The 544,766-nt window shown below is 41.6% G+C and overlaps 7 protein-coding genes and 2 long non-coding RNA genes across 56 annotated transcripts; 5 read left to right on the top strand and 4 right to left on the bottom strand.

Moving 5' to 3' along the window:
* Positions 1-8,955: 8,955 nt before the first annotated feature.
* On the bottom strand, positions 8,956-45,045 carry PPIL6 (peptidylprolyl isomerase like 6). 18 transcript variants are annotated; one of them, XR_015132935.1, is made up of 9 exons: positions 44,454-45,028; positions 41,443-41,538; positions 36,995-37,183; positions 33,561-33,623; positions 33,316-33,463; positions 25,932-26,132; positions 22,846-23,203; positions 14,398-14,533; positions 8,956-9,152 (listed from the first exon to the last, which is right to left on the bottom strand). XR_015132935.1 is itself a non-coding variant. In XM_086317426.1 (9 exons), exons 1-9 carry the CDS (start codon positions 44,574-44,576, stop codon positions 9,041-9,043), a joined length of 1,053 nt encoding a protein of 350 aa, XP_086173552.1. In that variant the 5' UTR covers positions 44,577-45,028; the 3' UTR covers positions 8,956-9,040. The 18 variants fall into 18 exon arrangements, 11 of the variants coding, with proteins under 11 accessions (XP_086173552.1, XP_086173542.1, XP_086173543.1 ...); XR_015132934.1 differs by having other exon boundaries at positions 26,076-26,132; XR_015132936.1 differs by having other exon boundaries at positions 26,076-26,132; positions 33,316-33,421.
* SMPD2 (sphingomyelin phosphodiesterase 2) lies at positions 44,737-48,016 on the top strand. 2 transcript variants are annotated; one of them, XR_015132931.1, is made up of 10 exons: positions 44,737-45,259; positions 45,490-45,586; positions 45,682-45,758; positions 46,088-46,181; positions 46,323-46,412; positions 46,645-46,727; positions 46,857-46,989; positions 47,084-47,188; positions 47,368-47,517; positions 47,614-48,016. XR_015132931.1 is itself a non-coding variant. In XM_086317415.1 (10 exons), the coding sequence occupies exons 1-10, from the start codon at positions 45,210-45,212 to the stop codon at positions 48,000-48,002; spliced, it is 1,272 nt and encodes a 423-aa protein (XP_086173541.1). In that variant the 5' UTR covers positions 44,737-45,209; the 3' UTR covers positions 48,003-48,016. The 2 variants fall into 2 exon arrangements, 1 of the variants encoding a protein (XP_086173541.1); XM_086317415.1 differs by having other exon boundaries at positions 47,364-47,517.
* A 142-nt stretch (positions 48,017-48,158) lies between these two features.
* On the bottom strand, positions 48,159-59,566 carry MICAL1 (microtubule associated monooxygenase, calponin and LIM domain containing 1). Of its 6 annotated transcripts, none has more exons than XR_015132918.1 (26): positions 59,235-59,498; positions 57,613-57,683; positions 57,208-57,513; positions 56,896-57,103; positions 56,515-56,619; positions 56,069-56,173; positions 55,803-55,958; positions 55,069-55,169; positions 54,314-54,571; positions 53,923-54,038; positions 53,603-53,729; positions 53,375-53,456; positions 52,660-52,807; positions 52,060-52,250; positions 51,782-51,870; positions 51,604-51,657; positions 51,302-51,410; positions 51,051-51,207; positions 50,658-50,734; positions 50,085-50,361; positions 49,868-49,968; positions 49,499-49,612; positions 49,282-49,375; positions 49,008-49,107; positions 48,819-48,892; positions 48,159-48,434 (listed from the first exon to the last, which is right to left on the bottom strand). XR_015132918.1 is itself a non-coding variant. In XM_086317387.1 (26 exons), exons 3-26 carry the CDS (start codon positions 57,463-57,465, stop codon positions 48,286-48,288), a joined length of 3,213 nt encoding a protein of 1,070 aa, XP_086173513.1. In that variant the 5' UTR covers positions 57,466-57,513; positions 57,613-57,683; positions 59,235-59,566; the 3' UTR covers positions 48,159-48,285. The 6 variants fall into 6 exon arrangements, 3 of the variants coding, with proteins under 3 accessions (XP_086173513.1, XP_086173512.1, XP_086173514.1); XR_015132919.1 differs by having other exon boundaries at positions 51,604-51,645; XM_086317387.1 differs by having other exon boundaries at positions 51,327-51,410; positions 51,604-51,645; positions 59,235-59,566.
* A 7,982-nt stretch (positions 59,567-67,548) lies between these two features.
* Positions 67,549-77,940, bottom strand: ZBTB24 (zinc finger and BTB domain containing 24). Of its 10 annotated transcripts, none has more exons than XR_015132900.1 (8): positions 77,800-77,940; positions 77,286-77,346; positions 76,132-77,118; positions 73,519-73,686; positions 72,946-73,029; positions 72,191-72,354; positions 71,508-71,589; positions 67,549-69,977 (listed from the first exon to the last, which is right to left on the bottom strand). XR_015132900.1 is itself a non-coding variant. In XM_086317379.1 (8 exons), the coding sequence occupies exons 3-8, from the start codon at positions 77,087-77,089 to the stop codon at positions 69,257-69,259; spliced, it is 2,097 nt and encodes a 698-aa protein (XP_086173505.1). In that variant the 5' UTR covers positions 77,090-77,118; positions 77,286-77,346; positions 77,800-77,940; the 3' UTR covers positions 67,549-69,256. The 10 variants fall into 10 exon arrangements, 3 of the variants coding, with proteins under 3 accessions (XP_086173505.1, XP_086173506.1, XP_086173504.1); XR_015132905.1 differs by having other exon boundaries at positions 72,946-73,024; XR_015132906.1 differs by having other exon boundaries at positions 72,191-72,274; positions 72,946-73,024.
* A 17-nt stretch (positions 77,941-77,957) lies between these two features.
* LOC147365850 (uncharacterized) lies at positions 77,958-119,250 on the top strand. 6 transcript variants are annotated; one of them, XR_015132907.1, is made up of 5 exons: positions 77,958-78,088; positions 84,003-84,178; positions 87,095-87,242; positions 100,108-100,227; positions 100,714-101,795. It is a non-coding gene; the product is annotated as an uncharacterized LOC147365850 (long non-coding RNA). The 6 variants fall into 6 exon arrangements; XR_015132913.1 differs by having other exon boundaries at positions 77,975-78,088; positions 84,057-84,178; XR_015132908.1 differs by lacking the exon at positions 87,095-87,242.
* Positions 82,221-200,611, bottom strand: AK9 (adenylate kinase 9). Its single transcript, XM_086317381.1, has 42 exons — positions 200,574-200,611; positions 200,114-200,259; positions 193,010-193,137; positions 191,653-191,716; positions 190,086-190,138; positions 189,894-189,990; positions 184,755-184,867; positions 180,935-181,123; positions 177,706-177,834; positions 173,060-173,134; positions 165,573-165,671; positions 162,986-163,125; positions 162,725-162,905; positions 155,781-155,922; positions 152,556-152,666; positions 152,391-152,468; positions 150,285-150,368; positions 146,025-146,173; positions 141,972-142,128; positions 141,033-141,147; positions 138,257-138,333; positions 136,655-136,807; positions 132,584-132,673; positions 131,930-132,130; positions 131,461-131,582; positions 127,854-128,066; positions 125,962-126,222; positions 123,942-124,066; positions 118,776-118,995; positions 111,289-111,357; positions 104,029-104,235; positions 103,480-103,698; positions 99,011-99,224; positions 96,335-96,536; positions 93,084-93,230; positions 92,757-92,977; positions 88,488-88,684; positions 87,226-87,395; positions 86,707-86,805; positions 84,846-84,948; positions 83,344-83,458; positions 82,221-82,930 (listed from the first exon to the last, which is right to left on the bottom strand). The coding sequence occupies exons 3-42, from the start codon at positions 193,124-193,126 to the stop codon at positions 82,728-82,730; spliced, it is 5,721 nt and encodes a 1,906-aa protein (XP_086173507.1). The 5' UTR covers positions 193,127-193,137; positions 200,114-200,259; positions 200,574-200,611; the 3' UTR covers positions 82,221-82,727.
* Positions 89,706-90,357, top strand: LOC147365851 (uncharacterized). The gene is made up of 2 exons (XR_015132914.1): positions 89,706-89,807; positions 90,164-90,357. It is a non-coding gene; the product is annotated as an uncharacterized LOC147365851 (long non-coding RNA).
* A 393-nt stretch (positions 200,612-201,004) lies between the features above and the next one.
* FIG4 (FIG4 phosphoinositide 5-phosphatase) lies at positions 201,005-373,302 on the top strand. Of its 11 annotated transcripts, none has more exons than XM_086317371.1 (25): positions 201,005-201,280; positions 248,386-248,484; positions 249,756-249,879; positions 257,568-257,724; positions 259,412-259,462; positions 264,950-265,098; positions 268,253-268,381; positions 270,859-270,959; positions 274,249-274,411; positions 274,838-274,935; positions 283,567-283,700; positions 284,974-285,090; positions 287,062-287,107; positions 288,096-288,244; positions 289,235-289,401; positions 301,663-301,801; positions 307,004-307,069; positions 312,091-312,149; positions 313,400-313,547; positions 315,009-315,092; positions 317,063-317,258; positions 318,273-318,355; positions 321,253-321,339; positions 365,750-365,859; positions 372,944-373,302. In XM_086317371.1, the coding sequence occupies exons 1-24, from the start codon at positions 201,215-201,217 to the stop codon at positions 365,823-365,825; spliced, it is 2,688 nt and encodes an 895-aa protein (XP_086173497.1). In that variant the 5' UTR covers positions 201,005-201,214; the 3' UTR covers positions 365,826-365,859; positions 372,944-373,302. The 11 variants fall into 11 exon arrangements, with proteins under 11 accessions (XP_086173497.1, XP_086173502.1, XP_086173499.1 ...); XM_086317376.1 differs by lacking the exon at positions 307,004-307,069 and adding an exon at positions 238,938-239,068; XM_086317373.1 differs by lacking the exon at positions 365,750-365,859 and adding an exon at positions 238,938-239,068.
* A 163,471-nt stretch (positions 373,303-536,773) lies between these two features.
* On the top strand, positions 536,774-539,566 carry GPR6 (G protein-coupled receptor 6). The gene is made up of 2 exons (XM_086316140.1): positions 536,774-537,081; positions 537,699-539,566. Exon 2 carries the CDS (start codon positions 537,718-537,720, stop codon positions 538,813-538,815), a length of 1,098 nt encoding a protein of 365 aa, XP_086172266.1. The 5' UTR covers positions 536,774-537,081; positions 537,699-537,717; the 3' UTR covers positions 538,816-539,566.
* Positions 539,567-544,766: the final 5,200 nt, after the last annotated feature.

The following is a 544,766-nucleotide window of genomic DNA, read 5'->3' as shown; positions in this document are numbered from 1 at the left end:
TGATCCGGTCTGTTCCCACTCCCACTTCACAGGTGAAAACACCGAGACTCAAGAGACTTGACCGAAGGGCGCAGTTGCTTAGCCTCAGGGCTGTGTTTCAAAATCCCTATCACGGCTCAGCCTTTTAGTGAGATGAGCGCCATCTGATGTCCAGTCTCACAAAAATATTTACAAGTGCAGCCATGCTTAATATCAAGTGGTTAAAGTTCGGCCATAAAAGCTGTATTTAACTCTTATTTTCAACTATTTGTATTTATCATCTAATTTTAATTACAAACATTAACCCTTTAAAATAATAGGACATCAGTTGCTTTTTTTGAGATCTGCTTTGCTATGCAAACCCCGAAAAAGACTGTATATATGCACCTTTAAAAAAAAATCTAAACTTGAAGTCTTTCCTAACCCAACCCTAAAATCCAATCAGTACCCTCATGACTATGAACATTTGTTCCATCAACTACGCTAGTTGGAGATTTGCTTGGATGTAAACAAAAAACTCGGTTTTTGACTGATCCAACCAATGGCAAGAAGTGTCAGTACAGCCAAGTAAGTGAGGTCTCATCCGTCTTCAAACAAAAAAAGGTATCTTCTCTCAGGATATCCCTCACACGGTGTTTATTTAGCGCATAACCTGACTCTAGAGCAAATGAAGGCTACTAGTCAACCGTTATTATTTTTAAGGTTAAAAATATAAATTCTCTTTTCTTCGGATAGCTCGATGGAGTGTCTTGTTTACCTCACTGTGGAGGCCATTGTTTTACAAGTTGCCATCTCGGTGTTTACCTCTTGTCCTCAAATTTTTGTTAGTGTTTTTAGGGGGACATTTCACTTTCTTGAATTAAGACTAGAAAAGCATCACCAGTTTTTTTTCTTTTTAATTTTTTTTTACATGGCATCTGTTGAGCTAGATCAAGAACTTCAAAAGTTTTTTTCACCCTTTCAGATCAAGGACTGGGATCTAAAATACAGGATTTTTAAAAATTGAAATCTAGTTGATTTACTGTGTTGTGCTTTTTCACTGATCAAAGTGATTCAGTTATACATATATACGTATATATCTGTTTTTAATTCTTTTCCATTATAGTTTGTTACAAGATATTCTTTATAGTTCTCTGTGCTATACAGTGGAGAAGGCAATGGCACCCCACTCCAGTACTCTTGCCTGGAAAATCCCATGGATGGAGGAGCCTGGTGGGCTGCAGTCCCTGGGGTCGCTAGGAGTCGGACACGACTGAGCGACTTCACTTTATTTTTTCACTTTCATGCATTGGAGAAGGAAATGGCAGCCCACTCCAGTGTTCTTGCCTGGAGAATCCCAGGGACGAGGGAGCCTGGTGGGCTGGCGTCTATGGAGTCGCACAGAGTCGGACACGACTGAAGCGACTTAGCAGCAGCAGCAGCAATGTGCATATGTTAATCCCATAGTCCCAGTTTATCCTCCCAAACCCCTTCCTTTTTGGTAACCATAAGTTTCTTTTCTATGTCTGTGAGTTCATTTTGTAAATAACGTCATTTGTACAATTTTTTAGACTCCACATGTAAGTGATCTCACATGATATTTGTCTTTGCCTGACTTCATTTAGTGTGATAATTTCTAGGTTCATCCGTGTTGCTGCAAATGGCATTACTTCATTCTTTTATGGCTGAGTAATATTCCATTGTATTAATACATCTGTGTACCACATCTTCTTTATCCACTCCTCTGTCAGGAGACATTTAGGTTACTTCCATGTTCTGGCTGTTGTAAATAGTGCTGCTCTGAACAATGGGGTGCATGTATCTTTTCAAGTTACAGTTCTCTGCAGTTATATACACAGTGTTCTTGCCTGGAGAATCCCAGGGAAGGCGGAGCCTGGTGGTCTGCCGTCTATGGGATCGCAGAGTCGGACACGACTGAAGCGACTTAGCAGCAGCAGCAGGATTGCTGAATCTCACGGTTATAATTTTTAGTTTTTTAAGGAGCCTCCATACCATTTCCATAGAGGCTGTATCAGTTTACTTTCCCACCAACAGTGTAGGAGAGTTCCCTTTTTTCCCTTTCTAGCGTTTGCTATTTGTAGACTTTAATAATGGTCATCCTGACTGGTATGAGGTGATACCTCATTGTAGTTTTATGTTTCTCTAATAGTTAGCATTGTTGAATATCTCTTCAGGTGCCTGTTGTCCATCTGTATGTCTTCTTTGGGGAAATGTCTATTTAGGTCTTCTATCCATTTTTTTATGCAGTTGTTCATTTTTTTTTGTTATTGAGTTGTGTGAGCTGTTCGTATATTTTGGAAATTAAGCCCCTGTTAGTTGCTTCATTTGCAAATATTTTCTCCCAGTTCATAGGTTGTCTTTTTGTTTTGTTTGTGACTCCCTTTGCTGTGCGAAAGCTTTTATGTTTGATTAGGTCCCATTTGTTTATTTTCGCTTTTATTTCTGTTGCCTTGGGAGACTGACCTAAGAAAACATTGCTCCGGTTTATGTCAGAAAATGTTTTGCCTATGTTCTCTACTAGGAGTCTTACGGTGTCATGTCATTAAGTCATTTTGAGTTTATTTTTGTGTATCATGTGAGGGAGTGTTCCAACTTCATTGATTTATATGCATATAATACAGTTTTAACATGTTTTATTTTTTTTTCCTTTCCCTTTGCTATATTATACTTTTGGCTTTTATAGTTTTTTTTTTTTTTTTAACTCTTGATTCATGTTTATTTAATGGAAAACGGTAACATGGAAATAAATGGGTTTGGGAGCCAAAGCATGATCTAGAATCCCATCCCTATCATTTTTATTTTATTTTTTAACTTTACAATATTGTGTTGGTTTTGCCATATATAACATGTTTTAAAGCTTAACTAACTTTCAACAAAGTTAGAGAAGGATTGTAATAAGGCAAAGATTAATAGTGAGCTAAAACTGTATATTCAGATTCTTAACGTTAACACTGTGATTAGGGTTGGTGATAAAATACTAGAGATGCTCTCCACTTTGACTGTGGATATTGCTTTGATAATTGTTCCAGGGTTTCATAGGGAAGCATTACATTTTATAGCAGTTGTTCTCAACTTCGGCTGCACATAAGAACCACCAGCAAGTTTTGAAAAGCAGTGATGCCTGGGTACTGATTTAATTCGTCCGGAATGAAGTTTGGGTATCAGGAGTGTTAAAAGCTCTGCAGATGTTTTTATTCTGCATCTTAGGTTGCAAACCACTGCTTTACTCTTGCTTCTCAAAGTGTGGCTTATGAACCTGTACCATTCATAGCCCTTGAAGACTTGTTATAAGTGCAGAATGTCAAGCCTCACCTCAAACCTCCTGAATCACAGTCTGCATTTTGTTCCATATGCAGATCAAAACATACACCTACTAAAGTCTAAGAAGACCGCTTTACACTTTAACCCATGGAGAACTATTCTACCCTCCCGAGTGGCTGCAATACTTAGTGGTGAATCCTCTACAAAATTACATCAAGCAGGACATGTTGTGAAGTTTTTGTTTCTTTGTTTGGGTTTTTACTTGTTTTACAAATGTATGTAAGGTTGGGGTACAAACAATACAAAACTCCTGGATGTGCAGGAGTCTTGGAGCCCAGCCTAGGTTCCCTGTAGACTGGCACTTGGGATGCATTTCTTTTTATTTCTATACTGCTTTAAATCCTGGGCAGGCTAGAACTTTCCCCATTATATCTCTTAGTCCTTTAGGAAACAGAGAAAGTCTTGTTAATAACTCATTCCTTAGGAACAACCCCAAAGTTCAAGCTGAACTATACCCAGGCAGCTTTCTGATACTCAGCATTACTTGCTACCTTCTCCTGTGCCCAGGCATCTTTGTGCTCCTCCTAATCAAACCAGTGAGTGGTAAAGGAAATCAGTCCTGAATATTCATTGGAAGGACTGATACTGAAGATGAAGCTCCAATACTTTGGCCACCTGTTTTCAAAAAACTGACTCATTGGAAAAGACCCTGATGCTGGGGATGATTGAAGGCAGGAGGAGAAGGGGACGACAGAGGATGAGATGGTTGGATGGCATCACCACCTTGATGGACATGAGTTTGAGCAAGCTCCGGGAGATGGTGATGGATAGGGAAGCCTGGCGTGCTACAGTCCATGGGGTCGCAGAGTCAGACACAGTTGAGCAACTGAACTGAACTAACCCTATTTTGGAGTGCTGCTTTTCAGCCACAACACACCCTGATGAATATTCTGCTTCTTAGCAACACACCCTGATGAATATTCTGCTTCTTAAAAATATTCAAGTGATTCTGTTCTGAATGGTGAAGGGCACCACCCTGAGCAGCCTAAGGGTCCCCCACCCCTCCTCTGAAACCCCAGACTTGGCCCCGTTGCCTCTCCAGCAGTGGAGGGCTCACCTCCAACCCAGCCAAGAGCTCTGGGACCCTGCATCAGGCCTCTAGTTGCTGTCCCTTGTGATTGGCCAGTGTTTGCCTACCTCCCTTCTGCCTTGATGAAATCAGTTTCTTAACCATTTTTCATTCTTTTCTCTGTGTGTGTGTGTGTGTGTGTGTGTGTGTGTGTTTGTGTGTTGTTTTGGGGTTTTTTTGGCCATGCCACTTGCAGGATCCTAGTTCCCTGACCAGGAATCAAACCCCGGCCCTCTGCAGTAGAAGCCCGGAGTCCTAACCACTGGACTAGCAGGGAATTCTCCTCATTCTTTTCTGTTGTCACACTTCAGTGTTTAGTAACTTTTATCTTTGTTCTGCATACCTGTATGCCCCAAGTCTCATGTATCTATGACTTCAGTACATTCCAGTGGTTCTTTTTTTTAATTTTTAGTTTTGGTTGCACCGGGTCTTCGTTGCTACGAGTGGGCTTTCTCCAGTTGCAAGCAGGGGCTCCTCTTCACTGTGGTGTGCAGGCTTCTCGTTTCAGTGGTTTCTCTTGGTGCAGAGCACGGGCTGTACGTGTGCTGGCTCAGTAGTTGTGGTGCGCGGGCTTAGTTGCTCTGTGCCATGTGGAATCTTCCTGGAGCAGGGATTGAACCCGTGTCCCCTGCTTTGGCAGGCAGATTCTTGTCCACTGTACCACCAGGGAAGTCCCCAGTGGTTCTTAATGTGTGGTCTCCAGATCGGCATCACCTGGAACATGTTAATGCACATTCTCCAACTCACTCCAAATCCACTGAACCAGAAACTGGTGTGAGGTCCAAGAGCCTGTGGCTTAAATAGGCTCAAGCATTTTGATGCACACTGAAGAACGTATGATTCATCACATTTTCAAAGCCTGCTTTCAAGTGTCAGACTTTATGTTGTGTTACTACTGAGTTTGTTACAAATATTTTGTATGATGTATAAAACTTACTGGAGATATGGACTGACTAGATTTGCTAGTTTAAGTCATGATTCCATTTTGGGAAGGGTATGAGCAATATAGTAGTTTAAAAAGTGAGTTCCCATGAGGGAGAGAGTATCACAGGTTGATAGAGATTAATTTTTATTTTGAGGATTATACCTTTGAATTAATTCAGTCAACTGGAAATTAGTATGTTAGTGAGAATAGCTAACACTGAGCGTAACAGGGATTTGTTGTTCTTGAAATGATAATAATGTTCTGTTAGTGGCAGTTTCTCTGGTTTTTGTGGGTTGACATTCCAGAAAGAAAACCAACTTTTGTTGAATTTATGCTTAATGTCAAGCATCATTAGAGGTGTCTTCACAAATTAGTTCAATCCTCAAGCCGTTATGAGATGTGCCCCGATTTTACTAATGAAATTGAAGCCCAAAAGTAAATTATATGTTGTTATTGATCATATAAATTTACTCAGGGAACCACCACAGTATTAGAGCCAGGGGGTAGCTGACAAGCTTCTTTACTTCTTTTAACAAATGAAGAAAATGCAAAGTTAAGTGATTTGGCCACCATTTTGCTAACTAGCTGGGACTAAAACAAACACACCTGATTTTAAATATGTATAAAATGTAAATACTCTTGAGTATGGAATCCTGAGGTTGCCAGCCTTTCATTCATTAACAAATAGCTGGCATTGTTTGGAGTTGGGGAAAACATGTTCTTTGGGTAGAATTTTAAACATTTATCTCAAATCTCCTCCAAAATGAACAGATACCACACTCTGCTTATCAGCATGGCTGGCTGTAAGATACAGCGTTATGTGCTTGCCTTTGCCATATCAGCTATTAGTACAAGGTTGCATAACTAGCATTTTGTATAAATCATCAGAATGCCCTTACTCTTGTATTTGTGGACTTGGAAAAATTTAGAATTCCTTCTATTTAATCAAATCAAAATCTTTCAGTTTGGTTAAATCAAAGTCTTATATTTGGATTTAGTTGGATAAGCTTGTGTCCCTTTTAATGGTTTCTCCAAATGTTACAGTTAAATATATAAATCATTCTAAGATAGAATATATTCTAATACAGAAGTATCAGTGTGTGTGCCTTTAAATGATGATGATAAGAACCACTGCATATGTAGATTTGTGGTTAAAGTTTCTATACACCCTGAAAGTGGGACGGGAAAGCAGACAAAGGGACCGTGAACTTGCTCCTTTAGGTGGTCAGTGGAGTTCTACCTTTACAATGCAGCTAAACTAAAAATAAAGAGTTTCTTGTGTCCATGCCGATACCCCAGTTCTTTAACAATATTAGATGAATGCTTAATTCTCACTGTCAGTAAGAATTGTTCTGCTGCTGCTTATTACATGACTAATGCTTGTAATGTGTTTTAACCAGGATTTTTGCAAAGCGTCAGTTTGATTTATCACATGCTTCAGGAGTTGCTGAGACTCTGTGGCAAGCTCAGCACCCCTTTGTTCGAGGTGTCATCAGTGTGACCGGAGGAACCCTCCAAATACAAAGAGCTGGGATTCTTAGGTAGGGTGCAGGTCCTCAGAGTAGAGGAAAAGGAGATAGCTCCTCTTCAGTGTTTTCCAAATTTGGCTGTTAATCAGTCATTGCGGGAATTTTTAAAAATGCAAGTTCCTTGACAACACTCTGAAGGTCATACATCAGGAATTTATTAATCATACATATATTGAGCATTTAGAGCATAACAGTTAGTATTCTAGATCCTGTCTACAAAGTATTGATTCCCTGAACTCCGAGAGCTGCCCTGTGTGGTAGGTACTACTGTTTTGAGACGAGGCAAAAAAGACAGCGAAGTTCTTGCCTACGTTCATGCAGCGAGGGAAGGGCAGAGCCAGGACTCTAACTTTGGCTGTCTGGTTCCAGAACACATGTTCGTAATACTCTGCAGCCCCCAGATCATTGATAGCGTAACACAGGCAGTACGCTTCTTCCTCATCCACCTCAGACCTGAGGATGGAACCATATCACTGTAGCAATGAAGCTGTTATTAGGAAGGAAGAGAGGGAGGGAGATAGATGGGCAGATGGATAGATATATAGATACTGGTTGGCAGGAATTACGGATGGCGGGAACCAGAGAGGTAGGTGTAACTATGAGGGCTAGCCAAGGGAGGTCTTTGTGGTGCTGAAAAAGTTCTGTGTCTTGACTGTGGTGCCAGTCACGCAGATCTGCACAGGATAAAATGACAACGCTGCTACTGTCGACTGCCTGGCTTTAATATTGTACTTTAACATAAGATGGGCTTCCCTGGTGGCTCAGATGGTAGAGAATCTGCCTGCAATGCGTGAGACCCAGGTTCAATCCCTGGGTCAGGAAGATCCCCTGGAGGAGGAAATGGCACCCACTCCAGTATTCTTGCCAGGAGAATCCCATGGACAGAGGAGCCTGGTGGGCTACAGTCCATGAGGTTGCAAAAAGTTGGACACAACTGAGCATCTTTCACTCATAAAGGTAGGACCTCTGGGGAAATGGTGATCAGTACACAGGACCACTCTATTTTTGCAGTTTCCTGAGAATCTATAACCATTTCAAACTAAAAAAATTTTTTAATCCTTTGCCTCCCTTTGGCAAAACCCAAGTCAACTAGAGGGCTGTCTCCTGAAGATTGAGAGATCGCTCTTGGAAGACAGACCTTCATTTAAGCGCAAGAAAAGTGTGGTGGCTCTGGGCAGAGCAGCAGTGTGGCAGCAGAGGTGGTGAAAACTGAGAGTGGCCACCACCAATGCAGACAAGCGTGCACTAACTACAGAAGGGGGCCGAAACTTGCTGCTGTGTCTTGCAGTGATTCCCAAGTGACCAGTGCTCAGGTGACTAAGTAAGAACCTGGGGAGAGAGCTGGGTGAATGCCAAGAATCTGTGTCCCATGTTTAGAGACTCTGTGGCTCAAGGATACGTTCCAGCCACCTGCGTTGAAAAAGTTCCCTAGTTGATACCTCTTAGCTTAAGGAGCAGCTGATAAAACTGGATCCCAATAGCATCTCAGGAATCCACTACTGTGGGGACTGTAACTCAAGCCCTTGGTTTTCACATGGTTGGTGTGACTCAGAGACAAGCTTTCTACTCATTAAAAACATCCAAAGTGTATACCCTTTTCTGAATGCTATGTATAAACAAATATTACAATTAATTTTTTTCTATTGCCTCTCCTATTTGACTATTTACCAAGCTTCTTATGGAAGAAATATAAACAGCAACATAATTCTATTATAGTTACAAATGTTTTAGGATTCAAGGCCATTAAGTACTGCTGCTAAGTTAAGAATGGTTTTGGCTACAAGTAACAAAATCAACCAACCAACAAACAGTAGTCTATTTGTCTCTATAGTAAGAAGTCGAGACATAGGTAGGTCCTTACAGCTTGAGAACTGGAGCTGATATCTTTGTTGTTCTCTTGGCCTTTCCTTCATGGCTCCAGCCTCTCTGCATTCAAGACTGGATAAAAGGGAAGGGGCAGGACCACTGGCATTCTGCTCCTGTCTGACTGGCCGATACAGTAACCCATGGCTACTCCTGATGCAAAGGAAGTTGGAAAATTGTGTATTTTGCTTTAGATAAGAAAGGAAAATGGGGAGGGATTGGGTGTTGGAGAGCTACCCTACAGCGTCTGCCACAGCTTTCAAATTAAATTTTGTCAAACACCATTTAATTAAATCTAGAAACAGCTGATCAGATATATAATAATAAAACTGTCAGAAAATACTGATGTGAAAGTTAGGCATAAAGCTGTCCACTGGCAGTAATTACACAATTTTGTATTGGTCTTTCATTCTCTGTTGGAACTGATTCTAGATGATGAAGAACATCTGTTCCTTCAATCAATTGCCTAGATCGGAGAAAAAAATGGAAAAAAAAATTGTCAAGTTTCACGTAAACCTTACATTCTTAAATTGAGTCCTGTCTAGCTTAGCTAAGGCTACAAATTAAATTAACCTCAGTCATAAATATCTTAAATTTCTCTAGATGTGTGTACTCTGTCACGCTCCTCCACACCTGCTCCGGGACTCTTCCAGTCTGTTATCCTCACTGCCGCCAGAGTGATCTTTTAAAAATGCTAATATAGTCTCACCTCCCCACTTCAATAATCTCCCATTATCCTTAGGATAAAGATCCAAGGTCGTTACCATTACCCACCTCCCCGCTCCCCTTGAGGGCGCCCTGCAGCATGCTCCCTTGCTCTCGGCTCCAGCTGGACCAGCTTGCAGCACCTCAGCCACCCCATGTGCCCTTCCTGCCACAGCTGTCTGCTTTGCTCTTGCCTCCCACTCCCCCTGCCTGGTCACCTCCTGGCCTTCCTTCAGATCTCACTCAGTCATCACTTCCTTGGGGGATGTTTCCTAGACGCTACCCTGCTTCCCCACCCGACTTATATCAAGTTCCCCTTCTTTATAGGAGTGATCAGGGATAAATTTGACACTTATTTCTATGCTTCCTGAGTTAATTTCTGATTCTGCCCTGAAGGCAGAGATCATGCTGTCGCTTAGTGCTACTCAGTGCCTGGCACAGAGTAGGCACCTCATCGGCATCCACTGAACACATGAATTAAAGGCAGCCCAAAGCCACGCTAATTTGAGTCTCTGTACTCATTCAGTGGCCACAAGCCAGAACTCCCTGATTGGAACTAGACTTCTGATGGTTCCACAACTAAAAAAAAAGGCAGCAGGGGCCAGAGAGCCAGCCCTAATCATAGAACTGTGCCCCCTGCCAGGGTTTGGGTTGAAGCAGTGGTTGAGGGGAAGGTGTGATTTCCATTTCATGATCCTTTATGGGGACACGGTCAGTGCTGACACTGACCATATGCTAGTCATCTCTCTCTTTTTTCTTTTTTTTTTTTTGGGGGGGGGGGCTGTATTTTTTCCATCCCAATTAGAAAACATGACAGAGCAGGACAATAAGTATATTCTCAGGATGGAGAGCAGGGAAGAAATGGACAGACTCACCTTTGTCCAAAGAGGATGTGAAGCCTATTCTCCAGATTGGTTTCATAGACACTGAATGAGCACCTACCATATACACCTCTCCAGGTGTTAGGGCACAAGATAAGGGAGGCCCAGTCCCTATTTCAAGTTGTTCACACTGTGCCAAAGAGGACAAGGAAGCAGCTTGACTTTGGTAGCTGGTGGGGATTTCTGACCTAAGCCCTGAATGGGATTTTGGCAGACTGAAGGAAGGCAGAAAGTGACAAGACAAGCAGAGGCCCAGAGCGTGTTCTGGGAGGGATGGTACTCTGGGTCTGGCTGCAGCTCAGCCGCCATGTTGAAAGCTTCCAAATGTACACCTCCAGCCCTGGTCCAGCTTGAATCCCTTACTTCTGGTATTGAGGAGTTGCCACCTGCCTGTAATAGAGCTGTCTTCACTTGAAACATAACTTGTCCCTCTTGAATTCATGGTCTTCTCTCCCATATCTTCCTTTTTGTATTCTCTGCTGAAGTGAATGGCACCAACCATCCAACCAGTTCCAAAATTCTCGGAGTTCCTCCAGCTCTTCACTGCCAGTATGGTAGCCACTAGTCACAGGTGGTGATTACATTTAATTAAATTTAGTTCCTCAGTTGCACTGGCCACATTCCAACTTCTCAGTGGCTCTCTATGGCAGGGGCTATCATATTGGGCAGCACTGATCCTAGTATATTTCCATCTCTATGGAAAGTTCTATTAGGTATCATTGCTCTAGAATTTTCCCATAACCTCACCACCAACATCTAAATAGTCATAAAGTCTTGTTGAATCTAAGTTCCAAATATCTCTTGAATTTGTATTCTTTTATCCCCTGCTCATATGTACTGCCACTGCCTTAGATGAAAACTTCATGGCCTGTTGTTACCATCACTAGTTAACTGGCCTTTCTCCCTTCATTTTCATCCTTTGCTAATTAATCCCTCACTTCTGCTAAAAAGATACATTTTTCAGAGCGAAAACCTCATCATGTTGCTCCTAATTTAAAATTCTTGCATGGCTTCCTAGGGCCTTCAGGTGGGGGTCCATGCTCAGCAGCATGGCACCCTCAGCCCTTTGAGAGTTGGGCCCTGGCCGTCTCATCTCCAGCCACCACTCTCTCCGTTTCCCCTGGGCACTAAGCTCTAGCCAGACTAAGTGATTGGTAGATAGGATACTCCCCTTACTTCTCAGGTCCCTCTGCAAAGGCTCTTCACTGCTTCCAAAATGGATTTTACTCATTTTGATTTCCACTGTGTTCTATCTGCCTAACTTCTCTATGACTTTCAGTCCTCATTTCACCTTCTCATGAAACTTTCTGTGACTCCCCCCCACTTCAGGGGTCCCTTATAGTGCAATTAATTCCTCCCTAGCACTATTCCCGACATAATATCCCTTCTACCTTTGTGTGAATGGACTTGTATTTTGATATTCTTTCCCCATGAAACCACTGGGCAAGGGCATCAACCAGACCGGCTGTGGGTTGACACCGCCTCCCCAAAGGGCATTCCCAGTGTTATCCTTCTGAAGACAAGGCAAGGTAATGCACCAGAGATGAGGGCTTGGATGGAGGGTCTGTCTCAAATAGGAGAGGAAATTTCTGTATATCTCTGGACTTTGCCAGCCATGTCTGAGCTTCTGGAAGCTCAGATGAAGCTGGGGGTGCTCTGTGATGACAGGGAAGAAGCATCTCCCACTAGAGGCAGCCCCACAGTAGGGAAGGAGGATATCTCTGACGGAGTTGGTTCTATTTTGTCGGATTATCTAGTTGCCTACTATGGTATTACTTTTCTGCTTCTCCCTTAACCTTCTGCAAGGTCTTGTTTAAATAGTTCAGCCCAGACTCAGCTGTTATTTGGAGGCTTCAAGGGGGAAAAAATGAGATTATACTTAGGCTAGAGCAATAAAACGGTGCAACTGCCTCTCTGAGGCCAATAGTTGTTGGTGATAATGATTCAGTGGGAGAGGTTCCCCCAAAGATGAATCACATGGGAAAAGCAATCATCAAAAGGAGACCAAGCACTCCTCTACTCCACTACCGTCCTGTAAGGATCTGCGTTGGCTTTTACTAAGGAGCTGGAGGGTATTTATTGCCTTGCCCTCCCTCCTGTATTCTCAGTGCACTTTTTATAGGGCTTGCTGTCTCACGGCTCACTGTCTCACAGTTGTTGGGTTTTCTAACATATTATAGGCTCCCTGAAGGCAGGAATTGTGTCTCATCACTCTTTCCTCAGGACTGAGCACAGGGACCAGCATTTGGTGGGAGCCTAATAAAATGCTAGTTGAATAAATAGGTCAGAAGGCCAGCCGCAGTGAAGGCTGAAAAAAGGTGGGGGGCCAGAGGGTGCAGGACCTAAAATGCCACTCTGAACTCCAGGCTGTATGCATCTGGGGGTGGAGATGGTGAAAGAGGCATTAAGTGTTGCAGAACGGTCAGTGTGTGTTTGAGAAAGGTTCTTTTCAGAAGGATATAAAGAATCATCTCAGTATGTGGTTGAGGGCAGTGACACTACCAGAAGGTGACAGGAAGATATTTAAAAGATCTAAGAAATTGTGAGAATTATTTGGACTTAAAAAATATTGAAAAATGCATTTTCAAAATCAGAATATAGTTTATAAAAGTCCAGGGAAGATGGAGGAAAATGCATTATTTTAGCTTATGTAGCTGTTAAAATTACCTCTTTAAAGAAATCTCCTTTGGCTTAAAATACACTTTATGCTTTTTCAACCTGGAAATATCATCCACATTACCCTGAAGGAATAATTGTGCTTAAAATTGGCCTGGAAGTTTTCCTTGGAATGAAGGGTCAGTAATTATCCCTATGGAGTAGCTGGAATAATCTAAATATTCAGAAGTGTTCTGACACTTTATACATCATTTCAAGAAAGACTAAGTATAAGCTTCAACTTATATTCATTTCAGTAATCAAATAGAGATATGAAACACAGGAGTGATGAATAGTATCATCACCATTCACTTTAGGTCCACATACCTATATGCATCAGAGAAGGCAATGGCACCCCACTCCAGTACTCTTGCCTGGAAAACCCCGTGGATGGAGGAGCCTGGTAGGCTGCAGTCCATGGGGTCACTAAGAGTTGGACACGACTGAGCGACTTCACTTTCACTTTTCACTTTCATGCATTGGAGAAGGAAATGGCGACCCGCTCCAGTTTCTTGCCTGGAGAATCCCAGGGACGGTGGAGCCTGATGGGCTGCCGTCTCTGGGGTCGCACAGAGTCGGACACGACTGAAGCAACTTAGCAGCAGCAGCCTATATGCATCTTGCTAATAATATTCTAATAATTATTACCTGAGACATTTCTATATTTTAAGGGCTTCCCTGGTAGTTCAGATGGTAAAGAATCTACCTGCAATGCAGGAGACCCAGGTTCAATCCCTGGGTCAGGAATATCCCCTGGAGAAGTGAATGGCTACCCACTCCACTGTTCTTGCCTGGAGAATCCCATGAATGGAGGACACTGGCTGGTACAGTTCGTGGGGTCTCAGAGTTGGATGGACATGACTGAGCGACTAAGCATGCATGCACATTCCACGGTTTAAATTGCTCCGTAACAGAAAGTTACTTGTAACTTGGATGACTGTCATCTTTCTCTTCTCAGTGTTCATGGATAGTTACTTAAATGGCTTTGTCTCACTTCTGCATCTAAATATATATATACATTATTAAGAGCTATGGTATTATTCACTTTCATTGACAATATCCTTGAGGCTAAAGATCCACAGAAGGATGGATGATGGATGAATGGATGCACAGAACATTGTAATGGCTGAATAGTTTCTGTGTTTTTAATAGCTGGCAAGCTTCTTGTATGTTCAGTCGCTCAGTCATGTCTGTCTCTTTGTGACGCCATGGACTGTGGCCTGCCGAGTTCCTCTGTCCTCAGAATTTTCCAGGCAAGAATACCGGAGTGGGTTGCCATTTCCTTCTCCAAGCAAGCTTCTTATGAAATACTTATTTCTAAATATATTTGTCTATAGTATTTGTATTACTTTTGTTTTTTTAATTGTTTTTAGTTTATTCGTAGGCTATGTACAAATACTCACCCAAATATTTTTGAACCACATTTTAACATATATAAATATTACATAGACAAACTTAAAATGCACATACCCAAAAGCCACATATTTTTTATCTAGATACGGAGCAGCCTGTAGTGTGATATAGAATTGTGACCCATTGCTGTGACGGCCTTTGTTGACCATTCCAAGAACTCCCCTTTTATTATGAGGAACTGAGAAGTTTTCATCTAGAAAAGATAATACATAGTAGGTTATTAAAATATTTATTTTCTTGGCTGACTGTAACACATAGAGCACAAACAGAATGCTTGGTTACAAGGATTCACAATCATATTTATCAATATATTCCAAATTGTAAATATTCTATTTGTTTCATATAACTTTCACTCAACTAGGCTGTTAAAAAAGATAAGCTGGAAAGTCTTATTAGAACTATTTAAACATTTACCTTTAGTTTATCATTAGCATCATTAAAAACAAGTGTGGTAAGAAAATTGATAACGTAAAAGCAAAAACTTGAAATTAAAAATGTAAAAGGAAGTACATACTTTTTTTAGGAATTAAAGTCAGTAAACATTCTTGTATTGTTTTGACAGTAATATGCAAACTACCAATGTGATTATTAAAAATGTCTCCTTGGAGATACCTTTCATGGACAGAGCCTTCCCTTCACAGCATCTTCTACAGGCCTCTATTGTAGTCTTTAAAATACCCTGTAATTGTTCACAGGTTGTTTCCTGTTTGTGAAGGCAGGGATATCTCATCATACCTTTTATCCCCAGGGCCACCTAGCACGCACATGTGTGACCTTAAATATTGATGATGAAAATAATTTATGCTTATTGTTAGTAGTCTTTAAGTAAATTTTCATCTCAAACCTTACATGGATTGACCAAGATTTTGTGGAAAGTGATTTTTTTTTAGCAGAAGATTTAACAAGTAAAAAGAATTATACGGTGATTATCAGACCACCATTTGCAGGAAGAACCATTTCCAGCATGAAATAAGATTTGCCTCCAAACTCAAAAACACAGAAGGAAGTAATAGAAGAGAAATTAAGTAAAAGTTTTCATTCAGGAACTATATCAAATTCTGGGGATAATTGAGAGAGGAATATTAACTGTCAAGATTTTCCTAAACTGCAGTTGCTGACTATTCTTATTTTAAGTTTCAAAGCTAAGTCAACGAAACAATTAAGCCATACCCATGGTGGTTACTTTTAGCTTGTTAAATTGCACACTGAATAAAGACCTGAAATCTTATGAAATGCAAATAAAGTATTATTTTGCAAATGTATCTTTATAATGACATTGATACTCCATATTCATTTTGGTGGAATAGAGAGTAACCCATTAATTTCACAGAAAATGGCATGGCATAAGAAATCTGCCCAAGCAAAGATTCAGAGTTTTAACAAAATGATTTTTGTCATTGCTTTTAGATGTTATGATCAGTTTTTCCTAAAATCTGGAATTAGTTGGAAATAAAATTTATAGAGTTGTAACATTTTTACCAAAAATTCTGTGATTATGGGAGAACTTTTAAAGCATTAAAGGTATAACTTTGAACTAGAAATCAGAATTCAACTGCCGATGAAAATCAGTTTCTGAATTTAATATAAAACTCATTCTGATGTTTATATAATGAAAGCAACTACTACTTTACCAGGTTTAGGGAAATTGCCTTGCATTCTCTCTGGTAAGAAATAATCAGACAGTTTAGGGGCGTTTGCATATAATTTTCTGAAGACAGTAATGTCAAGTAGAAGTTGGACTTGAATCCTGCAACATCAGTTTTTTAAACCTACTGCTCTAATTTTACCAGCATCTTTAAATAATAATAGATGTTCACTAATTATTGCTATATAAAAGTAGGTGTGCTACCTAGCATTTTTAAACTGCTGCTTCAATGAATTATTTTTTATATTTTTAAATAAATTATAGTTGATTTAAAGTGTATTAGTTTCAGGTGTGCAGCATAGTGATTGAGTATTCTTACAGATTATATTCCATTAGAAGTTATTACAAGAAAATGGATATAATACCCTGTGCTATGTAATATGTCCTTGTTGTCTATTTTATACATAGTGGTATGTATCTCTTAATCCTATACCCGACCTTGTCCCTCCCTGCTTCCCTCTCCTCTCTGGTAGCCACTGGTTTGGTTTCTGTATCCATGAGTCTGTCTCTGTATTGCTAAATACCCTTGTTTATATTACTTTTTAGATTGATGTATAAATGGTAACATACAGTATTTGTCTTTCTCTGACTTACTTCACTAAGTATAATACTCTTAGGTCCATCCGCACTGCTGCAAATGACAGTATTTCATTCTTCTTTATGACTGCATGTGTATTGAGAGACGAATATTAACTGTCAAGATTTTCTAAACTGCAATTGCTGACTATTCTTATTTTACATTTCAAAGCTAAGTCAACGAAACAAGCCATATACATGGTGGTTACTTTCATGGTTACGATATTCAAAATGGAAGATTACACATACATAAACACTACAAAAACACATACACATATATATACACTATATTTCTTTATGTGTGTGTGTGTCTGTTGATGGACACTTAGGTTGCTTCCATATCTTGGCTATTATAAATAGTGCTCCTTTGAACACTGGGGTACATGTATCTTTCTGAATTAGTGTTTTTGTTTTTTTTTTCTGGATATATACCAAGGAGTGATATTGCTGGATCATGTTGTAGTTCTATTTTTAGTTTTTTAAGGAACCTCCATACTGTTCTCCATAGTGTCTATACCAACTACATTCCCATCAACTATATGTAAGTGTTCTTTTTTCTCCACACCCTCTCTAACATTTGTTATTTGCAGATTTTTTGATGATGGTCATTCTGACTGATGTGAAGTGATATCTCAATGAATCAGTCATTTTGATTTATATTTCTCTACCCCATGGACTATAGCCCACCAGGCTCCTCTGTCCATGGAATTCTCTAGGCAAGAATACAGGAGTGGGTAGCCATTCACTTCTCCAGGGGATCTTCCTGACCCAGGGATCGAACTCGCTCCCCTCATTGCAGGCAAATTCTTTGCCTTCTGAGCCACCAGGGAAGCCCCAGTGATTAGTGATACAGAGCATCTTTTCCTGTGCCTGTTGGCCATCTGTATATCTTCTTTGGAAAAATGTCTATGAAGGTCTTCTGCCCATTTGATAGGGTTGTTTGGGGTTTTTTGAAATTGAATTGTATGAACTGTTTATATGTTCTGGATATTAAACCCTTATCAGTCATATCGTTTGCAAATATTTTATTCTATTCAGTAGGTTGTCTTTATTTTTGTAGATGGTTTACACTGCTGTGCAAAACTTTAAAGTTTAATTAGGCTATTTATTTTCACTTTTATTTCTTTTGCCTTAAGAAACAGATACAAAGATGCAAAGCAACCTAAAGATTTAATGCATTCCCTATCAAAATACCTATGACATTTTTCACAGAACTAGAAAAAATTCTGTGGAACAAGAAAAATTTTACAGAACCACAAAATATCCCAAATTGCCAAAGCAACCTTGGGAAAAAAAGAATAAAGCTGGAGGTATCACCCCCTCAAACTTCAAACTATACTTTAAAACTACAGTTATCAAAACAGCCATGGTACAAGTGCAAAAACAGACACACAGATCAATGGAGCAGAATAAAGACCCAGCAATAAATCCATGGTCAATTAATCTATGACAAAGAAGGCAAGAATATACAATGGAGAGAAGAAAATCTCTTCAATAAGTGGTGCTGGGAAAACTGGACAGCTACTTGTAAAACAAGATTAGAATACACCGTCATGCCCTCAAACTATATACAAAAATAAACTCAAAATGGATTAAAGACTTCAATGTAAAATCTGAAACCATAAAACTCCTAGAAGAGAACATGGGCACAACATTCTTTGGCACTGAAATATTTATTTTAAAACATGTTGACTCTGTGCATGACATTAGGAATAAAAAGCCAAGTGTTCATCAATACATGAATGGATAAAATCTTTAAGAATTTTCATAGTATTAAACCAGGAAAATGAAGAGAATTCCCGCTGTGACAACATGGACAAAGTTGATAGGCAGTGATGAACAAAGGAAAGGACACAGAGCACCTGCCATACAAGTCCACTCATTACTGTTGCTCAGTTGCTGCAGACTCTGCAGCCCCATGGACTGCAGCACGCCAGGCTTCCCTGTGCTGCTCTGTTTCCTGGAGTTTGCCCAAACTCATATCCACTGGATCAGTGATGCCATCCAACCATCTCTTCCTCTGTCGCCCCCTTCTACTCCTGCCCTCAATTTTTCCCAGCATCAGAGTCCTTTCCAGTGAGTCGGCTCTTCACATCAGGTGGCCAAAGTATTAGAGCTTCATCTTCAGCATCAGTCCTCCAGTGAATATTCAGGGTTGAAGTGAAGTGTTAGTTGCTCAGTCATGTCTAACTCTTTGTGACCCCATGGACTGTAGCTCTTGGGCTCCTCTGTCCATGGAATTCTCCAGGCAAGGATCCTGGAGTGTGTAGCCATTCCCTTCTCTAGGGGATCTTACCCCTTTGCGCCCCTGACCCCGCACCCAGGGATTGAACCTGGGTCTCCTGCATTGCAGCCCAATTCTTTGCTGTCTGAGCCACAAGGGAAGCCCAAGTCCACTTTATATAAAACCAAAAATAGGAAAAACTTAATTTTTTTAATTTAGGAATTTATGCATGAGTGATTGGAGAATCCCATGGACCAAGGAGCCTGGCAGGCTACAGTCCATGGGGTTGCAAAGAGTTGGACACGACTTAAGCGACTTAGCATGCACGCATGCATGAGTGGTAAAACTAACAAGAAAAGAAAGGGAAAAGTTAGGTTAGAGGCTACCTCTAAGAGGGAGACGGAGTTATTATTGAGGATGGGCAGATGAGGTGCTTCTGGCATGCTGGTGGTTCTTTCTTGACAAGGATAGTAATATAAAGGGTTGCTTTATAATTAGTTTTAAACTGTACATATGAAATTTATATATATATTATAAATCTCAGAATTAAAAAAAAGTAGCCCTTAAGTGGCTACCCAGCCATATTATCTTCAGTTCTTAATTCTACCAAAAAATACTTTTGTACAACTTTAAGTTGCATTATTGAATATTAACAGTGCATCAGGCGCTCTGCTTTTTGTTAATGTCTGCTGCTGCTGCTGCTGCTAAGTCGCGTCAGTCGTGTCCAACTCTGTGCGACCCCATAGATGGCAGCCCACCAGGCTCCTCTGTCCCTGGGATTCTCCAGGCAAGACACTGGAGTGGGTTGCCATTTCCTTGTCCAGTTGTTAATGTCTACTTACATTTAAAGGTGATCTAGGAATTAGACAAATGGATTTTAAGTGCTGTATCTGTTTGTTAATTAGAGCACATGCTAATATTAAGAAACTGGTCTACTTAAAGTAATAAGGATAATCCAGTATTTAAATACATTACTGACTTCCCTAGTGGTGCAGTGGTTAAGAGTCCACCTGCCAATGCAGGGGTCACAGATTCAGTCCCTGGTCCTGGAAGATTCCACATGCTGCGGAGAAGCTATGCCCGTGCACCACAGCTACTGAGCCTGTGCTCTGGAGCCCATGAACTAAACTCCCGAACCGCACGCAGCAACTGCTGAAGCCTGCATGCTTAGAGCCCATGCTCTGCAACAAGAGAAGCCACTGCAGTGAGAAGCCTGCTCACCGTAATGAAGAGTAGCCCCTGTCCACCACAGCTAGAGAAAGCCCTTGCAAAGCATCAAGGACCCAGCACAGCCAAAATGAATAAAATTATTTAAAAATACATATATCCTTTCTTTTCTTCTGCTGTTCACATAAATAGCCTTTTCTCTAGTCAGCCCAAGCCATGGAGTCACCAATCCTTTGAGAGTGGGAAGGATTAGGGATATTATACAAGGAATATAAAGCAGGGGAAGAGTTGATATTTAGCTTCTAACATTCACAACAGGATCTGGGAAGACAAAAAAAAGTTGTGATTCAAAATAAAGCAAAACAAGGCTTCCCTGGTGGCTCAGTGGTTAAGAATCTGCCTGCTAATGCAGGAGACGTGGCTTTAATCCCTGGTCCGGGAAGATCCCACAAGCTGCGGGGAAGCTAGGCCCGTGCACCACAACTACTGAGCCTGTGCTCTGGAGCCCATGAACTACAACTCCCGAGCCTGCACGCAGCAACTGCTGAAGCCTGCATGCTTAGAGCCCCCGCTCTGCAACAATCTGCCTGCCAATGCAGGAGACGCGGCTTCAGTCCCTGGTCTGGGAAGATCCCACATGCTGTGGAACAAATAAGCCCACGTGCCACAACTACCGAGCCTGTGCTCTGGAGCCCAGGAACCACGACTACTGAGCCTAAGCCCCACAACCTACTGAAGCCCACATGCTCTAGAGCCTGTGCTCTGCAACCAGAGAAGCCACCACAAGGAGAAGCCTTCATGCCGCAACTACAGAAAAACCCACGCAGCAACAAAGACCCAGCACAGCCAAAAATAAAAAATTATTCAAAATAAAGCAAAACAGACTTTCCTCAAGTTAAAGACTAACCAATTTATAAAACAACAATTATATAAAATTTATTTCATTCTTTTAAATTCACTGTGTTAAGCTTAACAAAAGTGATTTTTGTGGTTATAACTTTTTAAGAAGCCCTGGGTTTTAACTGTGCATCTCATGGAAGTAACGGTCCAGTGAGAGAACGTAGAAGAAGGTCTGGCTGTCGATGTATTAACTAACATTCCATGGGGCTGGGGGAGGGTGAGTCTGCATGAAGAGGGAACCCGTGCTGTAGCTGTTTTGAATACTGGCCCCACATTCTGTCTTTCATCCATTTATCTTTCCTTTGGGAGCATCTCTTCACTTGACAGTGTACTGAATTCCCGATTCTGCACTGCCAGACAAACAGGAATGAAAGCTTCCCTAAGCCCACCAGGCTCCCTGGGCACCAGAGGAGCCAGGCCTCCAGCTGGAGAGGAAATCCCCACACTATCTAATGCGGGCGAAAGGGGAATGGATGGAGGCATGGGGATGTCCAGAGGGACAAGTGAGCAGATGAGCCAAGAGATCGATCTCCCAGACAGAAGACCCAGGCTCTGCCTGGGACTGCACTTCCAAGCAGAAAGAGTTTGGGTGATCTGATAATGGCTGTGGGGTGGAGAAGTTTGGTGGACCCTGATGGAGATTAAGGATTTCAGGAAAGCTGCCCAAATGCCCTTTCCTCGTCTGCAATGTCTTATTTTAAGCCCTAGCTCAGAGCTTCTCTGGTCAGCACCCTCAGCTCTCCCAGGCAGTTGTTTCCTGATTCTCTGGCTTCTTCCTCTGTAAAGGCATTGGGCACCACTCCAGTACTTTTATCTGTTTAAACATCTGTCTGTTTAAACATCTGAAATCCTTAAGGGTGGAAACTTTGTCATAACATCTATGTTTCCTAAGGTCCTAAGCACCATGTTGGCACCTAAGAATTTAAAGTTATATGAGCAAATAAATGAGTGGTGTCACTTGCATGATTTCATTTGATAAAGCTGTCTCCGCATGAATTTAGAAGGAAAACTAGCTCTTACTTTTCCTGTTCTCTTTGGCCATTGATTCAATATGATTATTTAAAAAAAAAACTTTTCATTCTATTAAAATATAGACACAAAAAGCCTTGTAAAACTAATGTATAGTTAGAGTTATTGTTAAGGTTATTATAAGGCAAATACCCTTTTAAACACCATTCAGGCCAAGAAAAAGAACTTTGCCAGCCTTCCCCAGAGTCTCTTGTCAAGTCCCTCTCCCCCTCCAAAAGCATGTACTTAATGTTTTATGTAACTCACATAGTTTTACCATCCAAGTATGCCTCCCTAGGCACTATAGTTCAATGTCTCTCATTTTACCAGACTTGTGATGCCTTTTAAATCTCTCTTTATCCACAGGTTTCCTCTCTGTCCCTTTCTTTTCCTTGCACTGTATCTGTTCCTGAACCTGAGCTAGTTCACCTTTAGGATTTCTCCCAGGCTGGAATCTGCCAATTGCATACACACGGTGCAGTTCAGCAGGTTTCTCTTGTTCCCTGTCCTGTCAGTTCTGTGTGAATGCTTGTGTTGAAGATGCATATTGCTTCACTTTGATTGATACGTGAGGGAGGGAATGACTTGAGCATGATGAAGCTCACCCCTGCTTAATGTGCCGTTCTCTCCGGGAGAACCACCAGGTAACAATGGCCTTCACTGAACTGAGCCTGCTGCCCAGGAGCACAGACACCTCAGACGTGACCAACCACCTTGGTCACCACATGTGAGTCGCGTCCACCCACATCTGGAGTTACAGCCTCCCTCCGACTGCAGAGAACGCTCCTGCCGCCACCTCCAGATCACTCACAAGATGCAGCTCTTCCCACACCGCCTCCACAGACATCAGGGGCTTTTCAGGGTAAAGTGCCTTATTTATTATCACACTGATGTGTTTCTTGACCACATAAAACATACAAAACTATGTTACTGTTTTTATTGCGAACTTATTTTTTAATATGTCACCAAGGAATTTTTTTTTTACCTCAGTTATGGCATCAGTCAGCCCTGTGGTTTTTACTGTGTGGTTTGACAAAGCACAGAGATCTTTGAAGAACATATTACTAGCAGAACTGGTTGCATTTCTCACAAACTGGATGCTGGGTCCAAAAGCTTCATCGGGCTCATGTTCTATGCCTTTGGTAGTGTGTTCTCTCAGCAGAAGGCCCAACTGTCTGACTGTCCCTGTTCTTGTGAAGGCAGTAGATTCTGATGCAGCAAATGCCCACATCCATTGCTTCACTGGGGGCAGCAAAGTGGTGACATTCTAATTTCCTTTTCACTGTTAATTGGAATTCTTTTATAACAAGATGTTTCCCCTTATCTATGATTTAGTATAGTTCCTATAGGAGAGGCAAGAGAAATGCTTGATTTTTACCTATATTTATCATTTTCAAGACAATGAATTCATTTCCTAACATTTCCCCGAAGGTAAACAAGTAGGATTTATTTTACAATATCATTATGAACTCATGGATTTAAAATCTTTGTTGGGTTTCAGTTAGCTGAAATTACCACTCAAATTACTCCATCTTTGACCAGTGAGAGACTCTTCAAATTGACTCCTGAGCCCTTTGCCATGACCCCAGTAAAGTTTTAATAGTGCTCTTGGCTAAGTCATGACAGCATGACTGAACATGAGCTTCCACGCTCATTTTGAAATTTCCTGTCTCAAAACTGGAATCTGCCATGTTTTCCAGAGACCCTGGTTTATTTAAGCATGAAATGACATTTTAAAACAACAATCTAAAATCCAGGAGAATGTATCACTACGGGGCTGGTCACTGTAGATAAATTCCATGGCCAGAACTAAGATATAGATACAATACTTCTTGAGTTTAACAGGATATTTCCAATTCATATTCAGGACTACGGAATATTTTACTTGTTAACCTCTATTATATTTCATCTGTATTTCCTTTCTTCCACAATGAAGATTCTAACTCTGAAGGACAGGAAATTATAGAATTAGAATATCTCATACTTACTTGTTTTTTCCTACATTGTATATACCACAATCTCAGTATAATACAACTATCACCAGTAAAATTTAACTGAAAGTAGTTTAAAATTTTGTGTATATTCTCCCCATTTCTTTCATTTTTAAAAAATTGTTAGACTAAGCATATAGTCATTATATATCATACTCTCACCCTTTTATTCCTCATTAAATTTTAGTTTTATAAGTAATTATGTGATTAATGCTCACCACCAATTCTTCTGTCAGGATCCCTCTTGTAATCTGGCTGAATGAAACTCATTCTGCAGTCATTGATTCCTCAGGAATGACCCATGACAACACTATTCCCTGAAGTTTTACATACTGATAACTCTGTGTGCCCTTTAAAATTCACATTCAGTTTGACTGGATATAAAGTCCCCAGGTCACATTTCATTTTAATTGAGCATCATAAATATATTACTCAGTTTTCTTCTGGCATAAGAATATGATGATAATGTACTTTTCTTTCCCTTATGAATCACTTACTGTTTTTGTCTAACTGCCCAAAGATTCTTTTTTCTTTTTCTTTAATATCTAATAATATTAGTAAAATATGCCTGGTGTTGGTTGTTCTGGTTCAGTATTGTCAGGTAGCTGTCTGTTCTTTCCGTAAGTAGTTTCAGGTTTTTAAAAAGATATTTTTACTTGAGGTATGAATATGCAGTAAAATGCATATATTTTAGATGTTCGGTTTGATGCATTTTGACAGTTGGGTGTAGTTGTGTCACCACCACCCAAACAAAATACAGACTATCAGATCCTTTTTTATTTCATGAAAGCTTCTTAAAATTATGATTTTTAGTATCTGTTCCATTCCCTTCTATTGGTTTAATTCCTTAAGGATACTTATCATCTGTATGCTGGATCTTCGTTCTGTATCACTTTGTTGTAAATCCTTTTCATCTGTATTCATCTCGTTTTGGTTTAAAAAATGTTTTTCTCCTTCTGCCTTTTGCTTCTTTTAATACACATATCAGTTGTTTTTATTTGACCTTGTGTTCCTTATAATTTGTTCATTTCTGGAATTTTCTTTTATTGTTAATTCTTTTATTCAGTTCTGTAAACAGCCTCGTATCTGAGGTTTTCTAATTCTGATTTACGAGTTCTTTCCTGTCGTATCATTTTCTTTATGTCTTTTATAGCTTATTTTGAAATCAGTTTGACCTGTGAGCTTTATTTCTATGGTGCTTTCATTATCCGTAGTTATATGACTATGCATCTTTTTTTTTTTCCAAGAAAATTTCTGCTGCTTTCTAATGCAACTTTATTTTTATGTAGAATTAGTCTCCCTCAGTGTTTAGAAGGAGGTGTGGCTTTAGAAGGAAGGTAGTTTCCTGACTTCACAAACTCCCTCTAGTGCTGTTTTCGTGTGTTGGTCATCTGTGTGGCAGCTTGGTTTCTGGGATTCCTAGCTCTGTTCCCTTTCCCTCTTCATCACTGTTACCCCAATACCTGCTTAATTTTGATTCCATTCCCAGCACTTCTTCTCAGTGTGGGCCTGTCCTGGAACAGAGGGCTTTCAGATCAGTTTTGAGAGTTCACAAAAGTTTGACTGCTCTGGCCTTAAGCCTTATGAGGGGTCCCATGCACTACCCTGCTCTTGCATATTGTGGGGTTTTATATCCTCAGCTCTGACAAAAATGTCCTGCTTTCACTCACATCCATGCTAATACCATGCGGATTGTGTGACTGTTGGTAGTTTGACCTCACCTGTTTATATTTGAAATTCGTGTAGATACCTTGCATGTAGTTTTGTTGTGTTATCCATGGGTCTTTAGTTTTCCCATCTAGTTTTTTGTCTATTTTTAGGTTGGGATTTCAAAAAATTAAAAAACTATGCCACTACCACTACCATCTTCCCAGGATCCCCAATGGCAATCTTAGTAGGATGGTTATCAGGTACCAATTCTAAGTATGAGCATAGCAAAGTACAAGCCTTAAAAATATAAATTCCCTTCTATCCTTACAATCCTAATTTTAGAAACTTATTCTAAAGAAATAATACAACAAGGCAAGTGAAAGAAAGTACAAAGCTGTTCTGAACTGGACTGGGGGGCCTCCCCACTCACCCCATTTCTAACTCCCACTTCTGGCATGTGTCCTTGTAGTGTATCACTCCAAACGCTCTCTTTTTTCAGATCGTGAAATTGTCCAGTCCTGTTAAATTTGAATAATCAATTAAAATATGACTGACAAAATTTAGAGACACATACCTTCAAATGTTGGTCCATAAATTGACTCTCCATTATCTCCTTTCCCAGCAACTATATCTGAGAAATAGCAGTAAATAAACATTAAAATTCTGAAACTAAAAAAGAGATAATGGCAGGGGAAAATGCTTTAAATTATGATTCCATTTATAACAATAACTAGAGCAAGTGATCTAATTGTTCAGTGTCTATACCATGAAAATACTTCTATAATGATTTCACTTGTATTTTGTAAGTACTTTAACATTCCTGATCCCTTTTTTTTCCCCTCATAACTCCCAAGTAGGCTAAATTTAATGTAAAGCCTTTGAAATGATGAAGTATTAAATTATAATTGTGGCCAGAATTTAAATTAAGTGTGTGCATATAGGTTCGACTTATTTCACAAGTTATTCCATGGTTGATCTTACTTTTCAGATAAAAAATGGAAAGATTTAGCTGAGGATGACACAGGAACAGTGAGGTCTTTTTAACACAAGAATGAAAATAGATGCTCCAAAAAGAATTAATGTTCAAATTTTTATTCTTTGGAACTCTGTAGTGATAACTCATTTATCTGGTGTTTTAGAACAGAAGTTCCTTTGCAATATGAAGATTTTTAAATGGTATTTATAGAACCTGTTTCACATTATATGCATTATATGCATATTTTGGCTTAGGCAGTGATCCTACTATAAAACTCCTCTCTGCACAGCTACAACAGAAGCAAGGCTTTCTGTAGTGAAACTAGAGGTCTCCGAGGTCTGTGCTCTCCCCTCAGCCCCTTTCCTTCTTTCAGCCCTTTAGACGGCCTCCTCGAATAATGTGCAATAAATAAATGCTGAAGAACTGGCCCATTTAAACTCAGTACGAGTGCTTTATCATAAAAGTATCTGTGCTATTTAAAGAAATCTGATGCAACAGCAAGCATGTGAAGAGAATTTATGCAGGAAAGGGGCATATAGAGTTTAAATTATACTACTCATAAAGCTGGTTCAAAAGTTAACTGATAAACCTTAAATCTTCAACCTACTCTGCCAGATATATACTTCCTTCCTGCCACTCCCGCCGCATTCACCACACAGCCCAAGGCTGTTCTCAGAAGCCTGCTGCAGTAGCCACAGGCTAAATCTGGGTTTGGAGAAGATGCATGTCCTCTAGCACCAATTCCTTCCTGTGCCAGAGTTTGCTTTGCTTGGTGAACCTGCCCAGGTGATTCCCCTGTCTGCTGACTTATGTAAATACCAGTGACACTCCCTTGCTTTCTTTCTCCAACACTTGTCACTACTCTTGCCCTTTGCTTCTGATCTCCCAGGTCAATATTTTATATTGACACCATGTCAGTCAGTATTTAATATTTTTTATGACCATAACCCACCCCTTTGAATTCAGCTCTGGGATATCTTCTATACTTCTGACAACAGATTCAGCAATGCAGAACAGTGGTTAAAGGTAAACTCCAAAGTCAGATGATTTTTATTTTGATCTTGATGTTGGTTACCTTTCCCAACACTGTTTCCTCATCTGCTATAGACAGAGATGATGGGAAATGCCTCCCAGGTAGTTCTGAGTGTGAAATGCAGTCATGTAGAGAGAGCACTACACATGGACATCACCAGACGGTCAACACCGAAATCAGATTGATTATATTCTTTGCAGCCAAAGATGGAGAAGCTCTATACAGTCAGCAAAAACAAGACTGGGAGCTGACTGTGGCCCAGATCATGAGCTCCTTATTGCCAAATTCAGACTTAAATTGAAGAAAGTAGGGAAAACCACTAGACCATTCAGGTGACCTAAATCAAATCGTTTATGATTATACACTGGAAGTGAGAAATACATTTAAAGGACCAGATCTGATAGACAGAGTGCCTGATGAACTATGGATGGAGGTTCATGACATTGTACAGGAGACAGGGATCAAGACCATCCCCATGGCAGAGAAATACAAAAAAGCAAAATGGCTGTCTGGGGAGGCCTTACAAATATCTGTGAAAAGAAGAGAAGCAAAAAGCAAAGGAGAAAAGGAAAGATATAAGCATCTGAATGCAGAGTTCCAAAGAATAGCAATGAGAGATAAGAAAGCCTTCCTCAGCGATCAATGCAAAGAAATAGAGGAAAACAACAGAATGGGAAAGACTAGCGATCTCTTCAAGAAAATTAGAGATACCAAAGGAATATTTCATGCAAAGATGGGCTCGATAAAGGACAGAAATGGTATGGACCTAACAGAAGCAGAAGATGTTAAGAAGAGGTGGTAAGAATACACAGAAGAACTGTACAAAAAAGATCTTCATGACCCAGATAATCACGATGATGTAATCAATGACCTAGAGCCAGACATCCTGGAATGTGAAGTCAAGTGGGCCTTAGAAAGCATCACTATGAACAAAGCTAGTGGAGGTGATGGAATTCCAGTGGAGCTATTTCAAATCCTGGAAGATGATGCTGTGAAAGTGCTGCACTCAATATGCCAGCAAATTTGGAAGACTCAGCAGTGGCCACAGGACTGGAAAAGGTCAGTTTTCCTTCCAATCCCAAAGAAAGGCAATGCCAAAGAACGTTCAAACTAGCGCACAATTGCAGTCATCTCACATGCTAGTAAAGTAATGCTCAAAATTCTCCAAGCCAGGCTTCAGCAATAGGTGAACCATGAACTTCCTGATGTTCAAGCTGGTTTTAGAAAAGGCAGAGGAACCAGAGATCAAATTGCCAACATCCGCTGGATCATGGAAAAAGCAAGAGAGTTCCAGAAAAACATCTATTTCTGCTTTATTAACTATGCCAAAGCCTTTGCCTGTGTGGATCACAACAAACTGTGGAAAATTCTGAAAGAGATGGGAATACCAGACCACCTGACCTGCCTCTTGAGAAACCTATATGCAGGTCAGGAAGCCACAGTTAGAACTTGACATGGAACAACAGACTGGTTCCAAATAGGAAAAGGAGTACGTCAAGGCTGTATATTGTCACCCTGCTTATTTAACTTATATGCAGAGTACATCATGAGAAATGCTGGACTGGAAGAAACACAAGCTGGAATCAAGATTTCCGGGAGAAATATCAATAACCTCAGATATGCAGATGACACTACCCTTATGGCAGAAAGTGAAGAGGACCTAAAAAGCCTCTTGATGAAAGTGAAAGAGGAGAGTGAAAAGGTTGGCTTAATTAAAGCTCAACATTCAGAAAACTAAGATCATGGCATCTGGTCCTATCACTTCATGGGAAATAGATGGGGAAACAGTGGAAACAGTGTCAGACTTTATTTTTCTGGGCTCCAAAATCACTGCAGATGGTGACTGTAGCCATGAAATTAAAAGACGCTTACTCCTTGGAAGGAAAGTTATGACCAACCTAGATAGGATATTCAAAAGCAGAGACATTACTTTGCTAACAAAGGTCCACATGATTTTTCCAGTGGTCATGTATGGATGTGAGAGTTGGACTATGAAGAAAGCTGAGTGCCGAAGAATTGATGCTTTTGAACTGTGGTGTTGGAGAAGACTCTTAAGAGTCCCTTGGACTGCAAGGAGATCCAACCAGTCCATCCTAAAGGAGACCAGTCCTGGGTGTTCATTGGAAGGACTGATGCTGAAGCTGAAACTCCAGTACTTTGGCCACCTCATGCGAAGAGTTGACTTATTGGAAAAGACTGATGCTGGGAGGGATTGGGGGCAGGAGGAGAAGGGGACGACAGAGGATGAGATGGCTGGATGGTATCACTGACTCGATGGACGTGAGTCTGAGTGAACTCCGGGAGTTGGTGATGGTCAGGGAGGCCTGGCGTGCTGCGATTCATGGGTCACAAAGAGTTGGACGTGACTGAGCAACTGAACTGAACTGAGGGAGAGCACATGTATGGTGACTGGCAGAGTATCATGCGCCTTCATTAGTGGCCATTATTATTGTGCATCATCACATACTTACGGAATGCATCTTCTCATTATCATTTTCACTATCATTCTGATGACCATGATGATGATAAAATATATTAAAGTAAATCTCAAGAGATCCTTCTCAAGGCAGTTTGCCTTGTGGGAGCCACAAAGAGGATCCTGCCAAAGTGACTTAACAACTTGGTATCTTCATTAACTTCAACTTTAGAAACAAACAGAATGTATGCTTTCTGTTTATCTTCATTCATTCATTCTTTGAACAAACTTTTAAAAAGCATCTACTAATACTGTATGCTAGGCACTGTTCTCTAACTTGAAGATGTAACAGTGCATGAAATAGATAAAAATCTGTGCACTCATGGAACTTACATTCTACTGAAAAGAAATAGAAAGTTAACAAAGAAGTATTAATAGTATGTCCTGTGGTGAAAAGTGCTAGAAAGAAAAATAAAGCTCGGTAAGGGGACAGGAGAGCAGCCCAGAAAGGGGAGAGGAGAGGTATATGGAGAGGAAGGTGGGAGTTTTTGAACAGGGTGGTCAGGTAATTCCCTCCTGAGATAAGCTCTTAGCAAAAACCAGAAACAGGTCAGGGGGTGATGCAGGGGATATGCAGAGGAATAGCTGGGTGTACATAGCTCTGGCAAAAGAAACAATGAAAGACCTCAGGGCATACATATGCTTGGTATACTTCAGGAACAGCAAGGAGCCCTATGTGTGGAGCAGAATTAGCAAGAGGGAGAGGTCAGATGATGAGATGGGGTCGAGGGAGGAAGAAGACTTTGTAGGGCCTCTTGGTCCCAGCAAGCAAGCAGTAGTGCTTGGAAGCATCCTAAGGCACAACACCAAACCACAGTCAGTTCCTGTACTCCAAAATGCTACCCAAAGCCCTCTGAGAATCTGACATCTGAAGGAGGAGGGTGCTTACGGAGCTTAGCAGTTCAAAATACCATGTCCTTGAATCTTCACCATATCCTGTAATATTATAATTATCCCCATTTTGTGATTAGGAAACTGACTGAGAGATGACAAGTTCCTTATCCAACATGGTGCAACTTACACGTGTCAGTTTGGAGCTGAATCTATTAACCAGAATTTTTTTTCCAAACTCCTTAAACAGCATTGCTTTGTTATCTGAAAACATGAACTGAGACCTATGCAATTTTTGGAAATTTTGCTTCAAATAAATAAATATCATGGTCCACTTTCCCCAAATCCTGGTCTGGCTCACAGGGGTGAGAGGAGGTCTAGCTAAAAACAAAATGGAAACCGCATCTGGAAGATCAGTGACTACAGTGAACTAAGTACCAGGAGACACGGATATGGGCCCTCTTGAGGATTATCTTATACAAACAAAAATCAAAAACAGTCTAAATGTTCGCCAACGGGAAACTTCTTCAATTGGCATAGCAATAGGATGAAAAACTAGGCAGATCCTAAACATTTTCTATGTCAATATACATAACCACATAAAATTTTTAGGGGCTTCCTTGTTGGCTCAGATGCAGGAGACCTGGGTTCAACCCCTGGGCTGGAAAGATCCCCTGGGGGAGGGCATAGCCACCCATTCCAGTACTCTTCCTGGAAAATCCACATGGACAGAGGCACCGGGCAGGCTACAGTCCATGGGGTTGCAGAGTCAGACACGACTGAGCGACTAAGCACAGCATAGCACAATTTTTCATTATATTGCTATGCTGATTTAATTAATTTCCCATTGGTGAAAATTTAGACTGTCTTTCACTTTTTGTTAGTATAAGACAATCCTCAAGAGGGCCCATAAAAATTTGATATATTTATGTGTACTGACATGGGCTTTCCCAATGGCTCAGGGGTAATGCAGGAGACTTGGGTTTGATCCCTGGGTTGGGAAGACACCTAACAGGAGGAAATGGCAACCCACTCCAGTATTCTTGCCTGAAAAATCCCATGGACAGAGGAGCCTGGTAGGCTACAGTCCAAAGGGTTGCACAGAGCCAGACATGGCTGAGTAACTGAACACGTGTGTGTACGCACACACACACACACATATACTGACATATTTATGTATACTGACGTGGGCTTTCCCAATGGCTCAGGGGTAATGTAGGAGACTTGGGTTTGATCCCTATGTTGGGAAGACACCTAAGAGGAGGAAATGGCAACCCACTCTGGTATTCTTGCCTGAAAATTCCCATGGACAGAGGAGCCTGGTACGCTACAGTCCAAAGGGCTGCACAGAGCCAGACATGACTGAAGGACTGAGTGTGTGTGCACACGCACACACTGAGTGTGCACACACACACACACACACACACACTGACATATGACCAGGCTTTCCAGGTGGCGCTAGTGGTAAAGAACCCGCCTGCCAATGCAGGAGATGGAAGAGACATGGGTTCGATCCTTGGGTTGGGAAGATCCTCTGGAGCAGGGCATGGCAGCCCATTCCAGTATTCTTGCCTGGAGAATCCTGTGGACAGAGGAGCCTGGCAGGCTACAGTCCATAGGGTCGCAAAAAGGCAGACACGATTGAAGTGACTTAGCACACACCATAAACATTAAGTAGAAAAACAACTGGATTAGAAACAGTACTGGTGATATCTCATTTTGGAGAAGCTGATTTACATACAAGAGCTGATTTATATACAAGATACTTGGATTAAATCTATATTTTTCTCATCAGCCTGAGAATGTTCCAGATTATAGAAAAATAATGAAACATTATTAATTTAAGCCTTTGCATATTTCATCAAGTTCAAGAAAATCTCCTTCCACACTAAACCAATTATTTTTAAATTGCTGCCTGATTGCTCCCTATGGGATATCTCCTAAAAGGCCTCTAAAATTGAATTTTGTGTTGCTAATCAAGGTACCTCCTTTGTGTAAAGCCAAAGGATTGACCTGAAAAGAAAGCAAAGATGGAGACCAAAATGCTTTTGATCTTATTTCAGTTGTAACAGTGTAATATCTTTGGTGAGAAATAAGCTGTTTTTCATTTATTCTGTTTTCAAATTCCTACCTTTAGCATGTTTCTTAAAAGCACTGTATTTTCTATATACTTTATTTTTAGGTGAGCATTTAAAATTATCTTTTGGTTAAAAAAATGTTACCCATCCTACTTTCTTATATCACTTTTTAATCTGGAATATTCCTAGTAACACACTTTAGATTTATTTTAATAATGATGGAATTTTTAAAAAGAGTATGAATATCAATTCATCATTTGACCATCCTTTAAATATATCTATATAACATATAATGTTAAATATATTCTAATTCTATATGAATTTCAAAGAGGCAGATAAACAGAAGTTTGGATATTCGGATTTGATGTTGCAACTAAGTTGTATTTAAGGTTTCAACTTAAATAGTTTAAAAAAACTCACCTCCTCCTTGTACCCAGCCATTCCTTACCACTCGATGGAAAATGGAACCTGTGTAATGTAGCTTGATGCCACTTTGAGAAAACCCTGCTTTTCCTGTGCACAAGATCTGAAAATTTTTACATGTTTTGGGACATGTATCAGAATATAGCTAAAAATAAAGATAAAAGTTTTCAAAGATTAAACATTCTGATAGAGAGTCTCACTCTCCCCAACTTATTAAAAAACAACCACCAAAATCCTCTTACCTCAAAAATCAATCTTCCAATTGGATAAAGATCAATAGAAATGTCCAAGAACACAAAATTATGCTATTAAAATTAAAGAGAAGAAGGCAATGCAGGTCAATGTTTTGGAAGAAAGTTTTAGAAGTGACCAAAAATATAACATCATAATGTTTTCAGTGTTAAGATGACTGACAGCATTAACATAGATGATGTAACAGCAAAATTAAACGGATGACTTTAAAAAGTTTGTTTCATTTTATTATACTACAATTTTATAACATAAGTAACATGCTTTTTAAAAGCTTTCAGTAGTAAGTCACATTAACCTATCACACAAGACTGAGAACACATGGCCTAGATAGCAACCACATCACAGACTGGGTGTGGAAAGGGACACTGATCAGTCCCTTTGGGAAAAAGAGCAGACTGGGAAGCCTTTTCTTTCCTGAGTAATTCTGGAAAAAGATCCACATGAGCCCATAGATTTGGTTACTGTGTGTTCTGGATTTTGAAAGACTGCACAGATTAGCTAAGCAGAGCCAGGCCACAGTCTCTCTGAGTGGAAAAATAAGACCACTGTATGCATAGGTACTATGCCAGGGATAGGGAAGAGAGGACGCTGTACCTTTTAGTTCTCTCTTTTATGACCTCATACTCCCAGACGCCCCAAGCTCTTATTTTCAATTGACATCCTTTCTGGTAGAGGCAGCTAACATTTGTGAGCCCTTGTCTAGCCCTACAAAGAGGCACCCAAAATGAAAACACTGTTCTCCATCACAGTGGCATTCATTTTGGTAGCAAACCACATCTAATAGAATACACTGCAACTCTTAGGCTCCATTCTCCTACATAAAAATGCTGCCTGATTTAACAAGTACATAATTTGTCCTGCCTTATTAAGAATCTAGGAGGCATAAATGAAATCACTTTTAAATGTATCACTATCATTATTTTGTGTTGCTCTAAGCTCTTTTCTTTTCGGAGAAGGCAATGGCAACCCACTCCAGTACTCTTGTCTGGAAAATCCCATGGGCAGAGGAGCCTGGTGGGCTGCAGTCCATGGGGTTGCGAAGAGGTGGACACGACTGAGCAACTTCACTTTCACTTTTCACTTTCATGCATTGGAGAAGGAAATGGCAACCCACTCCAGTGTTCTTGCCTGGAGAATCCCAGGGACGGGGGAGCCTGGTGGGCTGCCATCTATGGGGTCGCACAGAATCGGACACAACTGCAGGAACTTAGCAGCAGCAGCAGCAAGCTCTTTTTTAAATTAAAGACTAAGATAGTATTATAATACCTGGTATCCAGGAATGAAGTATTTATATCCATGCTATTAATAATTATGATTATGTTTGTGCCTCTCTGCTTCTATATTACAAGTTCTTAATCATAAAAGAATATTATAACTTTAAGAGGCATAATATCGTAAACTTCACAGGTTTAGGAGGAAAAAGAGGACATATTGGAAGTTATGATTGACTTCTAAAATGTGTGAGTCCATTCAGGCATTATTAAATTTCCCTGGGCATCAATATATTATCTTTATGTGGTTGTCAAGAGTAGATAATTTTAGAAATCCTAATGAAAACAGAACAAGTGACTTGTAACACAAGGTAATGTCACCTATCAGCCAAACCTAATTATCTACTCTATCATTTCAAACCAGAAGTAAACAAGTCTCCCTGGGTTTAACTCAGCATGAAAAATCTAGCCTCTGGGCAAAAAATCCAAGGGTTTTCTCTAGAATCTGGGTCCTCTTTCCTCAGTCACTAATTAATTCAGGCTGCCATTATTTCTAGCCCGCACTACTCCAGCAGCTTTCCAAATGGCCACCCTGCCATCAAGCTTTCCCTACTCCATGTTTTCCTGCTCTGTGGCCTCAGCCCTAAACTTTTTTCTAAAACACCAAAGAAGGTTATGTCATACTTCTGATGAAAAGTTCTGTTGGCCTGCTTTCTTCTAGATAAAATCTAACTCCCTGGTTAGAGTGGACAGTAAGTTCAACCTTTGCTTAGTGGATCTGGTTTGGGGGTTTTTCTGTTTTTTGTTTTTATAAAACAAAAAAATAGGAAAAGAAAGCAGCTTTCCTATTTGGGAAACTCCTGCACCAGCCTCTGCAGAACATTCTTTCTTTCCCCACCATTTGAGAGCCAGGGTGTAGGCACATAACCTGGGCTTGACTGGTCAGGTGCTTCTGCCTGGGGCCTTCGGCCTCTGGGGAGCCACACAGACCCAAGGAGAACAGAGAAGTTATGCTCAGTGAAGGCGACAGGGAGACCCAAGGGCCAGTAGGCACCCATGGCAGCACCCTGGCTGCACTTGCCTGGGGCGTGACTCTGGCCATGTTTTCCTGCTGCCAGGTCTCCCTTGGTTCCTGCCTGCTTTCCAAAGCTGGTCTCCAACTTTTTTGTCAGTTGTGGATTTACCAACATCCCTCAGTACATACTTTTTCTCCTTAAGTTAATCAGAACAGCTTGGTACTGTTGGCACCAAGAATCCCGACTGATGCTCTCATTTTCCCAGCCTCCTTCCTGCTCATTCAGGCCTCCTTACTGTCCTCTGCCGTCCCCAGAGCACACCATGTACTTTGAGACTCTTGGCCCTTTGGGAATGAACTGCTATGAATGTTAAATTCCTCTCCACGCCTTAGAGTTTAGAGCATTTTGCAAGTATACTGTTTATTCAACAAAATATTCACTGAGCACCTCCTATGTTTCAAGTTCTGTTCAAGGCAGTGGCTGAATAAGGGTGAACAAGAGCCAAGGTCTTTGCCATTGCATGGCTCAGATCCTAGCTTTAGGTAGGCACAGGCCACCACGGGCATGCCATGATTTTCAGCATGTGGTAGCTGTTGCTGCAACAAGGTTCCTGAGCAAAACTGCATCCATTTACCAGCCTCACGGAGGTTGCCCATTCCACCCTGATGTCTGTCTCTTGCTCTCTGGACCTCAAGCTTCATGACTGTCGTCTACCATCGGAAACCCCAGGGCCATCACTCGTCTGCTCCTCCTGCCGCCTATGCGTCACCTTTCTTCTCAGACTTGCCAGTCTCTCCATGCAGGAGCTCTCACTTAGGCGTTACAACATACTAATCAAAATATTTCATGCTCAAAGTGAGTAAAGGATAGGTTCGACTTTGTCTGAGGGAGGAGGTCTTAATGTTTTTAAATAGATGCGAATTAACGCACATAAGCTTCTCGTGGAGAGTCAAAATGTTTGAATAGGGATGCTCTTCTGCCTGTGCCATCTACCTGCTGTGAGATAGGCTGGCTTTACACACCACCAAGCCAAACCCCATCAGTTCTTTGCAACTAGAGATCACAAGTTCATTGAGAACTTAACCTAGTCCTCTACTCTTTTATATTCCCTTTTCTAGGTTTATCAGTAATTAGTGCTTAATATAAATGCTCAAAGATTTCACTATTTTCCTTTTTTAAAAAATTAGTGTAACTTGCCTTGGTGTCTCTTAAGAATTTGGCAGAATAATCCACAGTAAGTGCTTCGTAAAGTGCAGGAGGCTTAAAATCAACTATATCCCACACTTTGTGGGCCCATTTCTGTAGATCAAGTGCATCACCCAGGAGCTTATCATTAATAAAACACATCACATAGGAAGAATATTCCCAGACTTCATTCTTAAGTTCCTGTAAAGGAAAAGGGCCCCCCCCCCAAAAAAAATTAATGGGGCATGGGGATGGGGAGTGAACCTTGCTAAACCCACAAGCCAGAGCTTTGATCAATCCCAGGACTGAACCTTTAAAAAAATGTAATTTTTGCCATCTTTCAGAATTTTGCTCTCAAAGGGAATTTAAGAACATTTCAAAATTCTGAAGGTGCTGAAATCAATAACCTATAAGTAATCCTTAAAATGGTACAATCTTAGAAAATAGATGGTAATCTGGTAATAAAAGTCAGTGTGCACAGCATACTTGTTATATATGAATATAAAAACAAAAATGCAGTCCTCTAGCTTCATTTCTAGAGCACATTTTACTGTACGCATACTTGGTTAGGGGTCCTAAATAAGACCTGGTTTTCAATGCCAAGGATGGAAAAGAGTGCTTTTTGATGGAGGGAAGTCAGAGCAGGTGAGGAAATGCCTCCTGAGGGCCAGCAGGGTTTCTGGGACACACGAGGGCCATGAGGAAGGGAACTCACCTTCTTTAACACTTTTAAGTCCTAAACCCTTCAAAATTAAGTGTGTAAGTGTTTTCATCCACACAACAGTGACGGCCAGTGTGCTAAACCTCAGTGTGTGGCCGCTGAGTAATGTCACCTCGGAGGAGATCTGGTTTATTAGTACCCAGTGCCAGTCCTGGCAAAACCATGCATCATCTGGGACAGCTGTTCTCCAGTTTTAGTGGGCAGTCAGAATCATAGATTCCTGAGCCCCACCCCAAGTTTCTGATTCTGGGATGGGGACTGAGACTGCATTTTTTTTTTTTTTTTTACCAGCATCTCATGAGATGCTTCCAATTTGCCTTGATTCATGGACCTAACATTCCTATGCAATATTGCTCTTTACAGCATCAAACCTTGCTTCTATCACCAATCCCATCCACAACTGGGTGTTGTTTTTGCTTTGGCTCCATCCCTTCATTCTTTCTGGAGTTATTTCTCCACTGATCACCAGTAGCATATATTGGGCACCTACCGACCTGGGGATGGGGAGTTCATCTTTCAGTGTCCTATCTTTTTGCCTTTTCATACTGTTCATGGGGTTCTCAAGGCAAGAATACTGGTAATAGTTTGGCCTTCCCTTCTCCAGTGGACCACATTCTGTCAGGCTATGGTTTTTCCAATGGTCATGTATGGATGTGAGAGTTGGACCATAAAGAAAGCTGAGAGCCAAAGAATTGATGCTTTTGAACTGTGGTGTTGGAGGACTCTTGAGAGTCCCTTGGATTGCAAGGAGATCCAACCAGTCCATCCTAAAGGAGTCAGTCCTGGGTGTTCATTGGAAGGACTGATGTTGAAGCTGAAACTCCAATACTTTGGCCACCTGATGCGAAGAGCTGACTCATTTGAAAAGACCCTGATGCTGGGAAAGATTGAGGGCAGGAGGAGAAGGGGATGACAGAGGATGAGATGGTTGGATGGCATCATCAACTCAATGGACATGGGTTTGGGCGGTCTCTGGGAGTTGGTCATGGACAGGGACGCCTGGCGTGCCATGATTCATGGGGTCACAAAGAGTCAGACACGACTGAGTGACTGAATTGAACTTAACACGAGATGCTGTTGCTGCTGGTCTGGAGACTGCACTTGAAGAAATGCCAGTTTGGGGAATGGTGTGCCTTTAGCTGCCCACATGCTCCATTCCCGGCTCCTGTCTCAGGAGGAGCTCACTTCCAGTTCCTCGCTTGTTCATGCTGAACTGTCAGTCACTGAGATAGCCCCTGGGTCAGTACTCCCTGGAATGTTTACATTTATCAGGGGTCTCACATTTTACAGGACACAAAACTTGTGTGAAAAAAGAGAGGTAAAGTGTTAACTGTGAATATTTCAGTTAGCCTGGTAGGAGAAATGCAGGAACAGATAGACTTTATTGGGAAGTTGAAGGTTATTACATGCTTTGTCCGGATGTCTTCTACATGTAAGGAGCCCTTACCACCTTCCTCAAGATAGCGGGCTGGACCCGATGGTTTCCAGGGCTTTCCAGCACTAAGATGTATGATGCTCCCTTTTTTGGAGGTGGGGGAAAGGCCTTCCTGAAGGTTCAGAAGCCATCCCTCAGAGTTGGCGTTACATTCTGCTGAAGCATAAGGCCACCTCAGACTAGCCTCATATGTGCTAAGAAGCACTACGTATAACGTAAGACAGTGCTCTTTTTAAAAAACTATTTATGTGTTTGGCTGTGCTGCATCTCAGTTGCAGCACACAGGACCTTTTAGTTGTGGCATGCAGCATCTTTAGTTGTGGCATGCAAACTCTTAGTTGCAGCACGTGGGGATCTAGTTCCCTGATCAGGAATCAAACCCAGGACCCCTGCACTGGCAGTTCAAAGTCTTAGCCACTGGACCTCCAGGGAAGTCCCATGACAGTGCTTTCGTAGGAGAACAAAAGACTGAAGAGGAAGAAGAGGTTAAGGTGGCAAGTATCCAGGAGATGAGGGTCGGGTGGAGGTGGAGAAAAGAAAGACAGGAGTTAAAGGGTATGTGGGAAGAAGCAGCAGTAATGACCTAGGAAGCCTCATTCAGCCCCCGTGAGAAAAGCAGAAGAGAACACAAAACATCTCAACGTCAGCAACCCAGACTGACGGGTCAGAAACTGCAGAAGGGAACCCACACCAGTCTTCCCAGTATGGTGGGAATATGGGAGAGAGTGGGTGCAAACCTCGAAGCATGAAATCATGGCTCTCTTGTAGGTGGAGAAAATGGTATGATAGGCATTTTAGGAAGTTTGATGATAAAAATTAAGAAAACCATTGTTTTACATTAGAGTGCCCAACTATCTGGGTTTGCCTCAGACCATCCCAGCTTAAATCAACCCTGTATATTCATTGGAAGGACTGATACTGAAGCTGAAGCCCCAAAACTTTGACCACCTGATGCAGAGAGCCAACTCATTGGAAAAGACCCTGATTCTGGGAAACATTGAGGGCAGAAAGGAGAAGGGGACAACAGAGGATGAGATGGTTGGATGGCATCACCAGCTCAATGGACCAAACGAACTCTAGGAGATAGTGAAGGAGAGGGAAGCCTGGCAGGCTATAGTCCAGGGGGTTCACAGAGTCAGACATGCCTTAACAACTGAATAACAACAACAATCCCAGCTTTAGCAATGAAATTTGTGCATCCCAGGAAACCCCTCCAATCCAGGCAAACCAGGACCATTGGTCACCATAGCTGTTGTAATGATTAGAGTTAATATTTATAGAAGTCATTAGAATAGAGCCTGGCATATAATAAGCACCATAGGCTAAGTGTTTGTTATATTTCTATTTGAATTCCAATGAAAATGTACTGTGGCTGTGAAAATGGTATGAGACTTAAATGGTATTCTTAACTTTATCTTGCACTATTCATGTGACTGGGGAGACAGTGATCTGGTAAAGCAGCACAGTCTGCATGACAATCATAGGACATCCTCGTGCAGTCAAACACAGGACAATCAAAACTGCTCTGATCAGGAGAAATGCGATCTCATCAGCCAGTGAGAGATGGGGTGGGGCAGGGAAACCAGGACTGGGGCTCTCTACAGGACTGGGCCAGGAGATGTATCCATTCCAGTCTGCCCCCAAACACGAGCTGTAACAGAGCCAGGATGCCACCTTAGAATCCTTCATATCGCACGTTCCAGGCAGCACTACCAGTTAATTAGGGTTGGCATTCAAGAGGAAACCAATCTGCCATCTCTGGATAATCTCTGCCAGCCTTAGGACCTGGGGTCCTCAAGGGGTACTGTTATCAGGAACAGTGCAGAGAAGGAAGCTCCCATTTGGACATGGTTATCCTGTGGGAAGCTGATGCCTGCCCTCAGAGCTCCCCTGGAACCCCACATGCTCTCCTGCTGTTTCTGTGCTGGACACCACTGAAACCTTCCAGAATTCGGGCCTAAAAGAGTGCCAAGCCATAGTAACCTGAGTGCCAGGGTGTCACAGGAAGTAGGACTAAGTGATATGCAGGGAAAGAGGGGTAGTCATCAGCAAGAGTAAATAGCAGCATTGACAGTGTCAAACTTACCTTTATTGCTTGCCTTCCAAAAGAAAATCCTGGAAGTGTTTTACTTTTTCTTAATATCAGCTTGGTAAAATGACTGAAATAATTTAGGAAAAGTGCATAATTTAGAGAAATAAAATCTATTTGTATGAAAATCACTGCTTTCGTTTTTCCAAAGCAATGCATAGGTAAATAATTCAGGCAAAACTTTGCTCATTTCCCATACCCCAAATATCCTTTACCCTTTTTTTCTCTTGTAGATATTGATGCCATGCAAATTCTTGAACAGGAATTATTATTGGATCTTCAAAATTGGATGGATAATTACTCTTCAGACTCTAGGTTTCAAAACAGAATATTATTTTAGAGTACATTCTCTTTTAAAGTAGAAATCACTCCCCCTGATTTTTATGGAGTCTTCAGGAAGTTTTACATGGTGTACACCCAAGTCACAAAGTCTGGCTTAGATGCCCCCTGCCAGCTCCCAGAGGGCCCTATGCTTACCTCTATTGAGTCCCTCCCCAGGCCACACTTATTTGTCTGTCATCTGAAGAGAATAAGCCCCTCAAGGGCAAAGACTACGTCTTAGTTTCCCACTGGCCTCAGTATTTGGTACATAGTAGACCATCCACACATAGCAACTGCATAAACAAGTGAACAAATGAGTTTATGCCAACAGTTTTGTGATCGGCCATGTTCTTTTAGGACCAGTTTTTCCCTAAATTAACTCTTACTACATCTCAGTGGAGCCATGATTACTTTTAACTAAAAAAAAAAAAAATTTATTTAATTCACTGACATGGAGAATAACCAAAAGATATGGTTGTGGTTATAGCCCCTGGGGAAAAGAGAAGTAAATATTAAATATGTTTTGATCTAGATATTGAGCATGTATTGACTTAATGTATTTTGTTTTGTCTGTATGTATCAGAGAAAATTCTTTCTGGTTAACAATACCTGTTTAAAAAAAAAGTTTTTTTAAATGTTAATGCTCCTTTTAATGCTATAGTTTGTCTTCTTCTAAAGCAAGAGAAGGCAGTTGAGGTAGCACTCTTCTGAGCAGGTCTGAGGAGTAAATGAACCAACAGGGAAAAGTGTCAGCTGGCTGCTTCTGTCATGGTCTAAGGGGACACTGGCTTAGCACACTTCCTCAAGGGCGGATAGTCCAAGGGGGAGAAAGCCAGGACATGAGCGTACCCTGCCTTGGGACCAGGGGTAGCAGAAGAGGGCAACAGCAATTGCCTTCCTAGACCACTGTGCCCAACCAACAGCTGATGTGTCCTTTTCCCTCAAATCTAGTGTCTGGGCTCTGAGGCAGTCATACAAGATGACTGCTGTTTCTCACTGAGGGACCACCTGGTATAACTAATAAGCCCAAGAGTTTTCAAATTAAGCGTACTTAATCATACTTTCTTCATAATTTGTTCCAGAATGGACTATATTATGTAATGCTACACTTTATAAATCTAAATATTTCAGTTAATTAGGTATCGGAGATTGCCTGCAAGTGATCATGTTGGAAACATATTCAAGGATCCTTTATTAACACAGAACTAACTGAATTTACATTGATATATTTTCATTGAAATATATATATATTTCAATATATATATATTACAGTAAGCAAAAGCTTAAGAAAGTGAAAAACAACATTATTAATAAAATAAAGACATTGTTTTCTTGACTTAGTGTTCTCTCTGACAGGGATGGGCAAGCTGAACAGGAGGCAAAATCTGGACCACTGCCTGTTTTTCTAAGACCTGAGAACTAAGAATAATTTTTAGATTTTTAAACAGTTAAAAAAGAATCACAAGAAGAATCATTTCATGTCATGTGAAATTATATACAAGTCTAATTTCACTGTCCAGAATAAAAATCTTATTGTAAAATCACCATTCATTTACAAACTTTCTATGGCTGCTTTTGCACAAGGACAGAGTTGAGTAGTCATGACTGACAGCCTGTGGCTCCAAAGGCCTAACAATTTTATGTATGGACTTTACAGAAAAAGATCTGCCAGCATCTTCTCTACAGTATGAAGAAAACATGCTCCTTCAATAAGGAGCTAAGAAAAAGCAAGAGAAAAAAGTCCCTCCAACTCATTAAATACAGTTGTGGGCCGTATAACTTTGCTGATCCCATCAGCCCAGCTAACACAGACTGTTTTCACAGACTTCTTATCACTTGTTCTCTTCATCTTGAGACTTCACCTATTTCACAAATTAGTCACTATTTCCTGATTTGATATAAACTCAAAACTGTAACTCTGTGGACTTGGAGCAGGCAAGAAGTTAGGAATTTCTTAAGATTTCTTCTATTTGGGAACATTTTGTGTCAACTGATCCAGCTGGGTACTTTGGGAGATAACAAACTTTAATAAGGCTTTGTCCTGTAGTCTAAGTGTAGTTTTGAAGGAGGGAAGCTTGGCCTAATCTTATAACAGCATATGTGGAGCAAACCCCAAAGACATGCTGAATTTTACATTTCAACATTTCACAAACTTCTACATTTCTCCTGTGTTTGGGTTATCGGAGTGTTGCAGCATTGCAGACCTGGCCAAATTCCTTCAGTTCCTTAAAGTGTTTTTCATTTTACAATGTTCTGCATGTTTACAAAGAAATGTCTGGATTCTCCAGAGCACTTGGGGGTCATTTGTTAAGAAATCCCTTAAGCAATAATTCGACTGGGATGTAGTGACTGCTATAGAAAATTTAAGGAAAAAAACAAAAAACAACTCCCCCCGAATGAACAGCTTTCAAAAATCATTTGGGGAAGGAGTTTGTAAAAATTCAGCTAGTTAATGGTAATATTTTTTTAGATTAGAATATCTTTAATTTAGTATAAATTTCTAGTAGATCTAATCAACTGTGTTTTCAATGACATTCAGTTAATGATAATGTTGCTTGTTAAGTATTTTATGAAGTTATATGGTAATATTTTTTTCCACGGAGTTTCAAAAGCTATCATTTCAGTGAAAAATTAATGTGGAATAAAATGTGTGTTAATGTATAGATAGGAATCACCTTCCATTCCCAGCAAGGTTCTGAACGATTCCTTCACTCGAATCTCCCCTTAAAGGCAGCCCTTCTCGAAGTGGAACTCCCGCCCAGACCGGCACTTGTCACCTGCACGCTTCGATCCATTCTGACACAGCCAACCCCAGTCGGGACAACCCTTCCCTGAACCTCGACTCCCGCCACCAGGTGGTGCAGGACCAGGAAGCGGGTCGCACTTGCGGTTTCTTCGCAGTTACCTCAGCGGCGCTCTTAGCGATCTGAAAGCTGGAACTCTTGAAAAGCCCCACCACCTTCACCTGAAGCGGCTGCTCGGGTGGCGACCGCGAGATGCACGGAACCGAGTGCTGCTGGCTCGCCATGCCTGCGCGCGGGGACTCCTGGGGTCACAAACACTGCGCGTCGCCAGGGCAACCACGGCGCGGCCCCGCCCCCGCTGCTCGCGGGGGAAAAGGGGGCGGGGAGAGGGGCGGGGCGACGGGCGGGGCGGTCGGCGAAGGCCCGGCCTTTCCTCAACTTTGCGCCTGTTGCTGTCGAACCGGCGGAGAGGCTGGAGAGGACCCATAGGCAGTCGCCACCAGGGACGAGCTTCAGAGAAAAGGAACGCGGAGTCCACGTCCCGAGTGCCTCAGTCCGGTTCGCCGCTGCCCAGAACCTCCTCTGGGAGCCCCCACCCGGGGAGCCCCCAACCGCCCCCGCCTCTGGGATCCCTCTGGGATCGCCCAGGGTCCTCCAGCGCGGCTGTTGCCTCGGGTCAGCGCCGGACTTTCCGGGTTGGCGCGCCGCCAGGTTGGGGCCCCGCCGGCCGGTTGCCTGGGTAACGCGAGAATCTGCCCCCGGGCGCGTGCACTTGGGCGCCGCGGCCTTCCGGGGAGCGCGGGAGCCGGGCGGCCACCTGTACGCAGTGCCCCGGGAGGACCGCCGCCCGCCCGTGTCCCCCGCCGCGGCCGTCGCTCTGGAGGCCGAACCGTCCCGCGCCGCCCAGCGTCCCCGCCATGAAGCCCAACTTCACCCTGCGACTGAGGGTCTTTAACCTCAACTGCTGGTGAGTGCGCCCCCTCACGCGGGTCTGGGGCCGCGTCCTGCCCGCACCCGCACTGCCAGAGGAAGGAGGCCTTCCTCACATCCGGGCCACGGCGCTCCCCTGCCCTACAGCTTCGGGGTGCGGGGGGCAACCCGCACCTCCACAGCCGGCTCCTGGCCCCAACTCCGGTACTGCCCCGGAGCGCCGAGCGCCCGCAGCCGTCACCTACCCCCTGCGCTTCTCGTCCTTAGGGGCATTCCCTACCTGAGCAAGCATCGCGCCGACCGCGTGAAGCGCCTGGGAGACTTTCTAAACATGGAGAGCTTCGACCTAGCTCTACTGGAGGAGGTGGGGTGCGGAACCAGGCTGCAGGGGGGCAGCGGCAGTGGGGGCGCTCTCCCAGGGGGAAGGGCCGGGAAGGTATCTTTAACCCCTTCCCCCAGGTGTGGAGTGAACAGGACTTCCAGTACTTGAGACAGAAGCTGTTGCCCACCTACCCAGCTGCACACTACTTCAGGAGGTGAGCAGCCAACTGGCCTGGAAGCCTAGTTTCAGACCTTGAGGTGCTTGGCCTGCCAGCCCCTCCTCCCTATGCTGCCTGCACCCTGCTTCCTCTTCCCCAGCATCCTCTCCTCTGGGTGTGGAAGCAGAAGGTGGAATGAGGAAAATCTAGCTCTACAGCTCATCAGACTTACTCTCAGGCCGTCCTATCACCCCACACAAACAACTAACACTTTGTCAGCTTCCATCAGCTGCAAAAAGAGAAAAAAAAGCTGATAAGAGCTGGGGGAAAGGGCTGGGTATTTCTCTCCCTGCTTTTGTTACCGCTAACCAGGATTTGGCTTTCAGTGGCATCATTGGCAGTGGTCTCTGTGTCTTCTCCAAACACCCAATCCAGGAATTCACCCAGCATGTCTTCACCCTCAATGGCTACCCCTACATGGTGAGCCTGATCTCGAACTCATCCACCACCCTCCCCCACCTCCACTAACACATGGTAAAGGAGGTAACCTTCCCAGGACTGCAAGGGATGGGCAGAGAGAGGGTTGCAGTGCTCTGAGTTCTGTCCCACTCCTGCCTGCAGATCCATCATTGTGACTGGTTCTGTGGGAAGGCTGTGGGGCTGCTGGTACTCCATCTAAGTGGATTGGTGCTCAATGCCTACGTGACCCACGTGAGTGAAGCCCACAGTGCTTAGGGCTGGGAGAGGCAGCCTGGTCCTGGGAGGGAGAGAGGGGACACCTTTGGTGGAGTCGCCTTGGGGTGAGTTGTAGGGGCAGGATTCCTAAGGTCAGTAGGCAGAGTTCACACATTTTACCAAGCACCATGCCAAATGACAAACTTGATTTACATCTGCCCTTGGGACCTTGAGTCTCACCTGTTACTGTCTCCTCTATCTTTCGCAGCTCCATGCCGAGTACAATCGACAGAAGGACACCTACCTAGCACATCGCGTAGCCCAAGCTTGGGAACTGGCCCAGTTCATCCAGTGTGTGAGCCTGGGCTTAACAGGGGAAATAGGGTGGGATCGAGGGATTGAGTGGTGGCTGTAAGGTCCCACTTTTAGGGCAGAACTGATGAGGGAAGAATTCCTGCCTCACCATCTTGGTTCCTCCAGCCACACATCCAAGAAGGCTGATGTGGTTCTCTTGTGTGGGGACCTCAACTTGCACCCAAAGGACCTGGGCTGCCGCCTGCTGAAAGAGTGGACCGGGCTGCATGATGCCTATCTGGAGACCCGGGACTTCAAGGTGAGGACCTGTCTAATTATTTCCCCACCTACGCCCTCAGCCTCTTTCCCTCCTCCTTCCCCTGCATCCTCACTCAAGCCCACTCTTCACCTAGGGTTCTGAAGAAGGCTGTACAATGGTACCCAAGAACTGCTATGTCAAGCACCAGGAGCTGGGGCCATTTCCCTTGGGCATCCGCATCGACTATGTACTTTATAAGGTCAGGCCTCTCCCCGCCGCACCCACCATGTCTCTTCATCTCTCACCAGGCTGTGCTGATCCTTTGTCCAGCTGGTCTAGTCTTACGTCACTGGCAGCTGGAGAATGGAGAGCCAGGAACTGGTTCTCTGGAAACATACTTCCAAATAGAAGTTTCTCTTTGGCCCTTTTCCTAGGCAGTGTCTGGGCTATACATCTTCTGTAAGACTTTCAAAACTACTACAGGCCATGACCCTTACAGCGGCCCCCCCTTCTCTGATCATGAGGCCCTGATGGCTACCCTGTGTGTGAGACACAGCCCCCCGCAGCACAACCCCAGCCCTACCCATGGTGAGTCATCCGCATCCTTTTCTTTGGCACTTCCGCACCACAGGTACGCCCTCCACTCTGACTGTTATTTTGCCTCCCCACTCTCCTGCCTTGTAGGACCAGCAGAGAGCTCGCCGTTGACCAGTGTGCTAAGGGAGGCCTGGGCAGAAGTGGACCAGGGCATGGCCCAGGCTCACTGGTGGGCCACCATGGCCGGCTATGCAGTTGGTCTAGGGCTTCTTCTCCTAGCGTTGCTGTGTGCCCTGGCGGCCGGAGGATGGATCAGGGAAGCTGCTCTACTGCTCTGGACCCCCAGCGTAGGACTGGTGCTGGGGGCAGGTGCCTTCTACCTCTTCCACGTGCAGGAGGCCAAGGGCTTGTGTAGGACCCGGGCCGAGCTTCAGCATGTGCTGGGAAGGGCAAGAGAGGCCCAGGATCTGGGCCCAGAGTCTCAGCCAGCCCTGCTCCTAGGGCAGCAGGAGAGAGAGCGAGCTGAGGAACAATAAAGCTTGACACTTTGGTGGCTTGGCCTTTTTCCTTGTAGAGGCAGTGAGTGGGGCCAGGGGTCAGTGTGATTGTCACAGTGTAGACCTTTGGGCTCCCACCCGTCTGCCCTCCCTGCTCAGTCCCCACCTCACACCTGCAGCTAGCCAGAAGTCCTGTTTATGTCAGAAACTTTTTATTGTAAACACTGAGGCACTCTCCCAGGCAGCCCAGATGAACACAGGGTAGCACTGTCCTGGGGTAAGGCGGTCTTCCTGGCAGATAAGTCAGGCAGCCTGCCCTCTTCTAGCCCTGGACCCCGGGCTCCGAGGCCAGCTCACTGAGCCTGCGCTCCTCCTGGAGGCGGATGAGAGCATCTCGCTGGTTCACCACATCCAGTAGCTTCCTCAGGACCTGGTCCTCAGCCTGCCGATCGGCAGCTGTCTTTAGGGTTTCTGAAGGGAGGAGATGAAGCTTAGAGGACAGAGGATGCAGCAGAGAGGCACAAGAGGCACAGCCTAATCCTAGCCTGTGTGACTTCTACAACCCCTGCTGTTTGCCACCCTGTGAAATTGGCTTATCAACACTAATGGTTTTCTAGCATTGTTAGCTGCAACATCATTCTTAAAGGAAATCTGGTGTAAAAGCTGAGTTGTGCAGCTCTGACTGAAGGTGCAGAGTAGGCGCTTGGAGCCCCATCCTCTGGTGTCCTTCAGTTCAAGAGGCAATTCAGAAGGCATTTCAGCCTCAGAGGTACTCAGATTGGAAGACTGTTGCTGGGCAGTATCTGCAGTCACGAGGCTTGTGCAAATACCAGCCTCTCCCCACATCCTGCTTACCTTCCCGGTTCATGTAGGTTCGCAGCTCTTGGTCCAGCTGCCACTGTTTCTCCTCCAAGTTCAGCTCCTGCACTCTGTGGAGGGCAGGAATAGAAAAGGCACAGATGCCTAGGGTGAGCAATGCCCTGGCTGGGGGCCTGCCTGACTCAATGCCACTGTCCCCCACTCCCCAACCCTGACACCCCTTACGTGATCATGAGCTCAGCCTCCTCGGCCACTAGGCTGTTTTTCTTCTGGACGAGCTGTAGCAGCTGTTCCACCCATAATGCCTTTTGCTTTTCAGGGGAACCTGATGAGGAAAAAAGGGGGCCAGTCAGGCCTCCAGCCAGGATCATAGGAGTCGTGGCATGAGGAATAGAGCCTGCTGTGAGCCAGACCTAGCAGTTTGGGGGTTGCTGGGGGCAGAACACAGTGCCAGGAGGCAGAGGTCTCCTAGTTTTATCCCTCCCGTATCTTTACTCACTGCTTTGGCTCCTCAAAGCCAGCTCCAGCTCTGTGCCCCTGGCCTCCAGCTCCCTTAGAGCAGCCTCGATCTCATTTAGTCGCCTCTGGATGGCCTGAGGAGTACAAGACGGGGCCCAGGAGTCTCATGATTGCTCAAGAACAGAGTCCCAGGGGAGCTCTCATCCCCAGTCTCAGGATTCTAACCCCATCAGAACCTCGGAACCCTGAAGCCGCACCTGAGCCTTGCAGAACCGCTTCATCTCCTCCTCCTTGGCCCGGCGCAGCAGAGTCCGACGCCACGTTGGATAATTGTTCATGGTGCCTGAGTTCTTAGCCAAGTTCCTCAGAAACTGTGACAGAGTCAGTGGATAGGGGTTGGGGAAGCTCCATTTAAGAAGGACCAGAAAGACCCTAGACTGGAAGTGGGGTAAGTCTGATAGAAAAGGTAGAGGCTTAGGGACATGAAAGAGTCAGACCACGTGAGAAGGCAGTTTGGGCTCAGAAGAGGCTGGGTGCTGTGGGTTTCTCCTGGGTGAGGGGAGGCGTGTGTTGAGTGGATGTGTGCTGGCTTGGGCAGAATAGGTGGCCAGGTTCTTCCCACTCACATGTTCCATGTCTGAGTCCAAAGGCACATCTTCCTCTTCCTCTGTTTCCTCTTCACTGGAGGAGGACCTCTCTTCTTCCCCCATTTCCATGGCCTCAAGAACTGAGCAGGACGTGGACATGGGCTGGAATCCCCACGACCTCCCTCCCCATGCCCCACATACCTGTCCAAGAATCCAAAAACCACCCATGCCATCCCCACCCTGAGCCAGCAGCTACCTTGAGGGCTCTGGACTGGCATTCCCCAGCCCTTGAAGCTTGCTTCCAGGGCTTGGTGGGCCAAAGTGGAGCAGCTTCGCGGGGGCTTGGGTGGCGGCTCCATTTCCGGGTCAGGGGTGAGATGAAGGGAGGATAAACGCTGGCGTTCTGGGCTGGAGAGGCGAATCAATCGACGGGTGGGCTGGATGGGGTTTGGGACAGGACTGGTCTCTTGATGGAGGTCCACGGGAGTTGCGGGGCCTGATGGCGTGTTATCCTCACTCAGCATGGGAAGGTCCTAGAAAAGCCACCAGATGTTCTGGTCAGTGAGTGACCTGCCCAGCATGGGCTGAGGCTGCCCCTTGAGACAGATGTGGTACCTGGCATTCCTCCATTTGTGCCATTTACTGAACAGTGTCAGGCAGTGTTGTGGATACTTGAAATATGTCAGTAAGTAAAACAGGACAAAGATCTCTGCCATCATGGAGTTTACACTCTCGTGGAGGACATTCAGTTTCCCCCCATTCACTCTGCTGGGCCGGGGAGCCCTTTCCTCCTCCTCACCCCCCCACCACACACTTCCACAGCTTTTACCTGACTCTCAGGACCTCTATCGCTGCTATCTTCTTCGTGGCCTGTCTGAGGCAGGTGCTGGAGGCAGTATAAATATCCTGAGAAGGTGGGAGAGGGAAGGAGGCATCAGATGTAGGCAGACCAAGGATCAGATATTCAGTCTATCAGGGAAGGTGGGGGTGACAAGACTGCATTTGTTGGTGAATTTCTACCAGCCTCCTGGTTTCTCAGAACCCCACATTTGGGGCTTTGGAGGGGACAGAGAAGACTGAGCTTAGGAGAAGAAAGCGTAATCTTTAGCTTGTTTTTCTACCTCATGCGCAGCACCCCAGTTCCTCTCCAGTTTCAAGCTCCTGACCCTGCCTGGTAGGGCCAAATGCAGAGTCCCTCTGAACGCCTCCCAGGCCAACTCACCATCTCCTGGGTGCTGCCTATAGCCACCTGGCCATAATGTGGCCTCACAGATATGACAGCGGAAGCAGCTCCGGTGGAAGAAACGGCCATCAGCACAGTGGCGTTCCAGGATATAGAGGTGTTGCCCACAAAGTGCACACAGATCCTCAGCACTGGCCTGCAGTGACCCCCAGGTCCCAGGTCAGCTGGAGTCAAAGCCAAGGTCAGCCCTTCCCCTGAAACACACCTCCCTGCCCTTCCCAGGTCTTTGCCTGCAGACAGGGCCCCCGTGCTCACGTCCTGCTGCTGGGATGGTGGTGTCATTGGTTCATCAGGCTCTGGGACAGGTGGCTCCTCAGTACTTGGGGTCTCAGCCTCTACCTGAAAAGGCCAAGAGGTAGAGGGACAGGGTCAGTTAGGGAGTCATGTGTGCAGATGAAAGAACTGGAAGGGAAAGGCGGTGAGACTGGATGGGGGGTTCGGTACAGGAGCTTGGGTAGCAAGCAAGACCTGGGGGACAGGACGTGGGAGAGCACCTCAGGGAAGGGACTGTCCAGCCCCTGCGTGCACTTACCTCCAGGCGAGGCTTCTTGCCACCAGCATCCTCCCCATTTTCCTGCAACAAGCCCTACATTCTAAGCATGGGCTCTGAGCCCCCACTTCTTTCCCCCAACTCTGGATGTCGTCCTCTTCATCTCAGGGACCCCCACAAGAACCCCACTGCCCAGCCCAACCCCACCCAAACTCTCTACCTGAGTCCGGGTCCGTTGCAGGGTCCTCTGCAGTTTGCCAAGGAATAGTACAGCGCTGGCAGCGCCTGGGGAGCCTTGGCTGACCGAGCCTGTGAGGAGAGTCGTGGAGATCAGGGGTGATACTATATCCCCAGAAGAGAGCTATGAGCCAGCCCAGAAGGCTAAAGGATACCTCTCCCAGGATGTCCGTTAGAGGGCGCTCTCTTGCTTGCTCTGTCTGTCTGTCCCTCTCTCACACACACACACCCTCGTCGTCCCACCCTTGTCTTCCAGCTCACCTGGGTTGTGTGGTACGCTCTTGAAGGCACTATGGAAGTGGCTGAGGTAGGCAATGAGGCCAAGTGGGTCACTCCCTGCCACCATCGCCTGTGCGGACAACACTGGTGTGATGCCCAGCTCATGCTCTGCCATCTTCAGCGCCCAAGAAGTAGCTTCCAGAGCCCCCATTCCCTGGAGCTCGGAGGGTTCCCTATGGGGCAGCAGGGAGAAAGGTCAGTGGGAGACCCAGAACTTGAGCCCACAGAAAGGGGAGGGATATCGGGAAAGGGAGGCAAGGGCAGGAAGGGTTTTTATTCTCTGCTGCACACCCACCACCACCCAGCCAATCACAACGGCTTCTGGCCTTGGGGGCCTCCACCACTCACAAAGCTCTCCCTAGTGAATGCATGCTCATGGGCAGAGGAGCAGGAGTACTATCTCTACAGAGGTGAAGCGACTAGAGCAGGATTATTAGCAAGTGATGGTGCTGGGATGCAGTGGCTGTGCCACCTCCTACATGGTGATCCCCTGTCATTCCACACTGCCTGGAGGGGGCGGTGGAGAGGCATGGAAGAGAGGGAGGGTCTATCAGGAACCCCCAAGCCCAATCCCTGACTCACAGTAGGGCGGGCCGCAGCCGGTGCACCAGGGCACACAGAGCCAGCCCATCAGCCCAGGAGGAAGACAGGTCAGTGACATGGACTCCTGGGTACCCAGCCGTCTGCTCCTGGCACCAGCGCAGCAGCTCCTCCTGGGAGCCCACTGCCCCTAGGAAGAGGAGGTTGCACTTGTACCCAGGGCACCCCAGCCCGCAGAGAGAGCCCAGCTGCTGGCTGTGGGGTCTGTATGGGAGCCAGAAGCAGGGACCCACCCCGACTGAGCACCAGCCTAAGAATGTGAGCAGCACCTCCTTCATCCCCATTTTCTCATTTGAAAAAAAATCTTTTGGGGGGATAAAGTGAAATCACTGCTAGCCACAGAGAGGCCAGCGGGCTATGAACTGCGGGGCAAGGGAAGCCCAGAGGCTGAAAGGAGAGGCAGGTTTGGGGTCTGCCAGGTGGGAAGGGGCAGGACAGCCAAGAACAGCGCAGCACGGCTGCCATCCAGTGTTTCAGTGGTGGTTAAAGTGTTGAGATACTCCGCACAGGCTGCCAAACGGCTGCTGCCAAGCGCCTGCTGCCCTGTGCTCTCCAGGATGCCCCCAATCTCCACCCCCCAACCCAGCGGGGCTCCAGCACCCTGCTCCCTGCTGCCAGCAGCTGCAACTGCTGTCGGTGCCTACGCATCACTGTTCGGTCAAGGTTTTAAACGTGCCCGTGGAGGAGGACTGCTCACCAGTGGCTGCCTTTCCGGAGTCTGTCTCGTCACTCATCCTCTGCACAGGCTCCTTGGCCTCCATGTCGTACAGGTCTCGTACCTACGGCAGCCCCTTTCAGGTCTCCAGGCGGGCTGACCACACACCCGCTCAGCCCATGGGGGAGGGCTGCCTGGGTGGGGCTCACCCAGAGGGACAGTGGCTGCGGGGACCAGGAGGCAAGGGCTGCGCTGGGGTGGAGTGCTGACCTGACTGGGGGTCACAGCCCGGAGGTTCAGGTTGGGGTAGCGGGTGGTGGGGTCCAGCCCGTACTGTGCCACGTTGCGGTGCATGTTCTCCGGGGACGTCTGTGACAGGAGCTGGTACAAGCTCTCTCTAGGGGATGAGGGTGAGGGACGGGCACAAGCAGGAGGCCACCATTAGCGCTCACCCCTCAACCACCACCAGGCCTTTGCCTTATTCTCCTTTATCCACTCCCCTATCTACTCCCCCAGCATCTCCGAACCTATTCCCGTGTCTTGTCCCACATCCAGCCCTGCCCTGCCCCACCCCCCAACTCAGGCCTCACCTCTCTGCCAACACCTCTAGGGGCCCAGCGCCCTCTGCCCACCGCTTCACCATCCAGGCGGCATCAAAGGCTGCCAGGAAGCCCCGGGCCACTCCAGTGCCCAGGGGCCAGAAGGGCTGCAGGGCCAGAAGGACAAGAAACAGCTCAGTGAGGGCCCAACGGAGGGCCCAACCCCCAACAGGGTTGCCCGAGCCCACATGCCCCCAAGGGCAGAGCTGGAGGCCCCCTGACACCACCAGGCCACCCTCAGCTCCTCTTTACAACAGTAAACATTTTATTACCCACCCCCACTTCCCATGAGGCTGCTTCTTCCCCCAACCAGGGAATCCCCGTGCCTCCTTACACAGAACCCAGAGAGCCACTCCCCAAGCAGGGAACACTGAGCCCTTACCTCCACCAGGCAGTCCCCGACCAGCCCCAGCAGCAGGCGGGTGCCGTGCCTCTCCTGCACCCGAGCAGAGCTCTCTGCCCGCATCATACTTGTGAAGTCAAAGGCAGAGACGTCCGGCCGCCCGCGGGCGTCCCGGGCAAACTCCAGCTTCCCAAGCTTGCCGTGGGTGGCGAAGTCGGCAGCTGCCCGAGCAAAGCGCTGCAAAGCCTCGGGCACCACATTGGCGCTGCCCAGCAGCCGTTCAGTATCGGGCCAGTCCTGTGTGGCCGACAGATCAGAACCATCAGTGTCCCGTCCCCTCAGGTACACATCCTGAGGCCCCAGGAATGGGCTTCCCCAGATTAAACAGCAGTTGGAGGCTGAGCTGGGACTAGACGTGAATATCCTGCCTCCCAGGCCCAGCATCATTACATGTGTTCAACTAGTTCATTCAGCAGATATCTTCAGGGTGCTTACTACATAGCAGGCACCATTCTAAGCTCTGGGAATCATCAGCAAGGAAGAGACAGACAAAACCCCTCGTGGAGCTTAGTCCTCATGGAGTGCAGTGCTGTGACTGGTATATGGTGTTGAGCCCAGAATAGGATTCAAGTGGCCATGTAAGTCTCAGAGGAGAAGAGCTTACTGAGGTGGAGAAAGTGCCACTGCAGACAGGATGGACTCCCTCCACACCCAGGGGGAGACCATGTCCAGGCCTGGACCCTACCTCCCAGGGTCCACCATTCAGTCCCCCCATGCCTGGGCCTGGGCCCCACCTTATGCAGCACTCCCAGCCGTAGCAGGCACTGCTTCTTGGCTGTCATCACAAAGTAGTGGGTGTCATCTTTGTAGTACACGATATTCTCCAGATCGATGCCTGTGGGGTCAGGGTAGGGTGCAGGGGATGTGTCTCCTCTAGTTATGTGTCACTTCTCCAAATACACCAGACATGCCTGACCTCTGAGCTGGGATCACAGCTTAGCCTGCAGTGGGTCCTTCCTACACAGGGACCCATGAGTTCTGGTGGCACCATGGACCATCTATCTCAGGCCCAGCAGATGGAGGAGCAAAGAGAGAAACCAGGGTGGAGTGGCAGCAGGGAGACATGAACCACACGGTCACAGGCTTACAGAGGACAGCCTGGCTTCTCCAAATGAGATGCGTACACTCCAAAGGGCGTGGTAGTATGAAGCCAAAGAAAACCTAGAACACCTTCTGGAAGTACCACTTACACTTTGAATTTATGTCACTTTTATATTAAAGCCTATGTACAGAAGCACAAAGCAAAAGCCCATGCATTTGGCAAGAGATTTCTAAGACTTGTCATGCTGGATGGCCAAGTGCGGTTGTGCCTGCTGACTCCCTGAGGGCTCAGGTTCTTTGCTGCCAGGACCACAAAGATGGACAAGTGTGGGATTCTTTGGACTGTGGACAGGTCTAAGAGGGAGAGTCGGGAGCTAGGCCACAGTCAGGCACTCGGAAGGGAAACCCTGTGAGGAAGGGCCCTGACCTGTAGCTTTGAGCAGGCTCTGGAAGAAGCTCTGGTTGTAGATCCTGGCCACACCACTGATCTCGGGCACCTGTGTCTCTTCCACGGTGCGCCCGTTCACAAAGTTAGCCGTGATGCCAATTGCCAGTTTGCCGCGCATTTCTCGCACTGTGAAGCCTAGAGGTGGGGACAGGTGGGGAGTGGCCGGGGGATGAGGGGCGTAACAGCCTAGAAAGGCCCAGGAGGAGCTCAAGATGCTGGCTTCTTCAAGGGAAGGGATCACTCACCTTCAGGGACGAATTTACCTCCAGCTGCAGAGATGAGGACATCAAATTCATACTTGGCCAGTTGGGCTGGGGGGCTGGGCTGGAGCTGGGCACGCCAACCACTCCCTGGAGCAGAAGATGTGAGTGGCACAAAGATATAGAAAACTGAAGGGGTGTCTATATTCCCAGGACAATCCAATGAAATAAATAAACATTTAAAGGGTTTTGTGGTTTACAAAGCAGTGACACAGTCTATCAAATGACACCTTCACAACAGCCATGGAAAGGAGGTGAGGAAAGAAATACTTCACATTTTACAAAAGTCCAAAATGAGGCTCAGCAGGGTTTGAAAAAGGCCAGGCTGTGAGAAAGGGAGACTCAGCTGACTCCCAACCCCACCCTTTTTCTTTTGCAAGGCCAGGGTATCCTTGGTACATGGGGGTTCTCAAGAGCAGAAAAATACCTACCCTTTTTGGGAGGAGGCTGCAGGCCAGTGAAAGTGATGCCCCAGTGGATTTCCACCCCCAGCAGTAATGCCACTTTCAACAAGAGGAGCTGCAGTTGCCGGATGCCTGGAAGGGAGAGGACATTAGCGACAGGGACCCCAGGATCCTACAGCCTCCCCAAATACCAGTGTGTACCTGGTCTGGGCTGGAGAAAGTCTTAGAGCTCACTCAGTCCAAGTGCCTGTTTTACAGGTGAGGGACCTGAGTCCTGAAAGCCATCTGACTGCAGTGAATCTTGACCACCCTGCCCTGGGCTGGCCCAGCAGCCCCCAACCCCCACCCTACTGGCCTGTCTCTAGGCCCAGGCTCATCCGCCCCTCCAGGCCACCACACGGTGCTCACTGATGTGGTCCAGGGAGCCTGTGCAGAAGCGCCCATAGAACTTCTTGGCGCCGAGTGCCCGAAGGTCGTGGATGGTGAAGGGCCAGAGGTGGAGCACGTTGTGGCGAGAGAACTTGGTGCGCTTTTCCACCAGCACCACTCGGGCCCCCAGCATCGCCAGCTCCACAGCAGCCCGCAGACCGCAAGGTCCCGCACCCACCACCAGGCACTGCGAACACATAAGGCAGCACAGGCATGGCGGGGGGCGGGGGGAGAGGGGGCTCCTCTGACTCCGCCCACTCTCCAAGCCCCACCCCAGGCACTGAGACACACCTTAGTGCCGGTGCAGGCCCGGCCCTGCTGGTAGATGGGCTGGCTCGCTCTCTTGTCCAGCTTGGCCCACAGCGACTTGGCATTCCAGTAGTTGAGCTGGGCCTTGACCTTGTGGTACTGGGAGAGCCCCCCACCAGGCTCCACCCCCAGGGCCCCGCATAGCCCTTGAAAGCTGCTCAACACATCCTGGCACAGCTGGGCCTGCAAGAAGCTCTCAAAGTGGGCATGCGCTGGGTTGGTGGAGATGGTTGAGGCCATGGAGACCCCTGGGAGGGGATCCTGGGGAGGGGCAGAGGCACGTGGTTGCTGGAAAGAAGAAAGGAAGAGATTGCAAGAGGCTGGAGAAAGGAGGAAGGGAAAAGAGGAGAAGGCAGTGTGGTATCCCCAGGGAGCTCCAAGTCCTACCCAGATGGGCTCCTCTCCTCTCTGTCAGCTGCTCCACAGACAGCCGCAATCCATTCAACTTCAAGTGAAATCTGCCAAGTTTGGAAATGAAAAATCAGCAGTCCTGAGCCCAGTGGGCCTGCAGAAAGCTAGGGAGCCTCCAGCTCAGCCTTGTCAGCCAGGAATCTCCAGGCCCTACTCCAATCCCTGGGGGACAGCAATTCTTACCCGGCCTTAAGCGAGGCCCTGCAAGCAGGCCAGGGGAATTTCTCAGACATGAAGAGAGCAGGGTGTCAGAGAAATGGGCTTTCCTTGCAGTACAGATAGGGACAAATCTAATATCTGCAACACCAGCTGCCAGGCACACATACTGTCCCATCTCACCCCATGCCTCCTTGTGCCCGGCAGCCCTCAACCCTCAACGGACTCAGTGTGCTGTTGGGTGTGGTGTGTCTTATGCCAGGGGCAAAGTTTTCCTCCTTAGCACTTGCCATTGCCTCTTAAAGGGGAGGAGGAGGTGGTGGTGGTGGTTTAGTCGCTAAGTCGTGTCCAATTCTTGGGACTCCATGGACTGTAGCCCGCTAGGTTCCTCTGTCCATGGGATTCTCCAGGCAAGAACTCTGGAGTGGCTTGCCATTTCCTTCTCCAGGGGATCTTCCCCACCCAGAGATCGAACCCTGGTCTGCATTGCAGTCAGATTCTTTACCAACTGAGCCTCTAGGGAAGCCCCTTCTCTAACCACGTAGGATCCACTTCCCACCACCAAACTACCTTAACAGACAGCCCCAGGATGTTGCATCTGTCTGGTGACAAACAACTAACTGGGCCTATTTCTGACTCACTGTGGTCAGAATACTTCCCCTGTGACTTGCTGCTGCTCCAGTGGCCACAAGACCGTTGGGGAGTTGGGGGGCGACAGGGCAGCAGGATTCGCTCCGCCCAGCTTCTCTCACTCCCATAGACACCCCGCCCCATCCCTGCTCGCTCTCCCAGGAATCTCTCCAGACAAGGCTTCTCTTTGTCCCCTTCTCCCTCGCTCGGGCACCCACGCAACTTGAGGGGTGGCAGAGCTTTCTCACTTTGGGACCAGGAGGAATCAGAGGGTACGGGGATGTGGTTTCCCACGGGGGAGTTAAGGACGGTGGTGGCGTAGACCAGGGAAGACCCTTGAGCTGATCCCCCTGACCCCATCAGTCGCCTTCCCGGTCCCAGCCCGGAGCCCCGCAGGCCAGGCCCAGGCAGGAGATTAAAATCACCGCCATAGGTCACCTGGACGAGGCGGACTGAATGTCAGTAAGAGCAAAGGTCTCTCTTGTAAGGTGGAAAGGAGGAAGACCTCAGCGAAGTGGGGAGAGGAGCGACCCAATCTGGAAACACCAAAACAAAGAATGTGCGAGCGGTAGGGCGGTCCAGGATGGAGGGAGCTGGACCACTGGCAGCGGGCGGTTGGGAGTACTCACACTCTGGACCGTAAAGTTTGGGAGGGGCTGGGCAGGACGGAGGCGCAGAGAGACGGCGCCTGACGGGCCAGGCGGGATTCACGAGGGCCTCGAGCCACGTTTCCCAGGAGGCGCGTCCCTACCCCCCCACCCCGGGACCCCGCAGGGCGGGGGGCGCACATTTGGCGCAGCTGGACAACTTACCCGGGGGCTTGGGAGCCCGCAGGGGTCTCTTCCTGCCAGGCGGGCGTCCCAGTCCGGGCGGGTTGGGAGGCGGGGACAGAGGAAGGGGGGTGGAGGCGGAGGAGGAAGAGGGGGGGGGGGGGGGTGGAAGAGGCAGAGGAGGCGCGGACCAAAACCCGGGATTGAGGGGCTGCGGGCCGGTGCGCCCGACCGGCGAGTCTAGCTGGGCGTGGGCTTCGGCAGAGCAAGCTCAGCTGGCAGAGCCTTTATTGGAGCCTCATTAACATCTCATTAGCCGGCGATCCCCGGCTGGGGGCAGCCAGGGGCCCGCCCACGGCTGCAGGGTGGTGCCCGAGGGCGTGGCGCCGCCCACGCAGTGTTCCGGCTAGGGGCGGGAGACCCCGGCCCAGCCTAGCCCTGTCGCTTAAGCCAAGCGTAGGAGGCTCCGGGAACCCAGCAGCACACTAGCGGCGGAGGCTCCGGGAGCCCGGCAGCACACTAGCGGCCTCCGGCTCCATTCCGGAGCCTGCGCCTAAAAGCTTGTCCTTCCCAGGCGGGCGAGGCAACCCGCCCTTGCGCAGTACCTACTGAGCTGCCGCCTTCGAGACCTGGGCCGGAGAAGGAGCTCGCTCTGAGCAAGAAGTTTGCAGAAGCTGTAGGGTAGCGCCGAAGCATCTGCGTCCTTTACACCTCTCCTACGAGGAGATTCACGGCCCGGGTACTCCACGATGGATCCAAGCTCGGTGTCCACCTACCCTGCAACCAGTCTGCACCTAGACCCGGGCTGAGGGCATCCGGCACGGACGCAAAGTCCTGGAAACTCGGCAATATGCAGCGTCCACAGCGGCAGAAGTGAGAGGGCAAGAAGGTCTTGGGGTAGGGCTGGGGGTGTTGGACCACTACTAAGACAGACGGAAATGAGAAGGGTGTAAATGAGATGCTGGCTCCCCAATATTCAAGAATGCCTGGGAGAAAGGACCCACAGAACTGTTTGGTACCAACTTCCTCATATTCCCAAAGAGGAAACAGCTGAATGTGAAGGCACTCTTCCAAGGTCATTCAACTAGTTAATATTAATAAAACATCAGTTTTCCTTTATTAAACGTCTACTATGAATATTAATCGCAATGATCACAAATGTCCCGTTTTACTGAAAAGGAAACCGAAGGTCACCCGTGGCAAAGTTACACAGCAAGTGGCAGAGCTGGTATGGGACCCAGGTCTATCTACCACCACACCAGTGCTGATCTAATGTGACAAGTGAAAGGCTGGCATCCTGAGAGACTGCTTCTTGTTTAGAGGAAGTGACACCATTACACTGGAAACACTCACAAAACAGAGGAATGAATGGCACTGGAAAGAGCTGGGGACCCTATGGCTCTCCCCTTCTCTTTATTCTCTCTTTGCATTGCCTGGAAACCCTCTGAGACCCAGTAAGACCTATATATACACTGCTCCCAGCTTGAGATGAGAAGCAGGGAAGGAGAAATGCCTACTTTCTGCTGGCAGAGGCAGGGAATTGAGCCAGGTCCAGCTCAGGAAACCAGGGCAGTCTCCCAGCTGGGCCCATTCTAGCTCTTGGGTATGACTAGTCATTTGGCTTGAAATCAATTTGCCAAATATGAGACACACCCATATTTAAATACATTGTGTCAGAAGGATTCTAAGTCCACTCTGAATGGGTTACCTGTTTTAGAATCATTCCATTTCCCTTTCATTAGTAGATGGTAAATAATCAGCAGCTCTGACTTTGAGGTTAGCAGAGGCCCTGCAAGGTCTGGCTCTTGACTCAATGACTTGCATCTCAACCAAATAGGAGTTTGTGGCTCTCCAAACGGCAGAAGGTAAAATTTGTCTTTAAAAAAGATCACAGAATAATGACTTCATCAGTGCTTAAAAATAACTGCTGACTTGGAGTTTCACTCTATGTTAATTAAAGATACATGGTAGAGCAAAGAGCAATGGGGAATGGTTTGTAATCTAGAAGATCTGGCCAGATGGCAGCTTTACTTCACATGAACTTAAGCGACCTTGAAAAGTCACCAACCAGTATGTTTCAGTCTCAGCTCTAAATGGAGGCACTTTAATTACTGAATCTTTTCAATGCATTTTGATTCTAAAATCCTGTTACTCAATGTTGGTGATTCTAAGAAATGTACAAATTCAATTTTAGACTTTCTTCAAAGACAGTCATGATCCACATTATTGAGTCATGATCCATATTACATGTGTATACAAAACTAAAAATACTGGCACAAACACACTGGCTAATTTATACTGGGTCAAATAAGTGGCTGATATGTGAAAAATCAGTTGGGTTTTTTGTTTGTTATTGGCCATGTGGGACATGGCCTGTGGGATCTTAATTCTCTGACCAGGGATCAAACCCAAGCGCTGGATATGCTGACTCCTAACCACTAGACTGCCAGGGAATTCCACAAAAAGTCACTTTTAAAAGAATCTCAGGACTTCCCTGGTGGTTCAGTGGTTAAGAATCTGACTCTCCAACTGGCAGATGGTAAAATGTCTTTAAAAAAGATCACAGAGTAATGATCTGACTGCCAATTCAGAGGACATAGTTCCATCCCTGGTCTGGGAAGATCCCACATGCCATGGGGCAGCTAAGTCTGTGGGCCACCGTGACTGACCCTGCGCTCTAGAGCCTACAAGCGGCAACTCCTGAAGCCTGCGCACCTAGACCCTGTCCTCTGCCAACAGGAGAAGTCACTACAATGAGACCCCCCTACCGCAACTAGAATAGTCCCTGTGTAGCAACAAAGACCCAGTACAACCAAAACTAAATACACATTTTAAAAAATAATAAAATAATCCCATTCTAATGTTTTTGCAAATAAATCATGCAAGTAGTGGCCTAGGTTAAAAACCTGAGCCATTAAAACAGGGTTCCTTTCCTCTAATTTACACCATGTTGTCTTTCTGCAATGCCATCCTTACCTCACCTCTCATCCTTTCATCTCCTAAACCTGGAGTCAGAAACTGGATCCCATACTGCAGGTGATGGTTCTAAGCCATCCTATATATGACTTTACACCCGTAGGTCAGTGTGTTCAAAGGCCACACCCACAGTCAGGAGCCACAGCTGCTGTCTAACCAAGCAGACACAGGAGCAGACACAGCTCCTAATGTAAAAATAATTACCAGCTGAGTCCAAAGTGTAGCGTGCTGTGGACAGATATGAAAGGTGGCTTGACTGAGATTAAAGGGTAGGAGACAATTAGAGGGTGAGGAAGTGACACTTGCACTGAATTCTGACACATGTGCAGACGCTGAGACGGAGAGGAGGCGCAGAAACCTTTCAAGCCTGAGAAACTGCCTGCCTCAAAGCCTAAGGCAGGAAGTTGCTGGCTGTGTTTCGGGAACAGCAAGGAAGATAGTATGGCTGGAAGTGAGAATGGGGAAGGCACCCAAGAGGAAGATGGGCTGGGGATTTTATTCTGAGTGCAGTCGGAAACTGCAGAAGGATTATAAGCAGAGCAGAAGTAATGATCATATTTGCATTAAGCACACAATATTCATGCATTTAGCAAGGCACTGTGCTTGATGCTCAGGGCAGAGCGGTGAGCCCAGATGGATCATCATTTCCAGCAGAAAAGGGGGCGGGGGAGGGGAAGAAAGGCAGGCATACCAAAAAAAAAAAAAAAGAAAGGCAGGCATACCGGCAAGAGGACATGCTGATGGTGCAGCAGTTGGGATGGAGGAAGTGGATAGACTCAAAATACAGTCTGAGGTGAAACTGATATAACTTGATGATGGATTGGGAGTGGAGGGTGAGGAAAGGCCCATCAAGAATGAATTCCAGCTTTCTCTTAAGGCTGGTAAGAGTGAGTGACTTGAAAATTTGGGTCCCTCATCCTTTCTTACTCTGCCCTGAAACCTCATCCTCTATATGCTGCATTTTATTCAAATACTTTCCCCAGAAATCAATGATGATTTCATATACTCTGAGATAACACAAAGGACAGAGATTAAAAACACAAATAGGCTCAGAATCTGTTTATATACTTTCCTATATTTTTGTTAAGAGAGTACTTGCATACTTCAGACATTAAGATTATAGGAAAATTTGTCCAGAAGCCACTTAATCATACTAGAATTATCTATAAGAGGTAGATTTTTTTTTTAATGTAGACATTCTTGTTTATAACTAATTTAGCCTAAGGAAGCTTCAGTTTAACTTTTCATCCAAGGATGAAACAAACTAAAACAAAAGCCAAACTATTCCTTTGGAATATTTTCAAATCCATATATTAAATGATCTAATATTATGGATAAAATTTCCCTGGTGGCTCAGATGGTAAAGAATCTGCCTGCAATGCAGGAGACCTGGATTCAATCCCTGGGTCAAGAAGATCCCCTGGAGAAGGGAATGGCAACCCATTCCAGTATTCTTGCCTGGAGAATTCCATGGACAGAGAAGCCTGGCAGGCTACAGTCCATGGGGTTGCAAAAAGTCAGATAAGACTGAGCAACTAACAGTATCATGGATATTAAGAATTCAAAACAAATTGGGACTTCCCTGGTGGTCCAGTGGTTAAGACTCATGCTTCCACTGTAAGGGGTGAGGGTTCAGTCCCTGGCTGGGGAACTAAGATCCTCCATGCCACATGGTGTGGCCAAAAAAAAAAAAAATTCAAAACAATAAATCTATGCTCTGAGACCAAGAAACTTCCCTGACCTCTGCTCAAATTTTTCCCTTTCTATATGTCACACTGGATATAGTACTATTTTTCACTTATATTATAAAGGAAGAAAGCTAAGATCTCTTCCTAATGTTATCTAAAGTTCCTACACTTTGTTGAGAAGGTGATCAAATGAGCTTCGGTATAAAAGCTCTTCTGAAAGTAGTGAAAGTGTTAGTCACTCAGTCATGTCCAACTCTTGGACAGGCTCCTCTGTCCATGGAATTCTTCAGGCAAGAATACTAGAGTAGGTAGCCATTCCCTTGTCCAGGAGATCTTCCCCACCCAGGGATTAAACGCAGGTCTCCTGCATTGCAGGCAGATTCTTTATTGTCTGAGCCACCAGGGAAGCCCAAAAGCTCTCCTAATGCTGATGCTGATGCTAAGTCGCTGCAGTCGTGTCCGACTCTGTGCGACCCCATAGACGACAGCCCACCACGCTCCCCCGTCCCTGGGATTCTCCAGGCAAGAACACTGGAGTGGGTTGCCATTTCCTTCTCCAATGCATGAAAGTGAAAAGTGAAAGTGAAGTTGCTCAGCCGTGTCCGACCCTCAGTGACCCCATGGACTGCAGCCCATCAGGCTCCTCCACCCATGGGATTTTCCAGGCAAGAGTACTGGAGTGGGGTACCATTGCCTTCTCCTAGTGTGGTACATTTCCAGTAAGAATGATGATATGTATATATATTCTAGTCAACTCATGTGTTTGTTGTTTAACTATGTGTAAAGAATTTGAAAGCAAGATAAACTATCGCAGTGACATTCCAGCTTCTTTTAGAGGTCATTCCATTATACCTGCTGTTTACAAAAGGCAAAGGGAATTTTTTTTTGGGGGGTGGGGGGCGGGTAACTCCTCCAGATCTACTCTTTACAAAAGCAGGACAAAGCATTTTCTTTAAATTCTTGAGAACTTAAGCTTATTTTAGTTTGGAAACTAAGGATGAACATTTACAAGGTTAGCAAAAATAAAGCAAATCTGCCCTAAATACAAAATAGCTTCAGTCAGAAATTTGAAAAAAGGGCCCACTTATAGAAGTTCATATTAGTTAATTTTCACTTTAGTAGAAACTTCTATTCAATTGGCACATTGTGATTAAGCTTTGAAGCTTAATAGTAGTAAAATACCAACATGAGTATTATTAATATGGTAGTTACTGCATTTCTGTAGGATAGAGACTAACTTCTACTGTTTTATATAAAAAGCTTATGATTTTATGCTAAAATTTCATAAACAGATCCTCTAGTCAATAAGGTTCTACTACATGAAGCAGATCATATGTAAAGAGAAACCCAGCTTAATGTTTCAAAAGGCTGATGGTATTAAGCCCATCCGGTAGAATAGCCAGCCCTGTGCTCCAGTTCCAGTTCTGCCACTTACTGTGTGACCTTGGGCAATGGGCGTCATCTGTTGGTGCCTCAGTGTTCTCATGTGTAAAATAGGTGTAATAATATAGAAACGTCATGACAATTAAGTAAAGTAAGATTGTGCTTCAAATGGGTTATGGGTGTGTCCCAGACACTACTTCAGATGCCAGGTGTTACTGATGCCCATACATCAAAATGTGACTATTTGGAGATACTGCCTTTAATGAGGTAACCAGGGTAAAATGTGGTCACCAGGGTAAGCCCTAATCCAGTATGAGTAGTGTCCTTACAAGGAGATTAAGATAAAAACAGGAGAGGAAGAGCATGTGAAGACACAAGGAGGAAAAGATGGCAAGGAGGCCTCAGAAGACACCAGTCCTCACCAGTCCAACACCTTCATATTAGACTTTCGGCCTCTGGAACTGTGAGAAAATAAATTTGTCATTTAGGCCACTCAGTTTGTGGTATTTGTTATAGCAGCCCTACCTAGCAAACTAATTTGCCAATCATGGCCAGAGATGCCTGAAGTCCTCTAACTGAAGGGTTCCATGTAAGACCTTCTGTGCACCCTGATACAGAAAAGGTTTCAGAGGCCCTAAGATAGAGACCTGAAACACCGGCTTTGCTCAAGGCCTACAGTAAAGATTCAACGTAGTAGATATTGTTATTACTCCAGCTTATGAAAACCTAGGTGTAAGCATCTCTAATGAGACTCTCATATCCCTCAGCATCATGTGACCAGTTGCTCACATTCACAGCATAAGAACCAGATGCAGAAAAATAACACAGATGAGAGACAGAGTTTCAAGAAACACACAGGGCAAGCTCAAGGACAGCTCATTTTGATGCCAAGAGCTAAAGTCTTCCCAAGGCTAGCCTCCTACTGAGGGAAAACCAGATTCACCTTCAAAAGTGATAAGGTCATTTCAGCAGCCTGGAAGCGTAATATTCTGCTATAGTTCTATAGTGTTAGTCGCTCAGTCATGTCTGGCTCTTTGCGACCCCACTGAATGTGGCCCACCAGGCTCCTCTGTCCGTGGAATTCTCTAGGCAAGAAGACTGGAGTGGACTGCCATGCCCTCCTCCAGGGGATCTTCCCGACCCAGGGATCGAACCCAGGTCTTCTGTATTGCAGGTAGATTCTTAACTGTCTGAGCCACCAGGGAAGACTTACTAGGCTTCTACTAGTACTACTTCTTACTGGTCCCTAAGAACCGCAATTTGTATTTCTGTACTTGTTAAAACAATTATTTCAACTGCACAAGCTTAATACAAAATAAGTTGTGAAACAATGAGCCAACAACTTCTCAAAGACAATAGAAACATTTTTTCTGTACATGTCATTTCCTTTGGGTGCAGTTACTGAGTTTTAAAATTAGGATTTCAGGGACTTTCCTGGTGGTCCAGTGGCTTAGACTCCATATTCCCACTGCAAGGGGCGAGAGTTTCAAGGAAGGAGAGTTCAATCCCTGATTGGGGAACTAAGATCCTGTGTGCCCACACCTGGGCTGGCCAAAACAAAAACAAAAACCGATGAAACCTTAAAATTCAGGATTTAATTCAAAGGGACAGAATGTGTATTTGGGATACAGAAGAGAGACTTGATTTATAAAGCTTTCCTTTTCTCACTTCCCTTTGACAGCTGGTCAAATAACCCAGAATCTTCCAGAAGAGATTTTTATTGCTGAGCCCGGCTCTCATGCTAGAGACGGGTAACAGGTGCTCCAGAAGCCACAAGCTAACACGTGGGTACCAAGCGCTCACAATGCAGCTAGTGTGACTGAGGAACTAGGTTTTATTTTTAATTAATTCTAATACAAATTTTAAAACACACTTGTTTCAGTTATTGGGGAAAAACCTGTATCTGTAACCTAGATATGTGAACCTAGGTTTTCAACTTTAAACTGTATGAACCCTAAAAACGTGTGTCATGAACATTAGCATCCAAACTCAGTGTGCAGTCCCCATGGAAAATACACCAGATTTTGAAGAATTTGTCAAGTATGATTATAGTTTAATATTTCATATTGACATGCTGCAACACTTGGCACATGTTAGATTAAATAAGTGATTTTATTAAAATTAATCTCATCTTTCATGTTTTTAATGTGGCTACTAGAAAATTTTAAATTATGCATGTGGCTCACGCTACGTTTCTCTTAGAGGCAGATTGTCATAAAGCTAGTTAAACTTCACTTGGAAATAGTCATATGATCATGATCATACTTCCTGAATAATTAATTAATAATTATCCAGCTACCCACAATGAGTAATTAGGCATTTATCTGCTTTAATATTACATATCTCCAGGAGAAAAAGATGTGGGCCAGTAGGCTTTGAAAAGCTGGTAAAAACAATACATTTTAACAATAAGGTTAAGATAAATAGTTTAAATGACTAAGTCAAGAATCTGAAATGGTATTTAGGACATAACTGTATTTATAAAAATTGTCTCCAGTCAGGCCTGATTTAGCATACTTTGGCTGATACATATAAGATAAATCATTTAAGAATTTTTGAATTATATACAATAAAACAACTATAGTTTGGTAGATATGTTAGAAAAAGACTTTCATCCTCTCTCAACCTGAACAATTCTAAATTTTTTCCAAAAACTTATTTGACTTGGGTAGAAATCAAAGATCTCTAAAACAAAGAAGTGACTGATGTGAAGATCCTGTTAATTTTAGTGGCAATTACTGCTACTCTCAATCAACATTGTTAATTTACATACACTAGTGCCCACCTTCTTTTCTCAATAACCCTCTACCAGTTTACTTGAGAGAAAGTGGTCAAAGTATTCAATAAAATAGGCTGGGCTGGAAAACTTAACAAAAACATAATTTAACCTTCTGACAATTATTTGAAATCACACTATTATAGATAATGCTGGCTTACTAAGACGCTGAGGCTCAAAAGTATTTTTAAAATTAGGAAAATTTACTTTTAAAAATTATGTGTCTATTTAGTGAGATTTAACCTACTTTGTGATAAAAATAGGTTATAATAAGTTCCTATCAAAAAACTTACCAGACACAATACACAGATCAACATTTTTAGAGATCAATTAGAATCCAGTATATTTAACACAAATTACACTGAATTTTGCACTCCAGGATAATTAATAAAGAATTTACCTTCATCATGGAGATTAATATCAACGCTGACAGAAAGTTCAGAATTTGGGGTGAACATCTTGTCCAATTTCATACCTTAATTACACTTTAAAATTTCCAACAACCTGCTTTTAAAAACCATGTCAATCTATGCTTTTCAGAAAAGCTCAATTCAGAATTTAAAAAATGGTCCTATCTTTCTGGCTTTCCTCTCTTGTAAATTTCAAGTTAAAACAGACACTTAGTTTCTATGTCTTTGAATATATCTTAAACATGATGTGATGAGCCCACTGTACACGCAAAGATTAAATTTTGAGAAGTTACTCTATCTTAAGGGATTGGAAGTTATTAAAAGGACAGAGTCCCCAAAGTCATAATCTGTTACATTCAGCCCCAACTTGTAGTAGCAACTGTGTTGCCTAAGACAAATACGGAAGGGGAACCAACCATTTTACCCAATTCAACATATGACTTCATTTGTTCTAAAAAATCAAAAATATAACTAGAAAGATCAGCAAGACCGTATCTATGGCTGTGAATATTTAATACTCACTTAGAAAAAGTCTAACACAATGCCCTCAAAGAAAAGTTACCCAAGTCTTTAAGAGATGTAGTAAATGAAAACCACTCATCAATATCGAAATGTTAAGTCCAAATCAACATTAGATATAAAACATGATACACACATCCTGCTCCTCAGATGGAAAGCATTAAGCTATTGGCTAGCTTAGCAAGCTACCACTTCTCTATAAGAATCCATAAGTGAGTGTTGCAGAAAGCCTAACTTCAAGCACACAGTCCGGTCACAGCGGGCTGACGGAGAAGAGACCGACAGAGCAGCCAAGCCTGTGAACAGGTCAGGTCAGCTCTGCTCCTGGCTCAGCGACGTGGGCTGGGGCACGTGGTGGGTGGCTGGCGGCGGAGCTGGCTCCTGCGTCAGCTGCAGGTGCTGAGCCGGATCTGAAGCGCTCGCTAAATGAAGCTCCCCTGTTTGCTCCTGATGGGCATGCAGATGTTCCAAAGTCTCCTTGGAGAGTGTGATGACGTGCACCGGCTCAGTCTGTGAGGGCTCCATCTGGCTTTCAATCATATTGAGGCTCTGGATGTGTTCTGTTTGCTCCTGTTGAGCTGAAAGAATTAAGTTCTGCAGTTGCTCTGGCTGCTGCGTGAGTAGGGTGAGGTTTGCAGTCTGGTCTGCCGTCATGTTCTGGGAACTCTCTGCAGTGACGATGCTGATTCCTTGGCTAGGACCTGGCATGAAATTGATGTTATGTACGGAATCGGTTACGAGAAGCTGAATTTCCTGCTCTCCAGAGGTAGAGAGTTGATAGGGCTGTAGCTGAAGAATATTCCTGACCTCTTCGCCATTATTATTGCCAGAAATACTGCTGGCATCGGACGCGTGTTTCTCTTTGCTGTGGATTTTCAAGTGAGCCTTCAAGTTGTCTAAGCGAGCAAACTGTAAGTTACACTCAGGGCAGGTGAAAGGCTTTTTGCCTGTGTGTAGAATGCAGTGTCTCCTCTTGGCACTCGAGTCAGAGAAGGATTTGCCACACACGGCACAGGAATATGGCTTTTCTCCTCTGCAAGAAAATATACATTTTATTTTTAAAACAGAAAGATTTCACTACTTCCTGACTATTTAGGGAGAAGCAGTCCAGAGGAGAGGAAAATTAACCTGACTTGGAGACTTAAGTCATGGGTTCTCTTACTAACTTAAGGACTTGGAACAAGTATCACACCTGCCAAGGGCTTCAGTTTCTAATCTTAAGGAAAAAAAAAAAATGGGGGAGGGGAAGGATGTCTAAGGATGGGGCTGTGGGGCTGAGTCAGATGTGATAAAATTTTATGGTCACAGTGTGTACTTCAGATAAGAAGGTAAATATTAATATATGTCACAAAAGTTCTTTTTTTTGTTTTTAGTTCTCACAGCCAATTTTTAGATTCTAGATGCCAAACAAGTACATATATGATTGATTTCAATATTAAAAATATGCTGCTACTGCTGCTAAGTCGCTTCAGTCGTGTCAGACTCTGTGTGACCCCACAGACGGCAGCCCACCAGGCTCCCCCGTCCCTGGGATTCTCCAGGCAAGAACACTGGAGTGGGTTGCCATTTCCTTCTCCAATGCAGGAAAGTGAAAAGTGAAAATGAAGCCGCTCAGTCGTGTCTGACTCTTAGCGACCCCATGGACTGCAGCCTACCAGGCTCCTCCGTCCATGGGATTTTCCAGGCAAGAGTACTGGAGTGGGATGCCATTGCCTTCTCCATAAAAATATGAGTAGTGCCTAAATATTTGTGTTAGAGGAACTACTAAATCAATTCTGGAAACAAGTTGCGTGAACAACAACAAAAAAATTTATTCAGAAAATATTAAGTTAAATTTAATTTAGTTTTAGGGGCTTCTTTGGTGGTCCAGTGGTTAACAATTCACCTTGCAATGCAGGGGACATGGGTTCGATCCCTGGTCCGTGAAGATCCCTCAAGCCTCAGAGCAACCAAACCCCTGCTGCTAAAGAGTAGCTCCTGCTCACCAAAACTAGAGAAAAGCCCTCACACAGCAACAAAGATCCAACACAGCCAAAAATAAATAAATATATATATTTTTAAATTTAGTTTTGATTGAAGATTTAAGTTTTGGATCATCCCCCAAGGCCAAAATCAAAATTCAACAAATGACACCAGTAACTCAAACTTTTGCTGGTCAGAATCAGTTTTTCTAATTTTGCCTGCACGAGGAATTTCTTAAAGCAAAATAACAAGCTTCCCAGGAATTTCTCCTAGGGTAATAATTTGGGGGAAAGCACTATACAGGCTGGGACTTCCCTATAGCTCAGATGGTAAAGAACCAGCCCGCAATGCAGGAGACCCAGGTTCGATCCTTGGGTCAGGAAGATCCCCTGGAGACGGAAATGGCAACCCACTCCAGTATTCTTGCCTGGAGAATCCCATGGACAGAGGAGCCTGGTGATCTATAGTCCACGGGAGGTCACAAAGAGTCAGACATGACTGAGTGACTAACACACACACCAAGTAGGTAATGGATGTCACCCTGCTGAACGCCAGGGCTGGACGAGAACTCCACGGGAGAAAAGTATGAGGGAAACTTTACCGATGGATCCTGATGTGGGTCTGAAGAGAACTCTTTGCTGTGAAAGATTTGCCACAGATTTCACACGTAAATGGCTTCTCACCTAAAAAAAACGGGAAAACGTTTGTTTTATCCTAGATAAAACAAAAAGCGAAAACCACTCCCACAGTTTCACAATATAAAAAAGAACAAAGGCAATACCACTTGAACCCTCAATAAGCGTGAGTGACTAAATGCAGCACTTAGTAAGTACCTACTGTGTACCTGAGCACTGTGTCCTAAGTGTCAGGAGGACACAGAGAAAGAGTGAGGTGTGGTTCTTTCCCTCAAACATGTAAACACCAAAGCAAGGAGGAGAGCAATTCTGTGGAGGAAACATTTGCTCCTGTATAGTCCACCCTTGAGTAACTTACGGAAAAACCCAAATGGACTTTTTTGGCCAACCCAATTTTCTGTGGCATGAAGTGAGGTTTCATTTATGAATAGTGCTCAGTAAGTACATCTCATCTTGCTAACCTACACAGATGTGATTTCCCCACAGAATAGTGCGACACAGGATAGTGGGCTTTCAAAGTAGTCTACTTATAAAGTTCCCACACAATCCACAATACGCACAGCCTGAGGAAGCGATTCTGAATATTTCATTTCTTGCTCTCCTGAAAACACGAAATACACTGGAAAGAAAGGGTGAGATGGACTTTTACCCGTGTGTGTTCGCAGATGTTTCTTTAGCTGAGACACATCCATGAATTTGCGGTGGCAGTCGTTGCATTCCGGTAATGAGTGGCCTTGTCGCAACAATAAAAAAAGTGTCAGTGCATATATGCTGTCCCTGCATTTCTTCAGTGATTTGTGTTAAAGCACTTCCCTGAAAAATAATCACTTTAAATATGGTACTTTAATACAACAACAATTTTTAAATTAATTTTGGTAACAGTTAATATTTTCCTATGCATCTCAACTCACTGCTTCCCAAATAAAGGTGGGACCCTTCCCATCTCCCTAAGTGTAAATCTCCTTTTCCCCTCAAAGCACTGGTGCAACTATGGCCAACTGATCTCAAATGATGCTCCCAATCTCCTCTTCATTTTTCATCAGCTGGCAGGAAGGAAAAAAAAGGACAATGGGTGGGGCCAGGCTGGAGAAAGCCTGGACTGACAGCTACGGGGTGGTGACACCTCTGTCCAGACACAACTAACAACCAATCGACTGGTGCCCTCTTAGCCAAGTGGCACCCTGAATGGCACCAATTCTATAGGGTTTCTGTGTGTGGCACAGAAACTGTAATATAAAAATTCAATATAAATGGCAAGGTGGTAAGAGTAACCCAAGGACATCTAATTTAGACTGCTTCCCTAAAAACTCACTTATCTTTTACAACATGAACCTACTGATTCAGAAACAATTTGTATTTGCATTTCTCCCCCACCAATCCAAATTTTCTCTCACTTTATTGTACCTGTATGAACTCGGTAATGGCTCTTTAGTTGTCTTTTCTGGCTGAAATATTTTCCACACTGATCACAGGTAAAAGACTTCTGTCCTGCCAAATAAAAAACAAAACAGCAAAAAAACTGTAACGAACTAGAATGCTCACTAATGAAGCAATTAAGTATCACAGTGGGCCCAGGTCTACAAATAACACAAGTGACTTCTCTACAAACCCAAATGTCTTCAGAGTCATCAATGTGCAAAGGCACGTAAGGCAATAGGGAGTGGTGGAGACTAGGGCAGCGCTAAAGAATTCAAGTTCCCCCCAACATTGTCCAGAGTAAAATAATTCTGAAGCCTGGTGCTTAAACACATCCTGATTATACATTCAACTTTCAGTAGCCAGTTTAAAAATGCTAGTTTAAGGCTCAAGGCTGGGCAGAACTGTTAACTACACTCTGAGAGATACACAATTCTGTCTTTAAATGAAACCACATGGGGAATGACCTGAGACTGAGAAAAGCCCATTTAAATGAGCACAGTAATGCCCACCCCGGGAGTGAGCACCCAGCGGCACCAGGCTCCCAAGTGCGGGCCATACCTGAGTGCAGGCTCATGTGCTCCAGCAGCGAGTGCTTGGTGGTGAGAGCCTTGCTGCATACCGTGCAGGTGTACGGCCGCTCGCCTGTGTGCATCCGGGTGTGGACCTGCAGGGAGTGCTTCTGGGCAAAGCCTTTTCCACACTCATTACATTTGAAAGGTCGCTCCCCTGGAAGAAGAGCCCCAGGAACATGGTGTGAGCAAGAATCTGCACATCTCTTTGTTCCCTCCCAAATGAAAATCACAATTAGCAGGAGAGACAACATCAGCAATAACATTTTACAAGTGGGAGCAGACAAGTGTGATGCCAGCGGTGAGGAGCACTGATACACAACCTAACTGAAGACAGAGCCTTCACGAGGTCAGGAACTGTTGGCATCTGTTATCTCTGAAAATGGGGGTGAGGAAGAAATAAATGACAGTCTGTTTCAAAGGTAGTTTGGCCCCCCCAAACCCCCACCCCCACACACAGATCCAGTCTCCATGCAACCAGGAGACTGGCCTTCTCCCCAGTGGAAGATGGAGACTGTTCTTGAAGCGGCTAAATCAGATAAAGGATCTCCAGACTAGGGGTCTCTGGGTTAGAGGTCACCCGGCGCAGTGGAATAGGACTACCATGGGGACAGCAAGTCAGAGTTTACACCTGGGATGATGAGACTACCCCGAAAACGTCTGCCTCCTCCTGCACCGGACACTGGCAGCCAGGCCTACGGCTCCAGGTGGGCGCTGGAGCATCTTTTCCTGGAATACAAAAGGCCCGCAGTAAAAGAACTGAGGACCTGATGCCACGTATCAGCCAGGATGTCTACAGGCCCTCTCCACACCTGCAGAGCTGCAAGTAGCTATGAGCAAACCATTCTTGCATATAATTAAATATGAGTTAAAAAAAAAACCCACCAGACACAGTAGAAATAGATAACAAAACAGAGAAGAGAAAAAGCAACCTGCAGAAAACAGACACTTCCCAGAGTGAAGAAAACATTAAAAAATAACAAATAAGTAAAAGTTATTAAGAGGCTCATAAAAGCAAGACGTTATACTGTGAAACAAAAAGAAGATTCTACTTAAACAAAAAAAGAATTTCGAAAAGAGTTCCCAGAAGTAAAAAAAAAAAAAGTAGAAAAATAAAAGTTGAAAGATAAAGTAGAAATGTCCCAGAAAGTAGAGCAAAAAGTAATGGAAAATAGGAGAGAAAAGATAAAGTTAGAGGATGAGTCCAGGGGATTCAACATCCAAATAGGAGGAGTTCCAGAAAGAGAGAGCAGGGATTACTATGAAATCATTCAGGAAATGTTTCTGGAACTAAAAGGTAAGTTTCCATACTGTATGGGTCTACTGGTATCCACTCAAATGGAAGAAGGGCCCCGCACTAAAGTGATTCAATGTACAACTCCAGGACCCCTTGAGGGAAAGGGAAGAGCCTACACGTTGTTTTCCGTAAAATCTTATAGAACTATTTAACTTTTTAGCCTCTGTCACAAACAAGCAAATATGTCTTAAGTGTCTATTTTGTTCAAAGAACCAACTTCAGGGTTCTCAGGCTCTCTGTGCTTAAAATCTCCAGGGAGCTTTTAAAAACACCACTGCTCAATAAAACCAGAAGCTCTGGGGCTGGGACCCAGGCCCTGGTAGTGTAAGAAGCTCCCTGGGAGACTATCGGTCTGTCCGAGGGGCCCCTCGCCTGTCTTTCCCTAGGCCCGTCGGGGAGGGTGAGGAAGGCAGGGGTTGGGTGTGGCCTGTGGCCCTGACCTTTGGTCTCCTGTCCCCCCGCCTCCGGGCATCTGTGGGGCCAGGTTGAGAACCACAGTGCTGGAGCTGCTGGGTCTTAAGGAAGCAGGTTGCTTGATGACAAGAAGTCTTAAGTACCAGACTCTATACTTAACGCTTACAACTAGACAGAAGGGTATATAACTACTGCCTGATCCAAAGCAGACTGAGGTAGGTACATAAGAGACAGCTCAAAGGAGGACGGGATTTCTGCCTAGGCCTGCACTGTCCAACACAGTGGCTATTTAGTTAAAATATTCAGATCCTTAGTCACAGTCCCACATGTCAAGCACTCAAAATACATCTGTGGCTAGAGGTCACCAAAAAGAACAGCACAGATACAGAACATTTCCATCCTCACAAAAGGGTTTATTGGCCAGCCTTGGGCTAGAAGGATCAAAAAGCAAACATTTACAGACAGATGGCTGAGTGAGAGAACTGTCCAGACATATCCAAGCAAAAATACAACTATGGTCAAGATGAGGACGCTTCAAGAATCATAAAGCAGATTAATTTTGGCTAGAGCTCGATTCCTGAACATTCAAGCCTTGAAGCAACAACTTCAGGTAAGAAGAGAGGTTCTGGAATCAGGTTCCTTGTGTTCACATCCCACCTCTGTCACTACATGGATGCCCTGGGCAAGTACTTTAAGGTTTCTACAACCTAGTCTCTTTAACTGTACAATTGGGATAACATTTCGTATTTCACCAGACAGTTTGGAGAATTCAATGCAGTAACACATACTTTGTTACAATGCCCATCATATAGATGTTGCACAATAAATGAAAGCTGTTATTACTGTTACTTCTCCAAAACACATTCCAATAAGCTGCAAAAGCATAATTACCTGTGTGGCTTCTCTGGTGGATTGCTAAAAAGTGATTGTACTTAAATACTTTGCCACAGTCTTTACAACGGGCCTCAGGCCCACCGGGGCGCTTTCTCCGTCCACAGACCCTCTTGGCTGAACCCTGGTCATCTTCATCCCCTACAAGTTTGTAATCTTTCAGTTTGACAGACCTCCGAATCCTCCGCTTGCTGCAACGACTCTGGCTGTCCTGCCCAGAGTCCTGGGTCTTGGGATCACAGTTCTCATCTTTCTCAACTGGCATCTCCTCCCCTCTAGCTAGCTCACAAGTCGGCTCAGATTCTTCCAGTTCTTTTGCTGTAATCTGTTCATTCAGTACACCACTGTCTCCCTCTTTAACTACAAAGTTTTGCCTGTTTTGGACAGAATTGTTCACTCTCAGCTGTATTTCTTCCTCTGCAGCCAGTTCTGACTTCCCTTCCTGTAAACTGTTGACTTTCCTTGGTCTTCCCCGTTTTCGCTTTGGATGATCACTTTTCTTATTAGAAATAACAACCAATGGAGCACCAGCTGTGTTCAAAGTCGGTGGCTTTGGGGAACTATGATTATTTTGAAAGTCCGTGTAAGCCTTTACCAGGTCATAGACTTTTAAGAACTGGGCAGTAGCCAGGATCTGTTCTGTACTTTTCTCACTGGCCTGGAGACAACCAGTGTAGATAAATTCTAGCAGGATACCAAATGTGTCCGCAACCATGCCTTCTAGCATATAAATGGACTGGCCGATCTCCCCCTCTTCAGCAAACATCATTGAGAAGTATTCACTACTGGCAGCAAGCAAGGCTTTGTGGGCCCGGAAATGCACATTCTCCACGATTAAAGTAATGTCACAGAGAAAGCCTTTCTTCCTCTGATCCTCAAAACTGGCCAGGACAGTGTCACTGTGTGTGTCTGAGTGTACAACCAGCTGCCCAGAAGGCTCTGATGATGTTTCTGCCATTTTCTTTAGAAGCTCAAGAAGGATTAAGCCTGAAATAAGAAAGTAATGTTTAAAAAGAAGACATTCTCTAGCAAAATTAACCCCAGCCCAAAGGAACTATTCACTTTTGTTAGCTTTTTTTTTTTTTTTTTTTTTTTTACCATTTTTAAAAGATCATGTAAAAACTTATAGTTTGGGGTTCTTATTCCTATTGTACCATTATCCAGCTGGGGTGCACTTCCGACGTCCACGTGACCTCTCAGGGTCTGTTTTCTGCTCTGTAAAATGAAGGAATTGGGATCAACTATCTCTAAAGTCCTACACTGCGCTAACTTTCCACAGTTGCACAAACACGAGAATAAAAACTACGGTGTCTCGATTTCATAAAATAGGAGCCATTTTGTCTGTGAAACAAAAATGGAAAGGGATAAGAAAACGTACAGGTACGATGTAAATTTGGAGGTGGTTGCAATGGACAATAACGTAAGGCCCATTGGCCCTCGCTTTGGAAAGGCGGCACAGATCGCCCAGCCTGGCGCCCGACCGCGCGCGGCGCAAGGGGCCGGGCTGGCGATTCCCCGGAGCCCACCCAGCGGGGAGCCGGCCGTAAGGGAGGCCCCCTACCTCCAAGCCTGGACCCCTGGGGACCGACCGGGGAGCGGCCGGCTGGAGAGGAGTCGATACGCGCACGGGTGCAGCGCCCACCGACAGAGGGCTGGTGGCGGACATACCTCTCTGGACGCCCGGAAGGGTCCGGATCGCCGCCCGCCCCCCTGGCTGCCTGGCGGGCGCGCCAGCGCCGGGCCCGCCCAGGCTCCCAGTTCCGCCCGGCCAGCCGCTGGCGTCCCTGCGCCGCCGCCGTAGTCCCAGCCAACCCGGAAGCTCCTGCGCGAGATTCGGCTGCGCGCACGCCGGACCACGTGATCCAAGGAGGTGTCAGGGGGCGGGGCGGGGCGGCGCCTGCGATCCCTGGAGGCTCTGCAGGGACAGTCCCGGCTGGGCGTGTGTCTGGTGTGAGTGGTGAGTGGCGATCAACGGGCGGTAATGGTGTCGTCACTTTTTGCCGTTAGGGGAGTTTTATATCCTGTTAGCCTGGTAGGCTGCAGTCCATGGGGTCGCTGAGTCGGACTGGACTGAGCGAGTTCACTTTCACTTTTCATGCACTGGAGAAGGAAATGGCAGCCTACTCCAGTGTTCTTGCCTGGAGAATCCCAGGGATGGGGGATCCTGGTGGGCTGCGGTCTATGGGGTCGCACAGAGTCGGACACGACTGCAGCGACTTGGCAGCAGCAGCAGCTGCTGCTCACTGACACCTTCATCAGTTTTGTCTTTTCCGCTTTTTGAATGCTGAAGCTGGCTTTCAGGTATGAGGAATGAATGAAAACGCCTTTACATTCACCGTTATCACCGAGATCATCAGCACCAACATCCAATACCTTAGTCCAAGGGAATGAAGAGAACGCTGCAGTCAAACAGATCTGGGTGCTGAGTGATCTTGATCAAGTTATTTGTACTTATCCTCTCAACCTTCTTTGAGTGAGTGAGTGAGTGAAGTCGCTCAGTCGTGTCCGACTCTTTGCGACCCCGTGGACTGTAGCCCACCAGGCTCCTCCGTCCATGGGATTCTCCAGGGAAGAGTACTAGAGTGGGTTGCCATTTCCTTCTCCAGGGGATCTTCCCAACCCAGGGATCGAACCCAGGTCTCCCACATTGCAGTCGAAGCTGACACCAGTGCCAACACTGGGTGGCTGTGGGGTAAACAAGATTAAATATGTGAGGGGCCTATTGGTTTAATTCATGTCTGCTGTCATTTACATGATTGTTATTATTCAGACTTTCAACATCTTTTTTCAGTAGACTATTAAAGGTTTCTAAGTAGCCTTAGTTACAGTGTTATTCCTGCTAATACACAGGAATACAGGAGATCTTCCCAAATGCAAATCACATCCAGAGACTGGAGTCACTCCCTTGCATAGAATCCACTGTGGCTCCCATGTACCCTTAGGAGAAAGGCCCAGCTTCTGGATATGGCTACAAGCACCACTCAGATTCAGTCCCCTCCTACTCAACTATTTCAGCATTTTCTCTCACTTTATGCTTCACTAACACCTAACTTTTTAATTGAGGACACCCAACACACCCTCCCAGATCCCAGCATGCCATCTCTAGTCTGAGATTTTGAGAAAGCAGGTGTAATTACCTCCTGGCTCTTTAAACATTTTTTTTTTTTACTAGTTTTTATTAAAATTATCTCCTTCTTTGAAGTTTCCCTCTTTGTCCTTAATTGCCTCTAAACCCCAGGGTTTGTGGAGTCCAATGGGGAATCTTTTTACTATCTCTAGAGTTTTGCCTTTTTCAGAACATATAGCTGGAATCACATGGTATGTAGCCTTTTCACATTAGCTTCTTTTTAAAATTTATTTATTTATTTGGCTGTTCTGGGTCTTCATTGCTGTACTGGGGCTTTCTCTAGTTGCAGTGAGTGGGGGCTACTCTTCTGTCTTTGTTCTGCTGGCTTATCTTGTTGCAGAGCATGGGCTCTAGAGCACAGGCTCAGTAGTGTGGAACACAGGCTTTACTCCAGCACTTTGCTCCAGAATCTTCCCACACCAGTGATTGAACCTGTGTCCCCTGCATTGGCAGGCAGATTCTTAGCCACTGAAACACAGAGGGAAGTCCCTGACTCTTGGTTAGAATCTCAATTTTTTTTTTTTTTAAATCTCAATTTTGAAAGGTCCATTTAATTCAGATGTTACCCTTCTAATAATTATTCCAGAACCATCCATAGTTAAGAGCCCTCCAGCTTTGTAGATAAACCTTTACTCAGACTTTCATTTGTAAAAGCAAAACAAACCAAAAAGATAAAACAAAAAATCACCCACAGTGAGACTGAGGCATACATATATAAAATATATCTTATTCTTTCCCTATTCTTGAACTGCTCCTTAACCAATGAATTTATGAAAACTTTCAATAAATGCACTGAGAATAAAATGAAATATATGAAACTTAAAATATTTTTTAAAAACATATTTACTATTATGAGTTTTGGAAAATTTAAAACAACAGCTCACAACACATCCAGAAATGAATTCTAGGCAGCTTAGAGCATTAAATATAAACATATACACCAACAGTAGAAGAAAACAGAATATTTAATCCCTGAAGATGGAATAACTTCCAGAGTTTAGAAAAGGATTCAATATCATACAATATAGATGAACAGCTTTCATACCTTAAAAAATCAGACTTATTTACTGCAGATACATTGGTGTGTATTTTACATAAAGAATTTTTATAAAAGAACTGAAAAACAGCCAATGAGTTAAAGTGCAAAAGGCATGAAAAAAAATTCACAGAAGTACAACTGGTGACCAACATATATAATAATGTTCAATATCACTGTTAATTCAAGTTAAAGTAACAAGGTTCTGCTTTCTTCCCATTTATTATTATGGGTCACAATTTCTATTACTAAGCTGCCTTCCAAATAACAATTCACAATGTTTCTAGGAGTATTTCCAAGAGCATCACTTTGGAGAAGGAAATGGCCACCCACTCCAGTGTTCTTGCCTGGAGAATCCCATGGATGGAAAAGCCTGGTAGGCTGTAGTCCAAGGGGTCGCACAGAGTCGGACACGACTGAAGCGACTTGGCAGCAGGCAGCTTTATATTTTTAGTTTTTTAAAGTCATTCCCTTTCACCCTGTACTTTTGTTTCTTAGAAATTTTTTTAGACTAATAATCCCAAATATGGTGAAAAAAAGTTCATCACAGCTTTTAAAAATACAGTAAAACAGTACATGGTCCAGCAATCAGTTTAGTTCAGTTGCTCAGTTATGTCTGACTCTTTGCAACCCCATGAATCGCAGCACACCAGGCCTCCCTGTCCATCACCAACTCCCAGAGTTTACCCAAACTCATGTCCATCGAGTTGGTGATGCCATCCAGCCATCTCATCCTCTGTTGTCCCCTTCTCCTTCTGCCCCCAATCCCTCCCAGCATCAGGGTCTTTTCCAGTGAGTCAGTTCTTTGCATCACGTGGCCAAAGTATTGGAGCTTCATCTTCAGCATCAGTCCTTCCAATGAATATTCAGGACTGATTTCCTTTAGAATTGACTGGTTTGATCTACTTGCAGTCCATCTATGGGTATGTATCAGTTACTGTTCAAAGGCTTTTGGGGTTTATCCTAAGTTTGACAATAGGCATTTAGCTTTTGTTTAAAAATTGTTTTATTATGAAATACATAAAATAAATCTAAAACAGCCTTCTAGTTTTTAATTAATGTTGAAATTATATATATCAAAGACAAGATGAGTGAATTTGAAGGGTATGATGCTAAATGAAAAAAGCCAGACAAAGACAAATACTGTATGGTATCACTTATATGTGGAATCTAAAAAAAAAAAGGACTCATAGAAGCAGAGAGTAGAATGGTGGTTTCAAGGAGTCTAGGGAAGGGGCACATAAGGAGCTATTGATCAAAGGGTACAAACTTTCAGTTATAAGAGGAGTAAATTCTGAGAATCTAATGTTTAACGTGGTAGATATAGCTAATAATACAGTAATAATAATAATACCTGAAATTTCCTAACAGACTGATTATTAAGTATTCTTATTACTCACATACACACAATCACAGAAACACACTGAAATAATGATGTGAGGTGGTGGGTGTGTTATTAATAATTAACCTGATTGTGGTAAATATTTCACAATATATAACTATATCAAAATCATGTGGTACAGTTTAAACATATAGAATTTCATTTGTCAATTCACCTTAGTAAAGCTGAAAAAAAGAGCTAAATCATTCACTTTAGAGATTAAGAAACAACAAAAACTCATAGAAACTGAGATTTACCTAAGGTTAAATAAGATAATGGTTGTATTTTTTAATTTTTTAAAAGAGCCAATCTTGCTATTTCACATTCTAGATTTGTTATACGCCTGCCAAAAAAATGATAATTTATTTTTAAAATCTCATCCAAATTCAATATAGTAATTTTCCTCTAGCATATATGTCTTGACAATGTCATATAAAAAGACTCTAGCATTCATCCTCAAGTATCCGGTGATTTCTAACTACAAAATAACGTATAAAATGTGTTTCCTTGAACACTTGAGAAAAAGAAAAGCAGCAGCCATTTAGTTGTCTCTAAATCTGTTTATTTTGTTGGGAAAGTGATAAAGTATTTTTAGGTTCACAAAGTTTACAAACAACTCTTTAAGTTAAAAGTGCAACCAATATTTCTATTTTATTTATAGCAATGTTAATTCTTTTCTTGAAGCTTTCTAACATTTACTGCATAAGTTTCTTTAACAGAGACAGACTTCTCTAATAAAAATATTAAAAAGGAAAATGAACAAAGGATTCATTAAGTCAAATACGTTACCTAAATATTCTAAATGAAATAATTTTTGTTGAAGCATCAAAGTTCAGGCAAACAGCAATAAGCTTTACAAGTATATGAGAACTTAGGCTTACAGAAGAGTACTCCTTCCTGGCTGGCAGAGCTCAGAATTCATTGGAAGTCTAGAAGCCAAGGCATATCACTCAGGAGGGAAAAGTACATCAGAGAGGCCCAGATTTTCAATCTACTTCCTTTTATCCCTTTCAGATAACTCTTAAGATTCTGGGTGCATTTAGGCAAACATTCTAACCATTGACTGGGTCTATATTTCTAAGAGAGAGAAAGGTCTGTAATTTATGATCAAAGTCAATGGCTCTAAACTGAGGTTCCTTGTATTTCTTGGTCATCTTGGCACTCAAGTATGTAATGAGTTCACATCTCTCCACAAACTGCTCCATCTTCTTCTTGTATTTTTTTCTTGTATATTCAGAACTATTCGGATTAAAGGCTGTAGAAAATTTTACAGGACTGTGAATGTTTTCTGTTAGGTTAGTGCATCATTAAAGAGAAGGAGAACTATGTGTGTGATTGAGCTGCACAGTTTGACCGAGAAGATATCTAAATCCCAAATAAGATTTGGGGATTATTCTATTTTAGATCATAATTGTCACTATTCACCTTCGGTGTGGATTATTATGGTGTGAATAATACAGTGTGGATTATTGAGAGCTGGTTATGTTACTCATGGTACCTGCTTTAAAAACTAGAAACTCAGTTTTGCTAAAATATTTGCTACCAGCACACACACACACACACACACAGCACGCAAGTGACCAACCCAGTTTGACAATCCTATTTATCACAATTAGTGCTAAATTAGTTCTGAGTAGCATGTCATTTCTAGCAAAAAAAGAGACATACCTTTCAGATGAAGTGCTATATAAAGTAGCGCAGATCTCCGTACACTTAAGAAGGGGAATTTGGGCTTTAAGCATCCCGCTGCATTCATGGCTTTAATTAGAGCAGTTGCAATACCCTGCAGGTAGGGAACGAATTATGTGTAATTTGAGTCTGTTTTCTTTTCTTGTGGCAAATAGATAGAGGCTATTCTTTGCTTCAAATAGCCTCCTCAGGATTGAGGATGGAGCTTAAAAAGATAGTTCAATGAGCACTTGCTGCTGCTGCTAAGTCACTTCAGTTGTATCCGACTCTGTGCGACCCCATAGATGGCAGCCCACCAGGCTCCCCCGTCCCTGGGATTCTCCAGGCAAGAACACTGGAGTGGGTTGCCATTTCCTTCTCCAATGCATGAAAGTAAAAAGTGAAAGTGAAGTTGCTCAGTCGTGTCTAACTCTTAGCAACCCCATGGACTGCAGCCTACCAGGCTCCCCTGTCCATGGGATTTTCCAGGCAAGAGTACTAGAGTGGGCACTTAGCTCTACAGAAAAGAAACACAAAATACATTTGAATAGGAAAAATTTTAAACTATTGATTGGCTTAGTGCCAGGTAGGTGATGGATACATGGGTTTCATTATGCAATTCTATTTTTATATGTTTGACATTTTCTGTTTAAAAATAGTTGAAAGAAGGAGACACCTAGTTGTCTTGGTCCATCTCTGCTTCCGTTGCTCAGAATTGGCCAAATTCTACTCAGGACCCTGGGCCACCTACCCGGGAACTCCAGAGACCACAGTTACCACTACAGTCAAGATTCTGGGGCCCCGAGTAGGCAAAGAGGAAGACACTCTTCTCTGGGTGAGTGTCCTCTTCCCTTTTGATATTAAACTTGATCAAAAGCTAACCATCTAGGGGAGATGGAAAAAAAAAAAAAACTGGTTAAGAATTTGTAAGAAATATATGAAATTGTGCTCTGGGCATCTGTTTTATAGAATTTTTTTAAAAGGCCTTTTAAATAGTGGTTGGTGACTGATACATCTGACTATATTTAGAAAGTGTTAGAGAAATAAGAGTGACTTGAGTAGATAGCTTCATCCAGATTTTGGGCAAAATATGTATTTGGTGGTTCAGTTGTGGTGATATCTTAACTCTTTCAAGCCGGTGGTGGGGGGGAACTTCTCAGAGACTGAATTTGCATATTTCACATTACAGAAAAGTTCTACAGACACTGAAATTTCCAAATAAGAAACAAACTATATGTCAAATGTAAATAATTTTCTACAATCCTACTCTTTCTTCTGCACTCTTTAGTGCAGTTATTTGGGAATTAGCTATGAAAAGGGGGGCTTTCCTTACATTTTATTTTCACAACTACTCAAAACCAAAATAGGTTAAAAGTGGATTTGCAGCTTAAACTCAGGACACTCTGCCTTTAATTTCATTGTTACCAAAATAAAAATGATTTTTGAAGGAGAGATAGCTGTCGTCTTCTAATATCTAAACAGAGAAACCCATGTGAGCGAACCTGTTCCAGATATCCAGGCAAAGGCAGGCTGGTGAGAGACATTGGTTCCTTCAATGGGGGAAGTTTGTAAGGAAGCTTCTGATTCCAGTATTTCTGTGGCGACCTACGAATACCAAATCCATTAAATGGATGATCACAAATGTCTTCATTGTGTCTACACAGGAAGATAGGTACACAAGGCAACTAAAAGATAATGTTCATTACTCATTTTTCTTGAGTGGAGAAAATGATACAGAAGCAGGAAGACTGAGGCTCCTAGAAATTCATGACCACCAACTTCACCTGGGGCCCTAGCCCTGCTCACCGCTTCTCAGTGTTCTTGCTTTTCACAGCACCTGTATGAAACTTTCTTTATATACTTTTATCCTCACACTTTTATTTTGAATTGACAAGATACTTCAATTCCGCACGTAACTTCTGCGTGAAAAGTGAAAGTGAAAGTCGCTCAGTCATGTCTGACTCTTTGCAACCCCATGGACTTTACAGTCCATGGAATTCTCCAGGCCAGAATACTGGAGTGGGTAACCTTTCCCTTGTCCAGGGGATCTTCCCAACTTAGGGATCGAGCCCAGGTCTCACGCATTGCAGGCGGATTCTTTACCAGCTGAGCCACAAGGGAAGCAACTCCTATGCTGGCCTTGTTTTTATCTTGTACTACAATTCTCCTCACACTAGTAACCCTCTCAGGGACGCCCCCCCAACACAAGGTGCCAGGCTATAAAAAGAGAAGTCTTCAGAATAGAAAGTCCTCGGCTGCTCACCATAAGCAGAATCACACACAGGTTGCTTTCTCCATGGCAGAGCTTACCTCCCACCTAAGATCAATCTCCACACATTCTTTGGATGCCTACTCCACCCTGTCTCCAGAAATCTTAAGTAGCAATAGAGAGATAACTCTCTTCCGCCTTCATGACATTTCCTTTATTAGATCCTTCCCATGTACCTGCATTTAAACATGTTTATCTCTTTCCCATTGGAAAAAAGAAGATAAAAGAGAAAAACCACCTTATTCCTTCAATCCTATGTTCCTTTCAGCAACTAATGTCTCTTCTCTTTTTACTATTAAATTTCCTCAAACAGCTTCATGAGAGGTCACAAACCACTGCACAAATTCTAGCTGCATGTATGATTTGATGGACTTCCCTGTGGCTCAGACGGTAAAGCATCTGGCTACAATGCAGGAGACCTGGGTTCAATCCCTGGGTCCTTAAGATCTCCTGGAGAAGGAAATGGCAACCAACTCCAGTATTCTTGCCTGGAAAACCCCATGGACGAAGGAGCCTGGTAGGTTACAGTCCATGGATTCGCAAAGAGTTGGACATGACTGAGCGACTTCACTTTCCTCGTTTCCTTTATGATTTGATCCACATTGTCATTTTTGAAAAAACTGAAGTGCAAGTGAAGTTGCTCAGTGGTGTCTGACTCTTTGCAAACCCATGGACTGTAACCTACCAGGCTCCTCCATCTGTGGAATTTTCCAGGCAAGAATACTGGAGTGGGTTTGCCATTTCCTTCTCCAGGGGATCTTCCTGACCCAGGGATGGAACCTGGGTCTCCCATGTTGCAGGCTGATGCTTTACCATCTGAGCCATGGGGAAGCCCCCCCCTCAAAAAAACTGAATCAGTCACAAAAGTTTAAAAATCAGATAAACATAAGAAGAAATTTGGTTTCCAACTTCTTGTGAAAGACAGAAATGTGTGGCAGTAGGTAAAGGCTGCCCCTTTCACCTGTGTGTATGTATATGTGTACATATATGTATGTGTTTATGAGTGTGTGTAAACTCACGTATCTTTCTGTCCCAGGATAGTGCATTTAACATAGATATTCAATGAATATTTGTGACTTAGTGAATGGTCTCACCTCAAAAATTTCTGAAGTTTTTCTCTGCTCTCACAAATATATATACGATCACGATATTCTAAAGCATAGTGAATGTTACCAGGTACTAGGGCTTCGTATCTGAAAGACAAAGGAACAAACAAAAACAACTATGTATTGTATCATTAATATGCAGCTGGGAAAGACTGAAGGCAAGAGGAGAAGGGGGTGACAGAGGATAAGATGGTTGGATGGTATGACTGGCTCAGTGAGTTTGAGCAAATTCCAGGAGATGGTGAAGGACAGGGAAGCCTGGTGTGCTGCAGTCCATGGGGTTGCAAAGAGTCAGACATGACCTAGCAACTGAACAACAGGAATGACAACTATGTAAATAAAATGTCATAAACATTTTATTTTTCTATCATCACAGCTCAAGGAAGAAAAAGAATACTTTCCAGTTAAACAATAGTGACCTTTTGATAAAAATGCTACGATTGTCGTATAGACCACTTATTCCAAGTAGAGCTATTGGCCTGTACTCACATGAGGGCAAGGACTTGCCTTTGTCTGCCGTCCTGGTAAGTCACTGGACAGTAACCCTGGAGCTCAGCACACTTAGGGAACCGGCTCTTCAGCTCTGACAGTGTCAGCCTCTTGGGGATCATGTCGGTAGGTGGAAGTGGATGAGGTGCTAACGGAGGTACGTAGAATTCTGGATTGTCCAAAAATTTCTATTAAAAAAAGATGACAGCAACATGACTGTTTGAAACAGGAATACTTTGCCAACAAAAACCCACTGAGGCTCTCCTGCTGCTCTTCCCGTTTTCGGCAGCAATGTTCAGTCCCGCAAACCATCTGAGAGGAGCTTTCTGCACTACAGTAACTCTTTCCCTGACTGGAAGTTCCTTACAGTAATACCTGCAAGTGATGTCACTTACAGTCTCTCTCCTTTTAATGCTTTCACTCACTCACTCATCCACCTATACTGAAAAACATTTGTTGAGCTTTTACTATGTGCCAGACCCTGGAGTGCGTAGTCCCCTGCCCTGCTGTCCGCCTGTCCTGCAGTATAACTAACTAGAGGGTGCACTTTGGCAGGTGAGTTAGCTTCTCCAGCTTCAGTTATCACACTGTAAAATGGAGGGGGCAGACCAGGCACATGGTTGCTAATGTCATTTCCAATTTTAAAATTCTGTGATTATCACTTAAATAAACAGAAAGAAAGTAATGTCTTCTTTATAAAGTGATTTTAAAAATTCAGATTCTTCAGAGGAAAATAAAATGTTCAGAGACACCTGATTAGTTTTCAACTACAATCTTTTTATGTCACCATATTATGGTCAGTGGAATACTGGAACAAATCTATATTCTGTTCCATTAAATAGAAGCATAAGGTACCCAGGAGAATAAAGTGATAGAAGAAAGTTGAAAGCACAGGCGAGTCATTTCTACTGACTCTGACTTCCCTTCTGCACCTTTGAATGGAATGTCCTGGATGCCCACTCCAGGGCTGAGCTCAGATGCTCAGCATCCCCTCCATGTTGGGGTTGCCCTTGGGTCTCCCCACCTCTTATGCTGACCCAGGTGGAGGGGCCATCACCGACCCTGAACTTCTGCTTTGTGCCAGAATATGTCTTGGGATGCAGTCTTAGGACTGGCCTCTGAGTTGCCTTATTGAACCCAAGGATCACAGTTTCCGAAAATGGGGTCCCTGGTCCCCAGCGCCTGGTGTTCCCAGCTGTGCCCACCCCTTCCTGTCTGATGAATTCTAAGACAGGTATTTTCTTTCCCTGGTAAATATTTGGAGTTAAGAACAAACTTACATTCAATTTCTCTAGAGAACTCATTTTATAATAGTGCCCTCTGAACTCTGCTGCAAATTCCAAGGAATCATTTGAAGAACAATCAACTAATTCATATGATTCTGCCAGGCTGACAGGGCAGAACTGTCCAAATTCACCCAGGCGAGAAATCAGTTCTTCAGGGGAGATACATAACTTGTCAATGCAGGCGGCTTTTCCTATTATTAACAAATTAACTGTTGTTATAAATATATATTTTCACAGAAAACACAATCATTTTCAAAATGAAAATAAATTCAATTATGCTAGCACTATACCAATGAGTAAACGCTGTAAAATTCCCAGAGTAAAGAGCAAAAGTTTCTTTTCATATGTCCATCCTCTCAATCCAGCATCCCTCCTGAGAGATAATCACTGTTGAGTTTGTATCTTTTTCAGATTTTTTTATACATTTGCATACACACGTATATATTTTTTGCAGATAGGATGCTTATGCCACTATACTGTAAATCTTATTCTGCAACTTGCTTTTATCAGTTAGTTATAGCCTTTGACATCTTTCCATTTCAGTTTATATGATTTACCTAATTCCTTTTAGTTTATGCATAGTATTCCATTGTATAAATGTACATATAGATTATTCAATCAATTACCTGTTGATAAATATTTTGGTTGTTTTTAATTCTTAGCTATTATAAACTATTTATGTTATATACTATATACACATACACACATATATATACATATCCACTTACACACATACACATGAATTTGCTACATATTTAAAATTTTTCTGTGAGATAGGTTTCAGGAAGTACATATAGTTTGTTGACACAATGTTAGTGACATAAAGCTCTCCCTGTTCCCTGATGGCATCCAAGAAATAGAAAGAAACATTTAATCCAAAAGTGACTAGGTTTACCCTAAAGAGTCGATTTAAAAAGAAAGGCCCAAGTTCATTCAATGCATAAGTTTGAGTTGTCTTCCCAGGACTCCACTAGAATGGAGACTCCAAAGCAGTATTAGATTTTACAGAAAATAAAATTACTTCTTTATACATCTTAGTTATAATGAGTAAATTTTGATCCTGATATATTTTCTTAATAGCTCTTTTCACCAGTGGAAAAAAAAATTTTTTTAAAAGTATTCCAAGGAACGTCTAATGCTAACTCAAATTATGAAGCATAAATCATAGTTTAGTTTGCTATGTGACAGTGTAAGCATAAAACTGACCCTTAGGACTGCAGTGATGTGTCTATATGCAAAGAATGCAGGGGCCTCGTGGCAATGCTGGACATGAAGAGAAAGGCGTGGAAGCGAGTCTCTCCTAGAAACCTCAGAGTGAGTACAGCCCTGCCAATGCCTTAATTTTGGACATCTAGCCTCTGGAACTGTGAGAGGATACATTTCTATTGTCTCCATTATCCAGTGTGTGGTAATTTGCTATGGCAGCCTTGGGTAACTAGAACAGTTACAACAGACTATGATTTCTGTTCTTTTGGCATTCTTTCTTGCTTTGTCTTGTTCACTTGGTAAAGCAAGCTGCCATGTTGGAAAGGTCCATATGGCAAGGCACTGAAGGTGGCCCCTGGTCAACAGCTGGCAGGAAACTGATGCCCTAAGTCCAACAACCCTCAAGGAACAAACTCTTGTCAGCAATACATGAATGAGTATGACAGTATATTCTTTCCCAGTAGGGCCCTCAGATGAGACCTTAATCCTGGCCAACACCTTGGTTGTATCCTTGTGAGAGACACTGAAGCAGAAGACTCAGTTAAACTGTGCCTGGACTCTTGACCCACAGAAATTGTGAGGGAGTGTGTATGTGTTGTTTTAAACTGTTAAATTTTGGAATAATTTATTATGAAGCAATAAACAAACTAATCCATGATTCCATCTATTGTATATGATACAGATGAAAAGGCTAAGACGGTTCTTTCCTACAAAGAATATTATACTACTACAATGCTACAATGGTGTAATATTGTTATTCTAAAGTACTATAATGCACAGTATTATGGTATAATAATAGTGTTGGTAAAGAATACACTACTGTATAGCGCTATAATATCATACTAAATGGCACTATAGTTTTACAATTGTGTGTTGCTCTTTAGCTCAGATGTGCTGACCTCACCTCATAGGTTTTGTGACAGGATCATTTAGAATCAAATCATTTCAAGTCTTAAAAGACACTCAAATGTCTTTTTCTGATTCTTGGGGTATTCTTGATGACATCTGACAATGTCTATCTGTCTTTTTCTGGAATGCAACAGAATGAGAAGGAATCTCTGGTTTTCTGGTCCTGACCTTGCTCTATCTCATTAGTGAGAATAAATTGGTCACTAAATCAACACTAAATTCAAACAGTCAGATACAGATTACCAGGTAGATGGTGAAGCAGAAAAGTAGGAGGACAGTTTTAATTAAACTCTTCCAGGCAGAGGCATGTGTATCTGGAATAACATGGTGGATACCGTGGTGCTCCATGAAGATCCCTCATCAGGGCTGATGCACCCATCCCCCAGCTGCTGAAAATATCTGTGTTGATGGCTCGTAGTTGCACTGGGACTTGCCCCTGTTCAGTATATACTCCCTCCCAGAGTGACCTTTATACAAGTCAATGCGAGGATATAAAGCCTGGCCTCTCCCCTCAGTTTGGGAAATTCTCAAGGTCCATCCCAGCTGCAGTGCTTCCCTGTAGGGCCTACCAAGGCCTCTGTTTCCACCACACTGCAGGCTAGTGTCTCCCTCTGCCAGGTCTACTAGCCTCGGTGTCTCTCCCTATTAGAGTTGACAGATAAAGCACAGGATGCCCCATTAAGTTTGAATTTCTGATAAACAATGAACAGTTTCTAGTATGAAATGTCTCATACCACATTTGGGATATACTTAGACTAAAAAATTATTTGTCATTTATCAGAAACTTACATTTAACTAGGTATCCTATATTTTTATTTGCTTAATCTGTCAACTCTACTCCTGAGTGTCATGCATGTTCAGTCATGTCTCTTTGCGAGTCTGTGGACTGTAGGCCAGTAGGCTCCTCTGCCCATGGGCATTATCTAGACAAGAATACTGGAGTGGGTCACCATTTCCTCCTCCAGGGCATCTTCCCAGCCCAGGGATTGAACCCACATCTCCTGTGACTCTTACATTGGCAGGCAGATTCTTTACCACTGTGCCAGCTGGGAAGCCCACTTTTGAGAGTACTTCCTGATAAAGATTCTGCACACAGCTTTTCATCCTGAGTCTCTTCTCAGGCAACCAAGTCTGAGGCAAGAAGGGTGAAGCAGGGTAACAACAAGATGAATGAGGCACAAGTTTTTCTTTCCAAGTCAGCTGTGGAATGTTTTACTAGTGTGATGCTATCCAGAACTTATTGGGAGTGGGTTTCTAAAACTCATTTATCTTTTCACTTGCACTTTTATCTTCAAGCCTTATAATCTGCAGGCAAACAGAACCAGAGATACTGGGGATGCCCAAATAATGAAGCAAATCAAGATTCAATGATGCCATTATGATCAGAATCCTCACTGCATTTTCCCTTGTACAATATTCTCTTTGTCACGTTGATCCCTCATACCTCCAAGTACCTTCTCCCTATTTTCCAAAGTCAAAGTCATCAGATGTCTGTGAAACCCCTCCAGACAAAGTCTTTGGTGTCATCGTTCTTTTTAGAGACATGAGTTCTAGATAACTTTCTTTTTTTTTTTTGATAACTTTCTGTCTGTTTTGTGTATTTTTGGAGAAAAATGAAGAAACTTCTAGGAGTATACAATCATTTTCTTTCATGGATTCCAAATATAGATTAAAAAAAATTCTATGTTCAAGTAATATTTTTTAAGACAATCAACATTTATATAATAATACAATTTTATTATGTAAATAGTTCACAGTAACTAATTCTAGATTCCTAAACAAAACTTTGCCAAGTGTCACACCACAGACCCCTCCCCTCATATAACTACCATTCTTGAAACTAGCTTCTTATGTGGCATTCCAAACATTATAAACTCTTCTAGTGAGAGACCATGTATTGTTTTATGTAATAGGTTCACATGGACATTCAGTATATGACAGCTTGAGTAGAGGCAGTCATTTATTAGAACAAATGTACATGCCCACAATAATTTGGAAATAATATGCATTTAAAATACTGACTAAGGTTCATTAAATACTGATTAAGGGAACAAATGTTCAAATTGAATGAATTATGGCAACATGAGTCAGGCATGCGTAGACTTCAAATTCACATTTTTTTGTTTTTAGAGTTATAGGTCTTCTTACCTGCTTTTATTCTTTCCATATATATCTGCATGTATTTATTCACCATTTTAACCTTCTTAATGACTTCATTCCATATCCACCATTTGCTGTGAAAGCCATCAATCACATACCAGTTCTGATGTTGTACTTCATAATATTGCCTAATCTCACCAATATTTTTGCGGTACCTTGAGTTCTTGACAGCTATAATCTGTGAGCTGTTGTGCAATGGATAAGGCAAACTAAGAGAGGAACAGAAAAGAAATGGAAAAAGCTGTCAAAAACCTGCTGCTGCTTCTGGATTATTAATGTTCACTCTTTTATCATTGTTTTCATCACATACATTACCTTGACTCCTTTTTTTTTTCCAGGAGCAATCTTCTGAAAATCTCTTTGGAAGGCACATCCAGCTCAAACATAATCATGGGGATGATTGACCTAGCTTCTAAGAGACTCACTTGATACTTAGTTACAGGGTATCCATCAATGACAACACTAGTAAGGAGAAATATGAAAATTAAAATTCCAGATTTCTTTACTCTCAGACCTTCCTTTCTGTCTTCCAGAAAAAGTCTGTCTTTAGGATTAGCCCCATACCATTCCTTACGGAACTTGATTTACCTTGTCACCTTGCCCTCTTCTATATATATACATATACATTTTTAGGAGGCTGTACTTTGCAGCTTGCGGGCTCTCAGTTCCCCAACCAGGGACTGAACCTGGGCCCTGGCAGTGAAAGCTTGGAATCCTAACCACTAGGTCACCAGAGAACTCCCTTTGTCTCTGTATTTTGAATCCCAGTCAGCCCAAGAGCCAGAAGAGGGCTGCATACATACAGACACAGCTCTGACTCATATACTTAGCATCATAGAGCTAGATTTTGATGGACTTTGAGAGATATTACACATAATACCTTGAACCTTGTGTTATTTAATTGGTGCTATTATTCTAAGCATGAAACAGTGGGAAGAGGGACTTCGCTGGCAGCTCAGCTGATAAAGAATCCACCTGCAATGCAAGAGGTCCCGGTTCAATTCCTGGGTCAGGAAGATCCCCTGGAGAAGGGATAGGCTACCCACTCCAGTATTCTTGGGCTTCCCTGATGGTTCAGACAGTAAAGAATCTGTCTGCAATACAGGAGACCTGGGTTCGATCCCGGGGTTGGGAAAATCCCCTGGAGGAGGGCATGGCAACCCACTCCAGTATTCTTGCCTGGAGAATCGCCATGGACAGTGGAGCCTGGAGGGCTACAGTCCATGGGGTCACAAAGAGTCAGAACACTGAGCAACTAAGCACAGCACAGAGCACTTGAGTCTAAGCATGAGACAGTGGGAAGAGTATAGGTTTCAGAGGCACACAGACTTAAATTTGAAACTGGGTCTGACCTCTCTGAGCCTCAGTTTTCAGTAAAGTAGTAAATACTAAATATAATAGTGAAATAATGATATTTAACCCTTGTGTGTGTATGCCCGTGTTTGGTCATGTCCAACTCTTTGCGACCTCATTGCCTGTAGCCCGCCAGGTTACACTGTCCATGGGATTTTCCAGGCAAGAATACTGGAGCGAGTTCCCATTTATTTCTCCAGGGGATCGTCCTGACCCCAGGATCAAGATTGAACCTGCGTCTCTTGTGTCTCCTGCATTGGCAGGCGAATTCTTTACCAGTTAAGCCAACAGGGAAGCCCTATTTAATCCTTAGATTTATCTTAAAGATTGTAGATCAAGTGTGTAAAGCAATTAGCAGATTAATTCACATTCCTTATAATAGAATGCCTGGCATGGGAAGAATTACCCAACTCTGATCTTAATATTGTAGTTTTGTAGCAAATTGTGTAAAATTTTTTGTACAGAAAGGTCAGTGTAAGATAAGATGTCTTGTAAATCAAGATTTTAAGTACATTAAAGTGTTTTAAAATTTAAAAAAAGCCCTGCATAATTGATAGTATTTTAGCAAGAGATTAAGCAAATATGGGAAACATTGTGTTCTAAACTTGATTTTCTAGTAAAATTCTATAAGGATGCTGGGTGTGGAAGGGGAGATGAAGAGCTGGTGAGAGAGCCCTGTGGTCTCTGGAGAGAACCATTCCATCTGGACCCATCAATCCTCTAGGCAGAAATAATACAGAATTTGTTAGTCCAACAGACTAAGCTAAAGAGTGTCATCAGCAAACTGACAGGATGAATGAAGGCTATCTGCAAATTTCTAAGTCAGGAAACCGACTCTGTGGGGCCAAGTTGGGCATACTGGCTGCTGGTCACCAGGAAGGGCTGGTTCATCTTACCTTGGTGCTCTCCAGACTTAGGCACTAACTAGTCCTACATCCCATGGCAGAGAGGACTATTAATTAACAGAGCCCGAAAGCCAACTAGAGAATGTATGCAGCTGCCATTGTTGGTTTTTTAATGGCTCAACTTCTTTGTCCTGTGAAGAATCACTTGAGAGGCCCTCGGGATTAGGGAAATTCAGGGTGACTGGGCAGTCACTGTCCTGGTATTAAAGTGAAATAAAACTTTTGTGAGTCCATAGTAGCCCTCAGTAAGATCTCTTGTATGCAAAGTTGAATTTCAGGAAGGAGGTAACTCAATTTGCTAGAAAGTCCCAGGACTTTCTCTGCAGGGGGGATGGGGGGGTTTGGTGGGATGGGGTTGTGGGTGGGGGTGGATACTCGACACTCCAGAATCTGCTCCCCACCATAACAGGAATTAGGAGAACTGATATGGACTTGATTAAGGACCAGTGGTAGGGAAGGGCAAGGAGGTTCCTGATAGAAAACAACTTTGCGTGACTCAGCAAGATTTTAAGTCAATGATCTGAGCTCAAGAGCAGGGCCTTAGGTTTTATGGGCTTTTACTACTGGGTGGTTTCCCTGAGGGCTTCTCTGGTGGCTCAGAATCTGCCTGCAATGCAGGAGACCCAGGTTAAATCCCTGGGTCAGGAAGATTCCCTGGAGAAAGGAATGGCAATCCACTCCAGTATTCTTGCCTGGGAAATCCCATGGACAGAGGAGCCTGGCGGGTTACAGCCCATGGGGTCGCAAAAAACTCTGACACGACTGAGAGACTAACACACTTACTTTCTACTGGATGTGAGCTGGGGAAGTCATGGTTGAGTAGAGGAGTGTAAACTGAAGACCAGTTCAAGCACAGGGCTCTCCTGTCCAAACGCAGCATTAAGGGAGGGGCGCTGCTACCTGTGCAGAGACTGGACCGGTGAGAGACTGTCTCCATTGGACCAGTACCATCTGGGGGAAGGGGAAGGCCACACCTTCATCACTCCATCGGGCAGTGAGAAGTTCTCCTGGGCTATAGAAGTCACATGGGTCTCCTATAGACTGTGTAAACCTGGAGACTTTGGGACAACTCAGGAGTTGCTGCAGGGAGTGAAGTTGGCCTGTGAGTGTTTAAGCTGAATTTTAGCCTGACCGAAAATTAAATTATTAATATGCAACCATATCGGTGCCCAGACTTTGAGAAGCAGATCACACACCCTTTACAAGAGCTTTAAACTCTGTTTAAGGTATTTTAATTAATTCCAATGAGTAATTTCTTAAAGATTTAACTCCTTCCCACTCTCTCCCACCCCTATGGCCCCCACTTACCCTGCGGTATTACATACACTTCCCATCAGAGATAATTCTAAGGCCTGAATAGCCAGTTCATCAGGTGCCGTCATTCCTTTATGAAGATGCCAATTTAGCATAAGTGCCAGCTCTGTGTCTGGTTGGTTGTTTAATACATAACGCAAAGCATCTCCTATCGACAAACACTTTAAGCCATATTCACTTGAAATCTTTTTGGCAACTGAAAAACATTAAAATTTTAAACTTATTCTGTTTCACAAACCCATCTGTTAACCTTAGTTCCAGATTCTAGTTAACTGACAACAGCAGCAAGTTGATCTTCACATTCCTCAAAGAAATTTCAAAAATTAAAATAGCTACATTTTATTGAATTAATGGGCTTCTCTGGTGGTGGCTCAGACGGTAAAGAATCTGCCTGCAATGTTGGAGACCCGAGTTCAATCCCTGGGTCGCGAAGATCCCCTGGAGAAGGGAACGGTTACCCACTCCAGTATTCTTGACTAGAGAATTCCATGAACAGAAGAGCCTGGTGGGCTACAGTCCATGGAGTTGCAAAGAGTCGGACATGGCTGAGCAACCAACACTTTCACTTCACTTCATTGAATTAATACTATTCAAAGGTCAATCATTATTAGCACTTCAGGTATGTGGCTGACAGATCTGGTTAATGAGCCAACTATGTTAGGTTTTTCCATAACCAAACCATTTAAGTGTTTTTTCCTTCTGTACAAGGTAGCAAAAAATTTGAGAGCTTTATAAGGCATCCTGTGTGTACTATTAATATTGGTCTTTTTATATCCAAAATAACAATTCAATGTTCTTGTGTCATTGGGTTAACCCATTTCCCTATCTATACACTTATGACTTCAGGCTGCAATCAGGATAACTTACCCTATACAATTAAGTGCACTCAAGCCTCTAGGACATAATTTTTAAATTTATTTTCTAAAAATTATAGTGGTGATAGTGGTGTATCTGACACTTTATTAATCATTTACAGTTTATAAGGCAGTATTTCTTCTGTGACTTTATTTGATACTTTCAATTATTCCATCAAGTGTGGAGAGTGGGTACTGAAATTCCAGTTTTACAGGTGAAAGAACTGCAGCCCACTGAAATGGAATGGTTTGTCCAAGGGCACACAGATGTTGCCACTGGCTGAAAGAGGACTCGGCCACAGCCTCTGCTTCTGCTACATGAGGCCATAGATTAGGCTTCTGTGTGTGTGCGTGCTCAGTTGCTTCAGTCGTGTCTAACTCTTTGCAGTCCTATGGACTGTAGCCCTCCAGGCTCCTCTGTCCATGGGGATTCTCCAGGCAAGAATACTGGAGCGGGTTGCCATGCCCTCCTCCAGGGGATCTTCCCAACCCCGGGATCGAACCCGTCTCTGATGTTTCCTGCATCAGCAGGCAGATTCTTTACCACTAGCGCCGCCTGGTAAGCCCAGTGGTTTCCAGTTACTGTTAAATGCAGGTGTGCTCTGATGGAGTCTACAAACCTTGCCTCATCATGGTCTGGAGACATGGTGTATAGAGGACACTGGAGACAGCGTGTGTAGAGGACATTGAGACTCACCTGGTCCCATGGGGAATGCAGGTTAACTGGCCACAGTTAGGGCCACTGGGAGGGATGCCCCTGTGAGGGCTGCAGAAGCCTTCATCTCAACTTTGCCACAAACACTAGGGTCAGACCCATTATTTTTCAGCTATAAAAACAAACTTTTACAATTTGGGATTCTGTTAAAAAAAATTAGCCTCTATTTTGACAAAGACCAAGAAATCTGATTGTACTGTATACATGTTACTTTTTGCTGTGTTGGAGGATCTTATTTTGAATGTCAATGTACATTAAAATACACTTTCCATCTAAAGAGCTAAAACACGAAACTCTCTTTTATTATTTCTGGTGACAAATCAATATTTGACCTAATCCCTCCCTTTCATTTTCTATGCCATCAGTCATTAAGTCCTGCTGTTTTCCTTTTAAATATTTCCGGTATCTATCCTTTCCCATTTTATTCTCATTGTGACCAACCACTAGTCATGTGATTATCATGTCATTTTGAAATACCACACTCACCTATTGTTGGACTACTTGCTTTAAAAAATATATAGAAAATTCAAACATTATAGTTTACTAAATGCCTTTATCAGCAATGATTAAGATATTGAATTTTCACTCTTTAACTTATTAATACAGTAGATTATATTTATAAATTTTAAATATAATTTTTAATCAAATAAAATCTTAATATACTATTATTTGACTATATATATAAATAATATTAGTTTGTAATTTCTTTTCTTATATTATCTTTGTTTAGTTTTTATATCAGGGTCATACTTAAAAATGAATTTGTATTTATACCTTTTTAATTATTTTAAAAAAACTGAAAATAAATTGGACAGCTTACTTTCATTTCCCTTGCTCTGGAAAAGCTTATACAATCACAGAAAGTATCTCTTGAATTTTTAATTTTTGAAAGGTTGACATAATTTCCCTCTAAAACCATTTGATTGTGGCCTGTTTTGGAGTGGGGCTATATTTTTGAATGCCTTCTCTTCAGTGGTTATTGGTCTGTTTAGTTCTTCTGCCTCTTACTGAGTCAGTTTTGATAGTTTCTTAAAAAAAATAGTTCTCATTTTCAGGAGATTCTTATATGCTTAAGGATAGCAAAGGCAGACACACCCTTACCTGTAGTTTTTCCAGATTTTGGAGGCCCCAGAATTGCAATCCTAATGGGGATAGTAGGCTTAGGTTTGGGTTGGCAGATATATTTGATTGGATTCTTCATAAATTTTTCTTTAGTTTCTTTACTAGATAAAAAATAAATATACTGACGATGGATTACAGGATGAAGTGGATTCTCTGAATTTTCTACTGGTTTGATGGTCTCTCCTTCATGTAGCTGCAATATATACACAATTGAATTAACAAATTAGCCTTATTTTAAACAGCATTTCCCCAAAATATATTTCTAAGAACAAATTTGTAAAATCTTTCTTATAGAACAAGAAAACTAATTATAATTGAATATTGGTATTAAAAAACTGTGTAAAAAGAACAAGTTATTTTACACTCACATGCAATAAATGTTTTTCTTTAATGGGTTTCAGTTTCTGACAATTATAGTTCTACTTCCTTTATAATGTGTTTAGTGTATACTGAATGTTTCTGCCAAGGTGTGTAAAGGTGTTCGGATATATTCATGGGCCAATTTATCTACACAAACAGGTCCATTCCTAAGGTGGTGTTGTGTATGGAAATGTGCCTTCCTAAAATCATGGTTTGAAGCCCTAACCCTCAAAGTGACTATATTTGGAGACAGGACCTTTAAGGAGATGACAAAGGTTAAATGAGGTTATAAGAATGGGGCTCTAATCTAAGAGAACTGGGGTCCTTAGAAGAGAGACACCAGGAGTGCATGAGCACAAAGGAAAAGCATTGAGGACCCAGTGAGGAATGGCCACAGTGAGACACACCAGAAAAACCACCCCTGCTGGCACCATGATCTTGGACTCCAGCCTCCTGAGCAGTAAGAAAATACATTTCTGTCATCTAAGTCACAAAGTCTGTGGTATTCCAATATGGTAACATATGCAGACTAATACAGAATTCTAATTTGCTGTCCAAAGATGTCATTCCAGTAAGACAGCATGGATAGGCTAAAGTATGTGGTATTCCAATATGGCAGCATGGTATCCCAATATGGCAGGTGGAGTCCTGGGATATCTTTGGGAGTATACTGGTCAGACAAATCTCACTGACTTCTCTTTTACGTTTTTATACAGACAAAATCCCACTCACATAAATATGAATAGCGGCCACAAAAGGGAAAAATACACCAAAACAGCAGCCTAACGTATTGGTATGGAATGGAGAGGAAGGACTGGTCTCACGTCTTTGCACTGGTAATGATGATAAACGGGTAATTAATGGATATCTTTTTTATATCATCAGATGGCCCAGCATCAGTTATCCCTGGACTTGACAGAGTAGGTGGGCAATGGTATGGTAATATTGCTTCTCCCCTAGAGTTAGAGTATTCCATGGACAGAGGAGCCTGGTGGGCTACAGTCCATGGGGTTGCAAAGAGTCGGACACAACTGAGCGACTATCACACACACCTAGTGTTACACCAGGTCAATTGTCACAGGTAAATGGAGTTATCAGCATCATCATTTTGGGGCTGGAGTGATGTTCATGGCTGAGTGTAATTGCTAGGGATAAGAAGAAGCTTAGGGATGGGGTGGGAATGTCTGCTCTATTTCTTATGTTTGGTAGTAAAAGAAAAGCTGAAAGTTTAATGATTCCATTTCAAATTCCCAAATTATGAATTCTTGCAATGGTTTCTGCTATTTCCCAAAATATCTACCATGTATCTTTCTCTTCTATAGGTCAGAATACCCAAGGTGTCATCAAATCTGAAACATCAAATTGTCAGGACCTGGAAAGATTCCCAACAGCCCTGAAAAATGATTATTTATATGCTTAAAGCCTTCCTATGACCATGCACTCATTTATTCACAAGACATTTTTGTGCAGTCCTAATTATGTTCAGACATGGGCCCTTGAATAGGGTTCGGACTTTGCCTGCTTCTTCCCCTCTCTTGCCCATCTCAAAGAGACAGTTAGGGTGTGACTGTGATTTTTCAAAAGCTTTCTAAATGATCCTGCTGCTACTGCTGCTAAGTCGCTTCAGTCGTGTCGACTCTGTGCGACCCCATAGATGGCAGCCCACCAGGCTCCTCCATCCATGGGATTTTCCAGGCAAGAACACTGGAGTGGGTTGTCATTGCCTTCTCCAATGCATGAAAGTGAAAAGTGAAAGCGAAGTCACTCAGTCCTGTCCGACTGTTAGCGACCCCATGGACTGCAGCCTACCAGGCTCCTCCATCCATGGGATTTTCCAGGCAAGAGTACTGGAGTGGGGTGCCATTGCCTTCTCCGCTAAATGATCCTAATACATGCTTAATTTTATCTGATTATTTATGGAGGGACTTGTCATAATGTTTCTATATTTTAGCATGATATTTAAAAAGATTTCTCTTGACACCCTTATGGTTAAGGTAAAGAAGATATTAATATAACAATTAAGTAAAACTGAAAATGACTGTATCAGTATCAACCAAGAAGGTTTCAAGTAATATGCATATTGCTCTATTTTGGATCCCTTCCTCCAAAATGTTTTTTATCAGTGACCAATAAGAGTAATACATATTAATAACAACATTGTTATTATAATGTTGTATGTATACTGTTATAATGTTATAATTTATACTATTGTATATTTTGTTATTATATATGTTATATATAAAACATATATAATATTTATATTATGTATATATTATATATATTGTTATTGTAATGTATTTATACTATTATAATGTATTTATACTATTATAATGTATGTATTTATACATACATACATGTAATTTATTTTACATGCATATTATGAAGTAAAAGTGAAAGTCACTCAGTCGTGTCCAACTCTTTGCAACCCCATGAACTATACAGTCCATGGAATTCTCTAGGCCAGAATACTAGAGTGGTTAACTTTTCCATTCTCCAGGTGATCTTTCCAACCCAGGGATCAAACCCAGGTCTCCTGCATTGCAGACGGATTCTTTACCAGCTGAGCCACAAGGGAAGCCCAAGAATACTGGAGTGGATAGCCTATCCCTTCTCCAGGGGATCTTCCCGACTCAGGAATAGAACTGGGGCCTCCTGCATTGCAGGTGGATTCTTTACCAACTGAACTACTTATACATATTTTATATATGTATTATTTATACACATAAATATGTATATTATATAATTTTATATACATATTATATACATATCTCCTGCAATACGGGAGACCTGGGTTCGATTCCTGGGTCAGGAAGATCCCCTGGAAAAGGAAATGGCAATCCACTCCAGTATTCTTGCCTGGAGAATCCCATGGACAAAGAAACCTAGCAGGCTATAGCCCATGGGTTCTCAAGAGTCAGACACAACTTAGCGACTCAACCACCAATATGTAATGAACATATATGAATAACAGCATTGCAGGCGGATTCTTTACCAGCTGAGCCACAAGGGAAGCCATTAATAATAACAGCTTATGTTAATTGAGCACTCACGAGAAACCACACATGGTTGCAAACACTTTCCAATAACTAACTGATTTAATAATTGTAATAATATTGTGAGGTAGGAACTATTCTTATTCCCATTGTGCAAATGGGAATGGCTCAGAGAGGTTCAGTAATTTGTCCAAGGTCACTCAGCTAGGAAGCCGTGGTTTTCAACTCACGCAGTCTGACTCCGGAAGCCATGTTTTCTCCGCTCTACTTCTGTGCTGCTTCACTGACGGAAATAGGAAGGTGCACTGGTCGAGAGGGTCGGTGTACCTTTACAAGGCATTTCTTTACTGTCTTTCTAGCACTTAATACAACCTGACTAGAACCTATTTGTTTACTCATGTATTGCCTGTTCATCCTCTCCAAACCAGCTATCATATAAAGCCCATGACAAAAGGAACCTTGCCTGTTTTGTTCACTGCTCTGCTCCCCGGGATTGGAACAGCAGCTAGAAGGTTCTTATTTAAAATTTGTTGAAAATCATCCCACATTTGAAGTCACTGAATTCCAATTACATCAAATATGTTTGTCCACACTACATAAAAATATTCTACTTGGCAGTAAGTTTGTGATGAACATTAAAGGCACATTTTGTTTGGTATCTCACACTTTCCAGAGGACTTCATATTCTTGCATTTGATCACATTGGCCTGATGGCATTCTCCCACTTTACAGGTGAGGAAACAGAATCAAAGAATTTAAATGGCTTGCCTAAAACTAAATAGCAAATTAGTGCTGAAGCTCAGCTCACTAGATGTCTAGTTTGAAAATATTGCTACTATGAACTTCCTCTGCTGCAGAGTTAGAACCAAGTTTGATCTGAATTATCTCTACAGAAATAGATGAAAGGAATTTAAACCCTTCAAGTACTTCTCCTACTTCAGAAAGGCAAAACAACAACACATATTTTTATAGCTATTTAAGAATACTGTATAATGGTTACAGTTTTTAAAAATTATCCGCTGTCTTCTTCTTAGACATACTTCAAAAAGAAACAAAAGAAGAAACGTGAATTTCAGATGCATTTGCTGATATTACCTTCACAGGGTCCCAGTAGCCGAATGAGCTTATATACTTGTAGGTAAAGCTGAGCATTTTCTGGGCAAGGCGTGATGATATTGGATAACATTTCTCAAAAATGCTTGCACGATTCTCTACTAGTGGTTTCAGTTTTGTATTCAATGTGTATTGGACAATGTGGATTTTCCGAGATCCATTAATGAGAATTACTGGTATCAAAAACTTCTCAAATTCTTCCTGATCAGAAAAATCATAAAACCAAATATTTTTAGTGGGAAGGAGGCTGGTAGTATTCAGTCACAGTGCATAGACTACTTCAGTCTAGAAAACAAATACTTTTAAACTTCCAGGTGACTCTGTGGTGGTAGCTAAAACTTTTGACCCTATGCGGTTTCCGTGTTGCCCTTGATTTATTAACTAGTTTTTATAATTGTAAGCGGTACTCAGGGACTTAACCCCTAAAAATATACATTTCTTTTGAAATGTTAAAAAGAAACCAAGGAATAAACCAAATTTCTTTTGTTTCCTTCTCACATGTTAATTTTTGAATTATGAAAAAGTCATAACCTGTATTATTTGTAAATTACTCATATCTGCTTCAAATTTTTCTCCGAGTTCACCCCTCAGGCGTTCGAGAGCATCAATTTCCTGCTCTTCCTCTTCCTCACTCATCACTTCCTCATCTTTTGGAAATTCATCTTCGAGAATGTTATCAATATCATCTTCATTGTTATCAGGTTCTTCCTCACTCATGTCTTCGTCTTCTCTAACAGTCTAAGGAAGAAAATATTCCCCTTTGTTATAAAACTGAAATATGGAACAAATGTCATGGCTAACTAACTGAAATAAGTGGATATTGGTTAGTGTGGTATGCAATATGCAACATTCATCAACTGATACAGTAAAATTTCAAATATCTGGTACCCAGAAATGTAATGCCTTCAAGACTAACACCACAGTGATCCCTAGATAAATACACAGACAAGATATTAGCTTCTAACAGTTAATGCTATGGTCGTCAGAACATTACGTGCTTTTCATGGTCTTCAGCAACAAAGTTCCATGCAACTCAAAGAGTATAAATCACTCCAACCTATGTTAGCTTGGACAAGATCAGTTTCCTCATCTATAAAACAGGAATAATGAAAGGACCTCCCTCACATGATTGTTGGCAGAGTTATATAAGTTCATATGTGCAAAGCCCTTAGAAAACTGTCTGGTAAGCATGCAAATGATAGCTATTATTCCTATTATTATGTTATAATAACTATTATATTATTGTCATTTTGTATAAAGCACTGTTCTAATAGAATAGTACATGCCCCTGAGGAGGCTGCAGCTTATCTGAGGACACAAGAATAACAGATAAATGATTATTAAAGACTGTGACAGGATATTGATACTAAGTGGTGTTGTATAGGCTTTAAGTGCTGTGGTTCAATTTGCATAAAACTGAATCCTATCCTATTGATTCTCCTGCACTGTCTCCTGGCATGTTGCCCTGAAGTAGTCCTTGTCCCACCCAACTGGAAAACTGCCTTCCAGTCAGAAACCTGGGAGTTACCTCTGCTCCTCACTCCCCATTATTGCACATCGCATTTCCAAGGACAGAATACTTAAGCTCTCTCCTCCTTTGCTCTGCTGTTTGCCCTCTCATTATCTCTTGCCTGCACTCTTCTGATTAATTTGATGTTTCCTAATCATTCGAACTAAAGAGCCTCTTGATGAAAGTGAAAGAGGAGAGTAAAAAAGTTGGCTTAAAGCTCAACATTCAGAAAACTAAGATCATGGCATCTGGTCCCATCACTTCATGCCATCACTTCATGGCAAATAGAAGGGAAACAATGGAAACAGTGAGAGCCTTTATTTTCTTGGACTCCAAAATCACTGCAGATGGTGACTGCAGAAATGAAATTAAAAGACGCTTGCTCCTTGGAAGAAAAGCTATGACCAATCTAGATAGCACATTAAAAAGCAGAGACATTACTTTGCCAAAAAAGATCCGTCTAGTCAAAGCTATGGTTTTTCTAGTAGTCATGTATGTATATGAGAATTGGACCATAAAGAAAGCTGAGTGCCGAAGAATTGATGCTTTTGAACTGCGATGTTGGAGAAGACTCTTTAGAGTCCCTAAGACTGCAAGGAGATCAAGCCAGTCCATCCTAAAGGAAATCAGTCTTGAATATTCATTGGAAGGACTCATGCTGAGGCTGAAACTCCAATACTTTGGCCACCTGATGGGAAGAACTGACTCATTGGAAAAGACCCCGATGCTGGGAAAGATTGAAGGCAGAAGGAGAAGGGGACAACAGAAGATGAGATGGTTGGATGGCATCACTGACTCAATAGACATGAATTTGAGCAAGCTCCGGGAGTTGGTGATGGACAGGGAAGCCTGGCATGCTGCAGTCCATGGGGTCGCAAAGAGTGGAACATGACTGAGCGACTGAACTGGACTGAACTGAATCTTTCTAACTGATGAGACCCTGCTTCCTTGAAAAGAGTCTGCAGCTGGGATTTGGACTTGTAAGGGCTGAGAGGAAGATGAAAAGATAAGGGCCCTTCCTTGCTCTGTGCCCAGGCTTTTCTCTCCCCAGAAGGAGAGACTTCTGTTGGGACTACAACAGATGTTTGGTGTTGGGACTGTGCTTCTCAGTTCTTGCTATTTTTTGTTTGAATTTTGAAGTCATTTGGTTCTCTGACTACTTTTTCCTTTTTCTTGTATTTTGACAATTTTTTTATGGTGAAATTTGATTTGCTAAGGAACATCGAAAGTACGGTGGGGTGAGTCCACACTGCCAGCTGGGACATCTTAGCTTCTGATGACCTGTGCTCACCTCGCCAGCTCTACCTAATAGGACTTCCAACTTGTTTGTGATAGAAAGCTCTGTCTTTTGTCACCTACAAAAGGTGACTTGGCACTTACCATCTACTTCTAAAAGGAGTAAATTATGAGCTGCTACAGCTGCTGATCTTCAACACCAGAAATGAGGCACTCTGTGCTTTGGAAAAAACTATCAGAACAGGTCTTCAGATAGTCAGATATATTCAGGAGGTGATTTTATGAGCCCAATTATTGCATTTCCTCATAATTAGAAAAACACTAAAATCCTTCATGGTGATGTCTGCTCCTTTTGACTAGTAGTAGCCATGAGACTAGCAGAACCTTCTGTAAAAATATGTGCTTTATTGCATGTACTCCCCCTTCACCAAAATCACATATATACTGGCCTTGCCCCTTACCTCTTTGGGGCAGTTTCTCAGAGTATCTGAGGCTATTCTCCTCATTTTGCCCTAAATACAACTTAACTCACAATTCTCATGTTGTGCAATTCTTTTGGAGTCAGCACTTTCAGTTGGAGCAAGCAGGGGGAGAGAGCCACAACCAGGGGACTGGAGAGTGAGAAAAAACTTTAGAGTTGAGAGAGCCAGCAAAGGATATACAAATCAGTTCACAAAGACTATCCAAGTCTCTGGCTAATCTCTGAAAACCCCACACATATTGGCTGTTTACAACAGTATAAACAGAACTGCTGCCCATTCGTAGGCATGACAGAGTTTGCAGGTTTAGTCTCGCCAAGTTAATTGTCTGCTGGAACAATAACACCATCCCTCTTTGAAGGCATACAACAGAATCCAGAATCCCCACCATATAACATTCACAATTCTAGGATATAATCCAAAATTACTGAAACTATAAAGGCTCATGAGATGTGACCCATTCTCATAAGAAAGATAATCATTAAATACTCAGTTCAGGAGCTAGAGTTACCAGCTGAGAACTTTATCACAGTTAGAGTTACCAGCTGAGAACTTTATCACAGTTATTATCACTGGGATCAATGAGGAAAAGGAAAAAGAAGTGAAAATATAGGAAATTTTATGATGGAAATAAAAAAATATAAAAACAAACCAAATTGAAAGTTTAGAAATAAAAACAACAATATTTGAAGTTTTTAAAAACATTGGGTAGGCTTAATACATGAACCGTGAACTTCCAGATGTTCAACCTGGTTTTAGAAAAGGCAGAGGAACCAGAGATCAAATTGCAAACATCCGCTGGATCGTGGAAAAAGCAAGAGAGTTCCAGAAAAACATCTATTTCTGCTTTATTGACTATGCCAAAGCCTTTGACTGTGTGGATCACAATCAACTGTGGAACATTCTTCAAGAGATGGGAATACCAGACCACCTGACCTGCCTCTTGAGAAATTTGTATGCAGGTCAGGAAGCAACAGTTAGAACTGGACATGGAACAACAGACTGGTTCCAAATAGGAAAAGGAGTACGTCAAGGCTGTATATTGTCACCCTGCTTATTTAACTTCTATGCAGAGTACATCATGAGAAATGCTGGGCTGGAGGAAGCACAAGCTGGAATTAAGATTGCTGGGAGAAATATCAATAACCTCAGGTATGCAGATGACACCACCCTTATGGCAGAAAGTGAAGAGGAACTCAAAAGCCTCTTGATGAAAGTGAAAGAGGAGAGTGAAAAGTTGGCCTAAAGCTCAACATTCAGAAAACGAAGATCATGGCATCTGGTCCCATCACTTCATGGGAACTAGATGGCGAAACAGTGGAAACAGTGTCAGACTATATTTTGGGCTCCAAAATCACTGCAGATGGTGATTGCAGCCATGAAATTAAAAGACGCTTACTCCTTGGAAGAAAAGTTGTGACCAACCTAGATAGCATATTGAAAAGCAGAGACATTATTTTGCCAACAAGGTCTGTCTAGTCAAGGCTATGGTTTTTCCAGTGGTCATGTGTGGATGTGAGAGTTGGACTGTGAAGAAAGCTGAGCACTGAAGAATTGATGCTTTTGAACTGTGGTGTTGGAGAAGACTCTTTTGAGAGTCCCTTGGACTGCAAGGAGATCCAACCAGTCCATTCTGAAGGAGATCAGCCCTGGGTGTTCTTTGGAAGGAATGATGCTAAAGCTGAAACTCCAGTACTTTGGCCACCTCATGCGAAGAGTTGACTCATTGGAAAAGACCCTGATGCTGGGAGGGATTGGGGCAGGAGGAGAAGGGGACGACAGAGGATGAGATGGTTGGATAGCATCACCAACTTGATGGACGTGAGTTTGAGTGAACTCCGGGAGTTGGTGATGGACAGGGAGGCCTGGCGTGCTGCAATTCATGGGGTCGCAGAGTCAGACACGACTAAGCGACTGAACTGAACTGAACTGATAAATATTTTAGACAAAGAAATGAGTGTTTCAATCCTTCTTCTGCATAGTTTTGACTTACAGTTAAGTTTTACTGTATCAACAGTCTTCTGTACAACATAAGCATATTGGCGGGGGGCGGGGGGCAGGGATACATGGTTGCACGTGCAGCAAGTCATATTTTCTGTTATTTCTCTTTTCTCCTTCCCTTTCTTGACTATTTTTGAACAGATGGAAATCAGATTACAGGAGGGTCAGCCCTGAGAAGATATTATAAGGGTGCTGAAGCCAGAAGGAAATGGGAGAAGGCAGGGACTATCTTATCTTTTGTCTTGGTTACCCGGGCACTGGTAAGCTGATTATATAAACAGGAGCTTTAAGTCCTTTACAGAACAAGCTTCTCTACTCTGCCTCCTCTTTAACTTTGGCACCTCTGAGTTGCTTGGCTGTAGCATTTGGGTCAGGTAGGTCAACTTGGGACTAGCTCCTCTCTAAATAAAACAAAATCCATGATCTTCAAGGTTTCTCTTTTTTTAAAAAACCAGCAGATGGAAAAGAGGAACCATATTGAACATTCTGCAGAGTATGTGACTCTGTCCACAGGCTCTGCCTCATTCCATTCTTTATCTCAATGAAAGCATTTTAGCTCCAGCACAACTTTACAGTGTGTGTGTGTGTGTATGTGTGTTAGTCACTCAGTCATGTCTGACTGTTTGTAACCCCACAGACTGTAGCTCACCAGGCTCCTCTGTCCATGGGATTCTCCAGGCAAGAATACTGGAATGGGTAGCCATGCCCTTCTCCAGGGGATCTTCCCAGCCCATGGATCAAACTTGGGTCTCCTGCTCTGCAGGTGGATTCTTTACTATCTGAGCCACCAGAGAAGACCACAACTTCATAAGCTCTCGGTCTAGACCTTATTCCCATTCTCTCAGCCTATCTCCCTGTGACTTGGACTGAAGTGTGAAAAGCACAAAAAATCCGCGAGAAACATAATTTAATGTAGTATTATTATATTTTGTATTAGATTGTTTAAACATCTTTAGTGATTTCCTTTCCTTTAAAAGTGTTCATTTTTCTTATCATAAAAATAATAAAAGTTCATTGTAAGCAGTTATAAAATACCAGAAGTATAAAAAATGATACATAATCTAAGTACTAGTACATACACTTGATATTTGCTTCAAGACTTCTATGCATCATTTTGATGCTCAATATCACGAATTATTAGAGAAATGCAAATCAAAACTACAATGAGGTATCACCTCAAAACAGGCAGAATGTGCTGTGCTGTGCTTAGTCGCATCCGACTTTGCAACCTCCATGGACTGTAGCCTCCTTGGCTCCTCTGTCCATGGGGATTCTCCATGCAAGAATACTGGAGTGGGTTGCCATGCCCTCTTCCAGGGGATCTTCCCAACCCAGGGATTGAACCCAGGTCTCCCGCATTGCAGGTAGATTCTTTACCATCTGAGCCACCAGGGAAGCCCCAGAATACTGGAGTGGGTAGCCTATCCCTTCTAAAGGGTATCTTCCTGACCCAGGTATTGAACTGGGGTCTCTTGCACTACAGGCAGATTCTTTACCAGCTGAGCTACCAGGGAAGCCCCAGTCAGAATGGCCATCATCAAAAAGTCTACAAACAATAAATGCTAGACAGGGTGTGGAGAAAAGGGGACCCTCCTACACTGTTGGTAGGAATGTAAATTGGTACAACTACTATGGAGAACAAAATGGAGGTGCCTTAAAAAGCTGAAAATAGAACTACCATATGACCCAGCAATCCCACTCCTTGGCATATAGCTGGAGAAAACCAAAATTTAAAAAGCTACATGCACCCTAGTGTTCACTGCAGTGCAATTTACAATAGCCAAGGCGTGGAAGCAACCTAATCGTCCATCGACAGATGAATGGATAAAGAAAATATGGTGCATAAATACAGTAGAATATTACTCAGCCATAAAAAAGAATGAAATAATGCCATTTGCAGCAACATAGATGGACCTAGAGATGATCACATTAAGTGAAGTAAATCAGAGAAAGATAAACATCATATCATTTATATGTGGAATCTAAAAAGTGATACAACTGAACTTTACAAAACAGAAAAGACTCACAGACTTAGGAAACAAACTTATGGTTACCAAAGGAGAAAGGTCAGAGGAGGGATAAATTAGGAGGTTGGGATTAACAGATACATACTATTATATATAAGATAGATAATCAACAAGGGCCTACTATATAGCACAGGAAACTCTACTCAATACTCTGTAATAAACTATATGGGAAAAGAATCTGAAAAGCAATAGGTATATGTATATGTGTATCTGAATCACTTTGCTGTATACCTGATATTAACATAACACTGTAAATCAACTGCACTCCAATATAAAATAAAAATTAAAAAAGACTACTGTGCATCTTTTCATTTTATATGCTTGAGATTTTATATATATATATGTGTAAAATATATATTATATATATGTAAAATATATATTATATATATGTAAAATATATATTATATATATGTAAAATATATATTATATATATGTAAAATATATATTATATATATGTAAAATATATTTTTTATATATGTGTGGGTGTGTGTGTATGTGTCCATTTTATTTTTTGAAAAAAGCAATTTTATTTACTTACCACCCCTCCTTTCCTCCTTTTTTCTCTCTCTGTTATAAGTTCAGCCCTTCTTTTAGCAATCATATCATCCTGTTAAAGAAAGAAGCATTAAAAATGTCAACAGATAATAATAAAATTACTTTCTATGTATTAATATTTTTTCCCAAATGGGAATAATATTTGGTCAGAGGATACTTTCCAGAAAAGATTGTGATGGTGATAATTATGTCACATGTATCTTTGGACTTCTGGCCCTCTTGATCAGCTGTTTCCCTCCAGAGGTATAAGTGGCACTTGGGATCAGTCAGTTTTTCTTCAAACTTTAGAATCCCTTTTCAAAATGTATTACTTATTTGTTTGCTTTGGTGGAGAGGTGGATTTTGCACATGGAGAAATAGGGAGGCTATTTGTTGAAAATGTCTGATAATTTTTCATCATATTATTAAGATGTAATTGTCTAAAGAACCCTAAAAGCACACATATACATGAGGAAAGCATTTGTACTTTGGATACTTTCACACGTATGGTATATGGGTAGTCCTCTAGTTTTTTCGCGGCCTCTAAATCTAACGCAATGAATGGGTCCTCTGATGTGACCTTAAGGTTTGCATGAAAGCTAATCAGCTACCCTTGGGTTCTGGGGCTCATTGGTTCACGACTCTTGAAATTGCAGTCCCTTTAAATACTCAGAGATCAGAGAGGTGCCTTAAAGACATGCCCTGGGGGCTCTGGTCTAGGCCAGTAGCACCCTGCTCCTTTTATCTGGCAGTTACTGAGTATACATCCCAGATAACGTATGTTTGCTTGACATTCAAGAAAGAATTATAAAATCAAATGAAATAAAATTAATTTCATATATGAATCCCAGAGAGATTCTGTAGCTTTTCAGAAGGTGAGGATTATAAAAACTCTAATTTCCTTTTTTTAAACCAAAGTTTTACCATAGGTACTTTAACTGTAAAGCTATAAAAATAGTCCCTTTTGCCTGAGTTGTGGGTGTGAAAAGAAAGGAGCAAATGCACAAGGTTATGAACTAGCTCCAGAAATCTGTTCTTTCCTGTTACACATGCCCTACAAATTTTAGGGCAAGTGATGGCTAGGATGGGGCTTGATTGCTTTACAGCTGCTCTGTCCAATATGGCAGTTACTAGCCATCTGAAAAGGATTTAAGGCAAAAGGACAAGGGGGTGGCAGAGGATGAGATGGTTAGATAGCATCACTAACTCAATGCACATGAATATGGGCAAACTTTGGTATGCCCTCTGCTTTCTTTTCCATTCTCATGCTTACAGAGCCTCTTGCCTAGCAGACAGTTGGGCCCATTTTCTTTAGAGATCAGCAGCAGAAAAGTGAAGGATGTCACACAGCAGAGTGTGAAGCTTGGTGTCTCTCCATATCTCCCTCCTTACTTTCATAGTACTTGGAAGACTGAGAGCTGGGCTTGCTTTGATTGTGCTGGCCACAGATGACCTGGGACAGGCAATACTTTTTTTGGCTTCACAGGATCTTAGTTGCTATACACAGGATCTTCCGTCTTTATTGTGACACGTGAACTCTTAGTTGTAGCATGTGGGTTCCAGTTCCCTGATCAGAGATCCAACCTGGGCCCCCTGCATTGGGAGCATGGAGTCTTAGCCACTGGATCACCAGGTCCATGTTCCAGGGCATGCAATCTTAGTTCCAGGGCATGCAGTCTTAGTGTGGTGGTGCAAAGGGATGGATGGAAATGCCTTTAGAGGGATTTCCTCCAACTAAGTCCAAGATGAAAAGAATTCGACAACTGTGTCTGAGCAGTGAAAGAAGATCTTCATGGTTTTAACACATGATACATTAATGAGTACTGAGTTGTGATAATGAATCCAATAATTTAAGTCATTGTATCTCAGAATTGGAATTAACTGATTAGCTCTTTGACACTAGAGAGCTTTCTTCCATATTCTCCCTACCAAATGTCTACTTAGCCTATGCTTATCTGCCTTCGATAAGTAGCTCACTGCCTTCGGTCTTTGTTCTTTTGGAAAGTCTTACTAGTACTGAAATACATCTTCCTGTACCTTTCTCCTACCAATGGTGTTTCTTTTGCCCATGGCCACATGGAACACAACAATTTCTCTTCAGCATAAAAGACTATCACATAATTTACCACTGCTCTCATGCCTTATCTTGGTCTTCCTAGTTCCAGACTTGAAAGCTCCATTCATTCTACTCAATCCAGAAGAGAAGCGAAAAGCAAAGGAGAAAAGGAAAGATATAAACATCTGAATGCAGAGTTCCAAAGAATAGCAAGAAGAGATAAGAAAGCCTTCTTCAGTGATCAGTGCAAAGAAATAGAGGGAAACAACAGAATGGGAAAGACTAGAGATCTCTTCAAGAAAAGCAGAGATACCAAAGGAACATTTCATGCAAAGATGGGCTTGATAAAGGACAGAAATGGTATGGACCTAACAGAAGCAGAAGATATTAAGAAGAGGTGGCAAGAATACACAGAAGAACTGTACAAAAAAGATCTTCACAACCCAGATAATCACAATGGTGTGATCACTGACCTAGAGCCAGACATCCTGGAATGTGAAGTCAAGTGGGCCTTAGAAAGCATCACTATGAACAAAGCTAGTGGAGGTGATGGAATTCCAGTTGAGCTATTCCAAATCCTGAAAGATGATGCTGTGAAAGTGCTGCACTCAATATGCCAGCAAATTTGGAAAACTCAGCAGTGGCCCCAGGACTGGAAAAGGTCAGTGTTCATTCCAATCCCAAAGAAAGGCAATGTCAAAGAATGCTCAAACTACTGCACTATTGCACTCATCTCACACGCTAGTAAAGTAATGCTCAAAATTCTCCAAGCCAGGCTTCAGCAATATGTGAACCGTGAACTTCCTGATGTTCAAGCTGGTTTTAGAAAAGGCAGAGGAACCAGAGATCAAATTGCAAACATCCACTGGATCATGGAAAAAGCAAGAGAGTTCCAGAAAAACATCTATTTCTGCTTTATTGACTATGCCAAAGCCTTTGACTGTGTGGATCACAATAAACTATGGAACATTCTAAAAGAGATGGGAATACCAGACCACCTGACCTGCCTCTTGAGAAATTTGTATGCAGGTCAGGAAGCAACAGTTAGAACTGGACATGGAACAACAAACTGGTTCCAAATAGGAAAAGGAGTATGTCAAGGCTGTATATTGTCACCCTGCTTATTTAACTTATATGCAGAGTACATCATGAGAAATGCTGGATTGGAAGAAACACAAGCTGGAATCAAGATTGCTGGGAGAAATATCAATAACCTCAGATATGCAGATGATACCACCCTTATGCCAGAAAGTGAAGAGGAACTCAAAAGCCTCTTGATGAAAGTGAAAGTGGAGAGTGAAAAAGTTGGCTTAAAGCTCAACATTCAGAAAACGAAGATCATGGCATCTGGTCCCATCACTTCATGGGAACTAGATGGGGAAACAGTGGAAACAGTGTCAGACTTTATTTTTCTGGGCTCCAAAATGACTACAGATGGTGATTGCAGCCATGAAATTAAAAGACGCTTACTCCTTGGAAGGGAAGTATGACCAACGTAGATAGCATATTCAAAAGCAGCGCCATTACTTTGCCAACAAAGGTTCGTCTAGTCAAGGCTATGGTTTTTCCTGTGGTCATGTATGGATGTGAGAGTTGGACTGTGAAGAAAGCTGAGCGTCGAAGAATTGATGCTTTTGAACTGTGGTGTTGGAGAAGACTCCTGAGAGTCTCTTGGACTGCAAGGAGATCCAACCAGTCCATTCTGAAGGAGATCAGCCCTGGGTGTTCTTTGGAAGGAATGATGCTAAAGCTGAAACTCCAGTACTTTGGCCACCTCATGTGAAGAGTTGACTCATTGGAAAAGACTCTGATGCTGGGAGGGATTGGGGGCAAGAGGAGAAGGGGACGACAGAGGATGAGATGGCTGGATGGGATCACTGACTCGATGGACATGAGTCTCAGTGAACTCCGGGTGTTGGTGATGGACAGGGAGGCCTGGCGTGCTGCGATTCATGGGGTCGCAAAGAGTTGGACACGACTGAGCAACTGATCTGATCTGATCTGATCAAGACATGTCATATAAATGGAATGAATCATAGAGTACATATAATACTATTTTCTTTGCCTGGTTTCTTTCACTTAGCATAATGATCTTTTGTAGGGAGTATCAATAGTTCATTCCTTTCAAATACTGAGTACTACTCCGTTATATGAATATACTATATATTTATTATTTTCTCAGCTTTGTAAAAATGAGAGATATTTAACGTGTATGTCATTAAGATTTGATGTACGTGTACATTGTGAAAGGACTCTTCCCCCATTTGGTTAAGTAACACATCCATCACCTCACATACGTATCCTGTGTGTATGACAACATTTAAGTTCTACTCTTTTGCCAAATTTCAATTATACAGTACAATATTATCAACTATAGTCATCATGTTATACATTAGATCCTCAGGCCTTAATCGTATTATAATTGAACTTTTTTATATCATCTTACCAACCTCTCCCCATTTCCCACACCCCCCAGCCCATGGCAACCACTTGTATACTTTCTGTTTCTATGAGTTTGATTATTTTTTTCCCAGATTTTACATACAAGTGATAGCTTGCAGTATTTGTCTTTCTCTGTCTGGCTTGTTTAACTTGGGATAATGCCCTCAAGCTTCACCTGTGTTGTTGCAAATGGCAGGATCTCCTTCCTTCCCATGGCTGAACAATGTCCCATTGTATATATACCTACCCCACATCTTCTTTGTCCATTCATCTGTTGACAGACACAGGTTGTTTCTATACCTTGACTATCGTGAATAATGCTGCTATGAACACGGGAGAAGAGATATCTCTTTGAGATAATGACTTTGTTTCCTTTGGATACATATACCCAGAAGTGGGATTCCTGAATCATATGGTAATTCTATTTTTTAATTACTTGAGGAACCTCCATACTGATTTCCATAGTGGCTGTACTAGTTGACATTCCTATCAACAGTGTACAAGGGTTCCTTTTTCTCCACATCCTCATCAGCATTTATCTCTGTTCTCTTTTTTTATTTAGACATCCTAACGGGTGTGAGAGGTGATATCTCATTGTGATTTTGATCTGCATTTATCTTATGATTACTGGTGTTGAGCACCTTTTCATGTCTCTGTTGGTCATGCCTTCTTTGGAAAAATGTTTATTCAGTTCATCTGCCCACTTAAAAAATTAGATTGCTTGTTTTTTTTTTTTTCCTCTCTCAACTCCCTCTTCCCTATTCCCTTCCCACAATTTACTCTTCTCTATTTCCCTTATTACAACTGAATATAATACTACACTTTATTTATTACTTATCTGTCTCTCATTGAAATGGTATTGCCACAAACACAGAATTTTTGTCTGTTTTGTCTACTGTTATTTATCTCCAGCCTGACACATAATAAGTGTTCCATAGTATGTGTTCAATGAATGAATAAATGAACATATATTGAGTACTTACTATGCACTGAATATTATATAAGTCCTTCACATAGATTTTTTCTGTTTAAACTTTTTATTCTGTACTAGTGTATAGCCGATTAACAATGCTGTGACGGTTTCAGCAAAGGGATGGAGCTGTACATATACATGTACCCATCCTCCCCCAAGCTCTCCTCCTATCCAGGCTTCCACATAACATTGAGCAGAGTTCCATGTAATTGTTTGGTTTTTTGATACTGAGTGGTGTGAGTTCTTTATGTCTTTTGGACTTTAACCCCTTATCAGGTATATGATTTGCAAATATTTTCTCCTATTCCCTAGACTGTCTTTTATTTTGTTGATGGTTTCTTTTGCTTGGAAGAAGATTTTTTTAGTTTGATGTAGTCCCACTTACTTATTTTTGCTTTTGGTGTCAAATAAAAGACATTATTGCCAATATTGATGTGAAGGAGCTTACCCCTTTTTGTTATAGGAGTTTTAGGGTTTCAGGGCTTGTGTTTCAAGTCTTTGACCTACTTTGAGTAGATTTTTGTGTATGTTATAAGATAGGTGTCCAGTTTTATTCTTCTGCATGTGGCTGTACAGTTTTCCCAATGCCATGTATTGAAGAGACTGTCTGTTCTCCACGTGCATTCTTGGCTAGTTTGTCATGAATTATGGGATTATTTCTGTGCTTTCTACTCTGTTTCACTGATTTATGCATCTAGAGTCTGCTATTGAACCCCTCTGCTGAATTTTTTAGTTTGGTTACTCTATTCTTCAGCTCTATGACTTCTGTTTGGTACTTTTATTTTCTGTTTGTTGAAGTTTTCACTTTGTTTATGCATTGTTCTCCTGACGTTGGTGAACATACTTATGACCATTATTTCTAACTATATATCAGATAAATCACTTATCTTTGTTTCAATAAGGTTTGTTTCTGGAGTTTTATCTTGTTCCTCTGTTCAAAATATATTCCTCTGTTCCTTCATTTTCTTTGACTCTATGTGTTGGTTTCTGCACATTAGATAAAGCAGCCACCTCTCCCAGTCTTGACTGGGGGTTTGTGTAGAAGATGAATACAGCTCAGGTTGGCCTGAGGTCCTGGCCATCTCTCAAGCCTTTGTGCTTGTGTAAGACATTTTCTTGGTTTTCAGTGGCTCCCGTAGTTAAGGGTGTGCCATGACCTATCAGTGTCCCAAACGGAGAATCACAGTCATTACAGATTGATAGGAAGCTAAGACCTTCAGGTAGCAGCTGTTTTGATGTATTAATAGGTGATGTGGGTATTTTCTCAATTACCCAATGTGCAGGAATCTAGCTTCTCCTAGACTAGTTTCTCCAGCTAGTTTCTGCATTTCTTTCAGAGTAGACTGAGTTCAGAAGACTCATGTATTGCCACCTTGAGCTGTAACAAGGGAACCTATCTGGATATTTGTCACATTTTGTATATCCATTCATCAGTTGATGGACATTGAGTTGTTTCCACTTATTGGCTATCATGAACAATGCTGTGTGAACTTTCACAAACACATTTTTACATGGTCTGCTTTCATTTTCGTTAGATTCCTAGGAGTGCAATTACATAGGTTCACTATAACACTTTTGAACATTTTATGGAAACTTCTCAGAATACAGTTTAGGAAAAGATATTTTAAGCTAATACCTGGATTTATTTTACTATGGGCTAAAATGACCTTGATGGTTGGTGTTGGAGCTAGTGAAAGTCAATGAAAACTTTGAGTTTCAAGGTTTGCTCTACTTGCTGCCTCGTCCACTGTGCTCCCATGTCTAGTACAAGGATACTTTGGTGCAGCCACTATCTTTAATTTTGTTTGCCTTGAAGAGAGAAGCATTAACATGCAGATAATCACAAAGGCCTCAAATAATTCTTAACTCTTTCATGATAAATTGTTAAAATTTGATGAAAATAGTTTGCATACTGAATGTGGTATTAAAATCAGAAAACTACATTTTTGTAAAGGTCACTTTATAAATTGGATAGTTGCTGAACACATTTACCCTCATGCTTTTTCAAATGGATACATACCTTGATTTTTGCCTTCATTTCTTTGATGAGTTTTTTCCTTTCTAATTTCTTCTTTTGTTTTGCTTTCCACTTTCCAATTTGGACAGGAAGGAGGCGATCAGAAATATCTTGATCATCAACTTGTATAAACACAGCAGCATCTGGGAAAAGCCCATGTTCCCCCAGGAACTGGACCTCATCTGGATACCGCGGGAAACCGTCTAATACAAAACCTGTAGAACTATGTAGAAATTTCATAACTTACTTTATTTGCTTAAACTATTCTATTATAAATATTGATTTAAAAATGAAAAAAAAGTACTGCTAAATCTCAACTTTATATTAGATGTCCAATGAAACTTTTAAAAAGTTTGAATAGTTTATTGTAGTATCTTTTATTTCTTTTAATATTTCTACTTGTATAAACATGCTGCTTCTTCTCCCAAATGTATCAAATTAGATTAAAGTTATAATATTTGATATTTATAGTATAAAATTGTAGTCAATCAGTTTATAGACAATTACTGTTAAATACAAGTTTACTAAAAGTTGTGAGAAGATCACAGGAAAGGAGAAGGTAAGTTCTCTGCTTGGGGTGAGTGCCCATCCTAATGATGGTGTCACCCTTTATGTAAAGAGTTTGTTTGGCTGCCTCCCTACCCCCACCCCTCTTTACTGAGAATCCTTTTAGTCATTTTTCTCCTAATGATGTTCCTCTTCCCTCCCTCTTTTTGTAAACAGTGACAATTATTAATGTTTTCGTGGCTCGTATGTGTAGGATGATTATATTCAAATAGGATCATCAAACTTGCCCAAGTATGATAAAACTTTAAGAATCATGAAAATAACTTGGAATGTTAACACATTTTCATTAGGGAATATTTATAATACAATCAGGCTTGGAGAGGGCTTCCCTGGTGGCACAGTGGGAAAGAATCTGCTTGCTAATGCCAGAGATGCAGGAAACATGGGTTCAATCCTTGGGTCAGGGATATCTCCTAGAGGAGGAAATAGCAGTCCACTCCAGTATTCTTGCCTGGATAATCCCATGGACCGAGGAGCTTGGCGGGCTACAGTCCATGGGGTCACAAAGAGTCGGACACAAATGAGTACTGAAAACATACCCAGGCTTGGAGAACTTGGCTTGGTTTAGTTTGGTCCCTTTTTGAATGAACTTATTCTGTTTCTCTAAAATTTGGTTTAACTATTTATATTTAAATACACATTTTCTTCTTCATATGAATAGGGTTTTCAAGAACATTTGATAATTTTAGCTCTTAACTGGCATTTAGAAATGTTGTATCCTTTCTATTTAAATGGGCAAATTTATATATATTGCCTTAAGATATGTTTCCTTTTCTTCAGAGATGCCTTCAGCAAAATCTCTTTTGTTCTAGTCGTCACTTCTTTGTCAATGACATCTACATCTTTTTTTGATGATACCCTTACTTGCTTTATTTTTTTTCACCTTTATTCTCTTTATTTTTTTTTTAATTTTATTTTTAAACTTTACAATATTGTATTAGTTTTGCCAAATATCGAAATGGATCCGCCACAGGTATACCTGTGTTCCCCATCCTGAACCCTCCTCCCTCCTCCCTTCCCATACCCTCCCTCTGGGTCATCCCAGTCCACCAGCCCCAAGCATCCAGTATCATGCATCGAACCTGGACTGGCGACTCGTTTCATACATGATATTATACATGTTTCAATGCCATTCTCCCAAATCTCCCCACCCTCTCCCTCTCCCACAGAGTCCACAAGACTGATCTATACATCAGTGTCTTTTTTGCTGTCTCATACACAGGGTTATTGCTACCATCTTTCTAAATTCCATATATATGCGTTAGTATACTGTATTGGTGTTTTCTTTCTGGCTTACTTCACTCTGTATAATAGCTTCCAGTTTCATCCATCTCATTAGAACTGATTCAAATGTATTCTTTTTAATGGCTGAATAATACTCCATTGTGTATATGTACCACAGCTTTCTTATCCATTCATCTGCTGATGGGCATCTAGGTTGCTTCCATGTCCTGGCTATTATAAACAGTGCTGCGATGAACATTGGGGTACACGTGTCTCTTTCCCTTCTGGTGTCCTCAGTGTGTATGTCCAGCAGTGGGATTACTGGATCATAAGGCAGTTCTATTTCCAGTTTTTTAAGGAATCTCCACACTGTTCTCCATAGTGGCTGTACTAGTTTGCATTCCCACCAACAGAGAGTTCCCTTTTCTCCACACCCTCTACAGCATTTATTGCTTGTAGACTTTTGGATCGCAGCCATTCTGACTGGTGTGAAATGGTTACCTCATAGTGGTTTTGATTTGCATTTCTCTGATAATGAGTGATGTTGAGCAAGTGACAAACAACTAATTTCAAAAATATACAAGCAACTCCTACAGCTCAACTCCAGAAAAATAAATGACCCAATCAAAAAATGGACCAAAGAACTAAATAGACATTTCTCCAAAGAAGACATACAGATGGCTAACAAACACATGAAAAGATGCTCAACATCACTCATTATCAGAGAAATGACATCTAAATCTTTACCTCTACATCCAAGCTCTTTTTTGAATTTTTATTTAGAATTTTCAACATAACGGCCTAGTTTCTCTATCTGAGTGCCCTTCAGGAGTTATATATACATCATACTATCAAAAATCATGCTCACTGTTACCCTTCTACATGGCTCTTCCTCTGACTCACTAGGGTCCAGGGGCCAAACTTCAGAGACCCTTCAACTCCCTCCTGCTTCTCACATACAGTAGCTGCTGCTGCTAAGTCGCTTCAGTCGTGTCCGACTCTGTGCGACCCCATAGACGGAAGCCCACCAGGCTCCCCCGTCCCTGGGATTCTCCAGGCAAGAACACTGGATTGGGTTGCCATTTCCTTCTCCAATGCATGAAAGTGGAAAGTGAAAGTGAAGTCGCTCAGTCGTGTCTGACTCTTAGCGACCCCATGGACTGCAGCCTACCAGGCTCCTCCATCCATGGGATTCTCCAGGCAAGAGTACTGGAGTGGGGTGCCATTGCCTTCTCCCATACAGTAGCTAAGTCTTGGCAAACCCTCTTCTGAATCAACATTTTCATTTCTACCATTATATCTCAGTAATGTAATGCAATTAGCTATACCTCAGTAACTAATAGGAGAAGGCAATGGCACCCCACTTCAGTACTCTTGCCTGGAAAATCCCATGGATGGAGGAGCCTGGTAGGCTGCAGTCCATGGGGTCGCTAAGAGTCGGACACGACTGAGCAACTTCACTTTCACTTTTCACTTTCATTCATTGGAGAAGGAAATGGCAACTCACTCCAGTGTTCTTGCCTGGAGAATCCCAGGGATGGGGGAGCCTAGTGGGCTGCCATCTATGGGGTTGCACAGAGTTGGACACGACTGAAGCAACTTAGCAGCAGCAGCAGTAACTAATAAGCTCTCTCTAGGATTGAGTGAGGCCTTTTAAAAATGTGCTGATTTTTTCCTAATTATAAAAGCAATATATTTCACTATAGAAAATAAGAAATTAAGAAAAGCACAAAGAAAGGACAAAATTATCTATAATCTCATATCCAATAAGTTATTGACATTTTGTTTTGTTTCTTTCTAGTTTGTTCTTCATTTGTTGAACTTTCTATCATAAATAACTGTGTATCCTCTTTTTTTAGTTTAACATTATATACTAAAATTTCTCATGCTATTACAAACTTTTCATTATAATAAGTTTTGATGGTAGTGCTAATGTTCAGCTATTTTATTTAGGCTTTTAGAATTTCACTTTTTCCTTTTCTTCAATCCATATGTTTATTTGTTTGTTTTCATGTGTGATGTAAGATTAGGAGCTAAGTTAATGAAGAACATCCCATGATTATGTTGTCGCAAGCAACATGCCTAAGTTTACCTCAACTGTTGATATAATATAGGGAATAAGAAATTAAAATTAAAGTGACTAATAATCCCACTTACTCAGTTAGGTCAGGGACTAAGTAAAAGAGAATGACCAGAGAAGCACTGGGACCTGCTAGTTTTTTTTAATTCTCATTGATATAGTTTCCTTATCTCCAAAATGAGAAAATAAAAGTTCCTGTCCCATAGGGTAGTTATAAGGATCAAGGAACTTAATATGAATACAATATAGAAGAACAGTATTTTGCACACAGTAAGTTCCATATACGTGTTTGCTATTAGCAGTACTGTAAATATCATTTCACTTTATTTTGGTGGATATCAAGGTAAGAGATTGTGGTTAGGAAATTGAGGCAGAGTTTTACATTCTGGTGACCTGTAACTCTTAAATTTGTTCTGTCTGGGGTCAAGTTGTTCCTGGCTTTTGGTAAAGGTATAAGACTATGGACAGCTATTAAGTGATGTGAACAATAACCACAATATAGAGTGTTGCTCACCAACCAGTAGTATGGGGGTTAAATCACAACCCACTGTAGTCACCTACTGACAATGCACCCTGAAAAGAATTCAGAATGAAAAAATAGGGTGAGGCATTCTGTCTATTGGATAAATGGGCCCCTAGATAGTAGACTGCCTATCTCAGGAAGGATTTCAATGACCCCAGATTCTTGCATTTTCCCAAATGTAGAAAAGCACTAAAATCATTAACTTGGGATATTTGTTCTTCATGATTAGCAGTAATCTTTTTATCAAGATGTATGCTTAACTACATGTATTTCCTAATCATGACTGAGCTTCCCTGGTGGCTCAGATGGCAAAGAATCTACCTTTGGGTTCCATCTCTGGTCTTGGGATTGATCCCTGGTCAGGGGTCTTGGGAAGATCCCCCGAAGAAGGAAATGACTACCCACTCCAGTATTCTTGCCTAGAGTATCCCATGGACAGAGGAGCCTGATGGGCTACAGTCCATAGGGTTGCAAAGAGTCAGACATGACCGAGCGACTAAGCACACACACACAGCCACGACTACACATTATAATCCCCGGGAGGCTCCAATGGCTAGGTCCCCCTTGCACCTCAAATTTTAATTCAATTGTTTGGAACCTCTGGCATCAATATTTTAAAAATAATCTCCTAGATGTTTTTAATGTGTGGAATCACTAGTTTACATTGGAGTAAAGGAGAAAATTCTTAACTTTATGTTGGATTACATTTTTAACTTTTAAGAATAAAGCAAATGAAAGTCAATAAGTGTATAAAAGTCTATATAAATTAAGATACCATATCGGTTCCTTAAACCACCACTCAGAAAGAATTGCTTCAAGGATTTCAAGAGGCAATGGCTCATTTTCAGTTAGGTTTAATCTGATTGCTTCTTCTTCTTCTGTAAGTTGCACTTCCTGAGGCTACAAACAAGAATTATAAAACAAACAAAACTTAAAATCTATAAATAGTAATATGTTACATAGTTAATATAAGACCTGTTTTTCTCAGGTCACTTTTCACTGTTGTTTGTAAGCATTTAAAAATCTGAGTACTTTTCTTCAAACCAATATTTAATATCAGTTCAGTTCAATTCATTCACTCAGTCGTGTCCGACTCTTTTCGACTCCATGGACTGCAGCACGTCAGGCCTCCCTGCCCATCACCAACTCCTGGAGTTTACTCAAACTCATGTCCATTGAGTCAGTGATGCCATCCAACCATCTCATCCTCTGTTGTCCCCTTCTCCCTCCACCTTCAATCTTTCCCATCATATGGGTCTTTTCCAATAAGTCAATTCTTTGGATCAAGTGGCCAAAGTATTGGAGTTTCAGCTTCAACATGAGTCCTTTCAACGAATATTCAGGACTGATTTCCTTTAGGATGGATATGAAATTATACTTACTATTGCTAAGAGGGGGAGAAGGCAATGGCACCCCACTCCAGTACTCTTGCCTGGAAAATCCCATGGACGGAGGAGCCTGGTAGGCTGCAGTCCATGGGGTCACTAACAGTCGGACACGAGTGAGCGACTTCACTTTCTCGCATTGGAGAAGGAAATGGCAACCCACTCCAGTGTTCTTGCCTGGAGAATCCCAGGGACGGGTGAGCCTGGTGGGCTGCCGTCTAAGGGGTCCCACAGAGTCGGACACGACTGAAGTGACTTAGCATAGCATAGCATAGCATTGCTAAGAGGAGCTACTAGCAAATAGCATGACTAATCTTGATTGTCTCATCATTTTTACTAAAACCAAGATCAATCTATATCACACACCTATAAAGGTTAACTGATTTTTGTCACCTATCTTATAACTACTCAATCTAGATCCTGATTAAAGGATGGGCCAGGCAGGCAGTCATCTAATATAATCTGTACCTGTGTCCATTTATAGAAGATCATTTGGAAAAAAAGGGTTCAGATATATCAGAAATGGTTAAAAGGCGAGTTAAAATAATGAACTTTCTCTATACGCCCAGATAGAAACCACCTAAGAGATACATTGAGGGCAGGAGGAGAAGGGGTGACAGATGATGAAATGGTTGGATGGCATCATCGACTCAATGGACATGAGTTTGAGCAAACTCTGAGAGATGGTGAATGACAGGGAAGCCTGGCATGCTGCAGTCCATGAGGTCACAAAGAGTCAGACATGACTGAGTGACTGAAGAACAAAAAGATACATACAAACTTTCTTATGAGGAATCATTAGAAATTAATATTTTGAGATCTCTACTGGTGCAGGGGCAGATTTTTTATAGTATTATTAATAAATAGAAAACACAGAACACAATAACAGAAATCTTATCATCTAGATCAGACATCTCAAATAACATTGTTGTTTAGTCACTAAGTTGTGTTGGACTCTGCAACTCCATGGACTATAGTCCACCAGGCTCCTCTGTCACGGGATTTCCTAGGCAAGAATATTGGGGTTGGTTATCATTTTCTTCTCCAGGAGAATCTTCCTGATGCAGGGATTGAACCTGCATCTCATGCATTGGCAGATTCTTTATCACTGAACCATTTGGGTAGTCCATCAAATAACAGCCCCAAATAAATGCTATACAACACTCTTGTCAGGGAAAGCTTTTCTGTTTTTCATTGGAGTCATGTAAAACTCAGTACTCTATATTCTAGATGAGTAGCAAGGTCTGTATTTAACATATTGAGAAGATGACTCTTAAATTACTTTTATGGGCTATTTTTTTTTACTTCTTCGAAATTGTATATAGAGAGTTTTATACTACTTATATTCTACTCCCTCAAAGTAACACTAGTAAGCACAATTATCTGCAAAGAAAGTATTAATATTCCTACCAGCTTCTTTGTATTTTCTTCCTCAATTGTAACATTGGCCTGAATTGCAAGCTCTTCAAGTTCTTGTTTTACAAATTGTTCATCCTCAGAATCGTCCTCAAATTCAGGTCCCACTTTCTTTTCAGTTTTGAGCATTAGTTTTTCTTGAAGAAATTCTTCAAACTGAATATGAAAAATGCCCAATTTTTCTGCCAGCTGTCTTCCACAGACAGTTTTGCCAGAGCCATGGGGGCCGAGAAGGCATATTCTTAATGGCGGAGCCTGAAATAGGGGATAAGTCAAGGATGGGGGTAGAGGAGAGGGACAGTGAAGAAGAAGAAGCTTTAAGAATTTAGAAAACCTTACTTAGGCTTATTAACTGCTCTCCCTAAGACTGAATTATCACTTCACAAACTCAAGGATGTTTCGACATTAGGATACCAATTAACATGATTCATGGCATCAACCATGAATTCAGGGAGCATCAACAAATACAGAGCATCTTGATATTAAGTGCTCCAAAAGGCATTTAATAAAATAAAATTAATTTTGTTTCTTTTTAAAAGTTTTAATTGTGGAAGAATGCAAAGACATTTTCTTAGTACGAAAAAAACACCACCACCACCACCACCACCACCAAAACCTCTCTACCAAACAAAAAGCCCACTGATACAGGAATGTTAGAGGTGCCTTCATTAAATCTGCAATCTCTGTATTGGAGACAAAGTGAAAGTAGTGAAAGTGTTAGTCGCTCAGTCATGTCTGACTCTTTGCGACCTGTGGAGTCCACTAGGCTCCTCTGTCCATGGGAGATAGGGAAGCCCCCAAACCAGAGAATCCAGAGAGACCCAGGTGTATGGACTGTCCACTGATGCTCAAGCTGGTCAAGAACAATGATGAGGTTTGGGATGAAGGAGCAGATAAATCTTTTGTAAATGTGGGGCAATGACTCATAGATGACAGCAAGAGTGGGAGATGGTGATATATTTGGATGGAATGAGCCTCAAAGAGGCTCGCAGTAATGGATTTTGAGCAGCAGAGGGAAGCAAGCACAGCCTCATCACCTTTTGTCCTTGTGAAGGAAATGGTCAGAGAAGAGTTTAAAAGTGTATGCAATAGCCATGAAAATGGCCCAAATTATCCAGAAGAGTTTAAATTGTGTTTTACATGCTCTGTTTAACAAGGCATCAGTATTATTGAAAGTCCTGACAATATGTTGTTTAGTGGCTGAGTCATGCCCACCTCTTTGCAACCCCATGGTCTGTAGCCTGTCAGGCTCCTCTGTCCATGGAATTTTCAAGAATACTGGAGTGGGTTGCCATTTCATTCTCCAGGGTATCTTCCATACTAAGGGATCAAACCCACCTCTCCTGTACTGACAGGCAGATTCTTTACTGCTGAGACACCAGGGAAGCCCCACGACAATATACTTTGATTTATAATTTTGATCTTGTAATCCCATTCTAGGGAATTATACTAATAAAATAATTAAGAGAAAGAAAGAATGATATGCCCAAAGATTTCCTAAGTACTATTTCATATCTATAATGGCAAAATCACAATATTGTGAGGAAAAAAGTCTAACAAGAAATTAGATGTTAAAATGGTACATCAAAATGATTAGGAAATAAAATAAGTCCAATAAAATTACAAGCAATAAATTCAACTGTGACTTCCTATAAAATACTTCAGCTAAAAAAATGTGTTGATTTGATGTAAGGTATTACTGAAGAAATAAAATAGATAATTAGATTATGTTATATTCTAAAAAGTTGTTCTTAAAACCTAGATATTGCCACCATACTGTTTTATTATACTGTTGACTTCACTATTGAGTAAAATGGTGGAGACTGGTAACAAGTCTCTAAACAAGGATGCAGGAGCATTCATCAGGATGGGAATATTGTTTTCACCTTTAATGGTTCATCATGAGCCACATACTCTTCAGGCTGCTCCAAAAACTTTTCTTTAGCTTCAGGACTTGAAAAGTAATAGATCTTTTCTCGGTATTTAGCTGCTTCTTCTGGGGTGCCTGGTTGTAGGACGAAGTTTTCTTTGAGAGCCACTGGACAAAAGTGCTTTGTATCTCCCAAATGCCTTCTCTTCTCCTTAATTATATCTTCATTCTAGAAATATCATTCAAAGTTTGGAGAACACTATTAATGCACTGTTCTCATAATACTAAAGAGGGAATTATAAAAATGCATCTTTGAATAGTATTTAATCCATAACAATATCCCTTTAAAACAATCCACAAAAGACCAGTTCTTGTACTATTTGAATTCATCAAAAAATAAGTTTCTTATATTCCTCTGAGTTCAAATCCCAAGTGTCTTTATTTTATAAAGAAAATGAAGCAGCATTGAGAATGAAGGTGTCCCAAGCCCTTTATAGACAAATGTGTAATAAAAACCCTTGTAATGTGTGGATGGATGCAGGGTCACTGTGAAGTCAGTTTCTAAAATAAAATTATTTCCAAGAAGTAAAAGCTGAGTCAGGGTCACAACTTCTTAGTCATTGAAAATGAAAATGGGCGATGTCTCAGGATTTGCTTTGTTTCCTACTCAGTGGATATATAATCAAATACTTTGGAAAAATTTTATTTTATTCAATTGGAAATGCGATAGATGAAGAAACCATGTGTAAAGTCCCTTAGGGACTCTAGTACTTAAAGTAAGTGAAAGTGAAAGTTGTTCAGTTGTGTCTGACTCTTTGCAACCCCATGGATGGTCCATGGAATTTTCTAGGCTAGAATACTGGAGTGGGTAGCTTTTCCCTTTTCCAGGGGATCCTACCAACCCAGAGATCAAACCCAGATCAAACCCAGGTCTCCCCTATTTCAGGCAGATTCTTTACCAGCTGAGCCATAAGAGAAGCCCAGGAATACTGGAGTGGGTAGCCTATTCTTTCTCCAGGGGATCTTCCCAACCCAGGAATCAAACCGGAGTCTCCTGCATTGCAGGCAGATTCTTTCCCAACTGAGCTATGAGTGAAGCCCTATATTTAAAGTAAAGTATATTTTAAAAATAATTTTGTGTTGTACAATGCATGCTTGCTGTAAAAATATTCAAAACGTAACCACAATGCATGAAGAGTGAACATTTCCTCTCACCTTTCCCTTCCAGTACTGTCTTAACACTCAATCATTTTATGTGTATTCTTTCAGACTCATTTTTCTCCGTATAGCTTACACATTTACATACAAAGACACAAATTTAGGCACAAATACATTATTTTTTAAGATAACAACGAAATAATACTTTGCATGACTATTCTACAACATGCCTTTTTTTCTTCCCCCAAACAGGATGTAAAAAACAACTTTCTGTAAATGTGCAAAACTAATCTCTACTTTTCTTGTGTCACTCATTCAATTTTTGTGTCAGAGTTATGCAAGCTTCAAAAGGAGCTGGAAAGTATTGAAATTTTTCTATGCTATGGAAGATTTATAACATAAGACTTATCTAACCAACAAGAAAAGCCCTATAACTCCCTACAGTTATTTTTGTTTGTCCAGCTTTTATCTTTTATCTTAAGCACATTTTAGTAATTTGTATTTTGAAAATGCTTTGTATTTTGACTTTAAAATTTGTTAGTATAAAGTTGTAATTTAAAATGAACCTCTTTCAAAATCTTATTTCTGTTTCAAATGTTATTTACTCCTCCTTCTTTTTACCTCATTTTACTTGCCAGAGGTTTGTCTATTTTATTGCTCTTGTCAGTAAACCAATTTTTCATTTTTTTTGAAGGTAGGCCTACTGCTTTTATTTGGTCTTTTTTTCCTAGTTCATTAATTTTGGCCTTTAATTTCCTTCTTTTTACTTTACTTGGTCTATTTTGTTATGCTATGCTTTTTTTCTCTAGGTTCTTGACTTGAATGACTAATTAATTTCTCTAGTCTTTCTTGTTTTTCAATAAATGCACTTAAAGTAAGGTTGCCAGACTTTTAGCAGATAAAAAATGAAGGCTCACCAGTTACATTTGAATTTCAGTTTAAAAAAAAGTGAGATATGTGTGTAATAATGATAAGGATTGGGGCATCTTGGAGCAAGGGATTCTGGGAAGATGGTGCTTTAAAGACTCTCCTCATTTCTCTACCACCTCCTCAGTGTTTAACTGCTAGAGCAGGTGGTGGTTGGCCTCTGTGGACGTCTGAGGGCAGACAACTGTACAACACTCTTCACCACTATGGACTGGATGAGTATCTGGAGACAAGCATCAGAGGGACCAGAGCATCGAGATGGCAAGTCTTAGGAGGAGTTTTCCTGTAGAAATCTGTGGATTTCCTGGGGAATGTTAGCATCAGCAGCTACCACCCTTTGTGGTCTCTGTGGCCTGCAAGAGACCAAGAAGGAGCTGTATGGGTGGGAGGAGTCCTCCCTGACCTTGCATCCGGGCAAGTATGAGGAATTCAGGTAATTGGGCTTGTCTCAGGCCTCAGCAACAAATAGGTGGCCTATCTGTCACTATACTCCTGAATGCTGGGGAGAAAAGTCAGTTTGCCCTTCATAAATTTTGAGGATGTTGTCACCTAAAGCACTCCAGCAAGACTTGTGAACTCTACTGAGCCAAAATAAGAAAAGAAAAGAAAGAAAGAAAACAACCACCCCTCTCAGGAAGCCTAACACACACTGGAAGAAGGGATGATAAATTAGGAAGAGTAAAAGTGAGGTAAAGACACTATGTTATCAATGAAGACCATACTTAAAAATTTAAGTTTTTAAAATTACAGACAGCTTGAGAACTGTTTGCAGGTACAAGAAAGACACCATGTTCTTGCAGACCAGAGCAGGTCACAAAAGAAAAGAGAGAGTCTGAACATTATTGGGACAAAACCCACACCCTTTAACCACCCTGACTGAGAGTCTCAGCAGTTTCTTAGGATAAAGTATCGAAAGCTATTAGCAGAATCACACTGCATAACATTTTTTGTTTGACACATACATATTTGGATTTAAGTCAAGCAACAAGTTAATTACAAATGAATGTTTGTCTAACCTATTATTTTGCTTTATTTATAAAGACCAGAATTAAAGGAATCATTTCCTATTTTATTATTGATACATGCCTTAATTAGGAGGCTATCCCTTGAAAATAGTTATCAAAATTGTGGTGCCAAGGGAGTAGATTGGTGCCTAAAATGAGTTGTTCCTCTTTGAGAAAACCACTTGTTTTCATGCCATCAGCCCTTCAAAGATGCCATTGTTGTATTTTACATAAAACACCCACTTCTGTTAAATTTATAAAATATTTCTGTCTCTAATATGTATAGATTTTTCCATGGGAAAAAAATTTAAAGTTTTCTCTTTCCTTTTTTCATGGGTGTAACATACTGTCTAAGTAGCTCTGGCATTTCAGAGGTCAAATGAAGCTGAGTGGAGGCAAAATGTGTTGAAAATGTTTACAAATCTGAAGATCCCTGCTTGTTTTCTTGAAGCCTAGAAGTGCCAGTAACCACTCTGGATATGTGCACCTTCAGTGACGTGACCACGGGCAGTGAGCAGGAGAAAAGCCCCCCACCTCTTCCTCTTCCTCTTCTTCCTCTTCTAGCTCCTCATCAACATCGGCTTCAGCCTGATAGTCTTCTGTTTCTTCATCGTAATCTTCTATAGTTAACTCCCAAGCAGCATGGTGAAAGGGTTCTTTCAAAAACAAACACAGTTGGGAAGACATTTTTAGGATAAAAGCATATGAACATATTACAGTAGCAAGATTAAGAAATTAACTGTAGGGCTGGTCTCTTAGCTTACATGTGTAGGCAAACAGGCCTTTCCAAATTCTTTAGGTGACAAGTGGCCAGTTTGGCCAGTGCTGTGTGTCCAATGGCTGTTCTGATGGGTGCTCTAGGACAGTTGTTAAATATTTTAAATATCATCCCTGGATATACTGAATGTTTTACTTCATAAACCATAGGCTTTAAACTTTCACAGTACTTTTAATAATATGGCTTGCTCACGACAATAAATGTTATGATTACAGCAGCCCTTACTTTCCATAATTTCAATGACTTTTTGAAGTAGTTCCTCTGGAGTTTTGCCAGCAATCTCCAGGTTTAAAATTTGAGTAAAAGAGTCACTGATAGCTGTTTCCACCTGTCTCCAGGCAGCGTAGAAAGAGCTGACATTCTCTCTAATTGAATCCATTTCAGGAACATCAGGATAACCATCTTCCGGAAATTCAGGTAGTAGAACTTTTGAGTAAAATTTAAAAGAAAGAAAAAAGAGACTTTAAGCATTATATCTTTAGCTATATTGCCAAAATAATTTATAATACTTTTTAAACATTTAAAAGAAATAAACTTAGAGTTCTAAGCAATAATATGCATTTATAAATTCATATTTCAACTATGCTTTGTTCATTGTTTTGGCTGTAGATGAATTGTTACTTATAAATAAAATCCAAATTATTTAGATAATATGAATTTCATATGGCAACTTTTTTAATAAAAGTAGAACATAAAATTTGTTGAAAAACTATTATAAGTTGGCTAGATACACTTTTTAATAAGTTAGGCAAATATAACACACATCAACCAGCATATAACTGGCATAGAAAGAAATAGGCAGGAAATTGGTTTTATGCCTAAAATTGTAAGAGAATATGAAAAGCATTTCTATGCACTACTTTTATTTTATAATCTAACCTGTTTCAGGTAATTCTTTAGTTTCCAGGCCCTCTCTGGATCCTTTTGGAAATTCTGCTCCAACTGTAGCATCCTCAGGAGGCTCAGATACTTAAAAAAATATCTAATAGTTAGTGTTTGAGTTTTAAAAAATTATTCCTTTATGAAAATTTTGGCACAAAGAAAATATCAAAAGTTTAAATTGTGTATACTATGTCAAATTGATAATACAGTTCTCACTAGGTAAAGTACTGCTGCTGCTAAGTTGCTTCAGTCGTGTCCAACTCTGTGCGACCCCATAGACGGAAGCCCACCAGCCTCCCCCGTCCCTGGGATTCTCCAGGCAAGAACACTGGAATGGGTTGCCATTTCCTTCTCCAGTGCATGAAAGAGAAAAGTGAAAGTGAAGTCGCTCAGTCGTGTCTGACTCTTAGCGACACCATGGACTGCAGCCTACCAGGCTCCTCCGTCCATGGGATTTTCCAGTCAAGAGTATAGGAGTGGGTCGCCAGTGCCTTCTCTAATTAGGTAAAGTACTGATTTCCCCTAAAACCGAGTTCCCCTGCTGAGTTTATGATTAATCTCTTTATTCAAAACATTATTCCCTTTCTTGTCCCCTCTGACCTCATTTCTGTGCTCAGTTCAGTTTAGTTCAGTTCAGTCGCTCAGTCGTGTCCAACTCTTCGTGACCCCATGAATCGCAGCACGCCAGGCCTCCCTGTCCATCACCAACTTCCGGAGTTCACTCAGACTCACGTCCATCAAGTCAGTGATGCCATCCAGCCATCTCATCCTCTGTCGTCCCCTTCTCCTCCTGCCCCCAATCCCTCCCAGCATCAGAGTCTTTTCCAATGAGTCAACTCTTCACATGAGGTGGCCAAAGTACTGAAGTTTCAGCTTCAGCATCATTCCCTCCAAAGAAATCCCAGGGCTGATCTCCTTCAGAATGGACTGGTTGGATCTCCTTGCAGTCCAAGGGACTCTCAAGAGTCTTCTCCAACACCACAGCTCAAAAGCATCAATTCTTCAGCGCTCAGCCTTCTTCACAGTCCAACTCTCACATCCATACATGACCACAGGAAAAACCATAGCCTTGACTAGATGGACCTTTGTTGGCAAAGTAATGTCTCTGCTTTTGAATATGCTATCTAGGTTGGTCATAACTTTCCTTCCAAGGAGTAAGCGTCTTTTAATTTCATGGCTCATTTCTGTGCTAAGTGAACACTAATCAACCAGAATCAGATAACATCATTAATGTACATACTCAGGTTGTTTCTCCAGGGCAAGATGAGCTAACAGATCCCTGGATCATGAATCACCAGATACTCATAAAAAGATTCATAAACATGGAGAAGGAAATGGCAACCCACTCCAGTATTCTTGCCTGGAGAATCCCAGGGACAGAGGAACCTAGTGGGCTTCCATCTATGGGGTTGCACAGAGTCGGACATGACTGAAGCGACATAGCAGCAGCAGCAGTGTCCATCTTACCCATTGACTAGGGCTCATCCCCATTCAGGGCAGGGACTGTCTTGCACACATTTGTTCACTGTACTAGTCTCATATCTGGTCTCTTTGTATACTGGCTCTTAGTAGACCCTTGGTAAATATCTAGAAGTCACACATTCAACAGCCATTTATTGAAGGCTACCAGTAGGTTTGAGGGATACAAAGGAAAAAACAACAACAACTGCATTTAAAGAATTCCTCCTAGTGCAGGAGGTAGACAAAGAAGCATAGTTACAGGGGGAGACAGGGAGGGAAAGGGATGACTGGGAGTTTGGGGATGGTAGATGCAAACTATTACACTTCAACACATTTAGGATGGATAAACAACAAGGTCCTATTGTATAGCACACGGAACTATATCTAACCTGGGATAAATCATAATGAAAAAGAATATTAGAAAAAAAAAGAATGTGTATAACTGAATCACTTTGATGTACAGCAACTAGACTTCAATAAAATGGGGAAAAAGCAAAAAAAAAAAAAGAAAGATTCATAAACAGTAGGCATCCTGACCCCCAAAACAACGATTAAGAAATGTCACAGGATGATGATTAACTGCAGATTCTTTGTTCTTCCCCTTTGTGCATGAGCTAAGTTGCTTCATTCATGTGCGACTCTTTGCAGCCCTATGGACTGCAGCCCACCAGGCTCCTCTGTCCATGGGATTCTCCAGGCAAGAATACTGCAGTGGGTTGCCACACCCTCCTCCAGGGGATCTTCCTGACCCAGGGATTGAACCCATGTCTCTTACATCCCCTGCACTGGCAGGTGAGTTCTTTACTACTAGTGCCACCCGGGAAGCCCTCTCCTCCTTAAATGCCCGCAACTCAAAGACCAAGTTGGAGTGGATCTCAGGCTTGTCTCCCACTCCCTCCCTTGGTGTCCTACTACTAAGCCCTTACTTTGCTGCAGACATCTGCAGTAAGAGTTCAGTTTTCTACACTGCAAACACACGAACCCACTGGTTGGTTCCAGGGAGGCATAAAAATACATAATAAAATAAAGCAGAAAATGAAGAATATTCTTAAATACACAAAAGGATGTTGACCAGAATAATAATTATACATACAGTTCTGATAACTGTTGTTAAATATCATTCAAATGTCTATTCACATGGCATCAAAAATGCCTGAGCATTCTTTTAATTTCTTGACATACCCATAAAGATATTCCTAAATACTGTAAAGTGGCCAAAGTCTCAGTTGTGGGTGTAGGTGTGGTGAAACTGAGGAGAATCTCAACTAATAGCACTTTTGAAGATACAGATCAACAACTGCTTTCCTGGATAATAAAAGACATGATTCACATACAGATCTAGTGTAGATAGTTTCAGGGAAGGAAGGACTAATTATCTTTCTTCTCACCCCTTAGTCTTTCCTAGTTCTGAGACACAAGTTTTGTGTGTCTCACACACACACACATATATATTAACAAAAAAATGTATATATAGCCATTCTGTAATATTGTGCAAACTGTCCTGCAAGTTAGCTAAAATAATAGTTGGGTCCTCTTTCAATAGAATCTATAATGTTTAATACTCGAGAGAAGAGGGAGTAATTCAACACTAATTGTGCTTCGAGGCATTTATGAGCCCTGCTTCCACCACCATGAAGTGCCTGATCTTGCTGCTTAAGTCCACTCTCCAGTCATGAGAGTGACTCTCGTTGCCATATAGACTCCTTCTTGCCCTGTCCCAACCCAAAAAACTGGACATTTGAGGAGGGCTGGCTTCATGGGTATATAAGCTGTGTGGGTGTCCTGTATCTCTTGCCCAGAATGGCCCCATACTTAGTTTAATGCACTTTGGTTGTCATTTTGATCTTTGAACCGAGTTTTGTAAGCAAAATCCAAAGGGACTCCAGCAGGACAATAGGGCACACCTGTGAGCAGAGATCTGTCTGCCATTCTTTGCCATCTCATTCCTATGAGCGTTCCTGATACCCCATCATGAGCACAGAATTCTAAGAGGGCCCACGATGTGTGGGAAAAAGTGTGACTTAGTGATTTGGGGATGGGAAGATGCTGACAGGCCTGACCATGGTTCCCCTTCAAATTAGAACTTGCTCCAGATGCAGAATGAAGGTAATGGCATTTAAAGAGACATGAATGACTATGGAACCTCATCACATCCTTTCTTAGGTTTGCATTTAGAAGTGGCATTGGGCAACATAAAGATGAATGGTAAAATTCATGCTTAAGAACTTAAAATTTTAATTTTTTTTAGAATGACTTTTTTTTTTAAATGACTTTAAACAGCAAACATAAAGTACTATGACAAGTTAAGAGAGACCGTGGAAGGAAAGAAAGAGCTTTATATTCTTGTACTTTTAATGAGTCTTTTTTCCTTTGAACACTGTGCCCCCCAAATTATATAGCAGACCCTGACAAGAGTGCCAGGACCAGGGCAGAGCACTCAGCTTTCTTACCATACTTTCAGCCACCTGCTGCTTTCTGGGGCCACATCTCTGCAATCTCAACCTGCTTCCACTTTATACCACATCAACAGACATACACACACACGCACACAAACATGCCAATAGGCAGCAGTGGAATTAAGGACGCACTCTTTAATAAAAGTCTAACCTGATTGATGTTCTGTTTCTGGGGCCTCAAAAATGTCAGACTCCTCGGGTAAGAACCCCCTGGTCTCCTCAGCAACCTCAGGGGCCTCAGACCCTTCGTGAAGTTCAGACTCCTCAACTTCAAAATCCTCAAAAGCCTCGGCTTCAGCTTCTTCTGCTTATACAAAAAAATGAGAAGAAATAAATTATTTAGTTTAAGTCAGCAGATATTTAATTGGGAACAACCCCTGGAGCATGATGCTTAATGAAAAAGATAGATACAGTCTCCCTATATTATATCTATTAAAATGGAATATAAAATATATTCCCAAATATATGCCATAGCATATAGCAGTCCCAAATATTGTAACAGTAAAAGACAGGAAACAGCCCAAATGTCCATTTAATAGGGAATGGCTATTCCTGCACTATCTGATACATAGCCACAAGCCACATGTATCTACTGAGCACTTGAAGTGTGGCTAGTCCAAACTGAAATGTGCGGTGAAATACACAATGACTTCAGAGACTTTGTGTGAAAAACTGAATATAAAAACATATCAATAATTTTTGCATTGATTACATGCATGAATCAATGTTAATTAAATTTAACATAATTTGCATTATGTTAAAATAATAATTTGGATATAATGTATTAAATAAAATATACAGTTGGTTTTCTGAATCTTCAGGTTCTGTATCCATGGATTCAACCAACCACAAATTGAAAATATTCGAAAAAAAATTTCAGAAAGTTCCAAAAAGCAAAACTTGAATTTGCTAGCAACTATTTACATAGCATTTACATTTTATTAGGCATTATAAGTTATCTAGAGATGATTTAAAGTATATGCCAATGTGTTTAGGTTATACACACATACTATGACATTTTATATAAGGGACTTAAGAATTTATGAATTTTTGGTATCTGCAGGAGTCCTGGGACCAATTCCTGATGGATATTGAGGGATTATTGTAATTCATTTGTTTCTTTTTATTTTTTATGTGCTTACTAGAAAATTTAAAAACATGTTGCACATGCTGGTCCTGCCCTGTATCCCTCTTACAAGGTGGGTGAGTAGGTGTCTGTGTCAGGAATCCATTTTTTATGAATTCATTACTGCTGTGATCATACAGTGCATTATCCAAATTGGAACACAACGAGAAGGAGAGGGAGTCAAACAGATATTTCAGGAACCTGGGCATAAACCTGGACTCTAACGGGCAAACTGGGAAACATGGTCACTCTGTTTATGCTGCCGCTGCTGCTAAGTCGCTTCAGTCGTGTCCAACTCCGTGCGACCCCATAGACGGCAGCCCACCAGGCTCCCCTGTCCCTGGGATTCTCCAGGTAAGAACACTGGAGTGGGTTGCCATTTCCTTCTCCAATGCAGGAAAGTGAAAAGTGAAAGTGAAGTTACTCAGTCGTGTCCGACTCTTAGCAACCCCATGGACTGCAGCCTACCAGGCTCCTCAGTCCATGGGATTTTCCAGGCAAGAGTACTGGAGTGGGGTGCCATTGCCTTCTCTGCACTCTGTTTATAATTCTCTGTAAATACTGCAACTTTGCAGTCACAACACAAAATCAAATGACACATTATTAATCATATAATCTTGTGTTTGCCTTTTGCTTTTGCAGTCATAGCTTCCAATAGCTTTCGATTTTCTTCTTCTATTCTTAATGCCTCTTCCTTGACTTTTCTGAAATGAAAAGGTCCAAAATGTAGTTATCTTTGGAAATTCAAATATCTTACAATATCATAGAATTTAAGGCTTATAATAGTAAAAATAAAGAATAAATCATTTATAATATTCACTATACTTTTTACTTTACCACATAAACATTTAATTTACTCATATTGAGGCTAGTTAATGTTCAGAATTTTTTGTGTGTTTTGGGGATCTTTTTTTGGTAAGGAAAGTTAAAATGTTGTATTTAAAAAACTCTGGCTATTAATTAGGAAACCTGGAAAAATTGATAAAGAATTGTCTAACTCTCAGCTGGTATCATTTTCCCTCTGATTAAATGAGAAATGTTCACAGCATAGAGTTAAGTGAAAAAAGGTATAATATAAAACTATGTATAATACAAATTTTTTATTTAAAATGTATATAAATGAAGATTAAAAGACTAGAATAAAGTGAATCAAACTGTTAATAGTAATTATCTATGGATGGTGGCATTCTGACAGCTTTTAAATTTTATTTCACATTTTTTGCACTTTAAAGATTTTTCTGTATGAATAAGTTGAAAATTTGCAAATTTCCTTTGTATTCAGAAAATTAATTTATTTTCTTTTCAACAAAGTAATGATGAAATTTAAAGAGGTTTGGGATAAGGGAATCTGTTTTTCATTAGGGTTGAAGAACTAGGAATTTAGCCCTCAGGTATTGGCATACTATTACACAAAGAAACATGTATAAGAATGTTGACTGCATTTTTAAAAACAGTATCAAAAAGCTGTATCGAGCAGTCACCAACAGGGGACCAGTTAAGTGGAGCAGAGCCCATTCATGTGAGTAGGCCACTCTGGACAGTCTTCTTCAGACTGTTCTGTAGGTGGGTCATTCTCTCATACTCAGTGTTCTTTCGGTGTCCTTTTCCCCTTCCTTTGAAAATCTTTACACATATTCTCTTCAAATATATCACTACACCTCTCCTCCCAACAGTGTGTACCTTGGTTTATTTATCTTTGGCTGTGCCGGGTCTTTGTTGCTGCACCCGGGCTCGTCTCTAGGTGTAGCAAGCAGGCGCTACACTCTCACTGTGGTGCTTGAGCCTCCCATTGAGGTGGCTTCCCTTGTTGCAGAGCATGGGCTTTAGGGTGTGTGGGCTTCAGTAGTTGCAGCTCACAGACTCTAGGCTGTGGGTTCTATAGTTGTGGTACGTGGGCTTGGTTGCCCTGAGACATGTGGAATCTTCCCAGACCAGGGATTGAACCAGTGTCCCCTGAACTGGCAGGCAGATTTGTAACCACTGGACCACAAATCCTGTTTCTTGTTAATAGGAAGTGTTGTCTCACTATATTCTAAACCCTGTGACCCTGTGATCCAGACTGAAGTCTTAGTGTAATTTGAGTTCTCTTGTTCATGACCCAGACCTTTGAGACTACTGAGCATTGTTTCTGCATGGCTTCCCTACTTGGTAGTGTGTGAACTGGCAATTCTTCTACTTTTCTAGTTAGGTAGGGCTCTTTTGTGATGCTTTCCTCATCCAAAACCTGGATACTATATGTTGTGGCTGCTAAGAATCTAAAATCTGACAAGGAGGAAGAAGAATTTTGCTGCCAGTTTCTAGCTACTTCCATATACTACTTGGGTAGATCAAAGACAAATGGTGATAAAAGAAATTATCTTGCATTTGACCAGCACATTTGGAAACTAATGCTGGAAAACAGGTACAATCAGCATGTCTGTAGATATTTGGCCAAAAATGTAATTCTAAATCCTATACATTTTATCTCTTTTCCAACCAGGTTGCATTGCATCTCTGACCAATTTTTTAAAAGTATTTAATTAATTAATTTATTTGGCTGCACCAAGTCTTAATGTGGCATGTGGGATCTAGTTACCCCACCAGGGATTGAGTTGACATCCTCCATATTGGGAGCTCAGAGTCTTAGCCACTGAACCACCAGGAAGTCTCAAGAATAAGCATTTGATGTTGAACCTATCAGTTATGAATAACTAGTCTTGTTCTTGGGAGAAGGCAATGCAACCCACTGCAGTATTCTTGCCTGGAGAAACCCAGGGACAGGGGAAACTGGTGGGCTGCTATCTATGGGATCACAGAGTCGGACATGACTGACGCAACTTAGCAGCCGTCTTGTTCTTTACCTTATGTAGAACTTAGTCAAGCTTTGAATTTAAGTCATATGACACAAGTGTATTTTCACTTTTTATATTATTTCTTTGACCGGTGGATTCTAGTTAGTAAAATTAAGTCACAGATAAATAGAGTAGAAAATATATACTTTCTCTGTGTTCATTAAAAAATATATATTTATTTATTTGACTACACTGAGTCTTAGTTGCAACATTCAAACTCTTAATTGAGGTATATGGGATCTAGTTCCCCAACCAAGGATCGAACCCAGGCCCCCTACATTGGGAGCTTGAAGTTTTAGCCTCTGGACTATCAGGACTTTTTTTCACAATGTCTTTTGAAAGTAAACATTTGGTTTAGAATGTCTGATTTGGGACTGTGAAAATATCCACAGCTATATACTTTAGAGATTCTGGGAATATTTATGAAATTACTATTTTTCTTAGAATTAGAATTGGATCTTGTTAGTAGGCCTGTTTTGATGTTAAAGGCATTTTATAAATATAAATCATAAGTAGATTTTTAACAGTTGTAAAAGGTTAATTTATCTCATTTATTGTGCCAGGCAGATTACCTTGCTGCTTCTTCCTCTTTTCTTTCCTTTAGTAGTTCATCTAATAATCTTTCTAAAATCTTAGAGTCAATTTCTTGTTTATTCTCTAAATACAGTCTATTATATAAATATTTTCCTGAAATACAGATAAACAGTAATATTAATTTTAAAGCTCTATAAAATATAGTGAGATATATTTTGGAAATTAGAAATGAAAAATTATTTCTGTCTATATCCAAATATACTTTCCTTTAAGTATTTATCTAAATAGAGCCCATATTTTTTCAGACCATCTTAAATCCTTCTAAAAAGGTATATATTATACTATAAGTAACTAAAACATAAAAAGTAGTATAATACAGTCTCCCCCTGGAAATTCTCTTTTCAAAAATATTTCCTTAAGATGCAAAATAACAATATTTTTGGCTCCCTTATCAAATATTAGTTGACTGTATATGTGTGAGTTTATCTCTGGGCTCTTTGTTCTGTTTGATTGGTCTATGTCATTTTTTTCTGGTAGTGCCATAATTTTTTATTACTATAGCTTTATACACAGTGACAGAAATTAAAATTTAGTTCTGCTATCTTTATCTACTTAGTATTTCCCATTTGAGGGGAAAAAGGATTAATAGATAGTTTTGCCCTCAGCCTTATATATTTTTCATTCAGAAGTTATAATGCTGACTGGGATGAGGGTTGTTAAATGCTCAGCTCCACAGAATAATGATAAGAGTGTATTGGAGCATCCAGTGACCCAGCATACCATCTGTGGCCACCTACTCAGTGATTGGATGTTTCCTTTTGTGTACCTCTAGGTCATGAAGGGACTGCTGGGGTGGTATTTGTTGTATCCAGGGAAGGTGGAGAGTTTTCCATTTTATAGTTCATAAAAATATAAACTAAAAATATTATCAGCAGTAAAAACTTCACTCTGAATTGACATGATAAGTATTCACCAACCATTGTTTTCTGTGTCTGATAAACAGATGACTAAATCGGGTAGAACTCCTTTGTCGACTAAGACCATCCAGAGTTCTTTCACAAGAGGGCAGTTGTCCAGTATCCATCCTCCATATTTGGGGGCACCATAAAACCTATTCTTGTTTTCTTCAACTACCTGTGAAAAATGACACACTGAAATTACCATCATAGGCATCCAAGTCAAGGATGTTACCCTGATATGTCACTTTCCTGGACCTTAACCAAATATCTTTTGAGTTCTTCTGACTTTCAGAAGAAAAAAAAAGAGCCACTTAATTTTAAAAGAGAAACAATTTGAAAGCACTAAAGCTGTACATTAAGAACAAGAAGCAAAAGCCTCTGTTAAATAAATATAACAAAACATGCTTGCTATATCTTACTCAGTATTACAGAACCTAGATCCTGATTCAGAAGGTCAAGGGTAGGGCCCATGAGTCTGTGTTTCTAACATGGTCTCAGGTGACAATGGCCCCTGGTCTACTCTACTCCCTGGTCCCTGGAGTCACCAGGTCTGTGCTCAGTCTGCCTTTTTAAGTGACAATGCTCTTTACCTCCCTTTAGATTTTTAGCCTTTAATGTGAGAGCTGAGAGGTCCTGAGATGTTTACTAACAGCTATAGAAAGAAACTGATTCGAAACAAATCTTGCAGGTGCTTTGTGAGTTCTGCTAAACTATCCCCCACCTGCCACCCAATTATAACAACTTCAGTACAAATGTGGAGATTAGTGATGTGGGTCTGTGAATACACCAGTTCCGAAGGTTTTAAACAAATCTGTATGCAATCAGGAAGTCACAGAATATTAGAAGTCGAGGGAAAGAAATCTTGAGAGGACCAGTGTAACCCTTTGGCTTATGCAGATTTACCTGCTTTTTGAAATTTCCATCTGAATGAAGAGCATTTGGGGCAAAAAAAAGAATTTTAAACACTTGGAAAAGTTTCACATGAGAGAATTAGGAGGGAAAAGCTATAATGAAGTAGTATAAGTGAAATAAGTTAGAGAAAGACAAATACTATATGACCTCATTTATTGTGAAATCTAAAAAAACCAAATTCATAGAGAAGACATTGGTGGCTGCCAGAGACAGAGGAAAAGGTGGGAGGAAATGGGTGAGAGGGTCAAAAGGTAGGGCTTCCCTGGTGGCTCAGCAGTAAAGAATTCACTGGCAATGCAGGGGCCACAAGAGATGCGGGTTTGATCCCTGGGTCAGGAAGGTCCCCTGGAGGAGGGCATGGCAACCCACTCCAGTGTTCTTGCCTAGAGAATCCCATGGACAGAGGAGCCTGGCAGACTACAGTCCATAGGATCACAAAGAGTTGGACATGACTGAAGCAACTTAGCACGCACACATACATGGTCAAAAGGTACAAACGTCCAGTTACAAGATAAATAAGTACTGAGAGTGTAATGTACAGCATGGTAACTACAGTTCACATGCCATGCACATGGGTGTGAGATATCTCTTCAAAACCCTGCTTTCAGTTCTTTTGAATATATAGCTGGAAGTAGGTTAGTTAGTTCATGTGGTAGTTCTGTTTTTAAAAAATAAACTTTACTTTTAGAACAGTTTTATTTTTTATTAAGTTAATTTCATTTCTTGGCCATGCCATGAAGCTTGTGAAATCTTAGTTCCCCCACCAGGGATTGAACCTGGACTCTGGCAGTGAAAACGCTGAGTCCTAACCGCTGGACAGCCAGGGAATTCCCTTTAGAGCGGTTTTACATTCACAGCAATCTTTCTGTTCTATTTTTTCCATTGCCCTATACAACTGTATATCAAAATAAAAAGTTTAAAAAAGCCACTTGTAACCAGAGCATTTTTATCAGTCTTTTTTCATGTAAAGAAGTCCTTTTTATTAATAAACTTACTATCATACTTAGATAAGCCTGCAGTGTGCCTGCAGTGCCACCTGAGATCTGGGAGACCTGGGGTTTGATCCCAGGGTTGGGAAGATTCTCCTGGAAAAGGGAAAGGCTCCTCGCCCCAGTACTCTGGCCTGGAGTCCATGGGGTCACAAAGAGTCCTGACAGGACTGAGAGATTTTCACATCATACTTAGAAATGTAGCAACATAGATGCCATATTAACACTTTCAAGGAATAGGAAGTTGCAATTGAGAGAAATCTATAGTTTGAGGTAGAAATTCCGTCTTAATTTTAAATAATCTTTGTTTGAACTTCTTGTGCTGTTTGGAAAATGTGAGAAAAGATCACCATAAAAGCTCATTTATTGAGCACTTCTGTTCAGTTGCACTGAAAAACGCAGAGGGAATGAAAAAGATAACTGATCTGGTATTCTTGCCTTGAGGTGCTACATTTAATAGGCATTGATGGACATGTAAACAAAGTTATAATGCTGTCAGTTCAGTTCAGTCCCTCAGTCGTGTCCAACTCTTTGTGACCCCATGAACCACAGCACACCAGGCCTCTCTGTCCATCACCAACTCCTGGACCATAGCCAAATTCATGTCCATTGAGTCGGTGATGCCATCCAACCATCTCATCCTCTGTCATCCCTTTCTCCTCCTGCCCTCAATCTTGCCCAGCATCAGGGTCTTTGCCAATAAGTCAGTTCTTCTCATCAGAAGTTTCAGCTTCAACATCAGTCCTTCCAATGAACACCCAGGACTGATTTCCTTTAGGATGGACTTTGGATCTCCTTGCAGTCCAAGGGACTCTCAAGAGTCTTCTCCAACACCACAGTTCAAGAGCATCAGTTCTTCTGCACTCAGCTTTCTTTACAACTCTCACATTCATACATGACTACTGGAAAAACCATAGCCTTGACTAGACAGACCTTTGTTGACAAAGTAATGTCTCTGCTTTTGAATATGCTGTCTAGGTTGGTCATAACTTTCCTTCCAAGGAGTAAGCGTCTTTTAATTTCATGGCTAGAGTCACCATCTGCAGTGATTTTGGAGCCTAAGAAAATAAAAGTCTCATGTTTCCACTGTTTCCCCATCTATTTGCCATGAAGTGATGGGATCAGATACCATGATCTTAGTTTTCTGAATGTTGAATTTTAAAGCCAACTTTTTCACTCTCCTCTTTCACTTTCATCAAGAGGCTCTTTAGTTCTTCACTTTCTGCCATAAGGGTGGTGTCATCTGTATATCTGAGGTTATTGATATTTCTCCCGGAAATCTTGATTCCAGCTTGTGCTTCTTCCAGCCCAGCATTTCTCATGATGTACTCTGCATTGAAGTTAAATAAGCAGGGTGACAATATACAGCCTTGACATACTCCTTTTCCTATTTGGAACCAGTCTGTTGTTCCATGTCCAGTTCTAACTATGGCTTCCTGACCTGCATACAGATTTCTCAAGAGGCAGTTCAGGTGGTCTGGTATTCCCATCTCTTTCAGAATTTTCCACGTTTATTGTGATCCACACAAAGGCTTTGGCATAGTCAATAAAGCAGAAATAGATGCTTTCCTGGAACTCTTTAGCTTTTTTGATGATCCAGCATGTTGGCAATTTGATCTCTGGCTCCTCTGCCTTTTCTAAAACCAGCTTGAACATCTGGAAGTTCACGGTTCACGTATTGCTGAAGTCTGGCTTGGAGAATTTTGAGCATTACTTTGCTAGCATGTGGAGAAGGCAATGGCAACCCACTCTAGTACTTTTGCCTGGGAACTCCCATGGATGGAGGAGCCTGGTGGGCTCCAGTCCATGGGGTTGCACAGAGTCGGACATGACTGAGCGACTTCCCTTTCACTTTTCACTTTCATGCATTGGAGAAGGAAATGGCAACCCACTCCAGTGTTCTTGCCTGGAGAATCCCAGGGCCAGGGGAGCCTGGTGGGCTGCCGTCTATGGGGTTGCACAGAGTCGGACACAACTGCAGCGACTTAGCAGCAGCAGCAGCAGGGTACATTACATATTAACAGTGTTACTGTAAAATGCACGTGAATTAGGAGGCTATAGATTTCAACACTGCCATATGGGATTCAAAAATAATTGTACATATACCAGGTTAACATTTTCTCAGATACTGTGAAATCAGAGATAAAAATAAAGATTCTGGATTTCTTACCTCTTGGAGAACTTCATCTAAGATCTCAGCAATTTTTTCATGTGGCTGTTCAAAGTTCATATCCTTTGCCATTTTTACTGTCTCATTTATTATGGAAAGAACTTCTGGATGATCAGCAGTTACCTCTTCTATCTCATAGTCTGTTACATCTAAAGTAAAGTAAATCAATACATTAATGCCCTTAATAATTTTAGTAGACAATGTTATTTGCAACAGAACATGATCGTAAATACCTAACCCAAGGAAGCACTCTTTGTGTTACTGCTGAACAAGCCAGAAAAAGGGAGAAATGAACTAGAGAGGAAATAAGTCTGGAATCACAAAACAGTAGAATAGTGGCTTAAAGCCAGTGCATCAGAACAAAAGCATATGAGGCAAGAAAAAAACTCATGTCAGGCAGGATTAAAAACTCAGAAAACCAGGGAGAAGAGGTAGGAAGCAAAGGCTTCCAGGAGTCAAGCTAAAAGACAGGCAACTAAAGAATGAGTCAGAAAACAAAATAAATGCTTTCAATTAATAATTGTTTTTATTATTTATTGTTGGCTGTGTTGGATCTTCGTTGCTGTGCGGGCTTTTCTTTAGTTGGGGAAGAGTTCTAGCCGGGGGCTTTTCTCTAGTTTTGAAGACTTCTCTTGTTGTGGAGCATGGGTTCTAGGGCATGTGGGCTTCAGTAGTTGCAGCACGTGAGCTCATTAATTGCATCTCCCGGGCTCTAGAGCATAGGTTCAATAGCTGTGGTGCACAGGCTTAGTTGCTCTGTGGCATGTGGGATCTTCCCAGACCAGAGACTGAACCCATGTCTCCTGCACTTGCAGAAGGGTTCTTTACCACTGAGCCACCAGGGAAGCCCTAAATTGTATGCATGAGACTACATGGGACAATAAAAGGAGAGGGGGTGGGCAAGAGGATGGGAAAAAAAGGTAGCATAGGCTGGTTTTTCAGGTGTTAGCCTTGATTCCTGCCTCACTGTGTGCTGAATGTTTTCTTACATGGCTGAGCTGGCTTATAGGCTGCACCATGATATAAACATTTATCCATGTGTCTAACAGGACATGAGATTGGCAGCGCCACCAGACTGTGGAGCGACTCTTCTACCTTGGCCTTTCCAGTAGTGCTTTCTGAGCTCCATCCATCAGGGTCTCCTGCCAGAGCCTAATTGATCCTCTCGCAGAAAAAATCCCAAAGGACTTTTGAGGAGCAGCTTCCTGCTGCCCTCTCTGTCATGAAGTGAGAAGTCCATTCTCAGAGATACAGAAAACCAGCAATTCCTGGATAGTCAGACGTAAGAATTCATAGCCTGGGAAAGGGGACATGAGGAAGCAGAAATAGCCAGGCAAAAATAGTAAATGTGCCACAAGATACTACTTGCCTACACAATATCCAGTTCTCCTTTCCTGTAGTAACAGAATGCTGATTTTGTTAGGGTCAGCAATTTAAAAACACTAGCCGTTTAAAAACACTATGTCTCCTAACTTCCCTTATATTGATAGTTTCACTGGTAGATAAAATGCAAGAAGAACTTTTTGGGGGTGAGTCTTGTTGTTTTCTCTTTAAAGAGGAATAACTCAGCAGTGGCCACAGGACTGGAAAAGGTCAGTTTTCATTCCAATCCCAAAGAAAGGTAATGCCAAAGAATGCTCAAACTACTGCACAATTGCACTCATCTCACATGCTAGTAAAGTAATGCTCAAAATTCTCCAAGCCAGGCTTCAATAGTACGTGAACCATGAACTTCCAGATGTTCAAGCTGGTTTTAGAAAAGGCAGAGGAACCAGAGATCAAATTGCCAACATCTGCTGAATCATCGAAAAAGCAAGAGAGTTTCAGAAAAACATCTATTTCTGATTTATTGACTATACGAAAGCCTTTGACTGTGTGGATCACAATAAACTGTGGAAAATTCTGAAAGAGATGGGAATACCAGACCACCTGACCTGCCTCTTGAGAAATCTGTATGCAGGTCAGGAAGCAACCGTTAGAACTGGACATGGAACAACAGACTGGTTCCAAATAGGAAAAGGAGTACGTCAAGGCTGTATATTGTCACCCTGCTTATTTAACTTCAATGCAGAGAACATCATGAGAAATGCTGGGCTGGAGGAAGCACAAGCTGGAATCAAGATTTCCAGGAGAAATATCAATAACCTCAGATATACAGATGACACCACCTTTATGGCAGAAAGTGAAGAAGAACTAAGCAGCCTCTTGATGAAAGTGAAAGATGAGAGTGAAAAAGTTGGCTTAAAAGCTCAACATTCAGAAAACGAAGATCATGGCATCTGATCCCATCACTTCATGGCAAATAGATGGGGAAACAGTGGAACAGTGTCAGACTTTATTTTGGGGGGCTCCAAATCACTGCAGATGGTGACTGCAGCCATGAAATTAAAAGACACTTACTCCTTGGAAGGAAAGTTATGACCAATCTAGATAGCATATTGAAAAGCAGAGACATTACTTTGTCAACAAAGGTCCGTCTAGTCAAGGTTATGGTTTTTCCAGTAGTCATGTATGGATGTGAGAGTTGTAAAGAAAGCTGAGCACAGAAGAACTGATGCTCTTGAACTGTGGTGTTGGAGAAGACTCTTGAGAGTCCCTTGGACTACAAGGAGATCCAACCAGTCCATCCTAAAGGAGATCAGTCCTGGGTGTTCATTGGTAAGACTGATGTTGAAGCTGAAACTCCAATACTTTGGCCACCTGATGAGAAGAACTGACTCATTGGAAAAGACCCTGATGCTGGGAAAGATTGAGGGCAGGAGGAGAAGGGGATGACAGAGGATGAGATGGTTGGATGGCATCACCGACTCAATGGACATGGGTTTGGGTGGACTCCGGGAGTTGGTGATGGACGGGGAGGCCTGGCATGGTGCAATTCATGGGGTTGCAAAGAGTCAGACATCACTGAGCGACTGAACTGAACTGAATTGACCGAATTCAGCTGGATGGAGTGTTATTTTTTTGTCTCTTGCCTTTTCCCTCTTCTTGCCCATTGATGTAACAACTGGCACACTAGCAGCCATCTTGTGAATTATTAAGGTAGCCACATGCCAGGAATGACAGAACAGAAAGACAGATATCCTATCTTTCCAATATTCTTGTTCATGAAAACAGTATATCACGTTCTTCTGTATTTCTGCATGTCCAACTGTTCATATTATAGTAGTCTTTAAGACAGAGTAAAGGTTTCCCTGACAGCTCAGTTGGTAAAGAATCTGCCTGCAAGTAGAAGACCCTGGTTCGATTCCTGGGTTGGGAAGATCCTCTGGAGAAAGGATAGGCTACCCACTCCAGTATTCTTGGGCTTCCCTTGTGTCCCAGCTGGTAAAGAATCTGCCTGCAATGCAGGAGACCTGGGTTTGATCCCTGGGTTGGGAAGATCCCTGGAGAAGGGAAGGGCTACCCACTCCAGTATTCTGGCCTAGAGAATTCCATGGACTGTATAGTCCATGGGAAGTGGGTATGGGGGAGGGTGGGCAAAGAGTTGGACATAACTGAGTGACTTTCATTTAAGATAGAGTAAGTTGATATTAATAAGATTTTTAAGTAAAAAAGTACATGGTCATCCTTCAAAATTCTAAAGGAATTATTTGTGATTTTTACCACAGTATAAGAGAACCAATTAAAAGACATTTATGTGTAGCAGAACCAATACAATATTGTAAAGTAATTAGCCTCCAATTAAAACAAATATATTTAAATTAAAAAAAAAAGAAAGTTATGACCAACCTAGATAGAGTATTAAAAAGCAGAGACATTACTTTGCCAACAAAGGTCCATCTAGTCAAGGCTATGGTTTTTCCAGTGGTCATGTATGGATGTTAGAGTTGGACTGTGAAGAAAGCTGAGTGCTGAAGAATTGATGCTTTTGAACTGTGGTGTTGGAGAAGACTCTTGAGAGTCCCTTGTACTGCAAGGAGATCCAACCAGTCCATCCTAAAAGAGATCAGTCCTGGGTGTGCATTGGAAGGACTGATGTTGAAGCTGAAACTCCAATACTTTAGCCACCTCATGTGAAGAGTTGACTCATTGGAAAAGACCCTGATTCTGGGAGGGATTGGGGGCAGGAGGAGAAGGGGATGACAGAGGATGAGATGGCTGGATGGCATCACTGACTCGATGGACATGAGTTTGGGTAAACTCCAGGAGTTGGTGATGGACAGGGAGGCCTGGCGTGCTGCAATTCATGGGGTTGCAAACAGTCGGACACGATTGAGCGACTGAACTGAAGAGAACCAAATCACCCTAGTAATAATTTACCTTTTTTGGAATCCTTCTTTAGATCTCGACTAGAGTCTTGCTGACTTCTTTGACGTGTAAACATTTCACTTATTTCTTTTTCATCTGAAAATAAAACTCTGTTAAACACATAAAGAACAGTACTTAAACTGTAGGTGATTCCTAAGGAAGATTGTGGTATGAGCCCCAGGACCCAGGACTCAATGCTCCTAATTTTTTAAAAATTTAAAATGACAACCATAATAAACAAATAGGTAGACATATTTATCAGCAGTAGAAAATACAGATAACAAAACCAGGAGTAATTTCAGTTTCATATGATGCCAATGGATGTAAATTGGAAAAAAATAAAATTTTCCCTTCCTGGTGTCACAACAGACTCTTTTGCTCCAAGAGGTAAAAGGTGGGGGAGAGAGGCTGTCTTTTACCATGGCACACCGGCAGTGCTGGTGATCCTCTGGCAGTGAGTAGAGGTACTGATGATGTTGCTACATTGGACGGCTTCCCCTAAAGAGGGAATAGGTAGTATGGGGGAGGGCCTCTCTGTGTACATATTGGTGCTGGGAACTCTCCAGGAGCAGAGATGGGGTTCCCAGATGCCACTTGGCAAAAATGTTAATGTCCAGGTCCTTCTGTGAAGTGTGTGTGTGCGTGTGCATGCAGGCTGGGAAAGGAGGAATGCCATATATGATTCTGCCAGTGCCCAGTTCAATTCCTACTCAGCTTGAAATAAACACAAGGCAAAGACACATCTGTCTGAATCAGGAGGAGGAACCAAATAAAAAAGATCAGCCCTATATTATACAACACAATAAACTGTAGATGGAGTTGAAAGCTAAATACAAAAAGGCAGCACCAACTTAAAAAAAAAGTATATATGAAATCTCCGGTTGAGAGGAAGACTTTTAAGCCGGAAAGTAAATGGAAGAAATTAACAAATGGAAATGAATTATTTGACTATGAAAATGTGAAAAACTCTGCTACCTCAAAGTCAGCAAGATGACTTAAAAGACAAACCACTCAATTTGGAAAAAAATATGAAAAATAAGTGACTAATACAGAACATTTATATTAAAACCATATAATTGATACAACAATTTAGAAAAATGGGCAAAAGACAAAAATGGTCACCTCAGAAAAGAAGAAATATAAATGGCTAACACAGTATTACAACACTAAACTTCAGAAATAGTCAAATAAAAATTAAAATAATATTTAAAAAGAGAAAATACTGAAGAACCTAGGACATGTAGTTTGCATATTCCTGATGGGAACATAAACTGAAACTTTATGCAAAGCAATTTGACTCTCTATTACTTCTTACTCATTAAACTAGTATCTCCATTTGTGTCAACATACAGGCAAAACTTTATGTAAAAAATACAATGGAAAAAAATTCTTTGAATTTTTTAGTAGCAAAAATATAAGTTTTCAATGTAATGAACTAGTTAAAACTAATACCTCTAAATAAAGAAATTATGCAGTAATTTTAAATGATGGTTAAATTATTTTCTAATGAAATTATATAATTAAATGTAACACAAATAAAAAATAAAAGTAGTTTACTTTGTATGCTCTTGATTATGTTAAAATATAAATGGAAAAGTTTTAAAAGAGTGTAAAGTGAAAGTGTTAGTTGATAAGTCATGTCTGACTCTTTGTGACCCCATGGACAATTAGCCTGTTAGGCTCCTCTGTCCATGAAATTCTCTAGTCAAGAATACTGGAGTGGTAAATAGCACTAAATGATAAACATTTCACAGCTACAACTCTGGGTTTATGATGCTCTGATTCCAATCCATTAAAGGAAGCAGAGAGCTTTTAAGAAAGAATTTATTATTGTACAATAATGATTGTATCATGTTTGGAAAGATACAAAAAATTTTGTAGAGCGTTCCAATAGTATTAGACTTGTGTTCTGTTTTTTCCTTCATTCTAGTAGATCAATTTCTGTTCTACAGCTGGTCAGTTTAAATCTGTAAGAGAAAAACTTAACTCTTTTACTCCTAAAGTTTCCAATTTGAGGGTGAGGGGAGGATAAGTTTAAGCTTCAATATAAACATGATAACACATGAAATAAATGGAAATAAGATCTACACGCATGGCATTAGCAGCTCATTTTGTTACCATCTTTATCATCTGACTTCATTTTGGCTTCTTCATTGTCTTCTAAAGAGCTTTCTCTTTGGGATTCAAAAGTGAACACTGCAGTGAAAGAATAAGACACTCCATCAGCTAATCTGTTTATACTAGGAAAGATTTGGCCAATAACATTAGCAACATTTTCTTTACCATCTTCATCAAGTGACGACTGCAATTCTTCTGCACTTCTGTATTCATCAGTTGGGACTTCACTTTCCCTCCTTTCAGATTCTCCTCGAAGGTCTTTTGAAGTTGACTGAGCTATAAGATAGTAATTGACTGTGTTAGCAAAAGGTAGCTGGGGGGCAGGTAGACAACCTTGGGCATGTGAGTTCTAACTGAGTCAATGTGACTTTTGCGAATCATTTGCTTTCCCTGTCTCAGTTTGAATCATTTGATCTTCCTGTCTCAATTATTACTGGGCAAAATGAGGATCATTAAACTAAAAACACAGTTGCAACATCAAATAAGATAATGGGTGTCAACAAGGAAGATAGAAAAGGCTTGGCACACTGGAAGCCTGCTCCATGTTAGCTCCCATCTTTTGTGTTATTATATTATATGACTTTCTATGTTAAAAAGCCTCAATATTCTCCACTGACAAAATTTCTTAAAAAATATGTTGGAGTAAAATCCCTGGCAAAAAAAAAATCCAATTTTTAAAATTTTAAGAAGGGCTATGCAGAATAGTACATCATGAGAAACGCTGGGCTGGAAGAAGCACAAGCTGGAATCAAGATTGCTGGGAGAAATATCAATAACCTCAGATACGCAGATGACACCACCCTTATGGCAGAAAGTGAAGAGGAACTCAAAAGCCTCTTGATGAAAGTGAAAGAGGAGAGTGAAAAAGTTGGCTTAAAGCTCAACATTCAGAAAATGAAGATCATGGCATCTGGTCCCATCACTTCATGGGAACTAGATGGGGAAACAGTGAAAACAATGTCAGACTTTATCTTTTTGGGCTCCAAAATCACTGCAGATGGTGACTGCAGCCATGAAATTAAAAGACACTTAAAAAAAAAAAAGACAAAAAAAAAAGAAAAAGACACTTACTCCTTGGAAGGAAAGTTATGACCAACCTGGATAGCATATTGATAAGCAGAGACATTACTTTGCCAACAAAGGTCCATCTAGTCAAGGCTATGGTTTTTCCTGTGGTCATGTATGGATGTGAGAGTTGGACTGTGCAGAAGCCTGAGCGCCTAAGAATTGATGCTTTTGAGCTGTGGTATTGGAGAAGACTCTTGAGAGTCCCTTGGACTGCAAGGAGATCCAACCAGTCCATTCTGAAGGAGATCAGCCCTGGGATTTCTTTGGAAGGAATGATGCTAAAGCTGAAACTCCAGTACTTTGGCCACCTCATGGGAAGAGTTGACTCATTGGAAAAGACTCTGATGCTGGGAGGGATTGGGGGCAGGAGGAGAAGGGGACGACAGAGGATGAGATGGTTGGATGGCATCACCGACTCAATGGACGTGAGTTTGAGTGAAGTCCAGGAGATGGTGATGGACAGGGAGGCCTGGCGTGCTGCGATTTATGGGGTCGCAAAGAGTCGGACACGACTGAGCGACTGAGCTGAACTGAACTGAATCTTATTGTCTGGGGGCTTACCTGGTGGCTCAGATGGTAAAGAATCTGCCTGCAATGCAGGAAACCTGGGTTTGATCTCTGGGTTGGGAAGGTCTCCTGGAGAAGGGAATGGCAACCCACTCCAGTATTCTTGCCTGGAAAATCCCATGGACAGGAGAGCCTGTCAGGCTACAACCCATGGGGTTGCAAAGAGTCAGACAGGACTGGGCACACACACTGGCTTCCCTGGTGGCTCAGCTGGTAAAGAATTTGCCTGCAATGTGGGAGACCTGGGTTTGATCCCTGCGTTGGGAAGATCCCCTGGACAAGGGAAAGGCTACCCATTCCAGTATTCTGGCCTGGAGAATTCCATGGACTGTCCATGGGGTCGCAAAGAGTTGGACACAACTGAGCGACTTTCACTTCACTTTCACCTCAAGGACAGGAGCTTCAAGTGTCTTGTTCACCCCTGTAGCTCAATGTTTAGAATAGTATCTAACACAAGAAGGTGCTCAAGTGTTTGTTGAAAGAATTATTCATTTTTGAATGAATTCATTTTTAATTTTAAAATTATTCATTTTTAATGAATTTTGAGTTCATTTCAAAATTTTGAGTTCATTTCAAAATTCATTTTTGAATCAATTATTCATTTTTGTTATTCAAAACTGAATGACAAGCCATCTTAGAAGTTTGAGTCAATATTTCCAGATATCTCACATATTTATTAATTGTCCAAGAGTATTTTTTAATTTTGGTCTTAATTCTGAAGATAATACGATAAACACATAAATTCATTCTTTATTATCTGTGTTCAATCGATCAGTTGTGTCTGACTCTTTGAGACCCTGTGGACTGTAGCCCACCAGTTTCCTCTGTCCATGGGATTACCCAGGCAAGAATACTGGAGTTTGTTGCCATTTCCTATCCCAGGGGATCTTCCAAATGTAGGGACTGAAGCTGTGTCGCCTGTGTTTCCTGCATTCCAGGCGGATTCTTTACCACTGATCCATGATTATTTGGATGGCATATTATTTCAATGCTGGTCTTTTTGTGGTTGCTTTTTGTAATCTCTCAGGCACCAGGTTGTACTTTCTTACTTGATTATAAGTAAGAGGCAGATTTATTAGGCAAAACCTGTGTTCTTTCCTAGCAAAAGCTCAATATTGCCATGTAAGAAGTAATTTCCTTGACCTTTAAATAGTTTCCAGCATAGGAAATGATGGGAAGCTTTCCAGTGTATGTAAAAAGTTAGTGAAATCCTGATAGCAGATTCTGACAAATAGAGGATGTTCAAGTCTTAGCTATGTCACCATCTGGATGAATTTCAGGAAGCCATTTAACCTCTTGTGCTTCTGTCTCCTCATCGATGACTTTTTCATTTATAACATTTTGAATCTGAAAATAATATTCCCCAAATAAAAACACTGACTTACAATCAAGGCTGACGCAGAGGCCTAGAACAACCACAGCAGCAGCAATAACACAAACTCCATGAGTCAGACAAAGTGTCGTTGTTGTTATCGCCCCTGGTGTAAATAAAGGGGTAAATTCTGCCCAGGAAGCAGATCCATAAAAGAAAAGAAATCTAAGTTTGAAAACTCTTTATGATTCCTTTCCTTAGAAATCCAGAGTTGGAATCTTTTTCTCAGTGTATGATTCGGGTTTATGTGTATTCATTTCTCCAACCACTTATTCTGAGGCTGCAGTGTGCAAGATGCCAGGGATATCAAGACAAACCAAGACTGTGCCCTCAGAGAGCCAGGCTTAACTACTGTTAAAACACACATTAAAAAAATAGTTCACCATTTTTAGCTTGTAGTTCTAAGAGAAGCCGTTCTTTGACAACTTTAATGGCTGCTTCAGTGGCCTCAGCTATAGTGTTTCTGGTTAACATTTCAAGGGCTTTATCAAAACGTGGTTGAATCACTTTATCATAGTCAACTACCTGCAAAGAATATTTGAGAAAACCAATATAAGCACAAGTTACTCTGAAAACTAAGCACATTGTTCATCAACATCTATTTCTACAGCTATACCTATGTATCTCAAAAATCTTAATGCTGCTTGAGGTATGTTATTTTCAGAATTCACCGATTTTTAAGTACTAGCTTTCAAAGAAAGCTAGTATATATATTTTATATGTATGATCATGTAATATGTATTCAAATTACATATATATTTTAAACATCAACATTTTATTTATAGTCTAATACAATAAAAGGCACCCATTTTAAGTACAGAGTTTGATGAGTTTTTATAAATATGTACATAAAAACCACTACAATAAAAATATAGAACATTTTTATCACCCTCTAAAGTCTCCTCATCACCCTTTATAGTCAGTGCCTGGCCCTTAGCAACCACTTTGTTTACCATCATATACAGACAAATTTTGCCTTTTCTAGAATTTCATATAAATGGAAACAAACAGTATATAATCTTCTCCAAGCTTTTCTCCCTTAGCTTAATGTTTTTGAGATTCAACAATATAACTATATCTCAGTGGTCTATTCCTTTGTGTTTTTGAGCAGTATCATTGTATGAATATATAGTTTTTTTTTTTAATTCATTCATCATGGACGTTTGGGTTATTTCTAGTTTCAGTTCAGTTCAGTTCAGTTGCTCACTCGTGTCCGACTCTTTGCGACTCCATGAATTGCAGCATGCCAGGCCTCCTTGTCCCTCACCAACTCCCAGAGTTCACTCAGACTCACGTCCATCAAGTCAGTGATGCCATCCAGCCATCTCATCCTCTGTTGTCCCCTTCTCCTCTTGCCCCCAATCCCTCCCAGCATCAGAGTCTTTTCCAATGAGTCAACTCTTCACATGAGGTGGCCAAAGTACTGGAGTTTCAGCTTTAGCATCATTTCTTCCAAAGAAATCCCAGAGCTGATCTCTTTCAGAATGGACTGGTTGGATCTCCTTGCAGTCCAAGGGACTCTCAAGAGTCTTCTTCAACACCACAGCTCAAAAGCATCAATTCTACGGTGTTCAGCCTTCTTCACAGTCCAACTCTCCCATCCATACATGACCACAGGAAAAACCATAGCCTTGACTAGACGGACCTTTGTTGGCAAAGTAATGTCTCTGCTTTTGAATATGCTATCTAGGTTGGACATAACTTTCCTTCCAAGGAGTAAGCGTCTTTTAATTTTATGGCTGCAGTCACCATCTGCAGTGATTTTGGAGCCCCAAAAAATAAAGTCTGACACTGTTTCCACTGTTTTCCCATCTACTTCCCATTTCTAGTTTGAGCTATTATAAATAAAGAAGCAATGAACATTTGTGAGAAAGTCTTTTTGTGGACCTATGTTTTCATTTCTATTGGATAAACAGCGAGGAGTAGAATTACTGGGTCCTATGATAAGTGTACGGAGAAGGCAATGGCACCCCACTCCAGTACTCTTGCCTGGAAAATCCCATGGACCGAGGAGCCTGGTAGGCTGCAGTCCATGGGGTCGCAAAAGTCGGACACGACTGAGTAACTTCACTTTCACTTTTCACTTTCATGCATTGGAGAAGGAAATGGCAACCCACTCCAGTGTTCTTGCCTGGAGAATCCCAGGGACAGAGGAGCCTGGTGGGCTGCTGTCTATGGGGTCTCACAGAGTCAGACACGACTGAAGCGACTTGGCAGCAGTAGTAGCAACATGATAAGTGTATGTATGACTTTATACTAAACCACTGAACTGTTTCCAGAGTGGTTGAAACTAGTTTATATTCCTAGCAGCAAAGTATTAAAATTGCAATTATTCTATCTCATCATTAGCACTTGATTTTGTGAATCTTTTACATTTTAGCCACCCTAGTTGGTGAGAAATCTCACTGTATTGTAAATTTAACTATCCCTGCCGCTGCTGCTGCTAAGTCGCTTCAGTCGTGTCCGACTCTGTTTGACCCCATAGATGGCAGGCTCCCCCGTCCCTGGGATTCTCCAGGCAAGAACACTGGAGTGGGTTGCCATTTCCTTCTCCAATGCAGGAAAGTGAAAAGTGAAAGTGAAGTCGCTCAGTCGTGTCCAACTCTTCATGACCCCATGGACTGCAGCCTACCAGGCTCCTCTGTCCATGGGATTTTCCAGGCAAGAGTACTGAAGTGGGGTGCCATCGCCTTCTCCGTTAACTATCCTTAATCACTAACAATTTTATGAGTGTATTGATAGTTCATTTACCCATATGTTTTAAAGCATATGTTCAACTTTCAAAAAACTAGGTTAGAATTCTACATATTTTTGAATATAAGTCCTTTGGTACATACTATACTAAATACTGAATATTGGGATGTTAGATTTCTATATATGCCTTTTAAGTTTAAATAATGTTTTCATACTTCTAGATTCCATTTTGCTTTTCCTTCAATATGCTTGTATTATTTTATTTTATGCCAATAAAGATACATCCAGACCATCACTTTTTTTCACACCAACATTTTTTAACTTAAAAATATGGCTTTATTGAGATATACCATCCAATTCACACAGTTAAATTAATCCATTAATTTTTAAAAATTTTATTTTTAACTGGGGAATAATTGCTTTATTAATACAATATTGTATTGACTTTCACCACACAATTATGTGAATCAGCCATTAAGTATACATATGCCCCCTCCCTCTTGAAACTCCCTACCACCCCCTACCCCATCCTGCCCCTCTAGATTGTCACAGAGAACGACATTGAGCTCCCTGGGTTATACAGAACTTCCTATTAGCTACTAGTTTACTTATGGTAATGTATATGTTTCACTGCTACTCTCTCAATTTGTCCCACCCTCTGCTTTCCCTGCTGTGTCCAGAGTCTTGCCTTTATGTCTGTATCTCTATTCCTGCCCTGCAAATAGGTTCATCAGTACCATTCTTCTAGATTTATTAAATATGCATGAATATATGCCCTATCATTTTTAATGGATGTAAGTATTATATTAGATAAAAATATTACAACTTATTTAAAGTACCAATAATACATATTTTGCTATTATACACTAGGCTATGGGTATGTATATGTCTTTGACAGTTTTTTCAAGAAAAATCTATAGTTCAAAGGATATGCATAGATTTTAGACTTTTATAGATATGTCCAATAGCTATCCAGAATGGTTACACTCTAACCAGCAATGTATGAGAATGTACTTTCCTAATCCTAGCCACACATCGGTATTGGGTGATTTTTCAACAGTGAGGTTAACATAATATATCTCTGGGTTTTTTGGCTTCTCCCTGATTATTAAGGTGATAATCCTTTTCTCATGTGTAATGGCTATTTGAATCAATTATTTCATGAATTGCCTGTTTGCTATCTTTTTCTACTGGGGCTTTAAAATACTGATTTGTAAAAATGCTTTACATTTTAAAATTACAATTCTTTTGTCTGACACATACTCTGATGGTTTTAAAACATATCCACAAATTCTTTAATACTCTTTTCTTCAGAAGGTGAAGCCTAATTCCCATCTTCTTTAGTTCAGTTCAGTCGCTCAGTTGTGTCCGACTCTTTGCGACCCCATGAATCACAGCACGCCAGGCCTCCCTGTCCATCACCAACTCCCGGAGTTCACTCAGACTCACGTCCATCGAGTCAGTGATGCCATCCAGCCATCTCATCCTCTGTTGTCCCCTTCTCCTCCTGCCCCCAATCCCTCCCAGCATCAGAGTCTTTTCCAATGAGTCAACTTTTCGCATGAGATGGCCAAAGTACTGGAGTTTCAGCTTCAGCATCATTCCCTCCAAAGAAATTCCAGGGCTTATTTCCTTCAGAAAGAACTGGTTGGATCTCCTTGCAGTCCAAGGGACTCTCAAGAGTCTTCTCCAACACCACAGCTCAAAAGCATCAATTCTTCGGCGCTCAGCCTTCTTCACAGTCCAACTCTCCCATCCATACATGACCACAGGAAAAACCATAGCCTTGACTAGATGGACCTTTGTTGGCAAAGTTAATGTCTCTGCTTTTGAATATGCTATCTAGGTTGGTCATAACTTTCCTTCCAAGGAGTAAGTGTCTTTTAATTTCATGGCTGCAGTCACCATCTGCAGTGATTTGGAGCCCCCCAAAATAAAGTCTGACACTGTTTCCACTGTTTCCCCATCTAATTCCCATGAAGTGATGGGACTGGATGCCATGATCTTCATTTTCTGAATGTTGAGTTTTAAGCCAACTTTTTCACTCTCCACTTTCACTTTCATCAAGAGGCTTTTTAGTTCCTCTTCACTTTCTGCCATAAGGGTGGTGTTATCTGCATATCTGAGGTTATTGATATTTCTCCCGGCAATCTTGATTCCAGCTTGTGTTTCTTCCAGTCCAGCATTTCTCATGATATACTCTGCATATAAGTTAAATAAACAGGGTGACAATATACAGCCTTGACATACTCCTTTTCCTATTTGGAACCAGTCTGTTGTTCCATGTCCAGTTCTAACGGTTGCTTCCTGACCTGCATACAGATTTCTCAAGAGGCAGGTCAAGTGGTCTGGTATTCCCATCTCTTTCAGAATTTTCCACAGTTTATTGTGATCCATGCAGTCAAAGGCTTTGGCACAGTCAATAAAGCAGAAATAGATGCTTTTCTGGAACTCTCTTGCTTTTTCCATGATCCAGCGGATGTTGGCAATTTGATCTCTGGTTCCTCTGCCTTTTCTAAAACCAGCTTGAACATCAGGAAGTTCACAGTTCACAAATTGCTGAAGCCTGGCTTGGAGAATTTTGAGCATTACTTTACTAGCGTGTGAGATGAGTGCAATTGTGCAGTAGTTTGAGCATTCTTTGGTATTGCCTTTATTTGGGATTGGAATGAAAACTGACCTTTTCCAGTTCCATGGCCACTGCTGAGTTTTCCAAATTTGCTGGCATATTGAGTGCAGCACTTTCACAGCATCATCTTTCAGGATTTGGAATAGCTCAACTGGAATTCCATCACCTCCACTAGCTTTGTTCATAGTGATGCTTTCTAAGGCCCACTTGACTTCACATTCCAGAATGTCTGGCTCTAGGTGAGTGATCACACCATCGTGATTATCTGGGTCATGAAGATCTTTTTTGTACAGTTCTGTGTATTCTTGCCACCTCTTCTTAATATCTTCTGCTTCTGTTAGGTCCATACCATTTCTGTCCTTTATCGAGCCCATCTTTGCATGAAATGTTCCCTTCGTATCTCTAATTTTCTTGAAGAGATCTCTAGTCTTTCCCATTCTGTTGTTCTCCTCTATTTCTTTGCATTGATCGCTGAAGAAGGGTTTCTTATCTCTTCTTGCTATTCTTTGGAACTCTGCATTCAGATGCTTATATCTTTCCTTTTCTCCTTTGCTTTTGGCTTCTCTTCTTTTCACAGCTATTTGTGAGGCCTCCCCAGACAGCCATTTTGCTTTTTTGCATTTCTTTTCCATGGGGATGGTCTTGATCCCTGTCTCCTGTACAATGTCATGAACCTCATTCCATAGTTCATCAGGCACTCTATCTATCAGATCTAGGCCCTTAAATTTATTTCTCACTTCCACTGTATAATCATAAGGGATTTGATTTAGGTCACACCCGAATGGTCTAGTGGTTTTCCCTACTTTCTTCAATTTAAGTCTGAATTTGGTAATAAGGAGTTCATGATCTGAGCCACAGTCACCTCCTGGTCTTGTTTTTGTTGACTGTATAGAGCTTCTCCATCTTTGGCTGCAAAGAATATGATCAATCTGATTTCAGTGTTGACCATCTGGTGATGTCCATGTGTAGAGTCTTCTCTTGTGTTGTTGGAAGAGGGTGTTTGCTATGACCAGTGCATTTTCTTGGCAGAACTCTATTAGTCTTTGCCCTGCTTCATTCCGTATTCCAAGGCCAAATTTGCCTGTTATTCCAGGTGTTTCTTGACTTCCTGCTTTTGCATTCCAGTCCCCTATAATGAAAAGGACATCTTTTTTGGGTGTTAGTTCTAAAAGGTCTTGTAGGTCTTCATAGAACCGTTCAACTTCAGCTTCTTCAGCGTTACTGGTTGGGGCATAGACTTGGATTACTGTGATATTGAATGGTTTGCCTTGGAAACGAACAGAGATCATTCTGTTGTTTTTGAGATTGCATCCAAGTACTGCATTTCAGACTCTTTTGTTGACCATGATGGCTACTCTATTTCTTGTGAGGGATTCCTGCCTGCAGTAGTAGATATAATGGTCATCTGAGTTAAATTCACCCATTCCAGTCCATTTCAGTTCGCTGATTCCTAGAATGTCGACATTCACTCTTGCCATCTCTTGTTTGACCACTTCCAATTTGCCTTGATTCATGGACCTGACATTCCAGGTTCCTATGCAATATTGCTCTTTACAGCATTGGACCTTGCTTCTATCACCAGTCACATCCACAACTGGGTATTGTTTTTGCTTTGGCTCCATCTCTTCATTCTTTCTGGAGTTATTTCTCCACTGATCTCTAGTAGCATATTGGGCACCTACTGACCTGGGGAGTTCCTCTTTCAGTATCCTATCATTTTGCCTTGGACTTAATGACTTACTTCAAATGAATTATATTATGGTACATTTTTCATTTAAGAAGTGAAAAGGCAAAGCAGAACAGTAGAAAATATTTATAATGTCTATAACAAAAATTTGTATGTATACAACATAAGGAACTCCTGCCAATAATGATGCAAAAAAGTTGGAATGAGCAAGAAGCTTGAACAAACACTTCTAAAAGAGAACACATGAATAACATATAAAAAATGTTGAACCTCATTAGTCATAAGGGAAATGCAAATTGAATCAGCTAAGTAGTTACCTTTCCTTTGTAATGTTTTGCAAGCAAATTGCTAAGTGTTGTTTTCCCTGAAGACTGAGGTCCAAATATGAATACTTTAAATGGTGGTGCTGGCATAGGTGGAATAAGATAGGGACGTGGGTTCAATAGAAATGTTTTTAATGCCTCTTCTGATGAAAGACAGTACATTTTACCTAGAAAACTAAAAATATGTCATTATCATAAACAACTGAAAAGAAGTATGGGCACATTTTAAAATTAAATTCTGAAAATCTTACCTACCTCACAGAAAAATCTGGCAATCCTTGAAAAATGTTACCTTCTTTTAAAGTCACAGAACATGTACGTCCCCATCGGCTTCTCTGCCATCTATATCTTGGTGCAATAAGTTTATAAGATGCGAGAGTACGGAACAGCTCATCCTGTTAGTAACAAACATTAAACGTGTGGGCATAAGTTTTGCTGAAATTCACATTATTATTTCATTTGTTATTTGACCATGCTCTACTATTTAAGAAATAATTAAGACAGGATTTTTTTTTCTTAATTGCAGCCATCTGCACTTGTCCAACATTTACTTAGATAAATAGTTTTCATTTCTGTTTTAAGACCTTGTTTAAATTTTACCAAGTATTTTCTGTTGTAGGTTAGAATGAGCATAAGGTGGATAAAGGGTTTTCTATAATCTATTTCAGGAAAGTTGGAAAAATTCTTATTGAAAAGGTTTGAAAATAGTTACTTTAGTTAATTTACCTAAGTTTTAAAATAGTAAGATGCCATAGGCATATTTGTATTGACTTAGCTCTTTCATTTTTCTTAAATATAAAGCCTCCCTCAGTAATCTTCCATTTATCACCTCCCAAGAAGTTAAGAACCACTGTTGCAGCATCAGAGAGCAAAGAGGCATGCTGGTTGTGGGGATCCTGCCTGGATGTCCCCAGTTGTAGGCTGCAAGAAGCTAAACTTGAAGGAAACTGTCAATGCTTAGGCGAGCTGTAGGAGACTGAGAACTTTGTCAGTGGGGTACACTGGGCTACACCCTTCTCCATGAATCAACAGACAGTGAGCTAGGGACTGAAAGTGAAAGTCGCTCTGTTGAGTCTGACTCTTTGCGACCCCACGGATTATACAGTCCTTGGAATTCTCCAGACCAGAATACTGGAGTGGGTAGCCTTTCCCTTGGTACACAGTTAAGTCAGGAAGCAGCTGCTTTTTCCTCACTATCCCTATTTCCTGTCCAAACTTGGGAAAAGTGTTTGGATAGCTGACCATGCTCCCCTCTCAAGTCTCTGGGCCATGTATCTATTGGGGCAATGAGAAGATAATCTTTCAGATGACTTTGATATCACAGCCTTAAAAAAGATCAGGACTGCCTCTGGTTAAACAAGGCAGACTGAACACACGCATTTGGGTTTGCTGATTTCCTAAAACCTTGCGGAAATCACAGCAGAATTCATTTCATGAGAAATGGACAGAGGAACAGGGGAGAAAGACCAGAAGAGCTGACAGCTGGGCAGTTGCAGCTACATACTTCCGGAAACTAAAAAGCAGGTGGACTAGTGGTAACTGAGGTCAGAGGAAAGTGAAAGCTCAGTGTCTGTGGTGGCAGGGAGGGTGATGGAGGATGGGCTGAGGACAAGAAGAAGCAAGTCAAGTTCCCAAAAGGCTCAGGACCTGACAGCAGGCACCTCTGAAGAGGAGGAATGGAGAGCAGAAGACAGGATTGGCTGAGAATCTTTAAGAGGAGGTTCTAGTGGCCAGGGCTGCACCCCACTTCACTTAGTCAGCCATTGCCTCTTCAGAAGACCTCAGCCAAAAGACTGGATGCTTCCCTTTGGGAGAGGCTGAACCAAAAGAGGAGAAAGATTAAGCCCATTTGGCTTTTCCTTGTGAAACTACCCTCCACTAGCCCTCTCCCTCTCTAGCGCCCTCCTCTCCTGCGGTTCACTCTCCCAGGGCCTCTCAGGCTCATTCTCATTCTTTTCCCGCGAGAAGTTGAGAACTAGCCACTGTGGCCTGCCGCCCACCATGCTCGGAGCTGCAGCAGTGCCCAGAGCTGCCCTATCCTGGCTTGCATCCTCCTCCATGCCATCGTCCTTTCCCTGACGCCGAGACCCCGGGGTCTGCAGGCTGAAAGAACCTCCAGGTTTTCTGAATACTTTAAAATTTTCCTTCAATGATGACCTAGAAGAAGAGGCTCAGTACAGAGCCTCTGTGTGCATCAGGCCCACCTTTCCTCCTCTTCAGTATCAATTCGTGTTACCTATTCCCAGCTATGTTCACCCATTAAAATGTAGGGATTACACAGTACAGGAAAACAAAATGATCTCTATCCTTAAAGATCATTTTATTTGAATTATAATACCTACTTATGATTCTGGCATTAGTTGTTTAATTCCTATTTTTTTAAAAAGGCGAATCTAAACTTCCCAGAATAGATTAAGTCCTCCAGCTAAAAAGTCCTGGTGGCTCTTTTAGCACTTGGCAATTTATAAGTTGAGGACCGTCACATCCACATTACGTCACTTTAGTAGTTATTTTAAAAACTGGTTGAATGATGGAGGGAATGAACGAATATTTAGAGAATTGAGGGCTGTTATGTCTTCGGTGTTGCAATTTTTTAAAACTAAACTTGGGTTTCTTTATTTCTTATTATACTTATGAAATTGTTCTGATTTATTGTCTTTCTTTGTTTCAAAACTTTTGTTTAGTGTTTACAAGGATATTGTGCCAATATTATAGCTTCTGAAAAATCAAATCTATTTTTATAAAAGGTATTCTGAGATCCTTTTAAACCTTGAAAGGATACAAATTAAGGGTGCAACATAGAGGGGAAGGGTAGACTTTCAAACAGTTAAAGGTAACTTACATTTTCCATTGTGTCATTAATATCTTCCTCTGTACTCTGAAGTTTGGTTATAACAGCTGCTCTTTTTAGGTTTAGATATTTAAGTCGATCCATAACCGTCTAAATTTAAAGGATAAGTCTTTTTAATACATTGGCATTTGAACATTTCAAATATTTTGAAAAAGTCATGTGCTCATGAGCAGAATATTTACTTGTTCTTCCTGGCTTCTGGTAGATTGCTGGCAATTTTTAGTGTTGCTTGGCTTGTAGTTGCATCACTCCAATCTCTGCCTCTATTGTGAGCCATTTTCTCCCTGCATTCATAAATCTCTCTTTTTTTTTTTTTTTCCAATTTTATTTTATTTTTAAACTTTACATAATTGTATTAGTTTTGCCAAATATCAAAATGAATCCGCCACAGGTATACATGTGTTCCCCATCCCGAACCCTCCTCCCTCCTCCCTCCCCATACCATCCCTCTGGGCCGTCCCAGTGCACCAGCCCCAAGCATCCAGCATCGTGCATCGAACCTGGACTGGCAACTCGTTTCCTACATGATATTTTACATGTTTCATTGCCATTCTCCCAAATCTTCCCACCCTCTCCCTCTCCCACAGAGTCCATAAGACTGTTCTATACATCAGTGTCTCTTTTGCTGTCTCGTACACCGGGTTATTGTTACCATCTTTCTAAATTCCATATATGTGCGTTAGTATACTGTATTTATGTTTTTCCTTCTGGCTTACTTCACTCTGTATAATAGGCTCCAGTTTCATCCACCTCATTAGAACTGATTCAAATGTATTCTTTTTAATGGCTGAGTAATACTCCATTGTGTATATGTACCACAGCTTTCTTATCCATTCATCTGCTGATGGACATCTAGGTTGCTTCCATGTCTTGGCTATTATAAACAGTGCTGCGATGAACATTGGGGTACACGTGTCTCTTTCCCTTCTGGTTTCCTCAGTGTGTATGCCCAGCAGTGGGGTTGCTGGATCATAAGGCAGTTCTATTTCCAGTTTTTTAAGGAATCTCCACACTGTTCTCCATAGTGGCTGTACTAGTTTGCATTCCCACCAACAGTGTAAGAGGGTTCCCTTTTCTCCACACCCTCTCCAGCATTTATTATTTGTAGACTTTTGGATCGCAGCCATTCTGACTGGTGTGAAATGGTACCTCACAGTGGTTTTGATTTGCATTTCTCTGATAATGAGTGATGTTGAGCATCTTTTCATGTGTTTGTTAGCCATCTGTATGTCTTCTTTGGAGAAATGTCTATTTAGTTCTTTGGCCCATTTTTTGATTGGGTCGTTTATTTTTCTGGAGTTGAGCTGTAGGAGTTGCTTGTATATTTTTGAGATTAGTTGTTTGTCGGTTGCTTGATTTGCTATTATTTTCTCCCATTCTGAAGGCTGTCTTTTCACCTTGCTAATAGTTTCCTTTGATGTGCAGAAGCTTTTAAGGTTAATTAGGTCCCATTTGTTTATTTTTGCTTTTATTTCCAATATTCTGGGAGGTGGGTCATAGAGGATCCTGCTGTGATGTATGTCGGAGAGTGTTTTGCCTATGTTCTCCTCTAGGAGTTTTATAGTTTCTGGTCTTACGTTTAGATCTTTAATCCATTTTGAGTTTATTTTTGTGTATGGTGTTAGAAAGTGGTCCAGTTTCATTCTTTTACAAGTGGTTGACCAGATTTCCCAGCACCACTTGTTAAAGAGATTGTCTTTAATCCATTGTATATTCTTGCCTCCTTTGTCGAAGATAAGGTGTCCATATGTGCGTGGATTTATCTCTGGGCTTTCTATTTTATTCCATTGATCAATATTTCTGTCTTTGTGCCAGTACCATACTGTCTTGATAACTGTGGCTTTGTAGTAGAGCCTGAAGTCAGGTAGGTTGATTCCTCCAGTTCCATTCTTCTTTCTCAAGATCGCTTTGGCTATTCGAGGTTTTTTGTATTTCCATACAAATTGTGAAATTATTTGTTCTAGCTCTGTGAAGAATACTGTTGGTAGCTTGATAGGGATTGCGTTGAATCTATAAATTGCTTTGGGTAGTATACTCATTTTCACTATATTGATTCTTCCAATCCATGAACATGGTATATTTCTCCATCTATTAGTGTCCTCTTTGATTTCTTTCACCAGTGTTTTATAGTTTTCTATATATAGGTCTTTAGTTTCTTTAGGTAGATATATTCCTAAGTATTTTATTCTTTCCGTTGCAATGGTGAATGGAATTGTTTCCTTAATTTCTCTTTCTGTTTTCTCATTATTAGTGTATAGGAATGCCAGGGATTTCTGTGTGTTGATTTTATATCCTGCAACTTTACTGTAGTCATTGATTATTTCTAGTAATTTTCTGGTGGACTCTTTAGGGTTTTCTATGTAGAGGATCATGTCATCTGCAAATAGTGAGAGTTTTACTTCTTCTTTTCCAATTTGGATTCCTTTTATTCTCTTAAAAGGATGCCAGCCACATTGGATTAGGGCCCATCCTAATTCACTGTGGCCTCATCTTAACTTAATTACATCTGAAAAGATCCTATTTCCAAATAAGGTCACACTTATAGGTATTGAAGTTTAGCTCCTCAATATTATCTTTTTTGGGGGAAACAATTCAATCCACTAGAGTCTGCCCTTTGGTCCTCAAATAGTCATGCCCTTTGAGGTCTAACACTGTGGGAGGTCTTCAGGCAGAGGGAAGAAGGCAGCCATGTAAAGATGGAAGCAGATGTTAGCATTAGCTACCACAAGCCAAGTGGTGCCTGGTGTTACCAGAAGCTGCAAGAGGCAACGATGGATCCCCACTTAGAGGCTTTGAATGGAGTGAAGCTCTGCCAACACCTCGATATTAGACTTCTAGCCTCTAGAACTGTAATAAATATCTATCATTGTAAAATACCTAGTTTGTGGTACTTTGTTATGGAAGCACTAAGAAACTAATATACTATGTAGTAGACTATGAAACAGAGTCTGAGATGAGAGATGGTAAGATAGACAAGGTCCTGATGGAGTATTGCAATCTATGGTAGACTGTATTATTTGTTCACAATCCATTATTTCCTCCTTTCCCTTGTTAATGCCCTAGTTTATGTGAGAATACTTAGTTCATTGGTATTGAGCTTCTCCATGTAACTTGTTCTGGCCAATGAACTGTAGGCAGAAGTACCAGGGTGCCAGTGCCAGCTGGGGCCTTAACAATCTTGGTGAATTTCAACCAGGCCTGGTGGAACTTCTGCCCTTTCCCTTGAGGAAAGTATCTCGCAGGTTGTAAAAAGTAGTCAAATTCTGAATGTATTTTGAAGAAGAAAAAGCCTGCTGTGTATGCTGACAGGTTGGTTGTTGGATGTGAGAAAAAGAGCGGCTGGAAGGACGGATGTGGCATTTACTGAGAGGGGAAATCTCTGGGAGGACTGTCTTTGGGGCAAGGTGATGGTGATGGTGGACCAGAATTTTTTGAAAATACTTTATTTATGTATTTGGCTGTGCTGGGTCTTAGTTGTGGCACGTGGGATCTTCAGTCTTCCTTGCAGCATGTGGGATCTTTAGTTCCTGAATTCGAACTCCTAGTTGTGGCATGTAGGATCTAGTTCCCTGGTCAGTTCAGTTCAGTCACTTAGTTGTGTCCGACTCTTTGTGACCCCGTGAACTGCAGCACTCCAGGCCTCCCTGTCCATCACCAACTCCCGGAGATCACCCAAACTCATGTCCATTGAGTTGGTGGTGCCATCCAACCATTTCATCATATGTCGTTCCCTTCTCCTCCTGCCCTCAATTTTTCCCAGCATCAGGGTCTTTTCCAATGAGTCAGCTCTTCTTATCAGGTGGCCAAAGTATTGGAGTTTCAGCCTCAACATTAGTCCTTCCAATGAACACCCAGGACTGATCTCCTTTAGGATGGACTGGTTGGATCTCCTTGCAGTCCAAGGGACTCTCAAGAGTCTTCTCCAACACCACAGTTCAAAAGCATCAATTCTTCAGCACTCAGCTTTCTTTATAGTCCAACTGTCACATCTGGAAAAACCATAGCCTTGACTAGACAGACCTTTGTTGACAAAATAATGTTTCTGCTTTTTAATATGCTGTCTAGGTTGGTCACAACTTTCCTTCCAAGGAGTAAGCATCTTTTAATTTCATGGCTGAGTCACCAACGGCAGTGATTTTGGAGCCCCAAAAAATAAAGTCAGCTACTGTTCCACTGTTTCCCCATCTATTTGCCATGAAGTGATGGGACCAGATGCCATGACCTTAGTTTTCTGAATGCTGAGCTTTAAGCCAATTTTTTCACTCTCCTCTTTCACTTTCATCAAGAGGCTCTTTAGTTCTTCTTCATTTTCTGCCATAAGGGTGGTGTCCTCTGCATATCTGAGGTTATTGATATTTCTCCCAGCAATCTTGATTCCAGCTTGTGCTTCTTCCAGCCCAGCGTTTCTCATGATGTACTCTGCATATAAGTTAAATGAGCAGGGTGACAATATACAGCCTTGACATACACTTTCCCCAATTTGGAACCAGTCTGTAATTTCACGTCTGGTTCTAACTGTTGCTTCTTGACTTGCATACAGATTTCTCAGGAGGCAGGTAAAGTGGTCTGGTATTCCCATCTTTCAGAATTTTCCACAGTTTGTTGTGATCTACACAGTCAAAGGCTTTAGTGTAGTCAATGAACCAGAATTACATGTTCTTCTGGAATTCTCTTGGTTTTTTCTATGATCCCATGGATGGTTGCAATTTGATCTCTGGTTCCTCTGCCTTTTCTAAATCTAGCTTGTACAAATGGAAGTTCTCAGTTCACATACTGTTGAAGTCTAGCCTGAAGGATTTTGAGCATGACATTGTTAGCATGTGAAATGAGTGCAACTATGTGGTAGTTTGAACATTCTTTGGCATTGCCCTTCTTTGGGATTGGAATGAAAACTGACTTTTTCCAGTCCTTTGGCCACTGCTGAGTTTTCCAAATTTGCTGGCATATTGAGTGTGGCACTTTAACAGCATTATCTTTTGGGATTTGAAATAGTTCAACTGGAATTCCATCACCTCTACTAGCTTTGTTTGTAGTGATGCTTCCTAAGGTCCACTTGACTTTGCACTCCAGGATGTCTGGCTCTAAGTAAGTGATCACACCATTGTGGTTATCCAGGTGACCAAGATCTTTTTTTGTACAGTTCTTCTGTGTATTCTTGCCACCTCTTCTTAATATCTTCTGCTTCTAAGTCCATACCTTTTCTGTCCTTTATTGTACACATCTTTGCATAAAATATTCCCTTGGTATCTTCAATTTTCTTGAAGATATATCTAGTCTTTCACATCCTATTGTTTTCCTCTCTCTCTTTGCATTGTTCCGTTAGGAAGGCTTTATCTCTTTGCTATTCTTTGGAACTCTGCATTCAGATGGGTATCTCTCTCCTTTTCTTCTTTGCCTTTCGCTTCTCTTCTTAGATATTTGTAAGGCCTCCTCAACCATTTTGTCTTTTTGCATTTCTTTTTCTTGGGAAGTTTTGGATCACTGCCTCCTGTACAATGTTATGAACCTCCATCCATAGTTCTTCAGGCACTCTATCAGATCTAATCCCTTGAATCTATTTGCCACTTCCACTATATAATCATAAGGGATTTGATTTAAATCATACCTGAATGGCCTAGTGTTTTTCCCTACTGTCTTCAATATAAGTCTGACTTTTGCAATAAGGAGTTCATGATCTGAGCCACAGTCAGCTCCTGGTCTTATTTTTGCTGACTGTATAGAGCTTCTCCATTTTCAGCTGCAAAGAGTATAGTCAACCTGATTTTGGTATTGACCATCTGTTGATGTCCATGTGTAGAGTCATCTCTTGTGTTGTTGGGAGAAGATGTTTGCTATGACCAGTGAGTTCTCTTGGCAAAACTCTGTTAGCTTTTGTCCTGCTTCATTTTGTATTCCAAAGCTAAACTTAGCTGCTACTCCAGGTATCTCTTGACTTCCTACTTTTGGATTCCGTTCCCCAGTGATGAAAAGGATATCTTTTTTGGTATTAGTCCTGCTGCTGCTGCTAAGTCACTTCAGTGGTGTCCAACTCTGTGCGACCCCAGAGACAGCAGCCCACCAGATTCCCCCATCCCTGGATTCTCCAGGCAAGAACACTGGAGTGGGTTGCCATTTCCTTCTCCAATGCATGAAAGTGAAAAGTGAAAGTGAAGTCACTCAGTCGTGTCCGACTCTGTGCGACCCCGTGGACTGTAGCCCACCAGGCTCCTCCACCCATGGTATTTTCCAGGCAAGAGTACTGGAGTGGGGTGCCGTTGCCTTCTCTGGTGTTAGTCCTAGAAGATCTTAAATGTCTTCATAGAACTGTTCAACTTCAGCTTCTTCAGCATTAGTGGTTGGAGCATAGATTTGGATTACTGTGATACTGAATGGTTTGCCTTGGAAACAAACTGAGATCATTCTGCCATTTTTGAGATTGCGTCCAAGTACTGCATTTCAGACTCTTTTGTTGACTGTGAGGGCTATTCCATTTCTTCTAAGGGATTCTTGCCCACATCAGTAGATTTAATGGTCATCTGAATTAAATTCGCCCATTCCCATCCATTCCCATCCCGACACAACTGAGCGACCAACACATCCATTGTAAGAATATACATTTTATTTATCCATTCATCAGTTGTTAGACATTGGGGTTGTTTCTACCTTCTGGCTATTGTGAATAGTGCTGCTATGAATATTCACATACAGATTTTCATTTAAACACCTGTATTCAGTTATTTTGGGCATATACCTAGGAGTTAAATTGCTGATTCATATGGTAACTCCATATTTAACCTTTTGAGGAACTGCCAAACTTTTTTCCAAAGTGGCCACACCATTTGCAGTCCTACCAACAATGTATGTTGGCCTTTGCTCGTGGCTCAGCAGTGCAGGAGATTGTAATGCAAGAGACTCCAGTTTGATCCCAAGGTTAGAAAGATCCCCTGGAGAAGGAAATGGCAACCCACTCCAGTATTCTTGTCCAGGAAATCCCATGGACAGAGGAGCCTGGCAGGCTACAGTCCATGGAGTTGTAAGAGTTGGACATGATTTAATGGCACTACCACAACAGTGTATGAATGTTCTGATTTTTCTACATCCTCACCAACATTTGTTATTCATTATCTGTTTTTTTTTGTTTTTCTTTTTAATTTTAGCCATCTTAATGGATTTGAAGTGATATCTCCTTATAGCTTTGGTTTGCATTTCCCTATTACTCATGTTAAGCATTGTATCATGTGTTTATGGCTCTTATCTGCTTTTACTCTTTTTCAAGATACTTTTTGTCACACAGAGGTTTTAAATTCAAATGTAGTTTTGATTTAAATATGGACAGATGAATAAATATCATATCAAATTTTAAGTGTCAAAATGAATTTTTCAAAAATAAATGGTATTCAAAATGTAAATCTATTTCTGATACGAAAATAAGTATCATTCAGTCAATACTTTTTTGATTTTCCAAACTGTGACATATTCTTACTGAGCATTGCACTTACCATGAACAGCTCCTCTGGGGGCTTATTTCCATCTAGCTCAATGAGATACTGGGAATCATGTTCAGCCATTACTTCCTGCAGATAATCAAAAAGAAGCCTTATCATTCAGGATCATTGGCAAAAGTTCAGTCTTCATATACCATGAAGAAATCTTTAATGCTAAATTATTTGCTATATACATGACATACTGGATGTTATTTTCAGTGCTCAGGAGAACTTTTACAAAAGCCTAAACTAGTCATACCATGAATTCTGCTCTTTCTGTTTCTTCTGTTTTTCTCTACAGTGAAGCCAGGCTTTCCCAACAGAGATGTTTGGGGGCATCCATCTCTCTGCATATATTCATAGAATAATTTCTGGCAAACTGCTAGATGAAGAATGGCCTTGGTTTGTTTCACTTTTTATTCCCCTGGCTGTGGGTGATGTTCAGTATCTAGAAATCCATCTCTGTAAACTACTGAACCATAACCTCTGTGCATTTTGTTAGACCTTTCTTTTCCTTAACATTCATGAAAAGTCTTTAACCTTTATCTGCCATATGGTTTGCAAATGTTTTACCTGACTATGATTTATCATTTGACTTTGTTTATGGTATCTTTTGTATTATAAAATATATTTATGATTAAATCTGTTATCATTGTTTCTGGATTTCCTTTCTTCTTTAAATTAGATTTTTCTGTATCTCAAGATTATATTAATATTCTTGTAAATTTTCTTCCATTCGCAGAAAGTAGGGATGGTGGAGAGTTAAGATCCACCTCTACCCTTCCTCAAAGACTCAGATAAGATCCATCTCCATCTTTTTTCATGGTTTCCATAAGACCCTTATTTACCTGCCTCCATAAAACCCTAGCCCCTCTCTTTGATAAAGTCTTCATTAGTGAATATTTTCCCTGTTGCCACAGTCTGAACAAAATCACCTACTTAAATGTCCAGTACATTTTGTCTTCCATAATACTGTGCAAGGTTAGGTTCTAAGTGTTTCTCTACTTCTAGACAGAAGAACCATTATGCCTGCATTGTTTAACCATAAATTTAGTTCAGTCACTCAGTCTTGTCCGACTCTTTGCAACCCCACGGACTGCAGTACATCAGGCCTCCCTGTCCATCACCAACTCCCGGAGTTTCCTCAAACTCATTTCCACTGAGTTGGTGATGCCATCCAAACATCTCATCTTCTGTTGTCCCCTTCTCCTCCTGCCTTCAATCTTTCCCACCATCAGGGTCTTTTCAAATGAGTCAGTTCTTTGCATCAGGTGGCCAAAGTACTGGAGTTTCACCTTTAGCGTCCGTCCTTCCAATGCATATTCAGGACTGATTTCCTTTAGAATGGACTGGTTTGATCTCCTTGCTGTCCAAGGGATTCTCAAGAGCCTTCTCCAACACCACAGTTCAAAAGCATCAATTCTTCGAGTAGAATCCAAGAATCCAACCATAAATTACGATGTTCTAAACAAGGATGTACATCATGCTTTTCTGCATTTCAGATACTTTCCTTAAACTAGATTCTTTTTATCTAATAGTCTTTTTACCTTAAATTAAAAATTTTTTTTTTTTTTTTTGCTTTACCACATAGCATGTGGTGTCTTAGTACCCTGACCAGGGATCAAACCCACAACCTCTGCAGTGGAATCTCAAAGTCTTAACCACTAGACCACCAGGGAAGTCCTAAGCTAGGTTCTTCAGAATGAAGTTAGTATACTAAGTCTAAAGGTATGAAGACTCTTAAGGATAAAGACACAAACACCGGGTCAGACCAGTAGTCAAGCTGGGATTTGAAGACAGGCAAGAATGAAGACGTGGCCTTGGATTACTCCTGAAGCAGGATAGAAACCAGACACTGATGCAGTTACTTTGCTCCTGCTTGCTTTCCTCACGTCTTTTAGAGGAACACTGAATTTTGGTGGTCTTGGCCTTCCAAGTGAATCCACGTCTCAGCCAGATCAGAGGAGACTAGAATTGTAGGCTCCTGCCTTTCAAGGCTCTTCCCGACCTCCCTCCACATATACCAGCACTCTGAAATTACCATACAAGGCAAGCTATACACTAGACTTGAAGTCTAGGTTCTTGGCCTAGAAATTTTTGTCTGAGCAGTCAGTTCTTATCTATGCTTTGCTACAGGGCCTAGTAATTTTCCACTTCTGTGCTTTTCTCAGGCAAGCTATCTAAAAACCACCATACTAATTTATATTCCTTTCAGCAGGGTATGGAAGTGTTTGCTTTACCATATGTAGTTGCTAGAATTAGGAATTCTTATTCCTTGTCCATCTTTTAAAATTTAATTGGGGAAATATTTCTTTAGCATTTAATTATTATCAGTAAAACTGAATATTTTTCTATAGACTTGTTACTCTTTTGTCATTAATTTTTGTGAATTGTCTGCCCATATTTGCTACCCTTTTATTATCTGGAGGGTAAGACCTTACAGGTTTTAGAAAAATCATATATATGATCTTTTTTTCCTACATTTTAAAAAATTGAAGGATAGTTGATTTACAATGTTGTATTAATTTCTGCTGTATAGCAAAGTGATTGTTATATATGTATATGTATATTATTGATGCTTTTGAACTGTGCATCAGACCCTGATGCTGGGAAAGATTGAGGGCAGGAGGAGAAGGGGACAACAGAGGATGAGATGGCTGGATGGTGTCATCGACTCGATGGCCATGGGTTTGGGTGGACTCCAGGAGTTAGGGGTGGACTCCGGGAGTTAGTGATGGACAGGGAGGCCTGGTGTGCTGCGGTTCATGGGGTTGCAAAGAGTCTGAGACGACTGAGCGACGGAACTGAACTGAACTGATTATGTATATATAGACATACACATTCTTTTTTTTTAATTCTTTTCCATTGTGGTTTATCATAGGATATTGAATATAGTTCCCTGTGCTATATATTAGGACCTTGTTATTTATCCATTCTATATATATTAATGCTAATTTGCATCTGCTAACCCCAAACTTCCAATCCATCCCTCCTCTACCCACTGTCCCTTTGTCAACCATGTCTGTTCTTTATGTCTGTGAGTCTATGACCTTTCAATATATTAAAGCTTTAAATATTTTATCATAGTCGATGTGGATATTTTTCTTTTAAGTAAATTTTTAAAATTATGTCCAGAAATTTACATGTAATGAAATGGAAGCTGTTATTTTTCTTTTGTGACCTCATCATTTGTTCAACTGAACATCTGTCAAGCATTTACCACTCGCCAGACTTTGGGCACTGCACTGAACATTGATGATGCTGGGAGTCCCTATCCTTGAAAAGACTACCTCTGCTTCCCACTCCCAACTCCGTACCCATGAATATAATTTTATAATCTTCTGAATCTGATTTTAATTATGCTGTATTCATACCCAATGCAGCAGCTCAAGGAATATGTAGAATATTTTTGTTGAAGGAGAAAGAATGTTATAGATAGACATGTAAATTACTGTTAAGAAGCTATGTTTAGAGGCCAGGGATAGAAGAGGAAGAAGGGAGGAATCAAAGTCATACATAAGGAAACAAAAATATTGAATCACTGTGCTGCATATCTGAAACTAACACAATACTGTAAATAAATTAAAAAAATAAAACAATTTGGATCTCACTGAGGGGGTGGACAATGGGAATGAAAACGATCCACTTGTCTCTAAAAATATATAAACATTATAAAACACCATCAAACAAATTATTTTAATTTCTCCATCAGATGGGAAGAGGCAGTTTGAGGACTGTTTTTCATTTGTCTTTGTAGTTCTATTGCTTAGCATGGAATCTGGGCAAATACCATATAATAAATGTTTGTTGAATAAATCTCCAACATAAATTGGGCAGAGTCTGCCCTGGATTTTTAACCATAAAAATATGCTTTTCAATAATCATAATTTCAGTAATCATCCTTTTAAAAGGCTAATTCTTTTAATTATAACTTTTCTTTTATAATATATAATAGCCTTATCATATTTACAAATAACCAACTTTGAATAGGATACACAGAGAAACCAGTGTTGGATGGCTTTCTTTAGATTGTAATTTAACTAAATTAACAGTTCCTTTCAGAATAAAAGATGCACCTTAAGTGTACATTTATTTTTATAAACCCATACATTTTGGATTCAAAATGCTTTCACAAAACAATGCCTTAATATGGACTTTCTAATCCCCAACCATACATAAATTTCCCTAATGACTTTGAAAAAGGCAATTCATTTATCACTTTTCAGCAGCACTGTTGCTTTGTAAGAGTAAAATAATGTTGCTCTGTGAAACAGCCTTTGGAATGCAATCTTATTCTGAAAGCATTTTACCAAGCTCAAGAGGAGGAGAATGAAGCAGATAATACACACGGTGAAGAAATATGAAAGCTATTTAACTGGGGATAAAACACAAATAGGGCTTCCCTGGCAGCTGAGCAGTAAAGAATCTGCCTGCAATGCAGGAGATGCAGGTTTGATCCTTGGGTTGGGAAGATCCCCTGGAGGAGGAAATGACAACCCCCTCCACTATTGTTGCCTGGAGAATCCGATGGACAGAGGAGCCTGGTGGGCTACAGTCCATAGGGTCACAAAGAGTTGGATGTAAACCAAAGCAACTTGGCACACGTACACGCAAAACACAAGTATCAACGTTCTTTTTTCAGCAATGTAGCTTTTTCTTACTTCTAAAGGATGAAGAATTATTTCCTTATAAAGGTTAACGATGTGTTCGATATTTTCCAAATAATCCTCAGGTCTCTGAACGAGGTGTTGAAGAACTTCAGCCACTATCTGCATTTCAGCAATAAATGCCTAAATGGAAAAGAAGTTGTGTTGAATATCTTTATGTTAATGATTACTTCATTTGCAAGTCATATCCCTCTCTCCCTATACCTGCATGCCATTTTGGGGTAAGAAGCAGGGAAAAGGAGAGATTGGAAATAGGATTTTTATTTTAGAGAGACTGAACACCCTGAAGGTCTTTTATCAGATGGAATAAAGTTTTAAATTGACTTGGATACTTACTCATTTCTTTTGCCCCTCAATGAGTAGGGAAGAGTATGGGAATAACATCAGATTTTTAGAGACAAAATAAAGAAGTTGGATTTTCTCTAAGTACCTGAGCTTGTAGCTCATTCACTCATTGATTCATTCATTTATTAATAGTAAAGCTTAAGTGCCTACCCCATGCCAGACACTGTTCTAGGAGCTTGAAATATGACAGAGAACAAAACTAAGGGCTTAGGGCTTAGACAGCACACATCCCAATTGAGGAAGACAGAGCATAAACAAGTAGACAAATAGATACATCACAGGTTAGGCTGTGGTGATAAGAGCTAAGAAGAAAGATGATGGCAGGGGAGAAGGGATGGAGAGTGATGGGGGAAGGTGGTTATGAAAGGGTTCACAGAAAAAAATGACATTTGTATCATATTTATTTCCCCGTTATTATCATCATATTTGGGCTTCCCAGGTGGTGCTAGTGGTACAGAACCCACTTGCCAATGCAGGAGACTGAGATGCAGGTTCAATCCCTGGGTTAGGAAGATCCCCAGGAGGAGGAAATGGCAATTCACTCTAGTATTCTTTCCTGGAGAATCCCATGGACAGAGGAGCCTGGTGGGCTACAGTCCATAAGGTTGCAAAGGGTCAGACATGACTGAAGCCACTTGGCACGCATGCACATATTTATTATACTAATTATGATGGTATGCTTTATTCATGTTAAAATGACACATTTTTATTCATATTTACTATGAGTTTACTTGAAATATTTACCTAGAATAGTTGCTGGTTATTTATCTAATGCCTTATTTGCACAGGGAAGATTATTTTATATTTTTAAATGGGCATTCTTATATTAATAGGTTTTTAAAATTGAGCTATAATTGACATGTAACATTACATTAGTTTCAGGTGTACAATAGAATGATTCAATACAGTTGCTCTTTGGGCAATGTGAGTCTGAACTGTGTGGATCCACTGATCGGATATTTTTCAATAGTAAATACATAATGTTACATGATCTGTGGTTGGTAGGATGCAGAACCGTGGATATACAAGGCTGACTGTAAAGTTAACTTGGATTTTCAACTGCACAAAGGGTCAGTGCCCCAACTCTGGAGATATTTAAGGATCAACTGGATTTGTACTTATTGTGAAATGATCATAATAAATCTAATTAACATCCATCATCATACATGCATGCGTGCATGCTAAGTCGCTTCAGTTGTGTCTGACTCTTTGCAACCCTACGGACTGTAGCCTCCCAGGGTCCTCTGTCCATGGGATTCCAGGCAAGAATCCTGGAGTGGGTTGCCATTGCCTTCTCCAGGGGATCTTCCTGACCCAGGGATTGAACCCAGGTCTTCCACATTACAGGCAGATTCTTCATTGTCTGAGCCACCAGGGAAGCCCTTCATCATACATAGTTATAGTGTTTAACTATGAAGTTAACATAACCCCTTAAAAGTTCTGCTCCTAAATGAAAGATCTTTTCATTTAAGATCTGCTCTTAAATGAAAGAACAAATGTCAAAAATTCATTTAACCCATTAGTGAGGAAATCAGCAGGATGACAGAACTGAAGTGTATATAATCACTGAAATCAGAGTGCAAAGTTTGATGTCCTGCTTGACATCCTTCAGGGAAATAAAACTGTTGCCTTTGGGGTTTATCTTTTCTACTAGAGAAATGATTTGCAATGTATCCTTTTCTACATTAATGTCAGATTTAACTGAGTCTAGGCCCTAATAGAAATAGTATTTATTCATGATAATTTATAAGTTATAGAAACTATTTAAAATTATTAAACATTATAAATAAGTAAATCTATAATAGAAATCACAGGTATATTTCAATAGAGCAAGGACTGGCAAGTTATGACCTGTCTCACTCACCCCAGTGGGCTAAATCCAGCCCATTAGCTATTAACAAACTTCCTGAGTGAGTGAAAGTCACTCAGTCATGTCAGATTCTTTGCGACCCCATGACTATACAGTCCATGAAATTCTCTAGGCCAGAATACTGGAGTGGGTAGCCTTTCCCTTCTCCAGGGGAATCTTCTCAATCCAGGTCTCCTGCATTGCAGGCGGATTCTTTACCAGCTAAACAGAAGGGATGCCCAAGAATACTGGAATGGGTAACCTATCCCTTCTCCAGTGGATCTTCCTAACTCTTAGTATCAAATTTTCCTCATTAAGTCTGGTATAAGATTCTTTTGAGGTCCTGTTGCAATATGCTTACTAGTATTGACTTTAGGATTGTTATTATACGTGAAATTGGGATATAGATTTCTTTTCATGTGCTCTCTTTGTCAGAGTTTGGAATCGAGATTATGTTAACTTCATAAATTGGATTCTACCTGGGCTACCTTCTTCCTCAAATTACATATGTTTTCTGTTGCTCTGACTCTTCACACTAGCTTGCATAGTGCTTGACACATGGCAGGTGACCAGTAACTCTCTGTTGCTATGGAATGAAGCAGATTAGCTGTCAGGATATGGAGGGACTTCCATCCTGACAAGAAGGATGACCTTAAACTTGATGACCTTTACATTCTGATCTAAAGTTCTTGAAAACATGAAATATTTTTTCTGTTTCCTCTAACTAAATCAAACCTTAAGGAAAATATAATTTTCTGTATAGAATATTCATATTCTGTCATTTAATTATAGCAATTTTAAAAAATGAAACCGATATAGCAAGCAAGGTGTTTTTTATTTCTCTTTTTAAAAATTTTAATTTATTTGGCTGCACCAGGTCTTAACTGTGGCATGTGGGATCTAGTTCCCTGATCAGGGATTGAACCCGGCCCCCTCTGCATTGGGAGTGTGGAGTTTTAACCACTGGACCATCAGGGATAGTCCCTATAGCAAATTTTAGAAGTATAGCATCTTGTATACAGATATTACCTCTTCTTCTTCTTGCTCTTCTTCCTCTTCCCCCTCCTCTTCTCCTTTTCCTTCCTTTTGGGCTTCTTTCTTCTTTTTCCTACGATTCTCAATGACTTCAGGATCCCACTGATCTCTTGTGTATATGTATCCTGTGGTACTGTGCTGCCTTTGCCCCGAAATTCTTTGGCATAAATCATAGTCAGGGCACTAAGGAACAAGGTTAATCATTACTCAAAACATTTTGAGTATGCCTTTGCTTCCTGTTCATATATTATACAATACATAAACCCCCAAATTCCTCAAAACCCGGAGCAAATGCAGTACTATAAATGGTATTTTGAATCAGATTTCATCACATGCCAAGAGAGGCACAAGATACAACTTTTATGTTATGGCAACACTTTTCTTTACCCAAAAGTAATATATGAGAAAGTTTCAGAAGCTGTAGAATAAAAGAAAGAGAGAATAACAGTAGAAAGAGCTAGAGAAGTAGAATAGAAAATCTGTTTAGTTAGCAGAGGTATACAGGAGGATTTTGTCAAATTAGTTTGCAAAGGCTGAGAATGGATGAAAATGGTGGGATAGCCACATTATCCCACCAAAAATTATATCACATATTTATAGTATTTACTATGATATCCAGCTCTATGGATGAAGTATTTCATAAAATAGCATCAGTGAATGGGATCTGAAAGGTCATCTGGTTTAGTCTAACCTTATCATTTGCAAATGAGAAAACTGAATCTGGATAGTAAAAAAGGCCAAAACCAAAGTCTATGAGTGATTTTCTCATTTCAAGTGCTTCCATGTGTATAATATTTTACTCAGTTCTTAAACTAACGCTGTCAGAGAAGTAATACAATGTTAGGATTCAAACCATTTTCAGATCGGAGAGGGACTGCTCTGGGCAGCATCAGGTCACAGTGTCATGAGGGGAAACTACAACCCGAGCCCAGGCCTTCTGCTCCATAGCCCACTCTCTGTAACTCATTATTAATGATAAACTAAGGTTTGGGGCTGTAAAGCCTGCTCTGAGTATTTTTCAGGATAAAAACCTCTGGATGACATTCTCTAGTAGCGGTTTTAAAACATTAGAGTGTAACTCTATACAGAGGATTATAAATAAAAGTTTCTGCTTCCCTTGTGATTTATTAAGTTTGGAGTAAGGCTCAGGCATTTTAATGAACATCCTCAGTGATTCTGATGCCAACAGTTTATGCACCACACATTTGAGAAAGGGAGCAAGAAACTTTAGAACTTTTCATGCTAATATTCTGATTGCCTCAGACTACTTCTATATGGAAATGGGATGGGAATTTATTGAGGCAAGACTTTTATTTAGGCTAATTTTTCACACACAAAAGATTTCAACCCATACTGGTAATTAAAAAAAATATGCATATTTGCCCTTATTCAGCAACCTAGAATACCCACATTGTGGGTCCTTGGCAAAGACTATTGCCTCTAGCTGTCTCCTCTTTTCGCGTATCACTTCAGTTCAGTTCAGTCACTCAGTCGTGTCTGACTCTGCGACCCCATGGACTGCAGCACGCCAGGCTTCCCTGTCCATCACCAACTCTTGGAGCTAGCTCAAACTCATGTCCATCGAGTCGGTGATGCCATCCAACCAACTCATCCTCTGTCGTCCCCTTCTTTTCCTGCCTTCAATCTTTCCCAGCATCAGTGTATTTTCCAATGAGTCAGTTCTTCACGTCAGGTGGCCAAAGTATTGGGGTTTCAGCTTCAGCATCAGTTCGTCCAGTGAATATTCAGGACTGATTTCCTTTAGGATTTGATCTGCTTTCAGTCCAAGAGGTTCTCAAGAGTCTTTTCCAACACCAAAGTTCAAAAGCATCAATTTTTTGATGCTCAGCTTTCTTTATAGGCCAATTCTCACATCCATACATGACGACTGGAAAAACCATAGCTTTGACTAGATGGACCTTCTCACATATAGGAAGTGATTTAGCAGTCTTAGGGTGAGGCTGTGCCTCAGAGCAGTCCTCAAACTTCAGCAGCATCAGTGTCAGCTGGAGAACTTTTTCAACACAGACAGCTGGATGCCACCGCCCACAGTGTTTGTAGCTCTGGGTTGCTCCCTGAGAATCTGCATTTCTGACGAGCTTCTTGAGTGCTGCTAATGCAGTTGGCTCTAGGAATAAACTCCGAGGACCATTACTGTAGTAGATCACTGGCCTTTAATGCTTTTTTTTTTTAAAGTACAGACTGCTTTAGAATATGGTGATGCCATTAGATTTTGCACGAGGAAAATGCCCATATGCATAAAATTTGCATATAATTTCAGATGGTTCATGGGTGCTTAAGTGTTCTTGGACCCCAAGCTTAGAACTTCTGGTCTAGAAATCCCAGACTCCATTCCCAAATAAGGTCAGACCATCAGAGAAGTGTGTGCTGTACTGAAGTTCTGTTTCACACGAGGTCCTCTGATTACACTCCAGCTACCTATAGGAACTGCCATGGACACCTACCATCACACTTATATCAGTGGGGTTAACGACTTCATTTTCTACACACAGTACAATCCTTATATTAAACCCCTGTTAAGATATATCTCTCATTTAGTTTTTCCTGAGGAATTCCTCATCTTTTCAAGGACAATGTGAATTTTATATAACTGGTCACACGTCCCCTTCTACTTTGGCTCGTCAAACTTAGAACCAAATTCACGACCCAAATTTAGTTAGCATTTGGGGCCTTACTGCCTGTATATCTGTGTGTTCTTATTCCACTAAGTCTTAATTTCCTATACACTCTCTATTTTCCATGGCCTAGACTTTATATTTGGTTTCAGTTAAATCTTTGAGATTTTTTTCTTTTCTCCATTATACACATGTTCACACAGGTAACATTCTGAAAGTCACAAAGGGATGTTGATTGGCCCCTGACCGTGATCTGTGGCTGGGGCTGCAGATGACACCACCCCAGCACTGTATGCCACCTGTCTCTCACAGCTGGCCCAAACACACCACTGAGTCCCTGCACCTGAGCTGAGAACCATCTCATTTATATATTCTGAGTTGTCAAACCCTTTGGGGAACCAGGCAGGGTATTATGAATAGCTATCATTCATTTTATAAACGAGGGATCCTCACCTCACTGCATTCTTACCATAACCCTATGGGCTATCTTTGAATCATCTTTGTGAAGAGGAAATTGAGGCTCCTAAATGTGATTTACCAAGTTCTACAGTTGGTAAAGGAAAGAAATGGGACCAACCTAGAAATGTTATTAACATTCATACATCTGAATCATTTGTTCAGCCTTTCATTTTGTTTAACTGGTAGACTTATTAGGTACCCTTTATTGTGCTAGTTGATGTTTACAGGAGTAAGACACGGTTCCCGCCTCCAAGCAAGGCATGAGTCTAGAAGAAAATGGATGATTATAATATAATGCAGTATTAATAATATGATAGAAAAGAGCAACATGAATGGTTGTCAGACAATATTTAACTTTTCTGTGGTGAGTAAAGGGTGGGGTATAAAGAGAGAGAGAAAGAGCATAGGAATGAGAGTCAGTTAATGTTTGTGTTAATGTGGAGGGGGTGGTCATCAGGGAATATTCTGTAGAGATGATGCCTGAACTGACTTTCAAAGAATGACTATGATTAAGCCTGGTGAAGGGACAAGAAGGTATTTCTTGTGGACAGAGCTACAGAAGCAAAAGAACGGAGATATGAGAAAATACAAGTCAGTCCCTAAAATTGATTCATAGGTTATTTTTCCTTGACTCCTTAAAAAATTAATAACATTCCTTGAATTTAACTACTATCAAAAAGAATGTTTATATACTCTATACTAGAAAAACATATTCTTACCTTAATATTGATTATAATATCAGGTTTCAATTTTAAATTTCTAATTAATTCTATTTGCTGCAGAGTAGTCATGGCATCCTGTGAAAGTGATGGTATTTCAGTGATAATATAGCCTGTAGAGTGAAATATAATTTTAAAAGTTTTATAATATTATAATATCTGAGAGAGTGGATTTATTATTTATAAAAACATCATTTCTTTATTGATGAATACTAATGCTGATCTTAAAATATCTGTTGACACTTAATAGTTAAGGTTATTGCCACATGACATATAACTATGAATAATGTTTTTCTGGCAATAAAACTATTGGGCTAGAGGAGACATCTTTAAAAATTCCAAATCAGTTTATTTTAGGCACATGAGGTGCCTAGAGAAGGAAATTCCATGCCAGTGATTCTTTAACTCATCTTAGGAAAACTCATATGATGAGTGGTAAAGGTAAATGGTAGGGGTTGCATGGTATTATTTTTCTTTCTTGAATTAATATTTCATAATATAATAGAATATACATATACAGTTTACATAACTTACAGAAAGTAAAAAAATACCCATTTAACCCTCATACAGTTTAAGAAACAACATTATTAATATGATTTTGGCTTAGTATGTTTATTGGCTTGCATCGCTACCCAAAAACCTACATCTGCTCGTTGAAATTCACCCTTGATACCATTATCATATTGGTTTCCTTAATATATTTATTTAATATGTCACTCTCTTGTTTGAGAAACCTCTCTTTTTTAAAATTTATTTATTTTTTAATTGAAGGATAATCACTTTAGAGAATTTTGTTGTTTTCTGTCAAACCTCAACATGAATCACCCCTTAAACTCCCTCCCTTTTGAACCTCCCTCCCGTCTCCCTCCCCACCCCACTCCTCTAAGTTGATATAGAGCCCCTGTTTGAGTTTCCTGAGCCATACAGCAGAGAAACCTTTCTCTTAATAGAACAGAATAAAGTCTTGACTCTGTCACTGGAAGTTAAAGGCCTTTGACAAATTTTTCTGTTTTATAGAATATTTTTCCCTTGGAGGAGCTGACAAATTATGGTTATTAAGCTTTGATTCTTGGCACACATTTTATAAAAAGTCAGTGGAGTGAGGTTGTCAAGACTGACCAGTGCCTCCTCTGGGACACGATGGCTGGCACACTGCAGTGCCGGGCGCTGCGGTGAAGGTGACTGCATGACTCAGCCCTAGATTGAATTCTATCCTCGCCCAGCTGACCCATCTTGATCAGATAAGTCCAGAGACCAGTCAGTCCCCAGAGATCATGCCCTCCTCCTCTAAGCAACAAGGGATTACACAAGACCTCCCTCCCATCCCCTGTGGTGCCAGCACTGCTCTCCTGTGTATTTCAAGTGGATAACAGAAAGCTGCTTGCCACTCTGTTTGCAGTGCTCTCTAGCACCCTGCCCATTACCACAACCACTGCCACTGCTCAGAGAGCTTCTCAGGCATTCCAAGTGTGACTGTTTGCAGGCATGCCAAACCTTGGGTAGACATGTATATTCGAATGAATTTCCTACTTGGTCTCTTTCCTGGTGGAACCAGCAGAAAGGTGGAACCAGCAGAAATAGAAGGTTGTTTCCATGGGGTCTGGCTCTTAGTGTTCTGCCTCAGTGTTCTGAGCAATGGATCTGGGGGCTTTACCCATTGAGAGATGGCCAGTTATCACTATATCCAGACCCCAGAAATATATTTATGGAAGAATTGTGGCAGAGATAGTTATGTTGCTTGTCTCACCAGAAGATTTAGAGGAATAACTTAGTTCTCTAGATTCAATTCTGGGAAGATCTCAAGGGGATACTTCTTAGAGTGGCTGAACCCACCACCAGCTTCTCTAATCCCAGAGATGTGTTGTAAAGATGGAAGCATAGGTGAGGAATCCACCATCCCATCCCACCTTTCCTTGATGCCATTACTAAGCCCTTACACTCCATGCTTTGAAGATGGAGGAATGGTAGACCCCACACCCCTCCTTGCTGGGAAGCTCTGCATATACCATCACAGGCAAGATAGGCACTCGGCAGGCTAATGCCCAGCCTGCGTCACCCCCACCAAGGGACAACTCAGACTGTTCACACCACTGCCCAGGGGAAGCCAACTGGCCCATACCATCACTTTGCCACTGCTTTCTGGCACAGTGGGAAGAAGGTATTCCCACAAAAGATGGCATGCCACTGCTCTTAGGCTGAAGTGTTGAGAGATCCATGGACATCGGGTAGCTTAGCGCCCAGCCAGCCCTGATGGTTATCTCACCTCATGCCAGCCTGACATGAATGGACACACTGGTGCCCAACGACTTACAGTACCATCTACAATACGACACCCCGGGGCAGGGGCTGCCCAGACCAGGGCTGTCCATCAGTCACTTGGGAAAATGATTTTTTCTGGAATATAGAAAGAGAAAGCAGAGAGGGGCTTCTTAGGGTACCCAGGAATTGACTCCTCCTTTTTCTCTTGGGTAAGGATGCAGCTCATGGAATCTGATTTTGGCTCAAGGCCAACACATCATGACAGGCTGTGAATAAAAGGTTTATAACTAATAGATAATGTAAAGTTTTTTTTTTTTTTTAAATAGTGATAGACGCTCCAAGTATAAAAGGGCTCTGGTACAGAAAAACATTGATTGGATCTGGCAGTACTTTACTGTGAAGGGTTCCTGGCATCACATATCCATCTTTGGGATTTTGGAATCATTAATCACCCAGCCTCACTCAGGCCCTAACCCAAGTTAATATCTCTATTTTGAAAGCCCTTCACTTTCAATATCGCTGCTACCATCTACCAGGCTGCTGGATAAGACCAAACATCAGAAAGAATCCTTGCTTAGCAGAGAGTTTCAAACTGTGTTTAGCAAAGTGCTAGGTTCCAAAGAAATTTCTCTGGGGCTGCTGTAGGATGGGTGAGGGGAGGCTGGGTAGAAGGGACTCAACATCCTGCCTTCACTATAGCCTTTAAATGAGCCCAGTTGTGCATGCCTAGACTGAGGCCATGCACTTGCATGCTCATAGTATGGCCCTCAGGCTCAAGAATTATACGACTGACTTTTCCTCTGCCAGCTCCCAGGACCAGTAGCAGTGTACCAGAAGTCTAGGGGAAAGAGGAATACATTGACAAATAGTCAGTTTCTTCAGCATAAAAAACACAAGATGCTAGACAGAGGTACGGGTAATATATAGATTAAAAGGGAATTGTGACACATGAAGCAATAGAAATATGTGAAACCTGGTTGGTTGGATCCTGCTTCAAACAAACAAACAGACAACAAACTAAAGCCAGCTAGAATAAAAAATATATGAGGTACAGGGTGAAATTTGACCACAGATGGGTTAGTAGATGAATTATTATTAATTTTTAGGTATGATAATGATAATATGATACATTTTAAAGGAATCCTTATCTTTTTGAGATACAAACTAAAATATTTACAGATGATATGATATGGATTAGCTTCAAAGTAAAGTTGGTTGGGGGAGGGGTATAGTCAGAAGTATGAATGAATATGACGGGACAAGAGTTGTCATTGTTGAAGCTGGGTGATAGGCACATGGGGGATTTTATACCAGTCTCTCTACTTTAACATTTTCCATAATAAGTTAAAAAGTTTATGAACATTGTGAATGGCAAGCTGAGTAGATTTATTTTTCTAATGTTTCTTTTTTTTCTTTCTCTTTTTGCCAGTACTTACAATTTATGCCATCTTTTTGTGACCTAGTAAGTCACTCTAAATTTTAAGAGGTAAGGTGAAGTAAAGAAAAAACAAAAAGATATTTGCCTATATACCTTTATATATAGTCTTCAGTTTCAATCATTATACTTTTTGAGGTAATTTAATGACCTATTCTGGAATTCTGTGATTGTCTTTTTTACCTTGTTATTCATTTTACTTTCCTCATTCTGAGTGATTTTCCTAAGTTCATTCTCTGTGTTGGAGGAAGGAATGGCAACCCACTCCAGTATTCTTGCCTGGAGAATTCCCACAGACAGAGAAGCCTGGCGGGCTACAGGCCATGGAGTCACAAACAGTCAGACACAACTGGGTGACTAAAGACATTCTCTTTATTACTGATCAGTATATAGTTAAATGGATGGATAGATAAAGTGTATTTATATGAAATAAAAGAGATGATATGTGGATATATTAATATATTTATGTATTAAATACTTCATTCTGTATATATAGATCTTTCTTCATATAGATATAGATGAGATATATATATATATATATCTCATCTACATCTCTGGCCACTGATCAACATCGACTGCAGCTAACTATATATGTATACACACACACACACACATATATATATAGTCTTCAGTGAGAAGTCCGCTGTTGCTATTTCCAATACTGATTTTCATTGTACTGCACTTTATTTGTGCCCCTGTATTCTTAATAGTCACGGCGCCCTCTCTTAATGTACTGAGACAGTACATTAAGCAGATCTCTATATTTTTTTCTCTCATTCAGTAAATCTCTTTCAGGTGGATGATTTTCTCCCAAACATATCTTTATTCTTCTTTCTTCTTTGGCAAATGCCATAGAGTTTGCCCTTTTCCTTTTAGTCATTCTAAACTTAAGTAGTCTGTCTTGGGAAAGTAGGTCCAAAGTCCCAGTTCAACATCTGCTGGAGCGCAGAGAGATTTCTCGGGTCCAGAGTCAGAGGGTAGACTGGACAGAGGCTGAAGCCTGCAAGCATCTGGAGCCAGAGGATAAGTTGGTGTCATTCTAGTTCCCATTTCTGTCTTATGAGTGTGGATTAATGCAGAGAAACCTAACCATTGACAGGGCTTAGTAATAAAACTCAGGGCAAATAGGAAAGCAGTTAACAGAGGCTGTCGGCACTGCATGAAGGACCACAGCAGGTTATTGATGCTTTTGCTGGGTAAGATGTTGCTAAAAGAAGGCTGAATCACATAAACTTAAATTTTGAAAACAAATGTAGATTCTGAAGAACAAAAACAAGTAAACAAGCAAATAAAACTATCAGAGTTACTCAGTTGAATTCAGACTCTGGGATTCCTGTGCCAGGGGGAAAAATTAAAGGTGCAACTCCAGGAATTATTTGTGCCTTAGATAAACCATGAGTTTTAAGGTTGCTCTGAGAGCCACTGATGTATAAAAATGAACATACCAAAGTGAGAGACTTCTGAGGAGTTCAGCTTATCCAACATTAACTTTGTGACAAGTTCATCTGGAATGCTTTGGCCACTGATCAGCATTGACTGCAACTAAGAACAAGCATAGATATTGTATATGACTGTACAATGTACATGTGATACACAGCTTTTAAAGAAATCATAACAGTTTCGAAACTTAGATTTACCATAGCTCCCGTTACAGTGTCACTGGCAATCTGTTCTTCCAAAATTGGTAAAGCTAAAATATGAATTCAGAATATTAGCACAAATTGTTCTGAGAATTTTCAAGTAAGAAACATATTTGTGTGTTTTTAACTAGTAACACAGATTGATCTTTGTGTCACTTTAGAGTTTACAAAGCACATTTACACTCAGTATATCATTTAAGCCTATGTAAAGGACAAGGTAGCAGAATGTATTCCATAAACAACTTCTCTCTGACATTCACCCAGCTAAAAGATCCTGGGGAAGCTAACTTCCCAAACACCTTTGCACCTTGCATGCCTGAGCTCTGTGTAGTATACCAGGGAATACGGATGAAATGGGGTTGTATATGACAGTGATTTGGAAATTAGAAAGTATTATGATACTTTTATAACCATGCATAGTTATATATACTGCCCATTAATTTTGCACACTGATTGTATAAAAGGAAATTACACATCCAGAAATGTTTAAAATAGATAAAACTCTGAAATTAATCTAGGAAAAAGGGGTCCTGAGGGTGAAATTCTATAACTTGGTTCCTTTTTAAGATGACATATTTAATCCCATGATGAAAGATATTCTAGGACAGAAATGACAGGGGCATAACCTAGGGGAGGACCCAGGAACCTATGATGTCCCTATCTGCTGTTAATCTATGATAAGTTTGGTGCTTTTTAAGATTTCCTACAAGTGGATTTTATTTTGATAAAGAAAAAGGAGACATTTTTAAAGTTTTGGGTGTGTTTGTGTTATGTGTTAACAAATTGTTCTCCCTCCAAGTTGTACCAGATCACCATTTCACTGACAGCATGTGAAATGCTCATTTGATAACATTCTTACCAACAATGATAGTAGAAACTGTAAAGATTCACTGCCAATCTATTCAGCAAATATGGATCAGATTATTTACATTAGCACTTCTTTGAATAATAACAAAGTTAAACTCTTTTTCGTATATTCGTCCATTTTTATTTCTACTTTTATGAATTATAGATTCATTCTTTTGCTTATTTTTTTAAGGAATAAATGGTTTTATTGATTAAAAGAATATGTATGTACAAAGATATAAATCCCTGTCTTATATATCGCAAAGAATGAAAAGCGAATTACAAATGATAAAAAATAAAATTAATCATTGAAGATAATTTAGTCCTGGGAAATCTTCCCATGAGCAGCTGTGAGAGTTTCATCTCTTCTCATCTTTCATAGGGAGATACCCACAACACACATATCCCCATTCGTTCTAAATTATGCAATTAGAGAACTGGAGGCAGTAGAATGGAGTCAAAGATGTTTCATAAACATCTTAAATTCTATGACCAAAATTAAGACTAACAAAAGGGCAAAACATGTTTGATGCTATTTTAAAGATAACATTAAACAGGGTTGGTAGTGATGTCTGATAAAGCAAACACAGTAAATAATCATAGACTCTAGACAGTAAGTAGATGGGCGTATGGGTGTTCATTGTATAATGCTTTACCTTTTAATGCATATTTGAAAGTTTTCATAATAAAATATTGAGGGGGGAAAGGTAAAATTTACCTTCTACACGAATACATTTCCATGCCTGTGTTATCTGTTGGGCTAATGTTGTCTTCCCAACCCCCTTAAAAAGAAAGACATTATGTAAAACCTAAGATAATAGCTATTTCCCAACAAAACACAATTTTTAAAGATTATATTAATAGGTACTACAATTACATAAATATTGTCAAGTAAAATTTTTCCATACAATAAATAAAGAATAGACCCTAGGTATGAAATATTTATAGCTTCATTTTTCTCTGTTAACTGTCCCACTTGTCACATTTTGTGAAGTGATTTAAGTTTTTTTTTTAAATTAATAGTCCTGAAACCAGGAAGGTGTACTGTAATGGTATTCTAGCTATTTTCCTCTTCACTTGTTAAATTTTATAATTCTGAATACAAATCATTGTGATAATATTGTGATTCATCATTTTATTTCCTTCCTAAAGTTTATGATTGTGAATGACTAAATGTAAAGACTTCCATATAGTAACTTTCAAGAGCAAAAACTTGCTTCTTAATAGACATCTTTGAAAAGTATCATAGTTTAAAGATAAAAGCTCACTTTAATGAAGTAATGTTTACATCTGATTGCTTCCACTGTTGACTTTTAAAACTCCACTATGTTTTTAGAAACATAATAAAAGTTATTGGAAACATTTCTTGACTCTGTCCCAGGGTCGGCAGAAAAGCAAGTCAAGAATTGGGTTCAGTCCTAAGACTCCGCTATTCCAGAGAGGCTTTTATGTTAACTACCTCAGGCCCTTTAATGGTAGCTACCAACTAGCTCAGTGGCTGAAAACAGTTCTCATCTAGAGGTCTTACTAGAACTGCCTAGGAAGGAAAGCTATCTTACAACAGCCATTCTTGGTTCCTTCCTGTTTTGTGGAAAACTGATAACATAGGTCCACTAACAAACTGTGGGTGAAGATGAAGCACATTCCCTCTCAGGAGCTTTAGACACTGATGGGAGAATCTTCTGTTTGTCTCTTTAGAGTCCTGCCTTCACATATCCAGAGAGCCTCACAACAAACTTCATAGAAGTTTTGTGTGAAAATTGAGTGTGAAATAACTTTGGATCACATACTATTAATAATTGTCATGGAGCAGTGCTTTGATGAGTTAATTTTTTCATAATATAAAAGCAAAGATAAATACAACCTAGGTTCCTTTTCAGTAATAGTGTACAAGAGGAGAGAAAGTTATAATTTACAAACAATACTATATCAGCGTTCAAGTCATACAATGAATGTCTAAAAAACACTCAAAAAATTAGCACATTATATGGTTTTCATTTTTATATGGTAACAGTAGATTATGACTTTAAAATTTTTAAATTATATTAAATAATAAGTTAGAAGAGATAACTTACTGGTTTCCCAAATACAACAAAGCAAACAGGTTTAGACAACATAAAGTTTATGTCAGCTTCATCTTCATTAAATATATCCGCAAAAGGATGCTTTTCTGTCTTCTCTTGAGAAGTCATAATACAAAACACTATAGTAAGAAAGAGTAAGATTGTTAAAGTGCCTAATTTAGGAGAAATAGGCAGGTAGGTTGGGGAGAACTAGAATATTCTGTGAATTTACTAAGCTCAGAAGCCATTCCACTCCACTGAGAGATGGGTTTTGCCAGTAATGGCAAATAAATTAAACTGATCTATTAAAACAATACTTGGTTCATAGTTTGAGACAGAAAGCAAAAGCTAATATATGCTACATAAAAAACAGCTAAAATAAAGTCTCTTTGACAGACTAAATTAAGGAAAAAATACACACATGTACATATACACATGTATGTTTTGATGTGTGTATTCTATTAAAGGTCAAATTAGTGTACACACAATCACCCAAAAAAAGCTCAATAACAGACACTTAAAAAAATCAAATTAAATGCTATATGTATGCACACATAAAAATTTGTCTATGGGTATGTATGTAGGGCCTACTAGTGGCTCTAAAAGAAATCCTGATGGAAATGAGAAAATATGTAGAACTGAAAAACAATGAAGCTAATATATAACAAAATATGTAAGCTTACAATTTAAGAAGTTAGAAAAAGAAAAATAGGAAAAATAGAAAAAATATCTTAAAAATTAATAAATTAGGAAATAAACATTACACAAAGAAGGTCAAGAAAGCTAAATAGTGGTATTTTGAAAAGATTTACAAATAGAAAACTCTATCAAGATTTATTAAGAACAGAAGATAGAAAGCACAGACAATATTAGACATTAGTTTTTTAGAGGTGTGTTTTCTCACATCTCAAAACTAAGATTTTCCTATGTTTTTGTTTTTTATTTCTTTCATTATAGTCAGAGAATGTTCTCCATGTTATAATAATTCTTTGAAATTTGTCAAGTCTTATCTTATGGCCTAGCACATGATAAACTTCAAAAAAATTCCCTAAATCTCTGAGAAGAAGAAACAATTTATATTTGTTTGATGTAGTATTCTTTAAATGTTGACATCAAGTTTGTGAATTTCATTGGTTAAGTCTTCCATAATGCTTGCTGATTTACTGTCTACTTGATCAAACAATATTCGACATAGAAGGAAGCAAAACAGAGAAAATAATGCTGCAGAGAGATAATAAGATGCTATCATAAAGTTATCCCAAATAAATGTGAAAACTTAAGCAAAACTGACAAATTACTAGAAGAATCAGCTTCTTAAGAAAAGGAGAAAAACTTGAGTGGTTCTATAACCATTAAAGAAATGGAATCAGTAACTATAAGTCTTCCCACAAGGAAACCAGATGGTTTTATTGCAGTGCTCCAAGTCTTATAATTATATAGACAGTCTTTCAGAAAAATGATAAAGTGGAGACTTCTTACATCAGTTTATGGGTCTCATATAACCTCCATACCTAAACCAGAGAATAGCACAAAAAAGCAAAATTATATGCCAATTTCATTCATGAAGAAGATTCTTAAAAATCCTAATCACAGTATTAGCAAGTTGAATTTAGCAATATATGAAGAAGATAAGATCATTACACTAAGTTGGGTTTCCCCAGGAATTCAAGGACAGTTTAATGTGGGAAAATTAATTTTCATATTAAAATAAATTTAAGGAGAAAAACTATATGATCATCTTAATAGAAGTATGAAATAATTCAGCACCCTTTAATGGTCACTAAAAGATAAACCTCTTACCTACTAAGAATAGAAGTTCTTTTATTGGTAAAGTGTATGACAAAAAGATAACCATTATATCTAATGATTAAATACTTAAAATATTCTTTTTTTAAAACAAAACTGTAATTATTTCCAGATGATATGATTGTTTACATAGAAAACTTAAATATACCACAGATAAATTTTAAGAATTAATAAGATAGTCCAGTTTGCTGAATTCAAAATCATTATACAAAATTCAGTTGTATTTCTATAAATCAAAAATAGCTAGAAAGTGTAACTAAAGATAAATATGACTTAGCAGCAAAAACATAAACTAATAATTTAATGAGGATTAAACAGAACAAAAGATATACAAGCCCTTTATGGAAAAGTTATAAAACCTTATGAAAATATTTTAATGAGCAGACTTTCCATGAAAAATGGACCAAAACTTTGTCCTAGTAGTCTGGGAAATTGCTCATGGAACCATGAAAAATGGATTAGAGGGGAATATATGTGTGTGTGTGTGCTCAGTTCACTTCAGTTGTGTTTGACTCTGTGACCCCATGGACAGTAGCCTGCCAGGTTCCTCTGTCCACAGAATTATCCAGGCAAGAACACTGGAGTGGGTTGTCATTTCCCTCTCCAGGGGATCTTCCCAACCCAGGGATTGAACCCGCATCTCCTGTATCTCCTGCACTGCAGGTAGATTCTTTACCATTGAGCCACTGGAGAAGCCAGAGGGGACCATATCCTTCCGGGTAAATGTGATATGGTTACATTTTCTGTGGAAGTTAAGAATATTTGAATAGGCTTAAAATACCAATATTATTTTAAGATGACAATATGAAACAAGATGTAGTAAGAAATAATACTATTAAAAAATTGAGATGAAAACTTCATGAACTAAAGGCCTGAAATTTCAAGATTAGAAAAAAAATACCGTGAAATTAGTATAAAATGTAGTTGTAAAGGGGAAAATGCATCTAAATGTTCTCAAGAGAGCATGCATTTATTAGGGAGTCTCCATAATATACAGTAAAATCAGGGCCCTGAAGCCTGGGATGGAGATATGTAGGTGGATGTCTAAGTACCTTGAGTCTTGAATCCCAAATGCTCTGCATTAACAGAAGTAGTTTTCTCATATCTGGAAAAGAGCAGCTTCTCCTTGCCTCACCTGAGGCAGATGCCTCAGAAAACAAGCTTGACCTTTACAAGGTCTACCTTTATTTTCTCTCATAACTTCTAGAGCAGTAACTGGGGTTAAGTGTCAGCCCAGCCCAACTGGAGGCACTGGTCAGGAAGAAAGTTATGCAACTAAAGAGCTCCAGGGCCTGACTGTGATGTACCAACAGGAACCAGGAGAAAATGCCTAGGAAAGATCTTGAGGGTGCCAGGTGGGGGGAATGTAGACTATCCAGTTGGTTGATATGTGGGCTCTCTCACACTACTCATAGTTTAACATCCTAGCTAGGACACCTAAAGTAAATCCTAATTTTCACTGCTGGTAAGGTTACTTGATGCTTGGGAAAAACCAATAGACTATAGTAAATGAGGTGAAAATGCCAGACTGCCTTAGAGGGCATAGAGAAAGGTGTTAAATACTCATGGAGTATACTCCCCAGCCCTTCTCCAAGAGAACCTACAACCATTAACCAGAGAAACAGACACTCTGGATATAGAAATATTCTCCTTTTTCACAAGCTACAGGACACAGGGTCTGAGCTGATATCAACACCAGCAGATCCAAAATGCCATCATAGCCTCCTGTTAGAATGAGGGCAAATGGAGAACCAGTGATAAATGGGGCCTTGGCTCAAGTCCATCTTATAGTGCATCCAAAGTGTTTGCAGGATCACTCCGTGGCTATTTTCATGGTTCTTGAGTGTATAACAGGGACTGCAGCTGGCAAAACCTTCACTGGGGTTCCCTAACTGTAGAGTAAGGGCCACTGTGTAGAAAAGGGCAAGTGGAAACTTCTGAAACCGCATACCCACTCCTTAGCTTCTGGCCAAGATAAACAATAGTAAATCATTCTGAATGAAATGGAAGAGTGCTACCCCTAAACTGTTTAAAAGATGCATCATATTGTTGTATCGGAGAAGGCAATAGCAACCTACTCCAGTACTGCCTGGAAAATCCCATGGATGGAGGAGCCTGGTAGGCTGCAGTTCATGGGGTCGTGAAGAGTCAGACACGATCGAAGTGACTTAGCAGCAGCAGCAGCATGTCGTTATATAGTTGCTCAGTTGTGTCTGACTCTTTTGTGACCCCATGGACTGTAGCCCACCAGGCTCCTCTGTTCATGGGATTTCCCAGGCAAGAATACTGGAGTGGGTTGCCATTTCCTTCTTCAGGGGATCTTCCCAACCCAGGGATTGAAGTTGTGTCTCCTGCATTGGCAAGTGAATTCTTTACCACGGAGCCTCCAGAGAAGCCCTTAAAAGATGCACAGTCCTGTTTAATTCTGTAGTCTGAATTTCTGCAAAAACCAGACAGATCATGACAGATAATATTGGGCCACTGTAAACTTAACCAAGGGGCAGCCCTAATTTCAGCTGCTGTGCAGAGCCCTTTTTCTAGAGGGACACAGTTTCTTGTACTTGATATGTAGCTACTCAACTGGAAAATGTAATTTTTTCAATACACACCAAGGAGGAGGGTCAGAAGCAGTTTGTATTTACATAGAACAGTCAGCAGTGAACATTTAATCTTACCCCAGGACTCTCCTGCTCTTTGTAACAAATATAGTACAAGGGGGTCTTGTTGATCCACAGTATTGACAATACCAGGCCTGGTAAGCAGGAAATAGCCAGTGTTCTAGATGCCCTCATAAGATATATGAGCAGCAAAAAGTGGGAAATAAACCTTTAAAGACTCAAGAACCTGTTATAATATATTGGTGAAGTTTTCAAAGGCCAGTGGCCAGTCATCTGGGACATTCTGAGACATTCTCTCCAATATAAAGTACAAGTTACTATACCTTACACCTACTTCTAAAAGGGAAGTGCAATATTTTGTAAGTGTCTTTAGTTTTTGGAGGCAACATGTAAAACATTTGGGAATACTGTTCTGATTCATTTAAGGGGTGACTTGGAAAGCTGTCACCTTGGGCTTCCCAGGTGTTGCTAGTGGTAAAGAACCTGCCTGCCAGTGCAGGAGATGTAAGAGGCTTGGGTTTGATCCCTGGGTTGGGAAGATCCCCTGGAGGAGGGCATGGCAACCCACTACAATATTCTCACCTGGAGAATCCCATGGACAGAGGAGACTGGTGGGCTGCAGTCCGTAGGGTCGCAAAGAGTTGGACATGACTGAAGCGCGGAATCCCTCCTTGGAAAGCTATCAGTTTTCAGTGGGGCCAACAGCAAATTGCCAACATTCGTTTGATCATAGAGAAAGCAAGGGAATTCCAGAAAAACACCTACTTCTGCTTCATTGACTATGTTAAAGCCTTTGGCTGTGCGGATCACAACAAATTGTTGAAAATTCTTAAAGAGATGGGAATACCAGACCATCTTACCTCACTCCTGAGAAACCCAAATGTGGGTCAAGAAGCAACAGTTAAAACAGGACATGGAACAATGGACTGGTTCAAAATTGGGAAAGGAGTACGTCAAGGCTGTATATTGTTACCCTGCTTATTTAACTTATATGCAGAGCACACTATGGGAATGCCTGGCTGAATGACTCACAAGCTGGAATCAAGATTATCAACAACCTCATATATGCAGATGATACCACTCTAATGCAGAAATGAAGAGGAACTAAAGAGCCTCTTGATGAAGGTGAAAAAGAGAGTGAAAAAGCTGACTTAAAACTCAACATTCAAAAAATTAAGATCATGGCATCCAGTCCCATGCTGCTGCTGTCACTTCAGTTGTGTCCGACTCTGTGTGACCCCATAGACGGCAGCCCACCAGGCTCCCCCGTCCCTGGGATTCTCCAGGCAAGAACACTGGAGTGGGTTGCCATTTCCTTCTCCAATGCATGAAAGTGAAAAGTGAAAGTGAAGTCGCTCAGTCGTGTCCGACCCTCAGTGACCCCATGGACTGCAGCCCATCAGGCTCCTCCGTTCATGAGATTTTCCAGGCAAGAGTACTGGAGTGGGGTGCCATTGCCTTCCCCAATCCAGTCCCATAACTTCATGGCAAATAGATGGGGAAACAATCAAAACAGTGACAGACTTTATTGTTTTGGGCTCCAAAATCACTGCAGGTGGTGACTGCAGCCATGAAATTAAAAGACACTTGCTCCTTGGAAGAAAAGCTATGACAAACCTAGACAGCATATTAAAAGCAGACATTACTTTGCCAACAAAGGTCTGTCTAGTTAGAGCTAGACAGGGGTTTTTCCAGTAGTCATGTATGGATGTGAGAGTTGGACTATAAAGAAAGCTGAGCGCTGAAGAATTGATGCTTTTGAACTGTGGTGGTTGGAGAAGACTCTTGAGTCCCTTGGACTGCAAGGAGATCATACCTGTCAATCCTAAAGGAAATCAGTCCTGAATATTCATTGGAAGGACTGATGCTGAAATGGAAGCTCCAGTACTTTGGCTACCTGATGCAAAGAGCTGACTTATTGGAAAAGACCCTGATGCTGGGAAAGATTGAAGGCAGGAGGAGAAGGGGATGACAGAGGATGAGATGGTTGGATGGCATCACCGACTCGATGGACATGAGTCTGGTGTGTTGCAATCCATGGGGTTGCAAAGAGTCAGACACAACTGAGCAACTGAAGGGAACACATTTACCAGTTGGAAAATCCTCTAGCAGTGAGTTCTGCGATTAACAGGGGGCCCATCTCCTGGGAAACCTAGCACTTCTACCTAGGCTAGGTTAGCTGCCATTCCAGTACATCTAACACCTCACAGTAGGTGCTCAGTAAATATTCGCTGAATGAAGACATTATCCCCTGAAAAGGGAAGTGGGTTTAAAAAGCGGGATTTATGGAGATCCCAGTTCAGTTTTCGGAGAAGGCAGTGGCACCCCACTCCAGTACTCTTGCCTGGAAAATCCCATGGATGGAGGAGCCTGGTGGGCTGCAGTCCATGGGGTCGCTAGGAGTCGGACACGACTGAGCGTCTTCACTTTCACTTTTCGCTTTTCTGCATTGGAGGAGATTACAACTCACACCAGTGTTCTTGCCTGGAGAATCCCAGGGACCGGGGAGCCTGGTGGGCTGCCGTCTATGGGGTAGCACAGAGTCGGACATGACTGAAGCGACTTAGCAGCAGTAGCAGCAGCAGTTTAGTTTTGCAAGAAAAGGCACTGGTTTGGCGTCCCCGCAGGAGATGGGATTCCATTCATGCGACACCAACATGCATCTGAGCGGTGAATTCCGACCCCTACTTACCTGGCCTCAGCAGACCCCGGCAGACCCCACCGGTTGGCCGCAGCCGGCTCCCGGGACAGTCTGTTGAGCGGTTGCCAAGGGATCTGTTGAGCGGTTGCCGAGGGAACCCAAGGCCGAGAAGATCGCAAAGCCTCTTGGGGCGGGACCTACGGATGGGGGTCTATGATTTACTGAGTTATTTTCTTTTTTTATTAAATGTTCACTTTTGTACCAAATTTTGTATTCATAATTATAATACACTCCTTTTCACAAATATGGACAGTGATGATCAAGGAGGGTACGTGCACTATGTTCACGTACATCAAAAGAAAGAAATCTTTTAACGCAGCACTCTAAAGCCATTGCTACACCGTTACACTCCGCAATTCACTCTTAGAATTTAGAAATGGTTAAACTTATGCACAAACAAACATGTGACAAAGTTGGGAATTTCCAACTTTAGATGATTAAAAGAAATTACCTGAACCACACACCCTCTGGATAATATGAATTCTGTTGATTCTCCTAAGGGTAAAAATAGACAACAAAGAGATGGGAGGGAAAAACAGACACTAAGAGAAAGAACACAGCTTTTCAGGAATATAAGGGCAGAAGTGGGAGGCAGGGAAAATAGACCAACTTGGGAATGAATCTGTCCGCAACTCGGAGAACCGTTTCAAAAGAAGCAATCCAGTCCCAAATTATCCACTTTTCCAAAGAGAAGGACCACAGAAGGGAGAAATTCAACTAAATCGGCAACGCTCTTCCCCTCCCACGTTTCCTCCTGCCAGCATCAAATATGGCGCTCTTTGCTTCCTCCCCCGGCAGCACGCAGGTTCTGGAAAGCTACACCACCTCTCTTTGGTAAATCCTCCAGCCCCGCCCCCGCGCGGCTGGGGCGGGGCTTGCCTGGAGGTGGGGCGTAGGGATCCGGAAACACCTGAACCGTATTAGCTATTCCCTTATAAATTTAGCGTGCAGGCAGTGTTTTTCCCGGCTGAACTTGGCGTCCAACTGCTAAGGAGTCTCCTCTTCGAATCTTTTGGGGGCAGCCCAGAGGCTGCGGCAGTTTGGGCCGCGGCCTGGTGCCCTGCCGTGGGGGCCCCCATATTAGCTCGAGCCATGCCCGCGGCTGCTGCCCCCATCATCAGCTCGGTTCAGAAGCTGGTCCTGTACGAGACTAGAGCTGTGAGTACCCCGCGCCGTGGGGCGCCGGCGGGAGGATGGCGGCCGAGTAGGTGTGGGGCAGAGACAGCATTCTCCCCCTTTGCTCCCCCCATTTTCTCAGTTCCCTTATCCCCGCAGAGGGGAATGTGTCCGGGGCTGGGGGTGGGGTTGGGGGTGGGGGCGGGGGTGGGGGCGGTCTTCGCCTTGTCATCGCACCCAGGGCACTGCTGCTTTTGCAGCAAACATTCCCACTTAAAGAGCCACGGTCGGAGCACACGGGCAACAGGTGTTTGTGGTATCTCAGAAACTGTTAATGGGGCTTTATACGAGTTAACTGAATTCTTTTCAACTTTCAGAAAGGCGTAAGAGTTCTGCAGTTCACTGGTTGCAGTACAGGCAGGGGTATGGAGAGTGTTTTTGATCATGGCACAGCATTGCTGAGATTGATGTTAATTACGTGCGCTGTACTTGCTGACGAATTTCTCTTGATTTGAAAGGAAGGAAAAACGTATTTTCTTTAAAGACAGTCGATTTGTTTGTATAACATTGTTTTGCTTTTCACTTGACTTTTCCAGCACATTTTATTTTATTTCGTCAAATCGCCATGAAAATAGTTACTCGTAGAATAAGCAGACTCGTTTTTAGGTTACTGCTGCTGCTGCTAAGTCGCTTCAGTCGTGTCCGACTCTGTGCGACCCCATAGATGGCAGCCCACCAGGCTCCCCCTTCCCTGGATTCTCCAGGCAAGAACACTGGAGTGGGTTGCCATTTCCTTCTCCAATGCATGAAAGTGAAAAGTGAAAGTGAAGTCACTCAGTCGTGTCCGACTCCTAGCGACCCCATGGACTGCAGCCCACCAGGTCCCTCCGTCCATGGGGTTTTCCAGGCAAGAGTACTGGAGTGGGTTGCCATTGCCTTCTCCCACATACTATGTTTAAACACATCAATTTCAGCCCATTAAGCCGAGCATGCCTGAGGACTGGCTGATATGTGAATGTTCTTTCTAAAGCAAAATTCATATTATAGGGCTTTTCTGCTCAGAAACTTCAGTGGCTCCCATTCTGAGGAAAGGAAACTCTGCATCCCTTAAGTTGCCATTTAGTTACTGGCAACTAAGTAGATCCAAGAATAAAAGAAAGATCCAAGAAATAAAATTTCTTTAAAATGAAAATGGTCAGTCAGTTCAGTTGCTCAGTCGTGTCCAACTCTGTGCGACCCCATGAATCGCAGCATGCCAGGCCTCCCTGTCCATCACCAACTCCCGGAGTTCACTCAAACTCACGTCCATCAAGTCGGTGATGCCATTCAGCCATCTCATCCTCTGTCCCCTTCTCCTCCTGCCCTCAATCCCTCCCAGCATCAGAATCTTTTCCAATGAGTCAACTCTTCCCACGAGATGGCCAAAGTACTGGAGTTTCAGCTTTAGCATCATTCCTTCAAAAGAATACCCAGGGCTGATCTCCTTCAGAATGGACTGGTTTGCTCTCTCCTTGCAGTCCAAGGGACTCTCAAGAGTCTTCTCCAACACCACAGTTCAAAAGCACCAATTCTTTGGTGCTCAGCTTTCTTCACAGTCCAACTCTCACATCCATACATGACCACAGGAAAAACCATAGCCTTGACTAGACGGACCTTTGTTGGCAAAGTAATGTCTCTGCTTTTGAATATGCTATCTAGGTTGGTCATAACTTTCCTTCCAAGGAGTAAGCGTCTTTTAATTTCATGGCTGCAATCACCATCTGAAGTGATTTTGGAGCCCCCCAAAATAAAGTCTGACACTGTTTCCACTGTTTCCCAGTCTATTTCCCATGAAGTGATGGGACCAGATGCCATGATCTTCGTTTTCTGAATGTTGAGCTTTAAGCCAACTTTTTCACTCTCCTCTTTCACTTTTATCAAGAGGCTTTTGAGTTCCTCTTCACTTTCTGCCATAAGGGTGGTGTCATCTGCATATCTGAGGTTATTGATATTTCTCCCAGCAATCTTGATTCCAGCTTGTGCTTCCTCCAGCCCAGCGTTTCTCATGATGTACTCTGCATAGAAGTTAAAGAAGCAGGGTGACAATATACAGCCTTGACGTACTCCTTTTCCTATTTGGAACCAATCTGTTGTTCCATGTCCACTTCTAACTTGTGGCTTCCTGACCTGCATATAGGTTTCTCAAGAGGCAGATCAGGTGGTCTGGTATTCCCATCTCTTTCAGAAGTTTCCACAGTTTATTGTGATCCACATAGTCAAAGGCTTTGGCATAGTCAATAAAGCAGAAGTAGATGTTTTTCTGGAACTTTCTTGCTTTTTTCATGATCCAGCGGATGTTGGCAATTTGATCTCTGGTAATGGTAGCAGGTTGTATTAATGAGAATAATAGCTAATACTCTTGGAAGAGTTATATAGTCCAGGCACTGGTCAAAACACTCTACATAGTTCATTATTTAATCCTCATAAAGCTTCTGAGACAAATATTGTTGCTATTACTGTTATTATTTGGTGAAGGAAAAAATGAGGCAAAGAAAGGTTAGGACATTGAATGGTGTGGGCTGGTAACTGGCACCAGGTGCAGAGAGTGTGTAACTGGATGGCAACAAATTGCGTATATAAATTGAGAGTAAATGACTAGAAATTTTCACAGCAATTTGACAGAGTAATTGTATTTCAGATGAATCAGATAAACGTAGGGCTTATGGATAATGTCTTTGGTTTTTTGTTTTCAGCTTTATTATGGAAATTTCAAGAAAATACAAAGTAGAATAATAAACAGAATAATAAACTCCCATCTAGCCATCACCCAGCTCCAAAATAACCAACATTCTGTCATCCTCTATTACCTATAGCTTGTTCCACTTCCACCCACCACATATTATTTTATATGGTTCTTTTTCTTTAAAATGTACATAAATTGAACATGCAAATCTAAGCTACAGAATTTGGACAGGAGCATACATGTGTAACCACACCCCTGTGTTGTCACAGAAAATTCCCTTGTGTCCATATCTGGTCACCTGTCCCTTCCTTCCTGGCAATTAATATTCTGTTTTTTAAATGTTAGATTAGATACACCCATTAAAGAATTCTGTGTGAATAGAATTGTGCACACTGTCTTGAGTCTCGTGTCTTTTGCTTGGCGTCATGTCTTTGATGTTCATCCATGTTGTGTGTAACAGTAGCTTCTCCTTATGGAGTACTCATCCACTGGATACGTATTCCACAGCTTTGTTTATCCCTTAACAATATTGGCTTAGAATGTTACCACGTTTAGACTGTTGTCTCTTAGTTATGTGTCTCAGAAGTGTAGGCCAGGGAAGCAGTATGAACCAGGGGAAGGGCTGTCCTCTGTCTCAGGTCACATGCAGACAGGAGATAGAAAGCAGGGTAGCAGACGTATTAGTACATTTAAGGTGGTTGGAGTGGAGGTCACTAACTTATTGGGGGGCTTACCTCTAAGTGGCTATTTTAAAAGGTGCTCTGGGAAAAGCAAACCAGGAATTTATGGTAGGACTCCTCAGCTCACTGGTTTATGTAAATGTCCACACTGTTGGTATGAGCAGGGAAGAATACTGAAAAATGCCTAGAAACAACTCAAAATAGTGTTTTTCTCATCACACTCAGGTACAGTGGATCTCACTACTTCTTTTTTGAAATTCACTTTAATTTTTATGTTTTACTGCAGTAAAGTTGATTTAATATGTTGTGTTTATTATAGGTCTACAGAATCTTTTTTAGTTCAACATACAGATTCTTTACTCAAATAGGTAGCAACAGGGTGTTGAGTAGAACTCCCTTGCTATACAGTGGGTCCTTGTTGATTACCTGTTTTATATGTATTATTGTGGATTTGTTAATCCCAACCTCCCAATTGATACCTTCCCTCACCTTTCCCTTCTGGTAACCATAATTTTGTATTCTAATTTGGAGACTCTGTTTCTCTTTTGTCTGTTGGTTCTTGGGCGTCAATGTTCAGATCCCACCAATATGTGATATTTGTCTTTTTTTTTTTTCTGACTTACATCACTCAGTATGATGACAACTACTTTCATGCATGTTGCTGCAATAGGAATTGGCTCATTCTTTCTTTTTCATGACTGAGTAATACGCCATTATGGACATGTACCACTCTTAATGCATTCGTCTGTCCTTGGACATGTCTCTTGCTTCAAGGTCTTGGCTATTGGAAGTAGTACTGTAGGGTACATTTGGGTGCAAGTTTTTTGTTTGTTTGTTTTAAGAATTCTGGTTGTCTATGAATATCCTGTTAGGAGTGGGACTGATGAAATATATATGGTATCTCTGTTTTTACAGTTTCATAGTTCTGTATTGTACTGTTATCATTCATACACTCCTGGAGAATCCCATGGACAGAGGAGCCTGGCGGGCTGCAGTCCACAGGGTCACAAAGAGTCAGGTACAACTGAGTGACTAACACTTACTTAGCAATGTAAGAGGATCCCCTTTTCTCCACCCCTACTCTAGCGTTTATTGTTTGTAGACATTTTGATGATGGCCATTCTGAACACCAGAAGGTGATCCCTTCTGATTTGCATGTCTCTGATAATTTGTGACTTTGTACATCATTTCATGTGATTTAAAAAAAAATAGTGTCAGTAGTACTTGCCTTTTCATATTGTCTTGATGACACTTTGCCCTTTGTAAAGATTTCTTTTAGAATACTTACTGAAAATTTTGAGGACAGGTATCTTGCAGCCCAGCGGTCCTTTTGAATATTGTCCCCTGAGCAACAGTTTTCAAGTTGTTTTTGCGTCAAACGGCCACAAGGCGGCAGCATTTCTTCGAAGCCCAACTCTGCCTCCTTTAGCAAACAGCCTCAGTGGAAGTCATGGTTTAAGGTTGTATATTGGACTGGATTGTGCCAGAAGCAACACCCCAAAGCTTGGATCTTGTTGCTTCCTATTTTTCCCTAGTGTTATGTATAGTTTTTCTTTGAGTAACAGTGATATACGGTGTTCTGTGTGTATAGAATCTTTTACATTTACACATATACATATATCACTTGATCTTCAAATTCTTATGTCATAGAGATTATTACAGAATGTTGAGTAGACTTTTCTTGGTATACTCAAGTCCTTGTTGATTATGTATTTTGTATGTAATAGTTTTTATTCGTTAATCCCAATTTCCTCATTTATTCCTTCCCAACATCTTTCCTCTTGTGTAATGATAATTTTATTTTTGACTGTTGTGAGTCCGTCTGTCTTTGGTCAGTTGGTTTCTTGGTATTAATTTTTACATTTTCCCTCTAAGTGATATATGATATCTGTTTTTTCTGAGTAACATCTCTCAGTATGCTTAGAACTAGGTCCATGTGGGTTCCTGCAGTTGGTATTATCTCCTTCTGTTTCGTGGCTGAGTCTCGTTGCATTGTGGACATATGCCACTTCTTCTGAATTCATTCATCTCTCTGTGGGAACTTTATTGGCCCCAGGTCTTTGACCTTGTAACTGGTGGTGCAGTGCAGATTTGGATGCATGTTCCGTTTTGAATTCTGGTTTTCCCTGGATTTTCTCATAGGCGTGGGGCTGTGGATCATGTAGGTAGCTCTGGTTTTCCTTTAAAAGCACCACATGCTGTTCTCTAAAGGGAGTGCAGCCAGTTTCATCCCACTTGCGTCTTAGGAGGCTTTCCTTTTCTCCAGGCCTTCTCCACTGTGGATTCCTTGAAGACTTACTGATGATGGCCATTCGGGCTCTGGCATTGTGAGGCCTCACTGTACTTCTGATTTGCATGCCTCTAAGAAGAGGGGAATTTGTGCACCATTTCATGTGTTCTTTTCTTTAACTAAATGGTGATAATAAAATTGACTTGTAGTTGGCTCCCTGAAAGTCAACCAGGTGTTGAATTTTTCCGGATTACCTACTTCAGGACATTTATTGACAGAAGGCTATCATTTACAACCCTGCAATTCTTGTGAATATTGCATGCCCAATAAGCATTGATTTTAAACTTGCTATTTTGGAAAACAGCCACAGTGCGGCAGGATTTCTTCATGCCCAACTGGTTACCAGAAAGCAGAGCCATGGTGGGCGTGGTGTTTCTGGGTGTAAATTAGTGTGGAACGTGCCAGCACAAACACCCCTAGTCTTGTGTCTCATTACTTACTGGTTTTTAAATTAATTTAGTTATTATTAATAACTATTATTTTGGCTACTGTAAGTGCTGCTGTAGTGCACATTTGGGTGCCAGTTTCTTTTAGAAATCTGATTCTGTTCCAATATCCTGTTAGGATCGGACTCTCAAATCTATGGTAGCTCTGTGTTTACCTTTTTAAAAAAATTAATTTATTTTAATGGGAGGATAGTTACTTTCCAATACTGTGATGGTTTTTGCCATACACCAACCTTTTAAAGACAGTTCCCTATTGTTGTGTCTCGTGGCTGTTACCATCTATATGCCGCTGGCATTTTCTCCACCCCTACTCTGGCATTCATTGTGGACATTTTGATGAGGGGAGTTTTGACTGTGATTCCTCACTGTAGTTTTGATTTCCATGTCTCTAATAATTTGTGACTTTGTGCATCATTTCATGCGCTTTTTAAAAAAACCATGTGAGTAGTATCTACCTTGTGATATTGTCTTATGAAATACAGCCCTTCTAAAAATATATATATATTTTTTAGAATACTTACCCTAGATAGTTTTTGAGGACTCGTACCTTAAGTCCAGTCATCCTTGTGAGTGTTAGTTCTCGTAAAGTGAAAGTGTTAGTCGCTTAGTTGTGTTCGATTCTCTGTAATCCCATGTAACGTAGCCCTCCAGGCTCCTCTGTCCATGGAATTCTCCAGACTAGAATATTGGAGTGTGTAGCACTTCCCCTTCTCCATGGGATCTTCCTGACCCAGGTATGGAAACCGGCTCTCCCGCCTTGCAGGCCCATTCCTTTACAGTTTGAGACACCAGGGAAACCCATTTTCCTGTGTGGGTATGTTAGTTGCTCATTTGTGTCCGACTCTTTGTGACCCTTTGACTCAAACCCACCAGGCTTCACTGTCCATGGAATTCTCCAGGTAAGAACACTGGATTGTGTAGCATTCCCTTTTCCGTAACATTTTTCAAGTTGCTGTTGCGGAATATGGCCACAAGGCGGCAGCATTTTCCAAACCACCACTCGGTTCTCTGGCAAACAGCCTGAGCAGACATGATTTGGGGTTGGCAATTAGACCGAAATATGCCAGAAGCAACACCCCAAAATTTGTGTCTTGTCACTTCTTTCTTTTCTAATTCAATGTTTAGGTTTTATTGGGTGTAACAGTGATGTGCAAAGCTGGATGTGTACAAAACTGTTATATTTACACATACACATGTATCTATTGATCTTCAAATTATTTTCCACAGAGGTTATCACAGAATGCTGGGTTGATCTCCCTTGGTATACCTAGGTCCTTGTTGGTTATATATTTTATATGTAATAATTTTTGTTTGTTAATCTAAACATCCTTATGTATTTTACATGTTACGGTTTTTATTTGTTAAACCAACTTCCCAGTTTACCCCTTCCCCATATGTTTCCACTTTTTTAATGATGATTTTATTTTCTCTTTGGTCAGTTGTTTTTCTTGGTTAATTTTCAGAATCCACCTTTGAGTGATATCATGTGATGTGTCTTTTTTTTTGAGTTAGCTCTCTGAGTATGGTTAGAACTACTTCTGTGTTCAGTTCAGTCACTCAGTTGTGTCTGACTCTTTGTGACCTCATGGACCGCAGCACACCAGGCTTCCCTGTCCATCACCAACTCCCGGAGCTTGCTCAAACCCATGTCCATCGAGTCGGTGATGCCATCCAACCATCTCATCCTCTGTCGTCCCCTTCTCCTCCTGCCCTCAATCTTTCCCAGCATCAGGGTCTTTTCCATTGAGTCAGTTCTTCACGTCAGGTGGCCAGATTATTGGAGTTTCAACCTGTAGGTTGCTGTAGTTGTATTTTTTCGTTCTGTTTAATGGGTGAGTCATGTGCCATTGTGGACCTACACCGCTGTCTGTCTGTGCGTTCATTCTCGATGGACACTTTGCCTGCAGGTCTTTGCTGCTGTAACTGGTGATGCAGTGCAGCTTTCGATATATGTTCCTTTTTGAATTCTATTTTTTTCCAGATATTCCCTTGGTGTGGGCTGCTGGATCACAGGTTGCTCTTGTTTTCCTTTAAAGGCACCTGCATACTGTTCTTGTGTCAGGATTTTTCCAGTGTCATCTCACCATCGCCTTACAGGCTCTGTTTTTGTCCAGGCCCTCTCCACCAGTATTCTTCAAAGACTTGATGATGCTCATTCAGATTGGAATGAGCTGAGCCCTCATCATAGTGTGGATTTGCATGGCCCTAAAAACTGGCAAATTAAATTTTTTTTTTAAACAAAGTGTTAATAAAATTGATGGTTGAAATTGGCTCCTTGAAAATGGGCCATGTGTTGAATTTTTTGGATTACCTTCTTCAGGACATTTAGTGACAGTGGGTGTCATTTGCACATGTTGTCTGTGAACGTTGTGTGCCCATGAGCGTTGATTTTAAAGTTGCTGTTTGGGAAAAAGCCCACAAGGAGGCAGGATTCCTTTATGCCCAACTAATTACTACAGAAAGCAGAGACGAGTGGGAGTGGTGTTCTTGAGTGTGAGTTCGTGTGGAATGTACTAGCACAAACACTCATAAGCTGTGTCTCAATATTTGATTTTTTATTAATTTAATTTTTTTAATTTATTATTTTTACTAATTTTTTACTTGTGTAGAGAATCTTGGAGAAGGCAACGGCACCCCACTCCAGTACTCTTGCCTGGGAACTCCCATGGACGGAGGAGCCTGGTAGGCTACAGTCCATGGAGTGGCTAAGAGTCGGGTACGACAGAGCGACTTCACTTTCACTTTTCACTTTCCTGCACTGGAGAAAGAAATGGCAACCCACTCCAGTGTTCTTGCCTGGAGAATCCCAGGGACGGAGGAGCCTGGTGGGCTGCCGTCTATGGGGTCACACAGAGTCGGACACGACTGAAGCGACTTAGTGGCAGCAGCAGCAGAGAATCTTTTCCAGCTCTATGGGTATCTCTTCCTCTTTGGCTTTTTTTCAGGGTTATTACAGAATGTGGTGTAGACCTCCCTTGCTCTCTAGGAGGTCCTTTTTGATGACACCACTGATATCACTCAGCACATTAGACCTGGGTTCACGTCTGTTGCTGCAGTAGACATTGTCTCATTCTCATTCTTTTTTTTTTTAAGCATTCGAACAGAACATCTAATTTTATTTTTATTTTCTTTATTTAAATAAAATTTATTTATTTAGTTTTTTAACCCCCAAAGCATTTTGTATTGGGATATGGCTGATTAACAATTTGTGACAGTTTCAGGTGTACAGTGAAGGAACTCAGCCATGCATATTATTTTTCATGACTGAATATTATGCCACCATGGACACATACCCCTTCTTCTTTAGCGTTCATCTGTCCTTGGACGTTTTGGTTGCTTCCAGCCAGCAGCGGTTGCAGGCGCTGCTGTGGTGCACGTTTGGTGCATGCTTCTTATAGAAATCTGGTTGTTTCCAAATGTGCTGTTAGGATGGGGCTGTGACATCAATGGTAGCTCTGTTTTTACTTTTTAAAGACAGTTCCCTGTTGTTATCTCTGGTGCCTGTTAAGTTTATCTACCACAGGCCCTTTTCTTCACCCCCTCTCTTGCATTTATTGTTTGTGGACATTTTGATGATGGCCATTTTGACACTGCAATGTGATCCCTTATTGTAATTTTTATTTCCATGTCTCTAATAAATGTGATTTTTGTGCATCATTTCATTTGCTTTTTTAAAAAAAATAGTGTAAGTAGTTTCTACCTCTTGATATTGCCTTGATGAAATTCAGCCCTTTGTAAGGAAAATTTTTTAGAATACTTACCTAGGAGGGTTTTTGAGGACTGATACCTTACAGCCCAGCCATCATTGGGACTGTTAGTCCCTTAAAGTGAAAGTGTTCGTCGCTCAGTTGTGTCTGACTCTTGGTCACCCCGTGGAATGTGGCCCACAAGTATCCTCTGTCCATGGAATTCTCCAGGCAGGAATATTGGAGTGCGTAGCCATTTCCTTCTCCAGGGGATCTACCTTGACCTGGGTGTGGAACCCAGGCCTCCTGCATTTCCGGCAGATTCTTTACTGTCCCAGTCACCAGGGACACCCAGTTTCCTGTGGTGTGTGTTAGTTGCTCAGATGAGTCCGACTCTTTGCAACCCATGGACTGGATTTCTCCAGCTCCCCTGTGCATGAAATTCCCCAGGCAAGAATACTGGAGTGGGTAGCCAGCCATTCCCTTCTCCTTAACAGGTTGTGGTTGGTGTTGTGGGCAACGTCCACAAGGTGGCAGCATTTCCCCAAGCCCAACTCTACTCTGGCAACCAGAGCCTCAGTAGACATCTTGGTTTGGGGTTGGAAATTAGACTGATATATACCAAAAGCCATTTCCTTCTCCAATGCATTGGAGAAGGAAATGGCAACCCACTCCAGTGTTCTTGCCTGGAGAATCCCAGGGACGGGGGAGCCTGGTGGGCTGCCGTCTATGGGGTCGCACAGAGTCGGACACGACTGAAGCGACTTAGCAGCAGCAGCAGCAGCAGCATACCAAAAGCAACACCCCAAAACTCGTGTCTTGTCGCATCTTTTTAAAAAAATTCAGTGTTTAGTGTTTTGGGGCGTGACAATGTTGTATAATGTCAGATGTCTACAGAAACTTTTATATTTACATATATATAACTATTGATCTTCAAGTTATTTTCCATAGAGGTTCTTACAGAATGTTGAGTTGACCTCCCTTCGTATACCAGGTTGATTCCACATTTTAAATGTAATAGTTTCTATGTTAATACAAACTCCCTCATGTATATATAATTTCCTTCCTCATTTTGTATATAATGATTTCTATGTGTTTCTCTAATTTACTCCTTCCCCACATTGTTCTCCTTTCTTAGTGATCATTTTATTTTCTACTTGGTAACTGTCTGTCTCGGTCGGTTGTTTTCTTGGTTATAGTTTAGGTTCCATGTGTAAGAGATACCATGTGATATGTATTTTTTTTTTTAGTTAGCTGTGCCCGTGTAGGATGCTGCACCTGGTTTGTTTTTTATCCTATTTAGTGGGTGAGCCATGTACGTTGTGGACCTGGACAGCTGTCTCCTGGTCGTTCATTCTCGATGGACACTTTGCCTCCAGGTCTTTGCTGCTGTAACTGGTGACGCAGAGTAGCTTCGGATGGATGTTCCTTTTTCAAATTCTGGTTTTCTTCGGATATTCCCTTAGGCGTGGGACTGCTGGATTACAGGTTGCTCTTATTTTCTTTCTTATTTCCTGCATAACTGTTCTTACCAGTTTGATCTCACCATTACCTTAGGAGGCTGTGCTTTTCTCCAGGCCCTTTCCACCAGCATTCTTCAAATATTTATTGATGATGGCCATTTAGACTTGGTGAGATCAGCCCTTGTTGTAGATTAGATTTGCATAGCTCTAAGAACTGGTCATTTTGTGCATCATTTCATATGCTCTTTTTTTTTTTTTTTAACATTGGTAATGAAATTGTCTTGTAAAATTGGCTCCTTGAAGGTGGGCCGTGTATTGGGTATTTTTTTGGATTACCTTCTTTAGGACGTCTAGTGACAGCATGTGTCATTACAGCTGTGCAGTCCTTGTGACTGGTGTGCCCAGAGCATTGATTTAAATTTGCTGTTTGGGAAAATGGCCTCAAGGAAGCAGGATTTCTTCGTGCCCAACTCTAGTAACTAGAGAAAGCAGAACCTAGAGGAAGTGGTGTTCCTGGGTGTTAATTTGTAGGGAATGTGCCAGCAGAAACAACCATAAGCTTGTGTCTCAATGCTTGTTTTTTTTTAAATATATTTAATTTTTAGTTTGTAATTTAGTAGGTTGTTTTGTAAAGTGTTTTTTTGTAGGTGTAGAGAATTCTTTTCAGTTCTGTATGTATCTACTCATCTTTGAGTTCTTTTCTTCTATAGGTTATTACAGAGTGTTGTACTGACCTCCCTCGCTCAACAGCAGGTCCTTGTTGATTACATATTTTATATATATTATTGTGGATTTGTTAACCCCAACCTCCTAATCGATACCTTCACACCCACCATTCCCTCTGGTAACTCTAATTTTGTTTTCTAATTTTTTTTTTTTTAGCCCAGAAAACAATATTTAATATCTTTTTTTTTTTTTTTTACTTTACAATATTGTATTGGTTTTGCCATACATCAACATGAATCCGCCAAGGGTGTACACGTGTTCTCCATCCTGAACCCCCTCCCATCTCCCTCCCCATACCATCCCTCTGGGTCATCCCAGTGCACCAGCCCCGAGCATCCTGTATCCTGCATGGAACCTGGACTGGCGATTTGTTTCACATATGATATTATACATGTTTCAATGCCATTCTCCCAAATCATCCCCCCCGCCCCACAGAGTCCAAAAGACTGTTCTATACATCTGTGTCTCTCTTTTGCTGTCTCTCATACAGGGTTATCATTACCATCTTTCTAAATTCCATATGTATGTGTTAGTACACTGTATTCGTGTTTTTCTTTCTGGCTTACTTCACTCTGTATAATAGGCTCCAGTTTCATCCACCTCATTAGAACTGATTCAAATGTATTCTTTTTAATGGCTGAGTAATACTCCATTGTGTATATGTACCACAGCTTTCTTATCCATTCATCTGCTGATGGACATCTAGGTTGCTTCTATGTCCTGGCTGTTATAAACAGTGCTGCGATGAACATTGGGGTACACACCTTATCTTTGACAAAGGAGAAAATGGAGAAAAGACAATCTCTTTAAAAAGTGGTGCTGGGAAAACTGGTCAACCACTTGTAAAAGAATGAAATTAGAACACTTTCTAACATCATACACAAAAATAAACTCAAAATGGATTAAAGATCTAAACATAAGACCAGAAACTATAAAACTCCTAGAGGAGAACATAGGCAAAACACTCTCTGGCATACATCACAGCAGGATCCTCTATCACCCACCTCCCAGAATACTGGAAATAAAAGCAAAAATAAACAAATGGGACCTAATTAAAATTAAAAGCTTCTGTGCAACAAAGGAAACTATAAGCAAGGTGAAAAGACAGCCTTCAGAATGGGAGAAAATAATAGCAAATGAAGCAACTGACAATTAATCTCAAAAATACACAAGCAACTCCTGCAGCTCAATTCCAGAAAAATAAATGACCCAATCAAAAAATGGGCCAAAGAATTAAACAGACATTTCTCCAGAGAAGACATACAGATGGCTAACAAACACATGAAAAGATGCTCAACATCACTCATTATCAGAGAAATGCAAATCAAACCCACAATGAGGTACCATTTCACGCCAGTCAGAATGGCTGCTATTCAAAAGTTTACAAGCAATAAATGCTGGAGAGGGTTTGGAGAAAAGGGAACCCTCTTACACTGTTGGTGGGAATGCAAACTAGTACAGCCACTATGGAGAACAGTGTGGAGATTCTTTAAAAAACTGGAAATAGAACTGCCATATGACCCAGCAATCCCACTGCTGGGCATACACACTGAGGAAACCAGAATTGAAAGAGACACATGTACCCCAAAGTTCATTGTTTTCTAATTTTGTGAATCTGTTCTCTTTTTTCAGTTAGTTTATGGGCATGAATTTTAGACTCTACTGCGAAATGATATTTGTCTCTCTTTTTCTGACCAGTGTCACTCAGTATAATTACAATGAGCTCCATGAATTTTGCTGTAGCTGGCTCTGTCTCATTTTCTTCTGGACAGCATAATACACCATTGTGGAGAGGTGCCACTTCTTTACGCATTCATCTGTCTTTGGGCGTTTTAGTTGCTTCCAGGTCTTGGCCTTTGCCATGATGCTGTAGTTCAATTGTGGGTGCAAGATTCTTGTAAGAATTCTGGTTGTCTTTGACTATCCTGTTAGCATTGGGACTGCTGGAATATATGGTAGCTTTGCTTTTACAGTTTCATCGTTGTGTATCATGGCGGTTACCATTTACATACCACTAGAAACATAAAAAGGTCCCTTTTCTCCATCCCCAGTTTAGCATGTATTGTTTGCAGACATTTTGATGGTGGTCATTCTCACCGCCTGGAGGTGATCCCTCATTATGATCTTAATTTGCATGTCTCCAATAATTGGTGATTTTGTGCATCATTTCATGTGCTTTTTTTTTTTTTTTTTACAAAATAGTGTCAGTAGTCTCTGCCTTTTCATATTGTCTTGATGACACTCTGCCCTTTGTAAAGATTTCTTTTAGAATACTTACTGAAAACTTTTGAGCACAGGTATCTTGTAGCCCAGCTGCCCTTTTGAATATTAAGTCCCCTAAGCAACAGTTTTCAAGTTGTTTTTGTGGAAACAGCACAGGAAAGCAGCATGTCTTCAAAGCCAACCCTGCCTACTCTTGCACACAAAGGTTCAGTAAAAGCTGTGTTTTGGGGTTGCACATCGGACTGGGCTGTGCCAGAAGCAACACCCCAGAGCTTGAGTGCTGTCACTCCATTTTTTTTTAGTTTACTGTGTAATTCTGCATTAACGAACAGTGATTTACAGTGTTCTATGTGTTGTATGTGTACAGAATCTTTTACATTTGCACATATACATATGTCTGAAGGTGAAAGTCACTCAGTTGTGTCCAACTCTTTGTGACCCCATGGACTCTACAGTCCATGGAATTCTCCAGACCAGAGTACTGGAGTGGGCAGCCTTCCACTTCTCCAGGGGATCTTCCCAACCCAGGGATCGAACCCAGGTCTCTTGCACTGCAGGCGGATTCTTTACCAGCTGAGCCACCAGGGAAGCCCTATTGATCTTCAAATTCTTATCTCATAGAGATTATTACAGAATGTTTATTAGACTTCTCTTGGTATACTGAAGTCCTTGTTGATTATGTATTTTGTATGTAATAGTTTCCGTTGTTAATCCCAATTTCCTCATTTATTCCTACCCACATCTTTCCCCTTGGTTAATGATGATTTTATTTTTGACTGTTGTGAGTCTCTGTGTCTTTGGTCAGTTGGTTTCTTGGTATTAATTTTTAGATTTCACCTATAAGTGATATCATATGATATCCATCCATTTTTTCTGAGTAATGCATCTCTGTATGCTTAGAACTAGGTCCATGTGGGTTGCTTCTTCGGTATTATCTCATTCTATTTCACGGCTGAGTCTCATTCCATGGTGGACGTGTACTGCTTCCTCTTTAATGCATTCATCTCTTGATGGAAACTTTATTGGCTTCCAGGTCTTTGCTCTTGTAACTGGTGATAAAGTGCAGCTTTGGAGGCATGTTTCTCTTTGAATTCTGGTTTTCCCTGGATATTCTCATAGGCATGGGACTGTAGATCATAGGTAGCTCCAGTTTTCCTTGAAAGGCACCTGCATACTGTTCTCTAAAGAGAGTGCACCCATGTCATCCCACCTGCATCTTAGGAAGTTTTCCTTCTTTCCAGGTCCTCTCCACCACGGATTCTTTGAAGACTTATTGATGATGGCCATTCAGACTTTGGTGATGTGAGCCCTTGTTGTAGTTTTGATTTGCATGTCTCTAAGAACTGGTGAATTTGTGCACCATTTCATGTGCTCTTTTCTATTTCTTATCAGTGGAAATAAATTGACTTATTGAAGTTGATTCCTTGACAGTCGACCAGGAGTTAAATATTTTTTTTTTTTGATTACCCACTTCAGGACATTTAGTGATAGAAGGTATCATTTACAGCCCTGTAGTCCTTGTGAATATTGCATGCCCATAGGTTATTGATTTTGAAGTTGTTGTTTTGGAAAACGGCTACAAGGAGGCAGGATTTCTTCATGCCCAACTCTTCAGTTCAGTTCAGTTCATTTACTCAGTCGTGTTGGACTCTTTGAGACCCCCATGTTCTGCAGCACACCAGGCTTCCCTGTCCATCGCCAACTCCCAGAGCTTGCTCAAATTCATGTCCATCTAGTTGATGATGCCATCCAACTATCTCATCCTTTGTCATCGCCTTCTTTTCCTGCCTTCAATCTTTCCCAGAATCAGAGTCTTTTCCAAAGAGTCAGTTCTTTGCATCAGGTTGCCAAAGTATTGGAGCTACAGCATCAGTTCTTCAATGAATATTCAGGACTGATTTCATTTAGAATTGACTGTTTGATCTCCTTGCTGTCCAAGGGACTCTCAAGAGTCTTTTCCAACACCACAGTTTAAAAGCATCAGTTCTTTGGCCAACTCTAGTTACTACAGAAAGTAGAGCTTTAGTGGTAGTGGTATTCCTGGGGTGTACATTAGAGTGGAAGGTGCCAGCACAAACACCCCTAAGCTCATGTCTCGTTTAATTACTGTTTTTTTATTAGTTTAGTTTTTTTTTTAATTAAAGAGATTTTATTTATTCTGTTTTTCGTACACACTTTAATTGGTAGGCAAAGATATTCACCATGTTTTTACCACATGTCATTAAAAAAAAAACTCTATTCTTATTCCCAGAAGCTAGCCAACTCATTATAGTAGTAAAAACTTCACTGGCTCTATTAAACTATATTATGCATCGTATTTTGAAAATAGAGCCAAACAGCACATATTATCATTAAAAAAAGAGCCCTTTTGTAAAAAGATTTTGTGAAAATTAACTGCAATATATAAATGAACATATAAGTGTACATATGAACATAATTTTCATTTAAACCAAAGGTATATTGCCTAAAACAATTTAATCAGACCATTTCTGCATTAAGCTCTCTGTTACGTGCTTTGCATCATCTCATTTCTTTTTTTTTTTAATTTTATTTTATTTTTAAACTTTTCAATATTGTATTAGTTTTGCCAAATATCGAAATGAATCCGCCACAGGTATACCTGTGTTCCCCATCCTGAACCCTCCTCCCTCCTCCCTCCCCATACCCTCCCTCTGGGTCGTCCCAGTGCACCAGCCCCAAGCATCCAGTATCGTGCATCGAACCTGGACTGGCGACTCGTTTCATACGTGATATTATACATGTTCCAATGTGGATAAATTTGTTTTAAAATGTTGAGTTGGTTGTGTGTAGATAATGTTTTTCTGTTTTATATATGTATATATATAAATGTTCGGGTTCTTTTTTCGTGTAGATTCCTACGGAATGTTGTGTAGACCTCCCTCGCTCAGCTGCAGGTCCTCACTGACTACCTATTTTCTATGCATTACTGTGGATTGGTTAGTCCCACCTGCTAATTCCTCCTCTCACATTTCCCTTCTGGTGACAATGATTTTGTTTTCTAGTTTTGTGAATCTGTTTTTCTGTTTCAGATGGTTCATGGGCATCAGTTTTCAGACCCCACAGATAAGTGATATTTGTTGTTGTTTTTGACTGACATCACTCAGCATCATTACACTTAAGTCCATGTGTGTTGCTATAGGAAACACTGTCTCGTTCTTTATCTTTTTTTAAGCATTCAAACTGAACATCTAATTTTATTTTTTATTTTCTTTATTTTATTAACATTTTAATTTGTATTTTTAACCCCGAAATCATTTTGTATTGGGGTATAGCCGATTAACAATTTGTGATCATTTCAGGTGTGCAGCGAAGGGACTCGGCCATACGTATACATGTATCTGTTCCTTCTTTTTCATGACTGAGTAGTGTGCCATCATGGACGTGTCCGCTGCCTTCTTTAGCATTCTTCTGTCCTTGGATGTTTTAGTTGCTCCAAGCAGGTGGTGACTATTGTAAGTGCACGTCTGGGTGCATGTTTCAAAATCTGGTTGTTTTCAAATCTCCTATTAGGATTGGACTCCGATGTCAATGGTAGCTCTGTTTTTCCCTTTTAAAGTCAGTTCCCTATTGTTATATCTGTGGCTGTTTATATATCACAGGCATCTGAGAGTGTCCTCTTTTCTCCACCTAAAGTGAAAGTGTTGGTTGCTCAGTTGTCTGACTCTTTGCCATCCCATGGACTGTGGCCTGCCAGGCTCCCCTGTCCATGGAATTCTCCGGGTGAGAATTTTGGCTTGGGTAACAATTCCCTTCTCCATGGGATCTTCCTGATCCAGGTGTGGAACCCAAGTCTCCCACATTGCAGACAGATTCTTGACTGTGTGAGCCACCAAGGAAGCCCAGTTTCCTGTGTGTGTGTGTTCGTTGCTGTCGTGTCCGACTCTTTGCAACACATGGACTGCAGCCCACAAGGCTCATCTGTGCATGAAGTTCTCCAGGGAAGAATGCTTGTCTGTGTAGCCATTCCCTTCTCTTTAAGTTTAAAAATTTTCAAGTTGCTGTTGTAGGATATGACCACACGGCGGCAGCGTTTTCCCAGCAACCAGAGCCTCAGTGGACGTGGTGGTTTGAAGTTGGAAAATAGAATGAAGTGTGCCAGAAGCAGCACCCCAAAACTTGTGTCTTGTGACTTCTTTTTTAATTTAATGTTTATGTTTTTTTGGGACATAACAATGATGCACAATGTCAGATGTGTGCAGAAAATTTTATATTTACTCATATACCTATTGATCTTCAAATTATTTTCCATAGAGGTTACTACAGAATGTTGAGTTGACCTCCTTTGGTATACCTAGGTCCTTGTTGATTATATATTTTATATATATAATCTATATATATATAGAAACTATATAATAGTTTCTATTTGTTAATCCAAACTTCCTTATGTATTTTGTATGTAATGATTTCTATTTGTTCCTACAGCTTCCTAATTTACCCCTTGCCCACATCTTTCCCCTTTTGTAATGGTAATTTTATCTTCTATTTTGTGACTTTCTCTTTGGTCAGTTGTTTTCTTGGTTACTTTTCAGAATCCACCTGTAACTGATAACATGTAATATGGCTTTTTTTTTTTTTTTTTAATATTACCCATCTGAGTATGGATAGAACTAATTCCATGTAGGTTGCTGTAATTGTTGTTTTTTCATTGTGTTTAATGGGCGAGTCATGCAACGTGGAGGACCTGTACAACTGTCTCTCTGCATTCATTCTCAGTGGACACTTGGTTTGCCTCCAGGCCTTTGCTGTTGTCACTGGTGATGCAGTGCAGCTTAGGATGCATGTTCCTTTTTCGAATCTTCTGTGGATATCCCCTTAGGCGTGGGACTTCTGGATCACGGGTTTCTCATGTTTTCCTTTAAGGCACCTGCATACTGTTCTGTGCCAGGACTTTTACCAGTGTCGTCTCACCATCGCCTTATAGGCCCTACTTTTGTCCAGGCCCTCTCCACCAGTATTCTTCGAAGACTTGATGATGCCCATTCACATTGGAATGAGTTGAGCCCTCATTGCAGTTTGGATTTGCATGGTTCTTGAAAACTGGCAAATTTGTGCACCATTTCATGTGCTCTTTTTTTTTTTTTAATTTAAATGGTGATAATAAAATTGGCTTGTTGAAATTGGCTCCTTTAAAGTGGGCCGTGTATTGAGTTTTCTTTTTTGATTACCTTCTTCAGGACACTTAGTGACAGCGGGTGTCAGTTCACAGCCACGCAGTCCTCGTGAATGCTGTACGCCCATAGAAGCATTGACTTTTAAAGATTCCCCCTGGGGAAATGGACACACGAAGGCATGATTTCTTCATGCCCAACTCTAGTTACAACAGAAAGCACAGCCTGGTGAAAGTGGTGTTCTTGGATGTGCCAGCAGGAACACCCATAAATTGTGTCTCAATACTTATTGTTTTTTTAAATTAATGTAATTTTTTAATTTAGTGAGTTGTTTCAAAAAGTGTTTTTGGTAGGTATAGAGAATCTTTTTCAGTTCTATATGTACCTATTCATCTTTGCGTTATTTTCTCATTTAGATTATTACAGACCTCTCTTGCCCTACAGCAGGTAGTTTTGGATTTTTTATTTTATATGTAATATTTTATGTATTATTTTATTCTATTTTATATGTATTATTGTGGATTAGCTAATCCCAACCTACTAATTGGTACCATCCCCCACCTTTTCCTCTGGTAGCTCTAATTTTGTTCTGTTGTCAGTTGGTTTACCGGCATGGATTTTCAGATTCCACCAAGAAGTGATATTTGTCTTTCTTTTTCCCAGTTGATGTCACTCAGTATGATTACAGCAAGCTCATGTATTTTGCTGTAGTTGGAATTGTGTCGTTTTTTTCTTGATGAGATATCTGCTGCTGTGGATATGTGCCACCCCTTATTTATTCAGTGGCTGGTCCCTGGATATTTAGTTGTTCCAGGTCTTGGCTGTTTGCTGTGATGCTGTAGTGCCCATTGGGGTGCCAGATCCTTTTAGAGTTCTGGTTGTCTTCAAATATCTTGTTAGGAGTGCTGCTTTGCTGCTGCTAAGTCGCTTCAGTCGTGTCCGACTCTGTGCGACCCCAGAGACGGCAGCCCACCAGGCTCCCCCGTCCCTGGGATTCTCCAGGCAAGAACACTGGAGTGGGTTGCCATTTCCTTCTCCAGTGCATGAAAGTGAAAAGTGAAAGTGAAGTCGCTCAGTTGTGTCCGACTCTGTGCGACCCCATAGATGGCAGCCCACTAACTCCGCCATCCCTGGGATTCTCTAGGCAAGAGTACTGGCGTGGGGTGCCATTGCCTTCTCTGTGTTAGGAGTGGGACTGGTGAAATACATGGTAGCTCCGCTTTTACAGTTTCATCGTTCTGTATTGTGGCTGTTACCATTTACATACCACTAGCAACATAAGTTGGAGAAGGCAATGGCACCCCACTCCAGTACTCTTGCCTGGAGAATCCCATGGGTGGAGGAGCCTGGTAGGCTGCAGTCCATGGGGTTGCTAAGACTCAGACAGGACTGAGTGACTTCACTTTCACTTTTCACTTTCATGCATTGGAGAAGGAAATGGCAACCCACTCCAGTGTTCCCAGGGATGGGGGAGCCTGGTGGGCTCCTGTCTCTGGGGTTGCACAGAGTCAGACATGACTGAAGTGACTTAGCAGCAGCAGCAGCAACATAAGAGGGTCCCCTTTTCTCCACCAACACTAGCATTTATCGTTTGTGAAAAATTTTGTTGATGGCCACTCTGACCACCTGGAGGTGATCCCTCATTGTAATCGTGATTTGCATGTCTCCAGTAATTGGTGATTTTGTGCATCATTTCATGTGCTTTTAAAAACTAATGTCAGTAGTATCTGCCTGTTCATATTGTCTTGATGACATTCTGCCCTTGGTAAAGATTTCTTTTAAAATACTTACCTCCTGAAAATTTTTTGAGGACAGATATCTTGCAGCCCAGCCATCCTTTTGAATATTTGTCCCCTAAGCAACAGTTTTCAAGTTGTTGTGGAAAAACGAGCACAAGGTGGGGCATTTCTTCGAAGACCAACTGCATACTCTTGCAAAGAGAGCCTCAGTGGAAGTCGTGGTGTAGGGTTGTATACTGAATTGGAATGTGCCAGAAGCAGTACCTCAAAGCTAGGGTCTCGTCACTAGTTTTTTGTTTTTAAGTTTACTGTATAGTTTTGCTTTGATTTACAGTGATTTATGGTGTTCTGTGTGTACAGAATCTCTTACATTTGCACATATACATATATCTACTGAGCTTCAAATTATTCTCTCATCTTCTTACAGAATGTTGCGTAGACTTTCGCTGGTGTATTTAAGTTCTTGTTGATTATGTGTTTTATATGTAGTAGTTTCTATTGTTATTCCCAATTGCCTTATTTATCCCTTCCCCACATCTTTCCCCTTGATTAATGATAATTTTATTTTCTACTGTTAGGAGTCTTTGGTCAGTTGGGTTCTCAGTATTAATTTTTATAAGTGATATCATATGATATCTGCCTTTTTTCCTGAGTAACATCTCTCAGTATGCTTAGAACTAGGTCCCTGTGGGTTCCCACAGTTACTATTATTTCCTTCTGTTTCATGGCTGAGTCTTGTTCCATTGTGGACACGTACCGCTTCCTCTTTAATGCATTCATCTCTTGATGGAAACTTCGTTGGCTTCCAGGTCTTTGCTCTTGTAACTGGCACTGAAGTGCAGCTTTAGAGGCGTGTTTCTCTTTGAATTCTGGTTCTCCTGGGATATTCTCATAGGCATGGGACTGTGGATCAGAGGTAGCTCTAGTTTTCCTTTAAAGGCACCTGCATCCTGCTCTCTCAAGAGAGTGCCCCCGTGTCATCCCACCTGCCCCTAGCAGGGTTTCCTTTTCTCCAGGTACTCTCCACCATGGATCCTTTGAAGACTTATTGATGATGGCCATTCAGACGTTGGTGATGTGAGCCCTCATTGTAGTTTTGAGTTTGCATGTCTCTAAGAACTGGTGAGTTTGTGCATCATTTTATGTGCTCTTTTTTTCCCCTAAACAAAGATAATAAAATGGACTTCTTGTTGTAATTGGCTCCTTGAAAGTCAACGATGTGTTGATTTTTTTTTCTTTTGATTGCCTACTTCAGAACATTTATTGACAGAAGGTGTCATTTATAGCCCTATAGTCCTTATGAATATTGCATGTCCATAAGCATTGAGTTATGGAGTTGCTATTTTGGAAAACGGCCACCAAGGCGGCAGGATTCCTTCATGCTTAACTCTAGTTACCACAGAAAGCAGAGCCTTGATGGAAGTGGTGTTCCTGGCCTGTAAATTAGCGTGGAAGGTGCCAGCACAGACATCCCTAAGCTTGTGTCTCATGACTTAGTGTGTTAATTTTATTAATATAATTTTTATTTTCTAATATAGAATGTTTTAAAATGTGTTTTTGGATGTGTCGAGAGTATTTTTCAGTTTTATATGTATCTATTTATTTTCAGGTTTTTTCTTTTTAATATGGGTTTCTACAGAATCTTGTGTACGCCTCCTCCCTCTTCAGCAGGTCCTGGTTACTCCCTGTTCTATATGTATTGTTGTGGATTTGTTAATCCCACCTGCTAATTTGTCCCCCCACATTTCCCTTTTGGGAACAATGATTTTGCTTTCAAATTTTGTGAATCTGTTTCTCTTTTTCAGGTGGTTCATGGGCATCAGTTTTCAGATTCCACAGATAAGTGACGTTTGTCTTTTTTGACTCTCGTCACACAGTATGATTACAACTAGGCCCATGTGTGTTGGTGCCTACAAGTGGGTATTGTCTCATCCTTTTTCATTAGGACATATACCACTTCTTTAGCATTCAGCTGTCCTTGGACAGTTTATTTCCTTCTACCTCTTGGCTCTTGTAAGTGCTGCCGTAGTGCACATTTGGGTGCCAGTTTCTTTTAAAACTCTGGTTGTCTTTGAATATCCTGTTAGGGTGGGACTCTGAAATCGATGGTAGCTCTGTTTTCACCTTAAAGACGGCTCCCTGTTGTCCTCTTTTCTGGCTGTAGCTGTTTGTATACCGTGAGCGTCTGAGGGGGTCTCCTTCCTCCACCCCTACTCCAGCGTGTATTGTGTGTGGACATTCTGATGAAGGCCATTTGACTCCTGCAAAGTGATCCCACACTGTGATTTTGATTTCCACAGCTCTAATAATTTGTGATTTTGTGCATCATTTCATGTGCTTTTTAAAAAAGTAGCGCGAGAGGTATCTACCTCTTCATATTTTCTTGACGAAATTCAGCCCTTTGTAAAAAAAATGTTGTTTTTAGAATACTTACCCCGGACAGTTCTTGAGGACTGGTGTCTTACAGCCCAGCCATCCTTGTGAATACGTTAGTTCTCTTAAAGTGTTAGTCTCTTAGTTGTGTTCCGTCCTGTCAGACCCCGTGTAATACAGCCCGACAGACTCCTCTGATGATGGAATTCTTCAGGCAAGACTATTGGAGTGGGTAGCCATTCCCTTCTCCAGGGGATCTTCCTGACCCAAGTATGTAAACAGGGTGTCCTGCACTGCAGACCAATTCTTTACCATCTGAGCCACCAGGGAAGCCCAGTTTCCTGTGTGTGTGTGTGTGTTAGTTGCTAAGCCCTGTTCGACTCTCTCTGACTCATAGACTGGGGCCTGCCAGGCTCCTCTACCCGTGGAATTCTCCAGAAATACTGGAGTGGTTAGCCATTCCCTTAACTGTTTTAACGTTGCTGTTGCTGGAAACGTCCACAAGGTGGCAGCATTTCCCCAGTACCAATGCAAGATACTCTGGCAACCAGAGCCTCAGTGGACATCCTGGTTTGGGGTTGGAAATTAAACTGGAATGTGTCAGACACCCCGAAGCTTGTGTCTTGTCACTTCTTTTTCTTGTCAGTTGAATTTATAGCTTTGCTTGCAGAAACACGACATACAGCTTTGTATATGTTGTGCTGTGCTGCGCTTAGTTGCTCAGTCATGTGCAACTCTTTGCAGCCCCACAGAGCTTCTCTGTCCATGGGCATTCTCCAGGCAAGTATGTGTACACAGTCTTTTACGTTTGCAAATATACATATATCTATTGATTTTCAAATTATTTTCTTATAGAGGTTATAACATAATGCTGATTATAACTCCCTTGTTATTTGTATGTCCTTGTTGATTATGTGTTTTATATGAAATTGTTTCTATTTGTTAATCCCAACTTTCTTGTTTATCCCTTCCCCATGTATTTCCCCTGTTACAACGATAACTTTATTTTCTAGCCTTGTGAATCTGTTTCTCTTTGGCCAATTGGCTTCTTGGTATTAATTTTTAAATTCCACCTATAAGTGCTCTCAGTCTTTTTCTTCTTAGCTACTAACCCTCTAGCATCGCTAGGAGTCAGACACGACTGAGCGACTTCCCTTTCACTTTTTCACTTTCATGCATTGGAGAAGGAAATGGCAACCCACTCCAGTGTTCTTGCCTGGAGAATCCCAGGGACGGGGGAGCCTGGTGGGCTGCCGTCTATGGGGTCGCACAGAGTCGGACACGACTGAAGCGACTTAGCAGCAGCAGCATGGTTTGAACTAGGTCCATGTGGGTTGCTGTAGTGGGTATTATTTCATTCTGTTTCATGACTGAATCATGTTCCTGGTGGACATGTAGCCGTTCCTCTTTATGCATTCATGTGGATGGACAGTTTGTTTCCAGATCTTAGCTGTTGTAACAGGTGGTGCACTGCATATTTGGGTGCATATTTCTTTTTGAATTCTGATTTGGCCTGGATATTCTCTTAGGCATTGACTGCTGGTTCATGGGGAGCTTAGTTTTCCTTTCAGGACTTGCACTCTGTTCTGTTTAGGGGCTGTTTACAGTTTTATCCCACCAGCACCTTGGAGGCTTTCCTTTTCTCTAGGCCCTCTCCACCATGTATTGTTTGAAGACTCATTGATGATGCTCATTTGTACTGTGGCGAGATATACCATTATTGTAGTTTTGATTTTCATGTCTCTTTCAACTGGTGAATTTGTTCACCCATTTCATGAGCTCTTTTTTTTTTTTTTTTTAAGATTGGTAATAAAATTGACTTGTTGAAATTGGCTCCTTGAAAGTGAGACATGTTGAATTTTTGTTTTGATCACTTTCTTCAGGATATTTAGTAACAGCAGGTGTTATTTACAGCTCTACTGTCCTTGTAAATGTTGCCAGCCCATCAGTTCAGTTGCTCAGTTGTGTGCAGCTCTTTGTGACCCCATGGACTGCAGCACCCCAGGCTTCCCTGTCCTTCACTATCTCCCAGAGTTTGCTCATACTCATGTCCATCAAGTCGGTGATGCCATCCAACCATCTCATCCAACCATCTCATCCTCTGTTGCCCCCTTCTTCTCCTACCCTCAGTCTTTCCCAGCATCAGGGACTCTTCCAATGAGTCAAGTGGCCAGAGTAATGGAGTTTCAGGTTCAGCATCAGTCCTTCCAATGCATATTCAGGGTTGATTCCCTTTGGGATTGACTGGTTGGATCTCCTTGCAGTCCAAGGGACTCAAGAACCTCTACAGAACCACGGTTCGAAAGCATCAGTTCTTCAGCACTCAGTTTTCTTTATGGCCCAACTCTCACATCCATATATGACTTACTGGAAAAACTATAGCTTTGCCTATATGCAGCTTTATTGGTAGAGTGATGTCTCTGTTTTTTAATACTCTGTCAAAGTTTGTCATAGCATTTCTTCCAAGGAGCAAGCATCATTTAATTTCATGGCGGCAGTCACCGTCCACAGTGATTTTTTGTGGCTCAAGAAAATAAAGTCTGTTACTGTTTCCATTGTTTCCCTGTCTATTTGCCATGAAATGATGGGACCAGATACCATGATCTTATTAATTTTTTGAATGTTGAGTTTTAAGCCAGATTTTTCACTCTCCACTTTCACTTTCATCAAGAGGCTTTTTAGTTCCTCTTCACTTTCTGCCATAAGGGTGGTGTCATCTGCATATCTGAGGTTATTGATATTTCTCCTGGCAATCTTGATTCCACCTTGTGTTTCTTCCAGTCCAGCATTTCTCATGATGTACTCTGCATATAAGTTAAATAAACAGGGTGACAGTATACAGCCTTGACGTACTCCTTTTCCTATTTGGAACCAGTCTGTTGTTCCATGTCCAGTTCTAACTGTTGCTTCCTGACCTGCATATAAGTTTCTCAAGAGGCAGGTCAGGTGGTCTGGTATTCCCATCTCTTGAAGAATTTTGCACAGTTTATTGTGATCCACACAGTCAAAGGCTTTGGCATAGTCAATAAAGCAGAAATAGATGTTTTTCTGGAACTCTCTTGCTTTTTCCATGATCCAGTGGATGTTGGCAATTTGATCTCTGGTTCCTCTGCCTTTTCTAAAACCAGCTTGAACTTCAGGAAGTTCATGGTTCACATATTGCTGAAGCCTGGCTTGGAGAATTTTGAGCATTACTTTACTAGCGTGTGAGATAAGTGCAATTGTGTGGCAGTTGGAGCATTCTTTGGCATTGCCTTTCTTTGGGATTGGAATGAAAACTGACCTTTTCCAGTCCTGTGGCCATTGCTGAGTTTTCCAAATTTGCTGGCATATTGAGTGCAGCACTTTCACAGCATCATCTTTCAGGATTTGGAATAGCTCAACCGGCATTCTGTCACCTCCACTAGCTTTGTTCGTAGTGATGCTTTCTAAGGCCCACTTGACTTCACATTCCAGGATGTCTGGCTCTAGGTCAGTGATCACACCATCGTGATTATCCGGGTCGTGAAGCTCTTTTTTGTACAGTTCTTCTGTGTATTCTTGCCATCTCTTCTTAATATCTTTTGCTTCTGTTAGGTCCATACCGTTTCAGTCCTTTATCGACGGCCCCCCTTGCTCTACAGCAGGTCCTTGTTGATTACCTGTTTTACCTGTATTATTGTGGATTTGTTAATCCATACCTTCTAATTGATACCTTTCCCTTCTGTAACCCTAATTTTGTTTTCTAATTTTGTGAGTCTGTTTCTCTTTTGTCAGTTGGTTTATGGGCATGAATTTAAGCTTCTGCCAATAAGCGTTATTTGTCTTTTTTTCCCCCTACTGACTTCATTCAGTATAATTGCGAGAGATCCTCATGTGTTACTGCAGTTGGCAGTGTGTCATTGCTTCATGACTGAGCAGTGTGCCATTGTGGATGTGTACCACTTTTTCTTTCTGCATTCGGTCAGTTTGGACGTCTTGGTTGCTTCCAGGTCTTGGCTACTGGAAGTGGTGCTGTATGCAGATTTGGGCGCCAGATTCTTTTAGAATTCTAGTGACGTTCAAGTATGCTCCTACTAGTGGGGCAGCTGTAATGTATGGTAGCTCGCTTTTTAACTTTTAAAGACAGTTCCATATTGTGCTCTGCTGTGGTTCTTACCATTTGCATACCACAGGCAATTCAAGAGGGTCCCCTTTTCACTGACCCCACTGTGACCTTTAGTTTGTAGGGATTTTGATGATCGTCATTCTGAGTGCTGTAAGGTGCTCCCTTATGTAATCTTTATTTGCATGTCTCTAATAATTCTGATTATGTGCATCATTTCATGTTCATTTTCTTTCTCAAATATTGTGAGCTGTATCTACCATTTCATATGTATTGATGAAACTCTGTCTTTGTAAAGATTTCTTTTCTAATAATTACTCCTGGGAAATTTTTGAGGACAGGTATCTTACAGCCTGATCCTCCTTGTGACTATTAAGTCCCTTTAAGGACATTTATCAAGGTGCTGTTGCAGAAAGTGGCCACAAGGTGCCAGCATTTCTTTGATGCCAATACTGCTTACTCTGGCAAACAGCCTCAGTGGAAGTCCTGGTTGGGATTGTACATTAGACTGCAATGTACCAGAAGCAAGACTCCAAAAGCTTGCGTCTCGTTACTTTTTTTTTTTTTTGTCAGTTTGATGTTTAGTTTTGCCTGGAGTAACACTGATATATGGTGTTGTATATGTCGTATGTGTACACAATGTTTTACATTTGCACGTATATATATATATATATATACACACACATATATATATATTGATCTGCAAATTTTTTTCTTATAGAGGTTGTTACAGAATGTTGAGTAGACCTCCCTTGGTATACCTGTGTCCTTGTTAATTATGTATTTTATAAAAATTGTTTCTATTTGTTAATCCCAACTTCCTTATTTATCCCTTCCCTGTATCTTTCACCTTGTATAACGATAATATTATTGTGTAGTTTTGTGAGTCTGTTTCTCTTTGGTCCATTGGCTTCTTGATATTAATTTTAGGTTATACCTCTAAGTGTTATCTGTCTTCTACTTCTTAGTTGCCCTTCTTAGCGTGGTTAGAACTAGGTCCAGGTGGGTTGCTGCTGCTGTTATTTCATTCTATTTCATGACTAAGTCATGCTCCTGGTGGACATGTAGCAGTTCCTCTTTATGCGCTCATCTGGACAGACACTTTGCTTCCAGATCTTAGCTATTGTAACTGGTGGTCCACTGCGGATTTGGGTGCATATTTCTTTTTGAATTCTGGTTTTGCCTGGATATTCTCTTAGGCATTGACTGCTGGTTGATAGGGAGCTTAGTTTTCCTTTCAGGCACCCACGTATTGTTCTGTGTAGGGGGGTTATTAACAGTTTCATCCCATGGGCTCCTTCGGAGGCTTTCCTTTCCTTCAGGGCCTTTCTATCATGCATTCTTTGAAGAGTCATTGAAGATGGCCATTCAGTCTGGGGCGAGGTGAGCCCTCTTTGTAGTTGATTGGCATGTCTCTAAGAACCTGGAGTTTGTGCACTGTTTCATGTGGCTTTTTTTTTTTTTTAGTGGTAATAAATTGACTTGTTGAAATTGGCTCCTTGAAAGTGGCCCATGTGTTGAATTTTTCGATTATGTCTTCAGGACATTCAGTGACAGCAGGTGTCATTTGTAGCTCTGCTGTCCTTGTGTGTATTGCCAGAGTCTAAGCATTGGGTTTGGCTTCCCTGGTGGTGCTAGTGATAAAGAACCCTCCTGTCAGTGCAGGAGTGTAAGACATGGGTTCGACCCTGGGTTGGGAAGATCCTCTGGAGGAGGGCATGGCAATCCCCTGCAGTATTCTTTCCTAGAGAGCCCATGAACAGAGGAGCCTGGTGGGCTCTGACCCGTAGAGTCACAGAGTCGGACACAACCTAATCAACTTAGCATGCATGCATGCAAGAATTGGTTTTAAAGTTGCTGTTTTGGAAAATGGCCACAAGGGAGCAAGATTTCTTCATGCCCAACTCTGTTCACTGCAGAAAGCAGAGCCTCAGTGAAAGTGGTGCTCCTGAGTGGTAAATAAGGGTGGCAAGTGCCGGGACAAACACCCATATGCTTGTGTCTCATCACCTTTTGTTTTTATTAATTTAGTTTTTAATTTAGTAAGTTGTTTTAAAAATGTTTTGTTTTTGTGTGTGTAGAGAATCTTTTTCAGTTCTATATATGTATTTATTCACTTTGGCTCCTTGACTCATATAGGTTATCTCAGAGCGTGTAGACCTCCCTTCTCTACTGTAGGTCCCTGTTGATTGCCTATTTTATACATATTATTGTGGAATGTTACATAAGCTCTTAACTCATTCCTGCCCCCACCTTTCCCTTTTGGTAATCCTAATTTGGTTTTCTAAATTTGTGAGTCTGTTTCTCTTTTATCAGTTGGTTCATGGGCTTTTCCATCAATTTTCAGCTGCCACTGATAAGTATAATTTGTCTTTTTTTATGTCTAGGTCCGTGTATGTGGCTGCGGTTGGCATTTTCTCATTTTATCATCACTGAGTAATATGCCATTTTGGGCATGTACCACTTCTTCTATATGCGTTCATCTATCCTTCAATTTTGCTTGTTTCCAAAATCTTGTCTATTGAAAATGGTGCTAAGGTGCACTTTGGGTGCAAGATTCTTTTAGAATTCTGGTGGCCTTTGAATGTACTCTTAGGAGTGTGACTTCTGAAATATATGGTAGCTCTGTTTTTACCTTTTTATTTTATTTTTAAACTTTACATAATTGTATTAATTTTGCCAAATATCAAAATGAATCCGCCACAGGTATACATGTGTTCCCCATCCTGAACCCTCCTCCCTCCTCCCTCCCCATACCATCCCTCTGGGTCGTCCCAGTGCACTAGCCCCAGGCATCCAGTATCGTAAGGACAATTTCATACTGTTGTCTGTTGTGACTGCTACCATTTAAATACCACTGGCATATAAAATGGTCCCCTTTTCTCCACCCTCACTCTAGCATTTATTGTTCGTAGACATTGGTGATGGCCGTTCTGACTGCTGCAAGGTGATCCTGCTTTGGAATCTTGGTTTGCATGTCTCTGATAATTAGTGATTTTGTGCATCACTTCATGTGCTTTTTAAAAAATAGTGTCAGTAGTATCTGCCTTTTCTTATTGCTTGACGAAACTCTAGCCTTTTTTTAAAGATTTCTTTTGGAATACTTATCTCTGGAAAATTTTCAGATCAAGTATCTTTATAGCCCAGCCGTTCTGGTGAATGCAAGTCCCTCAAGCCGTAGTTTTCAAATTACTATTGCAGGAAGCAGACACAAGGTGGCAGCACTTCTTCACCGCCCAGCTGTGCTTACTGTGGCAAACAGAGCCTCAGGGGAAGTCCTGGTTTGGGGTTTTACATTAGAGTACAATGCGCCAGCGGAGAAGGCAATGCCACCCCACTCCAGTACTGTTGCCTGGAAAATCCCATGGATGGAGGAGCCTGGTAGGCTGCAGTCCATGGGGTCGCTAAGAGTCGTACACGACTGAGTGACTTCACTTTCACTTTCCACTTTCATGCCTTGGAGAAGGAAACGGCAACCCACTCCAGTGTTCTTGCCTGGAGAATCCCATGGACGGAGAAGCCTGGTAGGCTGCAGTCCATGGGGTCGCACAGGGTCGGACACGACTGAAGCGACTTAGCAGCAATGCGCCAGAGGCTACACCCCAAAGCTTGTGTCTTTTCACTTGTCTTTTTTTTTTTTGTCTGTTTAATGTATAGTTTTGCTTGGAGTAGCACTGATATATACAGTGTTTTATGTGTTGTGTACACAATCTTTTACACTTCCACATATACATATATCTATTGATCTTCAAATTATTTCCTCATAGAGCTTATTGTGAAATGTTGAGTAGACCTCTCTTGGTGTACTATGTCCTTGTTAATTATATATCTTACATGAAATTGTTTCTATTTGTTAATCGCTATTTCCTTATTTATCCCTTCCCTGCATCTTTCCTATTTGTTAACAATAATTTTATTATCGACTCCTGTGAGTCTGTTTGGTCAGTTGGTTTCTTGGTATTTTTAGATTTCACCTATAGGTCTTATCATATGATATGTGTCTTTTTATGCTGAGTTACCTTTCTCAGCATGGTTAGAAGTATCCATAGGTCCATGGAGGTTGCTGCCTTTGGTGTTGTTTCATTCTGATGCATGTTCTGTGGTGGACATATAGCAGTTCCTCTTTATTTCTTTCTCCTTGATGGACACTTTGTTTCCAGATCTTGGCTATGGTACCTGTGCCCCACTGCAGCTTTGGGTGCATGTTTCTTTTCGATTTCTGGTTCTTTTGGGTTATTCTCTTAAGCCAGGGAACATTGGATCATTGGTAGCTTTAGTTTTTTTTTTTTTTTTGAAAGACAGCTGTGTACTGTTCTATCTAGGTGCTGTTAACAGTTTCATCCCCCCTGCACCCTAGGAGGGTGTCATTTTCTCCAGGCCATCTCCACTGTGGATTCTTTGAGGACTCCTTGATGATGGCCATTCAGACTTTGGTGAGGTGACCCCTCAATTGTAGTTTTGCTTTGCATGTCTCTAAGAACTAGTCATTTTTGTGCACAATTTCATGTGTTCTTTTTATTTTTTTTTTAACAGTGGTAATAAAAGTGACTTGTTGAAATTGGCTCCTTGAAAGTGGGCCATGTGTTGAAGTTGTTTTGATTACCTTCTTCGGGCCATTTAGTGATAGCAGATGTCATAGCCTGGTTGCCCTTGTGAATATTGTGTGCCCATGAGCGTTGGTTTTGAAGTTGCTGTTTCAGAAAATGGCCACATGGCGGCAGTGTTTCTACATGCCAAGTGGTAGTTACTACAGAAAGCAGAGTCTTAATGGAAGTTCCTGGGTTGTAAATTTTTGTGCAGTGTGCCAGTACAACACCCATAAGCTTGTGTCTTTTTATTTATTTTTTTAGAATATAGCTTTTATTTTTTATGGAATAAATTATTTTAAAATGTTGTGTTTAATATAGGTGTAGAGAATCTTTGCCAGTTCTACATGTGTCTATTCATCACGTATTGGTTTTGTACACAGGGTTTACAGAGTGTCGTGTAGACCTCCCTTGCTCTACAGTGGGTCCTTGTTTATCACCTGTTTTATATGCATTTTTGTGGATTTCCTAATATCAACCCCCTAATTGTTACTTTTCCCCATTTTCCCCTTTTTGGGTAACCCTAAATTTGTTTTCTAATTTTGTGAGTCTTTTCTGTTTGTTCACTTGGTTCATGGGCCTCAATTCTATGATTTCAGCAATAATGGTGTTTGTCTTTTTTTTTTTTCTGACCTGCTTCACTCGTTACGATTACAACAAGGTTCATGTACATCACTGCAGTTAGAATTGTCTCATTCTTTTTCTTGGCTAAGTATTATGCCACTGTGGACACATCCCACTTCCTCTTTACGCGTTCATCTGTTTTTGGACATTTTGTCTGCTTCTGGATCTTGGCTTTTGGAAGTGGTGCTGTGGTGCACATTTGGGTGCAAATTTCTTTTAAAATAGTGATTGTCTTTGCTGGTCCTCTTAGGAAGGGGACTGCTGGAATGTGTATGGCAACTCTGTTTTTCCCATTGAAAAACAGTTTCATTCAATGGTCTATTTTGGTTTTGACAGTTTATATACCACTGGCAACATAAGAAGGTCCCCTTTGATCCACCTTCACTCTAGTATTTTTTGTTTATAGACATTTTGATGCTGGCTATTCTGAATCCTGTGAGGCGATGCCTCACTGTAATCTTGATTTGCGTGTCTCTCATAGTTTGTGATTGTCTGCATTAGTTCATGTACTTTTTTAAAGAAAATAATGAGTAGTATCTACCTTTTGCTATTGTCTTGATGAAATTCTGCCCTTTGTAAAGTTTTTTTTTTTTTTTAAGAAAATTTACTTGCAGCAAATTTTTATAATAGGTATCTTACAGCCAAACTCTCCTTGTGAATCTTAGTCCCCTTAACCACAGGTTTTAAAAGGCAAAGAAACCAGAGATCAAATTGCCGACATCCCTTGGATTATCGAAAAAGCCGGAGAGTTCCAGAAAAACATCTACTTCTGCTTTATTGACTACACCAAAACCTTTGACTGTGTGGATCAGAACCAACTGTGGAAAATTCTTGAAGAGATGGGAATTCCAGACCACCTGACCTGCCTCATGAGGAATCTGTATGCAGGTCAAGAAGCAACAGTTAGAACTGTACATGGAACAACAGACTGCTTACAAATCAGGAAAGGACTGTGTCGAGGCTGTATATTGTCACCCTGCTATTTAATTTCTATGCAGCGTACATCATGTGAAATGCTGGGCTGGATGAAGCACAAGCTGGAATCAAGATTGCTGGGAGAAATATCAATAACCTCAGATATGCAGATGATACCACCCTTATGGCAGAAAGCAAAGAGGAACTAAAGAGCCTCTTGATGAAAGTGAAAGAGGAGAGTGAAAAAGTTGGCTTAAAGCTCAACATTCAGAAAACTAAGATCATGGCATCCGGTCCCATCATTTCATGGCAAATAGATGGGGAAACAGTGGAAACAGTGACAGACTTTATTTTGGAGGGCTCGAAAATCACTGCAGATGGTGACTGCAGCCATGAAATTCAAACACGCTTGCTCCTTGGAAGGAAAGTTATGACCAACCTAGACAGCATATTAGAAAGCAGAGACATTACTTTGCCAACAAAGGTCCATCTAGTCAAAGCTATGGTTTTTCTAGTAGTCATGTATGGATGTGAGAGTTGGACTATAAAGAAAGCTGAGCACCAAAGAATTGATGCTTTTGAACTGTGGTGTTGGAGAAGTCTCTTGAGAGTCTCTTGGACTGCAAGGAGATCAAACAAGTCCATCCTAAAGGAAATCAGTCCTGAGTATTCCTTGGAAGGATTGATGCTGAAGCTGAAATTCTAGTACTTTGGCCACCTGATGCAAAGAACTGACTCATTGAAAAGACCCTGATGCTGGGAAAGATTGAAGGTGGGAGGAGAAGGAGACGACAGAGGATGAGATGGTTGGATGGCATCACCAACTGGATGGACAGGAGTTTGAGTAAGCTCCGGGAGTTGGTGATGGACAGGGAAGCCTGGTGTGCTTCAGTTGATGGGGTCGCAAAGTGTCAGACACGACTGAGCGACTGAACTGAACTGAACTGAGTCGCTCAATCATGTCCGACTCTTTGCACCCAGGGATTGGGCTCATTAGGCTTCCCTGTCCTTCACTGTTACCTGAAATTTTCTCAAACTCGTGGCCATGGTGTCGATAATGCCATTGAACCCACCTCATCCTCTGTTGCCCCCTTTTCCTCCTGCTCTCAATCTTTCCCAGCATCAGAGTCTTTTTCAGTGAGTTGGCTCTTTACATCAGGTGGCCATGTATTGGAGCTTCAGATTCAATCCTTCTAATGATTATTCAGGGTTGATTTCCTTTTTAGAATTGACTGGTGTGATCTCCTTGCTTTCCAAGAGACTCTCAAGAGTCTTCTCCCGCACCAGAGTTGGAAGCGTCAATTCTTTGGTGCTCAGCCTTCCTTATAGTCCAACTCTCACATCTGTACATGATTATTAGATTAAAAAATCCGTAGCTTTGACTGTATAAACCTTTGTTGGCAAAGTGACATCTCTGCTTTTTGATATGCTGTCTAGGTTTATTGCAGCCTTTCTTCCAAGGAGCAGGAATTTTTAAATTTCATGGCAGGTCACCACCTGCAGTGATTTTGGAGCCTAAGAAAATAAAGTCTGTCACTGTTTCCATTTTGCCCCATCTACTTGCCATGAAGTGATGGGACCAGATGCCATAATCTTAGTTTTTTGAGTGTTGAGTTTTAAGCCAGCTTTTTCCACTCTACTCTTTCACCTTCATCAAGAGGATCTTTAGTGACCCTTTGCTTTCTGCCATAAGGGTGGTGTCATCTGCATATCTGAGGTTGTTGATATTTTTCCTGACAGTCTTGATTTCAGCTTGTACTTTATCCAGCCTAACATGATGTACTCTGTGTAGAAGTTCAATAAGCAGGGTGACAGTATACAGCCTTGATGTACTACTTTCTCAGTTTGAAACTAGTCCATTGTTCGATTTCCCATTCTAACTCTTGCTTCTTGACCTGCATACAGGTTTCTTAGGAGTTAGGTAGCGTGGTCTGGCATTCCCATCTCCTTAAGAATTTTCCACAGTTTGTTGTGATCCACACAGTCAAAGGTTTTAGCATAGTCAGTGAAGCAGAAGTAGATGTTTTTCTGGAATCCCTTGCTTTTACTATGATCCAAGAGATGTTGGCAATTTGAAATCTGTTGCTCTGCCATTTCTAAATCCAGGTTGTACATCTGGAAGTCTTTGGTTCACATTATTGTTGAATCTCGGATGGAAGGATTTTGAGTATTACCTTGCTAGCGTGTGAAATGAGTGCAATTGTTGTGGTAGTTTGAACATTCTTTGGCATTCCCTTTTTTTGGGATTGGGCTTCCCTGGTGGCTCAGAGGTTAAAGCATCTGCCTGCAATGCGGGAAACCTGGGTTTGATCCCTGGGTCGGGGAGATCCCCTGGAAAAGGAAATGGCAACCCACTCCAGTATTCTTGCCTGGAGAATCCCATGGATGGAGGAGCCTAGTGGGCCACAGTCCACGGGGTCTCAAAGAGTCGGACACGACTGAGCGACTTCACTTTCACTTTTTTTGCGATTGGAATGAAAACTGAACTTTTCCAGTCCTTTGACCACTGCTGAGTTTCCCAAATTTGCTTGCATGTTGAGTACAGCACTTTAACAGTATCATCTTTTAGGTTTTGAAATAGCTCAACTGGAATTCCATCAACTCCACTGTTTGTAGTATGATTCCTAGGGACAATTGACTTCATGCTCCAAAATGTCTGTCTCTAGGTGAGTGAGCACAGCATTGTGGTTATCCGGGTCATGAAGACACTTTTTTTTTTTTTTTTTTTTTTACAGTTCTGTGTATTCCTGCCACCTCTTCTTAGTATCTATTGCTTCTGTTAGGTCCATAAAGTTTCTGTCCTTTATTGTGCTCAGCTTGCATGAAATGTTCCCTTGATGTCTCTAATTTTCTTGAAGAGATCTCTATAGTCTTTCCCATTCTATTGTTTTTTTGCGATTTCTTTGTATTGTTCAGTGAAGAAGGCTTTCTTATTGGATCTTGCTATTCTTTGGAACTCTGCATTCAGATGAGTATATGTTTCCTTTTCTCCTTTCCCTTTTGCTTCTCTTTTTTCCAGCTGTTTATAAGGCCTCCTCAAACACCCATTTTGCCTTGTTGCATTTCTTTTAAGTTGCTGTTGCAGAAGATGGCCACAAGGCGGCAGCCTTTCTGCACAGCCCAGCTCGACTTCCTCTGCAAACAGAGCTTCAGTGGGAGTTGTGGTGTGGGGTATAAATTAGCCTGTAATGTGCCAGATGCAACACCCCAATGCTTGAGTCTCATCACTTCTTGGTAATGTGTCATTTTGCTTGGAGTCACAGAGACATAAAATGATAAATGTGCTGTATGTGTACAGAACTTTTACATTTACACATATACATACATAGAGAGATCCTCATTACTTTCCCATAGCTGTTACTCCACACAGTCTAGTGAGCTCCAAACAATAAACCTATTTCCTCACTGATTATGTATTCATAAGTAATAGTCTGTTTGTTAATTTCAGCCTCCTAATTTGTCTCTTTCCTGCATCTTTCCCCTTTGTTAGATATAATTTTATTTTCTAGTCTTGTGAGTCTGTTACTTTTGAGTCAACTGGTTTCTTGATATTAATTTTTATATTCTACCTATAGAGTTGGTTCAATCCCTGGCTCAGGAAGATCCTCTGGAGAAGGGAATGGCTACCCACTCCAGTGTTCTTGCCTGGGGCTGCAAAGAATCGGACACAACTGAGCAACTAACAGTTTCACCTAAGTGATGTCATATGATGTCTGTACTTTCGTTCTGAGCTACCTCTCTCATCCTGCTTAGAGCTAGTTCCATGTAGGTTCTCACCATGGGTGTTAGTTCATTCCGTTTCATGGCTGAGATGTGTCCCATGGTGGACATGCAGCAGTTCCTCTTGTGAACTCATTCTCGATGGATGCTTTGTTTTGTTTCCAGGTTTTTGCTATTGCAACTGTGGCCCTCAGCAGCTTTAGAGCATGTTTCTTTTTGAATTTTGGTTTTCCCCTGATATTCTCTTAAGCGTTTGATGCAGGGTCATAGGTGGCTCTCGTTTTCGTTTCCAGACCCTGCACGCTCTTCTGTGTAGAGACTGTTAGCGGTTCCCTCCCAGCAGCACTGCAGGAGGCTGCCTTTTCCCCAGGCCCTCTCCACCAAGTGTTCTCTGAGGCTCACTGATGATGGCCTGTCAGACTGGGTGAGTTGAGTCCTGGGAGTTTGGATTTGCATACCGCCTGATTTGGGCATTTTGTGCACCATCACACGGGTTCTTTTTTGTTTTAATGGCTGTAAGAAAATCTACTTGTTGATATTCGCTCCTTGAAAGTGGGCCATATGTTGAATTTTTTTAAATTATCTTTTTTTTTTATTACCTTTCATTTGTTAGATATGCACTGATGCAATGATTGACCACAGCTGTTGTTTGCAAGTGTCTGAATGTGCTGGGAATTCTTGTTTTGGGTGCTGGGAGCGTATTCTTTGGTGAGGAAGGCGTTATGAGATGCATTAATTGAAGAGAGACACTGGGCAAGATAGGGTCCTGTCCTGAGCCTTCCTGTAGAATGGCAGCTGGGCAGAAGTGTTCCTGAGGTTACGTTTATGTTGGTGTTGTTACTTGTGTTTAATGATGGATTTTGAGGACTCTTTGGGTAGCAAGGGAGATGTTTATAGATTATATGCTTTAGGTCTGGTTCTATTCCCTCCAGAATTTTACCTGTTCTTTTTGTCACTAAGCACCTTCATTTTCCCTTTAGCTCATTGTGACCCAGGCCTACAGATGAATCTGGGCTATATCTCACCCTGATGCTCATATACCCCAGGGTAACTAGGAGTTTCCCATTGGAGACTTACCAACCTGTTATTTTCCGGGGAGAAACTATGTGATTTCCCAGTGTCTAGTCCTTGCTTTGTCTATAATCCCCTGAGGTCTTACCGTTGCAATAAGGGACCATTTTATAATAAAGGAAGGGACATTATAGTGGTTAACTTTAAAACTGATAGTTGAACAGAACTGTGGTAGATTTTTGTTTCTGCATATGTGTTTTGTGTGTATATGGTTGTTAAGATAATTTTTACTCTTGCTAGCTCAAAATTATTATTGTATGTGTATGTATGTTTGGGTTTATTTCAAGTCCCGCCTTGTTCTAAAAGGATTAAGGTAACTTTTCCCTTCTTTCCATCTCATCACATGAAATAGAATTAAGTATGTCTGAACCACTTTGTGAGGAATGCAGCTCATTTAATTAGCATTGATTTGGAAATTAGAGGACAGGAGAGGACGTCACAGGATGTGGGTCACAAAGGGACTGGAACTGGGAACCAGTTGATGTAAAGTTGGAAAGAGAATCATGGTGATGATGGCCGGTTTAGGACGTGTGGTTGGAGGTGACAAAGTGTCCACTTGTTTCCAGAGGGGATTTAATGCTTCTCCTTCAGCAAAGCCCTGACGCCATGAAGAATGAACTTGGCAGCATCCCTCTGACTGTCAGAATCTCCTTTCTCCTCCTGGGCTGGGTTACTGGTTGTACGATTGCTGGGATCAGCGAGGTGGCAGGCCTGCAAGACTGCTAAAGATTGTGAGAAGTGACTTTGTGATCTTTAAAAATAATACCTTTATTCTGAAAGTTCAAGTGCAGTTTAACATTAATCGAAGCTGTCAGGACAACCTAAAATGTCTCCTCTTTCAAGAAAGCTGATTTTCTTCCCTCAGCTGAAAACTGAGTGATTAATTAGCCTGTCATTATCAAAGAAGATGATAATGTTAGTAGATAACTGCATTTCCTGTTAAGTGGATTACCTTCTGTATTGCATGTGGAGTTCATGTGTATACTTTAGAAACACATTCATCTTTAAACCAAGTCACTGCTGTTAAAGCTGCATGGTGAGATTTTAAGCTTTTTCTTGGTATTTAACTTGGAAAAGTCAGCTCAGAGCCTTTCTGTCTTCATGGGCATCTTAAGGCAGCTTCTTTTGGTGTCCTGATTCTCCACTCCAGTTCTTGCCAACCCCTCTGCCCCTCAGCGAATCTATGGACACACACAGACGTGTCCCCAGCAGAGTCGATTCCTTTCATCCACGACTGTGCCCGTGTTCAGGCAGTCCGGCTGACGTGTGCCCGATTATGAAAGTCCCGAACACTCCAGTTACTGCTCCCTTTTTCCCTTGGTTGCTTTTGGGCATTTTGGTTACCTCCTCTTTCACCTTCACCATTTGAACTTCAGACTGCAGGTACCTGAGATGACCTTTCCTTCTTCCTAAAATCCCGTTATTCCTAATTTATAATGGTTTCAGCCCAACTTTCCAGATATGTAAGTCCCCTCTCAGCACATTCACACAGTAGGTATTCTTCTTGGCTTCATCTTCTGCAGCAGTGGCTCAGATCTGGACTGGTTGCTCCCACGGCCTCCAGCTCAGCTGCTGTCCTGGGATCTCCCTTAACCACCATCCCATCACCTCTCCTGTGATGATTTCCTTACTTTCCCAGATCCTGGATTTTTTTTTTTTTTTCCCTCTCTTGAGTTATGCCCTCATTTTGGTGGAGCATCTACTTCACTTGCTTCATGAGGAAGGGTTCCTCGGCAGGAATCTTTTAGAATCCGTGGACGTGTGGAACAGTAAGGACCTAACAGAAGATTAAGAAGAGGTGGCAAGAATACACAGAAGAACTGCACACACATAGAAAGGTGTTAATGACCTGGAAAACTGTGATGGTGTGGTCACTCACTAGGGCTGGACATCGTGGAGTAGGATGTCAAGTGGGCCTCAGGAAGCATTACTGTGAAAAAACCTAGTGGAGGTGATGGAATTCCAGCCGAGCTATTCATATTTGAAATCCTAAAAGATGATGCTGTTAAGGTGCTGCACTCCATATGCTCGAAAATTTGGAAAACGCAGCAGTGGCCATGGGACTGGAAAAGGTCAGTTTTCGTTCCAGTCCCAAGAAAGGCAATGCCGAAGAACTCCTGCACAGTTGTGCTCATTTCACCTACTAGCAAGGTTATGCCCAGACTCCTTCAAGCTCAGTTTCAGCAATGCGTGAACTGAAAACAGACGTACAAGCTGGGTTTCAAAGAGGCAGAGGAACCAGAGATCAAATTGCCATCATTTGTTGGATCGTGGAGAAAGCAAGAGAATTCCAGAAAAACACCTACTCTGCTTCATTGGCTACATAGTAAAGCCTTTGACTGTGTGGACTGCAGCAAGCTGTGGAAAATTTTTAAAGAGATGGGAAAACCAGACCACCTTACTGCCTCCTGAGAAATCAGTATGCAGGTCAAGAAGCAGCAGTTAGAACCGGACATACTGACTGGCTCAAAATAGGGAAAAGAGTATGGCAAGGCTATATATTGTCACCCTGTATTCAGAGTACATCATGTAAAATGCTGGGCTGGATGAATCACAAGCTGGAATCAAGATTGCCACAACAACAACCTCAGATATGCAGGTAATACCACTCTAATCACAGAAATTGAAGAGGAGCTAAAGAGCCTTTTGATAAAGATGAAAGAGGAGAGTGAAAAAACTGGCTTGAAACTCAACATTTAAACAAGTAAGAATATGGCATCCAGTCCCATCACTTGATGGCAAATAGAAAGGGAAAAAGTGGAAGCAGTGATGGATCTTATTTTCTTGGGCTCCAGAATCACTGCTGACGATGACTGCAGCCATGGAAATAAAAGACACTTGCTCCTTGGAAGGAAAGCTATGACAAACTTAGTGTATTGAAAAGCAGAGATATCACTTTGCTGATAAAGGTATGTGTAGTCAAAGCTATTGTTTTTCCAGTAGTCATGTAGGGATATGAGAGTTGGACCATAAAAATAACTGAGCACTGAAGAATTGATGCTTTCAAATTGTGGTGCTAGAGAGGACTCTTGAGAGTCCCTTGGATTGCAAGATCAGTCTAATCAACCCAAAAGGAAATCAATCCAAAAAGGAAACCTGAATATTCCTTGGAAGGACTGATGCTGAAGTTGAAACTTCAATACTTTGGCCACCTGATGCGATGAGCCAACTCATTGGAAAAGACCCTGATGCTGGGAAAGACTGAAGGCAAAAGGAGAAGAGAGAGGCAGAGGATGAGATGGTTAGATAGCATCACCAACTCAACGGACATGAATTTGAGCACACTCCAGGAGGTAGTGGAGGACAGAGGAGCCTGGCATGCTACAGTCCATGGGGTCGCAGAGTCAGACACAACTTAGTGACTGAACAGCAACAACAACATCTGAAAATGCCCTTATTAGGCCCTCAGGTTTGATTGATAGGCCTAATTGGAGTTAAAGATTGAAATTAATTTTCCCTTAAAAATTTGAAGGCATTGTGTCCCTGTCTTCCACCTTCAGTTTTGCTGTCGAGAATTTCTAGTGTTATGCTATTCTTGATCTTTAGCTTGAAGCCTTTTTTTCCTCCTTGGAAGCGTGTGCTAGCTCCTTTTTAATCTTCAGTTTTCTGAAGTTTTACACTTCTCCCTCCAGAGATAAGAGCTGCAACAAATTTTCATGCCTTTGGGGGTTCTATAGCGCAAATTGGATTGCTTCTTGACTTGCTACTGCTTTCTTTCTTGGGCATACTTTTCAGTTTCAAATGATTTTTTTTTTCTTTTTTCTGCAGTCTGCTTCTCTTTTTCTCTTGCCCTTGAGGCTTCTAAGAAAATGACCATAAAAAACTTTATTGTGATTTTAGTGAGGTGTTTGGCGGGGGGAGCAGAGCCCTCCATTGCTCTCTCTTTGCCTGGAAGGCTACCCATTTGCTCGTCACCCAGCTCTGCTGTGGCTTTTTGCCCCCACTCCAAGTGGAGACAACCCCTTGCCCCCAGAAAGACCACTCACAAGCTCTTGTCTTCAAACCCCACCTTTGCGGGCCCTGTCCGAAGCATTTGCTCATCAAGCAAAAGTAATCGGATTGATTACTTCTTTTTTTCCCCAGTCTAATCCACTAGCAAGGCATGTGCCTAAAATATAGCTTCAACGTATCGTTGTCCTTAGGTATCTAGTCGAGTGCCTGGCACACAGGAGGCATTCACTGGTACATGGGCGGATGAGTGATGTCAATAGGAAGCCAGGAAAATTGTTAAAATTGTGGACTCTCTTAACATGTTCTGAAAGACAGTCTTTGAAAGTAAAGGCAGGGCGACTGTTCTAGATTAAAAGATACTTTATAAAGGCCTGGTTACAAGTGCTATACAGAATCCTTGATTGGATTCCATGTTTGTTTGTTTTTTTTATTTATAGATAGCTAGAAAGGATACTGGGCTTCTCAGATGGCACTAGTCATAAAGAACCCCCCTGCCAATGCAGGAGACATAAGAGACCTGGCTTCAATCCCTGGGTGAGGAAGATCCCCTGGAGGAGGGCATGGCAATCCACTCCAGTATTCTTGCCTGGAGAATCCCATGGACAGAGGAGCCTGGTGGGCTACAGTCTATGGGGTCCTAAAGAATTGGACACAACTGAATGGACATAGCACATAAAGGATACTATTAGGACATTTGGGGAAACTTGATGGATTATAGGTAATGTTGTATCAATGGTTGTTATGATTATGTGGGAGGATGTCCTTGTATTTAGAAAATACAAGTTGAGGGCTTTCGGGATGATGTGTTATGTTACCTGCAACTTGTTTTTCACATGGTTCAAAAGCAAAAAAAAAAAAAAAAAAGCTTATCTCTAGAAGGAAGAAGGGAGAAAAAAAAGGTAGCACAAAATTAACCATGCGTGAATATAGCTGAGTGGAATGTGGGTTTTCATTTTGCCCTTCTGTCTATTTTACTGTAGGTTTGAAAAATTTTCAAAATAAAAAATTTAGAAAAAAACAGTGGGGAAAAAAAAGAAAAGAAAAAAACAGTGGAGAAGAATTTAAGGAAAGATATTTCAGGGATTTTTAAGCCCCAAAATGCTGAAATTAATTTTGAAGCATGATGTTAAATATAATAAAGCCTAAGGATATATGTGTGTGTGTGTGTAGTTAATCAAACGAAATAGAATTAAGGCCTTTCTGGAAAAGTTACCTCTTAAAAATTTGGCCTGAAAGCCTGTGACTCACCCACCAGGGGGCAGTGCAGGAGCGTCATTCTGTGCACTGCTGAGCGCTGTGGATTTCCCCCACATAACTGTTTCCACAAGAGGTCGCTCTTCTCTGCACAAAACATTTTCAGGATTCTTAGACCACTTTAAAGGAGAATGTGGATAGTTACACTGCTTCCCGTTTCTTTCTTCCCACTCCGATCTGCTTCTGAGTTCTGTGGATTTTTGCCTTGGCTCCTCTGCTTCGTGGAGTAAAGACTTAATGGAAGGGTCTGGATAAGAGGGGTGCAGATCCGCTCTCCTGTGTGTGCTTCAAAGGCCAAGAGTGCATTTGTCTACTCCTACCCCAGGAATTCAGTCTTTTTATTACAAACTGCCAAATCATGGTCCTACTGAAGTTCATCTTTAGATTTCCTAGGATGTGTTGAAATTCTAGGAATTCCACTCAGCAGTTTTACCTCTCTTAAAGCTGTGATGTGGCTCCTTACTGAGTGATTCAGATATATATAGCTCAGACGGTAAAGAATCCACTTGGAATACAAGAGAGACAGGTTCGATCCCTGAGTAGGGAAGATCCCCTGGAGAAGGGAATGGTAACCCACTCCAGTGTTCTTGCCCAGAGAATCCTATGAGGTGGTTGACTTAGAAGGACTGTCTTTCTGTGCAGTTAACCAAGAAAGATGGCTTAGTGTAAATGTTGTAGAAAGTTACCCAGCAGATTAAATGGTTAGCCTGTGGTGAGTGATTGTTCTTTCATTTAACATGTACTCAGTGCCTGCAGACCCAGATTGCACTGCTGGACTAGAATTAAAAACCACAAGAGTCAGACTCCAAAGCTGCTTATAATAGGCAAACGGGATAGAGTAGCCCCAGACAGATTTATCAGGGTGCTCAGAAGAAGTGCTGACTTCAGATATAAGCAAAAGTGCTCTGGGAGGGGGAGGAGGGAGGGATGTTACTTGCTCTGTCTTGGCTCAAAACAGAGTGCTGTCTAGAGATCCTCCAAGGCCAAACCTAGCATCAGGACACCACCAGCCTGTCAGGACAGCTTGCTCTGACCTTCCCCGAGTGAGCGAAGCGCCCTTCATGTGCTGTCATCTGTGCAGTTCAGACCTCAGTAATACGCGCTTTTCGTGCTGGTTCCTCTGCATGCTCTCCTGTCCTGAGGACAGAGGCTGATTACTCATAGGTTGGTGTATTTTCCCCACTCTGGTTCCATTCTGGTCCCATGGGTGCCTTTTTTCCCTCTGGGCACTCTCTTTTTCCCTCTTTTTTGAAGTCTTTTTCTCAAGTACAATGACATAGACTTGCTAATATCTTAAAAAGTAAAGCAAAGCAAAGTAGCCCTCACTGAGTGCCTTTTTCTGTGTTGGACCCTTCACTGTGTTAGGTGTTTCCTAAGCATCTTCTCCGTTAATCTTGTTCCTCTAACAAACTCAGCCAGCTTCTTCGCTGTTCAAGTCTTTGCACTCACTGTTTCCTTTCCTGGGAACCTGTTTTTCCTCAAGTGCTCAAGAAGGTGGTTTCCTTTTCTCCTAACAAACGTGTAGTTTACAGGCTCTTCTTCTGTGGCTGAGTTTACTAGGCTGGTGACCCCGCTTTCCTCTCTGTGGTGGGTAGGGTCTTGGGGGGAACTCACTGAGGCCAGCCTGAGAACTTGGACCTCTTCCCTCTCGCTGGGTCCCTGCCCTTCCAGCTGCTCCTCCAGTGCATCCTGGTCACTGGATGTCTTCTTTTACTTTACTAATTTATTATAATTGCTCTGTTTCATCCTCATGATAACTGATACTTTCATCTAGACTCTATTTCTCCCTAGAAGACGAGGGATTCAGTATTTTGGTTAGTTTTCCCCTTAAGCATGGGCTAACCCACCATCTTTTTTTTTTTTAATTAACATAATTGTATTTATTTATTTATTTTGGCCGCTCTGTGTGGCATGCAGGATCTTAGTTCCCTGACCAGGAATCGAACCTATGCCCCTTGCAGTGGAATCACAGAGTCTTAACCACTGGATAGCCAGGGAAGTCCCTAACCTATCATCTTTTAACATACAGATTTGTTCTTTATAATCTGAAAGTCTAGATCATACCTTTGTAAACAGATATACACTTAATTTAAAAACTCATCCGTTTTTACAGCTTTAGTATTAAAACGATATAACCAAGTTCTCATCTTTTGTTATGGGGCTTCCCAGGTGGCGCGGTGGAAGAGTCCACTGGCCAGTGTAGGAGATGCAAGAGATGCGAGTTCAGTCCCTGGTTCAAGAAGATTCCCTGGAGTAGGAAATGCCAGCCCACTCCAGTATTCTTGCCTGGAGAATCCCCATGGACAGAGGAGCCTGGTGGGCTACAGTCCATGGGGTCACGAAGAGTTGGACACGTCTGAGCACATGTGTATCTTCTATTATACCTATCTTCTATTATAAAATCTTACCTTAAAAAATCTTCTCCAACCTTCAAGGCTCAATTTAAGTCCTAAGTCCTCTGAGGTTTTCTGCACCTTTAGTACCTAACATTAATCTTTCCTGCTCTCAGTACCTATACTTCAGTTTGGCCATTAATCTAAAGAATCTTATTTGTTATTTAATTGCTTTGTCTATCTGTGTCTTATGTGACTGATGAGATGGTTAGATGCCAGTTGATGGTGGCAATGTGTTCTTAATTTTTGCAGTGTTTGAAAAAGAGTCAATTTAAAGGACTTTTTTGAAGCAAAATATTATAAATATATTTTTCCTAATGGAGTTTTATGTATTTTCTTAAACACAGTATAAAAATTATTCATCTGGTTTGGGTTTTCTGAAAAGCATTTTCTTTGACTATAGGATTTTTTTTCTGTATATTTGGTATTCATTTTATTCTCAGTATTCATTTAAGAAGACTGATGTGTTCAGGTATAATGCTTCAAGGAAGTGTTTCAGAAAATAAAGAATATTAATTATTTCCTGTAGCTTATCTATAAAAAGCCATTTCGGAAAGTACATTCATTTTAATTTTTTATTGGGACTTTGCAGCTGATTTTTACAGTTGCTGTATTAAAGTCATTTTTAGTCTTCTACAGAAAATGTATAAAGGTTTATTTGATAAAATATCAATATTTTAATAGCTATAATTGTCTAAGCATTCCTAATTATGTGTTGAGCTTTCTAATTCTTACCAGAGCTGCTGTTTCCTGGCAAAGTTTAAACATCAGTCCCCAATCAGTTAGGTTAATCTCTGTATAATATAATTAAATTCATCTGACCTGGTTACTGGGTACATTTTAAATATCAGACTGCTAATCATGACACCACGACGAATATTTCAATTTTAAAGTTGACCTTTTAGAATCAGCCTTTCTTTAATCTGCCAGTTGTACTTAACAGAAATATTTCTTTTAAAAAGTAACCTGACTTAATTCATGTATTTAATGAGAAAAAAAACCCAATTTATTATAAAATGTGTATAAGGCAAGCTGTCTTAAAAAAACTAATGACATTTCTTTTTCTTTATAGAGATACTTCCTAGTTGGGAGCAATCATGCAGAAACGAAATACCGTGTTTTGAAAATTGACAGAACAGAACCAAAAGATTTGGTTATCATTGATGACAGGGTAAGTATCTCAACAACCTGAATACAGACAGAAACCTTTGTACTTCTTGTTTAACGGATATGAAATATCCTTACAGCTTCTAGTGACGTATACTTTTTTTAATCATACGTCTAAATATGACAGTTTTTCATGGTTGGCTAGAATTTTTAATCTCTAATGTGGTTTCTAAAATTACTGAAGTCAGAAAGTTTGCCAGAATTACACTTTGCCCTTCATTTTGATTTTTTACGAAGCAAACTCTTTGGATAAGATAATGAATATATTTTCTTAAAGGGGTGCCATTTTAAGGATCTGATATAACTCTCAATTTGCAGCCACCAAAGAGATTATTTATTCTTCTTCTTTAATATGAAGCTCCTTGAAGTCAAAAAGGACTTCTCTACTGCAGACTTGTTATTATACTGCTAAAAGTGATTGGTAGGGTCACTTCTGATGACTTGCTAGAGAAATGTTAAGCTATTCTTATCTACGTGTCATATTATTCAGAGTTGGGACTTAATTCAGGTTGCACAAAAATATGAGGCTTTTAGTCAAAAGAGAAATATAGTAAGGTGGAATTGAACAGTTAATTTTAACTCTCAGGTGAGAGCAGCTAACACTTTGTGGTGAAGTTCCTGTCTGAATATTTCTGAATCTGTGTGGATTCCTGGTTTTTCAAAGGTATCAATAGCTGTAGTTTGGAACTCATTTTCACTAAGCTCTTTGGAAAACTAATTTCTATGTTATAATAATTTTGGGTATATTGTATTTTGTGACTTCCCATACTCTTGGGTATCATGGTCCTCCTTCGCCCACACACATAGCATCTGGCAGTATTTATTAATACGATGTAATGATACTTGGCTTTACTTGTGGGTAGGAGTGACTGATTGGGGCTCTCTTTGAGAATCTAAGAAAAGCTATGGGCCTTCTCACAAAAATACACATATGCACATATCACCAAAACTTTGCATACAATTTTAAGGAGTTTATAGATTTCTTGAAACTTGTCTGTGGATTCCTCATACCTCTGAATCTCTGATCCAGAAGATAAGGTTTTGGTATACCTTTTAAGTACAGCAATGTGTGATCCAGTAACCACCCTTAATTAACTGCTAATGTGAAAAAATTTGTTGGCTTTTTAAATTGTAGCTTAGTCCTGCACTTTTATATACTTCTCTGTGAAATAGCTAATGATGTAAAGCTGTAGGAAACTTTTAATTTTCAGAGGTAAATAAATAATGAATCTAAAAATCAAACACAACCTTACAGATTAATTTGCTTATTTCTAGCATGTATATACTCAACAAGAAGTGCGAGAACTTCTTGGGCGCTTGGATCTAGGAAACAGAACAAAGATGGGACAGAAAGGCTCCTCGGGGTTATTTCGAGCTGTTTCAGCTTTTGGTGTCGTAGGTAAGAAAGGTGCCTCCCTCTTTCAACCTCTTTTTTTTTTCCCCCTATATAGACTACTTGATAGTTTGCAAGGCTCATATTTATATAGGTTTGTAAATGTGACCCACCTTCTGTGTCTTTGGTTATTTAAAACTGAATCATCTATCAACCAGGTATCAAACAGCCTTTATATAATATCTGCTATATGCCCAGGACTGTGCTCAGTTTTGTATAGGATATGAACAAATGTAGCGATGGTTTGGACCTCTAAGGAGTCTGGCTTGTCAAGAAATGAAAAAGTGAAAATTGACTTGGACTTGTAAACGTCAGCTGGAAAAACAGATACAGGTAAAACCAGCTTTTAAATTAGAGGAGTTTCTCTCAAGGACATGCTGCAGTGTAAAGTGTCACAAGCCCCTTCTCTGAGCGACAACTGCTTTCTTACTCTCAGAGAAACTTTGTTCTCTAAAATCACAGAGAGTCGGAAACTTTGCTCTTTAAAATTGTGTCAGTGAGAGAGAACATCCCCCTGTCGCCTGGATGATCTAAGTCATTTTGACGCAGAGAGGCAGCCTCGGTTGACAAGGCGAGCGCCAAGCTTCAGATAAGGGCTTTCTGGACGCAGCCGACTGTAGCTCTGTACACTTTATTGCTTTCAAGGAAATGAGACTCCGAGTCCGCTTCACAGTCCAGACCTGATGTTTATCTCTTTACATTCAGTCTTCCTCTGGTTTGAGCCTCTTCATTTAAATTTTACTTAATCTCTTTCCCAAATCCTATAATAACGCCTTTACTTATTCATGAACAAGCATAGAAATGGCCTTGGCCTTTAAAGGAGTCCATGCTCCAGCTTGTGGGGCATTTCGGAGATGCCCTGCGGTTCTTCTGGTGCGTTGTCCTTCGTGACAGTGGGTCAGAAAACCTATCTTTGCTCCTGGACTTGTCCCAGGGAGTCTTAGGATGATTGGATTGGATGGGGGCAGGGTGGGGGTGGGGGGGCTGGGGGTACAAAACCCAGTGCCCAGGAAACAACTCCAGGACTGGAATTTGGATCCCAGTTGTGTAGTCAATAGTAAATGCTGGAGATTGCGTAAGAGATAGACTACTTGGACCTGGAGTGGCCAGGAAAGATTTCCTGGAGAAGACAAGACTCAGGCTGGACCCTGGAGGAGAAGCAAGCTTGGGATGGATGTGGGGAAGGGAGGGGAGAGCTCCAGGAGGGGTGACGGCAGAAGCACCGGCATGAAGATGCCCACGGGTCCTGGAATGCTGGCAAGCGGTTGGTGAGGCCAGATCACTGGGGCCTTGGCAGCCAGGCAGAGGGCAGTTGTGTTTCAGCTTCCCTGTTGGCATGGCCGTATTTCAAGTCTTCCCCCCACCGCCCCCCAACACAAAATTATCTTTCTGCTTCTTAAACCCGCTGAACTGTCTATAATATTTACTGAGTGGTGTCTGTAGATGTTAACCAAACTAATATGGACTGACCTGTGCTATATAGTTTCATAGTCTTAGGTTCATTTTTCTGATTAGCACTTTCTATTTGGTGAATGTGTACTTGTTGAGACTTTGATTATGCATATTCTGCGGTGTTTGAAGTTTGTTTTTCTCGATGTGCTCTCATAGCCCTTCATGTGGAATCCCTTTAGGTCCATTTTGTGTCCTAGGCAGCTGCCAGGGGAGGTCGAGAGTGGTCGGTATGATTAGTTTCTTCTGCATAGGACTGGAGCCTTCTGTGTACCTTCTACTTAGTCTTGACAAATCCCTTGAGGTTTCATGTTTAATGGATGAGTGTTTAACGGATAACATGTGTGTGTTAGTGTATGTCAGGTGAGTTCATGTGTTTCAATTCCATATATTCCATACATGTAAATTCCACTTTAAGTGTTACTTAACTCTTAATCAAAGAACTTAATCAAAGAAAAAAATCTAGAAATAGTGTCTTAAATACATTAGGCTTAATCAGATACTTAATAGGTTAAACTCATTTCTTTAAATACTAATACTTTCTTACAACTTTTGAAAAAATGTAAATTTCCTAAGGTATATGTAATATTGAATGCCTAATTAGTCAGAGTTAAATATTCAAAATTGAACCTTCCTTGCTAATTAAGTATAATGAGTTGAAGATCAGTTGTGGGTGTGTGTGCTAAATTACTTCAGTCACGTCTAACTCTTTTCGACCCTGTGCGCTGTAGCCTGTCGGCTCCTCTGTCCATGGGATTCTCCAGGCAAGAATACTGGAGTGGGTTGCCATGTCCTCTTCCAGGGGATCTTCCTCACCCAGGGATTGAAGCCGGGTCTCTTATGTCTCCTGCATTGGCAGGCGGGTTCTTTACCACTAGCACCACCCGGGAAGCCCATTGAACTCTATTTTAAAATAGATGCCCTTGGGTATTTTGGAGTTGTATTGGATAGTTTGCTTTTTACATTAAGTGGCCTCTAGATGCTTTCCTCGGAGAAGGCAATGGCACCCCACTCCAGTACTCTTGCCTGGAAAACCCCATGGATGGAGGAGCCTGGTAGGCTGCAGTCCACAGGGTCGCTAAGTCGGACACGACTGAGCAACTTCACTTTCACTTTTCACTTTCATGCATTGGAGAAGGACATGGCAACCCACTCCAGTGTTCTTAGCCTGGAGAATCCCAGGGACGGGGGAGCCTGGTGGGCTGCCGTCTGTGGGGTCTCACAGAGTCGGACATGACTGAAGTGACTTAGCAGCAGCAGATGCTTTCCTGGATTTCGCAGGGGGCACTAGTGGTAAAGAACCCGCCTGCCAATGTAGGGGATGCAGGAGACGTGGGTTCGATCCCTGGGTCAGGAAGATCCTCTGGAGGAGGGCATGGCAACCCACTCCAGTATTCGTGCCTGGAGAATCCCATGGACTGAAGAGCCTGATGGGCTACAGCCCATAGGTCGCAAAGAGCTGGACACGACTGAAGTGACTTAGCATGCATGCACGCATGCAGATGGTGTACTGTGTTACTTTAATGGTACTTTGATCATTCTTCGCTGTTCTGGGCATATTTGCTTTTAGCAATATTCCTTGCCTCATTTTAAATTTATTGATAACTAAGCTTGTAAAACCATAGCTTTATTTTAATCCACAGATAACCAAGTTTATAGCCAAATAAATACTCATTTTATACACAGCTATTAATAAACTTTGGATGAGGACTGAAGATATTGCCATGTTTCTCTTAGGTGGCATTCTTAGATATTGTGGTACATTTCTATCACAATTTGAGGCCCTTTTGAGACTCTCCTTGGATGGTGAAGTCACAACAAGGTTGACTTGCCAGTAAAGTGACACAGTAATGTGCTAAGTAAGCATTTATTACTTTCGTGGAAATGCATTTTATTTATTCTAATTCAACCATGCTTAGAATCTTTGAAGAGTAAATAAGGACATAATAAAAGGCTATGATTTGTCTAGTATTGGCTAGACAAATGAGGGCTACTGAAATAGCAAAACGCAAAATAAGGGCAGCTGAAATAACAAAACACAAAATATTTAACCTTGGAAATATATGTAGTCTGATTGTCAGAATAAGACATGTGTGGACGGACTTGAATGGTGGTCTTCTGTTCTGCGGCCGAAGTATTTTCTCTCTCAATTTTTTCAGCATGCCCAATTTGTGAGTAGTATTTTTGCTGGACTGTTTTGAACTGTTATCATGGTTTAATTTAATTCACAGTCTATAAGAATCTAAAGCTATGCTTCTCAACTGTCTACAGTAAAGGACCAGTCTTTTTTCCAGCAGTGTGTCAAGATCAACACAAGAGCCTAAATGGGCATAACTTGTCATCAGCCTGGACCGCATGTGACTCACCACATAAGTTCATAATATCCAAACTAGTCTTGTCTGTTCCAGGCAGGCTCGTTGATGATGAACTCTGATGTTCCTGAGCCCTCCCTTTCAGTTCGTTTGCGTTTCTTTGCATGGACGGCTACTGAAAGCTCATGGACCGTCTCTGGTCCCTAGACATGGATTGGGCCTGCCCTGTAGCTGTGGTGCCCATTTGTGACTTGTTCCATTGTGGCTTGACAGCAGATAGGTCGTGAGCATTGCTCACCCAGTTTTGTTTTTTTGTTTTTAAGCTCCTGCCTGTGACATACTACAGAAGGCAAATCTGCAGAGTCAGAAAATCAATCAGTGGGCGCCAGGTGCTGGGGGTGGGAAGGGTGGATGGACATCGGAGGAGCCTGAGGGGGTGTTTTTGGAGTGATGGGAATATTATGTTGACCTCAGCAGTGGTTCCAAGACTGTGTGAAAGTGAAAAGCGTTAGTCGCTCTCACTCAGTTTGTGATGTGGTCCTGGGATGTTTGGGTGGAGGCCTGTAGTCCTTACTACTCTCGGTACTCTGACCATCCAGTTCCTTTTGGTATATGTCCTTTTTCTGCCTGTGTCACCAGTGAGAGGATACGCTTGTAAGCTGCTAGTAGGCTGAAGGGGAGTGGTAGAGTAAGTGTCTTCATAGTAGACTACGTGATGGGCTTGGTTGCTCTTTAGAGCAGCACCCTTAGAAACAGATTGCAGAGTCAAGAGGAGGGGAAAACGGCAATGCCGTGGGCCTCGACTCGTGAGGGACGATAGACTTGGTGTTAGAGTGTCACTTCGGTCCCTTGTGGTTTTTGATACGTCTCTGTCAGAGTGCAGAGAGGCTCTGAAGACAGTGACGAGCTGACAAGGTGACCCAACAGGATACTGCCCTCTTCCCTGTTGGTGAGCCTGTGGGATCCTCTCCAGCCCCCAGAACGCCACAGCACTCCATCCTCTCACACTGCCCCTTTTTATTTACTTTGCTTGGTGTCCATCACAAACGACACAGCCGGCCTTCTCTACTTGGAGAAAAAGAAGTCACTTTTGCATGATGACCGTCGTCTAGGCTTCTGGGAAGAACTTGGGGAAATTGGTCTGGGATCAGAAGTGCATAGAATGAAGATGAAAAAACTTGTCCTGGTTTCTCATGTGTTAAAATGATGATGAGGCTGACTTTTGACAGAGGTCTGTGCCAGACTGAAGCCTTTTAACTGTTGGCTGTATTTGATGGGAACCTTTAAAAAAAAAAATGAGTGACATTTCCAATTAGTAGTAAAAAGAAAATAATCTCATAATATGCAAAAAGCACTTATGCTGGTAGAGAGTGTTCTTTTGTACAGTATATTTATTAAAAATATAAAGGGATATGTAGGATGAAATAGTCTAGAATTGAAAACATAAAATTAAAATTCAATTGGAATGCAGGTTGGGGGAACTTATCACAGAGAGGTTTTTTCCTTATATAAAAAATACATAACAAGAACAAAAGGAAAACTGATTTGTCTTGGAAATATTTATTACTTAAACTCAATTAGATTCCCTTTTTGGGTTTTTATGCTGCTTCCAGGACCCTTGATTTTGTAGGTTTTGGCCTTCCTAAAGGATAACTGCTTCCTAACTTGCTTTTAATGAGATTGACATTAAGCTTTATTTCCTATTTTATGTCCTTCAGCTTTAGTCAGGGAATTTTGAGCTAGTCTACAAGTGAAAGTAGCCAAACATGACATGAAAGTCATGTTTGACTCTTTGTGACCCTATGGACTGTAGCCCACCAGGCTCCTATATCTGTGGAATTCTCCATAATACTGGGGAGTGTGTTGCCATTTCCCTCTAGTGGGGAGGAGCACAAATGAACATTTAAAAAAAATGCACTTTGTGGCTCTCCAAAATATTTTATTTTATTTATTTTTTATTTTTTTTCCCTTTTTTTCCCCAAAATATTTTAATAGCAGTAACGTGGTTCATTTGGAGAAGGCAATGGCACCCCACTCCAGTACTCTTGCCTGGAAAATCCCATGCACGGAGGAACCTGGTAGGCTGCAGTCCATGGGGTCGCTAGGAGTCGGACACAACTGAGTGATTTCACTTTCACTTTTCACTTTCATGCATTGGAGAAGGAAATGGTAACCCACTTCAGTGTTATTGCCTGGAGAATCCCAGGGATGGGGGAGCCTGGTGGGCTGCCGTCTATGGGGTCACACAGAGTCGGACACGACTGAAGCGACTTAGCAGCAGCAACAGCAGCAACGTGGTTCATTAAAATCCTTATGGTATCTTTCAGTTAAGTATTTTGGCTCATTTACATTAATACGTTCAATTACTAATCTCAGCTAAGAATAACACAGCAGAGACTATGGGTATTTGCCAATTCTAGAGCAAAAATTTATAGCCCCAAGATTCTAGCTCAGACTTTATAGAGTGCAACACTCGGAGAGAGAGAGAGAGAGAGGGCAAGTGCAAGTGGGACTCCCACACGCACACACAGGAAAGTTAGTTTTGAAAAAACATTAGGCTGTATGTGTAAGAGCCTTGGCTGAGTTTTTCTTTCAGTGCTTTGAATAAGTTGCCCCACAGCCTTCTGGCCTCCGTTGTTTCTGGCAGGAAGTCAGCAGTGTGTGACCATTATCTGACTCCCACAGTGAGTGAGCTGGGGTGACAGGATCCCGTATCTGTACTGGGGTAGAGCCTCACTCTACAAGAGCCGGTGGAAGAAAGGAGCCCCTGGTGTCAGGTGTGCTTGCCTGGAATAAAGGATTTGCAGCACAGAGCTGGAGGGGATGAGAAACGCTGGTGGCCTGCACCTCCTGAGCAGAAACCAGGGCCCTAGACTGAGAGCTGGAGAGGGGAGAGCGGGTACTGTCTTTGGGGACACCTGCTGGGAAGTAGACACCCGTTACACTGAATTGGGAGAAGGGGATAGGGAAGGAAGCAAGCTATGGTTCGGATGCCACAGACTGGCTGATCTTTCCAAGATCTAGTAGATTGTTTTGAATTAATGTTTCTCCATTTGCTGTATGCCATTAGGAGAATTTCCAGAAACTCTCAGTGTTTTGTTTTTATAATTTTCACCAGTCACTGGGGAGAGGGTCTGCTGAGCTCCTCACATAGCCGGTTCACCAATACAGTATACTAACGCATATATATGGAGTTTAGAAAGATGGTAACAATAATCCTGTATACGAGACAGCAAAAGAGACACTGATGTATAGAACAGACTTTTGGACTCTCTGGGAGAGGGAGAGGGTGGGATGATATGGGAGAATGGCATTAAAATACGTGTAATATCATATATGAAACGAGTCTCCAGTCCAGGTTTGATGCACGATACTGGATGCTTGGGGCTGGTGCACTGGGATGACCCAGAGGGATGGTATGGGGAGGGAGGAGGGTTCAGGATGGGGAACACATGTATACCTGTGACGGATTCATTTCGATATTTGGCTAAACCAATACAATATTGTAAAGTTTAAAAATAAAATAAAATTAAATAAGCAGGGTGACAATAAAAAAAAAAAAAGTGTGCCCCTCTCCCTCCCCCCAACCACCGAGAGAATTCATTTTAACTCCCAAAGCAAAAGTTCTGGGAGCCAGAACATTTTTAACCAAGACTGTATGGTAACTAGTGTGTAGTTGGGATTTTAGCGTTACTGAACCTTAACACGTATGGTCTTCTTATAATCAAATTGTTCAGAGTAGTATTTTTAAGTGAGATAAATATTTCTAGAGAATAATTCTAAAACAGCTGAAAATTTGTATGGCTGTAAATCAGAGAAATAATAAAGCAGGAAATATGTCAAAGTCTTTTAGCCTTTTAAATATGTATCTGAAAGCATTGCTAAGTTTAGGAGATGTATTTATCTTTCTGTTTTGTTGTTGTTGTTGTGTAGGTTTCGTCAGGTTTTTAGAAGGCTATTATATTGTGTTAATAACCAAAAGGAGGAAGATGGCAGATATTGGCGGTCATGCAGTATATAAGATTGAAGATACAAATATGATCTATATACCCAATGATTCTGTGCGGATTAGTCATCCTGATGAAGCTAGGTATGTACTGACAGTAACTGCTGTTTTTGTATCTGTAGACCAATTGAAAATCAAAATATAGTCGATAGATTATAAATGTTAAAATGTAAATAGAGGCTCAGAATGCTACAGCTTTTGTTCAGGCGCTATTGAAGACCCTGCATTATGATAATTGATTTGGGCAAGAATCAATAATGGCTGCTAAAACCATTAGATGAGAGGTTATTGTTGACATACTGTACTTCATGAATGTCTCAACATACTGTACTTCATGAATATTTTTATTATTTACAAAGAGAAAAAAATGATAAACACACTTAACCAAATGATCAAACTTGGCATCACCAATAATGAGACAAAACTGACATTATTTGCCTCTTAATATGAAGCAGTGGGAAGGACACCACTAGCCTGTGTAGTTTTCTTACTAAAAATATTTAAATTGAATCTAAGCATGATAAAAATATTTAAATTGGATCTAAGCATGAGGAAAATAATCAGACAAATCCATATGTGGGACTTTCTGTAAGACAACTGGCCCAGACCCTTCAGGAATGTCAGTGTCGTGAAATACAGGAAGAGCCAGAGAGTAAGATTTTAGAATAAACATGACAAAGTGCAGCACTTGAATTTCTGTTGGATCCTGGGTTAAAATATGTGCACAATGTGTACACACACAGGCACAGAGCTTTAAAGGACTTCACTGGAATGGTTTTATATGAACTATATACTAGAAGTATCGGATCAGTGTTAAATTTTGAGTGTATAGTGACATTGTGGTTATTTAGGAGATTGTCCTTGTTCATAGTAGTTGCGTAATATTAAGATATATAATTTTAGGACTGTCATCATATCTGCTTCTTACTGTAAATGGTTTAGAAAAATAAAATGTACTTGTGTATTTAAAGACAGAGAATGTATGTATGTATAAGGAGAAATATTTAACAGTGAATTCAGGTGAAGGACATACTGCTATTCATTATACTATTTCCCCGCACCCCTAATTTTTCTATGCATTTGAAAGCTTCAAAAAGTTTTTTGGGGAAATGATTGGAAACTTGGGCGTATGGGGAAAGACTGTTAATAAATAATACATTGATAGAGAAAATGCTAGAATTGGTTTGATATTATAAAGACTCAAAATGGAACAAAGTTAGGCATGTTTGAATTTTTAGGGAAGATAGCAGCTTAGGTTTTAATTACACTTTGTACCTTCATAGTGTTGTTCTAGAACATGAACCAGAATTTAAAGGTGAGGTGGTTTTCTTGCTTAAAACCTTCTTAGATAGTGGTTTTCTGGAACTTTGTGACACTATCTTTGATGTTTGGAAGTGGGGTAAAAAAATAATTTTGTTTCAGACAAGAGTAAGAGTTTAGCAGATAAAGTTGAATTTTGTCTTATACTAACTGAAAAAAATTATTTCATGTAGTTTTCTGTCATTTTTTCCCAGTTTTATTGAGATAAAATTGACATATACCACTGTGCAAGTTTAAGGTGTTCAGCATAATGATTTGACGTATGTATATTGTGAAATGATGACCACGATAGGTGTAGTTAGCATCCATCATCTCATAAAGACACAATAAAAAGAACATTTTTTTTCCTGTGATGAGAACTTTTAGGATCTACTCTCTTAACTTTCATATATATCATAGCAGCGGTAACTGTAGTCATCATATTGTTAACTATAGTAATCATTTTTTTAAGGTATCTACGAATATTCCAAAATGTGGACCTATCCAGCAATTTTTACTTTAGGTAAGTTTGAGCTTAGTTTTACTCCTGTCAGTCTCTTAAATGTTTATATTATTTCCTACAGGGTAAAAAGAGAATCAGAGGACACAGTAGTACTTTGATTATTCTTTTTTAAAAAAATAGCCAAATCTTTTCATCTGAAATAATATAAATACAAGTATTCCTCCTTTAAAAAATCTAATTTTTGAAATTTTGAATGGATAAATTAAATGGTAATTATTCTTACTATGAACAATCATCTTTTCATTATGATTTTAAAGAAATACTTTTATTTTGTAATTTTTTTTGAGTTTGAAGATATTTATACTTCTGAAGTTTTCAATATTATCATTATCTCTGAAACAGGAAAATTTAAAATTCCTGCATCCTTTATTCAAATGAGAGTGGCAATAATAATTTAAAATTATACACTGATCTTTTATTTTTTACATAAGAACAAATTAAAGATTGAAGAAATTAAATTACTTACTCCTGTAGGACTGGCAAGAAGCACTCTATTAATAATTTTATTGCCAGTTCTCAAATATACTTTCATCTAGTACACCAAATAGAAAATGTCACAAGGTACTAAATCTAAAGATTAGCACATAAACACACAGTTGTTGAATTAATTAAGGGCCAAACTGTAAAACATTAACAAAATAAATATTGAAAATCATGTCTATTTCTGCAAATTTTAAAAAATTTTTATTGGAGTATAGTTGATCTACAATATTGTGTTAGTTTCTGCTGTACAACAGCATGAGTCAGCTGTATGGGGGAGGGGATATGTGTATCTACTCTGTTTTTTTTTAAGATTCTTTTCCCATATAGGCCATTACAAAGAATTGGTCATAGATATAGAAAACAAACTTATATTGCTAAGGTTAAGTGAGGAGAGGAAAATTGGGAGATTGGAATTGACATACACACCCTATTATATGTAAAATAGACAACTAATAAGGACTTACCGTATAGCACAGGGATCTCTACTCAATACACTGTAATGGCTTATTTTGTGATTTTGAATTACAAAAATTAAATCTGCATTGTCTATATACAGGGAGGTGGGAGGGGGATTCAGGGTTGAGGGGGACACATGTATACCTGTGGTTGACTCATGTCAATGTATGGCAAGAAGCATTGCAATATTGTAAAGTAATTATCCTCCAATTAAAATAAATAAATTTTTTAAAAGTCTGTATGTAGAGTTGTAACCGTTTCACAGTTTTCAGTTAACAGTCTAGTAAAAGGTAAAAATAAACTCAAAATAGGGAGAACTTTTGCAGTACCAACATATTGTTGTTGGCATTGTAAATTAATGATTTTCCTGGGGAGGAATGTAGCATCAAGTATGTATGAAAATATATCTGAAGAAAATAAATCAGGAGGGAAAATATTAGTCCCTGTTTGTAAAGGCACCAGCTTTACAGATAGCGTCTCTATCGTGGCCCAAACAAGCAAACCAACCAATGCAGGGACAACCCAAATATGGTGAATTGAAAAATAAGCAATAAATTATGGCAGAGCATCCTGGGAGAGTGTTATACCATCACTGAAGTGACCAATATGTAGGCCAGGTATATAGCAAGTTATTGTGCTGCATGGAGAATTCTGTCACTTACAACGTCCAAGGTAAAATGTAGAACACAAAATCGCAATCAGTGGACTTGGGTCGTAGGACTAAGAGGACCCAGAGTGTTGTAGCCGTTGGCATTATGTACTGTTAGGGTGCTTTGCATTATTTTAAATTTATTTTTAAACTCTTAATATAGTTAACCATTTATTTATTTATTTATGAAATAAAAACGTTTACTATGTAGAGTGGATTATGTCTTCATGATGTGAAACTGAAGAAAGTTAATTAATTTAGCAATAGTATAGTGAAGGGCTTCTAAAGAAATAATTTTCACTTCCACAAATGTTTATTGAAAGTATATCTCCATTGTATTTGTCTCCATCATTTGCTTTCCAGCCATTATTGCTTAATTGTTTATAGTCTCTGAGGTATTACTGAAGCTCAGTGGAGCTCAGCTGTTAGAAGGGATTTCTCCTTCATGGTTTTCAAGTTCATCTGCATTCTCCTACTGAGTTCTTATCAAGTTATCCCATAAGTAAAAAATACGAGGTTAAAGACTTTAAAAAAGGTTGTATTACATTAAGATTCAGCTAGGATAAATCAGTTGTTTTAAATAGGAGAAGTTGATTGTTAAAAGTAAAAGCCCAGTTTCTCACCCCGCCCCCAGCTTTATTGAGATATTACTGACATCTGTAAGTTTAAGTCGTACAATGTGATGACTAGATACATGGATGTATCACAGAATGATTACCACAGTGTTAGTTAACACCTTCATCCCATCACACAGTTGTGATTTTTGTGTGTGTGTACTGATAACACTTGATTTACCGCCTTAACACATTTCAAGCACATAATTCAGTGTTGTTGTTTTTTTTTCATTCTTTTTTTTGTTTTGTTTTGTTTTAAATTTATTTATTTTAATTGGAGGCTAATTACTTTACAATATTGTATTGGTTTTGCCATACATCAACATGAATCTGCCATGGGTGTAATTATAGTTACCATGCTGTATGTTAGATAACCAGATCTTATTTATCTTATGGCTAAGAGTTTGTACTCTTTGACTGATAGTTCTCCATTTCCCCCAGCCACTGGCAACTACCATTTTTTTTATATACCCTATATTTTATTTATCTGTTCCTTTGTTAATTTATTAATGTGTTCATTTGTGGTTGTTGCCTCATCTGGGTATTTTGATTAATTCTACAGTAAGCATGGGGGTGCAGATAGCTCTTTGAGATGGTGATCTTTTTTCTTTTGGATATATAACCAGAAATGGGATTTCTGGATCCAATGGTAGTTCTGCTTTTAATTTTTAAGGAACTGCTATTTTATTTTCCATAATGGCTGCACCAATTTATGTTCCCACCAGCAGTGCAAAGAGTTCTCTTTTCTCCACATCCTTGCCAACCCTGCCGTTTCTTGTTTTAATAATAGCCATTCTAATAGGTATGAAGTGATATCTCATTGTTGTCTTGATTTGCATTTCCCAATGTGATGGTGAGCATCTTTTCATGCATTTATTGGCCATTTGTGTGTCTTCTTTGGGGAAATGTCTATTCAAGTCGTTTGCCCATTTTAAAATTGGATTATTTGTTTGTTGTTGAGTTGTATGAGTTCCTTATGTATTTTGGCTGTCAACCCATTAACAGTTAGGTGGTTTGCGAATATTTCCTCCCATTCAAAAAGTCGCCTCTTTATTTTCTCACTCACTCTTTCTCTGTGCAAAGCGTTTTATTTTGATGTTTCATTTGTTTTTGCTTTTGTTGCTTGCACTTTTGGTATCATGTCCAAAAATAATATTTGTGAAGACCAATGTCAAGGAGCTTTTCCCTGTGTTTTCTTTTATTTGTTTATAGTTTCAGGTCTTACATTTAAGTCTTTAATCCATTTTGAGTGGATTTTTGTGAGTGGTGTAAGACAGGGGTCCAGTTTCATTCTTCTGCAGGTGGTTGTCCAGTTTTCCTAATACATTTATTGAAGAGACTATCCTTTCTCCATTTGTCTTTTGGAAAAGGGGTTGTCAGTCGCTCAGTCATGTCCAACTCATTGAGACCCCATGGACTGTAGCCCGCCAAGCTACACTGTTCATGGAATTCTCCAGGCAAGAATACTGGAACAGGTGGCCATTCCCTTCTCCAGGGGGATCTTTCCAACCCGGGGATCAAACCTGGGTCTCCTGCATTGTATTGGAGGTAGATTCTTTACTGTCTGAGCCACCAGGGAAGCCCATCCTTTCTCCATTCATCTTTTTGGCTGCCTGGTCAAATTTTTAGTTGACTGTATCCGAGTGGTTTTATTTCAGGCTCTCAATTCTGTTCCATTGGTCTGCTGCTAAGTCACTTCAGTCGTGTCTGACTCTGTGCGACCCCATAGACGGCAGCCCACCAGGCTCCCTCATCCCTGGGATTCCCAGGCAAGAACACTGGAGTGGGTTGCCATTTCCTTCTCCAATTGGTCTAGGTGTCTTTTTTATCTTGTAACATGCTGTTTTGATGCTGTAACTTTGTGATGAAGTTTGATACCTCCAGCTTTGTTCTTCTTTCTTAAGAGTGCTTTGACTATTAGGAGTCTTCTGTGGTTCCATACAAATTTTAGAATTGTTTTTTTCTATTCCTGTGGAAAATGTAATTGGAATTTTGATACAGATTGTATTGAATCTGTAGATGGCTTTGGGTAGTATGGTTATTTACACAGTATTCTTCTGTTTCATGAACACTGGGTTTCTCTTATGGCTCAGCTAGTAAAGAATCTGTCTGCAATGTGGGAGATCTCGGTTTGATCCCTGGCTTGGGAAGATCCCCTGGAGAAGGGAAAGGCTACCCAATCTAGTATTCTGGCCTGGAGAATTCCATGGACTATATAGTCCATGGGGTCACAAAGAGTTGAACACGACTGAGCGACTTTCACTCACTCCATGAACACTGGATACCTTTCCATTTATTTGTGTCTTATTCGTTTATTTTATTCATGTCTTATAATTTTCAGTATATAGATCTTTTACCTCTTTGGTTAAATTTATTGCAAAGGTTTTTTTATGCTCTTGCATATGGGATTGAGAAACCAACTTCTTAATACAGTTTTTATCTCTCTGAGATCAAATGCTAATAAAATTAATGGCTCTATCAAGAAAATGTGGTAGATTTAAATTTAACAGATTAAATAAAAATCAATTTCAAATTATATTAATAAACTAAAGAAGAAATAATAATGTGTGAGAATCTGAAGTTGTAACTATTTTAAAGTATGACTAGAATACTTTCAAATTTGTATAACTTAAGAAATTCTAGATACTGTCTGAAATTCTGTGCTAAAAATATATAGCTTAAGATACTTATAAAAGTTGATTTTGTATAAATTTTATTTGCACAGACTTATAATTTTTTTAATGACATGCTTCTCAAACATGTATCACTCTAGTGGCTTGTGTTATTCACTTATTCTTATTTTATTACTAAATAAATTATGGTGCCACCTTTAGTAATTAATATAATTATTTTCATTCAGGTAAACTAGAGTACAGACCTTGTATAATACTATTAGCGTGGATATTATAGCATTTTTAATAGTCCATTTAGATAAATATAAAAGTGTGACTTTGTTATACAAAACTATGAAGTTAGATTAATTTCAGTGTGAAGCACAAAGTGCATATGCAAATCAGTGAATGTAGGTTACTAACATTTTATTGTGTATTTCTAGTTATGCAAATGCCTAAGTCATGTAATGATTTTTAAATTTCCAATTATATTCATGATTTACTATGTTTAAGGTGCTTATTTGAACAACATCGCTTCTGTTGTTGGTGCTAACTAATTCAGTTCATAATTAGGTGCTAACTAATTTAGTTCATAGGTTTTAATTCCTTCTGGGAGCCAAAATTATGAAATATGTTTTGCTTTTCTAATTCTTATTAAGCTTTCTCTTCTCAGTTATAGCTATGATTTGTCCCACTCACTTCAGTATAATCTCACAGTCTTGCGAATGCCCCTGGAGATGTTAAAGTCAGAAACCACCCAGACTCGCCAGGAAAGTTTCGACATCTTTGAAGATGAAGGATTGATTACACAGGGTGGAAACGGTAGGTGGTTTTCAGCACATCCAATATATGTTAATGTGACATCTATGAAACGGCATCTCATTAAATTCACTCACATTTCCTTCATATTTCTCCTTTCTTATTTGTTCTTTGTCTTTTCATGAAGTTGCTTCAGATATATGAATTCATATAAATGAATTCATTTTTATAGAGATCATGGTGGTGGTTTAGTCGCTAAGTCTGCCAGGCTCCTCTGTCCATGGGATTCTCCAGGCAAGAATACCTGAGTGGCTTGTCATTTCCTTCTCCAGGGGATCTTCCCGACCCAGGAATTGAACCTGGGTCTCCTGCATTGCAGACAGATTGTTTACTGCCTAAGCTACCAGGGAAGTCCAGAGATCATGTATCACCAAATTGATTTCATTTGTGGGAAAGGCAGAAAATTGTATGCTGATGTTTTCTAGCAAAATTTTATGCACCTTTTATGGAATTCATTCAACTTTAGTCTTTGGCTGGAGAATTTTCTTTTTAAATATTGAAGAATACACACCACCACCTATTTTTCTTTATAGAGACCAATTGTGTATAACTTGAATTGTAGAAAAAAGTTACCCTGGGTTTCCTGTTGCAGCCTAGACATTTATGTATCATATCTCTAATCCTCATAAAAAGCTACTCAGGAGGTGTAATGCTGCTTTCAAATAAATACATGATAAGTAGGAGGCCGAGACCTAGAGGTTAAGATCACAAGGCCAGTGTCCAGAGGAACCCTTGCAGAAGGTCAGAGGCTGTTCTGACATGATTGGTCTCAGTTTGACCCACCTGTCCCTCCCACAGCCTGCTTCTGTCAGGACTGTTGTGGGGTTACTGCAGGACCTGTGTGTGACTGGTCTAGGGTGACCCTGGGGATCTGGGACTGACCAGCCACACAGCAGAATGGATACCTTTATCTCTAGATTTAGGGATTGGTCTAGCACTCTAAGGCCAGAGACATTGCCAGAGTGAATGTTGTGAAGGCATTGCTTCAAACGTAAAGTTAAGACAGTTTAGCTGAATTGGCCTTACTGTGGAAACGAAAAGTCTGTAGTGTCTTTGGGTCCCTTCCTCAGTGCCACTTCTGTGACAGCGATGAAGATGTGGGTGCAGAGGTCGAAGGTAGGTTCCAGAAGGTTTGTCCTTGCAGGACACTCAGGAAGAGGCTGTGCTCTGTTAGCCTTTTGCCAGAAGTTCTGGTCCACTCTAAGAAGACTGAGACTTACTTCAACTGAATGCCATCTCTGTTCATTGCCTTTGACTCTTGTTCATTTATTAGACTGACTGTCACTTGAGCTAAAGCAAAACCCTGTGCACCCTCCCTACCCCAAAACATCTAGATCACAGAAATTTGCTGTGGTTCATCTGAATTGTGATCTGTGCCACTCGAGGCAGGTGGAGGGTAAGATAATGTGTACCTGAGTATTTGTCACATCATTTCTTCTAAATATTGTGCTTAGTGATAGAAAAGCTAAAAGCATTAGTAAGTATGCAGTGTGTGTCATCTCCCATGCGAATCTGAATATCTGTACTGAGATCTGAATTAAGACTCCAAAATCTACCTAACTTTTTACTATCGCTCGAGCAGTTCTGCTTGATAGATATGAATACACTGTGTATTAGGTTTTTATGACTGCTGTAAGAAATTTCCACAAATTAAGTGACTTAAAACTATACACATTTATTATCCTACAGAAGTCAAAAGTCCAAAAGAGATCTTGGTGGGCTAGAGTTAGAGTGTTGGTAAGGCTGCATTTCTTTCTTGAGACCCTAAGGAAAAAGCCATTTCCTTGCCCTTTCCATCTTCAGAGCCAGCAATGGCTGGCCGAGGATTGCCCACATGACGTCACTCTGACACTCTCACTCCCGTTCCCCTCTTTAACACACAATGCCCACGTGATTACAGTGGGCCCTCTTGGACAATTCAGAATAGTCTGCCCATCTTAATTAGCAACCTTAATTCCATCTGCAGCTTTAATTTCTCCTTGCCACATGACATAACTTACTCATGGGCTCTAGTGATTAGAACATAGATATTTTTCTGTGGGGAAGGGACACATTATTCTCCTACTACACAGGGAGAAACTGATAGGAAAGAGAAAGTGAGGGCAAAAGTTGTCTGCGTAGGTAGAAAAGGAAAATAATACATTTTTTAAAAAGTCTCTAATGTGTCAGGCAGCATGTTAGTCACTTTGCATATATTATATATTTTTTTAATCTGGATTATATCTCTGAGGTGAGTGGTATCATCATTTTACAGTTTAGAAAATTGAGGTTCTGAGATGTTATGTAACTTGCCAAAGGTCACAGAGCTGGTAAGTAACAAAGACAGGACTCCTTTCCATTATTCATACTCAATGTAATGTCATTGAAGGGGCAGAGAAGGCTTACTTTTTATAAATAAAACCAAAGGGTATTTGTCAGAGTATATATAAACACTCTTAACATACATGTTTTGAGAAGAAAAATAGTATTGATTGTCTCTAAGCAGAACTGTTACAATCTTTTAAGCCATTGCTTTTATACTTATTTCTTATTTTGTACTTTATATAAGTTTTGTAAAACTTACTGATATTTAGTAAATTTATCTGGATATCCTGAAATGATGCTTGATGAAATTAATTTTCTCATATCAAAAAAGCTTGATGTAATAACTACCACTTATGGAATTATGAGTAAGACACGAGACTTGTTCTGAGCATTTCATGTGCACTATCAACTTGCCTTTACAACAATCACACGAAAGGGGCATGCAAGAGCAAACAGGGCACTGAAATAAGTGACCCTCTTGGTCACACCTGTCACCCTGCTGGCGAGGCAGAGCTCTGATGTGGACCCAGCACTGTGACACCAGAGCCATGCTCCTAGTCACTGCTCCTGCTGTCAGCCTCATTCATGTATTTGTACGTGTGTCCTTAATTTCCCAATTGCTTGCTTTTCTCTAGGTTCAAAACTCTCATAGATCAGAAAAATGTGTTTTTTCTTTAACTTTGTACAGGATCAGCACAGTGTTCTGGGCAGTGAGATGAGTTATATCCACTGAAAACAGCAGTGAGATTTATCAGACATTTTGAAATTAAAAAACAAAAGTTTAAGAGCTTAAAAATGAATTGAATGTCAACCAATTTCCTTATCTTCCTGATACCAACTCTTATTTTTTCAGGTGTATTTGGGATCTCTAGTGAGCCTTACATGAAGTACGTGTGGAACGGCGAACTTCTAGATATAATTAAAAATACTGTCCATCGTGACTGGCTGCTATACATTATTCATGGATTCTGTGGGCAGTCAAGTATCCTTTTTTAAAGCATTAAGATATTATTAAATTTATGCTATAACATTTGTAGAAAGCTGTATGTGAATTATACAATCATTATAATTATCTGTGCATCCTGCAGATAGATTATAATTATGCATTCTGTGTGGTTGAAATACAAAGGAATGCAGATCTATTATGTCTACAGACAGGTAAATAACAAGGAAGAAAATGTTCTGGGCACAGAAAGTGCTGTGGGTAGTAAGTGTCATTCTTACCTAAGAGCAGGAGCAGAATCGCTAACCGGAGGGGAGGATGGGGCCAGGCTCATAGGAAGAGTTGAACTTGGCTTGACTTGATCAAGAAGCAGGCCTCAGCAGTGAGACTGTGGGCTGGGGAAGCATCGTGAGTGTAGAGTTGGAAAAATTTATGGGAGTGTACTTGTGGTTTGTGTATACAATGCCTGGGAGGCACAATGGGGTGGAAAGGAGATGGGTTAGGGAGGAGTCAGACTGCCAGTCACCAGATTACTTTGATGGTCGGATGAAGGACTTTCGGTTTGGTGCTAGAATTTTTGAAAGTTTTTTTCAAATGGTAACATACAAATTAGTACTTAGGAAGCTTGGGTGGGTAACCATTTTCAAAGTGTGCTGGTCACTCCATAATGTCCCACTATTTGTGACCCTGTGGACTGTAACCCTCCAGGCTCCTCTGTCCATGGAATTCTCCAGGCAAGACTGGACTGGATTGCCATTTCCTCCTGCAGGGTATCTTCCCAACCCAGGGATCAAACCTGGGTCTCCTGCATTGTTGGTAGATTCTTTACCATCTGATCCACCCTAGACCAAGGGACATGCATTAGGACAAGATTGCAGTGGTTCAGGCATAATGTAATGAAGATCTGGATTGAGAAGAGTCATAATAGATTAAATAGACATAGGTTGAGCTTGGTATTAAGCTGGTAAATCAATCTTATAAATATCATTTGTTGTTTTATTTGATTTCTAGGTATAGTGAATGTGTTCTTATGAGGCTTAAGAAGGCAATGTCTACTTTTTAGAAGTGGTGTTAAGTTTTTTCCTGCCCCTTTTAGAGATCCTGAAGAACATTTGTGCACTTAGCATGCTTTCTGGTTGACATTCTTCCTTGTGTCTTAGGTTAGTTAAAAACCTAGAGTGAACACTTCAAAGGAGTGGTTGTCTTGAGACCACTGAATGGGTGAATGTGATAAACCAATAATGTGCTTTCTTGCACCAGAATATTGACAGGAGTGGAGTCAGGGAGTCAAAGGGTAGAGTTGGAGAGGTTGGCCTTGGAGAGGACCTGTTTTGCTTCCTTTGTGGCAAGTGAGGGTGAGGAGAGGCTAGATGAAGATGCAGAGGACTTTTGGAATGAATTTGGTGAGATTTACGTGTTACACGTAAAATGGCTCATTACCTTATACTCATTTTCAACCAGTGAGTGGTATTATCTGCTTGATCATTCACCGAATAATGAGATTTGGCCCCAAATTACTATATATTTTTCCAAAAGTAGAATTAAACTGGAAAAAACACACAGTTTCTACCACCTTCATTAAAAAAAAATAAAACCACTGCAGATCCAAAAAAAAAAAAAAGAGAGAGAAGGTGCTACAGTTTCTAAGGGCAGTTTCTAAAAAGTAATTCTAAACTGTCTTTTATTTCTCAAGAGCTAACTCAGGCCTGGCATGTATTAAGTACAATAAATGGTTGTTTCTTTAAAGTAGTAAATAGCACCATAGATTATAATTTTAAAGCTCATTAGTTGAAATGATGAATCCAGTCTCCCAGTTAACAAGCATTTAATGAATTCTGGAATGTATATGATGGTAACAGTCATTGCTATTCATTGAATGTTTGCTACAAGCCAGGCGCACATTACCAAACCCAGTCTTCCCAACCACCTAATAAAATTGGTTACTTTTTTTTTTGCACTTACACCATTTTACAGAAGATGAAACTGAGGTTCAGAAAGTTAACTAAGGTGACAATATTAATTGAAACTTTATTTTGGTTATACAGTTCCCAGTGTTCAGTTTTGCAATTAGGTGACAAATTTGGGTGCTCTCACAGTACTATGCTAACTCCATTCCCTCAGAATTAGCTATTGCTTCATAATTTAAACACCCTGTTAATGGAGGGGTGGTCACTTTGATAGGTGTATGGTCTCTGAAGAATGAAGAAGGATTAATTGTACCTTTTACATTCTTACCTGGCTGCAAGGAGGGACCACAGGTCTTCCCTTGACCAATAACCCTACATCCGGTTACCATTTCCTCTGAAATTCATGGAAACCACTCTTTAGTAAGGTTTGGTTTTACCTTAATACCTTCATACTTCAAAAGAGCAGTTAGACCCAGTGCTGTTCCATTTCTTGGGTGAAGCTTTTTGGTGTTCTTTAACCTGCTGAACAAAATATATTTAACACAGAATGATTCTCTTGGTTGGGTGTGATGGTCATGAGCGCTAAACAGCTTTAACTAGATTTCTAAGAGCTGTTGATCTATGGGCGACCTGTGTATGTCACTTTAATAGCTAGAAGATCCAGTAAGTTCGCTGGGACCCGTTTTCTCAAAAGAGGTGCAAACTGTGAGGTAAGATTCCTGCTGGCAATTTAACTATTTATTTCAGCTCTGGTGACAGATAAAGCAAAGTGGAATTTTAGAAAGTGGAATATCTCAGTTTGGGACATTATCAAGAGAATAATGAATTCTCTAGAGCCTCTGAAACTTGTGAGGAATATGACTAATGTATAGATGTTCTGAAAAATCAGCTATCATAGCGTTATGCAGTGCCTTAGGGAGTTATAAAATGTCTAATGTTTTGGAGGATGAGCCATTTCTGTAATAGATTTTAAAATGCAGTACATATTTAGTGGAGAGACTAAAATAGCAAAGCATCTCCACCCAAGGAATAAATGGAGGGGAGCGCTCTTTGGAAAAGCATCCTTGATGAGAAAATTGAGTAAAGCAAGGCCTGGAAACCCTTTACCCGCTTCCCTCTGCTTTAGTTTGGCTCAAGACAGACTCCTTCCACTCATCCCTAGGAAAAAAACAACATATTCATCTGTTCTGCCTTTGGTCATGTAGCGTGCTTTGAGTGTTTCGTCTCTTTCTGCAACAGACAACTGGAGTCTTACACTGATGTGTGATCGAGTAGATAGACTGGGTGAGACATTGGGTTTTGATCCTGCCTTAATATAGCAACATTCGTTCTTAAAATCATATCAACAATGAACATAGATATAACTGTCGCTTTAAGAAAAAAAGATGTACCCATCTGAATGCAGAGTTCCAAAGAATAGCAAGGAGAAATAAGAAAGCCTTCATAAGTGAACAATGCAAAGAAATAGAGGAAAACAATAGAATGGGGAAAACTAGAGATCTCTTCAAGAAAATTAGAGATATGAAGGGAGCATTTCATGCAAAGATAGGCACAATAAAGGACAGAAACGGTAAGAACCTAACAGAAGCAGAAGACATTAAGAAGAGGTGGCAATAATACACAGAAGAACTATACAAAAGAGGTCTTGCTGCTGCTGCTGCTGCTAAGTTACTTCTGTCGTGTCTGACTCTGTGTGACCCCGTAGATGGCAGCCTACCAAGCTCTGCCATCCCTGGGATTCTCCAGGCAAGAACACTGGAGTGGGTTGCCATTTCCTTCTCCAATGCATGAGAGTGAAAAGTGAAAGTGAAGTTGCTCAGTAAGTGTCTGACTCTTCGTGACCCCATGGACTGCAGCCCACCAGTCTCCTCCATCCATGGGATTTTCCAGGCAAGAGTATTGGAGTGGGTTGCCATTCTCCAAAAGAGGTCTTAGTGACCCAGAAAACCACAGTGGTGTGATCACTCACCTAGAGCCAGACATCAGAGTGTGAAGTCAAGTATGCCTTAAGAAGCATTACAATGAACAAAATTAGTGAAGGTGATGGAATTCCAGCTGAGTTATTTCAAATCCTAAAAGATGATGCTGTTAAAGTGCCGCACTCAATATGTCAGAAATTAGGAAAACTCAGCGGTGGCCCCAGGACTGAAAAAGATCAGTTTTCATCCCAATGCCAAAGAACGTTCAAACTGCTGTACAATTGCACTCATTTCACACGCTAGCAAAGTAATGCTCAAAATGCTCCAAGCAAGGCTTCAACAGTACATGAACTAAGAACTTCCGGATGTTCAAGCTGGATTTAGAAAAGGCTTTGGATCATAGAAAAAGCAAGAGAATTCCAGGAAAACATCTATTTCGGCTTCATTGACTATGCTCAAGCCTTTGTGTGAATCACAACAAACTGTGGAAAATTGTTAAAGAGATGGGAATACCAGACCTCTTTACCTGCCTCCTATGAAACCTGTATTCAGGTCAAGAAGCAACAGTTAGAACTGGATATGGAACAATGGACTGATTCCAAATTGGGAAAGGAGTACATCAAAGCTGTATATTGTCACCCTGCTTATTTAACTTATATGCAGAGTATATCATGCAAAATGCCGGGCTGGATGAAGCACAAGCTGAAATCAAGATTGTGGGAGAAATATCAATAACCACAGATATGCATATGACACCACCCTTATGGCAGAAAGCAAAGAGGAATTAAAGAGCCTCTTGATGAAAGTGAAAGAGGAGAGTGAAAAAGTTGGCTTAAAACTTAACAGTCAAAACACTAAGAGCATAGCATCTGGTCCCATCACTTCATGGCAAATAGATGGGAGAAGAATGGAAACAGTGATAGACTTTATTTTCTTGGGTTCCAAAATCATTGCATATGGTGACTGCAGCCATGAAATTAAGAGATGCTTGCTCCTTGGAAGAAAAGCTATGACAAACCTAGATAGTGTGCTAAAAAACAGAGATGTTATTTTGCCAAGAAAAGTCCGTATAGTCAAAGCTATGGTTTTTTCAGTAGTCATGTATGTATGTGATAGTTGGACTATAAAGAAAGCTGAGTGCTGAAGAATTGATGCTTTTGAACTGTGGTGTTGGAGAAGACCCTTGAGAGTCCCCTGGACTGCAAGGAGATCAAACCAGTCAATCCCAGAGGAAATCAGTCCTGCATATTCATTGGAAGACTGATGCTGAAGCTGAAACTCTAGTAGTTGGCCACCTGATGCAAAGAAGTGACTCGTTGGAAAAGACCCTGATGCTGGGAACAATTGAAGGCAGGAGGAGAAGGGGATGACGGAGGATGAGGTGGTTGGATGACATCACCAACTCAATGGACATGAATTTGTGCAAGCTCCGGGAGCTGGTGATGGGTAGGGAAGCCTGGCGAGCTGGAGTCCTTGGGGTCACAAAGCGTTGGACACGACTGAGCAACTGGACAAGAATAGAGTTTTGCAGCTCTGTTATGTAGTTTTGGATATAGCAAGGGTAATTAAACAGTCACGTTATTAATGCCTCTAAAATTATTGTTAAATCCTCATATACATTATAAGTAAAGCTGTCTCAAGGTTTTTTTTCTTGTGTCCATCAGGCATTTTATTTGAATCTTACTTTTTGTCCTTTCATTCCTCCTTGGTCTTCAGAATTGAATTTTTATATTTCACTGGTCTTACTAATCTCCTGTAATATCTTGTAATTGTTTTCCTTTTCTCTCCTTCTCTGTACTCTATTATCTGTATTATTAGCTATTAATTTGATTTTTCCCTCGTCTATTCTCTGCTATTTTTAATTGCCTTCCTTTATTGCATCTTAATGATTTTCCTTTTTTAATATGTGCATCAAATATTGATCAGCACTTACCTCTTTTAAAATATCCTAAGAATAGGAATTGGGGTGGGGTGCCATTGCCTAAGAATAGGAATTATATTTTCATTCTGTACTTGACATTTTTTTCCCTGAAAAAATTCTGAGAATATAAAACGCCTGTAAATGCACCTTTCTTTCCAGGGTGATGTTGCAAATGAAGTGGAGACTGAACAAATGCTCTGCGACGCTTCTGTCATGTCTTTTACTGCAGGAAGTTATTCTTCTTATGTGCAAGTTAGGGGATCAGTTCCCTTATACTGGTCACAGGACATTTCAACTATGATGCCTAAGCCACCTATTACCTGTGAGTGGAACAGTCTTTTCAGTAGTAACTCTCCTTTACCCACATTAGAGAGTAAACTGCTGCCAACAGAAATTTCATAAAAGCATGGAGTTTTGGTTCTGAAAAGTAGATAATTTAGAATCAGGACTACTGGTATTTTTTATGCAACAGCTTTATATACTTTCATTTTTAATTTTGGCCACTAGAAAATTATTTATATTTTAAAATATGTAAATATAATTAATTATATTCAGAAATGTAAGAATCATTCAAATTCAATAAATATATGAAGAATGATGCACTGAAGAGGAATTTGAGACATGAAACTACCAGAAGATCAATTGAGTTACATTTCTATAACCATTATAAAGTGAAACAAGACCCTGTGCTGCTTTTATTCTTACTGTATAATTTTCATTCTGGTACTTATTTGTTTTTTCCTCCCAGTGGATCAGGCAGATCCATTTGCCCACGTGGCTGCCCTTCACTTTGACCAGATGCTTCAGAGGTTTGGCTCGCCCATCATCGTCTTGAATTTAGTGAAGGTATGACATGCTCTCTGTTTGCTTATGAAATTCGATCACACTGGACAACATGAAGGGGCTTAACTAGCCTGCTTTAAAGGAGGAGAGGGTTGTGGGTTGATCGTGCTGTGACGACTCACCGTGTCTGAACTGTCTGAACTTCTGTCCTTTGGCCTCAGAGTCCACGTGGCCTCTTCCCTGGGTAACTTCAGAGACTCTGTGGTGGGTTTTCTAGGAAAAAGAGAAATGAGCATGTCTGTCTTCTAATTTCCTGGGGTGAGCTAGGTATGGGTGAAATTCTGCCTCAGTTTCCAGGACATCTGGGAGAAGGACGCATGGAGATCAAACACTCACAGGCTAGCCTTGATAGAGTAACTTCCCTTGACAATCCAGAAGATCAGCTGGGCAAGATAATATGTGGTAATAGGATCTAAAGACTAGATTCAGAAATTGGGGTGCAGTTATGGCTCAGGAATCTGGTGGACAGCATGGTGACCTGGTCTCATATTTCTGTGCTTCCATGTCAGAGAACACTGGTCAGCATGTCTTGTGTATATGAGTAGGCAGCCAGGTCAAAGGCCTGGCACGGAGTATAGGAGACCAGGTAGGAAATTGTATCTGTGTCTATTGCAACCAAATGAAATGGAGGAATCTCATTCTGTGGCTAGGAAAACCCTGAGTATGAGAAGCAAGTGTTTTGTTTATTATGCCTATGGCAGTTGGCCAACACCTTCTAGTATCTGAGATTATTCTGACAAGTTGGTTAATAAGTATTTGTTGTTGTTGTTCAGTCACTCGGTCATGTCTGACTCTTTGTGACCCCATGTACTGCAGCACACCAGGCTTCCCAGTCTTTCACCATCTCCCAGAGTTTGCTCAAACTCAGGTCTGTTGTCAGTGATAGCATCCAATCATCTCTCCTTTGTCACCCCCTTCGCTGTCTTCAGTCTTTCCCAGCATCAGGGTCTTGTCCAAAAGTCAGCTCTTCATATCAGGTGGCCAAAGTATTGGAGCTTCAGCTTCAGTCCTTCCAATGAATATTCAGGACTGATTCCCTTTAGGATTGACTGGTTTGATCTCCTTGCTGTCCTAGGGACTCTAAAGAGTCTTCTTCAACACCACAGTTCAAAAGCATCAACTTTTCAGTGCTTAGCCTTCTTTATGGTCCAATTCTCACATCTGTACATGATTACTGGAAAAACCATAGCTTTGAGTATACAGACCTTTGTCAGCAAAGTAATGTCTCTGCTTTTTAATACACTCTCTAGGTTTGTCAAAGCTTTTCTTCCAAGGAACAAGCATCTTTTAATTTTATGGCTGATGTCACTGTCTGCAGTGATTTTGGAGCCCCCAAAGATTAAGTCTGTCACTGTTTCAATTTTTTCCCCATTTATTTGCCAAGAAGTAATGGGACCAGATGCCATGATGTTAGTGTTTAGACTGTTGAGTTTTAAGTCAGCTTTTTCACTCTTGTCTTTCACCTTCATCAAGAGGCTCTTTAGTTCTTCTTTACTTTCTGCCATTAGGGTGGTGTCTTTTGCATATCTGAGGTTGTTGATATTTCTCCTGGCCATCTTGATTACAACTTGAGCTTCATTCAGCCTGGCATTTCGCATGATGTATTTTGCATAGAAGTTAAATAAGCAGGATGACAATATACAGCCTTGACGTACTCCTTTCCTAGTTTGAAATTGGTTCTATCTGTTGCTTCTTAACCTACATACTGGTTTCTTAGGAGGCAGGCAGGGTGGTGTGGTATTCCCATCTCTTTAATATTTTCCAGTTTGTGACCCACACAGTCAAAGGCTTTGGCATAGTCAGTAAAGCAGAAGTAGATATTTTTCTGGAATTCCCTTATTTTCCCTGTGATCCAGCAGATGTTGGCAATTTGATCTCTGGTTCCTGTGCCTTTTCTAAATCCAGCTTGTACATTTGAAAGGTCTAGGTTCATGTACTATTGAAACCTAGCTTGAAGGATTTTGAGCATTACCTTGCTAACATGTGAAATGAGTACAGTTGTGTTGTAGTTTGAACATTCTTTGGCATTTTTATTCTTTGGGTTTGGAATGAACCTTTTCCAGTCCTGTGGCCACTGCTGGATTTTCCAAATTTGTTGGCATATTGAGTGCAGCAGTTTAACAGCATCATCTTTTAGGATTTGAAATAACTCAGCTGGAATTCCATCACCTCCACTAGCTTTGTTCATAGTAATGCTTCCTAAGGCCTGCTTGACTTTGCACTCCGGGATGTCTGGTTCTAGGTGAGTGATCACACCATCGTGGTTTTCCGGGTCATTAAGAATTTTTTTGTACAGCTCTCCTGTGTGTTTTGTCATCTCTTCTTAATTTCTTCTGCTTCTGTTTTATTCATAGTTTCTGTCCTTTATTGTGCCCATCTTTGCATAAAATGTTCCCTTGGTATCTCTAATTTTCTTGAAGAGATAGCTGGTCTTTCCTATTCTATTGTTTTCCTTTATTTGCATTGTTCACTTAAGAAGACTCATCTCTCCTTGCTATTCTTTGAAACTCTGCATTCAGATGGGTGTATCTTTCTTTTTCTCCTTTGCCTTTCGCTTCTCTTCTTTTCTTAGCTCTTTGTAAGGCCTCCTCAGACAACCATTTTGCCTTTTTGCATTTCTTTTTCTTGGTGATGGTTTTGGTCACCACCTCCTATACAATCCTATGTCCATAGTTTTGTCCATAGTTCTTTAGGCACTCTATCAGATCTAATCCCTTGAATCTATTTGTCACTTCTACTGTAAGTGATTTGATTTAGGTCACACTTGAATGACCTAGTAGTTTTCCCTACTTTCTTCAAGTCTGAATTTTGCAATAAGGAGTTCATGATCTGAGTCCTAGTCACTCCCAGTCTTGTTTTTGCTGACTGTATGACCTGGATAACCGAGATCATCAATTATAATAAGCATAATTCAATTTAATTAGAAGCCAAGGAATCCTATGTCTATTGAAGCCACTGTTTAACAGTTTTGAAGGTTTCCCTTGTGCCCAAGGCAATCATAAAAACAGTCCCTGTCTTCTCTGGGCTCACAGTCTAACAGGAGATGGTAAAGTGAGGCAGAGGTACCAGAACAGGGTTACGATTCTGGGAGAGAAGTCTTCCCTGAAGAAGTGATGAGTCAGTGTAACGCCTCTGAATGAAGAGGCCTTTACAAGGCCAAGAGGAAAGAGAGCAGCAAGCGCAAGGCCCTGGGAAAGGAGGGCAGAACATGCGTTTGAGGAAGAAAAAGCCTCTCTGACTGGGTCCCAGAGAATGCAGGCAGGAGAGCCTGTTGTGAGAAGAGACTGAAGAGGTAGTTATGCCAGACTTGAAGAGCCTTGTAGGGTGTGTTAATGAGTCAGGTCTTATCTTGACTTTCCAAAACCGTGGAAGGTTTTGTAGAGTTGAGAAGATGGTGATCAGATTTCTGTTTTGAGAAAATTATCCTGATCTCAACGTAGAGAACGATTGGATTGGTACAGACTAAAGTTGATGTTGAAAGACCCCATAGGCTGTTATAATTATCCAGAAAAGGGGTAACTGGCCACAGCTAGGGTGGCAATGCAGAGGTGGGGAGGAGTGCACACAGGCAGTAGAGCCAGTGATGAGCTGGGTCTGAGATGAGGGAGAGGGAGGGGTGAGACTTGATCCCCAGGTTCCTGGCTCACTCAGGTGAATGGGTGGTGATGCCAGGCACTGAGCCAGGGAACACAGACTGTGAGGGAAGGCGATGAGTGTGGTTTGAATGTGTTGAGGTTTGAGATGGATGGAGTCCTATCAAAGGAGATGGTAAGTAGGTGGTCGCTGCGTGAGATGGAAGCTCAGGAGAGAGGTCTGGGCTGAGATATGATATTATGGCCCATCTGAGTCCTGGCAATATTTGAAGACATGGGTGTGGAGAGGATGCCCAACTGAGGGTACCGAGAGAGAAGAGTAGAGAGCCCCTGGTCTCGACTTGAGAACCTCCAGCTCCTGATGTCCAGGCAGAACAGGCTGAATCCATAAAGGAGTCAGAGGAAGGACAGATGGGAAAGTAGGAGGAAAACCAGGTGAGTGCTGTGCTCTGACAGCTAAGAGAAGGCGTGTTTTGCGGTGAAGGAAGCAAGCAGTTGACTGTAGCAAAGGCTGCTGACGGGCCAGGTAAGATGAAAATGGAAAATATGCTCATCTATGTTCCCAGCACCAGGGCACTGAGTGACCTGGACTGAGCTGCAGGAGGACTTTTTCCCTCAGTTCAGTTCAGTTGCTCAGTCGTGTCCGACTCTTTAACCCCATGGACCGCAACACCCCAGGCTTCCCTGTCCATCACCAACTCCTGGAGCTCACTCAAACTCATGTCCATCGAGTTGGTGATGCCATCCAACCATCTCATCCTCTGTCGTTCCCTTTGTCTGCCTTCAATCTTGCCCAGCATCAGGGTCTTTTCCAGTGAGTCAGTTCTTTGCATCAGGTGACCAAAGTATTGGAGCTTCAGCCTCAGCATCAGTCCTTCCAATGAATATATAGGACTGATTTCCCTTAGGATGGACTGGTTGGATCCTCTTGGAAAAATGAAGCACCTAGTGAGAAATGTGGAAGAGTTGGTGTTTTCATCTGGTTGTTGTTTCTTGAAGAGATCATAATGATGTGTTTAAAAGTGTTTGGGAAGGAGCCATTTGAGATCCTTAAGGAGAGGAGAGAATACAGGAAAGAGAAGGGATGATCAGGGGCATCATGTACTTGAGAGGAAAGGAAATCTGAAACCTGGAGGGAGGAGTTATTTTAATGGGAGGACAGAATCATAAGGGTATGTGTGTGTGTGTGTATGTGTGTGTGTGTGTTGTACATGCATCCACATGCACTTTCGTTCCCTCCTGATGGCTTTAACTTGTCCTTAAGGTCAGAGGGAAGGTTACCTGCTCAGAGCGGAAGTTTGAGGGTGGTGGAAGTTTCACAGCCTTCATATATGTGGGAAGGTGGGTTGACCAGAGACCTCCAGGCAATGCTAAGGGCAAATTCCAGGTTGGTGGGGGCAAATTCCAGGATTTTTTAAGTCATGCTATTGCCTGACTTTTCCTGGCAGTGCTAGGGAATGGGTATAAGCACAGAAAGTGAAATTCTCTCAGTCATGTCCGACTCTTTGCGACCCCATGGACTTCTTTGCGACCCCATGGACTATACAGTCAATAGAATTCTTTAGGAGAGAATACTGGAGTGGGTAGCCTTTCCCTTCTCCAGGGAATCTTCCCAACCCAGGGATCGAACCGGGGTCTCTTGCATTGCAGGCAGATTCTTCACCAGCTGAGCTATCAGTGAAGCCCAGACACACAGAGGAAGTAAATAATTGGGTTCATTTAGTTTTGCCATACAGGTGTGACATAAAAGACAGATCATAGGAGTTTTGGGTGTTGGCAATTGTCTAATTGAAGCGGACTGCGAAACCTGAGCTGGAGGAGGGTGAATAATGGAGAGGGTGGTGGAGAAAGCAGAGCTGTCAGTGGACTGGGGTTCTTGTGAGGTGGGGTGTTTAAAACAAACTGTCTGAAAATAAAAGAGGTTCTGGATAAGAAATGGTGAGGGCAGAGGAGTTACCTGTGGTGAATGGCTTGAGCTGGAGATGAGAGGGTGGGAATGATGGCCTAGCCATAGTGGAGGCGGAGCGTGGGGTAGGGATGCAAACTGTGAGCCAGTTGCTGGGAGAGGACCATAGCACTAAGTGCATGCGTTCAAAGGAGCGGGGTGTGTCTGTGTGTGGTGTGTGTGTGTGTCAGAGGAGGAAGGTGATGAGGAAGGGAGCCGTGGACAGTGAGGCAGGAAGCTTTAGTGCATGAATTCAAAGTTGTGTGTGTTTGTGTGTGTGTGTATGTGGTGTACGGTGTGTGTGTGTGTGTGTATGTGTGTGTGTGTGTGAGGGGAGGAAGGTGATGAGGAGGGGAGCTGTGGACAGTGAAGCAGGAAGCTTTAGTGCACAAATTCAAAGGAGGTGTGTGTGTGTGGTGTACAGTGTGTGTGGTGCACGGTGTGTGTGGCATACGGTGTGTGTGTGTGTGTGTATGTGTCAGGGGAGGAAGGTGATGAGGGCAGCTGTGGACAGCGAGGCAGGAAGCTTTAGTTCTCTCTTTATCGCTCTTTGGCTTAGGAAATTATCGGTCTGCTTCAATTAGATGACTGCCAACACCCAAAACTCCTGTAATATTATTATATATAATATAAAAATAATCAAGGATGGACTCTGTAAAATAAATCAAGTATTAAATAAATAACTTTTTAGACTTTTGTTCACATCAGTTCAGAAATTTCATCTCTCTCGCTGTCAACTCAGAATAATATAAGACAATAGCTGGATGACCCATAGCCTCAGCCTGATATTACACAGTAGCTATAAGAAACATAAAATAATTCAAGAAGCAACACTCTACTAACAAGAACCTTCATGAACAATTTTCTAGTAAATGTATAGGCAATAAGATATTGTTTGTATAGAAATAAATTATTGCTGAAGCACTAAAGTAAAAAGTTATCACTAGAATATAAATGTCAACCTAAGTTAGTGAATTTTCTTCATATATTACAGAGTCCTTTTAGTGTAGTTAAAAGCTATGGTTAAATGGAGATTCATGATGTATGAAATAAACTATTTCTCTATTAAGTATGCAGGTTCAAAATATAATATCAGATACATGTGGTTATAAAGTGTTCCTGCCCAGATTTCTTGAGTGAACATTTACTTCTTAAATTTAAATGCCAGTCAACAGATTTTAAAATTATTGTAGTTTATTATTTCATTGTCATAAAAATCCTGACAATAACGAGAAAATACTTTGGAGATTAAGTTGCTGTTTTGTAGAATAGAAAAAATGTTTGATTGTTTTTGTCATCAGTTACTTTATTCATAGGATAGAAGAAGATGTTTATTCAGTTCACTTGGAAGAATATTAACATATTAACTAGTCAAAGTGTGTGTGTGTGTGTGTGTGTGTGTGTGTATAGATACCAAGGGATAGTCACTCTTTGTTCTGCCTCTGTATGAAGTGTCAAAAGTGGAATACCTTTCTTGATTTTTCTCTTTGGTCCTGTATGTGAACTATCTCCTTCCCACCCCTTTCCCCACCGTGTGTAAGTTTGAGACACTGCTTGACAAAAATTTTGCAGCAATCCTTACACTGTCAGTGCTGCTGCTCAGGATTAATAGGAAGCCAGCCAAGGGTCTGATGTCATTATCCATCAGAGGACTTTAATCTGGGGGCCTTGGACGCCTATTGGGAGGATCTCTGAACCCTTTGAAGTGATGTACAAACTCACTTGCATAATAAAATTTTCATCTGGTTGTTAAATGAGTCCATGACCCAAAGGCAGTCGACTAAACAATTCAGTAACAAATCCACTGTGGGCAGACTGCATAAAGCATGCTCTTTGCATAGAGTTGATCCCAAGTTGATGGCAATAACCTTACTTCTGCATCTCCTTAAATGTCAGATTTGACATAAGAAATTCACAAACTTTTTGTTTCTCTAGTTGGTTTAAAATACTTTTGAGAAAAATTCCAGGTATGTAATTTAATTTTCTCAGATGTAAAAATAAGCTAATATTTGTTCATCTAAAACTGATTTATCACTGGTCTTAATCAACTCTAATTCCTCCGTTTGATATATACAGTTATGCAAAATAGATATTTTTCTTTTGTTTCCTTGGTGATTATCTGATTAAATTCATGACAGTTGAAAAGTAACCAGCATGGTTGAAAACAGCATAGACCTATCCTGATGCCATAATAGTCTGTTACTGAGTTACTTTTTGTTTGCATGTTTGTTTCTGAGTAAAGTCCTGATCAGAATAATAATACAAATGGTCTGTTTTGTATTAATACTTACCATGCGTCAGATGCTCTGATAAGAAATTACCATGTTTCATCTCCTTTAAACCTCACATTAATCCTTTAAGAGAGGTACTGCTGTTACCCATTTTATAGATGAGGAATTCAGGAGGCAGCGAGTGAGCTGGTAGGAGGCAGAGAGTGAGCTCCAAGCTCACAGCTGAGTAATAACACACCAGCCCCCTTGAATGGGAGACGGTGCGGTCTCTCCAGAGCTACAGCAGGCAGGCGAGGAGGTGGACCGCTAAGATGTAGTCCCAGTCACGCCTCTCAGCTTCAGTGCCTTCAGCCACAGTGTGAAAGGCGAAGACAAGGCTGCCTTGGCTACCTCCAGGGGATTTTATGAGAGTCAAGTTTAAAAGCATATGAAGGCTATGAAAACACTCTCCACTCTGCCAGTTTGGGGATTATCCATCCAAGCCCAGTTGATTTCTGTCTGGTCCTTAACTGGCTGGGGCTTGGGGGTCCTTTCTTCTGATCTTTGGGGAGTTCTCCTTCACCACAGTGGGGTGTGGAGGGTGTAGGACAGGTCTGTGTAGGGTGAGCTGGACTTGAGACTGCAGGAGGTTACGAGGAAGAAATCTGATCTCCTCGAGTCTTTAGTGCTCATTATCTGTTGATTGTAATTCAGTGGCATATTTATATCTTAGCATTTACTTTAATTTTAATAAGGTAGGTTTCATTTTTTTTTTATATTTAGCACTTCATCTTTTTGTCTTGCCTTAGTAGCAAAGTTATGTTTAAAGTCTGTTCCTCCAATTTAAGGCAGTTTGAACACTGACGATGTTTAATTTTTGGAAAAGGAACGAGAAAAAAGGAAGCATGAAAGAATTCTGAGCGAAGAGCTTGTAGCTGCTGTGACCTACCTCAACCAGTTTTTGCCTCCCGAGCACACGATTATTTATATTCCGTGGGACATGGCCAAGTACACCAAAAGGTGAGCAGATGCTCGTCTTGTCTGGTTAGGTTTTCCTCTTGTGATGGAGAATAGCAGGAAGCGACCTCCCCCGTAAAGTCACTCTTATTTTCCTTTGTGATTCTGCTTAATGGGCTGTTTAACTGCTGGTGTATAATTAGAGGGCTTAAATTAATTGATCAAACTCTCTGCCCACCATTTTTTCCATTTGCAAATTCTCTTTGAAGTATCCTAGTGACTTCAGAACACCTCTCCTCAGCTGCTTTTCCTCAAAGGTGTTAGTTTTACCTTTTCTTTCTATTTCATTCTGTCTCCCTGTTTAATTCCTTTCTCAGATGCCACTTTCAGACGTTCTCACTCGTGGGTGAACCAGCATTAACTCCCGACTGTTTATAGTAAATCCAGACCCCTTGGTGTAATGTGAAAGCCCCAACATCTGGTTGGTTCCAGAATGTAATAACTCCTTCTTTATTCCCAGGGCTATTCTGCTCCTGCAAAGCTATCCAGCAGGTTCTGTCTCCAGTGTAGCAGCTGAGGTCCAATTCTGGACCCTTTGTTCCTATTATTTCCTCTCCCTCCACTCCTCCTCCCTACCCACCAGGGTGCTTTCCCACCTCTCTTACCGTCAAGTTCTGATTCAAAACTCATCTCTTCCAAGGAGCTCTCATTAACCTTGCATTGTCCTTTGACTCATTTGCTGGGCGTCCTACAAACACTAGGTTCACATCAAGGTCTCTCTCTCATTTTCTTAATGTCACTGTGTTGTTTTGCACTTGACTCATTGTACTTTTCTCTGAATCATCTTACATAGTTAGATACATGCACGTGCACACACACACACACACACACACACTTTCCCAGAGTATAAGCCTGGTTACTGGTTGGTGCCGTTCATAGTAATGTATTTCCCAGTGTTTTCTTCCCAAACAGCCGCACTGAGCATTGTGCTGTCTTCACATTTCATGACTGTGTGTTGACTTCACTGACTCCACTCTTGGGGAGTGAAAGGCTTTGGAAAAAGCTCTTGCTGGGAGATGCCATGTGCCAAGTTTAAGGCTTGGCAACAATTGCTATTGAGTTACAGGCCCTTCTTGTGCCAAATCTTGCTAGTTATTGAGTACACCTTGCATTCTAGAAATTAATTCTTACAATGAGCCTATTGAGTACAGACCAGAGATTTAAAAAATTACATTCCCAAGTACCATTACTGTAGCCTTGGCTTTGGGTATAAACATAGGTGCATGTTAAGAGTCGGGCCATTCTCACTTCTCTTACTCTTCCTCCTTGCTCTCAGCAAGCTGTGTAATGTTCTAGATCGCCTGAACGTGATTGCAGAAAGTGTGGTGAAGAAAACAGGCTTCTTTGTAAACCGCCCCGATTCTTACTGTAGCATTCTGCGGCCAGATGAAAAGTACGTATGGTGTTTTAAAACCTAAGATATCAAGAAGTTAGCGCTTATAGACAAAAAATATTCTAGACATGAGCAGTTTGTACTCCTTGGAAGATAGATGACTATTCCTTTGGGGAGACGACACCCTGCCCACGTTGTCTGTGGAATGAACGTTCATGAGGGTGGGAGATTCTCTTGGCAGCTACATACCTTGAGATGGAAGCCACAGAATCTCTTGCTTCTTAGAATAAATGTTACATAAAGTATTTCTGTAAAATAAAACTTTCTGTAATGAATTCTGTGTTTCAGTATTAAATAGGAGCAGGAAAATTTTTTCTTATGCACCCGTCTATAGATTAGTATTTATAGTAACATTTTAATGAAACTTGTCAGTGTATTAGTTATTTGCTCGCAGATCTTTCTTCATTGGGGCTTCCTTGGTGGCTGAAAGAGTAAAGAATCTGCTTGCAGGAGACCTGGGTTTGATCCCTGGGTCAGGAAGATATCCCGGAGAAGGAAACGGCAATCCACTCCAGTATTCTTGCCTGTAAAATCCCGTGGACAGAGGAGCCTGGTGGGCTACAGTCCATGGGGTCCCAAAGAGTCAGACCAGTCTATACTAACATTTTAACGAAATTTATCACTGTATTATAGTTATTTGCCCACAAATCTTTCTTCATTACTACTTTGTGAGCTTCTTTAGATCAAGCATCTGTGCTTAATTTATCTTTAAAGAACCAATGTTATGTATTTCCAACATTTTATTTTCAGTTAAAAAAGCTAACTATAATGGTAAAGAAAAAACATGCAAAAAGCAAGGAAAAAAAAAACCTAACCAATTACTAATGTGTACATCTTCTGTTATAGTTTGAATTTCAGGGCACCTGTGACCAGGGTCCCCAGGACTCCTCCCAGGCTTGGTGATTTCCTAAGAGAACGCAGGAGTTGTAGTGTATTGTTGTCCTCTTGGCTGTGATTTAATATGAACAAGCAAAACAAAGCAAAATTAGCCGAGGGAGAAAGCACATGGGACAAAGTCCAGAGGAAATGAGGGACTCGCTTCCAGAGTCCTCTCCTGCTAGAGTCACACGGAGTATGTTCAATTCCCCCGGCAACTTGCGACAGCGAATGTGAAGTGTTGCCAACCAGGGGAGATGATTGAAGACTTGGTGCCAGGGTTTTTACTGGAAGTGGTCCCACAGGCAGCTCTGCCTGGCAGCTACCAAAATTTCAGGCTCCCAGAAGAAAAGGCTGTTCAGCAAACCATGTTGCTTCTACAAACAGCTTAAGCACTGTGAGCCATGCTTGTCTGTTCTGGGAATAGTGGGAATTAAAGTTCCCGGCACCAGCCAGGGGGCAGCCTTGTAAGCGGGCCTTTCTGAGCATAGCAGTCAGGCCTGCTGTGTTAACTCTTTTTCTGCACTGCACCTTCTTTTAAATAATTAAAAGATTAATGTCATTACATAGTACTTATAATAGAATATTTCCCCATGCCTTCGTTGGCGAAGGCATGGAGAAAACATGTGGGAAGGAAAATAATAAAGAAGTTTGTAAAAACAATGAAAGGACTGTAGCAAAGCTCCATGAAGAAAAGCTGGAGGAAGTAGAACCTCCTAAAATCAAGGGGAGAAGGACCAGGCTTGGTAGATTGTATTATAAAGTTGATCTGCAATTATTCATGTCTGTAGAGACTGAACAGGAAATGGGCTTAAAGCAAGAGACTTTGGATGAACGTGGGTGACGAAATGCTAGTGTGCGGGGCTGGAGCAGGTTAAGATGCTCCTTTCCTGGCCTCCCTTTGAGGGGAGCATGGGTAGCATTCCATCTCTGTTATTTGCAAATTCACTTACCTGAGAAAGTAAACTGAATCACGGATTGTTCAGGGGCGTTCAGCCCTATTACTTTCATTCTTAATTAAGAGCTGGTACCAAATATGAATATAGATTATGTTATTAAATATTTTAAAATTAAAGCATGTATTTTTAAACACAGGTGGAATGAACTAGGAGGATGCGTGATTCCCACTGGTCGCCTGCAGGTATAGATGACATTGTGTTAATAATGAACAGAATTTGTATCCACTGTGTGTGATGTTTTCTGAAATCAACCATGGAGAGAGATACTTCTTATTGAATGCAACATTATTAATCATTTGAGAACAAGTTTTAATGCCTTACAGCTAGTGTTTAACTCTTGGAAAGGATGTATAGCTTAAATAGTAATGGCCCATAGATTTTTGGGGGGGCTTCCCAGATAGCTCAGTTGGCAAAGAGTCTGCTGCAACGCAGGAGACCCCAGTTCGATTCCTGGGTTGAGAAGACCCACTGGAGAAGGGATAGGCTACCCACTCCAGTATTCTTGGACTTCCCTTGTGGCTCGGCTAGTAAAGAATCCTCCTGCAATGTGGGAGACCTGGGTTTGATCTCTGGGTTGGGAAGATCCCCTGGAGAAGGGAAAGGCTACCCATTCCAGTATTCTGGCCTGGAGAATTCCATGGACTGTATAGTCCATGGGGTCACAAAGAGTCAGACACACTGAGCAACTTTCACTTTCATAGACTTTTTTCATATAATATAAAATTAATTGGAAATAGAAACAAACAGAAATGTGTAAAGAACAAATTAGAAGGACTTTGGAAAATGAGCCAGATAATCACTATATCTATTAATTATGCTTTAAGAATGAAACTGCCTCAGCCACTAAATGGTTTGGTTTGTACAGTAAAGGAGACAGACCAGGAGGAAAAGCACATATTTAACTAATTGGCACAGGTGGAAAATGTTAGCTGTTTGTTTTATCTTATTAAACTAAAGAAAAATTCAAATATAGACTAGAAGGTATAATGATGCTATTGGAGCAATATTGTGACTACCAAATATAACCTTTTATAGTGAAAAAAAATGCTTCATTATTTGCTCAGGAATAACACCCTACTTGCAGCTTGTCTTCTTAAAGAAATCTTGCGTAGGCTGAAAGTAGTTCTGGTGACTGAATAATGATTGACCGTTCAAGGTGTTTCTCTTTAGACTGGTGTTCTTCGAACCAACTGTGTGGACTGTTTGGATCGCACCAACACAGCACAGTTTATGGTGGGGAAATGTGCTCTGGCTTATCAACTGTACTCCTTGGGCTTAATTGACAAACCCAATCTACAATTTGATACAGATGCAGTTAGGTAAGCCTTATTTTTTTTGCCTTTCAAATGCTGGTAATGACAGAAAGCAAACTTGATTAATCATAAAGGACTTTTGTGAACTCATTTCCCCTTTTGGCTTCCCAAAAATTATGTTGTTAAAAGACGTAATTTAAATTTGGTAACATCTATTTCTATTAAAGCCCTATGTGTTGTTGCCATGGTTTTGTTTTCCTATTCATGTTAATTATCAAAAAACGCTGTGTACTTTAGATAAATCCAAACTAGTGAGTTTCTTTGGAAAAAAAAAAATCTCAGGCTGTGTTAGGAAAAAAAGTAATATGCCTTCGTATATTTTGAATTAAACAGGTCAGATAGATAAAAGATTGAAGAAATACTGTTATTTCACTGCCCACTGAGTCCATGACAGGCATGAAGTACTGTTTCTTGAAATGCAGTGATCGCTATTATCAGTCCTCTGAGATAGTCATAAAGGCTCTGTCCAAAAGAGTGCTCAGCTTACAAATGGCCAGATCTCAGCCATCAGTGCATTAAAAAACCTTAACAGGCACTTGAAGAAACAGAAGTTTCAAACATATATTTCTAGGAAAGAATATGGTTTGATGTGACAAGAGCTTGTCCTTTCTTCCAAAGGCAATTCAGAGAGAACAGAAAATTCTGTCATGGGAGGTAAATTGAGCTGGCAGGCTGCAGAAAGTTAGGAGTCTTTTAAGAGAGTAGAGCCATCTTGGTCTAGGCTTGGGTGGATTATGCTTTTTGGTCCCCCAGCTTTTTTTTTTTCCCCTTAGAGTTTTCTGTGATTTTGTTGTTTATTGGACTATTACTCTAAAATGTAATACATTTTGTGTATGCATTTATCTTCCAAGATGTTGAAGAGTCTACTTGAAAAGAAAGTCTCAAAGGAATTCACGTAGGAAAAGACGTGTTTTGAATCTGTAGCTAAGTGAATAAGGTGTATAATACTTTGGATGAAATTCTTTAGTGTTTGTGTGTTTTACTTGGGCTTCTTAGGTTGTTTGAGGAACTCTATGAAGACCATGGGGATACCCTGTCCCTTCAGTATGGTGGTTCCCAACTTGTTCATCGTGTAAAAACCTACAGAAAGATAGCACCGTGGACCCAGCACTCAAAAGACATCATGCAGACCCTATCTCGATATTACAGCAATGCTTTTTCAGGTAATTCTGGAGTTATATGCATTTCTGAGACTTATCCTGATGCACATTTTTCTCTTTTACATATCCTTGTTTTTAAAGCTAACTGGAAAAGTAATGTCAAAGTTAAATATTTTTTAAAAGTTTAAATAAAACAGAATCTGTCGCTTAGGAGGTGCTCAGTAAATATGCAGTAAATGAATGAATAAACTTTGTATTTTAAGTAGGGCACTTTGGCCACCCATAACTGGAGCTTTTGTATACTTCACAGTACTGTGATTCCTTGGCTTCTGCCTCATTCCTAGTTTCTGCTTGTAATGAAAGTGAAAGTGAAAGTCACTCTGTCGTGTCCGATTCTTTGTGACCCCACGGACCATACAGCCCATGGAATTCTCTAGGCCAGAATACTGGAGTGGGTAGCCTTTTCCTTCTCCACGGGATCTTCCCAACCCAGGGATCGAATTCAGGTCTCCTGCATTGCACGCAAATTCTTTACCAGCTCAGCCACCAGGGAAGCCCTGGAAATACATAAATCAATTTAAGAGTATTGAGTAATTATTTTTAAATAGAGTTCATCATTTTAACAGTTGTCTAAGAATGTGAATATCACTGTATCTTTTAAATGTCAGCTAGAAATGAGAAGTAACATTAGCACTAAATTTTAGTCTTTTCTCGTTTTATGACTTGGGAGTACTAACAGCAACAGGTGGTTAAAAGGGCACTTTTTCTGCCTCCATTCTGATGTCACCCACCAAAGTGACTGTGAGACAGGTCCCGTGCACAGAATTTTTAAAGGAAGAGCTCAAGTTGATTTTGTGAGTCTTGGACTCTTAAACTAGATTAAAGACAAAAACGTTTACAAAATGTAGAGAAGAGAAATCAGCAAAGAGATTCTTTGAATTTTTGCTACGCAGTGACTGTCCCCAACCCCTGCTCCTTTACCTCCAGCCTGGAGAGAACTGAATTCTGGGCAGGCTTAATGGAGGGACCCCGTGGAGCTGTTGGCTTCGGGCAGCTGTGTAGCAAAGCTGAAGCAGAGGGACGGGCTGAGGAGTGGGCTGCCATGTTGGGAATGGCCTCCCCTCCTAGAGTTGCTGAGGCCAGAGGATCAGTAGGCCTACCAGGTGACCAGAGGTGGCCCCGTGGGGGAGGGTGCTGGCATGGCATTGGCCTAGGTCCTGGCCAGAGGGACCATAGCAGCGGGAACCAGGAGGTGATTGATCACTGGCTTCCCAAGGAAGGGTAGCAGGAAAATGCCTGATGTGAGAAGCCTGTGCTCACGCCAAGGGAACTGCAGGTGTCTCCAGCGCTGGGAACCTCAGGAGAGTACGTGAAACCATCCACAAAAGAATCAGCCTTCAGCCTTTTCCGTGCCCAGAGAGAATGCAAAGGCGGTTTGCTATACTTCTGTGCAGGCATATTCATTTCCTGTGCTATCTAACAAATTACTGAAAAGTTGAGAGCTTAAAGCAACATATATTCATATCTCACGATTTCTGTGGGTCAGAATTCCAGGCCCAGTTTAGCCAGGTCCTCTGCAGAGGGTCTCACCAAGCTGTAGTGGAGATGTCAGTCAGATGTGGTCTCATCCGGAGGCCTGATGCGGGGAGGATCTGCTTCCCTGCTCATGTGCTTGTTGGGGGAATTCAGTTCCTTGTGGACTTGTTCCTTGTAGGGATCATGGCAGCTTGCGTCTTCATCACTGGCATGGGAAAGGGTCTCTAGAATGAGTCTTCTGGCAAAACAGTCTTATATAACATAATGTAATCATGGGGTGTCATGCCATCACTTTGCCATATACCATTGCTCAGAAGCAAATTGTGGTCCCACCCACACACGAGCAAAATCTGTGACAGTTTCCTAAGGCTGCTGCAACAAAATACTAAGAACTAGGTGATGTAAAACAACAGAAACTTATCTCACAGTTCAGAGGTAGAAGTTCAGTGTCAAGTTGTCAGCAGAGCCAACCAAGTTCACTGTGAAGTCCACAGAGGAGAATGCCTCTTCCCAGCTTCTGATATTTTGCCAGCAGTCCTTGGTGTTCCTCGGCTTGCAGCTGTCTTGCTTCCATTGTCGCATGGTCTTCCTCTTTGTGTCTAGGTCTGTGTCAAGTTTCCCTCTTCCTGTAAGGACACCAGTCATACTGGGTTAGCATGCGTGCACACTCAGTCACTTCAGCTGTGTCCGACTCTTTGCGACATGGGGTGTAGCCCGCCAGCCTCCTCTGTCCATGGGATTTTCCAGGCGAGAATACTGGGGTGGGTTGCCATTTCCTTCTCCAGGGGATCCTTGACCCAGGGATCAAACCTGTGTCTCTTATGTGTCCTGCATTGGCAGGCCCTAGTGCCACCTGCGAAGCCCTAATTGGATTAGGGTCTACCCTAATTCAGTATGGCATTATCTTAACTTGATTTGGGCTTCCCAGGTGGCGTAATGGTAAAGAATCCACCTGCCAATGCAGGAAATGCAGGAGACCTGGGTTTGATTCCTGGGTCAGGAAGATCCTTTGGAGAAGGAAATAGCAACCCAGTCCAGTATTTTTGCTTGGAAAATTCCATGGACAGAGGAGCCTAGTGGGCTACAGTCCATGGGGTCACAAAGAATCAAATGCAACTGAGCACACATAACTTGATTATGTCTGAAAAGACCCTAATTTCAAATAAGATTACATTAGTGGATATTGGGGTTTAGGGCTTCAGTATATCTTTTTAGAGAGAAACAATTCACTACACAACACAGGATATCTATCACACTAAAGCATGAACAGCAGGAAGTGGGGAGCATGGGGGTCACTTTGGAGTCGAGATCAAGTAAGACCATCCCCATTACCACACTGCAGAGGGGTTGGAAGCTGGTTGGCAGCCTGGTGGGTGTGGGGGGATGTGCAGGAGAGACCTAGAGGTCCTGTGTGGTCTGGCCCCACCTACCTTGCCATTCTGCCATTCATGCCATCCCCTTCCCCCATCACAGCTCTCCAGACACACAGACCTTCTCACTCTTTCCTGACTAGGTTAGGCTTCCTCTGCCAGAGGCAGAGGAACATTGGAACATAAGACTGCAGTCTTCTGAGCTTTTGAGAGCTCACTCTGCTTTCACTTTCTCAAGGAAGGTGCTCCTGTTTTTGTTCTTGGAGCATTCTGCACCTTTGCAGCACCTGGCACAGTTGCACTTAAATCCTTGACTGTGCTATTAGTTGGGTTGTGTGTCCCTGTATCCCTCACCGTGAGACCCAAGAGCTCATGAGCATCTTATTTACTACTGGTTCACTATGGTGTCCCTGCTGCCTTGCTCATGGCACATAAACTGTTTATGGACTGAATTAATAAATGCACGAGTTAATTCATTACCTATGCCCTCCCCAGCTTCCCCTTTTCCCTGAATTCAGAAATCAACAGGGCTAAGTGTATCAGCCTAATAACATGTGGCTTATCAGGAATGCTCTTAGACTGCTCAAATCATGTCTTTCGAATTCACTGAGAATTATGGCCTTTATACAGCTGGTGAGCTCAATGTGTAACATAAACCACAAAGCCACTATAGACCTTTAGAGTGTTTGGATATTGCTCTGTGTGCATGACTCCTTGAGCTGGATTTAGGAACTTTACAATCAAAGTATATTAATCTGAACAAAAATCAAGAGTTAGGAAAGTCAAATTTAGAAATTCAGGTCAGTGGCGTAAGTTTAAATTCTAGATTTCTAAAGCAAAAATATTGAAGTATTCCCATCATCCTTTATTACACTTACTGCTGTAGTTCCCAATAAAGATATTAATATGTATTGATGTATTCCAAGTGGCTACAACATTATTGCAAATGATTATTATATATAGCTAAAAACACTAAAAATAACACGTGGTTTCACTTGTTTTTGTAAATTAGAATGGTTTTAAGGTAGTCTCTCTAAAGGCAGTCTCACTGGCTATGCTTCATTATTGTACTGGTTTTCTAGGACTTTTGTAACAAAGCACTACAAGCTTGGTGGCTTAAAACAACAGAAATGTGCTGTTTCACAGCTTTGGAGGCTTTAAGTTGGGAATCAAATGTCAGCAGGGCTGTGTTCCCTCTGAAGGCTCCAGGGGAGGTTCCTTACTTGCTTCTTATCTTCCGATGGTTTGCTGCTGATCCTTGGCTTGCAATTAAAACTGTGGTGCTTTCATTTCTGTCTCTGGTGTCACACGACATTCTCCTCTCTGTTGTGTCTCCGTGGTGTTCTCCTCCCTGTGTGTGTGTGTCTCTTCTTATGAAGACACCAGTCATACTGCATTCAGGGCCTGCCCCATTCCAGTGTGGCTGTATCTTAACAGGATTACATCTGCAAAGACTTGATTTGCAAATAGGGTCATATTCACAGGTCCTGGGGCTTAAGACTTTTAATATCCCTTTTGTGGGGAACACAGTTCAGCTTGAACAGCTATGTAAGTCATGTGCCAACAAGTACATATACCTCTGGATATGTGTTGAACAAGGTTTAAAACTTCCTGTTCAGGGTTGTTCCTGAATTGGGAGTCATTATGATCCAACCAGTCCATCCTAAAGGAGATCAGTCCTGGGTATTCACTGGAAGGACTGATGCTAAAGCTGAAACTCCAATACTTTGGCCACCTCATGCGAAGAGTTGACTCATTGGAAAAGACTCTGATGCTGGGAGGGATTGGAGGCAGGAGGAGAAGGGGACGACAGAGGATGAGATGGCTGTATGGGCATTACCGACTCGATGGACTTGAGTTTGAGTGAACTCCGGGAGTTGGTGATGGACAGGGACGCCTGGTATGCTGCGATTCGTGGGGTCGCAAAGAGTCGGACACAACTGAGTGACTGAACTGAACTGATTGACACTTAAGGACCAAGTCATGTGTTTTTCAGTAAGATTAGAGCACAGAGAGTGAATGTGTAGCTGTGCATGATTAAAAATGAAAGAACAATTAAAAGACAGAAGGTGGTCATAAATAAGTAACGTGCACACGATGGAAAGGTAAAGCAAAATTATGCACAACTGAAAGAGGAACTATTATGAAAGGAATTATTTTATGAATAATATGGCTAAAACAGACTTCTGTATTTTGAGAAGCATGGTGCCATTGGGGTGTACAACTTATTTTAAAATTACAATGGATATTATATAATGGTAATATATTAATAGAACCATTTTCTTTAAGCACTCAAGATAACTTTGTGAATCAGTCTCTCCATGTCATGTCTCTGAGGTAGACAGGAAGGTTCTTGAAATTAGGTTGTTAAGAATTTTATCCTTGGTTCATATGGACAGATGGAGACTATGTGGGTAACCCACCTGACTCCCTTTCAGGTTCATTTTAAAAACTGTTTTGAGTTTTCACATACTATTACCATGTTCTGGGGTTTCTTTTCTTTCTGAGAAATGTCCTTTGGTTTCTCTCATAACTGGCTACAGAAGCAGTTGTAGGACGTCAATAAGAGAAGAACAAGTACCTAGGTATTCTCTTTGGATGTTAGGAAGAAGTTTATAATTGTAATTCCTTGTCAAGTTCTAATTTTCTTTTATATTTATATGTAGGTAAACCTGAATATTTTTTTCTGAAGCTTATTGAATTGAAATCCTATTTTAAGGAAAAAAATATAAGATACCTGCACAGTTAATAATAGAACAGCTGTATATACATACATATACACAAGTATATATACATATATATGTGTGTGTGTGTGTGTGTGTGTGTTGTTTAGTTGCTCAGTCATGTCCAGCTCTGTGACCCTGTGGACTGTAGCCCGCCAGGCTCCTCTGTCCATGAGATTTCCCAGGCAAAAGTACTGGAGTGGGTTGCCATTTCCTTCTCCCGGGGGTCTTCCGGACCCAGGGACTGAACCCCTGTCCTTACATGCTCACTGCCGTATGCGGTCAGTTTCCCCCCTCTGCGGCCTCATTTCCATGAGCATGGAGGCACACCTTGTGTTTTCCATCTAATCTTTCCTTCTGTTCTTAACCACACCCACTGCTAACAAAAGCTCTGCTCTCCTGAAGCAAAACCTCTTGGAAGCGTTATCTGCACACCTGTTCCCTCTCTCATATCCTGTTCTCTCCACCTGCTTCATTGAGCCTTTGCCCTGTCATGCCCCCAAACCCGTGCTTATCACAATCACCCCAATCTCCCACTGCCAAACCAAGGGCTCCTTTTCTGTGTTCATCTTGCTCAGCTCTTTGGCAGCTTGTATCACAATGGAGCACTCTTTCTTGAAACTCACCTCTGTGCTGTCTCTCTCAGTCCCGCTGGTGACTTCTACCCTATTTCTAAACTCTCCTCTTCTCTTTCTACACTTTTACCTTAGGGGCATCTCACCCAGCTTTTAAATACCATACGTTTGACACTCAAATATATATCTCTTCCCTGACTCCAGACTTAACTAAATGCCTACCTTGCAGGCATTTCCTTCTGAATATTGTGTTAGTTTTCTACAGGTGCCATAACCAATTATCACAGACTCAGTGGCTTAAAACAACACCCGTTTATTATGTCCCAGTGTTTGTGGTTCAGAAGTCTGGGAATAGCATTACTCACCTGTGTTCTCTGCTTAGGCTCTCACCTGGCTGCAGTTCAAATGAGAGCAATGAAGTCAGAATGTGGGCTCTGATCTGGAGGCCTCCAGGCTCATTCAGCTTGCTGGCAGAACTCGAGGTGGTTCTCGGACTGCTGTCCCCATGTGCTGTTGTCTGGGGCTCATTCTCGGGTTTGAGAGGCTGCTTACCTTCCTTGGCTTGTGGTCCACTCCATCTTCAAAGTTAGCAATGGTACATCAACCCTTGTGCCTAAAATCTGTCTGCTTTCCTCTTCTGCCCTTAAAGGATTCTTATGATTCCAGTGGCCGATCCAGGTAAGACACGATAATTTTCCTACGTTGATGTCATTGATTAGTCATTTCAGTTACATCTACAAAGTCGCTTTTGCCATCTAAGATGAAATATTCATGAGAAACTATGGAGGGAAGGTCATGAGGCCAAGTTTCTCCCTACCACGGATATCTGAGAAGAATCTCAAACTAATCATTTCCAGCAGGAAATGACTTGCTGCTGCTGCTGCTGCTAAGTCGCTTCAGTCGTGTCTGACTCTGTGCGACCCCATAGACGGCAGCCCACCAGGCTCCCCCATCCCTGGGTGCCGGGAGCCGGCATATTGCATATTGGGTGCATATTGCATATTGAGTGCAGCACTTTTCAGGATCTGGAATAGCTCAACTGGAATTCTATCACTGCCGGTAGCCAGCGTGAGGAACTCCACCCATGACAAAGGTCATGAGGAAGGAGGCTTGGCATACGCAAAGGCGGGATCAAGCCTCAGGAGTCTCCCTGGAAATTCTCGAGCAATCTACCCCCAAAACCAGAGTCTGCCTACTTTCTGCTTTGTGCTTTCACCTACACCTCTGACTTTACGGGGGGCTGTCCCCCACTACCTCTCTGAAAAAAGTTAGCTTACAGCTCCAGTTAATAATTCCTGGGTGTGACAGTGTTTAACCTACAAACTCCTTTGGAAATCCTCTAGCCTGCCTGAATAGGTTTTCCGGCCACATGTGATTGTTCAGAGCCTCCCAACTGTGAGAGGTAGGAGATGTTCTAAACTGTCTAAACACAGATTCTTTTGAGTAGTTAAAAGATTGATTAGAAATTGTATTGGTGAAGGGATTTTCACTTGTTGGGCCAATGTTTGCTGCTAAGTCTCCATATCCCTTACCTGCTGTGTCCCTGGCAGTGTATTGATTAATATAATTGGTGTAAATAGTAGCTTTAATGTTTGTAACCTGGGACCCTTGAGTTAATTCTTTTTCTTGTTATAGCCCACCACACCTTTGCGCTGTAGGAATGCAACTTTATCTAATGCTTTTGGAGGGTGGCTCCTGACCAATCACCTTTAGAGAAAAATAAGTTTTCTGAAGAAAAGGTCTTAAAATGTTAACAGGCCTCTGGGCCAGAAGATGATGCAAATCACCTAAGCTTTTGCATATGATAAGTTTGCAGGAAGAAAGCCTGGCTTGCTGCCTGACTCTACCCCTTCCCCCATTATCCTCTATGCATAACTTAAGGTATAAAAACTACTTTGGAAAATAAAGTGCGGGCCTTGTTCACCGAAACTTGGTCTCACCATGTCGTTCTTTCTCTTACCTTCTGGCTGAATTATTCAGCCTCTTTTCTCCACTGAATTTTCCTACTGAGCTATCCTCATTCTATTACTCTTTATATCCTTAATTAACGTTTAATTAAGCAATTGTTTCCTGATCTTCGCCTACGCCGTCTCTCCTTCGAATACCCTGGTTCAGCCGGGGCTGGTCCCCGGCACCTGGGATTCTCCAGGCAAGAATACTGGAGTGGGTTGCCATTTCCTTCTCCAGTGCATGAAAGTGAAAAGTCAAAGTGAAATCGCTCAGTCGTGTCCGACTCTTAGCGACCCCATGGACTGCAGCCTACCAGGCTCCTGCATCCATAGGATTTTCCAGGCAAGAGTACTGACTCTGCCCCAAACTTGTTTCTCTACTTTTTTTCTTTTTTCACCTCTGCTTCCATTGTTCCGTTCAGAATCCTAGGAATCATCCTTAATTTCTTTATTCTCCTTATCTTCCCCGGTCTCACCTCTCAGCAAACCTGGTTGGCTCCACCTCCAGAGCATATCCCCAATCCTTCTGCTGTGTTTCCTCCCCACTGTTGCCGGGCTGGTTCAGACAGCTGGTGGCTCTGAACAGCTGCCGTTGCTCCTGATTCCTCCCTCGGCCTCCCCTCTTCTGTTCTTGCTCTTCACAGCAGCCACAGTGATCCTTTCGAGAGTTAGATCATATCACTCCCCACTCTGAAATCCCTTCCAGGGCTTCTCATCGCATTTAAGATCGGACTCTTTGCCATGACCTTCGAGGCCGCGTGTGGTCTGCCTCACTGTCCCCAGTCCTGCTCTTTCTTTGCCCCCTGCCCTCCAGCCCCCTGCTCCCCCCTCCACCTTCGTGCTGTTCGGGACACTGTGCAGCCTCCACCTGCTTCCCTGACCACCGACCTAAGTGTCCCTCTTCTCTCTCATCACTCTCATGTCACTCTTATTTTTTCAAAGAACTAACATCCTCTGAAAGTACCCTGTACCTTATTTACTTGAGAATTATTTTTGCTTCTCACTGTGGAATGTAAGCCCCATGAAAGCCAGAATCAGTTATGTATAGACCATATACCTAGTGTGGGACAGACATAGTAGGCTCTTGGATGAATGAATGGTGGGTTTTTTTTTTTTGTAGTTATGAAGGTAATATATGCTAATTATAAAAAGTATAAAATAACTCACAAATAAATCATATAATCCTCACCTTTCAGAGGTAGCAACTTGTTCATATTTAGCAGAACATGATCCTTCTAGTTACTGTACAGGTAATGTATATCTGCTTTTTCCCTTTTAGATAATGTGAGTAATCTTTATGACCCTAAATACTCTTTTACAACTTAATTTTTGGTAGCCTTGTGGCAGTCTGTCCTTTAGAAGCACCACAGTGAGGTTACCTGTTTTTATTGTGCATTTATGTTTCTTTTAAACGAACATCTTTTTTGAATGTTTTTATATTATGAAAATTTCAGCACCATATTTATTAGGTCAGAGTATACATATTTTCAGGATCTTTAAAGACATATATGTATATGTATAGCCAGATAGCCTTAACGAAAGGGTGTAGCAATCAGTTCTCTCTCAGCAGAGTATAGGAGTGCCCATTTTGGAAAGTATTTGCCAGCTTAATAAGTAGAAAATGGTTTGCATTGTTCTCAGTTTGCATCATTTACTGAATAATAGTAAAGTTGAGTTTTTGAATGTTTACCATCTATTTGTTTCTTTTAAAAATTGCATGTTTTTCTATTAGGGTGTTGATCTTTGTCCTTCTGACATTTAGTTGGTATTTATTTCAACATACAGTAGGAGGCAGTGGTCCAAGTTCACTGTCTGCTCCTCACCCTGGTTAAATAGTACTGTTTATCGAATAGCATCCCATTCCATTACTGATTTCAGAGGCCACTTTATCATGGACTTAATTTAATATTAGGTCAACAAATACTCTAGTTTCCAAATAGACATTCTTGGCTAATTAAAAAGAACTGTTATCTTCAAGCCTGACCTATTGAAATACAGTGTGTTAGTGATTAACCATCTGGATGGAGTTTGAAAGGTGCATATTCTTTTTTCCTTTAAAGCACAATTGAATATAAAAGTAGGTAGTTATTTTGCCCTCTTGTTATCTGCAACTGCAGAGAACCTACCTATTTTAAGCTTTTGTCTCAGTCCAAAGTACTACTGTCTTCCAGAGGGCGAAAACTTCATCTGCAGTCAAAAGTAGCCAGGAAAAGTTCCTGAGGCTCATTAGGACTGGCCTTAGATTCCAAGCTTAGTTCAGTTCAGTTCAGTTCAGTTCAGTCGCTCAGTCGTGTCTGACTCTTTGCGACCCCATGAATCGCAGCAAACTAGGCCTCCCTGTCCATCACCAACTCCCGGAGTTCACTGAGACTCACGTCCATCGAGTCAGTGATGCCATCCAGCCATCTCATCCTCTGTCGTCCCCTTCTCCTCCTGCCCCCAATCCCTCCCAGCATCAGAGTCTTTTCCAATGAGTCAACTCTTTGCGTGAGGTGGCCAGAGTACTGGAGTTTCAGCTTTAGCATCATTCCTTCCAAATAAATCCAAGCTTAGTAAGTGACCATAAATACCATAGATACATTGTAAGTTAATGTAACAGCAGTACATTCAAGAAGTCTCCATTATGATCCTTTGAAGGCATATCTATTATTTGGTTAGGTTTCTCAATCTTACATTTTATCATACTTGCTAAAAATTAAAGGAACTACTAATTAGGCTTAATTAGGGATAAAAGAAACTCCTTGAAAATGTGGCTGAAAAATGGAAAGCTTCTTTAAATAGAATTAAGATATTTTGAGGTACTGCATAGTGTGAATTATTAAGTGCCATTAAGGCTACCCAAGAATCATAAAGAAAATAATTACTATAAAAGGAGTATGTTTACTTTCATATTGTGTTAAGAGGGTGCAAATTGGGGTGGTAATGCCTTCATCATTTAATACTTGATGTTTTCTCTCAACAAATGGAAAAAAGGCTGCAAGTATACTCATCATATAAACACATCCCTTTCATATATTACTTGTAGCATAAAAGGTGAGCGCTGTTTTAATGGAATGCTTCCTGTCAAAATATATAACTGGAACCCATGTTTAATGTACCAGATTTCATTTATTGCTTCTGCCAAAATGACCAAATAGCCCAATGAGAACAGTGTTGCTAATTTCAGATTTTTCTGTGTTCACTATAGCTGTTGGAAGGAAATTGATTTTATGATGATGTTATCCTGTTTCAAAAGCAGTCATTTCTGTTAGCTTTTTGGTTCTGTGCTCAATTTCAGAAAGAGATTATTATTTATATTGTGGATGTCTGCCCCTAACTTGAATATACAAGGGCTCAGAGACCAGAATGGAAAGAATGAAGGATGCTTGGGAGGGGGCTGTGCAGGACGGGAAGGATGGCTCATGAAACCACTTCAGTGCTTATCGTTTTTACCAAAATACAATTGAGAAAAAGAAGAGGAGAGACAGCGTGTGTGTGTGTGTGTGTGTGTGTGTGTGTGTGTGGTCAGTTTTACTAGTTTGTAGTCTGTTTTGAAAAAGTACTTTTGGAGAGGTTGAATGGTTAGAGTGACGCTGTTTTCCGTGTGCACACTCTGCTTTCTTTATCAAACACAGCTGTAGGGGAAACCAAATGTTGCAAAGGTTGTCTCTGCTAAAGAAATGGAGTATCTTTTCATGGATTAAAAGCAGAAGCTTGGAAACTGACTTGTTCAAGGATGTGCCACAGAATATGGGTAGGAATTGGGCCGCTTTATTTATAGTCTGACTTCTCTTCTGTCTTTGCCATAAAGTGAAGATGTTCTTTGTTTCAGGTAAATGAACAAATGGTGAGAATGTTTTTATTCTAAAAATGCAATCACTAAGGTAACTAGGGCAGTTCTTAAAGACTTTTTAAGAATCTCTCAAAATTCAAGAAGCAGTTTACATTCACTATCCTCTATGTTATGAGACGTATAGAGTAAAAAGGAAACATTTTGAAATAAGATTTTAATTTTCAAAATCTTGGTGGGTGTTTTAGATGTTGTGTATGACTTTTACAGTATAAATGCTTTTATTTTCAGAGGTGTGTTCTATGACATTCCAGATGTACCCTTAATCCTCCTAAGAAAGCATTCCCCTGGGTTGTTTATGTGAGTAATAGAGTTCCTGAATTATGTATTTTTGCTTTTTAGATGCTGACAGACAAGATTCCATTAATCTCTTCCTGGGAGTTTTCCATCCCACTGAAGGGAAACCTCATCTCTGGGAACTCCCCACAGATTTTTATTTGCATCATAAAAATACCATGAGACTTTTACCAACAAGAAGAAGGTATTTTTCTTCCTGGTCTACTATGTTAAACTCAGCTTTGATAGTATTTTGAATATGAGAGAACTTTCTTTTTGAGAAATGATTATATAGGCTAAAGTAGTCAGCCTTGCTACATGTTTGCCAGGAGGAATTTAGTATTGTTGATGTCCTGATAGTTCAGTTCAGTCGCTCAGTCATGTCAGACTCTTTGCGACCCCATGAACCGCAGCACACCAGGCCTCCCTGTCCATCACCAACTCCGGGAGCATACCCAAACTCATGTCCATTGAGTCAGTGATGCCATCCAACCATCTCATCCTCCGTTGTCCCCTTTTCCTCCTGCCCTCAATCTTTCCCTGCATCAGGGTCTCTTCAAATGAGTCAGCTCTTCACATCAGGTGGCTAAAGTATTGGAGTTTCAGCCTTAACATTGGGAAATTGTCATTAACAAATACAGTTGTTTTGCATTTTCATAAGATACAAAGTTTCAGAGCTTCATCATTGAACTGTTAAGTTGAAGCTCCACTGGAGCAAACCAGTAACATAACTTTTGAGTGCTTCCTACAAATGTGGGGTGATAAAGAACTCTTAACATGTAAGGAATCGTCTTTGGTTTTTAAGTGTGGTGTCTAGGCAGCCTCACTTTGGAATTCCAATGTTCTTTCCTCCAGGAAGCACAGGGAACTCTTGGTGACACTGGGGAGGACAGGAAGCTAGAGCCGTGGTGCTCGTGGCAGGCGCCACTCCCACCAGCCCTGTTGCTCAGTCTGGGCTTTCTTGAGTCATTCGCTGTATGGGCTATTATGATGACAGTTAAATTGGTAGCAGTTGTCCCCAAATACGGAGAAGCCAATGGCACCCCACTCCAGTACTCTTGCATGGAAAATCCCGTGGATGGAGGAGCCTGGTGGGCTGCAGTCCATGGGGTCACGAAGAGTCAGACATGACTGAGCGACTTCACTTTTACTTTTCACTGTCATGCATTGAAGGAGGAAATGGCAACTCACTCCAGTATTCTTGCCTGGAGAATCCCAGGGACAGGGGAGCCTGGTAGGCTGCCATCTATGGGGTCGCACAGAGTCGGACACGACTGAAGTGACTTAGCAGCAGCAGCAGTCCCCAAATAAATGAACTATCTCCTGAGGATAGGACAAGACTCTCTGTGTAGCACAGGCCGCAGGGTCAGGGGACTTGAGTTGGCGTCTCTGTAGCCGTGTGACCTTGGACTAGTTATTTAACCTCTCTAAGTCTCATTTCCTTCCTCTGCACAATGTAAATGACAGGACACACATTACAGAGTCATTGTAAGGGTTTAATGAGAGGACTCTTTAGCACTGTTAATTGAAGAGTCATGTTCTAATAATGGGCTACATTTTTCACATATGAGACTTGAGCCTGGTCCCTTCTGCTCAGAGCCCTGTGATGTCAGGTCTGCTCCTAAGGCTCTCCTCTCACAGCATCCGTGTGATCTAGCCCTCATTTTGTGCAACAGTGCCTCGCAAACACTACAGGGTTCATTGCTGGTCTGTGCTAACTGTGTGGACAGACCACAAGCAACTGGTGAATTAGCAAGTGCTAATGTTATAGATGTTGCCAAATTCTCTATTACTTCAGGAACATTTCAAATATTAAGAAAATGTCAGAGTTTATGTTTCTCAGCTTTGTTCTTTTAAGTGTATTTTCTTGGAATAACCAGCTTAATGCTTGACCTTACTTTCCCTATAAATGAAGCAGTGCTGATTTTTCCACTATTTTCCACATTTTCCACAATGATTGCCATGAATTTTTGCTGACAAAAAAATCTGGAGCTAATTATGTTTATTTGATGAGAGATAAACATAAATGCCTATATTTAGCTTTGTTGATGCAATTGACTATGGGTAAATATGGTTGATTTTCTGAAACTTTATATTACCTTAAAGTATTGAAGCTATTAAGATACAACTTGGAGAACAAGCAAAACTCAATTTTCTGTTGCTGAAATTAGCTAGTAAATTACAAGCATAAGTTAAACCTAGAGTTACATAACTGAGGCAGGCAGTGTTGGTGCTTATTTGTGGAAATAAAAGGAAGCTGATGTTACATTCCCATTTTTAAAATTAAAAAAAGGAAACTGAGTTGCAGAGAAAATGTGTCTTGACTGAGGTTATGTAGCCAATTAGACAGCACAGTAAGTGAATACACTAAACACCTCCCACTGAGAATAAACTTTTATCAAAGTAGGTACTGTGGCTCTCACAGTTGACTTGGTCTCCTTGTTTTGTTTTTCTCTAGAATGTGAAAATTCCAAAAATTGATTTTTGGCATCAACAACTGATACTAATAAAGACTGTAGGATAAATTTCAGTACTTTTTTTTGGCCTTTCTAGTCACCCACCGATACTAGTTATTTTGATGAGGGTTAAATCCATATGCTGATTCTCAGAAGAAATAGCCAGAGGCTACAACCAGACTGGAGTATGGATGCTAGGGTAGAGCTGAGTTGGATTTTCTGCAGGTGTGTGACCTTAGACCTGTTTCTAAACCTCTGGAAATCTTGTTTTCCCAACTATAGAAAGGAAATGACTACACACACCTCACAGGTCACTTTAAGGATTAAATAAAATATGAATGGGAAGTACTTCCTACTGGGTCTGACACATGATCCACGCAGTCTGGGAGCAGCCAAGCTCTGGAGGGACTGCCTGCAGTTAATACCTGTGTGACCCGAAGCAAGACATATAACCGGTCCAATTCTCAGTTTCCACATCAGTAAAATAGAGATAGTGATAGTGTCTGACCTGTAGGTTTTTCTGAGAATCAGATGAGATCATATAAATCCTTAGTACATAGTAGTCCAACAGATACTAGTATTGTTATTGTTCTTTAAAACGACTGCATTCCTTAGTTGTGAGTGAAGTGAACCCGCTCAGTCATGTCTGACTCTTTGCGACCCCGTGGACTGTAGCCCGCCAGGCTGCTCTATCCATGGGATTCTACAGGCAAGAATACTGGAATGGGTTGCTATTTCCTTCTCCAGGGGATCTTCCCAACCCAGGGATCAAACCCGAATCTCCCGCATGGCAGGCCGATGCTTTATCCGAATGACCATTAAGTCTGGAAACTTAGATAATATTATTTTATCACTTATTTTTTGTTGTTCATTCCCTAAATCATGTGCAGCTCTTTGTGATCCCATGGACTGCAGCACGCCAGGCTTCTTGCCCTTCACTCTCTCCCAGTTTACTCAAATTCATGTCCATTGAGTCAGTGATGCCATTCAACCATCTCATCCTCCGTTGTTCCTTCTCTTTCTGCCCTCAATCTTTCCTAGAATCAGTCTTTTCCAGTGAGTTGGCTCTCTGCATCAGGTGGCCAAGGTATTAGAGCTTCAGTATCAGTCCTTCCAATGAATATTCAGGGTTGAATGCCTTTAGGTTTGGCTGGTTTAATCTCTTTGCTGTCCAAGGGACTCTCAAGAACCTCCTCCAGCACCACAGTTCAAAAGCATCAATTCTTCAGTGCTCAGCCTTCTTTATGGTCCAGTTCTCACATCTGTACATGACTACTGGAAAGAAAGAAAAACAAAGCTTTGACAATACAGACTTTAGTCGGCAAGGTGATGTCTCTGCTTTTTAATGTGCTGACTGGGTTTGTCATAGCGTTCTTCCAAGGAGCAAGCATCTTTTAATTTCACGGCTATAGTCACTGTTTGCAGTGATTTTGGAGCTCAGGAAAATAAACTCTGCCACAATTTCCATTTTCTCCCCATCTATTTGCCATGAAGTGATGGGGTGGGACCAGATGCCTTGATCTTAGTTTTTTGAATGTTGAGTTTTAAGCTAGCTTTTTCACTCTCCTCTTTCTCCTTCACCAAGAGGCTCTTTAGTTCCTCTTCACTTTCTGCCATTAGGGTGGTATCATCTGCATATCTGAGGTTGTTGATACTTCTCCCAGAAATCTTGATTACAGCTTGTGATTCATCCAGTCCAGCATTTCACATGGTGTACTCTGTATACAAGTTAAATGAGCAGTGTGACAATATACAGCCTTGATGAACTCCTTTCCCAATTTTGAACCAGTTCATTGTTCCATATCCCATTCTAACTGTTGCCTCTTGACCTGCACACAGGTTTCTCAGGAGGTAGGTAAGGTGGTTTGGTTTTCCCACCTCTTTAAGAATTTTCCACAGTTTGTTGTCATCCACACAGTCAAAGCAGAAGTAGATGTTTTTCTGGAATTCTCTTGCTTTTTCTATGATCCCACAGATGTTTGCAATTTGATCTCTGGTTCCTCAGCCTTTTCTAAATCCAGCTTGTACGTCTGGAAGTTCTTGGTTCATGTACTATTGAAGCCTAGCTTGAAGGATTTTGAACATTACCTTGTTAGCATGTGAAATGAGTGCAGTTATACAGTAATTTGAACATTCTCTGGCATTACCCTTCATTGAGATTAGAAATGAAAACTTACCTTTTCCAGTCCTGTGGCCATTGCTTAGTCTTCCATATTTGCTGGCATGTTGAGTGTAGCACTTTAACAGCATCATCTTTTAGGATTTGATATAACTCAGCTGGAATTCCATCACCTCTGCTAGCTTTGTCCATAGTAATGCTTCCTAAGGCCCACTTGACTTCACATGCTGTGATGTCTGGCTCTAGGTGAGTGACCATACCATCGTGCTTATTTGGATGATTAAGATCTATTTTATAACATACTATTAGTGAACATTTTATTATGTATTTGTCTGTGTTTCCAAACTTTGTGACCATCTGTATTTTACACTGTTTACCAATGACTTATTCTGAAATAGTATTTTTATAAAATGATAAGGGAAGGGGGGATAAACTAGCTTTGCCCAGAATTCATCCAAACCAGTTCTCTCGAGATAACTACTTTTGTGACTCAAAATCCCACATTTATGAATCTGTTCAAACTGCTGATTGAAGCTTTGTTCTGAATAGTACTGGGGTGGGTTGCCATTTCCTTCTCCAGAGGATCCTCCCAACCCAGGGATCGAACCTGGGTCTCCCGCATTGTATTCAGATGCTTTACCATCTGGGCCACCAGGGAAGTCTGAAATAGGTTAATATGGCATATATCATCTCAGATGCCATTTTGGAATCAGTGTTAATAAAGTCACCAGGGTATTTTTAGGCATTATACATTGTCTCTTTGACTCAGAGTTGGGAGGTTTCCTGGCACTATTTTCTGTCTGATGTATGAGTTCCCTCTGTATCTTCCCAGGTGGGGCTCAGCTGTACTGTGCTTGGCTGCCGTCGGTTTGTCAACCAGCACCTGTCAGATTGAGAGGTAGTCGTTTTTGGACAGTTCACTCACATTATTCTTTCTGATATCATGCCGAGATCCGTTTGTCTGTAACTTTACCTACTAATCTTAGTTTAATCCCCTGAGACCTTAAGAACACAGTTTTCTCATTCACTTGATGGTCTTTTAAATATTTGAAGACAGGTTCACACATTCTCAAAGTTCTTCTTCTCCAGGTTAAATAGCTCCACTTTCTTAACTGTTTCTCCTGTACTGTGGTTTTAAGTCTGTTTAGCGTTCGGAAGGCTTTCTTCTGTATTCCAGTTTATGTCGGTGCTCTTTTTAAACTGAATTCAAACCTGGGTCCAACAGTAGTCCGACTCTGGTTTAATTTGTGCCAAGTGTTGTGGGACCATTGGTGCCATCATTCCCCTTGTCCTGGGTAATCTGTTTTTTTATCATGAAGTACAAAGTTACATTGACTGTTTGCAGCAATGCTATCGTAATGTTAATTCTCTGGGCTTCTATCCACTGGAATTCCCGTCTTTTTAACATGCCCTATTGCCATGCCTTATCTCTGCCATCTTTTCTTGCCTGTATATGCTTTGCCTGCTTCCAGGAAAAATACATAAACACGTATCCTATTTATTAGCTATTTCCTCTAGCTTTGTAGCTTCTTCAGAATTAATCAGTTGGCTATCTTGATCCTAATGTAAGTCCTTGATGAAATAGGATGAGTCCTTTAACAGAATAGGATAGCAGAGCCCTGTGGGCTACCACCCAACAACTCCCTCTACCTTGACACTGTTACGTGATTTTTGATTGGAATCATTTCAACAGCTGTAACTAACCATGCTGTCAACACTTGACTGTCCTATCATCCTGCCCACGTCTCTGTCTTGTTCACATATATCAGTTGCTTTGCTCAGATCCATATATATTATTTCAGAGAGCTCCAAAGTTTACTAGTGGAGTTAAAGAGCCTTTTAAAATCATAACCTTTCAAAAAAAATAAATAAATAAATAAAATCATAACCTTTCTATGTGAGCCAGTGGAATTGAATACTCTTAATACTGGAGAGTGAAAAAGAGAAAAGAAGCTGACTTTCTAGGTGTTTATGCAGAGGCGGAAGTGGCGCCCACCTGCCATCGCCTGTCCTCTGATACCTGGTCCGGAAGCAGATTTCTGTCCCGGTGCAGGTGCTCTTCCCCTGGGTGAATGTGCTGGTGGAGGAGGTGATGCCTCCCAGTCCTGGGCTCAATCCTCTCAGATGCTCTCCTCCTCCATCCATCTCAGCCCAGCTTCCCCAGAGCAGGTATTTCTTTGGGCTTCTTTCTTTCTGAGACCCACTTAGAAGAGTTGGACTTTAAAAAAAAAAAAAAATTTACTTTTAATTGAAGGATAACTTCTTTACAATATTGTGCTGATTTCTGCCATAGATCAACATGAATCAGCCATAGGAACACATATGTCTCCTCCCTCTTGAACCCCCCTCGAACCTCCCACCCCTTCCCACCCCTCTAGGTTGCCACAGAGTCCTGGTGTGAGTTCCCTGGATCATATAGCAAATTCCTATTGGTCTTCTGTTTTACAAATGGCAGGAGTGTATATGTTTCCATGCTACTGTCTCCATTCATCCCCCCATCTCCCTCCCCACAGCCCATGTCCATAAAGCTTTTCTTCTCTGTCTGCATCTCCATGGCTGTTCTGCAAGTAGGTTCATCAGTACTATCTTTCTAGATTCCACACATAGGTGTTAATATACAATATTTGTTTTTCTAACTTACTTCACTCTGTATAATATGCTCTATTCATCCACTTCGTTAGAACTGACCGAAATGCATTCCTTTTTATGACTAACATTCCGCTATATCTGTGTACCACAAAGTCCTTATCCATTCATCTGTTGATGGACATCTAGGTTGCTTCTGTGTCTAGCTATTATAAATTGTGGTGCAATGAACATTGGGGTACATGTGTCTTTTTAAATTTTGGGTTCCTCAGGGTATATGCCTAGTAGTGGGGATCATAAAGTATGCTGGTCATATAGTAGTTTTATTTCTCGTTTTTAAAGGAATCTCTGTACTGTCTTCCATAGTGGTTGTATCAGTCTGCATTCCCACCAACAGGACAAGAGGGTTCCCTTTTCTCTACACCCTCTCCAGTATTTATTGTTTGTGGATTTTTGATGATGGCCATTCTGACTGGTGTGAGGTGATATCTCATTGCAGTTCGATTTGCATTTCTCTAATAATAAGCAATGTTGAGCATCTTTTCATGTGTTTATTAGTCATCTAAGAGACACGGGTTCAATCCCTGGGTCAGGAAGATTCCCTGGAGAAGGGCGTGGCAACCCACTCCAGTATTCTTGCCTAGAGAATCACATGGACAGGTGAGCCTGGCAGCCTACAGTCCATAGGGTCACAAAGAGCTGGACACAACTGAAGTGACTTAGCACATTAGTCATCTGTGTATCTTCTTTGGAGAAATGTCTGTTTAATTCTTTTGCCCACTTAATAAAAAAAAAATGTTTTTTAATTGAAGGAAATTGCTTTACAGAATTTTGCTGTTTTCTGCCAAATATCAACATGAATCAGCCATAGGTATACCTATGTCCCCTCCCTCTTGAACCTCCCTCCCATTGTCTCCCCATTCCACCCCTCTAGGCTGATACTGAGCCCCTATTTGAGTTACTTGAGTCATACAGCAAAACTGACTATCTATTTTACATATGGTAATGTAAGTTTCCATGTTACTCCTCCGTACATCTCACCCCCTTCTTCCTCCCCTCCAAGCCGTGTCCTTAAGTTTGTTTTCTATGTCTGTTTCTCCATTGCTGACCTGAAAATAAACTCATCAGTACCATCTTTCTAGATTCCATGTATATGCATTAGTATACAATATTTCTCTTTCTCTTTCTGACTTTCTTCCCTCTGTATCATAGACTCTAGGTTCATCCACCTGATTAGAACTGACTCAAATGCATTCCTTTTTATAGCTGAGTAATCCATTGTATATACGTACCACAGCTCCTTTATCCATTCATCTGTCAATGGACATGTAGGTTGCTTCCATGTTCTAGCTATCATGAGTGTGCTGCAGTGAACATTGGGGTATTTGTGTCTTTTTCAATTTTGATTTCCTCAAGGTATATGCCCAGTAGTGGGATTGCTGGGTTATATGGTGGTTTTATTCCTAGTTTTTTAAGGAATCTCCATACCGTCTTCCATAGCTGCTCACTTTTTGATTGGGCTGTTTTTCTGGTATTGAGTTTTATGAGCTGTTTGTGTATTTTGGAAATTAATCATTTGTCAGTTGTTTCAGTTGCTATTATTTTCTTACATTCTGAAGGTTGTCTTTTCACCTTGTTTATAGTTTCCTTTGCTGTTCAAAAGCTTTTAAATTTAATTAGGTCCCACCTGTTTATTTTTATTTCCATTACTCTGGGAAGTGGGTCATAGAGGATCTTGCTGTTATTTATGTTATACAGTGTTCTGCTTATGTTCTCCTCTAAGAGCTTTATAATTTCTGGTCTTACATTTAGGTCTTTAATCCATTTTGAGTTTATCTTTGTGTATGGTATTAGGAAGTGTTCTAATTTCATTCTCTTAACATAGCTGTCCAGTTCTCCTAGCACCACTTATTGAAGAGACTGTCTCTTCCCCATTGTTTGCCTCTATTGTCCAAGAGAAGGTGCCCATAGGTGTGTGGGTTTATTTCTGGGCTTTCTATCTTGTTCCATTGGTCTATATTTCCATTTTTGTGCCAGTACAATACTGTCTTGATGACTCTAGCTTTTTTGAAAAGTATTGTTAAGCTTTATTTTGCATAAGGATACAGTTTAGTAATATTTTTTAAAAATTTATGGCCTGATCTCTTAATTTTCTCTTAATTCTTTTTCTCCACATGGTGCATTCTGAGTTAAAACATGTTCTTTATAATGTCTTCTTCTTTTTCCTAAGTAACCGTTTTTTAGTTATTTATTTATATATGCGTTGATACCTTCTCTGCTTTCCTCCTCTGCCAATTCTGTCTGCCATCATTAGAATTTATGCCTGTGCTTGCTCGTGGGTGAGTTCTTTCTCTCTCTAACACACATACACCCTTTTAAATGAGTTAGCCCATGTCTTTTTCATTCCTTTGATCTAATAATCTGATTTTTTTGGAAAAGGAAATGAGAATAGCCTGGTGTGGCTTGTTTTTATGAATAGATGTGGATTCATAGAAGTCACCGGTCATCTTCTTAGGTTACTCCCATCTCTAGTAAATACTTGATTTGTTATCTTGCCTGCATTGACATCACACTCATTGCTGTATAGTTTTTGGAGTCTTTCACCCTCTGGCTTTTGAACATCAAGACTGCATTTGCCCATTTCCAATGTCAGTTCTGCTCTTTAAAAAGAGTATTGAGCGCAGCTCTATCAGGACCCCTGAATGCTCCCAGAGATGCTGTGCTGTCTCCTTCCGCCTCTTGGGCTGTGCACAGTTCCCTCTTATCTTGTGTATTTCTCTTTCCAGCATGAAACTTGTGCTGGTGAAGATCAGAACAATACTGTAGCTCTACTTTCTCTTTATTTTCAACATGGCATTTCTAAAGTGTAGAACAGTGTTTGACACACAGTAAGTCAATAAATAAATTGCTTAATAAATGGTGAAAGACTGAATGAATTCTTTGTAAGCAGCAGACTTATCCCTTTTCTGTTGTTGTTTTTTTTTTTTTTTCCCCATGCTTTAAAGCCTTGCTATTTAAAAAGTAGTCTGAGGGCCAGCTCCTTTGATATCACCAGAGGCTTGTCTTAAATGCAGAATCTCAGGCCCCACCTACTGAATCAGAATCTGCCTGTTAACAGGATTTTCAAGTGATTCATGTGTATGCTGCCTTTGAGAAGCACTGCTCTAAAGCATGACTTCAGTCTCAAGCAAAATTTTAGGAGCCTTTCCTGTTATCCTAGTACTAACCACCCCCTACCATAGTTCGTTTGTCTAGATAACACATTTTATCTAGTGAATTGTAGAAAACCAACATTTACATTTGGCGCATTTTAATCCTTTTTTTTTTTAATAGTTACACTTACTGGTGGACACCAGAGGTAATAAAACATTTACCACTGCCTTATGATGAAGGTAGGTACGCTGTTTCTCTAGTTTTTATGCCAACCTATTTGGAAATTATTATTAAATGATCTTGAAGCATTCGTTTCATATAACATTTTATTAGGAGGAAATGAATGACTATTCAGGGTTATGTTGCTGTTATAATAGATAGGAGATTATGACATCTTAGCTTTTTTTAAAGGGTAGAGATTGTATTATACTTCTTTTGTCTAAATAGGCCAATACCTTGTATTGTGTCTTACCAGTTATCAGGTATGTCACTCAGATGTTTAGTGGATATATTATTTCATCATTTAAAATTAGTACTTAATATATTCCTACATATTTGGGGGGAATAGGGGAGGAAGTGAGGACCCATTCACAAGGAGAAATAAAAACTCTCCCTATATCTAAGCAGTGAAAAAGGTACAGATGTATGTATGAAACTGTATTTTAGTCACTGAAGATTACATATTAATTTGTCAGAAAGGCAGGAAAGTTTTTACATTCAAAGAATACCTTCAGATGTATTTTGACATATTAGAACAATGTTTCCAAGTTTAAATAATTGATCAGTTTGATATAGAGTTTATTCTTGATTCTATTATTGATTCTTCTGACCATGGACAAGCCAGTTTTCTCAATTGTGAAAGGATGCGACGATCTATTGCCAATCTGAAACACTCCAGTTGAAGATTCCATCTAGTCACGTTTGACCATCCTGTTTTTGGATGGTATGGTGCAGGCCATAAAGTAAGAAGATTGCAAATAAGTTCTTCACAAATTATTAATTATCTTTTAAAAAGCATTTGTTAATCTTGAAATTCTGGACAAAATCATAAATCATACAGCTGCTAAGAAGATTCAGTTGTTCTAGGAAAAAAGATAGGAATTTAACAACCTAATGTTGCCCATAATAAAGAGGATTTGAAATATAATGGAAAATTTAATAAAATAGCTGCATAATTTTTATCTCTAAGGCAGAGGGTGTTTATTTAAGAGAAAAAAGGAATTTAAAGAATTGAGTGATTTGATTTCTTAAATAATTCCCCACTCCCACCCCAGCTTCCAGAGGCCTCTGCCTCCTTGGCGATTGTCTTGCTCAGCTTTGCCATGTATGTTCTGTGCACATGTCTGGTTTCAGCTCCAAGTGTGTTAGTGCCAGAGGCACGATCTGAGCCTCGTTCAGTGTACTCTCTGTGAACACAGTTGCCATGACAGAAATGTTTAGGAGATGTAATCTGAAGACTTTTAAGAGTAACAGGCAGTATCTCTCTTAGTTATCTGTGCTGCGAACTTAAAGAAGTTAGTAGTGAAGAAATTTCACAAATATGAAGAGGAGATTGACATCCACAATGAGTTCTTTCGACCATATGAGCTGAGTAGCTTTGATGACACCTTTTGCTTGGCTATGACGAGTTCAGCACGGTATGTTGTGAATTCTCTGAAACCAGAAGCATTGGGGAACTGTGGTTTTCCTAGTTTGTTTAGCTATGTCTTCCTTTACTGTTCTGCATGCCTCCTGCAGGTGGTTGTCCAACCTCTGAAATTCCTTCTGCAATTGGGAGCCCATTACTCAGGAGGCAGTCCTTCTATTGTTGGACAGCTCTCCATCCTGGTCTGTCACCTTTGAACATACTTCATTTTTCTGTCTCTTTTGGACTTTAATGGGGCCTTTTAGGAAAATGATGGGTCTAGATTAAGAAATGAGGCTCAGAAAATCAGTTTTTGACCATTATGTTTTATACTAAAGTTTGCATTCTTGTATTTACCTTTTGTGTTTCACATTTTCTTCAAATGTGATATACGTGTGCCTAAACTTAATATAGTACATGGTGAAACATATTTCATGGTTTGTTTCCTAGAAATCACTCTACATTTTTCTTTGGTTTCAGATAGAAAGTTTGGAATTTTTACTTGCTTGATTTTCAGTTATACTTGTTAAAGTTTAGCAGTTTAACTGTGAGGTTATTGTCATTTTCCTTTGGGTTATACATAAATTTTAGTGAGTAGCAAATTCTCAAATATGTCATCCATAAATCATGAAGATCAACTGAGTAGTTCAAAAAGAAAGAAAAATTAAACCACTTACATTTGAAAGGAGCATTTTCAAACTGTTAAGTAGGCATTTTGAGTCAGATTCAATACTACTTTCTTTTCCTTCAAAAAATGTAATACTGAGTCACATGCTTGGAGCAGTATCCTTGCCAGAAGTTATGAGTCTTATCTGCATAAATCATGTAACGATTGCTTATTTGGCATCTATTAAGGAGTTTTGTCTGGCATCAGCAGTAATAGTAAGGTAGCCCCTGTATCATGAGGAAGTAGCTTCAGCTTATCACAGTAAGTGGTAAATTAACAGTTTCTATTTAAAGTGTTCCAGTGTTATAATGAATTAACTCCAGACTAATGAAATAGATGTTGATACTTCAATTCATTTCACTGTGTTTTTGATAATTGTGCCTGCCTCCTTAGGTGGTATAGTGTAATAAAAACATTGTCCATAAAACCGAGCAGCTTACTGTCTTGCCATCAGTTTTATGAGTTTAATTTTACTTGAAAATGAATCATGATATACAACCAGAGGTGAATCTTAATAGTAATTCAGATATCAGTTCTGCTCCAGAAAACAAAATCTTGAATTCAAAATTGTTGGGCCTCTTAATCAGAGAAAATTCACAGTGAAGACTGCTAACATTGAAGTTACCGAGTGCCGTTAATTCATGGGGTCTTATGGCCCAGATCACCTGAACTCCCCTGAGTATTTCACTTAGAATATATATACCTCTGAAGGCTAAGAAGGAACAGTATAAGAATGTGAATAGAGAGGGAAGCCGATACCATCTGGATGGACAGTGATTCACATGGAATTTTTTCCCCTTTCTTCAGTGACTTCATGCCTAAGACCGTTGGTATTGATCCAAGTCCATTTACTGTACGTAAGCCAGATGAAACCGGAAAATCAGTATTGGGGTAAGATTTACATGTAGAATAAAATTTTAAAGATTCACATAAAAATAATATAGCACTTTCACCCAAAACTAATAACTTCAAGTCATATAGTTTACAGCATAGTATATACACTGCATCCACGGGCGTGCTAAGTCACTTCAGTCATGTCTGACTCTTTGTGATCCCATGGACTGTAGCCCGCCAGGCTCCTCCATCCATGGGATTCTCCAGGCACGAATACTGGAGTGGGTTGCCATTTCCTCCTCTAGGGAATCTTTCTGACCCAGGGATAGAACCTGCATCTCTTACGTCTCCTGCATTGGTAGATGGGTTCTTTACCACTAGCACGACCTGGGAAGCCCACTGCATCTATACAGATAGCTTATTTATAAAACTGGGATTATTAAAGCATGGTTGACACTTAAGTAGAATTTATGGGAATTTCAGCAACACAGTACATTTTACTTAAATTAGATGTTCCGTAGATGGCATAAAGTTAGGTAGCAGATGTTATGTATGTCCTTTAATAACTCCATATCCTCTGTTTTCCGCAACATAAAAGACTTAGGTAAAAATGTGTATTTGTTGTGTTTATTTTTGCTGGCACCCGGAGAAAACATTAAAGCAAACGCTCAGACAGAGGACTTAATAGATCTTCTGTGTACTCCGTTAACATTGTGTGGGGGATGGCTGTTATTTTATTGTATACAGCAGTATGAGGAAGAGAACAAACCACGTTTAAATCTTTATGCTTTGAGACTGAAATGAAATGTGTCCTAGTCTGCGCATCTCTGTTACTGCCGCTGACCTGAGTGATCCCAGTGATGAGAATTCTCCTAGGCCCTGGCCAGACCGTGGATTTTGAGTCCTAATTGTATTTGGGAGTGTGTACGGGGTCTTAATTGGATTCTAACTACATGTGTGATTTATACAATGAGATATATACTGATATTACTATTTCCCAGATACACCACTTATGTGGCTTAAATATGTGTCTTGGACCAGGTGCTATGAGGAATTTAAAAGAAGGAACGGCCTCAGGACATTTAGAATTTAAAGTGTTCCTGGGACAAATACATAAATGACCATTTATATTAGTGTATAGTTCTGAAATGTATCAACTTTAATTTTTAGTTTCATGAAGTCAGAAATGAATTTATTTTCTCTAATATCTAACCCATGGTTAGATAGTATTACATATTTCTTTTCTAGAAAATGTAGAATATTTCAAGTCCCTTGCAGATAATTTTTTCAAGTAAGAATATTAAATATATTAAATATTTTTCATAAAATCAAAAAATATTACCATACATTTTTTTAATTAAGAAAAAAACAGTATTCTGACTACTGTCAAATTTGGCAATGAAATAAAAGCAAATAATGTATATTTTTTTCTGTTTCCCCTCATCCACTCTCTATTATTAGAAGACATCATCAGCAAACATAGTTATTTACTAATAAATTGTTTTAAAACAGTTTAAAATCTTAGTTTATGTTCATCAGTTGCTCATTACTTCGGTACAAGTAATCAGCTGCCACTGTGATTGATAAAAATTCATAGGAAGGCCAGAAACACACATGGATTTGGCTATCGACCCTTTTTTGATGCTTCTACAAGTTATAGGTAATTTCACTAATATCTCAGATATAACAGTCTTCTACTGTACTATAAATTTTGAAAATCCTGATTTCAGTTACCAAAAGGGAAGACACAGTAGCCAAGTGGTAGAAAGGCTTTTCTGCACACTGCAAGCACGTACTTGCTTATTTTCTGAATTCATAGCAAAGCTTAAATTCATAGAAGGGTCAGTACATGTACATGATAAACTATTAAACTTTTCTCTTCAGCACAACTTGAATCCAGACGCTAGCTTCTCACAGTCATTTTCTTAACACTTCTCCAGGACTAAGGCTTTGGGACAGAGTGATACGCGGTGAGCACTGAGGGTTCGGTTTACAGATGCTTCACATCCATATTCATCTTTTTAAAGAAATAAGAGCAACAGAGAAGAAGCCGTGTTACAGCGGAAAACAGCCGCCAGTGCCCCGCCGCCACCCAGCGAGGAGGCCGTGTCCAGCAGCTCGGAAGACGACTCCGGGACCGACCGAGAGGAGGAGGGCTCCGTGTCCCAGCGCTCCACCCCAGTGAAGATGACCGACCTGGGCGACAGTGCCAAAGTGACAGAGGTGAGGGACGCAGGAGAGGCTGCTGTCCAGTGAGGCTCTGGACAACCAGCTCCAGCATCCCGCTTTCAGCCAAAAGGCTGAGAGCGAGGAAGGGTTACATCACCTCACTCCACCATTCTCATGCGCCATGTTGGAGGTGCTACAGAGACAAATACATTTGGCAAAGATATTACTGAAAATGGTTTCTGAAATCGGTATTTTTGCTTCCACGTGTAATAGTAAATTTCTTGTCACTTCAGAATTCTTAAGGCGAATCCTGTCCCTCTTTGAGCAACCCATCCACTTGAGGTCTATTTGTTCCCTTGCTTAGCACATTATGGGAATGCAGGGTTTGCACCTGGGCCTCACAATCTCTGCCTAATCCCAGTGGGAAGTTCATCCTGTTGAATTTGATATTGATAGTATATTGAGGGAAAACAAAAGGCAAGTGAACAATAGAAAAATCAAATTTAGCTTTAGGGGAACTGGATTTCTAGTAAGAGCCAGAAGTCATTTGAGGTAGACATGGCAAATAAAATGTAATGATATGGGAACTAAATCTGTTATTCTGGGCATTGGCAACGTGCAGCCTATTGGCCAAAGCAGCTTGCTGCCATTTTTCCTAAGTAAAGTTTAATTTACAACCAGCCATGCCTATTTACAGCCATACCAATTTGTTTATATGTTATCTATGGTTGCTTTCACCCCGTAACAGCAGAATTACGCAGCTGTGGCAGAGATGATGTGACCCAAAGAACATAAAGTATTTACTGCCTGACCCTTCACAGAAAATGTTTGCCAACTCTTGCATTATACAAAAGCAATTAGTAATTACCAACTAATTTTTATCTATAATCTATTTTAGTGAAAATGAAATAAAAAATTTTAAAACTCATTGAGAAATTTAATGAATACGTTGAAACATTGTGATGGTTTTTATGGGAAAATTCACAGGGTCGTTTTCTTCATTTTTGGAAATTATTAATGTGCTAGATGTCTAAGAACTCTTCCTGATTCCCATATTTTTGACCCCAGAATGTAGTCCAGCCCATGAAAGAGGTGTATGGAATCAACCTCTCAGATGGCCTCTCAGAAGAAGATCTTTCCATTTATTTAAGGTAAGGTATTTTCAAGAGAAATTAAGGACAAATGCAAATGTATTACAATAACTTACATCTAATATAACTTTTAAAAATTGAAAGTAGTCAACCATACAGGAGGAAGTAACTTCCACTTGGAATAGTAGCATTTAGGTCAGATTCTGAAACAACTTACATTTGGAATTAAAAACCCTTCTTACTGTCTGAGACTCTTGGGCCCCTGAATGATAACAGTTTATGATACTTACACATATTTTCACTGCCCGAATATAAACTGCAAACCGAAGTTCAAATGCATTTCTGCATTCTTTTTTTTTTTTTTTTTTTTGTAAGATTGAGTTTGGTGCTTTGGCCAGAGAAAGAGATTTATAAGTAATGATGGGCTGGCCAGATCATACATTTTCACTGGATAAGTGGGGGTCGAGAGGAAGAATTGAAATACAATTGAGATTGATTCTTATCTTCAGAAATTTCATTAGAGGAAGCAGTATAGACATTTACAATAAAATATTGTCAAATGATGATTTTATGCATTTAAATTTGGATTATTCTGAAAATTGTTTGCATTTTAAAATGAGTTAGATATAGATATTCTATTCTGTGCCTATGCTGACATTAATACCACTATAGAAAAAAATGTTTGGATCCTGTCTAAATTGGTCTAAATCAGACCAATTTAGATTAAAATTTTCTAGATCTGATGATACTCAGAGTTTCACAAATGCACTCCAAATAGAAGAAAAAGAGAAATGTTTTGTCCTTATAGGATGGACAAGAAAGACAAAGATTAAAAAAGTAAAATGTTCTTAATGCCAAAGCAAAGAGAACAAAACTTTCCAAAGTTCTCTTTTAACATCCAACAAATAGCTATCAAAAGTCATGAAAATATTAGACTTTTTGGTCATGCTATAAAGCATGCCACAAAAATGTGCTATAGAATCTTTTCAGGAATACATCTTTCACCTCATCAAACCAAGACTCTTTAAAGAGCAGCAGATATGAAGACCCTAGTATAAAGTTTATTATAATTAACTATCCATAACTAATATAAACAGAGACTCATTATTATTTTCTTTGAACATGTTATATTTGACATGAGAAACAAAATTAAAATTCATTTCTGCATTCTTGCATTAACAAATTCTCAAGATCAAGTACCTTCTTACAAAATGAACTTGGGATATTGACAGTTGAGGACTTTGTATTCAATTTAGCTTGGGTTGGGTGGAGGGGGTGGATGTGGCCCTGGTGGGAGTGGTGACTGGGGAGGAAAAAGAAGCAGTGATGAAAAGGTACCAATTCAGAGTGTTATAGACTTTTATTAGGAAGATCTAGCTAAAAGGTGGAGATCTACCAAAAGGTATCCATAAAATCACGTACCTAAAAATGTGTCTGTGTGTGTTTGCAGAGATTAATAGTTATCAGATTCTCTAAAGAATTCCTCACCCCCAAATCCTCAAAAACCTAAGGATTAAACACCCATTTAAACACCGCCTCAACCTAGTATTAATATATGTATTAAGAATTCGTAATTATTTAACAAATGAACATGGTCCCACTTATGTAAGTTTGGCTTACATAAAATGTAATATAAATGAGTACTAGTCTTCAGGTCTTTTTTAAGGAGGGTATTTGTTCTGCAGAATCCACTGAGCTGATTATTTTTTGTTCTCTACTTCAAATTAGTCAGATCTGCTGTAGAATATGTAAAATATAGAAATACATAGCATTTCTTAACTGCAGAAGCACTGGTATGACTATGTATACTGTCCTACTGGAAGTCAACTGAGTCATTGAGAACTCAGCCACACCCTCCTCACTCCTGGACACACAGTACATTCACAACAGCTGCCACACTCTGTCACTTAACTCTAATAGTAGTTGAAGTAGACCTCTGTAAGCAACATGGTCTAGAAGAATGAATTATCTGGAGTTAGTGACCAATATGACTGTACTTACTGCAGACAGCATAAGTGTACATGTCAGTGATGTTCACTTGCTGAAGATGAAAGCTGGACAAGACTAAGCTAATTTAAAAGTTTTTCATAGCACTGTAATGATTTAATAATTGGTAGTTTCTGAAGCACTTTTCCTGACCTTTAAAAAACCTAATAAAAACTACAGGCTGCATCCCTGAGGGTCAGATGGATGCATGGAGCACAGGCCACACCTCAGATGGGTGTACTTGAGAAATATCAGGGGCCCATTGCTAGGCATCCTCTCACCTTGCTGAGTGGACCTGGGGCCTGCTCTGGCCCTTAGCTACAAGTCCGGTTTAGTGTTGTTGGAGGCTTCTCTGAGGAGGCATGGTGGGCCAGTGAAGCTCAGCAGGTGGTCTCCTCAGCCCCCTCTGTCTCTGTTGAAAGTACCCTTAGTAGTGGCTGGTGTACATGTGGGGATTCTTGTGGTCCTGAGGAACCAAGTCCTTGTCCTGGGATCTTAGCAGCATCCTTGCTTCAGGAGCTGGGTCTCTAGTCTGATCCTGCCGTTTCCTTGTCATTTGTCTCACCCAAGCACCATCCCCCTCCGCTTGTTTCCCTCTGCTTCCTGCTGCGGTCACCCTCAGACCCGCAAGGGGTTATGGTCAAATTCCTGGCCTCAGGAACATTTCGGCTCAGGTTCTATACCACGTTTGAGTAAACAGAATGCAACAAAGTAAACATTTTCTTTCATTTTTATATCCATGGTTATGACTTAAATTTTAAGCATTTCCTCCTCCTCTATTCTCATAAACCCACTCTAACATCAGGCAGTCATTTATAAACCAAGTCTTGTGTCACATAGGGTCCTCTTGTGTGCTTTTCTGATAGAAGTATATTACTGTCATTCGAACACCCATACAATTTGTGTGATCTACTGAATTTGTGGCAGGTAGTTCCTTTAGCTTACTTTTTTTTACACATTATAATTTGTAGATTTGTGCAGCTGGGGCAGAGTCAACATAAACAAGACAAGAGCAGCCAGCAGTTCTGTTCCAGGTGCCCAGATGGAGTTATAAAATTGTAAGTACTAGATTAGACCTTGTAAAAATAATCTTTGTATTCATGCCTTTAAGACTTTGTAAGAGAAATATTGGGACCAAATTAGTATAAGCACTAAAGCATCTCCTCCTGGTATCCTATTGGAGGAGAACTGGGTATCTATGGGCATGTGGAAGAGGCTGGCAGCCTGACCTGTGCTTGAAATGCGCCCTTTAGAAATGGGATTGAAATTGCTGGGGGATTCCCACCAGTGGGTAGGGCCGGGATGAAAAAACAGATCTGATCCTGGAGACAAGCTCCTCAAGTTCACTACCAGACCCCTGAGGGCAGGAGTGGTTTGTCTTTTCTAGCACTGTATCTTCACCAGTTCTTTTAACTTGCTGTTTAGTAAATTAAATAAACACTCTGCCACTTTTGGGGTTTTTTACGTTAAGCAAGTAATTTTAAGTCCTGTGTGGCTCAGTTTCTTTATCTGCAAATGTGATAATAATCCCTGATTCATGGGAGGGTGGTGACACTTTCAATGAGATCATGCATACAAAGTGCTTAATATGTTCTCATTATGTTGTGATCATCACATTCTTCTTTGTATTTATCATTGTTCTCTGCTTTTTGGGACCAAGCAAAGCAGAGGTTGTGACCAGGAGTGGCTCCCTGATGCCGTGTGCTCAGCTGAGTTTCTTTTATGAAAATGGGTCACTGTGGTGATTAAGTGAGGTGGAATATGTAACGTGTCTAGATCAGTGTCTGGCATAGAGTTGACATTTAGTAAATGTTCTCTTCCCTTTTCTTAGTCCAACTTTATCAGTTAGTTTAATAAACCATTGATACTGATTGCCCGATTTCTGTCTGTACTATATCTGTGTGTTCCTGATTGTTAAGAGGCTACTGTAGTGATCCAGGCAAAGATTGGTAGCTTAGAGAGTAGTGGCTGGGAGAATTTTGAAAATGAGATGAATCTAGGAAATGTTTAGGAAGTAAAATAGAGAGGAGTTGGATATGGAAAAAAGGCCTTACCAAGGATGGTCATTAGGTTTTTTGGTTTGTGCAGTAGGTTTGACTGATTGATTGATTGATTCATTCACTTAGCAAATAGGTACTTAATACCTATTAGGACCTGCCATTTATCAAGGTAAAGAGCACTGTAGGAGAACCCCATTTGCCTTTCAAGGGGGAACCAAAGTGGCCATGTTTAGGAAGCAGTTGAATCAACTGATATGAACTCAGAAAAGAGGCTCTGGGATTGTGAATGCATATTGATGATAACTGAAGCCATTGGTCAAAGATGACACCACTTAAGAGAATAACAGACTGAGGAGATCTACAGGTGAGTCTTAAGGGGATCTGGGTTTAACACAGAAGAGACACAGAGATGGCTAATCAGAGAAGGGGAAGGAAAACCAAGATTATTTTATCACAGCGTCCAAAAGGTCTATTTATCCCTTCTTTCTCTCCTCTGTCACTATTTTTTTCCTCTCTCTTTTTAAAAACATAAGAGCTCATTAACTTAGAAACAGGTTTTCTTTCTTAGATCTAGTTAGCATACGGAAGTATGAGCTCCCAGATAAGCTGATATTGCTGCTGCTAAGTCACTTCAGTCGTGTCCGACTCTGTGTGACCCCATAGACAGCAGCCACCAGGCTTCCGGATCCCTGGGATTCTCTAGGCAAGAACACTGGAGTGGGTTGCCATTTCCTTCTCCAATGCATGAAAGTGAAAAGTGAAACTGAAGTCGCTCAGTCGTGTCCAACTCTTAGCGACCCCATGGACTGCAGCCTACCAGCCTTCTCCATCCATGGGATTTTCCAGGCAAAGTACTGGAGTGGGGTGCCATTGGAGGTGGCCAAAGAAGGAAAAGTGTTTAAATGTGTTGGTAAAGTAAGAGACTCTGTTATCAAATTGTATTATTTGAATTGATTCTTCCATTAAAATAGTATAGCACAATTTAGGAGGAGCAGATACTAAAGGGAATATAGCTTACAAAATAAAAGAAAAACATCTTCCCATTTCCTTCAACATTGTGTCTACTTTGATCTGTAACTGGTCTTGCTGATAAGTTATTTTTAAATTCTTTTTCTTACAGTATTTAGTATTTGCTTTTCTGAGTCTTAGCACAGATAAAAAAAAAACAAACCATGTGGATCTTGAATTTTTTTAACCTTTTCCACTTAATTAGTAAAGAATCTAACATGAGTATCTTTGCACAGCATCTTCAGCAGGATAACAAAGAGCTTGGTAGGCTTTGTATTATGTTGTCATGGCAACTGCTCAAGAGTGTTGTTTTTTGGTGTGTGTGTGTGTGTGCGTGTGGCGTGTGCACTTGCTTTAAATTGAAACTCTGTAACTAGGTTCTTAAAATGTCAGCTATTCAATTTTAGATTTTTAAAGCTGTGCCAAAACCAAGAGAAATTAGATTTATGTGAGATGCTCCAAATCCTCATCTTGTTATGGTTCAGGTTCTAGTATATTTTGAAATATAGCAAGTTTTTTTAAGTTTATATACATTTGTGTCTACTGATCTCTGGATAATTCATAGTCTTATCAGTTTGTCTTGAAATTATGAGGCAAACAAGTACTCCTTTTCTAAATGAGGTATGTAACAACCAATATAAAATATATTGACAGTGATCAACTGGCAAGGAGCCAGTAGACCAGGAGCTCCTGAAGCAGAGGTATAGAAAACTGGATGGAGGAGCTGGACATGTCACTTGTGCTCTTGCAGGACATTTCTTAGGAGTGGATCTTAAACCCCAAACTGGTCAGTGTCTGCACTGTCAGCCCAAACACTCACAGTTATATCCTCTTTGAGCGTGACCCTCCCTTTGACTCATGCCACTCCCTCAGTGTGTGGGTGGTGATTAGGGAAAAGCGACATCAGGCAACACTTCCTGAGCAGTGCGTGATGGGCACTGTTCTATGTACCTTAACCTGTATCAACTCAATTCTCACAATAACTCTAGGAAGTAGGTCTTAACTATTGTCTTCATTTTACAGATGGGGAAACCCCACAGAGAAGTTATATAACTTGCCCAAGGTCAAACAGCAACTGACATTCAACCCAGACGAGCTGGCTGTCCATCACTAAGCTGTAAATGCCTAGTGTTACCAACTGCTTTTATAACCACAGTGGTAAAAATACTGGGTTATTAGTGTGAACAGCCTTTATTTTGATCCTCTGACATGATCTGGTTTATAGGCGGCTCCAGATGCAAACCATAGTGTTTCTGCCCTGTTGAGCTTGAACTTTTTTTTTTTTTAAATAATATTTAAAGAGAATATGCCTTTATTCTTTTCCTGGTCCCGAGCATATTGCCTCAAATGTAGACTTGCTTCCTGGGCAGGCACACTTTGCTTGATTCATAACATGGTATGGAGGTTAAGACGTCCTGGGAACAGTGTTACTGCTGTTTAGGGTCATTGCCATCCTAAGTTGTAAGTTCCCCTGCTGCCTCTTGAATTGTACCTAAATTGGGTGCTCAGTAAATGTCTGTTGAAATGTGCTGACTCTCACCCCTGCCCCCATTACTATCCGAGTACACGCGGGGCGCCGTGAGCATCTCTCACGGCCCACCTCATCCATCCGTGATCACTTGTTAGTTCTTCCCCTATTCTGCTTCCTGCTCATAACCCCCCCGCCCTCTCCTGTTTGTTTCCCTAGTACCTTCTAATAGAGGAGAAGAGTGAACACATCAAGGGTTTAGCATTTTTTCCCTCTCTGTCCTGCTTCCACTTGCACCTGTGACCAGATGCAGAGTGAGACAGGCCTGTAGGGAAGAACTTGCTGAGCCCGGGCAGGTGGGGCACTGTATTCAGGACCACCCTGCCCTCATTGTACACTCCCAGTTCTCAGCACTTTTTAACTAAGCAATATATGCCAATCCGTGGAGGTTAAGAACATGAACACGTGTATTATTAGTGCCTGCTATTCCACGGCTCACCTATTCCAGGTATATGTCTCACTTGTTTAAACATTTGTCTCTCAGCAATGGTTCAAAATGTAATACATAGAGTTTGGTAAAAAACTGTCTAATTTAGGATCCTTCCAATGGAGGATGAGCTAAATAACTGTTTACTGTATTAAGACCATAGGTTGAATGTATTTGCTAAGAACATCTCACAGTAAACAGCATCTGCTGACCTTAGAGGGAATGCCCCTGGGTTTCGGCTTTGGCTAGGGGATCCTCTCACTCATCAGAGGATGCTTTTACACAGAGTCAGGGCATGTTTTCGCACCCGTGAGGTGAGCATGACATTAGGCCGTGCTTAGCTCAACTTTGTTGACTTTCCGTGGTGTCACTTTCGATGCTGTGTCGCTGTGTACATGTCACTCCGGGGTTCCCACCCCACCGTGGATTTCATCTAGTCCTCTGCAGATAATATTCTCATCTCCGCTGCAGGCTAAAAAAGTATTTAATGGGTCACTCTTGTTATCTTTTCCAAACACCCAGGGGTACAGTCTTTAAAGGTTTAAGGATCAGAGCAGTTGGGAAGCAGTGATCAATGATTAGCAGCTAATTCGCTCCATAGGAGGGAGACGATGGTGACAGCAGTTCCTCAGCCCAAGGAAACTAGGTTGTGACCCCAGAAATTACCACAGAAGTCTTTCTTTCTCTGGCTCAGGCCTTTATTTTTCTCTTTAACCCTCTCTGGCTTTTTTCTATATGCTTTTCTAATGATCTCTTTCTGCTTCCCCCAACCCCCTGTTTATTTTACCTTCCTCTCTTTCTCCCTCTTTTTTCCTTTGCCGTCCTCTTTCCAACCCCTCCAGGGTATTTTTAACTCTGTTTAGTTTTTAAAATACAGTAATCTCTCCAGAACACAAATTTCTTTCCTGTATTTTAGGATAGTGCTTTTCAGATTACAATTCTAGACTCATTAGTGGGTCTCATGAAATTAATTTGGTAGGCCTCCACACAACAAAATGAAAAGAAACTGAATTGAGTCCAGTAGAAGGCTCTAGTGCATGGCACAGGGGTTGAGTCTTGTTTCATGAAATTCTATTTCTATACATAAATATAGCATTGTGCAAAATGCATTTCTCCCTGTGGATAACAGTCACAGATTGAGTTTATATGAATGCACCTTTTCTGAGACCAAATGAATTAAAAATCTTAACTCTGTTCCCATTATCCAGGCACTTAATGAATGTTTGTTGTTTGAATGAAAATGTGTGAATAATTTCTGTTTGGAATAGACAGGAGAGGTCAGGACGGAAAGGGATCAGAAAGAGGTGTAAGAGGTTTCTGTGGTGTATCCAAAGTGGGTAAAGTAAATGCAGGCTTTGGAAAATACACTCTCATTACTTACAATGAGTTGAGCACTGGGATGACCATGCAAAGGAAGGAGGTAGCAGGAAGCTCCAGCTGAAAGGCAAAATGAAAAGCTATTGGATGTATAAAGGAAAGACAGAAAAGTGAATGCCTCTTTGTTTGAATATTATCTATAATAGTACCTGCATTCTGAATATTATCTATTATAGCACCTGCATACTATGTTAAATAAGAAAATTTAATGGAACAGGGTGAATTTTTTGAACCTTTCAGAGAAGGCTATCCTGAAAGGTTTCTAGCATATAAGGAGTAATAAATGGAAATTTAATTATAGGTAATTGTGTAATTAATTTACTGTATCTAAAATAACTTCTGATATTTTAAAACTTTAGTATATTGACTGTTTTATTTTGGTGACTACAAAGCATACCACTTATGGAAATTCTGCAGGTTCACACGAGGACTGGAGTCTCCACCCTACCAGTATAGGCTTTTCTTTTTTTCCAAGAACCTAGCTAGTGATTCTGTAAGGTGAGATATACTTGTGTGTGTGCACTGTTGTGCCTGACTCTCTGCGATGCCGTGGACTGTATAGCCTGCCAGGCTCCTCTACCCATGGAATTTCCCAGGAAAGAATACTGGAGTGAGTTGCCTTTTCCTCCTCCAGGGGATCCTCCTGATCCAGGGACCACACCTGCATCTCCTGCATTGTTGGCATATTCTTTACCACTGTGCCACCTGGGAAGCCCAAGGCATACTTTTGTAATACAGTAAGGCATGATAGGCACTATATGCCAGGGTAGGTGTATGTACATTAATACACAGTGAGTGAGAGAGAGAGAGAGAGTCTCTGCTTCTGAGGGTTTCCCTGGTGTCAGCAAATTCCAGGTGGTGGGAGGTGCTGTGAAGGTGGGAGGTGCTGTGAAGAGGAGAGTGCAAAGAAGAATACAAATCAGATTCCTGGGCAGGCTTCACCCAGGCTAAATTTTAAGGGAAAATGGAGTTATCTGGTTGAAGAAGGCAGAGAGGGCAAAGGTTCAAGACCACACACCACTTTTGGAGACTCATACAGAATTCAGTGTCTAATGCAAGGGGATTTTCAGTGAGTAGGCCAGAGATACAGACCGACAGGAACAATGAGAAAGAGATGCTAAGTGAGAGAGAGTGACCCTTGTCCTAGAAGCCTGTTTTAATCAGGGATGTGATAAAAGTCACTGTGGAAATAGCATGGAGAATGGATTGGAGGCCAAGAGATAAACAGCACATCTATTAGAAACCTCAGGGCAAAGAAGTGATTGGAGTCTGTTTTTGGCTGCTGAAATAAGGGGATTTATTTTGTAAGGGTAGATTCTGTAGGACATGGTACAATTTGGTAACTAATTAGGTGTGAGGAATGTGTTAGAGGCAGGAGTGTTCTAACTATGTTGACTAGATCTGGTCACCAGAATTGAAAATACAAATCCAAGCTTGGGACAATGATAGGATCAGGTGATTTGTCTGGCGCTTCGGGGGATGGTGAGGGACAGGGAAGACTGGCATGCCGCGGCCCTTGGGGTTGAAAAGGGTCCACATGACTGAACAACAAACAGCAAGAGGTTTTACAGAGATTCAGTGATTTTGTGGGTGTTTTTTTTTTTTTTTGCTCTTGATTTTAAAAGAAAGTAAGTGAAATTCTGTATCTTTCTTTGATGGGGTCCAAGTTAAATAGATTATTATATGTGTTTTTTAAATGTTTTGGAGATTCATGGTCCTATTAAAGGGGAGGGAGATCCTCCAATTACTGATAGAAATGAAGAATTTAGGGGTTTAAATGTATTTTTAGCCCTTAAAATACTTATTTTTTCACATGAACAAGCAGGTTAATCCTGAGGGAACAGATCTGCATATCTGATATGGCCACGTGAAGAGTATTACTCATTGGTTTTCTTAGCTCTGCATAAAGAATCACATTTTGTAACTGTTTAACCTTTTGTTATTTTGTTGGTTTACCAAATTACCATCAATTCTGTGGATGGAAGGTGAGTGGGATGGTTTTGGGCAGATGGAGTGGTTACTGAGTCTTGTGCCATGTCACCGTGCCTTCCTAACAGCCTTTCCTTTTGCACAATGATGATGTGAGCCCAGGTTTGATGTATTCATTGCCCTTGTCTTCTCTGAGCTTCTGCAAGAAGTCTTTCCAGCTAAGATAAAATTTTGGTTCCAATACAAGAAAAAAGCATTTCAATTGTATATTTAAATATAGATCTGTCATCCTACATATGACTCAGAACCCTTTGGGCCTTTTACACATAATTTTAAAAATAAAGTACAAATCCCATTAAGTCCTAATTTGTGTTTAGAATCCACCAATAGGCATCAATAGTCGTAATGTTGGATCAGTAATTTTCTGTGTTTAGCATTTTAATATTATTTTTCTTATGGTTTATGAAGAAATTTAAGAAGTATTACCATAGAAATCAATTGCATTGCTTTCAAAATTAAAGGTCCATTCATTTTATAACCATCCTTCTGTCATCCCTCCTAATTTAATGGGAACAGAAAGTCCTTGAATAAAAAAAAAAAGCTGTGGTATTTTAAATCTGAAATTAATTAAAAAAAAAACTGTTAAGTTACTTGAGGGCAAGGCTTACCTGCCTTTGTGTCTGCAGTTCATAGCATAATACCTAAGGTGCGGTAAGCATTAAGTAAATTAGGAATGAGTAATATTCAGTAGTTTAACTTCTTTAAGGAATGTCATGCAATAGTTAAGTGTGATGGGAAAAATAAAGAAACGTCAGGGTTAACAAATTGAAGCAGATGGCAAGACAAATGATAAATATTTGTTAGTTTTCATTTCACTATAGTATATTTTCAGTTTTAGATGTAACAACACAGAGTTCTTGGCAGTTGTCTCATGATTGTCTCAACTGACAAACCATTGATGTTCTTATTAATTTATATGTTAGTAGGACAGGCTAATGGCACCCCACTCCAGTACTCTTGCCTGGCAAATCGCATGGACGGAGGAGCCTGGTAGGCTGCAGTCCATGGGGTTGCTAGGAGTCGGACACGACTAAGTGACTTCACTTTGACTTTTCACTTTCATGCGTTGGAGAAGGAAATGGCAACCCACTCCAGTGTTCTTGCCTGGAGAATCCCAGGGATGGGCAAGCCTGGTGGGCTGCCATCTATGGGGTCACACAGAGTCGGACACGACTGAAGCAACTTAGCAGCAGCAGCAGGACAGGCTAAAATAGGATCATGATTTTCCTTTTAAATTTTTTTCAGCTTTATTTAGATAGAATTGACATATAGTATATGTAAGTTAAAGGTGTACAATGTAATAATTTGATGTATACATACACTGCAAAATGATTACCATAATAAGGTTAGTTAATACAACCATCACTTCACATAGTAACAGTTGTATATGTGTGTGTGTATATGTGGTGAGAATGTTTAAAAATTTACTCTTAGCAACTTTCAAATGTACAAAACAGTATTATTAACTATAGTCACCATGTTGTATATTACATCTCCAGAATTTACTTTATAACTAGGAGTTTGTACCTTTGACTGCCTTCATCAATTTCCCCTATCCCTCAGCCCCTGCCTCTGGCAGCTACCAATCTGTTTGGGGTTTTTTGGAGGGTGGGGTTGTTTAAGATTCCACATATTAGGGAGATCATATGGTATTTATCTGACTTAATTCACTTAGCAAATTGCCCTCAAGTTCCATCCATTTAACATAAGGCAAGACTTCCTTTTTTTTATACAGGTGAATAATATTCCTTTGTGTTTATATATAACACATCTTTATCTATTCATGCATTGATGGACACTGAGGTTGCTTTCCCATCTTGACAGCTGTAACTAATGCTGCAATGAACCAGGGGGGTGCGTATATCTTTTTGAGTTAGTGTTTTTTGTTTTCTTCAGATAAATAGCCAGAATTGTGATTGCTGAATCATATGGTAGTTCTATTTTTAATTATTAGGGGAACCTTTATATTATTTTCCATAGTGGCTGTACCAGTTCATGTTCCCACTATAATGAACAAGTGTTCCCTTTTCTCCATGTTCTTGCCAGCACTTGTCATCTCTCCTTCTTGACAATATTCTAATAGCTGTGAGGTGAGCTCATCATGGTTTTGGTTTTCATTTCACAATGAACCTTTTCACATTCCTGTTGGCCATTTATGCCTTCTTTGGAAAAACATCTATTCACATTCTTTGCCCATATTTTAGTTGGATTGTTTGTTTTTGTTCTGTTCAGTGGTTTGAGTTCCTCTATATTTTGGCTATCATTTTGCCTTTTCGTACTGTTCAAAGAGAAACTCCCCAGGTCAGTAGGTGCCCAATATGCTACTGGAGATCAGTGGAGAAATAACTCCAGAAAGAATGAAGGGATGGAGCCAAAGCAAAAACAATACCCAGCTGTGGATGTGACTGGTGATAGAAGCAAGGTCCGATGCTGTAAAGAGCAATATTGCATAGGAACCTGGAATGTCAGGTCCATGAATCAAGGCAAATTGGAAGTGGTCAAACAAGAGATGGCAAGAGTGAATGTCGACATTCTAGGAATCAGTGAACTGAAATGGACTGGAATGGGTGAATTTAACTCAGATGACCATTATATCTACTACCGCGGGCAGGAATCCCTCAGAAGAAATGGAGTGGCCATCGTGGTCAACAAAAGAGTCCAAAATGCAGTACTTGGATGCAATCTCAAAAATGACAGAATGATCTCTGTTCGTTTCCAAGGCAAACCATTCAATATCACAGTAATCCAAGTCTATGCCCCAACCAGTAACGCTGAAGAAGCTGAAGTTGAATGGTTCTATGAATACCTACAAGACCTTTTGGAACTAACACCCAAAAAAGATGTCCTTTTCATTATAGGGGACTGGAATGCAAACATAGGAAGTCAAGAAATACCTGGAGTAACAGGCAAATTTGGCCTTGGAGTACAGAATGAAGCAGGGCAAAGACTAATAGAGTTTTGCCAAGAAAATGCACTAGTCATAACAAACACCCTCTTCCAACAACACAAGAGAAGACTCTACACATGGACATCACCAGATGGTCAACACGGAAATCAGATTGATTATATTCTTTGCAGCCAAAGATGGAGAAGCTCTATACAGTCAGCAAAAACAAGACCAGGAGCTGACTGTGGCTCAGACCAAGAACTCCTTATTGCCAAATTCAGACTTAAATTGAAGAAAGTAGGGAAAACCACTAGACCATTCAGGTATGACCTAAATCAAATCCCTTATGATTATACAGTTGAAGTGAGAAATAGATTTAAGGGCCTAGATCTGATAGAAAGAGTGCCTGACAAACTATGGAATGAGATTCGTGACATTGTACAGGAGACAGGGATGAAGACCATCCCCATGGAAAAGAAATGCAAAAAAGCAAAATGGCTGTCTGGGGAGGCCTTACAAATAGCTGTGAAAAGAAGAGAAGCGAAAAGCAAAGGAGCAAAGGAAAGATATAAGCATCTGAATGCAGAGTTCCAAAGAATAGCAAGAAGAGATAAGAAAGCCTTCTTCAGCGATCAATGCAAAGAAATAGAGGAAAACAACAGAATGGGAAAGACTAGAGATCTCTTCAAGAAAATCAGAGATACCAAAGGAACATTTCATGCAAAGATGGGCTCGATAAAGGACAGAAATGGTATGGACCTAACATTAGCAGAAGACATTAAGAAGAGATGGCAAGAATACACAGAAGAACTGTACAAAAAAGATCTTCATGACCCAGATAATCATGATGGTGTGATCACTCACCTAGAGCCAGACATCCTGGAATGTGAAGTCAAGTGGGCCTTAGAAAGCATCACTATGAACAAAGCTAGTGGAGGTGATGGAATTCCAGTTGAACTATTCCAAATCCTGAAAGATGATGCTGTGAAGTGCTACACTCAATATGCCAGCAAATTTGGAAAACTCAGCAGTGGCCACAGGACTGGAAAAGGCCAGTTTTCATTCCACTCCCAAAGAAAGGCAATGCCAAAGAATGCTCAAACTACTGCACAATTGCACTCATTTCACACGCTAGTAAAGTAATGCTCAAAATTCTCCAAGCCAGGCTTCAGCAATATGTGAACCGTGAACTTCCTGATGTTCAAGCTGGTTGTAGAAAAGGCAGAGGAACCAGAGATCAAATTGCCAACATCTGCTGGATCATGGGAAAAGCAAGAGAGTTCCAGAAAAACATCTACTTCTGCTTTATTGACTGTGGCAAAGCCTTTGACTGTGTGGATCACAATAAACTGTGGGAAATTCTGAAAGAGATGGGAATACCAGACCACCTGACCTGCCTCTTGAGAAATTTGTATGCAGGTAAGGAAGCAGCAGTTAGAACTGGACATGGAACAACAGACTGGTTCCAAATAGGAAAAGGAGTTCATCAAGGCTGTATATTGTCACCCTGTTTGTTTAACTTATATGCAGAGTACATCATGAGAAACGCTGGACTGGAAGAAACACAAGCTGGAATCAAGATTGCCGGGAGAAATATCAATAACCTCAGATATGCAGATGACACCACCCTTATGGCAGAAAGTGAAGAGGTACTCAAAAGCCTCTTGATGAAAGTGAAAGAGGAGAGTGAAAAAGTTGGCTTAAAGCTCAACATTCAGAACACGAAGATCATGGCATCTGGTCCCATCACTTCATGGGAAATAGATGGGGAAACAGTGTCAGACTTTATTTTTCTGGGCTCCAAAATCAGTGCAGATGGTGACTGCAGCCATGAAATTAAAAGACGCTTACTCCTTGGAAGGAAAGTTATGACCAACCTAGATAGCGTATTCAAAAGCAGAGACATTACTTCGCCAACAAAGGTTCGTCTAGTCAAGGCTATGGTTTTTCCAGTGGTCATGTATGGATGTGAGAGTTGGACTGTGAAGAAGGCTGAGTGCTGAAGAATTGATGCTTTTGAACTGTGGCATTGGAGAAGACTCTTGATAGTCCCTTGGACTGCAAGGAGATCCAACCAGTCCATTCTGAAGGAGATCAGCCCTGGGATTTCTTTGGAAGGAATGATGCTAAAGCTGAAACTCCAGTACTTTGGCCACCTCATGCGAAGAGTTGACTCATTGGAAAAGACTTTGATGCTGGGAGGGATTGGGGGCAGGAGGAGAAGGGGACGACAGAGGATGAGATGGCTAGATGGCATCACTGACTCGATGGATGTGAGTCTCAGTGAACTCTGGGAGTTGGTGATGATGGACAGGGAGGCCTGGCGTGCTGCGGTTCATGGGGTCGCAGAGTCGGACACCACTGAGCGACTGATCTGATCTGATATTTTGGCTGTTAACCCCTTATCAGATACATTGTTTACAAATATTTTCTTCCAGTCCATAGGTTGCCTCTTCGTGATCACTTTTTACTATACAGAAACTTTTTAATTGGATTTAACCCCATTTATTTTTGCTTTTGTTACATCATTGACAAGACCAATATCAAGATATTGATGCCAATATCAAGTGTTGTATTAAGAAAATGATGGTTTCAGGTCTACATTTAAGTCTTTAATCCAGTTGTTATTTTGTATGTGGCATAAGAAAGAGGTCCATTTTCACTTTTTTTGGATGAGAATATCCAGTTTTCCCAGCATTATTTATTGAGGAGATTATTTTTTCTCCATTGAGTATTCTTGGCTCCCTGGTCAAATATTAGTCAGCCATGTATGCACAGGCCAATAGAACAGAACTGAGAGCTCAGGAATAAACCTGTGTGTCAGTTTTTATGCCAGTATGGTTTCTTTCTTTCTGGATTGCTTTGGCTCTTTGGGGCCTTTTGTGCATTCTTAAAGCTCAAGTGAGCTTCTTGCAGGCAGCATTTCACTGGATCTTCTTCTTTAATTTATTCACCCACTGTATCTTTTGACTGGAGAATTCAGTCCATTTACATTTAAAGAAATTATTCATAGGCAAGGACTTACTATTTCCATTTTGTTCATAATTTTCTGTTTTGTAGATCTTTTGTTCCTTGCTTCCTCTCTTGATATCTTCCTCTGTGATTTGATGACTTTTTTATACCAATACACTCAGACTCCTTTACTCAGTCTTTTTTGTGACCACTACAGATTTTTTTCCTATGGTTCCATGAAACTTACATAAAATGTATTTGTAATATTCTATTTTTAAGGTGATAATAACTTCAGCAGCATACAGAAACTTTGTACTTTTATATCTACCCCACCATCCATTGTGTTTTAGGTTACTGATGATACCATTTACATCTTTTTATTATATATAGTAAGTCCCCTACATTCAAACGAGTTCTGTTCCAAGAGCACATTCATAAGTCCAATTTGTTCATAAGTCCAACAGAATTAGCCTAGAATATCAAAGTAACACAGTAGGGTATATAGCACTTACTGTACTAGGTTTATAATACTTTTCACACAAATACATAAACACACACAAAAAAGAAAACGTTTTTAATCTTACAGTACAACACAGTACCTTGAAGAATATAGTAGTATCAGCTACATCACCACTGCTTTTACACTTGCTTCTGGACATCCTGGGCTTGAAATAAAGATAGTGTGCTACTTACTGTATTCTGTACAGTACTGTACAGTAAAGTAGAAACACAACTACTTGTAGAGGATACATGCACAGGACAGTGTACACCGGACACATGAACTAACTTACATGACTGGACATGCAGATGCACGTTCACATCTTTGAAAGTTTGGGACTTACTGTGCCCAATAACAAATTATTCTACTTATGGTTGCTTTTAATGCATTTTAACATTTAAAGTAGAGTTGCATGCAAATTATGCACCACCAATACAATGTTAGAGAATCTGACTTTGACCATGTGTTCACTATTACCAGTGAGATTTACACATTCATAGGTTTTTGCAGTGTTAAATTAGCATCCTTTTTTTTCCACTGCCCACCAAGTTCCCTGGCCAGACAGGGCTACCAGCACAGCTCTGCAGATGGAAAGAGCCTCTGGCTGCAATCTCTGATCAGTTGTAGCTGCAAAGAGGAATGTGTTCTGCCAATATCTGATTGATGGTTACTGTAAACCTGGCCCCCCTTCTCCATGTCTGAGTCTCCATGGTCAAGTCCCACAGATTTCCCCAGTGATCCCTGTGAGGGGAGACCCAAGTGGACTTTCTGGGAAGCACCCTACAGTGCTAGGGGAGCTGAATTTTTACTTTGGGGTCCTTCTCCCTTTTCCCCTACGCCCCCAAAAAGCTATAGGCCCAGGGGCCATCTCATGTGGCCCTGTAAGTGTGCAGAGAATGGGCAATGCAGTTGGAGTGTAGACCTTCTTCTTACCTTTGTAATGCTTTCCTTCTTGGTCTCTGTGGGTCCAAGGGGGTGCTCCCACCTCACCCCCTGGGTTCTGGAATTTTCACAATAGTAACTTGTTTAAGTACCTATCTTGTGAGGGGGATGACTTTGGGGACAACCTACCTTGACATCTTGATCCATGATTTTCTTACTTTCAGTTCAGACTGCTGAAGCTAAAGAATCCCTTGATCAACATGCCTTGAGTCAAATCATGATTTCTTGATTTCCATTTGCCTGTTGTTTCCAAATATGAGAAACGCTGAAAGTTTTGCCTTGTTTTTATATTTAACTTACTCTTAGAATCTTACAATTAAAAAAAAAATTATGGCAGTTTGATCTCAGTTGCAAAGAAGGAAACTTTTTACACTGAAAAAAATCTTCCATTTGCTTGCAAAAACACTGTATAAGATGGTTTACATCCATTGGTAAAGGGTCACAGTTTCTATTCTGTATGTGTGATGTCACCAAAACACTAATTAAGTCCCAAAATATCTGAATAAAATATATCCTGTTCCTCATGCAGGAAAAAAAGAGGCCTTGAGACTATCTTGACTTTCTTAACCATTTTGTTTTACTATTTATAATTGTGTTAGAAGTTCATTACTTAATGTCAAAATAAAGTCAATTAGTGCTTTTTAAGCATTGTACATCAAAGTAATACCTCTTTAAATATAAAACTCATAGACTTATTTCAAAGGATGAATAGCTAAATTAGTAGTTCCTTTATCATGTGGTTGGAAAATAGGGAAGTAAATTGACTAAATAGAGTTAGTATGTTCAGATACATTTACTTTCAGTAATAGAGCTGCTGCTGCTAAGTCGTTTCAGTCGTGTCTGACTCTGTGCGAGCCCATAGACGGAAGCCCACCAGGCTCCCTCGTCCCTGGGATTCTCCAGGCAAGAACACTGGAGTGGGTTGCCATTTCCTTCTCCAATGCGTGAAAGTGAAAAGTGAAAGGGAAGTCGCTCAGTCGTGTCCGACTCTTAGCGACCCCACGGACTGCAGCCCACCAGGCTCCTCTGTCCATGGGATTTTCCAGGCAAGAGTACTGGAGTGGGGTGCCAGTAATAGAGCTAGGGAAAAAAATTCTGATCATCTCAGAAACATTAGTAAATATTTAGTAGATAGAAAAAGAGCGAAATATAACTTTAGGTATGTTTCTGGGAACTCTAAATAAAATTATATTTGAAGCTTCTGAAACCAATAACTTCATCCTTTACAATCTCTTCTACTCATTTTTACTCTTACTTGCCCAAAGATTTTGCTTTTACTTGGTTTGAATGGTTTTAACACATGTCATTGAACATATCAGTAGGTATTAACTCTTAATTGCATTTTCTCGTGCTGTAACAAAATCAGTTACTGGTTTTATATATCATGTAAATGATACAGTTAAATTGAATTTATTGTTTACTAGTTTATTATTTCATTTTAGCATTTAATTTCTGTTTTTACATATGGAATCTTGGATATTTCCCAATAGTGTCATCATGAGAAAATCAGCTAATGTCATCTGAATTCTTTGCATACTTCTTTCCTCCCAAAACCTGTCTGTAATGACTTCTAGCGATTCAAAAATACAGTCAGAGTTGTGAAGAAGGGCGCAAGACAGCATACTCAGAATGTTCCATTGTGCACACATGCGCTTAGCATATTAGGACCACAACGTTTGGGGACTGGAAGATGTTTAGAGATCACTGGACTCAGTCCTCTGATTATCTAAGAAAGCCTGCAGAGGATCTGCAGTTGATTCAGTTATAGAATTCTTAAATGATGAATCTAGAACTCGAACTTCATTTCTTTGGGACTTAAACCCAAAGTCCAAAAACATGAAATCCGGAGCCAGGCAGCTGGAATTTCTCCAACCCATGCTTCTACTGGTGCATCTAAAAGTGGAGGAGCCTCCCACAGGCAGCACGGACAGTTACAGATAGGGACACCTGGCACCTCGAAACCAAAGGAAGCTATAGAAAGCACAAAGCAGTGAGGCTCACATGTGGTCTGCACACTCCTAGTGAGTCCTCCAGCCCCACTGAGTCAGTCCTTCTCTGGCCTGGCTCCTAAAATGAATGTACTTTTATCCCCAGCCAGGCCTTCAGGATTGGAGGGGCCATGAGAAAAGGGTCAAGGGGGTGTGTGTGTGTGTGCGTGTGCGTGTGCGTGTGCGTGTGCGTGTGCGTGTGTGTGTGTGTGTGTGTGTGTGTAAGACTGAGAGGCAGGTAGGCTAGTTCCACTTAATTTTTAGTGCTTCATCAAGGAATTACTGAAGTATCAACCCTTGAATGCATGTCATTTTAATATGGTTTGTGGCAAAATGGGAGATGCGCATAAAAGAATTCTGTTGTACCTCAAAATCGGAAAAGGCAATGGCACCCCACTCCAGTACTCTTGCCTGGAAAATCCCATGGATGGAGGAGCCTGGTAGGCTGCAGTCCATGGGGTCGCTAAGAGTCGGACATGACTGAGCGACTTCACTTTCACTTTTCACTTTCCTGCATTGGAGAAGGAAATGGCAACCTACTCCAGTGTTCTTGCCTGGAGAATCCCAGGGACGGCGGAGCCTGCGGGGCGGCCGTCTATGAGATTGCACAGAGTCGGACACGACTGAAGTGACTTAGCAGTAGCAACAGTATCGGTACATCAAAATATGGAGATTGTCTCAAGGAAAAGCACATATGAGAGCTGAACCCATTGCTTTTTTCATGGAACACTAATTAAAATAATGACTGAGAGAGAAACTGTGGGTCTTCAGACTTGAGTATTTGGCAGATAGGTTTTCAAAAATGAACACAGTAAGCCTGTCACTTTAAGAAAAACAATTGAAAGTACTTGTTACCAGTGATAATGTTAGATATTTCAAGCCAAATTCAGAATTTTGGAAACCTGTATCCACCATCATGAGCAATACTTAAAAGATTTTTCTGGTGAGATGAGATTGGTAATGATCTTAACCAATGTGAATTTTTTTTTTAAATATTGTATAATGAAATGTCTTACCACTTGGAGGATCTTCATAACTCAGTGAGTCAGTATTATTGAAATGAACAATGCATGCTTTTAAAAAAATATCATCCATGGATAAGAAAACTTATTCCAAGTGTAAGATGGACCAATGGATTCTAACACATTATTGATCAGAGACATATTAATACATCTTTTGTTACCCAAATGTTACTGACCAGAGGCGTATCAATACATTTTTAGAGACTGGTATATTATTAACTGTATCACCACGCAAAGTTGTTAAAGCTTAAAATTAATCAAGAGTTTATTATACAGCTTATGATTGTCATTGCTCACATTTTGCTCCATTAGGTTTTTTAAATTTATTTTTAATTGAAGGATAGTTGCTTACAGTATTGTGTTGGTTTCTACCAAGCGTCAACATGCATCAGCCATAGGTTTACTCATGTCCTCCATTAGGTTTTCATTCCAACATTGTTTATATTATAAATGCAAGGTTTTTAACCATAAAATTTTCAAAAATGATGCATTGTGAAATTTTGAGTGAAGAATTTTTCAGTGAATTTTATGCCGATACTTTCTTTGGTTGTCCAAGAGACATATATACCAGTGTCTTAGAAAGATGATAGTTCCTCAGAATATAGTTCTGATACAGACAGTGTGAATATTAAATCAATAAAAAGACAAAAAACCTTAGTGATTGATTCTGATATAGAAAGTGAAAATGAAACAGTGATGGAGAATGCTATTTTGGTTCTACAAAAGAGTGGATTGAAGAGAACATTTCATGAAAATTAGAAAACTTTACAGCTGTGTCAGTGTAAAGTAACTATTGGATGTAATAACCAACAAAGTGTTAGTAAAATACCAGAGTTAATTTTTGGTAATGACTTTTTCGAGTCGGTTGCTTCTCAAACAAACTTGTATCACCAACAGAATGAAAAACCATATTAAAAGTATAAGGCTTTAAAATGGACTGATATAACCAGTGGTGACATGAAAAAGTTTCTTAGATTAATTATTTTGATGGGACAAATAAAGCCACCCTGGAAAGAATATTGGTTGACTGATTCCTTATTTGATCTTTGAAAGATTTATGATGAGAAGGTTTGAACAAATAATGACATTTCTTTACTTTAATGGTAACTCAGAAACTCCACTTCCTGGAGACAGAATTTCAATAGTCAAACCTCTTTTGGATTATTTTCTACCAAAATCTCAATATATATATATATACACACACACACACACACACACACATACATACATACATACCCAAACAAGAGCTTGATGAGGCAGTGATAAAGTGGAGAGGATCAAAAACCTATAATCCTGGAAAACTTACAAAACTTGGAATTTTGGTCAGGAAGTTTAGTGAAAGTGAAAGCTGGATATATATGCAACCTTGAGATTCACACAGGTATAAGAAAGAAACTGTAGGAAACAGTATTATTGGGCCTACAACCTTATCTTGGTTCTTGGCACTATATTTACCAAGACAATTATTATATTACAACAGTGTGTCCATCTGAAATATTGTTGAAAACTAAAACCAAAGTCTGTGGAACTATAAGAGAGAATCTTGTTTCTACAAACCAATTGAAGGAGAAATCTTAAAATCTACAGAGAAGAGAAATGACATTTTTACAGAAGGGAGAAGTGATTGTTCTTATATGGAAAGACAAGAGGCTAGTCAGCATGGTGACTATTCATGACGCCTCCATAGCATCGACAAGAACGGGAGACAGGAGGACTGACCATCACATAACTAAGCCCACTTGTATATTAGGGTTTAATAAATATATGAAAGAAGTTGACTGATCCTATCAATACCTGGCAAACTACAATGTCCTCTGGAAAACTCAAAAATGGTATTAAAAAGTGGGTTTATATTTGAGTAATTGTGGTTTATTCAATGCATTTAAAACTTACTGTAGCCTTAATGCACAGAATAAAGTGACAGTTTTTGTTAGCGGTAGCTAGAGAATGGGTAACTGACCATTCTGGTGACTGTAGTCCCACACCTAGTCCTTCTTGTGGCGTTTCTAAAAAAACTCCTGACAAAGACCTACCTTGTCAACTACCAGATGAAATAAACGAACATATCCTAGAGGATATAGTACTCACAGGACTAAAAGAACAAAATGCTGCCAGAAAGTGTAGGGTCTGTTATGCCAGGGAAAAGTGCATTGCAACACAGTATATTTGTAATAGATGTTCTATTCTGCCTGCTATACTGCCTGTCACATTCTAAAGAAATATTAGAATGCTTTAGTATAAGACATGTACAGAGTTTCAAATAACTACATTAAGTGCAAAATAAGTTGTTGATATTTGGGTGTTTCATTATTATTTATGTAACAAATCATTGGCCACAGGCATTAGTTTCTGCAAAAATCCCCTGATCAATAATGTGTTAAGATTAAAGTATGTGAAAAGTTCATTGATATGATTTCAGATTCTAGATTGCAATTAATCTTTAAGAAACTAGTCAAGTTTGGGTGTAATATCAAAGAAAAATATTCTCAGTTATCTGGAAAGACTGTTAAAACACTTCTTTTCCAATTACATTGAGTTCAGATGTTCCTCATATGTACATTTCAACCAAAACAATGTATTATGACCAATTCAGCTAGAAGCAGATGTGAGAATTCAATTGTCTTGTTTTACCAAACATTAAATTAAAAGATGCTTGCTCCTTGGAAGAAAAGTATTGACAAACCTAGACAACATATTAAAAAGCAGAGACATTACTTTGCCTACAAAGGTCTGTATAGTCAAAGCTATGGTTTTTCCATAGTCAGTCATGTACAGATGTGAGAGCTGGACAATAAAAAAGGCTGAGCACTGAAGAATTGATGCCTTTGAACTGTAATGCTGGAGGAGACTCTTGAGAGTCCCTTGGATAGCAAGGAGATCAAACCAGTAAATCCTAAAGGAAATCAACCCTGAATATTCATTGGAAGGACTGATGCTGAAGCTGAAGCTCCAATATTTTGGCCACCTGATGCGAAGAGCTGACTCATTAGAAACGACCCTGATGCTAGGAAAGATTGAAGGCAGGAGGAGAAGGGGACAACAGAGGATGAGATGGTTGAATGGCATCGCCGACTCAATGGACATGAATTTGAGCAAGCTCCAGGAAATGGTGAGGGACAGGGAAGCCTGGTGTGTTGCAGTCCGTGGGATCACAGAGTCAGACATGACTGAGTGAATGAACAACAATACCAAACATTGAAGAGATTTCCTAACGTAAAGCACTGCTTCCTTTTAAATTTATTTTAGAAAATAGTATATTTTAGGTTTCTTATTATTTTTAAATGAAGTAATAGAAATTTAAAATTTCTCATACAGTAATAATCAATAAATATAGCCCAATAAATCAAAGCTGAGTGGAGGTTCTCAATAATGTTTTTAAGAATATAAAGGGGTCCTGAGACTAAAAAGGTATAAGATAGATTAAGAAGACATAGAATTTATGTCAGTATTAGCACCAAAGCAACACTACATTATAGCCTTGCCAGCTGAATGATATTCCTGACTATTTGAAGAAATGTTCATTTTTCTATAGTTTTTTATTGTTTAAGAAATTAAGGAAGCATATAGAAACCTTTAAAAGGAAACTGTCAAATTGTTTGAAGCTCTTAGGATACTTTCAGTTCTGAATAACAGAATATCTGACTTACCTGGTTTAAATAAGGTAATTTATCTTTCTGTTTCACTGAAAGACCACAGATGGGGCAGCCTCCAGAGCTGCTGATGTAGAAGCACCCAGATTCTTTCCATTTTTCTGCTCTCCCGTCTTCAGACTGGCAGCAAGATGGCTGCAGCAGGTCCAAGGACGAGTCAGAAAAAGTAGTGTATGAGGGAGGAGAGGGACGTTTTCCCTGTGACTCCTCCTCAGGAACAAGGAGTCAGAATCTGCCCAGTGGACTTCTTCTCAGGCCTTGATGGCCAGCATTGGGTCACATGCCAGTCCCTAAACTTGTCACTTCCAGGGCCCATGGGCTTACTGTGACTGGTGTAAAATAACCAGTTGGGGGACATGGATATAAGGAAGTTATCCACAATGACTTAGTTATTAAAAACAAAACAAAATCCTTTTGTACTTACTCAGTTAACTGGAAATGTTCACAGGTGCCCAGTAAGACAGGCAGTGTGAACCAGTGAGAGAATGCTAAGCCTGAGAATCTGGAGCCCTGGAGCCTGGTCCCGCAGCTGGCACTGTTGAGGAATGGGTCCGTCCCTGTCAGGACCCTGCTCCCTCTGTAACATGAGGGCGTGGACCAAGCACTGGTTCTGATGTCCTCGGATTCATTGGTTTCTTTATTCACTCACTCACTCCTTCATTCAATGGCTTTTTTCACAGAAATAGAACGAAAAGTTTTTTAAATTTGTGTGGAAGCATAAAAGACCTCAAATAGTTGAAAGCAATCCTGATAAAGAAAAATGGAGCTGGAGGAATCAGGCTCCCTGACTGCAGACTATATTACAAAGCTAGTTATGGTACTGGCACAAAAACAGAAATATAGATCAATGAAACAGGATAGAAAGCCTGGAAATAAACCCACACACACCTCTGGCCAATTAATCTGTGACACAGGAGGCAAGAATATACAATGGAGGAAAGATAGTCCCTTCAATAAGTGGTTCTGGGAAAACTGGAGAGCTACATGTAAAAGAATGAAACTAGAATATTCCCTAACATCTTACACAAAAATAAACTCAAAATGGATCAAAGACCTAGATGTAAGGTTGGACACTATAAATCTCCTAGAGAAAAACATAAGCTGAAATGTGGGACCTAATTAAACTTAAAATCTTCTCTACAGCAAAGGAAACCATAAACAAAAGGACAGCCCTCAGAATGGGAGAAAATATTTGCAAATAAACCAACTGACAAGGAATTATCCTCCAAAATATATATCAGCTCATGCAGCTTTATATCAAAAACAACACCAACCAACCCAGTCAAAAAATGGGCAGATCTAAATAGATAGGTCTCCTAAGAAGACATATAGGAGAAGGCAATGGCACCCCACTCCAATACTCTTGCCTGGAAACTCCCATGGACGGAGGAGCCAGGTGGGCTGCAGTCCATGGGGTCTCTAAGGGTCGGACACGACTGAGCGACTTCACTTTCACTTTTCACTTTCATGCATTGGAGAAGGAAATGGCAACCCACTCCAGTGTTCTTGCCTGGAGAGTGCCAGGGACGGGGGAGCCTGGTGGGCTGCCGTCTATGGGGTCGCACAGAGTCGGACACGACTGAAGCGACTTAGCAGCAGCAGCAGCAGCAAGAAGACATATAGTGGTCCAAAAAGCACATGAAAAGATGTTCAACATCACGAATTATCAGAGACATGCAAATCAAAACTACAGTGAGGTATCACCTCACACCAGTCAGAATGGCCATCATCATAAGGTCTGTAAGCAATAGGTACTGGAGAGGGTGTGGAGGAAAGGGAACCCTTCTACACTGTTAGTGGAAATGTAAATTGGTACAATCACTATGGAGAACCAGTATGGAGGTTCCTTAAAAAACTAAAAATAGTACTGCCATATGATCCAGCAGTCCACTCCTGGGCATATGTCTGGACAAAACCGTGATTTGAAAAGATACATGCACCCAATGTTCATAGCAGCACTATTCACAATAGGCAAGACATGGAAGCAAACTAAATGTTCATTGAGAGAGGGATAGATAAAGAAGGTGTGGTACATATATATACACACACACACAATAGAGTAATACTCAGCCATAAAAAAGAATGAAATAATGCCGTTTGCAGAACATGGATGAACCTAGAGACTGTAATACTACAGTAAGTCTGATAGAGAAAGACAAATATGTGGTATCACTCATATGTGGAATCTAACTTTTTAAAACAAGATGCTAGTGAACTTACTTACAACACAGAAACAGATACCAAAAACAAACTTATCGTTACCAAAGTGAAGTGAAGTCGCTCAGTTGTGTCTGACTCTGTGACCCCGTGGACTGTAGCCTACCAGGCACCTCTGTCCATGGGATTTTCCAGGCGAGAGTACTGGAGTGGGTTGCCATTGCCTTCTCCAGGGGATCTTCCCAACCCAGGGAAGATCCGCTTTACCGTCTGAGCCACCAGGGAAATCGTTACCAAAGGGGAGGGATAATTCAGGAGCTTGGGATTAACATACACTCACTACTATGTATAAGATAGATAACCAGCAAGAACCTATGTAGAACACAGGGAACCTCCAATATTCTGTGATAACCTATGTAAGAAAAAAAATCTGTAAAAAAATGAATATATGTATTTGTATAATTGAATCACTTTGCTATCCACCTGAAACTAACACACCATGTAAATCAACTATACTCCAATAAAAATTTTTATCTATTTGGCTGTGTTAAGTCTTAGTTTCAGCTCATGGGTGCTTCATGCAGGGCAGGAGTGGGGGGAAGCACACGGATTCTATTCTTGTGGCACTGGCTCTGTAGTTGCAGCCCATGGGCTCAGTTGCTGCTCAGCATATGGGATCTCAGTTCCCCACCCAGGGCTGGAGCCCATGTCCCCTGCATTGGAAGGCAGATTCTTTACCAATGAACAACCAGGGTAGTCCCTACAGTAAAGTTTTTAAAATATACAGAGTGCTTACTCTATTGCAGAAGTCACTGGGAAGAATACAAATATGCACTAGAATGTTGCCCATTTAATCACAACAGATGTTCTTCCTCCTATACTACACACACTGATAGCCCCAAGGGGTGTAAGATCCAAACTGTTTTCACTCATAGAATAAATTGTTTACTGCCTTCGGCAAATAGCACTTGCCACAAAGCTCATTAGCCAGCAGTTACATCATGAAAGTTCTCTCTCATCTTATTGAATTATAAACGATATTCAGAAGTGAGGACATATCCTCACAAGTATCTTCTGCAGAAGATAAGTCTTTGTCTCAGGGAAGATGCTCATGGGCCTATCTGTGATTGTTGCAGTTCCCTCAGTATCAGAAAGGGTGTGATGCAGAGAAATAGGCTGTTAAGAGAACACAAAGACAGCCACGAGAAATGAGACCGTTTTCTCTGAATACCCACAGGCACACTTAGGTTTTATTTTTCAGATAAGATGCTTAGAAAGGCTTTATTTAAAGCCTTTATTTAAAGCTGCTAAACATTTGCAGACTTTTCTCATGTGCAGGGCTGGTTAATTTTTCATGTTACATGAAGTGTTGAGATAGCTGGGAGAATTTATCTCAGAGCTTAAAATCATGTGATCATTCCCTCAAGTAATGTTTGAATTACTGTCAGGTGAAGCAGGACTTTTTCAAGTTGTTTTGGGATCAATAAGTAGAATATACAGATAGGAAGATTTAGGGTCACAGAATAGAAAATCTTTCCAGAAATTAGAGCTATCAACATTGATATGTAAACATTCCATTATTAAAAGTCACAAATTCTATCACTGAAAGTCCTCAAACAGAGGCTGGATAACCTTCTACCAGCAGTGTAGTGGAGAATTTTTTCATATAATCTGAGTTTAGATAAGATTATTTGGAAGGAAGGTCATCTCTAGGATTCTGTAATTATTATCACAGCCATCAGACATCTGCTGATGGCTGTACTGTCTGATAGCAGAGAGTACATGATTGATTTATTCACCACATTTATTGAGCACTTATATGTCACTCTTCTAGACACTGAAGATACAGTAAAGAACAAGACTGACAAGGTCTCTCAAGGCACTAATGTTCTAGGGTAGGCAGACAAGTACTGAACTAATAACAAAACAATTTCATGTTAGGATACATGCCTTGCAGAATACAAACCAGGATGATGGAAGAGAGTGGTTGGGCAGGGAACGGTTAAGAACCATTTTAGATTAGGCTTTGAGGGAAAGTCTTTTTGAGGAATTGAAGTTTGAACTGAGACCTAAATGCAGGGGAGGCATCTGTCCTGAGAAGACCAGGGAAGAGTGTTCAAAGCGGAGAGACATGTGTGGAAGACCAGAGCAGGAACAAGCTTGGCATACAGATGGCCAGTGGGCACATGGAAAGATACTCAGCATCAGTAATTATTAGAGACATGCAAATCAAAACTACATTGAGTTATCACCTCATACCAGTCAGAATGGCCATCATCAAAAAGTCTACAAATTATAAATGCTGGAGAGGGTGTGGAGAGAAGAGAACCCTCCTGTACTGTTGGTGGGAATGGACTTTGGTGCAGCCAGTATGGAGTTTCCTTAAAACACTGAGAGTTGCCATATGATCCAGCAACCCCACTCCTGGGCATATATCTGGAGAAAACCACACTTTGAAAAGATACATGCACCCCAGTGTTCACTGCAGCAGTATTTACAGTAACCAGGACATGGGAACAGCCAAATGTCCATCAACAGATGAATAAATAAAGATGTGGCACATATATACCATGGACCGCTGCTGCTGCTAAGTCGCTTTAGTCACATCCGACTCTGTGCGACCCCAGACATAAAAAAGAATGAAATAATGCTATTTGCAGCAACATGGATAGACCTAGAGATTATCATGTTAAATAAGCGAGAGAAAGACGTATCATAGATCACGTATATGTGGAATCTAAAGGAATGATACAAATGAAATTATTTACAAAATAGAAATATAGAAAACAAACTTACAGTTACCACAGGGGAAAGTGGGAGGGGGGATAAATTAGGAGTTTGGGATTAACAGGTACACACAGTTATATAGAGGGCTTCCCAACTGGCTCCGTGGTAAGGAATCTGCCTGCCAGTGCAGGAGACTTGGGTTCGACCCCTGGGTAAGGAAGATCCCCTGGAGAAGGAAATGGCAACCGGCTCCAGTATTCTTGCCTGGGAAATCCCATGGACAGGAGGAACCTGGTGGGCTACAGTCTGTGGGAGTCACAAAAGAGTAGGACACAACTTAGCGACTAAACAACAACTATTATATATAAAATAAATAAGGTCCTCCTGTATGGCACAGGAAACTATATTCAATGTCTTGTAATAAACTATAATGGAAAAGAATCTGAAAAAGAATATCTGCGCATGTGTATAAACTGAATCACTTTGCCATACACCAGAAACTAACATTGTAAACCAACTATACTTCAGTTTTTTAAAAGCATATAGATTAAAATACAGTAAAAATACTGCATTAAAAAAAGAAGCAAACAGTCAAGTGCGAAGCACAGAGGGTTGTGCTTTGGGATGGAATAAGGCATAGATAGGGGCCAGATCTCACCAGAGCTTAGCTGTTACTTATCCAGTGAGAAGCATGGGGTGTAGGGGTGGCCGGGGGATATTTTCAGTGAGTGGCATGCTCTGATGCTGTATCTAAAAGGTGACTATGTGTGCTTTCTAGAGGGTGAATTGTAGGGGCCAGGGATGTAAACAAAGAAGGGAACAGGAGGAAACTCAAGAGAAGTGTGGTCTCACAGAAGCCAAAAGAAGAAAATATTTCAGAAAGGAAAGAGTGGGCAGCAGTCTTGAATAGGGAAAAATTATTGAATAGGGAAAAATTATCAGGGAGGTATTGATGGCCTTGATGAGCAATTGTTTATGGGTGGTAGCTTTGCAAGCCCTCTTCAGTGAATTTAGGAAACATTGGGAAGTGAGTAAGAGAACATAGGGAGAAGAAACCATTCATTCAAAAATGCTGCGGAGGGGTGCTGAGAGGTAGGACTGCCTTTGGAAGATATAAAGTCAAGGCCTCATTTCTAAAATAGGAGCTACTACAGCAGCTGCTCCATGTGCTGACAGATGGGGGTCAGCAGAGAGGCAGACTCTGGGGATGCTGGTAGTTAAGTGCAGGAGAAGGCTCCTCAAAGGGGGACTGTGAACTGTTTTGCCTTGTTATTGAAGTTGAAAATGGCATTACCTTTATTGATTAGTTTATAGTTTTTGGAATGTTCTTATATTAAGTTGAACCATATGAAGTTACCAGTATGCATACATTTTGACCTACAGAAACATCTGTGGCAATATCAGATCAGATCAGTCGCTCAGTCGTGTCCGACTCTTTGCAACCCCATGAATCGAAGCACGCCAGGCCTCCCTGTCCATCACCAACTCCTGGAATTCACTCAGACTCACGTCCTTCGAGTCAGTGATGCCATCCAGCCATCTCATCCTCTGTCGTCCCCTTCTCCTCCTGCCCCCAATCCCTCCCAGCATCAGAGTCTTTTCCAATGAGTCAACTCTTCGCATGAGGTGGCCAAAGTACTGGAGTTTCAGCTTTAGCATCATTCCTTCCAAAGAAATCCCAGGGCTGATCTCCTTCAGAATGGACTGGTTGGATCTCCTTGCAGTCCAAGGGACTATCAAGAGTCTTCTCCAACACCACAGTTCAAAAACATCAATTCTTTGGCGCTCAGCCTTCTTCACAGTCCAACTCTCACATCCATACATGACCACTGGAAAAACCATAGCCTTGACTAGACGAACCTTTGTTGGCAAAGTAACGTCTCTGCTTTTGAATATGCTATCCAGGTTAGTCATAACTTTCCTTCCAACAGTGGCCACAGTACTGGAAAAGGTCAGTTTTCATTCCAATCCCAAAGAAAGGCAATGCCAAAGAATGCTCAAACTACCGACAGTTGCACTCATCTCACACGCTAGTAAGCTTCAGCAATATGTGAACCGTGAACTTCCAGATGTTCAAGCTGGTTTTAGAAAAGGCAGAGGAACCAGAGATCAAAAGACGAGAAAGCGTCTTTTAATTTCATGGCTGCAGTCACCATCTGCAGTGATTCTGGAGCCCAAAAAAATAAAGTCTGACACTCTTTCCACTGTTTCCCCATCTATTTCCAGTGAAGTGATGGGACCAGATGCCATGACCTTAGTTTTCTGAATGTTGAGCTTTGAGCCAACTTATTCACTCTCCTCTTTCACTTTCATCAAGAGGCTTTTTAGTTCCTCTTCACTTTCTGCCATAAGGGTGGTATCATCTGCATATCTGAGGTTATTGATATTCCTCCTGGCAATCTTGATTCCAGCTTGTGCTTCCTCCAGCCCAGCATTGCTCATGATATACTCTGCATATAAGTTAAATAAGCAGGGTGACAATATACAGCCTTGACGTAATCCTTTTCCTATTTGGAACCAGTCTGTTGTTCCATGACCAGTTCTAACTGTTGCTTCCTGACCTGCATATAGGTTTCTCAAGAGGCAGGTCAAGTGGTCTAGTATTCCCATCTCTTTCAGAATTTTCCCCAGTTTATTGTGATCCACACAGTCAAAGGCTTTGGTATAGTCAATAAAGCAGAAATAGATGTTTTTCTGGAACTGTCTTGCTTTTTTGATAATCCAGTGGATGTTGGCAATTTGATCTCTGGTTCCTCTGCCTTTTCTAAAACCAGCTTGAACATCAGGAAGTTCACGGTTCACATATTGCTGAAGCCTGACTTGGAGAATTTTGAGCATTACTTTACTAGCGGGTGAGATGAGTGCAATTGTGCGGTAGTTGGAGCATTCTTTGGCATTGCCTTTCTTTGGGATTGGAATGAAAACTGACCTTTTCCAGTCCTGTGGCCACTGCTGAGTTTTCCAAATTTGCTGGCATATTGAATGCAGCACTTTCACAGCATCATCTTTCAGGATTTGAAATAGCTCCACTGGAATTCCATCACCTCCACTAGCTTTGTTCGTAGTGATGCGTTCTAAGGCCCACTTGACTTTACATTCCAGGATGTCTAGCTCTAGGTGAATGATCATACCATTGTGATTATCTGCGTCGTGAAGATCTTTTTTTGTACAGTTCTTCTGTGTATTCTTGCCATCTCTTAATATCTTCTGGTTCTGTTAGGTCCATACCCTTTCTGTCCTTTATTGTGCCCATCTTTGCATGAAGTGTTCCCTTGGTATCTCAGTTTTCTTGAAGAGATCTCTAGTCTTTTCCATTCTGTTGTTTTCCTCCATTTCCTTGCATTGATCTCTGAGGAAGGCTTTCTCATCTCTCCTTGCTGTTCTTTGGAACTCTGCATTCAGATGCTTATATCTTTCCTTTTCTCCGCTTTTCACTTCTTTTCTTTTCACAGCTATTTGTAAGCCCTCCCCAGACAGCCATTTTGGTTTTTTTTGCATTTCTTTTCCATGGGGATGATCTTGATCCCTGTCTCCTGTACAATGTCAGAAACCTCCGTGCATAGTTCATCAGGCACTCTGTCTATCAGATCTAGTCCCTTAAACCTATTTCTCATTTCCATTGTATAATCATAAGGGATTTAATTTAGGTCATACCTGAATGGTCTAGTGGTTTTCTCTACTTTCTTAAGTCTTTTTTAAGTCTGAATTTGGCAATAAGGAGTTCATGATCTGAGCCACAGTCAGCTCCTGGTCTTGTTTTTGCTGACTGTATAGAGCTTCTCCATCTTTGGCTGCAAAGAATATAATCAATCTGATTTCAGTGTTTACCATCTGATGATGTCCATGTGTAGAGTCTTCTCTTGTGTTGTTGGAAGGAGGATGTTTGCTATGACCAGTGTGTTCTCTTGGCAAAGCTCTATTAGCTTTTGCCCTGCTTCATTCCGTACTCCAAGGCCGAATTTGCCTGTTACTCCAGGTGTTTCTTGACTTCCTACGTTTGCATTCCAGTCCCCTATAATGAAAAGGACATCTTTTTTGGGTGTTAGTTCTAAAAAGTCTTGTAGGTCTTCATAGAACCGTTCAACTTCAGCTTCTTCAGCATTACTGGTTGGGGCATAGGCTTGGATTACCGTCATATTGAATGGTTTGTCTTAGAAATGAACAGAAATCATTCTGTTGTTTTTGAGATTGCATCCAAGTACTGCGTATCGGACTCTTTTGTTGACCATGACGGCTACTCCATTTCTTCTGCCCACAGTAGTAGATATAATGGTCATCTGAGTTAAATTCACCCATTCCAGTTCATTTTAGTTCACTGATTCCCAGAATGTCAATGTTCACTCTTGCCATCTCCTGTTTGACAACTTCCAATTTGCCTTGATTCATGGACCTAACATTCCAGGTTCCTATGCAATATTGCTCTTTACAGCATCAGACCTTGCTTCTATCACCAGTCACATCCACAACTGGGTATTGTTTTTGCTTTGGCTCCAACCCTTCATTCTTTCTGGACTTATTTCTCCACTGATCTCCAGTAGCATATTGGGTACTTACTGACCTGGGGAGTTCCTCTTCCAGTATCCTATCATTTTGCCTTTTCATACTGTTCATTGGGTTCTCAAGGCAAGAATACTGAAGTGGTTTGCCATTCCCTTCCCCAGTGGACCACATTCTGTCAGACCTCTCCACCATGACCCGTCCATCTTGGGTGGCCCCACATGGCATAGCTTGGTTTCATTGAGTTAGACAACGCTGTGGTCCATGTGATCAGATTGGCTAGTTTTCTGTGATTATGGTTTCAGTGTGTCTGCCCTCTGATGCCCTCTTGCAACACTTACCATCTTACTTGGGTTTCAGGGACCTTAATATATCAGAGGAATTCATGCATTTGAATGTCTATGGCTGCTAAACTCTTTTTAAGATACTGTTGATTTCATCAGATCCACTAGATGAGAAAAAGTATATAGTGTGTACACAGACACATATATGCTAAGTATATAGATATATTTAATAAATAATATTTATATGTAACATTTATACTTATATGTATTAATATATACAAATGTTTTCTTTAAACATAATGCTGAGGAAAGGGCTATGTGTGTGTATATATATATTTCAACACTCCCCACAAAGTGATATATACTTCAAATGAGTCCATGGGACCTCATTTTTACAATGTCCTTTCCACTGTGCAGACACTAGAACAAAAGTATAGTTGATGAGTATTTAGGGTGCTATCGGAGAAGACAATGGCAACCCACTCCAGTACTCTTGCCTGGAAAATCCATGGATGGAGGAGCCTGGGAGGCTGCAGTCCATGGGGTCACACAGAATCAGACACGACTGAGGTGACTTAGCAGCAGCAGTAACAGTAGGGTGCTATGCTCAGTCACTCCATCATGTCCAGCTCTTTGCGATCCCATGGACTGTAGCACTCCAGTCTCCTCTGTCCATGGGATTATCCCAGCAACAATACTGGAGTGGGTTGCCATTTCCTTCTCCAGGGGATCTTCCTGCCCCAGGGATCGAACCCACATCTACTGTGGCTCCTGTATTGGCAGGCAGATTCTTTATCACTGTGCCACCTGGGAAGCCCCCTAGATAATGTATAACACTTATTCTTTCTTAGAATTGGAACATCTTGCTTTTAAAATGTGACTTTCTATTTTACACTGCCATACATAAGGGCCTTAGAGGCTGTTACAAGCTTGTGAGAGTGAAGTTTTTGGTTTAAATGCCATTACATCACTGCCACACATGCATGTTAGAAACAAAAAGAACAAGGTTTATCCAATATTTATCATGGAAAAACTGTTGTGCTTTAAATCTATCAATGCTTTTCACCTTTTTATTGTAAATAAGACCTATAGTAGAAAGCCACACAAAACACACACACAGAATTATTAGAAGGTAAACATTAGCTGGGTCAAGAAGCAGAAATTTCGGCAGCTGACCCAGAAACCCCTTCCATGTGTTCCATCCTCATCACAACACCCTCTCTCCCCTTATAAGGAGCCATCAACCTGACTTCTACAGTATTCACTTCTTTGCACTTTAAAGAGAGATTTTTTTCATTCACATGGGCATCCCTAGACTATAGTTTAATCTTGCACGAGTAGCCTTTTAATCTACAGATTCTCCCTCCTTTCTTTTCCTTAACAATTTATCTGTTGAAGAGACCAGGTTGTAGAATTCCTCTCAGTCTGGATTTCTGGGTTTTGCTGATGGCATATTCATGATGCAGTTCGAAAATGTTCCTCTGTTCTTTATATTTCCTGCATGTCAGCAATTGGATCCAGAGGCTTGGTGAGATTTACAGTTGCTGTGGTGAGCACACCGGAGGTAGAGTGCTGAGTCATCAGAAGGGCCGCAGTGTCTAGCTGTTTTTTTATGACTTCCACAATCACTGATGTGCTATGCCTAGATCAACTCATCACACTTTTTTAAAAAATGTATTTCTTTATTTGGCTGTGCCCAGTCTCTTATTTGCAGCATGTAGGATCTAGTTTCCTGACCAAGGATTGAACCCAGGCCCCCTGCAGTGGGAGTGTGGAGTACCAGTGGATCACCAAGGAAGTCGTATGCTGATTCTTTCACTTTATTAGCCCACTTCCCAGATAATGAAATAGTTCCTTATTATCCTTGTAAGGTAACCATGTTTTTAAAAAACTAATCATAAACTCACAGATTTAAACATATTTGAGTTCCATTCTATTGCAATTGCTATTCTTTTTGAAGTTCAAATGGTTCCATCTTTGTCCAGGGAGCCAGCATCACTAGAGTATCATAGTCCATATCACTAGTCCAGGAAAAGATCAAAATTCAAAATTTGAAGCACAGTTTTCTGTTGAATGCATATCACTTTCACACCATCGTAAAGTCAGAAAATTAAGTTGAACCATTGTAAGTCGGAGACCATCTGCACTCCATTTTTTTTTTCCCCCTGACATAAAGTGTTGCATTTAAAAGCTTGAGAATAATCCAATTTGCTTTCCCTTAAAAGACACTCTGTCTTTTAGATGTCTAAAGGAACTTTTTCCTTTAAAGTCCAGTTAACTTACTACGTGGTATTATTTTGGGTCAGTATTCTCAGGGATATGTTGTGCTCTTTGAGTAAGCAGTTTTCAGTTTCAGGAAAAAAGTTTTTTGGCATTACCATTTTTAGTATTTTTTTCAGTTTCCTTACTTTGTTTTTCTTCATCAAGGCTCCTCCTGTCCATGCTAAATCTTCGTTGTCTATTGCCTACATGTGACATTTTCTCTAAATCTTTTTAATATCTTTCCTCATTATTTTACTTTTGGCTGTGCTGGGTGTTCGCTGCTGCAGGCTTTTCTCCAGTTGTGGCGAGCAGGGACTACTCTCCAGTTTTGGTACATGGGCTTCTCAGTGCAGTGGTGTCTCTTGTTGCAGAGCACGGGCCTCAGGGCATGAGGGCTTCAACAGCTGTGACACGTGGGCTCAGTGATTGTGGCTCCTGGGCTCTAGGGGACAGGCTCAACAGCTGTGCTGCACAGGCTTAGCTGCATGTGGAATCTTCCCAGACCAGGGGTCAAACTCGTGTCTCCTGCGTTGGTAGGCAGATTCTTATCCACTGTGCCACCAAGGAAGCCCCTCTCGTTTCTTTTTGAATTTTAGAGTTTTATACTTAAAGCTCATTTTGAAATACTATGCTTCAGTGTTTCCTTTTTTTAAATAAAAATTTATTTGTATTTATTTTTTAACACTGAAAACATTTTGTATTGGGGTTGTGAGAGTTTCAGGTGAACAGTGAAGGGACTCAGCCATACATATACATGTATACATTCTCCCCCAAACCCTGCTTCTATCCAGGCTGCCACATGACATTGAGTCGAGTTCCATGTGCTATACAGTAGGTCCTTGTTGGTTATCCATTTTAAATATAGCAGTGTGCACATGACCTCCCCAAAGTTCCTAACTATCCCTTCCCCCTGGCAGCCATGAGTTCATTTTCTAAGTCTGTGAGTCTCTTTCTTTTTTTTAAAGTAAGTTCATTTGTATCATTTCTTTTTAGATTCCATATATAAGGGATGTCTTATATTTCTCCTTCTCTGTCTGACTTACTTTACTCAGCATGACACTCTCTTGCTCCATCCATGTTGCTGCAAATGGCCTTATTTCATTCTTTTAATGGCCGAGTAATATTCCACTGTGTGTTTTTATATACACACACACACACATATACATGACTTCTTTATCCATTTCTCTGTTGATGGACATTTAGGTTCTTTCCATGTCTTGGCCATTGTTAACAGTGCTGCAGTGAACACTGGGGTGTATGTATCTTTCCGGGTCATGTTTTTCTCTGGATATATGCCCAGGAGTGGGATTGCAGGCTCATATGGTAGCTCTATTTTTAGTTTTTTAAGGACCTTCCATACTGTTCTCCATAGTGGCTGTACCAGTTTACATTCCCACCAACAGTTATGCTTCAGTTTTGACCTCTTCCATCAAGTTGTCTTTCCAGCATGCTTTCATCAGAGGGATGTTATTCTGCTCCCTGTTCTTTCATCTCCCTAGTAACTTCTTATGAGCTTGGAAGTTGATACTTTTCTGTGGCTTATTATGCAAAATTAGCTTTTCTGAGTAGTTAGAAGGAAGTGCAGTTCAAGAAAATCTCACTAACTTGACAGAACTCCCTCTTTGGTTATCACCATGAAGTATTTAAAACCATGGCCTCTTGCTTTTTGATATTTCCTGTTGTCGTTTAATCGCTAAGTTATGTTGGCTCTTTGCGACCCCATGGATTGTAGCCCACCAGGCTCCTCTGTCCATGGGATTTCCCAGGCAAGACTACAGGAGCAGGTTGCCATTTTCTGTATCTCTTCCTTTTCCCCACTTTCATCTGACTTCCTCTTTCCCGCATGTCTCCTGGCACTGTTGTGCTCAGTTCTGACTCCACTGTCAACATTTTCTCTTCAGCTGGCGCCCTGGCCTGGAAGAGGGCTTTGGTTTTAGGGTTCCGGAGTTAATGTGGCCCAGACTGCCTGAGTTCCTTTCAGAACCCACCAAGAACCCTGGCACTCCTGTGGCACTGAATTGGGTAAAACCCCTCCCAGTCTCAGCTGCTGTGCTCACATCAGCCTGCACTCATTTCCAGTGCACTCCTGTTACCTGTTCTGGGGTTCTCCTGGCCTCAGGTCTGTCAGATGCCCTGTTGTCCCCCAACCCCTGACTTACTCCTCTCGTACAAACACTGGTATCCTTCAGGTTTTGTGGCTGCTGAGGTTTAGCTCCATCACCTGCTTATCCTTGGGGATCTGTGGGTAACTCACTTGGTTCTGATGTACGTGCTGCACATGTGTATTTTGTGCCACCTAGTTGTCTGTTTTACATGAGGATTCAGACATTCGAATAACAATGTTGCTGCTGTCTTTTTCCCAGAACCGATTAGGCACATCTATCTTCAAAGTCTATTTTTCACCCATCCCCAAAGCTAGTCACTAAATGTGACATACTGCTGCCTCATGGCCATACTGTCCTTGCTGCTGAAGTAGGCATTGCCACACCACTGCTCCTTACCCTGGGCTTTTCTCAGAGAAACTATCAGAGACAGCTGAAAACTGCAGGGCCCAGATGCGGCTGCTGCCTTAGTGATGCAGAGACTGGGGGCAGGGGGGAGTGGGGAAAACATGGTAGGGCCTATAACCTTGTGGTTTATCTGCATTTGGCTAATCAAGCATTACTACCTCAGTGGCAGCAGAAAAAAGTACAAGTAGAGATAGGAAAATTAAAAAAAAAAAGAGAGAGACTGCCTATCAGCTTTACTTTTGTGGCAGCTAATGCAAGATGGCTAGGATTTGGGTCATGGGCTTAACAGAACAAGGGAGCCCTTCCGATGGCTACCCAAAGACCTCACTCCATCATGCAAGCAGGTGATTTCACCGTTCTTGCCTAGTGGAATTTGATGACTACTAATACAAATGACAATCGTATGTTTCCATTTTCTCCCTTTCTGGAATCCTTCCATTTTCCTTTGCCTTCCAGTGTACATTGAGAGCAGACAGGCCATCTTTTAACTTAAGGTCACTAGGTCACAAGCAGCCTTGTCTGGACTTGATAAGGAGAGCTGCACAAAACCCAGATATCCTGGACTCTGAGTGGGATGCAGTGATGAATGGAGGAGGGAGCTGGTTCTACTTATAGCAAGAGGAGTGTGTGTGGATAACGAGAGGGGCAGACTGTGACAGATAACATAAATTAGATTGGTCAGTATCCATTTGAATTTCCTGTCCTACATGCAGAGGTTGAAAAACAAAAAAATAACATCTCAGACACCCTTGCAATTGAGGTTCAAAATGTGATTTAGATTCTAACCACCACTTAAACTCACAGGAGTCTGATTTGGAATAGTCATACGGGAAGAAGCAATATGTAGGGTATTTATTTTGCAGACTGTGGCAAAGGCAACATGCTCTTGAGCTGGCCACCGCAGTGGCAGCTTCCTGATTTTAGCTGAAGTGGCTGGTTTGTGGCCAACAGCCGCTGGGATTCCTTCCTGATCTAGGCAGATGCAGCAGCCTCACTGAGGATTTGCCATGTGGTTTGGGGAGTCATTCCTGGCAGCCTGGTCTACAGCCTGTCTCTTTAGCCCTCCAGGGATTCTGAAAGCCACTGAAAATCCTATGAAAATCACTTTTTGTTTAGTCTACCTAGAGTGGATTATGTTTTCCACTACTAAACTCTGACCCACATAGCCTGCCAATGCACAAAGCAGAGGCAGCTCCAGCTCTCTTGCTTTATGTACCCAGGAGCAAGCACCAGGTGCCTAGGTAACCCCATTTCTGGATGTTTCTAGCAACAAAGGGGATAATTCTTGCAGTTGGGCACATGTTTTTGCTGCCCTAGGAGACAGAAGGGACAGTCTGCCACAGCACATACATGAGTGGCGATGGTGGTACTTTGATGTTTGGGCCATAGCTGTTGGTGTTTTTACTGGTATGGGAGAATGATACACTTCTACATTCTCTCTGAGAATGTAAAATTAAAATGTTTGCGTTTCTTATTTTTAAACTAATTTTTATTAGACTGCAGTTGCTTTACAACATTGTATTAGTCTCTACTGTACAGCAAAGTGAATCAGCTGTGTGTATACATCTATCCCCTCTTTTTTTAAATTTTCTTCCCATTTAGGTTGTCACAGAGCATTGAATAGAGTCCTCTGAGCTCTACAGTAGGCTCTCATTAGTTATCTATAGATAGTATCAATGGTGTATACATGTCAATGCCAACAGTGTATATATGTCAATCCCAATCTCCCAATTCATCCCACCCCACTCTGCCCCCTTGGTGTCCATATGTTTGTTCTCTACATCTGTGTCTCTATTTCTGCTTGGCAAATAAGATTGCTTTGTGTTTTTTAAAAGGACTTTTGGCTTTAGACAAACAAAGTAAGATGATTTCGGGGGTAAAATGCTTCCAATTCAGGATGCAATTTATAAATTGTAGGATTTCCCACCCATTTTGTATTATATGTTATCTGTCCTAGAATAAAAAGAAATGTAGTTTTCCCTCTGTTTCAGGCATGTCTAAGATTACAAACACCAGGGATGCACCCAGTGTAAGTGGCTGCATGGTTTTGTAGTCTTTGTAGACTTGAACATTTTCAGCTGTTGTTTAATGACAGCACTCTTGGCTTTGAGCCACTGGCAGCAGGGACTGGTTACCATGTGCAGCACTGGGTCTGCTCTGCCAGTAAAGGCTGCACATCAAACGCATAACAGCTGTTCTCAAAGGGCAACGAATACACCTGCCCCTCCCAGAGTCATCTTTCCTCCCTGCCTGTGAGCAGGCCCTCGGGGCAACTGGTCATCTCTGAGACCTTTCCACAGTGACCTTTGGGAGCAGTCTGTCCCTTCTGCCCTTAAATTTCCTGGAACAGCAGCAGCACTGGGCTCTCACTCCCGGAAACGCAGACCAGTGAGCTGCAATAATGGCCCCGTGTCTCATCTCCCACGTGGAAGTGATGACCCCTACTTATATCCTTCATACCTATTTGAATACTTTCATCTTTTCCTGATGATTTACAGAGCGCTATCTTCGAGTTTGCCACATCACACCATTACATCCCCTGTAAACTGCATCTTTTTTTCCTAACACTTTTTATTGTAGACCCTCTTCAGATTTATAGAATTCTGTGCAGAGTTCCTACATACCCCGTACATACCCCAGTATTCCCTATTGGTGATGCCTTCCATTAGCATGGTATGTGCTGCTGTCCTGTGCTTAGTTGCTCAGTTGTGTCCGACTCTTTGTGACCCCATGGACTGTAGCCCATCAGGCTCCTCTGTCCATGGGGATTCTCCAGGCAAGAATATTGGAGTGGGTTGCCATGCATTCCCCAGGGGATCTTCCTAACCTAGGGATGGAACCCAGGTCTCCCGCATTGTGGGCAGATTCTTTACCCTCTGAGCCATCAGTGAAGCCCAAGAATACTGGAGTGGGTACCCAATCCCTTCTCCAGGGGATCTTCCCGACCCCAAGAATCAACCTGGAGTCTGCTGCATTGCAGGTTGATTCTTTACCAGCTGAGCTACCAGGGAAGCCCCTAGGATGGTATATTACTTGCAAATAATGAACTGATGTTGACATTTATTACTATCTAAAATCCACACTTCACTTTAACCCAAAGTCCTTTTTCTGTTTCAAAACTTCATCCAGGATACACTGTATTAGGTGTTGTTTCCCCTTAGGGTCCTTTTGGCAGTGACAATAGACTGTCCTTGTTTCTGATGACCTTGACAGTTTTGAAGAGCATTTAACCTGCATCTTTTCAGAGTTATCCTTCACTTTAGTAACAATAAGAATCAGAGAAAACTGATTTTTGGAAGGAGTTATAAGTAGGATCCGGAGAAGGCAATGGCAACCCACTCCAGTACTCTTGCCTGAAAAACCCCATGGACGGAGGAGCCTGGTGGGCTGCAGTCCATGGGGTCGCTGAGAGTCAGACACGACTGAGCGACTTCACTTTCACTTTTCACTTTCATGCCATTGGAGAAGGAAATGGCAACCCACTCCAGTGTTCTTGCCTGGAGAATCCCAGGGACAGGGGAGCCTGATGGGCTGCCATCTATGGGATCGCGCAGTTGGACATGACTGAAGCGACTTAGCAGCAGCAGCATCAGTAAGATCAAGAGCCCTCAAACCAAATTCTACCTGCCCTGAGTTTTCAGAAAGCTCATGTGGTTTTATCTCTATTAATGTCTCTCTGTGATGGAGGGCTGGGTGCAGGCCCAGTGGATCTTCAGACAGCTGCTGCAGAAGCTGGAAGAGTTGGTGGAGTGAGAGGTTCTACAGCCTGGCTGATCATTACAGTCAGTGGAGAATTTTGTAAAGCACAGATGCCCAGGCCTTAGCCCAGGTGTAGTGAATTAGAATCTCCAGCCATTGCATCTGGAATTCTATATTTTGTATTGCTTAAAAAATAATAATCTTGCTAATTATGTTTTTAATATATAAAATTATAAAAAACATGGGCCATAATCCTATGAATATACATAGACGTATAAATGTAGAAAATGTAAAGAGGAACCAAAAGTCTAAAATGAAAAATGAAAGCCTCCCTATAATCTATATAACTATTTTTTAAGGATGCTTCGGTTTCTCCCTGTTTTTAGTGCTGTCTTTTGTTTGCTTGAGATTTGTATTTCTGCAAGCTTCCAGGGTATTCTGGTGTAACCAGAAATTTGGAACCCACTACAGATGAGATTCACAATTCACCTGGCCGGGGGTGGGGTGGGGAGAGAATGTTCCTTTCAGTGCTGACATCCATTATAAAATCACAGAGGCCTATTCTTCCCCTTTCCCTCCCTGAACAAGTCAGCCCTAAAGCCATCAGTTGGAGCAGAGCAAGGGGAGGCAGCCTGTGACAGCCTTTCGGAGCCCAGCTGGATTGACAAGGGCATCCTACAGAGGACAGATCCCGTATGGGGAGTTCAGGCCTGAGTGTGTGAGGCTGGCATCCATGGGTAGGGGCAGGCTGAACAGGGAGCAGTGGGTGTGAGTATCCATGTAGAGGGGTGGCCTGGGCCCCAAGGGGATAAAGAAGGCATTCATGAGGGTGGTGTCTCTGAGAAGGGAGTCAGTGCCTGAATAGAAGGCATCTTTGGCTTCCCTAGTGGCTCACATGGTAGAGAGTCTGCCTGCAATGCGGGAGACCCGGGTTTGATTCCTGGATCAGGAAGATCCCCTGGAGAAGGAAATGGCAACCCACTCCAGTATTCTTGCCTGGGAAATCCCATGGACAGAGGAGCCTGGCAGCCTATAGTGCATGGTGTTGCAAAGAGTCTGACACAACTGAGCAACTAATACTTTGTGGGGGAAGGGGTGGATGCAGTGGTGACGGGAGGCTGTTTATATATGCAGGAATGAATTAAAGAAATATAATAAAGGTAAGGGGAACCATGTTTCTCACTGTTGGACAAGGAGGTCACTAATATGCAAAGGGAGAAGGACAGAATAAACCCAGAAAGAAAGTGAACTCCCCATGGACTACACAGTCCCTGGAATTCTCCAGGCCAGAACACTGGAGTGGGTAGGCTTTCCGTTCTCCAGGGGATCTTCCCAACCCAGGGATTGAGCCCAGGTCTCCCGCATTGCAGGCAGATTCTTTACCAGCTGAGCCACAGGGGAAGCCCAAGAATACTGAAGTGGGTAAGTCTATCCCTTCTCCAGGGGATCTTCCCAACCCAGGAATCGAACCAGGGTCTCTTGCATTGCAGGCAGATTCTTTACCAATTGAGCTATGAAGGAAGCCCCAGAGTACCCTACAATTAGAGATATGAGTATGAACTTATGGATTTAAGATATAAATCTATACTTATATTATACTTACAAATACATACATTTATCTTATAGAGTATATAAAATATATGTGGCATATATTTGTAGATACATATGTGTATGTTTGCATGGTTGTATATATTTACATATATGAATATATTTAAATGGATATATGTCCTTTGAGTGGGCTTGGGAGCAGTGATATCCATTGGTAGTAGGTACACCCAGTGCCCACTCCTTGGCTATAATACCATTTTCCACTAAAAAGAACCAGAGGTCCTTGGAGAAACGACTGATTTCAGGGCTGGGGCAGGCAGAGAACATGATGAGTTTAGAACATCTTGTGCCAGAAATCAAAGACATACTTAAAGAATGATGAGGACATGTCCAGAGAACACAGGAACCAGGCTGAAAGGACTCAGGTGAAATTTGAAACAGTTTGAACATTAAAACAAATAATGACAGTAATACACTATATCCTATCCAATAAGATAGAAATCCAAGACCTCATACTGAGAACAATAAATGAAACTTTGAAGGAATATTTACATAGTTTCAAAGCATCTCCCACAAAATATTCATTAATTAAAAGAGAGAAAAAAAAAGAGCAACTTCACAATGGAAAATCCCAGAAGATTCTACTTTAATCAAGGGACTAAAATAAAGATGACTAGTAATGACATGAATTGAAATTGTGTGTCATGCGACAGACTGTACTGAAAAGCACCATCACTTCTATGACATTCTTGCCTGTATGCATTATGTACCGGGAGCCAACAAACATTTGTTTTTGTCACAGTTTCTGGGGTCAGGAATCTGAGAGTGGCTTCATTGGGTGACTCTGGTTTTAGGTCTGTTACAGGGTTAAAGTCCAGCTGTCGAACGATAGACATCTTGGGGTTTAACCAAGCCTGAAGAATCCACCTCCATGCTCACACATGGTTGGCAGGCCTTAGTTTCTCCTGGCTGTTGGCTAGACGCTTCAGTTCCTTGCCATCTGGGCCTCTATGTAGGACTGCTCACAACATGACGTTTGCTTGCCCCAGAACAAGTGATCCAAGAAATCACTTCCGTAACCTAACCACTTTGGCTCTATGCTCTTGCTTACAAAGACCTACTCTGGTACCATGTGAAAGGAGACTCGTGAGGGTTTGAATAGTAGGCGTGCGTGTGCTAGGTTCTTTCAGTCATGTCTGATTTTTAGTGACCCTGTGGATTGTAGCCCGCCAGGCTCCTCTGTCCATGGGATTCTCCAGACAAGAATACTGGAGTGGATTGCCATGCCCTCCTCCAGGGGACCTTCCTGAACCAGGGATCAAACCTGAGTCTCTTATGTCTCCTGCACAGGTTTTTTACTACTAGTGCCGCCTGGAAAATCCTTGAATAATAGGAAGTGGGGCCAATTTGAAGGCTGGCTATGAAACTGCCAATAATAATCATGACAAACTCAGATACGGAGCTGTTCTACAGAATCACTGATCTATATTCTTCAGTGTCAACGTCATGAAAATCAAGGAAGAGACTGGGGAACTGTTACAGAATGAAGGAGACTAAAGAGACATGACCACCAACTGCAGTGTGAAATGCTGGACTAGTTCCCTTTGAGATTAAGGACATTGGAGGACACTAGCAAAAGTTTTCGTGGGGTTGAAGGATTAGCTGGAAGCAATGGATTAATGTTAATTTCCTGATTTTACTAGATTGTACTATTATTTTATAGAATAATGTTATTTATAGAAAACACCCATTCAAACGTTAGGGAGAGATAGGAAAGCAGGTTTGTAACTTACTCTCAAAAGGTTTGGGGCAGGAGGGAAGTATTCTTTATTCTTTTACTGCAACTCTGAGAGAAGATACTAAGAAGAGGTGGCAAGAATACACAGAACTGTACAAAAAAGATCTTCATGACCCAGATAATCACGATGGTGTGATCACTCACCTAGAGCCAGACATCCTCAAGTGTGAAGTCAAGTGGGCCTTAGAAAGCATCACTACGAACAAAGCTAGTGGAGGTGATGGAATTCCAGTGGAGCTATTTCAAATCCTGAAAGATGATGCTGTGAAAGTGCTGCACTCAATATGCCAGCAAATTTGGAAAACTCAGCAGTGGCCACAGGATTGGAAAAGGTCAGTTTTCATTCCAATCCCAAAGAAAGGCAATGCCAAAGAATGCTCAAATACTGCACAAATGCACTCATCTCACACACTAGTAAAGGAATGCCCCAAATTCTCCAAGCCAGGCTTCAGCAATACGTGAATTGTGAACTCCCTGATGTTCAAGCTGGTTTTAGAAAAGGCAAAGGAACCAGAGATCAAATTGCCAACATCCACTGGATCATAGAAAAAGCAAGAGAGTTCCAGAAAAAACATATATTTCTGCTTTCTTGACTATGCCATAGCCTTTGACTGTGTGGATCACAATAAACTGTGGGAAATTCTGAAAGAGATGGGAATACCAGACCACCTGACCTGCCTCCTAAGAAACCTATATGCAGGTCAGGAAGCAACAGTTAGAACTGGACATGGAACAACAGACTGGTTCCAAATAGAAAAAGGAGTACGTCAAAGCTGTATATTGTCACCCTGCTTATTTAACTTATATGCAGAGTATATCATAAGCAACGCTGGGCTGGAGGAAGCACAAGCTGGAATCAAGATTGCCAGGAGAAATATCAATAACCTCGGATATGCAGATGACACCACCCTTATGGTAGAAAGTGAAGAGGAACTCAGAAGCCTCTTGATGAAAGTGAAAGAGGAGAGTGAAAAAGTTGGCCTAAAGCTCAACATTCAGAAAACTAAGGTCATGGCATCTGGTCCCATCACTTCACTGGAAATAGATGGGGAAACAGTGGAAACAGTGTCAGACTATTTTTTTGGGCTCCAAAATCACTGCAGATGGTGATTGCAGCCATGAAATTAAAAGATGCTTACTCCTTGGAAGGAAAGTTATGACCAACCTAGATAGCATATTCAAAAGCAGAGACATTACTTTGCCAGCAAAGGTCCATCTAGTCAAGGCTATGGTTTTTCCAGTGGTCATGTATGGATGTGAGAGTTGGACTACAAAGAAAGCTGAGCACTGAAGAATTGATGCTTTTTAACTGTGGTGTTAGAAAAGACTCTTGAGAGTCCCTTGGGCTGCAAGGAGATCCAACCAGTCCATCCTAAAGGAGATCAGTCCTGGGTGTTCATTGGAAGGACTGATGCTGAAGCTGAAACTTCAATACTTTGGCCACCTCATGCGAAGAATTGACTCACTGGAAAAGACCCTGATGCTGGGAGGGATTGGGGGCAGGAGGAGAAGGGGACGCCAGAGGATGAGATGGTTGGATGGCATCACCGACTCGATGGACATGAGTTTGGGTGAACTCTGGTTGTTGGTGATGGACAGGGAGGCCTGGTGTGCTGGGGTTCATGGGGTTGCAAAGAGTCGGACACAACTGAGCCACTGAACTGAACTGTACTTGGATCTATAAATAACTTTTCTCTTTTGTTGATGTGGCTTTTAGGCTTAGGCATAAAATCCTAACTTTGGTGAGACTGCAGTGCTTTTCTGGCTGGCCTGTCACTCATATGCCTCCCTGACACATTGAAGGCAGAGATGTGTTAGAGAAACACAGTAAGTTTTGCTGTCCTCACACTCCATACCCAATGGCACCTACTCCTCTCCTATCAAAATCTACAAAGACCTAATCTGTCTAAGGAGTTGAGATTCCTTACTGCTGAGCCTTTGAAGGGCCTTATATATAAACAGTGCCTCCTGCTCCCTGGGTCTGCAAGGTTGTGCATTTTATGTTCCATCGGCACAGATTATATTCTTCAGTTCCTTCGCATCACACCTCTTGCTTCTTCTAATGGTGGGTTATATAGGGACTGGCATTATTGTCATCTTTGCTTTAATTCATTTTAACCTGCTTGTGAAATTTTGAACATCCCTTCCAGTGTCCCTGCTGGAGGACAGTCCAGTCATCCATTATAATAGCAGCTGTTAAAAGGGTTTGGAATGTGTTTGGATTTGAAGGAACCAGATTTGTAGACTATTCTGTATCATGTTCATGCCAGCTGTCAACGGCATAACAAGACTGAAAATTTAATTGGACTTTGGGGAAGTCATGCATTAGGTTCATAGCATTTTGTGTATGTAAGATAGAATTCCTGTCAAGAAATAATTTTTCTTTTTAATTTTTACCTTGATGATGTTTAGAATGTTATCAGCAGCTAATAAAATGGTGTCATGTCCTAATGTGTAGATAAGTGCTTGGCCCTCAAGCCTGTGGCCTTAACTTTGTGATTTCATGTATGTCTACCCAAAGATACATGAGAGTGCCCTTGGGGTCAGTCGCTCAGTCAACTCTTTGTGACCCCAAGGACTGTAACCTGCCAGGTTCCTCTGTCCATGGAATTCTCCAGTCTAGAATACTGGAGTAGGTAGCCATTCCCTTCTCCAGGGGATCTTCCCAACCCAGGGATGGAACTGAGGTCTCCTGCATTGCAGGCAGATTCTTTACCATCTGAGCCACCAGGGAAGCCTGTGGAGGGGAAGGCAGCAAATGTGCTTACCCATATCTCCAACATTGAACCTGGCTTGACAGGGTATTTAAAAGTGAATTACATAGGCAGAGCCTGCCTCCCAGGATATAGGGACATCTTTTGCCTTTCGTTTTATTACAAGTGGTTTGAAGATTGATGCATTCCTCTTGATTTCAGCCCATTTAGTGAATTTGTTGATCTAAGTCATTGTTATGGGTTTCCCAGGTGGCATTAGTAGTAAAGAATCCGTCTGCCAATGCAGGAGACTTAAGAGATGCGGGTTCGATCCCTGGCTCAGGAAGATCCCCTGGAGGATGGCATGGCAACCCACTCCAGGATTCTTGCCTGGAGAATCCCACGGACAGAGGAGCCTGGCGGGCTACAGTCTAAAGGGTCACAAAGAGCAAGCAATAAGTAGCATAAATGGGCGATTTATGGGCAATTAGAACACACCCCTCCTGCCTCACTCTTGTTTCTTGAGCTTTGATAATTTTGTGCCACTAGAAAGCACCTCAGCTTCCCCTGAGGGAAGTGGACAGTGTCCTAGATAGGACATAAAGCCCCTGTTGTCTTTATGGGTTATCTGAGGAAAGGAGCTTAAAATTTGCCAGACTTCTGTTGGGGAATCCTACCTCCGTATCATCCAGAGTAAACCAAATCATACTGCATTCAGATTCTGAATTTAGAAATTCAAGATAAAATCATCTTCCTTAACCAGACATCATTCATGCATTCAGGGAATAATTATTAAATGTTTACTATATGCCAGATACTCTTCTGGGCATTGGGGATAAAGGTAAACAAGAGAGAATTCACATTCTTGAAAGTATATAAACAATAAAATGTGTTTAGAAAGAGCTACTCAGAATTCCCGAGGGGAAAAAAAATAGCAGGAAAGAGTTTCTAGAAAAGTCCAGTTGAACTTTCTATAATGATGGAAATGTTCTATACTGTACTTTCCAGTGCAGTAGCCACTAGCTGCATGTGGTTTTAAGGAACTTGAAATGTGGTTATTGCTACTGAGGAATTTTAAATTGTATTTAATATAAGTATAAATGGCCACATGTGGCTAATGGCTACCATATTAGACAAGCATGGTTTGAGAGCTATATTTTGGACTTAGGTGGTCTATACTTGTACACAGAATGGGAGTAATATTCAGCAGTATCTTGATTTTTTTTTTTAACTCAAAGAACCAAACACATTCTCACTGTATCATCTTTGTAGAATAGATTCATGACTAGACTTCAGTGTTTGAGTACTTAGTTGGAAAGATACAAGATCAAGCAACCTAATAAGGAAGCTTAAGAGAAGCAATGGATGGTCACAAAAAGATGTTAGAATGGTACCCACAAACTGAAGGCTAAAGGCTCTGAGCAGTATTAAAAGCTTGAAAGAGAGAAAATCACTGCATGGCAATGTGTGCCATAGGCCCCTCTCTGCCAGGAAAGTAATAAGGGATGTTATTTCCTAATAAAAATTACAAGGCCGGCAGAAAGAGAATTAGAATAAGAAAGGATTCGTGCTTTCTTATTCTTTTAAGACATTTGCTGAGGTTTTTGCCCCACTGAGACCAGAGCATCTGATTAACTTTGATCCTGCCCTGAGGAATGACCTAATGGCCATTGTCTGCAAGTAAGGCTGTTGGACAGGGTCTTACATAAGGGCCTCTTCAACTGAAATATTCTTTTAATTTTGTCAGTCATGAACAACAGAGAACCATTTGGTGATGTGAAAACAGCAACTTGGTAAAACTTGGTGTTTGTGGTAGCAACAGGGGAGAAATATATCCTGTTTTTAGAACCATTACTAAATTTTCTGGAAAAGCCAAATGGATTTGGTGTGTGACAAAATGCTCATTGTAGAAAAAGTATAAGATTTTAGCATATTGGAAAAGTATCACAAGTATAAGATTATTGAAATTATTCAAGTATTGTCTAATTCTTCTATGACCAACCACAAATCATCATGACATTACTAAATCCAGAAAACAGTTCAATCTGACCAGTTAAATATTTTCTTGTCAAATCAACAAATGCTTCAGTTCAGTCACTGAGTCATGTCCAACTCTTTGCGACTCCATGAACCGCAGCATGCCAGGCCTCCCTATCTATCACCAACTGCAGGAGTCTACCCAAACCCATGTCCATTGAGTCGGTGATGCCATCCAACCATCTCATCCTCTGTTGTCCCCTTCTCCTCCTGCCCTCAATCTTTCCCAACATCAGGGTCTTTTCAAATGCGTCAGCTCTCGCATAAGGTGGCCAAAATACTGGAGTTTTAATATTGGTCCTTCCAATGAACACCCAGGACCGATTTCCCTTAGGATGGACTGGTTGGATCTCCTTGTAGTCCAAGGGACTCTCTAGAGTCTTCTCCAACACCACAATTCAAAAGCACCAATTCTTCGGCGCTCAGCTTTCTTCACAGTCCAACTCTCACATCCATACATGACCACTGGAAAAACCATAGCCTTGACTAGATGGACCTTTGCTGGCAAAGTAATGTCTCTGCTTTTCAATACGCTGTCTAGGTTGGTCATAACTTTCCTTCCAAGAGAAGCATCTTTTAATTTCATGGCTGCAATCACCATGTGCAGTGATTTTGGAGCCCAAAATATAATGAGTAGCAAAATCACCTAGAGGGCCCATTACTGAACACCTTTGCTGGGCCTCATCCCCGGAGTGTCTGACTCAGCAGGCCTGGAATAGGGCCTGAGAATTTGTATTTCTAGCACATTCCCAGGTGGCACAGATGCCGCTGGTCTGGTGACCATACCTGAAGAGCCACTGCCTAAAGACCAGGAAGAGCTCATTGGGATAAATTTCTTGATGTGCAAGTACGATGAGGAAACAAAGGGTTTTTTGTAAATCCCTTTCTTCCCATTCCTCTTTCTGATCGTGCCAAAAGTATTGGGTATGTCTTAAGCTCCTTTCTGGCCCAAATCCAATAATAAACATTCTAACATTACAATTTCATTGTTTAATATAGACTTTGAATCTTGTCTGAATGAAAAAGATAAAAGGGCTGATTGATGCGTTTTCTGACTCCCTATATTGTTTTGAAACCACACTGAGGTAGTGCTGGAGCCCTAAACCCACCTGCCACTCAATCTGATACCATTAAAAGCTGAGGTTGGACATTTCATATTTCCCATCTTTGTAATGCGTTTTCCATTATTCCACACGGCAGTGACACTGTTTACTGAGAAGTAGAGTGAGGACTCCTGATAAAAAAAAAAAAACTCTAGGCGCTGGGTGGAAGCGGCTGTTCCGTGGCCCCAGTCATGGTTGACCGGCTCTGCTGCTCTCCCTCCAGCCTGCCCACCCGGGTACTCGGCTGAACTTCTGAAGGACAAAACAATGACCTGGATTCTCCCTTTCTCACTTGCATTAAGGTTTGGTACCTCTCTGGTGTGATGCCAGCCAGAAAGCTCTTGGTTAATGTACACAGGGTTCCAGGCTTCAAAGCACAGAAACCATTAGTTCCATTTTTAAATTGACTTCAAGTGTCTCATCTGTAAAATGGAGGATGTAGACGCTAGACAGGTATGGATGGTGTGGTACAGAGGTGTTGCTGTGGCTGGCACTTTGATGGCAATCTCTAAAACCGCTAATGGAGGAGCCCCTTTTAAGGGTTCGGGTTAAAATGGCTTGACCTTGAATATTATCAACTGTTAAAAGATTTTAGCATCTTGTTTTGAATTGTGTAAATGACTGAGGAGTTGCTCTGTTTTTGTGAGGAAAAATTGAGAAGAGTTCACATATTAATCATCCCAATTATTCCTCATGTTAACCACAGATATTTGAATAACTAACATGTATGGCAAAACCAATACAATATTGTAAAAAACAAACAATTATTACAATTGTTATGGTGAATTAATGACTTTTGATGTTACTGCTGTGTTACAGTATGACTTGTTGAAGGCTTGGATGATGGTTGGCATTTTTAGCAATTAAGAATTTTTAAATTAAAAAAAAAAGAAAAGAAAAGCACTGCTGCCAAGCTGGCATTCAAACTGAGATTCAGACATCTCAAGATTCTTTCACCTTGGCCTTTTCTTTTTTTTTTTTTAATTTTAAGTAAATCACTACATCCTTTGGTTTTTATTTTCTTATGTAAGGATATAGTCTAAGATTATGTAAAATTATTATAGTGCTTTGGAAACATAGGAGTATTTCATAAACCAGTTACCAAATTTTAGTTTAACTATGTTACCCCCGAGGTCCAACAGTTGAGGTTGACTTCCAGAAAGCACATTCGGCCTTGAGTTATATTTTATTTCAAAGCCATTTTTAAAGCAGAGTATCCAGCCACGGCAGGATGTGTTAGTTTTCTAAAGGCAGAGTACAGGGAGATAACGTGACTTTTTTAGAAGAGTAAGAAAGAGAATAAAGTCACTCAGTCGTGTCTGACTCTTTGGGACCCCATGAACTGTAGCCCGCCAGGCTCCTCTGTCCATGTGATTTTCCAGGCAAGAATACTGGAGTGGGTTGCCATTTCCTTCTCCAAGGGATCTTCTTGACCCAGGTATCAAATCTGGGTTTCCCACACTGCAGGCAGACCCCTTACCATCTGAGCCACCAGGGAAGCCCTAAGTAAGAAAGACCCAGGTTCAACTGTAATGCGTCCTGTGAGAATGGAGGGCTTTACTGTACAACTCTTGTCTCTGGCTGTGTGTCACTCACTGCACCTGCCTAGTGTCCCACAACATGCTGACATTGCATGTACAGACCTGGCTGCTTCTGAGGCTCATTTCTGCTTCTGACTGCAGGGAATCCCGCCTCCCTGCCCCAGCTTAAGAGTCCCAGCTAACTCAACAGCCAGGCATCTGGGATGCCTTTCTGTTCCCCTGACAAGATGTCCATGAGCATGGTTGAGGTCCCAACTCAGCAGAACAGATCCTCCAGATGTCTTCTCTGTTATCTTAGTACCCTAAAGTGGAGAAGTGTCCCTTCCCCCTGCAGGGCAAGCCCTGGGCTAAGTGGTGGGGTGTGTTGTCATTGTACCCCCAGTCCCTCACAAGGTCTAGCTTAGCATCCTCGCCTACCCATGGCCTCATCTTGACCTTCCATGCACACTCACTCTGCAGCGCACCTGATTTGGTGGTTGACTCATTCCTGGAGGGCCCGCCCCCAGCTAAAGATGTAGTAACTAGCAGGTGTTCACACTACGATGAACTAAGGATGTGTCAGGCACCCAGCTACACTTTGACAAGGTCTTTTTTGGAGACGGTACCTTCCCCAAGGGTGGATGGAAATTTCAAGCACTATGGCAGGCTAGGTGGGGCAGGAATAGAGGGATACTTTTGAATTGAGAAGTTCTTGGGTGCTTTTCAAATCACCGCAGAAAGGAAGGAAGCTGCCTATTACAGATTTCCAACTTTTCATCTAAAAAGCATAAAGCCAGATGTAGTTCAGAATTCAGAATTTGGGGGGTGTTAGCGACCTTATAAGAACATCCCCTGCATGATCTGAGGCTGATAACTAAACACATTAATATTCACATGAAATGGGATGACTGTTGCATGTTGTACCACCAGATGAGTTTCAATTGGGTCAGGTTTTGCTGGCAAAGTCATGTTTGGTTATTACAGCTTTGAGGATTTCAGAATTGCAGATAAGGAATTATGCTCCGGTAATTGTTAACAATAGTTTACTATTACTGAGCACTAATAGTGTGCCAGGCACCAGGCTAAGGGAGAACTTTACTGATATAAACTCATTTACTCCTGCCATCAATGTGTGAGGTAGAATACATTAGTATCCCCTACTTCACTGATTCCTCCTAAGTCTTCTGTGAAAAAAAACAAACTACTGGGTATGTACCAGATACCAGGAAAAGGGAGCAAAAAAGTCTGTCCAGCCCCCACTTCAAGTTACTTGAGTCCTGGGAGAGAGGCAGATGGGCACACAGACATGGGTGTGCTCAGAGCTGCAGGAACAGAGGAGGGGGGCCCACCCAGCCTACACAAGGGGAAAGCTCCCTGGGCAGGCACTGTTCTTGCTGTCCTCCATGCAGGGGAGAAAGCCAGCCGAGAGGTCACTACCACTGCTTGTTACTAAGTTCACTCGTTCAAGGTCAGTGACTCTCAAGTTCTCTTGAGGTCACAGGTCCCTGTGCTCCTTTCTTTGCTTTAATGTTGCTCTGTCCTCCCTTCTCTTCTACAGAACACCCATCTCCGCTTTCTCTCAAGACAACATCTATGAGGTTCAGCCTCCAAAAGTAGACCGAAAGTCTACAGAGATCTTCCATGCCCACATCCAGGCCAGTCAAGGTATCATGCAGCCCCTGGGGAAAGAAGACACCTCCTTGTACCGAGAATACATCAGGAACCGCTACCTGTGAGGAGAGAGCAGGTCCCCGCAGGGGGCCCAGAAGGGGACCAAAGTCCCACTTACTTGCATTCTAACCTGTTTGTCTCATCTTAAAAAGGTAATTTCCTGTCAGTCCTTTACATCGGAAGGCTTTTACTCTTTTTATAACTGGTTAATTACTAATCATTGGTAATAATAAAGAAATGACTGAATATTTTGCTGTCATTGTCTTTGCTTTATTTTAGAAATACTTTGCTTAGAAATGTGGTTATGTAGTATCACACCATCACGTTTAGACATTAACAGTATTTATTGAAGACCTGCTGTGAGGGTTCCCTGGTGGTCAGTTGGTTAAGAATCTACCCGCCAACGCAGGGGACACAGGTTTGATCCCTGGTCCAAAACATCCCACATGCGGCACAGCAACTAAGCCTGTGTGCCACAACTGCTGAGCCCATGCCCTGGAGCCTGTGATCCGCAACAGGAGAAGCCGGCGTAACGAGGAGCCTGCACGCTGCCACGAACAGTAACTCCCCCGCAACACAGCAACTAGAGAAAGCCCACACTCAGCAATGAAGACCCAAAGCAGCCAAAAATAAATAAATGACTCTTGAAAAAAAAAAAAGCCTGCTCTATGCCAGGCCCTATGGCAGGTCTGGGAATATCACAGTAAGCAAAACAGGTCCAGACTTTCCTCCTGTGCGACACGAAGGCAGAGTTTTTCTTTGTAGTTAGCACTTCTTAAAATTTATTCTGATGGTTTATGTTAACTTTATGTGTTGATAAAAATTTATTTTGAAAGACCTTGTTCTTAGGGAATAAACAGTGAAATATTTCTAGATAAAGTGACAGGATGTCAACAAAGTGCTCTCCGGTGGTTCAGGAAAAAAGAACACACAATAAAGCAAATGCAGCAAGATATTAATAATTGGCAAATATGGAAAAGAGCAAAACCCAAGTTCTTTGAACTTCTGTAAATATAAAATTACATCAAAATAAAACATTAAAACTGTGTTCCTCTGCATAGCATTTGCAGTAAGCAGTTGCATTACATGATTTGATATTTGATGACCAGTCAGGGTGAACACACAATGTACTTGTATGTTTGTTCTCTGTATCAGTTCAGTTCAGTCACTGAGTCATGTCCCACTCTTTGCAAACCCGTGGACTGCAGCACGGCAGGCCTCCCTGTCTGTCCATCACCAACTCCCAGAGTTTACTGAAACTCATGTCCATTGAGTTGGTGATGCCATCCAATCATCTCATCCTCTGTCGTCCCCTTCTCCTCCTGCCTTCAATCCCTCCTAGCATCAGGGTCTTTTCCAATGAGTCAGTTCTTTGCATCAGGTAGCCAAAGTATTGGAGTTTCAGCTTCACCATCAGTCCTTCCAATGAATATTCAGGACTGATTTCCTTTAGGATGGACTGGTTGGATCTCCTTGCAGTCCAAGGGACTCTCAAGAGTCTTCTCCAACACCACAGTTCAAAGCATCAATTCTTCGGTTTTCAGCTTTCTTTATGGTCCAGCTCTCACATTCATACATGACCACTGGAAAAACCATAGCCTTAACTAGACGGACCTTTGTTGGCAAAGTAATGTCTCTGCTTTTTAATATGCTGTCTAGGTTGGTCATAACTTTTCTTCCAAGGAGTAAGTGTCTTTTAATTTCATGGCTGCAGTCACTATCTGCAGTGATTTTGGAGCCCCCCAAAAATGAAGTCATGCAAAGATGGGCACAATAAAGGCCAGAAATGGTATGGACCTAACAGAAGCAGAAGATAAGAAAAGGTGGCAAGAATAAACAGAAAAGGTCTTAATGACCTGGATAACCACAATGATGTGATCACTCACCTAGAGCCAGACATCCTCAAGTGTGAAGTCAAGTGGGCCTTAAGAAGCATTACTGTAAACAAAGCTAATGCAGGTGATAGAACTCCAGCTGAGCTATTTCAAAACCTAAAAGATGATGTTGTGAAAGTGCTGTACTTAATATGCCAGCAAATTTGGAAAACTCAGCAGTGTCCACAGGACTGGGCAAGATCAGTTTTCATTCCAGTACCAAAGAAGGGCATTGCCAAAGAATTTTCAAACTATCACACAATTGCACTCATTTCACATACCAGCAAGGTAATGCTCAAAATCCTTCAAGCTAGGCTTCAACAGTACATGAACCAAGAATGTACAAGCTGGATTTAGAAAAGGCAGAGGAACTACATATCAAATTGCCAACATTTTTGGATTATAGAAAAAGCAAGAGAATTCCAAAAACAAAAAATCTACTTCTGCTTCATTGACTATGCTAAAGCCTTTGATTGTGTGGATCACGACAAACTGTGGGAAGTTCTTAAAGAGATGGGAAGACCACTTTACCTGCCTCCTAAGAAACATGTATGCTGGTTAAGAAGCAACAGTTAGAACCAGACAACGATGGGACTGGATCCAAATTGGGTAAGCAGTATGTCAAGGCTGTATATTGTCACCCTGCTCATTTATCTTACATGCAGAGTGCATCATGCGAAATGCTGGGCTGGATGAAGTCAAGTTGGGGTCAAAATTGCTAGGAAAAACATTAATAACCTCAGATATGCAGATGACACCACCCTAATGGCAGAAAGCAAAGAGGAACTAAAGAGCCTCTGGATGAGGATAAAAGAGGAGAGTGGAAAAGCTGGCTTAAAACTCAGCATTCAAAAAACGAAGATCATGGCATCCAGCCCCATCAATTCATGGCAAGTAGAGGGGAAAAAAATGGAAACAGTAACAGACTTTATTTTCTTGAGGTCCAAAATCACTGAGGACAGTGACTGCAGCCATGAAATTAAAAGACACTTACTTCTTGGAAGAAAAGTTATGACAAACCTAGACTGTGAATTCAAAAGAAGAGATACCACTTTGCCAGCAAAGGTCTGTATAGTCAAAGCTATGGTTTTCCCATTAGTCACATCTATTAGTATGGATGTGAGAGTTGAACCATAAAGAAATTGAGTGCCAAAGAATGGATGCTTTTGAACTATGGTTCTAGAGAAGACTCTTGAGAGTCCCTTGGAGAACAAGAAGAATAAACCAGTCAGTTCTAAAGAAAATCAACCCTGAATATTCATTGGAAGGACTGATGCTGAAACTGAAACTCCAATACTGTGGCCACATGGTGGGAGACCCAACTGATTAGAAAAGACCCTGATGCTGGGAATGATTGAAGGCAGGAGAAGAAGGGGGCAACAGAGGATGAGATGGTTGCGTGGCATCATTGACTCAATGGACATGAGTTTGAGCAAACTCTGGGAGACAGTGAAGGACAGCACACAGTAAAGCCTGGTGTGTTGCAGTCCATGGGGTTGCAAAGAGTCAAACTCGACTGAACAACAACAGATTGAATGAGAAGTAAAACTCTCACTGTTTGCAGATGACATGATACTGCTGCTGCTGCTAAGTCGCTTCAGTCATATCCGACTCTGTGCGACCCCATAGACGGCAGCCCACCAGGCTCCTCTGTCCCTGGGATTCTCCAGGCAAGAATACTGGAGTGGGTTGCCATTTCCTTCTCCAATGCGTGAAAGTGAAGTCACTCAGTCGTGCCTGACTCTCAGCGACCCCATGGACTGCAGCCTACCAGGCTCCTCCGTCCATGGGATTTTCCAGGCAACACACAGAAAACTTGAAATATATTATCACAAAATTACTAGAGCTAATAAGTGAATTTAGTAAAGTTGCAGGATACAGTATCAGTACACTGAAATCATTAGGATTCCTATACTCTATCAATGGAAAATAAGAAAGAGAAATTAAAGAACCAATCTCATTTACCATTGCAATAAAAAGAATAAAATACCCAAGAATAAGCCTACCTAAGGAGAAGAGGGCAGCAGAGGATGAGATGACTGGATGGCATCTCCAGTGCAATGTACATGAAGTTGAGCAAACTCTGGGAGATGCTTAGGGACAGGAAAGCCTGGCATGCTGCAGTCCCTGAGGTCACAAAGTGTTAGACACAACTGGGCAAGCAGTCCAGGAGACAAAAGAGCTGTATACAGAAAACTATTAAGACACTGATCAAAGAAATCAAAGGTGACATAAACAGATGGAGAGATAGTCCATGCTCCTGGGTGGGAAGAATATTGTGAAAATGACTATACTACCAAAAGCAATCTGCAGATTCAATACAATCTCTATCAAATTACCAATGGCATTGTTCACAGAACTAGAATAAAAAATTTCACAATTCATATGAAAACACAAAAGATCTTGAATATCCAAAGTAATATTGGGAAAGAAGAATGGAGCTGGAGGAATCATCCTTCCTGACTTCAGACTACTACCAAGCTACAGTCATTAAGAGAGTATGGTACTGGCACAAAAACAGAAATATGGATCAATGGAAGAAGATAGAAAGCCCAGAGATAAACCCACGCCATCTATGGGCACCTTATGTTTGACAACAGAGGCAAGAATATACAATGGGGAAAAGACAGTCTCTTTAATAAGTGGTGCTGGGAGGACTGGACTGCTGCATTGAAAGAATGAAATTAGAGCACTTCCTAATATATTATGCAAAGATAAACTCAAAATGGATTAAAGACCTAAATGTAAGACTAGAAACTATAAAACTCTTAGAGGAAAACATAGGCAGAACACTGTGTGATATAAATCATAGCAAGATCCTCGAAGACCTACTTCCCAGAGTAATGGAAATAAAAATAAACAGGCAGGACCTAATTAAACTTGAAAGCTTTTGCAGAGCAAAGGAAACTATAAGCAAAGTGAAAAGACATCCCTCAGAATAGGAGAAAATAATAGCAAAGGAAACAACTGACAAAGGATTAACTTCCAAATATACAGCAGCTCATACAACTCAATACCAGAAAAACAACACAGTCAAAAAGTGGGTAAAAGACCTAAACAGACATTTCTCCAAAGACAACATATAGATAGCTAATAAACACAAAAAAAGATGCTCAACATTGCTCATTATTAGAAAAATGTGAATCAAAACTGTGATGAGATATCACTTCTCACCTGTCAGAATGGCCATCATCAAAAAACCAACAAACAATAAATGCTGGAGAGGGTGTGGAGAAAAGGGAACCCTCTTGTACTGTTGGTGAGAATGTAAATTTATACAGCCACTTTGGAAGACAGTATAGAGATTCCTCTAAAAACTAGGAATAAAACAACAATATGACCCAGTAATCCAATTGCTAGGCATATAATCTGAGGAAACCAAAATTGAAAAATACACATGTACCCCAATGTTCACTGCAGCACTATGTACAATAGCTGGGACATGGAAGCAACCTAGATGTCCATTGATGGATGAATGGATAAAGAAGCTATGGTACATATACACAATGGAATATCACTCAGCCATAAAAGGAATGCATTTGAGTCAATTCTGATGAGATAGACGAAGCTAGAGCCTATTCTAGAGAGTGAAGTCAGAAAGAGAAAAACAAATATCACATGTTAATGCATATATATATACATGGAATCTAGAAAGATGATACTAATGAACTTTATTTGCAGGGCAGCAATGGAGACACAGACATAGAGAACAGACTTACGGACGTAGGCTGAGGAGAGGAAGGAGAGGGTGTGAGGAATGGGGAGTGTAGCATAGAAACATATACACCACCATATGTAAAACAGTCAATGGGAATTTGCTACATGATAGCCAATGGGAACTCACATCAGGGCTCTGTAACAGCCTAAGAGGAGTGCGAAGGGGTGGGAGGTGGGAAGGAGGTTCAAGAGGGAGGGGACATATGTATACCTATGGCTGATTCATGTTGATGTATGGCAGAAACCAACACAATATTGTGAAGCAATTAATTATCCTTCAATTAAATTAAAAAAAAAAAAGTAGCTTGCCAAAGATGCTAGGGAAAAAATTCCTTCAGGCTAGGCTTCAGCAGTGTGTGAGCCAAGAACTTCCAGATGTACAACCTTGATTTAGAAAAGGCAAAGGACCAGAAATCAAATTGCCAACATCGATGGATTACAGACAAAGCTAGGGAATTCAAAAAAAAAAAAAAAATCGACTTCTGCTTAATTGACTATGCTAAAGCCTTTGACTGTGTGGATCATAACAAACTTTAGAAAATTGTTAATGAGATGAGAATACTGGACTAACTTACCTGCCTGTTGAGAAACCTGTATGCAGATCAAGAAGCAACAGTTAAAACCAGACTTGGAAAAATGTACTGGTTCAAAACTGGGAAAGGAGTACATTAAGGCTGTGTATTGTCATCCTGCTTACTTAACTTATATGCAGAGTAGATCATGTGAAATGCCGGGCTAGATAAATGACAAACTGGAATCAAGATTGCCAGGAGGAATATCACAACCTCAGATATGCAGATGGTTAACACTCTAATGACAGAAAGTGAAGAGAAACAAAGAGCTTCTTGATGAGGGTGAAGAAAGTGAAAAAGCTGGATTGATACTCAGCATTCAAAAACCTAAGATCATGGCATATGGTCCTATCATTTCATGGCAAATAAATGGGGAAAAATGGAAAGAGTGAAAGAGTTTATTTTCTTGGGCTCCAAAATCAATGTGGACTGTGACTGCAGCCATGAAATTAAAAGGGACTTGCTCCTTGGAAAACCTAGACAAACCTAGACAGCATATTAAAAAACAGAGACATTTCTTTGCCGACAAAGATCCATATAGTGAAAGCTGTGGTTTTTCCAGTAGTCAAGTACAGATGTGAGAGTTGGTCCATAGAGAAGGCTGAGCAGCAAAGAATTGATGCTTTCAAACTGTGGTGCTAGAGAAGACTCCTGAGTCCCTTAGACAGCAAGAACAAACCAGTCAAAGAATCCACCTTGAGAACAAGATGGCGGAGGAGTAGGTGGACGTGGAGTACATCTCCCTCCACGGATACATCAGGAAGACACCTTCAGACACAGAAGTACATGCAGAACACCAGCTGAGAGTGGACAGGAGTATCTGACCGGAGGAAAAGAATATATAGAACCACGCAAAACTTGGTAGGATGAAGGAACTAGGGGGAAAAACAGGAATGTTAGTAGGATTGGACCTGTCTTCGGTTGGGGGACGGAAGCAGGAGTCCAGTCCCCACATCGGGGCAATTGTCTGAGTCAGAGGAGAAACATTTAAGGCAGAGAGTGAAACAGCTGATCTGTGGCAGCCTAGATGGAATGAGAATCAGACAGTCCTTGCTGCAGTCATGTATACCCAGGAGAGGGATGAGGGTCCCCTGGAAGGTGCAGCGGCTGGGAGCTAGTTTGGGAAGTGTGGAGCGATCCAAGGGCAAAGGCTGCTGTTGACTTTGGAGAGATGGATCAAGGGGAGGTGAGGGAAGAGATTGTGATGGGAATTGCCTGTTGGAGGAAAGGTGGGCAGCCAAGGAAGCAAGGTGATACTGCTAAGTCATGCATAGGTGGTGGAGCCATCACCATAGCCTCTCTCTCCCCACATGCCAGCATCCACAGCTGAACAAGAGAGAGGCTGGCCCATCAAATGCATCTGAGGGCACTGAACTACAGAGTTCAGAAGGTAGGCTGAACTACCCAGGTGCTCCTTTAAGTGAATGATCCGCTGAACTACAGAGTAGGACCCCACTCAGGGTGCCCCTTTAAGTGCCTGATGGGCCAATCTATAGAGTAGGAACCCAGCCTAGGGGCCCCCTCTATGTGCCTGACACACCAAACAACAGAGAAGGACCCCAGGCAAGGGAGCCTTCTAAGTGCCTGAATGGGCAGAGCTATGGAAAAAGACTGGCCAAAGAGGCTTTCTGATCACCAGCTACAAGAGGCTCGAAAAAAGACTCTGATAGGGTCATAACTCCTGTGGCACAGGCAGTCCATGTCCCTGCACACTTGGCGCCGCCAGAGTCCCCGCTACCCAAGCAGCTGCGCCACCTTCATGCTCAACACTTACTGGGGCAGAGCTGCCACAGGCAAAAAAAGCCTTGCATCTATGCATGCAGGGTCACTTCGGTAGTGTCTGACTTTGCGACCCTGTAGACTGTGGCCTGCCAGGCTTCTCTGTTAAGGAGGGGGTTTCTCCAGGCAAAAATACTGGAGTGTATTGGCCAATAGTGGTTGCCATACCCTTCTAGAGCACTGTATTTCCTGCTGCCCTAGACCCCAACTCTCCTGAGTACCTGGTGCTGCCAGAACCCCTGCAACCCAAGCAGCTACACCACTTCCACACCTGGCCCTCACAGGAACAAACCGAAGTCCTCCAGTGCGGCCTCAGGAGCAAACCCCAATGGATGACCCACATGCAGAGGTGGAAATAAAACCACAATTGAAACCCGGGGACAGTGTGGCTAAGGAAGAAGACCCCAAACCTCCCCACCAGCTGTACAAGATTCAGAATAAATCCACACGATCAACTAGGCAGACTCTGTGTCTATGGAATATATATGAAAGGTCATTGAGCACTCCCACAAAAGAAAACACACTAGTTTTGATAGCTGTGGACTTTGGAGGCAAAAACACATAGGAGTGGACAAGATTAGAGTCTGAGCTGCCCCCACAGGTCCAGAGATCAGCACAGTGTTGGAGGGCATCCTAGGGAGGTGAGGTGGACTGTGACTCCCAGTGACAGAAAGGACTCTGACAGCAGTGACTCAAGAAAAACATTAGTCTTAGGTTTTGACTTGCTCTGTAGATTCTTTTGGATTTTTTCTTTTTTCCTTTTTTCCCCCTCTGTTGTAGTTGTTGATTTTGTTGGCAATATGAAACCTAATTAGGCTTTTGTGCTTTTTTTTCCCCCTCAGTCACATTTTTTATTGCTGTTATAAACCTCTGCCTCTGCATTGGGCTTTTGCAGGTCTGTGGAGTTTGCCTCATTTTTTTTTTTTTTTTACTTTTAATTTTGAATTGTTTAAACCTATTATTTTTTCTACATTTATTCAATTGTTTGCTTTTCCTACCACTTTTTACCCTTGCAGTTAATCTTTAATGTATATAAAACTTCTTTATCTACCTCTGTTTAACTTTGCATATCTATTCTTTCTTTTCTTTCCTCTCAACATATTTGTTGGTTTTATTTTCATTGCTTTATTCCCCAGTTGGTACCTTTCTCTAGTTCTGTTTTCCAGTTTGTGCTTTAGTTAGTTTTTTTCTGGTAGATATAATTTTTGGTTTCCCTTGTTTGCTGGGTCAATCTATTGTACTTTATTTTTGTTGGACTGTTTTGATTTTGCTTATGGGTGTATATGTATATTTGTATATTCAGTCACAATTTTTCTTATTGTTATAAACCTCTGCCTCTACACTGGGCTTTTGCAGTTGTGTGAAGTTTTATTTTTCCCTTTTTTCTTTTCTCTTTATATTTTTAATTTTTTAAAAAACCTATTATATTTTTCTACATTTATGCCTTTGTCTTTCCTATTATTTTCCCCTTGCAGTTAATCTTTAATGTATATCATCTTCTTCATCTACCTCGTTTTAACTTCACGTATCAATTCTTTCTTTCTTTTCTGTCCTTACAACATATTTGTTAGTTTTGTTTTCACTGCTTTAGTCCCCATTTGGCACCTTGCTTTAGTTCCATTTTCCAGTTTTTGCTTTAGTTAGTTATGTTCTTAACTGGTAAATAGAATTTTTTATTTACTTTATTCACTAGGTCATTCTACTGTACTTTATTTTTATTGAACTGTTTCACTTTGATCATGGGTGTATACTATATGTGTATATTCCATTATTTTAATTATTATTTGTTTGATTTTGTAACTGCCATTTGTCTCAGGTTCATCTTTGGTTTCTTGTTTTTGGATATTTGTTTTAATCTCACTTAATGCCATAACAAACCACTTGTGGAATCTTCATTCCTGAGCAGAGCTCAGCCCTGAGCCTTTGGAGTGGGAGCACTGACTCCAAAACCCTAGACTACCAGAGAATTGGACTTCCCTGGTGGCTCAGACTACCAGAGAATTAACCCTAGGGAGTATCAAATAGTGAGAACTCACACAAAGGAAACCACTTGAATAAAGACCCAGCATCAGCCAACCACATGTAGCACACCTACCTGTGCAGGACACCTCATCTAAACAACAAACAAAACACAAATAAAACAAAACCAAACCAGCAAAACAAACAAACAAACAATCATCAGCAGACAGGATTACCACCTCACTCAGCCTTGCCCATCAGAGGAAAAACAAACAAACAAAAACTCAGGACAAATCTCACCCTACTAAGTTTACACAAACCAATGGACCAAATTTAGGAGGGCAGAAACCAAAAGGAAGAAAGAATTCAACCTTGAAGCCTGGTAAAAGGAGACCTCAAACACAATACGTTAAAAAAAAAAAAAGGCAGAGAAATACTACACCAATGAAGGAACAAACTAGAAACACAGAAGTCCAAGTAAATGAAGAGGAAATAGGCACACTACCTGAAAAAGAATTCAGAATAATGATGGTAAAGATGATCAAAAACTTTGAAAACAAAATGGAGAAAATGCAAGAATCAATTAATAAAGACCTAGAAGAATTAAAGAATAAACATACAGACAAATAACACAATTACTGAAATTAAAAATACTCTAGAAGGAATCAATAGCAGAATATCTTAAGCAAAAGAACAAATCTGTGAGCTAGAAGATAAAATGGTAGAAATAACTTTTGAAGAGTAGAATAAAGTAAAAAGAATGAAAAGAACTGAGGATAGGCTCAGAGACCTCAAGGACAATATCAAACACATGAACATTCGAATTAGAGGGGTCCCAGAAGAAGAGAAAAAGAAAGGGTATGAGAAAATTTTTGAAGAGATTATAGTTGAAAATTTCCCCAACACGGAAAAGGAAATAGTCAATCAAGTCCAAGAGGTACAAAGAATCCCATACAGGATAAACCCAAGGAGAAACCTGCCAAGACACATACTAATCAAACTAACAAAGACTAAACACAAAGAAAATATTGAAAGCAGCAAGGGAGAACCAACAAGAAACATACAAGTGAAACCCCATATGCTAAACAGCTGATCTTTCAGCAGAAACTGCTGCTGCTGCTAAGTCACTTCAGTCGTGTCCAACTCTGTTTGATCCCATAGACGGCAGCCCACCAGGCTCCCCCATCCCTGGGATTCTCCAAGCAAGAACACGGGAGTGGGTTTCCATTTCCTTCTCCAATGCATGAAAGTGAAAAGTGAAAGTGAAATCGCTCAGTCGTGTCCAACTCCTAGTGACCCCACGGACTGCAGCCTACCAGGCTCCTCTGTCCATGGGATTTTCCAGGCAAGAGTACTGGAGTGGGGTGCCAAATGGCAGGATATATTTAAAATTCAGTTCAGTTTAGTCACTCAGTCATGTCCAACTCTTTGCGACCCAATGGACTGCAGCACACCAGGCCTCTCTGTCCATCACCAGCTCCCAGAGTTTACTCAAACTCATGTCCATTGAGTTGGTGATGCCATCCAATCATCTCATCGTCTGTTGTCCCCTTCTCCTCCTGCTCTCAATCTTTCCCACCATCAAGGTCTTTTCAAATAAGTCAGTTTTTCGCATCTAATGGCCAAAGTATTGGAGTTTTAGCTTCACTATCAGTCCTTCCAATGAATATTCAGGACTGATTTTCTTTAGGATGGATCGGTTGGATCTCCTTGCAGTCCAAGGGACTCTCAAGAGTCTTCTCCAACACCACAGTTCAAAAGCATCAATTCTTTGGTGCTCAGCTTTCTTTATAGTCCAACACTCACATCCATACATGACTGCTAGAAAAACCATAGTTTTGGCTAGACAGACCTTGGTTGGCAAAGTAATGTCTCTGCTTTTTATACTGAAAGGGAAAAATCTACAACTGAGATTACTGTAACCAGCAAGGATCTCATTCAAAATTGATGGAGAAATAAAAGTTTTTCAGACAAGCAAAAGTTAAGAGAATTCAGTACTACCAAACCAGCTTTACAATAAACATTAAAGGGACTTATATATTCAAGAAATACAAGAGAAGAAAAAGATCTACAAAATCAACTACAAGCAATTAAGAAAATGGCAATAGGAACATCAGATCAGATCAGATCAGATCAGTCGCTCAGTCATGTCTGACTCTTTGCAACCCCATGAATCGCAGCATGCCAGGCCTCCCTGTCCATCACCAACTCCCGGAGTTCACTCAGACTCACGTTCATCAAATCAGTGATGCCATCCAGCCATCTCATCCTCTGTCATCCCCTTCTCTTCCTGCCCCCAATCCCTCCCAGCATCAGAGTCTTTTCCAATGAGTCAACTCTTCGCATGAGGTGGCCAAAGTACTGGAGTTTCAGCTTTAGCATCATTCCTTCCAAAGAAATCCCGGGGCTGATCTCCTTCAGAATGGACTGGTTGGATCTCCTTGTAGTCCAAGGGACTCTCAAGAGTCTTCTCCAACACCACAGTTCAAAAGCATCGATTCTTTGGCACTCAGCCTTCTTCACAGTCCAACTCTCACATCCATACATGACCACAGGAAAAACCATAGCCTTGACTAGACGAAATTTTGTTGGCAAAGGATTGTCTCTGCTTTTGAATATGCTATCTAGATTGGTCATAACTTTCCTTCCAAGGAGTAAGCATCTTTTAATTTCATGGCTGCAGTCACCATCTGTAGTGATTTTGGAGCCCAGAAAAATAAAGTCTGACACTGTTTCCACTGTTTCCCCATCTATTTCCCATGAAGTGGTGGGACTGGATGCCATGATCTTCATTTTCTGAATGTTGAACTTTAAGCCAACTTTTTCACTCTCCACTTTCACTTTCATCAAGAGGCTTTTGAGTTCCTCTTCACTTTCTGCCATAAGGGTGGTATCATCTGCATATCTGAGGTTATTGATATTTCTCCTGGCAATCTTGATTCCAGCTTGTGTTTCTTCCAGTCCAGCGTTTCTCATGATGTACTCTGCATATAAGTTAAATAAACAGGGTGACAATATACAGCCTTGACAAACTCCTTTTCCTATTTGGAACCAGTCTGTTGTTCCATGTCCAGTTCTAACTGTTGCTTCCTGACCTGCATACAAATTTCTCAAGAGGCAGATCAGCTGGTGTGGTATTCCCATCTCTTTCAGAATTTTCCACAGTTGATTGTGATCCACACAGTCAAAGGCTTTGGCATAGTCAATAAAGCAGAAATAGATGTTTTTTTTCTGGAACTCTCTTGCTTTTTCGATGATCCAGTGGATGTTGGCAATTTGATCTCTGGTTCCTCTGCCTTTTCTAAAACCAGCTTGAACATCAGGAAGTTCATGGTTCACATATTGCTGAAGCCTGGCTTGGAGAATTTTGAGCATTACTTTACTAGCGTGTGAGATGAGTGCAATAGTGTGGTAGTTTGAGCATTCTTTGGCATTGCCTTTCTTTGGGATTGGAATGAAAACTGACCTTTTCCAGTCCTGTGGCCACTGCTGAGTTTTCCAAATTTGCTGGCATATTGAGTGCAGTACTTTCACAGCATCATCTTTCAGGATTTGGAATAGTTCAACTGGAATTCCATCACCTCCACTAGTTTTGTTCGTAGTGATGCTTTCTAAGGCCCACTTGACTTCACATTCCAGGATGTCTGGCTCTAGGTCAGTGATCACACCATTGTGATTATCTGGGTCGTGAAGATCTTTTTTTGTACAGTTCTTCTGTGTATTCTTGCCATCTCTTCTTAATATCTTCTGCTTCTGTTAGGTCCATACCATTTCTGTCCTTTATCGAGCTCATCTTTGCATGAAATGTTCCTTTGGTATCTCTGATTTTCTTGAAGAGATCTCCAGTCTTTCCCATTCTGTTGTTTTCCTCTATTTCTTTGCATTGATCACTGAAGAAGGCTTTCGTATCTCTTCTTGCTATTCTTTGGAACTCTACATTCAGATGTTTATATCTTTCCTTTTCTCCTTTGCTTTTCGCTTCTCTTCTTTTCACAGCTATTTGTAAGGCCTCCCCAGACAGCCATTTTGCTTTCTTGCATTTCTTTTCTATGGGAATGGTCTTGATCCCTGTCTCCTGTACAATGTCACGAATCTCATTCCATAGTTCATCAGGCACTCTATCTATCAGATCTAGGCCCTTAAATCTATTTCTCACTTCCACTGTATAATCATAAGGGATTTGATTTAGGTCATACCTGAATGGTCTAGTGGTTTTCCCTTCTTTCTTCAATTTAAGTCTGAATTTGGCAATAAGGAGTTCATGGTCTGAGCCACAGTCAGCTCCTGGTCTTGTTTTTGCTGACTGTATAGAGCTTCTCCATCTTTGGCTGCAAAGTATATAATCAATCTGATTTCGATGTTGACCATCTGGTGATGTCCATGTATAGAGTCTTCTCTTGTGTTGTTGGAAGAGGGTGTTTGTTATGACCAGTGCATTTTCTTGGCAAAACTCTATTAGTCTTTGCCCTGCTTCATTCCGTATTCCAAGGCCAAATTTGTCTGTTACTCCAGGTGTTTCTTGACTTCCTACTTTTGCATTCCAGTCCCCTATAATGAAAAGGACATCTTTTTTGGGTGTTAGTTCTAAAAGGTCTTGTAGGTCTTCATAGAACCGTTCAACTTCAGCTTCTTCAGGGTTACTGGTTGGGGCATAGACTTGGATTACTGTGATATTGAATGGTTTGCCTTGGAAACAAACAGAAGTCATTCTGTTGTTTTTGAGATTGCATCCAAGTATTGCATTTCGGACTCTTTTGTTGACCATGATGGCCACTCCATTTCTTCTGAAGGATTCCTGCCCGCAGTAGAAGATACAATGGTCATCTGAGTTAAATTCATCCATTCCAGTCCATTTCAGTTCGCCGATTCCTAGAATGTCGACGTTCACTCTTGCCATCTCTTGTTTGACCACTTCCAATTTGCCTCGATTCATGGACCTGACATTCCAGGTTCCTATGCAATATTGCTCTTTACAGCATCGGACCTTGCTTCTATCACCAGTCACATCCACAGCTGGGTATTCTTTTTGCTTTGGCTCCATCCCTTCATTCTTTCTGGAGTTATTTCTCCACTGATCTCCAGTAGCATATTGGGCACCTACTGACCTGGGGAGTTTCTCTTTCAGTATCCTATCATTTTGCCTTTTCATACTGTTCATGGGGTTCTCAAGGCAAGAATACTGAAGTGGTTTGCCATTCTCTTCTCCAGTGGACCACATTCTGTCAAATCTCTCCACCATGACCCGCCCGTCTTGGGTTGCCCCACGGGCATGGCTTAGTTTCATTCAGTTAGACAAGGCTGTGGTCCTAGTGTGATTAGATTGACTAGTTTTCTGTGAGTATGGTTTCAGTGTGTTTGCCCTCTGATGCCCTCTTGCAACACCTATCATCTTACTTGGGTTTCTCTTACCTTGGGCGTGGGGTATCTCTTCACAGCTGCTCCAGCAAAGCGCAGCCATTGCTCCTTACCTTGGACGAGAGGTATCTCCTCACCGCCGCCCTTCCTGACCTTCAATGTGGGATAGCTCCTCTAGGCCCTCCTGCGCCTGCGCAGCCACGGCTCCTTGGACGTGGGGTTGGTCCTCCCAGCCACCGCCCCTGGCCTCGGTCGTGCGGTTCCTCCTCCCTGCCACTGCCCTTGGCCTCGGGCTTAGGGGCGTGGGGTAGCTCCTCCTGCCCGTCGCCCCTGGCTTCGGGCTTGGGGTGTGGGGTATCTCCTCCAGGCCGCCGCACCTGACCTCGGACGCGGTGTAGCTCCTCTTGGCCGTTCCTGTGCCGTTGCAGTCTGGTACTCTCGGCCGCTGCCCCTGACTTCGGACGTGGGGTAACTCCTCTTGGCCGCCACCCTTTGGGCATGGGGTCCTCCCGGCTTCTGCCCTTGACCTCGGACGTGGGGTGGCTCCTCTCAGCCGCGCTAACATATATATCAATAATTACTTTAAATGTAAATGGATGAAATGCTCCAACCAAAAGACACAGACTAGCTAAATGTATACAAAGGCAAGACCCATATATATGCTATCTACAACAAACCCACTTCAGAGCAAGACACATATAGACTGAAAGTGAGAGAGTGGAAAAATATATTTCATGCAAATGGGAAGCAAAAGAAAGCTGGAGTACCAAACCTCATATCAGACAAAATATACCTTAAAGAATATTACAAGAGAGAAGGAAGGACACTACATAATGATTAAGGGATCAATCCAAGAGGAAGACATAACATTTGTAAATATCTATGCACCTAACATAGAAAGTGAAAGTGAAGTGAAAGTGAAGTTGCTCAGTCGTCTCCGACTCTTTGCGACCCCATGGACTGTAGCCTACCAGGCTCCTCCCTCCATGGGATTCTCCAGGCAAGAGTACTGGAGTGGGTTGCCATTTCCTTCTGCAGGGGATCTTCCCGACCCAGGGATCGAACCTGGGTCCCCTGAATTCCAGGCAGACGCTTTAACTTCTGAGCCACCAGGGAAGTCCCACACCTAACATAGGAGCACCTCAATACATAAGATTAACACTAACAGACATAAAAGGAGAAACTGACAGTAATACAATAATAGTAGGATACTTTAACACCACACTCACACCAACGGACAGATCATCAAAACATAAAATTAATAAGGAAGGACAAGTTTTAATGATACATTAGATAAGATGGATTTCATTGATATCCGAGAGGATGTTCCAACCAAATGCAGAAGAATACACCCTCTTCTCAAGTGCACATGGAACATTCTCCAGGATAGACAACATCTTGGGTCACATATCAAACCTCAGTAAATTTAAGAAAATTGAAATCGTATCAAGCATCTTCTCCAACCGTACACTATGAGACTAGATATCAATCACAAGAAAAAAAACTATAAGAAACACAAAGACATGGAGATTAAGCAACATGTTTCTAAATAACCAACAGATTAGTGAAGAAATAAAAAGGGAAATCAAATGTTTCTAGAAACAATGACAATGAAAACATGACAACTCAAAATCTACGGGATGCAGCAAAAGCAGTTCTAAGAGGGAAGTTTATAGAAATACAATCCTACCTCAAGAAACAAGAAAAACATTGAATAGACAACCTAACTTTACATCTAAACATCTGGAAAAAGAAGAACCAAAAAAACCCAAAATTAGTAGAAGGAAAGAAATCATAAAGATCCGAGCAGAAATAAATAAGAAATGAAAGAAACAATAGTAAAGATTAATAAAACTAAAAGCTGGTTCTTTGAGAAGATAAACAAAATTGACAAACCCTTAGCCAGACTCATCAAAAAAGAGAGAGAGAGAGAGAGAGAAGAATCAAATCAACAAAATTAGAAATAGAAAAGAAGCAGTTACAACAGACAATGCAGAATACAAAGGATTGCAAGAGACTATTAAGAACAACTATATGGCAATAAAATGGATAACCTGTAAGAACTGGACAAATTCTTAGAAAAGTTCAATCTTCCAATACTGAACCAGGAAGAAATAGAAATTATGAACAACCCAATTAAAAACACTGAAATTGAAGCTGTGGTCAACAATTTCCCTAAAAACAAAAGCCCAAGGTGACATGTCTTCACAGGAAAATTCTATCAAACATTTAGAGAAGAGCTAATGCCTATCCTTTTAAAGCTATTTCAAAAATTACAGAGGAAGGAACACTTTTAAATTCATTCTATGAGGCCACCAACACCCTGATACCAAAACCAGACAAAGGCAACACAAAAAAAGAAAACTACAGGCCAATATCACTGATGAACATAGATGCAAAAATCCTCAACAAAATTTTAGCAAACAGAATTCAGCAACACATCAAAAAGCTCATACACCATGATCAACCTGGGTTTATTTCAGGAATACAAGGATTCTTCAAAATATGCAAATCATATGTGAAATAGATCATCAGTCCAGGTTTAATGCATGAGACCAGGTGCTGAAGGCTGGTACACTGGGATGACCCTGAGGGATGGGATGGGGAGGGAGGTAGGAGGGTGTTTCAGGATGGGGGACACATGTACACCCATGGCTGATTCATGTCAATGTATGGCAAAAAACCACTACAATATTGTAAAGTAATTAGCCTCCAATTAAAATAAATTAATTTTTAATATGCAAATCAATCACTGTGATACATCTTAACAAATTGAAAGATATAAACCATATGATCATCTCAGTAGATGCAGAAAAAGCCTTTGACAAAATTCACTCATTTATGATTAAAACACTTCCAAAAATGGGCATAGAAGGAACCTACCTCAAGATAACAAAGGCCATATATGATAAGCCTGCAGCAAACATTATTCTCAATGGTGAAAAACTGAAAGCATTCCCCCTAAGATCAGGAACATGATAAGGATGTCTATTTTCACTACTATTATTCAACATAGTTCTGGAAGTCCTAGCTACAGCAACCAGAGAAGAAAAACAAATAAAAGGAATCCAGATTGGAAAAGAAGAAGTAAAGCTCTCACTGTTTGCAGATGACATGACATGGTACATAGAAAATCCTAAAGATACTATCAGAAAATTACTAGAGCTAATCAGTGAATTTAGCAAAGTTTCAGGATACAAAATCAATACATGGAAATCACTTGTATTTCTCTATACTAACAATGAAAAATCAGGAAGAGAAATTAAGGAATCAATCCCATTCACCACTGGAACAAAAAGAATTAAATATCTAGGAATAAACTTACCTAACGAGACAAAAGAACTGTACACAGAAAATTATAAGACACTAATGAAAGAAATAAAAGATGACATAAACAGATGGAGAGATATTCCATGCTCCTGGGTAGGAAGAATCAATATTGTGAAAATGACTATAAGCAATCTACAGAATCAATGCAATCCCTATTAACTTACCAATGGCATTTCCCACAGATTAGAATGAAAAAAGTTTTACCATTTGTATGAAAACACAAAAGACCTTGAATTTCCAAAGCAATACTGAATTGCCAAAACAATCTTGAGAAAGAAAAATGGAGCAGGAGGAATCAATCTCCCTGACTTCAGACTATACTACAAAACTACAATAATCAAGACAGAATGGTGCTGGCACAAAAAAATATAGATCAAAGGAACAGGATAGAAAGTCAAGAGATAAACCTACACATCTGTGGTCACCTAATCTTTGACAAAGAAGGCAAGACTATACAATGGAGACAAGACAGTCTCTTCAATAATGGTGCTGGGAAAACTAGACAGCTACATGTTAATGAAATTAGAAAACCCCTTAACACCATACATAAGAATAAACTCAAAAATAAACTCAAAATAGATTAAAGACTAAATGTAAGGCCGGACACTATAAAGCTCTTAGAGGAAAACGTAGGCAGAGCACTCTGCCATAGAAAGATCTTTTTTGACCCACTTCCTAGAGTAATGAAAATAAAAACAAAAATAAACAAGTGGGGCCTAATGAAACTTAAAAGGCTTTTGTATAGCAGGTGTGCTTGGTGGTACAAAGGATAAGAATCTGCCTGCCAGTGCAGGGGACGTGGATTCAACCCCTGGTCTGGGGAGATTCCACATGCTACAGAGCAAATAAAGCCCATGCGACACAACTACTGAGCCTTGTGTGCTGCAACTACTGAAGCTTGTGTGCCCTAGAGCCTGTGCTCCACAACAAGAGAAGCCATGGCAGTGAGAAGCCTGTGCACTGGAACAAAGAGGAGACCTGCTCACTGTTTGGATGAGCAGTTGTTCAATTAGGTAAAAAAGCCCATTAAGTGGGACTCAAATGATACATATATACATATGTAAATATGGTGTCTTACAGAGATTTCATTTTAACATAATGTAGAAGTGTAGGTTCATTTGTCAAACTTTTGTTGTAGGGCCAAGAACTTCTTTGTATTGGAATTTCTGGGCTTCCTTGGTGGCTCAGTCGGTAAAGAATACGCCTGCAATGTAGGAGACCCAGGTTCAGTCTCTGGGTTGGAAGATCCCCTGGAGAAGGGAATGACAACCCACTCCAGTATTCTTGCCTGAAAAATTCCATGGACAGAGGAGCCTGGCGGGCTACAGTCCATGGGGTCACAAAGCGTCGGAAACGACTGAGCAACTAATATAACCATAACCTGAGAAACCCTGTGCCCAGCAGTGAAGACCCAGTGCAATCAAAATAGATAAATAAACAAGCTTTTGTACCAAAGGAAATCATAAACAAGATGGAAAGACAACCCTCAGAATGGGAGGAACTACTTGCAAATGAAGCAACTGACAAGGGATTAATCTCCAAATATACAAACAGCTCAGGAAACTCAATATCAAACAACCAAACCATCCAATCAAAAGATGGGCAGAAGAGCTAAATAGAAATTTCTTGAAAGAAGACAGATTGCAAACAAACACATGAAAAGATGTTCAATATCACTAATTATTAGAGAAATGCAAGTCAAAACTACAATGAGGGGCTTCTCTGATGGCTCAGTGATAGAGAATCCACCAGCCAATGCAGGAGAGTTGGGTTCAATCCCTGTTTTGGGGAAGATGCTGTGGAGCAACTAAGCTGATGCACAACTTCTTTGTCCATTTCTAGAGCCCGTGACCTGCCCTGGAGCTGCACACTGCAATTACCGAGCCCACATTCTGTAACTACTGAAGCCTATATGCCTAGAGCCTGTGCAACAAGAGAAGCCACTGCAATGAGAAGTCCACACACTGCAATGAAGAATAGCCCCCACTCTCCACTACTAGAGAAAGGCCTGAACAGCAACGAAGACCCAGTACAACCAGTAAATAAATAAAATTATTAAAACTACAATGACATATCTCTTCACACTGGTCAGGATGGCCATCATCAAAAATTCTACAAACAAATGCTGGAGAGGGTGTGGAGAAAGGGGAACCCTCACACACTGCTGGTAGAAATGTAAACTGTGCAGTTACAATGGAAAATGGTAAAGAGTATAGAGGTTCCTTAGAAAACTAAAAATAGAATTACCATGTGACCCAGCAATCCCACTCCTGAGCATATACCCAGAGAAAACCATAATTCAAAAAGATACATGCACTCCAATGTTCACTGAAGCACTATTTACAATAGCCAGGGCACAGAAGCAACCTAAATGTCCATCAACAGAGGAATAGAAAAAGAAGATGTGGTACATAACTACAAAGGATACAAGGGAATATTTTTTGTTCAGTCACAAAAGGAACAAAATTATGTCATTTGCAGAGATGTGGATGGACCTAGAAACTGTTATACAGAGTGAAATAAATCAGAAAGAGAAAAATATGTATTGTATATTAATGCATATATGTGGAATCTAGAAAAATGGCATAGATGAACTTATTTGCAAAAAAGTAATAGACACACAGATGTAAAGAACAAATATATGGAGACTAAGGAAAGAAGGGGGGATAGGTTGAGAGATTGGGATTGGCCTATATACACTACTATGTATAAAGTAGGTAACTAATGATAACTGACTGTATAGCACAGGGAACTCCATTCAATGCTGTGTTGTGACCTAAATGGGAAGGAAATCCAAGGAAGAGGATATGTGTATACATGTGGCTGATTCACTTTGGGGTACAGCAGAAACCAACACAATGTAAAGCAACTATGCATGTGTGATACTCAAATAAATAAGATATACAAGCAAGCTCAGTGGTTACATAGACATAACACACAGGGTCCAGATCCAAGCTCCATCTGCAATATAGTCAAACAGAGCCTCTCCATCTTAACTGGGCTTCTCCCATTTCTAGTTGCACTAATTGCTATTATCCTGCTTATTTTGGGGGCCTTGCCTCTTTAACAGCCTTGTCAACTTCATTAGCAAATAGCTTGAAGCCATCAGACTTCAGATCATACTAACACAAGGGCACCAGCAACTGGGACTGCAGCAGGGTGACAATCAGACTTATTTTAGGCCAGTCGGGAAACAGTATTGCTCCTCTATCCAGGGAAAAATCACACTGATGTTCAACGGAAAGCAGCTTCAGAAGTCAGACCTTCACCCTTAGCGCCCCTCAAGAATGAGGAGGTGCAACAGGGAGACTTTGTTGCCAGAGCTGCTCCAGGCCTTTGCTCAAAACCTGCCAACCACTCACCCCACCTTTAGCAGCAGTTAACATAAATCTTAAAGGGTCCAGAGAGAAGAAAGTTACAAACAAAAAAAACAACCCTGACAACCAGCTGGGACCAACATGGCGACGAATCTTACTTCTAACAGACTCCAAGTCTCATTATACCTTGATTTTACTACATGTATTAAATGACACATCTACCGAAGGCCATGATTGGACATTAAAGACCAGAATAGGATAAAAAGGGGGTGGAACCCCACTGCATAGAGAAAGCCTTGCCCCTTCCCTGGTAGACTAATGTGTACACCTCCCCATCTGCTTGGCAGGTGGCTTGCTAGGTGGAATAGCAGTAAAGAATTCGCCTGCCAAGCAGGAGATGCAGGTTTGATCCTTGGATGGGGAAGATCCTCTGGAGAAGGAAATGGCTACCCACTCCAGTACTCTTACCTGGGAAATCCCATGGACAAAGGAGCCTGCCGGGCCACCGTCCGTGGGGTCGCAAAGAGTTGGACAGGACTTAGAGACTGAGCACACGTACATGCCCCGTCATTGACCTCACTCCTCCTCTGCCTTTAGTCTTTAAAAATTAAATCCCTTTCTCCAGGTGAACTTAGTTCCTGCTTCTCTATTCTTTGGCCACTGAATAAAGCCTGTGCGGTGTCCATCTCACCTTCAGTTCTGTTATTCACCTACTCAAACTTGAGTGGAAAAAAATATTCTCCTTGCCAAGACAGAGAGCCTCGGCCAGGTTAGGGCCTAAGCAGGGTCTCTATGACTTAATTCAGTAACATAATGGCAGCCAATATCTCCACGACAGCCTTAGGGGTGTCTATGAGCTCTCTGTACTCTCTTGGCACCCCACTCATCAAGGACAACCACACCAGGACCCCACATACTAGCGGACGGCGATTCCAGGGTTCCCCTGGAACTTTTAGGCCCCAAACATTGGTGGACACCCCTGCAGGTTTCCATTCCCCATCCTTATTTCCCAGCATCTCAGCACACACGGAAGTTTTCTCTGTCCCCTGGGCAGCACAAGGCAGCTTTGAGATGGAAGAAAGAGCCTGAAGTCAGTGGCAGAGACATCAATGGCTTCATGGATGGGGAACTTACACGTCTGAAGCGAGGTCCTGGAGTGACACTCCCCTGTGTGCAGCAGATGGCAGATAGGGCAGAACATGGCCGCAGACTTTGCCTTCAGCTGGAGGGAGGAGGCTACTTATTACAGGGGGAATTGATGTCAGGTGGGCTCATGAGTTACCAAGGAAACTAACAGAGGGACAGGGCCCTCTCCAGCCCTTTGAGAAGCTATCAGGTGGAGATGTTCTAATTTTTCAATTAGAACAGTCACCAGCTGAGGTGGGGTCAGGGTTAAGATTTGGGCTGGTCAAAAAGTTCCTCAGGTTTTTCCACTACATATCTGAACAAACTTTTTGGCCAACCCAGTATGTAGGAAGGTCAGTCATGTGAATAGAATGTAGGTGAAGTAGGTGCTGGTCAAGCAGGAGATGTACATAGAGCAAGAGAACAGCCATCTTGGGTGGCCTGATCAGATATTTACAAGTAATAGCTACTGCAATATCTATAGCAATAGCTGCTATGGTATGGGATCTCACCCTAGTCTCCCTAAATCCAAGAATACTCCCAAATTGCCGAGGAGATGTCAGGTTATAGACCAAACATGGATCTTCATTTTTAAAATTTATTTTTAACATGGCTTCTCCAGGGTCCATCTCCTTATGAAAAGAATGGAGGCTTCATGAAGATCTGGAACCCATCTTCTTTCATAACCTTTTTTTAGCTGTAAAGGAAGGATAATAATTCTGCTCTAGTACGCTTGCCTGGAAAATTCCATGGACTGAGGAGCCTGGTAGGCTACAGTCCATGGGGTCACAAAGAGTCGGACACGACTGAGCGACTTCACTTTCCAGTGTAATGTGAAGTGTAATTGAAGTGTTAGTGTAATGTGAGGTTTTGAGGTAAGGTGTGTAAAACAGGTGGCTGTGGTTCCTGGCACATAAATGCTCAGTGAATGGATAGTTGCTGTTGACACAACAGTGGTGGGCGGTGGTGGTGGTGGTGGCAACGATGGTGCTTTTCTGCGAACACCATGGTGTTCTCCCCTGAAGGCAGCTGTCTGTGTCCTCACAGGTAACATGGTTTTGACATAAGATGGTATCTGAACTATTAACTTTGGCATTAATTCAGATTATTTCAACTTTAGCTGTACATGGAAGCTCTTACAAACTAATTTTGTTGATTAGCCACTAAGTTGTCTCTGACTCTTTTGTGACCCCATGGACTGCAGCCTGCCAGGCTCCTCTGTCCATGGGATTTCCCAGGAAGGAATACTGGGAGTGGGTTTCCATTTCCTTCTCCAGGCATCTTCCCCACCCAGGGATCAAACCCACATCTCCTGTATTGGCTTGTGGATTCTTTACTGCTGAGCCACCAGGGAAGCCCCTATAAATTGATAGCAAAGTAAATATAATATTTAACCTCTAGAAAGAAGTTAATGACCTCAAGGAGCATATAAATGGAAAGAATTTATACATGAAAGCACTAAAAAACTAACATGCAATAGAAAGTAGAGAGGCTGCTCCAATTTTCAGACCCAAAGAGGAGAAATATCTAATGGTTAAAAGTTAAAAGCATGAGCTGTGGCCCCCATCACTTACAAGCTGCTGCAGGGCTTTGAACAATGACTCAGTGTCTCTAAGCCTCAGTTTTCTCATCTGATCTAGGAGTTGTTGAAAGAAATAGCCTAATACCTATATAGCATGGTCTATCACATAGTAAACATTCATTAAATTTCAGTTTAAAAGATCACCAGTACTGTGTAATCACCAGCACTTAACCTGGTGCCTGAGCATCATCTCAAACCAGGACCATGTATCCACCCACCATGCCCTCGTCACTGAGAAAGAAGCCTTTTACGTCAGCTGGATATTGAATATTTCAATCCTTTAACAGAAGCAATCTGAATGAACCTTGAAACATAGCACATGATAAATTATCAGCAAGTAATGATAAGATCCTATGAAATAAAATTGTTATCACACCTAAGAGCCAAGTGAGATGTTCACATTAATATACAGTGTGACCCTCCTCCACAAGGAGCTTCCCTTATGGCTCAGCTGGCAAAGAATCCACCTGCAATGTGGGAGACCTGGGTTCAATCCCTGGGTTGGGAAGATTCCCTAGAGAAGGGAAAGGCTATCCACTCTAGTATTCTGGCCTGGAGATTTCCAAGGACTGTATAGTCCATGGTGTCACAAAGAGTCTGACACGACGGAGTGACATTCACTTTCACTGTTTGTGACCCTCCTAAGGGTGTACCAAGGGAATATTTCATGCAAAGATGGGCACAATAAAGGACAGAAATGGTATGGACTTAACAGAAGCAGAAGATATTAAGAAGAGGTGGCAAGGAGAACTATACAATAAAGATCTTTATGACCCAGATAACCACACGGTGTGATCACTCACCTAGAGCCAGATATTCTGGAATGCAAAGTCAAGTGGGCCTTAGGAAGCATCACTACTAGCAAAGCTAGTGGAGGTGATGGAATTCCAGTGGAGCTATTTCAAATCCTGAAAGATGATGCTGTGAAAGTGCTGCACTCAATATGCCAGAAAATTTAGAAAACTCAGCAGTGGCCACAGGACTGGAAAAGGTCATTTTCCATTCCAGTCCCAAAGAAAGGCAATGCCAAAGAATGCTCAAACTACCGCACAATTGCACTCACCTCACATGCTAGCACAGTAATGCTCAAAAATCTCCAAGCTAGGCTTCAAGAGTACGTGAACCGTGAACTTCCAGATGTTCAACCTGGATTTAGAAAAGGCAGAGGAACTAGAGATCAAATTTCTAACATCCTCTGTATCATAGAAAAAGCAAGAGAATTCCAGATAAACATCTACTTCTGCTTTATTGATTACACCAAAGCCTTTGACTATATGGATCACAACAAACTGTGGAAAAATTGTAGAGATGGGAATACCAGACCACTTTACCTGCCTCGTGAGAAATCTGTATGCAGGTCAAGAAGCAACAGTTAGAACTGGACATGAAACAATGGACTGGTTTCAAATTGGCAAAGGAGTATGTCGAGGCTGTATATTGTCACCCAGCTTATTTAACTTATATGCAGAGTACATCATGTGAAATGCCAGGCTGGATAAAACACAAGCTGGAATCAAGATTGCCAGGAGGAATATCAATAACCTCAGATATACAGATGACACCACCCTTATGGAAGAAAGTGAAGAGGAACTAAAGAGCCTCTTGATGTAAATGAAAGAGGAGAGTGAAAAAGCTGGCTTAGAACTCAACATTCAAAAAACTAAGATCATGGCATCTGGTCCCATCACTTCATGGCAAATAGATGGGGAAACAATGGAAACAGTGACAGACTTTATTTTGGGGGACTCCAAAAGCAGTGCAGATGGTGACTGTAGCCATGAAATTAAAAGACACTTGCTCCTTGGAAGAAAAGCTAGTACCAACCTAGACAGCATATTAAAAAGCAGAGACATTACTTTGCCAACATAGGTCTGTCTAGTCAAAGCTATGGTTTTTCCAGTGGTCATGTATGGATGTGTGAGCTGGACTATAAAGAAAGCTGAGCACCAAGGATTGATGCTTTTGAACTGTGGTGTTGGAGAAGACTCTTGGGTCACCTGGGGCTATGCCGGACTTGGAGTGAGCTCTGCGGCCTGAGCCGGGCTAGAGCTGGAGACCTGGAGCGGGTCCCACCACCCCACCTCCTTCGGTGTGGGGGTCCCTCCGGCACCCCCACCCTCTGGCGCCCCCACCAACCAGCACTCTGGGAACTTTTGCCAAGACACCCCATCTCCTCTTCCCTCAACCGCCAGACCCAGAGCTAGATTTTATCACTTGAACCTTATTTGTACATTTTAAAATAGTTATTTGTATGGGAGCCAACTTATTTTTAAAAGAAATAGAATATTTTTCCTCTTTGTGGTAAGAGAATAAAATGTGTAGGGTTGGGTCCCCCCAAAAAGAGTCTCCTTGGACTGCAAGGAGATCAAACCAGTCCATCCTAAAGGCAATCAATCCTGAATATTCATTGGAAGACTGATGCTGAAGCTGAAACTCCAATACTTTGGCCACCTGATGCAAAGAACTGACTCATTGGAAAAGACCCTGATGCTGGGAAAGATTGAAAACAGGTGGAGAAGGGGATGACAGAGGATGAGATGGTTGGATGGCATCACTGACTCAATGGACATGAGTTTGAGCAGACACCGGGAGTTGGTGACAGACAAGGGAAGCCTGGCGTGCTGCCGTCCATGGGGTCGCAAAGAGTCAGACACGACTGAGCAACTGAACTAGGGGTATGCATGTAATAGTGGAAGAAAATGCTTTCTTTCTTTCTTTTTAAAATTTATTTGGTAGTTCTGGGTCTTCCTTGCTGCCTGGGCTTTTCTCTAGTCGTGGTGAGTGGAGACCTCTCTCCAGCTGTGGTGCACAGGCTTCTCATCACTGTGGCTTCTCTTGTTGTAGAGCACAGACTCTAGAGTGTTTGGGCTTCAGTAGTTGCAACTCCAGGGCTCTAGAGCACAGGCTCAGTAGATGCGGTAAAGGGGGTTAGTTGTCCCATGACATATGGGATCTTTCCAGATCAGGGATAGAACTCACGTCTCCAACATTGGCAGGCCAGTTCTTTACCACTGAACCATTAGGGAAGCCCCAGAACAGTGATGTCTTAAAGCCGGTTTGTGTAAACCTAGACAGGCCATGGAGGAAACTATGTTTCATTTTGTCAGACCTAGAGATGCTTTCAGAGAAGACAATGGCAACCCACTCCAGTACTCTTGCCTGGAAAATCCCATGGATGGAGGAGCCTGGTAGGCTGCAGTCCATGGGGTCGCGAAGAGTTGGACACGACTGAGCGACTTCACTTTCACTTTTCACTTTCATGCATTGGAGAAGGAAATGGCAACCCACTCCAGTGTTCTTGCCTGGAGAATCCCAGGGATGGGGGAGCCTGGTGGGCTGCCGTCTATGGGGTCGCACAGAGTCGGACACGACTGAAGCGACTTAGCAGCAGCAGCAGCAGCAGAGATGCTTTGGCTTGGTTGGACCTTTCCAGCCTGCATGATGCTGCCATGCTGTTGGCAAGGCTGTTATCATATGGCATAAATGGTCTTGGCATGAAACATCCTTCTTTCATCCTGAAGCAGAATTTATATGACTGTAATCTGTCCTCAGAAGAGTTTAACTTTAGATTATGTGAATACAAATTGAAATTACATGAAATTCATTTCTCCATAGAAAAGTGACTCCTCTCTGAATTCAAATAGACTTTGTTCTTTCTTACATGTGCATAAATTAATTGCCACTTGAAAATGAGATGCCAACTTTAGTTCTGCAGGTGGAGAGTTTGAAAAACATCCTTTTTTGTTGTTGTTATTGTTGTACTGGGTCTTCATTGCTTTGCAAGGGCTTTTTCTAGTTGTTGCAGCGAGTGAGGGGCTACTCTTCATTGCCTTGTGCAGGCTTCTTATTGCAATGGCTTCTCTTGTGGTGGAGTACAGGCTGCAGGCACATGGGCTTCTGTAGTTGCAGCACTCCAGCTTGGTAGTTGTGGTGTGCAGCTCTAGGGTGTTCAGGCTTCAAGAGCTGTAGTTCATGGGCTCTACAGTGTGGGCTCAGAAGTTGTGGCACACCGGCTTGGTTGCTTTGCATCATGTGGAGTCTTCCTGGACCAGGTATCGAACCTGTGTTTCCTGCGTTGGCAGACAGATTTCTATTCACTGTGCCACCAGGGAAGTCCAAAATCATTCTGTACCTTACCATGTCTCACAGTAAAGGCTTCTTCCCCAACTCAGTTTTCTCCTTCCTAGAGTCTACCCCGTGCCAAGCTGGAGTGTTTTCTCTTTCAAAAAACGTGTGTCACAATTGTCCTTACATGTGCCTTTGGGGCAGGCTGCTCAGAATGAAATTTCTAGAGTGGACAGAGAAGGCGAGGCTGTCCTCGTGTTCCAAACATGTTGTTCTTGAAATCACGTTTTGCTGTTTTAAAATGAGTTTAAAATACGTTCCCTTCCACTGGTTTGTCCTCGTGGCATTTTTTGCTTTGTTATGTTGAGATAAGTAGGCTTGTCAGAATCTCTCCTGCTTGACAAACAATAGAGCTAACTGATTTTTGTTATAGCTGAATAAATCCTTCACTGAAAGAATGATCTGTTTTACTTCCTTATTGAGACTTACTTCCCTCCCTTTGGAAGAGGTGATGGATTGTTTTGGAAGCTGCATGTGTGGCCATGTGCTCCCAGGTAGCACATGGTAGCACTCCCAGGTAGGTCAAGGGTCTCTATGTGCACACGAGCAGCTTTCTTCAATCAGCTCTTGATTCTCCTTATCATATCCAGAAGCTGGAGGGCCATTTGCTAATAAAGAACAGTAAGCTATCATTTAACTCTTGCTACCCACACACAAATTATTTGGGGGGTTCATTTCCTCAATATAGTCATCTGAATGGACTCCCATGTAATTGCCATCCAATTGGTAGATAAGATTGGATCAATTGAATTGATCCTAGGTAGTTGGCGAATACTTAGGTTGCAAAGAAAATTACAAAACTAAATGTTAGTTTATAAAGAGAGAAAAGGACTGGGAAATTGCTGCTAAACTAGGCAGAAGCCAAGGTGCTGGTCAAAGGCAATGGAGACATGGCATGGATGATAGGAAGAGGATCAAAGATACTGTTGCCTCAAGATTGGTTGCAGAAAAAAGGAAATGCTTCAATATACATTTTTAAAATTAATAACTGCTGAAAGGCAAGTCATTCTGGCATTCCCCAACATGATTATTTTTGTCTTTTAAAAATGGGAATTATAATTTGAAATCAAGTGTTCTTATCTCCCTTGCCCTTCTCTGCATCCCCCAATCCTTGTAATTGAGATGTGTTTGGGCTGATGATAAAATTAACTGTCTGGTTCCAGGGAAGCAGAATATCTAAGACAGGAACATCCCAGAGATCTTGCATTCAGGGAATGATGGTGATGGCACAGTGACATGCCTCTGGCTACAGTAGCTGGATGGGGCTCTGAGTGATTTCCTATGGGGAGGGAGTGCATGCTTAAGTTTATGTGGGAGATCTCTGGTGTATATCAGAAGATGTTTCTAGAAGTGGTTGGAGGAAGGGAGGAGGTCTGTGTGTGTGCTGAGAAGTTAATGTGTGCCTGATGTTTTGTCTCGTGTGCCCCTCCTTCCGAGGGGTGCCCCACCCTACACCAATTGCCACTATCCCTCCTTCTGCCCCAGAGTTGTTAGGTCAGGGCAGGGGAATGAGATGAAATTCCACCCCTCCTTTCTTCCTTTGCTTGAATTCAGTGAGCATCACCAGTGTGCTAGGGGCCATGCTAGCTCCTAGAGTTATGAGTATAGGGTGAGGAATGCCTTCCTCACCCTAAGAAGCCTGAAGAATAAAGGGAAAGACAGATGTGTAAACAACCTCATACAAAATTATTTCTCAAGATCATGGCTCTGTGTCAAGCCACTGGGGCCCTGAGAAGGGGCCCACTACTAACTTCTAGGGTAATGAGGACATTTTTCCTGAGCTTGGTTTTAAGAGAATGAGTAGGAACTTGACACAAAAGGGTAGCAGAGACAGCATTCAGAAGAACCATGGAAATAAGGGGTACTGTCTGCCTGGGGGACATCAGGCATTGTGAGAAATGGGAATAGTTGTGGAAGGAGAGGGAGATGATGGGAAGGGAGAAGGCAGGAAATCAAGTGGGAAAGATAGGTCAAGCAAGATGGAGAAGGGCCTAATAGGCTCATACAGTGGTTCTCAAACTTTTGCTGCCAGAACCCCATCACAATCTTAAAAATTATTGAAGACTCCAAGAGCTTTTGTTTACATTGGCTGTCTATCAGTATGTACTGCATTTACAGATCAAAAGTGATAACTTTTAAATGTGTATTAATTCATTAAAATAGCAACAATAAACTAATCTTCATAATATAAACAGCATATTTTTATGAAAAAATAACTTTTCCAAAACAAAAAACCTTAATAACAAAACCATCAGATGTTAGCAAAAATAGCATTGTTTATGAAAAGTAACTTTTCCAGAACAAACGAACAAAATACTTAATGAAGATTGGCGTTGTGTTACATTTTTGAATCTTTTTAACATCTGGCTTAATGCAAGACCTCTGGATTCCCATGTTTTCTCCTAAATTCAATCTGTTTTGATAAATTGTTTTGGCTAAAGTTTATGAAGAAGATCAATCTTCATACAGATATGAATTTGGATAAAAGAGGGATATTTTAACCATCTTTTTAGATAATTGTGGATATTCTTTCTTACTACACCAAAACTCAATAAGTGATACTTGCTTAAAGGATTGGGCTTCCCTGTTGGATCAGATGGTAAAGAATCTGTCTGCAGTGCAGGAGACCCAGCTTTCATCTGAGGGTCCAAAAGATGCCCTGGAGAAGGGAATGGCTACCCACTCCAGTATTCTTGCCTGGAGAATTCCATGGACAGAGGAGCCTGGCGAGCTACAGTCCCTGGGGTCACAGCAAGCTGGGATGTGATTGAGGGGCTAACACTTTCACTTCTTAAAGGATTAGTTACGCTGTGGAATCCGAAATTGTAGAATTGAAGTTTTCAGTCTGTGACATTAAAATCCATTGGTCCATCTTGCACTTAGGATGGATATTTTACCCATGCTTGATTTTGTAGCACTGCACATTGCTTATTTGGAAAGTACTGGCTCACTGAGTTAGGCAGAGCTTCCAAATATTGACATATTCCTTTATAGCCAACCAATCCTCTAGAAAAGCTTTTAAGCACTGGGAAATTGCCAAGCTCGTAGTGTAGATACAAGTTTCCCAAAATTATAATCTTTGCTTGAAAGCTCAAATGTTATCACTGGCAACAAATACTGCCAGTTTTCTATGTAATAACAGGCAGGCTTCCTTTATTCATTTTCAAGAAAAGGGATGGGGAGGTGGGGAGAGAAGTTGCCAAATACTCAAGCCTCATAATTATAGTTTGTTTGACAGTCCTTCTTTCAAGTAAAAATGGTCTTCCATGAAAAGGGGCTAGGTCAGCTCACAAACAATCGCAATATTCCTCAAGACAACCGGTTCTTTAGGTACATTTCCCATATCATCCCATGGACTATTTCAAAAGACTGTATTCAAGGGTGGAGATTTACTACAATCAATCATTTTTGCTACTTTATTGGGGACACTCAAGCGAAGCTGGTTGTTTACTCAGAGTGTGCGGTGGTAAAGAACACCATCCCAAAGATACAGATGGCCCCCCTGCCTTGTCTGGTGTGGAGACTCTAGCAGTTCTATTCCCACTGCCTTTGCACCATCAGCATCAGTGTTAACACAGCAAGAAAGGCAGATTATATCCTAGTATCAGGAGAGAAGAGTCTGACTTGACCAACTCCTTGAACGGGTCCTGGGAAGTCTCACCCTGCATCTTGAGAACTACTGCACTGACAGATTACAGGCTTCAGGTGGTCAGTAGTGGACAGCTTGGCCCCACTAGGGTCTTAAAGAGGGTGCTTTGGTTGGACATGCTTTCCTTGGGGTGCTCACAGCATCTGGGTTTCTTACAGTACTTACCATGGTGTTCTGTAGGGTGTGTTAGGTACCTGTGCCCCCAAGAAGACAGCATCCTGTGAGAGACCCCTATTGCACTCACCTGCACCTCTAAGTCCAGAGCCCCCCAGCTGGGACTTCATAACCATTCTCGCCTGACTGCTTTGAGGGTGACTCCAGCTGCACTGTGACACTGCGGAGGCTCAGAACCAGCAGGGGACTTGAATCACCCTCTGGCCTAGGAGTGTTTAGCCCATTTAGAGAAGTGTAAGCTCATTCCTTTTTAAAAAGCTGTCTAAGGGTATAGCCTGGCTTCCCTAGTGGCTCAGACGGTAAAGCGTCTGCCTGCAGTGTGGGAGACTCAGGTTCGATCCCTGGGTTGGGAAGATCCCCTGGAGAAGGAAATGGCAACCCACTCCAGTACTCTTGCCTGGAAAATTCCGTGGACTGAGGAGCCTGATAGGCTACAGTCCATGGGGTCGCAAAGAGTCGGACATGACTGAGCGACTTCACTTCACTTCACTTTAAGGGTATAGCCTGCCAGGTTCTTTTGTCCATGGGATTCTCAGGTAAGAATGCTGCAGTGGGTTGCCATTCCCTTATCCAGGGGATCTTCCCAACCCAGGGATCCAACCTGCATCTCTTATGCCTCCTGCCTTGGCAGGTGGGTTCTTTACCACTGGCCCCACCTGGGAAGCCCATTAAGATGGTATGTAACCCTCTGATCCTGACTGGCTCTTTGGATCATATTTCTTTGTGAACTCCCGTATGTATAAAGCTCTGCCTTTTCTCTTGTTAAATTAAATAATAAAACGAAAGCTGTCTTAGCATGTGTTGACTGTACCTTCTTTTAACCCCAACCTGTTTCATGACTGTCTGCTACCAACCATGGGTGTTCTAAGTACAGACTATATGCCTTGTTTTTCTGGAGAAGAGACTTATGTGAATATAGAATTTGCTTTTGTTTATCACATCCAAAATGATCAACTAGTACAGAACCTTAGTTTTTTTGGATTTGGTGATTATAATATACTAAAAATTGTATTGATAATGTTAAAAATTCTTAACTATTTTTAGTACTATTTCATCTCTTTTTATTGACTTTTGATGGCTTTTTAGCAGGGTAATATAGACTAGAAATTATATTAATATACTTTTTTCCCACTTAACTGTGGAGAATCATAATGTAACTTTCCACTTCCAGATGACTAGCTGCAGGGGTCTGGTTTTTTCCGAGATACAGATAACCATTTTGTGAAGTCTGGTTTTGCCTCAATAAAATCTAAAGCCTCTGAAAAATCAAGCTGAGAAAAGACACCACATGTTGGCAAATCACGTGTGGTAAAACCTTTATGAATCTCTCTTCCCTGATTATGAAGTCATCTTTCACTCGGTTCAATAAAACATTTAATTTTGTCTTTATCTAAGGAGACAGAAATTCACAGGTCAGCTTGTTCACAGAAAACATTTAGTAAATGGAAGTATATGACCTTTCTAATCATTTCAGGTCAATTAAGCATGTGTAAAAAAATCTATTTTATCTTTTTCTCATAAAATTTTTGGGACAAAGATTTAAATCATTGGGATAATATAATTAAATGTCTCTGTGAACCTTCTGAGAGTCTTCTGCATTAAAAAAAAAAAAAATCTATTCAGGAAACTCAAATAATTACCCGCTCTAAGGGCTTTTGTTTGACATACTTACAAGGATGAGTTTATTATTGTTCTTAACAAAATCAACTTGCAGGGTACTGGAGGCCACCATGAAGGTGGTCCTCTGGACCTGGGTCAGGACTGGCTGTGAGTGGAAATGTCCCATGCCTGCATTTACTCTGGAGATATCATTTCTAGGGCACCAGGAGCAACCCAGGGCTGTACAAAACTATTTTTTAATAGTGGCTCTAATCTCTACCTTATGACCTGGGTGTGATATGTTTTGTTTTGCAATTATGGCCCTTGAGAAGAGGTTTTGTCACTCTGAGAATTCTAACTCACAGTCCAAGAATCTAATGTGGAGGTTACTCCAACTACCAAGTATATCTGTTCCAATTACACGCTCAAGGTCTGGAAAAACATCCACCATGGACCCACCGGGTCCACAGTTTGCCACCATAGCCTGGCCCTCTCTATTTGTTACCTGACCTCTGGGAATCTTCATTCCAACAGGGAAAACTTTAGACTTTACATCTCCAGGAATCACTGTCAACTCAGATCTGTAAGGGTTGTTGAAATGTCTGAATAGTTCCCTTTCCCCAGTGTCTAGTCACTGATGTAAATGGCCATAGGTCACTTTAGGGAAAGACATGGGGAATCACCACAGGATATATAGCTGTGCACTTCTTCAGCTGGTAGGACTTCCCTCATCACTCAGTTGGTAAAGAATCCACTTGCAATGCAGGAGACCCCGGTTTGATTCCCGGGTCAGGAAGATCTCCTGGAGAAGAGATAGGCTACCCACTCCAGTATTCTTGGTCTTCCCTTGTGGCTCAGCTGGTAAAGAATCCACCTGCAATGTGGGAGACCTGGGTTTGATCCCTGGGTTGGAAAGATCCCCTGAAGAAGGGAAAGGCTACCCACTCTAGTATTCTGGCCTGGAGAATTCCATGGACTGTATAGTCCATGGGGTCACAAAGAGTTGGACACGACTGAGTGACTTTCACGTTTTCACTTTCTTCAGCTGGTAGGTGCTCAGTGTGAAAATTGCTCAGGTTTGGGAACTGAGCAAAGGGATTGTGACTTTTTCCTGGGGTGTCCTCAGCCTCCTGCTTCTTCCTTCTCACTCTGGTTGTTAAGCAGCACTCTGTTGGTTGCCCATTTTCCGCCAAGGAACACCACACTCTACAAATCATCTTCACCTTGTGGGTCAAGCTCCTTGGCCTGTCCCAATTTAGTGCTCATTTCAGCACTAGTAGGGCTTCCCTGGTGCCTGAGATGGTAAAGAATCTACCTGTAACGCGGGAGACCTGGGTTTTATCCGTGGGTTGGGAAGATACCCTAGAGGAAGGCATGGCCACCCACTCCAGTGTTCTCGCTTGGAGAATCCTCATGGACAGAGGAACCTGGCAGGATATCATCCATGGGGTCACAAAGAGCCAGACACGACTGAGCAACTAAGCACAGCACACAGCACAGCACTAGTAAGAGAGAAAAAAACGTATATGTGTGTCCAAACGTATATGTGTGTTAGTCATGTCCAACTCTTTGTGACCCCATGGACGGTAGCCCCCCAGGCTCCTCTGTCCATGGATTTCTCCAGGCAAGAATACTGGAGTGGGTTGCCATTCCCTCTCCAAGGGATCTTCCTGACCCAGGGATCAAACTCCGATCTCCTGCATTGGAGGTAGATTCTTTACCATCTGAGCTACCAGGGAAGTCCAGATGGCTTTAGTGGTAAAGAATCCATCTACCAATACAGGAGTCCCAAGAGACATGGGTTCAATCCCTGGGTCAAGAAGATCCTCTGGAGGAGGAAATGGCAACCCACTCCAGTATTCTTCCCTGCAGAATGCCATGAACAGAGGAGCCTGGCAGATTCCAATCCATGGGGTCACACAGAATCAGACATGACTGAAGCGACTTAGCATGCAAGCATAGCACTAGTAGCTCTAGCAGGAACTGACCTCTACAGTATAGGTCTCCTCTGTCCCTGTGATTATCAAGAAGCTCAGCTCTGCAGCCACCTCTGCTGTGTACACTAAGCACTGGCCAGCAGACGAGACCCTCCCAGAACTTCTGAATGCTGCTGGTGCCTCTCTCACTGGTGCATTCCTGATAGTCTTGCTGAAGGGTATGTCTTCAGCCCTCACATAATAAATACATGCCAATGTTCTCACTTCCCTCAGCCTCTTTATCACTTCCTCCAACAACTGCCAGGGCAATTCAAGTATGTCCACTTTGCTCAGCACATGGATCATTTATTCTTCCCTGAGCTTCTGATAACTACCCTGAGTAAATTTGTCTCATTGTATAGGATTCTTGCCAGGGTATTAAATCCTGTATCTCAATATAGTGTTCCCAAGTCAATGTACTCTTGTTTACCCAGTCTTACATTCCAGCCTCTTGACCAGCCACGCAGTAGGGGTGAAAGCCCTTGTACATGTGATGATTTCAGAATCAGGATCTAATCCTAGGCACTTTCCTGGCTCCAGCCATGCACACATGCTAATTATTACAGCTCATTTGGTGTACACTGCCCTTCATCCCTTACCTGCCTAGCACATCCCCAGCCAGGTTATGCTGGGATTAACCCTTGTTGTATGTAGCCTGGTGAGCAGCCCAGAAACTGTAGGGGCAGCCCATGAGGGGTTGCTAGTTGCTTTGTTAAGGAGAGGCCTTTGCAGCATTTTCTAGCATGGAGAAGTGCTAGCTTTTACCAAGGAGAGTAAGTTCTGCAAGCTCTGTGCATTCAGGGGGGTCTGCAGAGCTGGTATCTTCAGTGGCATCCATCCAGATATCCCTAGCCCATAGTTCAGAGTCCAGATTTTCTCAATTGGGGTTCTGACTTTAGCATAACCAACCTGCCCTGACTCAGCATTTTGACATTTCTGAAGCTCTGTGACTCAACTCTCCAGTCTTCAGCAGGCTGCTCCACTGTGCACACTCTCCACAGCCAAAGAGAAGGGCCTCTTTTTAGCTCTTCCCAAGAGGCCTTCTGGTGCTCATATTTCGACTTTAATGGCTTGTTCATGGTCTTCCATTTTCTCATTGTCCCTCTACAGAGCATCAACACAACTGAGCAGTAACCAACTAATATCACTGTCCTTGAAGACAGTGTTCTATCCATGTCTTGCAAATGCCTCCATTGTGGCATCTGCAAGGACAGTTGAGTCTACCAGGACATTTCCCAGGTCACCACTAATGACATCTTTAGCAACTGTGCACTGCTCAGGAGGGTGGGGTGCAGTGTCCTCTTTGCCCCCTATCAGTTATATGAATTCAACCTAATACCTATTTTCTTGGGTTGTTCCTTTAGTGTTGCTAGATAAAATGCAGAATATCCAGTTAAATTTGAATTCAGATTAACAATAAGTATTTTTTTTTTTCAGTGTAGGTTCTATGCAATGTTTGGGACATACTTATGCTAAAAAAAAAAAATCATCGCTAATCTAAAATTCAAATATGACTAGGTATGCAGAGTACATCAACTGAAATGCCGGGCTGGATGAAGCTCAAGCTGGAATCAAGATTGTTGGGATAAATCAACAACTTCAGATATGCAGATGATACCACTCTAATGCCAGAAGTCAAAGAGGAACTAAAGAGCCTCTTGATGAGGATGAAAGAGGAGCATGAAAAAGCTGGCTTAAAACTCAGCATTCAAAAAACTAAGATCATGACATTTAGTGCCATCACTTCATGGCAAATAGAAGGGGAAAAAGTGGAAGCAGTGACAGATTTTATTTTGGGGGGCTCCAAAGTCACGGCAGATGGTGACTGCAGCCATGAAATTAAAAGAGGCTTGCTCCTTGGAAGAAAAGCTATGACAAACTTAGACAGCATGTTAAAAAGCAGAGACATCTCCTTGCTGACAAAGGTCTGTATAGTCAAAGCTATGGTATTTCCAGTAGTCATGTACAGATATGAGAATTGGACCATAAAGAAGGCTGAGCACTGAAGAATTGTGGTGTGGAGAAGGCTTTTGAGAGTCCCTTGGACAGCAAGAAGATCAAACCAGTCAATCCTAAAGCAAACCAACCCTGAATATTCACTGGAAGGACTGATGCTGAAGCTGAAGCTCCAATACTTTGGCCAACCTGATGCGAAGAGCTGACTCATTGGGAAAGACCCTGATGCCAGGAAAGATTGAGGGCAGGAGGAGGAGGAAACAGAGGATAAGATGGTTAGATGGCATCACCAACTCAATGGACATGAGTTTGAGAAAACTCTGGGAGATAGTGAAGGACAGGGAAGCCTGGTGTGTTGCAGTCCATGGGGTCACAAAGAGTCAGACACAACTTAGAGACAGAAAACAACAAAGCCTGTATTTTAATTTGCTAATCTGGCAACCGTGTTCCTGATACCACTTGTGTTGGTTCAGTTTCTCCAGGAAGCAGCAGAGAATTGGGAACATGTTTGTAGAAGATAAAGGAGAGGAGCCCAGTGAAGTCTCCAGCACCTGTGAAGGAGAGGGGACATGGGAGGAGGATCAGGTAGGAAGAATCTCAGACTCTGCACAGTTTGAGGAAGGTTTGACTAGGCTGCTGGGGAGTTCTAAGCCAGTCACTCTTCAGAAGTAACTTCCCCTCCGCCTGCTCACTACCGTCTGGGAGCAGCCTGCAGGAACGTGGCCTTAGGACAAATGCAGTGATGGTCCCAGAGCAGAGTAGCTGAGGCGTCAATTAAGTATGCCCGACATAGCAGGAGATCTGAATGGTGTGTTTTCTCAGAGTTTATAGCAGCAGATTGGTCACTCTGTCAATTCAAGTCCTTTAGGAAGCAGATGCTGTGTTAGAAATATGAGCCGTTTACTGGAGGACACGTCTGTGAAAGACAAAACATCAGGCAATGAATGTCTATTGCCATGCTGATAAGACCCCAACCTGATGCAGAGCTCCATAAAAAGAATGCCATTGCCTCATTGAGTGGAAATGATTAATCCTTAGCACCCTCACTTTGCCCTGTCATTGGCTGGTAGCTATCCATCAGCAGCAAGATCTCAGCTCCAACACCACCCTGATATAACTAGGCTGTCAGCCAGCTATAGTCCTCACAACTGAATGGCACCCTCGTTCTTGAAGGGAGGTCTGAACGGTGGACCTCCTTGGCTACCAGTCACCACGAGGCAGATTCTGCACCATTTATCAAATACCCATGATTGTGCTGCTGCAAGGACTTCCCTGCCCTCAAGACCTTTTGGTTTGGTTGAACAGGGAAGAAAACCATAAAGAGGTAATTCTGTTGCAGCATGGAGCGGTCGCATATAGTGCCAGTGGACTATAATTTCAGGGTATGTTGTTGGTCAGACATACCTAGACTCAGCTGTTAGGTTGCTGATGATGTTCAAATGACCTGGTCTCCATTCTGACTGAGACAGTGTAACACAGAGGTTATGTCAATAGGACAGGGTAAGATGTTCTCCAGTCTCTAGGATGCGGTCTGCCCCATGGGCCCTTTCCACCACTGCTGAGAAGTTAGGAAGAGGTAACTGAGAGGAATGAGAATAACCTCAGCTCAGCAAACAAGGATTCCAACTTCTAGGGAGGCGTGTGCATATAAAGAGAAAAACAGGTTCTCTTTTGGGGGTGGGGGCAGGGCAACCCAGTAACAGAGTAACTGGAGGAGGCCAGCAAGTCCAGGCTGCTGACAGTGGCAAAGCTAAGCTTAGGGTCACAGAGACCAGAGAAGGGAGCAGGAATGCATACCAGGCACACTGCACTTAACACTTCAAAGAGACAGTCTCATTTTCCTTTTAACAAGTCATTCGGTTGGACTTCTCTGGTGGTCCAGTGGTTAAGAATCCACCTGCCAATGCAGAGGAAATGGGTTCAGTCCCTGGCCCAGGAAGATTTCACATGCTGAGGAACAACTCAGCCTGTGCACCGCAGCTACTGAGCCAGCCCTCTAGAGCCCGTGCTCTGGAGCAACAGACGCCACTGCAGCGAGGAGCCTGTGCACAGCAATTAGAGAAAGTCCACACTCAGCAATGAAATGAAGACCCAGTGCATCCAAAAATAAATAAATAAAGTAATTCTGTTAAGGTTGAAGGTAAGCTCTTCTGGTGCCCAGAAAACCCTATTAATGAACATCTTTAGGTCATTTTTAAAGTTATATCTTTTCGACTCCCCCTTTAGTAATTGGAATCTGATTGAACTAGAGGTGTGCTGAGATGTGGACCTAGAATGGCTGTTTGTGGCTAGCCTCTGCACTACAAGGAGCAGGGAGATGGTGGCTGGTACTGTCCAAAGGCTGAGGTCGCCTGGTTTTGTGACTCTTTCATTTAATACATGCCAACACTACAGGTTTTTAATAAAATCTGGTTGGGAGCACTTACTTTATATATAATAATGCGCAGAGGTTGGTTTCAAATTAAACAGTGTCTTCATATTTGAAAAAACAGGTGTGCGTTCCTCAACATGAACAAGTTTTCTGATTGGAACTCCCAGGGCCAATAATGATAGCTGTTTCTTTATTAGGGAAATATGTTCAATAAATAGTCTGTTGAAACCTCTAGTGGGGCAAACATTTCCTATGGAGGACCATGCAGTAGGGCTTCCTTCTTCGGTTAGAAGGCAGCACTCCCTGGGGTCCACATAGAATGGGGAACTCTGCCCAGCCTTGGGTTGGGGATTTCAGGACAAAGACAGGAAGGAAGGAACCCTGTGGAATGTGGAGCACTGGCATCCAGGCTGATGAGAGCCCCCCATCTGGTAAGGAGCCCAGATAGAGACTCTGGAGCTCCTGAATGACTCCTCAGCCTTAGAAGTGAGCTACAAGACTTCTAGCCGTTGATCCTTGCCATCCCCAACCAGACAACCACCAACCTTCTATATGGCTCTTCTTGTCTTAAAAGCTCCCTCCCTTCTCCAACTGAGGCCTCCGAAGGCCATAAGAAGGTGGCTGCCTAACTAAAATGTATGCACCCACTTATTCCTTGGTTTAAGCACATCTCCAGCTAATTCATTCAACAATTATTATTTTTTTGGGGGGTACATATGCCATGTGCTAGATTGAGGGGAAGCACAGAGACTTAGGTGTAGTGTAGAGTTAGGGGCCAGGTCTCCCCAAGTGTGTCTGCCAGTTGCCAAAAAGGAAAAGGTAGCTTGCTGTATGGCAAAGCAGGACCATTATAGGATTAGACCTCATCACCTGCTCCATTTAAGCTCTTTGCTAGAGACTGAAAATATACTGGCAAACAAAACATAGGTTCTTTCCTCAAGGAATTTATAGTCTGTAAACAATACAGGCAAGACAGGGGCACTTTGGATCTGTAATGGTAAGTGTGGTATAGGTTGGAAGTACAGGGCATCAGGGGAGGGCACCCAGGCCAGCAGGACTTTGCTTGGTAGGCAAAGACAAGATTTAAAACAAGGCTTCATGTGGACACCTTTTCCATTGGTTCCCCATCGGTGTGCAGGAATCCCTTCACCAATGTGCTATCGATTTTTAATCAGTGTGTCCAACTCATTCAATGACCCCCAAGTGTTCAGACAGCGGGACTGTGTTGTCAGACTGAAATGGGGCTCAGCTGGTTGGGCGACTGTTACAGGTAAGAGATGAGAGGTGGAGCTCAGTCCAACGCCTTCAAAAGGGAGAGCTCCTGCACATGGGCCGTGGGAGAAGCTGGCCCCAGACCACTGGACAGGTAGCTCAGGCAGCAGTCGCTCTGCTCAAACACTAGGTTGCTATGGAGGAATGACAGGAATCTGACAATCACTGGGCTGTGTCATGGGAAGGTTTGTTTTGCAAAGATTATTGACCAGTTTTGCACTGTTCTCATCTTTTCAACACCTTTACATATATCACCAAAGGTTTTGGTATTAGAAAGACTCTTGGGATCACACACACACACACACACACTGAAAATTGCTTCATTCTCATCTAAGCCTCAGAGAAGCTAAGGGGTTGCCTTTTCTGCTTCCAGCCTCGGTAACAACAAACAACCCAGTCTGAGCCCATCACACGCCACTCTCTTGCTCTGAGAGGGTGAAGCTCACCCATGAAAGGGTTTAATCAAACCTTCCCTTTTGCCATGAATCACAAAGTGATTTCTCTATACATTTTTTGAAAAACTGTTTTCATTGTGAGAGTTTAACTTCACTCCTACTTTCTGAAGAAAGGGCAGAGGAGATACTAACATCCTTTGGTAACACAGGCAACACATTATCCACAAAAACTTTCAGGGCTGGAGCCCTGTGCAAACACAGCCCAGGACCACAGCCTCCTTGCAGCCTGGCAGCCTGAGGAGGGGAGGCCGCTCCTTACCACGGGGGGTTCTTATGTTTCTGGTCTTCCGGGCGGTATTTAGCAGTGACCTCACAGCCTGGAATGCTTGAAGATTCCACTCTTTGGGGATATTCAGACACTGAATTTGAAGAAGCACTGCTCACTCTGCCCCAGGCCTGGCCAAATGCGCCCAAAGGAGGCTTCCCCTCAGGTCACACAGGCAGTCTAGTCTGAAGTGAGGAGCTGCTGGAGGGACTCTGGGCTGCCGGGAAGTGGATCAGTAGAATGGACTCGGAGAGCTGGAGAGGCAGTTTAGAGCCATAAAGGGCCTGAGGAAATAGCTTTTCCCTCTCCAGATGCTCTTAAAGGACCACTTAGGTATCCCTACCATCAAGTTCAGGTTTATCTTAATTCACTCTCCTCAAGTCAACCCTGCCCAGCAACAGACAGCAACTCTGAGGGTGGGTCCTGCTGTGCTAGGGTCTGTCCCTGCAGAGCACAGGCAGGCAAATTCAGTGCAAGTTTGATTAACAGGGCTTTGCATATGTTCTCATGTTAATTTTGTGAGTTAATTCTCACAAAAAGTATGTGAGAAACTTGTTATTTTCCACGTGGGAGAATCTTTAGGGAGAATAACCTTTTCCCCTGATTGCTCACTCCTCTCTACTCTCTTCTTCCCTCACACCCAGGCCATTTAGGGACCACAGCCATGACGGAGGAAATGATGGGAGCATTTCTTGGTTGGTTTCCCTGAGCCAGTGACAGGGGAGAAAGGAGAGGACTACTGGAACTGCCAAAATGTCTGATGATTTTGAAAAAGGGGAAATTATCTTTTGCTTCCCCTCCCCACTGTGGGCTTCACTCCCCCTCTACACACACACACACACACACACACACACACACACACACAGGAAAAATGACAGGGAAGCAAGTGTAGACTTTGGAGGGTCCTGGAGAGAGGGGCTGTGGCAGGTTATTGTTTTCAAACATGTTCCACTATAGCAACGTCCCCCATTCCACACGCTGTCCTTACGATGTGACTGTGACAGTTTTCCCAAAGACAGGTGGGGTCTATGTCCCCTCCCTTTGAGTCTGGACAGACTAGAGACTGTCCGCATCTCTAGGTCCCATCTGATCTCTGCCTGATCTCTGGGACCTGCAGAATTCCCCCCACCACCCCTAGCCCATATTCGCAGATATGGTGATAGCTCATTCCAGTAATGGCTCTGTATCTAAATTTTTTAAAGCAGTTAGAAGGAAGGTTAAAAGGTTCTTTCCAAGTCATTTGAATGTTGATTGTTTTCATGATCAAAATAATCTATGTGCCATTTTGGAGGTAGCGAACTTTACTCCTCTCTAATCTTCACGCTCAATTCTCTAAATTTTTCATTTGAATATCACATTGCAGCTGCTTCTGGTCAGAGAACTTGTGAGTGAGTCCATTCTGAGATGAACATGATGAGCATCTCTAGTTCTGTTTGGGACAAAGTCAAGGAGAATGTTTTATTTGGGCCAAACCATTAACAAGAGACAACAAAGCAAAACAATCAGAGTAGAGGGTAACACAAAAATTGATATTTGATTCTGACATCAGACAGATACCTGGGTGCTCAAAACGTTATGCAGTGACTTTCCAGCTCTGGCTTCACTTGGGAAAAAATTCAAATGTTGCTTTAAAGCACTGTATCAAATTAGGTAAAACTCCTTTAGGAAAAAATATTATAGTTAAAATGGCATTGCTTTCTCTGATTCTTGTAATTAAATTCTGCAGCCTCATTCTGGGGGAGACGATGAGTTTTAATTTTTTTTTCATGAATAATGCAATATGTGAACCAATAAACATGGAGAAAGATGATATTAACACATGTTTATTGTGCCCACATGGCTACTGAGGGTGCAGCTCCGCGCCACAGAGCACACCACATTTTCTAGATTCAGGGAGGTATTTCCAAGATGGGTGATCCAGCTCCTGACCTCCCAGGATTGGGTGGGGTGGCGGGGCGGGGGGAGGTATATGATTATAGCTGGCAAGTGTGGGGAAATACATGTACAAAATTAGAGCTGGCAGGTGTCGGGGAAGAGAAAGGCAAAAGAGGGAGAGGAAAGTGAGACGGACAGGGCCTTTAAGAGTGTGGCCTGGAGCTGATATTCCCAGGAGCCACTGACGGTCACCTGGAGCGCTTCAGCTCTGAACACGACAGTGAGCACACTCCTGGGTGGGAACAGGAACTGTGTGCAGAGAAATTCTGCCCCACATTCAAGGAGGGTCTGAAGACTTCAGTTGTCCAAATGTAACCAAGCAGGACCCTAATGGGCCTTCCCAGGACAGATCCCACCCCCCATATCCTCTGCTTTAACTCCTCTCTAAAAGGTAACAGTATCTGATACACATTTTCTGAATTGTTTTACAGATGCTAAAAGTCTGACCAAGTGGATGAAGTTAACTAACTACTTGACTGTGTGTTCACAGGACCATGAACACGTTGTCCCCAGACATACTGGGGCCTGAGGATGGATGATGTTAACTCCTGTGACCCTGCCCTATTCTTACCATCAACCAATCAGAGAACTGTGCACAAGCTGATCACACCCTGAGACGGAACCCTCTTACACTGTTGGTGGTAATGCAAACTAGTACAGTCACTATGGAGAACAGTGTGGAGATTCCTTAAAAAACTGGAAATAGAACTGCCATACGACCCAGCAATCCCACTGCTGGGCATACACACTGAGGAAACCAGAAGGGAAAGAGACACGTGTACCCCAATGTTCATCGCAGCACTGTTTATAATAGCCAGGACATGGAAGCAACCTAGATGTCCATCAGCAGATGAATGGATAAGAAAGCTGTGGTACATATACACAATGGAGTATTACTCAGCCATTAAAAAGAATATATTTGAATCAGTTCTAATGAGGTGGATGAAACTGGAGCTGATTATACAGAGTGAAGTAAGCCAGAAAGAAAAACACCAATACAGTATACTAACGCATATATATGGAATTTAGAAAGATGGTAACAATAACCATTTATACGAGGCAGCAAAAGAGACACTGATGTATAGAACAGTCTTTTGGACTCTGTGGGAGAGGAAGAGGGTGGGATGATTTGGGAGAATGGCATTGAAACATGTATAATATCATATATGAAACGAGTCGCCAGTCCAGGTTTGATGCACGATACTGGATGCTTGGGGCTGGTGCACTGGGATGCCCAGAGGGATGGTACGGGGAGGGAGGAGGCAGGAGGGTTCAGGATGGGGAACACATGTATACCTGTGGCGGATTCATGTTGATATATGGCAAAACCAATACAATATTGTGAAGTTAAAAAAAAAAAAAAAAACGCTTTGCTGAAATCCACCTGGAGTTCAGGTGTTTCAACCCTAGCTTCCTGGACTCCTTGCGTGGCGGCCTGCTTTCCTTCACAGTCTGGTGTCAGTAGATGACTTTACTGCACATGGGAGAGCAGATCCAGGTTTGGTCCAGTAACCCAAAAGCAGGGTGAATAGAAAATCTTTTTCTGTATTGTCACATAAAGCACAGAAATAGAGCAAAACACACACACAACTTGACTATACAAGGAACTTGAAGTCCCAAATGACTGAAGGCATCTCTTCCCAAGACCTTCATGCCCCATGCAGGCCCTTCCTAACCTTTTTCTCTTCCAGGAAAAGGACTTGATTCCACTTTTGAGAACAGCACTGCACCCAGGATGGGAACCAGTCACAGTGGGGCCAAAGTGGGGTGGGGGAAGGGCTGCAGGGTTTGTGACTCCCCTCTGATTGGTTGGGGGGTGAGATCCCAGTTTCCAGGGATCTCAACCATCAGCCTGCAGACTTCAAACAATCTGGGCTCCATGTCCTTGTGCTCAGCCTGAAGTTATCTCTTTCACGTGGGTGGGGGTCTTAGATCCTACAGAAGAACTCAAAGATGTATTATTCTATGTATTCCTTGAGGGGGAACCGGGACCCTGCCCCATAGCTGTGCTATTGTTTGGTGACTGCTCTTCCTTGGTTTCTGCATTCCCTCCCCTCCATAATTAGTAACTGTTCGAAACTGCCCTTTGAAACTCAGGGAAGGCCTAGAAGGCCGAAGGCTGTCACCTAAACAAGAAATGGGGCACATGGAAAGGCTTTTGTATCTGGAAGGGCCACATGGTTTCAATCCCCCCTTTCCTTTGATACTCCTCAGTCCTGTGGGGAACAGGTGTAAGAATTGTAAACTCAGCAGAGGAATTTCATTTTAGGGGGATTTGGTTTTATTTCTTTATATCTATCTCAGCACATAACCCATACCTGCTGTGTAATAGCCTTCAAGGAATGTGTGTGAATGAGTGCGTGACCAGTGGTTGTTCTAGAGGTGCAGTTGGAGAGGCAGATGACTGTGGGCTGTGGCCCTGAACTCTCACCTGTTCTCAGCCTGTGTGTGGACTGTTAGCCACAGAGCAGTGGCTGATGGCTGATCCACAGGTTTTCTCTGGCTGGTCTTCCAGCCCCTGAAAAGATCTTACTTCCCAGAAGATTCTAATTTAGCAACATCAGAAAAATTTTTCATCAAAGAAGATGGCTTCAATCTCTGAGATAAGCTGGATTTGCTATTAATTTATGGGTTAGAGATTATTCTTCAATTTCAGCACTCTCTTCAAAACCTTCTTTTCCAAAAACGGCTTGCAGTTAAGTAGTTTGATTTCTGCTCTGTCCTGTTGCTTCATGCATATCTCTGTAACCTTAAAAAAAAAAAAAAAAACACCTTTCTGTCTCAGCAACTGATCTTAGCTGTGCTCTCTCATGGGAGCTAGATTTATATTTGCTTGAGGTGTTTTTCCTTCCTCCCTTCCCTGTTTACCTGTTTGCTTGCTGCCATTAAGGATAGTTTTGTGAATTTTTGTTTTTAGAATATTTTATTTATCCAAAAGCAGTCAGTGCTGGGAGGAGGAGGAGCTGGTGAAGAAACCCTGGCACCAGCCTGACTGCACAATCCCAGCTTCATGCAAATCCCCCTGCTGAAAGCAGAGCAGGTGGCACCCTGCCCCCTCTGCTAACAGGGCGTTTCTACTTCTGAGTTAGTCCTGTGAGACATCCACTGTCCTCCTTGGCAAAATGAGAGAGTATCTGCTCTCATGATTCTGGTAGCTGGGGGTCGGGGTGGGGGGAGTGGACAAAGGGGAGTGAGAACCACCTGGGAGCTCTGATAGAATACTGGGGCCCTGGCTCTGCCCTGGGACTCCAGGGGCTGGGCCTGGGCACCAGCATTTCTGAGTGTCCCAGGGGATCCTTCAGGGTAGTCTGAGCTGGGAGCTGGGGAGCTAGGGTAAAGCCAGGACTGAATGAGGCATGCTTCTTGTTGCCTGTAGCATCAAAATTTCTCAAAAACTTCTGAGTAGGTCAGAAGGTTGGATAAATTGACTTTCTAATCTGTAAAGTTTAGAAACTGTATGTCTCCTGAGAAACCTGTATGCAGGTCAGGAAGCAAGAGACAGAACCAGACATGGAACAACAGACTGGTTCCAAATTGGGAAAGGAGTATGTCAAGGCTGTGTATTGTCACCCATATATTTAACTTATATGCAGAGTACATCATGCAAAATGCTGGGTTGGATGAATCACAAGCTGGAATTAAGATTGCTGGGAGAAATATCAACAACCTCAGATATGCAGATGATACCACACTAATGGCAGAAAGCAAAGAGCCTCTTGATGAAGGTGAAAGAGGAGAATGAAAAAGCTGGCATAAAACTCAGTTCAGTTCAATTCAGTAGCTTAGTCGTGTCCGACTCTTTGCAACCTCATGGACTGCAGCATGCCAGGCCTCCCTGTCCATCACCAACTCCCAGAGTTTAGCCAAACTCATGTCCATTGAGTCGGTGATGCCATCCAACCATCTCATCCTCTGTTGTCTCCTTCTCCTGCCCTCAATCTTTCCCAAAAAATTCAACATTCAAAAAGCTAAGATCATGGCATCCGGTCCCATCACATCATGGCAAATAGATGGGGAAAAAAATGGAAACAGTGAGAGATTTTATTTTCTTGGGCTCCAAAATAACTGTGGACAGTGATTGCAGCCATGAATTTAAAAGACGTTTGCTCCTTGGAAGAAAAGCTATGATAAACCTAGACAGTGTATTCAAAAGCAGAGATATCACTTTGCCAACAAAGGTCCATATAGCCAAAGCTATGGTTTTTCCAACAGTCGTGTACGGATGTGAGAGTTGGACCATAAGAATGCTGAGCACTGAAGAATTAATGCTTTTGAACCTTTGAACAAGAAGACTCTTGAGAGTCCCTTGGACAGTAAGGAGTTCAAACCAGTCAATCCTAAGGTTAATCAGTCCTGAATGTTCATCGGAAGGACTGGTGCTTAAGCTCAAACTCCAACCCTCTGGCCACCTGATGGGAAGAGCTGACTCACTGGAAAAGACTTTGACGCTGGGAAAGATTGAAAGCAGGAGGAGAAGGGGGCGACAGAGGATGAGATGGCTGGAATGGCATCATCAGCTCAATGGACACGAGTTTGAGCAAACTCCATGAGATAGTGAAGGACAGGAAAAGCTGGCGTGATGCAGTCCACAGGGTCACAAAGAGTCAGACATGACTGAGTGACTGAACAACAACAAAAACCTGTAAAGTCTCTGACTCAGTGAGTGATGCTGTTTGAGCCCAGAAAATTCAGTGGGGAAAAAAGAAAAAAAGGTTGATCTTTACAGCTACTAACAGGCTCTCAGCCAGATGCTTTAAAAAAAAAAAAGTTAGAATTAAACCATTGCTTTGGAAACAACCTTGTCTCCATGTGAGATTAAAAACAACAACAATCACAACAAAAACACTAGTTATGCTTTAAGACATTAGCAGTGTTCAGTTCAGTTCAGTTCAGTCGCTCAGTCGTGTCCAACTCTTTGCGACCCCATGAATCGCAGCACGCCAGGCCTCCCTGTCCATCACCAACTCCCAGAGTTCACCCAGACTCACGTGCATCGAGTCAGTGATGCCATCCAGCCATCTCATCCTCTGTCGTCCCCTTCTCCTCCTGCCCCCAATCCCTCCCAGCATCAGAGTCTTTTCCAATGAGTCAACGCTTCGCATGAGGTGGCCAAAGTACTGGACTTTCAGCTTTAGCATCATTCCTTCCAAAGAAATCCCAGGGCTGATCTCCTTCAGAATGGACTGGTTGGATCTCCTTGCAGTCCAAGGGACTCTCAAGAGTCTTCTCCAACACCACAGTTCAAAAGCATCAGTTCTTCGGCGCTCAGGATACTTAAGTACAATAAGTAGAAGTTAGTGACCCTGACCTCATTCTTACTTAGAATGCGGCTTTCCCAGAAACTGCTCTATGTCTCTGTCAAACAGCCTCATCTCTGGTCTCTTGATCTGCTCTGAAATCAGTCAGTGAGTGTCGAGACATGGTGGGCTAGATGGTAGCACACCCTTCCCCCATCCTGGGTGCTGAGCTTTAGAGGGCCCAGCTCTGGCCCGAGCCCCACTGTGCTCCTCCCCCTGGGCCAGGAATCCAGTGGGTCAGGGGGAGGAACCTGCTCACAGTCATAGGCCCTCACCTTCTGTGCCAGGCACTGGGTATTCAGGACTCAGTATACCCTCCTTGCTATAGACTGAATATTTGTGCCCCCCCAAATTTATATGATAAAACCCTAATCCCCAATGTGACAGTATTAGGAGGTGAGGCTCTTGGGAGTTAATTAATTGGTCATGAGAGAGAGAGATCTCATGATGGGATTAGTGCCCTTACAAGAGACATGAGGGGAAAAAACTCTCTCTTTACTGTGTGAGGACACAGCAAGAACGTGGCCTTCTGCAAACCAGGAAAAGGGTCCTCACCAGACACTGAATCAGCTGGCACATGGATCTTGGACTTCACAGCCTCCAGAAGTATGAGAAATAAATGTCTGTGACCTAGCCATTCAGTCCATGGTATTCTGTTAGCACAGCCCGAGCAGACTGAGACACTACTCCAGAGTCCCCGAGCCCCTGCTGGGCCCTGAGTGGGCCTCTGCCCCAGGCCACTGTCCCGCAGCCATCTGCTCTGCTGGCATTTGTCACCCAGGGGCCTGATGGGTGGCCCAGAGTAGCTGTTGGCTTAAGTGCCGCTTGTGTGGAGATGGAGACGTAGGTGGCACAGCAGGACAAGGTGTGCCATACGCAGGCCTTGCTGTCCCACCACATTTAGACACTGCACTGAGATCCTAAATGTGAAGTTAGTCCTTCCAAGCCATCATGAAGAATATTTGTCAAAATGGGGAGGCAGTTAATGAGCTTGATTTATGACTTCTACAGAGTTAGACCTACGGGGTATGGGCCTTCCTTTGTGCTCCTACGTGCTGGTCATAGTGCAATGTACACACAGTACTCCATGTGCAAAACACACAACCCAACTGTCTTCACATGCCAAGGGCCTTTCTGCATTTTTATTGCCTATTCTGAAGAAACTGTGTAGAGAGATCACTTCTGTTTGTCAAATGTTCCTATTCATTCCAATCAGATTTTCCAACCCTTGACTTGCAAATGCCTTGTGCTCCTACAGTCATGTGAGAAGCAGTTACTTTATGAGCAGTAGGCTGATGATAAAACCCCTACGGCACTCTTCTGAACAGTCGGGCAAATGTTAACAAGTAAGTAATTTCTTCTTTAGTGGAAAAACAATTCCACAAGCACCTGCTTCCTAGCTCAGTTAGTCACTCTTCCTTTGAGTCCCAGTAGGATGCATATCTCACAGTCCTTGCAGAAATGTGTTTTATTCCCTTTCTCTCCACAAGGTTCAGAACTGTTCAAGAGCAGGTGCTGTACCTTCTTCCCCTTCAGAGTCCCAGCACCCAGCTGGAACACAGTGTCCTTAATTCTGTAATGGTCAGCTTCCTAAAACATTTATTCTTGATTCTGAGCAATTCTGTTTCTTGTTAGCACTGTGGTATATTGCAACTGTACGTACAAATTAGACCATCAGAATTCTGTTAACTGTTATTAAAAAAATAGATGATTTTTAATGTAAAAACTTATGTTAATGCAGGGCAGCAAAGGAGACACGGATGTAAAGGACAGACTTTTGGACTCTGTGGGAGATGGCAAGAGTGGGATGATTTGAGAGAACAGCATTGAAACAAATATTACCATATGTAAAACAGACAACCAGTGTGAGTTCCAGCATGCAGCAAGCAGAGCACCCAAAGCCAGTGCTCTGGAATAACCTAGAGGGGTAAGGTTGGGAGGGAGGTGGGAGGGGTGTTCAGGATGGGGGTGACACATGTATTCAGTTCAGTTCAGTCGTTCAGTCATGTCCGACTCTTTGCGACCCCATGAATATACCTATGGCCAATTCATACTGATGTATGGCAAAAACCATCACAATATTGTAATTATCCTCCAATTAAAATAAATAAAATTTAAAAACTCATGTTAAAGGATATGGGGAAATATTTTTTATATATGGCATTTCTCTTACTACATAAATCTTTCTATACATGTTTGATTACTCTCAGATAAATTTCTAGAGAGGGATCTGCTGGATGAGGGACCATGCATATTTTAAAAGCTATTATTGATTCACACGAACAAGCTATTGTACTGACTGTCTAATTCAATGTCCTCTCTCCTCCAAGGCTTGGGGACCCACCTGGGGAGAGGGCCTGTGCTGCTCTTTCATGTTTCCTCCTCCCTCACACTGATAGCTTACGGTGAATGATGTTGGATTCATGATCTCTGAAGATGAAGAGTTACCTTTGGGACCAGGCACCAGGCTTGATCACTCAAGAGCTTTTGTGTAGTAGAGCTTTATTAAACACATGTATACCTGTGGCAGATTCATTTCGATATTTGGCAAAACTAATACAATATTGTAAAGTTTAAAAATAAAATTAAAAAAAAAAGCTGAATAATATTAAAAAAAAATAAAGTATAAAAAGGGACACAGACAGCTTATGACATAGACATCAGAAGGGGGAAGGAGAGTGCCCCTCTCAATAGTCTTATCAAGACCCTGGTGGCTCAGACAGTAAACCGTCTGCCTACAATGAGGGAGATCGGGGTTCGATCCCTGGGTCAGGAAGATTCCCTGGAGAAGGAAATGGCAACCCACTCCAGTACTCTTGCCTGGAGAATCCCATGGATGGAGGAGCCTGGTGGGTTTCAGTCCATGGGGTTGCAAACAGTTGGACACAACTGAGCGACTTCACGATATACTTTTACCAGACTGACTCCCACAACATACATCTTAAATTAACAAAATTAGAACTATAGAAAGGTCTTACCAGACCCACTCCCACATAAGATAATCAAGATTAGTCAGAAGGTTCCTGTTAAGAAGGAGAAACATGTCCTTGAGCAAGATAAGATGTTGTTATATAATCATTAGTACAGAGCTTAAGGAAAAACATACCCTTGAGCAAGATGAGTGGTTTTGTTGTGTAATCATTAGCTCTGGGCTTAAAGAAAGTGTGGCAGCAGGTAGTGAGCTGTGCAAAAGAGAGAAAAGGAGCAAAAGTCTTAGTATTTGGTGTGGTCTTTGTCCTCTGGGTATTGGGCATCCAGATGCTCGCTGTCTTGTTGAGCACGTGGTGAGAGTCTATGGGATGCCTCCTCTCAACAGTTACCCCACGTGGAGATGTGCTTCCACTGGACCTTGCCCCACTCCAAGTCCAGCCCACAGGTTCTTGCTGCTGGTCATCCCCTGGGCAGGGATCCACAAAAGCAGTACAGCTTTGCTTCCTTCCTCAGCACCCACTTGGCCACAGGCAGCTCACATTCCTTGCTACATCTACACATTGAAATTGGGGATTGGGCACAGAATCCTCTTAGTAGCTATTTGAAATCTGAAGACTACTTAATGGGAAATATGTATTGAATGCATTTATTGATATATATTTAATCACTTTTGCTAAATGAAGAACTTAATGTCCAAAACCACATAATCCCATGTTTGTAAAATACATATTTTATATCTATAGATTCACAGAAAAAAAATCATTAGAGGAACATTCATAACATCATTGTCTTCCCAGAAGGACAGAATTATAAGTGATTTCCTTCACTGTGTTTTGGGGAGTTCTTACATTTCTATGAGGACATGTTATTAATACTTATTTTGATAAGTAAAACATTATTTCTGAAAAATAAAATTAAATGCTAACCTCCCTCCTATTCACATCCCCCACAAATGTTCTTTTTCCTTATTGACTGTTGAATTTTCACTACCAGTGAAGCTGTTCTCTTTCCAAGCTAATGAAGGAGCAGAAATGAAAGCCACATACACTGGTACTAAATTCCCAGCAGCCAGCAAAAGCACACACGTGCTGGACCTGCTTCAACAAAGCATGGTGGAGCTCAGATAAGGCAGCCTCATCGACAAGTGTTTGAGGAAGAGTGATTGGAGCAGAGGTCGCATCTGGGTGCACACTGGAAACACCTGGGATGCTTTAAAAAAAAATGATGTCAGGCAAAAGGAGTAAAAACCTGGAGTGATTCCAATGTGCAGCCCAGGTTAAGAACCCCGGCCCACGGGTGGGAGCTCCACCAGCAAGCCTGTTTGCCTCCTTATTCCTGCACCTTCTGTGGGAGTCTCATGTGTCTTTTCCTATATAAATTGTCTGAAAGTATTTCATTACAAACATAGTCCCCTAAACTATACTAAAAGTAGGTGGCAGGAAGACAAAGATTGCAAGCTTTATGCTGAATGGAATAATATCTCCAAAAGATTTATGTCAACCTGGAACCATAGAATATAACTCTATTTGGAAAAAGAGTTTTTGAAGATATAATCAAATTAAGAAGCAATCATACTGGCATTGAGGCTTCCCTGGTGGCTCAGTGGTAAAGAATCTGCCTGCAATGCAGGAGATGAGGATTTGACTGCTGGGCTGGGAAGATTCCCTGGAGAAGGAAATGGCAACCCACTCCATTATGCTTGCCTGGAGATCCCATGGACAGAGGAGACTGGTGGGCTACAGTCCATGGGGTTGCAAAAGAGTCAGACACAACTTACTGACTAAACAACAACGAAGTCAGCGACTGGTGTCCTTATAAGAAGAGGGAGATCTGGAGATAGAGACATAGATGATGGGAAGATGGCCATGTGAGGGTGCAGACAGAAATGGGAACTATACAGCTATAAGCCAATGAATGCCAAGGACGGCCAGCCACCACCAGGCGGTAGGAGAGAGGCAGGGAATAGAGTTTCAGAACCTCCAGAAGAAGCCAACCCTGCTGACATCTTGGTTTTGGATTTCTGGCCTCCTGAACTATGAGAAAATAAGCCTGATATTTTAAAGTACCAAGTTAGTGATGATTTGTTATAGCAGCCCTAGGAAACTATGCAGGCTGCTTCCACAGTCTTCCTTGGAAGCAGAGAAGAGATGCTGCCATTACATCTCTGTAAGAGGGAAATGCTCTCCTTAGCACAGCTCTTTTCTGGATCTCAAAGGTCTCTCCTCTGCATGCCCACTTCTATTTGTATGCATGGAAAAAAAAACATCTTAGATAATCCATGTCAATTTTCTTTCAATATGTATGGTGCAGGAGCTATTTGGTTTGCAAGGTGGGGGGAAAAAAACACTATGCATTTTTTTCCATTGCTTTTCCTAGTTCAGTCAGATGTTTCTTATTAACAGTCACTCACCTGGTAACTAATGAGAATTGCCAGGCTTTGAAAAGCAATGACTTCTAAGTAAAACAAGCACTTCTTTGAGTCAGAGAAGACTGTACATATTGTAAACAAGTTACTATATGAACAGGAGTTGGCAATTTCTGCTTCAATTTTGAAAAACTTCTTTCATCAAGATTATCTTTAACACAGAATGGGAGGATGGGGACTGAGGCCTTAAGGGGCCATTTATTTCCTAGCTCTTTGGGCAGCACCAACTATGTAAATTAAGCTTCTTTCAACCGGATGAAGAATTACTGCATGCCTTCTATGTTAGGCAGTGGCGGTGAAAAACAAGAGGTGTGACTGAAATTCTGTTTGAAGAGAAATTAGATCTCAAGGCACTTGCCAACTGGAGCAGCTAAGAGGAGAGCCACCCATCTCCACCCAAGAGGGCAGGAGACATACTGCTAGAGAGCAGGACAGAGCGGGGCTGCAACACAGTAGAGGGTGGGGGAAAGTGCTGTTCTGACGGCGAACATCTACAGCCAGACCACGGTACTCCCCACACTCTTCCTCTGTCCCCACTTCCAGGAGGCTGGCACCAGGTGTGCAGATGGCATGGATGGCGTTTGGGGTGACAGAGGGAGCGGAAGGGAAGAAGAAATCCAAGTCCTCCCTGAATCACTTTACTGTCCTACAGATCCCCCACTAAAGTCTACACATACATGGACCAGCCCCTCCCCCCATACACACACAGAGCTTCCATCAACCTTGTAGGGTTTAGTGAACAGTATACTCAGAGAGGGCTTCCCAGATGATTCAATGGGTAAAGAATTTGCCTGCAATGCAGGAGACATGAGAGACTCAGTTTCGATCCCTGGGTCGGGAAGATCCCCTAGAGGAGAACATGGCAACCCACTCCAGTATTGCCTGGAAAATCCCATGGATGGAGCAACCTGATGGGTTACAGTCCAAAGGGTCGCAAACAGTCAGACATGACTGAAGGGACGGAGCACGCATGCATACTCAGAGAATTTTACTGTTGAGGACTCAGGTTCAGTGCCTGGTTGGGGAACTAAGATCCCCAGTCCTGTGGCCAAAAGCAAACAAAGAAATAAAAAACCAGTGTACTCAAGACACTGGAGAAATGTTTGTAACATAAAAAATAGAAATCAAAATAAGTAATAGCGAAAACCAAATTCAACAAAAAGAGATAGGAAAACTAAAAACAAAATAAAAAATCTTAATAGCCTTGGAGAGAATGCACCCCTTAACCAAAAAGAACTTGCTATTAAAAAGGAATGTGATTCACAATAGCCAGGAAGTACAAGCAAACTAAATGTCCATAGACAAATAAATGGACGAATAAAAAGTGGCATAAACTACATAGAAAGGATTATTTTTCAGTCTTAAAAGAAGAGGAAACTGTGTCACATGCTACAACATAAATGAAAATTGAGGACATTATGCTAATTGAAATAAGCCAGTCACAGAAGGACAAATACTGCATGATTCCATTTTTCAAGAGGTATTTAAAGTAGTCATACTCCATAGAAGCGGAAAGGAGAATGATGGTTGCCAGAAACTGGAGGCAGGGGGAAATGGGAGGAGTCGTTTTCAGTGAACATAGTGTTTCAGTCATACAAGATGAAGACGTTGTATAGATTTGCTGTGCAACGTAGATGTGGTTAATAGTACTGGTCCTGTACACTAAAACTGTTAAGAGGGTAGAGGTCTTTGTGTGTGCGTGTGTTTACTATCATTTTTTGAAAAGGCAAACTCATCTCTGGCCTATACTAGCTGTGTGACCTTAAGTTAGTTGCTTCAGCTCTCTGAACCTTCATTTCTTCATCATTACATAGTAGGGATAGTAACTACACTGCAGAGAAGATTCGTCTATATAATGTACATAAAGCACTAAATCTAGCAGCAGAGGACCAAAAAAAAAAAAGGAAAATTGGGAGAATACATAAAACTCATCAGCATTAAAAATGTTAGCAGAAACAAACAATGAGGTACATAATGATTTAATTATATGGAGAATACCATTTAGAGGAGTTTTTGAAGAAGTTGTGATAATGATATAAAAACCAAATTAAAAAAGAAAAAGATAATTAATACTGGGAAAACAAGAAAATTGTACAAGAAAGGAAATTGAATTTTATTATACAATTTGGGTTGTAGTGAAGGACAGTCTTGTAATCAAAATAATGTAAACACTGAACACTCACTGAAAATATGGTATCACATAGTGATAATACTGAATCCTTCATCCAAATCAAAATATTTAGGTTTTTGCTCAGTTCTACAATATACATAAAATAATTTCAGAATCGCTACATCCTTACTTCTACCAGCAGAAAACATACCGAGACTTTGAGATTTGTTTGTACACCTCTTTGGCTTTAGACTGAGGATGTATAGTTAAAATATTGCCTTCAAAAATTAATTGCATTAGTTCTCTATTTCTCTTCTGTGTGATTACATTACTCACTTGAAACCTAGTTATTTGTTTCTGTTTGAATTCAATTTTCCCCAACTCCCATCCCTGTTGTTTTAGTTAAAAATAAACATTAGCACTCTTTCAAAATGAAAACTAGGTAAAATGCTATACTCAGAGAAATGTTACTCCCTCCTACACCTCTTCTGCTCCTTTCTATCTATCTCTCATTGTAAGTAACCAATTTCACTAGTTTTTATTTTTCCTGCATTTCTTTTTGCAAAATACACACACGTATGTACTTGCACACATTTGCACACACACACACACACACACACACACATTCTTATTTCTCCTTAGTAGTCAGAGTATTTTTATTCAACAGCAATCCTGGACAATATCTAAGAGGTACTCTATTAACACAAGAGGCCAAAGATATGGTTGTAATTCTCAAAGACAAGGGAAAAACACGCGGAAGAAAAGAGAATGCAAGGCTTCATGTGACAGAATAGTTAAACTGAAGGAATTAGGCATCTTTTCTGTCGGCCCCTGGTCACCCCTTGATGGATAATCACCCCCTGATGGATAGTTATCCCTCTACTGCTTAAGTACCTCCAGAGAGGGTTAGTGAGGCAGTTAACATGGTGGTGAAGAGCAGACACTCTGGAACCGGAGACCTACCATTGACTATGCATTGACTATGTATATCACTAAATTTCTATCAACATTGGTTACTTTACTGTAAAATACAGATAATGGTACCCTCCTTATAGGGTTGTTAAGAGGATAAAAATGCTTAGCAATGCATGAGGTATGTATGATAGCTTTCTCTCACTTTAATTATTATCAATGTCACCTTGGGGCAGCCGATTTACTGAATGGAGGGTTCACAAATAAAATACAGGACACCCAGTTAATCTTAATTTCAGATAAACAACTAATGCATTTTTAGTATAAGTAAATACAAATTTTTAGCATGTTTATACAACATTCTATTAAACATACCTATACTAAGAATCTATTTGCTATTTATCTGAAATAAAAATGTTTCTGAGTATGCATTTTTATCTGCTAATTCTGACAGCCCTACTTGAATGCAACTGAGGGATACAGGTTGTAAGTGCCAGAGCTCCTCAGAGAAGGGAGAGATCACCGTGGAGCCTGGGAGGTTTAACTGCTAGCTGAATTCGAGTTGAACTTCCTGAGGTATAGCTTCCCAAAAGATAAAATCACACTTTCATACAAATTTGAACTGAACATATTAGATACTTTAATTAACTAGAGTGCCAGGAAGATGTTAAAATAGACTCAAAGGTGAATCTGAAGAACACAGATCCAGACAAACGCAGAAACAATTTAGCCCTACAGGACAATATTCATTGGCATTGCTGTGGATAAGAACCATTACTCTCAGTCTTCTTTAACTTCTACTTCTATTGGGGTTGTGAAATTGCTTGATCATTAGAGAGATACAAGTCCACTAGACAGGGCCCAGCACATCACTGAAAAGACAGCCAGTGATCTTTTTTGCCCATTTCCAAATCTTTTGTTATTTTATCTGTCAGTCTTTTGTAATATTTTGCTACCAGAATTCTTCACAGGAGAATGAAGCACACATGCAATACAGTTAGAAATCACACATTATTGTTTAAAATATCAGTTTGGTAGATGAGCAATGATGGGAATTGAGTAATGCCAGAAGCACAAGCTGGAATCAAGATTGCTGGGAGAAATATCAACAACCTCAGATATGCAGATGACACCACCCTTGTGGCAGAAAACAAAGAAGAACTAAAGAGCCTCTTGATGAGGCTGAAAGAGGAGAGTGAAAAAGCTGGCTTAAAACTCAACATTCAAAAAACAAAGATCATGGCATCTGGTCCTGATAGCTATGGTGAGTGGTGTCAGATTTGTGACCTCCAAAGAAGATTTAACTTCAGGACCAGGGACCAGGCTTGATCATTCAGAGTTTTTGTGTGGCAGAAGTTTTATTACAGTGAAAGCTTCTGACATAGACATCAGATGGGGGACGGAGAGTGTCCCACTCACTAGTCTTGGACTGCAAGATCAAACCAGTCAATCCTAAAGGAAATCAGTCCTGAATCTTCATTGGAAGGACTGATTCTGAAGCTGAAACTCCAATATTTTGGCCACCTGATGTGAAGAACTGACTCATTAGAAAAGATCCTGATACTGGGAAAGATTGAGGACAGGAGGAGAAGGGGACGACAGAGGATGAGATGGTTGGATGGCATTACCAACTTGATGGACATGAGTTTGAACATGATTTCTCCCTTCTTTGAGGAGCTCTGGTACTTACAACCTGTATTCCTCAGTTGCACTCAAGTAAGGCTGTCAGAATTAGCAGATAAAAATACAGCATACCCAGAAACATTTTTATTTCAGATAAACAGCAAATAGATTCTTAGTATGCTGCTAAGTCACTTCAGTCGTGTCCGACTCTGTGCAAACCCATAGACGACAGCCCACCAGGCTCTGCCATCCCTGGGATTCTCCAGGCAAGAACACTGTATGGGTAGGTTTAATAGAATGTTATACAAACATACTAAAAATTTGTATTTACTTATACTAAAAATGCATTAGTTGCTTACCTGAAATTAAACTTGACTGGGTGTCCTGTATTTTATTTGCAAACCCTACGTTCAGGGAATTGGCTGCCCCAAGGTGGCATTGATAGTTGACAACACTATGCCAAGTGAAATGAGGCAGACATAGGAGGACATGTATTTTCTGATTCCACTTAGAAAAGGTACCCAGAAGAGTTGAATTCATAGAGCAGGAAGTAGAACAAGTGGTATCAAGGGGCTGAGGAGAGGGGGAATGAGAGGTTATTGTTTAATGGGCTCAGAGTTTCAGTTTGGATTGATGAAAAAGTTCTGGGAATGGATGATAGTGATGGTTGCAGAACCTTGCAAATGTACTCAATGTCACAGAATTGTACACTTGAAAATGGTTAAAATGGAAAGTTTTATGTTACGTATACTTTACCACAAACTATTTCTGAATACAATCTGCCCTTTAGTCCAGAACAATAAGACAACAACTAGGATGGTTGTGATGTCTGATTTACATGAGATATTTTTCCTCCTGCAGTCTCACTATTACCTAGAGGATCAAGATATTGGTGACTCACTGAGCTATTATATAAAGTAACTAATACTTAAAAAAAGGACTGCCTTGCTCATTGCTCTGTGAGACTAGTGGACAGTCAACTCTGGGAGACCAGCTGATGGCAAAAGGACTAGAATGGATAACTGTGCCCCCAGAGAAGCAGATTCTCATTTTGCCAATAGCTTCAACCTCCCCACCACTTCCCATCTGTCCAGAGTTGCTAATGAGTGGCAAAATTGACTGCTCTCACCTCCTCTCGCAGCAAGACTTCGCCTCTAGTGGAAGTGCTAATGAGCCCTGGCACTGCCTCAGCTGGAGACTCAGGTGGAGAAGTAAGAGTCCTGAATAATCCACTCACTGTTGCAGAATATTCCAGAACCAGCTATCAAAGGAGAGCAACCACCCTCTCCCCAGCTTCTCCTGCTGGCTCAGAAGTCTCCAGATTCTGCTTTTTGTACTAGCGTCAACAGAGCTACCTCATTGTGTCAGCCCTCACACCTTCAACAAGCCCAGACCAGACAGGGACTCAGCAACAAGATTTATTTGGCCACTGGCCCCTCAGGGAGCAGAGAGCACTGACTCCAGGAGCCCACCCCTGGATGGGGTCTCCTTTACCACTTTTCACCCTATTTCCACAGCAGATTGGACACTGACTGAAACGCTGAGCAGCCTGGACACACAGAGGATGAAGGAAATGTCCTTCATCCAAAAACCTGATTTCAAACTGGGAAGTTCGGAGATGCCTGCAGGAAGAGGTAGACTGATGGTCCACTGATGCACTGATGTCTGTGTGCTGGTATGTATGTGGAAGCACTTTGAGAAAGACATGAAAGGACGCACTCCAGGCTGGGACAGACTTCACCACAAGGTGATGATGGGTCAGGTGGCGGCAGGGACCCAGCTGTCAAATGGCAGCTTCCTCCCTGTCTGCTTTGTAAAAACAAGCATGGGTAACTTTTGTATTAAAAAAAAATTCAATGAAGTGAAAGAGAATAAACAATCTAGGGTTTTCCTGGTTGAACAACAGTATTTCATATTCTGCAGAACTCTTCATTTTACAGTGGAGATCAATCACTTCCAGTCTCCTGAGAGCCTGAACCACAAATATAGATGGGTTTGCCCCTTCCTAGATAATAAGAGATGCAGAGTACATCATGAGAAACGCTGGGCTGGAAGAAGCACAAGCTGGAATCAATATTGCCAGGAGAATTAGCAATAACCTCAGATATGCAGATGACACCATCCTTATGGCAGAAAGTGAAGAGGAACTAAAAAGCCTCTTGATGAAAGTGAAAGAGGAGAGTGAAAAAGTTGGCTTAAAGCTCAACATTCAGAAAACTAAGATCATGGCATATGGTCCCATCACTTTATGGCAAATAGATGGGGAAACAGTGGAAACAGTGTCAGACTTTATTTTGGGGGGCTCCAAAATCAGTGCAGATGGTGATTGCAGCCATGAAATTAAAAGACACTTACTCCTTGGAAGGAAAGTTATGACCAACCTAGATAGCATATTCAAAATCAGAGACATTACTTTGCCAACAAAGGTCTGTCTAGTCAAGGCTATGGTTTTTCCAGTAGTCATGTATGGATGTGAGAATTGGACTGTGAAGAAAGCTGAGTGCTGAAGAATTGATACTTTTGAACTATGGTGTTGGAGAAAACTCTTTTTTTTTTTTTTTTAGAGTCCCTTGGACTGCAAGGAGATCCAACCAGTCCATTCTAAAGGAGATCAGTCCTGGGTGTTCATTGGAAGGACTGATGCTAAAGCTGAAACTCCAATACTTTTGGCCACCTTATGTGAAGAGTTGACTCTTTGGAAAAGACCCTGATGCAGGAGGGATTGGGGGCAGGAGGAGAAGGGGACGCCAGAGGATGAGATGGCTGGATGGCATCACCAACTCAGTGGACATGAGTTTGAGTGAACTCCGGGAGTTGGTGATGGACAGGGAGGCCTGGTGTGCTGCGATTCATGGGGTCGCAAAGAGTCAGACACGACTGAGGGACTGACCTGAACTGAGATAATAAGAGAGAATGAATTCCAAAAGAAAATTGGTTATTTCACGACCACCCAAGGCCCTGGTTATCTAATAAGAGGGTGTTGGAGATAGGAAGCCTGAATGGCTTAGAAAGTAAGATGTGTGGCCCGTGGTTACAGCCCCCACTTGGCCTGGTCTGTCAGCCCAGAGGCATCACAAGGACACTGAGTTCACTGGCGCAATAACCCTGGCAGTTACTGATGTAGTTAAGTTGCTGTGGCCTTTTGCAGCCACTTTATAGCTGGAAGGCACACTGGGAGCCAGCAACGACTTAAGCTTGGTTCACTCTGAGGAAGCAAAGTGCATGTGCTAAAGTTTCCCTTGCCTGGGGCTCCCAGTACCTGAAGACACAGCTTCAGAATTTGCTATAAATTTAGCTATAAACCAAACCATGCACACCTATATTTTGCTGTGGAGCCCATCTTCTCTGGCCTGCTGGAATCTCATAGCCCATCTTAAGCTTTCCTAGTATATGAACTTCATGAAATTCTGCAGGGAGAAATAATCATCAGAAAAGTAATCTTTGTAACAGAAAATTTTACAACTTAGGGAAGAAACTCATGAATGTTGTTGGATAAAGCATCATTTTATTCAAGTATGACAACAAATGCAAACATTAAAATAAAACCTATACCTTCTGTCACATTGCTCTAGAGAGTCTTGGGTCAAACTGTGCCTCTTAGAGTAGAACATAATTGTAGAAAGTGAAAAGGAACTAAAGAACCTCTTGATGGAGGTGAAAGAGGAGAATAAAAAGCTAGCTTAAAACTCTACATTCAAAAAACTAAGATCATGGTATCCAGTCCCATCACTTCATGGCAAATAGATGGGAACAGTGGCACATTTCATTTTCTTGGGCTCCAAAATCAATACAGACAGTGGCTGTAGCCACAAAATTAAAAGACACTTGCTCTTTGGAAGAATAGCTATGACAAACCTAGACAGTGTATTAAAAAGCAGAGACATTACTGTGCCAACAAAGCTCTATATATTTAAAGCCATGATTTTTTCAGTAGTCATGTACAGATGTGAGAGTTGGACCATAAAGAAGACTGATCACTGAAGAATTAATGCTTTCGAACTGTGGTGCTGGAGAAGACTCTTGAGAGTCCCTTGGAATGCAAGGAGGTCAAACCAGTCAATCCTAAAGGAAATCAACTCTGAATATTCATTGGAAGGACAGGTGCTGAAGCTGAAGCTCCAATCCTTTGACCACCTGATGCAAAAAGCTGACTCACTGGAAAAGACCCTGGTGCTGGGAAAGATTGAGGGCAGGAGGAGAAGGGGGCAGCAGAGGATGAGATGGTTGGATGGCATCACTGACTCAGTGGACATGAGTTTGAGCAAGCTTTGGGAGATAGTGAAGGACAGGGAAGCCTGGCATGCTGCATTTCATGGAGATGCAGAGTCTGACATGACTGAGCGACTGAACAACAATAACAGAGGAGAACAGCAACATCAGTTTTGTGATATAAAGTCAACCCTGTTTCCCAACAGCAATACCAAAGGGATCCTGCCATAGATGTTAGATCAAGAAGACAAAGGATGAAAAAAGAAAAATCAGGGACCCAAGGACAGAGAAAAGTTGGTTCAATTGTATATAACAAGAGATTAACTTGATATAACAGAAGATCCTACCTGAGGGAAAAATTATCAACTGTGGACTGGACCACTAAGAACCATCAGAGACCCTCTTCTTCTTGTCATTTAAGATATTCCTTCTGTGCTGCTGTAGATCACTCCTTCCCTGTAGGAATGAAAGGTACTGGGGCTTTAACAACACTTCCTGTTTTGGTCCCTAGGACTGTCTCCCTTTCTGGCTTTCTAGAATTCATCTTCTTTTTGTCATCAGTGATTTGAATATGGCATTGGCTTTCTACACAGGGCAATGTATGCTCTGTCCTGCTCTGAAGATTTAAGAGAGGATACGGATTCCTCAGCATTCCAAGAAAGTCTCATGATTTCTTTTATCTCCATCGACAGGGATGAGTTACCAAGGTGGTATACTCAAATTTATCATTCCCTTTCCAACTTTCCCCCAAAATATATTTTTGCCCCTTGTAACCTGCTTGGCCTGACATCACATGTTGAATGAGTCAGAGCTGTCTCACTTAAATGCAGCTGACACTAAAATTGTGTTATTGATTTCTGATGCTCTCTTTACTTTTCCTTGGTGTTTGTAAAAGTTGGTTCAACTAGCATTATTCTAAATATGTAATGCTGGCATTAGCCCTGTCTCCCCACTCGCCTTACTTACCGTCATTTATTGGAGTCATTTTTACGTCAAAATATTTTTTTTTAAGATTTCAAATAATGGATTTTTCCATTCCAAAATAGTTCCAAATGTCATCTAGCTGTTTTTTTTCTTTTTTTTGGTCATAATAGAACACATCCATGCTGATATGGTGTATTCCTCCTGACATATGTAGGGTAATAGTAAACCAGTATTGAAAGTATATAGGTTTGAGCATTGAAATACCTGTTGAAATCCTGGCTCCATTCCTTATTATCTGCATGATTTTAGGCAAGTTTTTCAGCTTCTTTGGGCATCAGTTTCCTCATTTACAAATTGAGCTTTTGGCATTTGTTGCACAGGGTTTTGTGAAGCTCCAATGAGGTTATGTAGATAGAGGTGATTTGTTAATATTGATCCTACTACTCTGACACTCCTACTCAGCTCTCTTATATTGGAGACACACCCAAAAAGGGCAGAATGGTCTTATGGAGGAGACCATGAGAGAGACCAGGATGTGAAAAAGGCTATGATGTCTGCTTCTTTGTCTCCAGGCAATGTCATCTCATCCTTCAAAACCCAGCCTAAAAAAATCACCTGCTGTGAAGATACCCTTGAATTCTCAAGATCAACATGGACTTGCCTTTCTTTCTTCTCCAATAGTATCTACTGTAAATTTTCTCTCCAGCTCTGTGACATAGGTGCCAGAAACCCACAACCCCTACAGAATACAACAGCTAGGAAACTACCACCTTATTTGAAAATATAGATTGAATAATGGAGGTTATAAGTGATTCCCTGACACTATTTATTACATTCACTAAAATAGAATAATAAAGATGGGATATTAGATAAACAGAGTATTAATAACATTCTGCATTAATAGTAATATACATTTTATGATTAATATATATTTACGAGAAAAATCTTTATAAAACTTTATTGGAGTATGGTTGCTTTACAAAGTTGTGTTTGTTTCTCCTGTTAATATTACAAATAGCTAAGGAAAGAAGAGAAGCAAAAGGCAAAGTAGAGAGGGAAAGATATACCCAACTGAATGCAGAGTTCCAGAGACTAGCAAGCAGAGAAAAGAAAGCCTTCTTAGTGAACAAGACAAAGGAATGGAGGAAACAATAGAATGGGAAAGACTAGAGATCTCTTTAAGAAAACGATACCAAGGGAACATTTCATGCAAAGATGGGCACAATAAAGGACAGAAATAGCAAGTACCTAACAGAAGAAGAAAAGATTAAGAAGCGGTAGCAAGAATATACAGAAGAACTATAAAAACAGGTCTTAATGACCTGGATAAGCACTATGGTGTGGTCACTCTCCTAGAGCCAGACATTCTGGAGAGTGAAGTCAGGTGGGCCTTAGGAAGCATTACTACAAACAGCTAGTGGAGGTGATGGAATTCCAACTGAACTATTTCAAATCCTAAAAGATAATGCTATTAAAGTGCTGTACTCAATACGCCAGCAAATTTGGAAAACTCAACAATGGCCACAGGACTGGAAAAGATCCAAAACGTTCTTTGGGTCCAATCCCAAAGAAAGGCAACGCTGAAGAATATTCAAACTACTGCACAATTGGGCTTATTTCACATGCTAGCAGGTGATGTTCAAAATCTTTCAAGATAGGCTTCAAGTGTACATGAACTGAGAATTTCCAGAAGAACAACTGGATTTAGAAAAGACAGAGGAACCAGAGATCAAACATTTACTGGATCATAGAAAAAGCAAGAGAATTCCAGAAAAACATCTTCTTCCACTTCATTGACTATGCTAAAGCCTTTGACCATGTGGATCACAACAAACTGTGGAAAATTCTGAAAGAGATGGGAATACCAGACCATCTTACCTGCCTCCTGAGAAATCTGTATGCAGGAGGCAAGAAGCAACAGTTAGAATTGGACATGGAAAAATGGACTGGTTCAAATTGGGAAAGGAGTACATTAATATTAGCATCCTGCTTATTTAACTTATATGCAGAATGATTCTCCAGGCCAGAATACTGGAGTGGGTTGCCTTTCCCTTCCCCAAGGGATCTTCCCAACTCAGGAATTGAACCCAAGTCTCCCTCATGGTGGTGTTTTCTTTACCAGCTGAGCCACCAGGGAAGCCCATATAGAAGAGTGCATCATGTGAAATGCTGAGCTGGATGAATCACAAGCTGGAATCAAGATTGCTGGGAGAAATATCAGCAACCTCAGATATGCATATGATACCACTCTAATGCAGAAAGTGAAGAGGAACTAAAGAGCCTCTTGACAAAGGTAAAAGAGGAGAGTGAAAGAGCTGACTTAAAACTCAATATTCAAAAAACAAAGATCATGGCATCCAGTCCCATCACTTCATGGCAAATAAATGGGGAAAAAGTGGAAACAGTGGCAGAGTTTATTTTGGGGGGCTCCAAAATCACCGTGGTTGGTGACTGCAGCCATGAAATTAAAAGTCACTTGCCAACAAAGGTCTATCTAGTCAAAGCTATGGTTTTTCCAATAGTCATGTGCAGACGTGAGAGTTGGACCATAAAGAAAGCTGAGCAACAAAGAATTGATGCCTTTAAATCCTGGTGCTAGAGAAAACTCTTGAGAGTCCCTTGGACAGCAAGCAGATCAAACCAGTCAATCCTTAAGGAAATCAACCCAGAATATTCATTGGCAGGACTGATGCTGAAGCTGAAGCTCAAATCCTTTGGCCACCTGACGCATAGAACCAATTCATTAGAAGAAACCCTGATGCTGGGAAAGATTGAAGGCCGGAGAAGGGGTCGACAGAGGATGACATGGTTGGATGGCATCACCAACATTGGTTGGATGAGTTTGAGCAAGCCCGGGGAGACAGTGAAGGACGGGGAAGCCTTGCATGCTGCAGTACTGCTGCTGCTGCTAAGTCGCTTCAGTCGTGTCCGACTCTGTGCGACCCCATAGACGGCAGCCACCAGGCTCCCCGGTCCCTGGGATTCTCCAGGCAAGAACACTGGAGTGGGTTGCCATTTCCTTCTCCAATGCAGGAAAGTGAAAAGTGAAAGTGAAGTCGCTCAGTCGTGTCCAACTCTTCGTGACCCCATGGACTGCAGCCTACCAGGCTCCTCCATCCATGGGATATTCCAGGCAAGAGTTCTGGAGTGGGGTGCCATTGCCTTTTCCGATGCTGCAGTACATGGGGTGGCAAAAAGTCAAAGTAACTAAACAACAGTTTCTCCTGTACAGCAAAGTGAATCAGCTACACACACACATATATCCCCTTTATTTTGGATTTCCTTCCCATTTAGGTCACCACAGAGCACCTAGTAGAGTTTCTTCTGTTGTACAGGATGTTCTCACTAGTTATCTATTTTATACATAGTATCAATAGTATATATAGGTCAATCCCAATCTCCCACTTCATTCCACCACCGCCCCTTCCTACTTGGTATCCATAAGTTTGTTCTCTGCCTCTGTGTCTCTATTTTTACTTTGTAAATAAAATCATATATGCCATTTTTTTTCAGATTCCATATATATGTGTTAATATTACAATAATTGTTTTTAAGAGAGAAATCTTTAAGCTCTCTTTTCCTTGGCTGTTTCAATGAAACCCTTAAAAGTGAAAATTTTACTTTCTCATAGATATTTTTCCCAATAGAAAGGATTCTCTTCTGTGTTTGCTTTGCTACCCAAATGTTCAAAGGCTTTCTGATTTTATATATTGAAATTGTTGGCTCCTAACTTCCAGATCTCATTAATTCAAAATAGCTTGGAGGGCCGGGAAGCTTGACTACATAGAAGTATCTCAACTTCCTCACTCTTACAGAAGGCTAAAGCCTTTGCTCTGTCCGTGATCACTTCATGCACTTCCTTTCTGATCACCAGTCTGGTAAACATCTGCACTTCTCTCTCTCCTGAGAGAGGCTCCCAATGTCTCTGCTCTCTCTCCTGACGGTGCAATAAAAATGTCTCCATTTTAGCTTCACCATTCACAATATCTCCCTTGTTTGCACTCATCCTCAAGCTCTATCCTCCCTACTTCCTGAGTCTAAATTACCTCAAATGGGAATGATTTAATGCATAGATACTGGAGCTGGAATTCTAATCACCTCTTTAGTGTCTGTCTCTACCATGGACTATGAGCTTCTTGAGGGCATTTTCTCATGTACTATTTTGTCTTTTGCATCAAGAACGGATTCTGATGCATGTGAAGCCATTGATTCACACTGAGGGCATGCATCCTTGCTAACAGACCACTTTTGAGCTCTGCTCTACTTGTCAGCTTCACGCAGATAAGGTGAACTTTCTTGAATGTCCTCTTCCCAATTATAACTTTAGTTTCTAAATTAGAAAACTGTAAAAAAAAAAAAAAAAAAAGAGCTACATAAGGGCAAAGAAGACAGAGGAGCTAAAGAACAGTTTACTGGGACTTCCACTTGTGGTCCAGCGGTTAAGCATCCGCCTTGTAATGCAGGGGATGTTGGTTCGATCCCTGGTCAGGCAACTAAAATCCCACATGCTGCAGAGCAACTGAGTCTGAGTGCTGTAACTAGAGAGTTAGTGCTCTGCGACGAAAGACCCTGCATGATGTGACAAGAGATCCTGAGTGTTGCGACCAACACAGACAGATAAATGAAATTAAAAAAAAAAAAAAACAAAAAACAGTTCTACCTATAGAACAGCTAAAGGTGGGAGGGGTAGGTGGAAAACCAGGTTGGCAGGGAGTCTTTGTAGAGCAACACAAGACGTTGGGAAAGGCTTGGTACACTTGAGGGGAAAACTCCAGGAATGTGCCACATGTCTTCTGCTACCTGCTCTCACAGTGAGGACTGTCTGGGATTTTGACCCTCCTGCAGGCTGACCTAGTCATACTGGATGCGTGGGATGTGGCCTGTGTATGGGACTGGGAGCCCAGGATCAATGTGTCTGCACAGATAGTACTGTCACATCCCTCCCTGACCCTTCTTAAAGGTCCAGTCTTACAGCTTCTTGTGAAGCCATTAATGTTAGAGTTCACTCTGAGTTCTGATTCACCCTCAGTTTGGGTACTCTCCCGGGCTGCCCAGTGCCAAGGCAGGCACAATTACAACTCTCTGCTCAGCATGAATGCACTCTGAGGGTGGGAGCAGACTGTCTTTATAGGAACTAAGCAGTACTCTAATACTCTTTCTCCTGCACATGAAAAAGAGGAAAAAAGCTCAAAGAAGCCAAGTTTTTGGGGCAGAGACGCCAATGCCATTCCACCACTAGGACTAGGCTTTGTTAGTACAGGGCTGGTGTGCTGGGGAGGGGGGACAGACGTACTGAGACTCTTGGCACTGGGGACAATGGACACCAAGCATTCAAAGAGAAATCGCTTATTGTCACTATCACAGGTCCTGAAAACCTCGCGGTTCACCATTGCAAACTTGTGGGTATTTTCACAACAGAATTAACATACAGAGTCATGTTAGTCAAAGGTCCTAGAAAAATAGTAACGTACCACAGATTATAGTTACTCCAAGACCATGTCAAAACACTGGATATTGTTTTCTGAGAGTCAACTTACTGAAACAGCTGGCTTGATTCTTTTTTTTTAAACTAATAAACTATTTTTATGGCAGTTTTAAATTTACAGAAAATAAAGTTTTCCATTCCCCATTTCCCTACACAAAGCTTCCCCCAAATTACTAACAGTGTGTCCCATGTGTTACAATTGATGAGTCATTGTGATACATTGAGTTCAGTTCAGTGGCTCAGTCGTGTCCGACTCTTTGTGACCCTATGGACTGCCCCACACCAGCCTTCCCTGTCCATCACCAACTCCCGGAGCTTACTCAAACTCATGTCCATCTAGTTGGTGATGCCATCCAACCATCTCATCTTGTCATCCCCTTCTCCTCCTGCCTTCAATCTTTCCCAGCATCAGGGTCTTTTCTAATGAGTCAGCTCTTCAGATCATGTGGCCAAAGTATTGGAGCTTCAGCTTTAGCATCAGTCCTTCCAATGAATATGCAGGACTGATTTCCTTTAGGATTGACTGGTTTGATCTCCTTGCAGTCCAAGGCCCTCTCAAGAGTCTTCTCCAACACCACAGTTCAAAAGCATCAATTCTTCGGCGCTCAACTTTTATAGTCCAACTCTCATGTCCATACATGACTACTGGAAAAACCATAGCTTTGACTACACAGATCTTTGTTGGCAAAGTAATGTCTCTGCTTTTTAATATGCTGTCTAGGTTGGTCATAGCTATTCTTCCAAGGAGCAATCGTCTTTTAATTTCACATCTGCAGTCACCATCTGCAGTGATTTTGGAGTACAAAAAAAATTAAGTCTGTCACTGTTTCCATTGTTTTTCCATCTATTTGTCATGAAGTGATGGGACTGGATGCCATGATCTTAGTTTTTTGAATGCTGAGTTTTAAGCTAACTTTTTCTCTCTCCTCTTTCACTTTCATCAAGAGGCTCTTTAGTTCTTCTTTGCTATTTACTATTATACATTTATGTTTATTATAGTTACAGACTTATATATTATTAATTTTTATCATTATATTGGGGTTTCCCTAGTGGCTCAGTGATAAAGAACCCGCCTGCAATGCAGGAGACACAGGAGACCCAAGTTCAATCCCTGGTTCACGAAGATACCCTGGAAGAGGGCAGGGCAACCCACTCCAGTATTCTTTGCCAGAGAATCCCGTGGACAGAGGAGCCTGGCAGGCTGTGGTCCATGGGGTCACAAAGAGTCAGACACAACTGAAGCGACTAAGCACAAGCATCATTAGACTAATTAAGGTCCATAGTTCACATCGATTCTCTTTGTACTGCACATTCTATGGGTTTGACAAATGTATGATGTCATGTATCCACCCTTACAATATCTTACAGAATAGTTTCATCGCCCTAAATATCCCCTGTGCTCCATCTGTACATCTCTCCCCAGCCCCGGGCAACTGTTGATTTTTTTTTTTTTACTGTCTCCATAGTCTGCTTTTTCAGTCATAGGGCTTCCCTGGTGGTCCAGTGGTTAAGAATCCACCTTGTAATGCAGTGGACACTGTTTCAGTCTCTGGTCTGGGAAGATCCCACATGCCGTGGGGCAACTAAGCCCTCGAGCTACAACTACTGAGCCCACACGCAGCAGCTACTGAAGCCCGAGTACCCCAGAGCCTGTGCTCCACAACAAGAGAAGCCACGGCAATGAGAAGCCTGTACGAGTCACCTGGAGAGTACTCCCACTCCCTGCAACTAGAGAAAGCCTGCATACAGCAACAAAGACCCAGCATGAGTAAAAAACAAAACAAATATTAAGAAAAGAATGTCAATCGTATAGTCTGTAGACTTTGCATAGTCATTTTTCACTTAGCAATATTCATCTAATTTTCCTCCATGTCCTTTTGTGCCCTGATCACCCATCCCTTTTTATTTTTGAGTAATATTTCATTACATGAATGTATCAGTTTGTTTATACACTTACCTAATAAAGGACATCTTGGCTGCTTCCAAATTTTGATAGTTATGAATAGAGCTGCTATAAACATCTGTGTGCAGATTTTTGTGTGGACATAGTCTTTAAGTCTTTTGGGTAAATACTGAGGTGCTCTATTGCAGGATTGTATGGTAAGAGAATGCTGAATTTTGTAAGAAACTGCCAAACTGTCTTCCAGAGGGGCTGTGCCACTTTGCATTCTACCAGCAGTGAATGAGAGTTCTGTTGCTCCACATCTTTGTCCGCGTTTGGTGTTGTCAGTGTTTTGTATTTTAGCCATTCTGATAGGTGGGTAATGATATCTCATGATAATTTTAATTTGCAATTCCCTAATGACATATGCGAAGAGTTGACTCATTGGAAAAGACCCTGATGCTGGGAGGGATTGGGGGCAGGAGGAGAAGGAGGCGACAGAAGATGAGATGGCTGGATGGCATCGCTGACTCGATGCATATGAGTTTGGGTTAACTCCAGGAGTTGGTGATGGACAGGGAGGCCTGGCGTGCTGCGATTCATGGGGTTGCAAAGAGTCGGACAGGACTGAGCGACTGAAATGAACTGAACTGAACTGAATGACATATGATGGTGAGCATCTTTTCATATGCTTATTCGCCATCTGTCTATCCTCTTTGGTGAGATGTTTAGAAATTTTACTAATTGACTCTTTTTTGTTTAATTGATATTTTAACTGAATGAGCTAACTGGCAGAATCGCTTAGATGTTGCCTCCTTAGAGAGAGGAATTTTCAGCAACTGTGGCAAATGATTGTTTTAGAATAGGGCATTAAAAACAGACCCAATTTATACAGATATGGTTTTTGCTTTGTTTTTTAGTAACTATAAAACACCCAAAACTAGTTTTTCCTAGAATTAATCAAGAAACAAATATTTCTTTTTCTTAGGGAACTCTTCTACAATGTTGATAAGAATGTAAGTTGATGCAGCCACTTTAGAAAACAGTATAACATTCTTCAATTATATTGCCATGTAATCCAGCAGTCTTACTCCTGGGCATACATATAGATAAAACTATAATTCAAAAAGATACACTCACCCCCTATGTTCATAGCAGAACTATTCACAATACGTAAGACATGGGACAAGCCTAAATGCCCACCAACAAATGAATGGATAAAGAAGCTGCTTCTTTTATTTTCTTTTTTGGCCAGTGGTATATTTCTTTAGAGTTGAACACAACTTAGTGACTAAACCACTACCACCCTATTTCTTTATAGAACTGCCCGTGTAAGATCTTTGCCTATGACAGGTGGCTAGTGTTTTGTCTTTTGTGGCTTCCTGCAAGGGGAGAGGTGACCATAGTTGGTAGGGGTTGGCTTCCTGCAAGGGGAGAGGTGACCATGGTAAGGGTTGGTGGTGCATCACTGACATAGGATATAAATGATCTTCAGAGAACATCCTCCACAGTAGGATACCCTAAAGCAAGAAGGCTCTACCTTACAAGGGTGTACAGGGTGGATTCATTATTTGGAATGACTATAATCTGTGCTCCATAGACTTTGAACATTGGACTTATATCTAGAGAATTCACCATCTAATAATAAGTGCACACATCAAATAAAGCCCTTTTTTGTTCCCAATTTATTTGCCCCCTTACTCCAACCCTAGAGGCAATAAAATGAGTGAGGAGAAAATGAGGTGGCTGGCCTGTCAGTGGGGAAGCAGTGAAGAAGCCAGCTATGCTGCCTTTCACCACTGCACGTTTCTGACCTTGAGTTAAGTCTACAATTGGGAATGAAGACTAAAGTTTTGACTTTAGACAGAATTGGACCACTCATATCTCAAAATGCCCAGAAAAAGCATTGAGATCTAGAGAGTTCATCCAGGGATGGGCATGAATGGTCTAGCAGTAGAGGAAAGAAAATAAAATTGGTTTTTGATTATACCCTACAGAATCCACATGTTAGTTTCCTCAGGCTGCTATAACAGACATCCAAAATCAATGTGCAGGCAGGACCATGCTTGCTCTGAAGCATCCGGAGGCAGATCCTTCCTTTCCTCTTTTGGTTTTGGGTAGTCCCAGAGGCTCCTTGGCTTGTGGCAGCAGAGCTCCAGTCTGTCTCCATCTTCATGTGGCATCTTTCCTCTGGGTCTGCATGTCTCTATGTCTTCACACAGTGTTCTCCCTGCATTTCATGTCCAATTTCCCTCTTCTTATAAGGAGGCAGTCATATCAGATTAAAGTCTATTCTAATGACCTCCTTAATAATCTAATCTAATAACCTAACCTAATAACCTTAGATATGCAGATGACACCACCCTTATGGCAGAAAGTGAAGAGGAACTAAAAAGCCTCTTGATGAAAGTGAAAGAGGAGAGTGAAAAAGTTGGCTTAAAGCTCAACATTCAGAAAACGAAGATCATGGCATCTGGTCCCATCACTTCATGGGAATTAGATGGGGAAACAGTGGAAACAGTGTCAGACTTTATTTTTTTGGGCTCCAAAATCACTGCAGATGGTGACTGCAGCCATGAAATTAAAAGACACTTACTCCTTGGAAGGAAAGTTATGACCAACCTAGATAGCATATTCAAAAGCAGAGACATTACTTTGCCAGCAAAGGTCCATCTAGTCAAGGCTATGGTTTTTCCAGTGGTCATGTATGGATGTGAGAGTTGGACTGTGAAGAAGGCTGAGCGCCAAAGAATTGATGCTTTTGAACTGTGGTGTTGGAGAAGACTGTTGAGAGTCCCTTGGACTGCAAGGAGATCCAACCAGTCCATTCTGATAGAGATCATCCCTGGGATTTCTTTGGAAGGAATGATGCTAAAGCTGAAACTCCAGTACTTTGGCCCCCTCATGTGAAGAATTGACTCATTGGAAAAGACTCTGATGCTGGGAGGGATTGGGGGCAGGAGGAGAAGGGGACGACAGAGGATGAGATGGCTGGATGGCATCACCGACTCGATGGACGTGGGTTTGAGTGAACTCCAGGAGTTGGTGATGGACAGTGAGGCCTGGCGTGCTGTGATTCATGGGGTCGCAGAGTCAGACACGACTGAGCGACTGAACTGACTGACTGAACTAATGACCTCCTTGGAACATGATTAAATCTGCAAAGACCCTATTTTTAAATAAGGTCAGATTCACAGGTATTAGGGAATTAGGAGTTCAGTTTCTTTCTTTCTTTTTTTTTTCAGTAGGAGGACACAATTCTACCTGTAACAGTCCACCATGTCAACAAATAGACTCTGCCTGTGCTGATTTCTGAAGCCATGTCCATGTGATTGGGCTGTGTTTTCTCTGGCAAAGGGGCTCGCTTTTTCATTCTCCTTTCCTCTAGCCCTTCCTCTTCTGCCTCTCAGTCTGTCTTCTGCATGACTGAGAGTAGGCAGGGCAGAGATTACTCTGATTTTCAGTATCAAGTCCATGGCAACATTTCATGTCCATGGGGCCCTAATAAATGCTTTTTGGTTGTGTTACATGTATTATACACACACACATGTGTGGTATCCCTAAAATTCTCATAGTAAATCAGGTAAGTGAGCATGGGAACGCCAGCCTGAGGGTAGGATCAGACACAGTTCTAAAATTTTACCACCTACACTGCACAATATCAGAATGCTATTGAGCAAATATTATGTTCTTTGGGAAAAATTTTTTTTAAATCATAAAAATATTTTAAAAGTAACATTTCCAAATTGCAGAGCCATCTTTCTGAGAAAAAGAAAGGGAAGAAATTTCTTCCCTCCAGAAAGTCCTCTGACAAGGTTTTGAATGATGGGCCAAGGAAGTTAAAGGAAAGGGGCGTTAAAAGTAAAATCTCAGCACTTGTCTCCTGGAAACTGACTGTGTGCTGGGAACCACACTGAGCTTCTTCCTCCAAAACCGGGATGGTTGGGGAAGACACAGAAAACAAATCATTGAGGTCATGACTTGTGTGCAAAAATTAAAATTGGCAATCATTTTAGTTTGCAATTTTACCATTGAAACGAATCAAAAACTGTTACCAACATTGGAATTTTTGAGATGATGTGTACTGAACCCAGACACTGGAGTGAAAAGGGCATGGAGAAGGAATTACCTTGCTGAACTTAGAGACAGTATCTCCCTTCTGACAAGCGTAATATCTTCCAGACTTCCCACAGCATCCAGCATTAATTTTCAAGCTCATTTGCAGTTTTAAAAACTCTTCATTTCCTCCCAGGTTCAATTCATCCATCTGTCCCTCTATTTATGAATCTACACATCAAGAGGGCTTGGGTTTAGGGCTTCTCTAGTGGTCCAGTGGCTAAGATTCTTAGCTCTCAACGCAGGGGCATGCATGCATGCTAAGTCGTTTCAGTCGTGTCCAACTCTTTGTGACCCTGTGGACTGTAGCCTGCCAGGCTCCTCTGCCATGGGATTCTCCAGACAACAATACTGGAATGGGTGACCATGTCCTGCTCTAGGCGATCTTCTCGACCCAGGGATTGAACCCACATCTCCCGTATTTCCTGCACTGGCTCACGGGTTCTTTCTCACTAGCGCCTCATGGGAAGCCCAATGCAGTGGACCTGGGCTCAAACCCTGGTCTGGGAACTAGATCCCACATGCCCCAGCTGAGTCCTAGCAGAAAGGAGAGGGCACAGTTTTCCTTGTGTCTCCTTTTTCTCAATTGCCTCCAGCTCAAGATAATCCTTATGCCAGAGTGACATGTTTTGGGGTGACATACTCTGACCCTCTTCGATGCGCATCACATTTTGGTGTAATGCTTATTCAACAATAAAACTTTTGTTTTCTTTGTTTTGTTTCTGCTACTCTTGTAGAGGGGTTTTCCGGGTTAAGAGGACATGTTGTTTGTTTTATATTTCCCCAATGCTATCCAATAAAATGCTATTAAATACTTGCTCTGTGCCAGGCAGTCTTCCTTCTCATTGTAGCAGAGAGTTGGGAGTACCATGGGGGAATAACTTCAGCTCTTATTTTAGCCAGTCTCTGATGGACAATGATCGGCTTGCTTTTCAGAGAGCAAATGTTATAAGGGGTCCACTATCTCTTATTATCCTTGTAATGAAACTATTCCCATTAGTTTAGTTTAATGATTCCTCCTCAGTAATTCTAGTTAATGTTTACTAAGTGCTTGTTATGCACCTGCCACTGTGCTGTGCATTTACCCATGTTATCTTATTTAATCTTCACTAAGGCAATGGCACTCAACTCCAGTACTTTTGCCTGGAAAATCCCATGGACAGAGGAGGCTGGTAGACTGCAGTCCATGGGGTCGCTCAGAGTCGGACACGACTGAGTGACTTCACTTTCACTTTTCACTTTCATGCATTGGAGAAGGAAATGGCAACCCACTCCAGTGTTCTTGCCTGGAGAATCCCAGGGACCGGGGAGCCTGGTAGGCTGCCGTCTCAGGGGTCACACAGAGTCAGACACGACTGAAGCGACTTAGCAGCAGCAGCAGCAGCATCCTATAAAGTGGGTATTATAATTCTCACCATTTCATGTATGTGGAAACTAACGAGAGCAGATTAAATGACTTGCTCATGGTCACAACGGTGATGGAGCTGAGATTCAAACGAAGAACCGTCAGGCTCTCAGCGTCTGCTAGGATGTAGCAGCTGTGAGATGAAGGAGGAACAGAGCCAGGGGAGGGTGGCGCCCAGGAGGCAGGCCGAAAAGGGGAGGACTAAGAAGTGGGGGTTTCAATAATCACTTCTCTCCCGCCTCAGCTCCTGGTGCCCCATTCCAGAGAACCACAGCTGAGAGGTCCTCATGTCTTTCCACAGCTGGAAGAGGGAGAATCCAAGTGTCCATCCCCAGGTATCCAGGTCCCACCGACTCTCCTTGATTGATTGCTGGGTCACTGCAGGGGCATGAGGGATACATGTATATATTAAATTAGTCAGAGATGGAGCCAAGTCAAGGGGGCCCAGCCAGGAGTTGTGGGGCGCAGCCAGGAGTTGTCAGGGGTGATGGGTGAGCACCTGGCTGTGATGTAGCGGAGTCCTGTTTCTAGGCTGCTGGCCTAAGAAATAGCTGTAGTGGTTCTGATGGGGTTGCTGTGCTGTGCTTAGTCATTCAGTCTTGTCTGACACTTTGCGACCTCATCCACTGTAGCCCGCCAGGCTCCTTTGTCTATGGGGATTCTCCAGGCAAGAATACTGGAGTGGGTTGCCATGCACTCCTCCAGGTGATCTTCCCAACCCAGGGATCGAACCCAGGTCTTCTGCATTGCAGGCAGATTCTTTACCAACTGAGTCACCAGCTACAGGCAGAGTCATCACACTCCCCCACCCCACCCCAGGCTCCAGAGCCTTGAAGACGTCTCCAGGCGGGGAGCCGCCACCAGGTAAAATTCGGCTCTTCCTTCTGGCAAGCCCAAGGTGAAGGAGGAAAATATACAGGTACAGAAAACAAGTTAAAATCTCCGATTACGGCTCAGCCACACAAGCACACACATGACCAGATACGGCCTTCTGTTTCATGCAAGAAGCAGTATACTACACTAGTCTGCTACTGCTGCTATCTCCTCCTCACTTTCTTGTTTTTAAACAAGATAGTTTAGAGCTGTTTTCACATTGGTACGTATAACTCTGCCTTATTCTCCTTAATTATGGCTAATTAACTGAATGTTTATCTTCATGACAGACTCTTGAGGTACATACATTCTTAGCTGTATTTTACAGATGAGGGAAATAAAGCTTCCATATTTTACAGAAGCTGCAAGGGCTTGAGGACTCAGCCAAAGTCACAAGTTCAGGCTGTGAGTTCAGGACAGTAGCAGCAGCACAGGGGCCACAGGACACGATGCAGGAAACTCCTGCTGGGTGTCTGACACAAGGCCGTGCTCAGGAGTTGCTTCTTCCCACTCTCCCGGAGCAGCACCATGGGGGCCCTGGGCCAGCACCGAGTAGGATGAGGGGCATAGGGCCTCAGCCTTGTCTCGGGACAGCCTTTCCTATTACCTCTCTAATCCTATCAAGATCCACAAAGCCGCTCAAACCCTCCCAGCGCCCCCTACTGGCTAGAATCTGAGTACCCCTCCATGTGAACGGCTCCCTGGGAAGGATCTGCCTGGTGGGAAGATTCCCCTTGTGCTACTGCTGACAAGCTGGGAGAGCTGCCAGCTCGAAAAGGGGGCAAATGAGGAGGTAGGGGGGCATCTGTTACCAGCACAATCCTCTGTGCTGCCTCATGAGGCGTTAATGCAGCAGACTGGGGCCCGGCCCTTGATGAGAACTTAGCTCTTGTTTTCTCCCTTCCATGCAGACTTGTTTTCATCTCTTTGGCTGTTCTTCTGGGATAAAACTCTCCTCCTCTCTGGCCACCCCTTCTCTTCCCACTGTCATTTGTCTAAAGTCCCGTTGCCACAGGTAGCTAGGAGCCAAAGTTGTTTTGTGCAAGAGGAAGGCAAAAGCAGCTGGAAGCTTTGAGAGTGGAGAGATTGCAGTCTTAACATTCTTTCATTTGGAGCGACAGCTACGGATCAGGCATAGAAAACCCATCACCAGTGTGGGCAAAGGAGCGTGATCAACTCTCGGGACAGGTGCTAGGCTATGCAGGGATCTGGAGGATTTCTGAATAATTATTATTCAGATAATAATTATTTCTCTGAATAATTCTCATAAGAAAAGTTAACATTTTACATGTGACCAAGACTCAAATATTCATTAAGTAAAAATAGACCCTCTTTTCTTCTGAATGAAATCATCTTCAGAAATCCTGCTCAATTTCCAGTAAAAGCCTATGGATCCAGATCCTTATTATTTCTGTGATAGTCTTTGCATCAGACCATGGCAGGCTGGCTGCAGGTCAGTCAATGATGCAGCTGGTCCACAGCGCACATTCCGCACAGAGCCATGGGACACGGTAGCAGCAAACAGGGATTTGAAATCTAACCATGCAGGGGAATTCAGTTTGAGGGCATTGCTTTGTCTTGTAATTCTTTGTGAAAATTTGTATGAGAAATATAAGGTTGTTCTAAAATAAATTAAACTGAAATCTGCTGAAATTCCCCCACTCTGAGAATAACCACTAGAAGCAGATTCTTCCAAACTTTTCTCCACTGTTTTAGTTTGCTAGGACTGTGCCATAACGAAGTACCACGAACTGGAGCTTAAATTGTTGTTGTTCAGTCGCTCAGTTGTGTCCAACTCTTTGCGACCCCACGGATGGCAGCACATCAGGCTTCCCTGCCCTTCGCTCTCTCCTAGAGTTAGGTCAGATTCATGTCCATGGAGTAGATGATGCCATCCAACCATCTCTCCTCCGCCATCCCCTTCTCCTCCTGCCCTCAATCTTTTCCAGCATCAGGGTCTTTTCCAGTGAGTCGGCTCTTTGCATCAGGTTGGTCGAAGTATTGAAACTTCAGCTTCAGCATCAGTCCTTCCAATGAGTATTCAGGGTGGATCTCCTTTAGGAGTGACTGGTTTGATCTCCTTGCAGGCATTTATTTTCTCAGTCTTGGAGGCTCGAAGTCCAAGGTGAAGATGCAGGCAGGTTTGCTTTCCCTGAGACCCGAGACCTCTCCTTTTCTTGCAGGAGACTGTCTTCACTCCTCACATGATCTTTCCTCTGTGTGGGTGCACGTGTGAGTCTGAATTTCCTCGTCTTCTAAAGATGCCCATCCTATTGGATTAGGACACATCTTAACATCTCATGTTAATTACCGCTTTAAAAACCCTGTCTCCAAATACAGTCCAAACATGGTTCTGAAGTATGGGGGTTAGGGCTTCAGCATGTGAATTTTAGGGGTATGCAATCCAGCCCATAACATCTACATATCTTTCTGTAAAAATACACACTTTCCCCAAATTAGGAACCACAACAAAATTACTATTTAATAATCTGCTTTTTAAAGCCTTTAATAATATGTGCTATCTCTATGGCAATAGTTACTGATTAGGTTCTGATTCAGGATTCATGGTCTGAGTAGATGCATTAGCCTCCCACTCCCTCCTAAGACTGAATTAATAAAAATAGTCATGGTTACTGGGTGCTTATTATGTGCCAGGCACTGTTCTGACTACTTTGTGTGTATTCAATTATTCAACTCTCACAACTCTGGGAGATGGGCATTATTATCTCCATTTTTCAGATGCTGAGGGGTGAAGAGTCAGTGCTGTCTCGATTGAGGAATCGAGAGGATTTTTCTTTCCTGCAGGGAGAGCCTGGAGTCAGTTAATAGAAGCAAGGAAGGACCAGAGAGGAGAAGGCGCCGAGGTGGCTCCCCTATGTTTAGGACACTCTAGCGTCCACACCCTCCAGCGTGAGTGGCCCCGTCCCCCTGCAGGTATGTGCACATCCTGATTCCCACTCCAGTCCCTGGGTGCCTTTATTCCCAGCACCCAGCAGTGCACCTCGTGCACAATAAGCCTGTATAAATATTTGTTCAAATAAATATCCACTAAGATGAGCATCCTGAAAGGCTCTCTTATAGAATCATTCTTATGTTTTTAAAGGTTTTAAAAACATTTTAAGACTTCCTAGAGATAGAGGGCAAGGGTTCTCACTTCAGAGAGACCCATTTCTGGCCACAGTTGAATATATCACATTTTTCTTAGTGGGAGAAAGAAAGTAAAGAAGGGCAGAAAATTCCCCTGTCCTGTCTGAAAAAAAAAAAAAAGCTTTGGCTAAAGGTAAGAACATGAGTCTGATTTCACTTTACCATCTGCAAAGCATGTTCAAGCAGTGGAGGTTCCAGGCCTGAAATGGAGATATTTCCTCAGCTGGTATGAATGACGGTGCTTTCGCTTTCTCTCATCACCATCTAACTCCATTCCAGACACCACAAGATCATCATCAGCCTGGATCTCTCCTTCCAGCCCAGATAATTTCATAAACTCCTCCCATCACAGAGCATCCCGGGATGCATGTCCAGCCTGAGCACAAGCTGAGACGCCTTCTCCTCTTCTCTGTCCCAGCTCTCTGCACTAAGTGGGAAGTGAAGTCCCTCAGTCGTGTCCAACTCTTTGCGACTCCATGGACTGTAGCCTACCAGGCTCCTCCCTCCATGGGATTCTCTGGGCAAGAGTACTGGAGTGGGTGGCCATTTCCTTCTCCAGGGGATCTTCCCGACCCAGGGATCGAATCTGGGACTCCTGCATTTCAGGCAGAAGCTTTAACCTCTGAGCCACCAGGGAAATCCTACAGAAAGGTCACGTCCACCAGGAGGCCCTCTCAGACCCACTCTCCCAGCTTCTCTCACTCAGTCCTTTCTTTGCCCCCTGAGTCCACAGATGTCTGGATCCCTGGATGAAGGAGTTGATTGTTAGCATTCCTGCTCCCCTGAGCACAGGCACACAGAAGTCCCGCATCTGTCACCAGCCCTGAGGAACCTATATTGTCAAAAACTTGAAGCTCACTGCTCCTGAGTCACAGTCTCAGTGCCACACCTGCACACTGCAGGATGCTTTGTCATGAGGACAGAAGAGCATTGTCAGGGCTGGTCACTCATTGTCCCTGTCCTTGCCTTCTGCTTTACCCATCAGCTTTCTAAGAGTTTTGAATCACCGAATGGTTGATTCAGAGGGAATGGTTGCTCAAAGGGAACATCACAAACATTCACCACCCTCATCTGAGTGATCAACGTATCCTGATTCTTAATTATATATGAAACATATACAGTTTCATTATAAAGGGCAGCTCAGGAAGAACCCAATGGAATAGGGCAAGGTCTGAGGGCATGAGAGGGTGCCAGAGCTTCTGGCCCCATGGAGTCGGGTACACCTGATGCTTAGCTAATGTTTAAAAGCCACTTTGTTGCCTTCTTTTGTATCTGCCTCCTTGTTGCATGAAATAAGAAATTAAGATGTGAGGAAGAAATGAAGGGCTTTGTCCTTTGGCAGCTTGTCCCTCCTATTTTTCTATAGCTACCCAGGCTGGATAAATTGATCTCAGTCATAATTATGAAAAGACAATCCTAATCACGCCACCAGCAATTTCCCATCTATCTTACCGAATAGAAAATTCCCAGGTTCTGAGTGATTTGTCCTCTCAGGCATGAAATATCTGTTAAGAGAACAACAAAATGTGCATAGTCCTTATTTGTATGGCTTCCCTGTGTCCCCTGAAGAGGACACCCTGTACAGGAAACACAAAGCACTACGCTGAGGGGAGTACAAAGAGGCCGTTCCGAAGAGGTGATTTTAAACAGATGATTGCTGAAAAATAGAGTTCAAAAGGTTTTTGTTTTTTCCAAAAAGGAGAGAAACCCACACGACAACTGATTGCCTATTGTTGTGGGTTGCTTGTCCTTCAAGGATGAAACAGGTCCAGACTTCCCTTCTACTGCCATTCAGTGTGCTCATGATGGCCACAAACCATCTTCTAACTACTCGGCCTCCTTCCCTGGCATTACACAGGTTCTCACAGGAGAATGCCCCGGGCATCCACAGAATGACACAGCCTACAGGGACTCAGATACAAGATAAGGGGCTTTACCATTTACGTGATAAACTGGTCTGAACCAATGACAAACCATACTTGTGGAGCTGGCAGCTTCCCAACCTTTGAGAAACAAAATCATATCTTGTTCCCCAAAAGTCAGGAGTGTGGAGTATGGGGTTGGGGAGAGAGCAGTGAGCAATGGACAAGAGTTGCTACAAGCACTCAATGGTGAGCAGCAGGGTTCACTGAACCATCCCCTTCTGGGCATCCTGGCCAGTCACAGCCCAAGAGGCATATTGGAGAGGGAGCCAACAGGGAGGTCTGCCTGCCAGGGGCCAACGCCTGCCGGGGCTGAGATTCAGCAGTGGTGAAGGACTTCTCCTCCCAGACAGATTTGTGGTTCCAAATCTGGTGATCTGGGGAAGTCACTTCACCTCTTGGAGTCTCAGTTTGCCAAACCATTAAACATGAGATTCACCCAAGTGACACTAGAGCTTTACCCCGAGGATAAAACCATAAATGTGTATTAGACACTTACTGAACTAAATATACTCTTACCATATGATCTAGCAACCATTCTCCTTGGTATTTATCCAAAGGAGTTGAAAACATGTCCACACAAAAACCTGTTCATGAATGTTTATAGCAGCTTTATTTATAATTTCAGCCAAAACTTGAAATCAACTAAGATACTCATCTGCAGGTGAATGCATAAATTAACTGGGAGATTCAGACAACAGAATATTATTCAGCACAAAAGAGAACTAGGCTATCAAGTCATGAAAGACATGGAAGAACCTTACACGTATATTGCTAGGTGAGAGAAGCCAGTCTGTAAAGGCCACGTTCTGTATTATCTCAAATACATGACATTCTGTAAAAGGCAAAATGACAGAGACTGTAAAAAGAATCCAGTGGTTGCCAGGGGTTCAAAGAGAAAAGAGTAAGTAGATGGAGAACAGGGGAATTTGAGGGCAGCGAGATTGTTCTATATGATACTATTATAGTGCATACGTGTCATCACACATTTGTCCGAACTCACAGAATGCACAATACCAAGAGTGAACCCCAATATAATCTGTGGACTTTAGGTGATTAGGATATGTCAATGCAGGTTCATCAATTATAACCAATGTACCACTCTGGTGGGGGTTATTGACTGTAGGGGGATAGACGATGGTGAGTGGGTTATATGGGAACTCTGTACTTTCAATTTTTCTGTGAACCTAAAACTGCTCTAAAAGATTAAGTCTAAACCACACAGTCTAAAATATGCCTGGTTAGCATTACTTATTCCTTTTTATTACTCCTGATTGGTGACCTCAATTGTAGAATCAAGCTGGTACTGCTTAACTAAATCATTAAACACAGGCATATTGTCAAATTCATTTCTCCTATACTGGAAACTTTATAATAGTAACACCTACAGGAATAAATGACTGTTACTCACAACATGCCCCAGATTGAACCAAAGACAGCAACATTTGGAAGCGACTTGAAAATTGAGCTTCCTATCTTAGCTCTCAAATCTCACATTTAAACAGGACAGTGATGGCTGAAAGAGTGGGTGTGCAGGTTCCCTTAGGAGACTCCCAGGGTTTGAGGGAGGGCCAGGTCAGAAGGCCATAGGCAAGCGTACTTTGTACATGTGCAGTGACTCTGCTCAGACTCAAAAGAGGCTGTCTGCCTGACACACCCTTGAAAATGCCAAGGGTCCACTCAGTGCCTGGGAGGGGCAGAGAAGGAAACCTGTAGTCTTGTTTTGATCTAGGAGGCAGGGGGAAAAACCCCATGCAGGGGAAATGCTTGGTTGCTGCAGCAGAGGCAGGCAGGCAAGAACAAGGATTTGTGGAGACTGGAGCAGGGCTTGAGGTTGGGGGTAGAGGGGAGACAGCCTGCACCCCCGCTCTAAGTGTGCGCTGTGGTTCTCACTGACCTCCCAGGCCTGCCCCTGCCCTGTGCACAGCTCAATATTGGCCTCTGCTGAGGCTTCAGATGAACTTGGCCTTTTTTCAGCACTACAGGTAAAGTTGCTGGTCACCATTATCACATTCAAGAAAACTTGAGGCCTTTTCTTGCCTCATTGCTGCCTCTTGCAACACTATCATCCTTCACTTTGGCTTGACTTGCCAATAGCTGAGGCCTGCACACTGCAACCCTTGTGTGTTTCAGGCCATGTCTCAGTCCAGGGGTGTGGGTGAAGACTTTTCTGTTATAAGGGACAGAAGCAAAGCTCAAACATGCTTTTATACCAGGAGGAAATTATGGAAAGAAGGGACAGGAACGTCACTAAGGGTCTTAGGACCCTCAATAGATTGGAAGGACCAGAAGATAGGGGCACTCTTCCACCTGCTTACTTCTACCTGCTCCCTTTCTTGTGCTTCATGCTTTGTGTTGCTGTATGGTAGCTTATCTTCATGGCAAAACAAACACAACGTCAATAAAACTGATGAAAAAGCAAAGTTTCCCAGTTTTGCCATCTACAGTTTCAGATGTCAAAATCTCTCTTGGTCTTAAGTTCAAGGGTCTCTTGAAAGCCCTTGGTGGAGATCTGGGGTCAAATACCCACCCTAGACTGATCAGTGATGGCCTCAGGGAAGACTCATACATTCCTGGGGCCAAATACCTGTTGGTATTTCTGACTTTTCCTGTCTTCTCTACCTGTCCATTAAAAAGAATGTTGCTTTAATCAGAATCACTAATTTACTCAGAATTAAATTAGAAGTCAAAAAGAGATTGCAACAAGTTGTTGAACAACCATCGAGAGAAGAATGCTGGAATCCACCAAAAACAATATCCCATATCCAAAGACAAACAAGAAGCCACAATGAGGTGGTGGGAAGAGCACAATCACGATAAAATCAAATCCCACACCCACTGGGTGGGTGACCCAGTGGGTGACCCACAAACTGGAGAACAATAATACCAAAGAAGTTCTCCCATTGTTGTGAAGGTTGATTACAGGACTTCCACAGGACTGGGGAAAACAGAGACTTCAGTCTTGGAGGGCACAAATAAAATCTTGCACGCACCAAGACCCAGAGGAGAGGAGCAGTGACCCCACTGCTGAACCAGTCCAGGAGACTAAACCAAAACTCCGTGCTAGTGTTGAAGGGTTTCCTGTGGAGGCATGGGTTGGCAGGGGCTCACCACAGGGACAGGGGCACTGGCAGCAGCAGTCCTGGAAGTTCCCCTTTGGTGTAAGTCCTCTTAGAAGTCACCAGTAACCCTACCATAGAGCCTGTAGACCCCAGAGCTGGGTTGCCTCAAGCCAAACAACTACCAGGGAGGGAGCAAAACCCCACTCATCACCAGATAACTGGATTAAATCTTCACTGAGCAAGGCCCTCCCTGCCAGAGCAAGACCCAACTAGGAACTGGTACAGCCAGTCCCTCTGATCAGGAAGCTTACACAAACCTCCTAGCCTCCTCCATCAAAGGGCAGACAGAAGAACCATGATCCCACAGTGACTAGAACCAAAACCACATTACAAAAAGTAATTCAGGATGAAAAAGCAGAAAGTTATGTCCCAGATGAAAGGAAAAGAAAAAACCCCAGAAGAACAAGTAAATGAAGTAGAGATAGGTAATCTTTCAGAAAAAGAATTCAGAATTACAATAGTGAAGATGATCCAGAATCTCAGGAAAACGGTGGAGAAGATGCAAGAAAGGTTTACCAAAGACCTAGAAGAACTAAAGAACTAACAGCGATGAATAATACATTAGAAGGAATCAATAGCAGAATAACTGAAGCAGAAGAATGGATAAATGACCTGGAGAACAGAATGGTGGAAATCACTGCCACAGAACAGAATATAGAAAAATAGAATGAAAAAAAAAAAAAAAAAAAGAAGAGGACTGCCTATGGGACCTCCAGGACAACATTAAACACACCAATATTTGCATTATAGGGGTCCCAGAAGGAGAAGAGAGAGAGAAAGGACCTGATAAAATATTTGAAGAGATAATAGCTGAAAACTTCCCTTATAAGGGAGGGCTTATCTTGTAGCTCAGTTGGTAAAGAATCTGCCTGCAATGCAAGAGACCTGGGTTCAGTTCCTGAGTAAGGAAGATGCCCTGGAGAAGGAAATGGCAACCCACTGCACCATTCTTGCCTGGAGAATCCCATGGACAGATGAGCCTGGCAGGCTACAGTCCATGGGGTTGCAAGAGTCGGACACGACTTACCAACTAAACCACAGAGTTGGGCACGACTGAGCAACTAACACTTTCACTTTTCCCTAACATGGAAAAGGAAATAGTGAACCAAGTACAGGAATCACAGAGAGTCCCAGGCAGGATAAACCCAAGTAGGAACACCCCAAGACACATAGTAATCAAACTGACAAAAATTAAAAGCAACAAAGGAAAAAGACAAATAACATACAAGGGAACTCCCATCATGTTATTAGCTGACTTCTCAACAGAAACTCTACAAGCCAGAAGAGAATGGCATAATATATTTAAAGTGATGAAAGGGAAGAACCAACAACCAAGCAAAACTCTCCTTCAGACTTGATGGAGAAATCAAAAGCTTTCCAGACAAGCAAAAGTTAAGAGAACTCAGTGGACCAAGCTAGTTTTACAACAAATGCTAAAGGAACTTCTCTAGGCAGGAAACACAAGAGAAGGAAAAGACCTACAGAAAATAAACCCAAAACAATAAGAAAATGGTAACAGGATTACACATACCAATACTTACCTTAAATGTAAATGGACTGAATGCACTAACCAAAAGATACAGACTGGCTGGGCAGATGAAAACATGTGCACAGATGCACTTCCACTTACCACATCACTCTGCTTGACCTCCCAAAGTGTATGCAATTATTTTATATTGTTAGGTTAATCATGTTCCTATCATGGCTTGCAATTGTAATTATCATTCATTTTTTGTCTGGCAATTGAGTGTGAAAATTGATAAACATCTTTTACTACTGTGATTATGTAACTATTACTCACTTAATATCACTGTATCATGATTGGTCAACAGAAAAATAATAGAATTTTGAATCGGAAGCATCACGACGAACACAGCTAGTGGAGATGGTGGAATTCCAGTTGAGCTCTTTCAAATCCTAACAGATGATGCTGTTGAAGTGCTGTACTCAATATACCAGCAAATTTGGAAAACTCAGCAGTGGCTGCAGGACTGGAAAAGGTCAGTTTTCATTCTAATTCCAAAGAAAGGCAATGCCAAAGAATGTTCAGTCTACCCCACAATCGCACTTACCTCACACACTAGTAAAGTAATGCTCAAAATCCTCCAAGCCAGGCTTCAACAGTATATGAACCATGAACTTCCAGATGTTCAAGCTGGATTTAGAAAAGGCAGAGGAATCAGAGATCAAATTGCCAACATCCATTGGATCATAGAAAAAGCAAGAGCATTCCAGATAAACATCTATTTCTGTTTTAGTGACTACACCAAAACCTTTGACTGTGTGGATCACAACAAACTGGAAAATTCTGAAAGAGATGGGAATACCAGACCACCTTACATGCCTCCTGAGCAATCTGTATGCAGGTCAAGAAGCAACAGTTAGAACTGGACATGTAACAACAGACTGGTTCCAAATCAGGAAAGGAGTACATCAAGGCTGTATATTGTCACCCTGCTTATTTAACTTATATGCAGAGTACCTCAGGAGAAATGCTGGGCTGGATGAAGCACAAGATGGAATCAAGACTGTGGGAGAAATATCAATAACCTCAGATATGCAGATGACACCACCCTTATGGCAGAAAGTGAAGAAGAACTAAAGAGCCTCTTGATGAAAGTGAAAGAGGAGAGTGAAAGTTGGCTTAAAACTCAACATTCAGAAAACTAAGATGATGGCATCCGGTCCCATCACTTCATGGAAAATAGATGGGGAAACAATGGAAACAGTGACAGACTTTATTTTGGGGGGGGGGGGCGGTGCTCCAAAATCACTGCAGATGGTGACTGCAGCCATTAGATTAAAAGATGCTTGCTCCTTGGAAGAAAAGCTATGAGCAACCTAGACAGCATATTGAAAAGCAGAGACATTACTTTGCCAACAAATGTCTATATAGTCAAAGCTATGGTTTTTCCAGTAGTCATATATGGATGTGAGAGTTGAACTATAAAGAAAGCTGAGTTCTAAAGAATTGATGCTTTTGAACTGTGGCATTGGAGAAGACTCTTGAGAGTCCCTTGGATTGCAAGGAGATCAAACCAGCCAATCCTAAAGGAAATCAGTCCTAAATATTCATTGGAAGGACTGATGCTGTAGGTGAAGCTCCAACACTTTGGCCACCTGCTGGGAAGAACTGACTCATTGGAAAAGACCCTGATGCTGGGCAAGATTGAAGGCAGGAGGAGAAGGGGATGGCAGAGGATGAGATGGTTGGATGGCATATGAGTTTAAGTAAGCTCCAGGAAGCCTGGCGTGTTGCAATCCATGGGGTCATGAAGAGTTGGACATGACTGAGTGACTGAAATGAACTGATATCACCCAAACTACAATTTAATAGAAAAACATGTAATCACTTTTAAAAATCCAGATGTATATCAGAATTATCTTGAAATTTTTTGAAAAATACAAATGCCCAGGTATTGCTCTATTTTCCTCCAGAGTTTCAGATATGTTTCTAATGAGCAGTCATGTTTAAAAACAGCTGGACTGTGTGGAGATTCCTTAAAAAACTGGAAATAGAACTGACATACAACCCAGCAATCCCACTGCTGGGCATACACACCGAGGAAACCAGAAGGGAAAGAGACATGTGTACCCCAATGTTCATCGTAGCACTGTTTATAATAGCCAGGACATGGAAGCAACCTAGATGTCCATCAGCAGATGAATGGATAAGAAAGCTGTGGTACATATACACAATGGAGTATTACTCAGCCATTAAAAACAATATATTTGAATCAGTTCTAATGAGGTGGATGAAACTGGAGTCGATTATACAGAGTGAAGTAAGCCAGAAAGAAAAACACCAATACAGTATACTAACGCATATAGATGGAATTTAGAAAGATGGTAACGACAACCCTGTATGCGAGACAGCAAAAGAGACACTGATGTATAGAACAGTCTTTTGGACTCTGTGGGAGAGGGAGAGGGGGATGATTTGGGAGAATGGCATTAAAACATGTATAATATCATATAAGAAATGAATCACCAGTCCAGGTTCAATGCAGGATACAGGAAGCTTGGGGCTGGTGCACTGGGATGACCCAGAGGGATGGTATGGGGAGGGAGGTGGGAGGGGGGTTCAGGATGGGGAGCACGTGTACACCCGTGGTGGATGCATGTTTATGTATGGCAAAACCAATACAATGTTGTGAAGTAAAAAATAATAATAAAAAGAAAAAGAAAAACAAAACAAAAAAACAGCTGGACTATATGATGACCTTCTATTTTTATCTAGTATGCTTCATTTTTCTATTTGATATTCAGTGCCATTTCATTTACTTTATGTTTTCATTTAGTTTAATTTCTCCATCTCTTTTTTATGTTATTTCTCAAGCCTTTATCAAGCATAATAGAAAAGCTTTTGTATACATATATTTAAATAGTATGTATAATATACATATTTTAGAAAACTTATGAAATTTTGCCTAATTAAAAACTTTATGACATTTTGATTCCACTTGTTTGACTTAGTATGAATAGAATACTAGATTTCTAATTTAAAAAATAGATATGCAACAAGCAACAAAGGTTTACTATATAGCACAGGGAACTATAGTCAACATGTTGTAATAATCTATAATGGAAAATAATCTCAAAAATAATATAGGTGTATATATATAACTGAATTACCTTGCTGTGCACCTGAAACATTGTAAGTCAACTACATTTCAATTAAAAATATATATATTAAGAAAAAAAGAGATAATATATGTTAAAGTACTATGTACATGTCCAGTGACATTATTTTTACTATTTTTATTCTTTGAGGAATCCCCCAAGCTGCTGCCCAAGGAGAATTCCCTCTTGCTAAGCATCTCTTGTCTACATCCCTTATGAGAGAGAACAGAGTTCAAATGCATTGTTTTGAGAGGCTGCAGAGACTGAAAGAGATACAGGGGTGGGAGGGAAGGAGACAGGAAGATGAACCGGCCTCATGGGGGAAAGGGTTAGGGAGTTGGTTGCTAGGAAGAGGCTCTAGAGAAGCTTGCGGCAGTGAGGGAACGGGGTGGGATAGGAAGCAGGGTTTGGAAAGCACTGTGGTGAGACACAGGCATTAATGATCTTCAGAAAATGTGAATAAATATTTGAATACCTTCATATTTAACATTGGCTGCTGGACAATAAGTAAGTCCATGCAGAGAAGGGGTCATGTGTGGTTTTATTAATGTCAGATACAATACTGTACAGAATTCTGGGGCTCATAAAAATGCTGATGGTTGTGATCATAGTGGTGGTGGTGGTGGTGGTGGTGATACAAAACATTTATTGAACATTCACCATGTGCCAGGTTCTGCACCAAGGGTTTTTACAAGCATTTAATGTTCCAAAAAAACTCAAGGAAAGGAATATCCTAAAACAAATATGAGGAAAATGAGGCTTACTGAGGTTAAATAACAAGTCTAAAGACATGTATGTTAAGTGGTAGAACTGGGATTTGCATTTGGGTTGTGAAGAATCTGCCTGCAGCGTGGGAGACCTCGGTTTGATCCCTGGGTCAGGAAGATCCCCCAGAGAAGGACATGGCAACCCTCTGCGGTATTCTCGCCTGGAGAATTCCATGGACAGAAGCCTGTCTGGCTACAGTCCATGGGGTTGCAAAAAGTCGGACACAAGTGAGTGAATAACACTTGTGTGACTGCAGCTGTGAAACAGAAGCTATATAAGGTGCTGACAAATGCGGCTTGCTACATGGTAAGAGATTTGTCCATTTCTAGAAAATGGGTCCTGGACAGAAAACCCCACTAGGTCAGGTAACTTTAGCCCCAGCAGAGGGCTTCTGCTAGACTTCTCTCAGTAGAGGATTGCTAGCTGCTGTTTGGGTCATATTAAGAAGTGCTCTCTGTTCGAAGTCCTGTTTCAGTTCCCATTGACCTGTCTCCCTGAAACTCAAGCCCTGATCTGGCCTTATCAGTCAATACTGGCAGTGTGGCCCGGTGCCTCTGAACCTCACCATCTGTCTTGCACACATGCATGCTAAGTCACTTCAGTTGTGTCTGACTCTCTGAGCCTGCTAGGCTCCTCTATCCATGGGATACTCCAGGCAAGAATACTGGAGTGGGTTGCCATTTCCTTCTCCAGGGGATCTTCCCAACCCACGGATTGAACTCATATCTTCTGTGGCTCCTGCATTGCAGGCAGATTCTTTATTGCTGAGCTGCTGGGCAAGTACCCAGTCATCTTACCCACATGCTTTCCTCCAAGGAGTAACCAGCTGGCAACACAACCCCTATCCTTGTTAATTGAAAGCAAAATGAGGGGACTTCCCTGATGGTCCAGTGGGTAAGACTCCATGCTCCCAACGCAGGGGGCCCAGGTTTTCTGGGTCAGGGAACTAGATCCCACATGCCACAGCAAAGATCAAAGATCCCACATACAACTAAGACCCAGGGCAACCAAACAAAAAAATAAATATTTCAAAAAATAAATGAAGCAAAGTGATATCAGAGGATTAGCCAGCATCAGAGGTAGGGTTCCCCGGTAGCTCAGCTGGTAAGGAATTCGCCTGCAATGCAGGAGACCCTGGCTCAATTCCTGGATCAGGAAGCTCCCCTGGAAAAGGGATAGGCTACCCACTCCAGTATTCTTGGGCTTCCCTGGAGACTCAGATGGTAAAGAATCCACCTGCAATGTGGGAGATCTGGGTTTGATCCCTGGGTTGGGAAGATCCTCTGGAGGAGGGCATGGCAACCCACTGCAGTATTCTTGCCTGGAGAATCCCATGGACAGAGGAGCCTAATGAGCTATAGCCCTTGAGATTGCAAAGAGTCCGACATGACTGTGCAACTACACACAGCACAGGGGAAGCAGCAGAGTAGCCTTCAGCAGGCCTTGTAGTGATATCTCCACCCCCACTCCACAGTGAGCAACAGAGGCCTCCAGGCAGAACTGTGGTGAGAACCCAGAGAGAGAAGAGGCTAGCAATGGTCACCACTCTGCCAGGAAGGCTAGGACTGTGAGATGAGTAGGATGTAGCCTGGGAATGCAGTGGGTTCTAGGGGGCTATTTGTTGTTGAGTTACTAAGTTGTGTCCAACTTTCGTGACCCCATGGACTGTAGCCGGCTCAGTCCATGGCTCTTCTGTTCCTGTGATTTCCCAGACAAGAATACTGGAGTGGATTGCCATTTCCTTCTTTAGAGGATCTTCCTGATCCAGGGATTGAAGCCATGTGTCTTGCGCCTCCTGCATTGGCAGGCAGATTCCTTACCACTGAACCACCAGGGAAGCTCTAAGGGGCTGAGGTTCCTGCAGTTTCAGGTTGACATAAAGACAGTGGAATGTTTTACTCCAAGGTTGATGTGATCCAGGACCATAGGATCACTGCAAACTGTCTTTGGATGTTTTACCAATGTCACAAAGTTCTTATACAGGTCACATTTCTAAGTCCACATTTATTGTTTGGATCATCTCCAAGCCCAAAATGAACATCCATAGAGCAACTCACTGAGTACATGTTTCATGGAGACTTAGGCTTAGTCCATGGTCAGGGGAAGAATTTGAAATGCATAGAAATCTCCTCTCTAGCAAAAAGGATACAAATTGGCAGACTTCCTAGGGTGGTAGTTAGCCCAGGCTCTTCTCTGAGAACTTCTCAGGGATATTAGCAAAGGACTAGTGTCTCTATCCCCGATTACCACCAGCTACAATGAGCACCAGGCTTCCGTTGGAGGAGCAGGATGAGGCTGGGCGAGGACCCCATGGGGCCATTGATTCCCTCATCATTATGGTCAAGGCAATTGTTAACTATGAGAGCCAAAGACCCATTAGCGATAATGCAGTCAAAATGGAAACTCAAAATGGCTCAAGTCCAAGACAAGAGCAGAATCTGTGAATTAAGAGATTGAGTCATCCTTTATAAGCCTAGGAAAAATATATCAATTTATAGATTGTCACCTCAGTACCTGAGAGGGAGTTCAGAGAAACAGAAAAAGGAAGAATTTGAAGAAGTTGGAAGTTGGCTTGTATTCTGCTAGGTCATTATTATTATTACTAACTGTTGCTTTTATTATATTACTATGAGCCAGGCATTGTCCAAGCATTTTATAAGCATTAACTCATTTTATCTGACCACTCTATGAGCACCTCATTGATATGGCCAGGATGGGACTGCCCATTCCTTCAAATCTCTCCTTGATTTCTCCCCTTTATAATATAATTCTTTCAGGACCAGTAACTACAGGCATCATGTGATGTAAGGAGTAACTTAGTCATTAGCTTCTAGTGAATGCCTGAAAATCTATCATGAGACACTAGATAAAGATATTGACATAGGTTATGTGCAAATCCATCTGTAAGGGATAACTTTGCATTTTTTTTAAAGTGCTGTTAAATATCAATTATGTATAAGGCACTATCATGAACATTATTTCATTTAATTCTCACAGTCCTACAAGGAAGGTGGTATTTGGTGGAAACAGAGACTAAACAAAAACAAGAAAGTTAAGAGAAACTCAAGAAACTCAAGTAAGTCCTCCTGGTTAAAAGATGGAGAGACGAGAATTTGAGCCCAAATCCTAGCTCTAACAACACCTAACACGTTCTTGCTCCCTGTACCCTAGTGTCTTAGCTCTGTATCAATAAGTTTTCATTTATTACTGCTTCATTATATGTTAATAATGACTTTAAAAACATAATCACAGTACAGTTTTCACACTCAACGAAATCAACAATAATTTACAATAAAGCACATGTTCCATTTTCCCTGGTTGTCTCAGATATATCTTTTTAAATTAAGATTTGTTCAGATTTGCCCCCAAACAAGAGCCACACATCTCATTTGGCTAATAGGTGTTTTCCTCCCTTTGATTTCTAAAAAAATTTGAACAGAGAAGAGGAAAGAATACTATAATGAACACTTGTATATCTTTCAAGTTGATATGTCTTAAATCTCTTTTTATCCACAATTGTTTCACTTCTCTTTTTTAAAAAGAATAATTTATCTTTAAATTAAACTACATGATTTAACCTGTAAAATTTCACACACTTCATGTTTCTGATTCAGTGGCTCAATGTGTCATTTAATGTGTTCCTTTTGGTCCCATATTTCCTGAGAACTGGGAATTAGATCTAGAGTTGGACTACATTCAGGTTCTTTGTTTTGGGGGAGATGGAGGACAAAACTTCATAGGTGATGCTGTGTGCTTCCATTTGCGTCACATCGGGATGTACGTAACACCTGGTTCATTTAGCCTTGACCTTGGTTCAGATGGTGTCAACAGGATCACTGAATTCCCCGTCAACCTTTAACCTAACGGCTTTAGCTGCGACTGGTGACTATCACCTTGAACTGTTATTTTGTCAGGATTTTCACACCGGTGAGTTCCCGATTTTATCATTCCTATTGCATTACCAGCTGTGTTTCTTACATAAAGAACTTCCCTATAGCAAATATTTTGGTTGCTGTGAGGTACAAACTATGAGGCTTGAGGATGACTACTTGATTCCTTTTCTTTCACCATCAGTTTTCAGAATGATGACCCGGTGTTCTGGTAACTTCCAAAGTAACTCAAGACGTTTTCCCTATTGTGGCAGTGGGGTGTGTGTGTGTGTGTGCATGGTGTATGGAGCCTGTGTAGGGGGTATGGAGTGTATATAGGGGATAGGAAGTATCATTATGAACACAGGGACTTTTACATATTGATGTATTTCAATCCATTCCAGTGGGTTTTTTTTCCCTTGAATTTCAAACCGTTTTATCTTTTGTAAGTGGGGGGCCCCTTCAGGTTAGCTACCATGTCATTTTGATGTGACAATAATCTTTGACAGCTTCCTTGCTTTCAGGCATGACAAGATGTTCCAGCTCAAAAAGGCCTTGTTCCTTTTAGCGGGAAATGGAATCTAGAGACTACAATCTAAGGACTAGGGGTGATGTTGTTATTGAGTTACCATTGTTTCTAAATCTTTTCAGTGCACGTCACTAGGAAATATCAAAGTTTTTTAAAAAGGAGAGTAAATTGTGAATTAATACGAATATTTTCAATTTGAAGAATTACAAGATTTTATTTAAACTTCCTGATTTTATTCATGTATATGTCTATGTTTCATCTTTTTACATGGAAAATCTTGGTTCCTTCCTAACAAGATTTGAGCAAATATACTTGTTTCATCTTATTTTCCGGTTTCAAAATAATAATATCAATATTACCACTGATAAGAAGATCACTGAATGCAGACTCAGGCTTCTTGACATCTTTGTGGTTCTTTTATGTCCTTGTGATCGGCCCCACTAGAAGTGTGTAGTGAAAATACTGTGACTTAGAGTCATCTGAAATAAGCCTCTAGTAAGTGGCTGTGCCACCCACTAGATACACAATTACTTTTTCTTTCAGTTTGGTGTCCATTTTTAGGGGATTCTTTTTAATTAAAAATTATATAAAACATTTACTGGTTTTAAAATCAAACCACAAACAAGATGCATTCAGAGAGGTCTAAATGTCCCAAAGAAAGGCAATGCCAAAGAATGCTCAAACTACCACACAATTGCACTCATCTCACACGCTAGTAAAGTAATGCTCAAAATTCTCCAAGCCAGGCTTCAGCAATATGTGAACCGTGAACTTCCTGATGTTCAAGCTGGTTTTAGAAAAGGCAGAGGAACCAGAGATCAAATTGCCAACATCCGCTGGATCATCGAAAAAGCAAGAGAGTTCCAGAAAAACATCTATTTCTGCTTTATTGACTATGCCAAAGCTTTTGACTGTGTGGATCACAATAAACTGTGGAAAATTCTTCAAGAGATGGGAATACCAGACCACCTGATCTGCATCTTGAGAAATTTGTATGCAGGTCAGTAAGCAACAGTTAGAACTGGACATGGAACAACAGACTGGTTCCAAATAGGAAAAGGAGTTCATCAAGGCTGTATATTGTCACCCTGTTTATTAACTTATATGCAGAGTACATCATGAGAAACGCTGGACTAGAAGAAACACAAGCTGGAATCAAGATTGCCAGGAGAAATATCAATAACCTCAGATATGCAGATGACACCACCTTTATGGCAGAAAGTGAAGAGGAACTCAAAAGCCTCTTGATGAAAGTGAAAGCGGAGAGTGAAAAAGTTGGCTTAAAGCTCAACGTTCAGAAAACGAAGATCATGGCATCCGGTCCCACCACTTCATGGGAAATAGATGGGGAAACAGTGGAAACAGTGTCAGACTTTATTTTCCTGGGCTCCAAAATCAGTACAGATGGTGACTGCAGCCATGAAATTAAAAGACGCTTACTCCTTGGAAGGAAAGTTATGACCAACCTAGATAGCATATTCAAAAGCAGAGACATTACTTTGCCAACAAAGGTCCGTCTAGTCAAGGCTATGGTTTTTCCTGTGGTCATGTATGGATGTGAGAGTTGGACTGTGAAGAAGGCTGAGCGCTGAAGAATTGATGCTTTTGAACTGTGGTGTTGGAGAAGACTCTTGAGAGTCCCTTGGACTGCAAGGAGATCCAACCAGTCCATTCTGAAGGAGATCAGCCCTGGGATTTCTTTGGAAGGAATGATGCTAAAGCTGAAAGTCCAGTACTTTGGCCACCTCATGCGAAGAGTTGACTCATTGGAAAAGACTCTGATGCTGGGAGGGATTGGGGGCAGGAGAAGGGGACGACAGAGGATGAGATGGCTGGATGGCATCACTGACTGGATGAATGTGAGTCTGAGTGAACTCCGGGACTTGGTGATGGATAGGGAGGCCTGGCGTGCTGTGATTCATGGGGTCGCAAAGAGTCGGACACGACTGAGCGACTGATCTGATCTGATCTGAAATGTCCCCAAGTCCCCAAGCCACTCCCTTGCCTCTGTTTCTCTTTTTCAAACTTTTTATAAAATGAGTGTTTGTGTTTGTGTGTATATGTATGTATGTGTGACACATATTATATGTATATGTGTTCAGTAGCTTCAGTCATGTCCAACTCTTAGTGACCCTACGTACTAGGGTCACTAAGTCATTCTTTTTGACAGTTGTATTCTATTGTAAGCATGTTCCACAGATTTTTCAACCAATTCTTTGTTTATAGACATTTGGTTTCAGTCTTGGCTATTACACATTGGACTAAGTGAATAGTTTTATGCATATATCACCCAGTAGTTTTTCTAATATCTTTGAGGTATAATTCTAGAAGTGGGGTGACTGGGTCAAAGGGCAAATGCATCTATAATTGTGCTTGATCTTATCATTTAGTCACTAAGTCGTGTCTAATTCTTTGTCACCTCATGGACTGTAGCCCGCCAGGTTCATTTGTCCATGGAATTTTCCAGGCAAGAAAACTGGAGTGGGGTGACATTTACTTCTCCAGGGGATCTTCCCAACCCAGGGATCAAACCCAGGACTGAATCTGCATCTCCTGCATTGGCTGGTGAATTCTTTACCACTGAGGCACCAATAGATATTGCCAAATTCCTTTTCCTAGGAATATTGTTCTGAACCATTCAGAACTAGTGTGTCCTAATGCCTGCTGTATGCTCAACCCTCTGACAAGCTGTTTGAATATTAACATCTGGGAGATTGCACTGCACTTGATATTTAGAAAATGTGATTGCTTTGCTAATCAGCTACATTTTCAGCTTGCCTGAGCCTCTGGCTTTCCTTCTCCTCTTTGAAATGATACTCTGGTGGTATAAGCACATCATCAGAGCCATGGGTATAAGCAGAAATGTTCCCCTCAGAATGAGTCCAGAGATATTGTGAAGCTACAGGACCTGAAGTGAGATTTTGATCTATAGCTAGAGATAATATCCCTATGTTAGGCCTTACCTGCCTCCTGAAAAACCTGTATGCAAGTCAAGAAGCAACAGTTAGGACCGGACATGAACAATGGACTGGTTCAAAACTGGGAAAAAAGTACATCAAGGCTGTATATTGTCACCCTGCTGATTTAACTTATATGCAGAGTACATCATGGTAAATACCAGGCTGGATGATGCACAAGCTGGAATCAAAGACTGCCAGGAGGAATATCATTAACCTCAGATACACAGATAACATAACCCATTAGGCAGAAAGTAAAGAGAAACTAAATAGCCTCTTGATGAAGGTGAAAGAGGAGAGTGAAAAAACTGGCTTAAAACATTAAAAAAACTAAGATAATAGAATCTAGTCCCATCACTTCCTGGCAAATAGATGAGGGGAAAAAATGGAAGCAGTGACAGACTTTATTTTCTTGGGCTCTGAAATCACTGCAGATGGTGACTTGAAATTAAAAGATGCTTGCTCCTTGGAAGAAAAGCTATGACCAACCTAGACAATGTATTTAAAAGCAAAGACATCACTTTGCCAAAAAAAGGTCCATCTAGTCAAAGCTGTGGAGTCACATACAGATGTGAGAGTTGGACTGTAAAGAAGGTTGAGCGTCAAAGAATTGATGATTTCGAGATGTGGTGCTGGAGAAAACTCTTGAGAATCCCTTGGACAGCAAGGAGATCAAACCAGTCAATCCTGAAGGAAATCAACCCTGAATATTCATTGGAAGGACTGATGCTGGAGCTCCAATCATTTGGCCACCTGATGTGAAAAGTTGACTCATTGGAAAAAACCCTGATGCTGGGAAAGATTGAGGGCAGAAAAAGAAAAGGGGATGACAGAAGATGAGATGGTCGGATGGCATCTCTGACTCAATAGACATGAATGTGAGCTAACTCCAGGAGATAGTGAAGGCGTCGCAAAGAGTTGGACAGGACTGAGCAACGAAACAACAACAAAAGCCCTGGTAGACAGATGGTTCCAAGCATAAAATCTATCATGCATGTGGGACTTATACACAGCAACCAAGAATGAAAGAAAACTCCAAGTGAGTCAGTATTTCTGGGTACAGACTCTGATGAAGCTTATACTAGAGATTTGTAGCTGGGAGATTAGAGGTATACAGTCCTTACAATCAACTCCATAGTTCCAGCTCCTTCCTGAATTTGCTTTCCAAGTTCCTCTTCTTTCATTAAAAACTGTCTCAGGTGGGTGCTCCCATTTTCCATTTTTTAGATCACTTTTCCATACACGAAGCTGTAGGTGGGAGTAGGAATCTTCCCCCTTACCTTACTTATTTAATCCTCATAACAATAATTCTATGAGGCAGGTTATTTGCACTTTCTAGATGAGAAACCTCCAGTACTCTTGCCTGGAGAATCCCATGGATGGAGGAGCCTGGTAGGCTGCAGTCCATGGGGTCGCTAAGAGTCAGACATGACTGAGCAACTTCACTTTCACTTTTCACTTTCCTGCATTGGAGAAGGAAATGGCAACCCACTCCAGTGATCTTGCCTGGAGAATCCCAGGGACGGGGGAGCTTGGTGGGCTGCTGTCTATAGGATCGCACAGAGTTGGACACGACTGAAGTGACTTAGCAGCAGCAGCAGATGAGAAACACAAGGTTCAGAAAGGGTAGGTTATGGGCCCATTTGAAAATATTATGTAAGTCGTGAAGTCAACCTATGTCTTTAACTCCTCTACTGAGATCCAAAGCCTGTGAGGGGGACAAGCTCCAAGGATTGTACCCTCTAATCATCGTACCCTCTAATTTTCATGTATTTTTTACTCTGAGGGAGGGGACGCTAGAAAGGGTGTTGGGCTGGATAAGAGCTGGTGCCATGGGTTCATTTTTCTCATTGAAGTTCCAGAGATCATCATTTGTCCCTGCTTACGTGGTCCTCCTCAGCCATTGCCTTCCAAGGTTTTGGAGTCTAACAGCATCTGGATCATTACTATGTGCTATTCCAAGTGATATGACTTCACCAGAAGTCACAGTGTGCAGTGTGAAGGCAGGGTAGACCCTGATTTCACAGCCTAACATTCTGGAGGGATGCCTTGACAGTTTTTTCCATCAACGTCATGAAAGATTCTTAGGAATAATTCTGCTTGTGGTACTGGACCCATGATGTGGCTGGGACACATTTTAGAGGAAGAACGTGGAAGCTTGAACCTGTGGACTTAAGCTTTTACTCAATGTAATGCTAAGCTCTTCTGGGAAATTTATAGGGAAAAAAATAATAAATAATCTATCACCCAAACCTGTACACCATTCTGAATTCTGTTTAATGATCAAGGGATCATATGTTCACCCAAGCCAAAGACCAGAAAGTCATTCTACATTCTTCCTTTTCTTTTTCTCCATTCATCTAAGCAGTCACTAAGCCGTCTTAATTTCACCATGTTACTTTTTTCTCAACTCACCTCCATAGCCTTAGTTCAAGTCTTTGATACTACTCAGTGGCTTCAATTATCTCCTAACTATCACTTCTTTCCAATTCAGCCAGCAAACCTGATCATGTCACTCTCATTTTTAAAATACCTTTCACATCTCCCCATGGCCCAGAGTGTCCAAACTCCTTAGCACTCAAAGAAGCTGCTCCCAAATCCCCACCCCGCGGTCTATCCCGGCCAATTTCTGCGGCTTAACATACCAGATATTTATTTCTTAGTCACACCAAGTCCCCTGTGGGACCACATCCCCACAAAGGGGGTGAGAAGTGTAACCTTTCATGTGCTCAGGGGAAAAAAAGAGAGCCAGAAACTGTTAAACAGTAGTAATGTCTACCATGTGCTGTGGCCTCCTTAGCAAACCCTGCCGTGCAATGCCTCTGTACCTCTGACATGCTGTTCTCACTCTCAGGAATGCCTCTCTCCTCCTTCCTTTCTCATTTCTCCTAGCCTTTCTTTCTCTGACAACATATCTCCTGGGAAACTCTCCTACTTGGTTTTTGGAATCTAGAATTTGTCTCCTCCATGAAGCCTTTCTTTATGGTCCTCAGGCCCAAAGATGGATGATTTATACCCTCTTCAGTGCCATAACACTCTTAGGACAAGTTATTGACTTTGCATGTTGAGATAGTTTGTTGATTTGTTCTTCCTGCTTACCAAGATCTTCCCACAGACTCTGGCTGTGGCAGTTGCCCACTGAGTGCATACAGAACGTTGAGTGAGTGAATGTGGTCCTTACTCGGAAGGGCCCAGGTCTTTCTCATGGGCCCCATATCCATTAAACTTTCCACAACCATTGAGGTTGGATGCAGTGGTCCATGTAAGAGCTTACATTTTCAGTTTCTCTAAACCCTCCACCTGTGTGTCAAAGGGGCCTGTTGTCTCCTTGGACCTAGCAAGCACTTACAAGGAGCACGTAAGAGGTTAGGTTAATTCTTCAGGTTCCTGTGAATATATTCTTCCCACTCATTCTTGAGGCTAAGCCCAGAGTTAACAGAAGAGGGGAATAATGCTAAGGGAGTAGGAGCTTTGGAAAATGGAAGAAAATGTGAAAAGTGGTTTAGATCATCAGGGGAGTTAAAGGCATTTCTTCCCTTTCCCTCTTGGGTATAATCACCATAGTGTTATTATTCACTCAGTCATGTCCAACTCTTTGAGACTGCATGGACTGTAGCCCACAAGACTCCTCTGTCCATGGGATTTTCCAGGCAAGAATACTGGAGTGGGTTGTCATTTCCTTCTCCAGAGGATATTCCCAACCCAGGGATTGAACCCGCATCTCCTGTGTCTCCTGCATTGCAGGTAGATTCTTTACCCACTGAGCCTTTGGGGAAGTCTTTATGTCAACCTCTGTACAATGAGACTCCTATTGATAATTTACCCATTGGATCCTGAGGTAAAGAGGTGTTAACATCAATTCTCTGTTCTTTCAACTGCATCTGGGCTTCTCTCACTAAGGTGGCTGTTTCCACTGGACTCTACTTCTAGTAGGGCTTACTGATTACACCTCAACAACGCCCATTCTGTAAACTTTGTCTCAAACCACCTAGCTTCCTCTTTCCTGTCCTTGAAAACTAATTTTCCAACTAATTTTCCAGTTTTCTCTGGAGATCCAGTTTATGGGCAAGGCCATGCTAACGCAGGGTTCCTGGTGAACTATGATGATAATAATCGGTATTCCCTTCTTAGTAACTTTTGGATAGTTTGCATCTAGGATATTCTCCCCCTCATTTTCTTTCTCTATCATCAAAACTCATTTTACTGTCCTCATTTCACATACTCAAAGGCTCAGAGTGAGTGAGTGTGACATACGTGCTTCCCCCTGGCTAGCTGTGCCTTCTAGATGAGCATCCACAGTAGATTTAATTAGCTCAGTGTTTACCTCTGCTTCGTGCTCATTAATAAAGATATCACAGCGAAGCATGCTCCCGTAACAGCCCACCTAAGCCACGTCCAGCTGTATACATGTGAAAAGAGGGCCCTGTGATTATTTGTGTGATAACTGACATAATAATATGTTTATAACCATTTCCTCAGAAGATCAGCAGCCTCTTCAGAAGTAATTGTCATACCATTATTACTCTCAAAACCATATTTTTAAAATCAATAAAGCCCTTAAAAGATTAAAAAAAAATTCCCTTCACTGTTTCACCCTCTCCACATCTTCTCATTGATCCAGAGCCCCTAAAACAGAAGAAAATGAAAACAAAGTCAAAAGTACAGAGCTGGATGAAAAGAAAAGGAAGGGTGAGCAAGCCTCTTGCCACCAGTCACCAATGGCTCCCTGCCATGGGTTGGAACATACCTTGTTTGCCGTGCCTTGGCAGTGACTTGTAGGATGTTTTTAATTACCAATTATTTTCTCATCTAAACCAACTTGAATTCATATTTGAGAGGGAAGATTTCATTAACCAATTTAGAGACCCCTATCTGCAATATTTACTATGAATTCTTCAGTTATTAATTCCAGAGGTCCAAGGGTATTTGGACAATGCAAAGAATTCTTATATGTGAAATATCTCAGTAGGGTCACTGAACATGATTGCTATATATTGCCAGTATAACTAGTGATAAGAATGTAAACTGTCCTCCCATAGAGTTGCCCCCAAGACATCTGTAGAAAGGGTAAAAGTGACACAGAATATACTTGGGAGGGGGACACAGAGGTAATAGGAACAATAACATACAGTCGGTTACATGGAGGCTATTATTAGGGAGGCCTCAGAGGTTGTAAGAGCACCCCGATGATTTCTTTTGAATTGATCAGGGGCCAAGTCCAGGCATGTGTATTTTGAGAAAGCTCTCTTTGGGTACATCTTCCTTTGAAGAAGCACTGACAGCACTTCATGGTTTTCAATGTTCTTTTCCATCCTATGCAACTGCTTGATGAGACTGCTTCCACACAGTTAGATTCAGGGTCACTTTTCAGATCTCTTGGCCTCTCAGTTGACCACTCACCCTTGGTCAGACACTCCATTCTTTTCTTGCCTTCGGGGACACCACACTCTTCTGCTTTTCTTCTGACTTCAGTGACTACTGCTTCTGTCTCTGTTCTGCATCCTCTTCTTCACCATCATCTAAATGTTGAAGAGCTCTGGGGCTCAGTCCCTGTGTATCTTCTCTTAGGTAACTCATAACTCATAATTCCTTTATGCATAAATTCCTCATTTCTATCTCCATCTCCTACCTGCCTCCTGAATTTTGGACCCCAATACCCAACTGCCTGGCTAACATTTCTCCTTGGATACTTAAAAGACATTGCAAAATGAAAATGTTTTTAAAAAAGAAAAGAATCATTGATCCCTCCAAACCTGTACCTTTCCTAGGCTTCCCCATTTCACTCAACCAGCTGCTCAAGCCAAAAATCTTTATTCTTCTTTCCCCCTCATATCCAATCCATCAGGAAGACTCATAACTGAGTAGCATCCATTCTTTTCCATCTCTCTCCTACTACCCTGGACCAGTTTATCATCATCATCTACCTGGACTCATGCAACAGCCTCCTGACTTGTTTTTTTCTTTCTGCTTGGTTTTCACTTTCCTCAGAATGACCATAGAAATCTTTTTAAAACAAAAATAAAATCATGACACCCCTTGTCTCATGAAACCATTCCTATAGCTTCCTATCTCTCTTAGAAAAAAATCTCAATTTATTACCTGGATTTACAAAGGGCTGCAGGACCCTGGCCCCTGGCTCCCTCTCCCCTTCACTCATCACATTCCAGCCATGGCCTTTTTTAGTTTCTGGAATACTACAATTTTGTTAATGTAAAAAGACCTTTGAAATATATGTATCTTCTACTGATTGACCTTCCTGTCAACTTTGCCTGGAAGGTCCCTTCCTGTCATTCAGAACTCAGCTTAAATGCTACTTCTTCAGAGATATGTGCTCTGACTACCTCCAACCCAGTCTAAAGCAAATGTCCAGTCACTTCTTCCACACTCCCCTGTTCATTTGTCTGCATACTATATCAGTTCAGTTCAATTCAGTCGCTCAGTTGTGTCCAACTCTTTGCAACCCCATAGACTGCAGCATACCAGGCTTCCCTGTCCATCATCAACTACTGGAGCTTGCTCAAACTCATGTCCATCAAGTTGGAATGCCATCCAACATTAGCATCCTCTGTCATCGCTTTCTCCTCCTGCCTTCAATCTTGCCCAGCATCAGGGTCTTTTCCAATGAGTCAGTTCTTCACATCAGGTGGCCAAAGTATTGGCGCTTCAGCTTCAGCATCAGTCTTTCCAATGAATATTCAGGACTGATTTCCTTTAGGATTGACTGGTTTGATCTCCCTGCAGTCCAAGGGACTCTCAAGACTCTTCTCCAACACCACAGTTCAAAAGCATCAGTTCTTCAGTGCTCAGCTTTCTTTATAGTCCAACTCTCACATCCATACATGACTACTGGAAAAACCATAGTTTTGACTAGATGGGCCTTTGTCAGCAAAGTAGTGTCTCTTTTTTAAATATGCTGTCTAGGTTGGTCATAGCTTTTCTTCCAAGGAGCAAGCGTCTTTTAATTTCATGTCTGCAGTCACCATCTGCAGTGATTTTGGAGCTGAAAAAATAAAGTCTGTCACTGTTTCCATTGTTTCCCCATCTATTTGCCATGAAGTGATGGGACTGGATGCCATGATGTTAGTTTTCTGAATGTTGAGTTTTAAGCCAACTTTTTCACTGTCATCAAGAGGCTCTTTAGTTCTTCTCTTTCTATAATTTTGAGCATTATTTTGCTAGCATGTGAGATGAGTGCAATTATGTGGTAGTTTGAACATTCTTTGATATTGCCTTTATTTGGGATTGGAATGAAAACTAACCTTTTCCAGTCCTGTGGCCACTGCTGAGCTTTCCAAATTTGCGGGCATATTGAGTGCAGCACTTTAGCAGCAGCATCTTTTAGGATTTGAAATAGCTCAAAAGCATACTATTTACACCCTATTTATTATTTTTCATTTATGTATGTACCTTAGAATGAGAGGAGATATTTTGTCTCATGTGCATTTGAGATATTTCCAACCCTAGATAATTGTTCAATGGATGAACCAATTTAGTTTAACTGTATCAATCTGGCTGTGAAGGAGGCTTGATCACTCTTTTTTACAGATGAGAAAAATGTCATCCATGTTGGCCATGTGACTTGCTCAAGGTCCTATAGCTAGATCAGTGGCCGGACAAAACTTTTAAGTCTTATTCCAGTTTTCTTTCCTACGTATGTTGATGCTGCCACTACTTGGGAAATTTTACCTTGAAAAAGAACAAAGCTAGTGGAGGTGACGGAATTCCAGTTAAGCTAGTTCAAATCCTAAAAGATGATGCTGTGAAAGTGCTACACTGAATATGCCAGCAAATTTGAAAAACTCAGCAGTGGCCACAGGACTGGAAAATGTGTTTTCATTCCAATCCCAAAGAAGGGCAATGCCAAAGAATGTTCAAACTACCACATAATTGCGCTCATTTTACATGCTAGCAAGGTAATGCTCAAAATCCTTCAAGCTAAGCTTCAACAGTATGTGAACCGAGAACTTCCAGATGTACAAGCTGGGTTTAGAAAAGGCAGAGGAACCAGAGATCAAATTACCAATATTCGATGGATCATAGAGAAAGCAAGGGAATTCCAGAAAAAACATCTGCTTCACTGACTATGTTAAAACCTTTTAATGTGTGAATCATGACGAACTGTGGAAAATTCTTCAAGAGATGGGAAAATCAGACCACCTTACCTGCCTCCTAAGAAATCAGTATGCAGGTCAAGAAGCAACAGACTCTCACTTACCTGCTACCCTGCTGGTCTCTTCAAGCTGAGAAAGTGCTTCTAGACTCAGCTCTCACCAAGCTCAGGAAGCCAAGAAAGACACCTGTCTACATGGAGTCTGCAGACCTCTATTTGGAAAGAGGAACCAGAAGGAACTATAGACTGTCTTGAAGAAATACCACGGCTGGGTTTGGAATTTTAGGACTATCTTCCTGGCTCCTGTGTGTGGTGGATTCAGAAGAGATCAAGCCTTTGGGGTGGGAGCACTGACTCGAAGAACCAAGACTACCAGAGAACTAACTCTAGGGAGTATCAAATAGTGAGAACTCACACGAAGGAAACCACTTGAGTACAACACCTGGCATCATCCAACCACCAGTAGCACCCTGTGCAAAACACCTCATCTAAACAGAAAACAAAACAAAAACACAAACCCAATCATCAGCAGATAGGATTTCCACATCACTCAGCCTTGCCCATCAGAGGAAAAACAAACAAAAACTTAGCACAAATCTCACCCTATACGAAGCTTACACAAACCACTGGACCAAACTTAGGAGGGCAGAAACAAAAGGGAAAAATGAATTCAACCTTGAAGCCTGGGAAAAAGAGACCTCAAACACAATAAGTTAAAAAAAAATAATAATGAAAAGGTAGAGAAACACTACACAAATGAAGGAACAAACTAGAAACACAGAAGTCCAAACAAATGAAGAGGAAATAGGCAAACTACCTGAAAAAGAATTCAGAATAATGATAGTAAAGATGATCAAAAACCTTGAAAACAAAATGGAGAAAATGCAAGAATCAATTAATAAAGACTTAGAAGAATTAAAGAATAAACACACACACACAAACAACACAATTACTGAAATTAAAAATACTCTAGAAGGAATCAAGAGCAGAATATCTGAAGCAGAAGAATGAATCAGTGAGCTGGAAGATAAAATGTCGGAAATAACTTTTGAAGAGTAGAATAAAGTAAAAAGAATGAAAAGAACTGAGGATAGTCTCAGAGATCTCTGGGACAATATCAAATGCACCAGCATTCGAATTAGAGTGGTCCCAGAAGAAGAGAAAAAGAAAGGGTATGAGAAAATTTTTGAAGAGATTATAGTTGAAAATTTCCCCAACATGGAAAAGGAAATAGTCAATCAAGTACAAGAGGTACAAAGAGTCCCATACAGGATAAACCCAAGGAGAAACCTACCAAGACACATACTAATCAAACTAACAAAGACTAAACACAAAGAAAGAATATTAAAAGCAGCAAGGGAAAAGCAACAAGTAACATGCAAGTGAAACCCTATACACTTAACAGCTCATCTTTCAGCAGAAACTCTGCTGGCCAGAAGGGAATGGCAGGATATATTTAAAGTACTGAAAGGGAAAAATCTACAACCAAGATTACTGTACCCGGCAAAGATCTCATTCACAATTGATGGAGAAATCAGAAGTTTTTCAGACAAGCAAAAGTTAAGAGAATTTAGTACCACAAAACCAGCTTTACAACAAATGTTAAAGAGATTTATATAGCCAAGAAATACAAGAGAAGAAAAAAGATCTACATAGTCAACCCCAAACAATTAAGAAAATGGCAATAGGAACATATATATCAATAATTACTTTAAATGTAAAAGGATTAAATTCTCCAACCAAAAGACTCAGACTGGTTGAATGGATACAAAAACAAGACCCATATATATGCTGTCTACAAGAAACCCACTTCAGACCTCAGGACACGTATTGACTGAAAGTGAGAGGATGGAAAAATATATTCCATGCAAATGGGAAACAAAAGAAAGCTGGAGTACCAATCCTCATATCAGACAAAATAGACCTTAAAATAATGAAGATTACAAGAGATAAGGAAGGACGCAACATAATGATCAAGGGATCAATCCAAGAGGAAGACATAACAATTCTAAATATCTATGCGACTTCCCTTTCACTTTTCACTTTTATGCATTGGAGAAGGAAATGGCAACCCACTCCAGTGTTCTTGCCTGGAGAATCCCAGGGATGGGGGAGCCTGGTGGGCTGCCATCTATGGGGTCACACAGAGTCGAACACGACTGAAGTGACTTAGCAGCAGCAGCAGCATGCACTCAACATAGGAGCACCTCACTATATAAGACAAACACTAATAGACATAAAAGGAGAAATTGACAAGAACACAATAATAGTAGGATACTTTAACATCCCACTCACACCAATGGACAGATCATCAAAGCAGAAAATTAATAAGGAAGCACAAGTCTTAAATGATACATTAGATGAAATGGATCTCATTGATATCTTCAGGACACTCCATCCAAATGCAGAAGAATACACCTTCTTCTCAAGGGCACGTGGAACATTCTCCAGGATAGACCACATCTTGAGTCACAAATCAGACCTCAGTAAATTTAAGAAAACTGAAATTGTATCAAGCGTCTTCTCTGACCACACCACTATGAGACTAGATATCAATTATAAGAAAAAAAAGCTGTAAGAAACACAAACACACGGAGATTAAACAACGTATTTCTAAATAACCAACAGGTTACTGAAGAAATCAAAAGGGAAATCAAAAAATTGCCACAAAAAAATGACAATGAAAACATGACAACTCAAAACATATGGGATGCTTTAAAAGCAGTTCTAAGAGGGATGTTTATAGAAACACAATCCTACCTCAAGAAACAAGAAAAACATTGAATAGAAAACCTAACTTTACATCTAAAACAACCGGAATAAGAAGAAAAAACACTGCAAAATTAGCAGAAGGAAAGAAATCATAAAGATCCAAGCATAAATAAATGCAAAAGAAATGAAAAAAACAATAGTAAAGATTAATAAAAGTTGGTTCTTTGAGATGATAAACAAAATTGACAAGCCTTTAGCCAGACTCATCAAGAAAAAAAGAGAAAAGAATCAAATCAACAAAATTAGAAATGAAAAAGGAGAGGTTACAACAGACAATGCAGACATACAAAGGATTATAAGAGACTACTATGAACAACTATATAGCAATACAATGGATAACCTGGAAGAAATGGACAGATTCTTAGAAAAGTTCAATCTTCCAAGACTGAACCAAGAAGAAATAGAAATTATGAACAACCCAATTACATGCACTGAAATTGAAGCTGTGATAAAAAAAAAAAATCTCTCAGAAAACAAAACCCCAGGACCATATGGCTTCACAGGAGAATTCTATCAAACATTTAGAGAAGAGCTAATGCCTATCCTAAGACTCTTCCAAAAATTTCAGAGGAAGAAATGCTTCCAAACTCATTCACGAGGCCACCATCACCCTGATTCAAAATCAGACAAAGACAACACATAAAAAGAAAACTACAGGCCAATATCACTGATGAACATAGATGCAAAAATCCTCAACAAAATTTTAGCAAACAGAATTCAGCAACACATCAAAAAGCTTATACACCATGATCAAGTTGCGTTTATTCCAGGAATGCAAGGATTTTTCAATATATGCAAAGCAATCAATGTGATATACCATATTAACAAATAGAAAGATAAAATCCATATGATAATCTCAATAGATGCAGAAAAAGCCTTTGACAAAATTCAGCACCCATTTATGATTAAAACTTTTTGAAAAATGGGCATAGAAGGAACCTACCTCAACATAGTAAAGGCCATATATAATGAGCTTACACCAAACATTATCCTCAATGGTGAAACTCTGAAAACATTCCCCCTAAGATTAGGAACAAGACAAGGGTGTCCACTTTCACCACTATTATTCAACATAGTTCTGGAAGTCCTAGCTACAGCAATCAGAGAAGAAAAACAAACAAAAGGAATCCATACAGAAAAGAAGAAGTAAAGCTCTCACTGTTTGCAGATGACATGATACTGTACATAGAAAACCCTAGAGATACTATCAGAAAATTACTAGAGCTAATCAGTGAATTTAGCAAAGTTGCAGGATACAAAATCAATACACAGAAATCACTTGCATTTCTATATACTAACAATGAAAAATCAGGAAGAGAAATTAAGGAATCAATCCCATTCACCATTGCAACAAAAAGAATTAAATATCTAGAAATAAACTTACCTAAGGAGACAAAAGAACTGTACAGAGAAAATTATAAGACACTAATGAAAGAAATCAAAGATGACATAAACAGATGAAGAGATATTCCATGTTCCTGAGTAGGAAGAATCAATATTGTGAAAATGACTATACTACCAAATGCAATCTACATATTCAATGTGATCCCTATCAAACTACCAATGGCATTTTTCACAGAACTAGAACAAAAAATTTCACAATTCATATGGAAACATAGAAGACCCCAAATAGCCAAAGCAGTCTTGATAAGGAAGAATGGAGCTGGAGGAATCAATCTTCCTGACTTCAGATTATACTACAAAGCTACAGTCATCAAGACAGTAGAGTACTGGCACAAAAACAGAAATATAGAACAATGGAACAAGATAGAAAGCCCAGAAAGAAATCCATGCACCTATGGGTACCTTATTTTTGACAAAGGAGGCAAGAATATACAATGGGGCAAAGAGAGCCTCTTCAATAAATGGTACTGGGAAAACTGGATAGCTACATGTAAAAGAATGAAATTAGAACACTTCCTAACACCATACACAAAGATATACTCAAAATGGATTAAAGACCTACATGTAAGACCAGAAACTATGAAACTCTTAGAGGAAAACATAGGCAGAATACTCGATTACATAAATCAAAGCAAGATCCTCTATGACCCACCTCTTAGAGTAATGGAAATAGAAGTAAACAAGTGTGACCTGATTAAACTTAAAAGCTTTTGCACAGCAAAAGAAACTATAAGTAAGGTGAAAAGACAACCCTTAGAATGGGAGAAAATAATAGCAAACGAAACAAGTGACAATGGATTAATTTCCAAAATATACAAGCAACTCATACAACTCAATGCCAGAAAAAAAACAACTCAATCAAAAAGTGAGAAAAAGACTTAGACACTTCTCCAAAGAAGACATACAGACGGCTAACAAATACATGAAAAGATGCTCAACATCGCTCATTATTAGAGAAATGCAAATCAAAACCACAATGAGATATCACCTCACACCAGTCAGAATGGACATCTTCAAAAAGTCTACAAACAATAAATGCTGGAGAGGATGTGGAGAAAAGGGAACGCTTGTGCACTGTTGGTGGGAATGTAAATTGATACAGCCACTATGGAAGATGGTATGGAGACTCCTTAAAAAACTAGAAATGACTCAGTAGTCCCACTCTTAGGCGTATATCCTGTGGAAAACAAAATGGAAAAAGACACATGTATCCCATTGTTAATTGCAGCACTATTTACAATAGCTAGAACATAGAAGCAACTAGATGTCCATTGACAGATGAATGGATAAGGAAGTTGTGGTACATATACACAATGGAATATTACTCAGCCATAAAAAGGAATGCATTTGAGTCAGTTCTGATGAGGTGGATGAACCTAGAACCTATTATACAGAGTGAAGTGAGTCAGAAAGAGAAAGATAAATATTGTATTCTAATGCATATACACGGAATCTAGAAAAATGCTACTGAAGAATTTATTTACAGGACAGCAATGGAGAAACAGACATAGAGAATAGACTTATGGACATTGGGAGAGGGGAGGAGAGGGTGAGATGTATGGAGAGAGTAACATGGTAACTTACATTACCATATGTAAAGTAGATTGCCAACAGGTATTTGCTGTATGGCTCAGGAAACTCAAACAGGGGCTCTGTATCAACCTAGAGGGGTGGGATGGGGTGGGAGATGGGAGGGAGGTTCAAAAGGGAGGGGATATATGTATACCTATGGCTGATTCATGTTGAGGTTTGACAGAAAACAACAAAATTCTGTAAAGCAATTATCCTTCAATAAAAAAATAAGTTAAAAGATATATATATGTGTGTGTGTGTGTGTGTGTGTGTGTAAAGAAGCAACAGAAATGAAAATGAAACAATGGACTGATCCAAAACTGGGAAAGAGGTACATCAAGGCTGTATATTGCCACACTGCTTATTTAATTATATGCAGAATACATCCTGTGAAATGTCAGGCTGGATGAAGCTCAAGCTGGAATCAAGCGTGCTGGGAGAAATATTAATAACCTCAGATATGTAGATGACACCACCCATTAGGCCGAAAGCAAAGAGGAACTAAAGGGCCTCTTGATGAAGGTGAAAGAGAAGAATGAAAAAGCTGGCTGAAAATTCAGCATTCAAAAATCTAAGGTCACAGCAACCAGTCCCATCACTTCATGGCAAATAGATGGGGAAACAATGGAAACAGTGACAGACTTTATTTTCTTGGGCTATAAAATCACTGCAGATGGTGACTGCAGCCATGAAATAAAAAGATGCTTGCTCCTTGGAAGAAAAACTGTGACAAACCTAGTCAGTCAGTTCAGTCACTCAGTCGTGTCCGACTCCTTGCAACCCCATGAACTGCAGCACACCAGGCCTCCCTGTCCATCACAAACTCCCGGAGTCCACCCAAACCCATGTCCATTGAGTCAGTGATGCCATCCAACCATCTCATCCTCTGTCACCCCCTTCTCCTCCTGCCTTCAATCTTTCCCAGCATCAGGGTCTTTTCAAATGAGTCAGCTCTTCACATCAGGTGGCCAAAGTATTGACAGCATAATAAAAAGCAGAGACATAACTTTGCCAACAAGGTCCATAGAGTCAAAGCTATGGTTTTTCAAGTAGTCAAGAACAGATGTGAGAGTTGGACCATAAAATCTGAGTGGAAAGAATTGATGCTTTCAAACTGTGGTGTTGGAGAAGACTCGTGAGAGTTCCTTGGACTGCAAGGATATCAAACCAATGGAAGGACTGATGCTGAAGCTGAAGCTCCAATCCTTTGGCCACCGGATGCAAAGAGCAGACACTTGGAAAAGACCCTGATGCTGGGAAAGATTGAGGGCAGGAGGAGAAGGGATTGACAGAGGATGAGATGGTTGGATGGCATCACCAACGTAATGGATATGAGTTTGAGCAAGCTCCAGGAGATGATCAATCACAGGGAAGCCTGGTGTTCTGCAGGCCATGGGGTTGCAAATAGTCTGACATAGCTTAGCAACTGAAAAACAACCCTGGGCAAAATGTCCTCATGCTCCTTTAAAATTCAAATGTCCAGGGAATTCCTTGGTGGTCCAGTGGTTAGTATTTCACACGTCCACTTTAGGGGACCCAGGTGCAACCCCAGTTCTGGGAACTAGGATTCCATAAGCTGTGTGGAACAGCCAAAAAGAAAAAGTAAATATCCTGCACAACAATGCAAAATAAAAATGGTGTGCAGACTCTGGGTCTCAATGCAGAAAGAAGCAATCTTTTCCTGAGGACTAATGTTTGGTGGATTCTGCTGACCAAATGTGATGTGACCTCTCTGGGAAAGGAACATGGTAGAGCATAAAATAATTATACTGGGGTGTGTGTGTGTGTGTGTGTGTGTGTGTGTGTGTGTGTGGTGTGACTGAGTATGGGCACACACCACTCCTCATCCATAGCTCCTTTGTGCTTGTACTGAACAAAGGCTTCTAGGATGAGAGTCACCAGTATGCATCCCTTGACTTGAACCAGCAGCACCTCCCTCACCAACCAGTGCTCACCGAGGAAACAAGCCCAAGGGGAAAGTTTGAATGTACTGCAGGGCAGACCCTGCAGGGACCCCTATGATTAGAAAAATGAGGCTATCAATTAGTTTTCAAGTGGTGAAAGAAAGCTTCAGGCTCTATCTTTGTGTCACACTATCACTTTGCCATTCTTTCTCCAAATGAGCCAGCTGAAGGACACGCGTTGACAACGGCAGCATTTACCCAGACCTGAGTGTTTCTGTAAATGTGTAGGAAATTGTTCCCATAGCAACGGACAGATGGCAGTTCAAGTCTGCTGCTCCTGTTGGATCACAGAATGCAGCAGGTGAGTTCTTCTTCTTCAGACCACAGCTCTCCTTGAAAAGGAAATGATCATGTTCTTAAGCACACCTTAACCTCCACTTAGCTTCCAGATCTGCCTGTTCAGAAAACACAGCCAGGTCTTCACAGCAATATTTCTAAACTCTTTCAAGGACATCCAAGGAACGAAAGAGGTTTGAAACCTCCTCATTCCTGATGGCTTTCCTAAACCCTCTGGTTATTCTGGACTCTCTGATCAGTTCTGTTTTGTTTGGCAGCTAATGGCAAGTGTTAGCACCTAGGCTTGAAACACCAGCTGCCACTCTCCATTTCCTTTGGTTTCCATGCTTGAGCCATGAGATTGTCATGAATAGCTGTGAGGATTAGCAAGGTCCTGTTGTTCTGGGGACTCTACCCTGAGTGGAAAAACTGACTGGAGTACAGAGGAAGTTAGCTGAGGATTTTACCAGCTGTATGACAGCGAACAGATCCCTTAGTCTCTCTGAATTTTAGACTTCTCATTTCTAAAACAGGATTTACACTGCAGGATAATTTAACAGATTTAGTACAAAAAGTAGAGAAATCATCTAGTTCAGTGCCTGGCCAGTGGTAATCCTCCATACACTCTGGTTGTCTTCCCCTTGATACTCCAGTCTCAAGGCCACACTTTCCTCAGGAGGACAGACTCCCTAGACAGAGGCAAAGAATCTGCAGAGAAGAGAGCTTCCTTATGGGCAGGGTGAGAGAGAAGAGGGACAGTGGACACCAAGGATGTTGCTCTTTGAGATGAGGTGTGTGTTGGGTGGCATCCAGGCAGAAAAGACCCATGAACATGTTTTGTGGTCTTTGGTAGAAATCTTCCAGGTGGCTTCTTTAAAGGCTGCTGAATAGCACTTTCTTAGTTAATTGACATTTTCTCCAATCCTGTATTGCTTATAGTTCCACCAGATCTGTGGAAGCAAGGTGTGAAATCCAGGGGGATAGGAGGACACTAAATAAAGACTGACCAGGAATAAAGCAGCACTGGGCAGTCTTTGCATGGAGTTGCCACATGCCTTCTATTCATGAAGAGGAAGACAACTGGGGCGGGTGACTGTAGTTTATTTAATATTTCACCTTGTAATTCTGCAAACTGTTCACCTCTGACCACAAAACTGAGAAAAAAAAAATTTAGTATACTCAATAAACTCAACTCCTGTAGGGGAGGGGAAAAACTTTTCCCTCTGCCCTCCTGGGTTCTCCATCTGGGGCCCTGGAAATAAAAGTGACAAAAGACTAATAAGAGAAAACATTTTTTAAAAATTATGTGCAGAGATAGGATTTGGGGGTTTATACGGGGGCGGCTGTGGCTGCGACTGGCGCACGAAGCGCGGCCGAGAGGAGCTACCCCACGTCCGAGGTCAGGGGCAGAAGCCAGGAGGACCCCATGCCCGAAGGGCGGTGGCCAGGAGGAGTTACCCCACGTCCAAGGTCAGGGGCAGCGGCCGAGAGTGCCAAGCTGCGACGGTGCAGGAATGGCTGAAAGGAGCTACCCAAGTCCGAGGTCAGGGGCGGCAACTGAGAGGAGCTACCCTGCGTCCAAAGTCGGGGCAGCGGCCGAGAGGAGATACCCGTGAACGAGGTCAGGGGCGGCGGCCCGCCGGGAGGAGCTACCCCATGCCCCAACGCCCAAAGCCAGGGGCGGAGGCCTGGAGGACCAACCCCACGTCCGAGGCCAGAGGCAGCGACTGGGAGGACCAACCCCACGTCCAAGGAGCAGTGTCTCCCATGTTGAAGGTCAGGAAGGACGGCGGTGAGGAGATATCCCTCGTCCAAGGTAAGGAGCAGTAGCTGCGCTTTGCTGGAGCAGCCATGAAGAGATACCCCATGCCCAAGGTAAGAGAAACCCAAGTAAGATGGTAGGTGTTGCAAGAGGGCATCAGAGACAGGACACAGTGAAACAATACAGAAAACTAGTCAATCTAATCACACTAGGACCACAGCCTCGTCTAACTCAATGAAACTAAGCCATGCCTGTGGGGCAACCCAAGACGGGCAGGTCATGGTGGAGATATCTGACAGAATGTGGTCCACTGGAGAAGGGAATGGCAAACCACTTCAGTATTCTTGCCTTGAGAACCCCATGAACAGTATGAAAAGGCAAAATGATAGGATACTGAAAGAGGAACTCCCCAGGTCAATAGGGGCCCAATATGCTACTGGAGATCAGTGGAGATATAACTCCAGAAAGAATGAAGGGATGGAGCCAAAGCAAAAACAATACCCAACTGTGGATGTGACTGGTGATAGAAGCAAGGTCCAATGCTGTAAAGAGCAATATTGCATAGGAACCTGGAATGTCAGGTCCATGAATCAAGGCAAATTGGAAGTGGTCAAACAAGAGATGGCAAGAGTGAATGTAGACATTCTAGGAATCAGTGAACTAAAATGGACTGGAATGGATGAATTTAACTCAGATGACCATTATATCTACTACTGCGGACAGGAATCCCTCAGAAGAAATGGAGTGGCCATCATGGTCAACAAAAGAGTCTGAAATGCAGTACTTGGATGCAATCTCAAAAACGACAGAATTATCTCTGTTCATTTCCAAGGCAAACCATTCAATATCACAGTAATCCAAGTCTATGCCCCAACCAGTAACACTGAAGAAGCTGAAGTTGAACGGTTCTATGAAGACCTACAAGACCTTTTAGAACTAACACCCCAAAAAAGATGTCCTTTTCATTATAGGGGACTGGAATGCAAAAGTAGGAAGTCAAGAAACAGCTGGAGTAACAGGCAAATTTGGCCTTGGAATATGGAATGAAGCAGGGCAAAGACTAATAGAGTTTTGCCAAGAAAATGCACTGGTCATAGCAAACACCCTCCTCCAACAACACAAGAGAAGACTCTACACCTGGACATCACCAGATGGGCAACATCGAAATCAGATTGATTATATTCTTTGCAGCCAAAGGTGGAGAAGCTCTATACAGTCAACAAAAACAAGACCAGGAGCTGACTGTGGCTCAGATCATGAACTCCTTATTACCAAATTCAGACTTAAATTGAAGAAAGTAGGGAAAACCACTAGACCATTCAGGTATGACCTAAATCAAATCTCTTATGATTATACAGTGGAAGTCACAAATAAATTTAAGGGCCTAGATCTGATAGATAGAGTACCTGATGAACTATGGAATGAGGTTTGTCACATTGTACAGGAGACAGGGATCAAGACCATCCCCATGGAAAAGAAATGCAAAAAAGCAAAATGGCTGTCTGGGGAGGCCTCACAAATAGCTGTGAAAAGAAGAGAAGCGAAAAGCAAAGGAGCAAAGGAAAGATATAAGCATCTGAATGCAGAGTTCCAAAGAATAGCAAGAAGAGATAAGAAAGCCTTCCTCAGTGATCAATGCAAAGAAATAGAGGAAAACAACAGAATGGGAAAGACTAGAGATCTCTTCAAGAAAATTAGAGATACCAAGGGAACATTTCATGCAAAGATGGGCTTGATAAAGGACAGAAATGGTATGGACTTAACAGAAGCAGAAGATATTAAGAAGAGATGGCAAGAATACACAGAAGAACTGTACAAGAAAGATCTTCACAACCCAGATAATCACGATGATATGATCACTCATTTAGAGCCAGACATCCTGGAATGTGAAGTCAAGTGGGCCTTAGAAAGCATCACTACGAACAAAGCTAATGGAGGTGATGGAATTCCAGTGCAGCTCTGAGAAATCCTGAAAGATGATCCTGCTGCACTCAGATCACATCAGATCAGTCGCTCAGTCGTGTTTGACTCTCTGCGACCCCATGAATCGCAGCACGCCAGGCCTCACTGTCCATCACCAACTCCTTGAGTTCACTCAGACTCACATCCATCGAGTCAGTGATGCCATCCAGCCATCTCATCCTCTGTCGTCCCCTTCTCCTCCTGCCCCCAATCCCTCCCAGCATCAGAGTCTTTTCCAATGAGTCAACTCTTCGCATGAGGTGGCCAAAGTACTGGACTTTCAGCTTCAGCATCATTCCCTCCAAAGAAATCCCAGGGCTGATCTCCTTCAGAATGGACTGGTTGGATCTCTTTGCAGTCCAAGGGACTCGCAAGAGTCTTCTCCAACACCACAGTTCAAAAGCATCAATTCTTCGGCGCTCAGCCTCCTTCACAGTCCAACTCTCACACCCATACATGACCACAGGAAAAACCATAGCCTTGACTAGACGAACCTTCGTTGGCAAAGTAATGTCTCTGCTTTTGAATATGCTGTCTAGGTTGGGCATAACTTTCCTTCCAAGGAGTAAGCGTCTTTTAATTTCATGGCTGCAGTCACCATCTGCAGTGATTTTGGAGCCCAGAAAAGTAAAGTCTGACACTGTTTCCACTGTTTCCCCATCTATTTCCCATGAAAAGATGGGACCGGATGCCATGATCTTCGTTTTCTGAATGTTGAGCTTTAAGCCAACTTTTTCACTCTCCACTTTCACTTTCATCAAGAGGCTTTTGAGGCTCCTCTTCACTTTCTGCCATAAGGGTGGTGTCATCTGCATATCTGAGGTTATTGATATTTTTCCCGGCAATCTTGATTCCAGCTTGTGTTTCTTCCAGTCCAGCATTTCTCATGATGTACTCTGCATATAAGTTAAATAAACAGGGTGACAATATACAGCCTTGACGAACTCCTTTTCCTATTTGGAACCAGTCTGTTGTTCCAATGCCAGCAAATTTGGAAAACTCAGCAGTGGCCACAGGACTGGAAAAGGTCAGTTTTCATTCCAATCCCAAAGAAAGGCAAGGCCAAAGAATGCTCAAACTACCACACAACTGCACTCATCTCACACGCTAGTAAAGTAATGCTCAAAATCCTCCAAGCCAGGCTTCAGCAATACGTGAACCGTGAACTTCCAGTTGTTCAAGCTGGTTTTAGAAAAGGCAGAGGAACCAGAGATCAAATTGCCAACATCCGCTGGATCATGGAAAAAGCAAGAGAGTTCCAGAAAAACATCTTTTTCTGCTTTCTTGACTATGCCAAAGCCTTTGACTGTGTGGATCACAGTAAACTGTGGAAAATTCTGAAAGAGATGGGAATACCAGACCACCTGACCTGCCTCTTGAGAAATCTGTATGCAGGTCAGGAAGCAACAGTTAGAACTGGACATGGAACAACAGACTGGTTCCAAATAGGAAAAGGAGTTCGTCAAGGCTGTATATTGTCACCCTGTTTATTTAACTTATATGCAGAGTACATCATGAGAAATGCTGGACTGGAAGAAACACAAGCTGGAATCAAGATTGCCGGGAGAAATATCAATAACCTCAGATATGCAGATGACACCACCCTTATGGCAGAAAGTGAAGAGGAACTCAAAAGCCTCTTGATGAAAGTGAAAGTGGAGAGTGAAAAAGTTGGCTTAAAGCTCAACATTCAGAAAACGAAGATCATGGCATCCGGTCCCATCTTTTCATGGGAAATAGATGGGGAAACAGTGGAAACAGTGTCAGACTACTTTTCTGGGCTCCAAAATCACTGCAGATGGTGACTGCAGCCATGAAATTAAAAGACGCTTACTCCTTGGAAGGAAAGTTATGCCCAACCTAGATAGCATATTCAAAAGCAGAGACATTACTTTGCCAACAAAGGTCCGTCTAGTCAAGGCTATGTGTTTCCTGTGGTCATGTATGGATGTGAGAGTTGGACTGTGAAGGAGGCTGAGCACCGAAGAATTGATGCTTTTGAACTGTGGTGTTGGAGAAGACTCTTGCGAGTCCCTTGGACTGCAAAGAGATCCAACCAGTCCATTCTGAAGGAGATCAGCCCTGGGATTTCTTTGGAGGGAATGATGCTGAAGCTGAAAGTCCAGTACTTTGGCCACCTCATGCGAAGAGTTGACTCATTGGAAAAGACTCTGATGCTGGGAGGGATTGGGGGCAGGAGGAGAAGGGGACGACAGAGGATGAGATGGCTGGATGGCATCACTGACTCGATGGATGTGAGTCTGAGTGAACTCCAGGAGTTGGTGATGGACAGTGAGGCCTGGAGTGCTGCGATTCATGGGGTCGAGAAGAGTCGGACACGACTGAGCGATTGAACTGATGCCACCCCAAAGGGCAATAGAGGGTCGAAAAGAGGCTAGACTAAAGAAAAGGCATTTGGGTCTTTAAAACAAAACAAAAGTATGCCTATTCTAGTTCTGACAACCAATAAGCCTTTTTATAACTTAACCAGGGACACAGACGTATTCCCAAAGACAGTGCAAAAAATGTAGCTTGCATGAACCAAAGTCTCTCCCAATGATAACTGAAAGAAAGATTTACATAAACTCTGCAACAGGCAACTGTCAGGAAGACATCAGTCACACTGTGGGTGCACCCCACATTTCTGTACGGCTATCTACAAATTCTCAGGGCCTCCAACCTAACGGTTTGCCATCTACAGACGCTGGCCTACCAACCTGTGCCCACTGGTAGGCAGAAAGCCAAACCAAGCTGTCAGGATGTGGAGCAAGACAAATTGTAAATGTCCCTAAGCAGGAAAGGACCAATAACCAATGAGTGCATGCCTGCATGCTAAGTCGCTTCAGTCATGTCTGACTCTTTGTGACCCTATGGACTATAGCCCACCAGGCTCCTCTGTCCATGGAATTCTCCAAGCAAGAATACTGGACTGGGTTGCCAGGCCCTCCTCCAGGGAATCTTCCCGACTCAGGGATTGAACCCTGGTCTGTAGATCCTGCATTGGCAGGCGGATTCTTTAGTGCTGAGCCACTGGGGAAGCCCAACCAATAAGTACTCAAAACAAAATTCACATGAGTCACAATGTAAGTGATTCTTACCAACATTTTTCTCCTGATAATCTAAATTTGGAAAGGAAAACATGAGATTCTTAGCTGCCCTCTGTCGACTGAACCCTATAGGATGAAATCTGGGAGGCTTATGTAGTGAGAGTTTTCAACTTTTGCTGACTTTGTCTGACATCCCAAGGTTCCAGCTGTAGCCTCCAGAGTGAGTTGGGTATCCCAATCACCGCTTTGTAGTAGAAGGAGAATATTCTTCTTCACCCCTCCTGGTTCAACGTCTGGGATCCTTGAGTCAAACTGATAAAAGATTAACAAGAGAGAAATTTTCCTGGCGGTCCAGCAGTTAAGACTCTGTGCTGCCAGTGCAGGGGGCACAGGTCCAATCCCTGGTTGAGAACTAAGATCCCGAATGCCATGCCGCATGGCCAAAAGATTTTTTTTTTAATTGGAGAAAAAAATAGATTTAATTGTGTATATATAATGGAAGTTCACAAAGGGAAATGTGGCTCAAGGAGGAGTTTAGAACGTGGGGGCTTATATACCACCCTAAAGAGTAACAGTGTGGAGAAGAGGCTAGCCCAAGAAACGAGAGGTTTGGGGCTTCTGGGCCATGGGGATAAGGTTTGGAAAGGTAACCAGGAAAAGCAGGTAAACAAGGGTTGTTCAGAAAGGTCTGCTCTGCAGATGTTAGTCCCTGCCTTATCCGCTGATGGGTTATTAAGAGTCCTTCTCTTCCTACTTCAGGAGAGGGAGACTCATTTATGAACTCAAATTGCACTTATAAATGTAAAATTTCCCTTACAGAAGAGAAAAATGCTTTGTTTTTAGAGCTTCCCCATGTTTGCTGTTCCTCAATTGCCTTCAGCTCAAAATAACCCTTAAGTCAAAGAGGGGTATTTTGAGGTTTCATGGATGTCCTGGTCCATGCCACTCCAAAATCATGGCACATAGATTTCTCTTCTCTACCCATAAACCTCTGACTCCTAGCAGAAAATGGCCAGAATATAACGGCATGAGTGAGAAGAGGAAAACTTCCAGATAACCCATGGATGAACTGGTAAACCCTTCCATAAAGAGTTGCCTCTGGAATACATATTTTAATGTGATGAAGTGGACACGTTAGCCATGCTGGAAGGTGGAGGCTCTCAAAGGGCAGTGACTGTGAGAGTGAACCTCCTCTCAAAGGAGGTTCTCAGGGAGGATCTTCTTGGAGGGAGCACGGAGTCCTAGTGAGTCTCTGGTCCAGGTCTGGCCAATTCTGCTACAGGGAAGACAGACACAGAGACAGGGGATCCAAGCAGAGAAATCTATAAACTACAAGGAGGATATCAAGATGACTTGTTATCCAGCAACTGCTCCAGGCTCCTGTAGGTACTGCCCACAGGTGTGGCAGAGGCAGGAATAGAAAGCCAGGGAGACCCTGGGCCTGTTTCTGAGGGAACTCTGCATACGGAGCTAAGCAAAGTTCTGCCCATCCTACACAGATTGACCATTAATCTGCAGTGACAGAGCACTGACGGTTTAGCAGTTCCCATGGCCAAAATGTGGCTGTCCCACTCCTTCAACCTCACAGGTTGCCTGCTGCTGCAGGAATAAGACTGAGGCTTGGTTCCTCAGGTTTCCAGGAACCTAAGCTTCCAGCCTGGTTCTCACTCCCAAGCTAGGGGATGACTATTAGATACAGAGTTGGTAGCAAACACAGCTGTGAGGCTGAGGGCCCAGAGATCTGCTGTGTCCTCAGAGGTGGTTAGTTGTTAGTCACCAAAGCACCCACCTCTAGGAACTGAGACCAGATGTTTCAATCTTAGACCCACTAGAGATGATGCACCCACTCAAGGGAGTGGAAGTGATTTATGGAGACACACTGTCCTTACCCTAATTGATTTGCCACAGAGAAAGCAAATATTTGGCTCTGTTTAACATTATTGATAATTGCTATTATTACTGCTCATACAGAATTTTGCCAATCAATCCTTATCCTAAAGGACCTTCAGCCCCCAAACAATAAAACTAGCAACATTCAGTCCCACTCCTCCCTTCCCTCAACTCTCCATACATGTACACATATGAAAAAATGAAATGAAATGGTTAAACAACTTGGGTCCAATTCCTAAATCCTTACTAATTGTATGATTTTGAATGAGTTATTAAGTCTTTCTGTGTTTTTCCTCTGTAATTTATAAAATTAAGATAATCAGAGTGTCTCCATCATTTTTTGGAAATGAATAAATTGGATGATGTGTATTATTTATGTGCATGCCAGGCTTATAGTTATTGTAGGTATTATTATTACTATCTGATACACACTGTGCCTAGTGTAATAGAAAGAGTAGCAGCTTTGGTATAAACTAGTTCTGGGGGCAAACTCTGATTCTACTACTTATTAATGGTGTGGTGGTGGCAGTTTTGTTGCTAAGTTGTGTCCAACTCTAGTGACTCCGTGGACTGTAGCCCTCCAGGCTCCTCTATCCATGGAATTTCCCAGGCAAGAATCCTGGAGTGGGTTGCTGTTCAGTTCAGTTTAGTCACTCAGTCGTGTCCGACTCCTTATGACCCCATGAACCACAGCACGCCAGGCCTCCCTGTCCATCACCAACTCCCGAAGTTTACCCAAACCCATATCCATTGAGTTGGTGATGCCATCCAACCATCTCATCCTCTGTTGTCCCCTTCTCCTCCTGCCCTCAATCTTTCCCAGCATCAGGGTCTTTTCAAATGAGTCAGCTCTTCACATCAGGTGGCCAAAGTACTGGAGTTTCAGCTTTAGCATCAGTCCTTCAAATGAACACCCAGGACTGATCTCCTTTAGGATGGACTGGTTGGATCTCCTTGCAGTCCAAGGGACTCTCAAGAGTCTTCTCCAACACCGCAGTTCAAAGCATCAATTCTTCGGCGCTCAGCTTTTATAGTCCAACTCTCACATCTATATATGACCACTGGAAAAACCATAGCCTTGACTAGATGGACCTTTGTTGACTAAGTAATGTCTCTGCTTTTTAATATGCTGTCTAGGTTGGTCATAACTTCACTTTCAAGGAGTAAGCGTCTTTTAATTTCATGGCTGCAATCACCATCTGCAGTGATTTTGGAGCCCATAAAAATAAAGTCAGCTACTGTTTCCACTGTTTCCCCATCTATTTGCCATGAAGTGATGGGACCAGATGCCATGATCTTTGTTTTCTGAATGGTGAGCTTTAAGCCAACTTTTTCACTCTCTTCTTTCACTTTCATCAAGAGGCTCTTTAGTTCTTCTTCACTTTCTGCCATAAGGGTGGTGTCATCTGCATATCTGAGGTTATTGCTATTTCTCCCAGCAATCTTGAGTCCAGCTTGTGCTTCCTCCAGCCCAGCGAGGGGGTTGCTGAGCTTAGGCAAATTACTTAACTTCAGTCAGCTTCAATTTCCTCCATGAAATAGGAGATTAGAGACCTCCCAGGGATACTGTCATCCACCCCCAAGGGAGGTCACACAAATAAAGCCTCTGGCCATGCTTGGTATCCAAAGACACTCCATTCAGTTCAGTTCAGTTGCTCAGTCGTGTCTGACTCCTTGTGACCCCATGAATTGCAGCACGCCAGGTCTCCCTGTCCATCACCAGCTCCCGGAGTTCACTCAGACTCACGTCCATTGAGTCGGTGATGCCATCCAGCCATCTCATCCTCTGTCGTCCCCTTCTCCTCCTGCCCCCAATCCCTCCCAGCATCAGAGTCTTTTCCAATGAGTCAACTCTTCGCATGAGGTGGCCAAAGTACTGGACTTTCAGCTTTAGCATCATTCCTTCCAAAGAACACCCAGGACTGATCTCCTTTAGAATAGACTAGTTGGATCTCCTTGCAGTCCAAGGGAGTCTCAAGATTCTTCTCCAACACCATAGTTTAAAAGCATCAATTCTTCAGTGCTCAGCTTTCTTCATAGTCCAACTCTCACATCCATACATGACTATTGGAAAAACCATAGCCTTGACTAGACGGACCTTTGTTGGCAAAGTAATGTCTCTGCTTTTGAATATGCTATCTAGGTTGATCATAACTTTCCTTCCATAGTCATCAGCTAACGTTCCTTCATTTCTTCAAGACCAGCTTAAATATAACCTCCTTCTCAAAGACTTTCAAGATGCCATAGAAGCAATGCTTCTCTCCCTTACATTTCCATACCATTCACTTATTTTTATAGTAAAGCCCTGTTTTGGTTTGCTAGGGCTGCCATAACAGTATCACAGATTAAGTGGCTTAAACAGCAGACATTTATTTTCTCACAGTTCTGGATGCTGACATTCAAGATCAAGGTGTTGGCAGGTTCGGTTTCCCCTAAAGCCTTTCTCCTGGCCGTTCAGATGGTTGCCTTTTCTCTGTCCTCACATGGCCTTTCCAGACCTATTGGATTAGGACCTCAATGAATTCATTTAGGTCATATGACCTCATTTAACTTTACCTCTGTAAAGGCCCTATTCTCAAATACAGTCACTTTGAGGGTTTGAGCTTCAACATATGACTGTTGAGGGGACACAGTTTGGCCTTGACCAAGATACTGCCATAATGCTTGGCACAATCCACAGCAAAGATGGAAGGGAAACTGGCTTAGACTGAGCTTGTGACTGTCAATGCCAACTACCTCCACTCCTGGACATGCAGCTCAGAAGTGGCCTTGTCTCAACCGATGAGGTCCTTGTTATCTAGTGAATGAGGAATAATGCATCATGAGAAAAGAATTTTGTAGAACCCCAAGAGCTGCCAAGGTGGCATAACATTTATTAAACACATGCCATGTCCCTCTGGACTGGAGACCAGATAAAACAGACACACTCTTTCCTTAGGGAGTTCAAGGTCAATGGAGGAGGTAGTCAATAAGAGAAGCCTTCAAATGCACCTTGCAAACTGGTAGTGCTGTGGAGGGAAAATACAGATGCAGAAGGCCATGGGTGGTGTACCTGACCTGGGCTGAAGGCAGAGAGCTTCCCTGCGGAGCAATCAGAGGAACCTGGAGCTTACTAGTGGGGTCAGATGATAGACTGGCTTTCCTTGGCAGAAAGCACCCTGAGTCCACGACCGTTCACTCCAGGACAGCACACCTTTAGTGAAACTGGTCTGGACAAGTCCTGGCTAGGGCTTCTGCCCCTCCACTGGTCATCAAGGTTGGTTTGCTGATTACCCCTCACATCTCCCCAAAGCTAAATGTTGGTCAAACAGTCGCTTTCTCAGAAACTTCGTAAAAATTCTTTAAAGATGAAAATTGTTTTTAAAGATCAGAAACAATAGTTATTCTACTGACATGATTTTCTGGCAGGATCAAGTGGGGAGGAGAGTCAGCTCGCTCAGCTACACCTCCATTAACAAAGCCCCCTTCCTAGTCACGTGCACACCGTGGGCAAGGGCAATCGCTCCAGGATCTCTGCTTCTCCACCCACACATGGCAGGGACAAGGAGCCCCCCTCCGCCTTGCCCCAGAAACGATTCCACAGCTCTTTGTGATGAGTTGTGTTTTGTGAAAACCTTCTCCCAAGACAAAGACAATCCCTAGGAAAAACAATTAGGCAAAAGAGGCAGGCAGAGAACAATGAAATCGTCAACTGGAACTCAGCTTTGTTTAAAACTGAGGCAGAGAAATCTCTAGTTCCTGTGAGAACGCTGGCCAAGTGGGCTGTCGGCCTTCTGCTAATAAAGCAGGGCGGTGCAGGGTTGTGAAGCAAAACAAACTTTCTGCCATCTTCCTCCTGTCCTTTCCTGGTGTATTTGGGTTTCTCAAAACACCCTTCACCCTCACTCCCGCCCACCTGGGGGCAGCTTGTGTAGAAGCTTGCCCTGTACCACATTAAAGAGCATTTGCTGTGTGCCTACTAGGTCCATCCTGTGCCAGGTGCTGGGGAACAGGTGGGATGGGAGATGTACGTTCATTCTTTGGGTGAAGAAAGATCCGTGCCGGAGAGACACCCAGGCTGAGAGTAGGGAAAGTATTTGAGGCAGAGGGAACAATGTGAGAGGCATGAAATAACATGATTTTTTAACCATATAGGTGTGTCTTGCTGAAGTGGGAAAGAATGAAGGAGAGAAACATCATGCTTACATAGAAGCCAAGAGTAGAACAGGGTGGTTGCCAGGGGCTAGGGAGCGGGGGTTGGGGTGAGGAACAGGGAGAGGTTGGTGAAAGGATACAAATGTTCACTTATAAGATGAATAAAGTCTGGGGATCCAGTGTATAATGTGGTGACTAGAGTTGATAATAACTGAAATTTAACTATAAATGGAATTCTATAAGAGAGTAGAACTTAAGTGTTCTCACCTCCTCTCCCAAGAAGAGGTAAATATGTGAGGTGATGAGTGTGCTAATCAACTCAATTGTGAGAATATTTTTACAGTGTGTGTGTGTGTGTGTTAAGTCATTTCAGTTGTGTCTGACTCTTTGCAACATTATGAACTGTATCCTCTGTTTATGGGATTCTACAGGCAAGAATACTGGTGTGGGTTGCTGTGTCCTCCTCCAGGGGATCATCCCAACCCAGATATCAAACCTGCTTCTCTTGAGTTTCCTGCACTGGCAGCTGGGTTCTTTACCACTAGCATCACCTAGGAAGCCCTTTCACAGTGTATATGAATGTCAAATCTGCCAAAGAATTGCACAGAGATCAAAGCAGTGAAGCCTACAAATCAACCCTAAATATTCAGTTGAGGGACTCATGTTGAAACTGAAACTCCAATACTTTGGCCACTTGATGCAGAGCCGACTCATAGGAGAAGACCCTAACGCTGGGAAAGATTGAAGGCAAGAGGAGAAGAGGACAGCAGAAAATGAGATGGTTAAATAGCATCACCAACTCCATGGACGTGAATCTGAGCAAACTCCGGGAGATAGTGGAGGACAAGTACATCTGGGGTGTGGCAGTCCATGGGGTCGCAAAGAGTCAGACATGACTTAATGACTGAACAACAACATATCAAATCATCACATTATACACTTACAATATATTCAGTTCAGTTCAGTTCAGTCGCTCAGTCGTGTCCAACTCTTTGCGACCCCATGAATTGCAGCACGCCTCCCTGTCCATCACCAATTCCCGGAGTTCACTCAGACTCACGTCCATTGAGTCAGTGATGCCATCCAACCATCTCATCCTCTGTCGTCCCCTTCTCCTCCTGCCCCCAATCCCTCCCAGCATCAGAGTCTTTTCCAATGAGTCAACTCTTCGCATGAGGTGGCCAAAGTACTGGACTTTCAGCTTTAGCATCATTCCTTCCAAAGAAATCCCAGGACTGATCTCCTTCAGAATGGACTGGTTGGATCTCCTTGCAGTCCAAGGGACTCCCAAGAGTCTTCTCCAACAGCACAGTTCAAAAGCATCAGTTCTTCAGCGCTCAGCCTTCTTCACATTTTTCAATTACCCATCATAAAAGCTGGAAATAAAGAATGAGGGAGAGAAAGAAAGAGGCAGGAAGAAAGTGCTGGGAAAAATTCTGAATAGACAGGTGGACACCAGATCATAATTGATTATAGGTGATGTCATTAGAGGAATTTGAGCAGAAAAAAATTGTATGATCAACTTAGCAAATTTAGAAGTTCTCTGTGATTAAATATAGAAGCAGGGAACTTTACAGGAAGATCATTATAAAAATCTAAGCAAGAGGTGAGGAGAGTCTGACAAAGGTTGTGGTGGCAGGAAATGAAGAAAAGGTGAACTAGAGATTTTTCAGCCTGTATCAAGCTAGCTTGGGTTCAAGACCCAGTGTTGCTCCTTATTAACTTCATATCACCAGGCAAGTTGCTTCATCTCTTGGTATTTCAGTTTCCACATCTATGAAATGGAGAGGGAAATATTACTTGCTTCACAGTGTTCTTGGGATGAAAAATGAATCAACAAAAGTAAAACACTTGGAAGGGCCTGCCTAGTTCATGGTAACCCCCAACCCCCAAATTCTAGCCATTATTAGTATGATTGCTGCTGCTGCTGCTGCTGCTGCTGCTTAGTCACTTCAGTCGTGTCCGACTCTGTGCGACCCCATAGACGGCAGCCCACCAGGCTCCACCGTCCCTGGGATTCTCAAGGCAAGAACTCTGGAGTGGGTTGCCATTTCCTTCCCCAATGCATGAAAGTGAAAAGTGAAAGTGAAGTCGCTCAGTCGTGTCTGACTCTTAGTGACCCCATGGACTGCAGCCTACCAGGCTCCTCCGTCCATCGGATTTTCCAGGCAAGAGTACTGGAGTGGGGTGCCATTGCCTTCTCTGATTAGTATGATTAGATGCACAGAAAGAGGAAGAGGAGACTTGGAGAACAACTGAGTGTGGGGAGTGGACATGTCGGTGTCAGGTTTGTACTTTGTCTTTAGGGCAGAGTCCTTACCCCTGAAAATGGTACTTTCTGTTAAGGTGTAAGCTTTCTTAGGTCTCAGTCGAATACTTGTCATTCTCAGGATGTTTTCTCTGTCCCGACTGGGCTTAAACTCCTGTGTCTCCTAGCACTGTGAGCCTTGGTGTCCACACTCAGTCCTCAGCCCCCAAGCACAGGATTCTTTAGGCCTGGTGATGTTTCACTCTACACCCTCCAGCCCTGGGTAGCCAGGGCCCAAGGGGACTCCCTTTGTGTGCCTATTCTATCCCTACTCAGCAGCCCCCAGCTCTGAGCTCTGCCTCCCTCACCTAGACAAACTAGCTTTGCACTCATCCTGCCCCTCTCTGTGCCAAGGTCTGAAGGTGCCCAAGCAGAAAGGAAGGAGAGGAGAGGGGAGTGGGGCTGGGCATGGAGCTGACTTTGGGTGTTTCTCTTCCCTCCAGAAGGCACTGTGCTGTCTGCTGGGACACATTTGCTTCCTTTCTCTCATCCAATTGTATTGTTGTTCATGGCTAGAAGATAAGTCCATTGTCAATCATTCTGTTGTGGCTAAATACAGAATTTCTAGCCTCAATGCCTCAATGAGGAGGTGTGGATAATGCAAGGAAAGGACTAAAGAAGAACATTTATATATCAGGACATGATGTGGCATTTGTCAAAAGGAGATGCACTATAAATGTGATACTTTATTCTTTAACCCCATTTTAATTAATTATGATAAAACAAACCAAACTCCTCACACACACTTAAAGCACATCATAATAAAATTAATGAAACCAAAGATAAAAAGAAAATACTAAAGGCAGCCAGAAATAAAAGATGTATTATATACAGAGGAATAATAAGACTATTAATCGACTTCTCATGAGAAACAATGAAATCCAGAAAGACAATGGAAAGAAAGGCTCAGAAAGTTCAGAAAAACATTCTTAGAGAAATAAGTGCCAGCAGAACTGTGCTATAAGAAACACTGAAGGTGAACCTATACGGAGTAAAGTAAGTCAAAAAGAGAGGAACAAATATCATATGTTAACACATATATATGAAATCTAGGAAAATGCTACCGATGGTTCACATTTATTTTCAGGGCAGGAATAGAGGCACAGACATAGAGAACAGACTTAGGACACAGCGGGATAAGGAGAGGGTGGGATGAATTGAGAGAGCGACACTGACATATATGCCACCACGTGTGAGACAGACAGCGAGTGGGAAGCTGCTGTACAGCACAGGGAGCTCAGCTCAGTGCTCCATGATGACTGGAGGGGTGGGGCAGGGGATAGAAGGGAGGCTCTGGAGGGAGGGAGCATATGCATACATACAGCTGTTCAAGAGTCGGGCTGAAGGAGAGTGACTTTCACTTTTCACTATAGCTGATTCATCTTGCTGTACAGCAGAAACGAACAGAACATTGTAAAGCAATTATACTCCAATTAAAAATACATTAAAAAAAGAAATGCTGAAGGAAGTTCTTCAGACTTAAAGAAAATGATATCAGATAAAAATTCAGATCTATAAAGAGTTACTAGAAAGCCAAATATGTGGGCAAATGCAAAAGACCACCCTTTTTATTTTCCCAACTTCTTTAGAAGACAAATGACAAAAGAAAAATTACAATGTTTTGTATAGTTCAAAATATAAGTAGAATATATGATAACAATAACATAAAGGACAGAAGTAGGAATAAATCAAGTATCCTGTTGTAAAATTCTTACATTATAAGTGAAATAAAATGATATTCTAAGTAGTCTGTGATAAGTTATGGATGCACATTTAAAACTGCCAAGCAGCTATTAAGAAAACAAGACTATACACCAAGAGGAGAAATAAAATAAAACAGTAAAAATATCCAATTAACCCAAAAGAAGGCAGAAAAGGACAAAGGCACAAACACCAAATGGGACAAATAGAAAACAAATACCAAGAAGACTGACTCAGATACAATCATGCCAACAGATACATGAAATGTTAAAAAACAAGATATTCCAGTTGTGTCAAAGCTTGTCAGAAATGGATAAAAGACCAAGATACAGTATATACTATCCACAAGAGATACATTTGAATTCAAAGACTCAGGTTGAAAGTAAAAGGATGGAAAAAGGTATACCATGCAAACAGTTAAACATAAAAAAGGTGGTGTGGCTATAACATCAAACAAAGTGGATCTTATGGGCTAAACTGTGTCACCTCCCTTCCCCGCCAAAAACTCTTCTTAAGTTGAAGTCCTAGTCCCCAGAACCTCAGAATACAAATGCATTTGGAGAGTCTTTAAACAGGTAATTAAGTTAAATGAAGTCGACAAGGTGGGTCTAATCCAATCTGACTGATGTCCTAAAAAGAGATTAGGACACAGAGGGAAGGTCATGTGAAGACACAGGTAGAAAATAGCCATTTGCAAGCCAAAAAGAGAGACCTCAGAAGGAACCAACTCTGCTGACACCTTGACTTGGACTTAAACCTCCAGAACTTTGAGGAAATAGATTTTTGTTGTTTAAACTACCCCATCTGTAGGACCCTGTTATGACAGCCCTAGTAAAATAATGCAATAGATTTCATGGTAAGTGTGCAAAAAGAGGTAAAGAGAAATATTTTACATGAACAAAGGGACAATTCATCAGGAAAATATAACAACACTAAATGGAGGTGTACCTAATAACAGAGCTTAGAAATACATGAAGCAAATGACAAAACTGAAGAGAGAAACAGAGAAATTCACAATTACAGTTAGAGGTTTTAACACTCCTCTCTCACTAATTGATAGAACAACTATACTAAAAAAGAAAAAAGAAAAGTATAAATATAAAATATTTAAATAATACTAGCAACCAGCTTGACAAAATTAACATTTATAAACATTACAATCAACCACTGCAGAATACTCATTCTCTGAAGTGTACATGGACTCTTCAACAGAATAAATCAATTGCTGGATTATGGACTAAATCTCAGTAAATTTCAAAGGAATGAAACAGTAATAGACTATGTTTTTTTAACCACAACAAAGTTAAATTAGAAATTAATAAGAATAAGTTATCTAGAAAATCTCCCTAAATATTTGAAAATTAAGCTACATACTTCTAAATAATTTACCTCTTTCCTCTAGGCTAAAGAAGAAATCACAAGATAAATTAGAAAATATTTCAAACTTAATGAAAATACAACATACCAAAATTTGTGGTATACAATTAAAACAGAACTTAGAAAGAAATCTGTGGCTTTAAATACTTGAAGTAGAAAAGAAGAAAACTTTAAACTAAGTAATCTAAAAATAACCTAAGCTTCCACTTGAACTCAGGAAAAGCAAATTAAACCAGAAACAATAGAAGGTGGGAATAACAATGGTAAGAGCAAAAATGAACTGGAAAACTGACAAAAAAAAAAAAAAAGTCAAAAGCCATCAAAGCCAAAAGATCATTCTTTGACAAGTTCAATAAAGTTAGTAAACCTCTAGAAGACCAATAAGGAGGGCTTCCGTAGTGGTCCAGTGGTTAAGAATCCACCTGCCCACATAGGGGACACAGGTTCGATCCCTGGCCTGGGAAGATCCCACATGCCACGGGGCAACTAAGCCCGTGCACCACAGCTACTGAAGCTGGCATGCCTAGAGCCTGTGCTCCACAACAAGAGAAGTCGCTGCAATGAGAAGTCCGCATAGTCCCACTAGAGAGTAGTCCCTGCTCACCCACCGCAACTAGAGAAAGCCTGTGCGCAGCAACAAAGACCCAGCACAGCCAAAACTAAATAAACTGTAAAAAGTAAAAGACTGATGAGGAAGAGATAAAGATAATGAGCAAGGGGTAGAACACAAATTACTAGTATCAGAAATAAAAGAGGGACAACATTACAGATGGTAAAAGAATAATCAGGGAAGTCCCTGTAAGCTGGTAAAGCCTGCAATGCAGGAGACCCTGGTTTGATTTCTGAGTTGGGAAGATCCCCTGGAGCAGGGATAGCCTACCCACTCCAGTACTCTTGGGTTTCACTGATGGTTCAGCTGGTAAAGAATCTTCCTGCAATGTGGGAGACCTGGGTTCAATCCCTGGGTTGGGAAGATCCCCTGGAGAAGGGATACCCTCCCACTCCAGTATTCTTGTCTGGAGAATCCCCATGGAAGAGGAGCCTGGTGGGCTAATCCATGGCGTCACAAGAGTTGGACATGACTGAGAAATTAAGCACATACATGAACAATTTTGTATCACTATATAAATTTGACAGTTTAGATTAAATGGATAAATTCCTTGTGTAATATTTTCTAAAACTGACACAGGAAAAAATAATTTTTTAATGGAATATCTCCTATATTAAGGAAACTGAATTTACAATTATAAACATCTAAGACAACTCCACACCCAGATGGTTTAACTGGTAAATTCTATGTATATTACTAGCATCAAACAAAATCCATCAAAAAATAGACAGAAAACGCTTTCCAATTCATTTTATGAGACCCCCATGATCCTGATACAAAAATCCAATAAAGATATTGTAAGAAAATTATAAATCAATAATCCTCATAAATATAGATGCAAAAATGCACACAGTAAAATATTAGAAAAGAGAATTTAGCAATATATAAAAAAGATACATCGTGACCAGGGGGTATATCCCAGGATATCAGATTTCCTACATTCATCACAATGACTAAAATTAATAAGACTGAAAATGCTAAGTTTTTATGAGGACACAGAGAACTGAATCTTTCATATGTTGTTTTGACAGCCTTTTATAAAGCTAAACGTAAGTACCATATAATCCAGTCATTCCATTACTAAGTATTTACTAGGAAAATGATAATGTCTGTGAAATTTTATACATGATTATTTATAGTAGCTTTATTCATTATTGCCCCAAACAGGAAATAATCCAAATATCTAACAAGGGGGGAATAATAAATAAGTTGTAATATTTCCAGTCAATTACTCTGCAGTAAAAAGGTACAAACTACTGATTTCAAGCTATGACATGAATGAATCTCAAAAACATGATACAAAGTGAAAAAACAAACAGATAAACCAATGATTTCTGTATGAGTCTATTTATAGGAAAATTATGAAGAGGTAACATTAATCTACAGTAGAAATCAGGGAGTGGTTGTGTCAGAGGGCAGAGACTTCCTGTAAAGAGCCCAAGGGAACCTTTGTGACGGTGACAGAAATCTTTAATGTCTTGAGTGGAATGTTGATTATGTGAATGTATAAGTTTGTCAAAAGTCAATGAATCACTTAATATTTGTGAATTTCTGTCTGTGCAAATATTATTTTAGTTTTAAAAGAATAAGAAAAATAAATCTCCAAACCAATACAGCAAGGAAGTCTCTCTAACTTAAAAATATCTTAAAAATTGACCCAAAGAAATTGAAAATTTGTGTACACACCAAAACGCTTCCCTGGTGGCTCAGATGGTAAAGAAACTGCCTGCAATGCAGGAAACCTGGGTTTGATTCTTGGGTCAGGAAAATTCCCTGGAAAAGAGAGTGGAAAGACATGCACACAGTTGTATATAGGAAACTTCTTCATAACTGGCAACACTTGGAAGCAAACAAGCTGTCCTTCAGTAGGTGAATGGACAAATAATCTGTGGTACATCTAGACAGTGGATTATTATTCAGTCCTAAAGAAAAATGAGTTCCAAAGAATAGCAAGGAGAGATAAGAAACCCATCCTCTGTGATCAATGCAAATAAATAGAGGAAAACCATAGAATGGGAAAGACTAGAGATCTCTTCAAGAAAATTAGAGATACCAAGGGAACATTTCATGCAAAGATGGGCTCAATAAAGGACAGAAATGGTATGGATCTAACAGAAGCAGAAGATATTAAGAAGAGATGGCAAGAATACACAGAAGAACTGTACAAAAAAGATCTTCATGACACAGATAATCACGATGGTGTGATCACTCACCTATAGCCAGATATCCTGGAATGGGAAGTCAAGTGGGCCTTAGGAAGCATCACTACGAACAAAGCTAGTGGAGATGATGGAATTTCAGTTGAGCTATTTCAATTTGTAAAAGATGATGCTGTGAAAGTGCTGCACTCAATATGCCAGCAAATTTGGAAAACTCAGCAGTGGCCACAGGACTGGAAAAGGTCAGTTTTCATTCCACTCCCAAAGAAAGGCAATGCCAAAGAATGCTCAAATTACCATACAATAGCACTCATCCACACGTGACCAAAGTAATGCTCAAAATTCTCCAAGCCAGGCTTCAGCAATATGTGAACCATGAACTTCCAGATGTTCAATCTGGTTTTAGAAAAGGCAGAGGAACCAGAGATCAAATTGCCAACATCTGCTGGATCATCGAAAAAGCAAGAGAGTTCCAGGAAATCAACTATTTCTGCTTTATTGACTATGCCAAAGCCTTTGACTGTGTGGATCACAATAAATTGTGGAAAATTCTGAAAGAGATGAGAATACCAGACCACCTGACCTGCCTCTTGAGAAATCTGTATGCAGGTCAGGAAGCAACAGTTAGAACTGGACATGGAAAAACAGACTGGTTCCAAATAGGAAAAGGAGTACATCAAGGCTGTATATTGTCACCCTGCTTATTTAACTTCTATGCAGAGTACATCATGAGAAACCCTGGGCTGGATGAAGCACAAGCTGGAATCAAGATTGCCGGGAGAAATATCAATAACCTCAGATATGCAGATGACACCATCCTTATGGCAGAAAGCGAAGAAAAACTAAAGAGCCTCTTGGTGAAAGTGAAAGAAGAGAGTGAAAAAGTTGGCTTAAAGCTCACCATTCAGAAAACAAAGATCATGGCATCTGGTCCCATCACTTCATGGCAAATAGACAGGGAAACAGTGCAAACAGTGACAGTCTTTATTTTGGGGGGGCTCCAAAATCAGTGCAGATGGTGACTGCAGCCACAAAATTAAAAGACGCTTACTCCTTGGAAGAAAAGTTATGACCAACCTTGATAGCATATTCAAAAGCAGAGACATTACTTTGCCAACAAAGGTCTGTCTAGTCAAGGCTATGGTTTTTCCAATAGTCATGTATGGATGTGAGAGTTGGACTATGAAGAAAGCTGAGCACTGAAGAATTGATGCTTTTGAACTGTGGTATTGAAGTAGAATCTTGAGAATCCCTTGGACTGCAAGGAGATCCAACCAGTCCATCCTAAAGGGAATCATTCCTGAATATTCATTGGAAGGACTGATGTTGAAGCTGAAACTCCAATACTTTGGCCACCTCATGGTAAGAGCTGACTCATTTGAAAAGACCCTGATGCTGGGGAAGATTGAAGGCAGGAGGAGAAGGGGACAACAAAGGATGAGATGGTTGGATGGCATCACCAACTCAATGGACATGAGTTTGAGTAAACTCTGGGAGTTGGTGATGGACAGGGAGGCCTGGCATGCTGCAATCCATGGGTTCGCAAAAAGTCAGACACGACTAAGAGACTGAACTGAACTGAACTGAAAAAGAAATGAGCTATCAATCCACAAAAAGACACAGCAAGATCTTAAAGTTATAATGTTAAGAGAAAGAAGCCTATCTGAAAAGGCTACATGTTATATGACTCCGAATATATGGCATTCTGCAAAAGGCAAAACTGTGGGAAAATTTACTAATTAAAAAAAAAATCAATGGTTTCCAGGGGTTTAAATAGAGGGAGGGGGTCACTAAATGTAGTATAGGGAATTTTTAGGATATTGAGACTATTCTGTACGATACTAAAATGGTGGATCAGTTCAGTTCAGTCACTCAGTTGTGTCTGACTCTTTGTGACCCCGTAGACTGCAGCATGCCAGGATTCCCTGTACATTACCAACTCCCAGAGCTTGCTCAAACTCATGTCCATCAAGTTGGTGATGCAGTCCAACCATCACATCCATCCTCTGTCATCCTGTTCTCCTCCTGCCTTCAATCTTTCCCAGCATTAGGGTATTTTCCAATGAGTCAGTTCTTCACATCAGGTGGCCAAAGTACTGGACTTTTGCCTTCAGCATCAGTCCTTCCAATTAATATTTACGACTGATTTTCTTTAGGATTGACTGGTTTGATCTCCTTGCTGTTCAAGGGACTCTCAAGATTCTTCTCCAACACCACAGTTCAAAAGCATCCATTCTTCAGTGCTCAGCTTTCTTTATAGTCCAACTCTCACATTCACACATGACTACTGGAAAAACCATAGCTTTGACTAAATGGACTTTTGTTGGCAAAGTAATGTCTCTGCTTTTTAATATGCTGTCTAGGTTGGTCATAGCTTTTCTTCCAAGGAGCAAGCATCTTTTAATTTCATGGCTGAGTCACCAACGGCAGTGATTTTGGAGCTCAAGAAAATAAAGTCTCTCACTGTTTGCATTGTTTCCCCATCTATTTAACATGAAGTGATGGGACCGGATGCCATGATCTTAGTTTTTTGAATGTTGAGTTTTAAGCCAAAATTTTCACTCTCCTCTTTCACTTTTATCAAGAGGCTCTTTAGTTCTTTTTGCTTTCTGTCATAAGGGTGATCTCATCTGCCTATCTGAGGTTATTGATATTTCTCCTGGCAATCTTGATTCCAGCTCGTGCTTCATCCAGCCTGGCATTACTTTGCTAGTGTGTGAGATGAGTGCAATTGTGTGGCAGTTTGAACATTCTTTTGCAATGCCTTTCTTTAGGATTGTAAAGAAAACTGACCTTTTCCATTCTTGTGGCCACTGCTGAGTTTTCTAAATTTGCTGGCATATTGAGTGCACCACTTTCACAGCATCATCTTTTACAATTTGAAATAGTTCAACTGGAATTCTAACACCTCCACTAGCTTTGTTCATAGTGATGCTTCCTAAGGTCTATTTGACTTCTGATTCCAGGATGTCTGGCTCTAGGTGAGTGATCATACCATCATGGTTACCTGGGTCGTGAAGATCTTTTTTGCATAGTTCTTCTGTGTATTCTTGCCACCTCTTTTTAATATCTTCTGTTTCTGTTAGGTCATACCATTTCCGTCCTTTATTGTGCCCAACTTTACATGAAATGTTCCCTTAGTACCTCTAATTTTCTTGAAGAGATCTCTAGTCTTTCCCATTCTGTTGTTTTCCTCTATTTCTTTGCATTGATCACTAAGGAAGGCTTTCTTATCTCTCCTTGCTATTCTTTGGAACTCTGCATTCAGATGCTTACATCTTTCCTTTTCTCCTTTGCCACCTTGTCTTCTTTTCTCAGCTATTTGTAAGGCCTCCCCAGACAGCCATTTTGCTTTTTTGCATTTCTTTTCCATGGGGATGGTCTTGATCCCTGTCTCCTGTACAATGGCACGAATCTCATTCCATAGTTCATCAGGCACTCTATCTATCAGATCTAGGCCCTTAAATCTATTTCTCACTTCCACTGTATAATCATAAGGGATTTGATTTAGGTCATACCTGAATGGTCTAGTGGTTTTCCCTACTTTCTTCAATTTAACTCTGAATAGCTCATGGCTCCATAATGTAGTGGTTAGCATATCTACTTTACACGCAGAAGGTCCTGGTTTCTATCCCCAGTGGAAGCAACTCCTAAGGTTATGTCTGTGCTTCCCTTGTGCCTCAGCTGGGAAAAGAATCCGCTTGCAATGCCGGAGACCTGGGTTTGATCCCTGGGTTGAGAAGATCCCTTGAAGAAGGAAATGGCAACCCACTACAGTACTCTTGCCTGGAGTGGACAGAGAGGAGCAGGACATCCTCCATGGACAGAGAAGTGGGACAGGCTGCAGTCCATGGAATCACAGAGTCGGACATGACTGTGCAACTAACCTTTCTTTCTTTGCAATAAGGAGTTCGTGGTCTGAAACACAGTCAGCTCGCAGTCTTATTTTTGCTGACTGTATAGAGCTTCTCTATTTTCAGCTGCAAAGAATATAATCGATCTGATTTTGGTATTGACCACCTGGTGATGTCCATGTGCAGAGTCTTCTCTTGTGTTGTTGGAAGATGGTGTTTGCTATGACCAGTGCATTGCCTTGGCAAAACTCAGTGAGACTTTGCCCTGCTTCATTTTGTACTCCAAGGGCAAACTTGCCTGTTACTCCAGGTATCTCTTGCCTTCCTAATTTTGTATTCCAGTCCCCTATGATTAAAAAGACATCTTTTTTTTTTGGTGTTAGTTCTAGAAGGTCTTGTACATCTTCATAGAACCATTCAACTTCAGCTTCTTCAGCATTAGTGGTTGGGGCACAGACTTGGATTACTATGATGTTGAATGATTTGCCTTGTAAATGAACAGAAATCATTCTGTTGTTTTTGAGATTGTACCCAAGTACTGCATTTCAGACTCTTTTGTTGACTATGAGGGCTACTCCATTTCTTCTAAGGGATTCTTGCCCACAATAGTAGATATAATGGTCATCTGAATTAAATTCGCCCACTCCAGTCCATTTTGAAAGTGAAGTCGCTCAGTCGTGTCCAACTCTTTGCGACCCCATGGACCGTAGTCTACCAGGCTCCTCTGTCCATGGGATTATCCAGGCAAGAGTACTGGAGTGGGTTGCCATTTCCTTCTCCAGGGGATCTTCCCGACCCAGGGATTGAACCACGGTCTCCTGCATTGCAGGCAGATGCTTTAACCTCTGAGCCACCAGGGAAGCCCTTTCAGTCCATTTTAGTTGACTCCTAAAATGTCGATGTTCACTCTTGCCATTTCCTGTTTGACCACTTCCAATTTACCTTGACTCATGGACCTAACATTCCAGGTTTCTATGCACTACTGTTCTTACAGCATCAGACTTTACTTCCACACCAGTCACATCCACAGCTGGGTGTGTTGTTTTTGCTTTGTCTCTGTCTCTCCATTGTTTCTGGAATTATTTCTTCATTCTTCTCCAGCAGCATATTGGGTACCTACCAACCTGGGGAGTTCATCTTTCAATGTCATATCTTTTTGCCTTTTTATACTGTTCATGGGGTTCTCAAGGCAAGAATACTGAAGTGGTTTGCCATTCCCGTTTCCAGTGGACAACGTTTTGTCAGAAATCTCCACCATGACCCATCCGTCTTGGGTGGCCCTACACAGCAAGGCTCATAGTTTAGTTGAGTTAGACGACGCTGTGGTCCATGTGATCAGTTTGGTTAGTTTTCTGTGATAGTGGTTTTCATTCTGTCTGCCCTTTGATGGATAAGGATAAGATGCTTATGGAAGCTTCCTGATGGGAGAGGCTGACTGTGGGGAAAACTGGGTCTGGTTTTGATGGGTGGGGCCATGCTCAGTAAATCTTTAAGCCAATTTTCTGTTGATGGGCAGCGCTGTGTTCCCTCCCTGTTTTTTGACCTAAGACCAAACTATGGTAGGGATAATGAAGATAATGGCGACCTCCTTCAAAATGTCTTATATTCAGTGCCCCTGACCCTGCAGCAGGCCACTGTTGACCCATGCCTCTGCTGGAGTCTCCTGGACACTCACAGGCAAGTCTGGGTCAGTCTCTTGTAGGGTCATTGCTCCTTTCTCCTGGGTTCCGGTGAATGAAGGTTTTCTTTTTGCCCCCCAAAAGTCTCTATCCCCAGTCCTGTGTAAGTTCTGTAATCAAATCCCACTGGCCTCCAAAATCAAATTCCCTGGGGGTTCTCAGTCCCTTTGCCAGATCCCCAGGTTGGGAAAACTGTTGTGAATATATGTCATTAAACATTTGTCTAAACCTATAGAATGTACAACACTGAGAGCGAATCCTAATATAAACTGTGGGCATTGGGTGATAATGATGTGTCAAGGTAGGTTCACCAGTTACAACAGTGTACCATCCTGGTGGGGGATGCTGATGATGAAGGAGGCTACCCACATGTAAGGGCAACAGGTATATGGGAATCTCTGTACCTTCCTCTTAATTTTGCTGTGAACCTAAAACTGCTCTAAAACAAAGTTCTGTGTTTTTTTTTTTTTTTTTTTAATGAGAGAAAAAAGAAAGAGCAGAAGTAATCTCAAGGTGGATCAATATAATGTAAAACATTGGAACTCAACTTTTGTTTATCATGTTAAGTGCAAACAAAATAATGAATGTTCAGTCTGGTGGAGAAAGATTAAAATTGATTATGCAAATAGTGGTGGGCAAGTTAAACCAGTGCTATATGAGACAAGCTCCGGAGGCATGAGATTAGAAGTGGAGTACCTAACCTAGATTGAGCACTAGGGATAGATTCTTGAGAAGGAAACACTTAAACTGAGTCTAGGGAGATGTGTTAGCAGTGCAAAGAGGACTTCAGCCAGAGAGAGCTGCATCTGAGCAGACCCCAGGCGGGAAGGAAGGCCAATGTGCCCTGAGAGAGAGAGTGTCTGGAGATGGGCAACAGATCAGGGCCCCTTCTCAGAGCCTTATATGGTAAAGATGTGGTGTTTTATCTTAAAAACATTTCCTTGGGAAGTTACTGAAGGGGAGAAGCATGGCAGTGACATGATTCATTTGCCCTTCTAAAAGATTACCATGGGTGCAGTGTGGAAAATAATTTATTCCAGCACTATCCATTAGAAATAATAAGAGCCACAAACGCAAGTCACATATGTAACTTTAAATTTTCTAGCAGCCGCATTTAAAAATGCAAAAAATTTAAAACCCAGGAATAATCTTAAGAATACATTTTGTTTTACTAAAAAAAAAAAAAAACCAAATTATTATCATTGCAACAAGAATGAATGTAAAGAATTACTAGCGAGATATTTTTACATTTTTCTTTTTTTTCCCCCAAAGTCTTCAAAATTCAGTGCATACTTGCAGCACATCTCAAATCATGCTGGCCTCATTTTCAAATGCTCAGTAGCTACATGTGACTAATGGCTACTGTAATGGAAAGTGCAGGTCGAGGCTAAAGCAGAGCGGGTTAAGGGACTTCAGCAATTTCAAGGCAAGAGAAGATGGAGGCTTGAAACAGGGTGAGCAGCAGGGGTTGATTTGAGAGAAAATTTGGAGAAGGAACAGGGGAATTGGTGACTGGTATCAATGTCTCAAATGAACTCTTCTCTCTAGTAATCAGTCCTTGCCTTACTTAACCCATTTGATGTAGCTGATCATTTCCTCCTTGAAACATTTCCATCAACTGACTTCAAGCACATCACATTCTTCCACTTTCCTTTCTACCTATCTGGCTCCTTCTTCTCAGCCTCCCTTGTTCTTTCTTTCTCATCTCTTTGCCTTTTAACATAGGAGGTCCTATGGTTCAGGCCTATACCAGTTCTGTTCTCTATCCATAACCTCCTGCTGCCCTGGTGATCCCATCTAGACCTGTGGCCTCAAACACCATCTATAAGCTGCTGAGTCCCATATGCATATCTCCAGCCCAGATCCCTTCCCTGAACTCTAGATTTATAAATCTCTCATAACCCATGTCCATTTTTGTTGGCACTTCCTTTCTTCAAAAGAAACATCAAGGGTCCCTTGGTCCACTGTTTTCAGCCTAGTCTAGGCACTTGGAATACATTAGTAAGCAATACAATGATCCTTGCCCTCAAAGATCTTACATTCTAGTGGGAGGGGACAATAAACAATAACATAATCAATATTAGGTTAGCCAGAAAGTTTGTTTGGGTTTTTCATAATATCATATGGAAAATCCCAAACAAATGTATAGGCCAACCCAATAATGAAATTATACAGTATGTTAAAAGTTGATTAGGACTGGGGGAAATACAGAGCAGGAAAAAGTAGAAAAGGGGAAAGCAGGGGGTGGGAGTCCTAGTTGCAATTATAGAGTAGTCACAGTGGAGGAGGGGCAGAATCAAACTTGCACCTTAAAAGAGCTTCTTTCTGTCCTCAGTGTTGAGAATAGAATGAAGGTGCTCAAGGATTACCCATAGAGGAGGTGAGAAGTGTTCAGTTTCTGGTTCTCTTTTGCAAGTAGAGTCCAAAGGATGTCCCAATGATTTCCCTCATTATCTGTGAGAGCTGAGAGAAATTCTCTCTGGAGAACTATGTTTCTCCCTATGCTACCTGGTAGCATTTTAAACACTTTCCAGAAAGAGAGAATTTTCTTAATTTCACAAGATTATTCCTAATAAATGAACAACATCATACCAGGCTGCTAGGCTGTTGACCAAGCTCACTCATGAGCTAAACCTCTCACCTGTTGTTGCTGTTCAGTCACCAGTTGTGTCTGACTCTTTGTGACCCCATGAACTACAGCACGCCAGGGCTTCCTGTCCCTCATCATCTCCCAGAGTTTGCCCGAGTTCATGTTCATTGCATCGGTGATGCACTCCAGCCATCTCAGCCTCTGACATCCTCTTCTCCTTCGGCCCTCGATCTTTCCCAGCATCAGGGACTTTTCCAATGAGTCATCTTTTCTCATCAGATGATCAAAATAATGGAGTTTCAGCTTCAGCAACAGTCCTTTCAGTGAATATTCATCTCCCTTAAGATTGACTGGTTTGATCTGCTTGCTGTCCAAGGGACTTTCAGGAGTCTTCTCCAGCAACACAGTTCAAAGGCGTCAACTCTTCAGTGCTCTGCCTTCTTTACAGTCCAGCTCTCACAACCATACATGACCACTGGGAAGACCATAGCTTTGACTATATGGACCTTTGTCAGTAGAGCAATGTCTCTCCTTGTCAATACACTTGTCTAGGTTAGTCATCGCTTTCCTGCCAAAGCAATCGTCTTCTGATTTCATGGCTACAGTTACTGTCCACCGTGGTTTTGGAGCCCAAGAAGAGGAAATCTGTCACTACTTCCACCTTTTCCCCTTTTATTTGCCATGCAGTAATGGGGCCGGGTGCCATGATCTTGGTTTTCTTAATATTTAGTCTTAAGCCAGCTTTTTCACTCTCATCCTTCACCCTCATCAAGAGGCTCTTTAGTTTCTCTTCACTTTCTGCCATATGAGTGGTATCATCTGTATATCTGAGGTTGTTGATGTTTCTCCTGCCTATCTTGATTCCAGCTTGTAACTCATCCAGGAAGGCATTTCTCATGATGTGCTCAGAATATGGGTTAAACAAGCAGAGTGACAACAGACAGCCCTGTCATACTCCTTTCTTGATTTTGAACCAATCAGTTGTTCCATACAGGGTTCTAACTGTTGCCTCTTGACCCACAAACAGCTTTCTCAGGAGACAGGTAAGATGGTATGGTATTCTCATCTCTCTAAGAGCTTTCCACAGTTTATCATGATCCACATAGTCAAAAGCTTTAGTGCAGTCAATGAGTTTTTCTGAAATTCCCTTTCTTTCTCTATAATCTAGCACATGTTGGCAATTTGATCTCTAGTTCTGCTTCCTTTTCTAAACCCAGCTTGGACATCTGGAAGTTCTTGGTTCAAAACCTCTCAGAACAGGTGTCAAATCTGTGCCTCCATCTCCACCTGGTTTCTGCATGGGTCTTGTTCCAAGTGTTCAGGAGGGAGCTAGAATTAAGAGCAGAGTTCTGAAACTAGACTGTCTGGATTCAAATCCCATTATGGATGCTTACTACATGAATAACCTTAGACAAGGGAATTTCAACCTCTGTTTAAAATAAGGGTAACAGTCTATCCCTATCCCTCACAGGGTTTTATGCGTAACGGCCACATGCTAATGATCCCATGTTTGCAGTCCAGGCATATTCTCAGATGTGCAGCCAGGAGGAACACCAGGCTGTAGAAACCCTCCAATACCTTCCTGTGGGCTCCATTTCCTCCTCACATCAAAGTGTGACAAGTGCCCCTCCCAGACAGTGCTCAACAGCCCCACCTAGGGGGCACCTGGCCCTTCCTGGCACAATGTGGAAATGCAGAGTCTGGGCATCCTCTCCTCAGAAACCTCTAAGGCCATGGGCATCTTTGTGGTCTGTGTGAGAAAAACTTCAAGAGGTCAGATGATCCCATAGAATCAGGGATCTCTAGATGCGTAGAGATGTAATCTGTAAATATTCCCACAGGAATGGTTTTTCCCCTTTTAGGGGGATCCTGTGAACCCAGACCTGCTCAGGAATGACAGTCATAGTAGCGAGTGAATCAGAGAGCAGGAAATGTCGGATTCTTTGTGGAGATAAAGTGGTGATGAGTAAGATGCTGAAGAATATTGTTCACACCAAGAGTATGAAAATAGCTAAAATGTCAACATTATATTTCGTTAACATCTGTTTTTCTTCATCTGATATCTCCCTTTTATTTTGTTATTTTAAGTATTCCTTATGTTTCAGAATAATTTTCCCTTCACAGTGTAAGCAAATGCCTGGGGAAAAATTAACTTAAAATGGCTTTTAGTCATTTTGAGCAGCAAAAGCAAAAGTAGCAGCTGAATCGAAGCCAACTTAAAATTAAATTGCTGGTGCCTGCCTGCAGTTTACATAAGCAAATGTAATGTAAACACTCCATTATTAATAGGAATGAATGGGGACACCTAGGATCTAGAACTGTATGAGGAGGTGGAATGATGGAGGTGGAGGTTCTTCCATATGACTGGTTCTGGCATGTCTCCTAAATCAATTGCAATCTTCTTTAGGACCCACTAATGAAAGGCTTCTCTTCTGTCACTGTTATGTAACAGGACTACACATGTGTGTGTGCAAGCACAAGCGCACACATCCGGACACTGCAAACACATGTCAACATGATATATGTGCATGCACGCACACACACACACACACACACTCACCCTTATGTGGCACAGAAGCACAACATATGTCCTCACAAATACATACCCCTATATAACACATAGGCTCCACAAATACATAGCTCACAAAACATGCTTAACACACAAACACCTCACAAACACATGTGCATCACCCAAATGTTAAACCACACAACATATGAGCACCACACACCCATGTAAAGCATGTGCAACACACACACACACACACACACACACTATGGCTTTCCTGTTGGTCTTCACAGGCCACAGTCTCAATATATTGATAGAGGCAGCTCACTTGGGCGTGGAAAGGGCTGCCTAAACCATCTCAACTTTGGTTTTATCTCAATTCACGGGTCTCTAATAACCTAAAAGGCTACTACACACATGCATGCATGCTCAGTCACTCAGTCATGTCCAGCTCTTTGAAACTCCATGTACTATAGCCCATCAGGCTCTTCTGTCCATGGAATCTTCCAGGCAAGAATACTGGAGAGGCTTGCCACTTCCTACTCTAGGTGATCTTTGTGACCCAGGGATCAAACCCGTGTTTCCTGCATCTCCTGCATTGGCAGGGGGGTTCTTTACCACTGAGCCAACAGGGAAGCCCAAAAGGCTACTACAAATATTCCCAAGTTGTTGCAATGGAGCTACATCAATACCTTATTCTCAGGAGAGTTGTGAAAACTTTTGAATTAAAATTGAGACAGTCTATGGACTAGGGATGAGACCATGTGTCCTTTCCACCAAAAAAAGAAAAAAGAAAACTAAACACAGTATTAAGTGTTGACAAGATGCAATATGTTTGAATGGAGTGTGAAAGTAGATCTGAGTGAAACTTCAGACAAGCGGTTTCAGTGAAAGATTTCACAGCTAGGAAAATCACTCCATGTATAAGATTTTGGACCAGAGTTTTCAATATATCCCTATGTATTTCTTAGCTTTCAAAAATATCTAGGAGTTGGTTCAGCTGTCAAGTGATAGAAAATTCAAAATAGTAGTGAATTATATAAGATGAAGAGGAAAAATAATTCTCATGTAGATACAGGGTATCCAGGTCTGGTGCAATGGCCCACAGCCATGAAGGACCCAGTTTCTATTCTCTTAATTGCTCCAACACCTTCAGCATTATGGCTTCCACTTCAGAGTCCAAGATGGCTGTTCTAGCACCAGCCATCATGCTCACATTCCAGTCAGCAAGGAGGAATGAGAAGAAGGCATGTCTGTTCCTTTCAAGGACACCTTCTAAAAAGTGATATATAACACATCCACTTAATGTATCTCACTGGTCAGAACAGTTACTATGACCACATCGAGCTGCAAGGGAGGCTTAAAAATATGCTATCTATTCTAGGTGGCTATTCATATGGTAGCTAAATATATGCTATGTATTCTAGGTGCTCAACTAAAATTGGAGGCTCCATTGCTATAGAATAAAGGAAGAATGGATATTGGAAGGTAGTTAGTGGTTTCTGTCACACATTAAAAATAAAAAGAATATAGTCTCCATTCTGAGGTAGCACTGTTAATTAACACTTTGATACATAGCATATGTATGTAAATATATATAATTTATTTTATAAAACTGAGCTCACATTGTATACACTCTCTGTGTTTTTGTGTTGTGAATGTCTTTTTATGGCTATATGTGGTTTTCTTGGTTGTTGTTGTTTAGTCACTAAGTGCGTCCGACTCTTTTGTGACCCCATGGACTATAGCCCTCCAGGATCCTCTGTCCATGGGATTTCCCAGGCAAAAATACTGAAGTCAGTTACCACTTCCTTCTCCATGGGATCTTCCCAACCGAGGAATCGAACCTGCATTTCCTGCATTGGCAGGTGGATTCTTTACCACTGAGCCACCAGGGAAGTCCCAATGTAGATGTCTATTTTTTTTTAAGCTCAAAATAAAAATCTAATCCACTTATAAAATAAGCATATTATGTAAGTCATTTAAATCAATTATTCTTGCTTGAAGACTCATTCAGTTCGGGGTTCAGGGTAGGGTTGTAAATCTACATCAAGTAAAGAGCCAGGAGAGCTTCCAAATCTATGAGAGGGTTGGGTCCCTGGCTGAAGAAACACTGGGGCTGTGGATATCCTGAGAATGCAGGTTGGAAGAAGACTCTTGGTGAGGACTCACTTCTGTGATACTTGGGAAGAAAGTCTGAGGGAGGAGGGCAAGGCAGATCCCTGCTGGCTTCTTCCTTATCTCCTGTCAAACACTCAACTGCTCCTGGCTTGAGAATCAAGCTCATTTGGGAAAACTATTTTATAGATTCTGTTGTTTATGATACTGAAGCTTTATTTCCCCTAGCAACCTCTTCTCAGTTTCAGAATCCTTCTTGAAAGATGAGGGGATTACAGTTCAGATAAGCATCCAGAGTGGTGCCTTAGCAGCAACTCAGAAGTTCCCACTTGCTCTCATTGAACAGGATGCTATATTTACTTGGTGTCCTCAAGTGTGGCACAGAAAAACAGCGTGCTTCTGCTCTTCACTCCCTACTGTCTTCCTAAAATATCAGTTTAAACCAACTCTCTGCTGAGAATCCTCCTCTGGGTCTCCATTTCCTCTTTCACCAAAACCAAACTCCTCCACTTGACTGGCTGCATCCTCCAGAAGATGCTCACCGACTGGACTGATCTCTTCTCCCCAGGCCACACACTGTACTGATGCCAGGGCCACTTAAGGCCCCCTTCTCAGAGCTGAGGCCTTGTTTAGGAACGTGAGGCTTGAGAACCAGATGGACTCTCTCATAAGCTATGTAACAGTGAATGTTAGTTAACCCCTTTGAGCCTCTGCTTCCTGGTATGTTAAATGGGAATAATAAAAATGGTCCCACAGTAGCACAGTGGGTAAAACTAGGTTATGGGCCTGGCCCCTGGCAAGGGTCTAAGTGATTGTGATGTTCCTTTCCCCATCTCCTCTGTTGAGGGCTCCTTTTCTCTCAGGGTTTGCAGCAGGCTGTGTTCCAACTGGGTCATTACTGGGGCTGGTCTGTATCGCTCTCTCTGGGCTGGGCTATTCCATTGCCCAGAGCCTATTGGCCTCCCTTGCAGCTGAAACCCTAACCTGTGACCACACCCACAGAGACCTATGCCAAAATTTGAGAGCCATGGTTTCCCATCTCTGCCCAAAGTTCTGTTGTCCTCATGTGCCAACACCCTCCTGTGGTAAATCATACAGGCTTTTACCTGAAGGTGGGCTTCTGACACTCAGAGGAGACTGTAGCCTGCCTCAGGGCCCATTCCCCTCCCAGAACCTTCTGTCTCCCCAGAAAATCTCTGTTCTCTCTCTTTCCTAATAAATGACAGGAAAACTCTACTGCACAGCCACATATGTGTCTTTCTCAGGTACATTACTGTAAAAAAAAAAAAAAAAAAAAAAAAAAAAAACCACTTCATAAAAATAATAGCCAGGACATGGAAGCAACCTAGATGCCCATCAGCAGACGAATGGATAAGAAAGCTATGGTACATATACACAATGGAGTATTACTCAGCCATTAAAAAGAATACATTTGAATCAGTCCTAATGAGGTGGATGAAACTGGAGCCTATTATACAGAGTGAAGTAAGCCAGAAGGAAAAACACCAATACAGTATACTAATGCATATATATGGAATTTAGAAAGATGGTAACAATAACCCGGTGTATGAGACAGCAAAAGAGACACTGATGTATAGAACAGTCTTATGGACTCTGTGGGAGAGGGAGAGGGTGGGAAGATTTGGGAGAATAGCATTGAAACATGTAAAATATCATGTAAGAAACGAGTTGCCAGTCCAGGTTCGATGCACGATACTGGATGCTTGGGGCTAGTGCACTGGGACGACCCAGAGGGATGGTATGGGGAGGGAGGAGGGAGGAGGGTTCAGGATGGGGAACACATGTATACCTGTGGCGGATTCATTTTGATATTTGGCAAAACTAATACAATTATGTAAAGTTTAAAAATAAAATAAAATTTTAAAAAATGTAATATCTCTAAACAATCAAAACTAAATCTAAAAAGGAAAAATGGAGACAATTTCCCTCAACTTGGACATGAAAATGATTAATATCTACTGGAGACTTTGTCAGCTATATAAAAACAGCATTAAGTCCTAACAGATAGAGGTTAAGAATAGATAATTCAAATAAAAGAAAATACAGATTGTTTAAAAAAGAGAGACAAATGGTCAACCTGCAGTTCAGTTAAGTTCTATCACTCAGTCATGTCCAACTCTTTGCGACCCCATAGACTGCAGCACACCAGGCCTCTCTGTCCATCACCAACTCCTGGAGTTTACTCAAATTCATGTCCATTGAGTCAGTGATGCCAACCAACCATCTCATCCTCTGTCATCCCCTTCTCCTCCTGCCTTCAATCTTTCCCAGCATCAGGGTCTTTTCCAATGAGTCATCTCTTTGCATCAGGTGGCCAAACTATTGGAGTTTCAGCTTCAACATCAGTCCTTCCAATCAACATTCAAGACTGATCTCCTTTAGGATGGACTGGTTGCATCTCATTGCAGTCCAAGGGACTCTCAAGAGTCTTCAACACCACACCACAGTTCAAAAGCATCAATTCTTTGGCACTCAGCTTTCTTTATACTCCAGCTCTCACATCTAGACATGACTACTGGAAAAACCATAGCTTTGACTAGATGAACCTTTGTTGGAAAAGTAATGTCTCTGATTTTTAATATCCTATCTAGGTTGGTCATAACTTTCCTTCCAAGGAGTAAGTGTCTTTTAATTTCATGGCTGCAATCGCCATCTGCAGTGATTTTGGAGTCCCCCAAAACAAAGTCTGTCACTGTTTCCATTGTTTCCCCATCTATTTGACATGAACTGATGGGACTAGATGCCATAATCTTAGTTTTCTGAATGTTGAGCTTTAAGCCAACTTTTTCATTCTCCTCTTTCACTTTTATCAAGAGGCTCTTTAGTTCTTCTTCGCTTTCTGTGAAGAAGGGTGGTGTCATCTGCATATCTGAGGTTATTGATATTTCTCCCGGCAATCTTGATTCCAGCTTGTGCTTCCTCCAGCCCAGCGTTTCTCATGATGTAATCTGCATATAAGTTAAATAAGCAGGGTGACAATACACAGCCTTGACGTACTCCTTTCCCAATTTGGAACCAGTCTGTTGTTCCATGTCCAGTTCTAACTGTTGCTCTTGACCTGCATACAGTTGTTCAGGTGGTCTGGCATTTCATCTTTTTCAGAATTTTCCACAGTTTATTGTGATCCACACAGTCAAAGGCTTTGGCATAGTCAATAAAGCAGTAGCAGATGTTTTTCTGGAGCTCTTTTGCCTTTTTGATGATTCAATGGATATTGGCAATTTGATCGCTGGTTCCTCTACCTTTTCTAAATCCAGCTTGAACATCTGGGATTTCAAGGTTCACTTCCTGTTGAAGCCTAGCTTGGAGAATTTTGAGCATTACTTTGCTAGCATGTGAGATGAGTACAATTGTGTGGTAGTTTGAGCGTTCTTTGGCATTGCCTTTCTTTGGGATTGGAATGTAAACTGACCTTTTTTAGTCCTGTGGTCACTGCTGAGTTTTCCAAATTTGCTGGCATATTGAGTACAGCACTTTAACAGCATCATCTTTGAGGATTTGAAATAGTTCAATTGGAATTCCATCACTTTGGTGGTGGTTTAGTCACTAAGTCGTGTCCAATTCTTGTGACCTCACGGACAGTAGCCTGCCAGGCTCCTCTGCCCATGGGATTCTCCAGGCAAGAATATTGGAGTGGGTTGCCATTTCCTTCTCCAGGGGATCTTTCTGACCCAGGAATTGAACCCAGGTCTCCTGCATTGCAGGCAGATTCTTTAACAACTGAGCTATGAAGGAAGCCCCCATTACCTTAGTGGTCATCAAATATAATTGAAGTCATTAATGAGGTACCACGAATGCCCACTGAATTCAAATAGCATTTTAAAATAATAAAACCCAGTGCAACAAAGCCTTAGAGAAATTGGTATGCTGACAAAGTGCTATTGGCATTGTTATAGTCATTTGAAAAGCAATTTGGCAGTGCATTTCAAGAGCCATGAATATGTTTCTGCCCTTTGGCTGACAATTTTCATGTCAAGATAATCATATGAATAAAAATAATCCTTGTGTGAAAGTAATCATTATATGTTTGTACAGATGCAAACGTAAACAGTCTGAATGTTGTTTAACAGGAGAATTCATCTGTTAAATGTTGTTCTATGTCCTCAATGTATATAATATTGTGTAACCATCAAAATGTTAACTGCAGAGTCCATTCCATTTGTCAACTCACTATTAGCTGATGTCCTCCACCCCAGATTTCACAAGGAATTAGAAGGCAATCCATTGATTTCCTGCCTCCCTACTTAAAATTACATGTATGGCCCCACCTGCATTCCTTGTCTTTCCTGTCCTTGTCCCTTTCTCAGGTTGATTTCTCCACTGTCTTCAGACTCTCTGTCTTCTCCACCATCTCACTCCCTCAAATAGCAGTTCAGTTCAGTTCAGTTCAGTCGCTCAGTCATGTCCAACTCTTTGCAACCCCATGAATCCCAGCACGCCAGGCCTCCCTGTCCATCACCATCTCCCGGAGTCTACCCAAACTCAAGTGCATCGAGTCGGTGATGCCATCCAGGCATCTCATCCTCTGTCGTCCCCTTCTCCTCTTGCCCCCAATCCCTCCCAGCATCAGAGTCTTTTCCAGTGAGTCAACCCTTCGCATGAGGTGGCCAAAGTATTGGAGTTTCAGCCTCAGCATCAGTCCTTCCAATGAACACCAGGACTGGTCTCCTTTAGGATGGACTGGTTGGATCTCCTTGCAGTCCAAGGGACTCTCAAGAGTCTTCTCCAACACCACAGTTCAATAGCATCAATTCTTCGGCGCTCAGCTTTCTTCACAGTCCAACTCTCACATCCATACATGACCACTGGAAAAACCATAGCCTTGACTAGACGAATCTTTGTTGGCAAAGTACTATGTCTGCTTTTCAATATGCAATCTATGTTGGTCATAACTTTCCTTCCAAGGAGTACGTGTCTTTTAATTTCATGGCTGCAGTCACTATTTGCAGTGATTTTGGAGCCCAAAGAAATAAAGTCTGACACTGTTTCCACTGTTTCCCCATCTATTTCCCATGAAGTGATGGGACAAGATGCCATGATCTTTGTTTTCTGAATGTTGAGCTTTAAGCCAACTTTTTCACTCTCCTCTTGCACTTTCATCAAGAGGCTTTTTAGTTCCTCTTCACTTTCTGCCATAAGGGTGGTGTCATCTGTATATCTGAGGTTATTGATATTTCTCCCAGCAATCTTGATTCCAGCTTGTGCTTCTTCCAGCCTAGCGTTTCTCATGGTATATTCTGCATAGAAGTTAAATGAGCAGGGTGACAATATACAGCCTTGATGTACTCCTTTTCCTATTTGGAAACAGTCTGTTGTTCCATGTCCAGTTCTAACTGTTGCTTCCTGACCTGCGTACAGATTTCTCAAGAAGCAGGTGAGGTGGTCTGGTATTCCCATTTCTTTCAGAATTTTCCACAGTTTATTGTGATCCACACAGTCAAAGGCTTTGGCATAGTCAAGAAAGCAGAAATAGATGTTTTTCTGGAACTCTCTTGCTTTTTCCATGATCCAGCGGATGTTGGCAATTTGATCTCTGGTTCCTCTGATTTTTCTAAAACCAGCTTGAACCTCTGGAAGTTCACAGTTCACGTATTGCTGAAGCCTGGCTTGGAGAATTTTCAGCATCACTTTACAAGTGTGTGAGATGAGTGCAATTGTGCGGTAGTTTGAGCATTCTTTGGCATTGCCTTTCTTAGATATTGGAATGAAAACTGACCTTTTCCAGTCCTGTGGTCACTGCTGAGTTTTCCAAATTCAGGTCGGTAGGTGCCCAATATGCTACAGGAGATCAGTGGAGAAATAACTCCACAATCCAAGTTATGGATGTGACTGGTGATAGAAGCAAGTTCCGATGCTGTAAAGAGCAATATTGCATATGAACCTGGAATGTTAGGTCCATGAATCAAGGCAAAGTGGAGTTGTCAAACAGGAGATGGCAAGAGTGAACGTCGATATTCTAGGAATCAGCAAACTAAAATGGACTGGAATGGGTGAATTTAACTCAGATGACCATTTTATCTACTACTGTGGGCAGGAATCCCTTAGAAGAAATGGAGTAGCCATCATGGTCAACAAAAGAGTCCGAAATGCAGTACTTGGATGCAATCTCAAAAATGACAGAATGATCTCCGTTCATTTCAAAGGCAAATCATTCAATATCACGGTGATCCAAGGCTGTGCCCCAACCAGTACCACTTAAGAAGCTGAAGTTGAACGGTTCTATGAAGACCTACAAGACCTTTTAGAACTAACACCAAAAAAGATGTCCTTTTCATTATAGGGGACTGGAATGCAAAAGTAGGAAGTCAAGAAACACCTGGAGTAACAGGCAAATTTGGCCTTGGAATACGGAATGAAGCAGGGCAAAAGCTAATAGAGTTTTGCAAAGAAAATGCACTGGGCATCGCAAACACCCTCTTCCAACAACACAAGAGAAGACTCCACACATGGACATCACCAGATGGTCAACACTGAAATCAGATTGATTATATTCTTTGCAGCCAAAGATGGAGAAGCTCAAATAGCAACTCTCTGTGAAATCAACCTTGGCCTCTCAGCCATCCCTTTCCCCTTCAAATCTCTTCCATTTTTAAAGGAAAAGCTTGAACTCACATCTCTAGCCAACCACTCCCCTCCCAGCCAAACTGCACTCCCCTTTCTCCCCTTTCTTTTACAACCTGTTCACTTCACCTGGCTGCCTGCTATTCCTGCCCTTTTTACTGAAGTCACCGAAAACTTTCTGGCTAAATTCAGGTAATATTTTCCTTCCCTGATCTTACCTCATTTGACCTCCCTGGGTGTAATTTGACTCTCTTTCTGAAACTCACTCTCGCTTTGATCTCCATACGCATTCTCTTTTCTCTGACTGAGGCTAGGTTTCCATCACATGTCTTGCCTCTCTGACTGTTCTCAGCTTCACTGTGGTGACCCTGTCCTCCATGCATACTATAAAGACTGCTCTCTCCAAGGGAATGCCCTTGGTTCTCCTCACTTAGGTTTACTAGTTCCCTTCAACTGGAATCAAGAGAAATGACATTCAAATTCTGATTCCTTCACTTTCCAACCATGTGGGAAACTCACTTTGCCCTTTAATCCTGTTTCTACTCTGTAAAATGAGGATAATGATAGGGTCCACTCCTTAGGGTACCTTAGCAAATGGTACACATTTGGTGAATGGTAGCCTCATTAGTTGGAGAAGGCAATGGCACCCCACTCCAGTACTGGTGCCCGGAAAATCCCATGGATGGAGGAGCCTGGTGGGCTGCAGTCCATGGGGTCGCTAAGAGTCAGACATGAGTGAGCGACTTCACTTTCACTTTCCACTTTCATGTATTGGAGAAGGAAATGGCAACCCACTCCAGTGTTCTTGCCTGGAGAATCCCATGGATGGAGAAGCCTGGTGGGCTGCAGTCCATGGGGTCGCACAGAGTCGGACACGACTGAAGTGACTTAGCAGCAGTAGCAGCAGCAGCCTCATTAGTAGTATTATATGGCACCTTAATCAGCTTTTCCAATCTAGACTCTCTGCTAAGTTTCAGCACAATCTCTCTGTTTGATGTCATACTGGGGACCTGCACTGGGTGGCCTACCCTAAACTCGGTATGTCCATAATCACATTAGCCATTCTGCCCCTCTCTAGTCCAATCCTGTCAACACCTGAAAACCAGAAGTCATCCTACATACCTTTTCTCTTTTTATCTATGTCTATCTTACTCCTTGGAAGGAAAGTTAGGACCAACCTAGATAGCATATTCAAAAGCAGAGACATTACTTTGCCAACAAAGGTTCATCTAGTCAAGGCTATGGTTTTTCCTGTGGTCATGTATGGATGTGAGAGTTGGACTGTGAAGAAGACTGAGAGCCAAAGAATTGACGCTTTTGAACTGTGGTGTTGGAGAAGACTCTTGAGAGTCCCTTGGACTGCAAGGAGATCCAACCAGTCCATTCTGAAGGAGACCAGCCCTGGGATTTCTTTGGAAGGAATGATGCTAAAGCTGAAACTCCAGTACTTTGGCCACCTCATGTGAAGAGTTGACTCATTGGAAAAGACTCTGATGCTGGGAGGGATTGGGGGCAAGAGGAGAAGGGGACGACAGAGGATGAGATGGCTGGATGGCATCACTGACTCGATGGATGTGAGTCTGAGTGAACTCTGGGAGTTGGTGATGGACAGGGAGGCCTGGCGAGCTGGGATTCATGGGGTCACAAAGAGTCGGACATGACTGAGCGACTGATCTGATCTGATCTACCTCCTCACTTCCCGGTGTGTCCCATAAAATACTGCAAGCTCATTTCTCAGTCCCCAGAATGGTGAATGCTTAAAAACTCTGAAGTTCTAGAGGAGGGCAGAGCTAAGACAGAAGGAGCTGGGTGGGTCTCTGACTGAAAATGTGAAAGGCCTGTCTGCTGATCAGAAAACCTGTATTGAGTTTTATGTAAGGGACAATCCTCTAGTATCTTATGCCTCCAAGATTTGTAAAACTAGCAATCTTAGCAGCTAGAAATGCTTTAATATACTGTATGAAACATGTGAAGGACTCATCAACTTCTCCAATCAACACCATCACTACCCACTGTTAAGTGGTCATAATCTCCTGTACAGATGACCACAATAGACTCTTAACAGGTTCACCTAAACCCATTCTTGCTCTTCTCTACTCCATTCACTTCATAAGTTGTAAGAGGGACCAAATCTGATTATATCAACCGCCTTGCTTAAGAAAATCTATCACTGGCCCCCCATTACCTTCAGGATAAAATCCAACTCGTGCCATGATACAGGAGGCCTTTATGAGTTGGCCCACCTATCTGATGTGTCTCTGCTCCTGTCCTCTTTTTCTGACATGCCAGCCACAAATAATTGCCCATGGTCCCAGTGACCTGCACCAGCCTTACCTGACCTCATGCACAGGCAGCTCTCTCTGCCTAGAACACCTCCATGTCTTCCTTACCTTCCATGTCTGTGAGTCATCCTTCAAGATTCAGCTTGGGCATCATCTCCATCATCACCTCTGAGAGGCATTTCCTGATTTCTCTAGGCTGACTGATAGTCTTCTCCCAAGTGCCCTCATTACCCCTGTGATCAATTCTTTTTATAATATGTACCATGCTTTTTCCACAGAATCCATTTACTTGTTCCTGAGAACAGGGGCCTATTATGGCATCTTGATTTTCTAGTACAATGCTTAGCTAATAATAGGTACTCAGTAAGGGTATACTGAATGAATGAATGGCTAGGCAAAAGTATGAAAAATAATTATAATACAACGTACAGAAAAACTGACAACACACCCTTAATTACAAAGTAAAAGCTGAAATTGTGCACTGTACATATAGTACATTCATACTAGGCAATATTTCTACATCAAATAATATGCATCTACATCAAATATATATGCATGTGGAAAAGTTTGGGAAATGATCATTCACGAGACATGTATTGAACACCTCCTCTGTGACACATCATGGGAAGATTAATTAGAACTTGTCCATCCCCTCAAGAAATTTACAATCTTGTTGGGGTGGAGGAAGCAATCCTTTTTAGCTGATGGGAATATGGGTGAAAGTTTTTCTTTCAAAATTCCCTTTAGTTTTTTTAACAGTACATTTTAAAAAGCAGCTTATAAAACAGAAGAAGTCATCTATAAATGCTGTTCATAGTAATTTTGAAGTTATAAACGACCTCATTTTGGCTACATCTATCCAAGGCAAAGCATCTCTGAGTTTTGGAGTCTGCATGCCTTTGCACACCTTGAGTCCACGTGTGTTTGCTTTCCTGTGACGTTGCTTATGTCTTGTGCACAATACACTTGCTGGTGTCCTGTGTGCCCTTGGGTAACTTATTTCACCTCTCTGAACTTCAGTTGTCCAATCTTCAAAGAAAATAACCCCAAACTCCATGTAGTTGTTTCAAAGAATAAAATGAGAATATGAATTTGAACCCATGGTGTGAGCTTCAAAGCACTTTGAAAATGTAGGGCACAGCAGATTAAAAGACTATCTCCTTGTTACTTTTCAAATATACCAATAGACCCAACTTTATCATTCTCATATCTGGCTGGTAATCTAAGTTGCAAGACTACACATATCTGCACAAAACTTAATAGTTATTTTCATCATATATGAAAAAATATATATATTTTTAAATGTGCATTTTATTTATTAAAAAAATATTTATTTGATTGTGCCATGTCTTAATTGCTGCATGAGGGACCTTTGACCTTCCTTGCAGCATGCATGTGAACTCTTGGTTGCAGCACATGGGATCTAGTTTCCCTACCAGGGATCCAACTGGGGGTTTCTGTATTGGGAGCATGAAGTCTTGGTTACTGGACCACCAAAACATATGTCTTTAAATGTTATTATTTTTCCTGATTTTCTCTCATGCAAAAAACAGAGCTGCTCACCAACTGAATTAAATAAAAAATTTCAACTGTCTTGCATAATATTCTGCATCATATGGACAAGTAATGTAGTCTGCTCCTTTTCTAAATTTGGTGGGAATATCAGGTGATGCTGAGCTCCCAGGATAATGGCCTTTTGAAGTCAAGACTGCTCACCTGGTGTGGAGCAGGAGTATCTCTCATGTGTTTGGACAGGCTGAGAAAGTAGATACCTTGGACATTATGATCCATCGTTAATGCCTTATGGGGAGAGGAAAGCATGTGGACTGGTGAAAGCAAAGAAAAGGAGATATTTTAAATATCATTCATTTGCCTCAGCATATGTCCCCAAAAGATTACTTCCACCCACCACCTTCGTTTTGGCCAAACAGTGTATTCAGTGGCCCTTTGTGATTCTTGCCTCTTTCAGCAATAATCTTTCTTAGTAACAGCTTCATATATCTCACTAAGCACCTGCTCTCTTACTGAGCTGTCAGCACAAGTATCTGTATACCAGCAAATAGACTTATACTTCCCAGTAGAAAACTGTATTTTTTGTCTCTAAGAGCCAAGTGGAAGGAATGTGTGTGTATTTGTGTAGATGCTCAGAGAGAGGGGCCAGAATTGGTGGTATGGGTCTTCCCAACCTAGTTTTATAAGGTCTAGACAGCTTGGCTGACTTCAACTCTGGTTTTCTAAAACATAATTGATTTGCAAAGATATGGGCCATGAGAAGGCACACCTGGGAAGTGGCTGTGAACCCACAAGAAGGAACAGGAAAAATACCTGAAAGCTACAGAAAAATAGAGGTTCTGGGGCAACCAGAATTTAGAGCTCCTTGATGGAGCCATTGAGTTCGTCAGGGCCAAAAGGGGACCACGTGTCAGCCGTTGTCTTGAGCCGTAAAGGTGGTTCTTGTGAGTGTGGAAAATTAAAGGTCTACTGAGGATTGGTTAGTGTCCTGAATCTGAAATTACACCAAATGATTTAAAGTTGGATTGTTGCTACAATTCCTTTATTGGAACTATTCCAAACTCCAAATCTAAACTGCGTGCTAAACTCACAAGGAGATTGTATGATTACTTAGATGAGTGTTCTCAACCCTGGTTTCCCATCAGAGTCTTTAGGAAACTTGATGCCTAGTTCTCACTCCAGATCAAATGAATTTCTGGGTGAAAGATCCAGAAGTCAGTCATTTTAAAAAGCTTTCTAGGTAATTTGGAAATGCAGCCAGGGTTGGGAACCACTGGTCGAGACTGAAACAGGCAAGAAATAGCCAAGGGAGTTACAGAAAGAGTTGTGCTTGACAGACTGTAATTCCTGAGCATAATCTCAGAGAAGGAAAATTTCCTTGTGTTCATGCTTGGATATTGCTCTAATACAAAGGCACCAGAGGATATGTTGGGTTTGTCACAGGGGTGGTAATGATGAGTTTAACCTGTGCCTATAAGCTGAAAATCAAAATCTGCATACCACAAAACATAACCTGGATCAAACAACCTGGTGGATGAATAATACATTTAGTTGTGTGCTTCAGTCAAGTATCAACAATTCACAGATTAGAAACCCACTCAAGGAACCTCAAGGTTTGAAAGGTTTGTAGCAGAGACTACAAATAGCCATTTCAAGGGATCTAGAGATTTAGACTCCCAGAGCTGGCAACCAGACACACAGGGACTGAGGTCATTCCCTCCACATCTCAGTCATTTGATCTCCCTTATCTCTTTTCCTCTCTGCACATCTGCTTCACTCTTCTATTGCAGCTGTCTTCCTCTGATTCTCATTTCACACAATGTTCAACATGAATGATCCAGCCCTAACTTATCATGCTCTTTCAGGTCCAAAGCCCAACACTGACTGACAACTGTCACAATGTTTCCTAGTTAAATTTTCAGGAATGGTCCTGAATGATGTCCTGTCACTGGTCCAGTGAATGATGGCTGATCTTGTTTAACCTTGGGTCAGGCATCAACCTCTTTCCATAAGCTGGGCCAGGAGTGGAAATTGTCACAAAGTTCACAGGTTGAACATTCTAGGAGACTACTGGAAGGGCAGGCTCTTGTGGGGAACTGTGGGCAAAGTAGGCAGTGAAGTACATCTAATTCCTGACCATAAACAATGAACTACATACCTTTTTTCTTTCCCATCTTCTGCCTCCCTGGAGACAAAAGTTAATATGGGAGAAACAAGGTGGAGCTTGAAAGAATGCCCTGTTTGTTGTCAGGACCCAATTTAGTATCTGAGAGAGGTAACCACAGACTGGCATGACTGAAAGATAGTCTAAAAACCCTCACAACCAGCATTAATGTACGTGAATATACATATGTCATCTTCCCCCTGAAACTACTGAAAAGCCAATCCATTCTTGGCGATGGTGACAGCCTGAAAATGTCTGAAACACAGGATCTCTGCTTAATCTTAACCTCACACTTAGCGCTGCATTGTGACACGTAAAACTGTAACACATTCAGATACTAAGAAAGATCCTCCTCCCCTTGGGTTTTCATCTGATTGTTTGGGAAATCTGCGGTTTGACAGTTTGCTTGACAGCTCTGAAATAACATTCTTGATAATCTTCTACTGAAACTCAAAATGGCACTTCCAGAAACAGAACTTCAGCCAAATTGCAAATTCACAAGAATTTTATAAACTCTCCCAATGGAGAAATTGTGTGTAAATTCATTTTATGGACCCACACTAGCTATTGCAGCAAAGATTTGAAGGGTCCTATTAGTTTTCCTGCTTTTTCCAGTTAAGTATAGCTGAACTGAGATAGGAGGGCAAGATGAGTCTGGACTTAGGGGGCATATTTAAATGGAGAAGGCCAGGATAAAATTCTACCTTCCACTCCAGCCTGTACACAAGTTTGAATATATATATTTTTTCTTTTTGAGGCAAAGTGAAGCCAGGAGAGGGAAGAAGTTACACGGAAAAGTATAGGAAGCACCAGTAGCAAATGTCTATTTTCACCTTGCCTAGAGCATGTGGCCCCTGAAAATCATGTCTGTGGCTCTGATATAATGCCATCATGCCAATAAGAAATCGTTTATTCCAGAGCCTTAGGTGGAGGCAACTATTCTAACTTTTTCCCCCAAGTACAGGTACTGGAGATTGTGGCTAATTTAAAAAAAGAAAAAGAAGTCTAATACTTGTATTTTACTGACAAAACAAAACACCTTTAAACCAAAAGGATGAGTTATCCAAGTTGAAAATAAAACTCCTGCCTACTGAAGTCTGGTGCAGCTGAGTTATCACTATTTTCATCCTGTAATTTGTTTTATAGGGTACTAATTAACAGGGCAAAGTCTGTTGCCAGGAAAGTAAATCACATTTTGCTGCTTTCTTCTTTTCTAACAAGACACAGACCTGGTCTTTAATTAAAGAGCAAGTTCCAAGAGCACTATCAGTTAGTGTGATCGGGGAACATTTGGCTGGGGAGATCATGGTGAAACCCTCTGTGCAGAGTTCAAGAAAGATAGTGAGAGAGAGGAAGAAATGGAGGGAGAGAGAAGAATTGATTGCACAGGTAACCGTCAAAAGAAGACATTGCTTTCCTCAAATGTCCCATCTTTTCTCTGTTCCCCACAACTCAGCTTTTCTTCTCTAGCTCTACTCAGCTGACAAGGGTACCACGAACATCCTTTTAAGAAACCCTCACTGTCCCCTCCATACCAGTTCATTCCTGTCCCCTAAGGTGTTTTTTTTTTTTTTTAAGATAACACCTTTCTGATTGGACCTCTCTGCACCAAGCTCCCTCTTCTCCAGGGCTTTTTCTTCAACCTGCCCCCCTCAGTGACCTCCGGCTTGGGTCTTGCTGCCTGGCTAGTGCATCTCATCCCCCACCCCTCCCCTCCCACTTCACCCTCCTTGCCTTCCCTTAGTCTTCACTCTTTTCCCCTTCGCCTCTTTCTCCCATCTATTCCTGGAGGTTCCGAGCTGGCGGCGACCCTCCGACCTCTCCTTCTATGAATCCTCTGAAACATCGTTTGGGGAGGGTATGTGGTGAGGGAGGTAGCTGATGGGCGGGCAAGTAGAGCGAGTGCCTGGCTTGCACTCTGGAGCCAGGAACCTGACGTCACCGCGCCCTGCCTGTCAATCTCCAGCGGGCGCGCTGCTCTTAGCCGCTTTTTCTTCTACTGACTGTATCTCTCACTCTCCGCAGCACCCGCACAGCGACAAGCTCGCGGCACTCCTCTGCATGCCGGGCGGGCCACCTCCTTCAGGAGTCGGCTCTGTTCGCGCGGGGAGCGCAGCCTGGCGCCCCATCGCAGCGCTCATGATCAGCGATTTCCTGAAGCCCTGACTCCCCAGGTGAGCAACCGGGCTCTCTAAAGGAACTTTGAGGGTGTGCAGAGGGGAAGGGGTGAAGGATGGCCAGGAGATGAATCCTTCTCACCCCGGAGAAATGGAGGCAAGCTGATTCCACACTCTCCACCTAAAAAGACATTCCAGTTTCTCTCCCTCCAAACCTCTTTCCTAGGGGTCTCTGAAGCCAACGGGGTCCTCTGTGCTCCCAGAGCGCAGAAACTTATCTTTCAGCACCGCGGACAGCGATTCCGCCGCTTAGTTGAGAGCGCCTGACCAAGCCGGTCAGAGCCCGGGCAGGATTCTCTGGGGCCGACAATAATAGTCTGGTGCACAAGATGCGGTTGCAAATACGGACACACTTACGTGATCTGTGTGAATGTGAGTGAATGTTCTTCGTGTCTTTATCTGTGCAAAAACTCAGATACCAATGCGGCATCCCTTGTGCTTTTCACTCTCTCACTGGCTCACTCAACAGGTATTTTTTATTTTTGGCTCTCAACCACTGCTTCCTCGCTCTGCTCTGAGGCGGGATGGGCAGTACGAGCGGGGCAGCAGCACCCGGGGAAGTCCCCTGGCGGGGTGAACCGCACACCTGACACTTGTTCTCCCTCTCCACGCAGGGTGTAACGTCCCGCCGCGATGAACGCGAGCGTATCTTCGCTCAACGACTCCCAGGTGGTGGCAGTGGCGGCCGAGGGTGCGGCGGCAGCAGCCACCGCAGCAGGAGCGCGGGACACCGGTGAATGGGGGCACCCGGCAGCCGCAGCGGCGGCGGCGCTGGGGGGCGGCGGCGCAGCTAATGCGTCGCTGGAGTTGTCTTCGCAGCTGCCAGCGGGGCCGCCGGGGCTGCTGCTCTCGGTAGTGAATCCATGGGACGTACTGCTCTGCATGTCTGGGACGGTGATCGCAGGCGAAAATGCCCTGGTAGTGGCGCTCATCGCGTCTACCCCTGCTCTGCGCACGCCCATGTTCGTGCTGGTGGGCAGCCTGGCCACCGCCGACCTGCTGGCGGGCTGCGGTCTCATTCTGCACTTCGTATTCCAATACGTGGTGCCCTCAGAGACCGTGAGCCTGCTCACTGTGGGCTTCCTTGTGACCTCCTTCGCTGCCTCAGTCAGCAGCCTGCTGGCGATCACGGTGGACCGCTACCTGTCCCTCTATAACGCACTCACCTATTACTCGCGACGGACCCTAATGGGCGTGCACCTCCTTCTTGCTGCCACCTGGACAGTGTCCTTAGGCCTCGGGCTGCTGCCGGTGCTTGGCTGGAATTGCCTGGCGGAGCGCGCCGCCTGCAGCGTGGTGCGCCCGCTGACGCGCAGCCATGTGGCGCTGCTCTCTGCCACCTTTTTTGCGGTCTTCGGCATCATGCTGCACCTGTACGTGCGCATCTGCCAGGTGGTCTGGCGGCACGCACACCAGATCGCGCTGCAGCAGCACTGCCTGGCGCCACCCCACCTTGCTGCCACCAAAAAAGGTGTGGGAACGCTGGCAGTGGTGCTGGGCACTTTTGGTGCCAGCTGGCTGCCCTTTGCCATCTACTGCGTGGTAGGTAGCCACGAGGACCCAGATGTCTACACCTACGCCACCCTGCTGCCCGCAACCTACAACTCTATGATCAATCCTATCATCTATGCCTTCCGCAACCAGGAGATCCAACGGGCCCTGTGGCTCCTGTTTTGTGGCTGTTTCCAGTCCAAAGTGCCCTTCCGCTCCAGGTCCCCCAGTGAGGTCTGATGGCTCCCTCCACCCTCTAACCAACACCGCACCCCTAACAAGCCAGCCTTTGGTGAGCTTCTCGGTGCCTGCTGATGAACTCTGAGATCCCAATAGTGTGACTGATTTTGGAAAGCCAGAATAAACATAAACACAACAAACTCACAGAGACAAAGAGGCTTGTTGGCACTTTACATATACAGTGTATACATGTGTACATATATATACAAATATTTGTATCTTCTGGAGGTGTTCAGGATGTGGAATTTCCTGTTCTGTGAAAAAAACTAACAAAAATGTGGTTGTATACTCAAATTGTACATCACATTTGTTGAGTGAAGACATTCCAATACTGCTTAATTATAGCACTTTATTTTTAGCTGCTCAACTGCCAAAACAGTGTTGCCATTTTCAAGGGCAGGGGAAGGGGGTAAAAAGTGTATTTTTGTTGTATGTGATAGAATATTTTGCTGCATATACATCAGTAAATTACAACGTATTTTGTACACAAATAAACACATTATAAAAATGTAATTTTGGCATGTGACTGGTGATAGAATTACTATTTAAGACATGAATTATTAGTGCATTTACTTTAAAAGTTTATTATGTACCATCTCCATCCTGTGAAAATCTTAATGTAAAAAAATCATACACACTTGCTCATAAATTATCATTGAAACACCTAATCCAGATTATTGGGGAAGTCAGGAAGGGAATAATTACTCACATAATAGCATTCACAGGCCACTAAAGGGTTATTTGTATATCAGTGCAAATTGGTTACTGGGTTTGGAAGACAAGCCCCAAAGGATGTCTGAAACCATTCCTTCATCTCACCACATGTGTGCTTACAAACCCTCGAGCCACAAATTTTAGGTGTATTTTTTCCAGTCTGGAAAGAATTTTAATGTTGAAAATTCATATTGACTGAGCATATTGTTACTGGCCAGGTCTTATAGCAAAATGCACAGCCTTATAAAATAAATAAATTCTTCAAAGACAAGACCTCAAGATATACTGTGTATATATGAGGTAAATGAAGGTAAGCCCAGCAGCCCACTTTGAGGCACTCTTATCTGCAAAGCACAGGACATTAAATTAATAACCTCAAGAACTAAACTTTCCCATTCCACCAATACATGTGAATCATAGTTAAATCATTCCCTCCTTCCCTTCCTACAGGTCATGTGAGGATAAATAATATATGTGGACAAATTCTGAGCACCTATGAAGATATATGCACACAAGCACGAATAGTCACTGGCCTTAGGCCTTAGGAAAATATACACAAGCAAAAATTTTTATATAGTTCACAAATATTTAACACCTACTATCTGCTAGACACAGTCCCAATGCTGGGAATACAGAAGCAAACTAAACAGACAAAAGGTTACTCTACTCATAGCATTATCCTCTAGTAGGGGAGATAGTTTACAAGCAAATAAATCCATATGAAGAAATTTATTATAAAGAATTGTCTCATGCTACTGTGGAGGCTGGGACGTCTCAAGGTCTACAGTCAATAGGAACAAGCTGGAAACCCAGGAGCGCTGATGGTGTAGTTCCAATCTGAGTACAGAGGCCTGAGAACCAGGAGAGCCCACAGGTTCAAGACTCAAGAAGAACCGTTGTTTCATTTAGAAACATAAAGGCAGAAAAAGACCAACGTTCCATCTCAGGTCAATCAGGCAGCAGGGCTTAGTTCTTTTTTGTTTCTGGTCTTCAGTTGATTCGATGAGGCCCCCCCTACAGTTAGGAGGGCAATCTGCTTTACTCTGTCTACTGAGTCAAATGTTAATCCTACCCAGAAACACCCTCACAGACACAGCCAGAATAAGGTATAACCAAATGTCTGGGCTCCTTGTGGTCCAGTCAAATTGACACATAAAATTAACCATCATACTAGCAGAACACAGTGACCCAAAATAAAGGAGAAAAGGTGTTTCAGGAGGGAGTAGTCAATTGGGTCAAACCCTGCTGAGAGAGTAAGTAAAATGAGGATTAAAAACAATGACTATTGATTTTGTAATGTGACTATCATTGGTGAACTTGACAAGAAAAACTTCAGGAGAATGAGGGGAATGGGTATCGATTATAGAATGCACAAGAGAAAATGTATGAACAATCTAGTCTCCAATATCTTGCAACAGAGCTGTGACCTTTTTAACACTACAAAACACACTAAGATTTATAGGTTTATTGTTTTATAGTGTCTATGAATTGAGATCCAGGAAGATCAGCATTATTGCTCATTCATCAAATTAACATTTTCTAATGAACAACCTTTATAGACTATTCAGCAACGTCAGACACTCTCTCAGGCCCTATTAGTATCCAGGATGCATTCAAGCGGACTGAAATAACAAAAGCTCTGGCTATAAACTTTCCAAACATGTGGTAGGGAAAACAACATAATTTCAAGGTGGAACAAAGTCAAATTATTATGCATGTTAAAATTTCAGAGAAAAATTTTTGCAATCAGCAGATTAAGAAAGTTCAAGACTAAGATAGTAAGACAGACCATGGATCTGACTTCAATCCACGTGGTATTAATATTCAATATCTGCCCTAAATGTTTGAAAGAGCTAAGAACAAGAAGATACTAAACAACCAGGCTGTTAATATTCCTGGCTTACACAGCTTGTCAGGCTGTGTATTGTCAATGAGCTGCATCTTCACCTATCTGACGATGTAAGGATACAAAACTGTGAGTATGTCTTGAAACATTTCTATGAAGGAATGTCATATGTTTATTTGATGCATCTATTAATAATCTCTATTTTAAGACTTTAAGCTAATTTCTGGAAGCATATAGTCTTTGCAAAAAGCAAGATTCAACATCCAACACCTTACCCACTTTGATAAGTAATAGGCATCTAAATTTAATACATTTAAATAAAGCCACTAATCTTTATCTCAGTAAGCACTGTTTCTCCCTTCTTTACCATCTAAATTAATGACAACGTCATCCTTCTAGTTGTTCAGAGCAGAAACCTTGGAATCACACCCTTCCCTATTTTTCATACCGCCCATCCAACACGGATGCCTGTTGCCTTTATGTTTAAAATATATCTAGACTCTAGCCACTTTTCACCATCTCTACCATCTCTATCGTCATCTCTTACCTGAATTACTGTGGCAGCCTTCTCTTTGGTCTCCTAGCCTCAGTTCTTGTGCCCTTCAGTCTATTGTCTATACAGAGGTTCATCCCACAAATAATTGCTCCTTTGACTATCCTTCAAATCAGAGCATGAGCCCACTGGCAGTATAGTCTGTCTCAAAAGAACCAACTTTGGGAAGAGGCATTTAGGCTCAATAAATAGGTCTTGAGGAAGAATTTCTTTAGTAAGGAATTTGGGAGTCTTGGGGTACATGGTGCCTGGCCTAGAAGTGAGGACACAGACTCTTCACCCCGACAGCTGGAACGGGCATAGAGCAGAGGTCTCTGTAGCATGAGGCCCAGGGCAGGGCCTCACTTGGTCCAAGGTATTAGTTTCTTATTGATGTTGTAGCATATGACCACAACCTTGGTAGCTTAAAACAATGCATATTTATTCTCTTACAATTATGAAGACCAGAAGTCTGCACTATATTTCACTGGTCTGAAACCAAGATTTAAGTAGGACTACACTTTCTTTAGAGCTTCTAGGGGAAGAGTCTGTTTCCTTAACTTTTTCAGCTTTTAGAGTTGCTTTTTTGGCCTGTGGCCCCTTCTTTTATCCTCAAAACCATCAGTGTATTATCTTGCTTTAGTGGTTACACTGCCTCCTTTTATGGTCAAATCTCCTTCTACCTCCCTTTTAAAAGGACATTTGTGATTATATTTAGGACTCACCCAGATAATCCAGAATAACCTCCCCATCTCAAGATTCTTGATTTAATCACATCTGCAAAGTCTCTTTTGCCATGTAAGGTAACAGCCACAGCTCTGAGAACAGTACTAATGAAAAGCGCAATAATAAAGGCATACATAGAGAGTAGGGATCCCATATGAAGGTCAGGGAAATGCTATGGAAATCCACTAGAAAGGCAATACTGGGCAGAGTCAAGAAGAACAAAAAGCATTTTCAAGGCAAAGGACATTGAAGGGGAATGTTCCAGACCAAGAGGACAACAGGAAGCACAGAAGTATGGCCCATTCAGAGCAATGCAGGCCATTCAGCACAGCTGGAGTGTTTAAGATCTAGAATCTAGAGAGGAAGTAATAGGAGATAAGTCTGGAGAAGTAGGCAAGAGCCAGATTACAAAGAGCAGTGTTGGGAATGGACTGCAGGTGGGAAAGGCTGGTGGCCAAGAGACTATTTTGGAGATCAGTTATAGCAATCCAGGTGAGAGGTGATGTTAACATCAGCTAAGAAGGCAAAGGAGGTACATAGAAGGGGATGGATCCAAGAGGTCTCAAAGAAGAGTGTCTCTGACTAAGTGAGTGATTGTAAGAATTAAGCAACAGTTTGGAGTCAAGGATGCTCAAAGAGTGGATACACTGTGATGGGAACATAGCAGGAAAGGCAGATTTGAGAAAGAGGGCACTGAATCAAGTTTTCTACATATTAAATGTTGGGATTTGTGGAAATATCCAAGTGGAGGCAGGCAGCCCTGTGGATTTGGAGCTGGCAAGAATGGCATGAATGGAGACAGAATTTCAATAATCATTGACCTTAAGGTGTAAGTGAAGCCACAGGAAAATGAAAGTGAAAGCCACTCAGTCATGTCTGACTTCATGGACCCCATGGACTACAAAGTCCATGGATTTCTCCAGGCCAGAATACTGGAGTGGGTAGCCATTCCTTTCTTCAGGGGTCAACCCAGGGATCAAACCAGGTCTCCTGCATTGCAGGCAGATTCTTTACCAACTAAGTCACCAGGGAAGCCCAAGAATACTGGAGTGGGTAGCCATTCCCTTCTTCAGCAGATCTTGCTGACCCAGGAATCAAACCAAGTCTCCTGCATTGCAGGCAGATTCTTTACCAACTAAGCTAGTCAGACATCAGAATAAAGCCATGGGAGGGATTGAGAAAAGGCCAAAGTTACAGTCTTGACACAATAACATATGGGGGTACAGTGAAGGAAAGCAAAGGAGACAAGAAGACTAAGGAGGAGAATTGAGGGGATACCCTGGGAAAACCAAGAGGAAAAATGTTTTAAGAAGGAAGTGACTGGGAACTCCCCGGCAGTCCAGAAGTTAGGACCCTGTCCTTGTACTATGCAGTGCCTGGGGTTCAATCCCTGGCTGGGGAACTAAGATCACACAAGCCAGAGAAGGGGCATAACCAGAAAAAAAAAAAAAAAAAAGGAAGTGATCAGCTATGGAAAGGCTGCCCACAGTTCAAGTAAGAGAAAGTTTGGAATGTGCTAGATTTAGGAACATGGTGGTCATTGGTGATCTAAGTGAGAGCAACTTAAACAGAAAGCGGGTTAAAAGCTAGACTGCAGTAAGTTGTGGAGGCAATGGGAATTTTCTAATTTTTTTCAGTATATTTAACTTTAAATCAAAGGTGAAAAATAGGGTGGTAGCTTGAGGGAAGATAAGGTCACGAGATAATCTTTGTTTTGTTTTTTAAAGATGGGCAAGAACTGAATATAAGACTGATATCCTGTAACTGGAAAGATGGAAGCTAGCAGAGAAAGCTCCCAGAATAAGTCTTCACAGGAGAATGGGGTCCAAAATGTAGTGTGAGAGAGAGAGAGGGATTTAGATGGGAGGAGGTGGAGACATGACTCCTCTGCTCTGACAGGAGTCAAGGTGGGAATAAGTGGAACTGATAGAGCTAAGTTTATAGATGGTGGGAGGAAGTTCACAAAGTTCCCATCTGACACTCTCAATTTATCTGAAGGAGGAGTGCCAGGTAAGTGACTACTGCAAGAAGTATCAAGAACCTAAGTTGATGGCATTGGGAACAAAGCTGTGAACTTGGAATAGTGTAATCATTTAATCAAAATTAAAGGTCAGAGCATATCAAGTATTGCAA

The sequence above is a fragment of the Bos grunniens genome, chromosome 9 (assembly GCF_055505025.1).
Source record: "Bos grunniens cultivar Pamir isolate PY7600 chromosome 9, Bosgru_T2T1.0, whole genome shotgun sequence".
Lineage (NCBI taxonomy): Eukaryota > Metazoa > Chordata > Mammalia > Artiodactyla > Bovidae > Bos > Bos grunniens.
This window is presented reverse-complemented; position numbering and strand designations above follow the sequence as displayed.

Bases quoted from the DNA above. Each gene is read 5' to 3' on its own strand.
- ZBTB24 (XM_086317380.1), bottom strand. From the start codon at position 77,089: ATGGCAGAAACATCATCAGAGCCTTCTGGGCAGCTGGTTGTACACTCA. The intron at 73,687-76,131 runs GTAATTATGCTT...CTCTTCTTCCAG, and splicing joins CCACCAGAGAAGCCACACAG to GGGAGCGACCTTTCAAATGT. The intron at 71,590-72,190 runs GTAAAAGTCCAT...CGTTTTTTTTAG, and splicing joins ACATCTGCGAACACACACGG to GTGAGAAGCCATTTACGTGT.
- PPIL6 (XM_086317426.1), bottom strand. From the start codon at position 44,576: ATGGCGAGCCAGCAGCACTCGGTTCCGTGCATCTCGCGGTCGCCACCC. The intron at 33,624-36,994 runs GCAAGTTACACT...TAATTTTAATAG, and splicing joins AATTCTTAAGAGACACCAAG to CATAATTTTGTGTTCTTGGA. The intron at 33,464-33,560 runs GTAAGAGGATTT...CTTTATTTTTAG, and splicing joins TTGGAAGATTGATTTTTGAG to CTATATTCTGATACATGTCC.
- FIG4 (XM_086317367.1), top strand. From the start codon at position 201,215: ATGCCCGCGGCTGCTGCCCCCATCATCAGCTCGGTTCAGAAGCTGGTC. The intron at 248,485-249,755 runs GTAAGTATCTCA...GCTTATTTCTAG, and splicing joins TGGTTATCATTGATGACAGG to CATGTATATACTCAACAAGA. The intron at 257,725-259,411 runs GTATGTACTGAC...CATTTTTTTAAG, and splicing joins AGTCATCCTGATGAAGCTAG to GTATCTACGAATATTCCAAA.
- AK9 (XM_086317381.1), bottom strand. From the start codon at position 193,126: ATGACTTCTCAAGAGAAGACAGAAAAGCATCCTTTTGCGGATATATTT. The intron at 118,996-123,941 runs GTATCTTAATTT...ATTTCTACATAG, and splicing joins TGGTTTAAGGAACCGATATG to TTCTACAGGTTTTGTATTAG. The intron at 87,396-88,487 runs GTAAGTTTGTTC...TTTTTTTAATAG, and splicing joins GTTCTCTAGAGAAATTGAAT to AAATTTTTGGACAATCCAGA.
- MICAL1 (XM_086317386.1), bottom strand. From the start codon at position 57,465: ATGGCCTCAACCATCTCCACCAACCCAGCGCATGCCCACTTTGAGAGC. The intron at 56,620-56,895 runs GTGAGCACCGTG...TCTCCCTTCCAG, and splicing joins AGGCTCCCTGGACCACATCA to GCATCCGGCAACTGCAGCTC. The intron at 54,039-54,313 runs GTAAGGGCTCAG...CTGGCCCTGCAG, and splicing joins TCGGGGACTGCCTGGTGGAG to CCCTTCTGGCCCCTGGGCAC.
- GPR6 (XM_086316140.1), top strand. From the start codon at position 537,718: ATGAACGCGAGCGTATCTTCGCTCAACGACTCCCAGGTGGTGGCAGTG.
- SMPD2 (XM_086317415.1), top strand. From the start codon at position 45,210: ATGAAGCCCAACTTCACCCTGCGACTGAGGGTCTTTAACCTCAACTGC. The intron at 45,260-45,489 runs GTGAGTGCGCCC...TCTCGTCCTTAG, and splicing joins GTCTTTAACCTCAACTGCTG to GGGCATTCCCTACCTGAGCA. The intron at 46,990-47,083 runs GTGAGGACCTGT...CTCTTCACCTAG, and splicing joins TGGAGACCCGGGACTTCAAG to GGTTCTGAAGAAGGCTGTAC.